The 437,558-nt window shown below is 33.6% G+C and overlaps 7 protein-coding genes across 13 annotated transcripts in view; 5 read left to right on the forward strand and 2 right to left on the reverse strand.

The window, feature by feature from the left end:
• LOC135194148 (uncharacterized) overlaps positions 1–9,554 on the forward strand; it is a 12,374-nt gene extending 2,820 nt beyond the window's left edge. Inside the window, exons 3-4 of the mRNA XM_064219019.1 lie at positions 457–596; positions 9,410–9,554. Coding sequence (XP_064075089.1) covers positions 457–596; positions 9,410–9,493 — 224 coding nt within the window. The 3' untranslated portion in view covers positions 9,494–9,554. The remainder of the gene's footprint in view (positions 1–456; positions 597–9,409) is intronic.
• Positions 9,555–51,577: 42,023 nt separating this feature from the next.
• Positions 51,578–329,799, forward strand: LOC113396475 (KH domain-containing, RNA-binding, signal transduction-associated protein 2-like). Of its 3 annotated transcripts, none has more exons than XM_026634416.2 (10): positions 51,578–51,731; positions 167,782–167,934; positions 269,242–269,339; positions 294,791–294,907; positions 295,416–295,562; positions 303,523–303,672; positions 309,873–310,004; positions 318,025–318,124; positions 326,414–326,564; positions 328,943–329,799. In XM_026634416.2, the coding sequence occupies exons 2-10, from the start codon at positions 167,832–167,834 to the stop codon at positions 329,013–329,015; spliced, it is 1,071 nt and encodes a 356-aa protein (XP_026490201.1). In that variant the 5' UTR covers positions 51,578–51,731; positions 167,782–167,831; the 3' UTR covers positions 329,016–329,799. The 3 variants fall into 3 exon arrangements, with proteins under 3 accessions (XP_026490201.1, XP_064074973.1, XP_026490198.1); XM_026634413.2 differs by lacking the exon at positions 51,578–51,731 and adding an exon at positions 164,314–164,505; XM_064218903.1 differs by lacking the exon at positions 326,414–326,564.
• Positions 329,800–376,680: 46,881 nt separating this feature from the next.
• Positions 376,681–392,163, forward strand: LOC113396466 (transient receptor potential channel pyrexia-like). 2 transcript variants are annotated; one of them, XM_026634403.2, is made up of 11 exons: positions 376,681–376,778; positions 382,470–382,590; positions 383,434–383,628; positions 383,995–384,212; positions 388,020–388,201; positions 388,572–388,753; positions 388,839–389,064; positions 389,149–389,307; positions 389,621–390,736; positions 390,819–391,079; positions 391,255–392,162. In XM_026634403.2, exons 1-11 carry the CDS (start codon positions 376,763–376,765, stop codon positions 392,116–392,118), a joined length of 3,540 nt encoding a protein of 1,179 aa, XP_026490188.2. In that variant the 5' UTR covers positions 376,681–376,762; the 3' UTR covers positions 392,119–392,162. The 2 variants fall into 2 exon arrangements, with proteins under 2 accessions (XP_026490188.2, XP_026490186.2); XM_026634401.2 differs by lacking the exon at positions 376,681–376,778 and adding an exon at positions 381,372–381,435 and having other exon boundaries at positions 391,255–392,163.
• Positions 384,935–387,230, reverse strand: LOC113396467 (dynein light chain roadblock-type 2-like). Its single transcript, XM_026634404.2, has 4 exons — positions 387,116–387,230; positions 385,720–385,798; positions 385,328–385,428; positions 384,935–385,097 (listed from the first exon to the last, which is right to left on the reverse strand). Exons 1-4 carry the CDS (start codon positions 387,137–387,139, stop codon positions 384,990–384,992), a joined length of 312 nt encoding a protein of 103 aa, XP_026490189.1. The 5' UTR covers positions 387,140–387,230; the 3' UTR covers positions 384,935–384,989.
• A 12,481-nt stretch (positions 392,164–404,644) lies between the features above and the next one.
• LOC113396468 (KH domain-containing, RNA-binding, signal transduction-associated protein 2-like) lies at positions 404,645–410,481 on the forward strand. 4 transcript variants are annotated; one of them, XM_026634406.2, is made up of 8 exons: positions 404,645–404,971; positions 406,099–406,223; positions 406,497–406,606; positions 407,153–407,358; positions 408,018–408,137; positions 408,418–408,590; positions 408,892–409,131; positions 409,893–410,481. In XM_026634406.2, the coding sequence occupies exons 1-7, from the start codon at positions 404,761–404,763 to the stop codon at positions 409,120–409,122; spliced, it is 1,176 nt and encodes a 391-aa protein (XP_026490191.1). In that variant the 5' UTR covers positions 404,645–404,760; the 3' UTR covers positions 409,123–409,131; positions 409,893–410,481. The 4 variants fall into 4 exon arrangements, with proteins under 4 accessions (XP_026490191.1, XP_026490190.1, XP_064074979.1 ...); XM_026634405.2 differs by having other exon boundaries at positions 408,892–409,118; XM_064218909.1 differs by having other exon boundaries at positions 408,913–409,118.
• Positions 410,482–413,874: 3,393 nt separating this feature from the next.
• On the reverse strand, positions 413,875–414,957 carry LOC113396473 (dynein light chain roadblock-type 2-like). The gene is made up of 4 exons (XM_026634411.2): positions 414,858–414,957; positions 414,714–414,792; positions 414,494–414,594; positions 413,875–414,369 (listed from the first exon to the last, which is right to left on the reverse strand). Exons 1-4 carry the CDS (start codon positions 414,858–414,860, stop codon positions 414,259–414,261), a joined length of 294 nt encoding a protein of 97 aa, XP_026490196.1. The 5' UTR covers positions 414,861–414,957; the 3' UTR covers positions 413,875–414,258.
• Positions 414,958–415,226: 269 nt separating this feature from the next.
• LOC113396471 (uncharacterized) lies at positions 415,227–422,978 on the forward strand. Its single transcript, XM_026634410.2, has 9 exons — positions 415,227–415,446; positions 415,926–416,117; positions 417,163–417,348; positions 418,277–418,398; positions 420,614–420,795; positions 421,663–421,838; positions 422,035–422,266; positions 422,586–422,718; positions 422,842–422,978. Exons 1-9 carry the CDS (start codon positions 415,396–415,398, stop codon positions 422,960–422,962), a joined length of 1,395 nt encoding a protein of 464 aa, XP_026490195.2. The 5' UTR covers positions 415,227–415,395; the 3' UTR covers positions 422,963–422,978.
• The last annotated feature ends 14,580 nt before the right edge of the window (positions 422,979–437,558 follow it).

A 437,558-nucleotide genomic window follows, 5' to 3' on the forward strand; every position in this document is an offset into this window, starting at 1 on the left:
AAATCATCCTAATAGGTTAAGTATACACGGCACATTTTGTTGTCATAAGCTTTAATACCTATTAGTCTATATTCAAAATGGCGACAAGATGCCGCCGTAGCAATCGCCGCCATTTTTAAAGTTTAATAATATTTTCTGTGTTACTCGGTTATTTTATATTTAAAAATAAAAAAATGATTCAGTTGATGTAAATTTATTTAATTATGATTTTCTCTATAACTTTTGTCGTTCATAATTTTTGTAAAAGGTGGGCCATAATATGTTTATGAAAATTTTAATTGTCTGTTTTGCAAATTATGTATGTAATGGTGGTTTTGTAATAGTATGTCCCTTGTCCTTGTAATTACACTGGGTCACTCACCCGTCAACTTAGAATGGGTTATGAGTGGGTGATACCTACCAAGAATGGCTTACGCAAATCCCTAACACGAAGTTGATGATAAAATATTTATATAGCATCAGACGAGGATGACAGTGAGCCATCTCGATTGTTCCGCTCGCAAGATCGCTGCCTCGTTGGACAAGTCCCCAGGCCAGCGGGTTCGAAGCCTGGTCGCGGCGGTGGGGTCGCCATCGTTGTTAGGAAGAATACTAGTGTAAGTATGCTCCTGGTATTCCATATTTAAATAACTAATTAGCTTTCAATTATACTGCATTATAGCTATACTAGCTATCGCTCGAGGCTTCGTTCGCGTTTTAAGGGTTAGTCGTAAAGTATAAAAAAGTAGCCTATGCTCTTCATTGGGGTTCATCTGTTGCTTCATATCGAATTTCATCAAATTGATTTATTAGTTCGCCCTTGAAAGCGTAACAGCCAGAGGAATATTGCATTAGTATCAAGAATTAGGAGATAAGAGTATTTTGCAAATGTTCATATTCCGTAGCGAGTAAAGGATTTAAAACGATTTTTAAAAAAACTTACTCGATTATTTTGCATGAATTTATTTACGTGTCCTTTCTCTCCTAAACTTGTTCAACAGCTGACCGCAAAACGATTGTTTTTAATGATACTTTCACCTATGTAATCTACCTAATTGGTTTTAGGGTTGATGTCATTACGACAGTCGCTAAAAGTTTGTATGGACTTATAGTATGTGTTAATAAAGTTGCTTTTAGAAATAGATAAAAATATCAGTGATATATCACGTTTTAGTATTGACTGATTTTCTCGCCAGTTCTTATCGGTAGAACCGATTTAGTTTTGCATTTAATTCAACACTGTAACACGACGATATAAAAGTGCTTTTATGATCCTACTTGAATAAAGAATTATTTGATTCTGAGTGGTAGGACTTTGTGCAAGTCTGAGTGGGTACCGCCCACTCAATACTTATACTACCGTAACACAGAAATACTTAGTATCGTTTCAAATTGAAGTTTGTGTAAGCCAGTGTAACAAGGGATCTAAGATTTAAGTTTCCAAGGTTGGTGACGCATTGGCGATGTCAGGATTGGTTAATATTTCTTACATCGCCAAGGTGTAGTCGGTGCTGACTAGCCTTTAGGTAGCCTAGTTGCCCGTCTGTCTACCCATTCCAAAGAAAAGGTCTTTAATTTAAATGACTTCCAGGAAGTTTTCAGAGAAACGGTTAATAATTTCTGTATAGTTAATTTAGCATCTGTTCGTTTTATTTCAAAATTAGCTACCCATCCTGGTATCACACGGGTACAATGAGGGGTACCGGTATAATATACACAACTTTTAGGTTGAAGAACAAACATAAACGGAGAAATTCTTGCTTTTTTCGATCACTATTTTTGTACACTACTAAGAATTCTTGATTAATGTATCTTTATTATATAATATAATACTATTACCCTTAACCACTTATATCCGCTTTAATTTTCCTCCAAAGTTCCGATAACATTTTCGTCTTCGTCATTTGACTTTAGTCTTCTTGTGGTTGGAATAGGGTATATTTTATACTTATCTCATCATCAGCATATATTCTACCGCTAAACAGCAATACTTTGTATTGTTGTGTTCCGGCTTAAAGGGTGAATGAGTCAGTGTAACTACAGGCTCAAGAGACATAACTACTTAGTCCACAAGGTAGGCGCATTGGCGTAGTACGAATTGACTATAATATATCTTACAACGCCAATGTCTAGGTGACCACTTTGCCGGTTTGCCAGTTTGCCAGTCCGCCTACTTAATGGCATAAATATATATATATATATATATATATATATATATATATATATATATATATATATATATATATATATATATATATATATATCACCCCAAAAACTTATAAATGAAAGTCAAATATAACATAAAATATATCCATTACATTCATACATATGTATTAAGACGATTTTCGTAAGAGTTACTTGTTTTCAACAAATTACAATAAACACGAAGCTTCTTTTAACTCGCAGGAGTACGCTTACGGTAATATGTATATTATAATATAAAGAATCCTAACCTTCCTTACGCCAGCTCTACGTGTTATGGTATCTTTTAACCTATTTAGCCCAAGAAATTTTGATCGTAATTCGTAAGCTATAAAGACGCTTTTAGAATGAAGCTATTTATCTTCTATGCCGGTTAGTTCCGTCGTATGTACTGGTAGGATGCACGTGAAATAGGGCTTAAACATTGAAAGTGAGGGTGATAACGGGACGATAGGGAGCTCTTAACCGCGATGTGAATAGAGCTATGAAATAACAGAACTGCCATTATTTAGAAAATATATATATTTTTTTGGTATCTATTGACAAGTTTATTTAACTGTTGTGGAATTTGTGATGTGATTGGTGATGTAGTTTTAAATATGTGTCATTTTAGAAGATAAGATATTGAAAATAAAATGCACAGCTTTGAAGTTTGAACCCAACCACAAAACATTTGTTCTATTAATGTTAGATTTAAACTCAACTCAACACTTTTTTTACTATAATTGCTCTCTTATACATAGTTTATTAAAATATTAAGTTTCTTTTATACCGAAATTTTTCGGTTTTTTTTTGGTATTCATTTATTTGTTTTCTCTTTTTTATTTCATATAAAATAATAATAATAATGTAATAACTCTGTCTGTAATTCCCGTTTGTCTTGAATTCAGTCTTGTAGTAATGAGTCCATACGTTATCACCAACAAATACGGAACGGCCGTACCGTTCTTTCAGAATTTTTTTATTAAATGATGGTATGTCTATATATTCTTAACTCTTTTAATAAGAACTTTGTATCGTCGGATAGTTTGGCACTCGTTCGCTCCATTTTTCACTAGAAACTCCCGTTGGATCTCAGTTTAAAGCCGAGTGAAATACGAAGGCTCCGACTTTGATTCCCGAGTGGTTTCCAAAACGTATTCATTACATAGATAAAGCTCGTTACATACATTTACGTTTTAGATTTGGAAGATGATAACATTTATTGAAGATAAAATTATTATATTAGCATATATTAACAAACATTAACAAGATATGATATTGTCTATTAACTATGGTAGAAGATAGCCGAAGTCATTCCACAGGACTGTTTGATTAAATCCATGCAAGTACGACTGAGTTTTCATGTGTCTGTCTATGTTAATTTATCGGAAAACTGCACGTATAGGATGAAATTCTGCCACTTATGTCCAGTCGAGCATTGTGCGATAAGCTCAAAATATGCTCCTAAACAGGAGTGGAACCTAAAGCCCAGCAGTGAAATATTTGCGTTCTGTAACCCTTAAAAAAGTCTGCCTGATTCTTATATAATGTGTTCGATTGTGAACTATATTGTCGGCCTAGTACCTAGATTATTGGGGCCGTGGTTGCGTGATGCGTTTGAAAGAGCTCATTGGGGCATGACCCATTTCAGACTACAATAGGCACTTAAAGTTAATCCGTGCGGAGATTGGCCATCGCATGGTTTTATTTATGGTAACACTCGGTGTCTTGATTCGGTTTTAAATGTGTTCTTCCCGTTTCTCGTAACGCCGTTGAAAGCATGAAAACCCGTTGGTTCGACGTATTAACTCTTTCTTGTGCTGGCGTTCCATCCACGGAATAGTGCACTTGTTCGTCAGACACTAGTGCACTATAGTATGTCCTGCATGGTTTCCTTGTTCCCTTGAGAACACTCGCCGTGGCCGAAATCAGTCATTAGGACTCTAATGTATTCTTAAGTTTTCCTTTTGTATTTTTTTTTTATTTTCCGATAAATTTTACGAATTGTTTGACTTTACTTAAATTGGGGCTCGAAAACAATGCTAATTAACGAACTTACGCAATTTTCGTAATATTATGTTTAGGAATTTCCAAAAATTCAGAACAATTAGCACGAATTCTCGGATGTAATTGGACTTTATCAAAATATCAATGGTTGGTGTTGGTTCTAACAGATTCATTGTAGTATTACATTTTTCACTGAAATGGGTTTTGATAATGGATCTGTTTGTCGCCTGGTTCATCGTTTACGAAATTCGCTAGTGTTACTAACTAACATACCTGGTATGACGTCAGGTTTGTTTGTAACGGTTTTTATCAATACTAATATTTTATATGCGAAAGTAACTTTGTCTGTTTATCTTTCTGTTGCTCACATGATGAAACGTAATGAATATAATGAATTTTGGTATGAAGCAAGCTTGAACGCCAAGGAAGGACATGGGCTACTTTTTTATTCCTAGCAACTGACGCCCAACCCCAAAAACTCGAGCAAAGCCGCGGGTGACAACTAGCTTAAAATAATCTTCTGTAACTGTAATTTTTCTATCTACTGGCATTGCATAAATTAAATTATACAGGCAATTCAAGGCAGGCAAGCTCACAATAATAAACAATAAAATATACACCATAGACACGGATATTACGTCTGTGGAGTTTGAAGGGAAAATATTATTATTTATTTTGTTGTCAATGCTTGTCATAACACTGGCACACCTGCACTTCAAATTGTAATACAGTATATTGTATTGTGCAAAATCTCCGCAAATGCTCTCTACTCCCTTGAGTGTGTGTGTGTGCTTGTATTATATTCTTCGTTGCTATATAATATAATTCTAATAATGAGTAATATACATATTATATATATTTAGTTTGTTAACTAAAATTCATATTTATCTAATTGTTATCTTTAATTCATATAATTAAGAAATTTTAATAATTATAAACAGTATATAAATATATATTGTTTTTAATTGCAGGGGTCCCGTGATGGCCACATTTTTTAAATCGTAGTTTAATATTATTTCACCGTATATTTAATTATATCATCAGTCAGATGAGCAGATTTGATTTGTTCAATTCCATTTATTCTGGCAACTTATTTAGTAGCAACGATCTCTGAATGTAAAACTGAAGTTCAGTTGAAACAGTTATGCTAATAGCACAGCCTGGTCTCACGACGCAAATGAACCTGAATTTCGTCCATAGGCAAGCTACGTGGAAATTCGTAGGTTAAAATTGATCGAGGCCGAATATTGTTTGGGCATTTGACTGATATTGTAAATTTATGTCGATAATTCGACACGAGCAGGACATGTCTGTGTGAAATTTTGAACGATTTCACTCAGAAATCATCAGAAAGGTGCCTAAGGGGGTGAAGGTGATCTCCCTCCCCGCACTCCTTGCTAGTGCGTACGGCAGCACCAGGCTGAGGCTCTATACGTTCTCGAATTATTTTATCATGGCTAAACCTAACCTGACCCACCACCCACATATGGATAAACATATGAAACTAGTACATTTTAAATGTCATCGATACGTCGTTTTGTAGGATTATGTCGTTGGTTTTGGTTTGAGGTATTCGAGTCATTAAAAGCAATTATCTTGAGTAAATTCTCTAATGCGTTTACGTATCTAACTCGGCTCGGGTAACTGCTTAGAATTTCTCACATATTTTCTTCCTATAATGTATTATATTAATTTCTAGTCCATAGTCTTTAATGGGGCTATGAGGTATAATTTCTATTTAAAATTCATCTCGTTTTCGAAGCTAATGGAGAAATATCGTGAGGAAATTTGCTTGTGGTGAAAAAAATGTTGGGGGCTGTAGTGGAACAGCAATTGACCAACGGTGGGTCAATTAATGGTTGTTACAATAGACGTGGTTGCTGGGTAAACTGGGTAACCGATCATGTCCGCTCATTAACGTGATAAATTAAGATTTGTCTAATTATTTAATAGTAGTCTAGTTTTATGCCTATTATTTTTTATGCCTAACCCCTAAGTAAAGCAGAGATCTGTTATCTGTTAAGCTGAAATCTGCTTTACTTAGGGGTTAGGCATAAAAAATTATTCATTTGATTTGGTTGTCAGGTGTTAGACTAAAAGTTTACGTTCATATTTGGAGCTCGAACTTGCTTCATACCTAAATTTCATTAAATTCGGTTCAGTGGTTTGGCTGTGAAAGAGTAACAGACAGACAGATAAACAGACGGATATACATTCACATTTGTAATATTAATCTAGCTTATACTAATAACACCACACTGACTATACAGAAAGATATGCCGGTTTGCCCATGGAATCTTGAAAATCTTATTACTTGTGCTTATTATTGAGATGGAAGACTCTCTCTTCTTGTGGTGGTAGATATGGTACGTCTAATTGTGGGGAATCTGGTAGAAAAACACGACGCATAAATACTTAGCGCGAAGTAACTAATCCAAGGAGGAGTAGAACTTAGTATATTACTTGATTGTCTTATCAGACATTATTATATTATATCACCAAACAGCAATACTTAGTATTAGTATAAAGGTGAGCGAGCCAATGTAATTGGGGATGTAAGGAATGTTTATGGGCAGTGGCACTTACCATCAGGTGACATTTGCGAGTCCACCTGCCTAAGCAATAAAAAAAAATCCACACGAAAATAAGGTCTCATACAAACACAATGAACGTGCAGGTTTCAAGGATCACACAAAGCAGTAACAATGTGGAGAGGACCAAACCGCAAACGCTGCAAAATCTAGACCATATGTGCGCTGGGAAAACAATATTAAAAATATACCTAGACCATAATGGCTTCAGATAGTTTAACACCGTGAAAAACTGCCATCTTTGGAAACGGTCTTCATCTAAAAATAAAACGTTATTGCAAAATTGAAATAACAGGATTGATAAACGTATACTGTGTGGTTAAATATAAATAATAATTGACTTAAAATAACGATGCTCTTGCCACTGTTTATTGATTGGCCATCATTGGCTCCAATTAAATTGGACCGAAACCACAAATAAGCTGCTGAATTCGCTGCGAAGCGATGGAAATGCTAATGGTGTTTGGTAAAGTTTATTCTGCCAATGCAGCAGAATTTTAGTTCTCTGTCAGTTTGATTTTGTTTCTCAGCTGTTTATTTAATTGGAGAAATGTTTTGACTGAACTCTTTAAGCACATATTTTGAGCAACCTTAGTGTTAATATTTGCCAATTCATAAATCTAAATTGTTTGTTAAAAAACATAAATAAATAATATTATAAATGATACAAAACGGTGGAGCTGTAAGAATACTTGTTGACTTTCAGGCTGGATATATTATAAATAATTCTATTTAACAGACATAGCTTTATATTTGAAATGTAAGAAAAGAGAAACTACTGTGTTTCTTGCCGGCTCTTCTCTTCAGAATCTACGTTCTGAAACGGTATTAGCTTCACTCTTAATAATGAATTTAAAAATGCTTTTAAAAGCTTACTCGAATAAAGTATATTTTGATTTTGATATTGCATAATAAACTTGGAATCTCTTCGTCTCATTGACAAGAGAACACATAGACTTTTGCTTTCTAGTAAGACATTTAGAAGCTCTTCACTAAATAGTGTAAAGCAAAGTTGCGCTGTCTGTATGTCACTGTGTATGTGTGTGTTTAGATCTTTAAAACTATGCAATGGATTTTGATGCGGTTTTTTTAATAGATACTGTTTCAAGAGAAATAAATAAATAATAAAAAATATCATCATCACATACATTATTCTGATCCCAATGTAAGTAGCTAAAGCACTTGTGTTATGGAAAATCAGAAGTAACGACGGTACCACAAACACCCAGACCCAAGACAACATAGAAAACTAATGAACTTTTTCTGCATAGACTCGGCCGGGAATCGAACCCTCGGAGTGGCGTACCCATGAAAACCGGTGTACACACTACTCGACCACGGAGGTCGTCAAAGGGTTTATATATATAATAGATTCATAATATAGTAGAGAAACACTGATAATTAATTTGAGGTTCTTAATTTTATGTCGTTAATAAGCACATTTTTCGCGCTTACATTGCAAACGCTGGCTGATATAATGTACTACAGTATTGTACATCTAAAAAACGGTCTACAAAAAAGTCCTTGATGTCTATCGCTTAGGGATAAACCCACAATAACCATATATTTTTCTCTACTTTTGACAAGAAATAATGGTTTATTTACGAAGCGATTTTAAGCAATAAAGCATTAATCCTTATCCTATTAAGTACCTTAAATACAATATTTCGAAGATATTTAAAATGCAAGGACAATGCGGTTGGTATTGTCTAGAAACAAATAAGTTGTGAATGTTTTATATAAAAACATTTTGTAGTATATTTAGTATCAGAATTGCACCCGTGCGAAGCAAGGGCCTGTCGCTAGTACTATATGTAAAAGAAAGTTATTTGTTAATTAACTGCTGCTAGTTATTTGTACGGTGTATTTATATAAATTGTATGTATCACTCTCGCAATTAATTAATAACGTTTTTCTTTATTGGTTAAGTTAAGAATTAAAGTAAAACAATACAGTAATGTAAGATAATGTTATAACAATGTTCCCGGTTCTAGCGTATCCAGAAGAGAGCTTAAATTTCCCGCCAATGTTTTCTTTTTTTTAAAATGTTGCCCGCTTCAAAAATCGTAGCGACAACATATAAGTAAATTATTGTTTTTGAAGTGTTCAAAAAACTTTAGTTTTGTAAAATTCAAAGCATGGATACTGTAATTTCATTAGTTCGGGATGGCAAAATAAAATTATGTTTTACAATGATGCTCCAATCTCTCTATATTTCTTTACAATGCTACACAACCATCCAATTGTTTTCCTTATTACAGCTCAATCATTTTTAAAATAAGAAATAGTGTTACATGCCAGTATTAAATGTTATTCCATATAAAATAATATTAATTAAAGTTGTAGAAATTATAGATCAATTAATTACAACAATAATTGTATATAATTATAATATGTAATAATAATAATAATGTGATATAATGCAATGACATAACACCATATTGGAAGCTAGGGCTACTCGCTAACAATACATTAAAAATATTATACATTTGTGTTGTTCTGACGTCGTGACTTGTTGCAAGTTTGTAAAAATTCACGTCACGACATCGTATCGGTGTGATAGTCCTTACAAATCAAAGACGACTCACACTTTCAATGTCAGTTGTTAAATCAAAATCAAACGACTCTATAATCGTTTTATGTTTTAGATAATACCACGTCAGCAGAGTTCTACAAGCAGTACCAAGAAGAGGAGGTGGACCAAGCGTGTCGATAGGAAACGTTCTTACTGAAGTTAAATTCAAGGAAACCGTCAGGATTTTGTTTATAATAAATTAACAGATTTGAAACCTGTTTCATTATCTATGCTAATGTGTAAGTATGTATGTCTGTTACTTTTTCAAATCTTCTTTTGGTATGAAGTAAGTTTGAAAGTCAAGGCAGGAAATAGGCTTTTTCATGACAACCAACCCCTAGAAGAAAATATGAATAAATCTTGCTCTGTTAGTACTGTATGCCTTTCTAAACCATTCATTTGATTGTGCTGAAACTTGGTGATCTTTTCTGCGTACGCCCCTGATATATGCATATGTATGTATCTAACATAAAATATATATTTTGTACGTTCGTCCTTTAATTTAAACGTTTTATGTACACTACCTTTTTTTATCCGTATATATTATATCCGTATATATCCGTATATAGTAGTCTCGCAGAGATTTGAAATATGGATTTGGATAATCTATATCCAAAATAATTACGAAATAGCGGTTATTCGCGTACTCGGGTATTTAACATGTATGTACTAGAAACAAAACTATTACAGAAAGGCATTTTTTTTTATAGACATCATTAACAAATTATAAATATATATAATGAATGAACATCGGCATGATTTTGCAAAATCGCACAGATAAGATCTTAAGTCGTCATAACATATGTTTTTTTATGAAATGAAATGTAATCTAGTCACGATAAAGGCACGTCGACGCTGGTGTTAATATATGACAGTAAAGGTTCTTTTTGATTTGACTACATTAATTAGTTGAAAATTTCGAGTAAATTGAAATAATTTCATCGCATATGATGTCATTTTACGGTTCTCGCTCGAGAATTAATTCAGTTATCGTATACATGTACGGAAATGTTCTATTAATAGACAATATCGGATGGGATTTTGAATTTGAAGCAATTTTTGACTTTAAATGGTTTCTATCGTTATTCGATTATTAAATTTAATAAAAATACCGTTGCTAGAATATGTGAATGGTTACCAACGTTTGATGTAGGGCTATTTTGTAACGAAAAACTCGAATCTCACCGCAGTACGCGTGAAATGATAATGTGATATGTAACATTGAGTTTAATAATTATAAAAAATATAGGATACACGTATCAAAATGGCGTGTCATTGTAAATCGGTTATCATTTCCAGAGAGATACGAGGTGAATTCTTACAGAATCGCACTGCTGGTACGAAGCGCCTCTAGAATTTTCGTACGTGTACTTTCGGTAGATATGTTCTAAATTCAAATCGCGAAGTCAAATCTGATGAGAATTGTTGTAAGATCTTGGTAACTCTAGATCATTTGATCCCTATATTAACTGGTCTTTTAATTCCAGCAAAAATATGTAACTGCTATTTGAGGAAGATTGTACTTAATGTTATGATTCCAAGAGGCTTAATGGGAGTCCAGAGGTCTTTGCACGACAGTTTTAAATTTAAAATGTTGCCTCATGAATAATATCTTCAGGATTGGACATTATTCGACAAAATATGTTGTCAAATTTTTACATTGATGGTGTTCATGAAATCGCTCATTGTTATGGAAATTTCATCATGATATAAATACGATTTCAATTTTTTGAATGTAAAAATTGTATGCGTGATTAGAATTATTAAGACAGTGGTATGTTTGTCCTAAAAGCATATCATCTCTGAATACCGAGTTAATGATTCTATTGATTTTTCTATCTTTTTATAAGTAAAATTCTATAACAAATTTGATTAGAGTAAAATTTCATAGAAATTCCTATATGAAAAAAGGTATTGCTATCACAACAATATAGTCTCGAAAAATCTCTTTAGCTATCTATTATCTATAAAAAGATCGATGACTTAGAACGTGCATCACGACAAAACGGATGAAAATTATGAAATGGAAGTTGTAAAATTATATTCAGCGTGTTTCAGAAATTTTTGGCTAAACATTATTATATACTATAATTCGACGTATGACACTGCACACACACACACACAGCAACGCGTTGCTGGGTCTGCTAGTAATCTATATACATATGTGTTAATTATTGTAAAGCTATTCATCACAGACCCTACTCAAACATAGAGACTTTTGGCATACTGTCAAATAATATAGATCTAATCAAAGAATATTAAGATGATCCTATAATATTCTTGAACTAGTTGGATATGTTCTTAACCGAGTTTCATTGTGGTTTCATGTCTGTTAAAGGTGTTTATATTATTATCTTACAGTATCTGACACGCTGCTTGTTCATTGGTTGCTTATTACGTCATCCGCTGCCATCGACCAAGATTAAAATAAAATTAATTAATTTCTCGTTGAGATTGAAAATTTGGCTTTGTTTTCGAAAGAGAGTAGAGAGACACAAGAAAAAAAAGGTTTTATAAGCCGTTGTATAAATAATCTGAGGCTGAGGCTTAAAACGGATTTTAAATAAAAAACAGATTTTAATATAATATAAAAAAATGCGACTAATACGGCCGAAAATTCGCTTAAAAGGTCGGATATTTAAAATAGTGTTAAGTCGAACACATTTCCAATTGTATTTTTTGTTGTATGTAGTTCGTTATATTTTTATCTTGTATGTTGCGTAGGTACAAATATTTATCTCACTCACTTGGTGGTAGGGCTTTGTGCAAGCCCGTCTGGGTAGGTACCACCCACCAGATATTCTACCACCAAACAGCAGTACTCAGTATTGTTGTGTTCCGGTTTGAAGGGTGAGTGAGCCAGTGTAACTACTGTTGGTGACGCATTGGTGATGTAAGGAATGGTTAATATTTCTTACAGCGCCATTGTCGATGGGCGGTAGTGACCACTTACCATCAGGTGACCTATTTGCTCATTCGTCTACCGATATCATAAAAATATATACATATGTAGGTATTTATCAATTACCTAGTTGGTCTAGTGGCTATAAACTATGAGGCTCCAGATCATAGGGTCATGAGTTAAATCCTATGACAAGCATTAAAAAGCAATTGGGCAGTAGCAAACGAGAGTATCAAAATGGTGTTTACATAACATACATACATAAACACCCTGTAAATTTCCCAATGCTGGGCCTCCTCTCCCTTTGAGGAGAAGGTTTGGAGCATATTCTATCACGCTGCTCCAATGCGGGTTGGTGGAATACACATGTGGCAGAATTTCGTCGAAATTAGATACATGCAGGTTACTTCACGATGTTTTCCTTCATCGCCGAGCACGAGATGAATCATAAACACAAAATAAGCACATGAAAAGTCAGTGGTGCCTGCCTGGGTTTGACCACGAAATCATCGGTTAAGATGCACCCGTTCTAACCACTGGGCCATCTCGGCTCAGGGCTGTTTAGAGTACCGGAAAAGCACGTAGAGCCGTTGCTCATGCGCCTAAACATTTTCTGGTCGTGACTGATGTACCATCGCACTACATCATGTGAGTAAGAGAAAATTAAGTGACCCAGTGTTGCAAGCATATAATATGTTTTGTAGTAGAGTGAACTGGTAAAAATCGTCATTTAAGGAAAAAGCGTTATGCCCCTTTAGATGTCCTTTAATAATAGCTGCTATAAATTCATTTCCTCCTACCTTAATGAAAGAGTTTTGAAGGTTGTTGTTAACGGTGCAAAATCAAATGGCGCTCTGGAGCAAATGGGTGTACCACAGGGTTCAATTTTAGGACCTCTCCTGTTCTAAATATATATATAAATGATTTACCTTATTTTGTAAATAAGTCTTGCGACATTGTACTGTTTGCAGATGATACATCCCTTATTTTTAAACTCGACAGAAAAATAAACAACTATGACGTTGTAAGCAGTGCTCTGTTGCGGGTTCTTGGTTGGTTTGACATAAATAATTTGGTACTAAATGCAAAAAAGACTAAATGTATTTTGTTTTCTCTGCCAAATGTCAAATCAAATTCATTCGTCATTTTGAATAATGAAAAGCCTGAGTTTGTTGAGTCGGCGGCCTTTCTAGGGATAACCCTTGACTCCAAACTTTAGTGGGGCACCCATTTGTGTGCCCTAGCAGGGAAACTAAGTAGTGCCATTTATGCAATAAAAACAATAAGAAAACTCACGGACATAAGTACTGCTAGACTAGTTTATTTTAGTAATTTTCACAGTCTTATGTCATATGGAATGTTGTTATGGGGTAATGCAGAAGATATTAAAATGGTATTTATTCTGCAGAAAAGAGCTATCCGAACTATTTACAATATTAGCTCTAGGATATCATTACGCGAAAAATTTAAAGAAATAGGTGTATTAACGGCTGCTTCACAATATATTTATGATAATATAATGTTTATACAGAAGAATATACAAAAGTATTCCATAAAAGCTGATATACATACTATTAATACAAGAAATAATAATAAACTTGTAAACCCTACTTTCCGTTTGCATACGGTAAAGTGAACGTTTTTGGGCAATGGTATACGCATATATAATAAGATACCGGGAAATGTAACCAATTTACCATTTACGAAATTTAAAAAGTTTATTAAGACTAAATTAATAAATAAGTCTTATTACTCATTAAAAGAGTAGAGAAAACGCCTGGATTTAGGCTCGGGTTCCATCATAGGACACTAATTATTGTAAAAAAACAGCATTGTTAATCTGTTTATTTGAAAAGAGCAACTATGCGAGTTTCTTGCCGTTTCTTCTCGCTGGAGGCTGCTTTCCGAAACGGTGGTAGTATTTTAATATTGACGATTCAAAAACGCTTCGTTGTGAAGTTTACTTGAATAAACTTGATTTGATTTGATTTGATTCATCCCGACTTCGATCGGTTTAATAATTTTCTCCCGATTTTCCCGCAACATTTTTAATTGATACTTCCATCCTATTGATTGTAGCGTAAGACTATAACCTTCCTCGATAAAATAACTCTGAAAGAGTTTTTCAAACCAGATCAGTAGTTTCTGAGTGTAGCGCGTAGAACTACACAAATAAACAAACTCTTCAGCTTTTTAATATAAGTATAGGTTATTTAATCTTTTGTCTCTTTTTTTTTTATTGACGAAGGTTTTTATTTTTCTCATTGGTATAAATCTGTGTCTGCTATTTCATACATAATTTATAACGAAAGCAACTTCGTTTGAACCGTTCACGAGACACCGTTTTTTACCAGAACGACTTACCAAAGCTCCATCACAAGCACAATGATACATATGAGAAAAAATTGTGGACAAACATAAAAACATTCATTTTTATTTATTAAGAGAAATTGTATTTAGAAAATATGAATATTTCTTCTCCGGTCTTTAAATGGATTCTTTGTTCCACCTTAAATGAAAAAAATAATTATTGTATAAATGATTACCTTTCATTTCCTATTCTAAGCGTCTTTTTGGTTTTAAAGACGTTACCAACCCTTATTCCTGAAGCAATGACGTTTAAAATAGGCCATAAGTAAATAATGTACAAGCGATATTAATACTTATCACGTTTGAAATAATGAGTATAATTCTTTGTTAATGTTTTGTTAGTCATTTGGATCTCCATTGAAATGGTAATGGTAAAGTGAATTCAAGGCCACGTCAATTAATAGTGTACGTTTCGTTCATTGGTTGAGTTGTTTAAATAGCTGTTCCCTTTCAGATGTTGTTAAGGTTTAGTTGTACAATAAATTTAACTTGATAATCTAGTTATAAATATATAAGTACCTTTTTTGTAATATCTTACTGGAAAAAATAATTACTGAACGTATACGATATACGATACGTAAGTAAGTAAGTAACAGCCTGCGAATGTAAGTAACAGCCTGCTGGGCTGATCTCTTCCTTTGGGGTAGTATTACGCTGTTTCATTGCGGGTTGGTGAATAGACATGTGGCAGAATTTCATTGAAATTAGTTAATCGCTCGATTCCGCACAATGTTCTTCACGCGGAGCATAAGATGTGGGATTCCTCCACACTAAAACCACTGCGATAGCCGTCCTCGGCGTGGACCGGAGAAGCTGCGAGATTGTGTTGATAAAACGCATCCGCGTCCCACTCATGCAGTGCTCCGCTCGTGGCTTGGCGGAGCTCTTCTCAGGGGGCCACATTCTTCGCCATCGCATACTGCAGCGCGAGGCTATCCCAGAACCGCCCACTTCAGGATCGTCTGTAATAGTGAGGCCCTATTTAAAAACGATGTCTTATTGTTAGTAAAAATTACTTAAATATTCTATGAGCATATTTAATACTTTAAAGATTAAACCTCATGTTTCTGAAACATTGATTAAAGTCAGATCAACTAATTTCGCTTTAATCTGAATGGTCATTGGTCGGTGGCAGCTGATGACGTTATACGCAGCCAATGAGCGTTCAGATTAAGATTAAGGCAAAATTAGTATATTTGATTTTTATATGCTTTTTGGGCGTAAGTATGGCAAGAATATTCTTGAACTCATAATGGAACACGAAAACTGTGAATTTATGTCAAATCATATCGGGATGATTATAATATAATAATTAATCGTTTGAAATCAAACTAATATGACGAAATAGGTAAAGATGAGGCTGATAAAATATAATTATGGTAATTTACTACTCTAGAATATATCTAACTATTGTATATGGTTGTTTAGTTATTTGAAAGAATTCATTTGAAAGAAAGGATGTAACCTACCCTACATGTGGCACCATTCGAACGACTTGAATTTCTTTTTAATTTTGGTTTACTTTTTTTTTCGTCTTTTCGCGTTGAATACAATTGTCGAAGAATTGTGACCTGTCAATTTGTACAAGCTTAATTTTAAATGAAGATATTTTTTAAATTCTGCTGATTTAAAGATTAACTAGTGGATCACCCGCGAAATTTCGCGTTTTTTCAAAAGATATGTTAGGTATGTCGAAACCTAGGACAGATTTTGTTTTATTTTTAATATCACTATAAACTGCAAGTCACTCATCCCGATTTGGCGGCAAAATAATGAAACCTTATTTACCTAAATTAAATCTATAATGTGAAATGGTATACAATAGATCTACTTTAATTTTATATTTCTTATACAGACGTAACACCGCTCTCTAACCGGCCAGTAACTTTATTCCGCTTTATTTTTTGTATACTTGTAACGATTTAGTAAATTGCAATCAATAATACCCTTTAATTTTCAGCACATCTACGGCTGGAGCTCTTCAAAATGAGACCATAATCGAATTTTTATATGCAGCTAACGTTCTTTAAACCCTGAAACAGCATACGCTATTAAAATATAAGATTATGTTTATTTCTACCCCACTTATTTAAAAAAAAAGTATTGTCATTTACACCTCACCAGTGACTTATATGTATAATACTAGACAGGCTGTTCAATTTATATTATGTTATAGGGACGGATAAGGGAAAGAAAGAGAGAAATGAAGTTAGCTCAGTGATTAAGCCGAGACGTGGACGATGTGGCACAATAGTTTTTATCTTTTCTGATTGTCTCTAAGAGTATTATGGTGCAATTAATTGATTCATTATTGACCATAATTGCAATGGTTTTAAGTAGATTTGACAATTGTTATAACAACGTATAATCAACATAACTGATTTGAGAAAATTTATGTTTACAGGTGACGTTATTGTTCTCTGAGAGAATATTTATATGTATATTGCTGAATCCTTTTTTAATCAGCTGTAAGAACGTAGTATTATAGTTATATATATGTATATATATATATATATATATATATATATATATATATATATATATATATAATACTTTGTAATTTATGTGATAGATATTTATTTATAAAGATTAATCTTAAATCAGATTTTCCTCGAAACGTAAGCTAAACACGTCGAGACATTTACGACAAGCCACAAAAACGTAACTTCATTGTGTCTCTAATTTCCCGAGGGCATGTCTCGTTCTGGATATTCACATTAACTTAGTAATTTTAATGTGTGATTTAAAAAATAGGTTACATAATTTATTACATATATTTAATTCAGATGGTAATAACAGACATATTTTTTTAATTCACTTCATGTTTTTCCAATACGAGTACTTGGGTGGGTTGCATACAGCCTGTAGTTAGTTTGTTCTTGTAATTAAAAAAATGTTTTACTATGAACTATAATATTTATTGTAATACTTGCTGCATGTCCTGACTTCGTCAGGGTGGAAAACAATGTTATTTACAGTACAGCGTCCCCTAACGGGTCTTATCTAAGCAACTCAATCAAAAAATCCATCGAAATCAGTCCACGAGTCAGTGACGAGTTGTTCAGTTACACACACACATATATAGCAGATATTAATATATAAAGATAACCACAAATGGATTCCGAAGTACTTATTATTCATATAACGATCAACCTTTTTTTGCTGACCGTACTATTTTCTCAAAATCAGATACTTCGTAGTCTTGTTCCTGTAGCCACTGGCTGCCCATGTCTAGGAAACCATAGAGTCACATACCTGATATATTTCAGTCATTTTAAATTGCAGGTTCTATCAGACCATACAAGTGAGGGATCAGAGAATGCACTAGGGGGCGCAAATGGTCTTTACTATATCTCCTATGAGAATAGCTTTCCTCGTGGAAATCCGGTCAGGCTTCTACGTCACTAAGATAATATATTAATTATGCGTTTTAATCTAACAATAATTAATTTATTATCGGGAGATAACTCGATGCTGTTTACGTAATATTCCGCTACAATTCGTGTATGGTAATTTGTTGATTTTGTAAAGGCATTATGTTTGAAGCAGTTGTTATATAGAATTTAGTACTGGTACATTTCCAAGTATAAGATATTGGATCTGATGGGAAGTGGTCACCACCGCCCATAGAAAATGGTACTGTAAGAAATATTGACCATCCCTTACATTGCCAATGCGCCACCAACCTTGGGAACTAAGATGTTATGTCCCTTGTGCCTGTGGTCACACTGACTCATCCTTCAAACCAGAACACAATAATACTAAGTATTTATATTTAGCGGTACAATATCTTATGAGCGGGTGGTACCTACTCAGACGGGTTTACACAAAGACCTACCACAAAGTGGAACTCCATCAAATGTAATTTAATTCAACAATTGCGTTGAAATTGGGGATGATCAAATTATCATTGCACTTTGCATACAACACAATAATACCTTTTATATTTTAACAATCATGATAGAATACTACTACTGTTTAATTTAATTTATTGTATTAAATCTTAATTTACATAAGAATTATTGACATTAAGTCCTTAAATATATACAAATATAAATTAAAAATAGTCACTGTATAAATCGTGACAGCGTGGAACGGTGGCAAGAACGCTAGCAGCATTTCCCCATTTAATCGCAATTCCGAGCAAAAAATCAGTTCTTCTGTCACATTGCATTTAATAATATTAATTAACAATTATATTTTTCTTTAGTATTAATAATATATTATAAAACAGCGTCATTGTGTATGCAGTTATCAAAGATGCTAACTTTAATTCAATCCGAGAACTTCAGTCCTTTTAGTTTAACAAACAAAATCTATCGTATGAACATCGACGGCGATCTCTTAAACTGATCGAAAATACCTTTATTAAGATAAAATACTCTCAAAACTTTCCTATATTGGCAAACTTGTATTACTTTATAAATTTAATCGATGGAATTTACATGAAACTATTGCGTTGTGTCAAGATTTCTCGTGTGCTTGTGAAATGGACTTTATAATACATTTTTTATTCCATTAAGGCCGGTCCTACCCACAATCGCCCTTAGGTTTTGTGGATGTCCATGACCGTTGTTAGTCAATTTCCACTTTCCAGGCCTTAAGCAAATGTCCCGATTAGGCAAAAAAATAATTAAACGTATTAAAACAATTTTTATGTAGTCTGCATTGTACATAAAATAAATTATGGGGTATGTGAATTGCTTAAATAAATTAGCATATTAAGGTTAAATGAAAATATTAAAGACAATTAATTTTCTTCTATTATTAATATTTTGATAAACTTTCCTTCATTTATTTAAAATATTTTTATGACAAATTATTATACATTAAGGGTAACTATATCATTAATTGCTAATCTTGGATATGTGATTCCTGGCAGAGTAATATAGTTTATTAAAATAGTTATACTGTTTCAGATAGTACTAAAAACAGTGTTTTCGGCGGTGACATAATATCACAGAATTTAAATCTAAAATTATAGTTTAAATTTATTTGGTACGTGGAACCAGAGACAGACAGACACCGGCTTAGTGGTGGTTGTAGTGAACAAACATATGGTAGAGGTTGTATTGTACGTGACAAAATAATCTTTTCAAATATAAGAAGACAATAAACTTAATAGAAATAAATTAGTAAGCATTTAGACTTAGATCCGGACAAATGCCATCAAGACAAGTTTAAGCATCTAATGAGGAAAAGTGACACTCCCATTTGTGAAGTATGTGGTGTACTAGAGGATGTCTCACAGTTTTTATTGGCATGTTGTCGTAAACACAGTTTGGGAGAAACACAGTTTGGTGCTTTTGACTCTATTATTAGTGAAACTTCGAGTATTTCGGCAATTGATATTTATTAATTTGTTTGTGATTCCCTCAAACTTAGTCTTAGTGTTTTAACCATTTTTTTTTAATTTAGTTTGTAACGATGGGACCTACATATAGATAAAAAGGCCCTTTAAAAATATTTGAATAAAAAAAATATTTTTAATTAGAAGTTCTCCACAAAAAAATTGTATAATTTTTTTAACATTCACAATAGGTAAACAGTCTTCCAAATAGACCACCCGACGGTAAGACTGTCTAAGAAATATAAACCGTACTGCGTAATTTGCTACTAATCTTGGGACCTATGCTGTTATAAGTGGTTCACTCACCCTTCAAATAACAACGAACGGAACACAAACTTAGTGTTGTTGTTGGCGGTAGATATGTCGATGGGCTTGCATAAAAGCCTGAAAGCACTTGTTGACTTCAAGGCAGGATATAGTATATACATATATAATTGTATTTAACTAACATAACTTTCTCGGGAGAGTCCAGATTCCGAACCGGTGGCAGCTCAACTTAATATAGTTTTGTAAAATGACGATTCAAAAGTGCTCGTAAAAACCTACCTGAATAAATATAATTTGATTTTGATTTTAGTGACATTAAGAACAAAAAGTATACAATAATTCTAGTTATATATATGTGTATATCTTTGATGGCGTTTAGTTGTGCTAACAAAACACACAGATGACAAGAAGACTTATGATGTTATAAAATAAAACAGTTCCGTGGCGAATTACTAAATTTTTGCGTGTTTATAATTGATATCGTCTTCGACAGCCGTGTAACAAGGCCCTTCGGACCCTAAGGCAAAAAAAAATGGACGTGTCCCTCTTTTGCCTTTAATGAAAACGATCGTTAACTGTCGAGTATTGGAAGGGAAATCGGCTAGTCGTTAGTAAATATTTGAAAGCTGACTTTTGTGATAAGTGAATTCAAACTAAAATTGCATTTTTGGAACGAAGTTCTTTTACGCGGGAAAGTGAACTGACAGAATTCGACACGTAAGACAAAAGCGCCATACCTCTTCCAGGCGACCTTTTGATCTGTTTCTTTACTGAACGGTTTTATATAAAATTTGTTGTTTTGTTAGTTGTTTTAATTCAAACTCGTCTGTCATTGTCATTAAATTATATTCCAACGTTGTTGATTTATTTAATTGTCTGTTATTTAATACATAATATATAGCAAAAGCAACTCCGTTCCAATCGGGTTTCTCACGATCCGTTTCGTTATCACAATCACCAATCAAATCAAAATACACTTTATTCAAGTAGGGTTTTACAAGCACTTTTGAATCGTCATTTAACAAACTATATTAAGTGAAGCTACCACTGGTTCGGAATGTAGATTATACCGAGAAGAACCGGCAAGAAACTCAGTAGTTACTCTTTTTCGGAACATAGTCTGTGATAATTGTAGAAAAACTGATTTTTGAGGACTATTCTAAATATACACATAACTATGTGTAATGTTTCATTTATATTTAGAAAATTATATCTCTCTTCGGGGGCGTCAAGGGAACAGCATTGGAACAGCATGATGGAATAAGCCCCTCTCCTCAAGAGGAGAAGCCTTTGCCCAGCAGTGGTATATTATAGGCTTTTACTTTGTATTTCTTTAATTTAAAAAAGTTATACGTTTATATGATATCAGTTTATATAAGATAATATCGAAACCCTGATTTGGAGATCCTTAGCATAATATTAATTTAAGCAGAAAGTTAAGTTCAATTTATCGTTTATATTGAAAAACACGTATTATCCTGTACGGGTCCTTAAAATGTGTCCATTAAATTTTCCATTTTTGGAGCAAAATAACAATCTTATACTAATAGATGGCGCTGGTTGATAATTTCGAATGTCTGAATCGCGTAGACAATATCTTTGATATTGAATGTATAAAGCTTAGCAAAATTTGTAAACTCTCTACTTTTTTAAGTAACACCCGCTCATCAGATATTCGCCGTCAAGCTGCAGTACTGAGTATTATTGTGTTCCAGTTCGAAGACAAAGTGAACCAGAGTATCTACAGGCACAAGGGGCATAACACGTTAGCTGTGAGAGTTTGTGCCAGCAATGTAAGGGAATGGTTAATATTCTTAATAGCGCCAAAGATAATGGGCAGTGGTGACCACTTACCATCAGGTGGCCCATTTGCCCGTCGCCTACAAATATTGTAAAACACAATACATGGACATGAGAGATAATCCAGTAGATGTCATTCAGAGTTACAGGTGGCTCAAATTTCAAGGTTCTAGAACTCGCCCCCTCTCTCAGTGTTGCTGTATAACCCAATAGCACCAAAACATTTACTAATAAGAAGCAAAATAGTAAAAACTGATCAACTCTTCCAAATCATCACTTTTCCAAATATCACCCGCACCACCTAGATTTTCGAAAATCTACAACAGCGCGATTTTTAAGACATTTTCTGCCTCACACAACCACTCTGTGGAACCAGCTTTCGCCGGCGGTTTTTCCGAACCGATACGACTTGGGAACCTTCAAGAAAAAAAAAAAACTCAAATAAGATATTGTCGTATATGTTTTAGGAATTAGACCTATTTATTTCTGGGATCGAAACTGTGGCGGGCAGACAGATCTATATGTAGTATATAAATATAATACTATGAATTTATAAATCAGGTTGACCAATATAATATTTAGAAGTGCCTCAATTTGTCAATATAATTACGTAAGTTGTTTACGCATGTAGGAGAAAGCTTGTTTTCTTTTACACGCGCGTTCACAGGAAAACAACTTGACTAATTTCGAGGGCGGTGCTATTCTATAAGAAATCACTTCATATGTCACTCGTGATGTATTGGGAACCGACTTCCGGTGAGATACGATTGCGTGTAACCTTTAACTATTAGAAATATTTATAGACAATATATTTTTAATATTAACTCCGATTAATTATATTGTATTCAGTACAGAGATCGCATTCGGATATTTAATAACAATTGTCAAAAGATGTTAATATTTGTTATTCCAGCCGGGTGTTCCAAGATACCTCTCCCTTTTTATACAAGTTCTGTAAGCGTTGCTGTAACAATAAGCTTTCATTAAATGCTAAGGAGGACATAACAGTGTTCGCCTCGTCACCAATCCCTATTGACAAGTAATCTATAAATTATTCCTCTCATCTATTTGTAACATCTCCGAAGACATCTGCCGTTCGTTTGTTCATTAACTATACTCATTAGTGAATGGTATAGAGCAGTTGAGGGCAGAGAAATATTTTAAGATATTTAAAATAAGTTTAGTTCAATGGTTAAGAGTAGCAGAGCGAAGGGTGTCTTTCTTTTAAGGATCTTTGAGCAGTTTTAACGTTTGTGTGCTGTGCAACAGTCTTAGTGCCGTAAAAGGATTGTATTTACTATTAGAACAATTGTTTGTTGTTTTTTCTATTAGCTGGTGCCCGCGACTCTGTTCGCGTGATTTTAAGCCTCAAATGGATTATGTTTTTTTTTGATAGATATCACATTTTTTGTGTTCTTTGCCATCGATGAAAATCAAACTACAAACAACCGAACATTTTAAATTAATAATTTATCTTGTAATATTAAAAAAATATGACGTATTTAATATAACTGCGTAATGTATATTACACGATATTACTCGTAGTGCCGTCGGGGATTAAAGCATAGATTGTTAGCAGTTGCAAACACGCGACGGAGCCACATAAAGCTAGCCGTTGTCACTGGACTCGCTTAAAAGTAAACGATTTTTTTTTGAAATGATAATATATAATCACATATGACATAAAGTCACTGCGTCGATCCTATTTATATTTATTTTCAAATGCAAAGGGATGATGTACCAGTGGAACTCTTTAAATAGGCTTTAATCTCATCAGCCCTGGTTCCATAACATCTTGATTTTAATAAAACAAACGCTATATATTGCCCCAAGGTTACTACGGTATAAAATCAGTGAAAACCGCATTCAATCGGTTAAGTCGATTCCGAGATTAGTGGTAACAAACGAATAGATAAACAGATTAATATTTTTTCTCAAATATCTTCCATGTACAGATTTCGATCAGTTACGGTTTTATTATATTTATATAGATGTATATATATACAGATGTGTATATACATAGAGAAGGAGAGCAACTGCCCAAAATAGGTCATCCAATGGTAAGTGGCTACCACTGTCAATAGATATTACTGTAAGAATTATTAATCATTTCTCATATCATGAATACACCACCAATTTTGGTAATTAAGATGTTATGTCCCTTGTACTGTTTCACTCACCCTTTAAAACGAAATAAAACTAAATATTGCTATTTGGCAGCAAAATTGATGACAGGAATTTACCTATTCGAAGGGTTGTACGAATGTCTACCACCGTGGAAATTTTAATGTTCGTTTGTATTTTAAAAAGGTAAAATCTTAAATGTATTTGATAATTTTGATTTTAAAACTTTAACTAAAAAAATATTGTAATAGTGTTGAATATCAGTTTAGTAATCTCTACTATCTATACTTCTATACTAATATTATAAATGTGAAAGTAACTCTGTCTGTCTGTCTGTCTGTCGCTCTTTCACTGCCAAACAAATGAAACTTGATGAAATTTGGTATGAAGCAAATTTGAACTGCCAAGGAAGGATATAGGCTACTTTTTTGCCTCACACATGACAACCAACCCCTAAAACGCGAGCGAAGCCGCGGGCGAAAACTGGTTAAAATATGGAATATCTGAGTTTTTTATTGAGTTTTGAGAGAACTTTCAAACCAAACCAGTGCTAATTATAAATTTAAAGCACTTTAAACCTATTAGAATTAAATAGTTCATATCAATGAGGAATATATTTTCTCTGTAGTCAACTACTCTGTGCCAATTTGAATTATTAAAGCGGTTCGTCTGTCCGTCTGTAACGGCTCCTCACTGTATTCTTAAACATTAAACGACCTACTTACTTTGAAACTGGTCTGAAAGGCTTATTAAATACTAAAAATGATTTCTTAGAGCAAATTAGTATGAGAAGCTAATAGTATTTTAGTATTAGAGATAACAAGAGCCAAGATAGTTCAGTGGATATTGTACGTGAATCTGAACCTTTGTGAGCAGGTTGAAATTTCAGATAGCTCAAATGAGTTTTTTGTGCTTAATTTATGTCTGTGATTAATGTGCTGGTCACATTTGTGAACTGATTCTTAACATACGATTAGAAACTTACGTTATGACTACCGACCGAGATTAAACCGATACTCTTCATTCTGAACCGGTAAAAGAACCGGCGAATCGTAATAGTAGTCAATCATTTCGGACTTTAAAACAAAAATAAGAATGTTATTGTATCGGCTGTAATTGTTTGTTACTACAAAAGTCCGACGAACTGTTTTTAAAAAAATTTTTTCGAATAAATCATCTGATATACTTCAAGTTTGATTTACTTTAAATTTGGAGTTGTCGATTTAAAAAATAATATATTTTAGAAGAAATTCACTGCTAACAGTAATTTTAGTAATTTGAGTTGAAACTGCGAAGCGCTGCTACCCAGATAATGAACTTATCCGAAACGCACTGGATAAGTTTAATGTATATTGGTTTCGTATTTTTGTCAATTAGGCTTTACAAATAAATATTTCCTCATTGATTTGATATTTGATCAATGAATACGAACTTCATACCTTCCGGTTTTTTAAGCTATAAATATGCTTGAATTATGTGATAAGCCTTATCAATTAATATTTTTGAAGTTAAAGCCCGTTGCACACTGCTCCGTTTATTAGTGTTTTGTTATGTTTATAGTTAAAAAAACAGGGAAAAGTTTTAAATACATAAATTTTATGTTACACAATAAGAAGAAGAAGGTTGAATCTTTAATTTTAAAGCCTCAAAAGTTTAAGGTACGGTATGGGTGCTGCCATGTGATGTGAAAGTCACAGGTTCGATCTTGGTCCGTTCACTTTCACTTACACACGACCTTTAGGAAGAAAGAGTAAGTCCCTTGAAAAAATCTAATATTGTAGTATTATTTTTTTTTGGATATAAACGTTTTATAGCGACTCAGAGAAAACTAATTCGACTTTCTATAGAACTAGAATTTACGTTAGTTCTTATTTTATTTCCAATATGACAAAAAAAATCGACGCCCTTGAAAATCACAATTGGTAAATATAAAAAAATAATATTTATCCATCACTTAGGGTCGTAAACGGTTTCATATCTCCAGTAACTAGCTGTCAGGTACACTATCAGACGTATAGATTCAGTACGGCAGGCGAGTTATTGGGAAGGCTTTACAAATCATTAAGCCGTTCAGAAATAACCTACATAGAGTTCTCACTGAGATTTTGCCTTAAGGGGAATGAGACACACGGTGGATTTTTTCCTCAAACGCGTTTATTATACTATTGCCTGTTTTTAAATGTGTTGTTGATCTATTGACTTGCTTATCACCTTTAATGAGACCTTGGGTTGGAATAGAAAAGTGCTGCTCCAACGTCTATACCTCGATAAGTGGCAACCCCAAGATCAATGCTGAAATTCTCTAAGTCTAACCCTCGTGGAATGCAGCAGTCCAAAGGTTATCGTAAAAATTGCCCTTCATACCCGTCTATAATACTGTTCCTGGAGGTATGCCCACAATGGCGTTATAAGATAAGGCGGCAAAAATTTCATGATGAGTGATCGAGGTGTATGAGTATACAGCCAAAAGTTTTGTTTTATTCGCTTTCATTTTTCATACTTGATTTACGGGGAAAAGTTTTTGAAATATTTTGATGTAATTTTATATTACTCATTTATTCAACCAATCAAAAATAAAATGATTTGATCTTCATTGAATTATCTTTATGTTACGCAAATTATCTTGGGTAAACAAACAAGAGTATTATAATAATAAAAATAGTTGATATATCATATCCCTGTTCACAGACTCCATCCATGTCTTCTCAGGTCGTCCTCTTCCCCGCCCTCCCTCTACGCTCATGCTCATCAATCTTTGATCTAATAGTTGCCACCGATAAGAGGCGAAAACGGTTTTTCGACTATAAAGCTCGGACGCATCTCACCATGAAGTTAGAAATAAAAAAAAGGTTATTTTCTACTACTATTTCTTACGTTACAATATGTTAAGATGGGGGGCCTCATTTTAAATTGGCATGAGCCAGGAGACCCCGAATAAAAAAAAAATAGCCAAACTTTTTCTGGTTGAAATACAGACCAGTGTGTTCCAAAGGTAAAATAAAAGCGTTAGGAACATCACTCTTTCGACTTCTGACGCTAGATATGTTTCATTTCGGACGTGAAATATCGACACCTATCCCTCGTTTGGATTTCTCGATTGGTTCAGATTTTTTTCCAATTAAACTGTAGGGGATACTTGAGCTTAACGTATTTATTATGAATTTAATTGGACGCCTCTCGGGACAAAGGAATGGGCGGACAAAAAATATATATTTCGAATTTCTGATCGTAATTGATGTCAAAGGATTTATCGGAAAATGTTTGTTGAGATTTCTAATCTTAAAATTAAGATGCAGTCTAAAGTTAAATTTCGAAGTATATTTTTTAAAATAATTCTGATTTATATTATCATCATTTGAAGCATTAGAGTAACAAAAAACAATCTTGATGATGATGTGGTTCTGACCGATTTCAGCCACAGCGTCTAATTTCAAGGGTGACTAGGAAACTACGCTTTATCGGTCAGACCTGGGGTTTGAACCCAAGAGTCCGCGGCCTTACACTTAGCCTCAACCACAAGGCAGTCACCACTATTTTATTTTATACAGATTGCTGGTCTAGTATTCGGTTACATATATCTCTATTCTCTGATTGTATCATTATTGATTTGACATCCGAAAGAAGGAGACTCAGCGTTAGTTAAATAACTACTCCATAAACTTCTAGCGCAAGTGAATATTATATACTTAACTAAAAACTCTTATAATCGATGAACGATGGTTTTTAAAGGATTGTCGAATAAAAAACTACAAAGTCTTTATCTATAAGACTTTGCCGATAAAATGCAATATAAAATTGAATATGCGGTGCGAAAGAGCTCGAGGCTCACGCCGATAAGTTAGAAGCGGGTTTGAAGCAGTTTCAAAGGGGTGTTAATGGAAAAACTTAAGATATTCCCTGTAAAAGAATTGTCTTTTAGCAAAGGATTTAGAGCTCACATCGTATACTGATAGTATTGACATTAAATCAGTTTTAGTGATAGTAAATAACGGTAAATTAAGATATATACGGTCATAATTTAAAATGGAGGCGTTTCTCTATCTATCGTGCGAGATCTATAAAATAAACTCATAATACAACTTTAATCCGTGTAGTAAGTTAATCATTGTAACTTTTGAAATTATAGAAATGCAATAAATTATTTAATAATGAATTATTGTAACCTCTTTTTGGTACCAAAATAGTACCGTGAAACTCGTATTGAGTTACAAAATATTCTTTGTTAAAAGAAGGGGGAGTTTTGCTTACGTCAGCAAGAACTCGTTACAATAATATTTGACTCGAAATCAAACGTTACATCTCAACATTATGTTTCAAGATAAATATATTTATATTCAATGATTTATAAGTAATTCTGTTAAATTTTCATGTTTACCAATAGGAGCGTTAATATAACTATATCAAAGAATCTAAATCAAGATACTCATTATTCTATATAAGATTTTAAATTAACATGGTTATTTTTATTACTAACAGTATTTAAAACGGGATATTTACCATGTTTTTTATTTTTATTTGGTGGAGCTCGATATTTCGACATTATCTACGAATGTCTTGTTCACGAGACTCATTATTCTAGGTGGCTCATAAAAACACTTTTGAATGACACACGTTATGTTTTTGTGTTGAATTAAATGTAAACCTGCCACTGGTTTTGAAAGTAGATTCTACTGAGAAAAACCGGTAAGTAACTCAGTAGTTACTCTTTTAAACAATTTTAAGAGTATGTCAAGGAGGTCCGACGACCTGGTGAAGGTGGGAAGCCGCTGGTTGCGGGCTGCACAAGATCCGTCATTGTGGCGATCTTTGGGGGAGGCCTATGTCCATCAGTGGACGTCCTTCGGCTGACATGAATGAATGAATGTCAATAAAGTGCAATCAATATTTCATTCATCCTGCCTAGAAATCAACGAATACTAAGCCCAAACTTTTTATCTGTAATGTAATCTTGTATTAAGTAATATGAATAATTATTCAATGTTTTTTGAGATGAGCTTTAAATTTTTAATAGGGCAAGTTAAAGATAACTGTGGGATGTTATTTAAGAAACGAATACTTTTCCCCAGGAAGGATTATTAACTTTGCGAAGTCGGAAACTAGGTGTATTAGTTTACCTATCCTCCTCGTGTCTATGCAATGATTGTCACCGTTTCTTTCAAAGAAATATTATTGAAAACATATTGTGAAGCAACTGTGTGTATACCCAATTTATTAAAAACATTCCGAGGGGAATATCGAGCTCACATATTGTAAATAGACCGGACAGTTCTTTTTTTAAAGGATGAAAACAGTTTAAATGTCTGTAGCGTTACCCCAAAGCAAAATGCCTCAAAGCTAAACTAATCAAAGTATTCTTTTTTTTTTTTTTTTTTTATTTTATTTTAGGGAAACAAACAGTGATATGACACTTATGGCATAAAAATATACAATATTACATACATCAGCTAAGTTTCCACTGATACTAATTACACAGTTATGAAAATTAAAAAAAAAAGACTAACATACATAAAATCAAATAGGTAACATTATACAATTAATGAGATCAATAAACATATACTAAGAGAAATCTTAAACAATTATGAAAAAAGTTAAACATAATTAAACGAAATAAAATAAAAAAAAAATAAACAAAATATAAGGCATTAATGGCTACTTTGTTTAATTAATTACAGGCTATTTTTATTATTTTTATTATTAAGGACAACTTACAAAACATACACCATTTATAGTTTAAAAATAAAGGTAATTACATTTTTAGCTAAGTGTTGTTTCAATAAAAGTTATCACGGCATGGAAAAGGACAGTTTTATCTATTAACCTAACACAATTTTTTTCTACTATATTGTATAAAAAGGGGAAAGAAAAAAAAATACTAACAATAATAATACAATACAAAAAACGCAAATTACAAAAGACAAGACAATTACAAATTACCAACTAATTACTAATCAATTAAAAAATTTTAAAAAATGGCTAAATATTTATACATGTCAGAACATATTTTATAAATTGATACATAAATTTATCTTATTTACTTAATTTTTATAAGAATACATTTTTTTGAATAAAATATCAATATCTGAATATACTTTTTATTATAATTTTGGCAGCTACGGCTTAAGAAGATATTATTAGTACTTTTCGTTTTACAAATCGGCATATTAAATGGCTTATATCTAGAATTAATTCGTTGACAGTTAAATTCTATATTAGACAATGGGAAAGGTGATTCTATAAAACTGTTAATTACTTTATATAAGAATAGTTGGTATCTAGCTTGTCTTCGTAAAATAAGAGGAGACAAAAGTTGTATGTCAGCAGAAGTTTCAGCTCTATAACGCAGATGTTTGTAGAATTTTCTTTGTATGGAGTCTAAATCATTTATATAAGTTTTATACTGAGGGTTAACTGAGTTTACCTGAGTTTACTGAGGGTAAGTTTTATTCTAATCGAATAGTATCAACATATATTTTTAAATAGTAGAAATTCCACTAATTAATTAAGGAATTACTGATATATCTATTTACCCCCCTTTTAAGCCTATCACTTGTCTTTTATCAGTTGTGTTAGTTTTATCTATTGTCTCTTAAACATCATTATTTGTCATACAGTATTTAGTCTGGATGAAAATATTCTAACAGTGATTTTTTATGACGCGTCACACAGACACGGTGATATGAAATATGTATTTCTTTTTTTTTTATGGCATTGTTTGGCGGACGAGCATATGGGCCACCTGATGGTAAGTGGTCACCACCGCCCATAGTCAAAGGCACTGTAAGAAATATTAACCATTACTTACATCACCTATGCGCCACCAACCTTGGGAACTAAGATGTTATGTCCCTTGTGCCTGTGATTACACTGGCTCACTAACCTTCTAGCCGGAACACAACAATACAGAGTACTGTCATTTGGCGGTAGAATATCTGATGAGTGGGTGGTACCTACACAGACGGGCTTGCACAAAGCCCTACCACCAAGTAAGGAAGTTGCTCACCGAATCGCCAATTATGTATCGAGTTGCTTTATTTGACCATGTTTATTTTATTTCAAATTTAAATTTAGAACGTTAAACATTTGGGAGTGTTTTAGTAGTGGTAAAAAAAGTCACATTTATCATAATAATAATTATTATTTTATTATTAATAAGTAGATTTTTGTAATATTATCGTAATAAATTATTTGAATGCAATCAAAACTATTTTTAAGTACACCGAAAGACTATAACTTCTTACACACTCACATTAGTACAGCCACCTTTTTTATATATTCAACGAGCATAAGATAAAAAAACCCCTAATTTAAAGAGATGCCCTGTGTCAATACTCTTCATACAAAAAATCTAATTCAAACAGATCCTTATAAGCTATCTTCATGTTATAAGACTAAATTGAATCCATCGTAAATATGTATGTACATACATATCTGTAAAAGCCTTTGATCACGTGTCTTTCCAAAATACATAAAACAACTGGGCATTTACTATAAAGCATCTGCCTTCTATTTCTTCCATTAAAAATACTATACTTTCTTTTTTCGTCTAAAATTACTGCAAAAATCGGTCAGGCGTCCTTTTCAATATGTTTTCAGCGGTATAAAATGAATAGGTACGAGTGTACGACGTATTTGAATTTTTCGTGCTGGCGTAGTGTTTTTTAAAGCTATGGAAATACGCGAAAAATCGGATGTGAAAAAGTGAATTTTCATCCGAATTCGAAACGAAACATTCGTCGATAGAATATTAGTTATGTTACAATCATTTAGATAAATTTTACAAGAGCGATTCGTTTAGTTGGACGTGTTTATCTCGGTCACTCTCGAACTTGTGTGTGGGTTGTCATCGAAATCAATTGTTATGCAATACAAGGCATGGTTCTATCATTTATAATTTTAATTACTCAATTTAAATTTAAAGTTATTCTTTATAATACTAAGATCAGTATTATGTTAATAGAAGTAGTTTAGTAGAGATCAAAATCAAAATATTTGTTAGAAATAGTTTCTCTATTGATGCATTATTAACGTTGGCATTATTAGTTTTGTGGATAAAATTTTTAAAAAAGAATTATTTATCACTAACGAACAATACAATATCATCTAACCTTTAACTTAGTAGATCATTTATATACATCAAAAATAAAATAGGTCCTAAAATTGAACCTTTTGGATGCTGACGTATTTGAAATGATATCACCACATACAAATATATTATAACAAATTATAGCTAAAAATAGTTATAATAAACACGTATTCAAACACATCTTGTGCTCAACGGAGGAATAAAAGTTCATAGGGATTGTATTACATACTCTTTCTTCAAAGGCGAGGAGACCTTGAGCAGCAGTGGGATATGGATTAGTATTAGAGTAGACAGGAGGAATAAACTCTAAGCTTAAAAATAACTTTTATATAACACAGTGGTAAATATATAAGCTGTGACTTTGGTTTTATATAACACTCCCGTAGTTATATATTTTTTCAATTCAATCTTTCAAATCTGTACAGACGTGTTGTGGGTTTTTTCGTGTATTTTTAATTCAATTTGGTAACTCGATGCGCAATTGTTTATTTCCAGAAAGCATCACAATCTATTTATTTTTATCGCCTTATGTATCAATATCTTGTAGCGTAACATATTAAAAAAAAAGCAGGCGTTCGCCTGTCATTGAGGTTTGAATTAAATTTTTTGCGTGAAGTTTGGGTGCTTTGGTCATACTATTATCGTGTCACAGAAAATTTGTCGTTTTAATTGGTTTTTATTATTAATGAATATTCATTTTAAGTAATTAATGTTTTCGTTGAATGTTTTCTAAAGGTTCTATTCTGGTTAGTAAGCGTGTATATTTGACGACGAAACTTTCAATTTTTAAACGTTAATATCACTATGGCGGAACATCAAACATACAATCATCACATGTTTTACGTCATTAACGGATCGCTGTTATTTTGATTTCGTTTGAATCTGAATAAAGAAGAATATGAAACACTTTTTGATGGAATTACCTATTGACGCAAGTGATATATTGTAGGATTTCAAAGGAGGCCAGCTAACGACTATGGACCTCTTTTGTTTTTCCGACTCTTTTCGTTACTATGGTTACTGTGACAGTTATCTTTCAATGAATTCAGTGAATTATTAGTAGTATAACTAAATTAATTTAGATTCCTAAATACAATACGAAGTGTTGTTAAACTGTAATGCCAGCTACACCCGTGGCAATTCAAGATAAACTACACGGCTCACTGTCACTTCTAAGTTGTGATTAATTGATGCAATATTAATTGGCACACTCCGAGTTGCAGCTTGTTTGATCCCAACGGACCTGTTGCGTGGCACAAGTTGTGTTTATATAATTTATTATTTTAGTCAAAGTCAAAGTCAAAAATCTATGTTTAATGTAGAAGTGATTGATGACTTGCTTGTTGATAGTCAAAAATCTACCACCGGTTCGGAAATTAACACCTCGAAAAAATAAAATGTAAAATAACGTTACTTACGATTTAAGGCGATCGCCAACAAAAAAAAAACTTGCGAACGCACCGATATAGGTTAGGTTCATCATCATCATCTTGTCAGCCATAAGACGTCCACTGCTGAACATAGGCCTCTCCCAATGTCTTTCACCTTGACCGGTGAGTAGCGGCCTGCATCCAGCGATACCCCGCGCACTTGACCAAATCGTCCGTCCATCTCACGGAGGGACGCTCTACGCTGCGCTTGCCGGTACGTGGTCTCCACTCGAGAACTTTTTTGCTCCATCGGCCATCAGTCCTTCGAGCAATGTGCCCTGCCCATTGCCACTTCAGCTCGCTGACTCGCTTCGCTACGTCGGTTGCCTTTGTTCGTCTACGGATCTCCTCCTTTCAGATTCGATCACGTAGAGAAACGCCGAGTATAGCCCGCTCCATAGCTCGCTGAGTGACTAGTTATCACCAGCAACACGCATTGTTCATACACTTTCGTCTTAAGACACTGAGGTATTTTGGACGTGACGACGATGCTTAACTTCCCGAACGCTGCCCAGCCGAGTTGGATTCGTCGAGTGAACTCTTTCTCAAAGTTGGATCTTCCTAGTTGGAACGTCTATCGTACATAAACGTATTCGTCTACCACTTCGAGAATCGAGTTCCCCAATGATATTGAAGTAGGCGCTACATGGGAATTGGCCATGATTTTGGTTTTGTCCATGTTTATTTTGAGGCCCATCTGTTGGGAAACAAGATTGAGGTCTTGGAGCATTTTGCTGAGGTCGTCCAAGAACTCTGCCATGACTACGATATCGTCGGCAAACCGAAGGTGAGTGATGTATTCGCCATTGGTATTGATGCCAAGCTCTTCCTATTCCAGGAGTTTGAAGGCATTTTCCATCGCGTAGGTGAAGACCTTCGGAGATATTACATCTCCTTGTCTCACGCCCCTCCGCAATGGAATTGCCTCCGTGATCTGATCCTGTACTCGAACTGATGGTGGCGTTTCTATACAAACACTTCAACACTTCGATATACCGATAGTCAATGTGACATCGTTGTAGAGCCTGCAGTACTGCGCACGTCTCGATCGAATCAAAGGCCTTCGAAGGCCTTCAAAGGATCGAATCATAGTCCACAAATAAATAAATAAGCTAAGCATAATGGCAAATTGTACTCTTCGGTCTTCTGTACAATCTGCCGCAGCGTGAAAATGTGGTCTATGGTACTGTACCCTTTTCGGAAACCGGCTTGTTCTGGAGGCTGTATGTCATCGAACCTGCGCGCGAGACGATTCGTAATAACCCTCGAAAACAGCTTGTAAACATGGCTCAGGAGCGAGATAGGCCTATAGTTCTTAAGAAGAGCCTTTCTTGAAGAACAGCACCACCACGCTTCTGTTCCATGCCTTTGGCGTGATACCCTTGAACAGGACGGTATTAAAGAGCTTCTGAAGGACTTCAAGTACCGGTGTTCCACCCGCTTTTAGAAGCTCCGATGTAATTCAGTCCTCGCCCGGCACCTTGTTGTTTTTTAGCTGTTCAAGGGCCATCCTAATCTCGCACAGGCTGATGTCCGGAATATCTTCGGTATAGTATCGGGTGAGTTTCGCTCTAGTGTCTTCGGCTGAGCTTTTAACAGGTTTGGCGACCGAGGTGTACAGCTGTCCATAGAACCTTTCGATCTCCCTCAGTAACTCTGGCTTCGTGGACGTTACACGGCCATCCTCTTTCTTGAGCTTTGTCAGCTGGCTATGCCCAATAGACAGGTCCCTGGCGAAAACTTTGGAGCCTTTGTTCCGCTCAATCGTCTCTTTTAATATAATTGGTATTAAAGATTCGAAGATCGCGCCGTAAGGACCGGCAGATCCGTCTATTGAGCTGCCTATATGACTTCGCGTCATCCGGGGACTGCAGCGTCATTAAGCGCCGTTCAGTCATGAGGTTCAGAGTTTGATCGCTTAGTTTTTGAGGTCTATCTTTACGACGGGGCCTAAAGAATTTAGACCTTACCGAGTGGACAGTTTCCACCAACCTGTTATTGATATCGTCCACTGTATCATAAAAAAATAAGTGTGTACAATTCAATACAAATTCAGTATACGTGACAGAATTTTGGAAATGTTGCTATCATATTCAACCTATTTTCAATCTGAGTGTGTTAGACATAATTATAATCCTAATAAAGCTAATGGTACGGCTTAAAATGTACGCCCGTGGGGTTGGTGGATTTATCTACTGTAACTATTTGAAGCAAAAAAGCATAGTACTTATATAAAGTAAAAAAAGAGCAACTGTTAGTGAGTACCCCTAGCCTCCAGTACGGTGTTATGTCATAGGATGTAAAAATTAATTATATCACATTATACAAAATATTTATTTATTATTTGTTTCATTTTATAAATATTATAGTCCTGAAGTTAAGTATCCAATTCACAAAAATCTCCTATTCTCATTCCATGCGCGGCTCTCTTTTTTTATTTATTTTTTAATAATCATTTTGCGCGGGAAAAAATCTTGTATTATTTTTTAGAGCCATACGAATGACGTTCTGAAATCGATATATAATTATAATATATGAAACTACATAAATAAGTATTTCTAACATATATAATTATTATTATCGGAACTATTTTACATTATTATTTACTTATAAAATTATTGTTGTAATTAGTTGTTTAATAATTTGTTAAACTTTAATTAATACAATATTATTTGGCACACTATTTAAGACTGGTACAAATACACATACATACTTCTTTTTTTAAAAAGATTGAACCTTCACGAGAAATAATGAGATGGTCGGAAGTTATTGAAAAATATATTCGTTGGTGATTTATTATAAAAAGTGATTTTAATATGTCATCTTAAACTACTGAAATAACACTACGTTATTTTTGCGTTATAATAACATAACGTATAAAAATAATAATCGTTGGATGTTAAATTCGACTTTGAACCCTCGAGGCGCATCCGTGTTGATATGAATGAAATAGGTACTTAATATAATTTAAACATATTACGCTGAATTATAAGTAATTACTACTTTAAGCAAACATATACCGGTTCTTATGTAGGTTTGCGGAGAGCCGGCAAGATAGTAGTTACTCTTATTAATAAAAATACTAATTTCCCTTTTTTATCACCTGATGGAAAGTGACTACCACCGCCCATGGACATCCGCAAAACCTCACTTGCAGGTGCGTTTCCGGCCTGTAGAAGTGAGTACGCTCTATTCGTGAAGGTTTCCTAGTCTCGGTTCGGAAAAACCGCCGGCGTAAGCTGGTTCCATAGAGTGGTTGTGCGAGGCAGAAAATGTGTTTTCGATTTTCGGACATCTAGGTGGTGCGGGTGAAATTTGGATATTTGACGAGATTATTATTAACAAATATTGACTAGAAAGGTTTGTTTTTATCACTTTTATAATCTAGTATGTGAAATACGTATTAAATTATGAACATTATTCTTAAATTTTTACCCTTATGATACTGGTCTTCCTAGTTTGTAGGTCTGGCACCCGGTATCATTTATATATATATATATAGGGTTATTGGTAATACGACATATTCCCGTTGTAAGTGATAGGGGTGATTATTTGCGATAATTTTAACCCCCATATGCATGATGCAAAAGTGAACCATTTTTGAGTTATCGCGTTTTTTAGATTTTTTCAAAATAAGTCCAAAATGCAACTTCAAAAATTTATTTAAAAAAAAGTATCAATTATAATCTATTTTTTTCTTCTGATTTATAAAAACGATTAAACACTGGATTTCAATATTTTTTTTATATTTTTCCCTCAAATATGCCTGAAAAACAAAAAAAAAACATTATGAAACTTGTTCTGCAGATTATTTTAAAAACATAATCGTTTCATTAGCTTTCCGAAAATGTATAAAAACTAGTAATTTATTTCAAAGCAACCGAAATAAAATGATCAGAAAGGACGCTGGTGGAAATTCGTTTTCGAACATGATCGAATTCGTACTAAAGGTCGCTCTTTAAAATTCCCACAAAATTGAATCAAAATAATAACCAATGTAAAAAAACTTACTTACTTAATACAAATTTAAAATAAAATTTAGATACGTGAACAGTTCAGTAGCTAAGTTACAATTAATAAACCTATATATATATATATAAAAAAAAAAGTCAATAACGATTTATTATTATTATTAATAAATGTTAATTACAATTTTTTGTTATTATTATACTATTAGAAATCAGAAACGGGTTTAATTTTTTAAAAAGTACAATTTATAACCTAAAACTACAATTTTCAATTACTTAAACAATTATTGAAAAAAAAAAACAAAATGAGACAAATTCTATCAAAATTAAAACAAATAACAATCAAAAAAAAATATGACAGCCTAAAATTTTAGATAACAATTATGACCCACGTCTATCTCGCTCGACGGATGCAAACCGAATAGGGGCGAGGCCCTTTTTTTTTTATCTGGATTTGTGTATTGTTGTTGGCCCTACTGGCCTTTACAGCGTCACCGAACGTTGGGGCGAGTGCTAAGACTCTGCCTTAAGGTGAACCCTTTTGGGCTCGAGATTGACGTTCGTCCTGAGGGTGTCTCCTATGAGATCGCACCTCGGCTCAGAACGTAGTCGGTGAGGCGGGCTAGGCGCCGGTATTCAGCCGCACATGTAGCAACCGTCATCAACACCCCAATCTTAACCTAATAAATGTCCAACAATACATTACTAGTCTCCACCTGCGGCGTTTCCCGCGTATGATTGTAAGGTAGCCTATGTCGATGGTTGAGTATTAAAGTCATTAAAACCTAATAAACAAACTTACTTTATAAAGTTATAAATGCAAACGAGCGATTATGTTTAGGAAAAACGCGTCGTCGTTTGAATTCGGCCACACCTTGCATTCAAGGTATTTATTTATTATAAATGGGGGTTGTAACTACTCTGACTATTGTTTCAACTAAAATATGTATATTATGTAAAGTAAGTAACAGTTGCTTATTTAAGGTGGTTTCTAGAAGAATTAAAGGTATTATCTTATATTATTTATAATATATCCAGATAGTGTTGCAATACAATACAACACAAACGAACCAACTTTATTATCTTTGTGTGCGTGACAGCTACGCTTGACACTTGTCAAACGTCATACTGTTTTTTTTTTTTTTGGTTTGTCTTTTATTTGTGGCACAGATTATTTCGCCAATGTCACGTGCGACGGAGAAGACACGATGGAGATTGAGCGGTACGGTCGAGATTACAGGCTTAATTTAATTTTGAAGGCATAATAGTAGAAGACTATCTGTTAACCCATAACCCAAAAACAACACAATTATAAATAATTAGATAAACATGAATTAATACTAAGACAACATACAAGAACAAACACAAAAATATTTACAACTTAATTTTATTACGGTCAATATATTTACATAAAAATTTACAAAGTAGACTGAACAAAAATATTAACAAACATTGAACATTAATAGGGCGAGGGACTTTAGGAGGGAGAACGTCATATACGGGATGGAGGAGTTTGGGGCAAGAAAACAGTATATGGGATAAGGAACCTTCGTCTAGGCCAGTCATACTACTTTACTAGAGTGCGTGTACATAGTGACTAACTGGTAGTCATTATTCTTTTCGACGTGTGTCTGCTTTGACAGTCTAGACATAAGAAATCAAAGGGAATTATATTTTAGGCATGGAAACGCATAAAATCCAATTACATTATATAAGTAGGTCATAGAAGCGCTCCCGTGAAGTCCGAAAAGACGGAGTGGGTACCGCTAGTTTTTTAGTGGGTATTCGGGAGACTTCAGAGGCGGTGAGCCTCGTATACCTCCTTTTGAAAAGCGTAAAGGCGATTATCCAGCGAAAAAAAAACAAAAATGGCTTCAAAAGTGCTTCTGAATGTTCTTTTAATAATAATACTTAAACCAGTATACGGAATAATTCATTATTATTTGTTTAATTTTATTAACTTTAAAATTCTGAGTTCGGAATAAAATCAAAATGATAAAAATCTGTCATTTAACATTAACAGCCAGTAAATTTCCCACTGTTGGGCTAAACCCTCGTCTCCCTTTGAGGAGAAGATTTGGAGCATATTCCACAACGCTGCTCCAATGCGTATTGATGGAATACACATGTGGCAGAATTTCGTTGAAATTAGACACATGCAGGTTTCCTCACGATGTTTTCCTTCACCGCCGAGCACGAGATGAATTATAAAGACAAATTAAGCACATGAAAATTCAGTGGTGCTTGCCTGGGTTTGAACCCGAAATCATCGGTTAAATGCACGCGTTCTAACCACTGGGCCGTCTACGCTCAGGTGATAGTAAATCGATATTTAATTATACGCCGGAAAATCTTTTGCCACCATTCCAAAACAATACGAACAATAACGTTCTGAAATTGATTACGCTTTTTTTTTAACCGGATACTATAATAAATTATGTATTTATTAAATATTATATATATAGATAGTGGTCACTGTTTATATTAAATAATATAATTGAAATTATTGTTTATATACATAATATTGTTGTAAATAAACTGGGATACCCATGTATGTAATCCAGATTTATTCAAAACTCCCGAAGAAATTTCCGAACTCTTAGAGTACAAATTTACTTGGTTTCGAATTGTTTCTTGGTGGTAGGGCTTTTTACACGCCCATCTGGATAGGCACTGGTCACTTGTTATAAATCCTACCATCAAGCAGTAATATTTAGTATTGTTTATTTCGGCTTAAAGGGCGAGTGAGCGTAACTACAGGCACAAGGGAGATAACATCTTAGCTTCCAAGGTTGGCGGTGCATTGGTGACGTAAGGAATGGTTAAAATTTCTTACGATACCAATTTCTATGGGCAGTGGTGACCACTCAATATCATATGCCTCTTTGCCCGTGGGTCAAAATGAGGCAAATTACCAATATTTCATCCCTACGAAGAGGTTTAGGAACGCATACAAGACAAATATGCAAATAAATATAAATATAATAAATACATATTAACACATACCCGTACATACATATATATTACATACACACTCACACACATGCACACACAGATTCATTTTGCACGTAATATAAAAAGGAAAAAAATAGTCATTCGAATTTATTTATTTAAAAAAAAGGTAATACTGGATGACATAGGCCTTCTGACACATCTATCCTGATATTAGCGCGTAACCTAAAAAACTTTTCAGCTTTAGTAAGTATAGATTGATCTGTCATACGCCCTCATAGGCTTAAAATATACTACCTTTAATCCAGAACGCGACGTCGTTAGCGACTTTCTCTCAAATTGCGGTCGGGATAGATTATCATTATTGGGATTTAGGATTTGTCTACCCAATCACTTCCTTATTGTTTTTAAGAAGATTGGAATGTCTTTCTCATATTATATTGTACAAAACTTTTATTCATTCTTGTAAATATTTTCAAATGGTATAAATTGTGCCGTTTACACATTGGCCTTGGAGAAATAATCGCCGTTTACACTTTGACCTTGGAGTCATTATCAAAATAAGTTTCAACTTCCCGCCTTACTAACATTGCTGGTCATTACCGGCGTACTGGCTGGTTGGTTTGGCCAAGAAAATTGGAATAGCATTTCAACAGGAACATAATGTTGCCATTCTACGCGGATGATGTGAAAAATTAGTATTTTTCATTTGGAACTGGATATTGTTAACTAGCCACCCTCCCCGTGGAATGGCTACATTTTATCGATGAAGAAAATGTCATGATATTAATGTAATTCATATCCCATAGTACACAGGAATAATGTAGCTCTATCTACCAGTTACAAATGCATTAATATGCATTATATATATAAATGCATTATTTATTTACTGAAGATTACAACATACATACAATATACATACAAACAAATTATATTCCTTTATACCTTACAATATTTCACTTTTTACAACAATATCAATAATTTAATAAACATACCTTATTATTTAATGGTCTTCTTATAGCTTTTACTTGGCGCTAGGACTTTTTAAAAGTCTATCTGGGTAGGTACCATCCGCTCATCCGATATTCTACCTCCAAACAGTAGTGCTGTTGTAACAGTAACAGTTAGGTTGGTAGCATATTGACTAGGTAAGGAATGGTTAATATTTCTTACATCACCATTGTCTATTGGTTGTGGTGACCACGTACCATCAGGTTTCCATTTGCTCTTTCGCCTACCTATATAAAAAAACAGTATTGTATTTTTTTAATGAAGATTACGTTTTATTTTGCTGACCCTACTGGAAATAGAGCACAGATAATATAGGGGCGCAGCCGCATGAAACAACTTGTCCACAATGTAATTCTAGTTTTAAACTCGGAAATTAAATCAAAACTCGACTCAGTCTCACCGTCTACGTTAATTAGGCGTGTTGCGTATCTGAAGTTTCAAATGTATTTATACATCAATCATATTAAGTTCAAAGCCCCGTATAGGCCGAGCGCTTGTCGTAATAGTGAATCACTCTTTTGTTATATTTATTTTTATTTGTTTTAATTTGTCATCACTACAATTGATCGGTGGAGACGGACGAATGAATATCTTGACCTAATTAATACTTCTCGTCTAAACCTAAACAAAAATCTCTTTATTGAAGATATATCATCATTACATAGTATAAAACAAAGTCGCTTACCGCTGTCTGTCCCTATGTATGCTTGGATCTTTAAAATTACACAACGGATTTTGATGCGTTTTTTTTAAATAGATAGAGTGATTCAAGAGGAAGGTTTATATGCATAATATGTGCGTAATATAGTAGAGAAACACTGATAAGTTTCGATGTTTCTGAAGTGATATCGTAAATAAACACATTTTTGCACTTACATTGCAAACGCTGGCTGAACCCTACGAGTTAGATCAAAATAATGTACTACAGTACAGTACACCTTAAAAAGGTCTTCAAAAAATTCTGGAATGTCTATCTCTTTGGGATAGCCCACAAGAACCATTTTTTATCCTTTACTTTTTACGAGAAATAATGGCTTATTTTCGAAGCTTAAATACATTGTGCATTTAATATAGATCAATATAGCCCTTTATAGCATTTAATTTAAATGAATATTTTCGTAGACATTACAGATTTAAAAAGCAGGTACATAGCGGTTTGTATTGTCGAAAGATTGAAATACTGTGAACGTAGTAAGACGTTTTGTAGTTTATTTATTATAAGAATTGAACCCGTGCGATGCCGGGGCAGGTCGCTAGTTAAATATAATTGAATCAAAATCAAACAAAAGTTATTTTTTTGTAAAATTTCCAAGGTTTTATTAGAAATCATACCTATATACTATCGTGATTAATTACATTTACATGTAAAAGTGTAAGCAACATGTAAAACGCAACCGTCTCCCGGCCTATTACAATTTCCTCTTTCAGCCCTATATAGTAAATCATTCATATTTGACTACACCTGCGCCATTGTGACGATCAAAAACTGATATTAATTTGATGAAACAATGAAAGCTAGTGAGATTACTGAAATTAACTAAGTTGAGCTTATATAACATATTACACACACACACCACCAAGTAAATACCCCACTCATCAGCTTATATACCGCCAAATAGCAATACTTAGTATTGTTGCGTTCCGGCTTGAGATGAGTGAGCCAGTGTAACTACAGGCACAAGGGGCATAACATCTTAATTCCCAAGGTTTGAACAATGGTTATTAATACTTCCTACACCGACAATGACCAGGGGCCGTGGTAATTACTTGAGCTCAGGTGGAAAAATTACCAGTCGGAATACCTAGAAAAAAAGCTACACACGTTCTGGTCGGGCTGCTGATACTCTGATATGACCGAGTAATATTTTTTAGCCCGATTCGGTTCTTAAGCTCTGGATCTCGAAAGCGTAGTCACTTAACCCATTCCAGGTCCTTTGTGTCACATATGATCCATGGTTATTGTTTAATTATTGTGTTAGCTATTTGGACAGGAAACCTGCTAGACTAACGAGGCTTTGGACAGGGAACCTGATAAATGTCCGAGATAACTAAACATATCTGAATGAGCAGGGCAGGACCGTAAGGTTAGGGGGCCCTGGGCTAACTCTACTTAGGGGTCCACCTAAGACATATCTGAACGTAGACTTGAATTAAATTAATTGAACGTGTTTAATTTAATACAGTTATGGATTATTTCCCTTTATCGTCTATTTTTGACTTTGACTTGACTTAGCTGGGGACCCCTTGAATCCACGGGGCCCTGGGCTAAAGCCCAAAGAGCCGTAAATTGAATGAATTTGAGAAAATGGTTACGCAAATAACCTTTAGTTTTTTCCTAATTTGTAATGAGTAAATAATAGTTATTACGTATAGTATATAGCCTGGGTCTATCGTCTAAACCAATATATATATATATATATATACACATACATATATTATGTATGTCGAAAGATCAGGGCCTTTAAGATGATCTGCTGTTATTATATGTGACATGGTACTCTATAATTAAAATGGTAGAAAAGAGTATTGAGTTTCTTGCCCGTTCTCGGTAGAATCTACATTCCGAACCGGTGGTAGTTTTAAAATTTAATTCAACAGCGTAATAGGACGAGTCAAGTGCTTTTATGAGCCTACTTGAATACAGAATAATTTGATTTCGATATTGATCTCCCATTAATACTATAATATACATTTATACAGGTATTTTTAAGATCTACTAGCAGTTCCGGTGGTGGCTCGGCAAAGCTCTCCTCAAAAAGTAATATCGATGTTGCGTACAACAGGGCAAGACCATCCATCGCCGTCTGAAACGGGATGCGAGGGCACCTCACGCATCCACGGCCCCGAGCTCACGCTCATCTTTTAAGCCCTGGGCGAAAGGGATGAAGCTATCCACTAGACTTCTCAACCTCTGTGGTCGAGAAGTGTTTTCATGGGTACGCCACGCCGAGGTTCGATTCGACTCCCGTGTTCGATTCCCGGTCGAGTCGATGTAGAAAAAGTTCATTAGTTTTCTATGTTGTCTTGGGTCTGGGTGTTTGTGGTACCGTCGTTACTTCTGATTTTCCATAACACAAGTGCTTTAGCTACTTACATTGGAATCAGAGTAATGTATGATGTTGTCCAATAGATCTAATCAATCAATCATACGCTTCAGGCTTACATAATACGAATACACAACAACAATACAATAATAACTGGTAAATTATAACATTGCGGTACAATGAAATCGTAATGCGTGTTTTTAATTAAAATTTAAATAATTCATAAAGCGAATACCTTTGTTGCTGTCAATCGGAACGATTGTGACTTTAGATTGCGGTTGGGCTTAATTTCCGTGTGTTATTTTGTATGACTAACGAATCTCTCCGAGTTTGTGCGGGCATGATGAACGTCTTACATGAAGCTTCAAATCCAACATAATATATATATATATAGCTTCAAATACAACAAATTACGAACAGTCGTGCCGTTTTATGTAAGAACTAGATGAAAACCCGGCTTCGCACGGTTAAATGTTGTATATGTTATTGAATCGTTTTTTTTTTTCTAATGATTTATAATTTATCGTGGATAATTTTCCATCGAGTCTATCGTACCCCTGCACGATATTATTATTTGGAACGCACCCCTAAACTTTAAACATGGCCGCAAGTTGAATTGTCATATCATTTAATTTCATGGATTTAATTTATTAATATAATATTTATTGACGATCTCCGTGGTCGAGTAGTGTGTACACCGGTTTTCATGGGTATGCCGCTCCGAGGTCCCGGGTTCGATTCCCTTTGGTATATAATGGTTTTGTTTGATTGTAGTAAATTTATATTTTATTATTGCTAAATAGAAAAATATACCGCACAAAATGCGAAAATAATGCTAATTTAGCATATACCAGTTAGGAAGTGCAGGAAAGGACGCTGTCAGTGTGTAGAGAAAGATAAACGCGTAACATAAACTTATTTAACTTATATATATACATTGATACATATATATATATGTGTCTGTGTCTGTGTGTGTGTATGTGTATAAATGAGTACATAGAAATTTTCACTTAAAAATAGAACATTTTAATTTAATTTATGAAAATTAATAAATCAATAACTTTTTATTTATTTTATTAAATATTAAGTTTACGAAACCATATTTCGTTTATGGCGTCGACAATGCTATCCAGATGGATAACACCAGGCGTCTCAAATATAACATCCCTTGTACCGGTAATTGCACTAGTTCATCCAACCTTAAAATGAAAACACAGCAAAAATGCTGTACTGCGGTAGAATATTTTTATCATAAGTAAAATATTGGTAACATATTCCATATCATACCTGTGTTAATAACTTCGAGCAGGTCTATGAAGACACGATCGAAAACTATCCACAATGAAAGATCGTTAAAAAATTATGATCTTTAGTCGACAACATATGGATATATGCACTTACCATCAGGTGACCTATTGCTCGTCTACCGATATCATAAAAAAAAAAGTTTTTTATTTTTATTTGATTGAGCTCGATATTTCGACATTATCAACGAATGTCTTGTTTCCGTTTCAAATACTTTAAGTGGTTAAGTGGAATAGTATTGTGTTATAAATAAAGATATCAGATAGATAGATAATAGATAAGTAATCAAGAACTGTTAGTAGTGCACAATACAGCTGAGCTATTAGCAAATCGCATGGAATACGTATATCTAAGATTTGTCTATATTAATCAATTTCTTCGATGACAACCTCCGCGGTCGAGTAGTGTGTACACCGGTTTTCATGGGCACGCCAATCCGAGGTCCCGGGTTCGATTCCCGGCCGAGTCGATGTAGAAAAAGTTCATTAGTTTTCTATGTTGTCTTGGGTCTGGGTGTTTGTGGTACCGTCGTTACTTCTGATTTTCCATAACACAAGTGCTTTAGCTACTTACATTTGGATCAGAGTAATGTACGTGATGTTGTCCAAAATTTATAAAAAAAAAAAGCGCTGGGAATAGGCTATAAGGCTCAAAATCAAAATATTCTTTATTGTACACCAATAAACAAATACATAAGTTACATTCAAGAAAGATGCACTTATCGCTAAAACAGCGATGTCATCCAGGGGACCTCAAGGTAGAGGAAATAAACAGAGGTAAAAGAGATATGGCTGTACATAGCAAATACAAACATAATATATTTAATTCATTACAGTGTTATAATAATATATTTAAATAAAATAATGTACATACAGTACTTGATATATATTTTAACATGCATAGACATATGTATGTTTAAAATTAGATATAATTAATATATAACATTAAATTGAATTCTCGCGAAATATATATTAAAGTACAAGACAGTATAGTCCCATTGAAAGTAAGCTTCTTATGTGTGTGTGTGTCCTTTTTTGATATAGGGAAGTAAATAAATAATGTCTTGAAAGCGGCGAACGCGGTTGCATCGCCTGTTTCGGATATGCTTGAAATTTAACGAAATGCCAGCGAAAGAAATCAGCGCTGAACCAATCAATATTTGACGACGGTCTCGTTATGTTAACCGTCAGTCAGTCTGTCAGCGCTTTTAGCTTGTTTTATTTATTTAAAGCGCTCGTTACAGCCTTTCGATATTCAATGGGTTGTCTAGTGTTTTTTCTAGGCTAATTCTGACAGCGCTGAATCGTTGATAGGATGAAAGTGATTGATGTATACGTACATCGCTTTTTAATGGTATTCATAAAAAGGCTATTTGATTTGATAGGTTTTGATGAAGCCGAGTGGCAATTAAAAAGTCAGATAAAGTTTTATTTAAATATGTATAAGTAACTGTTTTTGAATATGCAGGACTACGCAAATATATGGATGCCTCTGTTTCGTATTTGAATTTTGTCATTTTGTCAACAGATATAATGTGTTGATTGTCACATCTGTGATATGTCTAACACTTTTTTTATGTTGAGTTATATGTTGATTTAATAATATTACATTATTAATATTGATGTGATTTATTATAAATAGGCTTATTGGTAAATAGGTCCTGATGCTATGTGATCTCCATAGACATTGACGCTGTATGATATATTCGACACCACCAATGCAACCAACGTTGGGAACTAAGTTTTTTTTCTATGATATAGGTAGAGTTGGGCCATCTCGTGGTGAGTGGTCACCACTGCCCATAGATAATGGTGCTGTAAGAAATATGAACCATTCCTTACACCGTCAATGCACCGCCTACCTCGGTAACCAAGATGTTATGTCACTTGTGCCTTACACTGGCTCACTCAGCCTTCATAGTGAAATATAACAATACTGAGTACTCTTGTTTGGCGATAGAATATCTGATGAGTGGGTGGTACTTACTCAGACGGGTTTGCACAAAGTCCTGCCAAGTAGTTTCTTGTGCCTGAAGTTACACTGGCTTATTCACTCTTTAATCTAGATCACAATTAAGCATTGCCCTCTGACGGTAGATGATAAGGTCTTATGGTTCGTGGTGACCACTTTACATCAGGTGACCCATTTGCCGGTACGCCTACCCTTTACGTCAAAAAAAGTTAGGCTGTTCCGTCACGGCTCTTTTAATGGTACAATAAAAAGAGCTCTTGCCACCGTCGAAGTTCCGTGGAATTAGTTGTAATAATGACAAGAGATCTGATGGACTGACTTTAGTTTTCTGGGAACGTGGACGGGCCCTGGTACAGGACGTTATTTACTTTGAAATACTGGACCCGTCGCATACCCGCTGCGGAAAAAGCTGACACGATCCAACGATCCGAATTACATATGTCCTTGTTCCATTTGCAGTTGAAACACTTGGACCTTGGAATAGTAGTGCAAAGAGCTTCATTAAAGGTATAGCACCTCGCCTTGTTGCCTCCACTGGTGACAGGAGGGCTGGTTAATTTTTGCCCACAGGATCTCAATTGCGATTCAACGGGAAAACACTGCTGTTATTGGCTCCATTTCACGCGGTCATGACATACAGTAACTATTCTTAATTTTTTTTTGTTTATAGTTAAGGCCTTAGGGTTAGCAATACTTCTGTGAAAATAAAGTTTTTTTAGATTTAGTCCTAGTTTTTTAGTTAGTTAGTCCGATATATACTACACTTTTAGATATTTACTAACCGATCCTTTATATATATACTAGCGACCCGCCCCGGCTTCGCACGGGTACAATGCTGCAACTAAATATACTACAGAATGTCTTACAACGTTCACAGTTTTTAGTCGTTAGAGTTGTATTGTCTAACGCTGTCGCTGCGTTTTAAATCTGTAATATCTTCGGAAATATTAATTTGAATTACATGCTGTAAAGGATCGCTTAGTAAATGTCTAAATCTCATTGATTAAAAAATACCACGAGATTGAATCCTTACTTTACCCGGGCGAAGTCGAGACGGGCAGCTAGTAAAAAAAACTGCGAGTCTGGAATATTTACATCTCGGAAATAAAAGGAAAGATCTAAAACGAAGTAGGGAACAGTTGGAGCGGCTTGTTCAAAATAATATTAAAAGTTGCGATTTATTTAATATAAAATCACGATAACCTCTGAAGGGGCGAAACGGTTTGGAATACGTGAACCTGAAGCGAAGATGACCGGTTTAAAGTGAAATTGGTTTTTAATTTGATACGCATAATTTGTGTTTATAACACCTTTCGTGTGAAGGTAAATCGTGAGGAATTCTGCACGGGTCGGATCAATTTTTGCGATTATAACAAATAAAATACAGAATCGCGCCGTCGTTATCACATTAAATGAAACGATTAAAACACGTCCATATAATAGCTGATAAAATTGACGAAAAAACAAACTGACGATTAATAAAATAGTGAAATTTTCGAATAAAATAATTCATATGGAAATTAATAAACCATCTGCAAAATGAGTTCAGTAACCTGTAAAAATGCAGGCAGCGCGAGCGCTGTACGTTTTCGCTCACCCGCTCCCCGCACAGTCCCCTTTGACTTCAGACGGCATTACTTAGATTAATAATTAGTGAATGAACATTTCGGAACGACAACGTTTGATCTATTTTGGCCCTAAGCTGTCCGCTAGTATTGATGAAGCAATATCTCCGATAATGTTATAGGATGTTGTAAATCAATGAAATGAAAAAAAATATGTCCCCTGGTTAAGTTGATGAATGTATTTGATTGTTTTTTTTTTGTTTTAGGTCTTAAAACGCCATATATTAAAAGGGATATCATTTAATGCGTTGACGTCACAGTCACATTGTCACAGACTATAATTTTTACACATATAATTATATATTCACGAAAGATCCTGCAGGTTACCAATGACTATTTATTGTATATTCATGTTATTACTACGCGCACGCACACACACACACACACACACACACAGTTAAGATTAGGCGCATAAGAACCCTTAAAGTATTTCTGACTTTTCCCCACTATAGTAGACAGACTTTAAGCATTGCATGACTTTTTGCATGTATTATACATTCCTCTTGAATCACCCTGTTTATTTATGTAAACCACCTATAAATCCGTTGCGTAGCTTTAAAAATCTAAGCGTACAGACGGCAGGAAGGGACTTTGTTTTATTATGATTAAAAATTTTATACACATGCCGCCAAATTTTAAAACCAATAATGCATTTTTTGTAAAATCTTTAGGTTTTTTTATTGTTATAATGAAAAGGTATCGATGAGTTGAGCCTTCTTTTTAGTGAATTCGAATCACTGAATCTTATTTTTTTTTAGCGATTAATAATGGTCGAAATTCAAGCAATAGGCGACTACTAGTTATGCTAATTCTATAAAGAACTAGTTTTCGCCCCCTGCTTTGCCCGTGTGTTTAGTTTTAAAAACAATAGCCTATGTCCTTAGATTACATAGCAAATTTTATCAAATTCGCTTTATTTGTTTAGCCTTAAAATCGCAACAGACAGGCAGACAGACAGACTTTTGCGTTTATAATATTAGTATAGATTAAATATAAAACATTAAAGCTGTAGTAAGTTACAGATAATAGTGTCATAGTGTCATCATCCTCAGCCAATCGTTTCCCACTGTCGGACAAGGCAACTCCCAAGGTGTACCGAGGTTCTCCACTTGCCGCATCCAGTCGGTACCTGCCACCTTTTCCTTAGTAATAAGATCTTGGTATTAGTTGATTACATAATTGTTATAGTTCAAAAATAAATTTGCATATGAACTATTTTGTTACTTTCATGTGGGGCATTTGAAACGCTGGGATATCAAGCAGTACCATCAGATTCACGTGTTTTTCAGAGCACGAAAGAAACATAACGTACAAAGGATTATTAAATAAGATGGCCCAGCGCTTAGAACGCGTGCATCTTAACCGATGATTGCGGGTTGAAACCCAGGAAAGCACCACTGAATTTTCTTGTTCTTAATTTGTGTTTGTAATTCATCTCGTTGAAAACTTCGTGAGGAATCCTGCATGTGTCTAATTTCAATTAATTTCTGCCACATGTGTATCCATAAACCTGCATTGGAGCAGCGTGGTGGAATGTGCTCCAAACCTTCTCCTCAATGGTAGAGGAGGCCTTAGCCAGGCAGTGGGAAATTTACAGGCTGTTACTATGATCACACAAGGCGTGTATAAAGATTATTCATAAACTAGTGATTTGTTTCTGTCTCAAAGTTATTGTTCTTTTCAACATTATGAATATCAAACATTTTATAAATCATGTATCGAAATTTAACCCCAAAATTGTATTGTACCTCGGTACTTCGACCACTTATTAACTTAAATAAACTTTACTTCAAATAGATTGTTAAAAATCTCATCAATTATTACAATAGGTGGCTACGAATTTTCCGAACCATGGTAGCGCTGGTAACATTTTCGGAACAATTGTATCATAAATCCCAAATTGATCAACGGAAACTATACCTTAATAACATAAGATAGAATTCATTTTCGATAATTGAATATACAGACATGCGCTCTCGTGTAAAGTACGAATTTAATGTTCCTGTTTCCTCGCATTTTCAGAGTCAGTCAGTACCCGTCCGACGTTCTCGTGGATCGGACGTCTGTTAGGAAGAGTAACGTATTACGCTCGCGAACGAAACGTGTGACTAATATTTTTATTTGAGTGAAATCAAGTGTCTTAAGTATTTTTCAAGACTGAAACATCGGAAACGAACGAAAAATTAAATAAAGGTAAGTGTTTTTTTTTTAAGTTTTTTTTTTATCGTTATTGTAGACAAAAAGGTCGAAGTACTCAAAAATTATGTTTTCATTCGCTTTTAAGGGGTAAAAAAAATGTTTTAAGGATGTATTAATTTATTTTAGTGGTCCATGATGGGACATCTCATCGTGTTGGAATTTGTTCCAGAGTGTAAAGGTAATTATAGTAAAGAAAATGCTTGCTTGACGGCGAACATATTTTGTCAAACTTTATTTTTCATTTGTTAAGGTAATCATATATATAACAAAAAGGAATGGAATTAATAACTGTTGTTCCTTGGTAAGACATTAATTGGCAATAAATAGGTAATTAATTAATGTATCAATTGTACGTATACAGAGCAGTGATACATAGAGAAAACATTTTAAAAACTCTCCTTATACAACATATTCACTTTGATTAATTTTTTTATGTAATTACTCAGAAAAAAAAATGTATCTTTGGTTGAAAAAAATGGTTCATTTACACTGTGTATTCGAGCGTCATGTTTTTAAGGGTCGGTGACCCGGGAATTGTTATTTTAGGGGATTTTCGATTTCATTTAATTACTTGAAATCTATATTAATTTAGATTAATACCAAAACTAGGATCCAGATCTTATATTGACTTATTACCTGATAAGAGACTAAGATAGATATCACTATATAAGGACTAAAGGGGTCGATACATAGCACATTTACAACTACAAATTCGAAGAAATTGCATACACATAGTCTCAACTTTACGCCCTTGAATAGGTAATTTAAAAAAATGTGTAATGTCCTTGCTTGGAATTTAAGCTTCGCACACAATCTTATCAAAATCGGTTTAATGGTGTAGCCGTGACAACATAACAGCCCAGTGATTAGAACGCGTGCATCTTAACCGATTATTTCGAGTTCAAAGCAGGCAAGCACCACTGAATTTTCATGTGCTTAATTTGTGTTTATAATTCATCTCGTGCTCGGCGGTGAAGGAAAACATCGTGGGGAAACCTGTATGTGTCTAATTTCAACGAAATTCTGCCCCATGTGTATTCTACCAACCCGCATTGGAGCAGCGTGGTGGAATATACTCCAAAACCTTCTCCTCAAAGGGAGAGGAGGCGTTAGCCCAGCAGTGGGAAATTTACAGGCTGTTAATGTAATGTAATGTAATCGCTAACAACTTCGCTTGCTTTTGTACGAGGTTTGTTGTAGGGTCTGAGGCATTAGATGTAGTCTAGATCTTTCCTTGGAGTTCTCCTTGGAGGACAGAATTTCAGCGAAATCGCAAGCCTATATTTCGTATTCTTTGACTTTCATACGGTATGTATTATAATGTTTTTCAATTAGTCGAAAAGAATAACTACTGATGTTCTTACTGATTTTTCACGTTTGTGATAAAAAAATCGGTTTTAATTAAATTCTTAGGAGAGCCTATTTGAATCGAAAATATATTTATTGACTTTTGACACTGGCTGTATAATTAACGACAAATTTTTTACTTCTCGCTCTTTAATTAATTTGAATTCCGATTATAAATTATTTAAAAAATAAATGCTCTTTGAGATACCTCATTGAACGTAATTAGAGAGTACTTATTCTATTATGATTTACCAAATGAACATTGAAATTTAAATGTAATGGATTGATTTAAGGTATTTTTAATAGCATTTTTTTTTATTCAAGTTCAAACACAGGTGCACCTTCTGCAAATCCAACACTATCGGAGGGGTAATGTGCAGGACATATAGCTTAATTTATTTTCCGAGGAGTGTACACACTTCCGAGATGGCCTAGTGGTTAGAACGCTTGAATCTTAACCGATGATTGCGGGTTCAACCCGGGCAACCACCACCGATTTTCTATGTGCTTAATTTGTTTTTATAATTCATCTCGTGCTCGGCGGTGAAGGAAAACATCGTGGGGAAACCTGTCTATGTGTCTAATTTCAACGAAATTCTGCCACATGGGTATCCACCAACACGCATTGGAGCAGCGTGGTGGAATATGTTCCAAACCTTCTCCGCAAAGGGAGAGGAGGCCTTAGCCCAGCAGTGGGAAATTTACATGTTGTGTGTGTTACACACTTTCAAGTGCCAGACGCGAGCTGGTGCAGAGATTTTTTCGAACCCCTCAATATTTTTTATCGGCCCAACTTGAGACTTGTCGTAGGATCTCAGGAACTGACAACAACGGCCTTATATCTATCAACTAGAAAAACGAGGCTGTCAACACAAACTTAACTTATACATATTGTTAGCATAGTGTTTTATTTATTATGGTCATATTTCTCGTTTCAGTGATTTCTCTAATTTTGACATACGAAAGAAGTCTTAGCGTTGGTTAAATAACTATCACCTAAACAGTGGTTTATAAGAAATTAGAGCGAAGCTTCTACCATAACTACCTTATAACTAAAAGAAAAATTCTTATTAACAATGAAGTATTTTAAAGGATTGTCGAATAAATAATTGCAAAGTCAAGTCTGCCCTACTTCTGGCCAGATGCCGCTCTTCTTTAGGTTAATGTTTGGAACTTATTACACGACGCTGATCCAGATTTGGCGTACTTTGCAAAAGTAGATCTGGGTACCTACCCACTTATATTTTATACCGCCAAAAGGTATTATACAGGTATTATACAGTAGGCTATTAGACAGAATAATCCAAGGGTTATAATGTATTCGATCTCAGAACCTTGTGATCTTCTCAAACTAGTCACTAAGCTCAACGGACTTGCAGAATTAATTTTATAGGAATGTTTATTTTGCTATATTCAATTATTACGATAGGGGAGGTTATTCTTAAGGGAACACATTTTTTTTACCTTGATGGTTAGTATTGTTGTGTTCCGCTTTGAAGGGTGAGTGAGCCAGTGTAATAGACACGAATAATAAATAAATATAAATAAATAAATATTGGACAACATCACATACATTACTCTGATCCCAATGTAAGTAGCTAAAGCACTTGTGTTATGGAAAATCAGAAGTAACGACGGTACCACAAACACCCAGACCCAAGACAACATAGAAAACTAATGAACTTTTTCTACATCGACTCGACAGGGAATCGAACCCGGGAACTCGGAGAGGCGTGTCCATGAAAACCGGTGTACACACCACTCGACCACGGAGGTCGTCGTCACGAAGGATACTACATTTTAATTACCGAGATTGATGTCATATTGGTGTTGTTAGGAATGGTTAATATTTCTTACAGCTCCAATGTCTATGGGCGATGATGATTAAGGAGGCCATCTGTCTATCTCCGTAATTATTAAAAAAAAAAAAAAACAATAATGCTTAATTGAATTTAACTCAGGTGACAAATGACAATACTAAACTTTATAAAGTATCAGCTACCCATCCATTGGTACAATAAGGCTCCATAGACAACTTTTAAATTAAAGATCAAACATAAAAAGACAAATTCTTGTTTATTTCTGACTAGGACCGTTGAAATTCTCGGCTTTTCTCTGCTATAGTTTGCGTGTATTATACTTATAACCATTTCTCTTGAATCATTCTGTTTATTAATGAAAACCGCTGTAAACTCCTTTCCGTAGTTTAAAAGATCTAAGCGTGAAAACTGTGTAGAGAAAAGAAATACTCCGTGATATTAATTCATTGTTCAAAGAGAATTAAATGTAATTTTATTTTTGCATCCAATTCTTTACCTTGTGAGTGAAAAAGAAGATTCGATCTTTGCGCTGGTTTTTCAAGGTTCAGGGATAGAAAAAAGGGCGGAACAGAGTACTTTTTAATTGTACTACACTTCCAGTTTTAAAACGTTTCGCACGTTTCTGCGGTCCGTTTCATTCTGGAGTTAAAAGTTTTGTAAAAATAAACGTAAGTTGAAATTTATTTTTCCAAGAAATATATGGTGAAGTTTTCCAAGAAATATATCGTGAAGTTTATTATGAAACAGCAGAACAAAACTCACTGAGTCAGTGGCAGCTTGGAATCTTAAAACATAGCTGAGAGTAGCCTTTGAGTTTTTGCCGGTTCTCATTCGTAGAATCTACATTTTGAACCAAGTTTATATTTAATTTAATCCGTTTACATGATTCAAAAGATCTTACGACAGCAATTCATTAAATTTTGACTTGTCGTATAAATACTGACTTAACTTTGACACGACTTTTTTTATTCGTTTACCGTCATAAAACAATCGGTCGAGTATTTCTGGATTTTCTGTAATTCAATGGACGAACGAGACCCCTCAACCGCTAACTAAAGTACAATGCGAACTTTACTTGAAGATTTGAACTACTTTATCTCGTAATGAAAACTGAATGTCTACGTCATGTAATCTCAAGAACTAACGGATTATTCAGGTGGATTTACTGCATAAGAATGTGGATTAACACAATATCTTTCTGCCCCACCTTTTCCTTTGGATGGGCAGAAATTTTATAAACCAAACTTTCAAACTGAAACACGACAATACAGTAATTCTGTTTGGCGGTAGAATATAGTTAAATAAAAAGATCTGTTGACAAGGAGGATAAAAATCCAATGAATTGTTTTGTCTTTGTCCATAAATATTTGAAATCCTGACTGACTTTGGCTACAGCGGCCAATCTCAAGGAAGACCACAAGTGATCGGCCCGACTTGGGGTTTTAACCCGTAATCTAGGGATCTGCGGACCTATATATGGCCACTAAGCTGTCGATTATGCATTTATACTTCAGTATTGGATTGAGAAATATACATTATGATTTATAATAATGTATATTTAATAAGCTAATACTCGTTGAAATCCAGGCAGGATGTATAACATATAAGTATAATTTTATTTAACTAACATGACTTTGTATTTTTAAATGTTAAAAAACAGTAACTACTGAGTTTCTTACCGGTTCTTCTCGGTACAATCTGCATTCCGAACCGGCGGTAGTTTCACTTATATACTCTTATAGTTTGTTAAACGACCTAAGCCTACTTGAATAAAGTATATTTTGATTTAGATTTGTATATAATTAGACATATTTGACATCATTTCTTATCGAGATCTCTTTAGTATTTTTCGTAATTTAATTTTCTAAATCTTTTTCATCTCTATTCAAATGTTTTAGACCGCTTTATTTAAATGGTTCTCAAAGGTAACACAGTTATGATTTAGTTAAATTTAAACCGAAAACATAATTTTACGTTAAACCTTCTCTCTAATATTATTAAACATCTTGTTTTATTTCAAAGTCAAACAGTGACTACAAAGTACTTTAAAATATAAATCAAGACTCAATCCGACCGGCAAATTTGTTCAACAGGTTAATTAATTCATTCAAACGTAATATATAAACTCGGTTTGGTTTTGAAATCGGCTCAGTTCCTTAGAAACTATTGTGGTATTATAATATGAATATCTAACATCTTCATTTAACTTATGTATATAATATATATTTATAATATATATATATATATACGTATAATAAGTATCGGTTACAATTGCTTTAACCCCCTTACATATGTGTGTCAATGGGCTTGTTGGCTTAGATCCTGAGGTCCTAAATTCAAACCACGAATCGATTTTGTAAAAAGTTATCGGTTTGTCCGTTGATAATTTTTCGGTTCCAGTGAATGTCTGGAAATTGGCTGTGCTTAAAATTCTGCAAGCAAGTAAAGCAGTCCTGTGCTCTTGATTTCTTCGATCGTGTCGAATTTCCGCCCCATCATCATGCACTTGGCTACGATAATTTCTCATGTGCAGTTAAGTATGTCGCAGTGAGCGAAATCGGTTAGGAGGACAGTAATATAGCCAGATATAAAATGACCACGACAACATTGGCAGAACAATAAATCCATCGGTCTGCCAACAAATCCATAGTTGGGTGATGCATGTATGGCCTAAGAAGTATTTTATATTCCAAACCGTGCGAAGCTGTGTGAAGACATACAATCGAGTTGCTCGTAAAAAAATAAAAATACAACCACAGCCTTTGTTTTCTGTACGAAAGAGTCCAAATTAAAGCATACATCCGGGTCTGGCGACTATTTACGTTTTTTCGTTACCTAATGAGAATATGGTTGCTAGATTTCATGGTTGCAGGACAACGGGAAATCAAGTGCTAATTATGACGGAAGTTTGGAGTTCAACCAGCAAATTTGTATTTTATATAATTCTTCTGTATGTGGACCGATTTTGATTTTTTTTTTCGTGGTTGTGTTTGAGTTCTCTTAATGGTTTAGGTTGGGCCCAGTAGACGTAGTAGCAGGTGGCGCTGCGATCAATGGCGAAAACTTATTTTGACGGACGAGGTCGGGACGGATAGCTAGTTATTTATACAAGTCATCTTAAATGTAACGATAGTATGTTCGTATACAAAATAATCTCGTTAATTAATTGGCCATTATAAAATATTCTGAGGGTTTTGTTACACAAACGAATTCTATTTGAATTGTTTTCGTAACCTGTGTTTTATTATCTAATTATATGTAATTTAGTCTTAATACGTGTAATTTCCGTCGAGTGCTGAACAAAGGCCTTCTTCTTTTGAGGAAATGTTTGGAGCTCTTCAATGCACTTGGGGGCAGGGCTTTTTGCAAGCCCGTCTGGGTGGTACCTACCCAGACTTGCACAAAGCACAGGCACAAGCGACATAACATCTTAGTTCCCAAGGTTGGTGGCGAATTGATGTAATGTAAGGACTGGTTATTATATTTTACAGTGTCAATGTCTATGGGCGGTGGTGACCATTTACCATCAGGTTGTCCATTAGCCCGTCCACCTACATATTACATATTAGATTTCTTTCAATATATGCATGTTACTTTCACTGAGAATAAGATGAGTGATAAGAAACATATGTCAAAACTCAGTGAGATTTAGTCCGGATTTGGACCCAAAATCTTTGGTTAAGATTGACGTGAACTGGCCACGGTATTGTTGTGTGTTTTGACGTAGGCCCAAAGCGCGCAGCCGCTAGCGTCACAGCTATCGAGGGGTACCCGGAACGGCGAATATGAGGATAGTCGCGCATGCGTATCACACGGATAAATTGCTAAACATGGAGTCACTCCCTACAGTTGGAATACCAAGACCAGTATATACTCGTAGAACCTTGGTTCAAGTCAATGGAAAATAAGACTCGTAAACTAGCAAACTACATTGCGTCAATTTTAAAAATGGACTAACATTATTTTTGTAATTGTAGTTTTGTAATCATACGTTACGTATAATTACGTTTGTGTTTACTTTTTAAATTATATAATTACATATATTAAGGTCCTGACTTCGCATGTGTTTATAGAAGAACATTTCGAGATTTATTTTTTAACCGAATTCAAAAAAGGAAGAGGTTCTCATTTTGTGTATTAATAGTATCTTATATATGTATATATGTTCGAGCAAAACTCAGTCAAATTTTGCAAATATTTTTTTTTTTTTCGAAAGTGGTTTTACTACGGATGAATGTTAAATGGGACCATGACTGGTAAGGCTTCGTGTACGCCCGTCTGGTAAGGTATCACCCAGTCATCATATATTCTACTGCAAAGCAGCAATACTTTCTTGGTTTCCGGTTTGAAGGGTGAGTGAGTCAGTGTAACTGCTGGCACAAGAATAACTAAGTTCCCAAAGTCCGTGACGTATGGAGATGTATAGAATGATTTAAATTTATTATGGCGGTAGTGACAATATATATTATGAGGTGACTCTTCTGCCCGTTCGCCTACTTATTGTATAAAAAATACACCATTTAAATATCGTAAAGATCATCTTATGAGTTTCGGAGTCAGACAACTTTTTAATAAATGCCAGCAAATCTATGCAGCTGCTTTATTATTGCTATAAGCTGTTGAAGTCGTTTTTTTGGGTTTTTAATCTTTAAGTTCATTTAAAATTTAAGTATTTAATAAGTAAACGGATTGTACGAGATAATCTGGTCCTAACTATTTTTACTTAAGTCATGTAATCAAATCTATATTAATAACAATGTATGAAGGCCACCCCTCATCTTCATCTTCGTTAAGGGTGTATCAATTTTCGGCCCAAAATAATCAAAGACAAGGGGGGGAAGGGGTGCTGTAAGTTTTTGCCAACATACTATGACTTCATGCTAGTATTCGTTTAAATTTTCTTCTGTGACTGAGCCTGTGTAACTACAGGCACAAGGGACATAACATCTTAGTTCCCAAAGTTGGTGGCGCATTGGCGCTGTAAAGATTGGTGATTATTTCATTTTTTTATGATACGGTGCCCATTTTTTTTTTTTTTTGACAACATCACATACATTACTCTGATCCCAATGTAAGTAGCTAAAGCACTTGTGTTATGGAAAATCAGAAGTAACGACGGTACCACATACACCCAGACCCAAGACAACATAGAAAACTAATGAACTTTTTCTACATCGATTCGGCCGGGAATCGAACCCAGGACCTCGGAGTGGCGTACCCATGAAAACCGGTGTACACACTACTCGACCACGGAGGTCGTCAAATTTGCACGTCCACCTTCCGATATCATAAAAAAAAAATATTGAAACATCAATAATTTTGTCCATGGTATAATTTTGACGTATAACGTACTTCCCTTCTCGTGTGTGCCGCGGTAACGTGTGCATTGTGAGTACGTCTCGCTTAAAAGTTAGCTAGTGTAACGGGCTATTATCCTTCTCCTGTAACACCACCCATCCCCTGGCTGTGTTCTTCGAGTGTGTGAAGACCAAGGGAGCGAGAAGAAGAAAGTGTCTTCAAAAGTAAGAGTCCAGATTTCGATGTAACAACTGCCTTTTTACTCAACTAAATACAGCTCATTTATATCTCACGTGTACAGTACTTATGTACTATTCCAGACTATAAATTTATATATCTAGCTCTGTGTCAAATATCATTCAGATCCGTTCAATTCGTTCTTGCGTGATTGAGAATCTTCATCCATCGAAACTTTTGCATTTACAATATTAATTAGATTAGGTTTGTTCTAAATCAAACGTTTGAAAATAATATATGTTAATTTTTTAATGCGACTTAACTCCTTAACACTTTGATTCAACTTATATAATTTTATTTATAATATTGTTACAAGGTTTTTTATTTTGTAGGTCATGTAAGTATTATAATGTTAAAAGAAATTATAATATACCTTTGAACTTTCTTTACTGTTTATTTAATTACCTTGTATTTATTTTGACTGTATTATTATAGTGGTTGGCTTGTAAGCCTCGAGATCAGAAGGTTCTAAGTTCAAATCGAAGGCTGGATAAATAAAACTTTTTTTTTTTTCGGTATTTAGTAAGTTGTTTTTTAGTTTTTACTTGGTAGTAGGGCTTTGTGCAAGCCCGTCAGGGTAGGTATCACTCTCTCATCAGATATTCTACCGCCAAATAACAGTACTCTGTATTGTTGTGTTCCGGTTAGAAAGGTGAGTGAGCCAGTGTAATCACAGGCACAAGGGACAAACCATCTTAGTTCCCAAGGTTGGTGGCGCATAGGTGATGTAAGGAAAGGTTAATGTTTCTTACAGCGCCTTTGTCTATGGGCGGTGGTGACCACTTACCATCAGATGCTCCATATACTCGTCCGCCAACCAAAGCCATAAAAAAAAAGTTATGTTTACAATCGCATTCCTTGGAAAGCATGTGAAGCTGTTGGTTCTTTGCTGTGAACTAATGTCGTGTCTTATTGCTGACATTATATATGAGACTGTTTGATGGTATATCTGTGTTTGCACAGACATCATATATTCTAACGACAAGCAGCAATATAAAATATTGTTGTATCCGATTTGAAGCGTGAGTGAGCCAGTATATATAACACAAGGGACATAATATCTCAAATCCCAAGGTTGGTGGCGCATTAATGTCTTCAGGAATGGATAATTTAATATCACGAGGACTATTTGTTAGACCGCCTACCTACTTGGTATGAAAAAAAATCTTGTCAGAGACAAGCAAGCAAGCCGCAGAAGAAGCCCGTTTGAAGTCAATTAGAAGAAGTAATAATTTTTTTAAATAATAGAGTTTTACTTTATATTTAATGAAATATATAAGAATTGTAAGGATATGTTTAGACAAAATGGACCAGTCATAAAAACATATCGTGAGTCTAACCGAGGTTTGCTGGTTTAATTACGAACAAGTATTTTTGAATTATCATGTGCTCAAGTTGTTTAGGATTCATCTAGTTTTAGGACGTAAAGGAAAACATGAAGTTATCTACATGTATCAGATGAAAATCTGCCACCGTTTGTATCAGTCGCTGTAAAATTGTAAATATCTAACGGAGATTATAATCTATCTCGCGAGTAAACTGTCGAAAGATTGAAAATGGCTCGAGACGGCTTCTTGTTACGCACTCGAAATCCTTTTGACGAAATCATTCCAACAGATTGTAGAGAGAGGAAAGATGTTATATAATAAAAAAACCGAAAATTAATTAGTATATTTCTTTGTGGTATTGCTTACAAGCTAAGTTCGGTAGCTTCATTAAATATCGTTTTAATTTAATTTAAAATACTTTATTGCACAACACAGGAATACGTAATATAAACACAAAACATTAAATAAAAGGCGGTCTTATCGCTTACAGCGATCTCTCACAGACAAACTTTGGTGGTAGAACCTTAGAACGAAAACAGGTAATTGCAGAAATAGATGGAGAGAGGAGATAGAAAACTATAACATAAAATATTTATACTAATGTGTTATAATAAACTACACATAGCTACATCCCAATAATACACGCATAATAATATAGTATATATTATATATACATACATACTTGCATACATTATTTAGCCGACCTCCGTGGTCGAGTAGTGTGTACACCAGTTTTCATGGGTACGCCACTCTGAGGTCCCGGGTTCGATTCCCGGCCGAGTCGATGTAGAAAAAAGTTAATTAGTTTTCTATGTTGTCGTGGGTCTGGGTGTATGTGGTACCGTCGTTACTTCTGATTTCCATAACACAAGTGCTTTAGCTACTTACATTGGGATCAGAGTAATGTATGTGATGTTGTCCAATATTTATTTATTATTATTTATATGGATAGATTTCTTTCAAACGATGCTTAAAGATGGACAAGGATTTAGACTGCCTTATATCAGTGGGTAGTGGATTCCAAAGTTTGACGGTTTTCACATTGAAAGAGTTGCTGTAGGGTTGTGTCCGGCTACCCCGAGAACCCCCCTCTAGGTGTTGGAGGCCCGCGTAGGCGGGCCGACCGTCAGGGCGTCACGGTAGCATGCGCAAGCGATCCCGTGGCGCCCGCCGAAAGACGGAGAGGGTACCGTTGGTTTTTTAGTGGGTAAACCCGGTGTACCTGGGTGCATTCGGCGTCCAGGTCTCCGGGGAGTCCCACACGCTTCCCCCACGTGATGGAAAGTGGGGGGGGTAGCGCGTAACGCGTTTTTCCAGAGAGAAAAAAAAAAGGGTTGTGTCCGGCTGCAGGGTGTTACCAGTTTGTTATCCTCACTAGAACGCAGGTTGTGTATGCTGTCAGACAGAAGAAATTTAAAGTTCGTAAATCGTTTTGTTAAATGACGATTCAAAAGTGTTTGTAATTGCCTACTTGAATAAAGTAGATATTTTTTGCCCACCTGGGCGTGTACCACCCATTCGTCGGTCATGTTCTACCACCTAACAGCAATACTTAGTATTGTTATATTCCTGTTTGAAGGGTTGAATGAGCCTGTGTAAAGTGTACTACAGGCTCCACAGTCATCACATCTTAGCTAAGATTGGGCATTGGTGATGTAAGGAATGGTTATTATTCCTTATAGCGTCGACGTCTATGGGTGGTGACCACTTACCACCAGATGGCCCATTTGTCCGTCCGCATATTTATTACTAAAAATAAATACTTTTATTACATGTACTATAACCATACCATGTAATAACAGAGCAATTATTTTTTATGACAGCATTAGGGTGAATTGTTTCATGTGGTTTTTGCTGTGAGGGTTAAAAGAACTTATAGCATACGTCGATATTAGACTGGAGTTAGGAAAATGCCGGAAGGAGCCGAGATGGCACAGTTAGAACGCGTGCATATTAACCGATGATTTCGGGTTCAAATCCAGGCAGGCACCACTGAATTTTCATGTGCTTAATTTGTGTTCATAATTCATCTCGTGCTCGGCGGTGAAGGAAAACATCGTGTCCAATTTCAACGAAATTCTGCCATATGTGTATTCCACCAACCCGCATTGGAGCAGCGTGGTGGAATATTTTCCAAACCTTCTCCTCAGAGGAAAAGGAGACCTTAGCCCAGCAGTGGGAAATTTACAGGCTGCTAATGTAGGAAAATAATTCGATTGATATCAGAAACGTTCAGAGCAGTTATTATTTAGTTAATAACAATTCATTATTTAATTAAGAAACTAGGCAGACTAGAGACTGGTCCATCACATAGGAACTGGTCATTGTCCATAGATCTTAGAACTTTATGTAATATAAATCACCAATTCGCTATCTATATTGGGCACTAAGATGGTATGCCTTGTAGTAGTTAATATTATAAAGGGAGCCATTGTCGGAAGCGGTGTTTGATCGATCGACCGAGCGACGATCGATCTTTGCTATAAATAACAAAAATAACATGGATCTTGATTTACTTCGAGTATACTAATTTGCATGCTGTAGGTTTTATTTTATAGTGTTGTTTAGGGGATTTTCATTAACGCTATATATCCACATTTTTTCGCGTTGGTTATAAAGCATTATTGGCAATTTCCGCAGTTGGCCAAATATTAATGCGGTATCGGCCGACAGTTTAGTGGGGAGTTGATGCCTTTCATATAAAAGCCCGGCAAACTATTTAGTAATTGGATCGCCGTGACTAGGCTGAAATGCTGGCTCTGTCCGTTTCAGCCTTTTCACTTATTTATATAGATAATGTATAAAGTAGGTCACATGCCTTTTAGGTAAAGGGGATAAAGGGGTTACACGTGCTGTTGAGTTAGTCAGTAAAATTAAAAAGTCTCGTAAAATATTTCATAGTTGTTGCTTTACACTTATTTTTAAAAGTGTAACGTGTACTGTGATTATCCCAAGTCACGCTACGATTCTTTACTGTACAAAAATTAATATAAATGACTTCTTCCTTCTGTTAATAATGTCAGTTCATTCGTTCCCTATACATTCCTAAGCTATTTATCATATTCTGATGTAATTTGAACTTTTCTTCGTACGCTAACGGTTCTTAGCCAAATAGACAAGAGTTTGTTGGTACTTCAATATAAGCCTTACTTATTTACTTGATATAAGTACCTTAGTTTTTGGTTGAAGGCTGGTGGTGCAATGACGATGATGCGATGGTCATGGCCTATGGTGACCACTTACCATCAGATAGCCCATTTTATAAGATAAAAATATAAATATAATATAATACGAAGTGTATCTGCAATAAAAATATTACTGCTTAAATTCCTGTTACCATGTTCACAAAACGATTCGTTTTGCTTACAGATTTTGAGACTCGTGACAAATGTCTGTCACCTTCATACGTTCAGTCTAAAAGCTTGTATATCCTATTCCAATCGAAAAAGGCATAGAAAAACCATAAAACCAAACGATAAATTATGGCACATATAAACGAACCTTAGATTTACATGACGTGTGATTTGCTAATAGCTCGGCTGTATTGTGCACTACGAACTGATTTTGATTAATATATTATGTTAATTTATAACAAAACAGTGTTCGCCTAGACTATATATGTACGCCGAGATTTAAAAATTTTTTTTTCGTGATTTCACAGTATCATTATATCATTGATTGTCACCAACCTTTGGAACTAAGATGTTATATCCCTTGTGCCTGTAGATAGCTACACTGGCTCACTCACCATTCAAACTGGAATACAATAATAATCAGAATCGCTGTTTGGCGGCAGAATACCTGATAAGTGGATGTTATAAACACAGGCTTGTACAAAACCTTAACACCAAGTAAAATTATAACAATTTGTTATTTTAGTGAAATAAATACTTATTCCCTTACCAAGAAAGAAGATTTAAGACGTATTTTGAAATTCCATTTTAGAAAAGCATTTTTCAGTTCTGTTTTCGTGAACTTCGGAAGTGCTTTCACGACCGTTCCGTAAGTTCCGTGAGTCTCGGATAATTAATTTAAATTTGGCCGTCTGTCACATTTTACGTTACTTTAGCTGTTTTTCAAAGAAGTAATAAGTGTCCTTATTTGATACTTTTTTTTTTCTTGATTACACGAACGTTCGAGAAGTTGAACAAATGGATAATTGTTACAAGTATCTTTACAAAATTAGTAATTTGAAAAATTACTCGGTTGTTGCGCGTTGTATGATCCTGGCTGAGGAGATACCACCCACTCATCATAATATATACCTCCATATAAATAGTAGATATATAGAGCCGAGACGGCCCAGTGGTTAGAACACGAGCATCTTAACCGATGATTTCGGGTTCAAACTTAGGCAAGCACCACTAAATTTTTATGAGCTTAATTTGTGCTTCTCGTGCTCGGTGAAGGATCGCGAGGAAACCTGCATGTGTCTAATTTCAAGGAAATTCTGCCACATGTGTATTCATATAACCAACCCGCATTGGAGCAGCGTGGTGGAATACTCCATACCTTCTCTTCGAAGGGAGAGGAGGTCTTAGCCCAGCAGTGGGAAATTTACAGGCTGTTAATGTAAAAATGTAATTTAATATATATAGTTATATTTAGTATTATAGTAATCCAGTTTTAAGTTTTATTTTTATTTTTTTAAATTTATTTTTATGTTTAAAGGTCTACAAAACAAAATTACAATCACAAAAATAGACATGATTATATTTTTCATGATGTAGACACGGCATGCGTTTAATATTAAGTACCAATTAGCGTCTAGTCCATGAGAGCAGCAGATACTAAGCATACATTTTTTTAATTTATTTTTGTTTAATTTGATTTATTTAATCTATTGAAATATTTTTTTTAAAATAATTTTTAATGAGGCTATAGAACGGTCGGCAAAAATATCGTAATATATGACGACTAAATGCGACATGTTGTTTTATGAAATCTTCACAGACGCGTCATCCGTATTGCCGAAGATTTTTGAAATGATAACTTCTTATGGGAGGGTAAAGCGCTTTGTTACGTAACGCGTTACGGCGCTAGTCTGTCTCGCTTCCTCGTAGGCATATATCAGCGGTAGGCAGGCTCCTCTTCTCTCACTCTAACCCACAGCGCTAGCCGTATGTCGGACAGTTGAAGCTATCACTTCTGTCGAGCATTCTGAGACGAACACGGTTTTTTTTCGTTTGTTATTTATGCAAGAGCAGAAATTTGTCGTGTTTAGTCCTGAAAAATGTCCGTATTTTAGCGAAAACGACACGGACAGATACTAGTTAAGAGCATCGTAGTTATATTAATATAAAGCCTTTTCAGCATCATCGTAATTGTCGGTCATCTTCGAGTAGGCGTGGCTTATCGGGTAAGGAGACGGTAGCTCAATAAAAAAAAGTACTGTTATGATAATCACTTCACTTTATATTTCACAATAGTTTTTTTTTGAGTTAACACGATATTACTTTTATTATATAATTATAGCTCACTTTGAATCAGAATTTAACGTCCACCGAGCACGTGAATGCGTGCGCACTTTGCGACGAACCAAAACTCACTGCCTCTTTTCACCCGATGGCCGCCCCTCCAGTCCTCGGTGTTCGTTATGTATATTGATGTTTGACAGATCACGTGATAAGAGGCGGATGCGCCGACAAATATTATTTGGTGTATTTACAAACAATAGCGCCGTGTTTTGTTTAGCAACTATGATCGATTTGAATGTGACTCTGATGTGAATTTGGAGTATACCGAAACGTACGTTTGTGAATATTAAATCAATGATTTCACGTACAAAATAAATTACAGATTATGTTATGTATGATATTTCACCTGTTCAGTCTCGTGGGCGTAGATTGAGGTTCTAGATTACAAAGTCAAAGGTTCAAATCCTATAGAGAAATTTTCAAATGCAGCTGGAGTTTGGTAACGTTCCTTGTATACAGCACATAGAGCTCCTGATTTCTTTCCGTTCGTGTTGGTTCGTCGTCATCGGAATATGCGAATTATTCATGTTTTATGTGTGAAACCAATTTGTGCCATAATATTTTTGTAAACATTTGTTATGACTATTTTCGTTTTAAATAATCTAATACTTTTTGGTATAGATCATCTATTTGCGTGCCTTGGGGTAAGACCGGTCATTTGCCGTGACGGCAAACAGCATGACGCCATTACATTACATTAGCAGCCTGTAAATTTCTCACTGTTGGGCTAAAGCCTTCTCTCCCTTTGAGGAGAAGGTTTGGTGCATATTCCACGACGCTACTCCAATGCGGGTTGGTGGAACGTGGAACGTGGACGCCATTAACTAACTTTAAAAAAACAGAAGGAGGTAACGCAACTCGGTTGTATTTTTATATGTTTTATGTTTGTTACCTGTGACGTTCGTCATTTATAAACCGATTTGGAAAAATCTTTATTCGTTTGGGAGAGCTTACTATTCGTTTGGCTTTAGGGAGGCATCCCTAAAGGATAAAATAATAGGCGATGAAATTATTATGGGCTCGAATTTTATTTATTGCTTATATTCCAAGAGTTTTATTTGAAGTCGTTTTTTTAGGGTTACCCAAAGGATAAAAACAGTACCCTATTTCATAGACTTCGCTGTCTGTCTGTCCATCTGTCTGTCACCAGGTTGTATCTCAAGAACCGCGATAGATAGACAGTTGGAATTTTCACAAACTATGTATTTCTGTCGCCGCTAAAGCAACAAATACTAAAAACAAAATAAAATAAATATTTAAGGGCCATACAGAAAACACCATGTTTTGCCTATTTTTGTTCGCTATCAATAAACGTGTGTACCTACTGTTTACCTAGTCAATGGTAAATTCAGAGGCGCACGAAGTCGCGGGCACAGCTTGGGGTAAATATCATAAACAATTATAATTAGTAAGAATTTATATTAAAGATTCTAAATGTATGCGTCATAAAGGGAAACCAGATAAACTGGCGTCGTTAGCGTTACGTAACGAAGCGGTTTACCCTCCCATAAGAAGTTATCACTTCAAAATATCTCAGAACTGATTCTATAAAACAATAGCAAGATATAGCGCGCGGATCTTTGTAGTGAAGAAACAAAAGCGAATACAAATGATTATAACGAATACATATTCCCAATGTTACTAAATTTTTGTCTTTGCTTCATCTTTGCTAACGTCAAAAATACTGTCAATTTAATAAATAATTATTGACGTATTAACAAAAAGAGGCGTTGGGCAGTCTTTTGTTTTATAATCTCTGAACAAAGTATGTTAATGGAAATAGTTTTCAGTAATTCAGTTTCATGAACAGTACCTAAGGCTTAGTGTTCATACGTTTATATGTAAATTTCAACATCATGTCGGCATGTACGGTTTGATTATCAAAATATGTTAATGGTCTACGTGCTGGTTGTTCGTACGACACGCTTAACATTCGCGTAACGAATAAATCAACTTGACCCTACCATTTGTGCGTGTATAAATCACGGTATTGAGTTATTTAAGCGTAGAATAGAATAATTATCTAAAAATGTTTTTTTAATAGACATTGTTTTCGTTTTCGTCTTTTTCCACAATTCGCTCATGAAGGCGCGCCTGTACACATTTAATTATAAACGCGTGAATGACGGTCGTGCTTACAAGACGTCTTAGTGTGCGTGAGACGGCTAAAAGTACTGTCAGCAAAAAAGTTGTTTTATTAAAAATGAATTAATTTAACGTATAGGGGCGCGTCTTCTTGTATAATTATGTTGGTATTTATTCGAAAGCCGTAAAAAAAAAATCCGATATCATTAGTTATTGAAATAAATTAAAAACAAAATCAAAAATATATAGAGGAAAATAAATAAAATTATAGACTTTCCTCAATAAAATAAATATTATCTATATCTTATGATATAATAATATACAGTATATATGCACGCACGAGGCTTGAGGGGGTAGAGAGCGATGATTTGCCATCAAGGCCGAATCAGACTTACCCCCAATGCGCGCCAATCAAAATCAAAATATTCTTTATTCAAGCACCATCGAAACGTGGCGAAAAATAAAATCGCTCAGCAATTATTAGATGTAATTCACTCCACTAGGCACCAAACCAATTAACGTCGTATTTATATAATATTAACGTATGTTTTCGTGTACGTTAATTAATTTCAATTATCATATGATCTAATTAACTACATAATGACCCTGTGACGTCACACTGTCGGACAATTTGATTGATATTTGATATAATGGTACAACGTCTGAGCGAATTGAATACGTTACTAATTTGCTGACAACAGTCTAGATATGATAGTATTTATATCATCAGTTTAGTGAGTAGCTTATGTAAGCCTATAAATTATTTTATATAAAATATTTATAAATAATCATTTAAGGTTGTATAGCTTTTAGCTATTGAGTTATATTCAATCACATAATTATATAAATGTTATGAATACTTTTTGGTTCGACATTTTTATAATAAAAGTAGAGGAAGAATATTTTTGAATATGACATGGGAATTGTTAATCTGGGTTGAAGAGCGGAAGATAATGGATGATTGTAATAAAAACTGGAAAAATAAATATTGTAAACTATATTAAATATTGTTAATTATTTGACGTTCCTATTTACTTGAAGCTGGGTCTTCACTTATTAGGCTGCGAGTCTTGAAGTTCTTGGTTTAAATACCAGCTGTGTTGAAAATAATTTCGCTTTTTAATTTCCCGTGCCTTGGAATCGTGAATGTCTGAACTCCCTCCGAATATAATACGAATCACGAACGGGTGGATTCGTGTGGGATGCGAGCAACAGTTCCTTGTTGAATTGCAATTTCAATTGTCAAATGGAAACTATACAGTAGACCGCACTCAGACTATTTCACTCTTGAGAATTGACGTCTTGGTTGACATCGGTGGGTGGGGTTGACGCGTTACATTGTCCTCATTAGTATAGTGACTGGCTTGTACTGCTTTGGAGCATGAGTGTCTAAGTTCAAATCCTGGATATTTAAATGATGATTTCTCAGTTTAGTGTTTTAAAAAAAAACATGGATCATTGTATTTTTAACGTCGAATTAAAGTGTGAATAAGTTGCAACGGTAACGTGGGTTCCGTATATATATAAAATGTCCTAACTAATTGACTCAGCTATCAAATAACAGATTTATACGTAGTACACATAGATATGACATTCTGATAATTTATATACGTATAATAATAATGTATACACACCTTAAAAATTATTTGGGATTTTTTTACTTTATATGTACCCCCTTAAACTTAGAACTTTATTCAATTACCACTATGATAATTATAATTTATTATTTCAGAATAATTAATCATGAAATGACAGAGAGATATGTGACATTTTCTGGTTCATTGGGCGGTGGTGACCACTTACCACCAGGAGATTTAATTGCTCGTCCACCAATACCATAAAAAAAATACGTGGCAGATTGTTTTGCGCTCAACTTATTTAGAGACACGCTAAAAAAAATTGTATTAGTACGAAATTTATCTTACTAAAACTGCAATATTTTATGACACGTCCATTGCTTTCTTTGTTCTTTGAAATGGTTTATTATCAGCGTAGCTGTAATAAGACGAAGATATATCTCATTTGGTGAATCCTGTATGTTGCGAGTACGTCTGTGAATTAATATGACTCTTGATACGTAGATGGTGACATATATATTTTAGGATACAATAACGGAAATGGTAAATTTGATAGATTGTTTTCTTTGTCGTGTCCGCTAGAGGCTAGATTATTTATTTATTTATTCATTAGCTACATGCTAATTAAACTATTAACTACTATTGCTTGAAACAACAACAAAAGTGGAAAAAAACGAAGCGAAACGAAAGAGAAAAATAAAATTTAAAAAAAGTTTGTTATGTGTACAATTTCGGCTTAAATATTACTCTGATATATAAACATTTGTTTAGACTGATAAAATTTAATCGAATTTAATAATATAAAGATTACTTATTATAGTGGAATTACCTCCAAAGCTTTTATTCAAAGAAAGGAGGCCTTAGCAGTGGAACATACACTGTTACTTTACCTTACTATGTCCGCTAAGGTAAGAAAAGTAATCAGTTTTCTAGCAATCCAACATGTGTTTTAGCCAAATTTAATTTTAATTTAAAAAAAAAACATCCACATTGGTTGAATAAGGGTAGACAATCCGGCGATTATGAACCAATCATAGTAATTCTTTATTTAAATTTATTTTATTCATTATATACATTATAATAAATATTAAAAAAATTAAAAGTCATGTCAACAAACATTTGTAAATAAGGCGTATTACTCAATACATAATAATATTAAAGATAAAAAAGTGTTAACTTAGTATTTATTGACTTCTAGGCAGTATATATAAATTATACTTGACTGACATACTCTGTTATTAAAATGGCGGAAAGATTAACTACTGAGTTTCTCGACGGTTCTTCTGACATGTGACTGTGTTCTTCGACACTGTAATATGAGGATTCAATGTGCTTTTATGAACTGACTTGAATAAAGAATATTTTGATTTTGATTAGTTTTAAAACGTGGACGAATATTTGGCTGTTACATGCTATAAGGGTAAATTAACACGTTAAACTTACAGATAAAATGCGCATGGCAACTTTAAGCTAAGCCATTCCCTCCCACCAATCCACCTGGTGGATTTGTAAGCCTACCTTCCCATTCATATTTAACTATGGCATATTATTTCCCATAAGATTATGTAGTTGATTAGAGAGCTTGGTGTTATTCGTTGATTTTCACATTAAATTGTTTTAGTTTATTTCATGTGATGAGGACCGTGTTGTGAGAATGGTCTTGAGCGTGGATGTCGATTGATATAGAGGTAGGGAACGACCTAATAAACGATGGATGGATTGTGTGAAAGACGATATGGTTAGAAAGAATTTTACTTGTGAGATGACGTCCGAGTGAGAAGTATGGTAGAAGACGTGCTGCTCCGACCCCAAGTAAAAATTGATATAAGGGCAGGAGGATGATGTGTTTATTACATGATTGATGAATTGAAGAGTAACTACAGTTTCTTAGCGATTTTTCTCAGTAGAAACTACATTCTGAATCTGTAACCGATTGTATTTCATTTTAACTGATTTTGATTTTTCACTTTATAAGAATATGCTTATGTTATTTAGAAAATATACAGGATGAAAATTTTAGATGCCACTTGTTGTGGCTACGAGTAATGGTTACAGTAACGGTTCAAATTACAGGAAACTCTGACTTTATAGGTCATTACGATTAATTTGGAGAGTAAAGTTCATTTCCGGCAAAATTTTAATTTTATTTGATTGGTATTTAATCGTGTTTCCTATAGAGATCATATCTTAGGATGTATTGCGGTCCAGGATCAAAAATATCACCAGAAATGGAGTCGAATCAAAACTTGATTAAAAATGATATAACCTGTCTAAAAATGATCCAATTAAACAATTGCTAAGTTACAAAATAAAATGACATAAATCACAGTACACTGAAACTGGTATACTAACATTCTGTCCTGTGTCCGCGTAGTTGAGTTACGTTATTTCTCCGTTCATCAGAAATGTGGTTCGTAGCCCTAAAAGATATATTCTAGTAAACAATTTACTACCTTATTTCTAATTACAATAAGGCACATAATTCTGTTTTCGCACATCATTAGTATTTGTTAGGGCTTTGTTTGATACATAATTGCTTTTTATAGCGTGAAAATGTCTGGTCTCGTGTGAAATGGGGACGATGTATGAACACGTTCGACGGTAAAGTTACTGTTAACTGTACGCTTTGAGCGTGAATATATTTACGACTCTACTGTTATTAATAAACTTTATATTGTATTAAAAATAAATAACAATGGTGTCATATTTAAATTGCATGAAAAACACTTCTAATTATAGGATATTACGACTTTACAAATATAGTTATAATGAGTACAGAGATTTTCAAAATAAACCGTATCCCTTCGTTTCAAGAAGTCCAATTGCATACCTACAACTTTATTCTGTAACTAGTTGTCGCCTGCGGCTTTGCTCGAGTTTTGTGCTCGTCATGTTATGGCTTAAACTAGCCTATGTCCTTTCTTGGAGTTCAAACCTGCTTCGTACCAAATTTCAGATGGCCGCGTAGCTATAGATAGACAGATAGATAGAGCTACTTTCCCATTTATAGTATTAAATATATTAAATATTGGACAACATCACATACATTACTCTGATCCCAATGTAAGTAGCTAAAGCACTTGTTTTATGGAAAATCAGAAGTAACGACGGTACCACAAACACCCAGACCCAAGACAACATAGAAAATGAATGAACTTTTTCTACATCGACTCGATCGGGAATCGAACACGGGATCTCGGAGCGGCGTACCCATGAAAACCGGTGTATACACTACTCGACCACAGAGGTCGTCAAAGTATTAGCACGTCCTTGCCTTTGTTATGTATTTTCTTAAAAAATATAGTTACTTTAATTTCACATGCACGTATACTTTTATCTTCATTATAATAATTGTTTTTTTTTTGTTATTATTTGCTCTCTTTCTTTCATATCAAAACCATCAAATCCATTGTAACCTATTCCAAGATAAATTGCTTGTAATAAACCCATTATAAAAAATAACTCGAGCGTAATAAAACGGTTTTCATGGGATCAGAAAATTACGCGAGAAAATTCGTTAAATTAAATTTGTATCTATCATAAATTATTAAAAGGAAACATCTTAACCCTTCCCGGATATAATTACTCAAAACAAAATTGCGTCGTGAACGTCGTTAAGGGGTTAAGAATCCGAAATGGCTGGTAAATCAAAAATTTAGTTGGAATTAAAGATTATTTAGCGTGAATTTAAACTGTTGTTTTGTTACGTGCGATATAACTATAATGTAATGTACTAGAAGTTTTTTTTTAATTCATTGGCTATAAAATTGTAAGAAAATTAATCAATTTAAAACCCTAAATATTAATTAAATTAATGTACTAAGTTTAATTTTTGTAAAAATCAAATCTTTCGTCCGCAGCTTTGCCTTCGTGTTAGAGGGGTCGGTCATAGGTTTAAGTATAATAAAAGTAGCCTCTGTCCTTCAACCTGTGTGTCCTGAACCCTTAGCTCAAAATAGCTTCATACCAAATTTCAATGACAGACTGACAGACAGATATTTTCACATTTAGAATATTAATATAGATAGAAAGAAGCATTACACTTACTGATTGACATATTTTATTGATTGACATATTAAAAACAACTACCACTTCGGAAAATAAATACCCTGACTTGAGAAGAACCGAAGAAAGAAACTCAGCGGTCTTTTTTTTTTACAGTATTACCTTTGGTAATTATATAATATTATAAAGAAGTAAAATTTGTTTGTTTGTACATACGAAACAAATGATGCATTTTTTTTTCTGGTAGAAATCTACATTATTCCTAAGTGTTATATGGTATAAATTATATTTAAAAATCATTCGCACACATACGAATACCCTGGTGTTAGTAATATGTACAATACTTATGTGCAATAGTAGTTTTTTGCAAAAAGTGCGTGATGCACAGACGACCTTTGATGTAACAAGTTTGGTAAGAAATTTTAAAAAATGTAGAAATTACTTGTCCAATATAATAATGTATAGAAAATTGAAAGGTCGTGTTGCGTGTACGTGTTGTAAATTAAAATTTAAAACCTATTAACGTACGATTTTTAATCTGTGCCGAAAATTAATTTTCACGGAAATTGGATTGGGTGCTATTGGGTCACAATATCGAATTACATTTTTTATATTTTCAAAGCTCTATATTAGCAATACTCGAGAAAAATAAGTCAATTTTTTTTTTTGGATTGTAACTGTCAGTCTTTTGTCCACGCGCCATTTTGTTTCGCTTCGTTTGTTGTGAATCGGAATGCGTAATTCATTATATATATGTACAGTCCTATAATAGGTAGGAGGATGTTGGTAGGCCAATAGGCCTGATGGTTATTGGTAATTGGTCACCAATAGACATTGACAGTGCCAATAGACAATGGTGCTGTGAGAAATTGTAATCATTTCTTAAATCGCCAATACGCCACCAACCTTGGGAACTGAGATGTTATGACCCTTGAGTCTGAAGTTAGACTGGCTAATTAATTCTTCAAATTACGGAACACAACAGTAATAAGTATTGCTGTTTGACAGTAGATGTGATGAGTGGGTGGTACCTCCCCAAGCTTGCACAAAGCCCTACCACCAAGTATATCTAATATTATTCTTAAATACTATTTTAAATCTTTACTAATTATTTTGTCTTGACAGCCAGCGAATTAACACAAATTTTAGTTTCAGTCAGCTTCTCTATGTTGGTATGTTATATCCCTTGTGCCTACAGTTACACTGGCTCACTCAAACCGGAACACAACAATACTAAGAATGACTGTTTGGCGTTAGAATACCTGCACAAAGTCCTACCACCAACTCTTTTGCAAATCTTAAAAAAGAGTCCCTTAAAAACTTGAACTAACTTACTATATTATATTTACTTGGAATTGTATTTTCACGTTATATCCACCCTAAAGAAAGAAATCACCTGGATTCAAATTATTAAGCAAATGCATGAAAAAAAAGCAGTTGAAACCGGTAGATGTATTGTGTAGACATTTTCCCGCCAGACGCTTCGCAAGAGAATGTATTAGATGTTGGATGTTGTTTGTTGTATAAAAAGAGATATAAAACATTAGAAATGACATAAGACATTGAATCACCACTGAATTTACATGTGCTTAATTTGTTTATAATTCATCTCGTGCTTGGCGGTGAAGGAAAACATCGTGAGGAAACCTGCATGTGTCTAATTTTAACGAAATTCTGCCACCAACCCGCATTGGAGCAGCGTGGTGGAATATGCTCCATACCTTCTCCTCAACGGGAGAGGAGGCCTTAGCCCAGCTGTGGGAAATTTACAGGCTGATTATGTATATGTTATATGTACTATTAAACAAGCATGCTTGTTAAAAGAGTAGTAAGTAACCGGTTCAATCCAGTTAAAATTGGTTCTTGCTTTTTCTTGATAGAATTGAAATTCGAAACTTTTTGTAGTTTTTTTCCTAGTTGACTTCGATTCTTGTTGATTGATTCTTCTTAAAGTGTTTCTGTTCGAAACGGTGATAGATTTTATACTTTCAATAAACAAGTACCATGATTATATATTGAACGAAGATTTGTACGTTGATTTTGAATGACGTATTTTAGCAAATTAAAAGTCAAATTCAAGATGTTCGACATGATAATAAATGGGTCGGAGTTTTATGACTCATTAAATATTGTTAAGGCTATTAATAGAGGGGCAAAGAATCTTAATTTAAACAAAATTAATATGGTAATTTCTTTTATTTTTGTAATTTAATTAAATAATGAAATATTTTTATATATTCAATTATGTTTTGCATAAACGGTCGTATCATTATGGACCTTTCGGTTACTGGGTATACAAAATAATTTCACACGATGTTTATTTATTCAGCAATTTTGAATGCTAGATTTACATTTTTTCCTTATTATTATTTTTTAAAAATATGATTCGGTGAATGATTTACTAAAGATACTAACTGTATTAGCGGCTTGTTAATTTCCGACATATAGAATGAAGTTAATGAATGCTTGGAGAACACGTGGTCGATTCTTCCTATACAGGCAAGTCTCTCGCGGTGTTTTCCTTAATCAACGTGGTGGGCTTTGTGCAAGCCTCCCTGGGTACCACCCACTCATTAGATATTGTACCGCTAAACAGTGGTTATCAGAACTTAACATCTTAGTTCTCAAGGTTTGTGACGCCTTGACGACGTAAGGAGTGGTTAATATTACTTACAGTGCCATTGTTTATGGGTGGTGGTGACCACTTACCATCAGGTAGCCCGACGAGCCAATGCTCAAAAAAAAAACACGAGATCAACAATCACTTCGAGCAGCTTATATTAAAATTAAATTCAAATTGTGATTACCAGCAAGAAGCAATTCTTACAGCATGTATAAATGTTGAAAACGTATTGTAATCGTAGATATTTTCAAGCCTGCATTTAAATACGAAGGGTTAAAATTCGCCAACGGTTTAAAGACTCGGTTTCGAAGTTTTAATGCGAAATTAAAATTTTACGCGATTGCTCCTACAGCGCTTGGACTATATTACTATTTCGAAGGAAATATCCGAAAATTTGAATATTATAATCAAATATTACTTTTTATTAATTGATACTATGATAACAATATTGAATATGGCTTAAATATATTTATTGACTTATCATATTCAATTATAAACAAGGAATGAACTATGATTGAATGGTGTGAACATAACAGTTAGTTGAATGTCATTGAATGAAAGGAATGAATGGGAGTATCCTTACTTCTTTCGTTACTTGATTTCTGGAGATCGTGAGCCTGGTGGTACAGGCTGTTATGGACAAATTGATTCCATCGGTTTCAGTCGTGAGATGAGTGTAGGAATTCTTCGAGATATAGTTCCTCAAATAGTCTGATCATCTTTTGGAGTACGGCCTCTGGTTTATTTGCTTCGGTCTTGCTCTCATCCTCTAGTTGTAATTATGTTCGATTACTAATTAACAGAACCATATTTTTATTAATATTGTATATATTGATGTTTGATATGATGTAATTGATGTTTGTTACTCAATTACGCTAGAACGGCTTTTTAAATGAAATTTGCCAGAGAGATTGATTATAGTCTACTTCACCCAGATAACTTTTTATCTCGGAAAAAATTACCTAACACCTGCAGTTCCAGACGGAAACTACTAACATACAAATTCTTGTCTAATCGTATATGAAGCTATAAAATATTTATATCGTAGTAGTAATATCCCCACATAATATACATTTTAGTATAAATTAGCTTAAGGCTAAGTTAATTTTATAAATAAGTTAAACTTATGCTAAGCTCATCAAATAGAGTCAATATATTTAAACGAAGCTTTCTAACAAAAAAAATCCGTCGTAATATTAACTATTATATTCGTAAGCAAATTTTTATGCCTAGTTTTAATAATATTCAAGAAAAACCGGACCAAACCGGATACTACTACTAATATCATTGGTTGACAAAATTTTTAATTAATTCAATTATTTTAGCCCGATATTATTACTATGATCAAAATGAAGGCTTAATAAATTGTTATAGATTTCCATTGAAACTTCCAACGAAAACAAATGAAATTTAATTAAATTTTCCAGATTTTAATGAGGCTCTCTACGTCTTGGATTTATTTCATACCATTCCAATACGATTAAATTTCGAATGTTCCAAATAATGTTCTTTAATTATAAAGAATGAATTTTCGTATAACAAAATGTTATTCATTTAAAAAACGTAACAAGTGCTCACTGCTATCATTGCTGATGAAGATTTTTAAGGATGGTTTTAAGATTTTTTGGCAAGTACCTAATTCTTAATAGCATCCTGGTATTTTAAAGGGTTTTTTTTAATTTAAAGGGACTTGAGAAACATTTGGTGGTAGGGCTTTATGCAAGTCCGTTTTAGTGGGTACTACCTACTCTTTTTTTTAAATTTAATTTACAACATCCACGGGCTCACAGTTGCCCGTGCATTTTTACATTTTATTTTTATAAATTTTGGCGTTATTATATATTTTTACTGGACATCAGCAGATCTTCGCTGGACTTCGATATTGTCGGCTTCTTGGAAGACGTGGCCCACACTGACAATAATACTAATATTAACACAGTGTCTCAACCTATCAAGTTGAGTCAATGTTCACCAGGGTTCCACAACCACAATAAACTGGGGTTCGAAATAAATATAAATAAAAATGTTATAGTAGTATCTGACAAGTTAGGTCAGGGCTTTGGCTCAATACTAAAAAGTGAGATAAAAAATGTATTCAACACATGCTCACCCGGGGCAACCTATCAATACCAAATATATAAGATAAGTTCTATGCATCTGGATTCCAATAATATACTCGTAGTTGTATTGATGCATGGAGACAGTTTGTCTCTGAACAAAAATAATCTAATTAAGGATATAAAATTATTATGTGAAATTCAAAATCAAAAGAAATGCAAATTTATAATTAGTACATTTCCCATACCTTGACAGATGCATAAAATTTACATATTTATGACTTAAATGTTTGTTTATACGATTTGACCCGACATTGTAGCAACGATTTTATGTTATTTGACATTAATAAATTCATATATAAATTTAAGCTGACAGAGGGTACTATTTACCTACCAATTAAATCCAGAAGACAAATTGGTAACCTAATTGCTTACAATATTAATAATTATTTTATGTCTAATGTTACCAAGGATCATATGTATAATAAAAATAATAATTTAATTTATATTAACACTGATAAAAGTAATTTAAATTGAATTCTAAGACAATAGAGGTAGACTCTGGCTCAAGTATTATTAATACTAATATTAATTTACCTAATAGTAATTTATTCTTGGATAAATTACTAAATTTTAAAATTAGAAATAAACAAAATAATAATAACAGTAAACTTGTAAACCTGGTGCACCAAAACATTCAAGGAATGACAGGAAAAGATTTAGAAATTGAGTTATTCATAAACAGTGATGCCATCGATATTTTATGTATAACAGAACATTGGCTTGTAAATTATCAGTTTATGTTTAACTTCAGTGGTCACCAGATGGCTAGTATGTTCAGTAGAAAAAAAGCTATACGTGGTGGCTCATTAATACTTATTAACAAAAATCTAAAATTTAAAGAACGTAATGATGTTGTTAGCCTTTCTATTGAACAGACTATTGAAATAGCCTGTGCAGAGCTTGAGCAAGTCATCGTTGTATGCGTATACAGACCTCCTAGCGGGTTATATGAAGCATTTGAGAAAATATTGGAAAGTGCTTTATTGAAATTATCTGGATCAAGTAAATATATTTTTATTTGTGGTGACTTCAACATAAATTTATTAGAAAACTATAGCACAAGTATTAGATTCAGATCATTATTATATTCATATAACCTCATTAACTTATTCTTAGAGCCAACTAGAATCACTGAATCCACTGCAACATGTATTGACAACATATTTACCAACTGTGTACCTAATCATAAATGTATTATAAATATGTTAAGTTCTGATCATTGTGGACAGTTGGCTTCATTTAATTTGCAAATAAAAAATAATGCTAAGGATTTAAAACAGACATTTGTTCCAATCAATTTGTATCGAATTGAGAAGTTCAGAAGTAATATAATGGCAAAGCTCTCATATTTACAATGAAATGATAATTCTAATGAGCTTTATAACATTTTTTTTTAATTAATTAAAACAGAATTTAATGCCATATTTACTTCCAAGACAGTCAATTCTAGGAATTTTCTTAAATTTAATGATTGGGCGACTGTCGGAATTCACAAGAGTAGAGTTGTATGAACTTTATAGTGAAAGATCATACAACCGGTCTTTTTCATTTATCAGTTATGTTAGTGCCTACTCTAATCTATTCAAACGTGTATGTCATACAGCTAAATCATTGCATATAAAAAAAATATATTGACTCACCTGATAAAATTAAAATGACATGGAAAATTATTAATTGCGAAACTGGAAGAGTCAAAAATAACATCTCCAACTTTAGCTTATCTATTGATAACAATTTATAACAATTCAGATCACTAGATATTAAGAAAACGGCCGATCTGTGTGGGATCTCTGTTAAGGTAGTCAATTCAATAATTGATGTAAACGCACCCTACCTTGTCACTATATTTAGTAATTGTGTCCTTAGTGGCGTGTTTCCTGACCTCATGAAACACAGTAGAGTATTACCAATATTTAAGTCAGGTAGTACATCAGACCCCAACAACTATAGGCCCATCTCTGTACTACCAACTCTTAGCAAGATCTTTGAAAAGTTATTACTAAATCAAATGCTAGTACATTTTAACAATAACAAGTTGCTACACAAGAAACAATTTGGATTTACAAGGGGTCGCTCGACAACTGACGCTGGTGTTGAGCTCGTTAAAAATATTTATAAGGCCTGGGAGGAGTCACAGGATGCCTTAGGGATATTTTGTGATTTATCTTAGGCCTTTGATTGTGTTAGTGTGTGTGAGGAAGCTACGTCATTATGGAATTAGGGATACTGCACTCAGTCTTCTGATTTCGTATCTGAGCAATCGGATTCAGAGGGTTGATGTAAATGGAAAGAGATCTCCCGGGTCTCTAGTTACTGTGGGGGTCCCGCAATGATCAATTCTTGGACCATTTCTCTTCCTTGTTTATATAAATGACCTGCCACATCTCCTAGGTGGTAAACGCGAGATAGTATAGTTTGCTGATGATACTTTTTTAATTTTTAAAATAAAAAGACTTCTTTCAATATATGACGATGTGAACAATGCTCTCTCTGAAATAGTACATTGGTTTAGTGTTCATAATTTAATGTTAAATAGTAAAAAGACAAAATGTATTAAATTCACTACTCCCAATGTAAGATGTGTCAAAACGAGTGTACTTTTAAACGGGGAAGCATTAGATGTTTTAGAATCAACAGAGTTCCTTGGTATGACAATAGACTCTAAGCTCCAATGGGGCCCCTATATAAATAAATTGACGAATAGACTCAGCTCTGCAGCCTATGCGGTAAAAAAAATTAGACTTTTGACTGATGTGGATACGGCTCGTACTTCAGTTATTTCCACAGTATAATGTCGTATGGCATCCTACTCTGGGGTAATGCAGCTGATATTAATACCATTTTTGTACTGCAGAAGAGGGCTATTCGTGCAATTTATAACCTGGGCCCAAAAGATTCGTTAAGAGATAAATTTAAAGAAATTAAAATAATGACTGTCGCTTCTCAATTTGTTTTTGATAATGTTATGTATGTACGCAAAAACATAAATGATTTTCCCAGAAATTGTGACGTACATTCTATTAACACTAGGAACAAGAATAAACTTGTTACTCCAAGTAACCGATTATACAGGGTTAGTAACTCTTTTTTGGGGCAATGTATACGTTTTTACAACAGGATCCCAGAAAATGTTCAAAATTATTAAATTATAAAATTCAAAAGATCGTTAAAGAGCGTTTGTGTGCTAAAGGATATTACAACACTAATGACTTTTTAGTTGACTGCACACCTTGGGAATGAAATGATTGCCTCCAGGCTGTTTCAAATAGCTAAAATATAATTATTATTGTACATGCAAAATGGAAAAAAAATATATATATATCCCGCTGAGTTCCTTTCGCCGGTTCTTCTCACGTCCGAGGTGCTAAATTCCGAACCGGTGGTTGATTTTTGACTATCAATAAGCAAGTGTAAACACTTCTATATTGAATAAAGATTTTTGACTTTGACTTTTTTTTTCAATTTAAAATAATATATAAATAATCCATAATAAATAATATATGATAATATATAAAAATAGTGTATATAGTAGTTTTTTTTTTTTTATCCTAATTACTGCAATCCAGCGGGCCCTGCTCCGTGCTCGATCAGAGAGAGTACAGCCTCGGCGACTCTGATGTCGCGTTTATGTATAGACGTCTTGAGGCTGTGCTCTAGAATGATCTTTTCTGAAACACCCGCCGCTCGGCCGATGAATCTACCATCGTCCGTGTAATGGTACTACCAACTTCTCATTACATATCTACCACCAAACAGTAATATTTAATATTGTTATGTTCTGGTTTTAAGGGTGTGTAAGCCAGTGCAATTACAGGCAGAACGGATATAACAACTTAGTTCCCAAGGTTATCACAGGTGATGGTGACCATTTACAGTCGGGTATCCTATTTGGCCATCCTTACTTATTACTTGAGCCGTGATAGCCCAGTTGTTAGGACACCACTATCCCAGACCGGGTTTGAAGATTCACGTAGTATATCCTCCGGTATATTGGCTAGCTTATAAGGCCATAGATTAGTTTGTTAGTGAGTTTAAATATAGTAAAAAATAGTAAGATAATATTTGAACATAGAAAAGAACTAATTTCAGAATCTATCAAGCCGATTTGAAACCTTTCCGCATCAAAAGCCCATTTATCGAGCTAGTTTAAATACCTCATAACATGACGCCAGGATTAACGAGAGAACAAGTAATTAATATTCTACTAATGGACAAATACAAATAAATGTATTGTGTTATTTATAGTTCGTTTCATAATTAAATGTAATTATACAAAATAATACATTCATAATGTTAAGCTAGTCGTGTCGAACACGTTCGGTTCCGTATAATAATATTAGCCTTTTATTCAGATATTTAATAGGTTACAATAATTAAACTTAAACAGACGAATGTTGGACCCTAATCAATAAACTGTTTAAACTAATATTTGGTCCTTGGTTACCATCTCTAAATCTGTTTGCCAGTCGTCAAAAGCCCCCTCCAAACTTTTCTATTCATCCCTTTCTTGAGCCACTTTGTTCCACGTGACTCCTGCCATTTGTCTGATGTCGTCGTCCCATCTTTTCTGGTCTTCGGTATACCTCTCTTCCATTTGCCTCTATTCCGCATAATATTGGTGATGTCTTTTTTATTTTTAATATGAAAATTAGGATTTATTGCAATTTACTCTTTAAGATACAGGGTAATGTTTGCACAGACACTTAAAATGTAAAATGATTTTTTTACTCAAAGAAAACACAGTGCTATATGGTTTAGTGATATGTAGATCTATTCACTCATGAAGGCTCGCTCCTGCACGTTTAATTATTATCGAGGTGCGTTAGTATGAGTGAGTGTCTTGTGCTTACATTATGTCTTAGTGTGCGTGAGACAATTAAAAGTACAGACAGCAAAAAAATACAAATTTATTGAATAGTTTATTTTATTAAAAATTAATTAATTTAACAGGTAGGGCCGACTTTATGACTGAATATAACTGAGACTGAAAAGCATAAAATGCATGTCAAAATCTTAATTGATTATAAAAGCTTAACACTAGCTAAAAATACATGGAACGAATGATGAAGCAATAAAACATAAATACAGCAAAATTATAATATTTTCAATTTATGTAGTACTACAAAAATCTGTCTGTGTGCATATATGTATCATGGCGATCGGTCGAATAGTGTAGATGTACTAAAACGCCATCTATTTGCGAATTGCAGAAAAGTAAATCGCATAAAACCCATTAAAATGCATTTTAATGTATCAACTTTCACGATCATCGGTCGAAGTTTATAACAAATAGGTAGATATATATCATTTACTCCTCAAAATAGTACCATTTCTAATTACCAATTATAAATGATACGCCTCTTAAAGAGAATATGCAGCTTGCTGCTATCGAAGTGGTTAGAGGCGAGCCTCAGCTTCGTCGTACAATTCAAAAACATGAATTCATTATTCTGCCTCGTCATCCAGTCGAACTCATGAGCATTTTCCACTCAACATCATTGTCGTGTAAGAGGTTGAATCATAATCAAACTCCTCAAAACAACAAAACCGGAAGCCATAGGTAATTTAAAAGTAGAGGAAAATATTGCTGATTTTTTTCGAGATGGCCCTAGACTAGAGGACGTAATTCTCAATCGAAGGTTGCGGGTTTTCGCCATGTGCTTAATTTGTGTCTATCTATTCATCGTGATCAGTATTAAAGGAAAATATTCAGAGGAAACCTGCTTGACTCGTATGAATATCGGTCACACGTGTATCCATTAGCTCGCACTGGAAAAGCTTAGTGTCTTGAGCAGCTCCTCCTTAAGTGGAAACGTGACCTTTAACCTGTTCGATAAAATAAAATTTGAGTTGAAAAGGATCCCATAAACTATAAGAATTGCATAAACGATATCACTTAAGTGAATTCAATAACATTATGTAAAAACAGTAGAAAATTGCTGGTAGGAAATTATAGGGTACCCTAAATATTGATAAAAATTTGTACAACTCTGACCAAATTATATGTTAATTATGTTTTGTGGTCTAATTTACATTCATTTCAATATTTCCACATAATATTAATCGTTCTGTACATATAATTGTGCTATGAATTAATTGTATATCATAAATATTTTGCCTTTGACTTGCCATTATGTAGATATTTATGAGGCATACAATTGATTTACAAAGGGATATTGTAGCCTGAGATCAATGGGCAAGATACATTTTGCGAGGCCCTCTTCGAGACCACAAATTATCGGTCGATCAGGTTTTATAAATAATTTAATATATATAAAGAGGCGAATATTTTACTATAGTAGGACAGAAGCATCGGTTTTGGACAACATTAAACACATTAGTTTCAAAAACGATACAAACATCTGCGATATTTTTGTCATAACTGAGGTTAAGTCTTAAGCCAGTAGTTTTACCCAAAACTTTGGAGACGCGACGATCCTTTACCCATGTCGCTGTATGAGGAACTAATGCAGCAATTCCCTCTATATATCTTAGGTTTATTATATACTAGGTATAGTGTCACACTACAAGAGAAGTAAAACGAACAAGCCGACTTTATTACCTTGATGTGCGTGACAAATACGCTTGACAGTCGCCAAACGTCATATTGGCTTTACTAGTGTGCGTTTCTTCGTGTTCTTAGCTTTGACACTCTATCTAGATATAGATAATCAAAATATATATCTAATTCTATTCAACATTTATTTCAGATTATTTAGTGGATATCTCATATAATTCAACTACCACAACTTACCTTCAATTAACTTATTAGCATTTCTAAATAAATGATAACAAACGGTACTAGGTTTGTGTTTATTACTTTTTTATAAAGTTTCCATGTTAACATTTCACCGAAATTGATGAGAATATTGTTTTCGAAATATCGCAGTTTAAATTAAATTGAAAGCGGCTTTAGAGCGTGAATTTAAAAAAATATATCGGAAGAATATTTTCGGTTAGTTTTGTCTTTGTTTTTATTTTTTAGTGACATTCTCGTCGGTTTACGTATGGAAACGGAGTACACGCTTTACGAGGCACGGGAGTGTATACACACTTAACGTCTAAGCTCCTGGTTATTGCTGAGAATTTATCGACAAAAATCCCAAAAACTTTATATTGACCGAATTGGAGTTTCATCCAGGATCTCGGGATCTGCTTATATAGCAACCAGCAGCAATCTACTATCTCTCACAGTACCCCACTACCTGCTGAGTATCATAAATATCTAATGAACAAAGAATTAATATACATTTTTACAATGTAATATATACTAATTGTATGAATAAGGATAAGGTTATAACACCAAATTTCCGACTTCACAAAGTCAATAAATCCTTCTTGGGACAAGGTCTTTGATTCTATAATAAAATTCCGTAGATATACTGTGCCTATTCAAAAATTCAAAGCGTTTGGTAAATAAACTTTAATAAATAAGGCATATCGTTCAACACAAGATTATAATAGAGGATTAAAAAGCGTGGAGATAATACTTGTTAATTGTATTTAACTAACACGTTGGTCACACGAGTAACTACTGAGTTTTTTTGCCGTAACTTCTCGGTAGAATCTACATTCCGAATCGATGGTAGCTTTACTTTAATATAGTCATGTAAAATCACGAATAGGGGTTGTATATACTAGAATAAATTATATTTTGAATTTGATTGTGATGTTATATTTCACTGTGACCTTGAAGTTTTGTTTTATTACTTGGTGGAAGAGCTTCGTGGAAGCCCTGATTATATTTCTTGGTTATCAATTCTAACGCAAATTAGAATTTCTTTGTGTTGTTGTGTTTCGGTTTGAGAAGCGAGTTGATTAGTAGTAATTTCAGGCACAAGGTTACTTAACTCCCATGGTTGGTGGCAAAGTAGCGAGTAGTAAATACAAAGCCCTTACATTTGATTGCATTTACTGGTCCATTTACCTTTTTTTTTAATCTCGCTGGAAAAAGTCATTACGCGTTTCCCCCAGTAAAGTGTGAGGGTATGTGGGACTCACCGGTGCCCAGGGACAAGTCCACTTACCTGAATGATACAAAAATGGAGTGTGATCGTTTCTGCTCTTTTTTACAATTTGTTAGTGTATCAGAATCATTATGCCACGTATTCATTGTCAATCATCAACAAAAATAAAATTGGTGTTGTAGGACATACATAACATTACATTACATTAACAGCCTGTAATTTCACATTGCTGGGCCAGAGCCTCCTCTCCCTTTGAGGAGAAGGTTTGGAGTATATTCCACCACGCTGCTCCAATGCGGGTTGGTGGAATACACATGTGGCAGAATTTCGTTGAAATTAGATAAGTACAGGTTTCCTCACCGCCGAGCACGAGATGAATTATAACCAATTGAACCCGAAATCATCGGTTAAGATGCATGCGTTCTAACCGCTGGGCCATCTCGGCTCATCTCTCGGTTGTGGGACACCCAGATGTAATGAAGTTGCTCTCGCTATATACTGTGTATTAAATAACAGACAATAAAATAAATCAACAAGGTTTTTATTTTATTAAATAATATTTTATTAAATAATAAGAAATAAAATTGTTATTAAAAATACTGTGTGAATTAAAACAATGACGGAAAATAAGTTTGAATACTATATAATATAAAACCGTATATAACAGAAAGAGACAGAGAGAATTGAATGAGAGGGAAAGGTCACCCAGAGGGGGTATAACGCTTTTGCTTTACGATTTCTACTGTAAATTGTTATTAATTATTTTTTATTGATTTTTTTAATTTTTTTTATGTCGATAATTGTGTTATTGCAAGCACAGAATAAACTGAAGCTACGTGTTTTATTATTGAATCTTCTCTAGATTTCGTAATGCGTTCTGTTATATATTTACGATTCACGTGTTTATGTTTTTTTTACATTGATTATGCATGCGAAGGCCCGTTTGAATTATGCGTCAGTTATGAGCGCTGTAATTGAATTCGACCACATTGCGATTGTCAACAGGATTAGAGACAGGTGGGCATGTTATCATGACTACATAATACGTTCCATGTGACAATGGGAAAATGGCAACTTATATATTATGATTATATTTTTTTGATTATTGTAAAAAAATCGTCATTACAGACCCAGAAGAGCTTGTGAGCGGGCGGTGGCGTCCGCATGACGGAAGAGAGATCGTGCCGTTTAACGTCATGACATACGAGTCGGTTTTACTCCGCAGCCGCGTCAATACTTTTTTTTTTTACATTAAAAACATAATGAAATCCAAGCTATGACATTTTATACCAGTTTGTATACTAACTTTAGTTATTACGTTAGTTAAGTTGAGTATGATGCGAATATTGCTATTATTTGTCAAAAAACTTGGGTACATTTGTATTAAGATCGAAATTTATTTGAAAAGTTATTTTTGTCCAGCAGGATATACTTTAGGAGAAGAAAATTAAAAGTGTATATTAAATAAAGTTGTATTAGTCAAACATGCTCCATTGTCTAAAATATGTGAAAGATTCACGCTTCAATCCCGGATAAGCTCTGAATTCATGAGATCAATTTTTGCTTATATTTCGTGATCGGTGATGAAGAAAATCATGTATATTTGTATCTCTTCCAATCCGTCAAATGTCACAAACATGAGAGTACTCTATACCTCTAGCACTGGACTTCTACAGGACGTTAAGTATTTTTTTAAATAAAATGTACATAGTCCAATGAAATGTTACATTTTTTAAACCCCTACCTTGCGTTTCTCAGAGGACGCAATTTTATTTTAGGGATGTGTGTGTGTCAATAGAAGCTTAACTCCAAGTAAAACAAAATGGCGTCCTTTGAAAAACGTAAAGTGAAATGTTACATTTCAATGGACTAACAGAATAATAACTAAAATTGCGAAGTAGAAAACTAAAATGTTGCAATGAACCATTCCGCATAGAACATTTCTTCTAAATTATGCAGATGCTGTGGTTGCCCTGATTGGATTGGGCTGCGTCGTTACTGCACGGATTATTCTGCCCCCTACGGGATTATACTAATCCTTACACGTTGTATTTGAATTTCAACTTAAATTTCGTGTTCTTGCATTTCATTTTGGACTTTTGATGTTTATATTCAATGTACAATGTACAAGGCGTGTTTTTAGCTCGAGGGTTCTTTTCAAATCTGTGATATATTTCACTAGTGATATTGATATTTTAATGCTAATTTAATGGTCAACTTTAGGTCATTTTTAATTAAGCTTGAGAAACCAGAGGTTCAAAAACCTATTTCGGTTTGAAAAGGTTTTGGATTTTCAAAAGATATCCTCAGTAGAAGTTTGACTGTAACCGGCTCGTTGGTTAAATGGCTAGATATAACACAGATCTCGAGGTTCTGGGTTCAAACTCCAGGTCAGGGTAATAAATATTGGATTTTGGGTTTTTCTTGCCGACATATTCTCAGTAGAAATCGAAAGTCTGGAAGTTGGAAGTGACACTTCCGTCTTTCGTCCTTCGTGACAAGAGTGAGATAATAAAGAGTATGTCTGTGTTTGTGCACACACATGGGAACTATAATATAACTTATGTAGTTGGCTAGTCTCTATTCAGAATGGGTACTGTTGGAGAAATCGACCAGGAGGTAATTAAAAAAAGGATATCGGTTATTGTATCAACTATTTTTTTTTTTATGGCATAGCTTAGCGGACGAGCGTAAGTGGTCACCATCGCCCATAGACAATGGCAATTTAAGAAATATTAACCATTCCTTCCATCGCCAATGCGCCACCAACCTTGGGAACTCAGATGTTATGTTCCCTGTGCCTGTAGTTACACTGGCTCATTCATCCTTCAAACCGGAACACAACAATACTGAGTACTGTTGTTTAACGCTAGGAAGCCCTACCACTAAGTGTGTTAATATTTGTTTACTTAACAATAGAAATTAAAATTCTCTTTAATGTTACAATGTGGGCATTTTTTTTAATTTTATAAGGATAAGACTTGGACCTTATCCCACCACGTGTATCCTCTGTGATTTGATGAAAATATGCACCAGAACGCCATCCGACACTCAAAAGTTGTATTGCTATTATGCTTGTAAATAAAAAATGCACACTGTAAACTCTATCAAATAATTGAAATATGGTGTATACTTATATTATTTGATTACATATAGCAAGAAGTAAAAGGTAATATCTTCTATCTTTGTTTACAAAAAGATCGTTCTTTTAGAAGGCGCATCACGCAATTGCTGAATATTATGACGTGAAATTTGTACCATGATATTCTGCGTGTGTCTGAAGTTTTTCGCTAAACATTATGATCTAAAAATAGTATGTCAAAGTCGCTTTCTTCCTCTGTTTATGTTTTTAGTCAACATATTTTGATGCTGTTGTTGTTGTTGTCAACATATTTTCACTAACTAGAGCCGAGATGATCACTGAAGTAACCGATGATTACAGGTTAAATACAGGCAAGCACCATTGAATTTTCACGTGGAAAACATCGTGTTTAATTTCAACCAACCCGCATTGAAGCCAAGAGGTGAAATACGCTCCTATTTCTTCTTCCTGCTACCTGGTGGTGGAATATCTGATGAGTACCCTCGCAGATTGGGTGCATAAAGCACCAAATAATTTCAAAACCACGGAAATTTCATTTATTCGATTACATTGATGGCTACATATATAAAAATATACTACATATAAGCAACATATAACCATAGTAAAACAATATGTAAATTCTGCATAACTGAGATTAGTATTTTTGCGTAAAACTTAAAAAAAAACAAACAAACATACAAATTACAAATACTATTAGTTTGATAACAGACTAAAAATAAATAAAATCAATTCAAGTTATAAAAGACCCAATCAAAACTCATTATTGAAATTCGAAAAAAAACTTCCAAGTTTGAATTTCGAACTTCGAAATTAATTTATAAAAGTAATTAAGACCTCCCGTGATCTGTAGACGAGATGAAATAAAAAGTATTTAATAAGAAAATAAAACTTATAGAAATCCATCTGAGTACTGCGATGAAAACTTGAATCTATAACATCTTACAAAGTGGAACAGTAGTGTAAGTTTCGCGAAGATATTGTGTGTTTGGCGTAATTTAGAGGCGAAAGAGGTCGATACAAATCCGAATATATCTAAGCCTTTAGATGATGAAGATGTCCGATCTATATTATGGCGATCATACTTAATATAAAATTTTTGTTTTAGCCTTATCAACATTTTAAAAAACATAGATTTTTTACAAAAAAATCAAGATGGCTTAGGGGCCCAGCACCAGCTAAGGGCCCTTAGGCAAGTTAATTATTAGGAAATAAGGTTTTAAAAAATATGAAATCGTTGAAGTCAAATATTTCTCGTACTTGAATAGATTGATCGCATCACAAGTAAGTATAGAGTGGCAGGGGAGAGGGCATGGTGGCAGATCTTGTGCCATTTCATTTGCTGTCAAGGCAAGTCAGTCTGTCTTACCCCAATGCGCCCCAGGTGGTACGCATCAATAACATCAACACAATGATAAAATTCAAACTTTGTTTGTAATACAGCTGTCTAGGTAGACAGCATGTCTTCATAGGTATGAAATTATTGTCGTAAAAATAAAAATAACAAAAACTCTCCCTCCTATGAATTAGAGCGTGCCCAAAGACAGCCAGACGTGAGGTGCCTCTAATATTACTGTTCAAACCGGAACCGTTAATGCTATTTTATTATCAGTGAATTTTTTCCTCCGGTAGCTGGTTTCAGGCAATTTAGAAGTTTAAAACTTGGACAGGAAGTTTTCAGGATCATGGCATAAACTTTGTAATATTTCAAAAGCGTTTGCTTGTGGCACAGTGACGTCATAAATAAGGTATGAACTTCAAGATGGCGGATGTCCTTTTGTACGGGACTTTATGAATAAATGACTGAATCCGTGGATTATATTTAGACGACGGAAGGCGTATTTTCATTACTTTGCGTGCATAATTACTTTTTTACGAATTAATCAACGTCTAATTTCTGGGGTGTATACTAAATATTTAAACAAATCGCATTATTCGTGAACCGATTTTAATTATGAAACCCATAACCCCATCGCTGCAAGTAAGTTCGTAACATTATTTACGAGTCAATCTTCCCCCGTATCTCATAAATCATAGCAAAATTAACACGTTCGCTGAAACTGCGTGCCGACATTTGGCACGTAGCTATTTGGTTAATTTAGATCATTTCAGACGTACAGTGATAATTTGTAAAAGTATAAACGAGTCAAAATCATATCTTATAAATTTAAATTTTCATATTCCATCAGACGGAGCCTTTTTTATGGTGTAGCTTTGTGGACGAGCATATGGGCCACCTGATGGTAAGTGGTAACCACTGCCCATAGACATTAGCACTGTTCGAAATATTGAACATTCCTTATACGTACATTTAGTAAAAAGCGGTTATTTTAATATTACAAACAGACACTCCATTTTTATTATATGTATAGATTAATATTATATTTACAACCTAATTGCATAAACCTAGTATGCGCAATGTAATAACTTTGTTTACCTAATACATAAATAAATATAAAAGAAAAAGTTCGACAGTTTGAGAAACGTCTACCTTTATCGGAATTTCAAAATAACGATCTGCGTTTGTTAAGAAGTTTCTACCAATGTTTTTCACGCAATCCCAGTGAGTTTTCCTGAACTTAAGAAATAAGAGAGTGTTATAATTTAGTAAAACAATAAAATCTCATAGACTCGAATCTCTTGACGCCAAAAAAGGATTAAAACGAAACCTGGGACTTAGCCAATTTAACTTCGCTAACTGGCCCACTTCGACTGTTTACGATCTCGGCCACGTATTACACCGTTGCTTGTTTTTTTAGGAATAAAAAAAAAAACTCATTTTGTTTATTGGATTCGATTTTTAAAATGGATGTACTTTTCAATAAGATTACTTAATAGATTAATTAGTAAGTAGAACCGATAAACCGTGTAACTTATAAATGTCATCCGGTGGGTGTTTATCTCTATTTATCTGTTTCTAACATTATTGATTTGACAATTGTAAGAATAAACCGACCTCTAAATAAGATCGTTACTTATTTATATTCAAAAATGTTTCTTATATATGTAATTTGACATAGAGATTAACCGCTTTTTATGTCATATAGGTAGGCGTACTGGATTTTGGGTCAGGTGGTAGCACTGCTCAAAGAGAGTGCAGTACTGGAATATATATTAATCAATTCTTATATTATCACCAAGTCGCTACCGACCTTGAGTAATAAGATGTTACGTCGTGCTTGTAGTGACACTGTATTCAAGTAGGCTCTTACAAGAACTTTTGAGTTTTGAATTATAATTATTACAAAGCTAATCATTAAATTAAGTTACCACCGAACAACCGACAAGAATATACAATTATATTTATGTATCTTTTGTGACCTTCAATGAATATTAACACCGAGCTCTTGTAACATTTATATAATCTTGTACAGTATAATAAGCCTTGTATGATTTTTATAACAGGCGTTTTAAATTTGAATTATAGGTATATCTAAAATGTTCGATCGAATTTTATCTGCGTAAGTCATTTCTATACCATCGCATCTTATTATTAAACCTCGTTTAGCATAAACGGAAAGTCCAGAGCTCAGAACCTCACGTTCCTTTAGCCGGTTTTTCTCCGATCCACGTGTCGTTTCTCAACCGGTATTCACTGTATATTGTTTTTTATTCAAATATAATTTAATCTTGAAAAAATAAAAATATTAATCACTGTCGGTGTAAATGCGGCCAAGATAGTAATTAGTACTGAAGGCTTCGCGATGGAGTGCGCTACAAACAAAACGTAGTTAGATAATATATTGTTTCACTTACATTCCACATCTGTTTAGTTCTTTGATAAATTTTATTTGTATTTTAGCATTTAGTGTAATTAACAAACTATTTAGTGTTAGTACTATTAAATGTTCAAAAACCTTTATATAGAGTAAGGGATGAGTGAGAGCCGAGATGGCCCAGTGGTTAGAACGCATGCATCTTAACAGATTACTTCGGGTTCAAACCCAGGCAAGCACCACTGTATTTTCATGTGCTTAATTTGTGTTTATAATTCATCTCGTGCTCGGCGGTGAAGGAAAACATCGTGAGGTAACCTGCATGTATCTAATTTCAACGAAATTCTGCCACATGTGTATTCCACCAACCCGCATTGGAGCAGCGTGGTTGAATATGCTCCAAACCTTCTCCTCAAAGGGAGAGGAGGCCTTAGCCCAGCAGTGGGAAATTTTCAGGCTGCTAATGTAATGTATATAGAGCAAATGTTCATTTTTGGATATTTCAAACAATTTTGTTGTATATTTTTTTGTTATAACATAAATAGATGGTCGGGCAAATGGGCCACCTTATCGTAAACGGTCACTCCTGGATGAATACATTGGCGCCGTAATTTTAACCATTACTTTCATCGTCAATCCGCCATCAATCTTAGGAACTGAGATGTTATATATGTTGTATATGTTTACTGACCCTTCGAATCGAAACTTTATAATAATATGAATTCCTGCTTATATCAGTATACATATTTACTTTACATAATTATTTGGAATTGGAAACTTCCTACTTTGAAATCGATTACGAAATTATCTCTAAACACCAAATCATAACTTACAAATATTTCTCGCAGTAGTAAAATCTACATGTTCTCAATTCCAACATAATATTGAAAATTATTTGAACGCACAAAAGAAAGATTCTATAAAAAAAAAATAAAGTCTAAACCGACCAAATCGTTGGGGAGTTAATTCATCTGGAAATAACTCTGGGTGCAGAATCAGGTCAGCCTAACCTAACCATTAAGAGGAACAGGTTCACCTTGCGAGATTTGACTTAAACCTACAAACATTGCAAGTAAAATAAAAGCATTTAAAAAAAAAATCATATTGTAAATGAAAACATATAAGATATGTATCATCATCATCATCATCCTCCTGCCCTTATCCCAATTTACTTGGGGTCTTTTTCTTTCATACTTCCCTGTGTGACGTCATCTCACAAGTAACATTCTTTCCAGCCATTATTTCACACAATCCATCTTTTCATTGGTCGTTCTGTTCCTCTATATCCATCCACGTTCATGCTCCACCTTCCTCACAATATGTTCCTCATTCCTCCGCATAACATGCCCATACCATGGTAGCCTTGTATTTTCTTCGAATGTGGAGTCAGCTTACAAAACGGGAAATTATAAACTTTATCTAAATCCAACATCAACGTAACCGAGCAGGCTAACTCGGTTTATGATCGTCAAGAAACGTTATGACTTATACAGTATGTTATTATTCTTAGGGTTCAACGCGAATAAAATAATATAATAAACCCATTTGACCTTGAAAACCTTAAACAGGAATTGTTATGTTGCTAAATTAATCGTATAAATTTCTTATGATTTCATTTAAGCTCAAGTAATAGCAAGGATAAGCAATTTAAAATTCGAAGTAACTATCTGATCGGAATTTAGTTTCTATAAATTCTAGATTCTTGAAATAGATTTATATTCGAGATGATTCGGCAAGAAATGATTAGTTACTCTTGATATTATACACAAGTAGTTGTAGTTGTTTTCGAAGTCGATCGTCAGTTGTTAGGTGTAAAAAAGGAAGTCTATGTCCTTCCTTGAAGTTCGAGTTTGATTCATACGAAATTTCATCTAAATCGGTTCCGCGGTTTCGCTGATCGGTTAGCATTCCTTGGTTCCCATAGATTTAATAATTTACATTAGTTGACTATATTTGTTTATGTATATTGGTAGACTGGCAACTGCACCACCTGAGAGTACATGAAGAATATTAATCGTCCCTTACATCGCCGAAGTGGGACCAACCTTCGGAACTAAGATATTATGGCTGAAGTAACACTGATTCAATCACCCTTCAAACGTACCTACGGGTTTGCACATCGCAGCCATACAGGCAGCCCAGTTACCTATGATATTATGAAACAATGCTAAATATACTAATTGAGCGGTACTAGTGTCCATTAGTTGCTTTTCTATTCTTACCGCGTTTGCTAGTGAGTCTAACTGCTATGGAATGGCAAATAAAAATTTCACGACTTGGTATATTTTATTGTAGCAAAAAAAAACGTTATATAATTGGATCCTATAAAAAATCATGCTGTATTGTTTCGCACTTTAAGTGAGACCAAACGAGAAGTAAGCCTATCAAAAACAAAAAAATCACGACGGAGTTCTGTGGTAACAATAAAAAATACAACCAAATCCAAACCCAGGGTGCAAAAACACGTTGCGCGTTGGGAATTGCCGAGAGACGATGGTCAAGTCTTAGGACTTAGACCATCGGAGTTGGACCAGTGAGATATATTTTGGGGAGGAGAGGAGACCGCCAAAACGCTGCTTACATCCAGACGCTTGTTGTGCTTATGATGAGGCTGGAGTACCTTTTTTTTTAAGTTGATGCTTTAATTTAGGTTCACGCACTTTATTTTGCAATCAAGTGCAGTCAATAAAGATCCGACGTTCCTCAATACAAGAATACATACTTTTGATAGTCTCTTTATAGTTCTTAAGTCCTTTTTTATTATTAAGTCTTTGGCATATTTAGGAAATATATTGTACGGATCCAAAAAGAAAAGTAAGCGGTGCGAATATTTAAAGGTCCGGTTTTATTTTATACGAGCAATAAATTAAATTGTAAAATAGCTTAAAGCTATAACTTATATTAGTTTCAGGCACTTGTATTTTTAATTAAAAGATCATAAAATTATGGTCAGTTTTATTAAGATAAACCAACCATAGAACCATAAAGCAACATAGGATTCTTCAGTCCAGTCAGTTTATTTGATATCTCTGTATCTAATTTTCGTTGATTACCATATTGGTCTAGTGATAAGTTTATATGTAGACTTAAGGTCCTGAGTTGAAGCCCCTGGTCGGATTAAAAAGGTATTGTTTTTGATGTCATATAAGTTGGATGTCTGGAAATGTTCCACCTAAAGGTAAGTGTTTACCATTGCCATAGATATTAGTGCTTTAATAAATGCGAGTAGGTCGCCCGCGAAACTTCGCGTTTATTCAAAAGATTTTTTAGGAATTTCGAAACCTATGACAGATTTTGTTTTGATTTCCCTCACCTTATTTAAATGAAATTTGTAATGTCAACATTAGTTCAATTAGAATTATAGTTTGTCGATAACAATTTGCTTTAATATTGTTTACGTTTTGCATTTTTTTTTCTTATACAGCCGTAGCACCGCACTCTAAACGGCCAGTAACTTTTTTCGCTCTCAAAATTAATATCTTTGTTTAACTTACGCTATTAATATTTAATAAACATTCCTTATATCACCGTTACCAATTCTGGGAACTGATGGAACGATAATTGCAGCTGTAGATACACTGTCACACTAGCCCTTCCAACAAACACAAAATACTGACTGTTGCTGTTTGGCGATAGAATATGTGATGATTGGGTGGTGACTACCCAAATAGGCTTGTACAAACCCCTACCATTAAGTAATAGATATTCTTTCGAAAATCGGATAAAGTGAGTGAGGAAATTGGGTATGGATGTGTCCACTTGTAAATAACCTGTATTAATTCGTGAATTGTTTAGTCTACTTTAAGAGTGACCGCCATTAAATTGGTCACGTGTTCATCATCAACATCATAATATACTTTATTTAAGTAGGCCTTTACAAATAAATAAATAAATATAAATAAATATTGGACAACATCACATACATTACTCTGATCCCAATGTAAGTAGCTAAAGCACTTGTGTTATGGACATCAGAAGTAACGACGGTACCACAAACACCCAGACCCGAGACAACATAGAAAACTAATGAAGTTTTTCTACATCGACTCGGCCAGGAATCGAACCCGGGACCTGGGAGTGGCGTACCCATGAAAACCGGTGTACACACTACTCGACCACGGAGGTCGTCAAAGTAAAAGCACTTTTGAATCGTCATCTAACAAACTATATTAAGTAAAGCTACCAACGGTTCGGAATGTTGATTCTACCGAGAAGGACCGGCAAGAAACTCAGTAGTCGTTTTCAACATCAAAAAAAACCGTCATGTTAGTTACATACAATTATATATGTATGTTATATATCCTTCCTGGAAGTCAACAAGCATTAACTCCACGCTTTTTTATCATCTGTATAATCTATATGATAGTTAAGTGTTACCGTTTATTTGATCACTGTCCCAATGTGTGATGGATACATGGCAGAATTTTATTTTTTTTAATTTTTTTTGGCTAGCATTCTTGCCACCACTCCACGCGGTCAAGATTTATAAAGTAACTATTTTTAATTCATATTTGTATATATTTAATGACTTCATGTTATCAATTCTTATGTTAATAAATCTTTCTAGAACAAATACAGATTTTCTCCTACAGATACCTTTAATCATCAAATATAAGACGAGTTATAAACACGAATTAACACTAAAGAAAACAAAATGATCCTTAGAATAAACTCGTCCCGTTTTAATTTTAAGCGAAATTATTTCAGAATCTTGGAACGACTGTATTTTAACAGATGGAAGTTTTCACTTATCTCGGGAGAATAACTTTGATACTAAGTCGACTAGTTAACGTCTGGCATATTTGAAGAAAATAATTAAGTGGAACTTTACAATTCAATGTTTTTGCTCAGGCTTCGTATTGTTCACATAAAGTTTACTTTGTGGTAGGCCTTCGTGCAAGCCCGTCTGGGTAGGTACCACCCACTCATCAGATATTCTATCGCCAAATAACAGTACTCTGTATTGTTGTGTTCCGGTTAGAAGGGTGAGTGAGCCAGGGTAATCACAGGCACAAGGGACATAACATCTTAGTTCCTAAGGTTGGTGGCGCATAGGTGATGTAAGGAATGGTTAATATTTCTTACAGCGCCTTTGTCTATAGGCGGTGGTGACCACTTACCATCAGATGGCCCATATGCTCGTCCGCCAACAAATGCCATAAAAAAAAAGTACTGCTAAAAAGTTCATCATCCTAGTCACACATTCAAAGACAGTAACACAGATAACCCTGCTTTATTACATCTGGATAAACATTACGTGTCCACATTTTAATCGACATATGCGGATTATATTAGAAATGAATGTTTCAATATTTAATTCAACACTTTAAAATTACGCTTCAATAAATTTTTTTTATGAGACTCCTTGAATGAAGAATATTTTGATTTTGATATTTTTCTTTAGCGATCAACACGATGAATCGGAAATGATTCATGAAATGAGGATTTGGCACTGGGAGGATTACAGGCCGTTAATATACTAAATTTTTCAGCAGATTAAGTGCTTGGCTGGATTAGAATTTGTGGATTGCATTTAAAATCTACTACTTACATATATTTGCACAGATGATTGCGACCTTGAAATGACGCGAAACGAAAACGTAACGTATAGGCTGACTTGGCTTGAAGTCTTAAAGATACAAAGGAAATTGTCATCTTCTTTATTACATCGGTCGTCCTGCTACTGTACTGCTGCTGGTGCTGAGCTGGTCGTTCGCTGGTTTTCTGCACCCGAACTATTTCCGGCTGTGTCGGTCCATCTTATCTAATTATAATACATAATCTTTTAATGAAGGACTAGGAAGTGCATTTGAGTTTGCACACACACACATGTGCTATCTAATAAGCCTGTTCCAAAAAATGTCCACCAATGTCTATAATCAGTCAGAAATCTTTCATAGCGTTTACTGGTAAACTATATTGACAATCGTGACAAATATTACACCGAGAACATTGTTCTTGTCCATATTGTGAGATTTTGCCGAAAAAAAGAAACATTTTACGTCTTAATACTATTAGTATGACTTGAAATGGAATGATATAATAAACGGAACTTCACGAATTCGTTATAACCTGCAATAAATAACACAAGTTAGCGCAAATTAACCGCAATCTGGGGGTTCTATTTTAGATATGTCAGGGCGAGATTTAATTAAACTCCGCTGTTTGTATCTGAATACGTTTCAAATTACCTGTGCGTTGTTCTGAAATATTTATGAGGTGTATGGAGCAATCGCACCACGTATGGTCTTGGTATATGTTTTCGCTTTAGATAGATATGTATAAATTAACTAGACGTTTATACTGACTTTGAATGGATAAAACTGAACTGAAACAGCGAGATATTCACTTGTCATTATTACGTTACTTGGTGATTTTGTGCAAGGACAGATGTGCTTGGTGGCTACCCAGTTCACCTAACTTTCAAACAACAACGAGACATAACACCTTAGTTCGCAAGAAGATGTAAGGAATGCTTAATATTTCTTACAGCGCCATTGTCTATGGGCGGTGGTGACTAATTGTCATACAAGAAATAATCATTTACATTTTTGTCATCAGAACAGGTGCAGTAGTGTAGTTTTGGCACGTTTGTATTGTTCTTCTTGAAATCGTTCAAATATGACTGATGAAAGATGTGGTATGTAATTATCTATGTATATGTATGTATGTATATATGTTTTACATAATACTTGAGCGTGTTAAATAGATGCCAATTTTTATTATTAGTATATATTCTTTCAATTTCCTTTTCGCATTTTAGTAATGTTTCCAATAAAGTCTTCATAGTTATCCAGAACCCTTCATTACGTTTACTCGAGGCAAATGGTTTACGTAACTACACAATATTGAATGAAATTAATATTCTATCGTTCTTTCGATTAACTTACTTCTCTACTTAGAAATGCAAATAATACAAGGCTAATAATGTATTAAGTTACACGCCGAGTATTTATTTTTCATTGGTTTCCTTTAGGAATAAACATGTTGGTTATGTAACAGCAAGAAACCACATTTGTCGAACGTCTACCAAGATCAAAATATACTGTATTCAAGTGCCTACTTGAAAATCGACATATGCGGGTAACCAGCTTAGTACAGCGAATATTTACAATTTTTTTTATTTTTATTTAAATGCTTTATTGACCACCATAAAGTTAATGGGACAAAAGGCGGACTTAATGCCTGAAGGCATTCTCTGCCAGTCAACCTTTAGGTCAAACAGAAAAACCATGAAGGCGGTAATTAAAAATTAATTAAAAATTAATTAACAATATATAACAATACATGCACATACTTTATTTATTTATTTATTGGAAAAGTTACACCATCAACATATCACTAAGCACTTAAAATTAATATCTGTTGGGTAACATACAAAATGATACTTATATAAAACTACATGAAAAAAACAAATATCTTGATATTCATCTGCTTAATACAATTTTAAAATGATAGACTGACATACAACTCTCTGCCTAAGCCGTTGGATCTAACAGTAACTTAGGTAAGCAAATTACTTGGTGGTAGGTTCTTGTGCAAGTCCGCTCACTCATCATATAATACCGCCAAGCAGCAATACTTGGTATTGTGTTCCGGTTTGAAGGGTGAGTGAGTTAAAGTAAGTTAGTTTAACTAAAATATAATTATCATTGTACATGGAAAATGGTTAAAAAAAAAAATAAATATCCCGCTGAGTTTCTTTCGCCGGTTCTTCTCAGATCCGAGGTGCTAAATTCCGAGCCGGTGGTAGATTTTTGACTATCAATAAGCAAGTGTAAACACTTCTATATTGAATAAAGATTTTTGACTTTGACTTTAGTATAACTATAGGTACAAAGGACGTAAAGGGACGTATAAAACGGGACGCCTTTTTATAAGTACTTTTGAATCGTAATTTTACCCAACTGTATTAAACGTAAAGCTACCCCCAGTTCAGAATGTAGATTCTACCGAGAAGAACCGGCAAGTCATTCAGTAGTTACTCTTATCATAAAGGTAAAGTAAAGGTAGGTCTTTTCTTACGTTGTTACGTTTCCAGAATATTAAAACTTTTCGGGATAACTTACAAAAATGCCGTGCATTTATCGTTTATGGGAACAGGAAATAACACACAGCACTAACTTCATTATCACCTTAACTGTAACCTATTAGAACTTAGAACGCAGTTAGTGACGAACATTGGCACAAAAGTGGGCTACCCTCTAATCTTGTGCGGAACCAAATAAGATATTTTTATTTTTCATTGAAGACCCAGCTTCAGGAATACGGGAACATTGAATAATTAACAATTATAAAAATTTGCAATATTTATATTTTCCAGTTTTTGCTACAATCATCCATTATCTTCCGTTTTTCAACCAAGATTAAATATTTCCACGTACAATAATATTGATTTATAATCATTTTATTGAGTATGTGAACGTTTAATAAATAGTCGAATTTGTACTTACAGTAGCTGCCTTTACTTTTTTTTTTCAATTAAATCTTATAGTTCTATTTTTGTAAACTTTTTTTAAATTTATTTTTATTTGCGGATAGCCTCAATTTCTAGATTTGATTGTCGGTATATTTTCCGAACCATATCATTGCAAGTTTAAATTTGGTAATTTAAAAATTAAAACAATTGAATAAATGAAATAGAGCAACTTTCCCGATGACTATTTATTATAAGGTGAATTTAACTAGCTATGTACACCGAGCCGTAGTAGCCTCGAGACTAACGCTTGGGTTGACATTCCAGCAACCCGCGCTTTGCTCTCGCGGAATATTTTCGGAATATTTATATCAGTGGGGCGCGTCGTCGTGGATTGAACTAACTTTAAGTCTCCCTGCTCTGCCCTGCTGGTGCAAGGCTAAACTGTGACTTTAGAACTTATTTTACAAGATCCACCAACTCAACGTGCAGGTTGCCTCACGATATTTGTCATTACCCGAAAGCACGGGATGTTTTATAAACTCGAATACATCGGACGATTATGACAGATCGATCAATGTATTCTATCTACTAAGGTTCAGCTCGTCACACACACGCACAGTTGTATAACAAAGCAATTATTTGCACAACTGGCTGAAGTAACGTTTCAGTTAACGAACGTGTCGAAAATATTATGTTCTTGAAATTAATCCCTTTGAGACGATTATTCTGTTATGATCATTAAAGATTCTCGACCTTTATCCGAGAATTGTACACGTTCAATAAGAAACACCAATATATATATAGTTTTTATATTACTGATAAAAATTCGTTATATTGTTTGGAAGAAGAATCTGAGTTAGTGCTTGGTGGGTGTATTAAGGAAACAATAAGCAGATAGATAGATCGACTAAAAGTTCAAGGGTATTCATAATTGTGTATGTGTGTTTGTGTGTAAATATCCACGAACTGCCAAAACGACCAACAATATCAGAACGTTATCTCGGCTCATAAGGGCTGCCCCGACTAAAAAAATAAAAAGAAAAACTTTTGCCTGTGGATAAAAATAGATTAACTGATTAACTGATTGATAGTTAATGGTTTCGGCAATTTAAATAATTTAGAAACTGCTAGTATATGTCTTTGAATATGCGAGACATTATCAAACAGGACCACAAGACTAGGAACGAACTTAACTTGGTGGCAGGGCTTTGTGCAAGCCCGTCTGGGTAGGTACCGCCACTGATTAGATATTCTACAGTCAAACAGCAATACTTAGTATTATTGTGTTCCGGTTTGAAGAATGAGTGAGCCAGTGTAACAACAGCCATAAGGGACATAACATCTTAGCACCCAAGGTTGGTGGCGCATTGATGTAATGTAAGGAAAGTCTATAGGCGGTGGTGACCATTTACCATCAGGTGGCCTATTTTCCTGTCCGCCTAACTATTACATGAACTAAATAAAATAAAAAAATATATTCTACCACCAGACAGCAGTTGAGTATTGTTGTGTTCCTTATCCGAAGCATGAGTGAGCCAGTTTAACTACAGGCACAAGGGACATCTTAGTTCCTAAGGTTGGAGGCACATTGGCGAAGTAAGGAATGGTTAATATTTCTTACAGCGCCATTGTCAATGGGCAGTGGTGACCACTTACCATCAGGTGGCCCATTACATAAAAAGAACACGATTATATTTAATTACCCACAATTTACATAATATATTTTTATTGTGATAACACCTGAAATCTTTATTTTCATTCGTTATTTTGTATGTATTTATCTCAAAATAGCTTTTCAAAGAGGATTTCATATCGGTCTCCTCTGCGCTCTTTCCATATAAATTGCCAATATTACTGAATATGGTTTAGTTGCAAAGGTAAGTGCATGCTCGTTTGAGCAAGTCTCGTATACTTACTCGATATTAGCCATTAAATGAACAGCAATTTATGTTTGAAAATAGAACGCGAGTAAGAATATTTAAATGCTGCGTATTTGCATTGTGAGATCAAGTGCTTTCTTTAACATCAGTGATTAGAAATGGCCGCTCAGATTTATTTACATATTTACGAAGAAAAATAACGTCTTGTAAATGTCACACTGCTGGGCTACGGTCCCCTTTCCCCTTTGAGCGAAGGTTTGGAGTTAATTCCAGCACGCTGTTCCAATGCTTGTTCACAGATGGGGTAGAATTTCATTGAAATTAGACAAATGCAAGTTTTCTTAATATGTTTTCCTATATAGGCGAACAAGAAATAAAAACACAACTATATTAGGAAATTAATATGAGGACAATATTTTATTCAAGTAAGTTCAATAATTCATAGCTACTCGTACAACGGAATCGAAGTTTTTATTGTACTGAGAATTATTTTGAATATACTAATATTATTTTTATCTTATTATGAGTGTTAAATTGATATTAATAATTGATAAGAAAATATTAATAAACGTTGAAGTAAAAATAAATGAGTATTTAGCTTTAACTTTAATTATATTTAAACTTATTACATGGTTATTTTTATCACTATGAGTATTTGAAACGGCATACTCACCATGTTTTTTATTTTTATTTGGTGGAGCTCGATATTTCGACATTACCGACACTATCTAGTTTCAAATACTTACTACAAATTAACCCTACGAACGGTGATTCCACTTCAAGATGGGAGTATGAAATAATCATTTTTACAAATTTATTTTATTTTATTTTATTTTTACTTTATTAGGGAAACAAACAGTACAAGTATACAGAGTATAGTTGTTTAACTGAAATTGTCCTCAAAAAGGAATTTCTTCCACAGACGCACACAAACAAAGACAGACGAACTGGTAGGAGATAATACTGCAAGTATATATGCAATCAGAGGTGCAACTTGAGCCCCTGTCACACATAATTCGATAGTATCTGACCTCACTGAGAACATATCAAGCGCAACACAGCGCTTTCCGAGATTCCGAGATGATTCTACTTAATCAAGGAGGCAGAAAAGAGGGAGGGAAGATGGGAGAGAGGGAAACAAAAAATTGCTAAAAGTCGAAAACAGTTCGTTTGCTATTAAAGTAGTTTCTGACTTATCAAAGTGTTGTCAATCCTTATTTGACATTTAAACGTTCGTAAATAGATCTTAAGTGTTCAGTGAACGTGAACTTTTTTATGTTATTCTTTCGCAAAATGTTTGATTTGTATTATTGAGTGCTTGGGTAGGGAAATTAGATAGTATGTTATTGGGCTGGTGTCGGGGAGGTACTGGCACGATTCCAGAAGACGTTGCAAATCGTGTGATTGCTTAGGAATGAAAATATGTATAACATGAACCGGCAGCGTCTGCAGAAAATTATATGAGCTGTTAAGCCCTCGACTTTATATCTGCTTGGGGTAGACGAGTATAGGCAATTAGATCTGGTGGGGTATCTTTCGTTTCTACAACAATCGATAATTTTATGTAGTTGTTACAACTATATTTGAATAAACGTGAAGAAGTTTTTTTTTAACTTAAGAAACTACAAAACATATAAATCGACATACAATTTATACCAGAAGATTCTGTGCGTTTTGGAGAAGGTTCTAGAATATAGAATGATTGTACACTGTCCCCGGAGATTGCGTTTATTTTGAAATAATCGAATTTCCACAGATATGTGAAATGAAAATGAAGATACGTTGCCCTCGTCTTTTTTCCGTATTGATTTGATTCACGTCGTTTTTGATGTGGCTACGTGTTTTTATTTACTGGCAACATCACAAACATTTTAGGAACACTGATGACAAAACAAAATATTAGACTTTGATTTTGTTGGTTACGACTTCTGGCACTATGTTCTTATCTAGGCGACTTATTCCTTATATTATATACCTTGAAAGTTGTGAAAAAAAACATCACGCTACTACAACGTTATAATGGCAAGTAATGATCGCGTCAGACCCTTTTCGGGACCCTTAAATATCATATTAGCAAAGAGCCTCTTTTTATAATGCCTATGTAAAAACCACCTTTTTTAACATATTTTGAATTTTAATGGTGGTAAGTGTGACCAATGCCGTCGACAAAACATTTTAACCGTTTCTTAACTTATGCCAAGTTGTTACACTGGATCACTCGCGTTTTAAACCGAAACACAAGATTGGTTGCCCATTGGTGATTTAAGGAATGGTTTATACATCTTATGACGCCAATGTCTCAGTGGTGACCATTTTCCATCAGATGGCCCATTAGCCCGTGCGAAAAAAGATGATTCTACCGGTCGTAAGCGGAACGATTTTTTTTTCTATACTGTAACCGGGCATAAGCTAAGTTCCAAAGAATTCCTTCTACTGGTTTACACGTCGTGTGTGTACGATAATTCGTTCAAAATCCGTTCCTAAGCCTTTTCAAATAAAACGGACGAACTTTGAAACGTTTTTCAATCAAGTTGCTAACATTTGATATACTATTGAATTTATTGTAAGAGACTTAAAACTGTATAAGATCAATTTTATTTAAAACTAGCTGTGCCCGCGACTTCGTGCGCGTGTAAAAAGTTATTGTTGTAGTCTAAGTTACTCCTTATCACATTATCAGCTATCTGCCAGTGAAAGTCCCATCAAAATCGGTCCAGCCGTTCCAGAGATTAGCCGGAACAAACAGACAGATAGACAAAAATTTAAAAAGATTTTATTTTGGTATATGTACCGTGTATACATATATATGCATTTAGTAAAACGCGGTTATTTTAATATTACAAACAGACACTCCAATTTTTTTATACGTATAGACTAGTTTTAACCGGTAGTGATCCATTTATGGGATGTTACCTTATTGTACTAGAACGTATAATTTCATAGACAATATCACTAAATAGTAAATTGTAGTTCTAACCTATCTTACTTTTAATCCCGTGCTAACGAATCCCGTAAATTGCGGGATTCGGGATTGAACACGGGATTCCGGGTAACCTGCTTGTGTAATTAGGTTCGTAATTAATTAACATTTCATTAACCGCTTGCATATCGAAAACTTTAGATAGCTTAGGTAATATAGAATTCGATTATTTTTAAACGTTTTTTAATCTAAATTATCTATGAGAAGGCTGAACAGAGATGGTCCAGTGGTTAGAACAGAATCTTTGCCGAACTGCGAGTTCAGAGCCAGATGAACACCACTGGATTTTGGTGTGCTAAAATCGTATGTCCGCCTGTAAAGGTTAATATCGTACACATATTGAATGAAAATTTACCATCGGGAACATCTTTGTGTAGCAATATAACTTGAAACAAGTCATCGCTCATCAATATATCCATTTTTTGAACTAACACCAGTTGAAAATCAAAGTCATAATACTATTTTCTTCAAAGTCAAATCCCAACTAATAGTGAGAAAATCAGTGCAAATATATTTGCACACACATTTGCACACTGTGAAATCTACAACGCAATTGAATCTCAGTTGAAAAAAAAATCTTTATTCGAGTAGGCTCATAAAAGCACTTTTGAATCGTCATGTTACAGTATCGAATTGAACGTAAAACTAATTCGGTTCGGAATATAGATTACATTCAGAAGGACCTGCCCAAACTCAATAAGTATTCTTGCTAATTATATCTATACGTATAATAAAATTGGAGTGTCTGTTTGTAATATTAAAATAATCGCGTTTCACTAAATGCATATGTATGTATACACGGTACATATACCTAAATAACATTTTTTACAATTTTTGTCTGTCTGTATGTTTGTTCCGGCTAATCTTTGGAACGGCTGGATCGATTTTCACGGGACTTGCACTGGCAGATAGCTCATGTAATAAGGAGTAAATTAGGCTACAACAATAACCATTTTATTCAATTCAAACGCGCACTAAGTCGCGGACACTGCTTGTATTCAAATAAAATTTGAATTTCTTAACAATGCTGATTGATTATAGAAGTCAGTTACTTCATTTTAGTCTTTGATGAACCGAGTGAATGGATACTGTAAATGATTGTGAATGAATGATAAAAAAATTGTGTATATTTGATTGAATGTTAAGTTTTTAGATTGATTGATAATTATTTACTAGCTTTCATTTAACTTGCAATGTAAGTATGTATGGGAGAAATCTTGCAACTCAATTTTGAAGCATAGATATCTTTAACCGATTGAGATGAAATTTTGTATACGTTCAGTTTGAATGATAATGAATGGTTAACTATGTGAATTCATTCTAAATCTAACGTGACGTCATAGGTACCTAAGATGGTGGACCAATTATTTTTAATGCACTCCCATAATATGGGTATCAAATAAAAGGGCTAAGAATAACTCGAAAAATAATGTGACGTCACTTTTAATTCAATATGGCGTACTTCTAAAGCTTGAAAAACAATTTTGAAGCAGATATCCTTAAACGATTGTGTTGAAATTTTGTAAACACGTTTAGGTTGGATGACAAAGCATTGTTGTGACGTCATTCTAAATCCTGCATGACGACGTCATAACGTGATGTGTGTGTGATCGTGAGTTATTTTTTTTTCGTTAGTCGTAGCGCATTTAAATAAAACCTTGTATTTTTTTTACTTTTTTTTTTAAATATCTACAAGAAAGTTTTAAGTAATGCTTGTCAGAGATTTCTTTCTGTCTAGCGTGTGATTAATACGAGTTTATTTATAATTGATACAGGGACAACCGAAATAATAAATTATTGTATAAAAAAGTCAAACTTTTCTAATATAACTCATGAATAAATGAGTTTTCGTTTAACTTAAAATAGACCGACATATATAGACGAGAGAGAAGCGATCATTTTCTTAGTAATATAATGTTAAAAAATCACTTTTTTTTTTAATTTACATGTTCATACTAAAGTCAATCTATAATCAACTCATGCTCACACATCTGTAGGTTACGAAGGAGAAGTTCTAATTCAAAATTAGACCTAAACTAACAAATATTACGAATTTAATAAATGCGTTTAAATATGATTTATGAATTAAAACCTAGCCGATATATGACCGACCATTTAAGCTTCTTCCAGTAATATAAAATCAATACACGATCATTGATGAGAACAATATATAACAGAATGAATGAAATAACTCATAAAAATAGTCAAAAAGTATTGGCTTATCCTAAAACAATTCGATAATATATCGCAGGACTATAATAAATCACAACACAATAAATATTACGCATATGAATTATTACAAAATATATATTTTATATCTGCACGCTTCGATAGAAAATCTGTACTAATATTAAAATTGCGAAAGTAACTCTGTCTGTTTGTCTGTAACGTTTTTACCGCTAAGCCACTGAACCGAATTTGATGACATTTCGTATGAAGCAAGGTTGAATTCCAAGGAAGGATTTAGATTTTTAAACCTTAAACCTACTGCCCCTAACACGTGTGCGAAACGCAAACAAAGGCTAGTTAAAATAAATCCAATACTTGGATACCAATTAAACGGGTTAAAATTGTAAATGCATTTTTCAAGCATCAGTTTTTTACATGAATAGTTAAGCGCCGCCAACTGAGACCAAAGTTATCTCGTTCAATGCTATTGTGATACTTTTTTAAGTCGTTTTGACACATATTTTTGTCGTAACTGTTAAATTGAAAGCGATTTTAATACTATAAAGACATTCAATAAGGTAACAGTTCGGAGTATTTCGAAAGTTTTGCGATCAAATTTCAAATATCTAAAGTTGAACAACAAATAAAATCGAATCGTTACTTATAAAAACACTTAGAGACTAGAAGGTCAATTTTCATGTGCTTAATTTGTGTTTATAATTCATCTCGTGCTCGGCGGTGAAGGAAAAAATGGTGAGGAAATCTGTATGTGTCTAATTTATGTCATGTGTGTATTCCACCAACCCGCATTGGAGCAGCGTAGTGGAATATGCTCCAAATCTTCTCCTCAAAGGGAGAGGAGGCCTTAGCCCAGCAGTGGGCAATTTACGGGTTGTTAATGTAAAAGGACTATTATTTATATTCAATGTAGAAGGAAATTAAATATAAATATATTATATACGACCATTCGCTAAAACATTTAAAATAATGATCGTCGGACGCTGATTGACTAAATTTAAGTTTCAACTGACAGTTGCAAACTTGTTACCACCATGACAAACCAAGATGGATGCTCCTTTTACTACGTCTGAAAGGTGACGTCACTTCCTTGACCACGTCACTCAGTTTTCGTTCGTACAATATTATATATATGCCAGTATTTGTCTGACTAAAATCCAATTACTATATCACGGACTAAATTATGGACCATCCCTATTACTTATTACATCAAAATCAAAGTATACTTTATCCGTTTAGACTCTTACCGTTCAGAACGTAGATTCTACAGAACAGTACCGGGAAGTTCAATAGTTAATTGTTTTTGACAAATAAATAACCTTTTGCAGTCCATGAGCGGTGGGAGTCACTTTCCAACGGATGAGCCGCTCGTTCGTTTGCCAACTATGTCATAAAAAATGCATTTTTATATGTTAATAAAGTTTTATATTTATAGTTATAATATGTCTCTGTTACAGGTACGATTTTCCGTTTTTTTCGGCCGAACAATTAGTAAGTAATTATTTTAAATAGCAGGATGTATAATTTTATATATCCGAGACGATCACCGTTATTATACCCTGTACAAGATAGCTTGATCTTTTTGACAGATGTAAATTTTTCAGATCGACATAACTTTGCAATGACGAACATATTATTTTAAAAATTTTAAAAATTACATATATAATACAAAAGTTCCTAAAGATTTCAACAACAATTCAACAAGCGTTATCCGAAAATTAAATATAAAATTTAAATATAAACACTGAAAACAATAGAAGCTTGTACAATGTTACATCGGTCGGACGGTAGGGACGCGAATAACAGGCAGTAATTGCTACAAATATCGATTACAAAAATCCTTATTAAGGATCATTGTCAAATTATTGTTACGAACGGGGATCCTTTTGGTTGGGTTCTCTTTGGCTAGTATAACTCTTTTTAGAAAAATAAGTTAAAAAATAAATTGTATTCTAATTTCAATTACGCATTCCATCGTTCCATTGACTGTTATATATGTTATATTTTCTGTTTCTCATCACTAGCCCGTCTGTCAAACAGATCAAGCTAACTTGAACAGGGTATAGCCATTTAATTAATACCCTAGCGTTTTTAATAAGCGACGCCGTTCAACCGATACGTCTTCCTTTCATAGAGTAGAATAATTAGCTTAAAACTCAACTGATAATAAAAAGCTAATTCATCTATTTGGTTGTGATATTTATCGGCTGTGATATATCCAAAAAGCCGTATAAATGCAGTCAGATTCTGATAGAGTGGAAAAGGGCCTTAACTTAGACAGAACTGACTTAGAGAATTTCGTTACGTTTCGATACACGGTAGGATTTCCCAAGAGGAGTTTTGCGTCGGTCCTGTTAATGTTATATAAATAAATAAGAAAATAAAATGTGTCACTATTGACTTGTCACGTCAATAGGCCAAATTTAAACAGGGTGATACTCTGAAGCGATAATCAAATCAAAATATACTTTATACGAGTAGGTCTTTGAGTTCACTTTTGAATAAAGTAATGTCGCAATTGTAACAATATAGAACTTAACTAACTAACGAAATATTGATATGACAATAACATTATACAAAAAAATATATACAACGAAACACGATGCATATTGTGATAAAGTTTAATTTGATTTTTGTCATTACAAACAAAATGTTTCCCCATTTGTTTGTTAATATAGACATAAATATGTTTTCCACCAGCCCGTATTGGAGCAGCGTGGTGGAATATCTTCCAAACCTTCTCCTCAAAGGGAGAGGAGGCCTTAGCCCAGCAGTGGGAAATTTGCAGGCTGCTAATGTAATGTAATGTAAAAAAATATGTTTTTGCTTATAGCAGTTGACTTAGGCAACATAAGATAAAACAAAATCGATATTTGAAATTACATATAATTCACGAATTTGAAAATAAAATGAAATTGAACTTCGACTTACTTCGGAAACTTTTCGTCATTTTAATCTTTCAACGAAAACATTTAAAATACACCCTCAGGGAGTATAAATCAGACTGCGGCACCCTTAGGGAATTTGACGATTTGTATTCTAGGAAAGGTCGAACAGAGAATGTGTTAATTCAATAAAGCCAGTCGACAGGATTGAAAAGTCCAGAGCGCTAACGCTTTGGGCGAAATTCGAATGAAATTTGTTTGTTTGTATTAATGGTGAATGAACATATATTTAAATGAAAGCATCGTTTTATCTGTACTCAATTTGAATTTAAATCAACAGATTAATAATATATTAAAGTCTCATTAAAACAGTTTAACAATTTTCAAAACGGATAGTAGTTGGATATATTATTAATCTATACAGCTATTACGTCGAGATAGCCCAACTGTTATGACACATGAATCATAGCCTGCGTGTTCAAATCTAGACAAGCATCATGGAATTACGTGAGTGTCTAATTCGTGTTTTTAATCAACCTGTGCTCGGTGATGAAAAACATCGTGGAAACGTACACGTGTCGGATGAAATTATTACGCCTGTATTTACCAATCCACATTGGAGTGGCGTGGTGGTATTTATATATTTACTAGCTGTGCCCGCGACTTCGTTCGCGTAGTTGTTGGAAACACTATCATGATTATCGTTTGATTGCTCACGTTGGTTTTTGTTATTATAATCGTCAATAAGATTTAATAATATGTTTTACAGTACTTCAGCGTAGATTATATTTTTAGTTTTATTTTCTTGTGGTAGAAGAACATACTGATTTTGCCCGCAACCCGATCTTGACAACGCGACATATAGTTGGCCGTGTGAAAAGCAGTCTTGACGTAAATCGATTCCTACGTGTTTAAATGTTTGGCCCTGTGATTTATTAATGGTTACGGCAAAAGATAACTTAATGGGAAATTGAATTCTTTTAAAATTAAAAGGTAAATCATTTGGAATCATTGGGATGCGAGGTATAAGCACTGTTTGACCAACTGCCGGACCAGTCAAAACTGTTGCAACGATCACGTTATTGCGAAGGAATTTTACTTGAAGGCGGATCCCGTTACATAAATTTGGTGGTTTAAGATTTCTGAGTAAAATTATCGCAGCACCTATTTTTAACTTCAGGGAATGTGGTGGAAGGCCGCTCGGGTTTAAAGAATTGAGAAACTCTTGTGGGTAATGGACAGCATCTTCTTGATCCATTACATTATCAATAGATGGGTAGGTAGTTATATCGCCTGGAAGTTTGGTTAAAATTAGGTCGTTAATTTCGTCAACGCTACTATTTCTCGCCGCCAATATTGCCCTTTGACACATCCATTGGTAATCTTTATTTTCTATTTCGACGATATTAGGGTAAACTTTTGATATTAAATCCTCTATGCTAGTCACTTTTTCTCCTAAATCGCGATCAATTTCAATTTTATTTTTAGAATGAGGTACTTTTCCATCTCCTATTAAAAGTAACTTTGAAGGAAAATTTGTACTTCCTCCCCCCAAATGTGCTCTCATATTCGTAGATAGTTTTAAGGTATGGACAAATTTCCATAACGGTGAACTTTTAAGGCAAGACCTTACAATGTCTGCTCTAGTTCCTCTTAAAATTACCGGTAAAGTTTGTTTAAATAAATTACCAACATCTGTGTTTTTATTGCTTATTGTTATACGGTCAATTATGACAACCCTTTTCTTAAACATAAAAGAAATATTGTACAATAGTGTACGATTGCGAATATTTTTTTTGTTAACAATTCGATGCAGGTGTATCGACATCTGGATGTAAGACAAAAGAAAAAGTCAATTGTAAATAAATAAATCACAAACAAAATTCATACTCTGCCAAAACAAACAAAACGTTCAACAGGAAATGTAATAGTAAATCTGAATGACTTTTTTTTGTCTTGGATTAGGAGAAAAGTTCATGAATTGTAATACCTGACGGTAGACATGTTTGCTTAAACACTCAATTTTGATTCCAATTTTCTGTCATTATATAGGACCACTATGTACGTATAGGGTTTAAAAAAACATCAAGAAGAAGTGTATTTATCGATAGACCAGATTTACAAATTTGGAGTATATCATATATTTACAAACCTACCTTGGCTGACACCGCCTCCAAAAATAACAATAATTTTAACTATAATATATTATCGTAATAACTTTGCTGACTTTTAAATAGGCTAAATATTTTTAATTTCATTTTACATAGTATAAATCTAAAAAATATTGTGATCATTGTTTGTTATTCATAGGTTTGTGTTAAGTTAGATTTAAAGTGGGTAGGTACATACTTATCTCCTTGCGTGGAAACACAGAACGTACCTACATATTGGTAAGTAGAATAAGTTACTTGATTATTAAGTTGTAGAATAATAAGCAATTATTTTTTACTTTTTAGAGCATATTACTTTTTTTCTCTTTTGAAGTCGGTTTTTTTTTTGTCAAAATTTTTGTTTCTAAAAGATTCGGCCGAGTATCGCTAACGTGCTCCTTAGAATTGTTCCGTTCCCTTCCGTACCGTTACTTTGTCAAGGATCCTATGCTCAGAACCTTACCAAACTTTCACCATAGTACCCTTGAAGTATATCCTTTATAATAAAAAAAGAATCATTAAAATTGGTTGGCACAATTTTGAGTTATTCACCTATTTATCGCGCACATACATAATGCACATTTAAGACTTATATCGTTTTCATAGGGATACCATCATCGTAACAGGATAAAATTAAAATGGGGCCCCACGGGAAGCACTACCTTTCAAACAAAAAAAAATTATCAAAATCCAGTGAAAAGTTATGAGGTAACAAACATATAAAAAAAAAAATACAGACGAATTGATAACCTCCTCCTTTTTGAAGTCGGTTGAAAACAAATAATATTAACTTAAACGTAATAAGATAAACAAACCGAACAATAAGAAGTTTAGATTTGTTTCTCCTTTGGTGTTATTATTTCATAAGGTGATTATAGTACAACCGTGTTGAATATGCTTGAACGTAATAGAAATGACTTGAAATATTGAACTACTAATTTATTTGTGTAGTCATTTTAAACGATATTCACCTATTTGCTTATTTGCATAATTTATTTTCTCAGTGATGATTAATCTGCATCGGTGAAAGTATCGCTCGCCATTTTGAACTTTTTTACGTGTGTAATGTAATTTTTATACCTTATTTATACCGTGAAACGTTTGAATTGTTTACTTGCAAAGTACGAAGGAATGTTCATTGAAATTTTATCTTATATCGTAAGTTAAAACTACAGCAGATTATGATTTAAATATAATCGATTTTAAACGATAAAAAATAATGAGCAAATAAGCTGATAACAAAACCTAATTTTGATAAATAATTTAACTATTAAGAATGTTAATTTTTTTAAGTCGTTATGTGCATTGCTACTTCGCAGAACTACACCCGCGGGTGAGAGTGGCGAGCGCGGCGGCGGGGCTGACCCGCCTCCCCCTCAGCCGCCGCCGCGCCCCGCCTGCTAGCACACTCTTAACAAATAGACATATAGTGTCACGGACTTTTTTTTTATTATTAAAAGAGGAATATTTCTTTCATACACATTTTTTGAGTAACTTAAAACGTTTATGCTGCGCACGCATCGAAAGTCCATAAATGTGAATAATTTTCCCCGTTTTTGCAACATTTCTCACTGTCGCTGCGCTCCTATTGGTCGCAGCGTAATGTTATATAGCCTAAAGCCTTCCTCTATAAATGGACTATTCAACAAAAAAAGAATTTTTCAAATCGGACCAGTAGTTCCTGAGATTAGCGCGTTTAAACAAACAAACAAACAAACTCTTCCGCTTTATATATTAGTATAGATTCATTGATACACATAGAGACACGTGTATCATAAACATGTGTACACTTGCTCATAACAGTTATATTAATACAGCCAGGTGCTTTTTTATATAACAAACAAAAATTAATTTATAACAGTAAATAAATAAATTAAAATAATAATAATAATATATATAAGTATGAATTAGATTCCTATCCTTCATTTTAAAGATAATTTAACTCTAGCAAGGCATTTACACTTTTATATATAAAAACAAAAACATGAAAATATAAAATTATAAAAATAGTTAAAATCCGATGGTAAATTTTAATTACTAATTTTGCTTGATTGGGGCCATTTGCTGCTCATGTAATTGAATATTTTACAACGCGCAGTCTAATCTATACGTATAATAAAATTGGAGTGTCTGTTTGTAATATTGAAATAACCGCGTTTTACTAAATGCATATGTATGTATACACGGTACATATACCTAAATAACATTTTTTACAATTTTTGTCTCTCTGTCTGTCTGTCTGTTTGTTCCGGCTAATCCCTGGAACGGCTGGACCGATTTTGACGGGACTTTCACTGGCAGATAGCTGATGTAATAAGGAGTAACTTAGGTTACTTTTATTTTAGAATTATATGTAAAATAATAATAAAGTCACGCTTTTTTATTAAATTCAAACGCGCACGAAGTCGTGGGCACAACTAGTTAATACTATAAATTAAATGTCATTTGCGCTCTTAATGATCGTATTATACGATACGATAAGATGCTTCGATCAATCTGAAGAATCAAGACGATCGATCGCTGGAAAAGCTTACCTTCGGCTGTATCGGGTCGTAACGACTGTTCATTTCGACGGATAGTCGTTAGGATCAATCGTTTAATAGTTTGAACGGAACGATAAAAACGTGCCGTCACAGACAATATAAGGGATGTCGTGACGTTAAAACTGACGACGACTCACAGGAAGAGAACGAGTCCTGATGTCCAGTTTTTGGAGATTGATTAAATAATTTATTTATATACTTTATTGTATATAAATAAGTACACGAGAGAAACCAAAAAAATTTTGAAAAACGGTGCGCAAAGGCGGTCTTGTCGCTTATAACGATCTCTTACAGGAGCCGACATCTTAACCGATGATTTCGGGTTCAAACCCAGGCAAGCACCACTGAACTTTCATGTGCTTAATTTGAGTTTATAATTAATTTCGTGCTCGGCGGTGAAGGAAAACATCGTGAGGAAACCTGCATGTGTCTAATTTCAACGAAATTCTGCCACATGTGTATTCCACCAAACCGCATTGGAGCAGCGTGGTGGAATATGCTCCAAATCTTCACCTTAAAAGAGAGAAGAGGCCTTAGCCTAGCAGTGACAAATGGACAGGCTGCAAATGTTATGTTAATGTTGATTTCTTACAGATTTATTATTAAGAACATTCATTGCCACAGTCCATGGACGGCACGTCAAACTGTGTAACATGGCCCTTTACGTGAATTGTTATAATATTCAACGTTGAGTTCCACGACACGACGTCGCAGCGTGTCACGTCACGGTGTCATAACGTGTTTATTTGTTAAATCCGTAATTGGAAAAAAATGCAATACCAATATCCCAACTTAGTGTTCGGAGCGAACTTGTTTTTTATAGTTATGGTATTTAATATTCGATCAGGGGGTGATTCTATTTCGATCCAACGTTGACGACTGTTCGCGAAAATAAACCTCACCTTAATAGTACCTGAGGGTCAATTCAACTTATTAAGTCGGTTACGATACGATCCACATTATATTACGATCCAACTTCGACCGAACCGCAACTGGGTGTCGTTAGTAGAAAAGGAAAATGACTATGTTTCCTTTTGATTGCGATAAAGGGATTTTTTTTAGTAAACAAATCAAATCAAATGTATTTTATTCAAGTAAACTTCACAATAAAGCGTTTTTGAATCGTCAATATTTAAACATTACCACCTTTTGAAAGCAGCCCCCAGCGAGAAGAAACGGCAAGAAACTCGCAAAGTTGCTCTTTTAAACAGATTTACAAGTGTTCAATCAGTCCTTTGAATGAACCCGAGTCTAATCCAGTTTTTATTCTAAAAAGTATTCGTCTAATTAATAATAAGATTTATTGATTAATTTAGTCTTAATAAACTTTCTAAATTTTTTGAATGGTAACTTGATTATATTTTCCGGTAACTTATTAAAGAGATAAATAGACTGTATTAAGATCGTAAAAAGGGGAGTTGTTACCTCGAAATTCGAGCTCTTACTTTCGAAGACACTTTCTTCTTGGGAGCGCTCCCTTGATCTGCACACACTTGAAGAACACAACCTAGGGATGGGCAATATTATTCGTCGGATAGGAGAAAGATAATAGTTCGTTACACTAGCTAACCTTTAAGCGCGGCGCACTCACGATACACACGTCGCCGCGGGCCACACGAGAAGGGAAGTACGTCATACGTCAAAATCATGTGTCAACAATTGTCAACGTTTCAATTTATGCATTATACTAAATACGCTATAACCATTTACATTTAATGTTTTGTTTGTAAATCAAATTAAATTTAATGTTATTATTTTTAATTGTGTTTTATTGCTATTTGTTAATTCTTGAGCCGTTTCACGATGGTTTAGTTAATTAAACTATATCTTGAATATTAAGTATTATTGTGTTAAAAGACGTTCAAAATTCTCATCGCTTTTTCAACACTTCATTACGTAGTATAAAACAAAGTCGCTTACCGCTGTCTGTTCCTATGCTATGCTTAGATCTTTAAAGTTATACAACGGATTTTGATGCGGTTTTTTTTAAATAGATAGATTGATTCAAGAGGAAGGTTTATATGTATAATACATGCTCAACACGGTAGAGAAACACTGATAATTTTAGAGGTTTCTGAAGTGATGTCACAAATAAACACATTTTTTGCGCTTACATTGGAAACGCTGGCTGAACCCTATGAGATAGATCAAAATAATGTACTACAGTATGGTACACCTTAAAAAAAATCTTCAAAAAAATCTCTTAGAGATATCCCACAACAAGCATTTTTATCCTTTACTTTTTACGAGAAATAATGACTTATTTTCGAACCGATTTTAAGGAATACAGCATTAACCCTTATCCAATTAAGTGCCTTAAATACATTGTGCATTTAATAAAGATCAATACGGCCCTTTACAACATGTAATTTAAACAAATATTTTCGAAGATATTACAGATTTAAAACGCTGGGACATAGCGGTTTGTATTGTCTAACGACTGAAAAACTTTGAACGTTGTAAGACATTCTGTAATATAATTAGTATCAGTATTGCACCCGTGCGAAGCCGGGGCGGGTCGCTAGTATTATTATATACTAAGCATTCCCCTAGTTTTCATTCGCTTCAAGCTTGGATATAACACAGGTTTCTAAACTTACATATGAGTTTAGACTTATTGCTTCGTTCTTAGGGGAAACGTGTTCGGTGTGGTACACATTTGACGATCAATAAGTAATTATAATTAAAATCAAAAATCAAAATCAAAATATACTTTATTCAAGTAGGCTTTTACAAGCACTTTTGAATCGTCATTTAACAAACTATTTAAAGTAACGCTACCACCGATTCGGAATGTAGATTCTACCGAGAAGAACCGGCAAGAAACTCAGTAGTTACTCTTTTTCAACATCTAAAAATACTGTCATGTTAGTTAAATACAATTATATAAGTATGTCATGTTTCCTGTCTGGAAGTCAACAAGCGTTAACCCCACGCTTTTTTATCATCAATATACTCTTGTATCGAATAATATGCCTTCTTTACCAATGTACTTTTTACAATTGACTTGAATCTATGAAACGGCAAAGTTGAAAATGTCTGAAAATAAATAATATGAAATAAAATTATCAATTTATATGTATGTTCATTACATAACAAATTTTAACTTGTAACAATAAACGAAAAATCCATTCGAATAGAAATTAACCAAAATTAATAATAAATTACAGTTCATTGTTCAAAATCAATCAAAGTAAAGTTTTCATGAAAACGCTTTCGAATAATCCAACAGAGTAATTGACATTGAATTCAGCGATAAATTATAAGATTAACCGTATTTTTTACTCTGTATATTATCAACCGTACTTCTTCCTTTAATCTCGTTCGTCTGTCGTCAAAATAGGAAATGGCCGCAATCAATCACCAGCTAACTGATTCGGCGGCTAACAATACTGTACTTCATCACCGAAATTGCTTCTGATGTTTGCTGTGGATATATTACATTTCGACTTTGTTGTTTTTTCATGTCAAGATAGTGTTTTGTTTTTATAGTTTATTAACCTTTTTTCATTACTGGTCGTGGCATAAAGTATATCTAATCATTCAAGGCGTCCCCCCCTCCACGTTAAATTAGGGATGTACGTTAGGAAGAGTAACACTCGTACTTATGAGATGTCTTAGTGTGCTCCAGACAATGAATGTAGGAGGAGTAAGGACAGCAAAATTATTAATTCGATTATATGTTATGTATTTTTTACGTGTAGTTTAACTGCGTCTTCGTGAGTGAACAGGTGTAGGTAGAAGGTAAATTCCTTTGTGTTCAAAACGCCGCTGTGTAACGACTATGTCCCAGTTCATATTACCTCGCACACGTCTAAATTATCTATTTGATATTTATTTGTTATTTATTTAGTCCAGTTTCCACTTAAAACTAATACAAACCAATGACAAGTTATAGTATATTAAGCAAATAGAACAGTTAAGTTTTAAATATGTTACGTAAACTAATTTTGAAATCACTAATTTTTGAGTCAAATAGATCTAATTCTTTACAATGTATTATACTCGTTGGACCCAACAGAACTATGTAATTTATTAAACTAAACATATTATATATTCGAACGTAACTCTGTTTGTCTGTATGTTGTTCTTTCACGGCCAAACAACAGAACAGAATTTATTGGAATTTGGTATGAAGCAAGTTTGAACTTGAAGGATATAAGGCCACCTTTGTATTCCTAGCAACTGAAGACCAACCATAAAATCCGCAGATGAAAACTAGTGTGCTATAAAAGTGTTGAGATATTATTATTTAGTTCAAACTGAACGGTCGTCTATGTGTGTTATATGCGACACTATATTTTGTATCGATAAACAATTGATACTTAAAAATATTTTGTTTTGTTCATCAATGCCTTACTTTTTTTTCATGTATGTATTGTTTCCTTTTTTTTTCAAATCACATTTAATAACAATTTTATAAATACGTAAAACTAAAGCGAAATTGCATTATTATATTCTTAAACAAACGCGAAGTGGCACTAGCGTGACCTTGAGCGCGTCTGACGCGAGAGTTTCATTACGGTACTCATATTACTTACTTATTATTCTGATGGCACAAGTTAATCAGATTAAGAAACATCTACACAACATATGTATATTATATTGTATATCAGTTCAAAGTCTGATTTATTAAATTACAGTCACAAGAAATTTAAAATTAGATATTTCTCATAAGACTTTGACACACTTTTCTCTAAGCTGTGCCAGGATGGCGCGAATTTTACCAGACTGGCTTTGTGCAAGCCAGTCTGGGTAGGTACCACCCACTCATCAGATATTCTACCGCCAAACAGCAGTACTCAGTATTGTTGTGTTCAGGTTTGAAGGGTGAGTGAGCCAGTGTAACTATAAGCAAAAGGGACGTAACATCTTAGTTCCCAAGGTTGGTGGCGCATTGGTGATGTAAGGAATGGTTAATATTTCTTACAACGTCATTGTCTATGGGCGGTGGTGACCACTTACCATCAGGTGGTCCATTTGCTAATAAAAAAATATAATATCATTATGTGAATTTGCCAATATTTTCGCAAATGGCGTCGAATAAAAATCAAACTATTCTTTATTGAAGAAGGCTCTTAAGTGCACCTTTGCATCAGTCAGAGTTGAATTAAATTTAAAGCTACCACAAATCATATTCAAATATAATTTTGCTTTGACGTCTGTGTTGTAGACGGGTAGAGACTTAGTTGACAACAACTAATGGGATTAAATACTCTCGAAGGACATGGAATTATTGGTACTGATTATTATTTGATTAAAGGGTTTTCGAAGATAACTGGTTCCAGTAAGACGGAGTGATCGATGCAGATTTTGAGACCAGACTTTCCGAGTAGAATTATCTTCTGTTTTGGAAATTTTAACTGGCCATCTCAACAGCCAGATTTAATGGATCAGATTTCTTCCCATCTCTTCTAGCTGGGTTGCTAGCTGCTCGACTCTGCTTCACGTTGGTAGAAATGAGGGTCTAAATAACACTTTACTTTTATCGTAATATAATAATGGTCTACTCGTCGCACGCAAGTAAAGTAAATAATCTTCAACATTCATATTGCAGCCACTTGACACAAAACCTTAATAAATTTCAACTATACCTTCCACATAAATCCGTCTATTAGTCTGAAAATCTGTTCGGAATTTTTCGGTACGGTTGTTGTTAAATAGAAAGAAAGAAAGAAAAAAACATTTATTGACATACACACATATAAAGAAAAAAAATATATACAAAAATGGATATAAAAACAACATAACAATAAAGAAAAAATAATTAAATATAATGAATATGACACTTGTGTGCAGTCAAAATGAGACAGCTCAGGCTATGAGGGATTTTTATCCCTCTGCTGATTTTCAGCTGTCTCCCTTGTAGCCACGCAATGACAGTATCAACTTAAAATTACTATATATATAATACATATATAATTTTATTTTCTAATGTTGAAAAAGACTAACTACTGAGTTTCTTGCCTGTTCTTTTCGGTAGAATCTACACTCCGAACCGGTGGTAGCTTCACTTAATATAGTTTGTTAAATGACGATTCAAAAGCGCTTGTAAAAGCCTACTTGAATAAAGTATATTTTGGTTTTGATTTTGGTAGTTTTTAAGTTAATCGCGTTTAGACAAACACACGGACTGCAGGAGTCATGTAACATATTTCATTGTAATTTTTTTAACACTCTAAATTTTTACTTCTCGTATTAATCATTTTTAAGGCCATTTTTCTATTAAACCGATATGCATGAGAAATTTACACACAGTAAACGTCTGCGGCATGATGATATATGGTGTCTAGAGAGGGTTATATTTTATTACAGCCTTTGAGGATAACGAACTAAAGTTTGTAGAGCTCTGGCTTAACTCGCTACATTTCACTTTGGGTGGCGTTATAGTTTTTTCGAATAAAACCACTATCACACTGTTGACATTATTGAAAGGACAATAATTTGTCGTATCCATTTTCTTTTATATTCCCCTAAGTGATCATTTCGCTACGTACTTACCTAATTTATTTACTGTGATTATTTTAATTAGAGTAACTATTTAGATTCTTGTGACTCGTAGAACATATATAGAAGAGCCAGGCTCTAAGTTCTAGGCAAGAAAATTTCCTAATTCACGACTGCTGTTATCCTGACGCCTCCTGCTTATTTTGTATTTTTTCTTTTATTATATAGGTCGAACGAGCACTTGGGTAATATGATGGTAAGTGGTCACCACCGCCCACAGATATTGGTGCCTTAAAAATATTAACCAATCCCTATATTTTCAATGCACCACTTATGTTAAGATGTTATGACCGTTTTGCTTCTAGTGGGTGGTACTTATACAGACTAGCTTGAACAGAGCCTTACCACCAAATTGTATAGTGATTTAGTATAATTGTATAATTATATATACATATATGTATCAAACTTCTTCCTTCCTATAAGTACTACTAACACTCCAACTAAACCAAATAATCAAATAAAATAATATTCTATACTTAATATATACTCATTAGTACCAATTTCCTTCTTATCTGTATCAAATTAAATTGTATTATTGCTTATTTACGACACGATAATCCTATTGAGTACCGGGATACCAGGAATTGGCTGTTGATTAGATTGATATTGATTATATTTGATTAGATGGCCTAGTGCGCAGAACACGTGAATCTTAACTCAAAATTTCAGGCAAGCTTCAATGACTTTTCATGTACTTAATTTGTGATTAGGTATTCCAAGGTAAATATGTACAAAACTATTGATTTACACATTCCATGAGATTTCCAGAACCACTGTATTATGCACTACGAACCCTCTCCCCTTGAGAAGGTTTGGAGCATATTCCACCTCGCTTGTCCAATGTGGTTTGGTGGATACACGTGTAGCAGAATTTCGTTGAAATTAGACACATGCAGGTTTCCTCGCGGTGTTTTCCTTCACCGCCGAGCACGAGATGAATTATTAACACAAATTAAGCACATGAAAATTCAGTGGTGCCTGGGTTTGAACCCGTAGTCATCGGTTAAGATGCACGCGTTCTAACCACTGGGCCATCTCGGCTCGTTCTTGATTAACGTCTTTATTAATAGTACAACACTAATCCGCTGACTTTAATTGTACTTCCAAAGTTCCGATCACAATTTCTCAGGCAAACGTATTTTTATGAATGTTTATAATGAACACCACACATTATATAAGATCCCAACCAACAACATTTTCGAAGTTATTTGTCTTCCCTTTGCCATTAGAATAGACTTGAAAGGATAACGTATTATTATGATTTTTTTTTATTTATTTAATCGATACACCACAGTATTTGAAATATAGCACTTAAAACAAGAATACGACAAAATGACAGATACAATTTCAAACACTTAATAGGTATATACAGTATTATATGATTTGGAATAGAATTGTAATAATCCAACATGTTTAATAATTGGTCGAACTTTTTTTGTCGATTACTCTTGCTGGTGACTTATTTTTCCATAAAGTATCATTTTATTTTTGAATAGGTATTTTAAACTGGTAAATAGTTTTGTAACGCTGAATCTAAGCGGATAGGATCGTAGTGGGAGGTGGAAGATATGAATAATGACGACTTGAACAGTTGCAGGATGGGAAATTGTATTAAAAGAAGAAAATACGTTTTATCGTCTTGAAAATGAGAATTATTCTGTAACTAATTTTACTTTTCAGAATTTGGTCCTTTGTAATATTACAAGGTATATTTTCAGATCAATGACCTCTATAATTCTCGACTGATGACATTGTATATGGAATTAAGTTCTTTCTCGTGACTTAAAGTAGAGTGAATTGGGAGAAATTGTCACGTAAGCAAGAAGTGTTTCGCTCCCTTCACGTGCGCTTGCGTTCTTTTTCTTTCTCTGTGTCTTCTATTCGTGTACGGTTTTACATGATACATGATTATTTTAACTTCGTTTTATATTTATTCATGATAATTATCCTCAATCATTGTTAATTTATTTAATTGTGTCTGTCATTTAATACGTAATATGTAATGAAAGCAACGTCGATCTTGTTCCTCAACTTCTTCTTAAGTTTCTTTGTGTTATCCCACGATACCTCTCGTAATTTTTTGTCATAAAAATCCGCCATGATAACGTATTTAGTAATTTCGATCAGCAGGTTTGTACTCCATCCAAGTATATTTGAAAAATTCGCCCTTTAGTTTAAAGGTAACATAAATTAGAATCAAATCTTCTTAAAGCTCCTGCGATTCAATGGCAAGTCGTGATTGAATTCGATTGAACTTTGCTGATATGATTGTGCACGAACGCTAGTGATTTCAGTTTAGTAGCTAAAGCGATCAGATTCTATAGTGACTTACAAATTGATTTCTAGGATACCGTTGCTAGTTTTGGAATATTAGCTTCGTGGTCGTCAGACATTAAAAAAATAATAAAATACCTTTCTGAGAAACTGGTCCACACTCCTGGTGACTCACGAGCTGGCGCTTAATATCCGGAAAACTTCATATAACAGAAACGCATCATTGCGTTTTTTCATCGTGATAAAAAATAATAATATTGTAGTACACTAGTAGAGTATTCCAAGTGTCGAAAACCCACAACAGCGTGATTTTGATACGACTTGGGAACCTTCAAGAAGAGAGCGTACATTGCACCTGCAAACCGGTAATTATCCTTCTACTGGACAAACTCACCTAAGCTCACTTTGTGGGGAAGGTTACGAGCTTATTCCAAAACTTTGCTTTAATGCGAATTGGTGGATACACAAGTGGCAGTTCATTGTTATCATTCACCGCCGTGCACGAAATGAATTATAAACACAAATTAACCGTATGAAAATTCAGTAGTGAGGTACCAATTATCGGTTAGGATGCACGCGGTCTAACCACTGGACCATCGTGGCTATGAACATTAACGTCTCTATAATTATTATTTTTTTCTCAGTAATTAAGCTTCCGGGTAATCTAGGTAATTAAAGACGATGATCTCAAAGTCTTCGTCCTAAGATGACTTCAATTTTAATTAATAATTAATTAATTTTCATAAATTGGCTCAAGCTACCAATTATAACTTAATTTGAAGTGATAGGACATTTTTCTTGAGTTTTAATAGAAACTTTAAGGACATCGGGATTACTGTGAAGAAGTTCAAATAAAATTATAATTCGATTATATCTCTTCAATCTTTATGTCATCAAAATTGATTAACGATTTTATTTTACGGTCAGAATAATTATATTTATTCAGAGACAAAAATACAACAAAAACGAGCTTTTATCAGTAATACGGTTTTACAAGAGGAACCCAGGAAGCGTTCACATGCCTCTATTGCAAATCCGCTGAATTTCTTCCGCCGGTACTTCTGAGGGTATTTTTTATAAGAGGAACCCAGGAAGCGTTCGAAATGCCCCCCTATTACCAATCCGCTGAGTTTATTTCGCCAGTTCATCTTAGGTTAGAGTATTTTCTTTTTTTGAAACGGTGGTACTGTTTAATTTGACAATCAATAAATAAGTATAGACTTCTATATTGAATAAAGGTATTTGATTTAATTTGATTTGTAAAATAAAAAAAAATAACTTAAAGGAAGAAATCGAAGTTAAGAGCGTTTAATCGTTTAAACGAGTTTTCTGAAACGGTGAGCCAAATATTTATGCCAAATGGATTAATCTCCTGGTACTAACTAATATTGCTATAGAATGCTGCTCCAGCTGAAACTTCGCAGCAGTGATTTATGGCTACGATTTAGTCTGCTAGCGCTCAGGATTTCGCTGGAGCTGGCCCACACCCTGCGAACTCAGGTGAAATTATATATAACATTCTACCCCCTGGGTTCGCCCGCGTGTGAGCGAGACGGTAAATAGATGTAAGGACCTTCTCTGCACCCTGACATTTTTATGCTTAGATTAGATATTTTTTGCATGTCATTCTTAGATATGTGCTTAAAAAAATTGTCACAAAAATAAAAGTAAAAATATCTAAATTATTTTACAAGTTATTTGTGTTCGATGACTATGTGAATAAATATATGTATTTGTGCGTGTGTACATCTGTATGTTCGTGCGTGTGTACGTGCGTGGGTGAGTGCGTGCGTCTGTATACTATGTGTACAAACTTTTATGTATAAATTTATATATATATTTACTATTAAACAAAATAAATAACGTGCTAAGCTTATCATTAAAAAAAGTCTACAGATTTTTCTCATAATGGTTAGTTCTTAAATATGCATTTTTATCCTTAAACTTTTAATACGAACAAAAGTTCAGCGTTAAGCTGGAGTAAGCAGAGTAATAAAAACAATACCCAAGCGTTATTGAAGACTTAAGCTTTTTTATTTACAATAGGAAGACTGGCTCACAAATGGGACCACTAATGAAAAGTGGTTACCACCGTCCATGGAGATTGACACGGTAATACTTATCAACGTATTCCATTCCGACCATTAAAAATGCGCCACCAGTCTTGGGATGTTATGACCCTTGCCCCAATATTAACACTAGTTTTCTTCAAAACACAACAATACTAAATATTGCTGTTTGGCGGTAGAATAAGGGGTACAAACCCAGAAGGGTTTAGAAATCCTACCTCCAAGCAAATTATGGAAGCTATTATAGTGGTAAGAGAGAAAATATAACATATTTATTTATATATATTTGACTGCGTCACCTTGAATGTAAGCGGGATTACGCTGACGTATGCTCTATGGTAAATAGTTTGGGCTGTGTTGATTATCAAGTTGGTAATATTGAATTTAAATTGATACCTTGCGGGAGTATTTCATTAAGAGAATGATCCTATATAAGCAAAGCCGTAGATTTTCAATATCACGACGTGTATGGGACAAGACACTAAAATGTACGTCGGAAGGTAAAATTTGTAAATTTCGTCTGAAATGAGACCTCTGTTTGTCCCAATTTTGTGCGTAATAAACCCGACCTATCCCAGTGTTTGGAATTTAAATAGCGCGCCACATCACATAACATCTGAGCTCCCAAGGTTGGTGGCGCATTGGCGATGTAAGTGATGGTTAAAACTTCTAAAAACAGCTTCTATGGGTAGTGGTGACCACTTACCATCAGGCCTTCGTCGACCTATATTTAAAGTCAAAAGTATTTTATAAGTGGCTCCGTTTGCACTGTCTCACTCTACAAGCCAGAACACAACAATACAAAGTATTTTGGTGGTAGAATATATTATGTGTTGTTGGTACCACCACCAAGATATAAATAGTTATGATTATAAATAAAGTTGATGAAACTGCAAATTCAGCTACTTATAAATAACAATAACATTACTATACAATACTAAATCCTTTTCCAAAACGTGCCGTATCTCCTGGCATAAGTTTTATTCATATGAGCTTAACAGTTCTTTAGTTAGGTATTACAAGAAAAACCTAATTACACAAATTTTATTTCCATAAGAATTGTTAACATTAAGGCTTTATATATCAAGAAAAATTAAAATAGTTTCTGTACAAATCATACCTGCGTGGATTGATGGCAAGAATGCTAGCAGCATGTTCCCGTTGAATCGCAATTTCTATCCCCTGGGCAAAAAATGAACCAGCCATTCTGTCACCAGTGGAGGCAACAAGGCGAGGTGTTATACTTTTAATGAAGGTTTTGCACTACTACTCCAAGGTCCAAGTGTTTCAACTGCAGATGGAACAAATACATTATTTGGAATAAGAAACGAATATTTGTATTGGTTTGCTTCAGCTTTTTCCGCAGCGGCTCCGGCTCTTAACATTGTTTCTCTGATATAAGACGGGGCCAGTTTACATTACATGATGAGAAGCCGAGATGGCCCAATGGTTAGAACGCGTGCAGCTTAACCTGATTGATGATTTCGGGTTCAAACCCAGGCAAGCACCACTTAATTTTCATGTGCTTAATTTGTGTTTATTATTCATCTCATGCTCGGCGGTGAAGGAAAACTTCGTGAGGAAACCTGCATGTGTCTAATTTCAACGAAATTCTGCCACATGTGTATTCCACCAACCCGCATTGGAGCAGCGTGGTGGAATATACTCCAAACCTTCTTCTCAGAGGGAGAGGAAACTTTAGCCCAGCAATGGGAAATTTACGGGGCCAGTTTAATTAAATGTTATTATTTTGTGTCTAGTAAATTTATTTTCTATTTCCATTATTAAAAAATACCAACGTATTGAGAATTTCTTATTTTGAAGTCGGTCAATAAACAACAGCTCTACAAATGGCTTCATCTAACTGATAGACAACCCGAATCAATTTTCGGAACGTTTGTCCTCAAAATGTCCAAGTTTACTAAAGTGCGCTATATGTCAAACAGTATGTTTTTCGCCTTTATTGATGTTCTTAAACCAGTCGGGTTATAGCTTTTTTTATGATTTATTTTATTGTCTATTCACAGGACTTCCCAAATGAGGAGTGTAATCATTTCAGGGCTCATGTGAGCTTCTTTATTCCTCTTAAATTCCTGAACATATTTGGATGTATGTTGTATTTGTATAATTCTTGTTAATTATTGTTATCAAGTGAATGTATAAATTAACAACAATTTATTGGTTATAATAATTTATGTTTTATTTCATTCAGTATTGTGAAAATTGAATGATTCTTAATGAAATGAATGGTTTTCATTTTTATCTATTGAAATGATCTCGAGTGACACGGTCAATGTATTCATTCATTCATTCAGAAGGGCGTGTATTTATTATTGAAAGTAAAAAAAAAAAACTTTACTTAAGTGTAATTGTATTAGTACGTTGTAATAAACTTCTTTAATTCAAATGTTATTGTCGATGGACATATGATCTAAAATATTGAAAGAATTAAATAAAAAGTAAATTATAATTAAAACGCAACGATTATGTTTCAGTGGACAAAATATTAAAGCGTTTTTACACTCCTTTATATCTGTCACGTTCTCATTCTTGATCACTGACCACATGATCCACTGACCACAGAAAACTTTGATGGTAAAATTATCCCGAAGTTTTACGAGATGAAAGATGACTGAGGATCTGTGATTTGGGTATTTGTGATTTTCAATCGTATTTAATTAAAATATCTATCTATTTTGTTAAATCAGTAATGTTTGGGCGTAATTGCGTAACAAATATTCAAACAGATAAATAATCGTAATAATAAAATCGCAACAAAAATTTAAAGTTTATAAAACGTGTAATATAGCTTTTTAAATAAATCAAGGCTAGATTTTCGCAATGTATATTATAAAGATATAATTGCGCGTCACTTACGTACGATTCGCTTGCTCGCGTAGGTGTGTACGAAGCTTTACGGTCTATTTCTCAATCTGATAATACGGTTATTGAAAACAGATGTAAACGTAGGTTTACATCTGTTGGAATATGTTTCTTGAAACTAGATGAATAATGTTTAAGAACATAGCCAAAAATTTTATATTTAAAGCCCCAGATTCGTACGTGCAATTTATGACTAAAGAAAAACAAGTGCACTTAGAAAGAAAATAAAGTATGTGGGTATATTTATTTTAACCTTCTCCTCATAAGTCTCCCCCTTCCCAACAGTGGGACGTGGACGTGGGCTGTAAGTTAACTTTTTTTTATTTCAAAACTTTCGTATATTTGTAACTTAATTTAAGTAAATATTTCATAAATGAGAATAATGAGTACTATTAAAATTGGTTTGAGTAAATCTTATTGTGAAACGGCGATCGATGTCGTGCACGGCTTACAGATTGAAAATTGATAATTTTCATTGCCAAGGTCATTTTTTTATTTTTTTAGTTACCCGAGCGAGTTTCTGTTCATATACAATTATGTATGTAATTAATTTGACAAAAAAAAAAAGACCCGCTGAGTTTCTTTCTCCGGTTCTTCTCAGGTCAGGGTGTTCGCTGGACATTAAATAAAAAAAAAACACTAAATTCGTCGTGGGACGAAGTTGCTTTCCCTATAAATTATATATTATGTATTTAATAAGACACAATAAAAAAATAACAATGTTTCATTATAATTAATTGACTATGAGAAGAATTGAAAATCATATAGATTATTATAATAGAAACAATCAAAAAGAAAGAGAGGGAAGGGTTACCTGGAGGGGGGAAAGTTATTTTGAATCTATTGTAAACCGCGTAAAAGAATCATGTTACCAAAAGGGGGAAAGATCAATGGCATTCAAAAAGCTAACAGCCATTCTACGGACGATACCGCGGCGATTAGTTATAGTCTTATTTCAATACGTTTAGTTTCACGTCAAGAAAATTAAAATCAATGTTACTAGACTATTCGAATAACTGTGATATCAATTTAAAAAAATATATACCTAACGTTGAATACGTTTACCTTACCTACCTATATACATTTCACGTTGTACATACTTATATATAATATAATTGACATATACAGAATTATATTTTGCACATATACCTAGTCGTTTATGAATTTATTGTTGGTTATAATAAATAAAATGATATAAGGCACCGAACACGTGAGGCGTGAATACGTAGGTAAAGCCGCGAACTGAAACGAGTATTATATATTTTACGGAATTATATATAACTACCTTGATATCAATTTAAATGGTTCGTTTTATTTTTTATATTGAAACCTCATTACAAATATTTTATATCTGTACCAGAAATAAGTTTCTTGTCGAAGGAGTTTCGATTTTATTACTCGTAATATTTGCGTTTATTTTTGATTAGTACATTTTTTCACTTTTTTTAACTTCCATAGCCGATATCGGAAATTACTTTTCTTTTAAAGAGCTTTTTATGCGAGCTAATTTATGATTACAAAACGACAAGAGCGTCTACTATTAATTTACAAAATGGCGGTCATAATTTTACGCGCGCTTTTATTTTAATAGAATTCATTTGATTTTCTATGTTTATATTTCCGATTTTAAATTTTCGTAGTGATAATATTTGTTAGTGCAATTTTGGATACATTTCTTTTATTTTCAAAAACAAAAAGAATTATTATTAGTTTTCCCTAGAAGTTGAGTCCCATTGAAATTTTTTTATGTTCTAACAATAATTTTACTTTTGGTTTTGTATACTATTATTTTATTTTTGATTGCCTTGAGGTAGACGAGCAAGTAGACCACATGATGGCATGTGATCACCGTTGATCATGAGCGCCAGTAATCCAAGAGGAATAGCTAAGCCGCTGGCTTCCAGAAAAATCCTCTTTTTTGGCTGTAAGAGTATGCTTTTTGCCATGCTTTTTCGATTTTTTAATATTGTTACGCACATTCGATCGTTGCACTGTTGATTAGGTTTTTAATAAAATTGATTTTTTTTTTTTTTTTTATTAAGTAGCTGCTTCAAATATAAATAATATACGTGCGAACGATATTTTTTTTCTTAATTAATTTTGTATGTTTTGTGACAAAATATTTTCATTTCATTAAAAATATTAAAAGAAGGTTTCATCAAGCAGCTGCATATTGCAAGTTAAGAGCATATGCCAGACGAGGAATCAGATTTAGAGGATGTTACGCAGATTGCGAATCCGAATCACATTTTAAATCCAAGTCAGCTTGTAAAGGTTTTAAAAATATTACGAGATGAAAGAGCTGAGATGGCCCAGTGGTTAGAACGCGTGCATCTTAACCGATGATTTCGGGTTCAAATCCAGGCAGGCACCACTGAATTTTCATGTGCTTAATTTGTGTTTATAATTCATCTCGTGCTCGGCGGTGAAGGAAAACATCGTGAGGAAACCTGCATGTGTCTAATTTCAACGAAATTCTGCCACATGTGTATTCCACCAACCCGCATTGGAGCAGCGTGGTGGAATATGCTCCATACCTTCTCCTCAACGGGAGAGGAGGCCTTAGCCCAGCAGTGGGAAATTTACAGGCTGATTATGTTTATGTTATGTACGAGATGAAAGCTCTTGAGTAAAAACAAGTACTTGTCGGTAAATTTGTCGAATCACGACTCCACTTCGGAAATGCTCCAAATTTTTTTCTATCGTTCTTTACCAATTTTATTTAGTCCTAAGTAATATTAAGGAGGCGCATGTCTTTGAACCTTAAAAAAAACATAAAAGTGATAATTAGGTTAGATTTCCGATGTGGAACCGTGATTCGACAAATTTCCCCAAGTATCTTATACATTTTAAGATTTTGTTTATATCATAGATGCCGAATTATAAGTACTAAACCATGAGCGGTCTGTAAGGCCACACTTAGTAGAGAGATGGTATAAGTGGTAGGTATAACACACTACCACAAAGGCACATTAATAACGAAAAATAAGAGAATTTGTTTAAGAAGATTCATGACAGGTATGTCCTGTTAAAATATATTTTCCATACACATTTCAACTAGAACAGTATTATAATATATATTTAAATTTCCCGTATAATGGTTGTGAGGCTTTACGAGCCAGCTCAGTACGGCTGATTCGAAGACGTTGGCTCCAACGACCATTTTTATTCCTATTTAAATATACATTTTAACAAGTCTTTTTAAATATATTTAAAATGGTGCTTTGTAAAATAAATAGCAAATGTCGAGTTGTATTGCTGAATGAATGCTGGCTGGATGCAGGCCAAGAGACAGTGCGTTAGGGATCGCTTTGATTGATATATATTTTTTAGTTTATCATCTCTACTAAATTTAAAAAGCTAAAGTTATTTTTATAAGAAAATTTTGAAAATAAAACACGCTAAGTATACTTACGATCCAAAAAACTCTTTCATAGTTCCGGTTGACACCTTTTTCATTTACGTGGTTATTGCAATAAAAAAAATCGTACCAAAAATGACAACTCCATATTTGAAAATTCAAGCTCCTATGTATTTCGGGGTGAACCAAATGTTAGAGTTATTCAGTAATCAGTTTTTCCATACAAAATTTTAGTCCATTTTTTAACATATTATTCATTTAATTTACAAAAGTCGAGGATAAGCAACATTAATATTATATACTCTCGGAAAACTAAAGAAGATCTAAGCGTTCAGAAAGCGGAAAGTGAATTTGTTTCATACACAGATAATTGAGAATCTTTGTAATTCCATTTAAGAATAACTACTAACATTTACCGGTTTTTCTCAGTATATTCTACAGTTTAAGCTAAGGGTAGATTTACACAACAAATTAGATGAGCGCTTAAGAATCTAATTGAATAACGTATTTGAGTTTCATTTTATTATTCCGCTTAACTAAAAACTTTTTTATAAAAGTCTTTAAACAGTTTCCCGTAAGAAGGTCTTATTTAACGCCACATGTATAGAAAAACTGTCACACGTTTAAAAATATTTTCAATTCGTGACAGCACGTTCTAAAATATATTTACTGCTATTAATAGTTAAATGTAGACATGACTGATGTGATGGAAGACAACTGTTTTTATATTTAGGCGAAAGTATTCTTTACGTTTGGGGAATAAAGTCGAATATTGCATGGTATATACGTTTGTTGTTTTGCCTGAAATGTTAGTTGAACGGATATGTAGTTAAGTGGATCTTTTAGGGTAGGAACACACTTATTATACCTATTAATTTGAATTTATTATAATAATCACATTGTGGTAGAGTTGTAGGCAATTCATAAGGGTAGGTGCCACCCACTTATCAATTAGAAAAGCAATATATATAAAAGCAATAGATCTTGCAAGGGTTTTAAGTAGGCTTTTCATAGTGCTATGTTCAAGTGTAACTGTGCCGGTTAGAGACACGAGAGATGAATAAAGTGGCAAAGTATATCCTTTCTATAACCACGTACTTTGACTAGGAAGGAAAATGTTAATGTGTCTATATATAGAAAGCAGTATGTATTTGTGTGTGTTTAATAAATGATTTTCGTTCGCTCAAGGTCACGAATGTTAGACTTTGGATGGACTCGAAGTTAGACTCAAGACTTAAGATTATGTTCAGAAGCCAAAATGAACCACACAACTTTATTTGCACGTTCATTTAAATAATATTATAAATTACTAATATAGTGGATATATACAGGGAGACGACCAAAGAAACGATGGATGGATTGTGTGAAAGACGATATGGTTAGAAAGAATGTTACTTGTGAGATGACGTCAGACAGAGAAGCATGGAAGAAGACATGCTGCGCCGACCCCGAGTAAAATTAGGATAAGGACAGGAGGATGATGACTAATTTGGCGTAGTCTGCCCTTATTCACCTTTATAACTATTAAAATATAAACGTAACGTCATTTGTTCTTAGAGATTTAAGATACTTTCGTTGCTCGTCTTTAAATTAAGCAAAAGCACTAACTAAGAATTCATCTCTTGTCATACGGTCTTTAAAATATCCAATTAAAATTATATTAAACATTGACAATTTTAATCTTGTGTTGGCTTGGATAGTTATTTTTATAAGCAAGTGTGTACTGACCTTTGAATTTTGATTGTGAATTCGTTATCGATTTATTCTCATTTGAATGTTGAGTTGAATGATTCACTTACCAGAGCAATAGTAAATGAACTAATTCCCTATTAGGCAAAAGCCTGAAATAGAAGTCATTATCATCCTCCTGCCCTTATCCCAATTTACTTGGGGTCGGCGCAGCATGTCTTCTTCTTCCATACTTCTCTGTCGGACGTCATCTCACAAGTAACATTCTTTCTAGCCATATCGTCTTTCACACAATCCATCCATCGTTCTTTGGCCCTTCGTCTATATCCATCCACATCCATTCTCAAAACCTTTCTCACAACATGGTCCTCATTCCTCCGTATAACATGCCCATACCAAGACAGCCGGTTTCCAGATAGCTTCTCGGTTACCGGTGCCATCTTCAAACTTCCTCTTATGTACTCATTCCTTACTCTATCCATTCGCGTAACACCACACATTCCTCTAATGCGTATTGGTACATATGCTTCATAAATACAAAATTTCAAATATCCTGTCTATTATCTTCTAGGTTATAACGATGTTGTCCTCCTGCCCGATCTGCCTCAACCATTATTCTCAAGAGTGACTACTCAACTGGACCGTATTATAGTGCATAATTATGTACACCGATACGGGTTCGCTTTATATCTCGCTTTCTATATGATGAAATGGCAAACTCGTCATAAGTCGACAAATTTAAACCGCGTAGTAAGAGTTTAAATATTGCCAAATTACTTCGAACTGCTAATGAGAATTTCTCGACTGAAAAACCAGATCTTGAGATCTGCGCCTTTATAGCTAGCTACTAGACAGATGAAATAGAATAGCATTAATTTCGATAATACAATTGTAATTGATTTCATTACCAATACGTTACTTGATGGTCATCTGTAAGGATAAGTTTATAACGCCAAGTTTCCGACTCCGCAAAGTCAATAAATACTTCTTGGGGCAAAGTATCCGTTTCTATAATAAAATTCTGCAGACATTTTTAACTTTGCCGTTTCATAAATTCAAATCATTTGTTAAAAATACATTAGTAAAGAAGGCATATTATTCGATAGAAGATTATATAGATGATAAAAAAGCGTGGAGTTAATGCTTGTTGACTTCCAGGCAGGAGACATAACATACATATATAATTGTATATAACTAACATGACTGTATTTTTAGATATTGAAAAAGAGTAACTACTGAGTTTCTTGCCGGTTCTTCTCGGTAGAATCTAAATTTCGAACCGGCGGTAGCTTCACTTAATATAGTTTTTTAAATGACGATTCAAAAGTGCTTTTAAAAGTGTACTTGAATATTTTGATTTGATTTGATTGACGCCGTAAGAAATAATTATATTATGATCATTGAACTGTCAATTCGCATTTACTATAGAGATGTATGTATAATGATGCAACCGCGGTCTTCGTCTGGAAGGACAAGACTACTCTAAACAACGCGATAAGGGTTTATGACATGATATGGTTAATATTTCTTACAGCGCCTTTGTCTATGGGCGGTGGTGACCACTTACCATCAGGTGGCCTATATGCTCGACCGCCAACCAACGCCATAAAAAATAAAAAAAAAAGATATAAAATGGCTATGAAAGAAGAGACACCGTTTTCCGAGGATTTGATCAATGAGAGTTATTTACTTAAACGTGTATTAGTCATTAAGATAATTGTTAAATACTTTTTCAGTTATGTAATAAAAAAAAAATTTAAGCACATAGATGTGTGCGTTTACATACGCTCCAAACCTTCTCCTCGACGGGAGAGGAGGCCTTCGCCCAGCACTGGGAAATTTACAGGCTGTTAATGCTGTGTACATACGCGCGTTAGATATACTATTTCTTCGGCGTAATTGAAAACTGTAAGTTTCTGTAAAATAATAATAATTACTATTTTATTTCTTCTTTGTTGTCACTACTATACCACTTAAGTATATTTCGAACGACTTAACATTTAATTATCAGTTTAGCAATCAACTTCGTCGTGTAGTTTTAATATCACCCTGTGAATGCATATCATAATAACACACTCTCACATTTTTCTATAACGCGTCAGAAGTATAATAATAATATCACCGACGATGCCCAAGCATTGGATCACGAGACGCATCAATCCGAAACATTGATGTCGGTAAAATCGCCGAAGAGGAATGTTACCAGATGGTATATTTTCTCTAGAATTGTATTTATGAAATAATTGCATATCTTCGATGTAATGTCGAGCCGAGATGGCCCAGTGGTTAGAACGCGTGCATCTTAACCGATGATTTCGGGTTCAAACCCAGGCAGGCACCACTGAATTTTCATGTGCTTAATTTGTGTTTATAATTCATCTCGTGCTCGGCGGTGAAGGAAAACATCGTGAGGAAACCTACATGTGTCTAATTTCAACGAAATTCTGCCACATGTGTATTCCACCAACCCGCATTGGAGCAGCGTAGTGGAATATGCTCCATACCTTCTCCTCAACGGGAGAGGAGGCCTTAGCCCAGCAGTGGGAAATTTACAGGCTGATTATGTTTATGTTATGATGTAATATTTGATGAAGTCATGATTATATGACAGACGATAAGAAACTATTTATATCGAATCTTAACATAAATAATACCTGTCGTATATTAAAACAGATAAAGACATTTTTGACATTTGTTCCACATATAAATGCATTGTAACGTACACGCCATTATCGACTCTATTGTGTACAAACGAAGTTATAATTACGCTTGCATTAGTATAAATTACATCCCCGTTGGCTCTAAGATGCAATTTACCGGGCTTTTTGAGCCGTGACATGACATCTTCTTGATCGATGATTTTACGTGACTGTTATTAATGTACTAGTTCTGGATTCCGGTGATTAAATCAAATGTATAGTTATATATAATGTGAAATGACTTTTATACAAAATAGGTATATATATCAGAATTTATTTTGGTTCTGTGTCGTTCTAATCTAGACAGGAGCTAAAATTGCACAACAATATTATGAAAATGTACTAAGTTATAGAATTAATAAAATTATCAAATATATGAAAGTGTTCTAATCTTATTGGCGAGCCAGTTGATTATATTTGCAACAACTGGGGCTATCACAAGACAACACGCTTGCTCTCAACAAAGTTTCTGGCGCCTTAACAATAATAGATTTGGAATTAAATAAAAAATTGAATAGCTTCATTATTAATTTACAATATTTTCTCAAAATTACGATTTATTAAAGAGTTTGAATTTAATGGGATTTTCAGTTGGGGTTATGACCTCTGAAAATCCATACCTTATTTTATTTGCTTAAAAAGTAAGACCACTGTAAATTTGGCCAAAAATTTTTTTTTTTTTATGAGCTTAGAAATTACATTGAGCTCGTCTTTACCGAAAAAAAAAATTACCGGAATTTACCGGACCAGTAAATTATTTTAAAAACAGTTATTAAAAATCTTGAATTTTCATAATAAATAATAAAATAAATCTTTGCACGGCGTGAAATATCAAAACTACATCGGTGATGGTGATTGCCAGACATACAAAGCCATCACGGATAGTAATCCATACGAAAATTTTAAAGTGCAAAAAAAGAGTTTTTGAAGTGTGCTGTTTTAACGATGGCCTCACAAGTATTTTGAAAATTATGAAGGCTCTGCAAATGGATATAGGTATCCAGTCCTATATTTTTCGCCTCGAAACCGACGCGAAGCGAATCGAACACGCCGAACGAACTTTGACGGATGCATCAAAAGAAGCACGCTCTGCCATCAAATCGTCGAGAAAAGCAAGTGAGGGGGAATTTTCCAACGTTGAAGGGTAGCTCTATGGTCCTGGGATAGCATAGGATTATAGGATTGACGGTAAAAAATTTTTAGTCTTTGAATTTTTCATTTCATCATATGTAAAACTAAAAACGTGTTTTTCTCGAAATGTCACTTTTTATAACGGCACGCAGCATAACTCGAACAATTTTCATTCTTTTGATTTCAAATTTTGTCAATATCTTTGAAATAACATTTCGAAACACGTACGGGATTTTCGATAAGGTAATCTAAACATTTTTTATTAATATAATCATTCGGATTATCTTTTTTTTTGCGAAAAAAGGAACTTACTCAGCAATCAAACATTGCTCGCCAATTTTACAAAAATAAATATTTTTGAAATCCCCTAGGTCATTCTCTAGCTTTAACTGTACAGATATTGGAGAATTTTTGTTTTATGTTCCAGGTCAAAATTGTATCAGTTATGCTGCGTGCCGCGGTGCCTTGAATTCGTCATGGCTCCAGAGAATGGCTCTCGCGTTGCCACTTCTTTTTATTTATTAAGACACAATATCTCGTGTTTTATTTTTAACGTTTCATAAATTCAAATCATTTGTAAAAAATACATTCGTAAAGAAGGCATATTATTCAATACAGATGATAAAAAGCGTGGGGTGACTTCCAGGCAGGATATATTGCATACATATATAATTGTATTTAACTAACATGAGTGTATTTTTTTATGTTTAAAAAGAGTAACTACTAAATTTCTTGGCGGTTCTTCTCGGTAGAATCTACATTCTGAACCGGTGGTAGCTTGACTTAATATAGTTTGTTAAATGACGATTCAAAAGTGCTTGTAAAAGTCTACTTGAATAAAGTATATTTTGATTTTGATTTTTTGATTCTTATGTTACAAAGCATGTCATACAAAAGCCTACAGTTAATATGTGTTGTTATTTTTAAATTTTAATTGTTTTTAATTAGCATACCTATTCGTTTTGTAATTCATGGAAAATTGTTTTAATTGGTGGTAGGGCTATGTGCAAGCCCATCTAGGTAGATTTCACATACTCATCAGATATATTGCCAAACAGCAGTACTTAGTATTGTTGTGTTCCGGTTTGAACGGTTGGTGAGCCAGTGTAGCTACAGGCACAAGGGATATAACATCCTAGCTCCCAAGGTTGGCGGCGAATGTCTATGGGCGATGGGACCACTTACCATAGCATGTAAAAGCCCAGTGGAATTAAGTATAATATTTTGATTTTGGAAGAGTTATTGTTAACATTTAACCTATTTGATAACAATTAGAAAAAATAATTCTGAGATTGTTCCCAAATGAAGTTATTTAAGTTCATTACCCTGGGGCACAGAAGGTATTATTTGTATAAACAATATTAAAACAATTATCGCTTTCTTGGAATTATCTCTAACGGCTGCGAAATGTTACAAGACATCGTAACAGCAATAATTAATACTTATCAAAATAAATGGAGCCGAAATGGCTCAGCGGTTAGATCATATAAATCTTAAGCGATGATTGTGAGTTAAAATCCGGACAAGATAACTGATTTTTCATGTACTTAAATTGTGTTCATAATTCATTTCGTGGTGGTGGAAGGAAAATGAGGAAATCTACGCGTATCAGATGTGAATCTGCCACGTGTATATCAACACTGCAGCCGCTTGGTGGAATAAGCTTGAAATCTTCTTCAAATCTCAATTCTTCAAATGAAGAAGAAGCATCAGCCCAGCAAAGGAACATTCATAGACTGTTTCTTTTTATTAATCAACTTTTATCCTTTATAATATCAGAACAGTTAAAGTAAAACATTATTAGATACATTTGTTAATTACTTATGACAAATGTCATAACAAAGTCTCGTTAATATTAGTTCGAAATATAGTTTGTAAGGTTCTAAAAGGTATCAAGCGTTCTTTGGGTACTGAAGAAGTTCCATTGGAGAATTTCAATGATACCTTACTCTTATGAATATTCTTGAAGATTTGTTTGCTTGAGAACAATAATGAAGTATTAACAATGAGAAGTTATCAGGATATCCATTAAAATAAATGTCGTACTGATGGATGTGACTGCTTATGTCTCTAGTGGGAAACTTATAAGGCTGATCCCGACGTTCTGGGTTCAAACATCAGATCGGGCCAAAAATTTTGAATATCAGCCTATCTGTCAAGTTGAAAGTGTATACTTCCGAAAATTGCCTCGAAAATTAAGTAAAGATATCGATAATAATCAGCCTGTAAATTTCCCACTGCTGGGCTAAGGCCTCCTCTCCCGTTGAGGAGAAGGTATGGAGCATATTCCACCACGCTGCTCCAATGCGGGTTGGTGGAATAAAGATATCGATCCTGCGCCTGAATTCGTTCCAGTCGTATCGGATTATGAGAGTAAGGGAATAGAGTGTGCTAACTTGGGCACTAAATGTCCAGCGTTGTTGGCTAGTCTCCCGTCAAAATAGCCGCCGTGTCATCAGTAATAAATATGCGATTATGTGTGGTGATTTCAATGTTAACTTGTTGAAGGAAACGATGAAAACTACCAGTTTAATTTAAAATATAAATATTATAAACCAACCAAGTCGAATAACGACCCAAGCTTTAACGTGTATTACGATTTTGAACAATTGTGTCATTAAACATTCATAAATAGAGATAAGAAAAAATAGAGGTCCAAAAACACATCCCTGAAAACTTTTTTCTGTTATAACGTACAGAAATTTAATCAGATCAATTGGTTGGAAAACTCTCAAGCTTTTGAGTTGAATATCCGATCGTTTAACCGGAAAATGTTAATCGCAACTCACACTCAATTCCAAAGGGTATATATATACTTTCTTTTGTTAGAAAGGGTCTGACCTTTCTTATTATAAATTGCTGACTTAGAAAACAAATTTGGTAAACTTTTGTTATAACATTTGAAGTGTGTGAAGATGGGTCGATTATTGGAATAAAATATTCTTTGGGATGAAAGTCAAATTTCGTCTAACATAATGAAGCAACTATTTTTTAATATCCTATTGGGCTGAGCTAAAATATTTTTTTATATAGTTTTGAAGCTCATCCCAAATCTGCTTTAATACTTAAAAAAATCTTACTCTTCTAACACAATAAGGTTTTTTATTTATTATGGAAGGGATCAAAATGGACACCATATTACAACTGTTAGAAATACAAGCTGCTACTTTCACCATTAATACACCCCCACTGTATTCTCGGAATATTGAGAATCTAGGTCACCTTCACGTACATCTCTCTCTCTTATTGGTCCATCTATGTACATTTTGTTTTAATTTTATTGAGTTATGTTTAAATTATTTTTTATAAAATAAGTAGGCGGAGGGGAGTCAGCCTCCTTATGGTAAGTGGTCACCCTAGTCCATAAACATTGTCACTGTCATCATGCCAATTTTGTTAACCTTGGGAACTAAGATGTTTTGTCTCTTGTGCCCGAAGTTACAATCGCTCGCTCACCTTTCGTACCGGAACACAATAATAATAAATTTGGCGGTAGAATATGCGATCAATAATAAAAGAAATACAAACTATTTAATTCCTAAAAACAATTTGTCTTGTGCCTTATTATTCTGACACTATTTAAACCAGAACAAAATATTTCAGAGCGTTACTGATCAAGGACTCTTAAAAACTAAAACTTCCGTGACGTATACGATGTTTGTTTATTAAAAGTATTTGTTATAATAATCTCTCCGACCCTCTAATTTATAGGCAATATACTATTACTAGCAGTGAGTCATGGAACGAAATAATTTGGAATACTTCCAAACTACAAACCAGTAATCATTGAAATCAGAGGCTAGAAACTACCATAACTCTTGTGAATATTTATTTTAATATGGCATAAATTATGTTACCATTTCTCAATAATTACAGCTTTAACATTTAATATGGCAACTACTGTAATGATTGGAGGAAAGTCATAGCTGAGTTTCTTGGCGGTTCTTCAATATTTTGAACCGCTGGTAGTTTCAAATTTAATTTAATTTAGTGCTGTAACATGACGATTCAAAAGTGCTTTTATGAACCTGCTTAAATAAAGTTTTTTTTTCAACGGAGATTTAATCGCGTAGTGAATGTCACAGTACATAGCATGTGCACTGCTTTTCTTACTTCTATTAGATGGAATCTGACTCGATCAAAGATAGTGTGGGTACAGGACTAGAGGCATAATTAAAGCTTTGGTGTATAGTTTGTGCTACGAATAACTGATCAGATATTCTACCGCCAAGTAACAGTACACTGTATTATTGTGTTCCGGTTAGAAGGGTGAGTGAGCCAGTGTAATCACAGGCACAAGGGACATAACATCTTAGTTCCCAAGGTTGGTGGCGCATAGGTGATGTAAGGAATGGTTAATATTTTTTACAGCGCCTTTGTCTATGGGCGGTGGTGACCACTTACCATCAGGTGGCCCATATGCTAGACCGCCAACCATCGCCATAAAAAAAAAAAAAACGAAGTTCTTAACGGAAAAACCTGATATTTTTTTAATTGGCAGAATATCGGAATTGTAACCTCACTAGGCCAATGAAGTGGTCAGGTTTTTACTATGTATATTATATATACGGCTATATTTGTTCAATACACTATTGGAAAGTATATTTTGCACGAAAGTTTGCTTAGTGTGTAATGCATTTTCTACCTTAGGATGTGCAGGAAAGGACATTTGTAAGAGTACAAAGTATTAAAAATCAAGGGACGCCCTGGAGGTGGAATATAAAAATTCATGATTATCAATTAACAAAATCAATAAATAATTGAAGAGAAAATAAATATAAAAATAGTTTAGTTAATAAATGAATGATTAAAATAATATGTATATCAAAGAAGCCTATGGTCTCCACCATTTGGGCACAACGCACACATTTAAAGACTAGAGAGTGGCGGCGGAGTGGGGCATGGCGGAGTAAGGGGCAACAAGCCGTTCACCGTCACGGCAAACAATATACGTCGTTTCACATCAATAATAATAATGAATTACTAATGTATTGCTACACGGGACCACACGGGAAAAATCACTGAAGCAACCGGTATTTAGAAAAAAAAAATCTTTATATTTGTCAAAATGCGCGCAAGAGTATCCTTGAATAAAGTATATTTTGATTGGTATATTTAGTTAACCAGTTTGTCATTCGTAAATAGAATATTTTAAAACTCAAATCTATATAAATAATCAAGTCAAGCGATTTTAATCCTTATTCATAGGATGGGTGAGTATATTTTAATTAAAACGAGAGACGGTTGAGACGCAAGGTGATAAAACTTAAGCTCTTTTCACAATACGAACTTAATATAAACGTTATGTATGTAGTCTGAAATTTTATTTTGAATATTATACACCTGCTTTCAAAGATAGAAAAGTATTTTTATGTAATATATAAAATATTTTCATATAGACTATTCCGATCGATGTAGGAATAAAGATAAACAATCCTTAGGTTTACGTAGACGCACCACCATATTTGCTAATAGCTCAGCTATATTGTGATGCTAACAATTCTTGATTACTATATCTTTATTTATGAAACAACACCTAGCAATTTAATATGACTTCCATAGTTCCGATAACAGTTTCGTCAACGTTCAAAACGCCATTTTTTCTTTGAATATTAAAACTCGACCAATGAAATCGCGTCAATTCGCTGTCATGTTGTTTATTTTGGTTTTGTCCTCTTGTGATCGGAATTGACTATAGAGAAGCGGATAGGCTAATAAGGCACCTGATTGAAAGCGATTACCACTGCCTATAGGACCTATAAGAAATATAAATCATTCCTAATATCACCAATGCGCCACTAGCTTTGGGAAAATTTTATGACCCTTGTGCTTGATCGCACTGGCTCACTCTCTTTTCAAACCGTAACACAACAATATTATGTATTGCTGTTTAGCGATAGAGCATATGAAGGGTGGGTGGTACCTACACAGACGGACTTGCACCGAGCCGTATCAAGTCCTGTGTCAGTCGTTGCAACACGGGAATCTGAATTGAAGATTGCAGGTTCAGACAAGCGTCGCTGAAATTCCCTGTGCTTAATTTGGATTTATAATTCTCGTGCTTACTTTACTTTTCTTCCAAGATGTGGATGTGTAGTTCTGGTATCTTCCTCAACACATACTAATAGCAATCTAGATCTACCTAGACTTCTCCCTACCTAATCTTAACATATCTACTTAACATACAACATAGTTTTAGACAGTAGCCTTAATACATGTTAACATTTATCTTCAACTTTAAATTTTTAAATAATTAAATGCTTTGTAAGCTAAACTAAATAAAACACAGATTCATTCACATTTAATTAAAATATACGTATTTGAAGCATTTCGCTTGAATATTTCTTTTTGAATTAACGCAATTAGCGAGTCGGGAAGAGTGGTACATCAATTAGTAAATAATTGAATTGAGATCGCGTTAAATTCGCTAACTCAAGGTCGTTGAATTATTATAACTTTCAATGGATTCAACATCCATAGTTTGTTAACAGAAGGGCTTTAAATATTCTCCAATGGTAACTGAAGAGTTTATTTGAACGCGCTTGAATCTCTTATAATTAATGAGGAAATTAATGATCGGAACTTTTAATCTACCATGTCTGGTGTTGGGACATGTTATCTCTATTTTGCCATTGATCATTGTCCTACAATTTCGTCGCCGACTCTGACGATCAATCCGTCCGTTGCTTGGAACTAAATTGACGACTACGGATGACAATCTCTTGTACGAGTATCATTTAGTATTCAACATACATCTGATGTTGAATTTAGTAAAAAAAAAATGCCTATTTTATAGAATTTCTCTGAATTTTAGTGTCTCTACAGATACTTTCATTAAAATCTTACTTTATATCTGTGTCTAGTACCCTTCTGTTATTTAGATTCACTATTAACCTTCTTATTCCATATTTTACCCCTATTTTAACGCATCTGGAATACCAGTCTTTTACTATTTAGCTCCACCTTTTTTGGGGACTTTTATATAATTATTTGTATAATACATAATCATATGATTTCACTTTTTGTTGCACTGAAAGCACTGCTACCAAAGAACAGATTTGATTTGTTAGTGAGCCAGTGTAACAGTGGAAAAAAGACGTAACAAGAGATATGATATAATGACATAAGTGAAATAAAATCTTAATCATTTTGCAAGATTGAAAATCTCATAGCCTGTAAGCAATGGTTGAAAATTCACCATCAGATAGCAACGGCCAGTCTACCTTTATTATTAACAAATTAAGTTACAGAAATAAAAGTAACTTACCAAGTTTTCAAACAAATTCCTCACGCCTGTTTCGAAACGATAACGTCGACTGTAAACGACGCCTACGGCTTATGTGAATTATAAAACTTGGCGCATCGCCATCTGTTCTTAACTATGAAAGATGTGCTCGTCCAGGAATTCGTCACGGCATAAGTTCGTCTGGGAATCCGTCACGGTTATGACATATTTTGAAATCTTCTTTTTGTCCAATGTTGGACAAATTTGGACTTACAGAGGAAGCCGTCCTCACGTATTCCCAAGTTCCAAGATTTTTTGGTTCCTCAATCAATTCAATCTTCCATCAATATTATGATGATAGTTTTTTAGTTGATTTAGATGTACACAATATTTTAACTAATACAATACAAAATATACTAATATTATAGATGCGAAAGTAACTCTGAATCCTTCCTGTTGCTCGATAAGTATTTTAGATTCTATCGCGAAGAAACCAGCAGTCAAAGTCAAAATACAAAATCACGCAATTATCTTAACTTAAACTTATCAAACAAATATGAAAAATTAGAATAAAATAAACACAAATAAATTTAATTTGGAGCTTGCAACATTGACATGACGCGAATTGGTAAACCTCAGATGTTAGTCATGTATGTGACAATTAATACTGGTTTACAGTGGTGCTCTGTGGTTACGGCAGAAGGAAAAAAGGTACACAAATCCTACACTTATATATTCCATACAATTAGCTAGTTTGTCTGATATATTATGCAATACAAACAATTCTTGATGAACATATCTATATTTGTAGTATAACAATATTCCAATGAAATATATGTCCATTTTGATTTTACTTATCAATATGCTCTACTTTTAAAAACGCCACTTAGTTACGAATCCATATGGAACAATATATGATATTTTAAATCTCGACCATTGATGTAATTCAAGGTCAATGTCGTTTATTTTTTTACTACCTTTCCCCCATTGGTTAGACATGCGAGCTGATTCGTCGAGCATGAACTCTTGGTAGAATTTGGTCTGGCTGGCATTATTTATGATTATTATTAATAAGTCCCAATGAAGCAACTTGGTTAAATAAGTTTGAAAACTGTCTCCTCATAGGAGACTTCATAGGAGTATTTCGCCCACAATTATGGGCTGTAGAATTTCTTCAGTATGTCACGCTCCGCCATCTGATTATATATATATAAGAATTATTAACTTTAAGGCTTTAACTATTTACAAATAAGAATTAAAATCTATAGTAATACAAATCTTGACTTCGTGGAATGGTGGCAAGAATGCTAGCATCATTTATCCGTTGAATCGCAATTCCGCTGAGCAACAAATGAACTTCGCCTGAAATTTCAGCGTCGTTAATATCTATGCATCAAAATAAAATTAACAAAAACTTTATTAATGAAAGGTTCACTCGTCTTTCCGAGAATTGTCCTTATAATTCATATCCTAATCGGCTACAAAGGGAAACTTCCAAAGAAAACTAGAATATGACCATGGAAAGATTTAGAGGTCCGGATGCCCTGGAGCAACAAAGGCTTCTAATTATTTTCCTAATAAGATGAATAATTAATTCAGTCCGGCATTTCCATTATTTAAAACGAGTTAAACTTTTTAACACCTTAAAATCTTTTATATCATACTTTCAAATCAACCATGATTGAACAAATATAGTGATGATGTCATTCTGAGTGATTTTTCAACGCGTGCATCTTAACCGATGATTCTGAGTTCAAACCCAGGTAAACATCAATGAATTTTATAATTCATATCTTATTTGGCGATGAAGGAATATATATAAACTACATGTGTCTAATTCAATGAATTTCTGTCACAAGTGCATCCACCTATATAGGAGAATCGTGGAAAAAAAGCTCGAAACTCTTCATAGGGAGAGGATTCATAGAAATCAGCAATGCGACATTTACAAGGTGTTACTTAAATTTATTTTGCGTTTTTTACTCATACCTGGTTAAACTTCAAAATGAACACATTGAAGTGTAATTAGGGAGGTAAGCGTTACACAAAGTCATATTAACATGAGGTAAAACAAAACACAGTCTCTAGTCCACACTGTTGCTGTAATTATGCTCATATTGTAGTCATATGTAGCCCAAGCCCGTGTTATTTCGGCCGTACCGTGTCGGTTTTGAACGTGTAATTTTAACAGAAATATAAAATACAGTCAGAATTAACTTAATTCTCTGTACGGTCTGTTTTGTTATACACGAGCTTAGCTTGCTGCGTTATTGTGTTTTGACCTATTTTGACTTTTCACAAGAAAAAGGTTTACGGTTTGTATAGAGGTTCTTCAAGAAATTAATATATTGAGTGACGCTTTTGATATTGTTATGTGATTTCGTTATTTTTTGGATATTGAGACGTATACAGATACATTAGATAGTTTTTTAAAAGACTAGGCAAATGAAGAACATGAAATTTTAGTGGTGCTCGTCTGGGTTTAAGCCCGCATCCTTATCTTCGGACAAGTTTGTGTCTAAGTGATCTTTAATTTAATCGTAATCTATCTCTTTCGTTGGAGTTATTTTCGTTAATAAATATCTTTATTTCCGTTATTTTTATATTCAAACTAGTTTTGTTCACGTGTTATAAAGAGGCAGTCGTAGATTTTAGATGTAAAACAATAGTCTATATTACTTGGGCTTCAAGCTTGCTTTATAGGAAATTTCATCAAATTCGGTGCAATGTTTAAGCCGTGAAAGCATTGCAGACAGAGTTACTTTCGCATTTATAATATTAGTATAAATATTGATGTATTCATTGTTATTTAGAATAAATAATTTCCTCTGTACTTTTATGCGGTTCTTAGTCTAATTCCTAGTATATAATATCGTTAGACTTGTCGATATTTGGCACGCTCTCAACGCCGTATTTATGAATGGACGCCTCGATCATCGCTTCCGTAGCTCGTTTGTGTCCATTATTTCTAGCGAAATCGCACGATTTGTTTATTATCGAACTCGCTGATGGATATACGATGTTCGTGATTGGTTTTATGTTATAAAATTTATTCGAATATTAAAATTATAATAGCACATTCCACCGGTATATACTTAGTAGGAGTACACCCATTTTATTTTACTAATTTATTAAATATAGACTTCTTATACAACGTAGTGATTGTTTCTTTGCTCTAGTGGCTGGCTTGTTAGAATGCGTAGGTGTCTATGCCTTCGTCTATGTCTATGATATTAATGATTTCAATATTTAACTCATATATACGAGATTAAAATTACTTTGTAGGACATAAATATTTATTATTTTATAAATATAGCGAATTGCCGAATTAAAATCGTGGCGGGAAATTTCAAGGACAAGCGACTGGATATATTATAGTGCACAAGTATTTACGCAAATGAAACGCAGAACCAAAGGCGTTGCTTGCTTTTGAGGCACGTCTGTAAATCATCCCATTCAGACGGGTAGCTACAGAGAATTTCTAGTTGTATGTAGAGAGATGGGCAAATGGGTTGCCTTAGGGTAAGTCGTCATTGCCCATACACATTGGCACAGTATGAAATTTTAACCATTTATTATATTATATTCCATGGCGACCATGGATCGGAAGACAGCGTGGGTAGAGAAGGTGGTCCGATCGAGTGAAACTCACCGGGAAGCCGCTGGTTTCGGGCTGCACAAGACCGGTCCTTGTGGCGATCTTTAGGGGAGGCCTATGTCCAGCAGTGGACGTCCTTCGGCTGAAAGATGATGAGATGAGATTCACCAACCTTGGCAACTGAGATGTTATGTCCCTTGCGCGCCCAACAATATTTATCATTGCGGCTTGAAGGTTGAATATATGATTGTACCCAGACGGGGCTTGCACAAAGCCCTACTACTAAGAAATATTTTTTATCGGCTGAACCCGGGTTTGACCCAAGACGACAGGCCCTGGGCCTAAACCAACGAGACATTGATATAAATATATATTATGTATAAGGCGTATTAAATATAATATTTATATATATCATAGTGGGTATATTTACAGCGTTTTTTTTTTGTCTATTTATATATTTTATTTCTGTACATAATATTACTTTTGTGTTATGTATAACATTTTTACAGTCCTGTGTTAGATAAATCAATGAACTTATTATTATAAACTAACTAAAAAACGAACGAAACATACAATATTTTAAGGTATAACATATATGCAAACTATATGAAATACTAACCGCCCGTCCCGACTTCGTACGCGTGAAATAAACTATTATTTATTTTTCTTCAAAAAGTATTCTGGAACTCGATCGCTGCGTCACCTTTCGCGTCAAATCGAAACCATCCAGTGTCCGAACAGGAGAATTATCTGTACTAATATTATAAATGCAAAAGTAATTCCGTGTATCTGTCTACACTTTCACGGCTAATGCACTGAACTGAATTCTATGTTCGTTATGAAGCAAGCATGGGCTCCAATGAAGTAAATAGGCTATTTTTAAGCCTAACACATAAGAACCTACCCCTTTAACGAGAGCGAAGTCGGCAACAACCGTTATGTATGTATATGCAAAGACGCATAACATATATTTTAAAGTTGTGATTCCGGAAACGCAGCTGTTGCCATAACTTCCGGTGAGCCTGGACAAAGCAAGTGTCGTACGGTCTCGCTTGAAAGTTAGGGCGGTAAGTTTCGGCGTCTCGGTAGCAAGACGTGCTCCAAAGGAGTTCTCTGTTTTCAATAATACAAATATTTGGCTCCACTCGTGTTTTAGGGGTTGGTTGTCAGGTTCCTTTGGAGTTCAAGCTTGCTTCATACCCAATTTTATCAAATTCGGTCCTATAGTTTGGCCGGGAAAGAGCGACAGACCGACTGTACGAATAATTTTCACATTTATAATAAAATCTGATTTTGATTTTAATATGTTTGTGTTTATTTATTTTATTGAATTGAAACTTTGTACGGATGCTGATGCTTGTTGAAAGGTCCTGGTTACATAGTATGGACAATAGATGACGAGCGTTTACAAAAAATGTATTGCAAAGCAAACCGAGCCGGGTTTAGTTCGTAGTATATTTTATCCAAGAGGCGTCTTAGATGCGTTTGCATCTCCTAACATTTCAAATATCTAGGGCAAGCGCTGAGGCGTGAATGATGTGAACTTAAAGCTATATCGAAAGGATCAGTTGAGGGAATACATAATATGAATACATATATCTTATTGTATTTATATACTAGCTGGGCTTGTGGCTTTACCCACGTGAAATTTATAAAACACCAACAACCCTAAAGGGGTAAAATGCGATTGGAAGATCCCGTTTCACTCCTTTAGGGGTCGAGTATCGTAATATCTTAATGATGTCTACACCCTATAAGGAACTTACTTGGCAAATTTCAAGTTTGTAGGTGTTACATGTTCTGAGATTTCGTGATTAATCAGTCTTACTTTTTTATATATGTAGGTGGACTGGCAAGTGGGCCACCCGACGGTAAGTGGTCATAACTATCCATTGGTACTGTAAGAAATATTCCCCATATCATCAATGCACCACCTAACTTGGAAATATACTATGGCCTTTGTGCACTTGCTTACTCACCCTTCAAACGTAAACATAAAAATACTGACTATTGCTGTTTGGCGATAGAATATTTGTTGAGCGGGTGGTACCTACCCGGCTTTGTATACCTAACAAGTAATCTTGTTGATTGGTTTGAAAGTGTATGTGTTATTCCGTTTAAATCCATTTTTTTTTCTCCCTTTTTCCTACAATTTTATTATTTTATGATTTGATTTAATTTATTATCTTAGTCTCATAATTCAAATGGATGAATGTATTGTCATTAGTTGAATTAGTTTAATAGTAATAAATATTCAATGTTATTTAGATAATTTAAGTATTAATGTTACATAATTTCAATTTATTTTAATTTATATATTTACTGTAATTTATAAATTTTTGATTATTATATAAAATAGCACCAGACTGCATTGATATGTAATTGTTACGAGCATGCCGTGTACACATGCTTAGGAATGTAATCTAGCTCAAAATTGTTTAAGTCCGTAATTTTAATGTATCTTCTGATTATATACTGTTTGTTTACCTGTGAATAAATAAAAATAAATAAATAAAAAACTAATGTAATTGCATAATTATGATCAATGTTTCAGCGTTGCACAAAACTCTGCATCAATCTACGATTTTTGACGTGAATACCCGTCCAAATTAAATATCCTCGCTTCGAGCGCAGCTTTTGTGCGCGCACACTTGTTTGCATTTAATAACGTATGATGGAGCACTCGACGAAATTTTGTCGTGTATTTTGTGTATATTACGAAGTTTTAACGAATACACGGGCATGGTTTTATTTGTAAAAAGGTTTTTTAAATTAAAAAAAAAATACATTAGCTATAATAAAACTTTTTTTTTTTTGTAAATCGAAATAAAGTTGTAAAAAAATAAATTTCGCTTTAAATTGTGTGAAGTCACAAAGATAAGAATTCTTTTTTTTAATACCAGTAGAGGTATTATGTTCTTGGTTATAACTTCTTAGTACCCACGGTTGAATGGTGCGGTGGGGACGTAAGGAATGGGTACTATTTTTTACACAGCCAATATCCCTGGGCGGGTTTGACCACTTGCCAGTCTGCCTAACTAATTTGAATAAAACTGAGGTTTTTACAATATTCTATGTGGAGTAAGGTTTCGCTGTAGCGAAGTGTATACCTACACATACGTATATAAAAGAGTCAATTTTTATGATTTGCTTTTTAAAAGTAAAATAAATATTTTTTTTACTTTTAAATGACTATTAACTTTGTACATTCAATTTAATTTTTTTAAGAATTTTTAATTCACGCTTCCCATGTCAATCATGTGTCAATATTCTTAAATTTAAAGGGAATGATATTGCGATGAATGATCATAAAAATCTTAAAAACAAATTCGCGAAATGCTGCATCATCTAGCATAAATTTTATGTAAATTGCTTTAGTAGTTTTCACTTAGGCTTCAAAGAAACGTCTCCTTTTTTTATTAGTAAAGATTAAACGAATAAAGTCTGTTTTTAATGTCACTACTAATAATTAATTCTAAGCTATTTTATACAAAACGTAATTGAGAACAAAGTTTGTTTGTTTGAACTCTAATACCATAACAGCTTATAGCAGCTTGTCCCAGCATCCACGCTGTATGCTTTAATTATAGAAAGTCGGCAAAAACGTTACTAAGCACGTTAATAACAAAGATAAGTGCATCTCAATATGATTTTAATGACTTAATATTAATTTTATCATCGTGAAAGTGTTTTTGAACTCCACAGATTAAGCCACTTAAGATTAATTTGAAAATTAAATGTACATTTTAATAATTACTACACGTCTTTCTGTCCGTGATTTCGTACGCGATATACACAAAAATTACCGAACGGATTTTAATACGGTTCTCACCAATGTATAGAGTGATGGAAAAGGAAGGTTTAGGTGTACAATTCATTGAGAGTTTTTGTAAATTGATTTAAATATAACGACTGTTGAAGATGTCGGAAAACAATATACAGACAAGGAACTCAACTTTAGTGCGCAGCATATACCTAACGAGTCATGTGTATCTAACGATATAAATGACTTATATACGATATAATGACGAAACTTAAACGGGTACCTAGTAACAATAATAATGTACATTTATTAAGTTATTAATTATTAAGAGGAGCAGCTGATACGACCCAATAATTCTTTTATTCCAAATTATGTATTCGTTCCATTTGCAGTTGAAACACTTAGACCTTTGAGTAGTGAAGCAAAATGCTTCGTTAAAACTGTAACACCTCTTCTTATTGCCTCCACTGGTGAGAGGAGGGCTGGTTCCTTTTATGACCAGATGATCGGAATTGCGATTCAAATGCTGCTAGCATTCTCGCCACCATTCCACGCGGTCATGATTCATACAGTAAATAAATAAATAATAAATAAATAAATATTGGACAACATCACATACATTACTCTGATCCCAATGTAAGTAGCTAAAGCACTTGTGTTATGGAAAATCAGAAGTAACATTTTTAATTCATATTTGTATATATTTAATGACTTCATGTTAATAAGGATTTTGTTAGTAAATCATAAATACCTATACCGTCCAGTGGTTACAACACCAGGGCCACGCAAGTGTAAATTGAAAAAGTATATCGGCGGTTAGCTTCGTCTTTTTCCTTAAATGTACACGTACGGTAGACTATCATGACGCACGAGGTTTCTTCAACATCCAGCTTGATATAATAAATCAAAATTAAGAGCATCAAATATATGTGATAAATTTTAGTATTGTTGTATTTTCATAAGGAGAGTGAGTGAGTCAGTGTTACAGGCATAAAGGATAACATCTTAGTTCCCAAGTTGAATTTTGCCCGTCCGTTAACATTGCTAAGTATTGCTCCTTGGCTTGGCTTGCGATTAGATTTATTGCTTGTAATGCTTTCGAATTTTTAAATTAAAATAAACGTAGTGTATTGTACACGCACGCGCACAGATACACACAATTATAACTCGAACTGTATCTTTATTTAAAAATGTTTTCCTTGTTTAATAAGAGTGAGTGACATTTTGATATATCGTATGAGTTCTCGAATATATTTTATAATAGAATATTCTAACAGGCCAGAAGTAAAATTGACTTACAATTAACAATACCAATTAAAACGGCATATTTCCTATGACCCAGAAATAATATATCCGAAGCACCCAAATTTCGCGCCAAACTGTAAACCTAAGTCTTTGCTTCCTTCTTAGTCGTTCTAGATATGCTGTCTTCTTACAAAGTCGGCAAACAAGATATACTCTATTCCAACCATAAGAGGAGAAGAGCCGAATAAACAATATTTGACAGCAAATTGACGCGATATCATTGGTCGAGAGCTTGATTAGTCTACGATAGTCACTATGGATTTTCGAAAAAATTGCGTTTTGAACGTCGACGAAACTGTTGAATTGTCGGAATTTTGGAAGTATATATAAATAGTTAAATGTAATAGTAAATAAATAATAATTATAAATAAAGATATATTAATCATAAACTCTCAGTAGTGCACAATATAGCTGAGTTATTATCAAATCGCATGAAATACGTAAATCTAAGGTTTGTTTATCTTTATTCATACTTCGATTGGAATAGACTACACATCGTATTTCAGTAGAATAAAAAAAAATAAAAAACAATTATTTTTTTGTTGACTGTACAATTTTCTCAAAATCTGTGTATGCCGGTCGAAACGTTTAAAAATTTAGAGGCATCCTATAAAGGTTACTTTATCGCTACAACGGTTAAAGTTAAGGCCTTTACCCCCATTTCGTATTTCCGCCCTGGATATCCACATGTTTATTGTATTCGACTACGGTGGAGCTGCGGAGCGGAAAATATTTTTTTACCGTCAGCAAAACAAGTTGCAACATATTTGTTAATCTTTTTCTTAAAGTATATATATTAACCATTATAAATACCAACCAAGTATAAATATTAAACATTCTTAGCGCCACTGGCCTTGGGAGCTAAGATTTTATGTCCCTTGTCCCTGTAGCGACACTGGCTCACTTGCCCTTCAAACTGAAACACAAGAATACTAAGTATTACAGTTTGGCGGTAGAATATCCGATGAATGGGTGGTACCTATCCAGACGGAATTGCATAAATCCCTACTACCCATTGTAATATAATCGAAACTATCATTTATTTTTTTTTCGGTTTGATAATGTTATCGTAGTAATAAATAAGTTTAATTAATATTTATATATATATATATATATATATATATATATTTATTAACAACTGAGTCACAGACTACACCAAGTTACTCATTCATAATATAAGCAATATGAACATGCATGCAAAATTTTAAAGAATATTTTGTTTTTCACCATAATTTTGACGGTCAAAGTCAAACATCGAATCCGTCAAAATTTTTATCGTCGGCCTTGGACGAATGAAAAAAAATATGCATGCACACACAGCGCGTACTATCAGTTTATGAGTACATTTATATTTTCTAGAAAATGTAAAGGTTTCAATTCAGGAAGCATTTTAAAATTTCTCTTGTACATTCGGCACAGTTCCATTTGAAGATCGCGCTTTATAGAGTCGAATATGTGATGAGTTCTTACACTACCCTGATACAAAAACATCGTGAGGAAACCTGCATATGTTCTCCTCCCACAAACTGACGAAGTATAGAATAATCTTTGACTTTACAAAAGAGAAAAGTTTCTCTTAGGAAACTCTATTTTATTAATAAAATGAGGAAAAAGTGCGCCCAAAAAAAACCCCATAGTTATTCTGGTTTTGTAAATATTTCATAACCCATTACTACCGGTAGTTCATCATGCTACGTTTGTTATTCCAGCCGCCATTTTGATAGTTTTATGTTGAATTTTGACAAGTACTTAACTGGAACGTGTCGGCTTTGAAATAGTACATCTTCATGGGGATTTAAGAACCGTGTGCTACTAAGGGTTATTAAATGGAGATGATCTAGAATATATGTATTTAACGGTGGCTTTTAAATCTAGTTTATGTTTTACTGAGATAACTTAGATATAAACTACTATTATATTTTATTGTCTCTAGTAGATATCAGATATAGATCTATTTTATCATGTTGGCGCGTTTAACGTTTCATTTTAACTGTGCATGTGTGGACGCTCTTGCTTATAAGGTGCCTTAGTGTGCGTGCGGATATGGGTAAAGTCAGCAAAAAATATATTGTTACGTCTATTTTACATAACATTACATACATTAACAGCCTGTAAATTTCCCACTGCTGGGCTAAGGCCTCCTCTCCCTTTGAGGAGAAGGTTTGGAGCATATTCCACCACGCGCTCCAATTGGTTGAATACACATGTGGCAGAATTTCATTGAAATTACATGCAGGTTTCCTCACGATGTTTTCCTTCACCGCCGAGCACGAGATGAATTATAAACACAAATTAAGCACATGAAATTCAGTGGTGCTTGCCTGGGCTTGAACCCGAAATCATCGGTTAAGATGCACGCGTTCTAACCACTGGGCTGTCTCGGCTCATTGAAAATAGTATTACGTAAATAATTTATTTATTACTTATGATATGGGTTTTTTATTTCATCGGTAGGCGGATAGTTCAATGGACCATCGACGGAATGTGGTCACAACTGCGTATAGACAGTACCGTTGCACGAAATTTTAACAATTTCTTACATAAGCAATGTACCGCAAATGTTGGGGACTTAAATGTTGTGTCCTTTGTGCCTGTAGTTACACTGGCTCACTCATGTTTCAAAGGGTAACACAACAATACAAAGTTACTGCTTGGTGATAGAATATATGATGAGTGGATGGTACCTACACAGACGGGCTTGCACAAAGCCCTACCACCAAGTGAGTATTAATAATTTGAATTAGATATAATATGATTATTGTAACGATGCATCGAGTAATAATTTATGCCGTAATAGTAGCCGTGTACCCAAAGGGTTTTCCCATCGGAAACATTAAACAGGAGTTTTTTTTTGGTACCGTTGCCTAAAGAACAATTTATATATGTCCTGGGAATTAAAAAAAAATTTTTTACATTTATATAATTTTTCATCCCCTATTTAAACCATTTTTGAAAAAGTCTAAGATCAAATTCCATATTTACTTCCAAGAGCGACGGACTTCCGTACAAACGTTCATCTTAAATTTCACCTTCTTACTGGATGAGTTTGAAAAATGGTTTAACTCGTTAACGGAAGTCTTAATACCGATATTTCCGACCTTTCATATTTCTAATATCACATATAAGGTATTTATAAACACACTTCCATCCCCTATTTAACCACGTTAGTTGAAGAATATAGGAAAATCCTTTTTTAGAGCTGACCTACGTGACATATCCAGGGCAAAATTTTATTAAGTAAATTGTTTTTTTTTTAAATATAAAAAGCAAATAGCTTTTTTGTATCTATATGAATTGTAGAATTTTTAAAGAAACTTCAAACTTAATTCCCAAAGCACCCGTTGCGTACTGGCTAGTCCTCCGGTATTGTAGATGTACATGGACTGTGATAATCACTTTCAATCATGTTAAATCATAGTCAGACTCATTTCAGCCTGACTACAGTTAGCCTACTCCACCCCCTCTGTTTATTAAAAAAGTGTAAAATGTTCTAAACATTCAAATTATAAAAAATATATAATTGGCGCAAGCACAAATAAAAGCCGTACAAATAATTTAATTGAAATAAAAGTATCGTAACATCTAAAGTTACATTGCCCAAAATGTATTTTAACACAAGAAAATTAACAGATTCCCATCGAACTCATTTCCGTTTAACGAAAGTGTTAATAATTTTAAAATTTATTGTTGTACCTTACACCCAATGTACCCTACGACACGAATAATTAATTATTTTATTAAATCATTACCCTTAATATTTAATAAAATAATAATAATAAAGCCTTTTTTTATTTCCTATAGTGTTACCATGTTTTATAATTTTTTTTTTGTTTCTTAAATCAATGTTAGTGTTGTTTTGTGATGAATTCTAATGTTTTTTTTTTAAACTATTCTACAGGAACCCCTTCGTAGGATATAAGCCTCCTGCAATTCTTTCCATTTTTTCCTATTCTGTGCTGATTTTATCCAGTCTTTCCCAGTCGTTTCTTCTATATCGTCCCTCCACCGTTTTTGTGGTCTGCCCACGATTCTTTTTCCTTGTTTTGTTTGGCCGGACCATTTCGTACTCTTGAGAGTCCATCGCTGGTCTGTGCATCTCGCTACATGGCCGGCCCAGCTCAATTTCTGTTTTAGTGCTTGGTGTAAAGCAATAAATATTTAATACTAATCAATATAAGTTTTATATATACATATTAATATAACTGAACATATTTTTTATAGTTCGATTTAAATGCGTACAGCACCATCTCTTGAGCTTATCGTTGCACCCAAATGTACTTTTTAATATATTTCGAAATTATGATTAAAAGGTAATTATTGTGCGCCTATTTTGGTGGTTAGGCTTTGTGCAAGAACCCTAATAACTCACAGAGACACAAGAGACCTAACGTCATCATTCTCAAGATGGGCGGCGCTTTGACAATGTAAGGAATGGTTCACATTCCTGCGGCACCAATGGCTGGTTCTGATATCTTACCATCAGGTTTGACAGGTCAGATTTGAGAGTCACTTGCCAATGTTTCAAAAATGATTTTCAAACTATTTATTTGAAGATGACATTAAGATAGTTTTGTTCATTTTGTTTCAAAATTAAAGTAGTCGATGTATATTCGCCTTTGACTATAAAATATCTCGATCAGATACTATACAATTACATATCTGTCAGGCGTTGTAGTCGGAGCTCGTTAATCGTTGCCGATGATTTTGGGCTCCAAGTAAGCACCATTGAATTTTCATGTGCTTAAATTTGTCAGTGGAAAATTTGCAGTCTGTTACTTTGTTTTTATAAAATACATACTACTGGGACTGAAAAATTAAATAGTCTATGTGATATCACAACAACAGCCAAGAGCTTTTTTTAAAAGCGCCAAAACGATATTGATGGATCGACGTCAAAATGGGAATGGGAAAAATGAAGCTAGACAGAGTACCGTATGTATTTAATGAAATAGATTTACAAACACACGTCGAAACGGACATTGGCTTGGAAATTTGGATAGATTAAAAATATCAATCTATCAATAGATAGCAATAGAAAGTAAATTATAGTGAGGAAAAGGTAGGAGCGTAATCCACCACGCTCCTTTAACGCGTGGTAAATACACGTAACTGATTCGCATCCGTCAAATCAAGGTTTCCTGACGATGTTTTCTTTCCCGGATCAAATGAATTATAAGCACAAATTAAGCACATACAAATTTAGTAGTGCTTGTCTGAGTTTGAACTCGAAACTGGCCATTACGGCCTTTTCACTGGTGTGTGATTTCATATATATAAATATGTATGTACGTATTTCCGTATGGGACTATGCCTGAACAGTTTTTTTGTAAAACCATTTATCTTTTGTGCACATAGAAAATTTATTTCCTACATTTCCTAAGATTGTCTGGTAAAGATAGCTTTTAGCATTAAGTCCGTATTATGCACAATATATATTTTGTTTAGTAAAGCGCAGTAAACTCACGCCTCGGAATTCGGGAAACGTCGTTAGCTCTGAGTATTATCGTCCTGTTGAGAGTGTTTTTTTTATCTAGGTGGAGCAGTAATAGGTCCACTTCCTTACAAGATAGCCTCGAAAGCAACGAGATAGTCATATGATCAAGAACGCGTCATATATATCATAGGGGGCAAATGGGCACCTGATATTAAATAGTCATCACTGTCCATAGAGATTGGTACTCTACGAAATATTAATCATCAACCTTAGGAACTGAGATGTTATGTTCCTTGTGCCTGTAGTTATACTGACTCACTCGCGTTTTACTCCAGAATACAAGAATACTGAGTATTGCAGCTTGACGGTAGAATAGATGCTCATATTTATCCAGACGGGATTGCACAGAGCCTTACCACTAAGTGCTCCTACACTTATGGCCAATTTTCTTTATAATCTTAAATCCTCTGGGTCATCTCCAATCGCTACTTTAATATAAAATAAGGTATGATGGTGATGACGTCGTTCTGAACGATTTTGGTCACAGCTTTCAATCTCATGGAAGACCAGGTCGCTACCCAGGACATATTATAGTGCAAAAATGTGTGTGGCAACACAGGTGCATATTTTTATGGAACCGCAAATCCAAAACCATTAGAAAGTATTCAGGCGTAGGACTAACGGCATTTATGTGCCTTCCGAGGCAATAAGTGTGCTTCCAACTTATGGACTCCAGACTGTTACTGAGAATTTTTCGACAGGAAAACCCGATAAATTTCCATCGGCTCGTTCTGGGTCTTGAACCCAGAAACTCGGGACTCGGGATCAGTAGCCTTATATATAGCCACTAGACCAACGAGGCAGTCAATAATGTATAGTCATTATAAAACTAAGAACACTTAAAACTTCTGACTAAAATAGAAGCTACGTTTGGTTCACTTCAATCTGTTCCCTTATATGAATCGTTCGTACACCGCCGGTCGAAATAAGGGTATAACTTGAAACATTACTTGATGATTCGACAAAAATTTCGTTGTTTTTTTGGACGTGTATCATGCAAAAACTGCTAAATATTTTCACATTCAATTTGTACCATTACAGTCATGGTGTTTATAGAAGTTTTTTTTATTTATTGTCATGCAATTCAACGTATATATTTAAATAGAAAAGTAGGTACCATGTTTGTCCACCATATTTGTGTACCATATTTGTGTTTTGGACTGTTCAATCGTAAGAGTTGCCTGTAAGATATTTAGAATATTATAGTATGTATATAATATAAAAATGTATATTATATATAAACATAGATTTCTTTTAGTAGCACGAGCAATCAATAGAAGCAGCGAGCAAAAAATCAATAGTTATTATTGAAATAATTTTTTTTTAAAGGAAATGCAAAATTAAACAAATTACGTACGTACGTACCGTAACAGTATTTAATAATGTTTTTCTTTTATATATATCTGCAGTTTTGTTTTTAACTAAAGGACATTTCATGAAAATTTTAATATAATAATATATATATATTTTTTTTTAAGAATATGTTTATAATTAAATTGTCATGAAGTGTATCTGAAAGACAAATATTTAAACGTATCCGGAGAGCGTATTTGCTAGGACTTGGTGTTTAAACATAATGCATGAAAAATATTTATAAAATCTATCGTACTACTAATATTATAAATATAAAAGATTTTTTATTTCTTTTTTTTGTTAACCTTTCACATCTTTTACGTTGTCAGAGGTATTGAAATGCCCTCCCTCCTCATACATGGATAAAACCGCGAAAAATAAATCTATTTATTGTAAAGAAAAAAATGCGCCTAACTTATAGTTAAAATTACAAAAAAAAAACTTATGTGAAAATAATACAAGCAAACATTTCAATTTTTAAATAATTAAACATTAAATAAAAGCATTTTTTTCTAAAGCATGAAGATTGTTAGAGCGCACGGCACAAACTTTACAGCCAAACATTAACATTTTTAACTAAACCGATACTTTCCTTGTAGATATTTCTATGTATATTTGATATAATGACACAATAAATTTTACAAAACAAAATGTGTTATGTTTTTTTTTAATTTCTACTAAAATGAAATGTTATAAAACGCGCTTTTTCACTTGAAAAGTCAAAATTGTCGCGGGAACTTTGCCAGAATCGGAAAAGACAGAGAGCTGGTGATGTAAAATTAATTCTTATTAGTTTTAATTACAGTTTTTTTTCTAATAAAAAAAAAAATACGCAAATTTATTCAATAAAACGTATACCTGGAGCATTTTTTGAAATTTGTTTCAGATTTCGAAGGAAATTTAATTTAACATAATTATTGACTCATTAAAACATTATTACACATACTAATTACCGTAATTATTCCGTGTTAGAATAATTTCATTTTAATATGAATGTAATAATTAAAATACTTCGAGTATAAATTACAGGGCAAACGCGTGTGAGATTAAAATTTAATTAGCAACGTGTTATTTTTAGGTAATTTATTACTACGCGTTATTAACGACTGTTGAAAGAATAACTGATACTGGAAATATAACTTATTATGTACAAAATAAAAATAAAAACTTGAATGAGTTTATAGTCAGTGTAACTCGAAATGGTGTAAGTATTGCATCGATACTCCATACATTCAACAATGTTCAGGCATTCAAAAGTTCTAGTGGAATAAAGGAACTCGCGTTGGTGCAGTCATGTAAAAAATACACCAAATTATCTTATTTTATTATTGTCCAATTATTAATAATAATAACAAAAATTAATAAAAGATTAAATTAGATACATACTCGTATATAGGTATATATATATATATTCAGCTCCTGGCCTACTTTTAGAACATCTGTAAAAATAGTGGCGCTCCACACAGAGTGCTCAGTTTATTGCAAGCTGCGTCGAAAACAACCGTTTTAATATTAGAACGCTGCTTCGAAATTTAAAACACCCGCGCTTCAATTTACTAGTTGCGACGGTTCGAATTTGTGAATCGAAATTGTTTTTTTAATCTGTGTTTTAATTATGGTGTTTTTTCGAATGAATCTTAGCTAGTTTAAGTCAACAACAGCTTTAGATACAGGTAATGAGTACTATTGTATGGTATGATTTAGAAAACTAGTGTCTTTTTTGTAATAATACTATATTTCTGATTTTGAATTTCGAATTATTTGTTTATTTTTTTATATTGGTGATATATATTTTACTTTTTTTTGTAATTATTTTATTACAAAAATATAAATAAAATCGAAATTCATTTTATTTAAGCAGGCGCTTAAAAAAAACATTTGAATCGACATTTTACAAGATTAAATTGTAGTTACCACCGCAATGTAGACTATATCGAAAATCATAGGCAGATAGCGCAATATTTAATTTTATAATAAAATAAGGTATTATTTATGTATATTGATAATCAACGCCTTATATATTTAATAAAAGTTTAGTTACTTGAGCCAAATTGTTCATTGGTTAGAACTCTAAGACCAAATCGATTTCACATTCCTGTTAAACCTGTTTATTGCCCTTAATTTCTCTTTGTTCATTTCGGGATCAGCTGTTAATCATCGTGAGGAAATTAGCATATATCGGATGAAAATCTCCCACATGTCTATCCACCAATTCAATTATTAGAATATTTTCCTAACCTCTTCCTTTAAAATGAGGTTACAGGCTGAATTTTTTTAGTTATTTTTTATCGCATTGTAAAGCATGTGTTTGTGTATCCACCAACCCGCATTGGAGCAGCGTGGTGGAATGTGTTCCAAAAACCTTCTCGAAGGGAGATGCCTTACACCAGCATTGATAAATTTACAGGCTGTTACTGTATAAAGGAAGATAATAATAGTTTTATTACTGCAGGATGTTAACACTGTTTCTAAATGCCTAGTGTTCCTCACATAAATCTTAATATTGCGCTTGGCTAGGATTTACCCTTGATTTATTATTCTACCTCCAAGCATATTAACATTACGGTCAAGGCTATTTCTGTTCTGTATAAAACGAAGTCGCTTCCCGCTGTCTGTACGCTTAGATCTTTCGAACTAAGCAACGGATTTTGATGCGGTCTTCATCAATAAATAGAGTGATTCAAGAGGAAGATTTGAATGTTTAATACGTGCCTATTATAGTAGAAAAAAGACCTTAATTTCAACTAATAAAAAGAGAAAAAAATTCTTTGTTTGTTATTTAATACAAAAATTGTATAATCATTTATCCTAATTTTACTCTCATTGTATACGGGGGAAGTCGGGACGGTTAGCTAGTTTTATATATATGTAAAAAATGCGAGCTATTTAATGTGTAATCCTCGAAAAATATATATAGAACTGTTTGGTGCAATGATTATCATAGCTGGTTACTGCTTGGTTCACACACATACAATTCTTGGCGGGAGGACTTCGTTGGGGTACATACCACCCACTCATCAGTTATTCTAACGCAAAATTAGGTAGTAGTGTACGTTAGTGGTACATTGGTAATATGAATAAATAATTCTTATAACCTGGATGCCTTCAACGAGGCATGGCGAGGGCGACTGATGCAGCTCATTCTTGCTGACTGTACTAGTCGTCTTCGCGTTTGAATTCCACTTCCACTTACCATCAGGTGGAGTGGGGTCATATGTCCACCCGGATAGTATAAAATAAAAAAGAAGAGATTAATATTTCTTATTCTACCAATAACCAATAGCAGTGGTGACCATTAACCAGCAGGTGACTCTTGTCAGTCCACATACTTATATGACCTAAAAAGCGCGTTTTTGATCATATGTCTGCCTCGTTCCTCTAGTGACTGTGTTATAAGGCAGTGGACCCTGGAGTCTTCTGAGACCGGGGTTCGTGCTCTTTCTGTTGATAACTATTTCGGTAGCTACCCATATGTTGAAACTTGGTAGTATTTTGCCTTTTGTGGCTTCCTTGCCTTTGGCAGCACGTTAAGCTTTGCATTAAAATAATTATGTCTCTTTATTAACTCTTAAGAGAGTCATCTATTTTATTTTATTTTATTTTCATTAGGACAACCAACAGTAGATACAATATCACATCCAAAATAAAAAAAAAAAAATTACATTTCAAAATAATCAAGGCAAAAGTTCTACTACTTACAGGTAGTCTCACCATGCACTATCATATTAGACAACGTAATTATTGAAAATATGAATTAAACATAAGCATAATAATTAAAAATAAGAAATACAATACATTATTTAAACTATTATATAATAAATAATAATTAATAAGATAAACCATATGATTAGAATTGAGCACAAATGAAATTCTTTATTTTTCGATTGAATTGAGATAATCTAAATAAATAAATCTAGATAAACCTAGATGAAATATTATTAATATAATATATATAATTATTACTTATCAACATATAATAATAAAATACCTACGTAGTATGTATTTAAACTACTATAAGTATTTGAAACGGGATATTTACCATGTTTTTTATTTTTATTTGTTGGAGCTCGATATTTCGACATTATCTACGAATGTCTTGTTCTCGTTAACAAGATAAATGATAAAAATAAAAAACATGGTAAATATCCCGTTTTAAATACTCATAGTAATAAAATTAACCATGTTAATTTAAAATATTATGTACTTAAATGTTTTTTTTTATGTTTATGACTATTAGAGTAAGGTAAAAGTCATTCTAGTATTATTATTTATTAAGTTTGAACTAATGAATGGACGCAATGGTCCTTTTATAAAAAAACTTTTAGATAGTTATCTGTTACCTACAACAGTGTTTAGTGCAGGTGAAAATAGCTAGACATTCAATGAATATCCCAAGTTTAAGCAACAAAGATTCATGTAGCTCTCGGTCAGGATGAAATTTGAGTGAGCCAGTGTACTTATATACACCAAAGCTTAACTTAAGTTACACGTTTGAAACTTAAGCTGTACCTCTTGTACTAGCTTAACTATCTATCATACTTAAATAGTATAACGTATTATAACTTGGAATTAGTATGTTAGCGTAACCATACTTAGTTTGGTGATTAAGTTATGAACCTCATTTTTTTTTAATATAAATATGTTACTCGATTTCGAAAATAATAAAAAGCTGTGTTAGTATCACCTATACCAAAACCACTATTTAATTCAGCTCTCGAATATATATTTTAAAAAAGATTGTCTTTTAATTTTTATGAATAATAACTTTATTAACCAACTAATAATATCTTGCTTTGTGTGACAGCTATGTTTGACATTCCCCAAACGTCAAACTACTTTGCTAGTGTGCGTGTATTTAGTGGCCAACAGTCTATATAGACGCATAAATAGAAATATATAGAAAATATAAAATAGCACTATGAGTACTAAAACTCCCTTTTCTTTTCCAGATAACAGGTGGTCGTGTTGTGTAGTGTAGTGATGTGCTAGTGCCACCAATATGGAGCCATCTTTGCCTCTCGAGGAAGACGAGGGCAGGCCTCAGCAAGGGTCCACTGGAAGCGGCTCGTCCTCTGGCACGGGTTACTACGGACACAAAAATGGTGAGTGCTTACTACACAACTTCAATTCAAAAGTATATTAAGAAGGCAAACAAGAAATGGAACCAAACTGAAATATATTCTAATAATTTTCAACCACCAAAACAGCATAAAATATTCCTAAAATATTGTAATGAAAATTGACGTAAAGTTAGCCCAAGGCCTTGAAGGTTAATGCGAACAGAACCGTGGGGAAGATATTTATTGATGAAATTGACAATTCTTTTCAACTTTGGTCAATTTCATTGCTAAAAGATTCTTATGATTTTTTTGTTTAAACGAAAAAACTTTATATTATAGTTTATAAAAAGTAAATAAAGTAACAACCCGCCTATATTTTCATATTGGTCTCGTCTCTCCTCGAGGAGTTTTAAAACTTACTCTTGCTCCAGCCAGTGGACATGCATGTCGCAGAGTTCCATTCGAAGCGAGTAGGCATTTTTTGAGATATTTTCCAGAGATTAATTGTGCCGTGAAAAGAAAATCATTAATACGTTTTTTTTTTAATATGAAATGTTTCTAATTATAGTTATATACATATATAATTTAAAAGGGTCACTGTCACTATAAAAATGGTTAAAATCTTAAAACTTTTTATTCACAATCTGTGGGTTAGTACATTTCAGCACACCACGGTCGAATTATTAAAAAAAAAATCAAGCATATTATTATAATATTTATTATAGATGTTCATCTAAATTCAAACAAGCGCACTTCGATATAAATCCACTTGTATCAACTCGAAAAAATTAAATCTAAATTAATTGTTTGTATAAAAGTTAGCAGGAACGAAGTGCTGTTTGAATTATTCGTGAGGCAAAAGGATTATTTGCTTGAGTAAAATAGTATAAACGGATTGGTCCACACAAGAAAACACAGCACTTTAAGCGCTTAAAATAATAATACGTACTAGACGTTTTGATATGCAACTGTTTCACAGCGCACAAAGCATGTTTACGGCGCACACGTGAAAATAGACTAAAATGTTTTTATAAAGACGTATGTACTCAGGCTGAGTGATCGTCAATATTCTCAATATTTAACGTGAGGCTTTACTTATAACCGACACAGCAGATATGTGAGGTTATGCGTTTATTAGCCCTTTTATATTTGATTGTTATGATTTTGTAAAAAATTACATTAACGAATTTAATTTCATCGATGTATTATGTTAAGGTAAGTGAGTTTATTCGTTTATTAGGCCTTTATGAATGTATTTTATGATTTTGAGAAATTTTAAGTAGCAGTTTAATATTATTGACGTATTTAAAGCGCATCATATGTCAAGGGAATATTTATATCTATATCGAGATCAAATTGCTTATTTTAGTAGGTTTTAAAAAACACAATACAATAAATTTAGAGCGATCACTGATTTGGAAATAGCTAGCCAGGAATTTAGTAGTTACAATCGCTCACCAATAAGATTTGTATGTAGGTACCGAGTTTTAATTAGTCCCGTCCCTTAGGGCATCCTGTATGCCTGGTGAAGTGAAACACTAAAATTGATAGTTAATGAAATATTTTTTAATTAAAGAAAAACAATTAATTATAGTATTTTTATAAATAATCAACGTAATAATAATAATAATATATGTTACGAACGAAGTATAAATATTCATTTGCCAACACAACATACGTCTCAGTATGGCCTTGAGGATATGGGCCACCTGGTGGTATGTGGTCACCACCTCCCATAGACAATGTTGCTGTAAGAAATATTAACCATACCTTACATTGCCAATGCGCCACCAACCTCGGGAACAAATATGTTATGTCCCCTGTGCCTGTTACACTGGCTCACTCACCCTTAAAACCGGAACACAACAATACTGAGCACTGTTTTTTGGCGGTAGAGTATCTGATGTGTGGGTGGTACCTGCCCAGACGGGCTTGCATAAAGCCCTACCACCAAGTAAATATATTTTACATAAATATATATATATAATTAATTAAATTAAAGCATTTCATTTATGAAGATGGGATATGAGGGATTCATTGGTGCCGACAAATCGAAATACCTGATACACACAAACCAGCGATGCGCACTCGATCTCTTTGGAGGCACAAGATCGCTTTAAAATCTTTATTCAGATTTATTACGATTTTTTGTTTTTAAAAATAGAACAAAAACCTAAAAGATTGTTCAAGAATGAGTAGTAGTGATCATTTAAATCAAAATTACATTGTTTGATTTTAGAAGCACACACACAAGGATACACTGTTACGTAAAAGATAATTCGAATTAATTTAATATTTGTATTGCTTTCAAAGACAAGGCTTGTACAATACACGACTCTAGAACACAATCAATACGGTTAGGGGAGCAAGTTTGCAAACGGATACTGCACTCGTTTTAAATGTCAAAGTTTACGCACCAGGTACATTTAGATTTTCTTCGTATCGGAAAAAACGGAAGCAGTTCTCTAATATTCAGGTGAAATAACCAAAGATCACTCGATAGTGAGTTTTCATCACTAATGGACATTGGCTCTGTGAGATATATTAACCATTGCTTACGCTGATACGCCACTGATCTTGGAAACTCAGGAGTACCGATATGTGTCTGATGAAATTGTACCAAATGGGTATCCACAAACCTGTAATGAAACGGCTTGACAAAAAAACTCCAAGCCCCCAAGAGGAGGCTTTACCTGAGCAGTGATACGGTTTTAATCTATTACTTATATAAAATAAATTTAAAAAAAATTAGCAACGATAGAATACAGAGGATTTTTATTTAAATTGGTGGTAGGGCTTTGTGCAAGACCGTCTGGGTACAATCATATGTTCTACCACCAAATATAGTAGCAAAAGGGAGATAAATAAATTCCCAAAGTTAGTGGTGAATTGACGATGTAAGAATTGGTTATTACTTCAGACAGCGCCATTGTCTATAGGCGGGATCACTTATCATGAAATATCCGTCCGCAAACTATAAAAATAATATACACGACAACGGTACCCTAAAGAGCCTTTTGTCGCAAACCGAACAACATTTTTTTAGTTCCACCTCACTGGATCAGATAACGCTTGTTTGTTCAAGTTTCTATTGGTTTACGAAATTACACTTTCTGATTCATAGATTTATTAGTTTTTTTATGAATGTTCTTTTTGTACCGAATTTCTCGGAATTATATAATGACTGGGCGAAACTATGATTATGCTTAATGGTGGCTTTAGGCTTGGGCCAAATAAATCTACTTTAGGGTTGGCACGTCTAAGTTGAGAAAACAAAATAAGGATGTCAAAAATAAAAAAAAAAATCATTTTAAAATATAGCACGATGCTTTTGTATTGAGTTGTTTTTCCTAAATATCTGTCAGCAGGACAATGAGGCACGTGTATTTAACATGATGTAAATACTAATACATATGATGCCAATGTTGAAATTAAACCAGGTCAGCATAAGAGACCAACACTATTGGAAATTCTAATAAGTGATTCCATTAAGCATAATTTACTATTTGATTTCGGCACCGTTTGTAAACTGTGTGGAAAGAATTTACAGTCGGCCGCCAGTGTGACGCTGTCAGTGTTCCCTTCAACAAATTTTGGTTGTGGCCTAGGTGCTTTGCTATCATAATATGGTCAGTTTAAACACAAGACCGACGGCTTTTCGCTCTTTCCTATGCTTGGAAGAATTCATACTAATAACAGTCAATCTCATTCCTTGAAAACTTAAAATCTCAAATTCCAAAAAAACGCCCTGGATTGTGCCCACAAGTACGTGCCTATCCAGGGCTATTGCGTTTTTTTATTGTATCTCATGCTCAGTTAACTAGTATGCCTTGAGAATGGCTGCTGTGGTCTAATTCATTTTATTTCATTTCATCATTATTATCATTGGTATCATTAGGTATGCGTTGAGACATTTTTTAAGGTAGAAGACCTTATGTTATTCATTCAATCGTGGAGCAAAGGATCAACGTAAAAACTTCGAGACAATTTCTGATCTGATCTATGAGGGCTACTTTTTATAACGAAAAATGCGAATGTCTATAACAACCATTTTTTACTTGAAGTTTCGCTATTCGCTTCACTTGTAGCTTATGCCGTCTGATAATATGTAAGTGACGTCAGGATTACGGCCATTACCATTATTGAATTACCTAATGTCCTAAGTATATCTGTTTCTGAGATTACTTTAGTCTCAAATAACAAAGGAGGTAATGGCGTGAGCGCTATTACGGACACCTGATTCCCATTATGGATGTCTTAGGAATTTTGATCTATACGATAGTCACAAGTCAAATATTCTTTGTCATTTAAGAAATACTGTCCAATTGGAAAAAGCAAAATAACGACTTGATTAAAACATATATAAGTTGCTTCTTTTTCTAGAATTCCGTAAAAACTGGACTTATTTTGATGAAATTGTATGTCTGAACGAGCCTAGACAAATTCATATAGAGAATGTCGATTTCGTTTGTAGAAAAAGCTGAGGATAAGGCATGTCTGGTAATGGCATATTATTTATTGATTATTTATAACCAATTGTCGAATTTTGACCAATAGGCGATCGAAATTCGACGGTGGTTCACCGCTAGTTAAAGTATGAGATAAAATAATTCGAAAGATACAAAAAATAGACTAATATGAAAGATACCTTGACCTTTTAGAAAAAAAAAAAACAAAAGAATGTCAATAAACGCGTCATTGATTTTTCATTTTGACGTTATGTGTTTCAATCATTGGCAGCATGAACGTTAACTATGAATATTTATGTCATTTAACATAATGTATTTATAACGTATATTTTGTACACATTCTATCTTTATTTTTCTCCTTCTCCTTCCTTATATCCTTTAATTATACCTAATCCCACACTCTCGCGCGCTAGACAAAGGGTTACAATTTAAATAAAATTCTATTTCACGTATTATAATTTTTCAATTAAATTGTGATACGAGTATATATCATCATTACATTATATAAAACAAAGTCAGTAAATACTGTCTGTCTGTGTAACTGTCTGTCTATCCCTGTGTATGCTTAGATCTTTAAAATTATACAACGGATTTTGATGCGTTTTTTTTTTTTTTAACATATAGAGTGATTCAAGAGGCAGGTTTACATGTATAGTAGATGCACCATATAGTGAATGAAACTCACCATATAATGAATTTAATGAAACAGTGATAATTTTAGAGGTATCTAATATGATATCGTAAATAAATAATTTTTTTTGCGACAAAAACGCAGGGACATATCGGTTTGTATTGTCGAATGACAAAAAATCTATGAACTTTGTCTATAATGAGATTCTGTAGTATATTTATTATCAGCATTGCACCCGTGCGAAGCCGGAGCGGTAGTCTACAATATAAATAGATAGTTTCGACGAAAATCAAAATTAGACTTCACTCCTACAATTTTCAAATCAAAAGTTGCTCAGTCTTCCTCACTAACAACGCAAACACCATCAAAAAATTCCTGTGTTATTTAAATGAATGAAGAAATTCATACAAAAAAATTCCAATCGTTTGTTTTCAAGTTTACATATAAAAAATGTCATAACAAGAAGTTATTTAACATCAATTTACGTGATTTAAATTAAAGTCACAGATAATTTGTCTATGTCCACGACTTGTACTGAGAAATGTATTAATTATTTGGCAACCTTTCGATATTAAGCTTATATTTTAATGCAATGATAAACGTGCTGTGAACTGGTAAATTTATGATCACCATTTATAAATTAGAGCACGCTGGACGTCCCGAATTCTGATATAAGCTGGGTTTTTTTTTTAAATAATCGGTGCATTAAAATGGTTATTGTTCCAAAATAACATTCACTTAACGAAACTTACTGGTTAACTTATAAATAATACTTACCATACATATTAGGTGTGCGAAGAAATCAGTTTAAATATAGATAATTCAGTTTATTTTTTAAGATAGTAGCAACAATTGACAGTAAGACATTTTACCCTATTTTTTTTAAAAGTGGGTAGATTTACTTTACATTGAAGCACTAGTATAACCAAATAAGTCCCAACGCTATGAGTGACGTAGCTATACGTCACGTCAAACATTTATGAACTCAACATTTAGTCCAAATATTTTTGTATTCGAAATTCAAATATTATAACATTTCGTTACGTGTACAATAAAGTCCTAAAATATAGACTGTGATGGTACTTTGAAATAAAAAAATTCAGGCAAACATAAAATGAACGATGGAAAAAACTAAGCTATCGGTATTTTTAGCTTTTGGCTCAGTTGGTGGTAGTATTTTTCTTGTAAACATGACGTATCACTTTGCAAGGCACGTCGATTGCTCTTCTTCTGCTCGAAAGAATAACAAATCAATAAACACGTCGTATATATAAAATTACACAAGATTGCAATTGATTCCTTTGTTTTAAGTTAAATTATATTTTATTGATTGAATGCTTCTTGATAGGATAGAAATATTATATTCAAAATCAATACCATATATTTACGTTTATATAATATTCTAAAGCGTTTCATCAAAATCAATTGTAAGGGTCTGCTTGAGTTAAGGATGTCGTGATTTTGACTTCTATTTTTGCCTTTGCGCACATCACATGGTTCAGTGAACCAAAACGAAATTGGAGATGATGATCTTCAAAATTTCTAAGTTTTTCATAAAAGTAAAAGCCTGTAAACGTCCCACTGCTGGGCTAAAGCCTTCTCTCCTATTGAGGAGTAGGTTCGTTAAAAAATAAAAATGATCAAAATCGGTCTTAATTGTGAGTACCAATTATATGTATACGTCAATTTCATTCAAGCACACTGTATCGGTCTCAAACTTACCAACCGTATATTATTTTCTATTTCCAAATATAATAAACTCTGACCTTTGTCTCATGACCTTTGAAATAACCCCCACCATAGCTCAGCACATGTTTTAAAAGTTTACCCATAGCCGAATGTTGCATAACTATGGAACTGTAAAGCCAAATTGAAATCAGATAATCATGAAAACCGCCAAATTTACGGTACAATTACCTCATTGTGCTGTGGTTTGACATGAACGTTTGTCGTGCGATATTCGACCGCAATCGGGCTTACCTTCAATTAACAAATGAATACAATGCTCGTGCATATATTTTTAATTAGATTTCGAAGAAATTTCAAGTGGAAATTTCATTTGTCAAGTTTATTGTGACGGAATTCGTGCGTTTTCAATCAGATTGAGAAGAGAAACTTTGTAGAGTTGTTGGTTTAGTAATTCCGATTCTGATTTAATAATTTTTGAGTTACTTTTAAAGTACCACCCGTAGACACGATTAGATATTAACCGTCTTGAAGTGTAAATCCTCTAAATGGAGCTCTTAGGGACATGGGTGCCTGTAATGACACTTATTTACTTATAATTTAACACATACACAACAATAATAATTATTTATTTATTTATTTATTTATTCTTTATTGTACACCATAAACAAAAATACAAAATCTTAAAATTAAAATAGTATAAATTTAATGTGTTGTACATTGGGCGGCCTTATGGCTAATTAGCCATCTCTTCCAGACAACCCAAACGAAGAGAGATTCATTGAACTTAAACTGGGTAGGTGGTGCAGCCAATAAACTTACATACAAATGTTACAAACTAATACTCATACTTAATACAAATATAAAAAATGATAAATATTACTATTATATACTAAAAAATGCCTATATATATAATATGCTTGAGAAAAACAGTACATGGAAATTAAGTGAAGTCGTCTAAATCATTATTTAGATAGTAATTTTTAATAGATTTTTTAAATATATTGATCGATTCTGATATTTTTATATTTTCCCGAAGTGCATTCCATAACTTTACGGCTTTTACAGTGAAGGAGTTTTTGAAAAATTTTGTTTTATGTACAGGCATTTTAAGCATAAGGTTCCGCGACGGTCTTAATAAGGAAGAGCCTCCTAGAAATTCAAACTGTACCTTTAAATAGGAAGGAAAGTTAGAGTTGAATGGAGTACTGCACAGAAGAGAAAGAATATGCAGGTTCCGGCGAAGACGTATAGGAAGCCACTTGAGCCTTGAACGATATTCCGAGACATGGTCATACTTTCGCAGGCAAAATATGAACCGGATAGCAATATTTTGAAGTAGCTCAAGCTTGTCAAGTTGGTCCTCAGTCAGATCAGGATAACTGGCATCTGCATAATCTAGAACGGATAAGAGGAGACAGTTTGCTAGCATCATTTTGTTAGGAATTGGAAGAACAGATTGGAGACGTCGTAATGAACTCAGTGTAGCAAATAATTTCCTACTGACCTCTTCAATTTGTACTGACCACGATAATGACTGATCTAAATAGACACCAAGGTCTTTGACGGTGGAACAGTATGGTATTCTGTAGCCGTTGTATTCTACTGATGGTAAGTTGAAAAGTGATCATGCCAGAGCTACCGATTAGAATAGCCTGAGATTTGTTAGAGTTAATGTTAAGTCCGTATCGTTTACTCCAGAGATTGAGACAAGATCATCATTAATGTCACTAATGTTATTCCTGTTTCGCGATTGAATATGTAATGCATGGTTGGTACTAACTAAGTGCTATCAACGTGCATTGAATAGCACGTGAGTTCAATTAATTAATTATTCGTATTAGCATTTATTATTATGAACGTACTCGTCGTAATAGGGTTTTACTTCTGTTGAGTAAGTGATAGTTTTATTATTGTTATAGCTTCTTGTTGATAGCCTCCCTTACCAGCTTACGGAGAAAACTATTATCTATGTTTCTTGTATTTGTCACAACTGGCCATATTTTTTTTTATAATATCGGTAGGCGGACTAGCAAATGGGCCATCTGATGGTAAGTGGTCACTACTGCCCATAGACAATGGCGTTGTAAGAAATTTTAACCACTCCTTACATCACCAATGCGCCACTAACTTTGGGAACTAAGATGTTACGTCCCTTGTGCTTTTAGTTACACTGGCTCACTGACTCTTCAAACCAGAACACAACCATACCGAGTACTGCTGTTTGGCGGTAGAATATCTGATGTGTGGGTGGTACCTACCCAGACGGGGATACTAACCATATACTTTGATACTGTAAGAAATATTAATCGTTATCGTATCATCAGAGCACTACTAAGCTTAGGAACTAAGATGTTATTTGATTGTGCCTGTAGTTGCACTGGCTCACTTACACTTCAAACTGGAACACAACAATTGTAAGTATTCTTACTCACCCATCTTAACGAAACACGACAATACTAAATATTGCTAATTGGCGGTAAAATGTTTGACGAATGGGTGGTACCTACTCAGACGGGCTTGAACAGTGCCCATATAGTATCACCAAGTTTTCTAATATTTATTCTATATATTTATTCTTTAAAGGGATGTTTTACTTTATTTAGGAACAACATTAACAGTCTGTAAATTTCCCACTGCTGGGCTAAGGCCTCCTATCCCTTTGAGGAGAACGTTTGGAGCATATTCCAAAACGCTGCTGCACATGCAGGTTTCCTCACGATGTTTTCCTTCACCGCCGAGCACGAGATGAATTATAAACACAAATTAAGCACATGAAAATTCAGTGGTGCCTGCCTGGGTTTGATCCCGAAATCATCGGTTAAGATGCACGTGTTATATTTTTTTTCATTTAATAATTACAATAAAACCAATTACCTTAATCAAAATATACTTTATTCAAGTAGGCTTTGACAAGCACTTTTGAATCGTCATTTAACCAACTATTTAAAGTAAAGCTACCACCGGTTCGGAATGTAGATTCTACCGAGAAGAACCGGCAAGAAACTCAGTAGTTGCTCTTTTTCAATATCCAAAAATACAGTCATGTTAGTTAAATATAATTATACTAACTTTGTCTATGTAATACTAACTTTGTATATTGATAATTGCAAAAACACAATTCATATATTCATCAATAATTTAACAAGCAATAACAATTATACTATATCACAAAATTATATCGTACCTTAAATGTTAGCAGCAGCTTGCTGGTCCAGGATCCAAGTGAAAAGTAAAAGTCGAAGTGCTCTGTACGGAGCTTCCATCACTTATATAAGCCTCACTACAAATCACGTGACTCACAATATTGAACAGAAAAGTCAAAGTACCCTCTTATTTAATATCAATGTTATCAAAACAATTCAAAAATAACTTAAATTAAATTATTATTATTACAGAATTGATTAAAACATACAATGCATAGTGTAAGCCTTGTTTGTAATTGTCTAATTATTTATTTATTTCTTACTTAATCTGACACAGGCGTTCTACCACGAAGCCAGCTCGGCTTTAGGAACAAATAGCAATTAATATATATTTAAAGATACCGCTGTTAAATAATTAATAACTGGATTGTAAAATAAAAAAGAGTATTCAGTTTAAAATAAATAAAATGTGGAAAAGATAATAAAGGTCTACGAAGAATTCATTGAAGGACAAAGAAAAGAAAAATTCTTGTTCTTTTGGACTAAGTACCTTCTTGGGTTATGCAGAATAACTCACCGAATTCTCGTCACAATGGAATGATTAGTGTAGGAACGCTTAGTGTTCAAACATAAAAAGGCAAAGTAGCCTTTAAATGTCATACTGTTGGGCTAAGGCCTCTTCTCTCTTTGAGGAAAACTTTTGGGCTCCACCACGCTTCTCCAATGCGGGTCTGTGTTCACATGCGGCAAAATTTCATCGAAATTAGACACATGCAGATATCCCGATGTTTTCTTTCATGTTGAGCACGAGATGAATTATAAACATAAATTATGTACAGGAAAATTAGAGAGGTGGAGCCAGCGTTTGAACCCGCAAGCATCGATTGAGATTCACGCGCTCTAACCTTACCGATGTTTATTTTTTATTCATATGGATTGTACGCTACTTGTACATAACTAACAAAGTCAGTTTGTAAACAAATCCAGGGAAGCAATTTTAATCAACATTGTGTAATTTCAGTAGTTCGGGATGGCATAATAAAATTATGTTTTACAATGATGCTCCAATCTCTCTATATTTCTTTACAATCCCTCACAACCATCCAATTGTTTTCCTTATGACAGCTCAATCATTTTTAAAATAAGAAATAGTGTTACATGCCAGTATTAAATGTTATTCCATATAAAATAATATTAATTAAAGTTGTACAAATTATTGATCAATTAATTACAATAATAATTGTATATGTTTATAATATGTGATATTATTAATGATTATAATATCCTATGACGTATCACCGTATGGAGGCTAGGGTTAGTCTCTAACAATTGTGATACTCATAACTTGTTACTCCTGTAACTCGACTGCAGAGTCGAGTCAAAAGAGTTACTCTTTGGAAAATGTATACGATTTCAATTACTGAATAAAATAGTTTGGAATTTCTTCATTATATTGAAACCTGAAGAAAAATACGAATACAAGCGCTGAGTCTTTTCGCCAGTAATTCTCGGGTCAGGGTTTTCTTTTCTGAAACGGTTTTAAGTTTCATCTTTACTATCAATCCTCTGGACCGATTTTAGCTACGTTGACGAATTTCAAAGAAGACCAGTCAATTCAATCAACGCAGGATTATTATAATGTGCAAATTTGTACGGAACACTCCATAAGGTGCACTCTCTATCCCCCCACCCGTGACCACTATACGTGATTTCCTAGGTATGGGGGTGTACAAATGTCCATCTTCCGGGCTGTTACTGATTTTGATAGCGACACTCATTAGCTTTTTATCGGACCGATTTGGGGCCTGAACCGAGGACCTCGGAATCTGCAGCCTTATATCTAGCCACAAGACCAAAAGTCATTCAATTAATAAGTAATACTTATATCATATTCATCAATTTGAAACTTTGCTAGTGTTTTAAGATCAGCCATCGAGATGGAAGTGATAGACAAGAGTAAATTAAAACATTCTTCTGCTACCAGAGTTTTGAGCTCAGGTGGGTCGTGTTGATAAGTTACGTGCATTAAGCTTGGTAACATTTTTCACTGACAAAGGCAGGAATTGAATATTTAAAGCTGTTTTTAAATTCACAAACTGGTTTCCCTTATTACTAACAGTATCTAAAACGGGATATTTACCATGTTTTTTATTTTTATTTGGTGGAGCTCGATATTTCGACATTGTCTACGAAGAACGACATTCAGTCTCGTGAACAAGACATTCGTAGATAATGTCGAAATATCGAGCTTCACCAAATAAAAATAAAAAACATGGTAAATATCCCGTTTTAGATACTGTTAGTAATAAAAATAACCATGTTAATTTAAAATCTTATATGGTTTCCCTTATGTTACTGATGTAAAAGCGCTCTTAAATAGAAGATGATGTATAAAATACTCTCGTCATAACGCTTAAGTAGTAACAGAATAAATATTGTTTAAAATGATTACTAAGCAAAAAATATATATAACCTCCGTTATTAATCAATCCGTCCATAGAAGAAAACTGCATGAAAATCCGTTCGATAGTTTTTGAGTTTATCGCGTACAGACAGATAAATAGAGATTATATATTTATATACATATATCTAGTGATAATGTGTATATGTACATTTGTTGTACACAAATCATAAATGTATTCATATTTACTTAGATTAAATTTATTATGCTTACGTTTTAATTTATTATGTAAGGTCTTTAACATAAATAACAAGATAGAAAAAAAAAATCTTAATAAGATCACTTCAACAAGATTTTTTTTATATTTATTGTTCTGTAGTTGTAACATCACTGTTTTGAGCATTTTATTAATTGTTCATCTATGTAAGCGCTGATATTATGAAAATATTAATCTCTCTCAATATTATACTTAATGATAAGTTTATCGGATTGTCCATATTATTTTATTCGTAATTAAGCAACGTTTTTCATTTATATAATATATTAAATTCCACAAAATGTAATTACTCCATTGTTCGGTGGTTTGACATGTTCATAGTTTGGCACCCAATGTGGGACCGCAAACAAATGTGCCGTTAGTTGACAACACCGGATATAATTTAGAGACAAACAAAATAATTAAATTTAAGCTACTCATATGACATGGTTCTGACGGCATAATTATTTTCAGTGTTGTTAATTGAAAACAATTACGATTTACAAACTGTACGTGATTTTTTAATAAAAATAATCTGCAACATTTTTTTATATACAATTACTTATAAAGAAGTATTCATCAAAACAAAATTTAATTGCTATTGGTTTCAAAAATAACAATAAAACAAAATTTATTTCAAATTCAAATGCATTTAACAAATATATTACACTTAATTAGTCCCATCAAAGTTAAACCTACCACCGGTGAGGAAAAAAAAATACCCTGCCCTCAGAAGAACCGGCAAAAAAGTTTCGAGTAAATTAATCGTAAATGTTGGCGCCCAAAGTGGGATTATTAAGATTTATTAATTATTATTTATATTAAAATAATATAGATTAGTACATAGATGTACATATTATTATATATGCTTTAAAATAGTATTCAATCTGAGATGAAATGTTTGATACGTGACAAGATGAATACTGTCCCTTTTCAATGCTACTCTATTAGTTAATAGGGGTCTGGGACGGTTCACGTATCCATATGTTTTATTCATCAATTAAAATCACATGTATTTATAAAGTTAAAAACTTCTTTAAATTCAGATATAATTATCCAATATGAAAATAATGAATGACTACGTCCGTTTATAACGAGTTTTGGTTTGTTAAAAAAACAAAATCAATTTCATTCGGACTTTATTTCTTCGTTGATTTTCTAAGAATGCTATTGAGCTCATGAAACTAATAAAATAAAAAAAAAAAAAACAATATTTATGATGTCAAATAGTAATGCTTTACTTGTTGACTTCCAGGCAAGATATATTATATACATATATATAAGTGTATTTAACTAACATAACTATGTATTTTACATGTTGAAAAAGAGTAACTACTGAGTTTCTGCCGTTAAAAGTGCTTGTAAATGACTGTTTGAATAAAGTATATTTTGATTTTGAATTTCTGTATAAACTACGAGGCGTAGATCGTTTTTGAAATAAATATTTGATCGCCACTATTTGATAGTGAACTAAAAAATATAGAATTACATCGTCAAGAAAAGCAGTCGTCCCGAAAAGGCTTCTGCGAATTGAAATCGATTTGATGTTATAAGCTCAGAATCCTTGCTCTTACCAGGAATCTATTTACCTGTGTAATAGTAACCGGATTATCCGATAAATAAAATAAAACGTCTTAAGAAACACTTGGATAAATCTGAAGATTATCAACACATATTTTACTGCCAAACAACAATACTTAGTACTGTCGTTATCCGATTTTAAGGGTGAATGAGCCAGTGTAATTACAGGCCCGAGGGACGTTACATTTAAGTTTACAAGGTTGTTGGCACATTATCTATGTAAGGTATGGTTAATAATTCTCACAGTGCCAAAACCTATGAGCAGAAGATGGCTTACCATTAGACGATCCATTTTCCAGCTTGTATATCGATAAAAAAAAGGATAAGTTAGTTAATATTCAACTTTAAAACAGAACATGTTGCAACAACTCTTGGTACATATACGGATCACTATTGGTCGTCGGGTTGATTAAAGGGTACGGTTAGTTGACCCACATGCAGGGAAATGAGGAGGGGAGGCGTAATTATGGGTGGAGGAATTGGTAATGATCCCTTAGCTTGACGAAACGAAATTTCGTTTAAAATTATTGTTTTGAATAATAATGAAATCAAAGAATTTAAAATTGTAGGCAATATATTGTTTTTCTATTTTATTTATTGTATAGCATTTAGGTGTATGTTAAATGAGACAGCTATCATAATAACTACGACATTATTTTGAAACCATTGGTTTGATAAAATGTACAAGAATTACACAATTAAATGTATTTTTTTCTCTTGCCATTGTTATAATAATAACATGCTTGACTTTTAAACTTTCAATATATATTATACGTTTATAGTAATTTTATTAACATAAGAATTGATAACATTAAGTGCTTAAATATATACAAATATGAATTAAAAATAGTTACTGTATAAATCTTGACCGCGTGGAATGGTGGCAAGAATGCTAGCAGCATTTCCCCGTTGAATCGATCCTCTGGACTAAAAACGAACCAGCCCTCCTGTCACCAGTGGAGGCAATAAGGCGAGGTGTTATACTTATTATTATTTTTATAGTAGTATACAATCCTTCATTGATTACAGTTAATGTAATTCATATTAAGTAAAAAAAAAAGTTATAAAAATGTCACGCTCTACATTGACCCTATTTTGTAATTTAACACTTAAAATTGTCGCAATAACTATAATTACACAGCGATAAAAAGATTTGATAAAAATATTATAAGCAAATTAGATTATTTGACAAGCAAAAATAATTTTCTTTCACGGACAATCATTTATAAAATTAAGTAATGTACGGCTTATCAAATAAAATCATAACGGCTGATCCGTTATGCTTTTATTTACGTGTATGATAAATACGGAGCACGGAGTTGAAATAATATTACTTTATTTTATTTTTTTCTGAATAAAACAGAATTATAAAAAATATATATCGTTCTGATTGTAGTTTACACTCTGTTACATACTATATCCATCCAAGCTATATAAAAACAAGATTATTATATTTTATATATATTTGTAAATTGCATTCATAATATTAAGGCAATTTTATTAACTACCTTACAAAATTTATACAGCTTTGTTGCGGTACCATTCTCTCTTTTCAATATATGTATATATTTTATCTGTCAGAAGTTAGTCAAATATGTAGGAAAATTTATTAAAGTCGGAAAGAAATTTATTAATTATTCTTACATGTTACAAAGTTACATCAAAATAGCATCGTGGTAACGGGCTTAGACATCAAGGGTGAAATATCAATTACTATGTCGTAAAACAGACGACCTTTTCGAATATTTTGACGAATCTATCTACGATAAAATCTCATTGATCAAATTTTTGTAAAGTGTTAATACTCCAGGCCTTAGCCTAATTAGTGATAAACAGGCAATGGTCTTAAAGATTCATGCGAATTTACCAGCGTACGTGGTATTTCATACATTGTAAATGTGTCATAACTTTTTCAATCTCATTTTATAAAATTGGCGCCCAAGATGGGGCATTATTACTTTATACGAATATTTTATGAGATAAAAAGTTTTCGTTGTACTTTCCTTTATTTATATAGTTTTTATGCCTAAGAAAACTTCTTAAAGTAGAAAATTAACAATCACACGACGAAATTATTTCAGGTAGCAGGTTGCGTGCTTACAGCCCTTTGGGTTGAATTGTAAAGGGCTCCGTGATTGATAGCCTAAAATATTATAAGGCGTATTATTCTGTACACCTCCATTTTTCCTATAAACTTGCACGCACGTACTTGGAGTTTATATTTGGCTTGGGGTTAAAAATAGGATTACAGTTGACAAATTATCTTAAAGAATAAAAATATGTTCATTAATTAACAAATATCAAAACAAAAAATTATACATTCTTCGAGTAGGCTTTTAAAAACACTTTTGATTGCTCATTTTACAGAATTGTATTACATGCTAAAACGCGTTTCAGAATATACTTTCAATCGAGTAGAATCAACAAGAATTTAGTAATTCATATCTACACCTGATGTATAAATAAGTATTTAAAAGTACCACAACATTAATTTATTTATTTTCTATAATGATCAATCATAATGTAAATTCGTCATTTGGACTGAGACGTGTTTTAACAACTTTTTTAGTTTTTCATTTTATACAACGTCATTATCTAAGTCCTCTCTTACTTTACTTTACTTTATACTTTTATTGTACACGACACAGAGAAAATAAATAAATACAACATCCAAGATCCAGCCTTAATAAAAGACGCGTACAATATTGGCGATCTCTTCCAGGCAACCAACGGTTAGGGTTAGCAGTCCTGAGCTTTCTTATCAGGCGTTCTTCTTTGGTTATGCGATTGGTACAGATTTTGTCTATTGTATTGAATGCATCATCACGTAGGTTTTCGTGGATTTAGGGAATTGGATGTTCAACGCTCAATATAAATCTCATCAGACATCACTTACATCAATACGCATCATCATTATTTTCCAAATTTTTAGAGTCCAAATTAATTTTCAAACAATTTCCACATTAAAATGAAAGTCGCAAGTCACGCTGACGACGCAGGCACTACTTATGTTAAACATATCAGGTAAAATTGTATATTATTAACATAATTTAACTTATTTTGTTTAGAAAAACCTAAAGATATTCCGTCTCAATAGGTAAATTTCCATAACCTGACACGATTAAATGAATATTTAGGCATATTGCTTCATTATATTCAAATAAGACTGGGATGAAACAGCGGTCGTTAGGGAACATTGAATAATTCAAGAAAAGAAATTGCTGGTACATTTACCCGACGACGTAAAACGTAGTAATTATATTGGTATATTCATATTTATTTCAATAGCGAAATTATGAAAACGGTCAAGAGGAACGAAAAATAACAACAGACTATATACAAACAGCCACAAAAATCTAATAAGCTTATGAGTTTATGTATTATAAAGGATACAATAAAGGCAAAAACAGATATCTGCGCAGAAATTTTTATTTTAATTCAATCTGCACGGGAGATTGATCATAACACGTACAATTGTATTTGCAAAAAAGGTCACGTCTCTATTTCCTCAATTTCATAGTCCTCACTGGGTTGACAATCCGCAGCCTTATGTAGTAGATACTAGACCAAGAAAACGAAGAAGCGTGAGGAAACGAAGTGTCTCAGAAAGCACTGGAATATGTTGGTCTACCAACCACTAGACCACACAGCTCACCAGCTGTGTTAGGTAATTTTTCGATTGGAGCTTAAGAATAGAAATTGCAACTGTGCTTAGGCACACACGCATTTTAACATCTGAACCGTTGGCTAGTCTTTGTAGAAAAAGGTCGCATTGTTCGAAATCAGATAGATGTTTATCGACAAGGTTGTATAGCAATGAATAAAGTAACAGCCTGTAATGTCACATTGCTGGTTTATAGCCCCTTCTCCTTTTGAGCATAAAATTTGGAGCTTATTTGACCACGCGGCTTCCGTACCGTTGCAGAAACAAATGTGGCAGATTTTTAACCGAATCATGGAAGTTTCCTCGTGGTCTCTACTTCACTGCTGAGGGCAACTTACAAAAACAAAATAAACTTTTATTAGTTGTCACGGGGACAAAAAAAAATGTTGGTTGAACAAGTCTTTATTAAAAAAAATATTTTTATGAAAAAAAACAATTAAAAATACATTTTAAATTAAACAAAAATCAGACGGGTTGGCCGTTGACGGTATCTGGTCATGAAAGCTAAGATACTAACTAAGTACAGCATGAATACACAATGTAATGTATATCAACCGTTATTGCTTAGCAGAATTTACTATTTTAATTAAGCATTTAAATAATTAGGTATTAAAAAAACGAACAAAACTGATGAGAGATGAATAATAGTATGAGTTGCGGTTCGTTTTATATTTCGAATTAAAAAAAAAATAAGCAGGATAGTGCAAACCCTGAACGCAGCGTCCAGAAATTAAATTAACTCTGTTGTTTCAATGCAAGTACAAAAGCAGTGCAAAGCGGCAATCAACGACAGCAGCAGCAGCAGCAGAAGCGGCAGCAGCAGCACTGGACAGGCAGCAATTCCTCCACAAAACAGCAGCTTCAACTCAGCAAAACTCTTCAGTTGAGTCCACCAAGCAATATTATAATACTTTGGAATATAATTGCAAAGTATATATATATATAAAACACTCTCTGTGAACAAAACAACTCATTACCTATCTTGCTTAAGCACTAAGAAGGCCCTAAGAATGCCCCAGACACAGGTACAAGCAAGAATAAATTATTTAATTTGAATAAAAACTCATAAGATTGAGGTTATTAAATTGGATATTTAAAGTGCCAAAATATGGGAAATTATTGCTCAATTGGCAACAATACAATATACAAAAGCAAGAACTATATTTATATTAACGCAATCATGCCTTTAAACGATTTAAATCACTATAGGATTCGACTTAGGTCACCCAGTACGTTGACTTGATTATCAAAGGTAATTAATGCATGAACTCACCTCAGGAGTGTTTAAATAAATGAAAATTCGGCAATACTTGTCAGATATTGCACGTGGCCGGTTTTTGTACAAAAACTGGAATTGAACGAAAAACTGATTAAATATCACTAAATTACTACAATTAATCTGCCTCGATTGAACGAATATAATTTGTTTTACTTACGGTTTAGTAACCTGAACATCTCAAAAATGGAAACATATGATGATGACGTAGGTGACCCTCCGTTTACATATAATTCGTGTATAATCCAAAACGAACGTAAAAACCAATATACGAAATGTAGAAACAATATATTAAAGGCCAATATTCTGGAATATTCGCTGAATATACTCACGAAGTATAAATGATTTTATCGTTTTAAACTGACAAGTGTCGGTAGGTGACCGGCTCCCGCACAACGATAAAACGAACGACGTAGACAACGCAGTGCTGCCATCTCACAAAACAGATAATAAATATAAAGACGATTACGATTCAAAAATCGAATTTTTGTTAAATAACCGATAAATGATCATAAAGATAAAATAATTTATAGGGTTACATGGTACTCCACCCACCATGGCTCCCCAGACCAAGTAGGTGATCAAACGTCGAAAAATATTTCAAAACGCAAACAAATTTATTATAACTGCTTAAAGATTTTCCTAATTTTATATAAAAAAATGTGTTATGAAATTCTTTACGAGCACCGAGGAAATAATTGAATTGTATTATGGAGTAGAATTGTATTACAATCTAAAATATAACTTAAAATGTCGTTGTTTTACAAAGGATATTTTTCAAAAGACATTCTTTATATCTTCCATGACAGCCTCGCTCCGTATGTTCTTGAAATCCAATATAACGGGCTATTCATTGGGAATGAGGTTTTTAATACTTTTAAATAAAAAATAAAATGTATTTAGCGTTACGGGCATAAAATTAAAAATAGGAGATCGTCTCTTTGTTTAATATTTATTATTAAGTTTTTGTATATTTTGGTGATGGTCTGAATTAATTCAATCACTCTGAAGGAAAAAGTCAATTGCTTTTTATTGCCTACATGGACTATATAATGTGTATCAGTATACTTTATGTGATATAATCTTAGTCTCATGATAATCTGATTGGGTAAATATGATAGGCCAACAAAGAGTTCTGGGGTTCAGTTTCCAAGCGATGGAGCTGTAAACACTCGGAACTTACTGACTTTGGGCTACTATTCCACTACTGTCTGATATAAAACCCAATAAATTTTAGTAGCCCGATTCAAGGTTCGAACTCATAACCTCGAACAACGGGGCATGTAATATCTTACCAAAAGTAATAATTAATAGTTTGTTGTTGCTTATTTATAAAAAGAATTACAAAAAGGAACAATTTTTCCAAATTATCTGGTAAACTACGAAATAGTCTTCAGATATTGTTTAAAAAGCGTTCTCCGTTCACATCGACTTTGGAACGTTTGGTAAATATGTTGTCAGTTTTATTCGTCAATCAATAATAAAGTGTAACGGCATTTTTACCTACGCCTTATCCCTGTTTTTGTCCTCCCCCTAATATTCTAAGCAGGTCGTTTCGAAGAGATCGTTAGATTTGATAAGGCCACGCTTGCATGCATTATTCAATTGATTTTTTTATTTGACATAATTTTTGTGTCTTGCAATAAGGCATAAAATGAGTATAATTGTTTGTAATGATTGAGATGTTTTGGTGGTGTATTAGCGATGTAAGGAACGGTTGAAATTTCTAACGGCGTCAATATCTTTGAGAACTGATGGCCACTTACCATCAGTTGGATTATTTACCCGTGCCGTTACTTCTTATTCAAAAAATAACGGCCACGGTGGCCTCTCATAGCAAGAACTTAATTAAAATAACCATCTGCCTATAGACATACAACTTAAAAACCCTTTCTTGTCCTATCAATGCCCTGTGCTTTATAAATGTCCTTTATATCTACTAACTCACCCTTATAATCGAAGAACGATAATACAAAGTATTGTCGTCTGATTTTCTTAAAACTCTAAGCTCTCTTGTATGAAAGATCCATATTGTAAAAAATAGTAGATTTTGCTGGAGGAAAAATATGCAAAAAATCGACTATTAATACGAGATGAGATGAGATTAATGCTCCATTGAACCACAAATACTCGTAATATATATATGTACGATTAATGGAAATATAATGATTACGTGATTACTATCTCTGATTAAATGCATATGGAAATTCTCGGTCCATTTGCACTAAGCCATCCAGCCGACTAATAGCATTTACAGATCGCTGTTCTGCGTTTTGAATAGTGTTATGCGAAGATTAATGGAAATAGCGTTATATTCTACTAGAAATATCTATAAGAGAATGAGCCGAGATCGCCCAAGAGTAGACGACCAGTTTCATTGTGCTTTTGAGCTCAAAATCTCTAATGGCATAATATATCTGGTGAAATTCTGAAATATTCAATGGCTTTAGTGTAGCAAGCTCCAAACCTTTTCCATAAGAATATATCCGGGAGAGAGGATTGCGAGGACGAGAATACTCCGACAAACCATAGCACTATCACAGAGCACAGCGCTCTCCGATCAGATACGTGGAGAGGGATTTTAGTGGATAATTCCACGTAATCAGTTCCCTGCTTCCAATTTTCAGATTCCAGGCTGCTACTGATACTATTTATCAGCCCGACCTGCTTTTAACCCAGGATCTCGGGATATGCTGTCTTATATGAAAATACTAGACCAATGAGTCAATATAAAATACTACCTAGATAAAAATATCCGTTGAATTTTATTAAAGAATTGATTATCTTGTCCCAAGAACGATCTAGACACTTTCAATATTTTTAATACGACAATTTGTGACGTTTTGGCGGTCGTAAATACCCATTAATAAAACTATTATTAGAATCTTACCCTGTAAAGCACAAATCAATATTTATCGCCTCGCCTAGATATAGGACCGAATGTGTTTTCCTATTCAAGTTTATAGCGCACGCCGACAAAGGTCGGTTAGTCGACCGTTCGTGGATGGGGTATAAAAAACAATTTTATAGCTTTAACGCTTCGGATACAAAAGGCGGAGTTTACGTGTCCGACTTTACGATGTTTTTTGAAGTGTATTGGGATGGTGTAAAGAGAAATAATGAAGATGCTAAATTTGTAGACAAATCATTTGCAAGTACCACTGGGTAACGAATTTGCTAAATTGATCGAATTAAAAAAAAAAGATTCTACTCCCGTTAGACATATATGTTTTTACTAACAGTATCTAAAACGTGTCGTGAACAAGACATTCGTAGATAATGTCGAAATATCGAGCTCCACCAAATAAAAATAAAAAACATGGTAAATATCCCGTTTTAGATATTGTTAGTAATAAAAATAACCATGTTAATTTAAAATCTTATATATGTTTTTGTTGTCAAGATAAATTTACTATAAATACCGTATTGTTCATATATGTCGCAGCCAATTAGTTTAACTAGCCTTTAATTAACAGCCAAGCCTTATATTGTCCTGGCAGTATAGAAATACTTACTAACTGCCCGAATTAGAACGGTAGCAGTTTTACTTTCACGTTTTCCAGAAAGCACGTCATGTAACATAAGCTTAATATTTACGAATCAATGCTCTATTTTTATATGTAGTAATTTTAAAATGGAGTGAATCGAAGAAAATCACGCAATTTATGAACCAGTTTCTGACCGAGGTTTCGTCCGTGTGTGGGAGGAATATCATCTAGGAAGATCTCTTTCTGTACTCCTGACGACGTGTGATGACCAGTTCAGCAGTTAAGACGAAACAAACAAATAAAAATTGGTATATATAACACTAAGTAGGGTAAAATATAACGCTCATGAGAACCATCACGGAATAATCAAAAAAAGGGACCACTTAGCAACACCTCTTCTAAAATTACCCGTAAAACGACCAAAAATTACATACTTGAAAAATAAGGGTAATAAACACATAGCTCATGACGTAAAAAAGGGGTTCGTGTGCATAAAGAAACCTCCCGGTCGTCCCTAATGGGTCACAGGTGGTCGATCTCAAAAAAATGATCCTCATTTCAACACCTTGGTCCCTATTGGTACCTTATTGTTAATAATAATAAAAGATCTCATCTCGTGCAAATTTGTCGAAACACCCACACATACTTAAATTTTTGCATGACGAAATGAAATTTCTCATTATATTTTTATTTTTGCGTCAGTGTGTTCGCTGTACGTAATTTAATTGAGCTTGAAAAATATTTTATTTAGATCTAATTTGTTAGCTCGACTCCGTTTGAATTTTAGGTGAGGTTCATTCGGCAACACTGGGTTGATGTGGAATGACCTATATTTTCATCTTTCACACACCTCCGTCGAAATCAAAATATTCTTTATAAAAATATACTTATAAACACATTTTGAATTATCATGTTACAGTTGAATTCAATGTAAATATACCGCCGATTCAGAATGTAGATTCTACTGAGGAGAATCAGTAAAAACTCTGGAATCTTCTAGAAACTCAATTGTACTCTTTTTCCACAAATTTTAAATCCGAATATCAATGAAATGCAATTACTATTTAAACTGCATGAAAATCAATTAATAAAATCGTTTATTTTATCGTCTATGTAGTTTTTTTGAAGTTATAATTCTTTTGACGCGTTATGTTAAAAATATTAGAGAATCGACCGCAATCGCTAAAGGTCATATTACTTTTAGATACAGACCCAATCGCAGGGAGTGCAAAAAGCCCGGACGCCACGCATTGGGATGCGCGTCGCAGTAGATACTGAGACCATCCGTAAGGCATCCACATCACTTAAAAACTTATTTGGAGGATAGGAGATCTCGTGCTTACGACCGGGCGCTTGTTGTGCCCAAGACGGGTCTGTGTAACAGTTTCTAACGGACGCTCAAATGGTTGATGATTCAGAAAGCGGTATCTAATATGACATTGAATTAAATATTAATTTCGAATAATATTATCAATTAGTATAATTTATACAGCCGGTGCAATGCCTGAAGTTGCTCAAAATACTACCACCACGAATCCAAATACTTACTTATCCAACGATAAATTTACAAGACTGAGTTTTGAATTGTTAGATCCGTGGTCATTAGATATCAAAAGTTAATAACGACTTTTTCAAGAAACTGCATACTTCTGATGCCTCACGAGGTGGTGCTTACTCAGCTGAGTCTTGCGATTTAGAGAGGTAATACTGCCATCGTCCTGAGTACAATGCCACAAGACAATCTTTTGGATCATTTTTTTTTTATAATTTACATATGCCTAACTGAACCTGCGGCTTTATCAGCGTGAAATTTATACCATACCATAGATTAAAAAATATAAAATAGAATTTAAAAAGTAGCCCGTGTCCTTCGTCGGGACTTATACTAACTCAATACGAAATTTCATCTCAATCGTTTCAGCGGTTCAAGCGTGAACATTTAAGAGTTACTTCCGCTATATGAATATAGATGCCAGCAGAGTTTTTTTTTTTATTACTTTTCATTGCATACTTAATAGCTAGAACATGTATGTTAAACACTTGTAGTAGATTAATAATGTCTCTTTTAGATACTAGAATACCTAATTGTCACCAACGCCATTGGTAATTAACATATCATTATACGCAAAACGATTAATACACTTGGAGCCATTAGGATGAACTAGTTCACTATATAGAAGTAATTACCGAATAATTGATTAATAGATACAATTGAATTGTAATCCAAGTGCATAATGGTTATTAAGATGTTTTGTTGTGAAACATATTAAACCCAGTTACTGTCTGACCGACGGAGAAATAGATCACTATGTAGCAGTGCTTTGGGCAAATACCTGGGTACACACTCGTCAGATGTTCTTTCGCCAAACAACAAGGTCTAGTAATGTTGTGTTCCGGTTTGAAAGTTCTGTGAGTCAGTGTAACCACAAACACAAGGGACATATCGTCTTAGTTCCTGAGGTTATCGCATTCGCGATGAGAGGAATGGCTTAAATTTCTTATAGCGCCAATTTCTATGGGTGATGGTGAATCATTGCACTGAACTATATATTAAAAAATATCATGGTGTCGACACGACACGACACGACATGACACTATCTTATGCCGTCGTGTGTTTTTTACTTCCTTGTATATTTACGTCGTTTTTTGTGTGTGCTGCACATGTAAAAAAATATTTATGGTATTAACCAAGTTACGTTTTTATCTTACACTTACTGGTTTTCTGTAACTAAAAATCCCTTCAATAAAAGTTCAGACATTTAAAAGTCTTACTAGTGACGTTCCTTTTTTTTTTATTTTGGTACCAAGAATTATCAAAACAACACAAAATATCCTCGAACAAATAGGCTCGTACAAACACTTTCGAATCGTCATGTTACAGTTAATGAAATGTAAAGCAGCCACCTCTCTAAGTGAGGATTCCATTGATAGAAACCGACAAGAAATTCAGCAGTAACGATTTATATGCCCATTACAGAAATCGAAGCATACGAACTCCAATCTATTTTATTATCTATATTTACATCCATATTTTTACCTGTCTATATATATTTAGTATAAAGTACTTGGTGGTAGGGCTTTGTACTAGCCCGTCTAGGTAGGTACCACCCATTCATCAGATATTGTACTGCCAAACAGCAGTACTCTTTATTGTTGTGTTCCGGTTTGAAGGGTGAGTGAGCCAGTGTAACTACAGGCACAAAGGACATAACATCTTGGTTTCCAAGGTTGGTGGCGCATTGGTGATGTAAGGAATGGTAAAATTTCTTACAGCGCCATTGTCATCATATCATAAAAAAAAGCAATATAATTATAGTCTATCTGTTTGTACGAGATAAACTCGAAAATTACCAAACACATTTTCAGACGGTTTTCCCGAATGAATGTGTAAAATGGCGGATATACTTCCGAAAAGCGCATACCACCGATCTGAAATATGGTATAATAACTTATTTTGACCGCCTTATCACGAATATCGTAAGTAAAATTGGCCCAAACGCTATTTAAAAAAAAGTTACTAGTTACTTTACTCAGTAAGGGTATGTGTACAGCGAAGTTTATCCAAAATGGTTGAAATATAACGATTACTGTTGAAAATGTGAGAAGAAAATCCGACTGGAAGTTTTACTGGCGTGCATCGCGTAAACCCATAGAGTTATAACTAGTCTATTATATATAAAGACTGGACGGCCAGGTACACACTTGGATTATAAACACGAAAACTTTATCTTTACAAAATCAAAACATATTTACCTGAGAGATAGTAGGGAGCAAAATAATTCTCTGTTAAATAAAGCTCTACTGTAGTCCGAGACGTGACTTACTAAAGCTGATAATACAGTCGATGTAATGATATGCATCGCGATATTTTTGAACGTGTCACACTGACTTGTAGATCCGTTCACTTATCTTAAATTATCGACATGAATTCACGAATACAATCTAATTTGAATTTTATTCGGTATTCTTACATTAGAAAACCCACGCACACTAAGACATCTTGTAAAGATGAGCATCACTAATACTAATGTTTGCCGATATCATTTTAATCAATCATAACATAAATAAACATAATCAGCCTGTAAATTTCCCACTGCTGGGCTAAGGCCTCCTCTCCCGTTGAGGAGAAGATATGGAGCATATTCCACCACGCTGCTCCAATGCGGGTTGGTGGAATACACATGTGGCAGAATTTCGTTGAAATTAGACACATGCAGGTTTCCTCACGATGTTTTCCTTCACCGCCGAGCACGAGATGAATTATAAACAAATTAAGCACATGTAAATTCAGTGGTGCCTGCCTGGGTTTGAACCCGAAATCATCGGTTAAGATGCACTGGGCCATCTCGGCTCTTTAATCAATCGAACAATACTAATCAAGCGGTCAAGCGGTTGGAACTTGAAAATGTAACCGAAAATGTTAGGTTTAACTCCAGTTTAACACGTATTTACAGGTGCTTAATTTATATAGAATTCAAATTGTAATTAGCGGTCAAGGAAAACTTACTTGGTATGATAGAGCTCTGTACAAGTCCTTTTGGTTATGTAACACTCTCTCAGATATTGTCGTGTTGCGATTTGAAGGGAGAACGAGTTTATAACATCAGTCAAAGGGACATCCTATTTACCATCGTTAGTGGCGATTAGACTATATAAGGAATGGTTAATATTTCTTACAGTGCCACTCACCATCAGGGGAACAAAATTGCCGTCTACCTATTAAATAAATAAAAGCCTCAGGAAACCTGTTTCAGTCAAATAAGAATCAGCCACGTGTGCATCTAACAACTGCATTGGCGCAGAGTGTTGGTAAGCTTAACTCTTAAAGCGGAGGCTGCTACGAAAAGTCGTAAATACTATTATAGCTTAGGAACGCTTCGCAATCGCTGGACGGCATGTATCTTAATATTTTAAATGCATTTTCATATACATAGAAAGCTTTCATATCAGTCCCATAGCTATTGTGTGACGTATTTTGTTTTACCGCGATTATTGTTTCAAGCGTGACGTTAATGTGTTTGTCGACAAACATACGTTTGTATATTTTTATTATAGTTTCCTCTTGTTTCCTGCTTTCATGAATATTATGTTAAATATACGAGATGGCCCAGTGGTTAGAACGCGTGCATCTTAACCGATGATTTCGGGTTCAAGCCCAGGCAGGCACCACTGAATTTTCATGTGCTTAATTTGTGTTTATAATTCATCTCGTACTCGGCGGTAAAGGAAAACATTGTGAGGATACCTGCATGTGTCTAATTTGAACAAAATTCTGCCACATGTGTATTCCACCAACCCGCATTGGAGCAGCGTGGTGGAATATGCTCCAAACCTTCTCCTCAAAGGGAAGCCTTAGCCGAGCAGTGGGAAATTTAAAGGCTGCTTTAAAAAATATATATATTAAAATGTATTAGTTACATTCTGTATTCGATCAAGATTACAATTGTCCTTTATACTAAGTCATTGGATTGAATTCTCTAGAAGATATAATTGATTCCAAATAACGTGCATCGAACAAACTATTCGCTTTGAAACGGGTGGTTATATAACTGGCTGTCGCAATAAAGTATCGACATTTGCATTAAATATTACACAATTTCGACTCAAATATTTTTGTTCTGTTATTCATATTTCTCATAACGAACAGATAAACTTTGATACTTTATATTTTTTTGATCAGCGTTAAGTTTACTTTTATTATGATACATGTAAGCGGAAGAGAAAACGGGACAGCTGATGGTAAGTGTCACTGCCCATAGACAGTGGCCAAAGCACCACCAACCTTGGGTAGTAAAGTGCTGTGTCCCTTGTGTAGGCACAGGCTCACTTAGCCTTCAAATCGGTGCTCAGCAATACTGAGTACTGCTGTTCTCGAATAAAGTTTTTCGTAATTTTAGCTCTCGTTATTTGAAAGACCTTAAATAAGATTGAAAAGGCGGTCTCAAAGAGGATTAAGATAAGATCTTCTAATGGATATAAATCCAGGCGAGCACTGCTCCACTGTTCAAATGCTAAATTAATAAAATATGACGTATTTTGAAAGAAATATATTTTCGGAGCGAAGTTTTTTTACGCGGCTTCTTCTTCACGTAAGTAAAAACCCTTATCTTCCCTGAAGGAGTTCTCTCTCTTATTCTTTCTCTCTGTCTCCTCCTATTCAATACAGTTTCATAAAAACAAATAGTCTCAAGTTTTTATTTTTTTAATTCACACGGCGTTTTAATCACAACTATAATTCTTGTTTTTAATTTTTCTCAAACGTTGTTATTTAAATTAATTTTGTCTGTCATTTAATACATAATATATGGCAAAGCTAATTCGAAACGAAAAAATACGTATAAATCTATTTCTATATCTATATTACTATATAAATCTGTAGAGTCTGTCTGTACACTAAATTTGTTTTGTTGAATTTCGTCATAAATATTCGTTTCACTACGAACTGACATCAGTTTTACCTTTTTTGAAATTTTTGTCTGACTATCTGTCTGTCTGTTAATAAAAATTGATATATAGTAAGAACATATGATTGCGCAAATGATAGGCTTTATATAATAACAAACATTTTTACAGCACTAATGACTTTTTAGTTGACTGCACACCTTGGGAATGAAATGATCGCCTCCAGGCTGTTTCAAATAACTAAAATATAATTATAATTGTACATGGAAAATGGTTAAAAAAAAAAAAAAAAATGACCCACTGAGTTTCTTTCGCCGGTTCTTCTCAGGTCCGAGGTGCTAAATTCCGAACCGGTGGTAGATTTTTGACAATCAATAAGCAAGTGTAAACACTTCTATATTGAATAAAGATTTTTGACTTTGACTTTGACTTTGACTAATCATTAATTTTGTATTAATTACCTTATATAAACAAAATATGTTTTTAATGCCCAGCGAAGCGGGCGGGCAACGGCTAGTCTTCTATATATTTCTTCTCACTACAAAGTTTAGGAAAACTTTCGGGACTCACAGTCAAATGTCAATGAGTTTAACAGATGATACGACTTCTTATATATTAGATTTGTTTTTTATAATATAAGTCGGGGGACGAATTCCCCTTAAACTTAAGGGGAAGATCTATAAGACCATGGTCAGACCTGCTGTTCTATATGGATCAGAGTGTTGGGCTATAAAAGGGATGACTGAAAGACAATTGCATGTGGCGGAGATGAGAATGCTGAGAGGAATGTGTGGTGTTACGCGAACGGATAGAGTAAGGAATGAGTACATAAGAGGAAGTTTGAAAGTGGCACCGGTAACCGAGAAGCTATCTGGAAACCGGCTGTCTTGGTATGGGCATGTTATGCGGAGGAATGAGGACCATGTTGTGAGAAAGGTTTTGAGAATGGATGTGGATGGATATAGAGGTAGGGGACGACCCAAGAAACGATGGATGGATTGTGTGAAAGACGATATGGTTAGAAAGAATGTTACTTGTGAGATGACGTCCGACAGAGAAGTATGGAAGAAGAAGACATGCTGCGCCGACCCCAAGTGAAATTGGGATAAGGGCAGGAGGATGATGAAATCGGGGGACGAAATAATGGGCCTCAGAGTGATAAGTGGTATAATATTGTCCATTCCTTACATTGCCAATGCACTTCTGAATTAGGATGTTATGGTGTATTCCAATTCGTCCATCAACCTCATAAAAGGTGCGTCGTGGAATTAGCTCCAAGTTTTCTTGCTCGCAAGTAACGGACAACGTTCAATAGTATTATTGATAAGCTTTTAATATATTTCCTCCTTAGACCTTAAACTTAAACCTTTTGACCTTTAACATCACAAATAAACCCAAGAGTAAAATCTAAGTTAACGATTGCAAGAAATTATCGGATGAAAGAAATATATGTTTTCTTAAATGCAATTGATTCTGAAATCAAAGGAATTGAACGCTGTAACAATAAAAATAACAATTCTGAGACGATACCCGTTTTCTATAGAATTACAATGAAATTTACTACCACATCTGATAGTCTTATTTACTAGGGATAAGTGATTTTTTTTTATATGATATCGGTAGGCAGACGATGGGCAGACGATAAATCTTAAGATTTTCCAGTAAAACCTAAGATTTACCGATTATGAATGGTAAATGTCCATAGAACTTTTACAATTTGACGACCTCCGTGGTCGAGTAGTGGGTACACCGGTTTTCATGGTTGCGCCGCCCCGAGGTCCCGGGTTCGATTCCCGGTCGAGTCGATGTAGAAAAAGTTCATATTTCTATGTTGTCTTGGGTCTGGGTGTATGTGGTACCGTCGTTACTTCTGATTTTCCATAACACAAGTGCTTTAGCTGCTTACATTGGGATCAGAGTAATGTATGTGATGTTGTCCAATATTTATTTATAATTTCACATAACGCCATCTAGTATTTATAAGATGATATATATATGTTATTGTAAAAGCTCGAACTAAGGTAAATCTTAAGATTTTCCAGCAAAACCTAAGATTTACCGACATGAGTTGGTAAATGTAAGTATTTATTATAAAGGGACGAATTTTTCGAACTTTTACCATCATTCACTTGGTAAATCTTAGGATTAACATGTTAGGTTAGGTTGCAATGGTAAAAGTGGTATATATATATATATATATATATATATATATGTATATATACCTGCTGTAATATAATTGTCATCTTATTACATAAGAGAACATATATGTATGTTATCTAGCCCAAAATAACCAACATATAGTGATCTTATTCAGCATACTTTATACATATGATTAATTTTGGGTTCAAAGCAGCTACAAATATTTTCATAGCGCACCCATATGTTAACATTCGCTTCAGATCTTTGTCAAATAATAAAATCCGTGTCGGAGAATGAATGAATCGTAAAAACGATATTACCTTCGGAAACAATCCTATTACTTGGATGATACTTTAAAACGAGATGACGCAGGTTTAATTAGAAAATAATCGAGTTTCGATGGTCTTTTTGATACTTAGTATCTATAAGAAGAAGTTTGAGTTAGAAATGAAAATTATGTATCAGAAAATGAAAACTATGAAGTGGTCATATCCCACTACTGCAACTGTTCAATGATCAACAGAAGGGCTATTATGGTTAGAGCATGGCAACTGTTGCTATTAAATATCAAATCAGTATTATGGGCCAAAGACCAAGGAGCCGAGATGGCCCAGTGGTTAGAACGCGTGCATCTTAACCGATTACTTCGGGTTCAAACACAGGCAGGCCTCGCCGAATTTTCATGAGCTTAATTTGTGTTTATAATACATCTCGTGCTCGGCGTTGAAGGAAAACATCGTAAGGAAACCCGCATGTGTCTAATTTCAACGAAATTCTGCCACATGTATTTTCCACCAACCCGCATTGGAGCAGCGTGGTGGAATATGCTCCAAACTTTCTCCTCAAAGGGAGAGGAGGCCTTAGCCCAACAGTGGAAAATTTACAGGCTGCTAATGTAATAGAGAGAAAGAGGGAAAGGTTGGTTTCTGCCAGTTCACTCTACCGTAAGCCGCCTAAAAGGACTTCGTTCCAAAAAACTAAATGGCAAAAAAAGCATAATTTTTGATAGCCCGGGATCACGTGATCAGTTGTAAAAGCTAGACACTCAACCAGTGGGATATAAAGGCATTGAAAAAGTATTCTAAATGCGTCACTGGTGTTGAAACTGATCGAGCGCGTCTAATTACGAAGAGCAGATTGCCGCGTCAGATCCACGAGATAGCCAATTCTGCGTTCAAGTCTTGTAAAAACATTCTTTTATTTCTATGACGATCGAGTAAAATATCCTGCTTATGACAGACCATACCTTTAAGAACTCTAAAGTAAAATAAATCACTGCTTCGAGATTTTGTGACGGGGGAGGAGGATCACTCCTCCCCCCTTCCGTTCTCAACAATTGATAGATAATAAGTAAATTAGTTTAGATTGAAACGAAATCAAGATAGATTTTATTCACGTGGGCACTTTCTTTAAATTCCTGTATTTGTAAATTCTATCCAAAGAACCGGCAAGAAACTCAATTCTCTCGTCACAATAAGTTGCATAGGTATGTAATAATAATTATTACATTTTTACATTACATTAGCAGCCTAATAAATAAATAATAAATTTAATTTTTTAATAATAAATTTCCCACTGCTGGGCTAAGGCCTCCTCTCTCTTTGAGGAGAAGGTTTGGAGCATATTCCACCACCCTACTCCAATGCGGGTTGGTGGAATACACATGTGGCAGAATTTCGTTGAAATTAGACACATGCAGGTTACCTCACGATGTTTTCCTTCTCCGCGGGCACGAGATGAATTATAAACACAAATTAAGCACATGAAAATTCAGTGGTGCCTGCCTGGGTTTGAACCCGAAATCATCGGTTAAGATGCATGCGTTCTAACCACTGGACCATCTCGGCTCTTAATTTAATTTAACATAATTCGATTCACAAATTGCAATAGTTTTGAAACTCAAAAGCAAGAAATTATTGGTTTCGTTTACATATGCTTTGCTAAACAAACCTATAAATCAAATTTATTTTACAAATCCAGTAGAAAAATCAACTAGACTAAACAGACAATTATAAAATAAATTATTATTTTAAGTTTTTTTTTTTATGTAATAGTTTGGTAGACGAGCAAAGGAGCTTGATAGTAAGTGGTCACATAAATATTGACGCTGTAAGAAATAATAAAAATAATAATCATCCCTTATGTTACATCAATGCGTCGCCCTCCTTGGGAGCTAAGATGTTATGGCCCTTGTGCCTGTAGCTTACTGGGTCACTCACCCTTCAAAGCGGATCACAACCATTCCAAGTGTTGCTGATGGGTGGTAGAATATCTGATGAGTGGATGGTACCTACCTACTTGCTCTTAGACCTACCACCAAGTAATATACGACATACTTAGGTTGGTAACTTATTATAATTCTACCTCTTCAAAATTTTAATCATATATTTGAATTCGTTAGACAACAAACAAATACTTTTTAGGTATATAAAGAAAAATTTCGTAGAATTGAGAACCTCCTTTTTTTGATGTCGATTAGAAATATAATACTGACTCAATTAAATGCCTCTGTTGTTATTACACGATTTTTATCGTTCGCCGAAACACTAAACGATTCAAAACAAACTTCGCAAATTGTGATGTATGAGAAAGGAAAATTATTCCCAAGGAAGACGAACAATGGGTAAATTGTACCGGGAAATTGTTTCGCCGTCTCGTATTAAAGATATTTAATATTAGTGATGTCTCAGTAAGTTTCCGTATGGTATTTACGTGTAGTCGCTCACTTCTTTTTACACGATACTTGTAAAGACGTACAGGTTTAGAAGATTTTTCTCTTTTATTCTAGCTGCTTTTGTTTCGAGATGTTGTATAAAATCAGTTATCTGTATTTTTTTATGAATATATACAAAATGGAAGATTCGTTGTACGAAACATAATTCGTATATTTTGGTTGTTCAGTTTATTACTAATAAAATAATATTTAAAAAAAAGGAATGATGCACTCTCTCATCTCACTCGTGAAATGTTGACAACCGACTTAAAGTGACACGCCATTTTGATATGTGTATTTTATATTTTTTATAGTCAATGTTGCATATAGTATTCTGAAATTTCGCGCTCGTGTTCTGCGGTGAGTTTCAAAATGAAAATCAAAATATACTCCATTCAAGTAGGCGTCATTTAACAAACTGTATTAAGTGAAACTACCACCGGTTCGGAATGCAGATTCTACCGAGGAGAACCGGCAAGAATATAAGTAGTTACATATGTATATAATTCATCCTGTCTGGAAGTCAACAAGTATTAGCTCCACGCTTTTTTATCATCTGTACAATCTTGTATCGAATAATATGCCTTCTTTACCAATGTATTTTTTACAAATGTTAAAATGTTATTGCAGATATTTTTTTTAGTTTTGAATTTTTAACTTTACAAATCGATTTAAACGGTCATTCACAATGGATACTATTTATACGTGTGAAAGTACTCGGTCTATCTATCTGTCATAGCTAAACCAATGAACCTAATTTGTTTTTTTATACCTAAAACCTACTAGAACACCATAACGTGCAAGCAAAAATTAGTTAATAATAAACGCCACAGAGTAAAAATGCTGAACTTTTAGAATAAACTCATTAACTGAGTATATATCTTTTTCATGAATATACTTTATTTCAATATATATGTAAAGTTAAACAAAATGGAGTCAGCTTAAAAGCGTTTGTCTCCGTACGTACTCGGTTTAAAATTTTCATTTTCATTAAAATTTCAAACGTCTCGCAGAGCAAGACTGTGTTATCCTTCAGGAGGATTTTTCAATTGCGGTTAAAAGTTAATTTCGTATGTCTGTTATAGTTATATGTTCGCCAGACTTTTTTGTACTTCAAGTATATTCATGAAGGTGATTTTGAAAATTAAATATTCTTATTTAGTTCTTATTGTTTGAATTTTATTTAAAACTAGCTATCCGTCCCGATTTCGTTTGGGATAAATAATAAACGTTATGACAACAGCTATTCAAATATAAAAAAAAAGTCGTTCAGGGGTACAATATATGTAAAGATAGGTAGACGGACTGGCAAACGGACTATCTGATGGTACCGTTTACCACTTGAACAACACCACCCATAAGCACTGTAGAAATATTAACATCGCCGATAGGCCACCAAACTCGAGAACTAAGATGCTTGGTGTGTTGGGTCATTCACCCTTAAAACAAAATAATACTGAATACCGATTGCTTTTTGTTTAAATGACAGTTCATTTGATAATTATTTATAGAGTTATACATTTATATACTTATAATAAAATAATTGCGTTCTCTTTGTGAATACAAAATATGTATGAAATAATTGAGATGTATTTATAATATTTAACTAATCACATTATTGTCGCTGCGATTTTGAAGTGGGCAACCCTATAAAACTAAAACAAATTTTAGCGGTTTTTTTTACAGAATATTAGCAACACCCCATTTTAAGGAATTTTCCTATTTACTATTCCAGTTGATCTTTAAGCTTGTTCTAGGAGTGGGGACGAAAAAAGCCCAAGGGATCGGGATTGAACCTGCACCTCTTTACATCGCTAGACGGCCCTTAAGACTTTGCCCTATTGGCGGTTCTTGAAAATTGCGAAGACTCTTTTTGATAGGCTGGAACCGAGAGCGTTGTGATAACTTGATATTACATAACTGAATATTCACTCAACTGTAAATTAAAAAATAAAACCACATTCATATGTAAACAACCAATAATTAATGCCAACCAATAATTAATGCCAACCAATAATTAATGCCAACCAATAATTAATGCCAACCAATAATTAATGCCAACCAATAATAATTTGTAAGAATATCTACAAAAAAGGCAGTAAAATCATTTATGGTGTATGGGAACCCTGAAATATTTATTTTATTCTGTTTCTTTAGTATTTGTTTTGTTAAAATTTCTAGTGTCTATCATGGTTCATGAGATACAGCACGGTGACAAAGGGACAGACGGACGGACAGCGGAGGCTCAGTAATAGGGTCCGTTTTACCCTTTGGGTACGAACCCCTTAAGAACACGTAGACTTAATTTTACATATTTTCATACTAGGTATGTTTGTCCATAAATTGATGCAACATGGACAGTTCAAGAAAAGCATTTCCATATTAAATGGTATTACGAACTCATTACGAATTATCAGAAATAGAATACTTCGAATCGCATTTGGTGTACTTAAACGCCCACACTCTGAAAAGCTAGTGAACCAGAAATAGGTTATACGATCTCGTGAGGAAAATATGTAAAATAAGACAAAGTTGAGGGAAATCTCTTTATAATATCCTTAGTTTGTTTTGAGATGATATAAAATTGTTTTTCTTTCGAGAAAAGTAATAAAATTTATATATATCAAAGTCTTCGAAATTAGTATATGACTTTTGTATGTTTTATTCATTTTGTTTCTATCATGAGAGTCAGTAGATATTTTTAATTCGGTGTAACAATAAATCCATAAAGGGCTACCTAAAATAAATTGATAAATAAAGTCTAGTACAATCTAGAAGTTTCTAGAGGGTGTCGACATGGTCATGACATGATAAGCGTTTTCTTCATGGCACTCGGTAAAATCTGGTGTATTGGATAAAATACTACTTCATCAGTAGCGAAAAACCGTGACGAATATTTATTTAATTGTGTTTAATTAATTGATTGAGAGCCGAGATGGCCCAGTGGTTAGAACGCGTGCATCTTAACCGATGATTTCGGGTTCAAACCCAGGCAGGCACCACTGAATTTACATGTGCTTAATTTGTTTATAATTCATCTCGTGCTCGGCGGTGAAGGAAAACATCGTGAGGAAACCTGCATGTGTCTAATTTCAACGAAATTCTGCCACATGTGTATTCCACCAACCCGCATTGGAGCAGCGTGGTGGAATATGCTCCATACCATCTCCTCAACGGGAGAGGAGGCCTTAGCCCAGCAGTGGGAAATTTACAGGCTGATTATGTTATGTTATGTAATTAATTGATTGTATTAATTTGTAAAAAATATCATCCTTTCAGAGCTTGGTTTGGATCACATTGTTTAAATTCGTTGCTGGGTAGAGATAGGAAAGATTTTCATCTGACATATTACCATTTTCTTTCAGCTTCAATTACCAGTCCACAACCACATCACAGTCCAACCTTATCATATAGCCACTCCACATATATTTGACGACCTCCGTGGTCGAGAAGTGTGTACACCGGTTTTCATGGGTACGCCGGTCCGAGGTCCCGGGTTCGATTCCCGGCCGAGTCGATGTAGAAAAAGTTCATTAGTTTTCTACGTTGTCTTGGGTGGGGGTGTTTGTGGTACCGTCGTTACTTCTGATTTTCCATAACACAAGTGCTTTAGCTACTTACATTGGGATCAGAGTAATGTATGTGATGTTGTCCAATATTTATTTATTTATTTATTTATATATATATATATATATCACCAATGCGCGACCAACCTCAGGAACTAAGATGTTATTTTCTATGTTCGTGTAATTAGACTGGCTCATTCAACCGTTCAAACTGGAATACAACAGTACTAAATATAGCTGCTTAACAGTAAAATGTATGGTGAGTACCTGGTACCTACCCAAACCCCGACTACCCAATAAAACTATTTCAATACTAAAAGTAATAGTGTCTAATATTTAAATTCGCCATCCCCTCAAACTAATACAAAATCGAGACCGAGTTTCAGACAGAAATGCTGTAAATATACCCTTGGAGCGGTCAGACTGTGTTTCCTACGACTTTGAGTTATTGCACAGCGTCGATTCATCTTGATCAGTATTCGATACGATGTAAAAAGTTATTGAATTATTTATTTTAGTGTACAACGCGTTGTAAAGAGCTAATGATTTCTTAAGATTGATTGAGCGCGTATACTATATCCTTGGTTGCTATATATGATTATATTTATAAGAGAAACTAGCGACCCGCCCCGGCTTCGCACGGGTGCAATACTGATACTAAATATACTACAGAATGTCTTACAACGTTCACAGTTTTTCAGTCATTAGACAATATAAACCGCAATGTCCCGGCGTTTTAAATATGTAATATGTTCGAAAATATTCATTTAAATTACATGCTGTAAAGGGCCATATTATATATATATATTAAATGCACTATGTATTTAAGGTACTTAATTGGATAAGACTCTTTTAAGGTGTACAATACTGTAGTACATTGTTTTGATCTATCTCGTAGGGTTCAGCCAGCGTTTGCCATGTAAGCGCAAAAAAATGTGTTTATTTACGACATCACTTCAGAAACCTTTAAAATTATCAGTGTTTCTCTAGTGTGTTGAGCATGTATTATACATATAAACCTTCCTCTTGAATCAATCTATCTATTAAAAAAAAAACCGCATCAAAATCCGTTGTGTAATTTTAAAGATCCAAGCATACACAGGGACAGACAGCGGTAAGCGACTTTGTTTTATATTATGTAATGATATATTAATTTTGTTATGGATTATTTTTTTGGTTTATGTAATTTTTAATTGTTTCAATAACCATACATTCATATCTTCTGTAACGTATATATTTTTTATGCAAATGATACATTTTTTGCATTTTTTTAGCATATATATATTGGGACCTTATAAAAAATGGCACTACAAGAGATATTAACCATTCCTTACATCGGCAATGTGATACATGCCACTAAGTTGGTATATCCCTTGTGCCTGTAATCACACTTGCTCACTAACCAATCAAAACGGAAACGGATGAAAATAATGCTAAGTATTGCTGTTTGCCTGTAGAACATCTATCTAACTCAATATATTTCTGTTATATTTTTAAATTTCTCAAGTAGCATTCTATTTTTTTATCATTGATAATAAATTTTACATCAATCTGACTGCCATTAGTTCAATATTTCGTCCTTTTGTCATAAACAATTCCTTTCATTCCCTTCCACCGTCACATCACGAATTCACTAATTTCCATCTCAAAGTGTTAATACTTCCTTTGTAAATCAGAAATGTATTGTTTTTTTTTTATCACGCCAATCCACTGAATGCTAAGCTATACTCTGCTATATTCACTTTACTTGCCTAATCTAAGATATATTATAGACTGAAAGTTACTATGTCTGGATGTTTGTTCTTAAATCACTTGGATTTGGATGACAATTTTACCTAACACCTACCCCCTTAAAAGCGAGCAAAGTCACAGAAAGCAGGTAGTATTATATGATTTAACAAAATAATAATTTTGTCGATATAATTATATAAGAAAATATTTCATTGCAAATCGTATATTTGATCTACTCCTCTGCTAGTTAGGTACGTTGTCAAAATAGTGTATAGAATATAATTGATGCACAACCGTAGACGAGCAGTAAGTGTAGCTTTACTCTTTCATCTCTTTCACTCATTTATATTTAGGTATAAAGATTTACGTTCTCTCTCATTCCCTCTGCTATTTCCAATTCGCTATATGTATCACGTGCAAACATGCATAACGTATTCTACAATCTAAGAACTACGTCAGCGCTTAAAACAATTTTGACTCAAGTAGTCTTCAGACCCGTAGAAGTGGCAGAGTTCAAATATGTATGACTGCTCTAGCCATTTGTATACCTGAATGTTCCACAACCTTTTTTTGGATTCCACAAAACAAACGTATATCAAAATTGCAGAGAATTATTTGCATTTTTGTGACGCAACCTTGAAAATCTTGGCTTGCGTACACAAGACTTTAGGGCGGCACTCACCGACAGTACTCGTTTCAAGATATATCAAGCTTCCAGTTGACAAGGACCCTTAACTAACTTGAATAAAACAAAATACACGAATGATTTCCCGAGTAGCAGACGCAATAATCCAACGAGAAATTACAAGAGACTTGCAAAGTTTAAATAGATGAAAGCAACTAAGGATCACTGGTGGTTTTGTTTAATCGTTTCCTCTTCCGCGTTAATATTCTTTCTTTTTTATTGTACTTACTAATGCAGTTTGGAAAATAATTGATAATATGTTGAGAGAATTATGGAAAAAACTTCAAGCCTAATGTTTTTGGGAATGTCACTTAACTTAAACTGTTTATTTTTTCTCTTAGAATGGTTTTTTTATAGCATCGGTAGACAGATAGACAAATGATACATTTTCATTACATTTTTACATTAGCAGCCTGTAAATTTCCCACTGCTGGGCTAAAGGCCTCCTCTCCCTTTGAGGAGAAGGTTTGGAGCATGTTCTACCACGCTGCGCCAATGCGGGTTGGTGGAATACACATGTGGCAGAATTTCGTTGAAATTAGTCACATGCAGGTTTCCTCACGATGTTTTCCTTCACTGCCGAGCACAAGACGAATTATATACACAAATTAAGCAAATGAAAATTCAGTGGTGCCTGCCTGGGTTTGAACCCGAAATCATCGAAAGATGCACGCGTTCTAATCACTGGGCCATCTCAGACAAATGATATCTGACGGTAAGTCTTAGTACAATGGTCACCATATGACACCAATGCGCCATCAACCTTGGGGACTGAGATGTCCCTTGGACCTGTAGTTACAGTCCCTCACTCACCCTTCAAATTGGAACACAAACAATGCTGAGTATCACCGCTTGACAGTTGAATATAAGATGAGTGTTTGATACCTACTCAGACGGACCTTACACCAAGTGAATAATGGATTAAGTAATACCTATTTTTGTATCTGTTTCCTGTTTAGTATAGTATTTTATTTGTTGATTTGCTTAATGTCTGTAATAAGGCGACTAGTCGAAAACTGGTGCTGTGATCTGAGTCAGTTATACTGAGCTAGTTTTTTCCACACATTTTATTCGATGATCATCCTACTGATAGAAATATTTCTTTATATATTTTTTCTGGTGTCACAGAATTTTCTGTAGATATTCTTATGGCTTTGGCATATTGCGTTCAAAATTTTTCCAGTATTCGTTTTAATTTTTAATTATTGCTTGAGTTTTGTTTCTGCTGCACCATAATCACTGTCACGAGTGCACTTGCTTTTTGATGTCAATTATACGACTTGCATGGACATTTTTAATGATGTTATCATCATAACTATGACTCTGAAATCAAATTAAAATCACAAGCGCTCATTTACACGCCATTGAAAGAAAATCTTGGTACATCTGAGAGTAACATACTTTTTACAATCACAATATTTTTGGAGTTGTGCCGTAAAAATGCATGTTTGCCTTTTTTGTGTTCATGTAATTGACACTATTACTGACGTATTTACATACTATCTTACTGACAATTCCCAGTTTACACCAGGTGGCTTATATACACAATTCTTATGCAAATTTTATATTCTATAAAATTTGCATAAGAATTGCGTATATAATGTAAAAAAGCACTGATGAAGGAAATACGAAAAATTATCCTCTAAAAAATTCAGCAGTTTTTTATTTTATTTTATTATGGATATTAATTATCATCTTAGAAGTTAGAAAAATTAAAACTAGTGTTTCAAAAATAATAAAAATATCTCCCCGTAAACGGTCTATTGCTGGACAAGGATGCATTCATCTTTTAAGGAAACGATTTATTTGAAAGCTCTGCTTATCTGCGATTTCGTAAATGTATGTATTGACAAATGATAGTAGAACTTCATCTTACGACCTCAACTTTTACCTACAAGTACAAAATGACTTATAATATTCGTTAGTAAACTTAGTTTGAACTTAAGATCTTAAGTTTTGACACACATCTGCAACCCACTAAATGGTCTCGATTCAACGATAACATAACCTTTAACTTTTTTATAATTACAGCAGAATATCAAAGTCGAAATCGAGTTCAATTCACAATGCTCAAAAGTGGATTAGAAACTGTGTCAGAATTACTTCTGACACAGTTTCCTAAACACGAATTCTTAAGAAAGCTGTAAACACAAATTTAGTACTTGGAATACTCCATATCGTCCTAACTAAAGCCCACTGCCCTTAGCTAAAATCAACGAGGCTCCACTGGATTGTCTCGACGTAAATGCAGATAATTAACAAAAAAAGAAACTAAATATTTTTCAATTAAACCTTCGACTCACTGAAAAATAGCTTAAGCTGAATCTACGACTTTTCCAACAAATTATCAAGATCCGATGTTTTATCTTTCTAATTGTTTGTGTTATCTTATGTGTTTGAGTGGATAAAATGCCTTATTATTATTTGGTTTCGAAGTCTTGGGATCTCAATTTATTTTCTCTGCTATAGTGATAGAATTAATAACATTTTTATGTGAGATAGAATGATATCCACCTACACGTTTTCATATTAATCGATTATTATTTTTGCAATTTGCTTTATAGCGCTTTTAAATAAAATAAATATTTCCATATCCGCATGCTTGAATCGCTTGAGCGCTAGAAAACCCGACCATTTTTTCTCAATGACTTAACATAGAAGATTTGAGTTAAATATTCCCATGTGAACCTTGGCAAATAGTAACCCTTATAATATATATGAATCATACAAGAAATCGAATCCATTTATATTCAATATTCAGCGTTCAGTGCAGGTTTTAGATATAAAAATAAGTCTGCCCTGCATTTTATAGCGGGTTCATGTTGAAGGGTGGCCATGACAGCTGCAATTTGTTACACGAGCCGGTACAGCGTGATGTTCTTATTACAGACTTACGTGACACACGGTTTTAAAGAATCATTAGTGAGAAACTTTAACATTCATCCTACACTATTTTGTTTTCGTATATAAAATTGCACCAATGAGTTAGTCTGATGATGGAGAATATAGGCCACTAACTAATCACAAACCTAAAGTCTTAGAAGCTTTGATTGACTCCGCTGAAGGATGCGTCCTTATTCAAAATAGTTTGTAGTATCAAAATGTCATAGTGGCATTTCGTTGGCAGACCAGCAAATCACTGACTCTGCAAATCAAATGCACTCATTCAAGTCAATTTTTTAAGGGTTTTTGAATAGCTAAATATTTAACTAGATAGAGAGAAGAAGCTCTATCCCTCGAGCTTGGTATTATTCCGCCACACTCAGTTGATACCAAGTAATGTAAAGTATTAATTAATAGCGTTATATTAATTGATGAGTTTAATTAATGGCGATGACCTCCGTGGTCGAGTAGTGTGTAAACCGGTTTTCATGGGTACGCCACTCCGAGGTCCCGGGTTCGATGTAGAAAAAGCTCATTAGTTTACTATGTTGTGTTGGGTCTGGGTGTTGTGGTACCGTCGTTACTTCTGATTATCCGTAACACAAGTGCTTTAGCTACTTACATTCGGATTAGAGTAAATATATGTGATGTTGTCCAATATTTATTTATTAATATTTGGCTGATGGTAACGGCCGTGTGTCCGACTTTATATCTTTATTCGTAGTACGAAGCTCTCGTTACGACACAACCCCACACAATTACTTTCAACTCGAAGAGTGACTTGTTAAACCGCACAGTGCTTTCACCATAATACACACGGAACACTGTGTCAAACATCGTGTACGACGTTCCGGGAATGGAAAACACATTGGAATTTATTGGACAATATTTATATTTTTATCTATGAAATATATTTTGAAGATGTTGCGAACGGTTCATATCCCAAAATGAATTTGGTAGATCAAGGGTCAATTCAGCGTTTTTTTTTTTCTAATTATTAGGCAGCGGGTAAATATGCCATTTGATCCAAAGTGGTCACCAGCGTCCTTAAACATTTGCGCTCGAAGAAATATAAGCGCAATGGGCCACTAAACTTTTGGACTAAGATGTTAAGCCCTTGGGTTGTAATTACACGCCTTTCATAGCGGAACACAAAAATACGAGTATTTCTATTGGGCGATAGAGTATGTGATCAATGTTTTCAATGTTACCTGTTCAATGTTTATTTCTGAGACCGGAAAAAACAGTGCAAGAAAAAGCAGTTTTTCTGCAACTGTCTTAATATCCTTAAATTTTTTGCGTATGAAATAGTTCTACCTTATATCATATATTGAATTGCGTCCCTTCCTTTGGTCATCAATAATACTTAAAATATTAACTTAAAATGTGTCGTTGCATATCACACAGTCATATCTTAGAGGCTGAGGGTCTAAGATATCAAGATATTCATCATCATTTGCTTTGCCCTTATTCCATCCATTTGTGGTCGGTGCAGGATACTACTTGGAAATATTTTGCCAGCTTTCCAGTGAGACAGGCAGGTCTGAAGTAAATATTCCTTGATGATGCTTTTGCTGGTAGTTTTAACCACCATAGAGGTTAGTTCGGTGTAACCAATGCTTCAGAACGGGGTCACTTCTGTAGATATATAGATAAACGAAAATCAGTATAAAATAACAAAATTCTTTAAAAAAAAGTTATAGAAAAATGTTGCTATATCAAAAAATTATAAAATACACTCAAAACTTAAAATATGCTTTGAACATTACAGAGTAAAGTGACTTTATACTTTGTACACGAAATAATTACTGAGTTTCATTATATTAACGTCAAACCCAACCTGCCGAATCACAGATTAGAGAACGTAGAAGCAGTATGTGTCGATACATGACGTTTATAAATTATTTTATGGTAATATTTTCATGATTTGAATATGAATACTTATTTATTGTAAAAAAATGTCCTGATGTCTAGGGTTTAAGCACCGAGTCGAGCTATCAAGAGCTCCTCGAAAGTGGAGCCTCAGTAAGTACTTAAAATTAGTCCTGTTATCTCATTCCGGTCGACAGAAATAGAGTGCCATTGACTTTGTGTTCATACTCGTTCGGTAGAATTAGTCCTCTGCCGTTGACTCTAGGTTGAATTGGATCAGAGAGAAATAATAAAAATGGACTGCGCTGCTTATAATAAAATGAAAATAATGTTCTTAGTGTTGTCATATTTGTTTCTAAACCTTAAAGTGATATTGTATCGTAATACTTAAAGTTATATTACTGTATGTGCCATGCTCTGCCGTACGTTGTGTATGACATTTCCAGTCTGCTCTGCGCTCTGAGTCCGAAATTCACGAGATCGAGGACAAACTTTAGGCAACTTCGCAAGAATGGCAGAAACGCTGTGAATGATTTATTTCTCGCGGAAATGAAAATTTTAAATTAGCAAATTTAAACTCAGGGCCTCTTGTGTATAAAACAACAAAATTAACAAAATGTCCTTTTTTACCGTACCAGTATATTATTCTTCTATTTCATTGGTAGGATATCGTATTGGTAAGGCTTTGGGTAATCCCACCGATGTAGAGACATAAACACTAGGTGCTGTCCGTAGGTTGCCCTATAGGCGGACTCGCCATCTACTGGTAAGTGGTCACCAGCGCCCATAGACATTGCAGTACAAGATGTCATTTCCCTTGTGCCTGTGGTTACACTAGGTCATTCAACCTTCGAACTTTAACACAAGAATTGTGTTTGTTGACTGGCTTGCACATACACGGAAGGAATTGTACAAAGATCTACCACCAAGCAAGTAACGGTTGAGATGCAAAATATAAGATTTTGGGCTTAAATTTAATTGTAAATTGAGTGAAAATTGTGACAATTTTTAAAATTATTTATTTATCAACTCGATTGAGTCAACCCTTGAATTAATTACAATAAATTAATATTTTATGTCCTTCTACATTTCCCTTTTGGGCTTAACGACTGTAATACAGCGCTTACCAACCTTTGGAGCACGGATACGCTATCATTAATAATAATCACATTTTATAATATTCATAGATGGTAGAAGAATTTAAATACAAAAATTGAGTAAAATTGAGTTAAGAAGAGACAGTTGTACATAAAGTCATTTAGGTACATCGTTTTCTTAATCAAAATGTCAGTAAAACAAATAAAATGTTGACATATCATTCCTGGTAAGTGAAACGTTAAAATTCCGTAATCAATAAGCCTTCATTATGACATAAAATCAAATATACATTAGTCACTCACTGGATACATGTATATCCAGAGGCATTTCTATCAATTAATTATAACATATTTTAACTGTTTTCAAAAATATATTTGATAAATCAAAATAATAATATTCGATTAAAGTGATCCAAAGGTGTAGTACCTCTGAAATGGATTGAACCGTACGTATATTTTTTCATTGCCCATAATTTAACTGAACTCAAGAACTCATACAATTGCTTTACGGTTTTACGTGTTTTTGTTTCTTTCTAAAGCATTTTTTATTATTAAAAATACAATACTTCAGAACATTTAACTGTTTGTTTTAAATAAAATTGTTTTCGATAAATTTTCATAGAATGCAAACCTTTTTTTACTATTGGTAACTGAATTAAATTATATTATTTAAATAATAGAGTTAGAGTGTTACTTCTAGATTGTTTGAATATGAAGTAATATCAATAATTACATATATTATTCTGTCTGTATAAACATACCATTGTCTTGAAGATACATTGAATGGTAGGTATATAAATTAAAGTCATCCGGTGATCAGTTAATACAAGTGGATGTTATAAAAAACAACTGTCATAGTAATCGATCGTACGGTGTCGTAATCTGTTAATCTCGAACAGTTATATCAACGTGCAAGCACATATATATATATATTATAGTATTTATATATTGTTTTCCGCACCCCAACCCTAATCTAAAGACCCCAATCAACAATAAACAACAGGTAACATAACAGATGAGTAAGGGAATTCAACAAATCTCGGCCTGGACCGATAAAAAAAATCTTAGTCCAGAGCGCCTGGAGTATTCAATTTAGAATTGTACGTATAGCCATTTAGTCCAGGGCCCTACTGTTACAACAGTCATAACTATACTCCTGCGCAATTAGCTCGTTTTCTATGTACACGGCATTGGTAGAAATAATTCAGGAGATGACTATTGATACTTAGAGTTAAACTGGGTTCCAAGCAAAAGCAAAATTTTCAACCAACAATATGAACCTGTTCACTCATGAAGACGCGCCTGAATATTAAATTATCCGCGTGCATTAGTGTGAGGGCCGCTTGTGCTTCCAAGATGCCGTAGTGTGGGTGAGATGACTATGTAAGCGTACAAGCAAGAAAAACCAATTAGGGTTGTACGTCCGAAAATGACATACCACTGATTAATCTGAGATTTAGTGTAAGAACATATTTAGTAGTGTTATAACATAGTTAGACCCATCACGAGTATCGTAACGAAAATTGACGCAAATGCCATTTTGAATATGAAAAACTAAGGAGAACCTCTTCCGTTTTTCCCAAATTAGATATAATTAGTTAAAGCCAATAACATAACCCAGAGCCGAGATGGCCCAGTGGTTAGAACGCGTGCATCTTAACCGATGATTTCGGGTTCAAACCCAGGCAGGCACCACTGAATTTTCATGTGCTTAATTTGTGTTTATAATACATCTCGTGCTCGGCGGTGAAGGAAAACATCGTGAGGTAACCTGCATGTGTCTAATTTCAACGAAATTCTGCCACATGTGTATATGTGTTTCCACCAACCCGCATTGGAGCAGCGTGGTGGAATATGCTCCATACCTTCTCCTCAACGGGAGAGGAGGCCTTAGCCCAGCAGTGGGAAATTTACAGGCTGATTATGTTTTATGTTATGTAATAACATAACGAGGAAGCGCTTACAAATTTTTACCAACAATTTAAAAAATCTGGCGTCTGTCGTCAAGTCGAAAGTCGTAAAAGCAGACCAACGAAGAACGTAAAAATATGTTTTACAACCGTTCATAATGTCTGTCTGTAATGTATTCCGAAGTAGCACGTGCCTGTCTTGACTGATGCGTTGACTCACCTTCCATATATCAGCTTTACGATCCACTTTATGTTTCAATTTGATTCTGATTTTTATACAAAACGAGCAAAGATATCACACGATTACGAATGTGTTACATATTTTGGTTACTGTCTGGTTCGTCTGGTCCTGGATTACAGATGAGGCCCATAATAAGTTGTTTGTAGGAGGTACTAAGAGATTTTACTCTCATAGGGAGGGAATAGAGAGTGCACTTGATCATCAGGTGGTCTTTAAATCCTCTGCCTACCTACCATAAAAAATCTGTCAGGAGATCATCATCATCTGATGAATCTTGCTGAACGCAATTTGTAAATTTCCCAATTCTGGACAAAAATGAAGGATTAGACTCGGAATAGGCTCGGCTCTTTCGAGTATTCGGCTCTTCGGAGTTTAGCTTCAAAATATTGACGAATTATTTAAAATTTCATTACCAGAATTATATATATTATTTATGAAATAATATAACGAACCACTGAGCCTAGTCTCATAACATCGTCCTAATCTAACAAGGGCGGAAAAATTCCATAAATCCAAGTGGATGTTTTCACATCTGTATGACGCAGATCCTAAATAAATATGCTTTTGTGACATAGAGTAATGAATGCGCAGAAACTTAATAATATTATTGACAAAAACGCTTGACCTTACTTAGTCTTACTCCTGGTGTTTAGTTTAATGTCTGTTCGAGAGTCCATAACGAATTATTCAAGCTCTCGATCAATAATATTGTTTTATTATATTCAATATGTGATTTTTTTATTTGTCTTTTTGTCTTTTTGGTTGGAATATTCTATAGTCATTTTTTTTAAACTCGGGAAGTTGCTATGCATTTATTTATTGATAAACATAGTAAAAAATAACGTCCTAAAACTAAAATTAGTACCTCGTGATCGACTTTACAAACGTCACCATATTAATATAATATTAACCCATAAAACAAATTATATTTAAAATTGATGAATTATCTAGTTTATTTGAATCTGTACAACGATCAAAGCTTGCACAGCGACGAAATGAAAGATATCTATGTATTTTATTTCTTTGCAACATGATTATCGGTCAGTATGGGAAAATACGTTATATTGCTCACTGAAAATAAACTGTCCCTGTGTTAACCTAACGATCAACACCAGCATCGCTATTCTGTACAAACTCACTTCGTATCTCACGCGTGAAATGTTGACACCCTTACAGAGATACGCCATGACTATCCTGTAAGTTTTATAATTTATAGTCAAGAAGTTGTCGTCCGCGGTTTTGCTCGTGTTTTAGGTCTCGGTAGTCAGATATTACGCATAATAGTAGCCTATGTCCTTCCTTGGAGTTCAAGATTCTATTCACTATTTTAGTCGTGAAAGAACAACAGACAGACAGCATAGTTTCGAATTTACAATATTAGTATAAATAGCAAACCATATTCTGACATTTCACGATCGTGTCCTGCGGTGAGTGTCGAGTTTCTTCTTAAACAATACTGACATAACGCGACACGCTTTAGTAATCACGTGTCACCTTCATGATATTTTACGATCGTGTTATGTGTTGAACTTATTTGTTAATAATATATCAAATCAGCAACCAGTCGTAAAATTGTCTATGTATATTGGTAAGCGTCTTTGATCATTTAATATCTATTGTATTTGACAGCACGCGAAGCTATGTAGCCGAGGTGGCCTAGTGGTTAGAACGCGCGCATCTTAACCGATGATTGCGGGTTCAAACCCAGCCAAGCACCACTGAATTTTCATGTGCTTAATTCGTGTCTATAATTTATTGCGTGCTCAGCGGTGAAGGAAAACAACGTGAGGAAACCTGCATGTGTCTAATTTGAACGAAATTCTGCCACATGTGTATTCCACCAACCAGCATTGGAGCAGCGTGGTGGAATATGCTCCAAACCTCCTCCTCAAAGGGAGAGGAGGCCTTAGCCCAGCGGTGGGAAATTTACAGGCTGTTAATGTTAAATGTTAATGTTGAAGCTATGTATGAGAAGGTTATATGCAGGAGGAATCTGTTATTATAATAAATACTACTAAATAGTACTAAATAACACTCATCAGATATTCTACTGCCAAATAACAGTACACTGTATTGTTGTGTTCCGGTTAGAAGGGTGAGTGAGCCAGTGTAATCACAGGCACAAGGGACATAACATCTTAGTTCCCAAGATTGGTGGCGCATAGGTGATGTAAGGAATGGTTAATATTTCTTACAGCGCCTTTGTCTATGGGTGGTGGTGACCACTTACCATCAAGTGGCCCATATGCTCGTCCGCCAACCAATGCCATAAAAAAAAATAGTAGTTAAATAATACCAACAACTGAATATTGATTTTTCATGATAATTTATATACTGTTGATGTTAATTGTCATTGCATTTAATCTCAAAATCTATGAAAATGATATTCGCCATACATTTGTCTGTCTGGGTACTACTTTATATATACAACCACTAAAACTACTGTTTGACAAATGATTTGCGTTGTAAAAGCAACCGAGATCTGAATTTTGTATTTGACGTCATAAATTGAAGTCAAAAGAACATTTATAAATAAGGCATATTACCCAATACGAGATTATGTAGAAAATGAAAAACCGTGGAGTTAGTACTTGTAGACCTTCAGGCAGTATATTCATCTAATAATATTCTTCGGCAGTCTTCACGTTTGGACTTCATTATCACGTACGTAGGTGGAGTGGAGTCACATGCCTACCCGGTAAATATATTAAAAAACAATTTCACTGATATTACTTTGTATTGCATTTTTTTAAAAAGAGTATCATCGAAATTTCTGGCTGATTCTTCTTAGGATAAAAAAAGAATCCAAGTTTCTTCTTTGAATTTAATGAAATTTCATATGAAGAAATTTTGAACCCCAAGTCAGGTCATAAACTTATTTTAACACCTAATCAATCCCTAAAACGCGCGTGAAGCCGCTTTGCGACAACTAACTTACAATAATATTGTATAGCATTAAACTGGGAGCCATAACCCTGAACAAACTATTTCCTTAATATTGTCAAGAAGGAATTGAAAAATAATTTTGGTTGCCATATTTTTTCATTGCCCTTAAGATCAGTCAGTCTGTAAAACCTCTCGTAAGCCCTTCCGACTTACCGTCGCTGTAATATGAATAAATGAAAAGGGATCGCGGGTCTTGAACGGGTGTTCATAGTATTTATAGGCTGAGCTATTCATCTTATCAAAATAGTATATAATATTCTAGTTTGCCATATAAAAAACCTTTATATTTATAACAATGATTGGTATTAAAATTTTAATGTTGTAATTGATCTTGAATATAAAAAAACGAATTGCAAGCATTTGATAAATAAATTTATTTCTAATTATTATATAAATCAATAAATGATCTAAAACTGTATGTATATACATATATTTATATTTGTTTGACGGACGGACAAATGGGTCACCTGATGGTAAGTGGTCACCCTTCATAGCCCTTTGAGCTGTATGAAATATGAATCATTCCTTACATCACCAATGCGCCACCTACCTCAGAAACTTAAATATCATTTCGCTTTTGTCTTTAGTCACTGACTTGCTTGGCGGTACAATATCAGATCAGTGGATGGTACCCAGACGATCTCGCACAGTCCTACCACCAACTAACTAAAGTAACAGCCAAGTAACTAAAGTAAAAGTGATGTTAGACAAAGACCTTTCTTCTTTTGTCAAAATGATATTGAGCTTGTTCCTAATCACACTGCTCCGATACAGACTTAATACGCACGTGACAGAATTATCCGACATATCGACATTTCCACCATCGCCGAAATGAAACATCAGAATAGTACTGTTTGTGCTTCGAAACACCCCCCCCCCCCCCCACCGTCTCAGCTCATTGAACTACAGTCTGGTTATCAGAGAAGCGCTAATCAAACACGTAGCAATCTTATTAGAAGCGGTGAAGCAATTATTCTCGACGTAATTTCATTTTATAATTAACACTCGTTCAAATACAGCGATCGTGTGTTCTCTATTCGACTGCAATATTAAAGTGGGTTATGTTATACGCTCAATATAACCCACCTGTGTAGTTATATTTGAGGTATAGCAGGCTGTAAACTCCCTATAAATGTCCAGCTGCTGGGCTCTTCCTTTAAGGAGACAGCTTGGAACTTATTCCATCACACTTCAATGAGGGTAAGTGCATACTCATGTGTCAGAATTTCACTGAAACGACACAGGGGTACGTTGCCTCGCAATGTTTCTGCACAGCCTAGAACGATATCAATTATAAAGTCGAATTAATTACATGAAAATTCAGTTAAGATGCACACGTTGTAAACACTGGGCCATCTCAGCTCAGGTCTAGTTTATAAATAGTAACTTTTTCTGGACGTGTCGAATTTGCCGTCCCGTCGGATTATGCAAGTGATCGAACAGGGAGTGCACCAGTGTTTGCGCAAAAATGTATCCAATATAATATGTTCTGCATAGTTGGGAGGTCTGCTTTGATATTGGCTGCCGGCGCTGATATCAGTTAGATGGACATCATCATCATCATTAAACATAATTAATCCCGTTGAAGAATTGCTTTTAATTACATGTTTTTTTAAAGTATAAAACAATAAGTCTATGACCACCTTTTAAGGGTCCCGGTAATTTATTATATATTTTGACAGCCATTGTTTTGGAATAAAATGAATTTTTATTATTTCGTTTTGGTATAAAAGTTCAACTCATACTGCCCAAAAAAAAATTCTGGTGGATTGTATGTATATGTCTTTATTCCATTATAAATAGTACATGCCTGAACGAAAATTAAAATCCACACAAAAAAGTGGTCATCACTATGAATTTATTACGTTTTTTAGCTGGGCAATTGTGTTTGAGCCGAGATGGCCCAGTGATTAGACGCCTGCATCTTAACCCTTGATTGCCGGTTCAAACCAGCAGCCCTGAATTTTGAGGCCTTACTTCAGCATTAAGCCCTTTACGGTGTGTCACTTTATACCGTACATTATCCGTTAAGTGCGAGTACTAATCAGTTAAAAGTCACACCCAATTTCAGAGCAATTAAAAATCAATTCACCGAAGCTAAGTGTCGGTGAAATTGCCCGAATTCTAGATGCGCGTGACCAAATCATTAATGCACGGTTGCATTTTACGAGTGAGTAGCTAGCTTTATCCGTTTGCTGAACGACTACGAGACTGTTAGGCGAACTTTTCGAATGGATTCTCGCCACGAAATTCAAACGATTCATCACACAATAAGACACTTTGGCTTAAAATCTTTGGAATTAATTAATTGAAATTGATTTTTTTGTTTCAATCTATCTGTTCATATTTCGTAATATCCTATAGTTTATATTTTTTTTAATTGTTATAAGTATATTAACATAATGTATATATATATAATATAAATAAAAATAAAAACAGTTTTAATTATGATTGGATTGTCGATGAAAATAATTTATATGTGTGCGCAAATTATATTTGGGAACTAAGATGTTATGTCCCTTGTGCCTGTGATTACTTCCTTGTGTGTATTGCTTGGCGCGTATACTGTGATAATTTTTTATTAGCTTAGCTATATTTTTTGGGTATCTTTCATTATAAATTCTTCCAATAGCCAACAATTTTGATGTTTTAGACATGCCATCCCGTGATGGCCATATCTTTTTGTGTATAGAAAAGTTTTCATGTGACACAAGTGCGTCTTACACCAAAATTAAAAGACAAAATCAAAATATACTTCATTCAAAGAGGTTTTTATAAACATTATGAATCGTCATCTTGCAGAATCATATTAAGTAAACTCAGTAGATACTCTTCTTCAACATTCGAGACACAATATGTTAGATAAACACAATTATATATAATATACTCAATCAATGTTACAAGTACGATCAAACTTTTCAAATGATGAAATCTTGGTTATGATTCGTTGTCACGTACGACTAAGAAAACATCCTCAGGACACAAATATCTCGAAATTAAGTCATGAATATCATCCAACCCTAAGTAATACAGTGTGGTTCTGAATCCTTTGTTAAGATATATTTACGGTCTCGAAACAATTTAACAATTTTCCTTCCTCGTCCGTCCGATTAACATAACCTTTATGATCAAACGAAAACGTTTCCTGGACAAAGATGTGTACTTACTTGGGGCCGATTGGGCATCAATACCATTGAAATACGTATGGTCAAATCTAATATATTTAACCGACTTAGCTTGCAATATTAGAACAATGAAGTCACAGTGGACTGGTCTTTTGTCGAAGGACCGATGGTCGTTGAAACCGATGAGCCCTAGATTGCAGACCACCACCATGGCAACAAGCATCTCAGTTCTTCCGTGAAAAATCTGAAAGTGCACGTGATAATTATTAAGATTAAACTTTTTATCAAGCAACTACGTAAGGCGATATAAAATTTCGTGTGCTTTTTAGTAATAACTTGCTAATACCTATTTTAAGCGGGGTCAAGTCCATCCCAATACACAATCTTGGACATGCCACTGGATACGACGACAATATTATATTAAATACACCACCCGTTAAAAAATCTTTGGTAACCAATAAGACGGCCATATTGTGCAAACGTTTTACAGGAAAAAAAAATATAATTCAATAATCAGATTTGTTCAAATTATTTACCTGTGTAGTGTTCGATAAGTAGGGTTCCCATCATCTTAAAAAAACTGCTATGCGTGACCTTGACCAATAGTAGAACTCTAGACTCGTCTGAAGTTATCACAGACCAATTATTTACCCACCAAACAGAGATCAGCATTAGCATTGTACATAAGAATCCACGTAGAATCGAATTAACAACGTTTATTAACAAAAAAAATAGTAAAAAAGAAAAGAATTCGAATTGGCTACTGTCAACTTGAAATAGAATCGGGCAATTTGGAAAAGGTCCAAATGCAAGTGATAAAGTAACTGTGACAGTAAACGCTGTTTTATTGTTGAGATATCATCTCATTGACTCGAGCTTTTCGTGTATAATTAATGAACGATCAAATTTTAACACGGAAGATGAACAGAAGTAATGTACCAAGTTTTTGAAGAGTCATTGTCAATTTGCTGTCCTTACTTATCAGCGGTAGAGATTTTGGAATATAAGGAATGGTTAATTTACCACCAATTACCAATAGTTGGCTCGTTAATCAGTCTGCCTACCTATTTAAAAAAAAAGAAAGAACATTTATCCTATCCCATGAAAAATATTCTGATTATTGTTTTGGAAAGAGCCTACTTATTAAAGGCCGGTACCAGACCAGCAAGACCCCAATGTTGCAAATGATCATGGGCTATAATAATTACTTTTGGTTAGGTCAGCCTGTTGCAGGTCTACCTCCTACTTTACATTACATTAATAAAAGTAAAGTACCATACATTTCTCACAGTAAAGCCACCTCTTCTCCTTTCTAGGAACGCTCTTTTTACCCTCCTCCAGTCTGAGTTGGACAGGATTTTATCCAACACATCCAATGCGATATATTCCTTCACCAACGAGAAAGAAATGGAATTTAATCACGTAAAACATTTAAAATTAAGTACCGAACATTTGTGTGCTAGCTTAGAGTTGATCTCGGCTCTAATATATATTATTTACTTTGATGATTTAGATAAATCGGATTCTTTATTTTTTGAATATTTAATACTGATATCAAACGAAATGATTACCATGATTTGGTTTGTTATTTCCTCGGGAGGGAAGAGGCTATTATGATATTTGGTAATAGAGAAATTACTTTTGGCATAACGTCGAACATTTCGCTATAAATTATCGTCAGACCCGCGCCAAATCGCTACAACGTTTGTGAGAAAAATATCATGTAGGCAGTTTAAAAATCAGGTTTGACCAAATTATGTACGAACAGGACTGCTCTTAACAATATTATAATGTCATTATCGACTCGCTTTCAGCAATTTATATTCCAAAAATACATGCTTTCTGTTCTAGTAGCTAGTTCATAAGACAGTTCTTGAGGTGCAGGGTTCAAACTTTGGTAATTTTTGTTGTTTCGAATTTGGGTGTGTTAATACTTCCTTGCTTTGAAAAAATACGTAAAGACATTGATCCTGCGCTTGAATTCTCTCCAAAAACGAAAAGGGAGAAAGAAAAGAAGTACATTTGAGCATAATAATATCTCCTGACCAATTGGATATTTTCCTGGTAGACCGGCCGCGATGAAAACCACCAAGTGGACGATCAAATTATCAAGTACGTTAAAATACACATAAATATATAGTTTTTTATTGTGATTTATTAATTCATGAGGCAATTTAAACAATTTAAACGTCTTGATTACGCCAACATTTATTATAAAAGTAAATTAAAACATTTAAAATGTATAGCGTTCTAAATTAAAATGCTCACGAAGCAATAAAGAACTGTTACAAAATTATTATCTTTAATAGAATTAATATTTACGGGCAAACATTTGAGAAGCCCTGATCTTAACGATATAAATGTTTTGCTGAAATTAGAGCGGCGTAATTAATTTTTATTGCGTTTAATTGGGCAACGAGTTCTTATTTTGATCTCGTTTAGATTTATTGTTAATATTAAGAAGATAGGCGTTAATGATCTGTTAAACGAATTAATCAAAATACAAAATATGTTTTTGATTTAAGAACTACCTCTACATAAATAAGTAATTTAAGTTCACCAGAATTCTATAAAAGCTTTGTTAAAAATCGACTTGTGATTCGATATTTTGTTGCTCGTATGCTTTAAATGTTATCATCATTTTGGTCAATTACACTGGATCACTTTTGAAGACTAGATTCGTAATGCTACTACAAAAGGTTTATTAATTAAAGTTTTACTTTCGTTTTTGTAATATACGATAGCAATTTAGCGGTGTCAATGTCCCACTGGGCAAAGGCACCCTTTCCGTTTTGAGAAGGTTTGGTTTACTCCACCACGCTCCAATGCAGGTTGGACATGTGTCAGATTATCATACATTAACAAGTTTCCTCACGATGTTCTCCTCTACCACCTAGCACGAGATGTACTATAAATAAATAATAATAAATAAATAAATATTGGACAACATCACATACATCACTCTGATCGCAATGTAAGTAGTTAAAGCACTTGTGTTATGGAAAATCAGAAGTAACGACGGTACCACAAACACCCAGACCCAAGACAACATAGAAAACTAATTAAACTTTTTCTACATCGACTCGGCCGGGGATCGAACCCGGGACCTCGGAGTGGCGTACCCATGAAAACCGGTGTACACGCTACTCGACCACGGAGGTCGTCATATAATCAATAAAAATTAAGCACATGAATTCAGTGGTTCCCCGGGTTCGAACTTAGAATCATCGGTCGAGATTCACGTTTAGTAACCACTGGGATATCACGTGTCATCGTTTATTTTATAACGTTTATTTATTAGTTCATAAATATCTATAAGTATGTCATAAATGCGATATACGAATAATATAAAAAAATTGTCCGTCAGTATTGCTGACGTCACGAATGTCAGGGTTTGGATTTCTATCCATCCTCGAAGGTATTTAATCAAACGCAGGAAATATTCTTTTTTGATTTATTCCAAGCAAAGGAGGTCCGATTCACAGTTTTTATTTCTTTTAATAAAATAAACATTGTAAAATAAGATAATATAACCTTCAAAATTTTAGAGACAATACTTTCCGACAAATGTCAAATACAATAAATATGGCCGAATATATTTTTCTCACCTTCTTTAGCGCGTGTAAGTGAGATGGAAATATAAATTGTGGTGTAGTCTATTTCGAGTAGTTCGACGGTTATCATGGTTGTAACGCAAACGAGTAATGTCAAACTCATACTCATCATCATCCTCCTGCCCTTATCCCAATTTTACTTGGGGTCGGCGCAGCATGTCTTCTTCTTCCATACTTCTCTGTCGGACGTCATCTCACAAGTAACATTCTTTCTAACCATATCGTCTTTCACACAATCCATCCATCGTTTCTTGGGTCTTCCCCTACCTCTATATCCATCCACATCCATTCTCAAAACCTTTCTCACAACATGGTCCTCATTCCTCCGCATAACATGCCCATATCAAGACAGCCGGTTTCCAGATAGCTTCTCGGTTACCGGTGCCACTTTCAAACTTCCTCTTATGTACTCATTCCTTACTCATAATGTCAAAGTCATACTACCGAATACAAATATTTCGTAAACGTTTTCGAGAAATCGATACGTTATTAACGCATGAAGTATTGAAACTCGTAGTACTGCTGCACTCCTTCTTCACGTACTTTAATAGTGCAAAGTTTCATACACATCTGCGGATCTTTTTGGTGAAAAAGGGATACATAGTTATTGTTTCACGTATTGATTATCACGTATTTCTCCGTTTCCGTATATGATCTTATCTATATGATGTTATCTATATGATCTTATCTATATGATAAGAATGAATAATGAAACGGAGAAAATAGCTTCGCAAATAACCTCTAGTATTTTATTTTATTAAAATGTAATACATTTGAAGGCTTAATACACTTGGTGGTAGGGCTTTGTGCATGCCCGTCTGGGTAGGTACCACCCACTCATCAGATATTCTACCGCCAAGCAGCAGTGATCAGTGTTGTGTTCCGGTTTGAAGGGTGAGTGAGCCAGTGTAACTACAGGCACAAGGGACATAACATCTTGGTTCCCGAGGTTGGTGGCGCATTGGTGATGTACGGAATGGTTAAAATTTCTTACAGCGCCATTGTCTTTGCGCGGTGGTGGCCACTTACCATCAAGTGGCCCATTTACTCGACCGCCTACCTATATCATAAAAAAAAAGTCGTGGGCAAAACTTGCATGTGTCTAATTTCAACGAAATTCTGCCACATGTGTATTTAACCAACCCGCATTGGAGCAGCGTGGTGGAATATGCTCCAAAAACCTTCTCCTCATTGGGAGAGGAGGCCTTACCCCAGCAGTGAGAAATTTACAGGCTGCTAATGTATGTTTGTAATTTAACATAGCGCAAGCGACAACGTCCCAACCGGATGTCTGACAACATCACTTTTTTTAATATTTATACAAATACAGATTTAATATTTAAACTTAACGGACCTCGATATTGTCTGTGCTACGTCAATAGACAAACGACCTACTCAACATGAAGTAGCCCATTACTCGTTCCTTATTTTAAACTGGATTAAAATAATAAATAGGTTATTGAAGAACACAAAGGAAAATATTGAAGGAACTTCGAATAATATTTTGTTCACGGAGCTCTTGGTCTGTACAATGGTTTGCAGTCATGCCAAATATCACCATTGCATCTATTCAGTCAACCTTTGAGCCGTATCTAAGATACATTATCCTATAAATTAACCTCAGATCATATCTTGGATTTTGTAGAGGTTCATCGAAACAGTTGATACCGATTAATTGGTATGTGGATAAATTAAGTACTTAAATCTAATTTCAACGTGATGGCGCAGGAGAATACTAGAGCCAAAGACTGCGTTCAAAACTGTCAAGTACCAATGAGTTTTATCACAGATTTCGTACCCAACAGCTATTTTCAAGGCCGATCTGGCCAAATTACCAAAAGTTGTTTATTGATAGCTGAATCTAGGACCGGAATCATAAGATATTCAATATGCCAATGAATCTATCAGTTAGTAAGGGTTACAATTATCAAGTGATGTCCAAAATATGAAATAGCTTTGAACTGACCTGACATTCGAATGCAATATCACATTGTGCAATGTTACTATCGTAGCCAGAACAGCCAGCCGTCCAGCGATCCATTCAACACACACATATACCCACTCAAACTCACACCACAGTCATTCGTTTTTCGGCGACTCCTTTTAAAAGTTATGTCGGAAATCAAAGGATTCGACTACGCTTCGATGTTATTGTTCTGCGACGTAGAAAACAGTCGTTGATTTAACATATGTACAAGTTATTAGCATTCCAACTAAAACAGTCGTATAGTTACGATCACGTGATGGATCAGTGGCATTTCGAATCCAATCAAAATATACTTTATTCGTGTAGGGCCTTACAAACACTTCTGAATCGTTAGTCTACGAGGTTGATTTTAATATCATGCTAACAACATTGTGGCATTTTTTAATTGATGGTAGAGCTTTTTGCACACTCGTCTGGGTAGGTACGCATATATTCTACCGCCAAACATTAATACTTATTATTGTTGTTGGAGTTTGAAGGGTGAGCCAGTGTTACTACCGCCTCAAGGGGGATAACATCTTATTTCTCAAGATTGGTGACACATGTCCAATCACCATCAAGTCCGCCAACCTATATGACATAAGCTTACTATCAAGCTACCACTTACCATATTGTTGTCATTCCCGGAGCGCAGATAATTATAAATAACTAATACAATTCCGATCATCGATTGGGAGTTATTATCTAATAGGAATTTAACTTCTTGCTTCCTGGAAAAGCCAGCTTCCAATACATTTTATTGGTATTTAATTTAATAAGCCATTAGCAGATTATGAAGCCGATAGTTAATTATTAATTTCCCAGTGTATAGAATAGGGTGACCATATTTAAAAAGAATCGCGGAATTTCCGGAAGATATAAATTTATAATTAAAGAAAATTGATAACTAATTATAGACTAAAATTTATTAAGTTTCTTTAATAAAAAAATATATATATATCGCTATGAAGTTCAAAGAATACCCGTCACGTACATACAAGCGAGCAGAGAGCGCTACGCAAGCTTCTTACCCCCAAGGCGCGCCAAAAGATGCTGTATATCAAACTCAAACTCAATTTGGTTAATCAATAAAAAATGAGCCAAAATGGCGTAGTGGTTTGAACACATATTAACCGATGATTCCGAGTTCGAAACCACGTAACCAGCACTGAATTCTTATGTACTTAATTTGTGTTTATAATCCAGCTCGATCTCAGCGGCTAACCTGCATGTGTCTAATTTCAACGAAATATTGTCATATGTGTATCCTATTACACCAACCCGCATAGAAGCAGTAAAGTGGTGAAATAAGCTCCAAACCTTCTCCTCAAAAGGGAGAGGAAGCCTTAGTCACAGAGTGGTACACTTACGGGCTGTTACCTTAATCAAAACAATTTATATAATTAAGTACTTTCGAATTGTTATTTTATATAATTTTATTAAATGTAAAACAACCAGTTCGTCATATAGATTTTACCGAAAAGAACCGACATGAAACTCATTAATAACTCTTTAACAGAGAAATTGTTTTCTACCCTCTGAATGATTTATTATTTAATTGATGTATTGTTTTTTAAGTGACTTGGTATAGAAAAAACCTTTAAAAATGTATAATACAGCTCGGTGACTACGCTGTGTGGTTTATTATATAAATGTATTTTATATAAAAACGGACTATACTTTCAAGATATATGTATTTACATTTATAAGTATATACATTTTTATTAATAATAAAAATGTTTTCAATGATGAATATTTGAGCATAGACAATTACATTGTTATAAGTATGTATTATTTCTTGCCCTGTCAACGTGATTCTTATTATGAAATCTAAGGTGTCATTTTCCATACGTATAAACAGTACACTGGTTCACTCACCCTCTAAACCGAAATAGAACAATCCGAATGATTGCTGTGATGCAGTCCTGTAATACATACATTAGCAGCCTGTAAATTTCCCACTGCTGGGCCTAAGGCCTCCTCTCCCTTAGAGGAGAAGGTTTGGAGCATATTCTACGCTGCTTTAATGCGGTGGTAGAATACAAATGTGGCAGAATTTCGTTGAAATTAAACACATGCAGGCTTCTTCACGATGGTTTCGTTCACCACCTAGAACGAGATGAAAATTCAGTGGTACTTGCCTTGGTTTGAACCCGAAATCATCGGTTAAGATGTACGTGTTTTAACCACTGGGCCATCTCGGTTCGTAATAACATTTAATATTATAAATGCGAAAGTAACTCCGTTTGAAAGATTTAAGAGAGAGAGAGACAGTTGAATTAATTGTTTTAATATATTTTATTTTAACGCCATTAAATCGATTCCTAAGAACGTATAAATATTTCATGAACATACACACTCAAAACTAAACAATATTACGAAAATGGAACTTCGCCAGTTTTAACGAAAATCCTCAATATTCTCGATAAAACTCGGCACGCAGTGAATCGCTTTCAATACTAAGGAGGAATAACTTTGACAGGCGGTTCTTTGTCACACTAGTTCGGCGCGAATTCTTTTTTAACGTCCATTCTGTGAAAGGAGTGCTCTTCGCTTCTGGAACGATAACGATTACAAATGGGAATTATTTTAATCAAACCGATTTTTTTATCCAAGAACATTGTAAAGATCTAATTTTCTTAAAGTCCCGGGACTTCAGTACTTTTACTTCTCTATAATCAGCCATAGGATAATGAGAAATAAAATTCTTACAACGCAAATATTTCAACTCCAATATCATGACAACGGAAGTAAGATTTCGACCAAAGTTTTAGTCACAGCAGTCACTCTTCAGAATTTAATAGCGACAAAAATAATTTACATCAGAACACATTCAAATTATGGCCACGTAGGTATCAGTTCTATAGAAACGTTGGACACGATACTCAATTAGTAAAAGAAAAGTAATGATTGCTATTAAAACCCAGATATCTATTAGTATGAATGAGGAGACGTTTTTTTTGTAACGCGCAATGAAAACCCTACTAAACCAATCATAAAACCAGAGGCTGCAGCAGGGACAGTCGTAACTCGTAGGTTTTAGGCATAAAAATAAGCCTTGATCCCGACTTGAGTTTCAAGATTACTTCGTGCCAAATTTCCTCAAATTCGGTTGATTGATTAAGATGTGAAAACGCAACAGAGACAGACGGACGGACAAAATTACTTTCCTATTAATAATAATAGCTTATTAGCTCATTATATAACTGGCTGCGCTTCGCAGTGTCATCCGCTTAAAATTTAGACGATTGACGTGACTGCTTGACAAGCGCGAATTTCATATTCTTGTAAGATACAAATCAACATACACAGGTATATCGAAACAGTATAATGTGTTTATAAAAAGTATGTACATAAACACAGATATAATAACCTCAGTAGATACATACATATAGGGCGAGATGATGATGAACGGCTCTGAGTTGTTATTAAGATGGGAGAAAAAGTGGCCAGATGGCATTTCAAGGTCGAGTCCTAAGCTTATAATCCAACCATTAGACAAATGAAACGAATATTATGTTATATAAGGTACGAATATAATAATATACTTGGATTTAGTACGTTGTCATGACATGACAAGTAAATTAATGTTGTTTAAATAAAAACACAATTAAAATAATAATGACAGGATTGTGACCGCACACGCAAATCGTTGAAAAGATGTTCTAAATTCAAATATTAAAAATTAAAACCATTCATTCATTCAAAAGAGCCGAGATGGCCCAGTGGTTAGAACGCGTGCATCTTAACCGATGATTTCGGGTTCAAGCCCAGGCAGCTACCACTGAATTTTCATGTGCTTAATTTGTGTTTATAATTCATCTCGTGCTTGGCGGTGAAGGAGAACATCGTGAGGAAACCTGCATGTGTCTAATTTCAACAAAATTCTGCCACATGTCTATTCCACCAACCCGCATTGGAGCAGCGTGGTGGAATATGCTCCAAACCTTCACCTCAAAGGGAGAGGAAGCCTTGGCCCAGCAGTAAGAAATTTACAGGCTGCTAATGTATTCATTCAAAACTCAACATAAATCTCCATAAGTCTGTAAGCCCGTTACCCCTAAAATAAGTTTAAATTGATTAAAATATATATCAACCGGTATCGCCATGATCATGAATTACTCCCTACGGCGTAATCGTCTTCATCAAATTATCCACATGTAATATGTTCCGGATGTCCCCGATAATCCTAATTAATGGTCACCCTACATTGCAACTTTGTAATCTCCGTAATAGAATTAATAGGATAAATTTTGAGTTATCGACGTAAGTGGTACTTATGCGTGTTAAATATATTGATATTATAAATACAAAATTAACCAGTGAAACAAATTTGATGGAATTTTGTCTAAAGCAAGCTCGAACCCCAAAGAAGAACATAGGCTACTTTTTGTATCAAATTCCTATGACCACCCTGCAATACGCAGGTAAAGTCACGGGCGATAATTAATTACTAATAAAATTAAAATTTTGTTAGTGATCCTAACTATGTATTTAACATGAGTGTATTTTTAGATGTTGAAAAACAGTAACTACTGAGTTTCTTGCTGGTTCTTCTCGGTAGAATCTACATTCCGAACAAGGGGTAGCTTTACTTAATATAGTTTGTTAAATGACGATTCAAAACTGCTTGTAAAAGCCTACTTGAATAAAGTATATTTTGATTTTGAACAGTACAAATGCAAAAGTGTATTGATTTGTTTGTTACGTTTTTACGTCTTAACTACTCAAACTATCTGCATGAAGTTTTTAAATTAACATGGTTATTTTTATTACTAACATTATCTAAAACGGGATATTTACCATGTTTTTTATTTTTATTTGGTGACAGTGGTAGTGGTAACCAGTGTTTACGCAGCAAACGTACGAGAAAGGAGGTAGTCCGATATGGACACTTCTAATGCCGTCAACATCTACCCGCAAACGTCAGTCTCGTGAACAAGACATTCGTAGATAATGTCGAAATATCGAGCTCCACCAAATAAAAATAAAAAACATGGTAAATATCCCGTTTTAGATAATGTTAGTAATATCTGCATGAAGTCTTGTATACCTGCACCTTGTCAAGAGTAATAACATGCTGCTCCGATGCGGGTTGGTATTCACCAGCAGACAGGCTGTGACAGATTCTTCTCCTACATATGCAGATTTCCTAACGATGTTTTCCTTCATTGCAAAGTAAGTGATTAATTATAAACACAAATAAAGCAAAGGAAATTCAGTAATTCTTTGGTTGAATTCGGAATCATCAGTTAAGACTCACGTCTTTTTACCATTACGACAACTGCGTTTTTAATAAGGATTTAAGTAATATAGAGCTTCCAGCTCGCAGTTTAGACTCTAAACTGCAGTAGACTCTAAACAGCAGTAGACTAAACTGCAGTAGACTAAACTGCAGTAGACTTTAAACAGCAGTAGACTAAACTGCAGTAGACTCTAAACAGCAGTAGACTAAACTGCAGTAGACTCTAAACTGCAGTAGACTCTAAACAGCAGTAGACTAAACTGCAGTAGACTCTAAACAGCAGTAGACTCTAAACTACAGACTCTAACAGTAACTACTCTTTGTCAGCAATTAAGTTAATTAAATAAAACTATTATTTATTCTGCATACAAATCAATGAAAACATCATCCTTTTATTTAAAAAGTTTTATTTATCTTTTTTTTTATATAAATTTATTTATAGGCAAAGTTAAAAATATCTGCCAAATACATGTTTAAACATTTTATTGAAAAAAAGTTAACTTCTGTAGGATATTATTTAATATCACAATTGAAACTGATTTCAGAATACTATCGGGATGTGTCAGAACTTAATATCCAACATCAAACAACTTCACAAGATACTTCAGATTATAAAACATATGGAGCGCGCGGTACATTATTGTAAAGCAATATCTGAGTGAGATACGAAGTGAGTTCCTACATTCTGCTGACAACTATCACGTCAGAACTACTTAACCAACTATTTTGACTAATTGCGTGCCAAGTCCAACAGCAGCTGTCATCGCTTAGTGTCAAAACTCATAAAGCGCTGACACGATGCTCTCCTCATATACTCGGATAAACCTACGAACTCACTGGCGAAGCGAGGACAAAGATTTTCTACCGCTACTAATTACTAATGCAATACATCCTCCTCGGGGCAAGGTATTCGTTTCTATAAGAAGATTCCTATTATATAGTTATATATGTAGATAGTTATTTTTACTTTGCTTATTAAAAAATTTAAATCTCATGTCAAAAAAAAAAAAACATTCAAAATAAGGCATATAACTCAATACAAGATTTGATTCAAGATACAAGACTTAGTATTGATTTCCAGGAGTAATAAATTATGTTTATTTTTTTGATATACTCTAGTATTAAAATAGTGGAAAAGATTACCTACTGAGTTTCTTGCCGGTTCTTCATGCTAGCTTTACATTCAACAGTGTAACATGACGATTCAAAATTACCTTTATACTACTTGAATGAAGAATATTTTGATTTTGTGTTGTTTTAGTTCGGGAGCATGACATATTCGATCCCAAGGTTGATGGCGCATTGGCGATCCAAGGAATTGTGTATATATTTCTAACAATGACAATCTCTATTGATGACCACTATCCAGTCTGCCTAGCGATAAATAATAAAGGAACACAAATTTCATTTCATTTCACGCGCAAAGATTTATGGTTAAGCCTAAACAAGATGATTTTTGTCAGTCAGTCAGTACCAGACTTTTGTTAAATAGTATTTTTGGCACTATTCCACTCAATTTTGATCCAGTTTTTAATATAATTAGTTCTTAATATCAATTTTTTTTTTTTTAAATATATGAATGAAAAATGTACATAATATACATTATTCGATATTTACCACGAACATATATTTTCGAAGCTTTCTTTGAGCAAGACGAGAAAAAATTGTAAGGAGAAGAAAGAGCTAGAAAATCAACAGTAACACTTTCTCGAATGACCTAAACCGAAATGTGAAAATGAAAGAATATATATTTTTAACTTAAGAAATAATCTTACAATTATATTTCTTTATCAAATCTTTTACGTCGTGAGTATTTTCCATTTTGCAATTTCTATAATTTTTCTAATTCAATTTTAAAATGAATGCAATAAAATTCCTCTATAAAGAAAATATAAAAGACAGTTCGGATGAACGAGCCATTCGTTTCATTCAACGATTCCATTCAATTCTAAGTAAGATATCTTGTGAATATATATTGGAAATTTTCGTACTTATAATGATGAAGAAAAATCCTTATGTCTGTGCGATCATTTCGCGAAATATCAACAAGGATGAACCACTTGGCACAAACATAGATTTGTAAATCCAGTCGACCGGTTACACAGGGTTACTAATGTAAATCTTTTTTGGGATAATGTATACGTTTTTACAACAGGATCCCAGAAAATCTCCAAAAATAATACAATTGTAAAATTTAAAAGAATCGTTACAGAGCGTTTGTCTGCTAAAGGATATTACAAAACGAATGACTTCTTAGTCGATTTTGTATCATACCTTGGGAATGAGATGATGGGAATGAAATATTTCTTTTACAATTAGTGTTTTCAAATAACATAATAAAACACGACTTAATTTCACCAGTTCCCAGATCTGTGGTGTTTATTTTCGAACCGGTGATAGATTTTCTATTTAATAATGAGTTTTGAGTTTAACTTTGTCCTTAAATTAGGAGACTTATTCAGATTCCAGATAATCATTACAGGAAAACTTTCGTTTAATGGGTTAGTTATTAACTGTTCATTAATATTGCTTATACATTGAACTATTCGTTAAGAATAAATTTGAAGCTAACCGTAGAACGTGATCGTGAAATGATAAAGATGATATGCAATATTGACTTATAATTCTATAACGTTTGATGGATATAAGTATCAAAATAGTAAATCGGAACAAATGTATTTTATTCAAGTAAACTTTATAATAAAGCAGTTTTTGAATCCACTATTGAATATTTCAACTCCACCACCGTTACGGATATTTTAATGATATATTTAAGTGGACGGGCAATTTGACCACCTGATGGTGAATGGTCACCATCGCCCATAGACCATTGAACTGGTAGAAAACATCGTTAATGCCGCAGCAACCTTGGGAGGTAACATGTCTGTTGTGCTTGTAGTTACCACTGGCACTAATATGCTAAATATTGCTAGCATATAGCTGATGAGAGGGCTGTACCTACTCCGTAGACGTAGTAGACGGGCTTGCACAAAGCCCTACCTCCAAGTAATATCTATTTTAAAATAAATCAAAATGACAATGAGGTCATCATCCTCGATCAGTCCTGTGTTAGCGAACACCGATAACATTTTGCGAGTGAGATATTAAACGAGTTACAGAATACCAATGACCGAGTACCGTCTAAATTTATTGACTTCCTTGTATACAAATAGACAGTCCGAAGTCACTAAATCGTAATATGGTAATTTCGAGACGATTCCAGCACGACCGGGCCTGGATAAGCTATCGATTGACGAATGTATTCCTAGAAAACATCAGCACGCATAGAAACGACATTAATGTTGGATTACGTGTCATATTAATGAATAAAGGACCATAGCAATCTCTTCGAGTCTTTTAATATGAGCAGATACCGTTTATTATATAGTTATAACTCAAACTTTTGATTTTAAGCACTTCACTTGATCTGCATCTACATACATACAAACTCACACACACATAGTCATACAAATACGAATAACAATACATTTTTGAAGAGCAAGACCACCTCCCACAATTACTGATGGTCCCAATTTTCAGATGAGACTTTGTGTTTTTTTTACATATGAAGTCGGACGAGAAATAGGGAAAGTTCGCCTGGAGGGGGTAGAAAGGTTTGTTTCAGAGTTCTGCCAGTTCTAAAAATAATTGATGACTATGGTTTAGTGTTAAAAAGTTGCAATAAATAGCGAAATACACAGCTCAATTTTGAGGATATTATCTTTGCGCTGGTTTCCAGTGGTTGCCAGAATTATTCATTTTTAAATGAAATATTAATAAATATTATACTAATTAATATTCAGAAAATACATGGCAACGGCTTTTTTGAACCGATACGACTTAGGAACCGTCAAGAAAAGAGCGTACAAATTTATTAAAGGCCGATAACGCACCAGCAAGCCCTCTGGTGTTGCAGATGTTCATGGGCGCTGGTAGTCGCTTTCCATCACGTGAGCCTCCTGCTCGTTTGCCACGTGTAGCAAAAAATAATAATATTATAGTTAAGGAATTCAATAAAAATGTTATACAATTAGGTATTTTGTACGCAGCCAATCTATCCTGCTGTTCATACGTCTTATGATATAAATCGCTCATCCCACGCGCTCTTTAAAATTTATAGTGTTTCATACATTTTTTAATATAATTACGTGTGTAGTACAAAATAAATTCTCCAATTTTTTCTTTATGAACTGAAGCTGCACCTTTAGTCGCGCGAAATTTATAAAACTTTACCTATAGCACATAAACCGTCACCTCCCCCCATTTTACTCTATCTAGGGGAGAAAAAAGTAGCCTATGTCGTTCCTCGAGACTCAAACTATCTTCATACCAAATTTCATCAAAATCGGTTCAGCAGTTTAAGTGTGAAGAGGTTAATACAGAGTTAATTTTTTTATAATATTAGTATAGATTTTTTAAATTAATTCAAATTTCTAACGTTTACAAATCGCGAAAGTATAATTAATTACAATAATCACTTTATTTCTCAAGTTTATTTCAATTCAATAAACACTTACAGTAACCAAACACCCTCGAAACTCTATTATAACGGGTATAATGTTGTTTATTGCTTAAAAACGTACGTTAAGATTTTAAAGACGCAGACTTTGAATGTTACCTACATCAGTTGTTAATTTTAAGTGGTTAGTGACAAGTTGATGGTGTAACTTTTTCAATGAATAACAAAAAGAGAGAGCCCCCCGGTGTTGCAGATGTCCATGGGCGGTGGTAGTTACTTTCCATCAGGTGAGCCTCCTGCTCGTTTGCCACCTATAACACATAGAAAAAAAAAATTAAATTAATTTTATAAGACTTTTATTGGACTAAACAGGCGTCATTAGTGTCCTTCCTTGGAGTTCAAGCTTGCTTTTTGACAAATTTTATAAAATCGCTTTAGTGGTTTGGCCGTGAAAGACCAACATATAGTCAGATTTTATTTTCACATTTATATTATTAGTATATATACATATATATTGCTTTAATATATGTTGTCATGGATTCTTTTTCAACTTTAATAGTTGTTGTACTTAATAAGAAGCGCCTGGGTGCAAGCAATGGACTCGCGATCTCCCTTCCTTCCCAAAAAAACTTTAATGGTCCAAGACTTATCTATCATTAGCGAGGCAGCTTCCAATGCGTGACATCTGGGTTTTTTGCACCCCTGAATTAAGACGGACCTATAATTTATTATAGTACAACTTTTTACGTTTGACGCAATAAGCCTGCCTGTAAGTGGTACCAGTTATCAGAGTAATCAGTTGACACACATAGAATTTGGTGAGCTGCAATGCCATCTGGCGGCTGATTACAATAAAATAAGATAAAACAAAATGCATAGCAAGAAAAAGTTTTTCCGTGAAGGTCCATTGTATTACCCTGGCTTTATAGGATTAAAAGATTTAGCGGATGCTATCGGTGATGAAATGGTTAAAGAGGGAGTTTTCGTGACCAATCAACAATCCTTTACACCAGTCAGGAGTCTATGAAATAATTCATTTATGTGCCATCTTTTACTGGTCAATCAGGTGTCGAAATCCATTCATTTCAAAATGATATACCCACATATATTTACAAATAGCATGTCATCCATTCCGGTTTCGCAAGGGCTATGGCCACATACAGGGTTTACATTGAAGGAAAAACACCAAGAGATATTTTTTTGGTACACTTGTGATTATCGGAAATATAAGATCTTTATCCACCAGAAAACTCACCAACTTACAATTAGATTAATGCCAGAGGAACGCTTGCAGGACAAGCATATAAATTCACCCTGAACATATACCATTTATCCAATCGCGTTGTAACTTTGTACGGTAATTGTTGTTGTCACTCGCGTTAGAGCTTTTGGCATGGCACCATACGTACAACAAGTGGCATTACAACGTACGCCAGGAATGTAAAATTTCACTATAAATAAGCCGCGCATATAACAAATTGGTAATAAAAATCAAAAATAAAACATTGGCAACATAATTCCACCTTAGATTTAAAGATTTTGTTATAAACAGAAATGGTATCAATCTTTTAACGCCAAATATAAGCCTGTTTTTTTTATCATTGGAGATTCGTTTAAGTGACCAATTTCAATGCTGGTCAGGTGTATGTCTTAGGTGTCTGATGATGATGGTGATGATGATGTTCTTCTTCCAATTTTGGTCATGGCGGTACTTTTCAAGGGAGAACTTTTTTTTTATGGTGTCGCTTTGCGGACTAGCAAATGGGCCACCTGATGTTAGGTAATCACCACCGCCCATAGATAATGGCGCGCATAGAAATATTAACCATTCCTTACACCACCAATGCGCCACCAACCTTGGGATTAGAATATCTGATGAGTGGATGGTACCTACCCAGACACAAGGGTGTACGCAATCACATGTGCATTATGTATTCCCTCATTCTTATCATCTGAAAGAACGGCATATCCGAAACTAATGACGAGAAATCAAGCTTAGGACCAAAGGCTTTACGAACTTTCCGAGGAACAGGAACAGGAACACAAATACAATCGAGGCGTATACAAATTTTCAAAAACCAGACTCCGGGCGTGCTACTAAGATTTTTTTAATCCTGAAGCCTGGGCTTTGAACCCAGGATCCCAGGATCTATGTATAACTAGCTAACATAAACTTCCAACCCCGTTTCACCCCTTAGGGGTGCCTACGTACCAAACCAAAAAACCTACCTGCCAATATATATATATAAAAACGAAATACCAAACACAAAAATAAATAAAATTGCAATGCAATAAATAAAATAAAAATAAATAAATTATTATATTTTGTTTATTTCTCGTGACGCAATTCCATTTCATCGAATTTTACGAAACGATTCTAAAAAACTTAACCCCGACAACAGGTTTGTCTTCCAGGAAACACGACATCGACGACATATATTTAAGTAATACTATAATATACACATATAGTTATATTATATAATAATTTATAATATACACATGTAGGCTACCTAGGCATTCGACCGAGCTTATCCGCAGTTTCCACGTAGGGCGTTGCTGCTCTAGTGTCTGTTCGATCTCGCCAGTGGCTAGCTTTATCGTCGAGGATATAAAAAAATGCCAAATTGTGCTGTTATAAACTAAAAATTAAGTTGTATCATGAATGGGACATAAAAGAAAACTAACAGTCTGTAGATATCCCACAGCTGGGCTAAGGTTGAGGCGTCATCATACTGCTTTAAGGTGCTGCCGAAACAAATAGCACAGCACGAAATTAATTATAAACAAAAATTAAGCACATTAAAACACGATGCTTACCCGGATTCGAAAATATGATTCCATTAAGATTGACGTGTTCTAACCACTGGCTCATCTCGGCTCTTATGGCTGGGGAGGGATTCAACCGTAAATATTCAATGATACCAATTAACGAGACACATCCAACTTCCATGAAACTTTTTGTTCAAGGTACTTTATCACTGAAACGGTATGTTAATGTATGGCACCAAAAATTGAAATTCAGCTCATGAAAATAAAATTGAAAGCGGGCCACGCTCACGACTGGGTCTCATCCGTATTCTTAGGATAATATATGAGACCTAGAATATAAATTTTGGTCTTTATACAATAAAAACCCTGGCCGTCGGAGATGCCTCATTTTTGTAAAATGGAAATAGATGGTTATTAAAAGGATTTACAATGAAGTAGATTCCGCTCGTGGTTCCACGTGTGATGAGGCTCCAGGTGTTAGGTAAGTTTTCCCGCGATAAAGTAAACGATGTGCTATTCCAGATTATAAACTACCTTTGAGCTAAAATTTACGTGATTGAGACAAACGTCCATGCATTTAAACTTTTGCCTTTATAATATTAGTAAGATGAAAATCAATAAATAAATATGGAGTTACACGGATGACAAGATGAGTTTTGTTAAGAAAATAAATATATTTAAGCAGAGTGCGCAACATATACACTAACATATATGTATATTATATATGGGAAAGCAATACATCCGGGTTTCGGGCCCTGAATTTTTCCGCGAGGAGTTCTCGGCTTGGAGTTGTTTACTACCCTGTGTCATACAACAAGTAAAGCCGTTGGTTCCCTAATTGATGGTTGACTCCTATTTGAAGTAACAGTAATGAAAAGTGGCATCTGTAGTAGTTAGATGTCCTTTTCTAATTAAGCAACCAGAAGCGAGGTAAGACACAAAAGAATATCACAAACAATTACTGCAAACTTCAATAAAAAAATTACATCAAGTAAAATCAAAAGGGCTTACGTGACCTTAATCATGAACAACACTGATTATCACCTTCGTCCGTACAATACAACCGATGATAAGCCAATGTCTCGTTACTACTGAGGTAGTTTTCGTCGGGTGCATGATGCATGAAAACTCCTTACAATATATTATAGTTTTCGAAGTTCAAAGATTCCCAGTCGTTTTTTGTAGCTTCATAATAATATTATAATAAAAAAAAAGTAATAAAAAAAACCTTTATCAATATTGTCTTTAAAAAAAATATAATTATTTTAAAATCCTTTGTACATTTACAATGGTAGAAATATGCATTCATAATACTTTGCAGAACAATGCACTTTCATCGACTTAAAAATATCAGTATTTATTATGTTTAGGAAGTCGGAAATGGAAGCATTTCCGTGAAAGTTAAAATCAATAGAGATTAATTTAGTTAAATATCCAACGTTCCGGAATTTATCCATTAAAGCGCTTTTTACAAATAAAACAAAATAATATACTCTAAACCATTTACTCCAATCATCCGCTGGAGCTGATAGTTGAAAACATCCTAAAAATGAAGAAAATCCACTCGACTAGCATGAGCATAGTTTTAAAAATGCAGATAAAAGATCTACTAAGTCGTGTACTCGTAGAAAATTGGAAGCAGCACAATCACTCACGGACGAGAATCATGACCAATCAAACGAAAGCAACTAGGAAATGGCTTCTATTCGATTGGTTATGAATCACTGAATACGAAAATAATATCACACACAAATTGCTCCATGATTTTAAACTATTTTTTTTTAATTCATCAAGCCACATTTAATTAAACCGAGGATCGCTTATATAAATCGACCTCTGTCATAATATAATCTATATTCTTTATACTAATAATAATAAAAATTAAAGTGAAAGTAACTTTATCTGTCTGTCTGTCCATACACGGCCAAACCACTGAATTGAATTTTATGAAATTATAAGTGGAGCAAGAGTGAACTCCAACGAAGGACATAATCGTAAGCTAATGCGAGTAAAGCCACAAGCGAAAACTAGTTTAAAATAAAGTGTACCTATAATTTCACATATTATTGTTACGTACCCGAGAATGAATGTCATAAAAAGTTAATATACAAATTTTAATGTATACAAACGTTTAAAGAAAATAATATTTATATTAGGTATACTTAAGTACGTCAAGACGTACGTCACTTTAATTTAAGAGCTATTTAGTAGGTACGAGATGAGATCCTAGCGTCCTACCTCTAAATCGCTGACATCCAAGTATAATTAAAAATCCCATATCCCTTGGAGACTGTGTTCTTATAAATGAAACTTCAAAGACATCTCTTAGCATCGCAGCGGAGCGTGAAACTGTACTACACGCTTGGGTACAGTTTTAAGGAATAAGTGTGAAGATTATGACGTTTTACGATGTTTATTTATCATTATATCAATAGTCTCACAGCTAGACAAAGGCATCCTGTCATATTTTAGCTTATTTCACAGTTGATTGAAAGATAAGTTAGAAAATTTCATTCCAAAAATGCAGGTTCCTTTAAATTCCTCAAAACTTCTGTATAAAGTAAGTATTAAGTTAATTCTATCAACTGTGTCATATCTGTTAATTCTATTGATATTCTGTCTTACTTTTCTATGTACGGCTGCAGAGTACGAGATAGAACTCCAGGGTCGAAGAAATTCTCAGTAGAATCTCAAACTAAAAAAACAATGATCCGAATGATACGAAAACGAAAAAAAATATATGTGTGATCTATTTCTCGTCGAATTTTCATTGGGCCTCGTTCGCGCACACACTTCCTCACTAAAACATCTATGCAAACAATCAATTTTAGAATTTAATATTGGCCACGGTCACTGAATTTTGGTAAAAATCACATATACACACATATCAATCTAACCAACTGTAGTTTCTGAGATTGCTTGGATTCATTCAGAAAAACAGTGACATCTATGTAGAATTTTATGCCAGTAACAGTGCATTTTATTTTATTTTATTTTCAACAGGACAACCAACAGTAGATACGATATCACATCAAAATAAAAAAAATGCATGTCAAAATTATCTTGGCAAATGTTCTACAATTGACAGATAGACCATTGCACAATATGTATTAAAATTTAAATTAAACATAATCAATTATTAGAAATATGAATTACTAGTCTAGTAAATACTAATAGTGTCTATGTTAAAACGATATGAAGAACCAGTGGTTCCAATATCATGGTCAAAAGAATAAAAAGAGGATAATGATTTAAAAAATATTGATATAGTACATAAAATTATGGTTATGTTTTTATTCGCTTCCTCCTATAATTTGTATCGCAGCAATAATTTCATACCGCAGACGTGAGTTTAAACTAAAGGCAGGCAGCCACATACAGCCCAAAAACTTTTCCTCAAACGTAGAAATCCAATTCCCTCGCCAAATTATATAGAAATAATATTAACTTTTAGTACCCCGCAGTATTTAAATTTTATGTAAACTTTAGTTTTCGTCAATATGAGTAGTATATTTTTAATCGTTTCACTGTTTGTTTTTTTTTTCGCGTTTAGATGTAATGGAATCGGTTTGGTGCTTCTTGGTGTTGCTTGCATGTTTGAACCCTGAGCCTGTAAATGCCACATATTTGGGTAAAGGATTTTATTTATTATTGGATGGATATAGAGGAAGGGGACGACCAGAGAAACGATGGATGGAACGTGTGAAAGACGATATGGCTGGAAAGAATGTTACTTGTAAGATGACGTCAGGCAGAGAAGCATGGAAGAAGAAGGCATACTGTGCCGACCCTAAATAAAATTGGGATAAGGCAGGAGGATGATGATGATGGATAAAGGATTTTATTTATTAGGAAAAAGTTTGTCAGTTGGTCTTAAGTCCTTGCCTTTCCCTCCCAAGCATGAAATGTATTATAGAATTGAAATTAAGAAGAGGACAAATCAGTGGTACACACATCCATACACCATCTGTACCTACAATTTTAGATAAATGTGCTCTAACCACTGGATCATTTCGGCCTTTAATTTATGTTGACCTAGAAATTTGTCATTAAGTTTCATCCATATCCATTAAATATACTGAGGTAGATATAATTGTAGGAGAACTGGAACCGAACTCTAAATTGGACTGATCTTCTACAAACTTTGAGTATAGTAACATTTTTATGTAACCTATCGCAATTTTTTTTATGGTCTAGGTGGCAAACGAACACCAAACAAACGAGAACTATATGCTATGGAGAAGGTTTGCCCAAAAATAGTATGTTTATAGGCTCGTACTTATTTTCACAAAAGGTTTTATTCTTGTAACAATTCTTCATCTAAATTTATACACGATCAGTCAAGTTTTTCTTTCATCATTTAATGTATAGTTTTTTACTCTTTTGTTATTCTGAAACCTACATTTCACTAAAAGCATCTTACAAAAACGCATTGTCAGACATTTTGTTTTGCATCTGTGTTGAAGAATTTAAGACAAAACTTTCTATAAACAAAAAGTAGTGACAGGGATGACGAAAAACGCCATTTAATTGTCGGCAAGGAATTCAAAGTTTTAACCGACTACACTTCTGCAAGCAATATAAATTCTTTACTTGATTTTTCTGACGTTACAAATCAAGCAGAATTCTGTAAAAATATTTTGAGCCGTGTATGATTTAAAATTTATAATAAGGTAAAAAGCCAATCGCTTATTTTCATTCTTTAACGGCTGGCACGGCACCTATTAGTGATCATTATTTCCATCAGGTGAGCTTCCTGTTCGTTTGCCATAACCACAATAAAAATAAAAACAATTCTGAGGTGAGTTTCGATTTTATCTTACAGCTTATTGAAAACAGTATGAATATATACAAATGGGTACATCTATAAAATTCATATTATACAAAAAAAACGTTAATTCAAGTTCACCTGTCAATATCTCCAGCAATCAGTTGTTCTACCACTAAACAGGCGACAACAAACACGAGAGATCCACCACACCACAAAGACCACTTATCGATAGGTTCAGCGTCTCTATTATAAATTTATCAAATAAAAGTAATTTGTACTGATACAAATTATCTTTCTTTTATATACGTTCCATTAGGAAGATTGATCTGACAAGTTCGTGTGGTCATCGTTCAGTGATATAGAGCATATCTATATATAGATAGATGTAGATGGTTTAATTAAAAGTACTGCGGCAATCTTCAAAACGAATTATCAGCAAATTAGAGCTTTGATTGTATAATACGATTTCCGACTTGACAAATGTAATTAGCGGTACCTAAAACATTGTATAGATATAGCTGTTCAAATGTATCCGACAATGTTATTCAGTCTGAACAGGATTGACCCGTAACCAGCATCGCAAGCTCGAACAACTCCTCAACTAGAGGAGCATCAATTTTATTAACACATTCTCCTTCTGGACTCACGGAAATTGTGATAAAATTCACGTTAGAATAGAATATATCGAGATGATTTCATTAATCTAAATTAAATTCGAATGAAAGCATGGTGTTAATTACAAAAAACAACACAAATGTACAGTCACAAAATCAAGACATACACCTTATCCATTTTAAGCTAAATATCAACGTAAGACACAAAGTAAAAAACTAGGACGTCTAAGTTAACGACTTATCTAAGTTTTCTTACATATGTACGTATATCTCCGATCCTTGTCACGTATTTTATAAAAAACTTTACTAGACGGGCATGACAGAGTGTGACAGATCTCGCAATACTGAAAGTATTTCGAAAATTACTTCATAGATATTGTATTCGAAAAGTTTTTATTAGGTTTGTAGCGGAGGAAGAAAAACTTGATTTTTTTTTGTTTCGTATTGTGTACATTTATAACATAAATACACGAAAGTCGATCCCGTCGTCAGTAGAATAATGTTATTGTTATAATACTTTATTGTACACTACAAACTAAATATACAGGAGGCTTGTGACTACTAGCCAAAATTAGCCATCTCTTCCAGACATCCCAATTCGAGAGAGATTTTAAAAAACGTAATCTTGGTAGTTGTTCCGTAAACTAACATCCAAATATTTACAAACTAATACTTATGATGAATATATTTTATTATAATAATATAATGCCCTAGTCTGAACATTTAAAACGAGACGGCCCAGTGGTTAGAACACGTGAACTGTAACTGATGATTGCGAAGTAAAGTCTGTGAAGCAAAATATGGTGATAAACATGTTTTAGATGAAAATCTTGTAAAGAATCTTGCTCGAAACTCCCCTCGATTACTAATCAATTCCCTCCTTTTTATCTCTTGTCTTCTAACTTAATGTCTCTCAAACTTCTTAATTAACTCTCTTTCAATCGTACCTTTCAAGGATCCATGAGGAAAAAATAATGGATTTATTTGACATTCTCATCTTTAGAACAAATTAAAAAAACATAGCAAATATATATCATAGCAAAATAATGAGCTTAAAATTGTAGGATTATCAATCCGTGCAAATTTCACACGAATGAAAGTTATGACGCCAAAAAAAAATAAAATATTTTTACCCGCTTACGACATACTGTATATACGGGTGACGCATTAAGACGCGTTGTATGTTTGTATATGTATAATTATATTACACACTCGAGTCGCATACTCAGAAAGAACATCAAACGTCTAATTTTGTTGACGGTATGTTCCTACATCTTATTTGTTAATATTATTATTATTTTCGTTGTATTATAATAAAATAACATCTGTATTGTATTTATGTAATTTTGAATTTAAGATCTTTAATTACTATTTAATCTGGTAACCAGACTAAATATCTTCAATGATCAAAGCTGAATGTCGTAAGCAGAATTTGATCACTGACTTAAAATTTATAAAGTGTTTATTATTCTTTTGGTGCTGAGCGATTATGGAAAATATTGTTTAAAACCTTTTAAACTCTGAAACGAACATATCGGACAAATCATAAGGTCGACTACTGGATATAACTCCTTTTTTAAAGGGATAAACCAAATCAAAATCCGTTACTAAATATAGAAGCTTTACTGCACTTACGTTGCTGAAAAGTTTTTTTTGGGCAATTGGTTATTATTTATTAGTAGATTCAATATTTATAATGAAATTGCCCGGAGACGATTGCTCATCCCCAAATTGTGCTTTTCTTACAATGTCTGAATTAGATGAATTATAAAATGTAAAGCATAAAATAGCTCAGCCCCACGTGCCACCAATTCAGCCTTCTTCCTAACAATGTAAAATTAAATAGAAACGAGTGTATACATCTTTAATATTAAAATCTCTTTCCGATGCGATACGGAAGCAAAAAACTGTACAAAAGCAAACCATACTTCCCACCGTACAGAGCTACTCATTTATGAATACTGGAATTTCTAGAAATAAATGGAAACCAGTGTTTAATGTTCTCAGTGAAAAAGTTTTTTAAGTTGTGACCATTTCATGAAGTGCGTTCAAATTAGGACAAAAAATTTGCAGTGTTCTGAAAATTCAACGCTGAATTAATTCTTTACTTTAAACATTTCATAGTGAATTGTGAATTTTATATGGTTGCTAGGTTCGACCTGCGTCTGTGCATGGTGCAGTTTATTATCTGATATCTTTTCGCAATTGTTCTTTTGTCTGAAATCTATTTGGTCTTTAGGTAAATGAAGTTAAAAAACTGCAGTTACATAATTTTTCATTCAAACAAATACGTATTTAATTTTTAAATTACGGATGAACATGTCCGATATCGACAAATTAATTTGAACGTAGTTAGTTAAGTATTTTCCCATAGAAACTGAGAAGTGAATTCAAGTCAATTTTAAGTCAACGATCTTGACTAGTTCTTTCTAATGACGACACTTATTCTTTAGCTAGTTGTGGTTTTTATGGAAAAAGAAAATGGCAGAAGTTTATGCAGTTAGAAAAAAGTAGTCAAGAACTATTGATACAATATTGTCTATTTTTATGGTTTTCTGAAGAAATTCAACTGTCGCATCTCATCATCTCTCAACCGAAGGACGTCCACTGCTGGACATAGGCCTCCCCCAAAGATTGCCAAAAAGATTCTTGTGCAGCCCGCAACCAGTAACTTCTCGCGAACTTCACCAGGTCGTCGGACCACCTTGTCAACTCACCTTGCCTACCCACGCTGCGTCTTCCGGTCCGTGTCGCATATTGGATTAGTTATTATTATAAAACTTATTTAGATTTATAAATTGATTATTTTTAATTGGTTAAGTCAACGTCAGAATCAGCTGGTAAATGTACCTCTGCTGGGCTCGATACTCATTTTTTTTTGAGAAGATGGTTTTGGATTTTATTACATTCATCCTTCAATGCTCATTGATGAATAAACAGTTATGTGGTTTTTTTTTACGTTCATTATAAAAGTGAGGATGATATTCGTGTTAACTGTATAACACTATACGCTTTTATTTAATCCGCACGTGTTCATAGTTTCATACATTTTCATTAAAAAATATCCATAAATCATCGATGCATGCCTCGCATTTCGCTCCAAATATTCGAATTCATTGAAATCTCGAAGTACGAAAAATCAACATTTCAATACCGCGTATTAAAATTTTAAAACAGGTTGCGTATTGGTTAAAGTTAATTGTTAATAAATAATATAAGTTACATGATCAAATTAAACCTGCTGTCTTAATAAAAATAAAACTTTACTGAAATTTATTTTCAACGTCAGATCCGTTGCTTTCAATTTGCAAGTGAAAATTCTTTAATCATGAAAATGGCTCAAGAATTGAGTCCTGTGGGACCCCTATATTTATCGAAGCTTCGTGAAATACTATTTACGTCAATTCGCTGAACTTGATTGTACCGTTATGATAAATATAAAATAGAGCGTAGCTTCTGTTATGCTATAGATATGTAAATTCCCAAAAGACTCGAGTGTGGTTAGGGTTTTGGTAAATTAAAAAAATATATTAAAATCATTCATAACACAATACACGTGTATTATGTATTGAAAACTGCTTTAATATTTAATTAATATAAATAAATATTTTCAGATATCTGAACATAGCGAGGGCAATGTTTTATCTATATAAATGTGTTCACTTATGAACGTTCATAAATTATTCTTTCAGCATTTACGAATGAATTAATTTCATCACATGTTTAAAAGAAAAAGTGATGATATCGATGTCATGCTAGTTTTATCTCAAACGTTATTAAATCACAATGATGTCTAACCTAATATTGACCACAGCGTCCACCTGAGAGAGATCAGAGAAATTTTTCGAGGTACTGTATACTAACTTCCTAGATCTGGGCTGGATTTGAGAATAACTTCACCGAAAATCTTGATAATTTTTGTTTGGTTCATAGGAAACTGAATCCCAGAACCTCGTGATCTGCAACGTTATAATCTAGCCACTCAATCAAAGAGGCGGTATAGCCAAAATAAACATGACTTGTGTACAAACACATAAAATATGTTTAAAATCAAATCAACAGTTTATCTTTAGTAATAAATACTGCTAAAACTAGATGGACGATGAATGAAATGGGAAATGGTTAGTACCGACTTAAAATTCAATAAAAAGGTGTCCAATTTGTCCGACCTCCCCTATCCACACCACACTAAGTAACAAATAGAGTTAACGATTGTTCTCGATTACCACTGTCATTAAAACTTGATAAATGATTCACCTAACGACGTGTAGTGTGTTCACACCTACCTGTATAACAGGATAAGTCCTGTAGAGTTAATTACTGAAGAACATTTCTTTTTATAGATTAAAGTATCACCGACCATAATCATTGACGCTGTAAGAAATACATATGTATATAAGTATTCCTTATATCGCCATGCACGACCAACCTTGGGAGCTAAGATGACTTGTGTCTTTAGTTTCCACTGATTCACTCACCCTTCAAACGGTAACACAACAATACTGCTGTTTGGTGGTAGAATATCTAATAATTGGACGTACTAGACGGGCTTGTACAAAGCCCTAACATAAACTTGTCAGGTTTTACTCGAACAAGTATAATCCTTATGGACTACGTTTTTAAACGCGTGGTTCAAGTATGTTTTTAAATACGATATCTACATAATAACTATTGAATAGATCTTAATAAATGAAGTAAACTCAACCGCCGACTGTAAACGGGCTTACTTTCGGCCCTAGTGCGAATGTAGAAACGAATTACATTTATCGTTTAAACGATACGAGCTTTCGTATGAAGTAGAGCGGGTGTCTAACGAGCGTCGCTGCTAAGTAGCCAATCAGCAATTGCGACGCGTGGTAACGTAGTATTACAATACATTGGCGAAAGTCAGTGACTTTGCTTAGCGTTTTTTTTCTTATTTCTTACTATTTCTATGTATGCGGCATAATCCGCTTACTGTGAAACAAAAGTTTAATATAATTCGAAAAGCAGTAAACTGCGTTGATATCCGTTCACTCACGAAGTTGCCTGCACGCTAAATTATCTACACCTCTGCACGATAATATGTCAAATTAATTTTTAATAAAATAAACTTAATAAATGTAATCTAATTGGTATTTTATTGCCGATTTTACTGTTAGTCGTCTCACGCACCTTTTAAGCACGAACGTCACTCATACTAAGGCCCAACGATAATAGTTTAACGTCCGCTCTCCAAGAGCACAATTCACAGAGATTCAAATACCAGGCCTACGCCAAATATAATGTAACTATATTTTCTTTACAGAAGAAAATTTCTTCACTGTATTCTTAAAGAGAAAGTCTGCGATTAGCTAAAGCTAATAATTTTTTTGTAAAATGTAAAATACATCCCTAATTGTTGAGAAGAAAAACCATTAGTTCATATACGGATAAAAAGTTAAAAAAAAAAATTATAAACATAATATATATATATATATATATATATGTTTATAAAATTATTAGTGTACAATAGAAAAATATCCTATATATTTTTTTAACCTTTTATCCGAGTAAACAACGAAAATATGGACATCCTAAAATCCTAAGCTGATGAAATGAGGAGGTTAATGCCACTTTGTTGATATTTAATTAATTGAAACTACAAGATCTAATTATAGTGTAATTTGAAATTAATTTATGTTTGTAACTAATTTGCAATTAGTTCAAACAGCAATATGTTGAGTGTTCGTGTATTGTTTAAAATCTATTTTACCTCGTCATACAAAGACGAAAGTTGAAAAACACAAGTATCTAGTTTATTAGTTTATAATAAAAATAAAAACTTTGAAGTATTTCAATTTCGTAAATTGAAATAATATTTTATAAGAAACTTGCCGAAAAATTCGCTTTAATTATTCAAACTATCCGAGTCAGTGGTCCGGTTTCGAGTGACGTTAACTGAATTGAACTAGTTACAACAAGTTAGTACCGCTACTGTGGCAGATGCAGCCTCTTTCAGTCCACCTGGATTTTACGAAGTTTCAAGCGTTAGTTTTGTGGAAAATATAATAAACTACCACAATGTTTTCGACCTTTGTACAATTGAATTACAGAAATTTGAGCATAATACAATTGCTGATACAAACTTGTATAATCTGTTTTACTTACTACTTATTTATTTGTTGCAAGAAATCTACAGATAACATAAAATTATTGATGCGTTAATTGTCTATCATTGGCTTTATTAAGTACACATAGTAATGACTACTATAACAATTAATGTAATATTATATTTATATATGTATGCCGGAGGAGCAGGATGCCGAACAGTTCGGTTCGGGGATTGATCCGACATTTGGAAGACTATGTGAGCGTGCAATGGAGATATTCACAAAATAAAACGTATTTAATATCGTCTGATCACTGTATTAATTGATTCGATAATCGTACACCACAAAAATATCGAAGGATTACAATAATTCATCTCGATTAAGAGCAAATGGGTTTGCAAGCAACCATCGCATTCGAGTTGCTTGTCAAAACACAACGACTCGCGTTGCCATGACACTTACAACTCCATTCCGGGTGACTAGCTCTTAAAAGTAAATCAGCCATCCCACATTATTGCCAACTACTCGATTCATTAATTATCCAAATCAACAACCAAAGTAACCGCGCCCCGTTATATATAATTATTTATATATCTGGATGTGTCACATACGCTTGACATTCACCAAACGTCAGACTACTTTACTAGTGTGCGTGTACTTAGTGACCAACTGTTGGGCAATATTTTATTCATCGCATTCTCAGCTTTGACAGTATATCTAGACATATGAATACTTAATTTACTAATGATTTAGATAATAATAAGAGCCAGCGATCGTTAAGTCAATTTTTCCGTCCGGTGAAGACCCTTTAGGTTAGGGAAATGATGTACCCATTAACAGTTTATCCCTCGCACCTATTATTTTCAAATGCGTATATCACTATATATAATAATTGTATTCGTTATTATTTCATAATGTAAGTTTTTACTGCACCACCATATTGCCGTCTTCCATACACATTATCCTTCTAACCCAAAGGTTGTCTGGAAGAAATGGCTTATAAGCCATAAGACCGCCTTTTGCTTGGCCAATTTCGTTTTAAAGAAAATATACTTTGTATCTTTATGTATATTTGGTGTGCAATAAAGAGTTAAATAAATAAATATAATAAAATAAAGTCCGCGTCTGTACGCGATTAACTCAAAAGCATATATATACATATATATTATTCATAATTCATAAAATTAGAAAAAAAATGAAATGACGACGCAAGAAAGATCGAAGTGATTGAAAGTGACAAATAAAAGCGTTCAGATATTTTTTCTCGTTTTATTTCCGAGACGTCTGCTTTCTTCTCTCCGATACTTCTATATTGAAAAGAAAACGTAAAATCTGTCATCGTGGCACGCTTTACTTAATAATCAATTAATAAAATTCCATCAAAGGTAAACACACATTTCTGTCAAAAGAAAGTCTGCGGTATTTCTTTCTGAACTAGTGTTAGAATTTTGACAAACAATGAAAAGGTATTAATGAAATGTTACAGGCATTTTATTAACATCCTGTTGAATCAAGATATTTGAATTTGAACGGCCTAAAACACGGCATCGTCCTCATTCCTGCTGACTATATCAATTTAAACTTCTCAGGAGCTGTATACAATTTTTGTATCACTGTACGTACTCTTGTTTTGACTTTGTTTCAAATAGAAGGCTCAATGCCACTTCCACAGTAATAATTCACTCCAAAATCGAATTCGGTGGGTCCAAATTTTTCCAGCTTGCAAATCGCTGTAGCTGTTACTGTGTGAACATTTACGGTACCCATTTTGCACTAACATTTGTAATTTCAAGATTATCTTAACGAACACATAAAGTGGGATATATGATACTCGATATAATGCAGATATAAATCTTCTTAAGACGTAACTTCTATTGCTAATTTGTCGATAAATAAAAGTTAATAATCATAATAAAAGTACGTACACAATCCTATATATATATTATACACATATAAGTATAAGATTTACATAGACTAACAGATAGTTTCCTTTGTTACTTTAGTCTCCTTTGACAGTGATTCTGTTCCACCCTTTGTCCTAACACCAAAAAATAGTACAAAACATTGCTCTTTGAAGGTACGAATGCTGTTACAAGAGAATTCATTAAGGCTTACGAATTGAATTGTCATAATGTATTATCAACCCTCTAATGTTAACTTATTTGCGTCAAAAATGTTTCATTTTGAATTAAGAATCGTTGCACTTAAATTTGACCTTGAAATTGTATTCCCCCTGTATACAAAGTATTACTGTGCATACATTTACAATTATATTATATATTATCTTATTGATTTAACTCTTTCAGCCCAGACTCTTTCATCAGAATTGCGATGCAACAATGAAACGCTGCGTTCGCTACTGATTCACGAGATCAAGATATATTTTCGATTTTTAAGACACTTTCTGCCTCGCACAACCACTCTGTGGAACCAGCTTTCGCCGACGGTTTTTCCGAACCGATACGATTTAGGAACCTTCAAGAAAAGAGCGTACTCTTTCCTGAAAGGCCGGCAACGCACCTGCAAGCCCCCCGGTGTTGCAGATGTCCATGGGCGGTGGTAGTCACTTTCCATCAGGTGAGCCTCCTGCTCGTTTGCCACCTCTAACATAAAAAAATATATATATATATTGTAGGCATTTTTTTATTTTATAGTCCTCAATGTACATATATATATATAAGATCTTAAAAACTTCTCAGTTTGATTGACTTGAAATTAAATATAGTTGCTTATAACATACAGGCACCATGAACGCTCCAGAATTTTTGGAAATTTTGGAAGGGGTTATCTTGTATGAATTTTACTCGTACGAAGTTGCGTTGGAGAGCTTTATTGGAGAGTATTATTTAAATATTCTATTCTCAAGAAAGGGATTACCTTTGTATTCTCATTAAGGATAAAGACAATTAAACCTAAAGTAAACAATTCTTTCACGGTTCAAGAATACGCAAGCAAAGGCAAGTTATAATCAAGTCACTGCCTATTCACTTTGATCTAAACGTTCCTCTGTGAACATCTAAATACGAATACGCAAGCAACATCGTTGACCACTTAAATCCTAATGCCAGTTAAGATAGCCTCTAGTGTTAGATTTCTGTGAGTGTCACTTTGATCCCATCGATTATGCCCAATATTACGTGGAAATAATAGATATAACAAATCTTTTTATATTTTGTAAAATGTAATCAAATTTTAAACTTTTTTAATACACAGATTTATACAATATCGATATGAAAATAAAGTCGCCTTCATATATACACTAATATTATAAATTGTCAGTGTCTACATGTTGCTCTTTCATGTCATATCACTGAACCGAATTTAAGGAAGGACATAGTTTTTATGCCTCACGATCGATCCCTGAAACGCGACCGAAGCAGCGGACGACAGCTAATTTTCAATCAGAATCATGGTTTTGTACAATAAATTATATCATTCTGACCGATTTCGGCTACAGTAACTATTCTCAAAGTAAGCCAGCCGATTGCGGAGTACATTTATATATGTACTCAGATACAAGTCTACATTTCATCATATTAATAATCTATTGATCCTAAGGAGTTCAGACCGAGGTTCAACAACGTACGACGTATTACGAATTTTTCAAGACAGGAGAAAGTGTGAGAAACTAGCACATACCAGGCTCCTTCTGAGGATTCCTTGGAAGGAACACCAAATTACTATGAAAACAGGGGATATAACACCTTAGTTACCAAGATTGGTGGTGCATAGATGATGTAAGGGACGGTTAACATTTATTAAAGCGACAATTTTGGCCACGTGTCATAATTCATTTGCTAGTCTACCTACGTATACTATTTAAAAAAATACACTGGCTCACTCACTCTCCAAGCCGGAACACAAAATTACTAAATACTGCTGTTTGGCGGTAGAATATATCACCCAAATAGACGGACTTGCACAAATCCCTAACACCAAGATTTTTTTTATAATTTTTTTATCATATATTGTATAGTATATATGCAATATGTCTGTATGCATAGTGTGTATTTAAAAAGTATAATTAAATTAAGAGTTAATCCTATCGTATTTAATATCAAAGGTTTAAACAGATGTTTTAGAGGTCTCGGGTGCTGCGGGCAAGGCCCAGTCGAGATAACAACTTCATGGCTCCTAATTCCCGAAAGTTTTAACTAACTGATATAATCTATCGATACGGGTTTGTTAATGTTTTGTGTAGATAGAAATTTGTATTTTCACGCTGTAACTTAATACAACATAAAGATAACACTAGCTGAGGCCCTCTCACCCTCTTACCGAAATCTATGTGTGTTTGTGTGCGAAAACGACTTCATATTTTTGTCAGATTATATTATACACCGGCCAACTTACGTGGTACGATTTATTAGACTTTAATATGCATGAACTATCTAATGGTAAAGAAATAATCCATTAATTTAATAAATATATATTCAAATATTTCGACATTATCTACGAATGTCTTGTTGTCGAAATATCGAGCTCCACCAAATAAAAATAAAAAACATGCTAAATATCCCGTTTCAAATACTTAAAAAATAACCATGTTAATTTAAAATCTAATATTATTATGCGTTTATGTAATGTCATTCAGGTTCAGATAGTATGTTAATAATTGATTTTTTTTTAATCGCTTGCCAATACTTTAGAGCTGTATTTAATATTGGTCTTTCCTTAAAACTCCAGTCTGTTGTCGTGAGTATAACTGTTTGGCGGCAGAAGACGTAATCAGTGTGTACCCAAACCAATCGACACAAAGCTCTACCACCAAATGTACGAACCTAATACGTTTATTTATTTATTAAGATTTTATTACATATACAATAAATATAAAAGAAAAACATATTAATTACAAAGTATATAAGAGCGGCATTACCAATTAGAGTCTTTTTTTCCAACGTCTATTGAGGATTTTGACAGGACGAAAATTGGGCATAGTCTGCACTTACAACTAACTTAGTTAACAAAATAACTTAAAAATAGAGCAATATAGTCTATTCCAACCACAAGATGATAAAGGTCAAAGGAAAATTTGGTCGAAAGCTTGAATAATCTGTGATATTAATTAAGGATTGTCTGAAAAGGGCGTTTCGAACGTCAGCAAAGTTAAGTGAATAAAGTTTGTATTATAAATAAAGACATATTTATAATTTAAGAACACATACGTAAATATTAGGTCCTTACATATGAAATAAGCGTTTTGTCGTACTGACCGCTTCGATCTGAAATATCTGCGCTTCGGTTAAGAATTACAATGGAAAACATGAAATATCGGTATATTTACGATTACGAGTTCTACCGTGGCACCAGTGCTGCAGAAACTTTGAAGGATTAATGACGTGTACGGCGCTGGTGCCGCAAAAGAAAGCACGCTACGTTTTTGGTTTCAACGTTTTCGTTCTGGAAATTTCGATCTTCAGTACCAATCCCGTGGAAGCGGATCCATCACAAACACAGTGCCAACTATAACTCCTACATATTTGAAATTTGGCAGGTAGGTTCTCTATAGTAGATATCCATTACGAACGGATTTTATAACTCCATCCCTAAGGGAGTAAAACGGGGATTGGTGGTGAGTTTTTTATAAATTTCGCGCGAGTAAAGCCGCAGGTTCAGATAGTATAACATATAAACAATAATAAATATAAATATTGGACAACATCACATACATTACTCTGATCCCAATGTAAGTAGCTAAAGCACTGGTGTACACACTACTCGACCTCGAAGGTCGTCCGTAAGACCAAATTCTCATCTAAGGAAATAGATTGCTCAACTATTGATGATTGATTGTTTTCCTGAAGGGCTGAGTTACCCCCATTGACTTGAACGAGTCAATCTTAACCGATAATAGTTTATTACACAAATCAAAATAGAATAATTAGATTAACTTTTAAAAAAAAAAAAAGAAAACGATTACAATTAATTCTCTAAAAATATATTTAAATATAAATAAAATTCGAGAACGCAAAATAATACAATCCGTAATTTTTCTCCCAAACAGAAAAAATATATATATTCCAAAATCGGTACATTTAAGATTTTTTTTAAACCTGTGAAAAAATTAAAAAACTTACCATAAATTAAAAAGAACTTACCATTACTGCATAGAGTCGAAAATTGGTACAAATATTATTAATTGAAATGACTTTGACCGGACTCTATGTTTACTTTACGTTTTAAACAATGAGTAGACTTATAAAATTAGTAGACATCCAAAAAACGTCAAAAGACAGTCGACGATTCTATAACAGCTTGTAAAAACACCACTGCTGGGCTGAGGCCATGTGTCTTATTCTACCAAGGCGCTCCAATGCAGTTGGTGGATACACAGGTGGCAGAACATCAATGAAATTAGGAACATGCAGGTATCCTCACGATGTTTTCCTTCACCGCCAAGCACGAGATGAATTAAAAACACAAATTAAGCACATGAAAATTCAGTGGTGCCTGCCTGGGTTTGAACCCGAAATCATCGGTTAAGTTAAGTTAAGATGCACGCGTTCTAACCACTGGACCATCTCGGTTTTATTTACGTTTAATTCTACAATATTTATTTATCTAGGTAGAGCGTCGCAAACATACGAGCCTATTTCGTCAAGATCTTGATGTCCGTGACAGCTACGCTTTACATTCGCCAAACGTCGTACTAATGAGTGTGTCTTAGTAGTTAATAGTTGCCCACTATTTCTTTCGACTCGTGCCGTTTATTCAGCCGTGCTTGTTTATCTATCTTAAATCAATAAGTCACAGTCATTATTATTAAGGTAAAACTAAAAATGAAGAAATATATTTGGATTTTAATTTGAATTTACACTTTGCAAGTTGGGCAAGTTTTGAGATGTTACAAGGTCAATTACCTTGTTGAGATAGTAGGATCGAATATTTGGATATTTGCTTATATTTCTTAATAAAAAAAAATAGTAAAACAAAATGCGAAATTTTTAATTTTTGTTTTTAATGCACCGATGTTGTACCCCCCTCTCTCCCTCCCGCAGATATGGGCGAAGTTATTAGACATAACTAAAATAATATAATTCCATCTAGGTTAATGTTGCCTTATTTATTTAATATCTTCAATACATTACTAGTGGCCCTTCTCCCTCTATACATATGATACTTGCTTAGCTAATACGATCCTCATTACGAGGAACCCTTTTTGTGTCCTTCAAGGGATAAAATGGAGTTGTTAGGTAATGGTCAGTAATACCTGTACCTTTAAAACCATCCAGAATCTGAGATGAAATATAAAGATAAATATAAATATAACTACTACGTTCATACTTAGATTTTAAACTATATTAATAATACTTTTATATCAGATTTTAAACGAAAAGACATTGGAACCCTTGGAACATTATAATTGAGCTACATAAGCGAATACAAAACCGAAATCGAATACAAATTCTCGATGAGCACTTGCACAGCCAAAAATATATTTCAATTTAATAAGATTAGATATCTAACTGTTTTGTATCTTATAATAACATTATTTCAGTGATAAATAAAAAAAAAATTACGATTATTTATTGACTATCGAAAATAATACACCGGTTAACAAAGAAACACTTCGGACCCGAGAAGAACCGGTTTAACAGAAAAAACTATATTATCAAGAGATAACGTTTAGAAAAAACTTTTAAAACAATTTATTTGTATAAATAACGTTGTTTTTTTTCCTCTTATTTCAAATAATGTCTCTGTCCCATTAGCAGTTGAAACACTTGGATCTTGGAGTAGCAGTGCAAAAACCATTAAAAGTATAAAACCTCGCCTTATTGCCTCCACTGGTGACATGCTGGATTGGACTGGCTGGTTTATTTTTGCCCAGAGAATGAAAATCGTTGGCTCTCTTGCCACGTGAAATCGTGATCGTTTCATTTCCAAAAAAATTATTTACGCAGTCTTTACATGAACAAAACATATATTTTATCGAAAATTAATTAAAGAAGGTATAACATTTTAACACTTATAAAATATATTCAAGTAATAAATTAAAACAACAAAATCAATTCGGTTGCGCATATGATGTGATTGAATTTTACCCAAAGGTTATTGGATTCAATTCCAGGCAAAGTTTATAATTCGCCTCGTGCTGATGAAGGAAAACATTTCAAGGGCTTAATCTGAAGAAATGGAATCTCCATTTCTTCAGATTAAGGTAGCCTTGAGCTACTTCTGATTCTTAGCACAGAATAAAAATATTTGCTAAAGCAAAATCAGATAAAATGGAAGTACTACTAAATGATATTCTTGGTACTCTGAACACAATATTAAAGTTAAATTACGAACACCTAAAATTTACAGTTGACCCTAGTCGACCCTTACAGTTAAACTAGTTCTTGTTAAAATTAGTAATTAAATTTTAACTATATTAAACTAACTCTGAACTCTACAATAATTACCACCGCGATATGCAACAAACAAACATAACTTTGAAATTAATAAACCATAATTAAACGTCAAAATCGACGTTTTAATCTAAAGTATGTTAGCAAAACCCTAAGCCGTATTCGATTTCAATTTAACGAAACTTATAAACAACATGCCCTGCGGGTAACAACAAAAACAGTGAAACTAACCTCATTCGTTCCAATACCGACCCTATTTAATCTGTTGCAAAAGTTTATAATCTGTTACAATCCGAAACATCAAACGTAAATATTCCCGCGCAAATATGCATAACGTCAGACACGTTAGGGCGAAATCACAGGGTGCTTGTTATATGCAAATTAATGTTAAGGACGATTAGATTTCCATCAAAAGCCAATATCTTCTAATGGTATTTGCAGGTTTTAAGCCTAAGTTATATTTATATATAGCTTAATGAGAGTGTCAATTCTCATTAATATTAATCACTCTGTGGAAATCAGCTGTCACCGGTGAATTTTCCGAAGCAATATTACTTGGGAATATTTAAAGCTGGTGGCTTCCTGCAGGTCCTCCGATGTCGCAGATGTCCATGGGCGGTGGTAATCACTCTCCATTGGATGAGTCATAATCAAAAGTCAAAGTCAAAAATCTTTATTCAATATAGAAGTGTAACCCTTGTTTATCGATAATAAATAAATAATAAAATCAGTGATAATCATTGTATATGCAGAAGAAGTAAGGATAAGCTTATAACGCCAAGTTTCCGACTCCGCAAAGTCAATAAATCCTTCTTGGGGCAAGGTATCCGTTTCCATAATAAAATTCCGCAGAAATTTTAAACTTTGCCGTTTCATAAATTCAAATCATTTGTAAAAAATACTTTCGTAAAGAAGGCATGTTATTCGATACAAGATTGTACAGATGATAAAAAAGCGTGGAGTTAATGCTTGTTGACTTCCAGGTAGGTTATATTGGATACATATATAATTGTATATAATGCATGATATATTAAAGTGCACAAGTTTGTGCGTTAACACCACTCACTCACTCACTCACCATTCAGTGGGCCAGCAAATCCGAAACGAACGAAAAGCTTCCCGAGGAGCGTAAGCATTGCCAACTCCCAAACTTCGGGCTACTGCTAAGTTGGTTAATAACATAACTTAACAACTCCAAGAAGCTTTACCGCAACCATAAAGGTGAACTAATATGGCAGACTCTGTAAATAAGATATATAAATTTAACATGAGCAATACAATACTTAGTTATAAACTTAGAGTACAGAATATTCAATACAACAATTATTCATACGTAAATTGACAGACATAGGTACTTAAACATACAATGATATTAACTGTTAGAGACTAGCCCTAGCCTCCATACGGTGCTACGTCATAGGATATTATAATTAATTATATCATTAATAATATCACATATTATAAATATATACAATTATTATTGTAATTAATTGATCAATAATTTGTACAACTTTAGTTAATATTATTTTATGGGATAACATTTAATACTGGCATGTAACACTATTTCTTATTTCAAAAATGATTGAGCTGTCATAAGGAAAACAATTGGATGGTTGTTAGGGGTTGTAAAGTTATATAGAGAGATTGGCGCATTATTGTAAAAACATAATTTTATTTTCCCGAACTACTGAAATTACATAACATATTCTTATTTTTCGTGTTTTTTTCACTGCCTTAAGACATTGATACTGAAAGAAATATTAACCTTTCTATACAACAACAATGAGCTACCAAACTTAGGAACTAAGATGTTATGTCCCATGAAGGTACACTGGCTCATTCACCCTTCAAACCATAACACAACAACGAGTTTTGTTGTTTGGTAGTAGAATATGTGATGAGTTAGTAGTCCCTACCTAAAACGACTTGCAAGCCTTAGCATAAAATAAAGTATTTTCGGTAGAATTTCCGAATCGGTGCTAACTTTAGAATTTAGTAATCTTATAACATTACGATTCAAAAGTGATTGTTAGAGCCTACTTGAATAAAGTGTACTAGTGGGTAGCCCGCGAAACTTCGAGTGTATTCAATAGATGATTTAGGCCTTTCGTAGATTTTTTCCTTTGTCTAAAATTAATTCTTTGTTAAATTTAAATTGTAACAATTAAGTAAATTGCCATCAAGTATCCTCTTTATTTTCTGCACATCTACGGCTGGAGCTCTTCAAAATGAGTCCCATGATTACTGGAACAAAAATCAGCTTACGCTATTAATATTTAAGATAATTTTTATTTAAAGTTCAATGAAATGTTGTAGTAATATAAAGATATGCCATTATTTAATTTATATGTGTCGTTGAACACATATACTATCTTAGTTTTCAATGTAACTTGCTCCAAGTCAAACAAAATGACACTTCAAAGCGACACGCCCGAACTTCTCTATTTAACTTGACCGAACGTGCCCACAGACATAATACAAGTTATCTAACTAATTTTATATTCTGTATCGGTCAGTTCGGGTAATCCGACAAGTCGACGCAGACCCTTATTTGCCTGCATGGCAATATGTTCCCTGGGTCGAAATGATTGGTGCGAACTGTGCACGAGGTCAAATCGAAATTCAAATCGCTGTCCAAGTTATATTAAGTTTTAAGGTTAAAAATTGTACTTAATAAGCTTGGGAATTAATACGTTATGCCTTGTGGTTGTAGTTACACTAACTCATACGACCTTTCAACCACAACTTAATAACATTAAGTATTGCTCTGTGGTGGTAAATTATGTAATGAACGGACCTCTAATCAGACAAGTTTGCACAAAGCCCTACCACCAAGTGACCTTTTTGTAATGTTCACGTGTAAAGTCGATCTACCAATTAAATAAAATAAATATTATATTTAAACATCAGCTCGCTGTGCACACACACCGTCTTCACCGCGCGCCCATTTTTATATATCCTCTTTTCCCGCGCTTTTGCGATATGTGTCACTCGACATGACAGATGCATAAAATACACAGATAATATATATTTATATAAAATATAAATCTAATGCTAATTAATATGTTACTATAGATCTGTGTACACTACACTTTTGGTTCTTTTACTCAGAGACCGGCAGTCAGTAAGTGATATTAAAACCTAATAACTATACTTCAAGACTTATTTCCCTTTGATTATTTATACGTCTAAATAGACTGTCTAAGCTGAGAACTAGTCGAAAGAAATAGTGGGCAACTATTAACTACTAAGACACACTCATTAGTACGACGTTTGGCGAATGTAAAGCGTAGCTGTCACGGACATCAAGATCTTGACAAAATAGGTTCGTATGTTTGCGACGCTCTACCCAGATAAATAAATGTTGTAGAATTAAACGTAAATAAAGCCGAGATGGCCCAGTGGTTAGAACGCGTGCACCTTAACCGATGATTTCGGGTTCAAACCCAGGTACCACTGAATTTTCATGTGCTTAATTTGTGTTTATAATTCATCTCGTGCTCGGCGGTGAAGGAAAACATCGTGAGGAAACCGGCATGTGTCTAATTTCAACGAAATTCTGCCACATGTGTATTCCACCAATCCGCATTGGAGTAGCGTGGTGGAATATGCTCCAAACCTTCTCCTCAAAGGGAGAGGAGGCCTTAGCCCAGTAGTGGGAAATCTACAGGCTGCTAATGTAATGTACGTAATATGTAAACGTAAATAAACATACGATAAACTGGATCTCAAAATAAACAATGCAATATATTTTTTAACTGCCCAGTGAATACATTTTTTTTTCAACACGACATTAATAACAAGAGTTTCACGTTATTTAATCTTAAACAACGAGCAACGCTAATACTTCACATTTAAAAAAACACTTAATTGTCAAAAATTCCCGCCATAATTCCTCCTGTCACTTGCGCCGCAGATAAAACAAACGGTCCGGGTTCGTATTATCTGCGCCGTGCTTGAGTTGGCAACGTTTCGGTCAACTCAATTCTAGTGCCATTAGAGTTTGCTCTCACATAAAAGCTTTTACTTGATTTAGTTCGGAATTTTAACGTTTAACGTCAATTTCGAGCCCTAATTAAGTAATTAGGTTTATTCATTTCAGTTTAGGTTTATATCCTCAATTGTAATTTATACCTTTTTACATTTCAAACCCGTTCGTATACGCAAATAAATGGATAAAATATAGATATGTTTATAAGAATTGGATTAATATTGATTCATTATTGTAGTTAAAATCATTTTAATGCTTCTTTTTTACTGTGTTTGTAAAGGTAAAGGAATTAACTTTTAAGGCATGGTTCACACTAGTTCATAAGTGAGGGCTGCATTATAAGATATGTAAAAAAAACTTTTATTTTTAAATTTTATTCGAAAAAATATTAAAATATTCAAAGAGCTTAAATAAACGAGTGAGCTAGAAATTTTAACGAAATATTTAAAAGGTGCTATTACCATAGCGATCTTGCGCCCCAGTAGAGAAATAAAATATTCATATAGCATAAAATAAAACGCAAGAACAGACGGAAGCGTTGCAACTTGACATGGTTATTTTTTTTTTTTAATTCTAGAACCTTCGTAGCGAATTTTCATCACATTTGAATATACTCCTCGGTAATTTTCATATTCTCTCTGATATTTAAGTGCCAATTAGCAACTACTTTAATGTTAACGAGTGCGAACTTAATTTAAAAATACTCGTATTTTTTGGTAAGTTTCGTAATAAAAAAAATATATTTTTCGTTACTTTCGAAAACTTTAATAAGTCTTTTACGGAACATGTCTGTACTCTGTTGAAGCTAATATTTAATTTTCTAAATAGGATACTGAATTTGTTTGACATTAAAAATGAGACGACGGCTTTTAGTTTAAGGCGGATTGGCAAATGAGCCACCTGATGGTGAGTGATCACCTCTGCCCGTCAACATTGGCACTGCATGAAATATTAACTAAGATGTTATATCCCATAAAATCAAAATCAAAATTTACTTTACCAAGTAGATTTTTACAAGCACTTTTGAAATGTCATTTAACAAACTGTATTAAGTGAAACTACCACCGGGTCGGAACGCAGATTCTACTGAGAAGAACCGGCAAAAAACTAAGAAGTTACTCTTTTTCAACATTTAAAAATACAAAGTCATGTTAGTTAAATACAATTACATATGAATATAATACATCCTGCCTGGAAGTCAACAAGTATTAGCTCCACGCTTTTTTATCATCTGTACAATCTTGTATTGAATAATATGCCTTCTTTACCAACATATTTTTCAAAATTATTTGAATTTATGAAACGACAAGTTAAAAATATCTGCGTAATTTTATATACCTTACAATAGCTCATTCACAATTCAAACACAACAGTACTATTGCTTTAAAATAAAATACAATGTCATCCCAAAGACCAGCATCCTCATTGTGGTTACATTTTTGTTTTTTATAATATTTGCTGGCTGAATAGTCCACCTAATGGTCAGTGGTCATCACCACCCATGGATATATGTACTGTAAGAAATACTAACGATTCCTTATTCCATTACGTCGTGAACCTTGGAAACAAAGAAGTGGTGTATCCTATATTTGTTAAATCGTACAAGTAATTCTCGAAATTATCCCACTCAAAACTACCGAATCCGGTTAAAACCGGTTATATAATAGAGGGATGTCTAAATCATAAATTAGAGCTAAAATCCTTTGTTTACAATAAATACTAATAATAGTCTATTTCAAGCTATTGTAAACAATTGGACGACATAAATGAATTTGTTATTGAAAATTAATCAAACAGTTACAAATTTTAGATACATTGTCCACAGGTAATAATAGTTATCATGCTTACATCGAGCCATTGTTTGACATTTCCACGGTGATTTTGAAACGCTGAAATAACACGGCTCAGTAGATAAATGTCGTAATTGCCAGAACACAGCAACCTAAATACGACCATTTTCCAACGACTCTAAGAAAAGTTTCTCTGTATCCAATTTGTGTGCCTTTGTTTGTTAAATACGTGAACGATTTGAATTTTCACTATAAACTTTATATATGCTATGAAAATTTCAGGTATATAATTAAGTATAGAATTCTAGCAATTTTATATAGATATAAACTTCTAGTTGAACAAACCCCTATTGACGTTGGACCGTCTGTATATATGCATGCCGATTGTCATGGCGATGGTTTGAGTAATAGACAAATTGATGTGCTGCTTTATTCGATATCTTATTTCATCGTAGTTCGTTGAATTGTTTTGACATTGTATTATAAAGCATAGGACTCAACAATAACGTAAACAAAACAATTGCCGCAGAAAATAAAGAACAACTGTAAAAAACCATGTGTCGTGGGACATTCGATTGGTGCGAAGTTGTTCTCTCTTTATAGTGTGTGTGTTAAGTAAAAGATACAATTACATCGATTAACAACGTTTGAAAATAATTAAATGAAAATATATTAAACACACAATATATTTACTTTATATTAAAACATATATAACAGAAAGAAACAGAGAAAGGTCGCCTGAAGGGGGGAAAACGCATTTTCCTTACGTGGCGATTTCTGCCAGTTAACTCCACTGAGAGCCGAGATGGCCCAGTTGTTAGAACGCGTGCATCTTAACCGATGATTTCGGGTTCAAACCCAGGCAAGCATCATTGAATTTTCATGTGCTTAATTTGTGTTTCTAATTCATCTCGTCACGTTTATAAAAAATCGTGAAGAAACATGCATGTGTTTAATTTCAACGAAATTCTGCCACATGTGTATTCCACCAACCCGCATTGTAGCAGCGTGTGATATGCTCCAAACCTTCTCCTCAAAGGGAGAGGATGCCCTAGCCCAGCAGTGGGAAATTTACAGGCTGCTAATGTAATGATGTAATGTAACTCTACAGTAAGTCGCGTAAAAGAACTACGTTTCAAAATAGAAATAGTAAGCCTTTTTTATATTTTTGTAATCTTGCCTCGACATATTGACATAAATAATTAGTGTTGCCAGTGTATTAAATAAAAACTCATGGTTATAACATAATATTATGAGGAATGTCGGTACTGGGCCTTTGCCTACAATAACTAACATTTAGGGCCCATTATAGATATCTCTAACGATCAAATCGCTTAACCTAATGCGGGCTGATATCAAACGACCAAACGGCTTTATTGTATTCCGACTAGACAATACCCACATCGGAATGTCTAACAATTGTCTATTACGACGGAGATTATTAAACAAAACAGTACAATTGTCCGAGATGTACCGAAATATTTATCTGATATATTCAAATTCAAATTGAGAGAGTATAACGTTTATTCACATAGAAGATCTACCCCCTAAACCACTTCAATAAAATAAAACCTCATGATGCAATAGAAATTTTAATTCTAGAATACGAAAACAATTTACAAGAAAATGTACATATATTCCGAGCTGATGTCTACTATGGGGGTAGATCTGTACTATATGACCCCCTGACTCACTTCACGGATTTAGTATAAAAAAAACAATAATCATCACCCTGTTATTAAATAAACATTAGACTTATAAATACCGAGATGGTCTAGAGGTTAGAACGCGTGCATCTTAATCGATAATTGCGGGATCAAACCCAGAAAAACATCACTGAATTTGCTTTATTTGGATTTATAATTCATCTCGAGTTGAACGACGAAGAAAAAGATTGTGAGAGCATTACCACTTTTATATACACCAACCCTCATTGGTGCAACGTAGTGGAATAAGCTCTAGTCTTGAATATCGATAGACCACTATCGATAGACTATCGATCGACTATCGATAGTTAAGGTGTTAGCGATAGTATCATTATTCTATCGATAGTATTGTCACGTGTCAGTACTATCGATAATATCGATAGGTCCCCATGAGCAATACTATCGATAAGTATTGCAAAAACAGAATTACTTTTAACCTAAACTATCGATAGTCCAAAACTATCGATTTTTCTGCAACGCTGATAAGCTCCAAACCTGCTCCTCAAAGGGAGAGGAGGCCTTAGGCTGGTAGTGGAACATTTACAAGCTGCTATAAGTAGAGAAGACAATTAATTAAAGAAATGATAACATATCTCCTTATCCTAGAGAAGATCACAGTGAAGAAATATCTAAAGAATGGATTATGTTCGCATTGTGTAGTGTTTAGAATGCTAACAGCATTTCTCCGTTGAATCGCAATTCCGATTATCTTTTGTCCATAGTAAAGCCAATAAGATGTTAAATATATATTCTCTATTATTCCAAGACACAAGTGTTTCAGCTGTCGACGAAACACGGATTAAATTATATATTTTTAATTAAATTGATTTTTTATCATTTCATTATTATAGTTTTTTTTTTTTTTATTTAAACGATAAATAACAATATTTTTAATTGTGGGTAGTCTGATGTGATACTTATGACGCAATAAACCGCGATAAATACAATAATAATTATAGATTAGAGTGCGACTTCGCTCATGTTTTATGGGTGAGTAGTCAATTTTTAGGCATAGAAAAGTAGCATGTGACCATCCTCGGGGTTTTAAGCTTGCTTAATACTCAATTTCATAAAATACAGCCGGTAGATTGGCCGTGAAAGAGCAACAGACAGACGGACAGACAAAGTTGCATCGAATTTATAATATTCGTATGGATGACTGTACATTTCAGAGAGTATGTGTTTGTTTGACAAAGACGTTGTTATGACAATTGTTAATAATATTTTTATTGAATCGTTATCAGATCTTAACAACAAAAAACCTTATAACACAGTATTACAGCATAGATTTGGAGTAAGCTAGATACAACTTGTCGTCAGACCAAGCATGCCCCAAGTTTGTGCTATGCCCAAATCTGAAGCGCTACTACTTTGGTTTGTGTTCGTGTAATTGTGCCTTTATAAAGTGTAAAAACTCTTGTAAGGTAGTAAGTCGAGTCAATGGTAGTATTCCCTACCAACAGTAAATATTTTGGCAGTTAATTTTAAAACAATATATTATCATGTTCAAGTATGAGTGATGACGTCATCGTTGGTTAAAAAATATAACAAATCAGTTTTCATATAATCTAATAAATATATATCTAATTAATATATAAGCCTACTCTAAATCTATGCATTACCCCATGTTTAAATTGGAGGTTAAAAGTATAAAAGCAGACAAAATTATACCAAACAACATTCTTACTAATAATGATCATTGTTGATCGGTAAAACACACGTGTAACGGAAAATCATTTGTAATTCAAGCGGTGTGTTCAAAAGAATAATTAACCATAAAATGCTTAAATAATTCATGAAGCACTTACAAAAAAAAAAACATTTCTGATTTGACGTGATCGGTTATGGCGTAATGAAAAATAATATACGCCAAAGGGCGTCTGGTGGGCGGGAAAAGTGACAGCTGTCGAATGCGGATTAAATATGGCGCCCGGGTTGCGCGACGCGTTCAGAAAATTTAGAATGGTTGATTTTTATTGTCGATTTTAGATTTCATTGTAAATGTCATTTTTGTTATGAAAATAAATTGAATTTTAAAATAAACATTTATTATGATTTTTTAGAAAGGATTTAAAGTTATATTTTTGTCAACAGGCGAATGGCGCGGTGAGAGAAGAATGCTGGATATCACACGTGACAAACCTGTCAAAGTGTGTGTGCGCGTTGTCGTGCCGGTACGGGATCACCCAAAAGTAAGTACCAGTTTCAATCATGTAAATATACATTAGTATATCTTATGGTATGTTACCATTGAAACAGTTACTAATATCTGATTTTTACAACAGTTGATTTTTATTTTTTGTTTCGTGTAGACAGCTTTGCATCTACATGGCATTTATTCGAATAAACCACAAAAGATTTTTACTGAACTGTTACGTGTAACGAGTCTAAATTCAAAGTGAATGATGAACATGAAACGCCCCTTATATGATATATATTATAAACCCCTCTCCAAATGGCGGTGCATATTTTCGTATAATTTGTATGTATAATAGTTTAAAAAAACTTGTTATTTATTTATTTATACTTTATTACACACAAATGCTAAAACTAATTTTGACACTTAGATTAACAAAAGTTGCATACGGTGCAACAGGTCGCCTTATCTCGAAAGCAGCAATCTTCCGGGCAACTTTTGGGCAGAGAACTGATCGTGGATTACATTTGGGATAGAGTAAAATTATTTTAAATTGCGAATAAATAATACACTGCATAAACAATACACACATAACTATACTTAAATATAAATAAATAGCTATGTATAATATATGTAGCTGATATAATACATACATCTTCTCATTTATTAGTAAATATTTCTTCCTTCAACTGACTAACACAGCACGGACAACACGTCGGTGAAGATTGTGCTTATTTCACGAGGTAGGTTGGTATATATTTGGTACGAGGGAATTATAATTGGAATCCATGTTCATTATTTCATTCCATCACACTTAATAGGTTTATATTTGATAAACTCTCTAACATTCATTGCGATGGGTCATCACGTTCCGATCTCGTTTGTCTGGCCACTTGGTGAAAAATAACCTGAATTTACTTCGAATGAGGCTTGGGATACACTGATTTCATATTTTACTTCGATATTTTATATTTGAGTAAATTTTACTGAATTAAAATATTCTCTCTTGCTGTCCAACTGTCATGAAATGTTATCCTGGTAGGATTAGATCAAATTGGAACGGTAGTATGAACCGACGTAACATTAAGAGGCGCATAAGGAATATTTATTATATCTTACAGCGCCAATGTCTATGGGTGGTAATGACCACTTAGCATCAGATATTATTTTTGCCTGTCCGCCTACCTGTACTATAAAAACTAACCAGTGTCCTCGAAAAAAATTATAGATGAGATGTATGACAGTTATAAAAGTTATCCAGAAGACCGACAACATAGTTTAGCAGATATACAAATATAATAAAGATAACATAAAAGCAATTACAATTGGAAACACCATAAGGGAGTTCCCCTTGTAGTGTTTCCAATTATTTAATTGTGACCTCCTTCAAATAATCTTACGATTTTCGTAACAAATAACAGTCGTCAATACAATCGTAAATGATATAATATATCAGATCCTCGTTTAGATTGAAGAACAAACATTACAAGTTAAATTATTGGTTTATTTGGACCAGGACCAATATTGGAGTGCACACAACTCACGAAGTTTACTTGACTAGTGATTCAAACCATTTTTTTTTGTTGTGGGACAACATTTTATTCGTGCTTTACCTCGAATTATCTTTAGATAAAATTACAAGACAAAATGTTATTACCAAAGCTAAGGTAATTACTGGATCGGCACGTTCTTTCGAGCCATATCTTATTCTGTCACTTTTTATGAAATTATAGGCTATATCTCGTCGTGATCGGTATATGAATATATCAAAGGCTATGTTTACATGATTTTGTAGATTTTCATCCGACACATAAAGAATTCGACATATTTTTTATAAAAAAAATGTGAGCATAGTAAAATTCAGTGATGCTTGTCGGTGTTTTGATTCTTCGTTCTCCGAAATCCTCAGTTCAGTTTCACATGTATAATTGAGTACCTCCGATTCATTAAGACACACGTCCAAATTATGTCATAGCGAACTTCCTACTAGTTTTTATTTATCTTTCTAACAATTTGGAATCACATTAATACTTGGATATATTTAGCTCATAACCAGATACCCTAAAAAACGAATTAACGATCAAGTTCCATTACATAAACATAAAAACATAAACAGCCTGTAAATTTCCCACTGCTGGGCTAAGGCCTCCTCTCCCTTTGAGGAGAAGGTATGGAGCATTTTCCACCACGCTGCTCCAATGCGGGTTGGTGGAATACACATGTGGCAGAATTTCGTTGAAATTAGACACATGCAGGTTTCCTCACGATGTTTTTCTTCACCGCTGAGCACGAGATGAATTATAAACACAAATTAAGCACATGAAAATTCAGTGGTGCCTGCCTGGGTTTGAACCCGAAATCATCGGTTAAGATGCACGCGTTCTAACCACTGGGCCATCTCGGCTCCATTAAAGGATTCAATCTAACCATCTTCGTTAATGTAGAAAAGCCTCATATGATGTAAGCAATGGTCATTGAAATGACGAAACCGATATTAAACAAGTGACGGCGAATGAATACCCGGTGTGACCCAAGTATTAGGAGGGAAACATATGATCCCATCTGATGCCCAATTCCACGTTTATTCGTTATCTAAATTGCCGACGACCTTAGATCTATTATGGCTCCCGACTATTCGTAATTCACTTTCCACATGACGTTATGCGTAAATTACTTATTGTTCGGCTGAATCGATTAAATGTAATATTTTAAATTAAAAAGACATGTCCCATCGTTATGAATTAGTATTAGTGAGTGACTCTCATACTTACAACGTGTCTTAGTGTGCATGGAACGACTTAGAGTTAGAACTTACTTGGTGGTAGGGCTTTGTGCAAGCCCGTCTGGGTAGGTACCACCCACTCATCAGATATTCTACCGTTAAATAACAGTACACTGTATTGTTGTGTTCCGGTTAGAAGGGTGAGTGAGCCAGTGTAATCACAGGCACAAGGGACATAACATCTTAGTTCCCAAGGTTAGTGGCGCATAGGTGATGTAAGGCATGGTTAATATTTCTTACAGCGCCTTTGTCTATGGGCGGTGGTGACCACTTACCATCAGGTGGCCCATAACTCAAAAATGGTTCACTTTTGGATCATGCATATTAAAATTATCGCAAATAGTCACTTCTATAATCTCCTAACGGGAATACGTCGAATTACCAATAACCCTGTATATGTTCTGCGGGTGGACAGCGATATATTCATTTTTGTGCTTATTTTCTGTCAATTAGGTTGACATGAAACTATCATATAACAGGTTTCCTAAACTTGTTTTGTTTTCCTTCGCCATCCAGAATTAAATTAATTTTAAAAACTAATTAAGGCGAAAATCTTTAATGGTTAGTTCTATAACGGTACACTCCGGATATGAACGAGCCCATAGGGCCGCCCCTTGGGGGCCATCGATCGCATGACGGTGAGGTGGCCAACTTCCATGGTCCCCTGAGGCTAGAAATTGGTGCATAGCATCTGCTAGATTTTCTAGGCACTTGAACAGTTTCATTTGAATTTTGTGAAATTGTGTCTTGGATACAAGCTTCATAATTCAATATGTAAGTTTTCGCGCTACGAATCCTCGAATTTTACAGCAGACAAAGTTTTAGAAACATCTGAATTTGATAAGAGACGCTTGATAAGACTGAATTTGATAAGAGATGTTATGTGTTATGATGTGTTGCATAAGAAAATGAAATCTTAAATAAAAAAAAACACTCAAATAGTCGTATCTAATGTTATTTATGCTATTATAAATGAAAAAGTAACTCTGTCTGTCGGTAACGTTCTCACTGCTTATCTGCTGAACCAACAAGCCCCCACTCCTTCCCCAAACAAAACTAGTCCGTTACATTTTGTTTAATTTACATTTATTTTATTTATGATTAGTTTTTCCATCTTCATATAAATGAAGTGTCATTACTTACCGTATTGTTGCAATTAATCATAATGGCGTTTCACACTATACCAACGCAAAATTATCGTAAGTCTGATTATGCTGGTGGCGTTTCTTACATCAATAAATAAAATGAACTTTCGTGTGATAAAGTACGCGAAACTTCCAGTCCCCTCGTGACCACGGTAGTTGCAACTATGTCGTAACGTCGATAAAAGGTATTCAAGACGCGTTTAAAACCGAATAAATTGCATAAAATGGATTCTTTACAAAAATTCTTAAAGGTATAAATTTATTTTTTGACGAATAAATTACAGTAAAAAAATGTGTTTAAACATAAGAAATTACTATGAACATAACAATACTGAGTACTGTTGTTTGGTGGTAGAATATCTGATGAGTGGGTGGTACCTACCGAGACCTCCAAGTAAAATCACCATGTCAAATCTATACGAGAAAACTGAATTAAAATCCAATGTATCCAAATAGTTCCTGATATTATCGCGAAGTTACAAACAAGCAGACGTGACGGGAGACTTAAATTAACACATTTTCCAGCAACACAAGGCTATTTGTCCGATCCTGTTTATTTTATCCTCGACATAAGGAGCGCGTTATATTGAGACGTGTCTCGCTTTAATTATATTACTTCTTCGACGTTAAAACTTTTAAAGTTACTTTTGAAAGTATAGGAAAGCTTCAAATGGGTCGGATTTTCAGGTGAAGATTATTTAGGATTTTGTGAATGTTTTGCCAAAATAACTATAAATTAATATCGTGATATTTGATTTATGTTGTTATATATTTTATATAGATATTTTATTTTAATTACTTAATCATCTTTTTTAATATTTAACGCAATGCAACTGTCTGTCTGTGTCGCTTTAACCACTAAACCGAATTCGATGATATTTGGTATTAAGCAAGCTTGAACCGCGAGGAGTCCTTGGGGTTACTATTTTGTTGCCCAACAAATGACAACCAGCCTCTAAGCGAGCGTAGCCACGGTCGACAACTAGTCTTCCATTAAAAACCAACGACTTCAAAAGTGAAGTTTGTGCAAGCCCGTCTGGTTAAGTACCAACAACTCATCAGATATTCTACCATTTAACAGCAATACTTACCATTGTTGTTATCTTGTTTTAAGAGTAAGGTAGTGTGTAACTACAGGTATAAGGGACATAATATCTCGGTTCCCAAGATTGGTGGCGATGTTGAGGAATGGTTAAAATTGTCGGCACCAATGTCTAAGGGCCGCGACTGCTTACCATCATGTGGCCCATTTATCCTTCCATCTATGACATAAAAGTTTTCTTTAGTAGTATTTTCCTTAGAAATTGTATACGGAACTCTATAATTCGAGAAGAATCGTGCTTACCACAGTTGTTTTTGTATTGTGTACAAATTTCATCGCTCTTGAGTATCAAAGAGCGCTCGATTTCTTATACTGTGTGTATTGTAGGAAAGTCCGGTATTGTTAGGCGACGTGATTTGAAATCAAAAATAAATTATTAGAAATTGAGTTACGGTACCCCGCAATCAATACCGATAGAAAGCAGAAATATACTTAATATAACACAAAATATAACTATTATATAAACGATATTAAATCCATAAAATTCAATGATATGACAGTTCAATGGGCGGCCATGTTTGAAGTTTACGGGTGCGTTCAGAAAATGCGTTACAAATAATAATTCCATGCAGGGATACGGTAGACTCGACGGAATCTTATACACAATAAATTGTAGATCAACGTAAATAAAAAAGTTGTATGATTTATTTATTTATTTATAGATTTTCGAAACAACATCGGCATATTCACAAATTATTAAGAAAAATTAGGAGATATTATACATTTTAATTTAATGAAAATAAATAATTAAAAAAAAAATAAAACACTACGCTCCTACATTAATATATATTTAAAATAATACAAAAAATATGAACAACAATATGAAACAGCAAAATATAATAATAAATTACTCCAAATTAAAAAGAAAAAAATAATCTTGACACTAATTATTGAGCAGAGAGAACTTTTTATATGATTAGTAAAGAATAAACATTATTTGTTTAGTATTATTTATTTTGGCGAAGCCGGGTTTTCATCTTGTACAAATAAATAATATAATATTATAATAATATTAATTCAAAAAAATTAACGCGTGCATCTTAACCTTATAATCCCTAACATCCAGGATAACCATTTGTAGGTACCTAACTCAAAGACTAGATTTTTGTAACAATTTCAATTCTTAAAAACTGATTAGTGAGAAAGCGATTTTCTCCTCAAATTCAGTTCAGATATTTGAAAATCTTTCTTTTCGTAAAGAAGGTTACAAAGTGAAGCATCAATAGCGCAATAGTTTACGGGCCGCCTAGCGATGTAAAAAGTCGCAGGATCGAATCTGACCACTTGGGCTATTGCCGTCCCCACTACTAAAAAAAAGGTTTAAATTGAGGGGTAAATAGGAATATTAGTGATTCCTTATAATGAGGCATTGCCACTACTCTTTTAAAATATAAACAAAAGTACGTTTAGATGAAATCACTTTTGTTGGGTATTAGTCAGAGTATTTTTATTTTTTTTAATATTATTTGTTCATAATACCACTTAAGTCGCCAGCGGCGTCGTTGCAAGAGGACTTACATTTCTCACTATGCTTCGTTCAAAAACCAACACTCAATTCGTTCAAAAACGCATAGTTAATCAATGACTCCTACATAAATGAATATTGTGTTTTTCAATATGTAAATTGTGTTATTCAATTGTAATTTCCTTACAAGATACTACATTTAACTTGCTTCGAAAATCCTACTACATCTACCAACCTGCCCTTAGAAATTTTACTCATTTTCTTCAACCTAAAAGATATATACACCTTTTTATTCGCTTGAACTTCGAAAGAATTTTATTTGCTTGGGACGCCTAGCTAGTTTATAACATAAATAAGACTTGACAGAAACTTATGTCATGGCTGTGACAACATATTTATAAGATATTTATTCGTACAGGAAAAACGTTGTTTATTTCCAAACAGTCACTGATAATAAATTATGGGATCAATTTGAGCGGATAACGAACAAAAAGGAAAAACAGAACAAGATCGAAGAATATCTAAGACTTTAGCAAGGATTGACAGTATGAATAAGATTTGAAAGTCGACGATCCTTGAACCCTTACCTTTCTCAATGAATGTAATTTATATTTAAAACGCTCTATTGTAAAAAGTTTTACAACAATCTATACTAATATTATAAATGAACGTAAGTCTGTCTGTTGCTCTTTCAAGGTTTCTAACCTCTGAACCGAATTTGATGAACTTTGATATAGAGCAAGATTAATATAAATAAATATAAATAAATAAATATTAAATATTGGACAACATCACATACATTACTCTGATCCCATTGTAAGTAGCTAAAGCACTTGTGTTACGGAAAATCAGAAGTTACGACGGTACCACAAACACCCAGACCCAAGACAACATAGAAAACTAACTTTTTCTACATCGACTCGGCCGGGAATCGAACCCGGGACCTCAGGGTGGCGTACCCATGAAACCGGTGTACACACTACTCGACCACAGAGGTCGTCAAATTGAACAAAAGATTGAACTCCGAGAAATGACATATGCCACTTTTATGCCTAAGAACTAACGATCAACCTTTAAAATGCAAGCGAGGCCGCGGGCGACCACTAGATACAAATAAAATGACGTCATAAGGAAATGAACTCAGGATAGATTCGTGTCGATCGTCTCTTTATTTCACAAACTGCTCCAGAAATATATATATGTATATATAAAGGACACACTATATCAAAATAATAAGATAACTGCACAGCAGAGTATCGACACAAAAAGGAAGGTAACTCAGCTTATGTTGAAACTCGGGGAAGCTTACAATGACCCCTCAAGATCAACACTGTTTGTTCAATCATACCAACGCACCACCAACCTTTGGAGCTAAGATATTATGCCCTTGTGCCTACACCCACAACTCTGGCTCGCTCACCCATCCAAATCTAAACACAACAATATTAAGTATTGTTCTTGGTGGTAGATATTTGATGAGTAGTTGATACCAACCCGTGTAGGCTTGCACAAAGCCCTACCACCAATTACATGATTGTCATATTATGCCATAAAGAAAAGAATAATTACCATCAATTACGCAGAATAGAAAGAAAAAAGACATAAACATTTTAATTGGCACGCATTATAGTACAAAAGAAAAAAACGACAACTTAAATTATCCGTATAATATAGCGTGGCAACAGCTCTATGGGTTCTTTTTTTAAACTGGAGAGACTTCCATTAAGTAACTCCTAATAGCCTTCAGACCCAGATCAGATACCAACAAACATATATACCCATATTTTGCACTTTACAAATCAACACCTGAACTAATACAGTGGAGACAGTCGCCAAACGTACCACCGTCTTCCTTAAACAGATTTTGGGTCGCTTCCAAATAAAATCGGGTACATCTAAACTTATACGCTTCAATCTGAAATCATTTAAATTTTGAACACAACTTACTATTTGATACATTGCACCATCACCACTATCACGATGGTAGATTGACCTTTAAATCGTATTTTACAGAATTATATTAAATATAATGTATCTAATGTAAACTCCTGATTCTAATGAGAAGAACCAGCAAGAAACTTAGTAAATGTTTTCCAACATTTTAAATATAAAGTTATGTAAATTGAATACAAATAAATTTTATATTAAATAAATAAATAATATTAGAGTAGATAACATGTATACATATATACATTTTACTGACTGGCTTTGTAGCCGTTTTGGCTTATTTTATTCATAGTAAATTTTTGTGCAATATATTTAAAAAAAATTATAATGTAGGTATGCGAATGATCAATGGGTCACCTGTAAGTGGTCACAATCGATCATAGACAATTGCCCTGAAAGAAATATTAACCATTCCTTACATCACCAATGCGCCACCAACCTTGAAATTCCGCAGACATTTTTAACTTTGCCGTTTCATAAATTCAAATCATTTGTAAAAAATACATCGGTAAAGAAGGCATTAGGCGGTATTATTCAATACAAGATTATACAGATGGTAAAAAAGTGTGGAGTTAATGTTTGTTGACTTCCAGGCAGGATATATTACATACATATATAATTGTATTTAACTAACATGACTGTATTTTTGTATTTATAATTAGTATATATTGTATGTTTTAATCAATTCTGTAATAATAATAATTTAATTTAAGTTATTTTTGAATTGTATACTTTTACTTTTCTGTTCAATATTGTGAGTCACGTGATTTGTAGTGAGGTTTATATAAGTGATGGAAGCTCCGTACAGAACACTTCGACTTTTACTTTTCACTTGGATCCTGGACCAGCAAGCTGCTGCTAACTTTTAAGGTACTATATAATTTTGTGATAAAGTATAATTGTTATTGCTTGTTAAATTATTGATGAATATATGAATTGTGTTTTTGCAATTATCAATATACAAAGTTAGTATAATTGTATTTAACTAACATGACTGTATTTTTAGATGTTGAAAAAGAATAACTACTGAGTTTCTTGCCGGTTCTTCTCGGTAGACTCTACATTCCGAACCGGTGGTAGCTTCACTTAATATAGTTTGTTAAATGAAGATTCTTAAGTGCTTGTAAAAGTCTACTTGAATAAAGTATATTTTGATTTGATTTGATTTGATTTAGTTACCGATTTGCGTTTAAGTGTGTATCTTCCCTTTAAAATCAACAAAGTCGATGCGATGGTGTTCTATCTTCCCACTGACAGGTGACGAAGGCAGCCGAGATCGTTTTCATACATTTTGCATTCTCCTTGTAATCAGATTTCAAATATCTTATTTTGCAACTTAAACATAATAGTAATTATTCAAATACAACGAAATAAATCAAATGCTATTTAATTTTAAAATGTTTGCGATTTTCGATTCTATTTCACAGGTATTTGGGTCTAAATTACTTTTCTTAATACCAAAAGAAAACCGTTTTCAATGCCATCGCCATATATTATATTAAGTCTTTATTTATGTATATTTGAAAATTATTGGTTATTGTTACGTATTGCTGTTAATGGAATTATAATTCGTATAAAATGACTAAATTATTTTAAAAGATTATATATAAAATAAATTATCAGATGATACTAATATTAATAATTCAAAAGTTAATTTATCCGTCTGTCTCTTACGCTGAATTTGATGCAACTTGGTATGAAGCTTGACACACTACTTTTTATATTAAAAATCTACGGCCGCCCTAACCTAACACGAAAGCGGACCTCTGGGTGAATTTTTTTCATATAATTTGCTAGCGACCCGCCCCGGCTTCGCACGGGTGCAATGCTGCCACTAAATATACTACAGAATGTCTTACAACGAATACAGTTTTTCAGTCGTTAGACAATACAAACCGCTATGTCCACATAAGGGCCATATTGTTCTATATTTATTGTATAATGTATTTAAGGTACTTCATTGGGTAAGGATTAATGCCATATTGCTTAAAATCGCTTGGAAAATAAGCCATTATTCCTCGTAAAAAGTAAAGTAAAGACTTTTTAGCAGTGCTGGATTAGTATATGATGAGCTAAGAATCCGGTTGCCAGGGGAAACAGCGTCCAAATTAAGTTTTATAAAAAATATTATTTTTTTAATAATTATTTTTTGTGTATGTATGTATCTAGTTATGTACAGACAGGACAACGGCTTTTCGGTTTGGTCCGCTAGTATTTATAATTTCCTATCATCCTCTTCCTAATCCGCTTTCTCTACCGCTTCCTCATCTGCATCCTCTTTCTCGAAAAATATCCTTATCCTCATCCGCATCCTCTAAATTTGCGCGTGACAATTCCTGTTCCTCCTCCTCTTCCTCATAATTACTTCCTCAACAACCCTATTCGACACGACAGAAGATCAGGCAGAATTTTAGTCAGCAATCAATGCTAAATTCTAAACTTTGGATAGATCAAAATAATTTCTTGTCGAAAGAACCGAACGACTTAGTATGGTGTATATAATTAGTTTCTGTAGTGTATTTCTGTAGTGGACAAGTGCAATAAAACCCCATGTTCTGTCCAGACTAAAATCTATCTCTATGCCAAATTTTATTCTGATCTGTTCAGTTGATCTCGCGTGATTGAGTCACAAACAAACATCCATCCATCCAAACTTTCGCATTTATAATATTAGTGAAATTATTGTAGCTATTTTGTATATAATAACACACTTAGGCGTCATGTTAATAGAGTAGGTTATGGTTAATGAGTAATTTATTATTATTAATAACATATGCAACCTCCTTTTTGATCTCCATTGCCCTGAAATCGAAAACGTTTAAATTTTGGAGTTTAGTGTAATAGCGTCTAAAACGTTCAAACGAGGAAATTGATACTTTTTATAGGGAATATGTTTATCTAGTAAAATTCCATATTTTCATGGAAATAACGTGATTTAAATTCATGCAGCAACCGAGTTTGTGTGTAGGTGGCCTTAATCGTAAATCAATATAGAGTAAATATACGGGAAAATATTGCGAACTTTAACGCTTTATTTTAATTTATGAATAAGTATGTTTTGACGATTTATAGAACGATTTTATAAAGAATATCAAATTTCAAGTACTGCTATGTTATGAAGGTTACGGAGTTACCGCTGATCCAATTCAGATTGATAAATGACAAATTGTAAAAGGAAATTTAGCACCTTCATTTGATCAAACGAACTTCGATCAACGTCAACTAGTTCTATCGACTGAGGTGATTTAACTCAACATATAAATAAACATAGAAGAAATTAAACTTTACCAGAAATGTACTGACATGGCCCAGTATAGCACACTTGTATGTCTGAAAATCATAAGTTCTAATCCTCTGAGTTTTCGTTGGCTCAATATGTGTTTATGATATATCTTGTGCTTGGTGTTGAAATAAAGATTATATGTTCCAGTGATCTTAACCGGGTTATGTGATACTCTTATGCACAGAAGCCCCTATGATGGTCATCCTCAACAAGGATCAGGGAGACTGCCTGGTCATCTCCACATACATAACCGTTGCCCTTCCCATCCTCCGCTCATGGGAGCTTTCCTCAAGGGGTATGAGTGCGTAGAGAAGACCGTGTCCTTCCCAATTGCCGTTGAACTCGAGGTCATAAAGTAGGGACTAAACCAAGACAGTTTAATATTAACTTTACCTGTAAAGAAAACAATCAGCGTTAACGCTGAGAAAATAGCAACGTATGCGATCAAAAAGATGTATTATATCGAAGAAAAACGTCAATTCGCAAGAATGGTCCAGATGAGAGCCAATTTGTAACACGTCTACGTTTTAAAGCTTAAAAAATGCCCTCAATAAACTTCTATATAATATATTGTAGAAGATTTATTATAACACTAACTTGTTTGAAGCTTAGAACTTTTAAAAAGCTAACATTGATCACTAATGAGCCCGTGATAAGGCCGTGTTTATACAAGCGATTTAATAAACGCTATTGACACTTAACTTTTTTCTTTTTCTTTTAAGTTGTAGTGATCAACGCCGTCCATAGACAATGACACAGTAAAAAAAAAATATATATATATAGGTTTTAAAAGTAGATCTTTATAATGTAGTACGAAATATAATTCAATTTGGTATTATTTTTTCTAAAAAAAAACAATAACAAAGCTGATGAACAACTTCGCAGGTAGTATACAGGCAAACAGCGATACATTATATGACTGTTCCAGTCTGAATTGTGAGTGTACTAGTGTAAATTACAGTCACAAGAAATATAATATCTTAGATCCCGTGGTTAGCGGCGATATGACAGTGTAATTAATGGTTTATACTCCTTACGGTTCCATGTCAGGGAATATTTTTCCCGTCAGACTTTAAAAAAAAAAAAAATGTCGTAGCGCATCCGGTTGGAACGCAGTTGCTTTTGCTATATAAAATGTACAATGACGAAATTGATATTAAAACCTCGAATGAATTAAAACAATAACAAGGAATTAGTTTTAATAATTTTATATAAAACAATTATAATATAAAGACAGGGAAAAAGTCGCTTGGGGGGGGGCGTAACGCTTTTTCCTTACTTTTTTTTTACTAATAGACAGTTGCTGTTGGCCAGAGTGGCCTCTACAGCGTCACTGGGCGGGTGGGCGAGTCGCGGAAGACTCTCCGTCCTAAGGGCGCCTCCTGTGAGGCCGGACCTCGGCTTAGAACGCAGTCGACGTCTGGACATTGTGTGCTCAGAGACCCGTCATGCGCCTAGGCGCGGACGGTTAATAATAAACGAGGCAAATACTTTTCCTTACGTGACCATTTCTGCCAGTTCATTCACTGCAAGCCGTAAGAGAACTCCGTTCAATTATAAACCCATTCCAAATTTAAAATGAAAAGATAAAATGGCCTTGACTGTTAAAGAAATAGAATATTAGATTAACGACGAATAAAAAAAATACAAATTTCCCGAACGAAAATTCTAAATCATTTTTTATTATAGTACATTTCATTTGTTTCGTAAAGTATTCTCTTTTTAGATAGAACAGTCCTAATGGAAGGGACATCATTTCACCCCCCACTCGTCTCATGCAAATGAGATGTCAAGATGATCTCAGCACCGAATTTCACAATTTGCTATAACAACTTTCGTTCGTGACGTGTTTTTTTTTTTTTTGTTATCTTAATACGAATCGCGTTTATTGACATATTATTTCTTAATAGTGAGCTGAGTTACCCCAATGCTTAGAACACGGGAATCTCGGGAAGATCGTGCTTTTAAAGCCGGTAGTAAGAATTTTAGAACGAATTTATTTTAAGCGTCTTACAGTAGTGAACTGGAAGAAATCGATACGTAAGGAAAATATAAGCTTTACACCTGCTAATTGATGGTCTAAACACCACCACCACCAAAAAAACCACTAGTTCGAAAATGAACACCTCGGATCTGAGAAGAACCGGCGAAAGATACAATACATTAAATTACAACATCTTTTTTTTTAAATTGATTTAGCATAGATACGATCCTATCATTCCCAAGATATGCAATCGTCTCAAAATTCAAATCAATCAAATAAATGTCAACTTAAAAAAAAAACCATTTAAATCTAACAAAATAGTTAAGGTTTAAATATATTACGTAAACTATTTTCGAATTTAATAATTTTTGTTTAAATATATCTAATTATTTACAATTTGTGTTGAAGTTTTTACAAGTACGTAACAAGAGTTCATTTTACGTAATCAGACTTTCAATGGTCTAGAAAAAAATCAATAACGGTTTTCATTTCAAGTTAATATTAAGTTTTCGTGTACCGGTTATAGTTTTGGCAACGTTCGCTTGGGTAGCACCCGATGTTTCTCCGACTAAATTTCCCTAATGAACTTTATTTTTAAATTTGGCAATATAGATCTGTTCTTAGACTATGACTGCCTAGTTGTTATAATGGCTTTTTTATAATATGGTAGGCGGACGGGCAAGTAGACCACCTGTTCGTAAGTGGTAAACACCACCCTTAGACATTGGTGCTATAACAAATATTAACCTTTTCTTGCAACGAGAATGCCACCAACCTTGAACCATAGGAGCTAAGATATTGTGGCAATTGTGCCCATAGTTAAAGAAAACTTTTTTGATGAGACAGGTCGAACAAATTGGCCAGCTGTTGGTAAGTGTTCTCCATCTCCCACTGGCAATGGCGCTGTAAGAAATTTTGGAACTAAGATGCTATATTCCTTGTGCTTATAGTTACATAGAGTCACAACCTTCGAACCAGAACACAACAGACCTATGTATTGCTATTAAACAGTAGAATATCCGATGTGTGGGCGACCCAGACGGGCTTGCACAAAGCCCTACCACCAAGTAAAGCAATGAATCACAGATCCTGAGCAGTCGATTTTGGACTACTGTAGCCATTTTTATAGAAGACTTACCTGCACTGATAATGCGACTTACCCGAGATATCAAAGTGCACTATACAATAGAATCACTCTCGTGTCTGTCTGTGTGTCATATTTTTTTATATACTTTAAGTATTTACAAATACATGCAAAATAACCACAGCCAAAGTTGTCATTCACTTACGTCCATAAAATGTCCTCTAAGAAAGTTCTAGAAAAGGTCCAGTCATAACAATGGACTATCGATCATAATGGATAGTTCGAACAGTTCTAACAGTTCAACACACATGGTGAAAGTGCTTCTCAAACATTTGTGTAGAGCGCTCAAGTTATAAGTATAGGCATAGTTTGAAATTTTATCAGGGATGGTATCAAGAGGGATGGTTCTTTATTATATTGAAACTTATTCCAAGTTAGAAAGAGCACTCTATGGTTATTAAGGAAGAATTTTAAGACAGCGTAGTTTCGGATTTTTCTAATTATTATATCATGGTCCTCGTATACATTTAAATTAAATGACAGTATCATCTACAGCTCAAATTAAAAATAAAAGCCAGATGGAGCGTACGGAACATTTTACTGAAGCCACAAAAGCGAATACAAATTCCCGTTAGAACTACCCGTGAGAACTACTCCGAAATCTTAGTACAATAAATTAACAATCGCTGCTTACCATATGAAACCTTGAAAACACATTGAATCCTTTCCAATGATACTAAATTTAACAATATATATTCTATCTTAGATTATTTATACCTATATAAGATAGAGTGTCGCTCTGCAAAAGTATCAAAACTAACGAGCCAACTTTATTATTTCGGTGTACGTGACAGCTAGGCTTGACACTCGTCAAACGTCATACTACTTTACTGATGTGAGTAGGCTTGCCAGATGCCCGGGAAGGCCAGGATTGTCCCGAATTCTGAAAACCTACTTGTTTCGTAATAATAAAAATAAGTTTTAAGTCTAAACTGCATCTTAAAATTATAACTGGCGTTAATTACCTACTATGTACGTAGATACCTATCTAATAAAAGTATGTATTAGATAATAAATGGCATTTTCCTTTTCAAATACAAATATAAATCCTTTAAAAATAAAAAAAATAAGATACTTTTTACTATGGCCACGACCCGACACCGTTGTCCTAGAATTGTCCCGGATTTGATAAGTTTCTATCTGGCAACCCTAGATGTGAGTCTTCAAAGTGGTGGTTCAACGCGTTCTCAGCTTTGACAGTCTATCTTGACATATAAATAATTTAACTATCATATAAATACACTGAAGATAAAAAAAATCTTATCCTCCTAATAACAATAAATATGATATATCAATATAGTTTAAACAAATAGTCATGAAATTACGAATTCAATGACATTTCATCAGTATACGAATGGAAGGATTCAAATCAGCCAATAACAGATTACTCCGATATAATTCTTAAGGTGATATCAGACGGTTCATTCGAGTGAATGTTCTTTTGAGTGAATGATTCATTTTTCTTTCATTCCATGTTCACACGGCTTAGCTGGAATGACGTATAAAAGAACATTCATCCGTAGTTTCTTTCAATATGGCGTCGAATTAAGTCGTGTCTCTTGGAATAAGTTTAATTTGTGATTTGTGATCATTTAATCAAGGAGCTAAAAAAAAAGAAGGAAAAAAAGCTTCGATGGTGGTGGGTGCGACCATGGATTGGAAGAAGAAATATATTTGGAGCTTCAGATACATTGTTGAGAGAACTAGCGGGTGAAGATCCAGAATCATATTGCAATCACCTGCGAATGGTTAACAGTAAATTTGAAGAATTTCTATTACTTGTTTCTACATTGACGTATCGACCGTCTGCTACAGCGTTCGAGACAAAATGGCCAAATCCGAGTGAACGTTCACTCTGTGTTCAGACTGTTCATTTTTCGTTCATTCGGAGTGGGAATGAAATATGCCGAATGAACCGATCCAACGTCGTTGGATCAGTTCACTAATGAATTCATTCGGCACTTTTGTTTCGCTTTGTGTTTAGACGTGTCACTTTGAGTGAAAGATGCAAAATGAAACACGAAAATGAACGAAAAATGAACCGTCTGATTCGACCTTTACAGATTGACAGATAACAAACAGCTAGTGTTCGAAAATCAAAAAGGTGTCATTGACTTCGACGTGCAAGCTGTCAGGTCTTCTGACCACAGATAAAGTGAAAGAATCGTATAATATTTTATGCACTCTTTTGTTTTTTAATCTGCGGTCTACATAACGAAGGGTGACTCGTCGTGTTCCCATGTTTACTGTAAGTTTTATAATGAGCTTGTTATTTGAAAACGGACGTCATTAACGCTTTGTTTTCTGTACTAACTTATTTAATTAAACTAAAGTTTATTTAAAATCGTATCATTTTATGTAAGTAAATATTTGAATAAAATTAAGCGGTTAAATATTTAACAAATTCATTTAAATCTAAAAAAAGACTATACAACAAGTTAACTTGAACAGGGTATAGTGTGATTCGGATTTAAGTGATGGGTTCCGTGAAAAATGGACAGGCATTTCACTTGTTCAATGAACATCATTCACCGAAATGTTTATTTTATACATGTTATCAAGAAACTAAAATGTCAAAGAAGAAACCATAACAAAACAATATGACCTACCAATAAAAACAGTTCCATTACCCTACATTTTCCAAAATCGGTTTGCTTCGACTAAATCCTAATATGCTTCGATATTAAAACGACACAAAAAAGTAGGTTAAAAACAATTTGTTTTCATGATGAAGTCCGCTTAGATTTTTTCAGCTACGACGGGCAGATTCCTTCAACTAGCCTTCCTTACTAGCCTTAATTGACACATACTACACGTATGTGCTCAAACAAAAGTGCACTCTCTATTCTGTGATTCACATAATCTCACTCCTCCACTGAACATTTAGGTGCAGAGCCAAAGGCTATTTCGAGCTCAACGAGGCATTGGAATGTTAGTATCGTCAAGTTCTAGATTCCGAATAGCTACTTCTTGACAAAAACCTCAATAATTTCTCACTAGCCCGACAGAGGGTTTAAACACAATGCATCGGGATCTGTTGTCTTTTAGCTAGCCACTAGATCACTCAAAACTTCAGTTGAGTTTATTGAAGCTCATATAACGTGTAAGTAACTAATGAGCAATAAAAAATAAAAATTGAAGAGCAACAATGTTATGGAATATTTGTAAATTTAAATAAAAAAAGAGATCCATAAAGTGTTCCAATAAAATAGTGTTCGTATTTAACCACGGAACCCTAAAATTTTATACTTTTGCACCGAAACAAGAAAGACATCCTGAAAAATGAGTTTACTTGCCTTTTTTTGTTAATCTGTTGTAAAAAGTTATGTGTCTAACGTTAAATATACCTTTATATTTATAAAAAAAAAATACACAGCAGTGATATTCTGGAAGAATTCAATTTGTATCTCACTCGTGAAATGACTGACGACCGACTCGTAATGATATTAATTCTATAATTATTATAGCCAGGGTTCCGTATCACATTGTGACGTTTCTCGCTCGTGGACTCCGGTGTATTATGAGTTTCTCGTTAAAGAATACCTCTACCGAAAATGATATGACAGTACCTATATTTCTGTTCGAGGGGCTTACGTCATTTTTTTTAACATTGAAGTACCTTCCTTTAATATAGATGTTGAAAAAGAGTAACTACTGAGTTTCTTGCCGATTGTTCTCGGTAGAATCTACATTCCGAACCGGTGGTAGCTTTACTTAATATAGTTTGTTAAATGACGATTCAAAAGTGCTGTAAAAGCCTACTTGAATAATGTAAATTTTGATTTTTGATTTTGATAATATAATATACTGACTACCCATCCTGGGTACATGGTTGTAATATGAGTCTAAATGGACATTTTTATATTAATACATATGTACATAGGCTTGCGCGGCCAGTAAAGCTCGCAGTTGGCACGACTGTTTCCAAAATCTCAAAATCAAATCAAATCAATTTTATTCGAGTAAACTTCACAATGAACCGTTTTTGAATCGTCAAAATTTAAACATTATACACGTTAAATACCTTTAGGTATCTAACATATATCTCTTGTACTTATTTTAATAACATGTAATCATATATAAAAATATATATAAAAAAACTTTTTGTGTATTTGTATACGAAAAGGAAGATTGTTGCGCGCTTGTGAGTTACACCGTCAGTGAAAATGAGAAGTTATTTATTATCACAGAACACAAATTACAGTGATTCGTGAACCAAATCCGGTAGTCGCACTCAGAAGTCCAGTGTTCGATATAGTCGCAGGTGTCTTTCGTATTTCGCTTTACGAATATATATGCACAATCGCTTTCGAATATAGTATTATTTGTATTGTCACTCGGTAGGGCTTTATGAATGTCCGTCTTGGTAGTTACACCATTTTTTATAAGAAAAACGCATTACGCGTTTCTCCCACGTATAGTGTGGGGGGGGGGGGGATTATGTGGGACTCGCCGGTGCCTAGGATGACCCTAGTACACCGGAATACCCACTAAAAACCAGTGGTACCCTCTCCGTCGTTTCGGTCGGGGCCACAGGATCGCTTTTGCATTTTACCATGACGCTCTGACGGTCGGGTTAGTTACCACTCACTCATCAGATATATAGAACAGCAATACTTGGTATCATCAACATCTTAGCTCATAAGATCGGTGGCTCAATTGAGATGTAAGGAATGTTTAATATTTCTGAGCTAAGGGCAGTAATGACCACTTTCCATATGGCATATGCAACACTAGTTGTCCGTCCTGACTTCGCCAGACAAGGTACCCAAAAACTGACTTCACTCAAGCAAACGGAAACTAGTACAATAATAATTCATAACAGATTAAAGTCTTAAGCCACAATGTGAGTCAGCGATGAGTTACGTAGTTTTACAAATGATTATTATGAGATTAATTTTAAATTTAAGCGGGTAAGTTTTAATTATTCTAGTTAGTTCTAGTTCGTTCTAGTTTAATTTAAAACGAAGGATCTCGTGTAGGATTTTTTTGCAAATTAAACAAACTTTAACTATTTCCAAGATTGTAACTACCGAGTTTCTTGTCGGTGGAATAAATATTCTGAACTGATATGTTTTTTTAGTAAAAAGTATCTCTTGTGAAAGTATCATTGAATAAAAATGTTGTAATAATAAATCAATTTGTTAAGTAAGAACATTTTTATGTAAGAAATATTATAATTTTGACATTTTTAACTTGCTTACAATAATTTCATCAATATTAACTATTTTTAAAGCTATTTTAAAAAAAAACAAAAATAATTATAACAATATTTTAAATACTTATTTACTTGAACGTAAATGTCTAAATCTATTGTTTTTTTTTTATATCATTTTATTTGAATAAGTTATCATAAAATCAATCAAAATAAAAATATTATTTATTCGAGTAGGTCCATAAAAACACACTACAGTTTTGAATTAAATCTAAAGCCACCGCCGTTTCGGAAAGTAGATTCTATCGTGAAGAACCAGCTAGAAACTCAGTAGTTACTTACGTACATAAATTATATTTACAGACTTGAATACTTATACTCGCAATCATTAAAAAAAAACTTTAATTATTTTTAATGACAGAACACAACAGCGCTTTAAGAAGACATAATTGCTCCCTGGAGCCAATACCCCATAATTAAACAATCGTAAAAACATTCACAAAGAGCTTACGTACGTAAAATACAATACGAAAATATATACCGAATTGTTCACCAAAAGGTACTCAAATCGATAACTAATTCTTGATCAAAACACGTGTAAAGCTGAATATTATTAAACACTGGGGGGTCTCCCTCGAAATTTCGCATTTATTCAAAATATTTCTTAGAAATTTCGAAACCTACGACAGGTTTTGTTTTGATTTCATTTAATTGTAAACTACAAGTCACTCGTCTATATTTGGCGCCAAAATGATGAAACCTATTTTAAATTAAATTTTTAATATCAAATAACATACATTAGTTCAATAGGAATCGGAGTTTGTCGAAAACAATTTACTTTAATTTGGTTTACATTTTTCATTTTTTGCTTATACATCCATAGCGCCGCTTTCTAACCGGCCAGTAACTTTTTTCAAAAGAAATTCTTTGTTAATTCGTAACAATTTAGTAAAATAACATCAAGAATCCTCTTTAATTTTCTGCACATCTACGGCTGAGGCTCTTCAAAATGAGACTATAACCGATTTTTTATATGCAGCTATCGCCACAAGATATATACAATTTTTTTTTGCAAAATCTGACGCAAAATCTTGTCAAATCTGAAACGTGCGTTTGAAATTTCACTTAAAATTCACTCTGAATCTCTCTTATATGTTCAACAATCAAAACTTTAAAACATATTCACATACAAGATTGTATAATTTAGTGTCTTGTTGGTGTAGTGACTAGCTTATATTCGAGTCGGATCAATAAAGAAAATTTTGATTTTATTTCCGTCTAGAAATTTTCAGCATCTTTTTGTATTGATACCCGCTGTACCTGATACTGGCCAGGAGCACTTGACAAAATGACACGATAAAAATATTATAAGGAACTCTCGGTATTGAAGTCAGATTCACAATTGATTCATTTGTTACTAAAAGTTAAGTTTGGTCAAAATGTGTAAGAACTATGTTTGAATTGATTTAAAAAACTAATGCCGTACTGACTTGTAAATTAAAGTTGCCATAGTATTTTAACAACTTTGCGGTCGTCAATTTGCCGCCGAATGACCCAGAACGAGGTCGATCCCGGATCCCGTAAAAGGACTGCCCACCCGGGACTTCGAATTCCGAATCCGAAGGTTAAGTTCGTAGATGCCAAATGGAATTCCAGCGAAATGTTTTATCGCCTTACAGGATTTATCTGATCTGATATTCGTATTATTTATGACCTCTCGAGAATTTCGTCAGTATTTGTTTTTATTAATTGGTAATTCGAAGGTTGGACATAATTTGTCGTGTTATTTTAATTAATATGTCTGATCTGAACGTTGAGGAATTGTTCCGCGGGATAATTGCTACGTGATAAAGTTAAAATGTAAATTCCATGTACATTTGCAGATCGTCATTATTTTCCATGGAAATGTGATACATGAATATTTCTTTTTTCATGCAGTGGAATCCTTCCGAAAGGGCTCAGGGGAAACCGGGTTATATGGGATTCACATCCACTAAAACCACTGCGATGGCATTCATAGGCTACAGGATCATGTTCGTATTATCCATCCGAAGCTCTTCCCTTGCTGTGCTCCGTTCGTACGGCAGCGTGAAACCATCCCTGCAGCTGTCATCCTCAGTGAACTTAATACAATTGTCTATTCGATGGTGACTACTTACCATCAGTTGACCCATATGCTCGTCCGCCAACCAATGCCATAAAAAACAAACTCAAATTCTTTTTATCATCTATACAATCTTGTGATGAGTTAGGTGCCTTACTTATTAATGTGTTTTTAACAAATGGCTTTAAATTTAATGAGTCGAGACGGCACGTGTTCCGAACCGAAAATTGCGAGTTCAAGCCCAGGACGGCGTGTGTTCCCACACGCTCGATTTGTATTCATAATATTTCATCTCTCGAAGAAATTTGAATGTTTTAATAAAATTCTGGCGTTGTTGTAGCGAGGTAAAAAATACGGTGATTATTTTTATATATACATATATTATAAAAGAAATATTGTAGTCTACTTAGGTTGATGAATATGTATGATTTTGACGTATGACATACTTCCCTTCTTGTGTGAGCATTGGCGTTGCCACGTGTGTATCGTTAGTGTGCTTTAAAGTTAGTTACTATAACGAAAGATTGTCCATCTTGTATCTCGTAATAATGTCACCCATCCCTTGGCTCGTGTCCTTCAAGTGTGTGAAGACCAAGAGAGCGCTTCCCAGAATAAAAGTGTCTGAAAGTAAGAGCTAGGATTTCGAGGTACCACCCCCCCCCCCCTTTTTGTATTATATTAATAGAGTTTACTTAGCTATCGGGAGCACAAACATTATAACGTTATATTTAAAACATACTAGTGGGTCGCACGCGAAACTTCTCGTTTATTCAAAAAATTTCAAAACCTATGACAGATTTTTTTTTATTTCATTGTAAATTGACGACGTCTGTCACGATTTACATTTGTTTTTTGTGTCCAGTTACTTATTCCGCTCTCTAAAATGAATTCTTTGTTAAATTATAACAATTTAATAAATTGCAATCAAGAATCCTTTTTACTTTTCTGCACATCTACGGCTGGAGCTCTTTAAACTGAGACTATAACCGATTTTTATGTGTAGCTATCGTCCCACATACACGGGGACAAAAATCGACTTAGTTATTAATATATAAGATAAAAGATTCAATGAATTCAATGTTTTTAAATGTATTACTTTCAACTACTTCTATAAAATCTCTCACATATACAAGGTTCAACCCTTTTAGAGCGATAATACGGTTTTAAATCAAAAAAATCCAACAAAGACTTGAAGGATAAATAATCCAAAGACGTGGAATTATTGAATCAATCGGATTAATAACGACATCGTTATATTATAGGTCTCCTGTATTGAAATAATATCTTCAGATAAAATATATTGTGTAGGAGATTTAAGAGGATTATTAAAGAGCCTGATTGAAAAAAAGAATTGCTTTCACTGATATTTCTTTTGAACTTTAATGATCTTTGACAGCCAAAGCTGTGCGGTAAATTAGTTGGAAGAAAAATGCTTAGCAGATACTAAAACATTATTGTTGATATTGACTTGCAGTATATTCAGTTGATATGGGCTGCAGAACCCGAAATGCTGGGTTCATACAAGCCGGGCTGATAAACTGTTATTGAGATTTTCAAAATTTCTTAGAAGCAGTCGGGAATCTGTAAGTTGGAAGTGTGTATACTCCCGTGCCCCTGAACTTTACATGCTGTAAAGTCAAATGTTTCTGTGCCGAAACATTTATGAGAAAGAGTGAACAGACTGTGCAGCTGTGTTTGTGCTCTTGTCCCCTACAATAATTCCTGCGTAAATAGCTAGCTAGTCTTCTTTGAAATCAGCCAGACGACACCGTTGTAATGTACAGCCGAAAAATGCCACATTGATAAATCTAAGTTACTAAAAATGACTTCAATATATTTCTGACTAAGTGTCATATATAAAAGGTCTCAGCTTACAAAAGTGGACCGCATTCCTGAGTTTATACGTCGGGTGATTCTCGCCAGATACCGGATGACACTTCAGATATGTCGACGTAATATTTTTGGGCTCAAAAACGACGAGTATAAATTCGCCAGAAATTTCCTAGTGGCCGAGATGGCGCTGATGTTAGAACGCGTGTATTAACCGATAATTGTGAGTTCAAACCCAGACAACTATCACAGAATCTTCATGTTCTGGATTTGGGTTTATAATTCATCTCGTGTTTGGCGATGAAAAATAATGACAGGATGCATCTGTCATTTGAAATAAGCTACAAACTGTCTCCTTAAAGAGAGAAGGCATTAGCCCACCAGTGTTATAATCACAAGCTGCTTAAATCGTTTTACTAAAAATCTGACCGGTTCATAGTTTCTTTTCGTAAGAATTTAGTAATTAATTCCTAAGTAAATGACCATCTGGCGTAGTTTTAAATATCTTTGGAGCTGTGTCATCAATTTCTATGCTAAGAGTCTAGTCACCCGCTGTTTCTTCTATTGTTTAACTGTTCATATTTCACTATCATTCGTTCCGTATAATACAGCATATATTCAACGTCTGTAACTGTTCTTTCATTTTTTTAGGTCGTACAGCATATGCAATGCTTAAAGGCCGTTATTTTATTTTCTATTCTCGTATGTAATTGGGTTATTTTGATCAATAAAACCTTATTTATTTATTACTAGCTGTGCCCGCGACTTCGTGCGCGTTTGAATTTAATATAAAAGCGTGACTTTATTATTATTTTACATATAATTCTAAAATAAGAGTAGCCTAAGTTACTCCTTATTACATCAGCTATCTGCCAGTGAAAGTCCCGTCAAAATCGGTCCAGCCGTTCCAGGGATTAGCCGGAACAAACAGACAGACAGACAAAAATTGTAAAAAATGTTATTTAGGTATATGTACCGTGTATACATACATATGTAATTAGTAAAACGCGGTTATTTTAATATTACAAACAGACATTCCAATTTTATTATATGTATAGATTTAATTCATATAATTTTTCGAGCTTCTGAGTTCAATATTTGAGTGGAAAGCTGTCTAGCTAAATCCATTTTTTAATCCTCAACTCTTTCCCGGTTGTATCTCGTTCGCTACACAATTAGCTCATGATATCGAGGGAATTGAGAATGTGTCAGGGTTTCCGCACACACTTGTGAACTATAATAAATTGATTTGGCCAATTATCTTTGATAATGGCCGCCGTAAAAAATATCGTATGAGAAGAAATCGTCGTCATATATGAGGCTTTAATATTTATTCCTCAAACAATAAATTTGTGTTAGTTTTAGTTTAATTTAGAAAAGTTAAACTTTATAAATGAATTGATAAGTTGATCTTCAATTCCGTCAAGATCAAACCCCGTCTTGAACACGTGAAGCGCCTGAGTGGCTTGGATTTGGATTAATATGGGCCTATATACAGACTTAAGCGTAAAAATAACGGAATTGTTTCATGGAATTCATTATTCATGTGTATAAATTTGTTCCAGTTCAATTTCGTGGGGAAGCTGCTGGGTCCCAAAGGGAATTCTCTGAAAAGGCTGCAAGAAGACACGATGTGCAAAATGGCGGTTTTAGGACGAGGTTCTATGAAAGACCGTCAAAAGGTATGTAACTACATCATTCACACTATTTTCTTCTACTGAACAATTGAACAGAGATGAAAGTATTATAAATCTAAATGTAAACTAACTTCATTAAGGACGACCTCCATGGTCGAGTAGTGTGTACACCGGTGTGTACACCGGATTCCCGGCCGAGTCGATGTAGAAAAATTTCATTAGTTTTCTATGTTGTCTTGGGTTTGGGTGGTTGTGTTATCGTCGTTACTTCTGATTTTCCAAAACACAAGTGCTTTAGCTACTTACATTGGGATCAGAGTAATATATATGATGTTGTCTAATATTTATTTATTAATTATTATATATTATTATTAACTTCACCAATTCGAACAATTTTCGGTGGTGATCACATACCATCAGATGACTTGTTTCTCATCCGACTACATCATAAAAAAAAATCTAATTAAATACCAGGGAGCACAAAGGATGTTTCCAAGAGGATATAAATTGGGGGTAAGAAAATATCTGGTAAATATTAATTTATTATTTACAGGAAGAAGAACTTCGTGTATCCGGCGATCCTAAATTCGCTCATCTATCAGATGAACTACACGTGGAAATTAGTGCGTTTGCAACACCAGCTGAGGCGCATGCACGTATTGCATATGCACTTGCTGAATTGAGGAGGTTCTTAGTTCCGGTAGGTATTGTTTGATATAATATATAAATAATCACTCTTAGATCATTCGACGTGTGTTCCAAGTTGGGTAAGAGTAAAAGACCGAAATGAAATCACATAAAATACTCGTATACTTTATACAAGTAGGCGCTTTGGAATCGTGATTTTGTTATTCCGATCATAATGTAGATTCTACCGAAAATTACCGGAAACAAATCATTAGATACTTACTGGTATCAATCAAATACCATAACTATGTTCATAAAATACAATTCTATTCAAATATCCTGACTGAAAAGTTTTAAATACTATCTGCAGGTTTTTTATTAATTTCATCCATATAATATACTGTATTTGTAACATATACTAAATATTTATAATACCTTAATTATATACAAATAGAAATTAAAAATAGATATTGTACCAATCATGACCGAGTGGAATGGTCGCAAGAATGCGAGCAGCATTTTGCCGTTGAATAACAATTCCGGTTCTCTGAGCAAAATTGAACCAGCCTGTCATCACCAGAGCTTATCAGTGGAGGCAATAAGGCTACGTGTTATACTTTTAATAATTCATATATACAGGGTTATTGGTAATTCGACGTATTCCCGTTAGGAGGTGATAGGGGTGACTATTTGCAATAATTTTAACCCTCATATGCATGATGCAAAGGTGAACCATTTTTGAGCATCTAGTAAACAGTCGAAGTTTTCTCATATAGTTCAATATTTGACAAGGAACGGCGATAAATCCAAATTCACTTTTAGAGGTCTTATTGAAGTCAACAAACCGTAAACCCCTTCATGATGTATTGCGTCACGCGACCCAAAATAAACCAATTTATTTTCAATTGAACGATTCCTTACCCAACATGGCTTCAACATATTTTTCATTATAATATGGAACGGCGTCAACAATTTTCATATAAATTAATTTAAGTAACATTTGATGTTTGATGTGACATGGCTCTCTGTGTGCAGAATTGGGGGGGGGGGGGAATAAAATGATGGAATCGTGTAACTAGAGATTAAATCTTCGACAAACTACGTTATAGATCTGTCTTTTAGAACGCAATTATTAATTAAATCATATAATCTCATGTTAACCATTTTCTCAGGCGTTGGTACCTCAAAATCTGATTATTCAACAAGATGTCGAGGCTCCAACTCTTCAACTCTTAACTCCTATTTCTTCGCATATAACATTTTTTTTTTATAAAGGTACCAAGAAGCGAAAAAGCTCACGGTTCTTGCCAATCCTCGATTTCACTTCACTTATCACATTCTTGAAAAAAAATATCATTCAGATACAATAACATGATATGACACCACACACACACACAGTCAATATTTTACAGTAAAACCTTCTCCGAATTGCGCTGCATCTTCTCGTATAAGTGTGTACTGATTTTTTTTTTTTATTTGGTAGTCAAAACAAAAATACCTCTTATTAATTAGTATCGATTTGAAGAGCAAAATTAAAATCCAGTTAATCATGCTCCCCAAATATTAATGTCGCTCTAAAATTTTCAACAGCGCTGTTCGTTCGTAATCTTACATTGTTCAGCTCCACCAGTTTCCTATAAACTTTGGTTCAAGAATAGATACTGGGGGTTTGTAATATTACTTTAGAACGAACAGGTGCCATCTTTATTTTACTAGCATTTCATAGACGTCGGTGATTTGAACGCCATCCGCTTATAAAATCCGCGATTTACGACCAACGGCAACTATGAAAGGAATTCCGATCAGATACATTAATAGCCGCTTAGAAGATTGTCTTTAGAAATGTTACATTTTACGATTAGAGCCGAATAGCTCGGCGGCTAGAATACTTGAATTTTGACCAAAGATTGTGGGTTCAAATCTCTATTAACCTTTCTTTAGCTTGAAGCTTCAGATATATGTAATCTTTCTCTCCAAGTAGAAAAGCGGCCCAACAGCTGATCTTTAATAGCTTTTACTTAACTTTCCTACGATCATAAAGCGTAATTGAAATTTCTTTAGCAGTTTATTAATGAAATAGCTCGCCGCAAACGGCTTCGTAAGAAGCGCACTTTTTATAAATTCCTTGCTTTTCGAATAAAATAGTATAAAGAAGTTCAATTACATTCAATAGAGGATAAATGTTAATGCATGTCTTGTCCAAACAAGACATTTTTAAATATATTTGAAATATAATGTAATTTTTAAGAGATCTTAGAAAAAAGGGTACTCAATTCGTTCATATTTATATATTATATATTTGAGCACAACTACTCTTATGAAAAGCAGGACATTAACGATCCGAAATTCAAATTTTGTAAATTATTGTAACCTAAATATTCTTTAACTTTGACTTTGACAAAACTTTTTATCGCTGAACTGATTTAAGTTTTTTCTTTATATTGGCGCTCTGGAACTTCGAGGTCAATCTCGAATTTATTGCTATTGGATACATAATTTTTTTAAAGCATATGTATAATATATTAAAGTCATTGTTTTTTGTAAAGCCTAAAAGTCATTTTAAAGCGCGTCAAGGTTTAAGTGAAGCGATTTTTTCTATCTAAACTATAATCCGAACAGTATCCATTCTTCAAAATTTAGTGCCAATAAATTTTGCTACACAGCAATAAAACAAATTTTATATCTATAACGTCCGCAAACAATCAAAACAAATATTGAACCAATAAAAACGACGCTCCAGTGATATGAAAACTCGTAAACTTTTGATGTATGGCGTATAAATTTAAATGTTTGTAATGTATAATGTCGATCCCTGAACGGCGGACGCGATTTGGTATCACACTTAAAGCAATTGTTATTTGTGTAAATTCTCAGCGATATTTCTGTTTGTTTCGTTTTGGTAAAACGTCGTAACTCGTATGTAACATGCAAATATTTAATTAGAAACAAGTTCAGCAGTGCGATTCTGTAATTCACCTCGTATCTCACTCGTGAAATGTTTCGCCATTTTGATACGTGTATCCCATAAATTTGTAATGATTATAGTTACATCGCATATTATTCTAATATTTATCGCACGTTTTTGCGGCGAGTTTCGTGTTTTTTTTTACCCAGTACGTCAACAGATTGTTAAATAATATTTAAATAAACAAATCTGACCAGTTAATAATAATCTGTGTAGTACACAGATGGAAATGACTTCCCCGCGTAAAATAAGGCTTTACAGAAAACTGTTATGTCGTGGAAACTAATAATGCAATTTTGATATGCGTCTTCTTTAAGTTTTATAATTATTTATTAAAGTCAATATTGCATGAAATTCTGTTATAATCAGACATAATTTAACGCTCGTATGCTGCGGTAATATGTAACTGTTTTCCCTGACTCACGACAGACATAAACACAGTTATAATTTTGACTATATATATTTAAATATTTACAAAACTTCGATAAAACAGAGGAGTTATTACGACAATCAGTGAACACCGAGCCTCAACTCACCGGGGACTAAGTTAGGGAGTTATTTGTGACAAATCGTCGAAATTTCTACGTCAAACAAAGGCATTAATGTCACGTGGTAATATTTCTCAAAAGGAAAACAAATGAAGGGCCGTTGTTACAAAAATTATGTCACATTTAGCCCCGAAACCGTCGCCATTGAAACGTAACTTGCGTTAATACTTTTATTTTCAAAAGAAGGTCGGGCTCAAAGGGCGCTTTTTAAGAATTCATCGAAACGCTACGAGTATTTACAAATCAGAAAGTTAGAAGACGTTGTTTGCTTCGCTGGATACGATTACAGAATGATAAAGTATTTTTTTACGAACGATTCGGGGTTTTATAAGATCTTTGTATATTTTATTTCTTGGTACAATAACTTCTAACAATAATAAAAAAACTAAATCTCCAATCTTTTGTCAACGAGGTCAACAAACACGCATATTCTTAATATTGAACTTGGCTTCCATTTTGCTATCCATGTTTTGTCTGGCCTAAGGCCTCTCCCTTTAAAGAGGTGTGGAACTAATTCCATCACGCTGCTTTAATGTGCAGTGATGGATTCACACGTGGCAGAATTTCATTGAAATTAGACTCATGTAGGTTTCCTTCGCCGATCACGAGATGAATTAATGAATAAATATAAATTCATAGAATTATTATAATTGTTTGTTTCAACTCAATTCAAAATTCAATTGTTTCAACATCAAACAGATGTCACTGTCACATTACCAAAATATAGAATATTAATCCTAAATAATATTATATATGCGAAACAAAGGTTGTAAACACCAGGAAGTGTATCAGCACTAACTTAACTTCGGTCTGTTACCTTAAAGTTTTAATTGTCGGGATCAATTCGACCCGGAATTCCAAGATCCGTTGCCGTATTGCCCATAGACTAGCTTCTAGTAACGACGCTGTAAGATCACAGACAAACAAATTAATCACACTTTTATATTTATAAAATTGATTAAGTTGCTTAGATCAAATCTTGTCTATACATACATATAATAACTTTGGAGTCTCTTTGTAATATTAAAATAACCGCTAATTACTAAATGCATATGTCTGCATACACGGTATCATCATCCTCCTGCCCGTATCCCAATTTACTTGAGGTCTGCCCAGCAAGTCTTCATCTTCCATACTTCCCTATCTGACGTCATCTCACAAGTAACATTCTTTCCAGCCATATGATCACACACTCCATCCATCTTTTCATTGGTCGTCCCCTTCCTCTATATCCATCCAGGTTCATGCTCAAGACCTTCCTCACGATATGTTCCTCATTCCTCCTTGTAACATGCCCATATCACGATAGCCGCCTTCCACATAACTTCTCGGCTATCGGTGCTACTTTCAACTTGTATACACGGTACATATACCAAAAAAACATTTTTTACTATTTTTGTCTGTCTATCTGTTTGTTCCGGCTAATCTCTGGAACGGCTGGACCGATTTCGACTGGACTTACACTGGTAGATAGCTGATGTAATAAGGAGTAACTTAGGCTACTTTTATTTTAGAATTATATATAAAATAATAATAAAGTCACGCTGCAATGTCCAGTATCGCGCGCAGCCCTCGCGCCGCCGTCACGTCGGATTCCTCCCATCAACGACTTAATATCACAAAAGCTTCCTAATACAGAATTAATAATTTATATCAAAATCTGCGAACTGAACAGTAACTTTTATGTCAAACTGAAACGTACACGAAGTCGCGGGCACAGTTAGTTGTATATAAACTGTGATCGGGAACAAAGATAGATTAATTGAATATTCAAAAAAAACTTTCCGACTAGTAAATTTAAAGATCATATTTAATAAATAGAAAAAAGACTTGATCCAATATTCTTCAAAGTTAATAAAATTGAATGTTTGTTCTCTATGAGTTAACCTTAACCATTGCGTTTGTGATGAAACATTTATTTTGAGTTTTTGTCCGGGAAAGTTCTATGCCTAATAGTTTTTCTTTGTATGCTTGCCCTTAACATAAACATTTTTATGTACATGTTTTATATGCCCTTATTATTCTACGCGTTCTTAACCGGTACCGTTAACTAGTACCGACGAAATAATCGTTGATTTTCATGTCATATACGTAAATATTTAATTGTACGTAAAGAAATTTGTAGTAAAGAGTAACTACTAAAATACTTATCTATTTTTTTTTTATGGGCCATCTGATGGTAATTGGTCACCACCGCCCATAGACAAAAGCGCTGTAAGAAATATTAACCATCACCTATGCGCCACCAACCTTGGGAACTAAGATGTTATGTCCCATGTGCCTGTGATTACACTGGCTCACTCTTTTAACCGGAACACAACAATAAGTACTGCTGTTTGACGGTAGAATATCTGATGAGTGGGTGGTACCTACCCAGACGGGCTTGCACAAAGTCCTACCACCAAGTAAAAAGTTTATATTAAAATTATTTTGTAAAATGACGACTAAAAAGTGCCTTAAAAAGCCTATTTAAATATAGTATACATTGATTTTCATTTAAAATTATATGCGGTATATACGTGCCAGAGATAAGTGGACTGTATTCTGGTAAGTAAAAAGAAGAGTTACTTCGAAATCCAGGCTCATACTTTAGAAGACACTTTCTTCTTGGGAGCGCTACCTTGGTCTGCACACACATGAAGAACACAGCCACAGATCGGCGATATTATTTGTAGGCAGCCTTGCAGAACTATCAATAGTTGACCTCGAAAACTATTCAGAATATCGATACGTAGAGAGTATTCGACGTTGAGAAAGAGTAACTACTGAGTTTCTTGCCGGTTCTTCTCGGTAGAATCTAGATTCCGAACCGGTGGTAGCTTTACTTCGAATAGTTTGTTAAATGACGATTCAAAAGTACTTGTATAAAGTATATTTTGATTTGATTTGATTTGATAGTATCAATAGCTCTCCGTGAGCATACTATTGATTACGGAAATACTTCGATACTATCGATAGTATTGGTTAAATATCGATAGTCTATCGATAGTCTATCGATAGTGGACTATCGATGTGCAACACTGTTCGTAGGATAGGAGAAGGATAATAGTTCGTTACACTAGCTAACCTTTAAGCGCGGCGCACTCACGATACACACGTCGCGCGGCCCACACGAGAAGGGAAGTACGTCATACGTCATAATCATTCCATGGACTATTTTCAATATATGCATTATGAATCTGAATACATTATATTACTTAGAAAACGAATTTAGATATCTCATTGTAAGTTACTTAATATAATATACTGCTTACATTAACAAATAAATAATTATATCTATACAATTATCACAAAATTCTGAAGATTTTGTGCGTTTGAACGGACTAGTCATCTATCAGTCCAATTTGACCTTTTTAATGAGTCCTTAAAAATAAAAAAAGTTCTCAATACGGTTGAATTTTTATGTTCGTTAACTCATAACTCCGACATTTATACGACGTGGAAAATTATTTTTTTGTTTAGGCGGAAATACTTTCCGTTTGGGTCCATTTAAATTTAAAGAAAAATTACCACCCCGAGGGTGCAAAAAATACGGGATGATTGTTTTTATGGTTTCTTATTTATTTTCTCATAGTATTATTTCAAGTCGGTGTTTTTGCGTTATTAAAAAAAGTTGAAGCTTATTTATAATCACGTTACGACCAATGGGGGTGGGGACTGTAAAGGTTAAAGCTGGTGAATCAGCGTGGAGCTACTACGTTTATACTGATGAAATAAACCACTTGATGGTGAGTGAGCGGTGGTGATGGTCACCGCTGCCCAAAGGCACTGGCACTGTTAGAAATATTAACCATCCCTTACATCACCAATGCACCACCAGATACTGGCTAAGTCAAACTTGTTACTGGAACTCAACAATAAGTATTACTGTTTAGCGTTAAAATATGTTGAGTAGATAATTTCTACCCGGATTTGCCCAAAGTATGTCACACCAAGTGGACTTCTAAACGGTTGGACTGTTATTGATATCTTTTTTTTTGTATCTATTTAAGTACCTAGTAGCCTAGAACCTGATTGGTTTCAATGCGATGGAATTCAATTTCTTTTTTATCACTCCAATAATTTAAATAAAATTTAATTTTTATCCTTTCGACGCGCGATGAGCAACCAGTATTATAATAGTATACAAAAATATATCCCTTCTATAATAGATGTTTCAAATAATAAAATTAAGCAAATATTTCTTTATCTTTGCCGATTAATAAATTCAAATAATTTGTAAACAATAAATTAATAAATAAAGCATACCATTCAACACAAGATTAAATATATTTAAAAAAAAAAGCAAAATATATAATTGTATTTAACTAACATAACATTGTATTTTGAATGTTGGAAAAGAGTAACAACTGAGTTTCTTAGCGGATCTTCTCCGTAGAATCTACATTCCGAACCGGTGGTAGCTTCACTTAATATAGTTTTGTAAAATGTTCAAAAGTGCGCGTAAAAGAAGCCTACTTGAATAAAGTACATGTTGATCTTGATTTTTTTTTAAATATTCATAGCTTATGTAATTACAGGACTACAACGACGATATAAGGCAGGAACAGATGCTAGAAATGCAGATCTTGTCATCACAGAATGAACAAAGGCGATTAACTCCGCCCGACTCGTCTAGGAGCGGGAGTGAAGAGGCTTTGCCTCTGAGGGACAACGGCAACAAACATAGGGTAAGTGCATATATCAAATGTTCACACAATTAATAGAACTTAAAGCTCCACAAAGCTACTTATGAAAACTTAATACAGTTTAATTTGTGAGAGTTTATAAGATAAGTTATATTTAACATATATGTATATATGTATAATTAAACCGTGTTAATATATATCAACCCACAGAAGCACTAATAGAAGTTATTAAGATTAAAACAGAAAAATATTTTTATAATGACAGAAACCTTTTTAACTATATATGTGTGCGTACTATTACAAAGACATTACATAACTTTTTTTTAATTTCATAATATTGAGATTTTCTCTTGGTTTGGTAAATTCTGTACAAGATAGTCCAATTGAATTTTAGATTTACAAATATTTTTTTCTGACTTCACCAGCGTAAACCATGTCCTTCCTTGGAGGTAAATCTTGATTCATACTTTCGTCAAATTCGGTTCAATGGTTTATCTGTACAAGCGTAACAGACAGACAGAGATGCTTCCGCATTTATAATATTAATATTTATTTATTTGGGAAGCCAACTTGATATACAAAGCCAGTGATATACATCATGTAAGACAAAAAAACGAAACAGACAGAAGATACTACTGTGCTTATTAAATAAAATAAATTACAAAAACAAAAATGAAAAATAAAATTTAAAAAAATACATTGTACATAAAACAAAAAAATATATAAATACCTCTTATGGTAAATATAAAAGTGGTGATACAGATATAAATAAATCTATTTGCTGACGAATAAGCGAATTTTTTTACTGACGTACATTAGTATAAAGTAATGAAAATATAATCTAATTCGTATTTTTATGCTGTCTGTACTCCTAGTCATCTCACGCACACTAAGACACAATTTAAGCACGAGCGTCACTCACACATACTAATGCACGATAACAATTCAATAAGGAGAGGCGCCTTAACAGCCTGTAAATTTCCCGCTGCTGGGCTAAGGCCTCCTCTCCTTTTAAAAAGAAGGTTTGGAGGATATTCCACCACGCTGTTCCAATGCAGGTTGATGGCGGCCTGACTAAATAGACATATATTCTAAAGCTGTTTATATAAATATACGTAATTCTAAATCGTCCGTTTTGATTTTACATCAACTAGTACAGATCGATTACTCGCGATCCAACAAAAACAAAACAAATCAAAGCTGATATGCACGAGAATCCCCAAGTATGTACATCAAGATTGACAAGTCTATCTTCTATCGCCATTTGGGAATTGAACTTTTATCTCTAAAAGGAAAACAGTAAACCGAATATACAGAGTGTAGCGACAACAATGTTTAAGGAATTGAAGCAGGAAAAGATTACTTTTGTAGATTTCCTCGTAAGTCAAAAGATTTGACAAAGTCAATACATATAAATCCACTTGGCATATTTTCTACTGCCAAGCAGCAATATTTGGTGGTGTCGTGTTCCCGTTTAAAGGGTGAGCCAGTGCAACTACAGGCACGAAGGACATGACATCTGAGCTTCCAAGATTCGTGACGTATGTGGATAACAATGTGGTTTTATAACCTACTAAACATAAAAAATTCCAAAAATTAATAATAAAATAAATCGCTGCTTTCGACAACCGTCAGTTCCTCTCGATCGCTCATATTCGACTAAGTAAGTTGTGGTCAATTGACCGCAACTTAATGCGCAAAATCTCAGTACCGGTCAGCGCGTCTAGTAATATATATAAGTCAATGATTACTTTTGCAAAGAATGGAAAAAAACCCTCATAGAGCTAATGCCGTTTCTAAAGTCGACTTTTTGATTGAATGTTTTTCAACTATCAAAGCATGTATCTATTGGCGCGTATTTATGTGTGTATGTTGCTAAGACTACATTACTTACCTTACCTGTAAATTATTATTACTTACCTATAAACATTTTACATAAGACACGTTTTGTAATACCCAGGCGATAGATCTCTAATGTATTAACCATCTCAACTTTCGGGGAGAGGACTGATTATCCTTAACACGGGCTATTTAATTTAGCCTAGCTAGGATAGCCAGTACTTGACCTGTTTTTCTTTTGATGACCATATTATATTACACATTAAGTCTTCACTCATAGTGCAATCATGTATTAGTTTTATAGATGTTTTCTGTGTGAAATAAATAATAATAAATTAATCAATACAATTTTTACAAAGATGTATCCTTGGCCTTTAGTATGAACGTTGTAAATTCTACCCTTTATATATAACGAGAGCAAATCGGAGCAGCGTGGTGGAATAAGCTCCAAACCATCCCAATGGGAGACTATTGATTTGAGTGGATTATAGTTATGTTTCGATGAATGTTAGAAAGCAACTGAAACGAAAGAAGAAAATATTTTCATCCTTTTCACATCAGAACAAACGCATTCCGAGCGCGGAGGTCATAGAGGTCATGACACTTTCCAAAAATAGCCAATTTATGAAAAAATCATAAATTGTCAAAAGTTTATTAAATTTTATAATTATAGATGTCTCAAATATGATCAACTCGTTTGGCGATAATTTTGGAAAATTTACATTTCTTTAATTAACTAAAATGTAACCCCCTCCCATATTTATGACTCTGAATAGTGCATCAACGTTCAAGTTTGAAACATCTCATTAAAATTCGACCTCGACCTTAGCGTGTACAAACAAACAAGACATATTATTCCAAAGAGCACTAATTACGAAACTCTGAGTCAGAGTAAGTAAAGACATCAAGATTAACATATAAAATGAATAAATATCAGCTCAACATTAAATCTTTCACATCAGAGACAGTAACAGACACGAAGCAGAGAAAAGCGACTCCAACAAAGGATCGTTCAGTAGTCGTGCTGATAACGTCAAGACGTTCCAACGAAATTACCTTATACCTTATTTGAATTGATGCCAAAGAAAACAGATAGGGTCGGCGAAAACCTTTGCAGTAGATAAGACAGTGGACTATGTCACTATTAAACATATAACTTCGGTATAGTTTTCGCTGTCAGATTTGATTGACTACCGTTGAATGCGTAATTTTTTGATTACTTATTAAAACTATACTAATACGTCAATAATACAGCATTAAGAGTTTAAGGAAAACTTTTATCTTCAATGTATTTATATGATGCTTGTATTTATATCTCTTATAGATTTGCAAAGCTGAGAACACGTCAAAAAAAAAATAGTGGCCATTTTTTGACTGTACACACGCACGTATATTGTAAATGAACGTTTTCCAAAGATGTCGATTGTAAATTAAACAGTACCTTACTATATATTTATTTATTTTAAAAACATACAACAAACATACATTGCATTTACAAACTAACTAACATAACAATAAAAGTGATTAAATTATTTAATATTAGGCGGGACCAATATTGAGTTTCTTGCCGGTTCGTCTCGGTAGTATCTACATTCCGAACCGGTGGTAGCTTTAATTGAAATAATTTGTTTAATGACGAAAAGTGCTCGTAAAAGCCGACTTGAATATTATTATTATATTATATTAATATAATATACTTAAGTATATTATGATGCGAAAGTTGCTGTGCCTGTTAAAGCTTCACTCTTAAAACGCGGAACCGATTTAGATGAAAAAATGGGGATAGCCCAGAGCTCAGAGCCGAGGGAAGGACATAGACTTATTTTGAATATTATTTATTCTTTATTGCACACAGTATATAAATCATTTGTTGCAAAAATAAAAATTAAAAGTAGCTGCAAAGGCCGTGTCATGTACAGTGTCTTCCAGGCTTTATTAAAAGATCAAGGACAGGTAGTGCTGCTTTAGACCAGCAGAAATATTGCGAAAAAACTTAATGCAGACCCCCATTTCTTCCATAATTATTAACTTAACGTATAATTATATCCGAATAGAATCAAAGTAGGATTTTTGCAAAAAAAAAATTTTAATACATTTTAATTAACTTCTGCTTAAGCACGAATTGAGTACCGACGACAAAACAAAAATTCGAAAATCATTTTTAAAACATCTTCAATAATTAAACTGATAATTATTATGATGCAATTTTTTTAAGGTTTTCCTTATTAGGATCATGAGAAAGATAGGGAACATCACCATTAATAATTAAACGAAAATGACAAAATTGTTGTTAAAACAATAACAATATGAGTAGTAGAGTGAACACTACCACTACTTAACACTACTACTATTACTGAAGTGAACTCTACTACCCCATAAAAGAAAATCGTTTCAAAAAAAAATTCGCTTTACAATATCATAAGCTTAAATATTTTCATAGTTTTTGTTCATTATATAATTATATTTTATAATTTACGATATTCGGAAAAGATATACCGTATCAGAACAACAGACACAAGACTGTTCTTGGCTAGTTATTCGTACGCAACTCTATAATTTAAATTACCTTGGGACCATAAAAATGTTAATTCACGTACTAAAATTTAAGCCGTAATTTTTTTTTAAGTAACAGCCTGTCCGTAAATTATTCTAAGGCTTTAAGAAGGGGACAAGGCTTGGCAGACATAATATGAAAAAACAGAATTTCATTCTCAAATATGAAATGAGAATTATCAACACCAATTTCACACATAAAAATTCCATGTCGCTTGTTTTGAACCTGAAATATTTAGCAAAGATTCACGAGTTCACCTCTGTTGACTTATTGTGACATTATTTTCTTTTTTAAAGAATATTCTTTTCTCTTAACTTCAAATTGCAGAGCCCCCAAAAGACTTGAAGTTCTCAGTCAGTTGACCCTTTTAGATTGAAGCGGTCTTGAAGGTAGATTTAATTTAAATGCTTATAAATTATATTTATTAGATGTAAAACTGTATTTTAAGCTCTTCATGGTAAATGGAATGAAAAAAGATGTACATAATCATGCTATTTGTAAAATAATATTCATAATGTTTTATTAGATACTAGCGACCCGCCCCGGCTTCGCACGCGTGCAATGGTAATACTAAATAGACTACAGAATTCATTTTATATATTTAATTTCTTCAAAAATATTCATTTAAATTACATACTGCAAAGGACTATATTGATCTGAATTAAATACATAATTTATTTAAGGCAATTAAATGGACAAGGATTTATGCTGTATTGTTTAAAATCGCTTCTTAAAAAAGCCATTATTTCTCGTAAAAAGTAAAGGTTAATTTTTTTTTATTGTGGTTTATCCCTAAGAGATAGTCATATACTTTAGTAGACTTTTTTGTATATCTATTTAGGGTGTACAATACTGTAGTACGTTATTTTGATCTGTATCGTAGAGTACAGCCAGCGTTTGCAATGTAAGCTCAAAATGAGAAATCTCTAAAATTGTCATTGTTTCTCGACTATTTTATACATAAAAACCTTCCTCTTGAATCAGGCTATCAATAAAAAAAACGCGTTAAAATCTGTTGCGTAATTTTAAAGATCTAAGCATACACAGATAGCAGCGGGAAGCGGCTTAGTTTTATAGTTTTATACTATGTAGTGATATAATATCAAAGTATTGTGTTAGAGTGTGTGCTGTGTATTTCTTTTTATTTCAAATATTTAGGGTGACTGACAAATGTACCATAAACATAATAAAACATAATCAGCCTGTAAATTTCCCACTGCTGGGCTAAGACCTCCTCTCCCGTTTGAGGAGAAGGTATGGAGCATATTCCACCACGCTGCTCCAATGCGGGTTGGTGGAATACACATGTGGCAGAATTTCGTCGAAATTAGACACATGCAGGTTTCCTCACGATTTTTCCTGCACCGCCGAGCACGAGATGAATTATAAACACAAATTAAGCACATGAGAATTCAGTGGTGCCTGCCTGGGTTTGAACCCGAAATCATCGGTTAAGATGCACGCGTTCTAACCACTGGGCCATAATAGTTATTGGTCATAACCGCCCGTAAGATATTGGTATTGTAAAAAATATTAACAAAATATTATCTCCTTTGTGCCTAGAGCTACCCTTGGTTAATTCACCCTTCAAACCGGAATACCACATACTAATACTGTTTAGCGATAGAATATGTGATGAGTGAATTATACCTAAACAGGTGAGCTTGCACAAAGGTCTCCGAGTGTGTTGAAAACATTAATCACACATATTATCAAACATTTCTTTGTATATTTGATCTTATTGGCAGTTAAGCAAATTTTTATTGGTAGTCGGTATTGACCAAAATCAACCCAAACGTCATGAAATATTCTGAATAATTCTTTTTACTGATTCGTATTTTTTTTCCAGTTGAGCACCGCGCCGCCGACGTCCGCACCGCCTATGCCAGCTGCAATAGCTGTGAACCACAATGCAAACGTACGTGACTTTTCACCACCTGGACTTGCAGCTGGATCTGAGCATATGACTGCTCATCATCAGGTAAGTTAATTATATATGAAAGAATCTTGAAATACAATTCACTTGGTGGTAGGGCTTTGTGCAAGCCCGTCTGGGTAGGTACCACCCACTCATCAAATATTCTACCGCCAAGCAGCAGTACTCAGTATTGTTGTGTTCCGGTTTGAAGGGTGAGTGAGCCAGTGTAACTATAGGCACAAAGGGACATAACATCTTAGTTCCCAAGGTTGATGGCGCATTGGTGATGTAAGGAATGGTTAGTATTTCTTACAGCGCCAATGTCTATAGGCGGTGGTGACCACTTCCATCAGGTCGCCCATTTGCTCGTTCGCCTACCAAAAAAAACAAACAACCATGAATAAACGACCAACATATTGAGCGTTTAAACCGATGATAACGTTTAATAACTATCACCTAAATAATAAAAAAAACTAAATGTGCGTCTCGGGACGTCCGACAGAAGTGACAACTTAAACTAATCTAAGTTGAACTATTTAATATTGAAATTTAACTTGAGGAAAGCTTAGGTTATTACTAAAATGTATGTATACCAATATGATAATTGAAGGAAAGCTTATTTATTAATAAAATATTTTATTATTTATAAAATATATTTTATTGATTATAAAATATATTTTATTGATTATAAAATATATTTTATTGATTATAAAATATATTTTATTGTAACTAGTACAATTCTTGAATATGTAAATTAGAGTTTAAAAAAAATCTACCGCTGCCGTATGCGTAAGAGAAATTAAATCCTAGACGTGCCCCGTAACGCGTTACGTAACGTAGCAGTTCACCCTCCCATAAGAAGTTATCCCTTCAAAATGAATGAAAAAATATTTAAATAGTAACGTCTAAAGTGGAACTAAAATAATTTAAAAGATATAAGGAATGTTTGTAAGCGAAACGACGAAACATTTAAACAAGAACACTTAAGGTCAAGCTTTGATACTAAGATTTAGGTCGAGTAGGGATCCTGTTTACTGTTTATGTTTAGACTTTAGTATCTTTACAGTTTATCTTTACGAAAATTATTAACAAACAGTGAAACAAGACCGGTCTTGTATGAGGATTTCAAGCTCTCCGTTTCCAAAATATAACCTGATATTTTGGATAAATTTAATGCTGATCCAACCTCCTATTTCCAAGATACTAATATTTCGGTATCTTGGATTAATTTAAAGTAACATTCTAAATGTTTCGTAGAGATCTGTTTTATTTTTGTAATAATGTAATTTTGGAATGCTACTCAATTGTTTTTAATTTTAAAATAAGTAAGTATGTATTCGATGATTTTCCGTTTTAAATGCTTAGAAAAGGCTCTGCGAAATATACAATACAAATCTTTTGATTTTTTTTTATAGCCTGTAAATTTTCCACTGCTAGTCTAAGGCCTTCTTTCCCTTTGAGGATAAGTTTAGGAGCATATTACCCCAGGCTGCTCCAATGCGGGTTGATGGATTCACATGTGACAGAATTTCGTGGAAAGTTTTTGATTTTTTTTATTATTAATTAATAATTAAAGCACACTGAGTTAAGATAGCCAATCGAAATATATAATTTAAATCAATGAGTGAATTCTTCGCAATCTACAGTGTTCTCGGGTGTCATACATTGATTTAATCATTGATATAATTTTACATGGTGGTAGGGCTCCTCCTCGTCTGGGTAGATACCACCCACTCATCAGATATTCACCAAACAGCTACATTCAGTATTGTTGTGTTCCGGCTGGAAAGATGACCGAGCCAGTGTAAATACAAGGGGCATAACCACTTAGTTCCCAAGGTTGGTGGTGTATTGGCGACGTAAGGAATTGTTAATATTTTTTACAGTACCATTATCTATGCGGTGGTACTTACCATTAGGTGGTCCAGTTGCTCGTCTACCTCAATAAAAAAAAGACGGGAAAAGATTTAGAGATATTTTTATGTTAATTTTTTGTCTCTATCACATTCAAATAATTAAAAAAAAAAAGCAGATTTATTCTCCATTAAATAAATAATCTTAACTTCGTCTTCTTCGTGTGCTTCATTACTGAAGGTCGTGCTTTCACCGATGTGTCGAGTAACCTCCACACTCTGTCATCGGTTAGTCTTAGGGCAGTTGGATATTGAGTCCCGTTATATTTTAAATCTGGTCAGACCAGCGGGTAGGTAATCGACCGCGTGATCTTTCGCCTTCGATTTTCCCTACTACAACCAGTTTATCCAGACTGTCTGATTGTCTACGGGCAATATGACCAAAATATCTTAGAACTAGTTGTTTATCTTTTATCTTTTTTCTTTTGTATTTAAGGTATTGAGAAGTATAGTCCATAATGCTAATGTATTAAGACATGTTGAGTCTGTGCGCCCCAGACAGATATGTGTGGCGGAGACATCGACCGTCGTTGCCAGCGGTGCCCAACGGACAAACCAAGTTGCTCAAGGAGGCGCCACTGCCGCGCACGTTACGTACACTCAACGCCATAGCCGACAGGGTAGATTTGTTTTATTGCAGCCTGAGTGAACTCACAACTATAGCCACTTGGACTATATCATATATAACGTAGAAACTTATTTTAAATATTGTTAATAAACGTGCTGTAATATCGAATTAGGACAACTTTTTCAATTGACAATCTTTACAACATTAATCAAATTATCTTGTATCGTTGAACAAACAAGAGCTGGAAAGACTATAAAAAAAGCGATCGGAAAGCACTGCAATTTTTCGATCGTAATGAGTCTTGCAATATATTACACACTAACAAACAAACTATTAAATCTAGAAAATTTAAATTCGTAACATTCGTAGCATCTACTAAGAAAGGATTCTTGGAAATTTCAACTTTAAACTGTAACTAAATAGGTTTAGCAACTTTATTAAAGTTTAAATGGTAAATTTGAAGTTCGAAATTTTAAAATTTGACGTCTCTTTTACCCGTACCAAGTTGGTACCGGTTATTTCATGACGTTATGTTCTGTTTATGTTAACGTTACATTTTAATATGACATATGAAATAAGAAATATCTTGTCATGAGGTTTTATTTATTTTATTTAGTAATATTTATTTAAAGACTTCATTGACTACCACAAAGTAAATGGCGGACTTAATGCCTGGAGGCGTTCTCTGCAAGTCAACCTTTAGGTCAAACAGAAATCCATGAAATCTAATTTCTATAGATAATAAGAAGAGAAAAGTCATTGTAGTCCTCGTAAAGATAATACATTATATAAAATATAAGGAACAATATATGTAGCAACGTTTCTTAAATCCTACGCGACTTTCGACTGACTTCACAGCTTCAAAAAGGTTAATACGTTTATTAAATAAATCATATGACCGATTCTAGTTCCCTTATCTTCGAGTATATTTACGTTAATAAACTCTAATATTATAAATGCGAAATTAACTCTGTCTGATACCTCCTCACACTGAACTGGTTTAGATGAAAATTCGTATTGAGATAGTTTGATTCCGAGGAAGAACATAGGCTATTTTTTAATTCACCCCTCGAGGGGACGAAATGGGAGGTGAAATTTTGCGCACTGGTAAAGCCACGGGTTTAGCTAATATATTATAATTTTATATCGTTAAAAAAAATACAAACAATTCGTTCCTCATTTTAGTTCATTCATTTCGTTTACTTTCTTCGTTCATTTTAATTTTTGGTTTTCGTCATTTAAATTTTAAATAACTCGTTTTTCCAACTCAAGCCTGGAATGTATTCAATGTCTATTATTATCAAAATCACTAGTACCCTTTCCTACATTCCAATAATAGATTGGTTGGTATAAATATCAATATATCTGAAAGCATTTAATTCCTTCCTTACGATCTTTTACATTCTTCAGATCACAAAATTATTTGTTCAAAATCATTCGCATAAAATCTTGCTCCAATTATATGAAACGATTCTTTATAACAATCAACGTTTTCAAATCGTTCAACCGTCGCGACTTTTTCTATTTCATCATTATTCGCGTAAAATACACCGAATACAAGACAAAGGAAGGTTTTTCCTAGAACCTTATTCGCAGGAAGGCTTTTTCACATGATGCGAAGTAAAATGAGAAGGAAAAAAAGTAATTTTAAGCTTTGAATGTGCTGGAGGCGTGGAAAATTACTCCAAACGTACCCCTTTTTGGTACTGGTAAATTTTCTTGGCCTAGAAAACTACGAGGCGTTGCATTTATCCGTCCATGCCTATTGTCTTGTATCTAGCATGTGTAAAATGATTTTAAAAATAGATCTCGGAACGAAAGTCGAAATTAAACGCAGAAGGCCCACGTTAAAAACTTTACTAATCTTTTCAAACTAAGTTTATTCAAATTTTCCAATTTTTTGTTCTTGACAAATCAATGTTTCTCCCCAAAAAAGAAAGCTAAGATGTTCTACATAAGACCTTATAAATAAAACATTTGACTTTGAAATTATTTATTCGAAGGTACTAAAAACCGGTCTAGTCGGAAAAGCGGAGAGAATTTCGTCCTATTTAGATAGGAAATAAAAAGAGAAAAGTCATTGTGGTCCTCGTAAGGAGTACGAATACGAAAATAAGCTTAAAGATCTTACCGAAAATATAAGGAATAAAATAGCAACGCTTCGATGCTAAACGAAACCGAAAACTAATGCGACTTAGCAGCTTCGGAAAGGTATAATTGAGTATGGTATTTTATTTGATATCTTTAAAAAATATTTGTAACTCGAACAGCATTTCATTTGTCATCTAACCATTGTGATATCTTATATATTAATAGCGTAAGCCGGGATTTGTCCCAGTGATCACGGGACGATAGCTGATAGGGACATAAAAAATCGGTTATGGTCACATTCTGAAGAGCTCCAGCCGTATATGTGCAGAAAATTAAAGATTATTCTCGATTGCAATTTACTAAATTGTTGATTAATTTAAGAGAGCAGAAAAAAATTACTGGCCGATTAGAGAGCGGTACTACGACTGTATAAGAAAAATATTAAAACGTAAACAAAATCAAAATAAATTGTCATCGACAAACTCCAATTGTAACTGAACTAATGTATACTATTTGACATTAAATATTTCATTTAAAAAAGACTTCATCATTTTGGCGCCAAAAGTAGTTAAGTGACTTGCAATTTACAATGAAATGAAATAAAAAAAAATACTTGTCATAGGTTTCGAAATTCCTAAAAAATCTTTTGAATAAACGCGAAGTTTCGAGGGATATCCCTAGTATATATTAAATCTTCTATTTTCGCTTCAAAATCAACCTTCAAAACAGAATCGTATGAAAGGTTACACAGGAGTGATCGAAAAGTCTTTTGTTTTTCGATTGATAAACGGAACCTAAAACCCTAAAAAAGGGGCTCACTGACTAGACTAGATTTATCTTTGTGACGCTTGGTTGACGCTAAAAGACTAAAACTTACTTTTATTGGTTATTTATAATGAACGAATTTATGTTCAAGGATCAAACCGAATTATAATTATTATCAGTAAATTAAAAAAAATAACATTTTTTTTTTTAATTTCCTAAAATAATGTTTGTTTATATGTATATAATCTCTGGAACTTATAATTTAATTCCAAAAATATTTTTACTGATAGACAGTTACATAATTCCTGAGTCTTATAGGGTATAAATTATATTTATGTTACATCATATTCTTTATTTATAAATTGCAAACTCGGTCGCTACTATTTATTAAAACCCGTGATCCTTCATTGAAGATTGCTGGTTCCAACAAGACCAATTAAGCAAGTTTTCCTGTTCTAGACATTTTTCCTAGAATTGCTTAACAAAATAAACACTCATCTGCTCGGCTTTCAAGCAAAAATTGTGAGGAAACTGCACATGTTGATTGAATATCTGCTATATGCACTTCACCAACACTGGAGTACGTGATGGAACATTCTAGAATCTTCTCTTCAAAAGCAGCTCAACATTAGCCTATTATATATCAACAGGCTGTTGCTTACTTGATTATCATGAAAAATATTACACCTAGAAATTGTTGGTGCCGTATACTCATGGATGCTTGCGTGCTTGGATGGAGTTTTCATGATTTTCATTAATCCAGTGCTCAGCGGCGAAAACGTCGTACGCCAATACATACGTACATTTAATACAATCGTCGAACGAAATTTGGAAGATAAAATCATTCAAACAGATACAATTTTCCAACCAGATTCTCTGGATTAGCGCAGTTGAACGAGCTGAACCTTTGCACAGTACTTGGAATTTAATAGCATGTGAATTTAGTTTACGTAAACCCTATTGTAAAACCTAGTACATCTTTCTGAATCAGTAACATTCAGTCAACACATATTATCGGCTTTGTTTTTTGGTGATGTATTCCATTTCTTAAGTGACATTGTATTTATGAACTTTAGTTTGTTAAAGATCGGATTAGGCCTTTAATTGTGTAAAATTTGTGCTCGATTGTATGTTTGTATGTTGTGATATTCCATATAATAAATAAAGCTGTTCTTCAGTTATTCTAGCAGCGAAACTCTCTAAAAGGCAGGTAGTTGTATATTTAACAATATGAAGGCAGCAGCGATAGCTGAGCGTTAAGATTATCCTTTTCTGTGTTCGATGATACGGGGTCCATCATGATGTATCAAATTTTAAGTTACAAATTAACTCGTAGGAATTAGCAAGGATTTATTACTATGAATTACAAATTAGTTATAAATAGATAAACCGACAGTTTCGCCTTGGAGGTGTGGGCTGATCGGTTACTAAAACGCAAGTGTTCGTTTGACAGTCTCCTTACTCTCCAACACGACTCTGTCCACGTGACTTCAACAACAAATGATGTCACCGCGCTTACCCGTTACTTACCAAAATTATTGGCTTTTCACGACAAATATACATGCCATTTTCTGCAAGTAAAACGATTAGCGAATATAAAAAATTTAGACACCAGGATTTTTTTAATAAATCAAATGGATTCATATTATTTCAACTAGCAGATGGAGCGCTAGGAATACTTATGAAGCAACACAAGTATTCCTTGTGAAGAACAAAAGCGAATGCAAATTCCCACATAAATTGTTAATTATTACCTTATTAACAAATTGTTGACTACTACACGCACTTCATTTAAAGATCCTTTTGTTTTATAACATTAGGTCTCTAAAGAATATTTCGACTGGCAATCCGAGGAAGACCATTACGATCAAAATTATCGAAAACTAACTACTGATATTGACTTCGATGGTTTTTAGTATGAAACGCAAACACAGGCGAATTTTCTTTATCTCTATCCAATGGATCATCATCATCATCATCATCAGCAGCAGCCCACATTCGTCCACTGCTGGAAATAGGCCTCACCAATTACACGCCACTGTGATCTCTCTTCGGCTACTCGCATCCAGCTCCTGCCAGCCGTCTTGTGCAAATCGTCACAGCACCGTACTTGAGAACGTCCAACACTACGTTTGCCGAGACATAATCTCCACTCTAGAACACGTTTTCCTCAACGGTTATCGGTTCTACGACAAATATGGCCGGCCCACTGCCACTTCAGCTTACTGATCCAATGGATGCTAATCCAAAACGATCAAATGTTAGCAAATGTTACTCTGTTCTTTAGGTCCAGTTTGTTGCATAATCCTTTATCGCGTTACTTAGAACAGTTAAGTTTAGCCAGTGTAATTACAAGTTAAAATGACATAAAATCGTTACCATGATTTTCAGGTGTTAGAAATAGTCAATATTTTCTTTCGGTGATTTTATAATCATCAGGTCTATTTACTCTTCGCCTACCTTTATTTGGTCTAAGGGTCCAAACTCCCATTTATACGCTTAAAAAAATTTTTGAATTCAGCCAAACTTAATCACTAGAAGACATTTATAAAATTTCATTATTGACATTACTAGTTTGATCGGCGAATTTTAAGGCATATATTAATTTCTAGACATTTAGGCAAAAAATATTGGGACACCTACAAACCAGGTACAAATAAATTTTCAGCGCCCGTATTGTTAAATTGTACAGACAAAGAACCGTTTGCCGTAAACAATTTCGCCTGAATTTTATTTTCTATTTCAGCAGCTGGCCCCCAGCCACCCCGGTCACGGCGTGCTGGTCGGGGGCGGTGTGTTACAACAACAGCCGACACACCACTTAATAACGCAGAATTCTATATTGGGTAAGTGATTTTACCTTTTATAGTGTTTACGGTAAATGTTTTTATGGGTTACATAAACCTTTTCTAAGACTGAGCACTTTATTTCCTATCATTAAAACCTAAGTTATCTTGTTCTGATTTAATTGCTTTCGGGATTAAAATCTTAGTTGTGCTAACACTCGTATTTATTATATCTTTCATCTGGTCTTAGATATATAGATTTTTTTTTTTTTATTTAACACGGTTTTCTTGTACACCCTTCTCAATTATTAGTTTGATTAACCCTTCTCATGATCTGTATACCACGTACGATTCGTGATTGGGATAAAGCTTCAATAAAATAGCATGATATTTCAAATAAGAAATATATATATTAAATAGTAACTACTGAGTTTTTTGTCAGTTTTTTTTTTCGGTAGAATCTACTTGAACCGGTAACAATTGTACATCTAATTCAACACTGTGACGTAACGATTCTAAAGTACTTTTATGAGCCTACTTGAATAAAGACATTTAATTTGATATTGATTTATGTATTAATGTCACTATACAAATAAAATGTTAAAAAACTTATTTCTAACGTTAATAAAAAAATTGATTTTAAATTTATAAAAAAATACAGCGTTCATAATTATTCAATTAATATTCGCATTAAACATATTGGTTAATTTAAAAAAAAACGCATATACAACACCGTTTAACAACTAACCACAGTTCTAAAATAACTTACTAACTGACTGACTACTCTACTAACTCAATCAGAACAACGTCGCATACCCTGAGTTAGAGCGTAGAGCAAAAAATAGGAGAAATGTCAGGGGACACCCGCTTGAAACGAAGTTGCTTTTACTATATATTAAATAAAAGACCCATCATCATCTTCCTGCCCTTATCCCAATTTACTTGTGGTCGGCGCAGCAAGTCTTCTTCTTCCATACTTCCCTATCTGACGTCATCTCACAAGTAACATTCTTTGCAACCATATGATCTTTCACACAATCCATCCATCTTTTCATTGGTCGTCCCCTTCCTCTATATCTATCCCCGTTCATGCTCAAGACCTTCCTCACAATATGTTCCTCATTAAATAAAAGATCCAATAAAATCAATTAACAACGCTTGAAAATTACAATGGCAACACTGTTATTAAAAATCCCGTATGAATATCAGTATTTATTATTATGTAATTTCCTTACGTGACGATTTCTGCGAGCTAACTCTACTGTAAGCCGTTCAAGGAACTTCGTTCCAAAACTAAAATCTGATCGGGCTTTTATTTAGCAACGTACCAATTATGCAGAGGTTGACAGTACATCCGACCTAGTCTTGAGCAGTCCCGTCCTAAATGTGCATGAATATTTAAATATAACTAATACTAAAAGTATTCTAGAGTGCTTAACTAACATACTAACTAAACCAGGCGGAGGGGACATACTCGGCCTGAGCAGCCCCGTGCTGGGTGGAATGTTGCACGCGCACCCAGCGTTGCGTGGTGTGAAGCCAGCGGCCGTGCATGCGCTTGCGACGCAAGGTCGGTACGTTTACATTTATTATAGCACATATATAGAAAATTTCGCATGTAATTGCAATTTTACATGACCACATATATAATAAATGTATTTACCTATAATACAATACATGGAGTATTATATAAAAGTCGTTTTTATACGTAGTATTCGTGGTATATTTCAATTTATCTTGAAGTATTTTTGGTACTGTTTTTATCAAGTATATAGATCGCTGACTTACCAAAGATCCTGTTGTAACTGGCGTTGATTTTAATGATGTTTATAATTGTACACGTGTAACGCAAAGTTTGTCGCAATCGCTGTTCACTCAGTGTAAATTATTTTTATTTGCACTAATTTTCTTTCTTCCTTTGACAATTAGTTTCAAGGGGGGTTCGGGTGATTAAAATATAATAGTCGTTCAGGTCAGCTTCCGTTATAGCCGTTTATTTTATTTTTTTATTGTGCAAATGTTTTTACTCATAAGTAAAAAGTAACAGAATGAAAAAGGGCTTTATGCAAGCCTCGATAAGTACCCACTTATCAAATATTGTACCACCAAACTTAATAGCAATACTTAGTATGTTTTAGAGCAAATGGGCCACCTTATAGTAAGTAATTACCACCACCTGTAGTCAATGACCATAGACTTACATCACCCACCTTGGGGACTAATATGATATGTCCCTCGTGCCTGTAGTTAAACTGGCTCAATCACCCTGCGAACCTGCGTACTAATTTGGCGGTAGAATATCTGATGACTGGGTACCTACCCAAACGGACTAGCACAAAGCCCTAGCAACAAATAATTACAGGCAAAAGGGACATCATTTTTTAGATCAGGTGTTTGGTGGTCAAAGGTCACCAATTAATATCATATGGTGTCCAATATGCACGTCTCCCTAAAATAAAATAACAGTCCGTAAATGACCCACATCTGAAAAAATCTGAAAAAAGGCCTCGTTCCTCGGAATACACAAAATATGATAGATTCCCTTAAAATGTCTTCCCAAAATAGGATGTTCTACCAATTGCTTAACTTAAATTGCATTATTTGACAACAACATTTGAGATTGTTAATTTGTTTGTTACGTTTTAATATCTAAATTATTCAAGTGATCATCATGAGATTATGAATTTAATCCCCCGCTCCACACGCTCGTGAAGCTGAGGGCGGAAAATAGTATAATTATAAAATGGACGAAGTATTCGGGTCTACGCCAATCATCTATATTGTCTTTTGTCATTAATTTTATCCGTTCATTTTGTCAAAGGGTTGAGGTTTCATTATTATCAATCTCAAGGAATTAATGGATTGCTTAGACAACTCGATATACCAGAAATATTTAAATGGAGATTGTAAATGGCTTTTATTATAAACGTTTTTTGACGAGTGCTTAGTTAAACCCTGATTCTTAAAGAATGAGACTGAACTGTTTAACCGGTCACGCTTAACTACCAAAGCTTTCGTTAATCCGATTATATATAGTTGTCGGATTACGCTTAATAAACAGAAGTGATTCAAGAGAAAGGTTTATGTGTATATAATACATGCATATTTTTTTTAGCATTTTTAGCATTAGCAGCCTGTAAATTTCCCACTACTGTGCTAAAGGCCTCCTCTCCCTTTGAGGAGAAGGTTTGGAGCATATTCCACCACGCTGCTCCAATGCGGGTTGGCGGAATACACATGTGGCAGAATTTCGTTTGAAATTAGACACATGCAGGTTTCCTCACGATGTTTTCCTTCGCCGCCGAGCACGAGATGAATTTTAAACACAAATTAAGCACATGAAAATTCAGTGGTGCCTGCCTGGGTTTGAACCCGAAATCATCGGTTAAGATGCACGCGTTCTAACCATTGGGCCATCTCGGCTCGTTATGCATATTACAGTGGAGAAAAAACGTGAATTACTCTTTTTATATTTATTTTTCAATCTAAAAGTTGTAAGTACCCTTATTGTACCCTTGTCAAGCCGGGACGGTTAGCTTGTATTATTATACTAAACAAAAACATAGGATGCATAATTTCGAAATATAACAGAAATTAGGCTGAGCTAGACGATACCTTATCATCATTATTATAATAAAAAAAAAAACAATGAAATGACATTGAGGATGAAGTTATTGATTTTTAAGTTTGTCATGACGTGTTATCATTGACAGTATGAATGTAAACTATTAATGTTTTCTTTAACGATATTTAATATATTTGTAAAACAACGTGACGTTACACGAGTTTACAGATGTTACAGGAGTTAACAGGTGTTAGGGATAAAAAGTAAACTATATACAGACTATAATCTATTTCTTTGGCAAATGTCATTCAGATCAGTTCAGTCATTCTCACTGATTGTGTAACAAACGTCCATTCGAACTTTCAAATTTATAATATTCGTCAGATTTACCTTTTTTTTAATTTATATGCCTATTGAAAGAAAACTCCTTTTTATAGTTACACTAACAAGTCACACAAAATCGATATTTCATCAATTTATCTATTTATACGAGTACATATTTATTTTTACGATCGACTATAAACACACGCCATTTTTATTTTTTTCCAATGTCATATATTTTTTAAAAGCCTGCCAAAACTACTTACTCCTTTTTCCACAGATAATAAATTCTTTGGACATGAGTCGATTAACAAAATCAACATTCGATTACCGCAGTGCGATTCTGCAAGAATTAACTTCGTATCTCACTCGTGATATGTTGACAACCGAACGTCATTTTGATACGTGTATCCGGTAAATTTTATAATTATCGTAATCAATGAAACCATATTCTGACATTTCACGTTCGTGTCCTACGATGAGTTTCGAGTTTCTTCTTACAGAATACCTCTATTACTGATTCGAAATTTGAAATAAATAATTATTATTGATATTCGAAATTATAATATTACAAATTATTATCATTCACTTACGACATGATATTCACGCAAGCTAAATCATTTTCTTACGATCCGTTCAGTGATACGTTATGATGTAAGAAAAATACTTTACAATATTATTATAATTTACAAACAATATATAATTTTATAATTTTATACATATCTTCGTATGAAACCACATATTCGCAACATCATACTGTTTTATTGCAATATAAATTATGAGGCTAACGCAAGGTCGATACATCCGCATTTAAATTGGATATAATATATATGTTACAGTCTGAGTTCTAATTCAGTAAAACTGGTTTTGACCAACATAGAATAAATGACTGATAAGTTCTCTTGACAATCGTAAAGACATCCTAAGACCAGGTGGACTGATGATATACGAAAAATGGCCTGGTGAAGGTTAAAAATTAAAAGGCAAAGAACTAAGACAGTCTAGAAGAGACATAAAATGTTTAATAGTGATGACGAAAGACATCGATTAAGTTCGCTTATATATATTTCTGTGCGTTGTGTGTTTAGCTTCTTTAATTTAGGCTATATCCATGTTTTATTTATTTATTTTGTCTTTGTGTTGTACGATAAAGTATATAGTAAAAATAAGTACTAATATCTCAATAGAATAACTCGATCATGTAATACTCGTGTCCTATGTACGACATCTAAATATTTAGGAATGTGAAAGTCAATAGCAAAAGTTTAACTGTGAAACCAGACGAAACTAGTTTTGACCGGAAAAGGGTTTGGACTGTAAATAATGTTATTGGTAGCATCATTATCTTTTTATTTTACTAGCTGTGCCCGCGAATTCAAAAAAAGGTTATTGTTGTAGTCTAAGCAACTCCTTATTACATCAGATATCTGCCAATGAAAGTCCCGTCAAAATCGGACCAGCCGGTCCAGAGATTGGCCGGAACAAACAGATAGACAAACAAAAATTTAAAACAATGTTATTTAGGTATATGTACCGTGTGTACATACATATGCATTTAGTAAAAAGCGATTATTTTAATATTACAAACAGACACTCCAATTTTATTATAGGTATAGATTATTTTATATAGGCAGGTAGACTCGTAAATGGACCATCAATGACAAGTCACTACCGCCATTGGACATTGGTTCTGTTAAAAAAAATAGTAATATCTTACACCTTCGAAACTCAGATATTATAACTCTTACCTATACACACTGGCTCACTCACCCTTCAAACTTGAACAAAACAATAATGAACATTAATGTTTTGTAATCGAATATATGAATTGGTGCTACCTACACGGATGGGCTTCCATAAACCCCTACCAATAGTCATTTACAAAATGACGATTACGAAGTTTATAGCTTAGACGAGATAGTCGTGTTTACAACACCACACATTTGCGGCTACAATAACCGTCTTTGAATAGATCATTTGGAATTGTTTTAAGTTTTAAAGTAGGTTAGATTACAGTTTATTAATGGCGTTCAGTTCTCAAAACCACACAAACAGAATTATCCCATTTTTCTCTCTCTAACGTCTTCTATAAGTTTTATATACTTTTAAAATAAATAATATTAAGCTTGTACGCTTTAGACTTTCGATGGTTAACATAAAAAAGAAATATACTTCGATGTTTTTAAAGAAAATAATTATTTTTATATTATACTTGGATTTCATAGTTCAAGGTACGCATTCGTGATTCAGGAGCTGTAAAGCAATTAAAACGCGAATATAAAAAAAATATATATTTATATTTATTTATTTTTTCAATTTTGATCTGCGTTATTATGTTTATTTTATTTTTTTAACTAAGCCTTCCATTAATTTTATTTAAGTGTCTTTAATATTTGTTTTGGTGTAAATATTACTGATGGTGTTTGTTAAAGAAAGAACCTAAGACGTGCTTATGGGGGCGATCTGGAACTCTTGAACTTAAACTGCCCTGTCAATCCATTCAAATGGAAAATAAACTATCCTAACTAGTAATATATTATGATGTTTATAGAGGTACTGGTAATTTAAAGATCTAAACTAATTCTGTATATAAAATTACTTTTAAATTCCTTGAATAATGTTTAAAAATGATGACAGCCACCGATCGCCATATTGGATTCCTAGTGACGTCATATACTTGTAAATACTTAAAAACAACATTGATCCAAATAATCTAAGCCAATTATATTCTACAAAGCGATTGAAAACGTGTCTCATAAAATTCAGCAAAATAGACCAAGCCGAAATTAACCTTGAGCCTTGGTTTCTTTAGAGGGACTTTATTGGTAGTTAAAACTCTCCGTCGTAAATTCCATAATAATATACAATTTAATAATATATCGTTAAAGAATAAACAATTTTTAAAATAATTGAATATTAAGTTTTATCATAACTGATCGATGCTCCTGAATCCCACATTGTTTTGACTTTACTGTTACGACCGCTTTGTTTAAAACAACACAGACCGCTACATGATAGCGGCTTTTAAATATCTTTGTGATTTAATGAAACGTCCCAATGACAGCTCTTTCATACAACTCCGAACGATTATTACATTAAAAACGGTAAAACTCGGCCCACGGTTTTCCTTATGTAATGAGAAAATCAGCCTTGGTACAAGTTTAAGTTTAAATAAATAATTGGAGCTGTCAAGTTGAGATCGAACATAAACATAAATGGTGCCAATAATATAAGTATTGTATCAAATAATTGTCTCAATACAGATTACCAGGGTCCCGGAGCTCAGGGGGCCCTCTAACCTAAGCAGCTTCTGAAGCTAGAAAACCTCGACCGTGCTCTTCATTTTTTTTTCCTATCTATAATTTTGAAGGGCAATATAAGTTAAAGAGTGGATGAAAAGTGGGGGTGAGAGCCCGATTCTTTTCCTATGCACCGGGGCTCTTGGCTACTGATAACAGTGCGCAACCTGTTATGGTACAAACTGTTCGACATTTAGAATTACTGGTGAAATGTTAATGATATCATTTGTAGTCAATTTCGCAAATCCTATTATGACATTTCACGCTCGTGTTTTGTTTTGCGAGTTTCTTGTTAAATAATACCTCTACTGGATTATAATCTTGTAATATTATATCGTCTGTAGCTGTGTGGGTGTACTTTTTTAAAATTTACAACACAGATTTTATTGTACAGTATTCAATGATTGTACTAAAAAATTGCTGGCTGGTGTCTGAATCGCGCTATCATTTGATTCGTCCCAGTATATATATAGTCTCGACGATAAAAATATAGTGTTGGCATTTTTGGTACTTAGTGTTTTAATGCATGTAATAACGTAGTAACTACGCAAATGGTTCTTTGAATCGTGAGTGTACAGTGTACAGTTGTACACTCATACATATTATTATTTGACTAGATTGGTCTGCGTTAAGTCACCTTAAATTTCACTATCGTGTTCTGAAGTGAGTTTCAATTCTCTGCTTACATAATACATTTTACGTAATCCTCAAATATTCAAATTCTTCTTATTAATTATTTGCATGCTATCCGCTTTTATTTCATGCCTCGAACCGTCTAGTAAAATCTCATTCGAAATCTTTTGTTGGGGCGATATTTTGCAGAGCGCCACGCGTTATTTTTGCCGCAGAACGAAATAACGAATTGTTTGTTAACCGCACTCTTGCAACTGAATGATGGACTTTTGTTTTGTAACGTTATTATACTCGTAACTTTCAAAGACATTAGTTGTTCGGAGAAAACATTAATGCTGTATAAATATTACTCGATAAAAATAACATTGTCTGTAATTGTTTAGATGTTTTATTTATTTTAAATATTCAAAAATAAAATTCTATTTTTAAAGTGAGTCGCGTCGTAGTCGCTTCTGTACTTCAATGTGTATTTATTGCTTTCGTTAAATATATTTCGATTTTCGTGCTTTAAAACGCGTGCGTTGTCCGCAGGTGCGGGTGGGGCGGGTGGCGTTGCGAGCGGTCGCAAGCGGCCGCTGCTCGGCGCGCGGGCCGCCATGTCGCCGACTAAGCGCGCTGTCATGACGCTGTTGGCTCGCGCACGCGCCGCCACGCACAAGCACGCGCCGTGGCCTGCGCCGGAGTGAGTGCCTCATACTGTTATAATTGTACTAAACCCGCCTAGCTCGCACCTGTTCATCTCAAACAAAATTTATTTATTTTTAACCGTTCCATGTTTTGATGATTTACTATGAATAGTAATCATTGATATAACCTTTTAAATACGCTTGAAAATATAACTATAACTGTCCAAATGTCTCTTGTAATTAACATGAATTTGATAAAGAACATTACATTTTTGGTCAGCCGCCACCAAGAAAAGGCTGTGACGTAGTTTTTGACAAAATATAAATTAGGTAATTAGACTGCCTAATGTCTTGATTCGACGCGAAAAAAATAAAATAAAAATAGTTATTTTGTTTTGTTTATTATTGTTAATTTTTTTTTACATTTATTTATTTAAACTTGCTGTTTTATTACAATATTGTGCATCAAGATATAATTCGGTTCCGATAAAATAAAGTCAAAACAGACGCCGACATTAAAAAAAGCTTTATATAAATAATATTTAAGTTTTATTTTAAAATTGTTCCGTATATTTACTTTAATATATCCCTAAGACTAATATCATAAGACACTCCACTTCCTCTTACCTCATAACGCTGGCAATATTAGTCTCAAGCACACATACGCGAAACTTGCGTGCCTACATCGAGTTACGCACACATAGCCTATGCTAGTTCTCACTAATTTCGTCGCAATTATTTACTGCCCCGTTTATATTATTTACTAGCTGTGCTCGCGACTATGAATGCGCTTGAATTTAACAAAAAAAGTTATTGTTGTAGCCTAAGTTACTGCTTATTACATCAGCTTTCTGTCAGTGAAAGACCCGTCAAAATCGGTCCAGCCATTCCAGAGATTAGCCGGAACAAACAGGCAGACAGACAAAAATAAAAAAATATATATTTTGGTATATATACCGTGTATATATACATACATATGCAGTTAGTAAAAAGCGGTTATTTTAATATTACAAACAGACACTCCAATTTTATTATTTGCATAGATTACTTCATAATAATAAAAAAATACTTTTCTGAAATCTATTTCTATTGCACTAGACTGTTCTATACTCTGTTCCAACCAAAAGAGGAAAAAAATTAAATAAACAATATTTGACAGCTAAATGACGCGATATCATTGGTCGAGAGCTTGATTACTCTATGATATTCACTATAAATTTGCGAATAAATGGCGTTTTGAATGTCGACGAAACTGTTATCGGAATTTTGAAAGTAAAATTAAACTAGAGATATATAAGTAGTTATTTGTTGAGATATATTAATCATAAACTCTTAGTAGTAGTTATATAGCCGAGTTATTAGCAAATCTAAGGTTTGTTTATCTTTATTCCTACTTCGATTGGCACATGCTATACGTTAAAAACCACAGCTATAAGCTTTTATGAATGGGAATCAAGAATACAATAATTTATAGGCGAAAATATGTTATGTTCTCTTCTGTTTTTCAACCATTTTTTTTTAATATGAATTAAAATTTCGTAGGATATAAATGATTAAGAGAGGCTTTGTGCAAGCTTGTATGAGATATTCTACTATTTTTGAAAAAGTACTTCAAAATGTTAATTTCTCCAATAAAAAGCCACAAAAAATATACTTCGGCAAAATAGACACGTTTTCTTGCCATAAATTTAAATTAAATTTTAAACCTTTTTCATTCCCGCAAAAACGCTGTCCGACATTTTGGTGACGTCACAATGATAAAAAGAACAGCTGTGTATGGACGACTGGCATTCATTCAACGTTAAGAGCTATAAATATTTGGTGTTTTTTGGGGTAATAATGAATTACAATCCCTATCGTTGTAGTGTCATGTACACACTAGCATTAAAACTCCAGAAAAGTTGTTTATCAAAATGCCGATGATATTGAAATGACAGTTTTTGCCTATCTGACGTCATGGCGGCTCGTGTTTTAGGTGACGTGATATACCGACTAAAATAACGACTTTTAATTTCAATATAATAAATTAATAATGCGCTTTTATGTCTGAAAATCAAAATATTTAAGTATAGTTCTACATATATTTTAATTTTTATCAAATTTCATAATTTATTTTTTACTACCTAAAATACCCTATTATAGTTTAGCTTGAACAGTGTTAGACAGTATGTACTTCTGGCATAAGGGGACTATCATTTTCGATCAGGGCCATTTGTCTGACGGCCTAACTTCTTTTACATAACATATAAATAAACAGCCTGTAAATTTCCCACTGCTGGGCTAAGGCCTGCTCTCCCTTTGAGGAGAAGGTATGGAGCATATTCCACCACGCTGCTCCAATGCGGGTTCTTTTAATAAAATGCAAATGTAACTTGAAGATTACAAGGTATGGTCTTATTTAATAAAATATTAACTTAATACTTGTTTGTTACAGACACACAACCCTACTTCCGCTTATAAGGGACGACTTTGTGACCGGCGTCGGCGTCAATATCAATCTAGCGTAATACAATGTTTCTAGTCAGATTCTGTTTTAATAAAAACGCGAACGATACAATTGTAAATAACATTTAAACCTTAGATTAATTTTGATCATATCCTTAAAACGATGTCGCCTGGAAGTTGAATAAACCATAAAATAATCTCTAATAAAACCGGTGCGTTTTAGAAATAATTATTTCCAGGCTATATCAATGTGTACATTTTAAGACTAATATTTATTTATAATCTAATTTATGTCAAACTAAGACTGTAATCACACTGTCCAATACAAACTGCCGTATAATAAGACTTGAGTGATATTGCTAACCAAAGATAATCCAAATCAATTTTCTCATGACAGATGACGGTTGACAGCAGTTCAATGACCTTAGACCATAAACGATTAAACTAAGAATTGAATTGAAACTTAAAACTGAATGAAATTGAAAAAAAAATATATTGCGAACGCTATTAAAGAGGTTTGTCAAATTAAAATAAATTTAATTCTTATAAATAATTTAAGTGAAAAACGTTTACGGCTTACTGTATCGAACAATGTGAATACCTTCTTAATGAGAATGCCTTTACTCATAATTAGATTATCGAATTCTAAATTTAAACTTGACTTTTTATGTCACTAAATAATATCCGAAAATCGTTGTAATCAATTGAATTTATATATGTTTTCCTTGAATAAAAATATTTACTAGCAACACTGTATAATTTCGACAAAACTTATTTAGATATAATAATATATTTAGTATTTATACTCTTATCAATCTATCCCAATCGTGGTCATTAAATTATATATATATATATATATTTTTAAAGTTACGTCAAAGAGACAAATGCATGAAAGAAAGAAATGAAATACGTTATCTGTTAAACAACGAAAAGTGTTGTATTATCTGTGGAATCGAATGACATCTTAAAATATATTTTATGACGTAATATATTGTTTAATTAAATGTCAACATTTGTTTTTATATCGTCATAATTTTTTTAGATATTTAAATAATAATATTTTTTCTTTTTAATTTAATTCAGTCAATTTATATAAACCCCAGTAATTTAAGGCTTTTACTTAGTAATAATTAAAGGACCACGGTGTTATTTATCCTATGCCTTCTAGAGAAAATAGTTTGTATATAATATAGTATATAAAATATTAATAAGATGTTACCAGCAAATATAATAAATATATATATCTTAGATTATCCAAATTTAAATGTAGTTAATATTAAACATTTATTAACGCTCGAATTTTAAATTTAGTGATAGAATTATTATTTATTAGTAAAAACTGTATCTCGCTTGGCTTTGCTCGTTCGTTTGATCAAATATTTGGCGTATTCGCCAATTATTTACCTAACGTCTGCTCATCGAATGGACTCGCAAATAACTCAAATATAATACTGATCACTGAGCAAATCGAGTGTCGGCAAGGCACAATTAAAAAGGTAAAATATTTGATTGTGTTATTTGAAATATTTGTGCAAATACAATCAAATAGGTCGTAAAAAGTAGGGCACATTGTCGTGTACAAAGAATCAACGCATACACGCTAAGCCAAGTGTAGTGCCATTTTTAATACATGTTTGTCGTTCTTCTGGTAGACCGCTGAGGGTATTCCAACAATTTATCGAAATCATAATATACCACGCAGACAAAGTCGCGGGTTATAAGCTAGTACAACGCGAAAGTTAATAGGTTATTACGTCATAGCACACTATATGGCACATATTAATATTAAAATCAGTAATTTTAAATGAATACAGTTAATATAAAACACATGCACTTAAGAATATTATCCTTAGAATAAATCAGCAGCCAGACGTTCGCAATATCATATAATATTATTATAAATTAACAAACTTAATGCAAATATTTATCAATTAGATAATTAGAGAGCAAATATATATCATTCTAGGAGAGAAGCGATTGTAATAACTAATGAAAATACGCAATTAATTCGTCGGAATATTTGCGCGAATGTCTGGCATGTCCGGTACGTCTGGTACTGTGACGGTATTAAACAAAAAAAAAAAAACGAACAATTTAATCTCAAATTATTGAAACGTCATTTTAATAAGTTTATATAAATTTATAAGTATATGAATGTAATTGTAATTATCAATATAATATAAAATAAATTAGTTTATAAATAATGATTTTATCAATTTATATATTTATTTATGTAATACTGGATATCTAGTACAATATTATTTAGTATAATATTTAAAGGCAGAAAAAATATGTATTAAAATTTTTATTATTGACAAAAAAATAATTATAAAATAGTACTTAATTCCAAAAAAATATACATTTAAATAAGCTTATAGAATTATTATTTTCCAATAATTAAATGCATTATCAGTGTATACAATACCAGTGTCAGTGCTTCGGAAAACACCTGACGCCAGTGGTCTTAACTCTTAACACGGTCTGGTCACGTCGGGTTTACCATACCGACGTAAAGGGTGGGGGCACAGAATGTTGCGCACACATTTATCATTATATAGTTTTCTGCTAATAATATAAATGAATATTCAGTTACATTTTTATAAAATTTTATTATAATATTGACATTTTTATTAATATAAAGTTTTATATAAAAATATTACAGATTTTTATGTAAGTTTTTTTTTTTTTTAATAACTATAATATAATATAATAATAATAGTTAAATTAAATTTAGTCAATAGATTAAATGTCATCGGCTTTTTGTGGCGTTATTAGAAAAACAATGTCGTCAACTCTTCATAGTAGGAATATGTAATAGAAAATTTTAAAGATAAATTAAATATATTATCTATGAAAATGTTTAATATTCTCGACTGTGCACTGAAATCGATATATCCAGAATAATCCAGAAATATCCGGTAACAAAGTTTGTAATTTTTATATATATAAAAAAACAGTTGCAATTATACAACAAATTATTAATATTTATAAAAAAAATAATTAATTCAAATATATTTATGTCGCAAAATATGATATAAGCTACGATATATTTTATGTCGTTTGTTTTTGTATTTTAAGCGATGACCAAGTTACCCCCTACTCGTATCGTATTTGTCAGTCAACTGAAAAAAATCACACTGACAAATCTCTACTGTTAAGACAGACTTAACACTTTTACAAATTTCAGACCTTAATATTATTCCTTAAATGAATATTGTAATGTAAAATTAAATAACATTTGATTTTATGCGACCCCAACGTCATTACATGTATAATTTAACTTTTTATTTGTGTAATATTCTTCTTCATATTTGATACAGCCTATTCCAATCATACGTGGAGCAAACACTTATAAAGAATGACCTTGAGTAGTCGCGATTTCATTGGTCGAGATCTTGAATTGAGTCTTTGGTATTCACTATGGAATCGAAAAAAATATTTTTGAAGTAAATTTTAAGTGGATATAAGTAATTGCGTGAAACAGTGTTCTATGCTATATATGCTGTATGTCGGTCTGTCTGTCACGCCCAAACCAGTGAACCGATTTGATGATTATGAAGCAAAATTCAACTCCAAGTAAGATCATAGGCTACTTTTTCATGCCTAACACTGACGACTAAACCCTAAAACGAGCGGAGCCGCGTGCGACAACTGTATTGTATTAAAAATTAGATTAATCAACAACTCACTATACCATACAGCAGCGATAGCATGGAAAGAAATCTAAGTTATATCTTTACTCCTTCGATTGGAATAGGCTAGGTTCATAAATAAAAGTCTAAATTGAATCGATGCTGTACTTTTAACACTACTGTTCATAATATTTATGTATATATCATTGATTGTTGATATAATAGACTTATTGTTTTAATTAAACCAAATGATATTTATTAAGCAAATTACAGTGCGTATTATATCAAGATTGAAGTGCTGTACTCAATAGTTTAAGACTATTCATTGTAATATTCGCCTATCATTGTTTGATACCTAATGATAAGTTGTATATGCACTGATTATAGAAATAAATATATTAATTAGCTAAGTTATTTCATTTAAAAGTCATTTAAATAAACCATAATTCACCTAAATTAAGAGCCGCGATATAACAGTGGTTAGAACGTGTGCATCTGAACCAAAGATCGCTGGTGTTTACTGATTTTTCATGCATTTAATTCGAATTTATAATTCACCTCGTTTTCCGTGAAGGAAAACATCGTGAGAAAACTTGCATGTTTTAATATCTATAAAATTCTGCCATATGCACCAACCCGCATTGGAGCAGTGTGTTGGTTTACTTCTAAACCTTTTGTTCAAAGGGAGATGTGGCCCTTATTATAGAGACCTTTATTCTGTTAGTAGAGATACTGTTGGAAGTTGCTGATTTTCTCGTTTCACTTGATTTTCTAATGGCATCTGAATATCTTTCTGACATTGACGTTCTGACATGATATTATTTAATTCAACAATGCAAATGCATAGATTCAAATCTTCATCGGAAAATATATTCAAGACATGGTGATATAAATAATGTTTCCGTAACAATAAGTGAAAAAAAAAAAACATTCTACCGTCAATCTTTGAATAAATCTTGACAGTAGACTGTTCTTTTCGAAGGCGATGGCGTCTTCTGACTTAAAGAATTTTTCACAAATACAACCAATTCCTCCGTGGTGCTAAGGCACTATGACCTAAGCGTGGAACATTCATAATATACATACATATATAAAAAAACTATGAGAGATGAACAATAATACCGAGTTTGAACACCAATTTTTTCTTTAAGCATTTATAGACAATATAGAAAATCTAAGTAAGTAGTTTACCCAAACGAACGTCAGGTAATCGCGAATTGGCAAGCGTAGTGCAGGACGCCCTGCGGCACGGAGGAGCGACGACGTGCGGAAGGTGGCCGGTAGAACATGGATGAGGGGCCGAAGATCGGGCTCAGTGGAGCGCCTTGGCCGTACGTCTCGTCTATGCCTCCCATACGTCCAGCAGTGGAATAATACAGGCTGATCATGATGATGATGATGATGAACGTCAGGTAATGATGCAAATTCCAAAGGCTTTTGATAGTAAAGGATTCTCAGCTCACGACACATATAGACAATACTTGGGTTGTACATATTACTATCTTTACGTCACTCTCAAATATCAACCGATATCTGCAACAGGATTTCACGGAAATGTACAAACAATTAAATTGATTGATATTAGACCGAGTGCTTTGCAAGATCAGATAATGTCTGTCACTCGAGCTTAAACAAAAGCTAATTCAAACTGCTCCTATTTATGTGCAAAAGCTTTAGCTGTGCTTTGTATTTTATGGTATCAAACAGATATATTTAGTATTCTTGTGTTCCGGCTTGAATGGTGAATGAGCCAGTGTAACTGCAGGCAGGGACATGACATTTTAGCTCTTACAGCGCTATGTCTATGGGCAGTGGTGACCAATTACAATCATCTGATTGTATGATCCATCTGTGTCATTTGTTTATCTTTTAGATATCGATTCGTCTGTGGCGTTATAGATGCGAAACGGATAAACCGATTTTGATTTAGTTTTTTTTTTTTTACGAATGTCTCATAATCTCGTGAACAAGACATTCGTAGATAATGTCGAAATATCGAGCTCCACCAAATAAAAATAAAAAACATGGTAAATATCCCGTTTTAAATACTGTTAGTAATAGTCCATATATATTCTAATCATACATTATGTTTAGTTCAGATCCGCATTACAGTGCAATCCGGTGGATTGTCACATGGCGCTGACGCGTTTGCATTGTTCGGGATTTCCGACTCTTACATTGAACGTAGTAGCTTAGCCATTTATTTCAATGACACTTGAAAAACTTGAAAACGCTATTATTTTAAGCTACAAACAGAAAGTCTGTATCTAAACAGTTTTAACAGTACGAAAGTAACTTTCGTCTTGGCTACAGACATCGGTGTCAAAATTTTTCTATATAATAATTTATTTTATGTTGTGTTTTTTTTTTATAACATAGTTTGGGAACCGAGATGTTCTGACCCTTGTGCTAATTTTTAACTGGCTCACTCCCACTTCAAACCGGAACACACTGATTCTAAAATAGATTTACTTTGTATCTTTGCTATTGTATAGTTATTAGTACGAATAGTATAGTAAGAATTATTGACATGAATTCCTTAAATATATACAAATATGAATTAAAAATAGTTACTGTATAAATCTTGACCGCGTGGAAAGATTCAAGTCAATTGTAAAAAATACATTGGTAAAGAAGGCATATTATTCGATACAAGATTATATTGATGATAAAAAAGCGTGGAGTTAATGCTCGTTGACTTCCAGGCAGGAGACATAACATACATATATAATTGTATTTAACTGACATGACTGTATTTTTAGATATCGAAAAAGAGTAACTACTGAGTTTCTTGCCGGTTGTTCTCGGTAAAATCTACATTCCGAACCGGTGGTAGTTTTACTTTAAATAGTTTGTTAAATGACGAAGTTCAAAAGTGCTTGTAAAAGCCTACTTGAATAAAGTATATTTTGATTTTAATTTTGTACTAATAACTGAATAAAATATTGGTACGTTTCTACTTAAAACATAATTATTTAATTGGACCATTTTTTATCGTGGGTAACCGAGAATGTATTCCTTTTCTTATTGAAATAAGTAAATAATTCTTCTATAATTAGAACCTTAACATACTTTATTGATCATAAAAATTACATATAATTAAAATTTACCTACTTGCATTTAAATATTATTTCTAATATCATATATTGGAAATCGTCCCAATTTCCGTGACACACGAATCCTAGTGGACAAAATATTAAAATAGGAATATGTTAAAAATCAAGAAACCATAAAAAAATTACTTAACAATTTTCTTGCAAAATGAATTCTTGCATAAATCTCTTTTTTTATACTTTTATTGGGCACCACACATAGAAAATAAATAAATACAACACAGATCCAGCCTTAATACAAGAGTCGTATAATTTTGGCGATCTTATCGCTACTAGCAATATCTTCCAGACAACCAACGGTCTCCCTCTTTGGTTCTCTTTTTGGTTGTTTCACAAGTCCACAGCTTAGCAAGCAGATAATGGATTCCGCTGTTTATATTAAGGTTGTTATATTGGAGCTGCGAGAATGTTTCCTTTTAAAGCTAGTGAAAACTAGCAACGCGTTTAAAGCCAAAAAGCTTCAACAAAAAATTTAACATAATTCGGGTATCTTTTGTTTTTTAGGGGTAACCGTACCCAAAGGGTAAAACTGAGGCTTTAACTCATGAACCGTTATAGTTAGACACTTGAAATTTTCACAGATGATGTATTTTTGTTGCCGTTATAACAACATATACTACAAAACTGAATAAAATAATTATTTAGGGGGCTCCCATACAACAGACATTGATAAGATATTGCCAAGTTGTGTGATCTCAATTAATTTGTTTTAAAGCATCTGTACCACGCCACCGATTTCGATGAATATTTTTGATTAAAATAAAACACTTCAGAAGTATTCTTTTATAAACGTTATGTGTGTATTTTAAATCTGATCTGAATCGATGGCTGCGCACTAAGCCTACTCAATTTCCGTGTACTTGATTTGTGACTGATATTTTACTTTTTAATTAACTATCTTATAATCCATAACAAATTACATTTTCAGCGCCCAGCACGAGATGAATTACAAACTCAAATTAAGCACATGAAAATTCAGCGGTGCTTGCCTGGGTTTGAACCCGCAATCATTGGTTAAGATGCACGCGTTCTAACCACTGGGCCATTTCTTTGTAAGTGTACAAAAAATATATTAAAGTAATAAAAATTAACTGTTACCACGGACATCGTTGGAGGCGCCTTCAGTACGAGGCATAGATCGCATATCTTGCGGTCGAACAGACCTTATGTCCAAGCGGTGCGCGCCTCATTTAATCGCTTTGCTACCGACACTTATATAGAATTGAAATATTAAAAAAGCTGAATCATTCTGATGCTATTTGTCATAATGCAACAATCACTGCAAATATTGAAATAAATGATGTCGGTTTTAATAACCGTTTAATGTCTATGAAAACGTAATTTCGTAAATACCGTTAGATGATAGTTTGTATATATAATGTATAATAATACGGTTATACATTATATATACATATGTTATATATTGTATAATATATGTTATATATTGTATAATAATACGGTTTGGTTAGGTTAGAGTTTTTATAATTTAACTTTAATTAACTTGGGTAGATTATAATCTACCGAAAAGTAATGTGTTAAATTATAAGCATATTTGATACGATTCACAATCTTTCGACTGTTCACAATATGGTCTCGCGAGATAAAACCTAAATATTATAAACTATCGAAATTTTTTGACGTTTTCCTTTGAGTTAAATTACCGTTCACAATATTTCGGCAGCTTACAATCTCGTGAGATAGGTTACCATCTAACAATATTTACAATTCTATGGTGATATCTATAAGACATAGCTTCGCCCTATTTGCATACATATGTGTCCCATTAGAGAACGTATTTGTTTTTGATACAAATTTTTAATCTGTGCGTAAAATCTGTTAAAATGTATGTCGTTCCTACGGTTACATTAAAATAATTTTCACTATATATTACATACTATAATAGATTCCTTACAATGTCAAAGCTCCGCAAACCCTGGAATTAAGACGTTATGTATCTCGTGCCATTAGTAACATTGGCTAACTCAACTTGTATTAATATTTTAAACGTCGTCACTTGTTTAGACAGTAACACAATTTACAGGTATTTACCCTCTCACTCTAAGAGTTGGACGTGGGCCTCTTATGATGAGGATAGTCGCGCATGTGTATCACAGGGACAAACCCTTAAACCGTAATCTAATAAAAATGTATTTCAAATATAATATTCCTTATTAATTCCATTTATTTACAGGAAGAAACATGTATAACGATCTATGAATAATTTGAAAAATAAAGGTTAGTTTGATATAAGCTTCGATTGCAGCGCCATCTGGTTTTTTAATCAACAATGGACTCATTATTGGAAATTAGCTGAATTTGAAGACCTCCTCATGCTCATGACTGATACACTTCAAACATAAACAATTGTCTTAACATTGTAAAAACGCAATATGGATTTAAAAAATATTTTATGTCTTTAAAATTTTATTGAGGGTAAAATCATAGCAATAATTTTAAATTAATGATAGAAAATAAACTTATACATTTGAAGTGAACAACTATAAATAATATTTTAATCGTACATTCTTCGTCATTTCAGAGTCACACCGTACATTTGATCTCGAAGCTGTCAGTCACGCAATGTCCCGACGTTAGTGAACTAACTTTGTCTGAGGTCAATCCAAAATAAGGTCCTTAACAAACATGTCACTGAGGGAACCGTTATCATAATATAATTTCTGAACTAACCTTGTTACAAAGTTTTTAATTTAACGTTAATATTATATACGACAGGTTCAACCGTTACTAGTTAAACTTTGTATACGTCGCGTGAGTCAAACGAACTTACAAGCATATAAGTTGTGATCCACTTGCGTGATTGGGCGAAGCGAGCGTGAGGGATAACTATATTTAATGGTTTTCTTGATGGTTGGGCTTTGTGCTAGCCCGTCTGGGTAGGTACCACCCACTCTTCAGATATTGTACCGCAGCAGCAGTACTCAATATAGTTGTGTTCCAGTTTGAAGGGCGAATGAGCCAATTTAACTACAAGCACAAGAGGATCTTAGTTACCAATATCTTAGTTACCAAGGTTGGGATGTAAGAAAAGTGGTTGACCACTTACCATCAGTAGGCGAATTTGCTCAAAATGCTGTACACCTTGAAACACTAATAGTAATTTTTTTTTAAAAAACAGAAAAAACGGTAGATTTAAAAAATGTTGAAATATAAGCTATGCCTTATCGTGTCATGGGCAACGTATAGAAATCGTAGATGCCCTTTGTGTCTGTAGATACCTGTACACCAGTACCACTTACTCCCAAAGCTGGAAATAAGCAATACAAACGATTTAAGTTCGGCAGTATAATAACTGTTTAGTAGAAATATCTTCCTTCTCAATACACTTTACACTACAGTTTTACGCTGAATATCCATTTCAAATATATTATTATGTCGTTTGATGTTTATAGTCACTCCTCTTAAGCGTGCAGCATGAACTCATACAACACTAGCTTTCCCTGCGGTTTTAACCGCGAGAATTTAGTAAAACCTTACCTATAGTACGAAAACCGTCACCCCAAATATATAATATATAGTACAAGTACCCTATGTACCTTAGGACTCGAACTATCCCACCAAATTTTATCTAAATCCGTCCAACGGCTTAAGCGTGAAGAGCTAACAGACTGAGTTACCTTCGCATTGTTATTATCTAACGAATGATATTACTGAAATTGTACATTAGCAGCCTGTGAATTTCCCACTACTGGGCTAAGGCCTCCTCTTCCTTTGAGGAGAAGGTTTGGAGCATATTCTACCATGCTGCTCCAATGCGGGTTGGTGGAATACACATGTGGCAGAATTTCGTTGAAATTAGACACATGCAGCTTTCCTCACGTGTTAAAGGGAGAGGAGGCCTTAGTCCCTAGCCCAGCAGTGGGAAATTTACAGACTGTTAATGTTATATAAATTGTTTTAGTATAGACACACAGTCATATTATTTTAGGTGATGGTGATGGGAGACCTAATTACGCAGGACAAATTATGGTGTAGAAGGATCTGCGCAAACAAAAGTGCACTCTATATTCCGTCACTCTCATAATCCGATGAGACGGCAGATCCGACACGACCGGAAAATATTCATGTGCAGAACCAATGGCTTAACGTGCTTTACGAGGCACGGGTACACTCACAGTACACACTTCCAAATTCCAGACTTCGGGCTGTTACTGAGAATTTTTCGACAGAAAACCCCAATAACTTTTTATTCGCCCGAGCTGGGAATTTGAACCCAGAACTCCGGGATCTGTGGCCTTATGAAAACCAATTATACCAATGAGGATTACTTTAGGTATTCCAAGCACATATTTATAATCTAATAAATTGTAATGTGGTCGGTTGGTATTTGAATTTTATGACGGCTTTGATGTTTAAAATACATCGCTATTTGAAACTTTAGTGCGAGAACACCCTGTAACATATTTTACGGGTAAATATATAGACTGACAGAATTGACAATTATTTTTAGACGACAACGACGAGATTAAATCGTGTTACGTCATTATTTTTACTCTGTGATTTTTCGTCTCTTTCTTTGACCTTTAATACAATGTTGATAACATTATCAGCAATATATTTCCTCAAAATCATATCTGTATTCTATTATAAAACGACTGTCCCGTTAGTTTAGTATCTAGCTAATATACACCGAAGTTTTGGATTCGTATCTCAGGTCAGGTCAATAGAGCGTTTTGGTGGTTTTTTGGAAAGCAATTTATAGCAATATCTTGTAATTCAGATATAAGCAGTATTCTACTCCCATGATTTGGATAGTAGCCTTTGGTTCGGCGTCTGAACTTTCGCCTCGAGTGTTGAATGAACGATTGGATTATACTTAAAAGTTACAGTATAAAGTTCATCTGTGTCTGTGCTTGTGTATATAACATGGACTGCCTCGTAGGTCTAGTAGCCAGATTATCCGGAACAAGAGCGATGAATATAGTGCGTGTCTCATTTGACCGCGATTACTCAACTGTCATTTGGGAAGTAAGATTTCAATTTGAAATTCGAAACGGTTATGACGTCACTACATGGCGACGTCATCACCTATTATTATTTATATCCGATCGTTGATGGTGACGCTGTCCAGGATTTAGAAACCAGCGAGTAACTATTCTAAAAAAAACTTGGTATTGCTCGTTATCATAACACCAGAACTTTATCAAATGCTTTTAATAGTTGGTGGTAGAACTTTAGGTAGGTCTAGGTACGTACCACCCACGCGTCCTACATTCAGCTGCTAAGCAATTATTGTATTCCTGTTTGAAGAGTGAGTGAGCCAGTGCAACTACAAGCAAAAGGTACATAATAAGTTCCCAAAGTTGGTGGTGCATTGGATATATAAGGAATGATTAACTCTTTCTATGTGGCGATTCTAAAACGCTTCTACCAAATAAAATTAAAAAAAGAGAATCAAAAAGAAGTATTTTAGAAGCTAATGAGAGTTTTACGCTACTTCTATTTTAACTTGAGTTTGAATGATGGACCGTAGGGGGCCTCCACTTAACTTTAAGCCGCTACTGAACCTCACGTGGAAAAAGTCTGCATCTTGTAGCGAACTTTGACAGTATTGTAAAGTTTCAAACTTTTTTCAGATGCATAATAAACCTTAGTCGAGAAGGCTCTTAGCTCTCTTGAATCGCAAATTCATATGCTCACCATTTAAAATTATTTTACCTTCAATGAATGACGTCAGCATTCAACCCTAATCTACTGATAGGGTCGTTACCGCTCCACGCAATAAAAACCTTTTCAGAACTGAAAGCGACCATCTACAAATACGGTCTTATTTTAAAGACGTATAATTATTTGAAGAACTTATGAAAATCAGTACCGGAAATAATATGGGCATACTACATTACTTTAAGTAAATTTTATCCTGCACGAAAATAACTCATTTATTTATAAAAGGTGAAATGGCAAATGTTCCATTGGGTAAGTGGACGCCACCGCCCAATGACAAATAGTCAGACAATTATATATTTTATAGATTAGTTTGGTTTAAGTTGAAAGTCAATATTGTTTATACCTTTAAATACGTATCGTACGTGACGTACTTTGAATGTTACTTATATCAGTTGTTAATTTTAAGTGCTTAGTGATAATTTGACGGTGTAAGTATTTCAATAAATAAATAAATAATCTCTATTCGTGCTATTGGATATTTACAACTCAATGGGATTCAACCGTGACATCCAAGAAGCGATAGTTCAAACTGAAAAGCAACATTACACAGCCTTACCAAATAAAAATCCAGGTAAATATGCCACCAATGTTTTCTTTAAATAAAAGTATTTTTAATTCTAAGCCAAAAGTTAAGCATATGATTGAATTCAAATGCACGTTAAATACAAGTAACAAAGTTCTCTTTGAAGATTAATGAAATGTAAACGAAAAATAATTACTTGCAATACGAATTTTTTTTTTTAATTTAAACATCCACTCACAGTTGCCCGTGCCTTTTTTACATTTTACTTTTATAAATTTTGGCGTTTTTATATTTTATATTTTTACTGAACATCAGCAGATCTTGGCTGGTCCTCGGGGTTGTCGTCTTCTTGGAAGACGTGGCTCAGATTGAATTTTTTTTTTCATTTTAAAATAATATATACAAAATCCATAATAAATAATATATAAGAAATTATTTAAATCCTATTGCAATACAAAGTTCAAAGGTCTTTTAATATTCTACTTTAAAAAAATGCCAAAAAAGCCTTCCCTACTTTTGAAGCAAATTGTCTCCAACACATGTGTAATTGTGTTTAAAATTCTCGTCCAAAACACGCAGGTATCCTAACGATGTTTTCAGTCACTTCCACAAGATACATAGAATTAAAAGGCTGTACTTTCAATCAAGCACAGGAAAATTAAGTGATACTTACCAATTTTTGAAAGATGTTTTAACCACTGAGCGATCTCGACTTAAGTTATATGGAAACAATTAAATATCACCTTTATAATGGTACTGATTTGATACACGTAATCTCGAAGTTGACAAAAAATATTGTTATTTCTTTCTCTTGCATGGGGTAAAAAGGATAGCAAGTGATTCAGCCGAGCCGAGATGGCCCAGTTGTTAGAACGCGTGCATCTTAACCGATGATTTCGGGTTCAAGTCCAGGCAAGCACCACTGAAAGTCATGTGTTTATAAGTCATCTCGTGCTCGGCGGTGAAGAAAAACATCGTGGGGAAACCTGCATGTGTCTAATTTCTGAAACGAAATTCTGCCACATGTATTCCGCCAACCCGCATTGGATCAGCGCGGTGGAATATGCTCACAACCTTCTCAAAGAGAGAGGAGGCCTTTGCTCAGCAGTGGGAAATTTACAGGCTGCTAATATAATGTAAATATAATAAATGTATTATATGTACGTAATTGTTACACAGCATCACGTATATGTAATATTCTCACCTCATCTCAGCGCGTTTGAGATAAGAGTGGGAAGCTGGAGCCTTCCTGCGATCGACACCGGATGGACCTTATCACGAGCGCCGCGCAAGTTAAATAACATATAAATGCAGAGTGCTTGTACATTAGCATTATCTTCGAAACATTTTCGCTGTGTTTTTTTTTTATAATTAGTTCACGTAATGTTTTATTATATATTATCAGTAACGTTGAATAGAAATTATTTAAGATAAAATTACAGGGACAAAATGGTGATAGACACTTTAAAAAGCAATCGTATTCGTCAGCTGATTTTTGTTTTTTTCTTTTTTGTTGAATTTTTTTGTCATAGTTATTATGTACGCCCACTGATACAAAGATTTTGAGATCTCCACCTCTTGCACGCTAGCAGAACGATCGAGGGTTCCACGCTTCCAAATTAGTCGTTTGACCTGTAAGATCGTGAGCTGGTCAAGGAGGCTGCTATCATGCACTAATGTTAAAGAACTAGTGGTGAAAGAATCGGCGGTCGCCCAAAAGTCACGACGTCACGATAGTATGTATAATCGATCCCGTAGCGCCCTTTGAATGGACGAAGAGATAGCGTAGGTTTTTTTTGTGAGTATTGCGGATTTCGGTTGCCAGTGAGTCTCACATACCCACTTTAAAAAATCGCTTTTTGAAAAAAATAATTTACTACGATAAAAATGTATAATTATATGTACAAAATATTTATATATATACTTTTTTCTAAAAACGTCAAGTCTATGAAGTAACTATGTGAAATTTCAAATCAATCGAAACGAAAGTTTTGTTGATATCGTAAAGAATCGATGATATTCCTCTTGTATAAAGACACAGATTATAAGTGCTTATTTAGAATTTAACAATGACATAAAGTCTCCTCCTCTTTTGAGAGGAAGATTTAGAGCTTATCTCAATACGCTGATCGCATGAGGGTAGACAGATTCACATGTGTCTTTGACTGACTTGTGACTTTTAACCCACAGAGTAGGTATTATTACAGTCTTTAGTCTTGATTTTAACTCAATCTTTGATTGAAATTCAAGTTTCCCAACTGGGTCATCACAGGTCTAAACTTGGTGCTATTGCTATTCATGTGAGTGCTTTCATAATAAATACATAATACCCAAAGAAATGTTTCTATTAATCTTGATAAGCGACTAATCCAGAACAGTAAAGCCGTGTCATTGGGATGCAATAAACTTACATACCTCGAGCTCTGATTAAAATCAGATAATAAGATGAAAGTCATAAGCGAGAGCAGATTGTAAAGATGTGTATTATTTTATATATATTAGAAAAAATGCAACTTATCTTTGCGCTGTTGGCAATTAAAACGTTTAAAAAATAACAATGCGTATTGTTAATTTAATCGGATGAATAAATAAAAATAATATATTTATTACTGTACCCCATTTCGTAAAAAAAATGTTTCTTCAGCTATGACTGAGCTAAAGGAAAAATAATCAATTGCCATAATAATTAATTAATGATTTAATAAAATAAATGACTTTAATAAAGCTGTCAGGAGGTTTTGACATTTTACGGTTTCTCGCGTAATGGCGTTTGTTTTATTTGCTTGCTTGATACTTTTCGTATATAACTGCATCTATTACAAACAATGATTTCATGTCTGAACAGTCATACGTCATTGCCAGAACAATTATCTTATAAAAAAAAAAAACATTCCGTGTGTTAATTTTATATAAATTGTTTATAAAAGCACTATTGAATCGTTGTTTTAAAGAATTATAAAAATGATCTACATATACAGTTTGATAAATTTAAATTGTTCTTATGTCATAGGTATCATAAAAGCTGATTATATGCAGAAATTTATGAAACTTATAAAGGAAACGATCCTGGCTAATTAAGTCACAGATTGGAAGTACTGTAATAAAGAATTCACATCTATTCAATGAGCTCATGACAAAGATAAAGAGCGGACTCTGTAAATCGGACATAATTAAAAAAGGCTTCTGGCCTTAAACTGAATATAATATTTTTACCGCCAAATATATCAATACCTTGTAGTGTTATACATTTAAAAAAAAAAAGAGCGCGCGATCGCCTGTCACAGAGCTTTGGGTTTACTTTTTGGCGCGAAGTTTGGGTGCTTCGGACATACAAAGAAAATATGGCGTGGATATTGTTATGTTAATAATTATTATTCATTTTATCTACTAAATTAATGTTATTATAATTTATAGACAAATATTTATTAGTCATTTCTTTTTTAAAAAGTCTTTTTTACTTTTGGTCTGTAAGAATATATTTTAAAATGTCAAAGGAGTTCAGTCAACGACCATGGACCTCTTTTGTTTTTCCGTCTCTTACTCCATAATTTTATTAGTATAGTATTTTTTATCTGTCCGTATAACATATCGGTGTCATTTGTAAATAATAGTATTACATAATTAGCTAGTTTTAATTGTATCTTTCGCGTGTTGATAAAGTATCGATAAATTCATATTGTGATTAAGTATTTTTTTTCATTGATATTTTACTTCTGTTCTAAGATTTTTTTCTTTGTAAATTAATAAATTTTAATCGTAGGTTAGAAAATCATTAAAAAATATGTCATTGTTATATTATTTATATATCTAGAGACAGTGTCGCACTACAAAAGAACTAAAACAAACAAAAATAAATGATAAAAAGCGTGGAGTTAATGCTTGTTGACTTCCAGGCGGGGTATTTAACATACATATATAATTGTATTTAACGAACATGTTTTGATTTGATTTGATTTCTAGATTTAAACAAATCAAATTAATTGACAATTAATTTGACCACCGGTTCTGAAAAGAAAATACCCTGGCCTGAGAAGAACCGGCGTACGAAACTTGAAAACCTTTTTTTGTCAGTTTAATGATTATTTATATAATATATTCAATGTCAAAAGAAATAGCCAGGAGGCGATTGTTTCATTGCCAAGGTGTACTATGGCACAAAACCGTTCCTTAACTTTTTTTTAAAATTTACAACAGAGGTATTTTGAACGCTTTTTGGTATCCCGTTGTAGAATCGTATAGATTGCCCCCCAAAAGTGTTACTGACTCTATGCAGTCGAGTAACAGGAGCAAGAAGTTCCTTGTACCAAAGCTATGAGCATGACATTTTCTCATGAAATCATTTATATTTTTCCGCACAAAAATAACATTACAGAATTTATAGTGACGTGCAATTCCATACATACATAACAAGCACTGACTACCACAATTGTAATTAATTTATTCTGTTACAACGTAAATCGCGAACGACTAAGCCGTGTTCCATAACCAACAATTGTTTGTATCGGCGACCGAAATTAATTCGCTTTTACAACGTATACATAAATTGTGACTCCAGAATTAACAAGCAACCTTTTTTGTGCTGCAGCGCCCCCTAGAGTGCCTGCTCATTTATTCAATTACCCACAGATCGAGTACGAGGCACGTGATATTTTGAAACTGGCATCTGAAAATGCGGAAATGCTTACAAGTATGTTCGCTATTGACGAAAATAAATCATTTCAAGAGTTTTTTTTTTTTTGTAACGTTTGAATCTTTCATTATTTCGGGTGCTTGTGTTTATGACACATAAAGGTTATTTTGAACTGACGTGAATTTGTAGGCCTTTTATATAAACATATGAGCTTAACATTTTGAAAAATGTACTGATGTAATCTGTATACTACTGAGACTCTACATAACCATCGTGATTTGGAGGGACGGGTGGGGGGGTGATGTTTGACTTCGGGACTTTTACATATTGAACGTAATGCGACAACTTAGCTGTTACTTTACGCTTTTTTAAATGAGACAGCGGTTCTTCCCCGAATATCAGTCTATTCGGCTACAACGCGAAATTACGCAGCGTATAAAAGATACTGTAGATATCTGTAAACATAATATGCCGCTATATATTATAAATATATCCCAATATGATTATTCTATCATCATTTATTTTTTGCCCAGAAATATTAACGATAAGATTTTAAATGAACATGGTTATTTTTATTACTAACAGTATTTAAAACGGGATATTTACGATGTTTTTTATTTTTATTTGGTGGAGCTCGATATTTCGACATTATCTACGAATGTCTTGTTCACGAGACTCAACGGCAATATTAACGATGCCTCTAGATAAATTCTGATCATAAATTCTGTACTCAAAAATTTATTTAATGAAATTAAACGTAAAACAATTTCAAAAGTGAAAATGTCAATCAATTCAGAAAGACAATAAAGTTACAGAGTAACTTGCGAAAAAAACAATAATCAATCATTTTTTTAGTCAATTCGTTTCAGTATATTATTGTGTAATAATTTGTGTATAAATATAATTTCATATATTATTTAACTTCTGTGCTGTACACGCGCTTTCCGCTTTTTCACATTAACTCCTCCACGCTGGTTGTCTGGAAGAAATCGCTCTTAAGCGATAAGACCGCCTGTTGTACATTTCTTTTTTTTTTTAATATTGTGTTAATGTATGTAAGTTTTTTTTTCTCGTGTATGTACAATAAAGAGTTATTATTATTATTATATTATCATAAATATTAATTAAAACTGTGCAGCAGCCGTCAATACACATTTATCTTTTAAAAAAATAACGTAATGATCTCCTAGAAATAATACCATAAATTCGCTTCATTATCCCATAATAATATATGACATCAGAAAAAGAAAAATTACAAAAAAAAACTTGTCTTTTTTTTCTTTCGCTGGAAACACACATTTCGGCGTTTCTGTATAGGGTGTGCAGTACATCTTTGAGTTGTCGAATCATTTTGAACGCACAAATTGCACAAATTATATTACCAACTTCCAAGCTCTCGGCTGCCACCAAACATCTAAACTTAGTATTGCTTTGTTCCGGTTTGAAGGGTGAGTGAGCTAATGGAACTGCAGATACAAGATACAGCAACTTAGTTCCCAAAATTGATACTTAGTTTGGTTGCGCATTTGTGCAATGTTTATAGCCAATGGAGTCCAGTACCCTGGACCTTGTGATCGGGGTCTTATATCTAGACACTCAATTTTTATACTTATACTAGACCAACGAGGCATTCACATATATATATATATATACATATATATATATTAAAACGAGCTAACACCCAATGAGGTCCATCCGGTGCTGATCGCAGGAAGGTTTCGGCTTCCGACCCCTATCTCTCCCGCTAAGATAAGCTACTCAACTTATTTCTTTTTATTAATAATGCACTTATAGGGTACACAAAATTATATATTAAAATAAGGTCATATAGCATATAGTAATCATATAAAAACAATTTTGGTGCTTTACTATATTAATAGCGTCGTTTTCTTTGTAAACATATCAAGTGTACATGACATGAACATATCTTTAATATGCTGAAAACTTTTGCAAGTAACCGCCATATACAAGCACAAATTTTATATTTTAATAACTCTGCCTGTATATGGTGTTGTAATACCACTGATACCTATATGGTGACGGATTATATTTGTCCATCTATTTTATTTGACTGCATCTCCCAAAGACACGGCCCAATCTCGGATCACTCAACAAAGAGCTATTCGTCTTTTTCCATCAAGATTTTTTCCGTAGCAGCCAGATGTTTGGAAATTTTTAATGCTTATACATACATAACATAAAACATAACATAATCAGCCTGTAAATTTCCCACTGCTGGGCTAAGGCCTCCTCTCCCGTTGAGGAGAAGGTATGGAGCATATGCCACCACGCTGCTCCAATGCGGGTTGGTGGAATACACATGTGGCAGAATTTCGTTGAAATTAGACACATGCAGGTTTCCTCACGATGTTGTCCTTCACCGCCGAGCACGAGATGAATTATAAACACAAATTAAGCACATGAAAATTCAGTGGTGCCTGCCTGGGTTTGAATCCGAAATCATCGGTTAAGATGCACGCGTTCTAACCACTCTCGAGCCGAGATGGCCCAGTGTCCAAAATTTTTTAATGTATATATATATGTATATGCCTCAGCATACAGATGCAATGCCATCGAATTATGCGAGTTGTAGTCATATAAATATAGTGTTACCATTGCGACATTTTCAGCCCACATTGTACTATTTCGTTCAAGGTTGATTATTCTTTAGAAAGGCCTCCATCACCGACATCAGCCAGGAGTGTGGCAGATTAAGATATTATTAAATAATTAGATGATTACAGAAACGCTTACATTATTTATTGAATGTTTTAATAAATTCTGTAATAATAATAATTAGATTTAAATCATTTTTATATACCATCGATACTAAATAAGAGGGTACTTTGACTTTTCTGTTTCTGTTAATCATGTGATTTGTAGTGAGGCTTATAAAAGTGATAGAAACTCGGTACAGAACGACTTTACTGTTTACTCTATCTAACAAGCGCATGCATCTATAAAAAGACATTATATTTCCTAGTAATAAGTCCACTCAATATTATCATACAAAAAGAAGGAAGACATTTTAGCACATAGTAATCTTTATTTCACTTTTTATTTAGTTGGAGATGATAAAAAAAATATCACAAAATATGGAGTCAATGTAAACAAAACCAGAGAGCAATCTCGTCTTAAGCATCACCGACAAATAAAGCACTTAGCGCAAAGTTTTTAGTAAATATGTCCATTAAAACCGTAATAAATATAACTTTGAAAAAACCTATAATTGCAGTTTTCACTTTTAACGGTTTTACGGGGGTCATTATCTGACAAATGGTTTCATTTTATCCTTAGACTATAAAGATCAAAATAAGTGGTATACTGCTCGATATGACGGATTTCGTAACTCTGTACAATATTGATAACTTATTTTTTTATGATATAGGTAGACGGGCAAGTGGAGTACCCGATAACAAGTCACCACCGCGCATAAAAAATGAGGCTGTAAGAAACATCAATCATACCTACCTACTAACTAAAATGTTAGGTTCCTTGTGCATATAGTTACACTGGCTCACCCTTCAAACCGGAACACGACAATACTGAGTACTGCGGTAGAATATCTGATGAGCGGGTGGTACCTACCAAGACGGACTTGCACAAAGCCCTGGCACCAAGTTTTCAGTAGCTTGGCCGATTAATAAATTTCTCATGTCAAACAAACATTTATAAACAAGTCTCGTTACCAAATTAAATACGAATAAATTGATAGACGTGCAGTTAGTGAGTTATTGATGGATTTTCATGCAGGATCAATAAATTAAATTAAAATACAATGTAAATTGATGAAAAAGACTGCTGAATTATGTTGCCAGTTCGGATAGAATCTACATTCGGAACCGTTGGTAGGCTTACAATTAGATAGATATGTGTGGCGGAGACATCTACCGTCGTTGCCAGCGGTGCCCAACGGACGAACCAAGTTGCTCAAGGAGGCGCCACTGTCGCGCACGTTACGTACCCTCAACGCCATAGCCGACAGGATAGATTTGTTTTATTGCAGCCTGAGTGAACTCACAACTACAGCCACTTAGACCGTCTCATATTCATATAATGTAGAGACTTATTTTAAATATTGTTAATAAACGTGCTGAAATATCCAATTAGGACAACCATGTCCTGTAATGATATGTTTAGTTTTGTATTATAAATAAATAAATTCATTCATTAATTCAAGACATGACGAATGAGCTGAATTACTTGAATATTTTGTGTTGTTTATTTTTATTTTAACTGAAGTTCATTTTTTAAATGTAACTTCTTTAACTTATCCAAATTATCAAAATAAAGTTTTAGCAACGGTTTTTTTAATTTAATTTTACAAACATTGCATTTAACCATTAAATAAAACGCCGATTATAAAAAGAGTATTAAATCGGTCAAGTGTATTGGAATTCATTCGCTCTGTTACTTGTTTTGTTTTAAAAAGAAAGTGAGATTGACGACTAACCCAGTGGCGTAACTGAGCGGATAAAGGCACTGGCGAAGCGTTACATTAAAAAGTCGGTAAAAAAAGTAAACAAAAATATATAAATTGTACAGGTCTTCTCACACAACTTTTAAAAAAATAACGCATATTAAAAAACGTAAAGGTCTTCTCGCACAACTACTTTTAAAACATCTATATATTCTATACACACAATAAAATCGGAGCGTCTGTTTGTAACATTAAAATAACCGCTTTTTAATAAATGCATATGTATGTATACACGGTACATTGTCCAGAATAACAATTTTTACAATTTCTGTCTCTGACTGTTTGTTCGAGCTAATCTCTGGAACGGCTGGATTTTGACGGGACTTTCACTGGCAGAGAACTGATGTAATAAGGAGTAACTTAGACTACAACAATAAGTCGCGGTTTCTGCTATTCAATTATTATATGTACGAGACATCGCATATTAAAAAAATTGATACGTTGACTCGATATATAAATAATAATAATAAAAAATATATATTGGACAACATCACATACATTACTCTGATCCCAATGTAAGTAGCTAAAGTACTTGTGTTATGGAAAATCAGAAGTAACGACGGTACCACACACACCCAGATCCAAGACAACATAGAAAACTAATGAACTTTTTCTACATCGACACGGCCGGGAATCGAACCCGGGACCTCGGAGTGGCGTACCCATGAAAACCGGTGCACACACTCGACCACGGAGGTCGTCGTATATCATACTGGTATGGATACTATCTATTTATCAAATCTTATCTTATCTCTCCTACGGCCCCATCTTAAGAGGCCCTGGTGTATGGCACCGCCTTACCCTATCGTAAACACTTCACTGTATTAATGTGGTAGTAATAGCCATTTCTTAATAATAACCAATGCAATTAAGAATGCCTCACACTGCAATATACCGCCATCTGGTATCACAGATATTGATCTTGAGCGTCTTATACAAGCTGATTCACCGTTTAAATCGGATTTAAACAAAAGCAAACTATTAATGTTTGACGTCATAGTAACACGAATTGATTTTTCTTAACCTCAATTAATTATTCTCCGAAACCGATCTTTTTAGAATTACTCCAAGTTGTGGCAGTTTTCACCCCAAGGTCATTGAGCAAACGTGAATTTATTTAAAAAAAAAGTTTATACGTTAAATTGTGTCCAACGTATTTCCATATTAATTCTAAAGATTAATATTAAAGTTACACGCCTGATAATAAGGTTCTGGTTCTGGTAATCCATTCGGTGTATTGAAAGAACTTGGTATTAACTCAGAAATAAAGCGATGTTTCATAGGTTTTCTAAAAAAATAATTGTTATAAATAATGTTTTAATCGATATGCAATCGAAATTATATATCTGAGAATAAATTTTCCCGCCATGACGGGTATCTGTCAATGTCCATGTTGCCAGATTAAAAAGAGAAAATGTTATAATGATTAATATACAAAATTACAGATATTCGTCTGTAATATATAGTATTACAAATAGAAAATGAAATGATACTTTTAAAAAATATTGTAATGGCGGCCAACAGACATTTTCCTTCTATAACAGGCCATCGCTAGATATTCGGACAGCTAAACGGACGTACGAGTACCGCCAACAGTCGTCCTTATGTATCCGGTCGCAGTGTTGCTATTTGTGATTTTAATTTACTTCTTATAATAGAATATAAAATAGAATATCAAGTGTTACATTCTAATTGAGTCATGGAGTATTTTATTGAGATTTTAATGTTAAACTTAAATAATAATAATTTTAAGAAATATATTATATATGTTTTTAACTTTGTTAAATATTTTCTATCAATATCTTGCTCAAAAGAGATTTAACTATTATAAATACATGTCATTTCTGACATATTATTATGTCTATGTTTTTATCAAATTCTCAATGGCGGTCTAAGCGTCTATTAAAGTTATCCAGATAACTTTAGATGTTACTCTATTAGAAATAATTGTTACAATAGCTGCGAATATAACGGTTGTTATTGTAATGGCGATATCTTGTTACTCTGTGTTTAGGAAGTACTTAGGATTAACACTCATTATACGATGTTTCGCTTTGTATCTGTACAATACTGTTACGTGAAATACATAATATATACGTTACTGTAAAAGCTCGAACTAAGGTAAATCTAAAGATTTTCCAGTAAGATTTACCGACATGAGTTGGTAAATGTAAGTATTTATTATAAAGACGACTTTTTCGGATTTTTACCATTCCAACCTTTTTTTTTTTTTGTTTTACGAGGAGGAAATGCATTTACGCATGCCGCCCGGTCGGGGGACCGGGACGGGTATGTGGGACTCAACCGGGGCCTAATGCCCCGTGCCAGGGCACGCTAATGCCCTGTCCTACCCACTAAAACCTCATCGGGTTTCCACCGCACCGCATATGGTGGGGCTACGGGAACGCCATGGCTTACCACCGGCCAAATAAATGAATGCGCGCCTTCCTCCGCTGCCTCCGTCCCGTTAACGTAACGGACTCCCCCGAGTCCGCCACTGGAGGCCGGGCGCCAAGGGCTGACGCCCTGCGGTGGATAGGATGACTGGCTCCGCCGCTGACCACCGGTGCACGACCACACCTCGAGCCCCTTCTTGCCAACGAGGCCGCTCACACAGCCCACTCCGCTGGTCGGAGAAGTACCACGGCATCCCTCCGCGTCAGTCTTAGCCGTGGCCGACGAGCAAGCTCAAGCCGGCCCCTTTGCCCAGGGTCCGCCACGAGGAGGCGACTGACATGCACCCCTTACCATTCCAACCTAACCTAATCTAACATGTAAATCCTAAGATTTACCAAGTGTATGATGGTAAAAGTTCGAATCCCAAAGTTTTATGGACATTTACCATTCATAATCGGTATTTCTTAGGTTTTACTGGAAAATCTTAAGATTTACCGTAGTTCGAGCTTTTACAGTAACATATACACCGCTATGTGATCATGTACACTTTAGACATAAGGTGTCTGACGTAGAATATACTTGGCTTAATATAACATATTATTAGTTAAGTTTGAGACAGTTGCATGTCACGGATACATTCAACGTGTTTCCCAAATCAGTTAGAAGAAATATTTTTCGGAATAATGACAGAAGAGTATTAAAAAAATAGAGGTGTCACGGAAACCCAATTGGATTAAGAGCGCAAGCCGATTTTTGTCCCAGTGATTATGCGACTATAGCTACAAATAAAAAATCGGTTATAATCGGAAAAATAAAGAAGATTCTTGATTGCAATTTACTAAATTGTTACGATTTAAAAACTAATTAAATTTAGAGAGCGGAAAAATGATACTGGCCGGTTAGAGTATAAGAAAAAAAATGAAAAACGTAAACAAAGTTAAAGTAAATTGTTATCGACAAACTCCAATTCTAACTTAACTAAGGTATATATACTATTTGACATTAAACATTGCTTTTAAAAAAATCATCATTTTGGCGCCAAACATAGATGAGTTACTTGCAGTTTACAATGAAATGAAATCAAAACAAAACCTGTCAGATTTCGAAATTCCTAAAAATTATTTTGAATAAACGCGAAAGTTGCGCGGGCGACCCACTAATTATGTATTGAATAAATAATACTTATGTATTGAATAAAGACATAAATTAATAATGTTTAAAAAAAATAAACTACAGGAAATAAAATCCAAAAAAAAAGCCGTATATGGAAAAAGGTGGCCTGAAGGGTTTCCTTACGTGACGATTTCGCCATTTCACTCTACCGTAATCTGCGTAAAAGAAAATCGATCAAAAAAGTTTTAATGCATATCCTCACTGATATTATAAATGAGTTTGTTTGTCATGAAATATAACGTTATTAATTTTCTAAATCCTCAATTTAGAAATTACCAATCGGAAATGTTTATACTATCATCTCACTTCACAGTTTTCACTTCACACGATATTACATATTGTTTAATATCAAATACTTTTCGATTCAAGGTCGTGCCGAAATGAGTTCAGATATGAAAACTGTTTCTAGTCCTATCGTGGTTTTTGTAGAATCGCACTTCAGAAAAGGAGACTAGTATTACTCGGAGTAAGAGCTGAGTTCACAGGAAACCACGGAACAGACAGTATATACATTTTCAACGCACAGAGATTGTGTCACTGGCGTCATTATAGTTTTAATATGTATGACTGCACTAAATCCTAGACTACGATGTATCAAGGGTATTTATAGTTGTTACCTCAATATATTTCCCGTTGCAAAAGCAAACCACAGTATATCATTATTTCGCCAACGTAGATCATCTAATCTCGGCCATTTGAACAGAATAGGTAAGGCTGCTATCATAATGGCGAGTTTTATGGCCAAAATTATATATAATAGATCTTTTTCATAGAAAGCGACTATCTTTATATAAACAGAGCTAAAGATAAGAGAACTTATAACACCAGATTTCTGGCTCCACACAATGAATACATCTTATCCGGAGATAGGTATTTCTTTTCTAATATAAGTTGTCGCAAATGTTTTAAATTATAAAAGAAATACTATAAATTATATATTTTGTAAGGCTATATTAATATCAATAAATTATAAAATCGAAACAGAACAACATTCAATTGAAACATTAATTCTTACATAAGGCAAGACGCCCCCCCCCCCAAACCTCCACCCCCTAACACCCACACACAAATTTCTTAATGTTATAAATAGCAATAAAAAGAAAAAATATTGTGCAAGCCAAAGCAACTAGAGTAGACATTTGTCCAGCTGTAGACCTCTAAAACTTGGTTCCGAAAAGAAGCGAAAAAAGATTGTTAGCCCGTAGCCTCCTTCTGTCATACCATCATGGTCCAGAAGGAGAAAGCTGAATTGGAACCGGAAAGGGACGATTCCGCTCAATAAAATAAGGCATCTCGGTCTTCCAACAGCACCGATGCCCAAGACTTAAAGGATAAGGCCGTCGTTCCGATGACGCCCATCGCAGTGATTTAGGGACTAAGAATTCCACATAAGCCGGTTCGACGATTACTTTGATCTTTATATTGTGAATCAAGCCTAACAATAATAAATAGTACGACAGAACGTCGTATCTAACTGTAGTTCTTCTTAAATTGGTCAATACTTTTATTAGGATTGTACAATATTGATCTCTGTAAAACAACGAGCACGTCTGTTGTCTCCTGACATTAAACTACAAATAAAACAAAATGTTTATAAGAATAATGTTAATATCACGATAAGCCCGTCAGATGTGAAATATTAAAATAAATAAAAATCTAAAGTTTCGTACATAAAATAAATATAAATATATTTATTATAATGTGACACATACGATGTTAGAGAGAGACGAAGATGACGGCCTAAGAGTGCGTTGTGTCGATTACCACATAGACCTTCAATCACGAAGGCACGAACCTCAGCGTGCATAAGAGTTACTTACAAGATGTCTTAGTGTACGTGTGCGATGACAAATTAATAAATAAAGACAGAAAAAAAATACAAATTAAATTATATTTGATAACTAGCTGATTTACTAGAGGATTTTGACCCTCCAAAGCTATATATTGTATGGTTGACATATTACCTGTGTGTCTTTGAGCCTGTCGTGGCATTGTAGTTCCCAAATGGATTATGATTTCTTTCATTTTTGATAGATAACTTATATGAGTGCTTTGCCATCGATAAAATTCAAACTACAGACAACCGAACGTTTAAGCTTTATAATTTAATCTTGTAATATTAAAAAGTTATGATGTATTCGTAGTGCCGTCAGGGATTAAAGCATAGTTTTAGTTTTGCAGTTGCGAACACGCGGCTGAGCTATAAAGCTAGCGGTGTACACTGGACTCGCTTAAGAGTAAACGAACTTTTTTTTTTTTTTGGAATGATGAAGAAACTGTTTAAAAACATAAAATCATCTGCGCCGTACCCATTTTTAATAGTATATTTATTTTCAAATGCAAAGGAATAATGTAACACCATTGGAACTCTTTAAAAGGGTTTAACCTCATCACCCCTAGCTCCTAAACATCTCGTTTTTATTAAAACAAACGCTACATTATAAATCAGTGAAAACGGCATCCAAATCAGTTAAGCCGATTCCATGTTTAGCGGAGGATGACAAACTGCCTGGATGACTTCACGATGCTGAGTGCACTAACGAGAAGTGCGAGGGGGGCAGGGTAAATCACTGAGCCACGAGAGGAGCAGTGACATACGTATCTGAAACAATCCTTCAACTTCTAAGATCCGCATCGAGATCGACCACAACTGGGATATAAATGAGTAAAAATCCCACATAATCCCAGTTTACCACACACCCCACAACCCGAGGATCTTTCGAAGAATTACTCTGTGAAAAGTGACAAGTATGTGGTACTCACCCGAGCAAGTTTTTTATAATACCAACCTGTATGCACACGGCTTTACCCTCAGTCTTCTCACCCTGGTATCGTTTGATTACTTCCAATAAATCATATTAACTGTTGTTATTATTAGATCTGTACCAAAATATGATTTACTCATTACCGACGAACGTTCTCGAAATTATTTGGTAAAGTTTATACTATTTTTAGTTCCCTCAAACATGATTTCCGTTAAAATATAATATTATCTTTTCATTATATTCGAACCAAAAAACACATACAATCATGAATGAAAAGTTTCTTATAATAAATTATACAAAAATAATTTACACAATGTTTTTTATAATCTTAATAATTTTGACGAAATAGTACAAAACGTGTATTGACTTTTGGTGGAATAGGCTGGCAAAGCCAGTGTAAGTTAATACCACCCACTCATCATATTGTATTGTACCGCTAAACTTTCGGTTTAAAAGGTGAGCGAGCCAGTGTAACAGGCACAGGCTTCTAAGATTACTGGTTGATATTCTTACATTAACAATGTATTGGTCGTAGTGATCACCTAACATCAGTCTGCCTTCTTATTTTGAATACAGAAAAAGATTAAAAGAGTAAAGAGGTTTTATTTTTATTTTGGGCACGACAGACGAAAAAAGTAAAGTATGAGTTGATTACGTATTTTTTTAATCATTTAATTTATATATAACAAAAATAGTTAGTGGCAAGAATGCCAGTCGAAAGATTTTTTGGCAGTTTACAATCTCGCGAGATATAATCTATCTAATGGTATATATAATGTTACGATGACATACAGATAATAACAAATCGTAAATATCTAATATTACTATTTAATTGGTGGTAGGGCTTCGTGCTAGCCCGTCTTGGTAGGTACCACCCACTCATCAGATATTCTACCGCTAAACAGCAGTACCTAGAATTGTTGTGTTGCGGTTTGAAGGGTGAGTGAGCCAGTGTAAATACAGGCACAAGGGATATGTACTCTTAGTTCCCAAGGTTGGTGGCGCATTGTTGTAATGTAAGGAATGGTTAATATTTCTTACAGCGCCATTGTCTATGGGCGGTGGTGACCACTTAACATCAGGTGGCCCATTGGCTCGTCCGCCTACCTATATCATAAAAAAAATATAAATATTAAGTATCACATTCTAATTAATTCTTACATACGTAATAAGAACTAAACATTCTCCAATAGGTCTCGCCATAACCGGTTTATTGAATTCCATTGGACTATTTCTGGAATATTGGGATTCCAGGTTGACGAGACGATTGCTATTACACCAGTTTATTGCGGGTTTAGAATTATTTTATACATAAAAATTGATGGCGGTATATCTGTTTAAATAAAGTCAAAGTTAGCACACATCGTTTATTTTTATAGTAAGATATTTTATAGTAGTATATAGTGGCCTGAAAATGTCCCATTGTTGGGTAAAGACATCATTTCCTTTGGAGAAAAGGTTAGGAGAATATTCTACCACGCTACCCCAATGCGTGTTGGAGCATCAATACTAGGGACGTGTTTTATACTATATACTTTTTTTAACTCGCCGCTACAAGGTTCTGGACAATTGGCGAAGATGTGGGAGTACGGAGAATATTGTACATAACATAATCAGCCTGTAAATTTCCCACTGCTGGGCTAAGGCCTCCTCTCCCGTTGAGAAGAAGGTATGGAGCATATTCCACCACGCTGCTCCAATGCGGTTTGGTGGAATACACATGTGGCAGAATTTCGTTGAAATTAGATACATGTAGGTTTCCTCACGATGTTTTCCTTCACCGCCGAGCACGAGATGAATTATAAACACAAATTAAGCACATGAAAATTCAGTGGTGCCTGCCTGGGTTTGAACCCGAAATCATCGGTTAAGATGCACGCGTTCTAACCACTGGGCCATCTCGGCTATATTGTAACGCGAGTGGTATATATGATTTCTTGGTATTCGGATTTAAAAGATTTTTGGGCGAACAATCAATTATGATAATCGAGATTCGGCTTATCAGGCTGAATATTAACTACCACGAATTAGCCATGAAGCTATTAATAAATCTTAGTTTATTAACATATATATATATTTACTCGTATATATCTAGATATGGTGTCGCACTATAAAAGAACTAAAATAAACGGGACAACTTTAGTGTGTAGGTGTTTTGTGACAACTACGTTTGACACTCGACAAACGTAATACGACTTTACTTGTGTGCGTGTAGTTAGTGGCCGACTGTTGGCCAGTATTTTTTTCGACGCGTTAAAATAACGTAAATCTATTTTCAACATTTCACGAGTGAGGTGCACACACAAAAGCACATATTTATTGATTGCGAATGAATACAATTGTGAAAAATTTGCAACATATTAAAATTTTATAAGGTTTTATGAAATTTAAATTTTGCATTTCCCGCCAATACGTAAACAAAATGGCGGCGGCTGCATAGATTAAATATCATACCGACTAAATTGCTCGTTGAACGTTACGCATATATTTTATACGCATATTGGATAAATTTATAGAGATCAATAGTCAAGTAAGAAATCCCAATAGTGAATAATATTGATTTTTATTATTTAACTGCACTCAATCAAGTGTCATTTAGTTTTTTTTTCAGTAGCAAGTTGGCAAGGAACGTACTTTCCCCAAACAACACGCTCATAATATGTACAGTATTTTTTATTTCGTTACACACGTTACTGCGGCCACACGAGAAGGGAAAAATCATGACATGGACAATTAACAACATGACAATATATGCACTGTTCCTAAATACGCTACAGGAAGTAATATGGATATAAATCAAGGGCCTTTTGCTTTCATGTTTTACATTTTCTATAAACTAAATGTTATTCAAATTCTTAGAGCAGTTAAGACACGAGTAAATACTATAAAATAAATTTCAAATGTAGTATTAGTGAATGATACTATAACTGTACTAAACTTCAATAGAATTGACCCAGAGGAGGTGATGTTAAAAAAATGGTTTCCGATCGACGGTTCTACTACAGATTAATTAAATAATTATATTGATTAGTTTTTGTTCTATTCAGAGATGAAGTTTTATCTCGACCAAATCTATGGATTCCAATATAAATAAAGATTGAGGTCCAAACAACTGTTATACAGAAAACACAAGTGTGATGTCACAATGTTAAATTCATTCTCATTATAGGGGCAACCTGATACTAAGTGGTCACCACTGACATGGGCGCCGTATGATATTTTAATAATTTCTTACATAAGCTTGGAAACTAAGATGTTATTATGTCCCTTGTGCATGTAGTTTTACTGGCTTACTCAACTTTTAAGCCGGAACATAACAGTGCTAAGTATTGCTGTTTAGCGGTAGAATATATGATAAGGGGGGGGGGGGGGGTCTATTCAGACGGACTTGAACAGAGAACTCTACGACAAAGCTTCAATTCTTATTATTATTTTTAATTAAGCTTAAGCGGAATTTACGTCATACTCATGGGCCATAGCCACATGGTCAGACTTATTAAAAACTTAAATTCCGTTCTATTTCCGTTGCAAGGTATTCCACATGTGTTCAGTATCACGGCTTTCTGCATATTTACTAACAGATTATGACTTTTTAAGTGAAAAGCAGCAATGCTCCATTTTAAGGAATTTCTAATATTCCTATTTACCCCTTCATTTAAGCTCAAAGGTTTGTGCTAGGAGTGGGGATGATAATAATCCAAGGGATCAGGATCAAACCTGCAATTTTTTACATCTCAAGAAGGCCTCGTTATTAAAATTGTCTAATTTTCGTATTAATATTTTACGCAGACTCTTGAAACACACTACAAGTTGCCTATAATTTATTCACTACTACGGAACCCTAGTTTACATTTCTGACTTGAACTTTCCTTTTTTTATTCACTATCCGTATCAATCGCTCGAGTGCGTGGTCGAACGTGTTCTGAATTATATAAAATACTATAAACCTCCCGAACTAGTACGCCTTAATATGTATGGAATGCGCGTTATATTTATGAAGATATAGTATTACATCTTGCAGTGGAAGGGAGACCTATATCTATTGTCGTGAGTTCTATTCCAGAACAAACATTAACTAAAGCAAAATAAAAAGTGTGTTTTTTAGATTTGCTAAAACCAAACCAGAGGGGTAAAGCCCCACACGACAAATCTGGATCTGCTCTTGCCTGGTGATCAGATATATTAATAATTTTACATCAATGCACCATCAACTGAAATAAAAGACGACGGTAAAACGAACTAAATCAATTATAAATATAATGCCGTGAATTTGTATTAGAATATATAGTACATTAAAAAATAGAAAATATGATTCAATCGATTACCGATACTATCGATTTTGTTGTCGATTTAATTCACAAAAAAATATCGATATTTTTAAATAATAATAATCTCTATTCCGATATACTAAACAGATGTCAATTACGACACTATAATTTTTAGAACAATCTCCATCGTGTCTTCTCCATCGTACGTGACATTGGCTTTGTAAGTTAACACCTCGGACCTGAGAACCAGCGAAAGAAACTAAGCGTAATTTTTTTTTAATTTAATAATTTACAATAATTGTTTTCATACAATTACAAAATATACAGTTTCGTTATTTGAAACAGCCTGGAAGAAATCGTCTTATTCCCAAGATGTGCAATCAACAAAGTCGGATACTTTATTCTTGTTAGTTTTTATCAAATAAATCAAAGTTACTCAAAGGTGATAGATTACCTGTCTTAATAAACTACATCATTAACAGATTCAGGCAACATAACATCTTTGTGTGCATATATTTCTTTTTTCTAAACAATTTTCCTTACAAAATCGACCGTGTCCTTTCTGCAATGATTCCGAATTTCGAGTACACAGCGAACCCTAGTAGTTAATAGAAAATAGCCGAAGAAAATTTTGTGTAAAGTACATTATTTAAGGTTAAACCCCAATTTATTTTATATATGTAACGAGGGAGAAATCTTTCACTTAACACTATGGATAGAGGAATTAGCCGAGATGGGTCAGTGATAAAACACTGGAATCTTGATTGAAAGTTATGGAATTCCAACACAGTCAAGCAACACAATATTTTTTGGTGCTTAATTACTTCGTGCACTCGTTCTCAGCAGTGAAAGAAAACATCGTCAGGAAACCTACATGTGTTAGTAGGAAAAAATCCTGTCACATTTATCTACTAGAGCACATGGAATCTTCAAAAGAAGAGGGGATCTATAAATCCTGATGATATTATGGGCGATTACTTTAGAGGGAAAGTGTTATTCAACAAATGTCGGATTTAATTAATGTTCATCTCCAGGCCCACTGTAATGGAAAAGGACATTGAATCTATGAAGTTATGAACAATTATCCACAGACGTCAACTTCGGTCAACTTTAAGATATTTGGACTATTTCAGACGATTTAAGAGATCTTTCAAAGCGTATCACCAAAAATTATTTATATTATTTTTATCATTAATAGAACGATATCGTAGATACTTGTAGGATGTAAGAAATATAAAAATCAATTGATTGGTGAACTTTTTAACCAATAGTAACATCAGTTACAGGGTCGAATTTACATTGGAAAAGAAGTTACTTAAACAAAAAAAAAACATTCAAATATCGGCAAGTAAACGCATTGAATACTAATGGTTAAGTAGCTACTATATATATATAAATAAGTGTGTATATATGTTTATTGTCTTTTAAATATAAAATAGATTTTTCTTATTAAAAAATTGAAAACAAATCTTTCAAATTATTCAAACAGCCGACTGAAAAATATTGTTAAAAATATTTGGAAAATAACTTGTTTGTGACCTTGCAGACCTTGTCCCCGGATATCTAAATCCGTGGGCCGTAGACCGTGGGTAGTCAAAACAAAAATCAAATTTTAATTTTTTTTCTCCATAAATCATGATCTCGCCCTGACCAATTTCATCCATGTCTGCCATGCTCAAGCGAGACAAGACCTATACAGGACATATTACTATAGTGCCCAAATGTGAGCTCAAACACAACTATAATGCATCATTCTTATAACCCGGTAGGAAGGTGAGCTCGTGTTGACAATCCATCACGATCGGAATAAGTTCCAGCGCAGTACTAACCTGATAAAGGGTTTGGCCTAACGTGGTTTTGGAGACACAAGTCCGTGCCAACATTTAGAATCTGGACTGAAACTGAAACATTTTTGGACAAAAACCTAATAACTTTTTATTTTACCGACGTGGGTTTGGAATCGTATTAGATCCCCATTGGACTGACAACCAGATCCATTTATTTGCGGCAGATTTAGATCGCTGTTTAGATCATCATTTTTATGTTTTAATTATATTACTGTAACTCTTCTGTTTTGGTGTGTAAGAAAAAAAATTTTATAGGAGTAGGTGACAAGACAAATGGGCCACCTGAAGGTAAGTAACATGGAAACTGAGATGTTATATCCCTTGTGTAGTTTCACTGGCTCACTCACTCTTTAAACCGGAACAAGAGTTTTTTTTATACTAAGACTATTTGGCGATAAAACAAATGATGAATGGGTGGTGCTACCCAGACGAGCTGACACATAGTCTGCCGGATGAAAAAGTGTACTTTTGTGTTCTTAATTTGCGTTTATAATTCATCTCGAGGTCGGCGGTGCAGAATAGTGATGTAAGCTAGCCTTCTCCTCAATGAGAGAGGAAGCCTAAGCCCAGCTATGAGACATTTCTATTGCTTTTACACTGGAAGGAATGTAATATGTGTCATATATAGGGACGACATAGTTCCTGGCAGACGTAATTAGAAAACGGAAGACTCCTTATGACACTTTTTGAACAGTGGATTTTTCATTACTTACTTGTCCTGCACTCTGGACGGAACTTAATTTAAAAAGGAATTTATTTATTTTTTAGAATTACCAACAAAAGTTACAATAATGTATTTAAACGTTATTTTTCAAACACTTTTTTACTATTAAAAGGCATTATTAATAAATGGAAATAATATTAAATGTCTTTAAAATAATATGCACGTCATTATAATTTTATACGATGTAATTATATAATTTAACTAAATATGTTATGGTCACTATAAAAATGGTTTTCGCTATTAAATCTTTAAAAAAAAAAACAAATTTTACTTGTGCTTATGAAGTATCACATTTTTTAATTCATTAATTAACCACTGGAAATAAAATAAAATTTAGGCTGTACGGCCAAATACCTTTGTTTAACCCGAACACGGTAAATAAAAAACATAGCAAATTACATTTTTTTTTTAATTATCATCTTGTCTAGTGACACCAGCTAAGGTCAAAAGCTGACCTAAAAGTGGTAGCATATTAATGCCTCTGTTTTAAAATTCGCGAGACAAAGGTATACAATATTTAGGGAAAAAGGCGTCATAAATTTGAGCAGAAATTTCTAAGCAACATGACACCGAACATGTTTTATTAAAATAATATAAAACAGGTATGTTCACTGATATACATATAGAATTTAAAAAAAACACTTACAATTATACAGCTTACAACACAACAAACAGCCAAGAGATAATTAAGACAATTATGTTCTATATTTAAAATGCAATACTAACAATATAATAAGTCAAATTTTATTTTAATAACTGTATAGACAATCACGTATTTAATTTTTTTAGTTAAGATAGCAAATGAGGAAATAGTCAACCTAAAGAACCTTTGCCTATCCCTGTATTTAAAAAGTAAAAACCATTCCATACACTGACGATGCACTGCTCTTTAACCCCCAAACCAGAAAACAACAATACTTATTTACTATCGGTATTAGCATTAAAAACAAAATAAATAAAAATTCACGCCTTATGCAATTATTTTAATATTAAAATAGACAATGTACGAAAATTATAAAAAATATTCGATATCACATTATTTCGCCACCAAACTTGATCGAGTTGATATTATCCAGAGACAACCACCAATGTCTTAAATACAATCAACTGGCGAATAAGATTTGAAGTCTTCCGATTGACCTCCCCCTCCCATAAATAAATATTAATAAATATAACCCTCTAAAAGACTAGCTAACGACCGCTCCTGGGTATACAAACAAAATCCAATCAGAATATACATAACAGTTAACATATCCAACTTTAAGTTAAATTCAACCATAAGCATGTGTTCACAGCTAGCTTATGACAATAATACGACCTTCATCAAAATACATCAAGTTTATTGTATGCGTGGGCATTTAATAAAACTGTTAAACGAATATTTCTTCACAACAAAATATCTAGTAATTAGTAATCTTCCAGAAATGGTTCTTAAGAAACATATTTAATCATTATTCTAATTATTATTTAACTGCTTCTGACATGGCGCACTGGCGACATTCCATAGACACGATGCTTCGCCGGATCTTTTTTCTTTTCATAGACACGCCATCTGTATATTTATAATAAAAATATAAATACATTCACTACTTAAAATCATGCAACTGTTATAATTAACACAAAATAATATATAATAAATATTTATTTAATATTTATTACTATAAAACATATAACAGAATACATTCGTCAATTTAAATTAATCGACTATGAAATTAAAACGCTGTATTAAAGAACTAAAAACAAATTCAGAAATGTTTATTGTCAATGTAAACGGTACATTACAGTAAAATGTTTAGGCAAGTTTCAATAATTCAAGATCCACACAAACAGGTTATTCTTTGCGAGTTGTACTCTGAAAATTTTATTACCTAATTTATCAACATTAGAGGCACGATTACAGAGGTCACAAACAAGGTTACGATAATCCAATTATGTATAATTTGTTTTTTGGTCTTGATATATATTTCTAGGAAAATATTTTTGTTTTCTTTGACTTTCATTACATACAATAACAATAATTTACAATGTTTTTCGATTTTGCAGAAAATGGTTATCTATCACACGAACCCCGCGCCCTCACACTGGGACGAAGCTGCGTCCGGATACTCGTATTAACATAGATATAAAGCTCTCCGAAGTCGACTAGTTGTTATAATGAAAGTCAATTTAAAATATCAAATAATTAGTCACGGTCAAATATTTTTTTTTAAATATGGAATCCTTCAACTTGCTTAATGATTGTCAAAAGTCTGCCCCCGGTTCGGAAAACGACACCTCGGCCCTGAAAAGAACCGCCAAAAGAAACCCATCGGGGATTTATTCAAACCACAAGAGGGTACAGGCCAAATACGCAACATTTGAGATCGAATTTAGGTAACTTCAATATATGATATCAATTATGGATATTTCTAAAAAAATAACCCTTTAAATGTCAATGAAACTGTTATTGGAAGTAAAATTAAAGTGGATATAAGTAGTTTAGTTCAATAGTGTTGTATTATAAATAAAGATATATCAATCAAGAATTTTTAGTATTGAACAAAATTTTTTTGCTTTGTTTTCGTAAATTTAAGACTTGTTTGTCTTCATTCCTTCTTCATTGATTTTAAAGTTTACTATAATAATACTATTATAAAAGAGTAACTACTGAGTTTCTTGCCGTTTCTTCTCGGTAGAATCTGCATTCCGAACCGGTGGTAGCTTCACTTAATATAGTTTGTTTAATGACGATTCAAAAGTGCTTGTAAAAGCCTACTTGAATAAAGTATAATTTTATTTTGATGATTTACCGTGGAAAATAAATTGAAAAATGTAATGTACCGCCATGACACTAGATCTAATTTAATTTATATTCGTCACAACGAATTCAATGTTTTAATGTTTCTCATCCAACATCTGTCGGAGATAACGAAATTTCTAGAAATTCGCTTAACTGCAAACGTGACAAGAATCTGAGTATACTAGCCGGACAACGCCAGAAACTGTTAACGTTCCTTGAGGATTTAGCAGCGAAAATTACATTTTAGTTAATATCTCAATCTAGAAGTCAAATTAAGATTATTTAGTTGCTTAACAAATGTGACTTAACTTTAAGGTTTTTGAGACTGCCGATGCCGATTAATTCAAAGCATTTGTAAAAAAACAACATTAATAAATAAAGCATATTATTCAACACGAGATTATATAGATGACAAAATAGCGTGAAATTAATAGTCGTTGACATTCAAGACGAATATATTATATATAATTGTCTTTAACTAACATAATGTATCTCAAATATTGGAATAGAGTAACTACTTAGTTTATTGCCGATTACTCTCGATAGAATGAACATTCCGAACCGGTGGTAGCTTTACTAAAATGACGATCCAACACAAAAGTGCTTGTAAAAGCCTGCATGAATAACGTACATTTTGATTTCGATTTTGACTGGCTTGAGAAATAGTAAAATTATTATATTATGCCGTCGAAATACTTGGCCCTTGGAGTAGTAGTGTAAAAAGCTTCTTCTTCGCCTTCTTCACCTTATCGCCTCCACTGGTGACAGGAGGGCTGGGACATTTTTTTGCCCAGAAGATCGGGATTGAGATTCAACGGAGAAAGCTGCTAGAATTCGTGCTACCATTCCACGCGGTCAAGAATTATATAGTTACTTTTTTAAATTCATATTTGTATTTATAAAATCATACTAACTAGACCCACTTGAATATCTCGAGAATTTGTTAGTTTGTTTTGTTATAATGTATGAGTTATTCTTCAGAAATGTAGTATCGAATAATAGATAAAAAATCTTTTATAATATAGATATGTAAAACAATCACAATTTACCATCGGTAGGGCGTTGGGCGAGATAACTCATAGTGGTACCTACTAGTTATTCCATTATTTTTTTTATTTTTTTTTCATAGTTACATGGACGGGCAAATGGGCTAACTGAAGGTAAGTGGTTCTCATAGACATTGGCGCTGTGCTTAACCATTCCATACATCATAACAATGCGCCACCAACCTTGGGAATTAAGATGTTACGTTCGTTGTACCTGCAGTCACACTGGCTTAGAACATCTGATGAGTGGATGGTACCTACCCAGACCGAGTGAATCACCAAACAACACTTTGCACCGTTTCCAATTTAGTTTTTTTTAACATACCTCTGTCCTTCCATACCTAAGCCATTAGCTTGCTAAAATATATAAAAAATATACAGGGTAATTGGTAATTCGACATTTTCCCTTTTGGAGGTGATAGGGATGAATATTTGCGATAATTTTAAGCCCCAGTCTCGCCTGTATCATCCGCGGAAGACCGCGAAATAAAAATTTAAAGAAACGCATCAAATATGTTGCCGGATTATTTGACTAGTTCGGTAGTTAAGTCACAACTTGCAACTTGAAGCACGAACAAACACGAGCAATATCTTTAATTAGGCTAAATTACAAAATATATTAATTGTAACTTAACTACTGAACTGTTTCTGTATATTAGTTTTATTTACATATGAGATTGCCTGTTTATACATATAAGATTGTTTATTGTTAACATAAGTTTAATCGTCTCTCGAAAATAAATTTAGATACATATATGTACATATATATTATGAGAAGGCTCTATTTTAATAAGCCAACATTTTTTTATATAGGTAGACTGACACAGAAAAGCCACCTGATGGTAAATAGGCACCACTAACAAAACATTGTCGGTGTGAGAAATATTTATAATTACTTTGAATCATCAATGCACAGCTGAGATCTAAGATGGTATGTTCCTTCTGCCTGTAGTTACACTGACTCACTCAACCCACTGGACCACAGCAATACCAAATGCTGTTTGGCGGTAGAATATACAATAAATACCTAGTAGGAAAATAATGAAAACTATACCATGTTTATTTCTAAATATCTCTCTGGGATCGTATGTAACTTCATTCATGCGAAGAAAACCGCAGACATGACAGCAAATCCTTGATAAAAATCAAATAAAGCTGAAATAATAACTCGAACCACGCGAAGTTTGAGTGGACTTAGATTAAACGAGACAAGCTAAACTATTTTTGTATATATGTTAGATACGAATTACTATTGTTACAACTCGATGCGATATAATTTCAACGAAAGAAAATCACCACGAACTCGAACGGAAAATGTTAGAAAGTGTTATGTGAATAACTGTAGTAATTATTTATCGAGGTAACATTGAACACTTATTAATATATACAATTTAAATTATCGTACACTGTGATTTACTTTTGCAGGTACAACATGTTGCTGGCAACAAATACTATAACAGAAAAAAATACAGTTTCAGTTCGAACATTTAAATAAATAGTAAAGTAGAGTAATGTAAAGCCCGTAAATCTCCCACTGCTGGGCTAAGACATCCTCTGACTTTATTCCATCACGCGGCTCCAATGCGGGTTGATGGATACACTTGTGACAAAGTTTCATTGAAATCAGTCACATGCAAACTCAACGGTGACCGGTGATGGTGAGGTTTGAACCCGCTATCATCGGTTAAGATGCACGCGTTCTAACCACTAGGCCATCTCGGCTAATTTAAATAAATAATTACATTAAAACAAAAAATAATCAATAAACAGGCCCAGGTAATTTATTAAACAAAGAAAATATGCTAAATTTAATGGAGATCGTCAGTTCTATAAAATTGTAGATGAAAAAATCTTATTATAAATGAAAGAACATTATTTTTTATTAACAAGAGTATCGCAATTTTAATAATAGTTTGCTTATTTATAGCTTTTATTTACCTTATTATAAATAATATCAATAACCGTATCATTTTCGATAATTCACACTCGCAATGCGTCCCGTGCTTAAAAATACATAAATGAGGTCATTTATGTATTTTTAAATTAAACTCGATGACAAATAGGTGGGTTTACACAAGACGTGAAGTTTTGGAAAGCTATGTTTGTCTTATCAACAAATAAAATCTCTGACCTGCGGCACGTTTGCCAGGCGCGGCCTCTTTCAACTTTCTCTAAGACAACACGCTCACTACTTGACACTTGTATTGTAGACTAACTAAACGAGCAACACTGAGCATAAAGTAAAATATAATATAATTTTATATTATAAATAAAAATAAAAATGTATAGTTTTAATAATTAGGTCGAATATCTGATGACTGGGTGGTACCTATCTTTCTAGTTTTCGTTCATGACGGCCAAACGCTTAGGAGACAAGCTGCGTGGGACATATCATAGTACATAGGATTATGTGCAAAACACAGGTGCACATAATCCGATGGGACGACAAAACCGACACAATTGGAAAGATTTGGTGACCAATTACAGCTTTAAGTGCTTTTCAAGGCACGGAAGTGGCGCGTCTATTAGACGAAAGACATCTGAGGGTACTCAGAATCTTTCTCATAAGTACTATTGCTGTTCTGTTCTATTTCAAATCAAATAAATTTTATTCAAGTAAACTTCACAATGAAGCGTTTTTGAATCGTGGATATTAAAATACTACCACCGTTTCGGAAAGCACCCTCCAGCGAGAAGAAACGGCAAGAAACTCGCATAGTTGCTCTTTTCAAATAAACAGATTTACAATTTTGTTTTTTACAATAATTAGTGTCCTGTGAAATTTGCCACATTCCTGTAATAGTACTACGTCAAATTCAGCAGTTTATTCCTAACATATCCATTTTTTATTTTGTTTTTTGATAATGGCTTTTAGTTGATCCAACATAAAATATTATTGTGCAACAGAATGAAATACGCTTTGACGTTTCACATTTTTCATGACGAAACAACTTTGTACAAGCGTACTTACACGAAAAACCTTTTACATAAAGCCAAGAATTATAAAGTTATATGTTTTTCATTGCAATATACATATTTCTAAATCATCATGCGTTGTAGCGTGTTGATATATCGATGGGTCCTACGTACATGGGCCAATGCAACAATTTTAGTATTTTCACTTTTTTGTGTCAAATGCTTCCTTTTAGTCTATTTAACAAGTTTCATTAAAATAAAATACACATTTATAGGTGCAAATACTATTTTTTTCTACTGTAAAAGAGCTTATGTGACATAATTTTAAACGTATAAAGGCAAAACGGTAATTCGAGACTTATACGCGGGGAAATCCGAACACGGAACGATGTCGTGCTGTAATAATAATTTATCAATTTTTTTAGTGAATATTATGTGTGTTATAAGATATCATTTAGTGTAACATGACGTCCAAACATTAATCTAAGTATAGTAGAAGTCGGAATTTAGTAAATTTAGCGATTGGTAATGTAAATAATAGTGAATCGAGTGAGCAACTAGGTTATAAAAACGACGAAAATAAACACACTGATCTTTGTAAGTATTTCATTGTTTTATAGTATGATCATGTATTAATAATATTGATTTTTACCTAATCAATAGTTAATTATTGTACATATAATTTAAAAAAATCCCGTATTCTGGGTAGAAGGGCCAATGTGCTACTTTGGCCCTTATACTTGTTTTAATTTGAAAATAGACACATTGGCCATATATTTTTATTTTTTATTCTTTCAGTTTCTAGTTCAAATTAGTTAACTTGAGTTGTTTTATTTACCATTCTTGCACACCGAAAGAGATTTAAGTAGCTTACTGTTTATTTAGTACTATCCACATTACTACATAGTGTACAAACACATTCTTTTTCAGCTTCTCCATTACCATTTGAAGCTGATGAGATATTAAACGATTATAGAAATCTAAATTTGTTGCAAGATATCTTTAATGACGATAAAGAGTTAAATCAAAGCCATCAAAACAACACACTGCCACAAAATGTTTCCATAGCACCTGTTCAACTAACTCAATCCCTGGATAAACAACATTATACTGATATGTCACACCTAAATAACCATGAGCCAAATGAACCCACTGTAGATAATGTGTCCTTAAATAGACCTATAACAACTACTAACCCGTTGGATGAAATTAGTCACACTTCTCATGGGTGTGACAGTCAAGACCTAATTCAAATGACAAATGAGCGATATCCGTAGCGAACATACTCCTATGCCGTCACCCAATGGCAGTATAAACCCTTTTGGTAATGAAGAACCAATTCCATCAGTTCTATCTTTACTAACGGATGACAATGTGTCCTCTCCGATTTCACAATACTCATCCGGAGAGGTTCCTGTTCCATTAAGTTCCAGAAAAAAAAGATTTACAAAAAAAAGAGACAGCGGAAGATTACGGGAAACATTTTGTCATGAATGTATAGATTCAAAGAGAAAAAGACTGAAAAATACAGGAAAGTCTTACTATAGTCGAAATGGTAAGATAAGATTAGGAAAAAACTGGGAGAACCATGTCAAAACACGTGTAAATTGAAATGTTTTCAAAAGCTAGATGACGACACAAGAATTGAAATTTTTAATAAGTTTTGGGAAATCGGTGACCATTCAAAACAGTACGATTTTATTAGTAACTATGTTGTTAAAATAAATAAAAAAAGAACAATTACAGACAGTGAATCTCGGAGATCATTTACATACATTTATCATTTACCTTATATTCAAAACCATCAAAATTCTAAGTTAATTGTTTGCAAACAAATGTTTTTAAATACTCTTAGCTGTGGACCCAAGATGATAAGAACCGCAATATCTAAATCAAGTGACACCGGTAGCTTTGCTTTAGTAGACAATACAGGTAGGCATAGTCACCATAAAACATCTACAGACCCAGATACGATCAAAAGTATTTATGATCACGTGAACTCATTCGAACCGGTTGATTCACACTATTTTCGTAAAGAAAGTAACTTGTAAAACTTTATTTAGACGGATCATTAAGTTTTACGCGAATGTTTAATTTATATAAAGAGTGGTTTGATTCAACTAAGTATGGTAGCAAATGCGAGTCTTTAAGGCAGTATAGAGATGTGGTCAATAAAAATATCAATCTGTCATTTCACAAACCCCGGCCGCCGGAAATACAAGAAAACTTTGAAAATCACATCAAGAACAAAAAATTGTCTAGATCTTTAAAACAGAACGATAAACATAACGCACAAAATAATCCTAAAATATTTTGTGCTACATTTGATTTACAGAAAGTGTTGCTAGCTCCTAGTGGTGAAATTAGCTTATTTTATTATTGTAAGCGATTGAAAGTTCATAATTTATCTGTTTTTGATATTGGGCACTTGGTTGGTACCTGTTATTTGTGGAATGAACAAATAGCCATGAAGGGTTCAAAGGAAATAGCTAGCTGTATTTACGATATTATTAAACTTAAGACTAAAGAGGGCTGTGATGACTTTAGACTTTGGTCAAATAATTGTACTGGCCAAAATAGAAATAGGATAATGTTTTTTATGTACCTCTATGCAGCTAAACAGCTTAGTATTGATATTAAACACACTTTCCTTGAAAAAGGACATACACAGAATGAGGGTGATTCCATACATGCCACAATTGAGAAAGCTTCAAGATATAATTCAATGATTATTACTACTGATAATGATGACAACGAGTGATTTTGTTTTGTTTTTTAAATGTTTAATTTCTGCATTTAAGGATTTTATTAATTTTGACTTTATTATTTTTTCCTCTTAGGCCGTGTACTAAGAACCTTTAATTATGTTAAATATATTTTTATTTTTATAAGTTTGTTGATTTCCAACGTGATTTTGAAAAGGTTTTTACATTTAGTATTGATTAAAAAAAAAAAGATGTTAATATTTTTTATTTATTTTTTTTATTTTTGTGACCTAACTGAGGGTTAATAATTTTATAACACTAAATAAAATAACGTATAAGTGTCAATGTGTAATATATCATAAAGTTATTATATAATTATTATCAATTTAAGTTATCTATTTATTTTAAACCTTTTTTTTATAAATATGTATACCTTAAAAAATTTAAAATACGCGTTCTTTTAAAATTAGTTTTTGGCGAGTAAATCGACCAAAATGACTGATTGGCCTTTTTATTATTATTTTATCTGTATATTACTATACAAAAAAGTCACGTATATAGTCATATCTACGTTAACTAAAAAACTAATAATACATAAATAAATAAAACTAGCTAAAAAAATTAACATTAGGTGTCATAATAACTGTGCAAAATTTTAATAACATAAGTTGAAGCATGTAAAAATTATAACCAATTGAAACTTTGAGAGCGTCTACTGAAAAGTTATCAATTTTCATATTGGCCGTTATACATAGGACCCATCGATATACTCTATAATATATTTTTTTAATAATCTATCTAACTCAAAGAGTATTAAAATTGGATAGTTATTCGTATTAACTCTTTTTCAAAAATCGAGTACTCATCGATCTCCACGTTTTAAAGTCCAAGGAAGCCATTTACTGTTTGACGTCTGGCCGTGTGTGTGTTGTGTAGAACTGATTAGATTTTGGAGGCAATCGGTCGAGCTGTTCCGAATACATTCTAAAAATAAACATGGAAATGTTCTTTTTTTTTCAAATCATTGCTATTTTTTTGTAATAGATTACTGTTTTCAACTTCAACGGCTACTTACAAAAATACATTTTTTCCAAACTACCTACATCTTCTATATGCCGGTCTGGATAGGTATCACTACCTCATTCCATATTCTACATATTAGCCGCAATACTTATATTGTTGGGTTCCGGTTTGAAGTTCGCGCAAGTTCACAGGCGACAAGGTGTATATAAGTGGAAATAAAAACACATAACCTACCTTATATACGAAAGCAATATGCGTCAATTGTAATTATTTCTACCTTACCTAAATACTGGAGTAAGTCATCCTTATCAAAGATAAGTAGTGACCATAGACCTAAATAAAACAGACACGGCAATAAACTCGTTTCATTAATAGCCGAATTAATTTTATCATTAATTATAATAATTAACACTGTAATTATTACTTACATAAAAATATTTTTAATGTCAGTTTATTTTCAATGTTTCTAGATAAGATATATAAAGTAATATATACTGTTACGTGAGAAGTATTTCACTTTTAAGCTTTCGAATTAAATTTTAAGGTATATTTATGTCGAGCACGACGTTTAAAGTTTACGTTGAAGTGAAGTTTTCTGACGCCAAAACGACCTACTGTCGCCTGTATGACACGTTACACGCACTTCATTTTGTTTATTAATTAGTTTTTTTTTTGTAGTCAAATCGTGGTCCATAATTTAATATTATTATCGAAAGCAAAGATGAGAGTCACGTGGTAATTTTATTAATATAATAGACATGAAGAGGCTTATTATCTTACATCAATACTAATATTAGTAAAGATGTAATAACTCTGTATGTCTATCTGTCTGTATGTTGCTCTTTCGCGGTCGAATCTCTGAACCGAATTTCATGTGGTATGAAGCCAGTCCAAACTCCAAGCAAAGACATGGACTTTGGCTTGTCTGGAAGAGATGGCTAATTAGCCATAAGTCCGCCCGTTGTAGAACACATAAATTATATATTTATTTATTTATATATATTTTGTCCTAAAATTTCTGTATTTTACGTTTGTGGCGTACAGTAAAGTATATTAAATATTAACTATTTTATGTCTAAGACTTGACGACCAAGCCCTTAAACGCGAGCGCAGCCGCCAGAGACAACTGGTTGTATACATGATATATACAATTATTATTGTGTAATGACTAAATCAGTACTTACATTAACATACTCAAACACAGTTGACCGTCATTACTTATTTATAGATGCATTTAAATGATAATGGTTAAATATTCATACATAATTTTTATATAATTTACGTGAAAATAATTGAATTCATCTGAAGATATTTTTATGATATGAGATTTATCGAATGAAGTATTATGGATTTTGTGCAAACGTGAATCTTAAACTACAGATTATTATAAACGAAATACCGCTGACAGACTCATCGCGAGATATCCGATACTACAAATCCGATTGCCTTGAACTTTAGCACTGTTACTTCTATCACGGCATAGACGCTCACTAAGAAAGGAATGACAATTTCAACTTCAAGTGGGTAAGGGAGGTGTAACTTTGTATCAATCACACCCGAACGAAGTCGGCACAAACATCTAGTTTTATCATAACTTTCAAAGACTTTCAAACAGATATCATGGTAAATATGGTTAAAATATTAGTATATCGACATTTGCAATTAGAACTAAGATTTCTTTACAAATCACATAAATTAAAATTGACCTCAAACCTGACTTAATTATATATTGTATAACTTTAAAACCAAAATGTCAAAAACATCGTTGTCTCATTCTAATGTTTATAAATACACCATTAGAGCGAAGAGCGTCACAAATAATTTAATCACTTTAAATAACTAAGGTGAGAGCCTTAGTTTTTGCTCTGAAGACATTTGAAAATCAATGTAACAATCTAAGGACAATATTAAAGATAATAGAATAATTTGCCAATTCTAAACATTTCTAATCTAAGACACAAAATAGATTTCGTTGAAGGAAATTGATAAGAAACGCCGTCACTCTGATACTTGTCACTCGATTAAACAGTCGATTTAAACATAACGCGTACGTGAATGTTTAGTGTAGTGTTATTATTAATGTAATTCATGTGGTAACACATTATGTCTACGTCGAGAGGTATGTCTATATTTTTTAGTGTTATTTAGACGTGTTACATTTCTTAGACGTTATAATTATTCACTAACGAAAGTGTTAAACTTAACACGAAGATTTATTATTTATGGTAATATGCAGTAACTTAAAGTGTCCCATAGCTAGCCACGCTGCCAATGCAGGTTGGCGGGAACACATGTGGCCGAATTCATAGCGGGACATGCATCCTCGCGATGTTTTCCGTCATCTTCGAATATGGGATGTATTATAATCACACGATAAATAACGGTGTCAGATTCCCTAGATTATAATACCAGTGCAATGCGTAATTATTAAAAGTTTTTCCACTTTAGATAAAATCAAATTTTTATTTTACATTTCAGTGTATATTCTATTATGTATTTAATTATGATTCTGTGCTACGCAAATTAATGGTTATTGAATCGGTGTAAACAAAACGGCCTATCTTGTAATATGTATCGGGACATCTCTATCGACACTCCCCCCCTTAACTGATATGTGTATGCCGATTGAATTATCGTAACAGCGATCGCATTTGTAATCATATCGACTCCTAAGATGGTACAAATATGTATTTTGTTATTTGTTACATTAACAATATATCTACATATTTAACATGCATGACAGACAGGATGGCGTATATTTTTTTTTATGGTATAGGTTGGCAGACGAGCAAACGGGCCGCCTGATGGTATGTGGTCATCGCTCATAGACAATGGCACTGTAAGAAATATTAACCATTCCTTACATCGCCAATGCACCATCAACCTTATTAACTATGTTATGTAGCTTGGGCCTGTAGTTACACTGACTCCTTCAAACCGCAACACAACAATACTAATTATTTATTGCTGTTGAGTGGTATTCGACGGGCTTGTAAGTATTAAGTTAATTGTATATTGTCAATATGTTTAGGGGTGATTAGTAAATAATGTAATTCTTGTTTGAAATTTTAAACTAATAATCACTGAAAGAGAGAAATTTTCATTTAACTAAACAATAATTATAAGAGACAGATAGAGTTTAGGTTGTGCGTTGACATTTGACAGACAGTCAGTAAGGACATTATCTTTTATGAACTAACTCTTAATATTGTAACAACTCGGTCTTAACTCAGAAATAAAATGATGTTTCTTAAGTTTTTTTTTTTAATAATTTTATAATAAATTCAAATCATCTTTTAATCGATGCGCAAAAAAAAATTCGAGAAACAATTTTCCCGCCATTAAGAGTGAGTGAGATCTGTCAATGTCATGTTGCCAGATTTAAAAAGATAATACACAAAATGACAGATACTCGTCTATAATATACAGGTAATAATAATTCGTTTAATATTTAATATCAAGTAGGTAGGGTAGGTGGTTAGAACGCGTGCATCTTAACCGATGATTTCGGGTTCAAACCCAGGCAGGCACCACTGAATTTTCATGCGCTTAATTTGTGTTTATAATTTATCTCGTACTCGGCGGTGAAGAAAAGCATCGTGAGGAAACCTGCATGTGTCTAATTTCAACGAAATTCTGCCACATGTGTATTCCGACAACCGGCATTGGAGCAGCTTGGTGGAATATGCTCCAAAACTTCTCCTCGAAGGGAGAGGAGGCATTTAGCCCAGCAGTGGGAAATTTACAGGCTGCTAATAAATGATAATTAATTACATTCTAATTAAGTCTTACAATATATATCTCGTTCAAGTTCTAGGTATCGAATTGATTTCTGTAACATACGAGGTAATATGAATCATGATTATAAATAATATAATACATAATACCTATTACACACTCATTAACTGGTTTTCATAGAACACATTATAAAGATGCCAGTGCCGAGATATCTCAAGGGTTAGACCATGTGCATCTTAACCGATGATTGCGGATTCAAATCCATTCAAGCACCACTTAAATTCCAAATGCTTTTTTATATAATAATCTACCAATTGTTCCATAACACCAACACCGTCACTTTTTATGTCCATTCAATAAAAAAAAAATGTATATATTTATCAAAAAATATGTAACCAGCTACGGACAATTCCGCGTTGTAAAACAATTATCTCATACCGATAAGTGCAGTAGTAATTACGTGATTGACGAACGAAGAAAAAAAATAAGTCATTTTAAATAAAAACTTAAGCGACCCATCCCGACATCGCCCGGGGGGAAATATAGCACTCAGGAATAACGGCGCTTTCTACAAGTGGATTTGTTTTTATAATTGCAACCTTAGTTCTAGAAATCAGCCCTACATACAAAAAAAATGTACCCCTTCATAATATTAGTAAAGATCTCGTGCTCAGCGGTCAAAATGGCGAGAAAACCTACATGTGTAATAATTTCTAAGAAATTCATCCACAGTAGTGGTAGTAACCGTGGTGGAGTTAGCTCCAGACCTTCTCCTTAAAGGGATACGATACTTTTGCCCAGCACTGGGATATTAACAATTAAGTTTTACGTTAAACTTCTTACTTAAAGCATACAAGCTGTGATGTAAAAACAAAAATCAAATAAACAATTTATTTTATCTAATGATTACCAATAAAATGGTATAAATTGAATTACTCGCTGTTTCCGATGGAATCTACATTCAAATTTGTAGAATCTTTATTCCATACTTAAGTTAAAGATCACATTAATTGATTAAATCTATAAAATGTATATTCTAAAGTATTTTTTCTAAATGTTTACTTAAAATAACCATTTAATTTTAATTTTGATAATTGCTAAGTTACATAATCATAACATAATCAGCCTGTAAATTTCCCACTGCTGGGCTAAGGCCTCCTCTCCCATTGAGGAGAAGGTATGGAGCATATTCGACCACGCTGCTCCAATGCGGGTTGGTGGAATACACATGTGGCAGAATTTCGTTGAAATTAGACACATGCAGATTTCCTCACGATGTTTTCCTTCACCTCCGAGCACGAGATGAATTATAAACATTGCTAAGTTACTTTTATCTAAGGTGATAAGGTTTTAAGTGTGCAGCCATTATCGCAGTTAAAATATCTATCACTAAAAGCCATAACTTCACACAACTCACTTCCATTCCTTAACGAAATTGTATAAAACGGACAAAACAAAAACCTGAGTTCATTGTTGTTTAAAAAATGACACTGTGAATACATTATTTATTAGATCGATTTGTGTTATAAGTTTCGTCGTTATTTAAGAGGCACAGGGAATTCAACTAACAGCCGATTGGGTCTCTTAACGTTGCGTTTATTCAAAAGATCTTTTAGTACTTTCGTACCATTTTCGCTCTCACTAAAATTAATTCTTTGTTAAATTTTAACAATTTAGTAGTGTATCGAATGTTTAATATTACTTATAGTGGTGGTGACCACTTACCATGAGGTGGCCCATATGCTCGTCCGCCAACCATAAAAAAATAGTCCATTTGCGTTTCGGTCGAAGTTGGATCGAAATATAATTAGCAACGTATCGTAACCGTTTCAAATTAGTAGAATTGTCCATCAGTTACGATTGCACTGAGGATTATTTTTATGGAGAATTGAATTAAGTACGTATCGTTCGATATAAGTTCGAATGGCCACCCCCTCAATTTACAGTAAAGATATTCTGTAAGGACAAATTCTAAACTCGATACTGCATTCTCCACAGATAACGAAATGAATCAAAAACAAAACCGTCTCGGAATTTTTCAAGTGACGTCATCAGCGAATTATTGACATAGTATTGAATATTTATTATTGCTATAAATCTTGATCATACATTTATATCGGTCTCATTGTAACTCCGTTTGTTCGTTAAAATGATGTCGATATGTGAGATAGAAAAATCAATGTATAAACATCGTATAGATCCTGAGTACATTAGTGATATCCAATTAGATTACGAGGCCACAAGTCCTGGGATCAGATTCTGCATCGGATAAAACACTTTTGTCACTTGTCCAGAATTGATCACGCAATCGTTTAACATTCAGGCGTTCTTTGTGTCGTGTAGAACTCGAAATGTAGATTCTAGTGAGAACCGACAAGAAACTGAATAATAGACTTTTGTAAGCTATATACTAATTATTACAGCGCCTGGCTATTTCATATCCTATGAGTTATCTACACCGTTGGTTGCCTGGAAGAGATCGCGACTTATCGCGCCAAAATTGTACCGTACTTTTATCAGGCCGTATCCATGTTTTGTATATTTTTTTTCTTTATACAATAAACTATAAAGTACGTATTGTTTTCTAATTTTTTAATGGAATTTCAATATTTATTCTATTTACTTTAGAAAAAATATTCGGGTTCGTTAGTTAAAAAAAAAATGAACCTTAAATCTATTGATGATCTAAGGATCATTTATGTATTTATAAGTGACTAATACAATGATTTCGTGTTGTATGCTCCCGCGCATCTCTATCGCGACCTTGGCTAGAGCAAATATTTATATCCGATTTAGTCACGCGATAACTGTAAACAGGTTATATTCCATAACAATAAAAAAAAACATATTTGAAAATCACTTTGAAACATTTTTAAAAGCAGTTATGAATACTATCAAAGGTGCTTTATAATTGTGATTCACGATAACATTTTAGTTTAAAAAAAAAAAACTTTTAATATATATAAAGATATGTACGTTGTATGTTTCGTGAAGTTCAATTATGTGGAAGAAAGGATTCCCAAGTTTATGTTTGAAAGGTAATGATTATCATGTATAAAATTAACAAATGAGGTTTAGTGTATTTTTAAGTTATTGTATTATAAGTATAGAGAAGTTTGTGATCACCGTGCCTCGTATAGCACGTAAGGCGGTAGTTCCTGTGATTGATGTTTTTTCGATAGTGTCGGATTTCGCATCGCATCCGTATATGAGAGTGAGGGTATAGACAGTTAACTACATCAAGCCCTGGAGTTAGATAACGTGCCTTAATGGCCAGGGTAGATATCGGTCAAGACCAGTGGCGTAGTTAGGTGGGCAAGGGCCCCGTGCATACTAAAATAATCGGCCATCACCCCTCTTTCCACCCCCTCTTTAACTTATATTGCTCTTCAAAATTATAGATAGGTAAAAAAAATCTTGTGAGAAGCGTCGAGGTGTTCCAGCTTCAGGAGCTGGCGATTTGGTTGACCCGCTCTTTACAAAGCTTAGATTAGAGGGCGCCCTTAGCTCCGGGGTCCTGGTGCACTGCACCACCTGGCCCTACAATGGCTACGCCACTGTGGAGGACATGTGACTACTAATCTAATATTGAAGCGGTAACATTTGTTTGTTTGTATGTAGGGGCTAATCCAGATCTAATAGACCAATTCTATATTTTTTTTGTCACTGGTAGAAAGTTATGTATACAGTATGTCCTAAAAAATTGTGAGATATTAACGAACTACTTTTTAAATAATGAAACATTTTATCGTAATAGCTGAATTGATAACACCAAGTTTATATATTATGGTTATATATTTACTTGGTGCTAGGGTTTTGTGCGTGACCGTCTGGATAGGTACCACCCACTCCTCATATATTCTAACGACAAGCAGCAATACTTTGTACTGTTGTGTTCCGGTTTGAAGGATGAGTGAGCCAGTGCAATTACCGGCACAAGAGACATTACATCTTATTTCCAAGGCTGCTGGCGCATTGGTGATGTAAGGAATGATTAATATTTCTTACGTCGCTAATATTTATGGGTGGTACTAGACACTTGCCAACAGACGGGTGGATTGTTTCCTTTCAGATGTAGAGAAGGGTACACCAGAAGAAGATGAGACCTCGACGCCGCTGCTGTCCCCAAACGTAAGCGGCAGATTGCGACCGCTCAGACCGCAGAAACCCCACGTAAAAGGCAATGGGACTTCGTGAGTATCGACAGTAATAAGGTTTAAAATAATATTTATATGTGTTTTCGAAGTTTTTATTCCTATTTTTGAAGTGAAACTTCTCTAAAACGTGGAACGACAAAATAAAATAAAATTTCACTTACCGTTATTGATTGCACATACATTTTCTTTAGTGTACATGTTGGTTTATTGGAACGAAGTCCTTTTACTGAAACGTAATAAAAGCGTTTTGCCCCTCCAAGCTTACCCTCCCCCTACCTTTCTCTTTATATTTTATATGATATTATTTGCTTATTTTAATCCACATTTTTGTAATAACAAGTATTCTCTGCTAATTTATTTTTAGTGTGTATGTTATTTAATAAATAATATATAACTAAAGTAACTTCGGTTCAACCGGGTCCCTAGACACCTGTAAATTTTTTTATATTGTTATTTGTGAGAATTATTAAATTATGTCTGCTGACAGGGGCTATGTCTACGTATAGTGGTTAGAACACTTTTTAACATACCTTTTCTAATTCTTATGAAGTTATTATAGATATATATATTAGTACGAGCCGTGATGTTCAAGTGGTCAGAACGCGTGCATCCGAACCGAGGATTGCGAGTTCAAACTCAGCATCACTGAATTTTAATGTGCACAATTTGTGTTTATAATTAATCTCGTGCTCGCCTTTGAAGGTAAACGTCGTTTGGAACCAGCTTATGTCTATTTCAACTAAATACCACCACATGTGTATCCACCAACCAGCATTGGGTCAGCGTATCGGAATAAGCTCTAAATCTCTCTTACGGGATATTACTTTACTTTCTTCATTTTTAAAGAAGTTATTTAACAAAAACAAAACATACTTCCAGATCACCCTCCCGTCATCATGCTTTAAAAAAGCTGAAGTTGGAACCGCCATCGGTAATATCGACACCGGACGACACGCCAGCTCCAGATACAGCTGAGTGGCCCAAGAAATGGAGACGAAGTGACAGGAGGCTAAGGCGACTCAACACTGAATTACTAGAAGCGATCGAGGCTCATAATGTGGAAGAAATTGAAAGGTAAAAGAAATACAATTGGATATTCTACCACCAGACACCAATACTGAGTAAAGTTAGGTTCGACGGACGGATAAATGGGCCGCTTGATTGTAAGTATTCACCAGTACCCATAGACATTGGGGTTTTTGAAATTTTAACCATTCCTAACATCGGTATTGCGCCCCCAACCTTGGGAACAAATACGTCTCTTGTGTCTGTAACAAAAGACTCCCCAGATGGACTTGCACAATGTACTTCTACCGAGTAAAGGTCCAATTAGAATGTCAATGTATATGGTGATGAGTACTTACCACCAGGTACAACATTTGCTCACTTAACTATGTATACACTCACCTAATTAGTATATGATAAATATATATAATTCAGGTTGCTGAGAGGCGGCGCGAACGCAAACGCAACATGTCGTCTCGACCTCGTATCGGCTTGCCACGTAGCAGCCCTAGAAGGAGGCGATGCCTTGGAACTTCTCGTCAAGTATGGTGCAGAGAAGCACAGATACGATCGACTTGGTCGAACACCACTACACTTGGCCGCTTACGCTGGAAACGCGAGACAGATGGCGGTACTATTGGATTTCCCTGAAGGTATGTCGATAATTTTAAGAACAATTGTGTCAGGGTTCATACTTTAGGCAAGAATCAGATAATTGCTTAATAAACCTACATATATTTAATTTAACACTGTAACATGGAGATTCGAAAGTGCTTTTATGAACCAACTTAAAGACGTAATATTTCAAATCCGAATGAATGTTCAAAACACAACTTATTTTGAAGTCTTATTAAAACGAAAGGACCTTTTTTTCTGAATATATTAGATGCTACTCGATTCCTTAATATCTAAATTAAAAATCAATAAAAATATTTAAATTTTTGATCAGAATTAAAATTCATAAAATAAAACATGACCACAAAGTATTTATTGTAAATTGAATCTAAGAAATGATACGAAAAATGTCAATGTAAAATCTTAATATGCCACATTTTAAAATTTGTCATGATATCCATAAACTCTTGAAACAATAAGGCGCTCTATCAAGATTTTTGGTCCGTCTTAGTGTATGCGTTCATGAATTGTATGCGATTACGTTGCTTAAAATGTACATCTACAAATAAGTCAGACAGACAAACACAAACAAATATACATACACAAATATCCTGATGCTCGCCAGCATCCTAACAAGTTGACAAGGCGGTTAGTTGTACAAGTTTACTTTAGTTATACTTTAAAGCGAATACATTGCATTGCGTTACGCACACATACAAATTATAATACAAAAGTTAATATTGTAATGATTTTTAAGAAAGGTAAAATTTTTGGAATGGGTATGAATGTCGTCATGTGTCCTCGATGTAATTTTTTCAACCGCGTCTCATGACGACGATCAAATGAAATTCGTGATCGGGTGCCACCACAGCCTCCGATTTCCTTGACACCAATCGCAGGACCATTAATTCATCCGTTACATCCTGCAAACAACACCGACAATTGATGGCAACATTTTAATTTGTCTAATCCTATTAACGAAACAAATATCAAAAGTGATATATTGGTACAATTCATAGTTAATATACCTATGTATATGAGTAGGCAGACGTATAAATGGGCCAAAAGTATAGTGGCTAATAGTAACTTATCCAGCAGTACGATTGGGAGTCATTGTTAAATTAAATAATTTATTAACTAAATGAATTCTTACGATTTCCTTCAAAGCATTGGATGCGTGATGTGACAAATTCCTCATATGCGTTGAGTACGTGGCCGCTGTCAAACTGTCCAATGTTGTTGTTTCCGGAAAACCTACATCAGACGACGTTAAGTTCAATTAAATAATAACAATAATCATACTTTATTGTTATCCATTACGTACGTATTACAAAAAGTACCCCGACTCCTGAACTGGTGTCACACATGCGTCAGAAATTTCTTCCCTTTCATAAAATTATTACAGAGTATTACAATATTTGTTATTTATAAAAATAGACAAAAAGTCGATAGAAAATATTTAAAGTAGATACGACGTACAGAAAGCAAAACTGCTAAATACGATCTTTATTCCTTTTAGATGGTGCAAAGTTTAAACGTTCTAACCTTCACAGTTAACTATGATAGAGCCGACGACATTGCCATTTTCGTTAATTCTCGTCATTGTGTTCGTCGCCAGCGGTCCCTTTGGTAATCAAAACACAAATAGGTTATATTCTCGTGTATTTTACATTTATCATATTTTTTAGATTTAATCTGTCACAAATAATATGTAAAAATAAGGAACCTGTAGGGGAACCTACTGCTGGACATTAGCAGATCTTCTGGGTAGTGGCGATTATCTTGTAAAGAACTTCTCTTTAAGGATAAAAGTGAGAGTTATTCCACCAGGGTTCTCGAGTGCAGTTTAGTAAAAACTTATTGATAATTTCTTTTTCTTTTGTTAGATGGATTAGCAAATGGACCATTGGATGGTAAATGGTCACCCCCACCCATAGGCAATGATACTTCAAGAAATATTTATCATTCTTATCTCCAATGCGCCACCAATCTTGGGAACTGAGATGTTATATCATTTGGGCTTACAGTTACACTGGCTCATTCACCCTTCAAACCGGAATACAACAATACTAAATATTGCTGTTGTACGGTAGAATATATGATAAGTGGGTGGTTCCTACCCAGAAGGCCCTACACAAAACCCTACCACGAAGTATATCATCATCCGACCCTTACAAGTTTCATTACTATGTTTTTCATAACCAAACACGAGTTGATTTATAAAAACCAATCAAATACATGATAAATCTTGCCAGGCTAACTCAGCTCAAGGACATTATTTTACAAGATTTAAATAAAACAAATTAAAAATATTTACGTTTCCGTAATTAACATAAAATAATGTTAGTCTATTAATTAACTTATCAAGACTACACTTTGGGACTTTTATAAAGGACATAATTATAGTCTATTCGAATCACAAGAGGACAATAGCCAAAAAAACAACATTTGACGACGAATCGACGCGATACTATTGGTCGAGGGCTTGAAGAAGCTGTTATAGTCATAATGGGTTTACAAAAAATGGCGTTTTGACCGTCGACGAAATTGTCATCGGAAATTCGGAAGTAAAATTAAACTGGATAATAGTATTTTATTATATTTATACCAATGAAGAACTGTTAGTGGTGCACAATATAGCTGAGCTATTAGTAAATCGCGTAGCATACGTAAAACTAAGGTTTGTTTATCTTCGATTCAATTTATTCGTTTGGAGTGAACTATAGGTACAAACCATTTGGCACGAAAAAAAGTTGTCACGGACAGAAAAGCTGTGAACAGATCTTTCGAAGTAAACAGAGTGAGAGTATTAAGTTGTTTTGCAGTGCAGCTTCTTAATTAAAGTGGAGGATAAAAGTTTAAAAGGCCAATAACGTTTTACAATTTAAAATTTACGACTCTCTTAAACCACGAAACGCGTTACACTTTTAGGGATACTTACCATAAAATTCTGGGCTATTTCCATGATTTAGTGTAAGAAAGCTCTAAAGTCTTATAAAAGCTTCGACTTTTATGAAAATTCTCTGTAATTTATGTAAATAAATGTATTCCTCTGCGTCAATCAAGTGTCAAAATAGTCATAAAATTATGATTAATATCGCTCTAATATAGCCAGTACTTTAATTATGGTAATCAGAGAATTGCCTGTTTACTTAAATAGTAAAATACGTTATTATAATTAAATAAATAAGTATTGGACAACATCACATACATTACTCTGATCCCAATGTAAGCAGCTAAAGCACTTGTGTTATGGAAAATCAGAAGTAACGACGGTACCACATACACCCAGACCCAAGACTAAATATAGAAAACTAATGAACTTTTTCTACATCGACTCGGCCGGGAATCGAACCCGGGACCTCGGAGTGGCGTACCCATGAAAACCGGTGTACACACCACTCGACCACGGAGGTCGTTATTATTTACATCGATTTTTTTATGTATCAAAGAACCTATGTTAATAGAACATTAAGCAGTTGAAAAAAAGCAATTAATATTTCTCTGATATATGGTACATTTCATACAATTTATCCTGGTTGTTCTGGTGGCTAAATATAACACAGCAGAATCTTAGTATCACCTATAAAAGTTACTATTATTCCGTTGAAAAATTCTCAGTAACAGCCCGAAGTTTAGTAGTTGGAAGTGACTAAAATCGGTCAAGACGACATCAAATTCGAGGAACAAATATGGTTACCTATAAACATGTACCCATTATTTTAGCGTAAAGTAAAAGCACTTAGATACAGATTACAAATTATGGTTAAACAAATTGTTTTCAATCTTTCTCACCCTGGCTCTGACGTAAAGAGTTTAAAAAGTTAAGAAATCTTTCATTTTAGATATGCAAAGACGTGTAGACAACGACGACATGTCATCAGAAGCCGAAGAAGAAGTTAAGAAGATAAGCAAACTGACCAAAGAAATGGTCAATATGCGCTGTGACTTAGGCGATGTGGACATCATACTACCCAAGGCCTGGAAAGACAACATCGATCACAATTGCATGGACATCAAAGGGACTGTGAGTCAACAATAATATGTATAAGGAATTGAAAATTTCCCCAACATTTTTCAAGTTAAAATGAATCGTTACCTCTTGATAAGTGGTCATTACCGAGAGGTAAAGATTCGTTAATCATTCAATAGTGAGATACCATGTCCCTTGTGTTACACTGACTCACATTTCAAACCGAAACATAACAGAACTTTTATGTTAATAAGTATTGCTGTTTGGTGCTAGAACATGTGATGAGTGGGTGCTAGTTGTGGTGGTAGATGGGCTTGAATAAAGCCACTACATACTAAAATATTTTACGACTAATAATTCTGTGTACATCTCTTTTATAAAACTTGAATGAAAAGGAAATAAAAATTAAACTCCTTAATTTCAGTTACCATTATTACAACCGGGCTGGACACCTCTCCATGTTGCCGCGTCGTGCGCCCGCAGACATTGTACTAGATTGCTGTTAGCAGCTGGGGCTGATCCTAATGTTCTTGACGTCAAGGGCCAGAGTCCTTTAGATGTAGCTGGTCTAGCACATTATCACGACAAAGATATTAACCCTTCAAAGTAAATATGTCTTAGGCTGTCTGTCTTCTATAATATTTGAATTTATATCCAATTTCTGTAATAAAAACTATTAATATATTTGTAGTTTTACAGAGGTTGTGAAAATGCTCCTAAATGCTGGTAGCCAATTTAATAGCATGAAGGGTAGTGGTTTCAATGTGGACACACCTTTACATATTGCTGCTGAGCTAGGTAATATCGATTGCATTAAAGAACTCTTGGATGCTGGCGTATCTATAACTTGTCTTAATTCTTCTGGACAAACGCCTTTACATGTATGCGTTAAGAATGAATTAGAAGAACCATTGCAGGTATTTAAGAAATAATTTAAACCATATTTCTATATCAACGTAATTCAGTACTAATATGTAATAATAATTCTACCAATGTTCTAGATTTTAGCCAATTATGCAACGAAGGATATTAATCCTTTAACAGCGATGGTAGATGTTAAAGATAAGGATGGATATACTGTTTTACAAGCAGCTGTTAGGGCTGCGTGGGTGCCAGGCGTATGCATTGCTTTAGAATCGGGAGCAGATGTAACGATGAAGGTACCATATTTTCTGTAAATACCAAACTCTTTACTTGACTTAAATCACATTCAACCAATTCACAAATAGTCTTGTGCTCAAAATATAAAGTGAAATAAAAAAATATTAATACGCTTCAACTTCCTTGAGGTAGTTATTTAAAAGTAGATGTTTATCATCAAGAAATTACGTTCTGGATTGAGCATATACATATTTTTTATATTATTGTATACGAACAGCTTTATCAAACTTAATTTCTTTAAATTCATATTTTTATGTTTAATTTAAGAACGGTATAATATTTACAAATTCAAATCTTATTTTAATAACATAGGCAAACGATGGTGAAACTCCAATACATTCAGCCGCAACGCTTGGAAATTTAGATGTGCTTAACGAAATACTTAGTTTAGCGAAACAGAAAGATTTTATTGATTATCAAAACGAGGAAGGCGAGACACCCTTAATGAAAGCAATAATAAATGGACATTTAAATTGCGTAGAAGCTATCCTTAACGATGGAGCATCAATTAAGTTAACTATGCCAGGTGATATAAACGTATTACATATAGCAGCTGAATACGGACACATAGATATATTAAAATTTTTAATCGAATATGACGAAAATGCAACAGAAGAAATGATAAATGCTGTAACTTCTCCTGACAGAAGAGGATTCGGTCCAATCCATTTCACAGTATTCAACAACAATACTGATTGCTTAATTTACTTAATATCCAAAAACGCAGATATACGTTTAAGAACAACATCGAGTCCTCATAAGTCATCGACACCTTTACATTTAGCAGCGATGAAAAATTATGAAGAAATAGCGAAAATTATTTTAAATAATGACAGAACTACTCTTCATGAAGTTAATAGTCTGGGCTGGTATCCTTTACACACTGCTGGTCACCATGGTAGTAGAGATCTCGTTGCGCTACTTCTGCAAGAAGGAGCTGATCTATCTGGATACACTGATGGACCTAAAAAATATAGAAGAACGGCCATTGATATGATTATAAATAATATATCAAAACCAACAACGTTTTTGGAAGACGTTTTCGATTCCTATATTTCAGCGAATTCAAACAATTTTCAAGATTCCAAGTGCGAAGTAACTGTTGACTACAGGATATTGATGCCTACGATCTGTGAAATGGAACAAATGAAAGTTATAGAGGCTCTTTTAAAAACTGGAAACAGACATGGACAGAGAAGACTTCTAGTACATCCTTTGGTGGAGAGTTTTCTCTATCTTAAATGGAAGGCGTTATTGCCATTTTTCTATACCATAATAGCTGTATATTCTCTCTTTGTGAGTTCGCTAACAATTTTCATCATAGGAGTATTCTTTTACAAGGATACTAACACAAAGCCACCTCCGTTTCTTAATCCAAATATATGGGGATACATAGTTTATACCACTATAGGTTTAATAATAATACAGGTAGGTTTAAGTACTATGATGTTATATACATAAGTGTATAATTCTGAATTACAATTATTCTTAAAACGTTTTATTTTTATAGGAATTATTCTACATGAATATAAAAAGTACAAGATATTTTTTACAACTGGAAACTTGGATAAAATTTTGGTCAATATCTTTATCAGCCGTTCTTCCGCTGACTGTTATCTTTGTCCCATTGACAACAGCCGAATGGCCTAGACATGTAGCGACTTGTGCATTGCTGCTATCATGGATAGAACTTATGTTCCTGCTATCGAGATTTCCAAATTGGGGATACTATGTACTTATGTTTGGGAAAGTTGCCGCAAATGTGATAAAGGTAATGTCACATTTATATTTAACTAAATTTATTGGTATTTACTTATATGTATATATTAGTCGATGTCCTCACCCACAATATCCCAGGTTATCAATAAGAGAGTCTGCGTTTCTGTTTATATTATGCATATTATCTTGTAACAAAAAATTAATAATAATGCATAATTTCATTCCAGATTCTTTTGACCTTTGCATTTTTAGTTATTGGATTCTCGTTAAGTTTTATGATACAATTCCATTCCGAAATACCATTCGACGGTCCTTGGGCTGCCATAGTCAAAACGATGGTCATGATGACGTCAGAATTTGACTACTCAGCCTTATTCGATAAAGAACACACCCAAGAACTAGCTACATCTTTAATTATAGTCAGACTGATCTTTGTAATATTCCTTATTTTGGCTGCAATCGTCCTTATGAATTTAATGGTAGGTGTTGCTGTCAATGACATTAATGATTTAGAAATCTTGGGTAATATTCGAAGACTCGCGAAGCAAGTTGAATTCCTCGGAACATTAGATAACTTAGTATATAACAAATTCGTTGGTAAGATTCTGCCAAACCGTTTAAGTAAAAGTATACGAAATAAAAGAAAAGTTATGGGCGTTATGTCCTTTTGCCCGGGAAAAGCGAGATGGCGAATACACAAATCAATACCAACTCGTATAAGGAATGCTATCATGGACAAAGCTCAGCAACAGAAGAAACAAATGGAAATGGAAACTAACATGGAATCATTTAGAATGAAAATCGACGAAATGTATGAAGCCATTACGAAGAAAAAAGAAATTAAAGAAAAATCAGAAACTATTAGGAAAGAAGTTCGAGGAGTACAAAAACTTAAATATGACGAAATAATTGATCGCCTGAATAATCTAGACGATGGCGTTACTAAAGTTAAGGGTCAAGTTGCTGATTATATAGAAGAAACGAAATGTCCTATAGAAGAGATTAATGTAAAAATGGATCAAATGTCGTTAGAAATGGAAGATATTAAACAATTCTTAAGAAGATTGGAAACTAAACTTGGCAGCTTATAATTACATTTTAAAATTAGAATTAGACCTAAGACCTAAGATTTATAAAAATAAACATTGTTTATGTCGTAACATCTATTGGCACAAAATATTATGCCGTCAAGCTCCTTGTTTGCATCGAGCATACAAGTACAATATACTTAGTTGCTATGTATTATTGTAATAATAAAAAAATATATTATATGAATTTATTTTTCTATACCATAAAATCTTTCAATAATCGTTAATTTTGATGATCTTTCGGGCGTTTGACGCACATTTTTTTCTTGTTCTAATTCATTGTTGTCTATTTATAAATCCGAATATATTGTTACGAGCTCGTTGATAATCAAGTCGTTTATTTGAATGACATTCTAGATCAGTCTTGTTCAATCGATAGAACACATTTAAAATAGATTGCTGTACTTATAAAATTAAATATATATTTTCTTTATATTATTTTATTTAATCGTAATTGGAAACCAACCTATCTGATACACTTACCTATAAATTATATCGTAGCGTCAGAAACTTCAAATATATTGATAAAATATTAGTAAGTTAGAAAGTTTCACTGACACGACGGACTCTCATATATAATTCGAGGTCTCGGTCAGTTTTCTTAAGACAACGTAGCGTCTATCTTACGATCGATTCTGAAGTTTTCATGTCTCTAGAACTTGGAGCATTTAAATTTTACATGACATCGCTGTATGTTCTAGAATTTACGAAACGTACTGAACGGTGAATTATTAAAAGTTTATTTCGTTGAGTATTCTTGAAAATTCAGAGAGAGTACTACGTGTTTTTTTGTTATAATACCAAGACAAGACAGAACAATCAAATCAATGAAGTTAATTGTTTGTTCACTCGGTTCAGCCAATCAGGAGACAATCGATCCAGTGTACGTTAGTGTGTATGCAAATACATACAAAACTGATGTACGAAGTTCGTAAAATGACACAGTCTGAGGAGTTACGATTCAAGCCCAAATTTTGTTATTTTATCAAAATATGTAGGCATATAAGCCCCTTGATGGTGTAGGCTACCACTGTAGATATTGTCATAGTTAGGAATATATACATAACATAGCGTCACTAATTTTAGAACTGTGATGGCCTTGTTCCGTAATTACGCTGGCTCACTCACGCCTCAAACCGGAATACAGCAATACTAAGTATTGCTGTTTGGCGGTAGAATATATGGCCAGTGAGTGGTAACTACCCAAAGGGACTTGCATATAGTCCTACTATGATTATAGGATATATATTTCTATTATATGTATACAGATATAATTAAAAATATATATTTTGTTATATAAGTTTGATGTAGACTTCTACACCTTCATTAAAGTTAACAAGGATGTAGAGTTTTATGTATACTGTTGTATATTATCCTCTTCGTCGTAACTGGTCGTTAGTTAGTTCGTTAGTTCAACAGATGACAATTTGTATACATGCAGAAAGAAAAGATTGATTTTTTAAAAGCTTTTACTAGTTATTTTATAAAACTTAAAATTGAAACTAAATACGCAAAAACTAAGGAACTGATTTTAATGAAACTTTTTGTGATAAGACTTAATGTATGTAGTCTTTTTGAAGTGATAACTTCTTATGGGAGGGTAAACCGCTTCGTTACGTAACGCGTTACGACTCGTAATTGCATTTTTGCGACACGCTTCCACGAAAATATCTCAATACACAGTTTGTGAGTATCCTTAAAATTAACCACCGAGGCCAAAATTAGGTATTTTCGCTTTACTTAAAGTAACACATTAAAAGATCATACCATACTTTAAATAACATCACTATGACGCCCAAAAAGATACTCTACAAAACATTCATTATAAAATATTAATAATAATAATAAACGTCCTCGTATTTCATAAGAATTAACTTTTCATCTCAGTAACAATTCTCAACTTCTCTCTCAAACTCGTGAAAAAGATATAAAAAATATTTCGACCAACAATTACACCATATTTTAGGGATAATAGCGCAAAGTTTATACAGCAGTAAACAGGAACTCTTGGGACGCCGCAGCCTTAAACTGCTGCATTAAAACATCCATAAAATTGCTTTAATTAATGTTACATTAAATAAACTTGGCGTATGGACTTGTATGTCTAGCTACTAGCGTCTGCCCTGTGGCTTTTCCTGTGTGTGAGGAACAGGGTAGTTCCATTCATCCATTTCTTTTTGAAACTATGATAAAATATCAGTCTAAATATTATTCTAAAAATAATAACTTAAGGTTGTTTGTACAACATAACCATCACGCGACATTGGGTTACCAAAAGCTGCGTTCTGAATCTTGGTTCAGCAAAATAAAAGCTGAAAGGGCTCAGTGGTTAGAACACCTGAAAACAAGGGTTTGCACCCCTGAATTATTTTGCTCAATAGCTCGGTTGTGAAAGAAAACATCGTGCGAAAACTTGCATTTGTCAAATTTTTATTGGACATAAAATATATGTATCTAACATCGGGTGTTGAAAATAACTCCTAACCTTTATATAAAGAAGAGACCATAGACAAGCAGAGCATTTACAGTTACTCACTAAATTTTACTCCCATTAAATAAAATATATTTAAGTATTCCGACAGAAGATCCTCGGTTAAGTTGCTGCTGGACTCAGAAAAAGATCAGAGACTGCTCCTATCTCCTGCAAGTCTGGCTGTACAGGGAGATTAGCTGTCGTGGCTTAAACTGAGCCAATATAACTAGTGGTATTATATTAAGATTAATACATGAGCAGAATATCTTCTAGATAAAGAATTAGGGCTTACTAATTACTAAAAAAACCTTTCTATTTAATTAATAGTCCTTAGTATAAACAAATAATATCATATTAATTTATATAACATACATAGTGTAGCTTGTTTAAATCGAATTACGTCTTGGTTATTTTTTATCGTTTCTAGTTTCTACGCCACTTACTATATTAGGACTCAGGTGCAGCCTCAGCCATCGATCTATTACAAAGGCAATCATGAAGATATGGTTGCTATCGAGAAATATAGTTCTCGATTACATCCATTTACAATATCGAAAAACTGTTGTTTTTAAATTCGACGATCATTCTTTCAAACATATTTATACATACATACATACATATATTATATATATAAAATAACAAGTCCTGTTTGATTGATTCATCATCGCCGAACGTAAACTAGGGCCTTAGAGCCTTGAAATTTGGTGAGTAGAATCATTTTATTGAGTAGACACTTACTAAGAAAGGAATTTTGGAAGTTCAACCCCTAAGGGGGTAAAAAGGGGGTTGGACGGTTGTATGGAAGTCCGACATTTTTGAAGTAAGAAACATGAAACATTATTTTTGGGATACTGATTAGAAATCAGTAGATATATATTTAAGATTTTCTGCATATTCTATCCCTAAGGGGGTGAAATAAGGGTTAAAAGTTAGTATGGAAGTCAGTTATTGTTTAAGTTCGAAACATGAAACTTTATTTTTGGGATATTGATAAAAAATGAGTAGATATGTATTTAAACGTTTCTGGATATTCAACCCCTAAGGGGGTGAAATAAGGGTTGAAAAATTGTACGGAATTTGTTACGTTATTTTTTAAGTTAGAAACACTAAACTTTATTTTTAGGGTAATGGTTTAAAATTTGTAAATACGTATTTAAGCGTTTCTACATATTCTACCCCTAAGAGAGTGAAATAAGGGTTGAAAATTTGTATATAACTACATAAAATATAATTTCATCTTATAACTTTGGACAATATATTGTTGCCTAAGGTATGTCTTTTTACATTGGAAATTATTTTAAATCAATTTTGTTGAAATTTTAAAGAGCGACCTTTAGTACGAATTCGGTCATGTTCGAATACGAATTTCCACCAGCGTCCTTTCTGATCATTTTATTTCGGTTGCTTTGAAATAAATTCCTAGTTTTTATACATTTTCGGCAAGCTAAGTAAACGATTATGTTTTTAAAATAATCTGCAGAACAAGTTTCATAATTATTTTTAGATTAAGGCATATTTGATGGAAAAAAAATTTGAAATAATATCGTTTTCCGTCTCGCATTTTTAAATTTGGACCGATAATTATTGTTTAAATATTGTGAAATATCCAGTGTTTAATCTTTTTTATAAATCAGAAGAAAAAAATAGATTTTAATTGATACTTTTTTTTTAATAAATTTTTGAAGTTGCATTTTTGACTTATTTTGAAAAAATCTAAAAAACGCGATAACTCAAAAATGGTTCACTTTTGCATTATGCATATGGGGGTTAAAATTATCGCAAATAGTCACCCCTATCACCTCCTAACGGGAATACGTCGAATTACCAATAACCCTGTATACTGACTATTACTATAGAGACCCCCGGCATATGATCCTACTTTAACATAGCCTTCTGAACTACTGAGATAAGATAAGATATTAAATTGCAACCATCGGTTTTCTCGCCTGTTTTCCGCCATCTTAAGTACGTTTAGTTTTTACAATAATATGTATTTCGATGAAAAGTATTTATATTCTGTGTACATTTGTAACTTTATTTTATTGTTCTTTGTTTAGTATATTTATTTGTAAAAGCAGAGAACGCATCGAAAAAAATAATGGCCGACATTTATATAAATACACGCACCCAAGTAAAGTACTTGACGTTTGGCGCGTGTCAAGCGTGACTGTCACGCACACCAAGATAATGGCGCGTTTGATATTTACAAGATTTATACAGTAACTATTTTTAATTCATATTTGTATATATTTAATAACGTATTATTATTAATTCTTATGTCAATAAAATTTAATAATCGAGGTATTAAAATAGATAAAATAAGGTTCTTTGCACAGTTTTTGTCTTATTGATTGTTTTGTATATTTTGCGTTATGTGATTTAAAAATCAATGCTAATATTAAATGCCTTAATAAATAAAACTCATATATATTATATTTATAATGTCTGCATATACTTTATAAATAGGGGAGAATTGGGGAGAAACGTCAAAAGTTTCGTTTGTAATACTAGGTTACGGTTTTGACGTTTGTAACTTTTCTGCAGACGTCGAGTTTAGCAGATTTGACGCCGGGGGCAATATTGTTTTGTGCAACGCCTCAGAGGAAAGCAAAAATATACATATATTACAGGACAATTTTATGGGACACTAGCTGCTCGTCCCGACATCGCTCGGCTATATTACAGATTATGTCTACATGTATGTTTACATAGCGCACGCAATGAAAGCTCTCTAAAGGAATAATTTTCCCCCTATTTGCAACATATATCATTGATACTCCTATTGATCGCAGCGTGATTTTATACAGCCTTACGTGAGTTACAGGCTTACTTATTTATACTAGTTGAAACTGCAGCTTTATCCGCGCGAAATATATAAAACTTTACCTATGTAACACCAACCGTCTACAACCCATTCTACGATGTCGAGGGGTCAATTAAAAAAAGTAACCTATGTCCTTCTCCGGGACTCAAACTATTTCCATGCCAAATTGAATCTTAATCGTTTCAGCGCTTTAAGCGTGAAGAGGTAATAGACAGACTTTCGCTTTTATAATATTAGTGTAGATTAAGAAACAGATTTCAATGATAAAAAAGTGATTATTAAAAAAAACACAATAAATTTATTCAATAATTGAAACGTGATTAAATTCAACTTTTATGATGAGTACTTTTCGTGTGCAATCCACGCGAGACAGCGCTAGACTGAACATTTATATTATCCTTATTGTCATATACTCATATATTGTTAAAAAGTTCAAAAATAGAAATCTGCAATAACAAAACACTTAAAAAAAAATCGATGATCCTCTTTGAAACATACTTCTTAATTTTTCAACGATTAAAAAATAAAAGAAGCCATGACCGAAAAACATTCTGATTTAAGTCTTGCTAATTTATATTAATATTTTTTTTATTTAAGAAACATTAAGACACCTTTAATAAATACGAGGTAAGAGTTGAATATATTTTTTTTACTAAAATTTTTTTTTAGCGATAAATTCGTCCACAAACACACAGCATAATGTTATCTAACTCTACACCATTTTCGTGTTCTCAACACGCAACGGATTTTATAACGGTTTTCACTAATAATAACAAGAAAAGGCCTAGAGAAAAGTCCCAGATAATATGTCAGATGATATGAATAATCGAATTAGGAATTTAATTCTACCGCAAATATTATCGTACAATTGTACAATATTTTTGCCTAGAGCCGTGATGACCCAAGCAATAAGCCAGTCACGAATAACTACTGCATTCCGTATATCGCTTGGTTACGTCATACCGTGGACTGCCAGCTTTAGACTCGTTCAAACGAATGACAAGTTTCAGAGCCACAGAGCGTCGATTGAAATCAACGAATATTAATTAAAACTTTTATTTTAACAAAAATTAATGCTTGTCGAACTTTGTTGCCAGTTTATTTGTCATAATAATTAATTTCTGACAATTATATCAATTATGTTAAGTTATTGTTTAATACGAAATAAAATATTGATTGTACTATCTTAATTAATATACTTATTTAATAAATACTAATAATTTTCATCTCAACTAATATTATAAACGCAAATGTAACTCTGTATGTCTGTCTAAAATGAATTTGATATGAAGCAAGCCCGAAGTCCAAGGAAGGGAATTTGGCAAACGTACATACAATCCCTAAAACGCGAGCGAAACCGCAGGCTACAACTAGTAATCAATTCATAATAAATGAACTTATACTATTTATTAAAATTTCCTCGAATGAAGGTGTAAATGAATTAACAGTATCGCAGATATTTCAGCAAGAAATAATAATTTTATGAACGGTCACTAGAGCGGTTATTTATAGGACGCCTAGGGATGTAACAATGACAGGTTCAATTCAATCCTCCCTAGGCGATTGTCGTACCCACTCTTAACAAGCTTTAAGCTTAATCGGAGGGGTAAAGAGGTATCTTAGTAATTCATTAAAATGGGGATTTTCTACTATACTAGTAACATAATTTATCTGCAGACAACCAACCTGATTTATAACATTTCTTATCTTTGTGACATTATAATATTTTTTGTAAGTTATATTTTGAGATATAAAATATATTTTTTATTGATATATCACTTTTAAATAAAATGCCAGTTTATAAAAGGGAGATCGACAAGAGAGATTTACCAAGCGTGAGATTAATATAATTTTAATTTTGTTTTAGTTTAAAAGATATAACTTACTAGCTACAGTAATATGTGTAGGTAGGACGGGCCAATGGACAATGCCGCTGTAATAAATATTACCCATTCTTACATCGTCAATGTGGCGGCGATCTTGAGAACTAAGATGTTACGTTGTGCCTGTAGTTTTCATGGCTCACTCACTTCAAACCGCAACACAAAAATAGAATAGTAGAATATCTAATGAGTGGTTTGGTACATGCCTATACGGGCTTGCACGAAACCTGCATTCAACATTTATATATAATATTATGCGTCAATAGAGCAATGGTTTACGGGCCGCCTAGCGATGTAAAAGTCACAGGATCGATCCAGACCCCTTCGGTTATTGTCGTCCCCACTCCTAACACAAGTGACAAGCTTAAGAAGGGGTAAATAGGAATATTAGTAATTCCTTAATTAATTTAGGGCATTGCTGGTATCCTTTTTTTTAAAGTGATAAGTAAATAAATAGTATATAATTTATCTATTGATTTACGTGGAGCACCACACCGAAGCTCCCTTATTTAATGAATTATGCACCTAAACCTGCCTCATGAACCTCTTCGACCATTAGCGAAACTCGTATGAAAATCTTTTCGGTAATTATTGAGTTTATCGCGTTCAGACAGAGACGAACGTGGCGAGAGAATTTTATTTTAAAATTATGTAGTAATTCTAGTAATTTACATACATTTTATTAAAAATCTCTCAATCTCTTTCTGCCGTTGACGATTTTACATTCGAAAGAAAAAGACAGAACATTGTTTAACTCATCTCTCCTTAAACAACATTTATAAGTAAATATAGAATCTACTAAAATGAAACTCAGTGGTTGTTTGTTCTTTTCCATTAATTAAATACAGGATTATTTATATATCCTATGTTTAACTTCACCATCACGATTTCGAACGGATAAAAATAAGTAACATTACGATGGTCTTTTAAGTTCAATATCACTCTAGCTCGATTTTCGTTTGTTTCTTGCGCAAGCACCGCGACTCTTTAGCGTGAGTTTCTTCAAAATACCTTCGGAAATCTTTATTCAAAGAAAACGCTCATACCCATACCGTAAAATACATTAAATCGGGGTTTCACCACGATATTTTTTTTCTTTTATGAGTTTATTTTTATTTTAGTGACTAAATCACTCAGTATATAAATAACGAAATTTAATTTATTTAAATTTATCTATTTAAATTTCGTGCTTTATTATGTAAAACGAGAATCCCGATTTTTTTTTAATTGATTAATTCAATTGTCTATAAAATGTAAAGCCAAGGTGTCACTGTATACATGCTATGTATTTAATAAATTACATTATTTTATTTACAGGAATTTGACACGAACACAGTTAATACAATAAAACGTATTGAAAAAAATACAAATGTCGTTGGAATTATGCACTTTCATCAAAGTATGTAAAAATGTATAATTTATAAATACCATTTTATCTTTTTGAGTAAATTCAATTTATATTTTTAAATTAAATTGTAATCATTTTATTAGTTTAATATTAATTGTATAAATCAGATGCTTCCTAATTATAGTCTATGGTCGATAATGTTACTAACGTCAAACTGAATTTCCATCTTGGTTTAATTTTAATTAATCGTTACGAGCATATTCCTAATACGCGTTGTCAAATTAAAGATTAAAGATTTATTGAAGAAGACAATTTTTTTTTTTAAATTAAATTAGAAAAGTAACAAAGCAAATGAGCCACATGATTTTAAGTGGTGAACGTGCCTTACATCATCTTTATCCTGCTCTTTATTAAATTAGATGCTAACTATATCCCTTTTTTTTATTAACACACTAGTGAATGTATCAATTAATAAAGTGCCACAATCATATGCGGAAGATTGTAGAAGTACATGTACTATTGTCAAATATTATGTTTCAGATAACGTTCAACTGTGCACTGTTCCAGAAAGTATGACAAATATATTAATAAACAAATTGCCGTCTTTAACATCTATCTTTCAGCACAGTATTGGTGAAATTGTAAGTAATTAGCTTAGTAACATTATAATAATTACAATAATTTAAAAACAAAAATATTTTAATTTTCTTTTCTTATTCATTTGATGTTATTTCAATTGAATATTTTGATATTACTTCTATGCTTAAGCTACCACTCACTCATCATATATCCTACAACATCCAATCATCATCATCAACAGCCACCGTGGTAAGTGATCACCGCTGCTCATAGACAATGACAATGTAAGAAATATTAAACATTGTGGTCCAATTTGAAGGATGAATGAGGCAGTTTAACTACAGGCACAAGGGACATAACGTTGTGAAATGATCTCTTGGTTCCTAGTTCAGTAGACATGATCGCCAATTCAAATTCGGGAATGCACAACTATTTATAAATGATTTCTATAAATATATCTATCCATCAATCAACACTGGAGCAACTTAGTGCAACGTTATCTTTAAAAACAATGTAGTTTGTGATAATTAACGGACTGTTATTTTTGAATATATATTATTTTATTAAACTATTACTAATCATATTCGGCTTTATAACAGGATATCTTAGACGAATTGATTGGTTATCGAATCATGACCAACTCGATTGAAATCATGGCGGTCGCAGATAAAGAGTTCACGAGTTATGTAATACACAGGTTACCTAAACAAAAACAATAAAGGAAATATTACTTAAAAGGAGCAAGAATTAAAAAACGTAATTTATAATTAATTGTGACGTATCATTAAACATTTTAGAGAAGAAATTCGGTCCGCTAGCTTTGCTTGCTTGTTTTATTTTTATTCATAGATAACAATTATGAAGATAGTATCTAATTTATTAAAAGACTCGCATGATGAATGGCTTGTCAGGATCGTAAGTAGCTTTTTAATACGACTTTTACTTTTTTGTGGAAAGAACAATATTTTGTGGAGACGCTTTTTTTAACATCCTTTTAAAGTAATTTGCATATTTAATTTATTTAAAAATATGAGGTTCTTATTCTTAACGGCCTGCTTTTATTTCACTTTATTTTTGAGTTCGTAATAAATTCTGCGGAGACTCTTACTTACGACTGATTTCTGGAGTTGAGAATGGTAAGGTATGGTACCTAGCCCACAGTGAAATACCAAATTAGTTCTCGCAACTCATATACTAATAAGATTCGTGATCAAAATAAAAATAAAAAAAATAAATTATTAACATAATTCTTTAATATAAAAAATGTGATAATTATTTTTATTTTTTTCTTAATACACGTCGCATTATGTGTAAAGAAACCGTAACGACTAATAAAAAAAACCTAACCCCATTGCAATCTTCGAAGTATTCATGTCAAAGATATATAAGTAGAAAATGGGCTTTAATGGGGTTGAGAAAATTTGTCACCGTACTGGATATGACAGTTGTGGAAACAAAGTTGTATATTTTATTATTAATTACACTTATCACTGATGGCGAGTGATTAAAATTGACACTGTTCGAAATATTAACCAAATTTAGTGCTGACAATACGACCGACTAAAATATACTCTTTGCTTTGTAATATCGAGTCCTTTGGCTCACTCGCTTCGAAACCAGTAGGAAGCGATGAAAAGTATTGTTATTAAGCGATATTAAAACTGATGGGTGGTACTTAGACAGGATCTAGACTCAGATGGGATCACACAAACGACCAAGAACAAAACAATCGCATAAACCATTTACAATTTCTGCGTAGAATGTGTAATTTAATAATAAACTTTAAAATATGTATTTAATCAAACAGACAGCATCCTTGAATGAGATTAATCCTGTAGTCGACAGAATTATGGAAGACGATTCCGTTGAAGGAGTTATCATGACAAATAAAGAAGGTACATATTTTCATTTTTATAATTTTATGTAATAAATATATACTAGGCGTTCTGGGCGAGTCCCACTTACTCCCCTACTTCACGTGGGGGAAACGATTTTTCCTTTACAAAAAAAGTAAATTCCTTGGAATCCGCTAAATAAGCTAATCAGAAGACAAATACGGCAGTTCACTGGTGATAATTAGAAAAGAGACAAATTATCATATGCAAAACATCCATTCTATTGTTACCATAATTTTATAAAATTATTAAATATTTTTTTCATAACATAACAACGATTCTTTTCAGGAATACCTATTTTAACAAATGTTAACCTAATGGCCGCCACAAACTATGGCCTCGGTATGAAACGCTTGGGAGAGATGACACAAATAAGTACTAAGGAAATTGTAATATTCACTGGCATATTATTATTAGTACATAAAACATTTATAACAACCTAATTGATGTTGATGAATGTTTGATATGAAAAGCGTCCCCTTTACTTTATATTAACGTTATATTTTGTAAAAATTAATTTTACTTTCCAGGATATTTTTGACGATGTGTTAGTATTACGACTCATAACGAAGAAAATTGAAATAATAGTGGCACCAAATAAGGAATTTAATATAATTGTCATGCAACACGCAAGAGACAAACAAAAAATCAATAAATCCAATAAACAAACAAAAATTGACACTAAGAAACTTATAAAACAGTAGCCATTTTAACTTAAATAAAGCTATAAAAAAATTATTTTCTATCTAATTGTAAATTATAACTAAATTCGTTATACATAAAGATTATTTTTATGGTTGCGTTTTTAGTCCTACTACACTGGACAGGGAGTGTGTACTTGATTTCGCCTTGAATATTGGAACATCTTGGCTTCCAATGATAAATAGCATAATATCTTAACTAGCATTGAATTTCAATGGAAAAGACTACTTGCAAATCGAAATTTCTTAGCAGCAAATTTTCTGTGTCAAAGTGTACTAGCAATTGATTTAATATAATTTTCTTACTAAGAGTTAATGGTATTGAAATAAATCTATAGTTTTCGAGGACCCAAGTACTACACAATGCTTAGATTGCAATTAAATTAAATTGTGCTCATTAGTCAGGATGAAGTGCAATAGCGTCAATCGTAAAATTTACTTCTAAATATAACTAACTAAACTACATATTAATTAGTTTTCAATTTAAAGTCTTGATTGTTACTTTTAGGTAACAGTTCAATGACGGTATGTTATGAAATAATTGGTTTAAATGAGAATATTGAATTTGCTGAAAAATAGTTTTCACGATCCGATATTTTAAAAAAATTTAGTCGCCACGAAATAGTTCAATTTGTCATTTGCCTTTAATAAATGTCTTAAAATTTAATCGTATATTTTCGAATCAACTTACAAAAAAATAGTTTCTAGCAACATCGACTAAACCATAATTACTATGACCGGATACAATTTCATTATATTTTTTTCTTCTACATCTAGATGTAGAAGAAAAAATTATAATTCTATAGTCTATATCTTAGCTATTATCTTTGGTTTAAGCGTCACTTAGATAAAATAAAGCTGACATTGTGTCCGCATGACGCATAAATTGTGTTTTATGTATATAGTAATTTTGTAAAATCTTAAGATAAACAAATATATAAAATGGCAGAGAAATACGATAAAAATGGTTATAACAGTAGTGATTTTAAAAGAAATGCAAGTCAAGATATGGCAGAACATGATCACGAACAAGATGGCGAAGAGGGGTCCAAACTTAACGAAAAAGCCGGCGAATATATGAGAGAACTATTGAGTGAAAAAATCAAATTGAATAACACAAAGTTTCCTATTTCATCCCGTCTTATTGACACAGGTTTGTCTATCATTTTATCTATTCAATAACTAACTAATAAATTTTAAGAATTTTATCTTAAAGGTATAACAAATAACAAAATAAGCATTTAATACTAGAAGTATAAAAATAATTGCATTTTAATTGTCTTTAAATACAAATATATGTATGCATATATATGTATTGCATGTATTGCACTAAAATAACGATACAATAATTACACCAATTAAATCGTTATTATTAAATTAAATTTTATTATGTCATAGTGACCTGTATTATTGTTATTAATAATAATTGTTGTTTACTATAAAATATCAAATAAGTAGAATCTTATGTTACGTTGATAAGAATAATGACAGGCCAAGTATCTTGAGATCATTTACCTTTTAAAAGCAAGGTACCAATTAACGGTATTAGTTCAGACTCATTATCACGGTTCGCTTCTATTTTAAAATGTTTATTTTATATTTCAATAAATGAATTACACATTTTATATTAATTTATTGTTATTCAAACAATACATAAAACATTGAAATATAGAAACAAATATCATTTAACAAGCTCAAAACATTTTTTAAAGCATGCCTTTATATATTATTAATCTAAACGACCACAAATGAAGATAAATAAACCTTAAATTGATGTATTAAATGTGATTTGTTAATAGCTCAACTATATTGTGCTTTACTAACAGTAATTGATTAATATATCTTTACTTATAAATACATACTTATATCTACTTTCATTTTACTTGCAAATCCAATAACAGTCTTTGACATTCAAAACCCCAATTTAGTTTGCAAATCTATAATGAATATAGATTATTCAAGCTCTTGACTAATGAAAGCATCTATTCAATGTCAAATATTGATTATCTGGGTTTTGTCCTCTTATGCTTTGTGCAAGCCTGTCTATGTATAAAACACCCACTCTACAGATATTCTACTGCAAAACAGCTGTACTCAGTATTGCGTTCTGGTTTGAAGATTGAGTGCCAGTGTAACTATAGGCAGAGGGGACATAACATCTTAGTTCCCAAGGTTAGTGCTGCATTGGAGATGCTCATCTGCCTGTCCATATCATAAAAAAATAATATAAAAACTATGCCATGAAAAAGTAAATCTTAAAATCTTTTATTTATTTTTTAGAAGTAGCAAAAGTGCAGGCATCAGGACGTGTACCACCAAAAGACTTTAAATATCTAGATGTCTACAGGGAAAAAGCAATCAAAGTCACTGTCAAAGTATTGGTACCGGTCAAAGAACACCCTAAGGCAAGTATATGAGAATATGTTGTCGGGTAGTCTATATTGTCTGACCTGAATGTAGTACCTGCAAAATATTCCCATCAAGATATTCATAGTCGTAGGACAGACAGGCTCATTTCACTCTGTTTTAGGCTAGTAATAATATTATTCAACTCTTTTATCAAAATATTCTCATGGCAAAATAAAGTAAACCAGTAGATGAGAAATCCTTAGCCCACCAGTTGCCATTTACGCACTTTTACAATACATAAATACTATAATTTAATATTGAATTTGTAGGTAAATTTTGTCGGCAAACTATTGGGACCAAAGGGTAATACTATGAAACAATTGCAAGAAGAAACAATGTGCAAAATGGCTGTACTCGGCAGAGGTTCCATGAGAGACAGGTAAAAAAAAAATTATATTCTATCTGAAGCATTGATACAGATTTCAGGTAAAAATTACATAATCTATGAGGTATAAGATACAAATTTGTATTCAGAGAAATTATAATGTTAAGTATATTATAAACTTTTGAAATGTATATTATCTTTAGTAAAGTATTTAAAACTAGATGTTTCACCTGCATTAATTGTTTGTGCTCCATCTTTATATGGCCATATGGCCCCATAGAGTGATGTTAAGTATTCTAAAGTATATCAAGAATCTGATTATCAAATGCAAGAATATTACTAATCTGACTTTTACAAATTCCAAAGATTAATGCGATAAAAAAAATATGTAAATCTGATTATTCAAGCTCTCGACCAATTGCTTATTTTGCTTTTCTCTTGTGGTTGGAACAGATTTAAGATGGGTATATTTAATGCTCCTTCAAAAGAGCTAAACTATAATCATGTAATTTGAATCAAAGCTGTAACATGCCCAGACACTGCGAATCGGTGCAAAAATGTAATCTAATTTCAAAATTTTATTCAATAAATTATTTCCAGACAAAAAGAAGAAGAACTCCGTAACTCTCTTGATCCGAAATATGCCCATTTATCTGATGAGCTGCATGTAGAAGTATCTGCAATGGCACCCCCTGCGGAAGCTCATGCCAGAATTGCATATGCTCTGGCAGAGGTCAAAAAATATCTTATTCCTGATGCCAACGATATGATCCGACAGACACAGATGCGGGAGATTATGGAAAGAGGTTAATTTTTATAAATAAATATATATATATATAAATTAGCACTGGTAATCCATGGGTAAATATGTATGTGGAATATTTGGTCAAAAATTGGACGTCTTTATGTGGGTATTGTGCAAAATGAGACAGCATTTGGACATAATCACTGTTTTGTCAATTTGTCACAAATAACAAACAAACAACTGAACTGGAAGCACGCTGACCACAAACTGTAAAGCACACAAGTTGCATCTAAAAACATTTTCATGAATCATTCTGTCCAATTATGGAAATCATATAAAAAAAACTTGTTTCTGAGACATGGCGGATTTTTTTGTTATTTTATTACACCCCTAAACAGTAATATCAAAGCAACTGTTCAACAGTGAATGGCGAAAATTGCAACTAAAATTACTGTAGTTGTAACTTCTGAGATTTCACTTTAGTAATAAGCTACATTAACAGTATGTCCTCTCTGAAAATGGTTTGATAAAATCGAGCGCGCTTCTTGGTCAAATCAAATGGCTTGCTGACTCGACTTGCTTTTACACACTTGCATCCCTTTTCACGAAACCACAGCCACAGATTATCTTATCAAGTTGGACAATTGTTTTAAATACTAGTCAAGGGTTCACAAACATCATCATATACAATTTTCACTTATGGACAAATCTGTCCGCCAGATATGGGATTGCCGAAGCGGCCTTTGCTAGATGTGCCCGATAGCAAGAGCGTCGTATACAGTGCTTGCACCGTCACCAAACATTCCTTCTCCTACCAGAATCCTGTGCTTAGGATGACAGGTCAGGTCTATTATTGTTCCATTGGGGTAAATTGTAGGGAAAGGGGATAGTTGAGTTTAAAAATCGTAGTTCTGACCTGGTAGTATTATGTTGTTGCTTTTAATTATCGTGCGTATATGACGCTCTTACTTATTATTATTATAATTAGGATAAATGTATTTATAGTATAATTATTAATTGTATTGGCTGAGAATCAATAAAATATTGTAGAGACACATCACATCAAAATCTCACTGTATTAAATAAAAATATTTATATGAATATATTGTTATTGTTCCAGGCGCCCCGCCCCCACCACTCGCCGCGCCCCGCTCCGCGGCGCCCCGCATGCCCCCGGCGCCCATGAGGCCCATGCCGGCTAAAACAAAGGTCTTCAGCATACTGGACCGAGCGCGCTCCGCCATGGAGTCGTCATATTCGTATGAAGATCCTTACGCTGCGCCAGAACCACACGTAAGATATTTACATTTAGCTTAAAGTATTTGTTTGATGAAACATGTGTACTTTCACTGAATATTAAATCCAGTCAAGCACCACTCAGTTTTCTGATGATAGATTTAAAACATATCCCAATTAAATTGTTGTCTGTTATGTTGTAATATAACAATGGAAAATATTGTATTGATATTGAATTTAGCATCTGAAATGATATTCGTTATTTATGAGATCATTAATATTTTTTTAATTTTATATTATGCGCATTAATAATAGAATTGAAATTAATACACATACTCACCGATCTCATTCACATTAGATATACACCCGCTCCACGCAGGTGCCCCGCGGGCCTCCCCGGGCCGCGCCCGAGCCCGAGTACTACTACGAGCGCAGCCAGGAGCGCTACTACGAGGACGACTCGTACTACAAGGAGGAGCCCCGGGAGTACAAGGCGTCGGCGCGCGACGTGGGCACGCGGCGGCCCGGCCCGTCCAACGCGCCGCGCCACTACGCGCGCGCCTCGCCCTACGCGCGCGCGCCCAAGTAGTACCGCGCTGTTCGTACTTTACTAGTGTGTGGAACGAGCTCTTAACGATTGACGACTCCCGACTCCTTTATCAATTTGAGCAAAACATATTAATAATTCTTATATTTATCTTAAATAACATTTTAGCATATATCATTATATGCTAATATGTAAAATTCCTGTTACTACAGAGTAAAAAGAAGGCTGGTCCTGTTTGAATTTATGGACACGTAAGATACCTACGCGTTTGTGTAATTGACATTACTGTTGATATAGAAATGGACTGTCCATTACTCTACTTTGAAGTTGTTAATTACTTTGGGACCGAAATGTGTCATATAATTTTATATGATTTCTACGTCCAGACTAATATTTAATACAAATGGGAGGGCCATTTCAAGTTAAAGTTGTCAAAATCCCTCACAGGATGCTTACTTTCTAAGCATATAATTGTAACATTCATAGTTTACTACGACTGAAATACTGTTGTATTGTACATAAATAAAAGGAAAATTAATTTCCTATATAAAGACCATTAGAAAAAATATTTATTTATTTAATGACAATGATGACCCTTACTAAATCTGACTATAGTTCGACGAAACAAATAACAGTTTATATCGTTAGACTCTGATTCACGCACATATTTTATGTTAAGCTTTTTTTAAATAAGATATCTCATTAATTTTATTTTGCTCGTATGTTAAATTTTGATATGATTTGACGGAATAATAAGAAAATCTATTATTTTGTTATTTAACTGTATTCATATTAGGATGATAAATTTTCAGGACAACACAGAAGAAACGTTCACATAAGATTGGTGAGTATATAACAACAAAAACAGAATGGCAAAAATAAGCAAATAAAAATGGACTCAAAATTCAAAAAAAGTATTTATATGACAACACTGTTAATAAAAAGAAAAACGTAATGTATGACAAAAATACAATAAATATAAAATTAGGTATCAAAAAGAAATTATTGTAAAATATACTGATTATAATATATATAAAATAAATAAATAATAAATTGTGAACTTTCTCTGTCAACACAATGCGTGGGCATTGCTTAAAAATCATTTTATAGAAATTAGTTTTGTTAAAAGAACAAATTCAATTTTTAAATAAAAGTAGTCTTTACTATAAAGTTCAACTTTCAATAATATTGAACTTTTTAAAAATAAATATTTCAACATCTTTTAATCTAGATATTAAATAATAAAAACTAGAATTAGTTTAAATCGTAGGCTTACTAATCCTTAAATTATGTAATACAAATCTTAACAAAACTATTCCTCAAACTCCGAAACAAGAAGACAAAATAATATGTATTGGAAAAATTGTGTGACTTAGAAATAAAATTATTTCAAAGGAAAAACCGTAATTTTAATTTATAAAACTGCAGAAACGTAGGTGCAACCCTTACATACGGTAATTTAAAAGTATGTATTTTTTTAAACAGAATAATAAAGTTTTTGCATAGTTTATTTTTACCTTTTAATTGGATGAATCCAAATGATGTACATATTGGATGATTGATTAACTTTGGACAAAATTGGATGATTATGTAAATCATAAGGATCTACATAATTATTTCGCGCCGTCTGAGAAAAAACAATTGTTTCTTGAAATGGTGGCCAAGACCGAATATAAAAGACAGGATCCCTATCACATAGTTCGGTAAATAAGACAAAGTGTTTTTTATAATTTTACCATTAATACTTTATAACTATAAAAATTTTCAATCTTATTTAAAAAAAGAAAATTAATTTAGCCAAGGCACAAGTCTTTAAAGCCTAGAAAGATTAAACAAATAAAATAATAGTTTTGTCGTTTTTTCTTAAAATAATGTTTTCTTCTGTCGAAAATTAAGAAAATAATGACGGAGAAATTATAGAAGTTTGTTTGAAAATTAAATATTTGTAACAAAAATAAAAAAAAAAACTGATAAAATTATGCACTTGTATTTAAGTATTAAAAGCTACCAAACGTCGTGATCATCAGAGGACAATCTAAATAATGTAAAATGTGTTAAATGAAAAGGTAAGCTGATACATTTTGTATATTATAGGGCAAAGTAATAAAAAATAATTAAACACTTTTAATGTTGACAAAATTTAAATTATCATTTAATATATTTTTTATGACAGGAAATCACAATGATCCTACTAAAAAAACGAAAAGAAAACATAAATCTGATCATTATTTGTAACAATCTAAAATTTAAAGCATTTTTAATTGGAAATAAAAATAATTATTATGTTTTTCGAATTGTATATATATTATGTAAAAGCAATTTTTTTTTATTGTTCAATAAAACTCATAAATAAATCAAAGAAGAATGAAGAAATGTCAGCGCAGAATAACTACTCTTATATCAAAAATAAAATTGTAACCGTCATTTATCCCATAACTAAATAAATAAGGTAAGTTAAAATAATCACACCTAATTGAGAAACTTCAACATTAATCAATTCCATTCAATACATATGAAAATTAAAAATAACTGATTTAACTATAGATCAACTGTCTATTTAAATCTTTATAGAAAAAAACTTAACTAAATAAATCAACCAAACCACAATGGACAATATTAATTTCAGTAATTTAAATCGCTTTCTGATTAAATTGAAACCAGAAAAAGGACAATTTGGTCGATCAAATGATGATGACAAATGGATCGTTTTGTGCTGTTCTAATCCACAGCGAATCAAATAAAGGTTATTGAGATTTGAAACAGAAAATCATTTTTATAGTGAATTTTAATAAAATACATGCAAAACTATAATGTTATGAATTTTATTTTAAACAAATCAATAACTTTTATTTATGAATAAGTGGATTGAAATATTTCTGCACAACCGTTCTTTCAATCGGAAGGATTGGAAACCAATTAATAAATATAGTATCATCACAAAATATTCAAACAAACAAAACAATTTGCGAAAACGACAAAAGAGGGCAAATAAGCTTAACTAAGACAAAAAAGGTACAAATGGGCTTACAATTCAACTTAAGTATAAAAGGAAGCATGCCATATCGTCCAATCAAAATGGAAAATAAAAATTAAGAAAACAAAAAGACGAAAGAAGAATCGAGATGACGCTGTGGTTGTATCGTAACTAAAAGTTGTGGATTCTAACACTGGTAAGCAGCAGTGAGTTATCATGTGTTCAATTCAATTCATTTTGTGTTTGGCGGTGAAGGAAAACATTCCTGAGGAAACTTTCAAGTGTCGATAAATTTGCCACCACATGTTGGACCAGTGTGGATTAAACTCTAAATTGCGATGACTCTAGTCCAACCATGAGATAATTAACAGGGGTTTATAACTCTCTTGTATTAATATATCATAATTCATTTTGATTTTTTCATTTCAAACAATAAGAGTTTTATTTACATAACTTGTTCTTCACTTCGATCAACAATACCACATTGGTATCTTTTGTTAATCGAAGGTCCGTTTAAAGCCCCATAACATCATTGAATATAATCGCCGAATATGTTTTCGTTTTATAAATTATCAATTTAAAAATGAATATGTTTTTTATAAGTATATTATAAAAAAAATATTCAGTAGAATAATTCCGCCTAAATTTATTTATTAATATATATTTAATAAAGAAGATTTCTACAATTTATTGTTTTAATTACGGCCCTGTCATTTATTTTTGTTTTAATATTAATATTCGTCACGTTAGCCTGTTAGGGATTTGGAGCCTGCGGCTTCATAGTTAGCTCCTAGACCAATGTTTATATTTAATATAATTCATATAGTTTCGTTTAATATAGTTTATTAAATGACGATTCAAAAGTACTTGTAAGTCTACTTGAATAAAATATATATTGAATAAAAATAAATAGCAATCGTATGAGTTATCACAAAATTACCGTTTTTGGCGTACAAAATTGCTACGTGATACTAGATTTTTGACATTTCATTCTCTTAAAATTGCTGACATTGTTGTAATCTATTGCAATAGCAAAAATAATAAAGATACATAAAGCTTAGATTAACATATTCCATGCGACTAATAGCTCAGCTTTATTATACATTACAAACATTTCTAATTGCAATTACACCAACATTCAAAAGAAGCCAAGCCATCGCTCGCTGCGACCTAGCGATACATAGTGCGGATCACACGGACCAACCTTAACTCAAAAATAAATGATAATATGAATAGCAACGTATAATAAACAAAATGTAGCTTGGGTTGATGAAAATCTCGATCGCAGCGCCATCTGGATTATCCTTTAACAGTAGTTCACTCCATACAGCTATTATAATGCTGAGTTTGAGTTGTAAGACTGTATGCAGAACCTTACTTCTAGTTGTGCCTTCCGCGCAATTCCTATTTTGCCAATGTCACATAGGAACATAGGATGGAGAACACACTAACATTAAATGGTTGAGATTACATTAATTTTTAAATTTAGAATCTCAACCAAAGATGTCATGTAAAATCAGTCTTTTTTTTATTTGAGCCATTGGAATAGGCTTAAGAATAATAAACACAATCCATTAATAACTTATTTATTTGAAATAATTAACTTATCTCCTAAATATGAGAACATAAATAAATGAATATGAAAATTTCTATACAAATCTCAATGGGAATATAAAACTGAAGATCCATTACTTTTTAAATAATATACATTATACAATATTTTTATTCACAAAAATATTATAATGCCCAGTTAATTTAAAACATAAATTAATGTTTTTCCACATCAGTTTTGATAACAAGGTAATTTGGAAAAAAAGCAATGTCTGCACAAAAATGCACAGCAAATATATATTTTTTAAATTATTTATCAAGTAACAAAATATGGTTATATACTAAAATTTCGTTGTACCAAATTTTAGTATTTAATTTTTTTTGTTATTGCTACACTCAAATAGCACTGATCTTTCTGAGTATCATGGCTATTGAGATATACATATTAAACGCATAGCATACTCAATTATTGCAGGTAAAGCCACAAGAAGTAGTTAGTGTTGCACATAATGGACTACAAACAAAGAAGTATCCCAAAGTAATATCAAGTGGTCAGACAAGAGACATTGTTCTGTGACTTCAGAATGTTGGTGCAATACTATAATTGTGAAGAAAATTATATTTAAGCTTAATTCATCTTATAAATAAACAGACTAGTCTGAGGTGTTCTGAATGACTATTAATATGAATTCCCGATCCGGTGCAATCAATATCTCATGCCTTCTACTTCTCGCTCTTAAAAATGTAAGCTCATTTGTAGAATCCTGAAAATTTTGGAAAATAGATTTTATCAGCAGTAAATTTGATTTGTATTTTAGATATTAATTAGGATAACATAGGCTATAATTATAAAACAAGCATTTGTAATAAGACAAAATTTTAAGTTACCATTTCACGGACAACATTTTTAGCTTTTTCTGTAAGTTGACCGATCAATCCAGCATATAGAACAGAAGTCGCGTTATCCAAAGAACTCTTAATTGGAATGCCTGCGAAAAGTTAATTAACAAATGTTAAAATCATACTGTAAACAATATCTCATTAAGTTATTTAGATAATGGATCGATATTATGACAAGTTACTAAGGTAATGAATAAATTGATCAAACCTTCGTGGTTTACGATGACGACACCGATTACACCTTTGTGGGCTTGAATTCTTTTGATAGTTTCCTCTACTTCTGTCGCCTGAAACATAAAACGATGTATTCACGAGTAAATAAACGAGTTATTAAGAAAGGTAATGTGTATACCATTTTTAAATATCGTTTCCAGTAAAGCTAAAAAGTTATGTTTGCAATTTGATGCGAGGGCGAGAAAACGACAACAACTGTCACTTGCTTGACAGAGAGTAACTTTGGAAGTTTGGAAAGTGACAGTGTTGCTAGAGATGATTAGTTACGTATTTCAAGTTTCTTAAAAAAAAAACAGTAAGGTACCTTTTATCACAAAAAATTACACATTAAATGAATGGGTAACAATAAAAGATTTAATTTGTGTAATCTGAAGTAATTACAAAATTTAACATTTTCATTGAAGAAAATCTATTTAGAATATCTATATATTAAGTGGCAATAAATTGAAACTTGACGTTTAGGTTTACCATAGATTATAGACAACAACAATAAGCAAATCCGCAGGCGGAACGAGGCTTTGTATATTAATTTTTGTGCCCAATATTCGCTTTTTAGCGATGGCGTTGAAAAGTTCCACTGAACAAAAGCAATAAACCGTGTATAAAGTTTTACATTGAATGTAACTTTGGTTAAAATGTATGTAATTTGAGAGACAATGAGCGATCGTGCCGCTGAATGCTCTGAAACACTAGATCCTCGAGTACAGGTAAAATAATCGATAGTATAAATTACTTTAAACTACTGTGCAAAGAATAGATTATTTTTTATTGTAGGTAGTCATCTTGATCAATTGATATAAATACGCGGAAGAAGTTAATTATGATAAAAATAAACTAATGAATAAGAAAGAACGAAGTTGTTATGCAATTATTTATTTATTTATGGGTATTTTAATTCATAAAGAAATATTTGTTTATAAAACTTTATATCCTTTGTCCAAAAACGGAGTTTATTACAACAAAATGTTTTATTTAATTAATTTCTTATTGGATTAAAAATATATTACTATTAGCACAAATACCAATAATATTTAAAAAAAAAATTTAGTATATTATAGCAAGCACTTTTATATAATATAATACATACTTACCCTATATTGTTTTGAAATAACTGTAGGATTTTAAATAAAATAAAAATGATGTTACTTATTACTTTACATTCTTAGTTTTTGCTTTTCCTTCTCAGATTGAGTTAGAGAGGCTTAATACAGCAACAGATGAAATAAATAGACTCGAAGTTGAGTTAGACGAGGCACGTCTTGCCTTCCGTCGACTTCTCGCAGAAGGCCATCTGCGAATACAGCAACTAACTAAGAAACTTGGCACAAGTGTACACAAAGCACGCCCTTATTATGAAGCTAGATTTAGAGCTAATATTGTGAGTATTAACAATAAACCATGTACACTTAACAAAAATATAACTGATATTTTAAATGCAAAAGTAACTCTGCTACTCTAACAGATATAATACGGAACCGAAATTGATGAAATTTTTAATAAACCAAGCTTGAACAAAAGAAAGATAGGTTTTTATATACCTAAAACTTAAGACCGCTCCCATAACACGCAGGCTGAAACTAGATAATTAAAAAATGTTATTCAAAATTTATGCTTCCTTTTCTTACTCATGTGTCTATGCGAGTGCGCAAAACATTCTACCAACATCACATATAAACAGACGACACCTAAGATTAAGATTAATAAGTTACAAATTTTTGATAGCTTAATGAGAACATTCAATTGATTATTATTTGTAACAAAAATCCACATATAAAAATTGTAAAATTCGGCTAAAAACAAAGCCAAACTTGATGTTTAACAGATAGGTAAACTAAGTACACATAAAAAAAATTTAAAAACAAACCATAAATAAAAATGATGTAAAGATATTTAAGAGAATTTTATTGCATATGTTTCTTTTTTTTTCTAGCTTGTATCTAAGTCATTGAGTTCAATAATAATTTATTTATGACAATGACCATTTTAATTATTCTATTTTTGAAATTCTTTTATATCGTTGTGACCAGTAACATTATGTACATAATGTATCACAATGAGATCTATTGTTATATTTAGAACATTCATCAATATTTATTATAATTTACAAAATCTTTTCTTTATAATACAAAAGAATTGGTATCTTACATCTTTTATTATTGCGGGTAAAGATATAAAATAATAAAAACGAGAGATCTTTTCTTGTATACATATTTAAGTTCAAATGAAGTTCTTTTACTCGTAGAAATTGTCAAGGAACAAATGTTATGACTTCTTTTTTTTTTTCTCTATATCTCACTGTATTGTATACGGTTGTATATAATATTATTTAAACTGTATTTTTTGTTATTTTACTAACAATTTAGCGAAAGCAACTTCATTCCTCTAGTTTTTTTTTTTTTTTTAATTTGGATGTCGTTCTTCAGACCTCGCAAGAGCTGCAAACAGCCAACCTTGCATATGACAAAGCGAACAGCGCCCATGCCGCGGCTCGTGAAATGGTCTACTTGGCAGAGCAAGGCTTGGCGAGACTCGCCGAAGGTTCAGGTGGTCTCACACTCGATCCCGCGTGGCAGGAGATGCTCAATCACGCAACACATCGTGTTAACCAAGTACGACATAAATAAAAAATAATAATTAAAAAAATTCTATATGGAGAATCTGAAACAAAGTGCATGTGTGCAATGTGAGCTGCTCGTATGAGTTGTATTGCTACGCTCAGAATATCTCATCACACGCACACTAAGTCAATTTTCAGAAAAAAATCATAGTCAACTGGAAATATGCTCTACTACATATTTCGAATAACAATGATTTTTATTTTATATGCCACATTGGTTTTTCTAATAATAATTATTTAAAATAAAAGAATGTTTATTTGTCACCTCAATTCTACATTTTTAATTACCTGGTTTTCTAAGTCGTTATTTTTTCCGAGTCAGAATTAGAGTAAGATATCAGTACATCTTATGGAAAATTGAGTATGGAAAATAGTCTTAAGATTTTTTTTTTGATAACTGTGAGTCTCCCCGAAACTTCTCGTTTATTCAAAAGATTTTTTAGGCTGTTCGAAGCTTATGATAGGTTTTGTTTTGATATTATTGTAAACTGCAAGGCACTCATCTGCATTAGCGCAAAAATGATGAAACCTCCTTTAAACGTTTTTTTAATATCAAATAGTATAATTTAAAATTAGTGTCAAATACATATCAGTAAAATCTATAGAAGACAAACAATTAATTTAAAACCTTTAGTACTTTAATATATTATTCTTCTCGTATCAATCATTCTTCTTATTACCAATGCGTCATCGACCTTGGGAACTCAGTCGATGGCACACCTTCGTTTAGTACAAAAAACGTGGTACCCTAATTATCAGTAATATTTCGTTACGATAAAAAAATATATTTAAAGAATCTAGGAAAGCGTTAAGGGGCTTCGAGTAGTGTATTGCCTATTACTAAATTGTTAGGCCACGACCAAATTATTCCTCCTCCAAAAATAGTTACTTAAAAACCTTACAAGATATTTATTATAAAGGCAGAGTCTGACCGTGCGTGTGCCACGGTGACGCAGCGGTCTAAAGCCGCGACACACAGGGCGGCCGCTACGCTAGTGCAGCAGCTACAGAATGGTTTAAAACGACACATAGCCAAGTCACGGTAAGGGTACTGGGGATATATCACATTTATTCTCGAATGATCTAATGCTAGTTGAAATTTTATTAAACAGAATAAAATATAGCTTTAGCCATTTTTAATAAGAAACCATTATTAATTAATATTAATTATAATGTTCTAAGTTATAAAATATGAGCTTGTAATAATTTCACATGCATGAACTTTGCTATTGAAAATAACAAAAAAATTAAATACACTGTAAACATAAACTGGTTGCATTTTTTGTGCAGATATGTTCCAACACACAGAAACATTAACGATGGTGTCGTTAGTGTTTCTACTAACTAAAACAGTTTTTTTTTATAGTGGCAAAGACACGCAAAAAGTGTTGCCAGTATAAAAATCGATTTCTCTTATAAATTGTACTAATAAATATAATATATTACAAACTTTTATTTCATTGGATTGGTATATTTCTGCATAACCCGGTCCAATTTTAAGCTATATAGTTTTTCGAATATAGAATTTAAATTCGCATGTAACGGAGTGTATAAGCACATATTATTTGTAACTCGAGAAATGGCAATGACGCTAAAATTAAAATATATCTATATTTAATTGATATGTAAAACTTCTTAAGTCTTGCTTCGTAGCTTAGATTTTAGAGCACTAATACTCATTCTAAGGCGATCTATTTCTTTGCTTGTTTAGTTTGCACATTTCTCTTTCAGGCACGCGGCGACGTCGCGTCCAGTTTGGTATATTTTTACACATTTATTTTGCATATAAGCACTATATTCTTTTCATCTTAATTTGCTTGTGATTAGACAATCGCATGAATTTGAATTTTTTTTAATTTTAGTCAAAGTAAAAGAGGAATTTAATTAAGATTTATTGTTGATTGTGTAAAGATAATTCGTTCGCCAACTTTTTGGCAGATCGGAGCATCGATCGATATCGATGGTGTATGCTCTGACCTAAAATTCAATTCTGGTGTTCCACAGGGCTGCGTACTATCACCAACTATATTCCTTCTGCATATCAATGATATATCGCAAATTAGTAACATTCACTTCTAAAGATACGATTGCATTGTAAACGCCGTGTCAGCCCGCGCTAATATTTCTCGGGAACACGTCAACGAAAATCGCTACAAAAGTTTGTTTGAAATCGAGTCTATTAAAAAGTGTCTCGGACTGTGACTGACTAAATTTGACCTAATTTAACCTTAATAAGACTCAAATTTGCGCGTTGATCACTATAAAGTCACTCATTTAGAGAAAATCCCCTGGCTTCCACAGCCAGTATCTGAATACTTGGCGTCGGCATTTCGAGTGTCGTTACTCCAAGTATCTTCCATTTGACTGCATCCCACGTAGAATGCATATCGTTACAATTATATAAATTTTAGTTAAAAGTTAGCCTATTAATAAGATATTTTGAGGAACCAGAAGTGATTTTTTTAAAAAATAATTAAATATCAGCTACGAATAATTTAATGTTGACTAAATAAGTTAAACAATCTATTTCTCAAAAATAATCATTAGCAACTCATAAGTAAATTATTAAGTGATAGAAAATAAAGAATTAATTTGACACGACCGAATCGTGTGAACCCTCCGACAACCGACGAGCGAATGCCCCCCGACATTCTTTTTTTATCTGTATTTGTGTATTGCTGTTGGCCCTACTGGCCTTTACAGCGTCACCGAACGTTGGGGCGAGTGCTAAGACTCTGCCTTAAGGTGAACCCTTTTGGGCTCGAGAGTGACGTTCGTCCTGAGGGTGTCTCCTATGAGATCGCACCTCGGCTCGGAACGTAGTCGGTGGGGTGTGAATTTAAGCACTGAAAGAATTTACTGACGTCACGGCCGCCTCCGTGACGCCCCCCCGACATTCGTTTGACGTTCCCTTTTATAGGCAAGTCACTGGTGTTGCTACTTTTTAATCCTATTTCCTAACAATATATTAAATTTCCTTTAACGATATCCTATCTATAGTATATTCCAATGTCAGGGAGGGTAAACATAAACCTTAGATTCACATATTGATATATTGTGTACAACAACCAGTTCTTAGTTATTTCATTTTTACATATTTATTATTTTATATTACACTTAGCCACAATAAATTTGTAAAAACAACTTTGCCAATTATAAATACGTGACAGTATTTCAAGGTCAAAGCTGTTTATGTTTTCTCCTACCGTTGGAATTGACTATATACACTTTGGAATATTAATTAACAACTCTTTCAGACCGTACTTTGAAGAGAAAGCTCGTATAAACGCCGCACTGGAAGCTCAGAAGGCAAGGATCCAGACTTTGGAGGAGCAAGTCGCGGAAGCTAAGCAAAAGTATTCAACAGCTCTCAGAAACTTGGAGAGAATATCTGATGAAATACATCGACATAGATCTAGAAGACAGTCGGCTAAGAATGGTATGATTTTTGGCTTAGTAAGTTATATGCTATATATATATAGGCTTTATAGTTCGGGGTGTCAAAGTAGCATGCGCAATCATGCTGTCCGTGATGGATTGGCTACTGCTGGGGCGCATCAGACGTTCTAAGCACCGGCGAGTCCCACATATTGGGGGGGAGGGGTTATGTAGGACTCGCCGGTGCCAATTTGAATCCCACATATCCCCATTTCAAATGGAAGAAGCGCCTAAGAGCGTATAGGACTTCAGAAAAAACATTGTGCATCGACAAAAATCGGTAACAATCGTATCGTACTTAACTAAATTGATTGTCAGCAGTTATTTGGTCCTAAAAGGCGCGTGCAATTTTATAGACTAATAAATGACGTTTCTAAGAACAGCAACAGTACGAGCGGGCATAAGGTGGTTTTACGTTTAATACAATTCTGAGTAAAATGACGATTCCAAAGTGCTTTTAAAGGTCAACTTTGATTTTGATTTCTGATAAAAACCTGTTCTGTTCTTGGAATTAATGGATACATATGTAACAGAATTATATTCATCTCACGGCTTCCTAACGATAGTTTCCTTCCGAGCACGAATTAATTATTATGACATACCCAGCTCACGAAAAGTGACTGCTATCCTGGGCTTAAAAAGCACTTTTTGTTTAACATCTCTCTCCGTCTCTCTGTTCTATACAAAAAATCTGATTGTGATGCTCATACAACAATGGCACTGATAACACGTCTGTGGAGAAATAATATTTAAAAAAAAAAGATGCAATATTTAATTCTTGCTTTTCTTACATTAATAATATCCCGCTTCAATGTCGACGTATTTTACAGATTATATATACAGCCATAATTCCGTTTACAAATTCCAGACATCGATCGCTCGACAATAACGGACACTGCGAGCGAGTCCAACGCGAGCGAGACGATGGAGGAGCTGTGTGCGCACAACAACGACGAGCACGTGCGCGAGTGGCTGCGCAGGGTGGACCGCAGCGACCCCGACACCTGGACCGAGATCGACCTCGACTACTCCAGCCCCGAGGAGGTCGGACGGCTGTTTCGATTTCTTAACTAACTACGCTGGTGATTTATTTCAAATCAGGGGCTGGTCTCGTATTACATACGCGCTAACGGAGGGCGGGGGCTCGTTTGCTTTGGATATTTATGACGACTCGAGGGTCATAGGAGTCTGGACGATGATGACGATCTAAGCCAGCTGATGCGGACTGCACTCTCCACAGATAAGTTTCGAAAAGTGCTCGCTGCGGCCGCGCTCGTCGCCCGACAAGTCCCCCCCCAGCCCGCCCTCGTGCCGCGCGTCGGCCGCGTCCCCGCGCCGCATCATCCCGCGCGCCCGCGACGCGCGCGACGCCCGCGACGCCGCCCTGCGCGCGCACCTGCGGCACGGCCGCCGGCCCAGCCTCGACGCGCTGCTGCACGACACCGGCGAGAAGGTCAAGGAGATGTTCCAGGGTGAGTCGCGCCTTACGCCTGGTAATGATAAGCTCGAAAGGAATTTAATATTCGATAATGTTTTCTACGTTTGGAACAAATTTATTATTTCTAAATATGTAATATATATGTATATAACAAGCCACGAGAGGATGAAATAAAACGAATTTACGTTTTGATTTCGAATCGATATCGTTAATTATTAACCTTGAATAATCTTTGATACTCATGGGTCTACGAGGAAAGGGCCTGTTTAATGACGGAGCTGCCATCGGAACTGCGAGAGTAAAATTACAGTGGATATAAGTAGTTAAGAGGCTCTGACCGTGTGCGCGCGCAGGGCTGTCGCTGTTCGGCGAGCGGCGCGGCTCGGGCTCGGCGCCGCGCAGCCCGCGCGCGCGCCGCTCGCCCGCGCCCGACGCCGCGTCCTCCGCCTCCGACGAGCGCTACTCCGACTCCGACAGCCTGGCCAGGTGCGCCCGCATCCGTCGCTTTAATCTCTAACACCGCATGCTCTTCCGCATATTTGAGTTGAAAGAATTTGCATCGAAATACTGTTATCCGACGCCCACCTGACGCTCGGCGCCCTGTTCCAGCGTGGAGATGCTGACGGACGACCAGATCGCGTCGCTGATGCTGGACGCGCAGCTGGAGGCGGTGTGCGAGCGGCTGGCCGGCGTGTCGCGCGCGCCGCACTCGCCCGAGGCGCGCTTTTGAGCCGCCGCCTCGCGATGGGGCGTCGTTTGCGATGTCACGAACACCATCTGTCCGTTGAGATGCGATGGAGCTCCAAATTCACCTGTATTTTTTACGTATGATTATTTGAAGGTAAATGGTAAATAATTTCTTTAATACTTATATCGTTTACGTCGACTGGAATAGATAAGGATTTTAACCGTATTTAGTTAATGATAAGGTTCAATTTGCAGTGTTATAAAATTCACGTTTATAATTATTTGTACATTTACGTGATTTATTCAGGATTATGAACCTTACAGTTGTGGCATAGTGTTCAATTTATGATGATTTGAAATGTGGTCGAGTGTGTATAGTCGTCGGAGTCAAAGTATTTGAAAATTATGATACTACACGTTGTTGAAATTGATCCAAGTTAGGATTTATAGAATTTTTTTAAACGACTTAATACCTAATTGTTCAAGTGTTAAGATAGAAATTGCCTTGCGTAATTTGATCAAAAACGCGCTCGTTTTCAAATCGTTTAACACTATTTCTCAAGTTTAAAATAAAACGATGCAATTATTAAATTCCAATTTACGCAAGTACTGTATAGATATTTTATTATTGTTCAAATGAATTCGTCTCTAAAATGTCTGTAACGAAACCACCATCGTTGATAGAAGTTAAAGTATTTCCAAAGCATATCAAGTATTCCCAAATAAATATAAATGACATCGGAACACTTTATAAAAATAGTATTATGAACACATTTTGTTTGTCTTAAAATTAGTATCAAATTCTCCCATTTTACCATTTTACCATAAGAGGGGGGAAATTAGAATGAACACTCAGGTAAATGGTGTCAAGGTCATGATGTTAGTAATCACTCACCTAGAGAGAACATTAATGGTATAAACAGACATTATATGTCCTTTATAGAAAGGATGCAACGCAAAAATTGTACTCTTGGAAAATTAGGTTTATCACCTTAACTTTAAATTGAATTTCCCAATTTCTACAATATTGGCGTTTAAGGCTTTCTTCCTTTGAACTGTGTTTAAAATATGACAAATTAAAATTATGTTAATTTGTTATCAATAAACACGATGACTTTTAGTTTCTTTTCAAATATACTTAAAGTTTTATACAATTAAAAACATTAAAATTGTATTTCCATCATTATATGAAATAAATTAATATAAAAATTAAGTTTGGAACGATATTTCTTCCTGTACATAATTGTTATCTATTATATATGTATATATATGCTTAAATCAAACATACATACAAAATACAGGGCTGGAGCGTAAGTTCAGGGGGGCCCTGGGCTAATACTACTTAGAGGCCCACTTAAGACACACCTGAACATAGACTTGAATTCAATTAATTGAATGGGTTTGATTAATTGCAGGATTCGCAGGGCTGCAAACCATACGATCTGTTTAATTTAATATAATGATGGATTCTTTCGCATTATCGACTATTTTTGACTTTGACTTGAATTAGCTGGGGGCCCCTTGAATCCACGGGGCCCAGGGCTGAAGCCCAAGAAGCCATACGGTAGATCCGGCCCTGACAAAATGTATATCAAAAGTGTCGTCATAAAAGAAGTTTTTTCGCTTTAGTTCTCATTGGAATTTTTCCAAAAAATAAATGGATGTTGAGATTTCATCCAAATCAAAAACATATATTTTTGAAGTGAAGAGGCTTGCATTAAAGCAATGTAAATAATACGCAATGCTGATTAGTTGATGCACATGTAGCAGATGTTTGATGTATTTTTTTCACCAGATAAACACAAATTATTGTAATGAAAATTCAGCAACAAGCTCGCAATCTTCAGTTAATTGTAACCATGAATTGTAGTCTCGAAGTAGAGTATTAGTCATGCAAGGCTTTCTTTCAACTTCGGATCGCTAGCTTAGATCTATTCACTCACGAAGGCACGCACTCCACGTCAAATTATTGTCGACGTTCATTGTTATTCGTGAGTAACGCTCGTACTGTCAATAGTGTGCTTAAAGCGGCTAAGAGTAAAGACAGCAAAAAAATACGACTATATTTGTTGAGTTTATTTTATTAGAAATTAATATTTTTAAAGAAAGGGGGGGGGGGTACTCCCTGTTCGTGAGTGTGAGCGAATAGATCTATATCCTATTAACCGAATCTGCTACCGTTTCGATTTTGTTTGCATAATTTAGATGAAAATTAATCTAGAACACTTAAGCCACCGTATGCTTGTATTAAAGAAAATTATTCGATATGTATTTAATAAATCGAGAACATAATCACGCATTTTATAGGATAAGTACGATACGATGGAATTGAACGCTTATATCAACGGAATAAGGTGCACGTTAGCATCACTAATAGCTTTAGTAATCGCAATAAATTTCGATAATAATGCTCACAAGCGTCGCCTATACTTGCCTAGTTTATTTACGGTAGATTTAAATATAGATATAACTAAGGAAAAATATATTAGAAAACTAAATGAGTACACTTTAAATATAACTACTGATAATTGAGTTCCTGTAACCGCTCTCCGTCTCCAATATCAAATCAGCTCATTAATGATTAGATTATTTATAATAATTTTATTTTAAACAGATAAATAAAACATTAGTAAGTGTAATTACAAATTTAAAATACATAACTTTCATTCAAGGTTCATTCGTTCAAAGTGAAGTTAGCAACGAATGAATGATAAGTTACATATTTATAGATAGATAGATTATCTATCTATATATGCTCATTTTTATACACTAGCTGGAAGATTATATGTCTTAATAATGAAGTTAAAACAAATTATTTAAAAATGATGGTAAATTAAGGATTAGTAAGGCAGAATTACAAATATAAAATACAGAGGGACTGGCTTCATTCGTTTAACAAGGTTAGCAATGAATTAATATATTAATGAAGAAAAAAAATCGATTGAAACAGTAGAGTTAAAAAAACTGAACAGTTGTCTTTAAGACGGTGCCTAATATTTAAATATTAAAAAACCGTCATCTGTAAGCTTTTAATCGCAGTCTTAGGACATTTATTTTGATGACAAGCATGCTACTTGTAACCCTTGCTCTTTTCACTACGTCACTATAATAATAATACGTAAACTTAACGAATGTACGCGAGTACACTTTCTACATTCATGACATTTCTATTGCACTTCTTGTTCTAAGGTTTATATATTATTAATGTGAATTTATATAAATAATAATAAAATGTGATGTAGGGCAAGAAATACAGTAGATATCGCTAGGTAGCATAAGTGATAGCTTTGTAATTATTAAATACTTCAGACAAATTTCAATTACACGTATAAGAAATACGTTGAAATAATAAAATGCCCGTCAGAAGTGATAACTTAAAAAAAAGTCTATCCGATATACGGCTAGCGCTCTGAGTTAGAGTGAGAGGGAATGAACCTGCCTACTGCTGCCGTATGCGTAAGAGAAAGGGAAGCCAGACTGACTCGCCGTAACGCGTTACGTAACGAAGCGGTTTACCCTCCAAAAACAAGTTATCACTTTAAAAAAAAAGTATTCTCTGTTTTCGAACAGATTTAAACAATGTAATATCATGCTGCAACTTAACAGCGTTAATTTTACGTTGCGCCTATTAAAAATATTTCAGACAATCGCGCATCTGCTAGACAAGCGCGCTCTGCCTTAGTCTCTATTATGATCATAATTTTATATCACGTGTGAGAGTCTAGCGCTAGACTATAAATGTTTAAAATATTTAAAAAAAAATACTCATAATTTCGTAAGCCTTATTAATTTTCTGTACTTTTATACTTTCAGTATTATTTTAATATTTAGAAATTTACTTTTTAGCTAAAGGTTTAATGATTTACTGTAAACTTTTTAATTCGATATTTCCCTTTTTTTATCGTTTATTTCATAACTGTGAAGGTATTTATTTATAAGTTCTTTTATAAAATATTTATCTTTGTCATAGAAATACATACCATTGAACCGTTATATACAAACAGCGCTGGCTTTAGAGGTAAAATTGTAAGGTAGTCCGACGTTTAGAAACTGTAATAGATAGAGAAAATACTATCAGTACCTGTAATTTTGTATGTCAGTCGCGAGGCTGACGGAGGCTAACTATTCGGGGGCCGCGGTGGTTTAAATCGGTCAGGGCGACATCATAACATATTAACTAGCGACGCCCCCTGGCCTGTCTTTGTACTTCTATTGCCGTTTCGCCATCAAAGGCCATGACCACGTCATCTGCGAATGCTTGCGCATAGTATCCTTCACTCTCCAGGCTTTGGAATAGTGGGTTCAGCATGATATTCCATAAAATGGTTCCGCCTATCGAATCCTGGACGCATCCCTTGTTGGTTGTTTTTGTATATTTCTCACCGCTATGCCTAACTGTTACTCTTCGGTGTTGAAGATAACTGTCTATCACCTTTCTAATATTTATTGGACAGTTTCCTTCTGCCAGTTGAAGCTTTATTGCAGGCCACCATGCGCTGTCGAAGGCGCCCTCTATATCCAATGACACTATTGTGATGATTTTCTTTTCTTGAAGTTTCTTGTCGACATGGTGGACAAGTTTATAGAGGGCGTCTTCGCAGCTCCGTTGTAGCATAAAGCCGAATTGGTTCGGGTTCAGTCCAGGTAATAGGTGGTATTTCAGTCTGGCAAGTATCATTTTCTCGTATACTTTTCCTAGTACGGGTAACAGTCCAATGGGGCGGTAGGATTTTGGGGTCGAATACTTATCCTTTCCTGGTTTCCTAAGGATTATGATTGTGGCCTCTTTCCCTGCAGTTGGAAAGTAATGTGATTTAAGGCATTTATTTGTTATGTCCAGGAAAAGAGTCGGTTCATTTCTAATGACCTGGCAGCATATGTCACAGGTGAAGCCGTCGGCACCAGGGGCTTTTTTTGGGTTAAATGAGTTTATTGCATTATAGTGTTCTGTTTGGGTGAACGGTGGGTCTTGTACTTCTCCATCCCGTTCCTCATTCAATTTTTGCGCAAGAATTCGTTTCTCTCTGTGTACTGGGTTGTCGTTTACTTCCAGGTCTTCAGGATAGAAAGTTTCCGCCAGTAGTCTCACCGATTCCTTCGCATCCAAAGTCTTGCCATTCTCCTCCAACAGTAGATCCTCTTCCTTTTAACCGTTCTCCCGATTACCCTGTAAATCCCATCCCATAGCGTTTCTTTGTCTTGTGCTTTGCAGAACTCCTTCCAGCTGTCGATCTGTGCCTTTTTCGCGGCTAATTCTTACTCTTCTTTATGTTTTCTGTATTCTTCGTAGACTTTGGTTTTTCTTTTCGGTGCGGCGTTCCTGATCCTGCGTTTCCTGGTGGTGACTTCTTGCTTCATCCTCGCAAGCTCCTCCGTCCACCAAGGCAAGGTAAGTGTCTCGATATTTTTCTTTTTTGGTATGGTTCTATTGCAGGTTTCCGTTATAGCGATATTGTAGTTAGTAATGAATTGGTCTAATGTGTTTATTTTCTGGATTTCATTCTCTGTGAGTTTAAATTCAATTTTGAGTTGGTTGAGTTTCTCATGAAACTCATCCCATTTTGCTTTTCTCGTGTTGTATATTCTCGTGGTTCGTATGACACTTACTCCCTTTGACTTTTCCAGTTTGACGCAAAAACTAATTCCGTTGTGGTCAGAGCTTGTTAGATTCTCGACCACTTTCCAGTCCTCCACCAAGTCCAGCAGGTCAGTGACTCCGAAACATACAATAAAGGTCGAATTTTGGAACAATTAGAAAAAAAGAACCGTTTAATAGACGAGAATAGCAAAAAAATAGATGAACTAAAAGACAAAATGGAGCAACAACATCAAATAATAACTGGCAAAACATACGCTGAAATATTAACGGCCCGCCCCACACAGCGTTCTCCCCCAAAAAATATACTACACACAGTAGTCGTTACATAACAGGACGAAGGGGATACAGGAGAACAAGTCTTAACAAAAGTAAGAGAGGCAGTAGACGCAAAAGAAGGGTGGATAAACGTAGAAAGGACCAGAAAAGGAAAAGATAGGAAAGTTATAATGAGCTGCAGATTGGAAGGGGACAGACGGAAGATGAAGCAGAAACTGGAGAGTGCGGCCAAGAATTTCCTCATAGAAGAAGTAGAAAATAAGGACCATCTCCTGATGCTGAGGGACGTCCTCTCTGTCAACACCGACGAGGACATCCTGTAAGCATTCAGAAAACAAAACCGAGGACTATTCCACGACGTTAGTGCCGCAGAAGACAGGATCGACATCAAATATATACGTAAGGCAAGGAATCCACTCACCAGCCACGTCATCATCAGCACCTCACCCACCATATGGAAGAGAGCTATTGAAGTAGGTGCTGTATACTTAAACCTGCAGCGGATCTGGGTGGTCGATCAGGCGCCACTGATACAGTGCACGCGCTGCTTGGGCTATGGTCATAGTAAGAGATTCTGCTCCGAAACATCTGATCGCTGCAGCCACTGCGGAGGAACCCATCTTAGGGAGGATGCCCCGAGTGGAAGACCGGAAGTGAACAGGCTTGTCTTAATTGTAGTGCAGCCAAACAAGAAAACTGTGGTCATAACGCGTTCAGCACAGATTGCCCAATTCGCAAGAAGAGAGATGCAATAGCAAGGATGTCGGTGGCGTATTGCTAAGGGCACCCTAAATGAAAACACAGGATACTATGTGCTCCAGAGCAACTTGCAACGTAAAAAGCTAGCTACCGAAGAGATACTAATAGAAGCAACAAAAAGGAAAGCAGCGTAAGCGCTGCTACAAGAACCGTACGTGGGCGGATCCGGCCGGATGAGGGCATATCGTGGGGCCAAATCTACCAAAACACTGGAGAAGGCCCAATAAAAGCGGCAATTGCAATCTTTGACCCACGAATAGACATAATACATTACATATAGTTCTGGCTGCTGGTTGTAGGAGTTGGGCTTCGTTCAACAGTCTCTAAATTATGTTGCATGTCGGTATCTACGTTTGCTGCAGGCGGATCTGCATCCAAGTCAGGGTCAGCGGGAAAATTACCTACATCCTCTTCATCTTCTAGGTCCATCAGACGATCTCTTGTGCTCGAATAATAGTCTATGTCATCGTCATTGTCGGTGGAATCGTCTTCAGAAATTTCACCATTTTCTAACCGCCTCAATATGCTCTCAATCTCTTCTGGTCGCATTTTTGATAACTTTCTATAATAAAATAAAAATAAAAGTAATCCCAACACCAAGCCATGCAGAAAAATAATGAAACGGAAGTTCAAAAAGTTTTTATAGCTAAAGAATTAGTAGGTAGGTTATGTAGGGCGGCATGTATCAAAATTGATACTCACAAAAATAGCACTAGTTTCTTCAAGTAAATCATGCACTCGCAAAAAATAATTAAATCTTAGCGAAAATAATATATTCACTTACCTCAAAAGTATTTATATTCTTCAGAAAAATAAAATATATCAAATTTGTATTCAACAAAACTTTTAGTGAAATGTGTTTACTTGTTCACTTTGCCGCGCAAGTAATATGTCATAGATAAAATATAATAATAATGACATTTGATTTTTTTTTAATTTCGTTGGAAAGAATATTATACAACAGTAAAATACGTACAGCCAACCTTTAAAAAAAAACTAATAGTAATGTGAACATTCGGTTTAAAAGTTTGGTATCAAAGTTGAAACACTAGGTTATTAAGGGTTAATCTATTAGATAAGATATATATAAAATTTTTTAGAACAACCCTTGATTTATGGGGTGCGATAAACACGTTTCTTAACCTTATATTTAAAAAAAAAATTATTAAAACTGCTATTAAAATACTACAAAAAATTTGGTGGCTTAAACTATTCTGAAATTTTGCACCAAGCTAGATCTTAATAAACTATATAGAACGTAATAAAATTTGGGGAGGGTCGTCGCTTTACTTTTTTCATTAAGAATTTTTGAATTTAGGTAATTCTTTAAAAATCAATTTTCACCGGAACCACTAGCCTTAGAAATGTGTTTTATGCACCGTTGGAATGATCTCTCCGCGCAGCATCCGGTGAGGTGGTCAGCTCCCCCCTAACCCCGCTGGATCCACGACCTCGTGGCCACGCGGTCAAGGGTTTTTCTTTAATTTCTTCGCGATTTATAGCCGGAAAAATCCGGCTGAGGTATCAAATTAAAGGGCTTTCAGAGCCGCGTCTAGTGATGTAAAAATATCGATAGGTTGCCGATCGCGTTTAAGCAGCGTTTCAATTTAAAGTTTTTTAGAATCACAATTTTCACTTTAAAAAAAAAATTTTAAAAATTCTTCTCGCTCGGGGCGTTTAAGCCAGTGCTGTCTCAAGAATAATAAATTCTCATTGAAAATTAATTCGATAAGTCAATTTTGGTTTAAAACATATCCATGTGTCATAATTTCATATGATTTAAAAAAGTTTACCAATTGATTACAATTGTAATTTTGATACTGAATTTTCTATTAGGAAATATGCTTTAAAAAAAATATATAATATTTGAGATGAAAACTAACTTCATAGGAAACTTTATTTGTTTGTTACATATAAAATCGGATCTCATCGAATAATAAGCAATAATTAAATTATATAGTAATCTGTTGCAAACTAGAATATTATAAGGTTCTATACATGACAAAATTATTGCCAGGGCCGGATTTAGAAGTCTAATATAACTAATTATTTTCCAAATAAACTTAAAAACATTAACGCCTTAACTATATAAAAATATGAATTAAAAATAGTTACTGTACAAATTGTGATAAGAATGTTAGCAGCAATCGCAATTCTCGTCCTGTTTTTAATTTAATTTAATCCTTTTAACAAACACATAGAATTAACTTATTTGTGTTTTACTGTGCATTGTATAATGAATGTATTAAATCGTTAGATTTTGTAGTCGGGGAAGCCCCGGGGGTGTATCGCCAGATCTCCTAAATCCGGTCCTGATAATTGCACTTCTATTTAAATATTTACTACAAGTAAGATCACCTCAGTTATTATTTTATATTGTAAATTTTACATAATAAGATGACAAGTACTAATCGAACATTTTGCGTTATTCGCAAACCAGTGTGGGTTGCACCTCTCAGTCATCACATTCTAACTGCAATACTTAGTGTTTTTCTCACTCACTCAGTCTATCCGGATATATTTTTTAATTAAAATTAAATTTTATACGGCACTGACATTACGTATAGAGCATAAAAATGTTTTACATATATTTTATTCAAATAACTTAATGCCTATGGATTATGCTAATTATGAAACAAATTAATATCATTTTCAATCTGTTATTATAATTTAATACTAAGCAAATATTATTTTAAAGTACAAATAAATTGGTTTTTCTATTATTTTTTTTTTTAATTGTCTTCCATATAATGTTTTAGTGTACTCGTAATAACGACGTTTAATCTGAAATAAATATTTTAAAAATCGAAACATTTATGTATATAGAATTAAGTATATAATAGATATAATTAAAGTTTTGAATATATTTCTTAATTTAAATGTTAATATGAAACAGTTGCAATATTAAATCACGACATTCCATAGGCATAATAGAAGGATCTATTTATTATTACTTACTAAATATTATGACATGTTCAATTATGTATTGTTTTAGTGTTGCCTAATACTACACTACCTAAATGTGAAATGTGAAAGAAGATTCAGTCAATATATTAAGAGATATATTCAAAACACTTTTAACTTAATCGATACGAAGAAGGAAATCAATTGTTAACTATTAAGTAAAATAAGATACATTTAATGTTCTAATACACCTGTTGAGCGAAGCGCGATGTATATGCTACGACCACACCTGTGCCTCGTTATGGCAGTATTTATTTTAATTGGGGTCGTGTTGTATTTGATAGATAAAGCTAATACTAAAACTAAACTGAATATTTCAAAGTAGCGTCGTTAAAATGCTTCTTAAATTTTTTATCCATTTTTTGGTGGTAGGTTTTGATAGTATGACGGTAGGGTTTTGTGCTCCCTTTGGTTAGATACCGCCCTGCTATTCTACTTCCAAAAAGTAATATGTACTTAGTATTGTTTTTTTTTCTGGGTTGGAGGAGCTAGAGTTACTACAGGCACAAGGTTCGTGTACGTGCACGATATAAAGGATTGGTTAATATTTTCTTACAGACATGCCCATTTGAGTGAAACTGTAGTTGTATAAAAGAAACATAATATTTTATGAGACGATTATTCTTAAAAGCATTAATAACAATGAAAAATATCGAATATTTCTATATTTTAGTATTGCCAGTAAAATAATTGTAATTTATTGTATTTACTTTTCAGTATGTCTCAAAGATTCTAAGTTCTCATTGTCTCTTTGTGACACAGGTGTGATCGTAGCTTTAAAGGCAATGCTTTTCCATGTGTGTTCCCTAATTGTAAGGTTCGCTTCATACGCTTTTTAGATTGTGCTAACACAAATTGTGATTGAAAAGTGGATGCTTTTCTTATATATTAGTTTTTGTAAAGTAATTTGATGGTTACTGGAGGTGGACGATTATGAAGCGTATTGAAAATTTATTTTTCAAAATTATGATTTACTTTGCTTTGCTAATTTTGATGCCGACAACGTATCTGCAAGCCCCCCGGTGTTGCAGATGTCCACGGGCAGTGGTAGTCACTTTCCATCAGGTGAGCCTCCTGCTCGTTTGACACTATCATGTATAAAAAAAAGAACTTTTTGCATTTACAATAAATAGTACCCTTTTTGTATGGAATTGACTCTAGATGTTTTTTTTAAACTATGTCTCTGCTTAAACTGTTTGATTTTTATAATTTACATAGTAATAAATAAATAATAAATGTTTTATACTTTCATATGATTTGAAATAGTTTACCGTTATGAGTTAATAAAGTTTTTTATTGAAAAATATTTATAAATATATCATTCGGGTGGCACCGTTGTCGCTTCTACTGACAGCGTTTATATTTATCTGTTTCTGTAATCGGTACAGTTTATAACGGTACAATTGAGTTTAATACCGAAGGAAAAACAATTATTTATTTTACTCTATATATAAAAAAACGTACCTTACGTTTTTTATATTAAATATTCATAATCGTCCACTTTGAAATTGATTATTTATAAAGAATAAATATATTTTCATCCATGACATGGCTGTGATGCCAAAATTACTAATATAATATGTATTCATTGTTATTATTATTGCGACTGTGTTTATTTTTATAATTTGCAATTGACATAGCTGTGTGAGTTTTGATGTATTTTCAAGCCATTTAAGTGATGTAAGTACGGCTTCCTATTTAATTCAATAGAGTAGTAATTTTATAAGTTAGACATATCCCGATAAGTTACAATACTTAGAAGTATTCTAAGCAATACAATACGATAAGGCTGCGAAGCTAACAACCTACTGTATGTAATATATATTATGAGCATTGCATGAACACGCACACGTTTACGAACGTATTTACTTTTCTCTGTGTGCGTATATGTGTAAATTGCAGTGGGTTTAAATTCAAAACAAGGTTTCTGTATGTCTATAGTGAACAGTTTCGCTAGATGGCGCTAATTTCAATCAATACCTTTGTTTCATTTACATCAAAAAAATGATTAGATCGGCCTATACGGTAAGTCAAAAAATAATATTGCCAGGTGTAATATATTATTTACAATTTATTATATTCGTGACTAATTCGAAAAACATTTCGTTTCATATGTTTTGAATGAGATATAAATTTGTATTTAATTGATAAAATAATGTTTAATGATACGCGAAAATAGGTTTAATGTGTTATTATTTTCGCCGTTGTGATATTACTCTGTACAAACGTTAGCCATAATACAGTAGATTAGAATATAACATTCATATGTTGTGTACATATTGAGTTGAATGACTTGCCTTCAGATGAATAAATATAAACATGTAGTTAACTGTTGTTTTATTTCGTCCCTTTGAGACCTAACCAACCTATTTATAAGTATATGTGATACTACTTGGTACCTTTTTGTTCACTGGAAAAACGCCTACGCGTTTCCCCCACGTGAAATAAATTGAAGGACACCGAGTACTCTAGTACACCGGAATACCCACTAAAAAACCACCGGGGTCTCTTTCGCATATTACCGTGACAAAAAGTACGTACGTCTAGGTAGGTACCAGAATTACTTATTCTACCGCCCAACAGCAATAATCAGTAATGTTCCAGTTTGAAGGGTGAGGGATCCAGTGTAACTACAAGCATTAGATATTATAGATTATAGTGGCTCATTAGACTTGTAAGAAATGGTCTATGATGGTGACCACTTACCGACAGGTGGCTCAATACCCCGTCTAAATATACTATAAAAATATGATTAATAACGAGAATTTCACATGAATGTGGCTCCTGGCCTTGTAACGATAATCGCCACCCGATATTGTGTGCCCTTTAATATAAAACTAACATCTATCTGGACAATTTTTACAATATACAGCTAAAGTTTTTATAGTTTTGTTCTGAACCGTATTGTACGGTTTACATGTAAGCAATTGTAGCGTTGTAATTAATGAAATTCAAGTATTATAAAAGGTAATTGCGAATTAGATTTGATGAACTTTTGGCACAGAAGTAGTACTCAGGCTAACAGACAGTCTGTTAGCCTTATCTATATATTTTCAAATGGAAGTAATAAATATCTTAATTGATATTATTTTGTACATCTTTAACTGTATAGCATAAAATATACAAAAAAAATCGACCAATCAAATTTTGATACTCACTTTTAATGAATTCAAAATTGCAAATTCTATCGATTCGCTTATAACCAGTTTTTATTAAATAATTTAACGGCAACAAATTTAAAATTCGAATCGACAACCATTGACGATTTAATCATATCCATAAACTCCATTTAAATAAAAGTATGCTCATGTTAATAAAGTAAGAAAAATAAGGGACTGTAAATCTCCCACTGTTGGGCTAAGACTTCCTCTCCCTTCGAGAAAGTTTAGAGCTTTTTTTATGTAATAGGTTGGGGGGCCAGTTGGCCACCTGATGGTGATGGTAAGTGGTCACCACCACCCATAGACATCGATGCTAAGACATAATAACTATTCCTTACATACACCAATGTACCACCAAGCTTGAGAACTAAGATGTTATGTCCCTTGTGCCTGTAGTCACACTGCTGTTCGACGTTAGAATAACTGATGGTGGTACTGTCCAGACGGGCTAGCACAAAGCCCTAAAAGTAAAGTTTGTAAAATAAACCACAAAAAATATTTCGCATTTCTTTATTCATTACTACACTTGTTACAACAGAGTAATTACACGGACGGCAAATACATTGACGTAGAACGAAACAGCTAATAAATTAAATTAACAATAAACACATCGATTGATTCAACAGCGACAACAATTTTACTGTGACAACACTGCCATTAATTTAACTCCTCATTTTGTATTAAAGCATTAAATTGCATTTCAAAAGTATAACTAAAATAAGACAGTGTTATAGAATTTTATGAAAAACAAAGATATAAAATCGATTCAAAATTAAAATTGACGAAAGAATTTTAATACAATATCATTACATATTTTATTATTAATAAATAATTATAATTCGGTAGAGATGAATGAGTTAATCAAGCTGTGCTAAATTATTTTGTGACGTGTGAGGGATTGTTTTATCAACAACACTGCGTTATCAGCATTGTGTTATTAATATGATATTATTGAGAAATAAGTACTGTGCCTTACTTTTTGTAATAAACTCTTTTCCAGTTTCTTTAATATAATTTACCTGCATCCCGAAATAATTAAGAACATAGAATTAGAATTTATGTATAACTGAATGTTATATAACAATTCATTTACTTTTTTAGTTCCTAAACTTTTTCTTCCTCAATACTCAAAGTTTACGGTATCCATTTTAAGTAATAAAGATATTGTTATGATCTTCTTTGGTATAAAAAAAAAAACGAATAATGTCTTGTTAGTGTCGTTCCAATTCATAATCACTCTACCAATGTCACAAGTAACAAATATATAACAACTTTACTTGTCATAGAACAAACGCAATGAAAGTTGAACGGTTGAGAACAATTACATCAAATTGATGACGTCACTAAATATTATAATTATTGTAAATGTCTTAGGGGAGAATCAGGAAGCAAATTTCGAAATATGGCCGCCTTCTCAAAAGACACGAGAATAATTCTCATGTCAATCATTTCAATTTTCGAATAACCTATATTTTAAATACCTTACAATGACGTTTGTTTTTTTTTTCAAAACGCGCAAACGCCTACGTCTTACTAAAACTTAATACAATAATACCTATAAAACTATCACAATAAATTCACTATTTGAGCATGTAATTGCATTAATTTATGTTTCATTACAATTTAGATACAATTTGCGAATATAACTTAAGATTAGAAATAAATGTATTTTTCTTTGGAAAATAAATAGTCTTATCATGTACTATTTACAGTTAGTGTACAATTGCAAAAAAAGTACATAATTTTACATAAATATACATATTTTTTAATTAATTTGTTTTTAATACTGAATGACATTAAAGAATTTTACATAAAGATTTTTACTTTTTATATTAATATACTTTGGAATTGTTACATTTCGAATTACAGATAAAAAAAAC

The sequence above is a fragment of the Vanessa tameamea genome, chromosome 25, assembly GCF_037043105.1.
Source record: "Vanessa tameamea isolate UH-Manoa-2023 chromosome 25, ilVanTame1 primary haplotype, whole genome shotgun sequence".
Lineage (NCBI taxonomy): Eukaryota > Metazoa > Arthropoda > Insecta > Lepidoptera > Nymphalidae > Vanessa > Vanessa tameamea.

Bases quoted from the DNA above. Each gene is read 5' to 3' on its own strand.
- LOC113396475 (XM_026634416.2), top strand. From the start codon at position 167,832: ATGGAGCCATCTTTGCCTCTCGAGGAAGACGAGGGCAGGCCTCAGCAA. The intron at 167,935-269,241 runs GTGAGTGCTTAC...TTTTGTCAACAG, and splicing joins TTACTACGGACACAAAAATG to GCGAATGGCGCGGTGAGAGA. The intron at 294,908-295,415 runs GTATGTAACTAC...TATTATTTACAG, and splicing joins CTATGAAAGACCGTCAAAAG to GAAGAAGAACTTCGTGTATC.
- LOC113396466 (XM_026634401.2), top strand. From the start codon at position 381,399: ATGTGGAAGAAAGGATTCCCAAGTTTATGTTTGAAAG. The intron at 384,213-388,019 runs GTATGTCGATAA...CTTTCATTTTAG, and splicing joins ACTATTGGATTTCCCTGAAG to ATATGCAAAGACGTGTAGAC. The intron at 390,737-390,818 runs GTAGGTTTAAGT...TTATTTTTATAG, and splicing joins TAGGTTTAATAATAATACAG to GAATTATTCTACATGAATAT.
- LOC113396467 (XM_026634404.2), bottom strand. From the start codon at position 387,139: ATGGAAATAGCCCAGAATTTTATG. The intron at 385,799-387,115 runs GTAAGTATCCCT...TGATTACCAAAG, and splicing joins AAATAGCCCAGAATTTTATG to GGACCGCTGGCGACGAACAC. The intron at 385,098-385,327 runs GTAAGAATTCAT...TGTTGTTTGCAG, and splicing joins CCAATGCTTTGAAGGAAATC to GATGTAACGGATGAATTAAT.
- LOC113396468 (XM_026634405.2), top strand. From the start codon at position 404,761: ATGGCAGAGAAATACGATAAAAATGGTTATAACAGTAGTGATTTTAAA. The intron at 406,224-406,496 runs GCAAGTATATGA...TTGAATTTGTAG, and splicing joins CGGTCAAAGAACACCCTAAG to GTAAATTTTGTCGGCAAACT. The intron at 407,359-408,017 runs GTTAATTTTTAT...TCTGTCCGCCAG, and splicing joins GCGGGAGATTATGGAAAGAG to ATATGGGATTGCCGAAGCGG.
- LOC113396473 (XM_026634411.2), bottom strand. The intron at 414,595-414,713 runs GTTTGATCAATT...AACTTTTCGCAG, and splicing joins CGTCATCGTAAACCACGAAG to GCATTCCAATTAAGAGTTCT. The intron at 414,370-414,493 runs GTAACTTAAAAT...CAAAATTTTCAG, and splicing joins AAAATGTTGTCCGTGAAATG to GATTCTACAAATGAGCTTAC.
- LOC113396471 (XM_026634410.2), top strand. From the start codon at position 415,396: ATGAGCGATCGTGCCGCTGAATGCTCTGAAACACTAGATCCTCGAGTA. The intron at 420,796-421,662 runs GTATGATTTTTG...TACAAATTCCAG, and splicing joins AAGACAGTCGGCTAAGAATG to ACATCGATCGCTCGACAATA. The intron at 422,719-422,841 runs GTGCGCCCGCAT...GCCCTGTTCCAG, and splicing joins GACTCCGACAGCCTGGCCAG to CGTGGAGATGCTGACGGACG.